Genomic DNA, 576716 nt, shown 5'->3' with positions numbered 1-576716 from the left:
TAGTCCTTAGTATACATTTTTTGGGTGTAAGGGAACTATTATACATGGTATTTTTTAAAGTCAATTATTTCCCAAATAATTGTCCCTAATTTGTAATTATACTATTGATTTTTATGTTAATTTTGAACCCCGTGATGTTGCTAAATTCATTTGTTCTAGAAATTTATTTATAGTTTCCTTGGGATTTTCTACATAAACCATTATATCTTTATAAACAGGAACAGTGTTACTATTTTACTTCCAATCATTATGTCTTACAAAAACAAAACAAACAAAACCCAGTGTTTTTTTTTCTTCTTTTTAAAAAAAAATAATTAGAGACAGGGTCTTGCTCTGTTGCCCAGGCTGGAGATCAATGATGTGCTCGTGGCTGACTGCATTTTCAACCTCCTGGGCTCAAGCAATTGAGGCTTTTTCAGATAAATAAAAGTTGAATTTTGTGAAATTCTTTATCTGTACCTAACTAAAATAATCATTTTTTCCCCTTTGTAATGTTAATATGGTGGATTGTACTGACTGAGTTTTTAAATGTTACTCCAACCTTGCATTTGAGGATAAACTTCACTTGTTCATTATATGTTATCCTTTGTATATATAGTCAAATTAAATTTACTAATATTTTTTAAGGATATATTTAAACTTTTAGGTTCAAGGGTACATGTGCAAGTTTGTTATATAGGTAAAATTGCATGTCACAGGGGTTTGGTGTACAGATACTTTTGTCACCCAGGTAATATGCATGGTACCTACCCTCTGCTGTCAAGTAGGCCCCTGATGTCTGTTGTTCTCTTCTTGGTATCCAGGTGTGGTTAATGTTTAGCTCCCATTTATAAGTGAGAACATGCAGTTTTGATTTTCTGTTCCTGCATTAGTTCTCTAAGGATAATGACTTCAAGCTGCATCTCTGTGCTGCAAAGGACATGATCTTGTTACTTTATTTATTTATTTATTATTTATTATTATTTTTTTTTGAGATGGAGTTTTGTCATCTCGGTTGTTGCCCAGGCCAGAGTGCAATGGTGTGATCTCGGCTCACTTCAACCTCCGCCTCCTGGGTTCAAGAGATTCTCCTACCTCAACCCCCCGGGTAGCTGGGATTACTGGCATGCGCCACCATGCACGGCTAATTTTTTGTATTTTTAGTAGAGATGGTGTTTCTCCATGTTGGGCAAGCTGGTCTCGAACTCCTAACCTGGTAATCTGCCCACGTTGGCCTCCCAAAGTGCTGGGATTACAGGCGTGAGCTACCATGCCTGGCCGATCTTGTTGTTTTTGTGGCTGTGTAGTATTCCATGCTGCATATACACCACATTTTTTTAATCTAGCTTACCACTGCTGGACATTTACAGTGATTCTATGTCTTTGCTGTTGTGAATAGTGCTGCAATGAACATATGTGTGCATGTGTCTTTATGGTAAAATGATTCATATTTCTTTGGGTATATACCTAATAATGGGATTGCTGGACCAAATGATAGTACAACAGAAAATAATTAAGTTCTTTGAGAAATTGTCTAACTGCTTTCCACAATGGCTGAACTAATTTACATTCCTACTAGCAGTGTATAAGAGTTCCCTTTCCTCAACAAACTCGCCAGCATCTGTTATTTTTTTACTTTTTAAAATAATAGCCATTCTGACTGGTGCAATATGGCATCTCTTTGTGGTTTTGATTTGCATTTCTCTAATGATTAGTGATGTTGAACATTTTTTCATATTCTTGTTGTCCACATGTATGTTTTCTCTTGAAAAGTATCTGTTCATGTCCTTTGCCCACTTTTTGATGGGGCTGTTTGTTTTGTGCTTGTTACTTTAAGTTATCTTTTATATTTTGGATATTAGAATTTTGTCAGATGCACAATTTTCAAAAACATTCTCCTGTTCTGCAGGATTTCTGTTTACTCTGTTTATGGTTCTTTTGTTATACAAAAGCTCTTTAGTTTAATTAGGTTCCATTTGTCAATTTTTGTTTTTGTTGCAATTGCTTTTGATGACTTTGCCACGGAATCTTTGCCAGGGCCAATGCCCAGAATTGTATTTCCTAGGTTATCTTTCAGATTTTTTATTGTCTTAGGTTTTACATTTAAGTCTTTAATTCATCCTGAATTGTTTTGTATGTGGTGTAAAGAAGGGGCCCAGTTTTAATCTTCTTTATATGGCTAGCCAGTTATCTCAGCACCATTTGTTGAATAGAGACTGCTTTCCCCATTGCTTGTTTTTGTTGACTTTGTTGAAGATCAGATGGTTGTTGGTGTGTGGCTTTACTTCTGGCTCTTTAGTCTGTTCCATTGGTCTATGTGCCTATTTTTGTACCAGTACTGTGTTGTTTTGGTTACTGTAGCATTGCAGTATAGTTTGAAGTCAGGTAATGTGATGCCTCCAGCTTTGTTCATTTTGCTTAGGTTTGCTTTGGCTATTTGAACTCTTTTGTAGTTCCATATAAATTTTAAAATAGTTTTTTTTTTCCTCTAATTCTATAAAGAATGTCATTGGTAGTTTGATAGGAATAGCATTAAATCAGTAAATTGCTTTGGGCAGTATGGCCATTGTAACAATATTTATTCTTCCATTCATGAACATGGAATGTTTTTTCATTTATTTGTGTCAGTTCTTATTTCTTTTAGCAATGTTTTGGCATTCTCGATGTAGAGATTTTTCACCTCCCTGGTTAGTGTATTCCTGGGTATTTTACTTCTACTGTGGCTATTGTGAATAAGATTGCATCTTGATTTGACTCTCAGTTTGGACACTGTTGGTATATAGAAATGCTAATCATTTTTGTGCATTGATTTTGTATCCTGAAACTTTACTGAAGTTGTTTATCACCTGAAGGAGCTATTGGGCAGATAATATGGGGTTTTCTAGGTATAGAATCTTATTTTCTGCAAATAGAGATAGGTTTGACTTCCTCTCTTCTGCTTTGGATGGCTTTTACTTATTTTTATCTCTTGCCTGATTATTCTGTTTAGGGTTTCCAGTAATGTGTCCAGTATGAGTGGGAAGAGTAAGCATCCTTGTCTTGTTCTGATTCTCAAGGGAAATGCTTCCAACTTTCGCTCATTCAGCATAATGCAGGCTGTAGGTTTGTCATAGATGGCTGTTACTATTTTAAAGTATGTTTCTTCACTGCCTAGTTTGTTGAGGATTTTTCACATGAAGGGATCTTGAGTGTTATAGAAAGACTTTTCTGCATATATTGAAACGATCATGTGAATTTTGTTCCTAGTTCTGTTAATGTGATGAATCACTCTTACTGCTTTTTTTATGTTGAGCCAACCTTGCATCCCAGAAATGAATCCTACTTGATCTTGGTGGATTCATTTTCTGATCCCCTACTGGATTTGGTTTGCTGGTGTTTTGTGGAGGATGATTCTGTCTATGTTAATCAAAGGTATTGGCCTGAGGTTTTATTTTCTGTTGTTTCTCTGCCATTTCTTGGTGTCAACATGATTTGGACCTAATAGAATGACTTAGGGAGGAGTCCCTCCTTAATTTGTTTTGGAATCGTTTCAGTAGGAATGATACCAGCACTTCTTAATATACTTGGTAGAATTCGGCTGTGAATCCCTCTGGTCCTGAGCTTTTTAAAATTTTTGGTTGGTAAACTTTTTATTGCTGATTCAATTTTGGAACTTGTTATTGGTCTGTTCAGGGAGTCAGTGTCTCCCTGGTTCAATCTCAGGAGGTTGTATAGTTCCTAGAATTTATTCATCTCTGGTAGGTTTTCTAGTTTGTGTGCATAGAGGTGTTCATAATAGTTTCTAAGAGATTTTTGTATTTCTGTAGGATCAGTGGTTATGTTCCCTTTGCCATTTCTTATTGTGTTTATTTAGATCTTTTCTTTTCTTCTTTATTTGTCTAGCTAGTGGTCTGTCGATCTTAGTTGTTCTTTTAAATAATCACCACCTGGATTTGTTAATCCTTTGGAAGGTTTCTATGTATCAATTTCACTCAGTTCTACTCTGATTTTAGTTATTTCTTGTCCTACTAGCTTTGGGATTGTTTTGCTATTGTTTTATAGTTCTTCTAAGTTGTTAATTGTTAGGTTGTTAATTTGAGATCATTATAACTGTTTGATGTGGACATTTAGCACTATAAGCTTTTTTTTCCCTTAACATTGCTTTATCTGTGTCCCAGAGAATCTGATATATTATACCTGTTTTCTCATTAGTTTCCAATAATTTCTTGACTAGACATTAATTTCCTTGTTTATTGAAAAATCATTCTAGAGCTTAATTTCCACAGAATTGTATGGTTTTGAGCAACCTTCTTATTATTGATTTCTATTTTTATTGTGCTGTGCTCAGAGTGTGCGGTTGGTATGATTTCAGGTTTTTTTTGAATTTGCCAAGAATTGTTTTATTGCCAATTGTCTGCTCAATTTTAGAATGTATGCCGTGTGCAGATGAGAATAATGTATATTCTGTTATTTTGGAGTGAAGAGTTCTGTAAATGTCTGTTAGGGCTATTTGGTCAAGTGCAGAATTAAGGTCTCAAATATATTTGTTTTCTACCCCAATAATCTTTCTAACGCTGTCAGTGAGGTGTTGAAGTCTCCCACTGTTATTGTGTGGTTATCCAAGTCTCTTCATAGGTGTCTAAGATCTTGTTTTATGAAACAGGGTGCTAATGTGTTGGGTAAACATATATTTTGTATAGTTAAATCTTCTTGTTGGAAGAAACCATTTATTTTGATTCTGGACAATCTGATGACTATGTGTCTTGGGAGTGGTTGTATTGTATAGTATCTAAACACGTTTCCTGCATTAGAATGTTGGCCCTGCTAGTGAGGTTGGGGAAATTTTCCTGGACAATATGCTCAAATATGTTTTCCAAGTTGCTTGCTTTCTCTCCCTCTCTTTCAGGGATGCCAATGAATTGTAGATTTGGTCTCTTTACATAATCCCATAATTTTCAGGTTTTGTTCAGTCTTTTTTATTCATTTTTTAGCTATGAGAGTCTTTCCTCAGCTTGGTCTGTTCTTGAGATTGTATTATGAAATTCTTATAGTCAGTTTTTCAGCTGTATCAGATCAGTTTGATTCTTTCTGACAATAGTCATTTCATCTTTAAGCCCCTGTATTATTTTATTGTGTTTCTTAGATTCTATTGATTGGGTTTTGACTTTCTCCTGAATCTTGATAAACTTCATTCCTATACATATTCTGAATTCTATGTCTGTCATTCCAGCCATTTCAGCCTGGTTAAAAACCATTGCAGGGAAACTAGTGCAGTCATTTGTACGTAAGAAGACATTGTGGTTTTTTGAGTTTCCAGGCTTCTTTCATTGATTCTTTCTCATCTTTGTGGGTGGATGTTCCTTTAATCTTTGAAGTTGCTGTCCTTGGAATTTTTTTTAATCTCTTTTTTATTATTATTATTATACTTTAAGTTCTAGGGTACATGTGCATAACGTGCAGGTTTGTTACATATGTATACTTGTACCATGTTGGCATGCTGCACCCATCAACTCGTCAGCACCCATCAACTCATCATTTACATCAGGTATAACTCCCAGTGCAATCCCTCCCCCCTCCCCACCATGATAGGCCCCGGTGTGTGATGTTCCCCTTCCCGAGTCCAAGTGATTTCATTGTTCAGTTCCCACCTATGAGTGAGAACATGCGTTGTTTGGTTTTCTGTTCTTGCGATATCTTTTTGATGCATTCAGGGTTTTGATTTTTGCATAAGATGGGTTCAGGTGACTGGTTTCATTTCTGGAAGATTTTAGGGGACCAAGGTTGAACTTGGAGCTCATGGGCAGTGTGCTGTTACTCTGGGTGGCTGGTAAAGAGCCCCAAGCTTTGTTCTCTGGCCCCTTAAGGTTACAAACCTGCTGTGTGAGAGGGGCTGAGGTGTTCCCAGTTCACTGGCCACAACAGTCTGATGGGGGGTGCAGGCCAACGGTCCTAATTGGGGTGGTGGTAGTGGGATCTATTCTTGCTCATATGTACCTAATGCCACAATGTGGTGGGGTGCCCATGCATCAGCTGGAGCAGGTCATTTGTGGGGGTGGAGCCGTGGCATTCCTGTGTGTTCTTGCACTAGTGTTGGTGGTGGTGCAGTGGGGTTGTGGTGCTGATGAGGGCAGAGTTACCAGTGTTTGCACTGGCAGTAGTGAGGTGGTGGGGTGCCTATGTGTTAGCAGGTGTGGGGCTATGAGGTGCACTTACCCCAGCAGCAGTGGAGTGACAGGATGTGCATGCACGTGTGCACTGGCTTGGGAGGGGAGGTAAGATCGGCCCATGCCTGTGTGCTGGCAAAGCAGTGGCAGGGGAGGTCATGGACAAGTTCATGCTGACAAAGTAATGGGTGGAGGCTGCAGTAGGGGCAGGCTGCAGATGGATTTTTGTGTGTTGGCCAAGGCTGGTCTGCTGGAGCTCTCCAATGGTCATGCCTGACTTGCTGGTGAAGGAGCTCTGATGTGTGCCCCTATTAAGCACCCTGGCTAGTCATTTGAGGCTGTGCTTCAAGGAGGGATGGCCAGAGAGGCCAGAAGAGAGAGGGTAGTTAAAATCAGACTGGCCCTGTTCCCCAGGCCTGCTATGTCAAGGTCTTATAGTCACCCAAATGTCAAAGTTCCTAGAGGAGCATGGTGAGCCTTGAGGAATGGGCATCCCTGGCCATGCCCCTCTCCTGCCATTCCACACCAAACCCTCTAGGCTTTGCACAGACTGAAGTCATGTTCCTGCCACCTCTCCAAGCAGCTTTCCCTGCCATGTCAAGTGTCTTTGAGGACCGTGGAGTCTCCTGGTGCTAGAATTCCAGACATCTGTGGTAAGGGCAGGCCACTTCTCATCTGTTCAACTCACTCCTCCCCCAGGAGTCACCTGAGGCCCACAGTGAGTCCCAGTGCTTGGCAGCCCCATGCAGTGTTCCCAGCCTCTTCAGCCTAGTGTCTGATTTCTGCCTCCAACCACTCTCAATGCCTTCCCTCTAAAGTTCTGCTTGGAGTGTTCCCATCTTCCTGATGTCCCAGCCCCTGCATTGGAGATGTTTCTCTTGGCTGTATCTGGTCAGCCATCTTGACTCCCATAAAAGTTTTGTATTTATGAGTGATATCGACCTCTAAGTTTCCTTATTCATTATGTCTTTGCCAGGTTTTAGTATTAGGTTTATGTTGGCCTTAGAAAACAATTTGACAGTGTTTATTCCATCTCTATTTTTTTAAAGTATGTGAAAGTCTTATATTTTCCTATATGTTTTCTTCCTCACATCTTTGATACAATTCATTAGTGAAACTACTTATATCTGCATTTTTTAGGAAAGATTTTTGAGGTTAAGTTAAATTTCTTTAATTTTGAGATTAAACTAAATTTCCTTAATAGCTAGATAACTATTCATGTTTTCTTTTTTTTTCTTGTGTTAATTTATATTTTTCAAATGTATTTTTCAGTATATTTTTCCATTTAATCCAAAATAATGAATTTGTTGTTCTTGGTTATTACTATGTTGTTAATATCTTTTTTATGATTATAGAATTTTGGTTGTTAACTTCTTCTTTATTGCTGATATTGATGATATGGGTTCTCTTTCTTTTTCTTATGTTATCTAGACATAAAACCAAGTTTTATGATAATTTCGAACAGCCAACTTTTAATATAGAAAGTGTTTTGCCTTTCACTGATTTCTACTTTTATTTTTTAAAATAATTTTCTTTGTTTTTTCTGCTTATCATGGGCTAATTTGCTCTTCTTTTTTGATTTCTCAATGCAGATATATAGGTCATTTATTTTAGATTATTTTAGGTTTTTGTTTCTAATATATATATTTAAAGCTATACATTTTCCTGTAAGTACTGCTTTATCTGCCTTTCACAAATTTTCATATGTTGCAATTTTGTTACCACTTAATTCAATGTATAATCATGCATCACTTAACAATTGGGATACATTTTGAGAAATGCATCTTTAGGAGATTCTATCCTTGGGCAAACATCACAGAATGTACTTACACAGATCTAGATAGTATAGCCTACAACACACTTAGGCTATGTGGTATAGCCTATTGCTCCCAAGCAACAAACCAGTACATCCTGTTATTGTACTTAATACTGTAGGTACTTACAACACACTTGCAAATATTTGTGTATCTAAACATAGAAAAAGCATAGTAAAACTATGGTATTAAAATTCTATGGGAGTATCATCATATATATGGTTTATTGTTGACAGAAATGTAGTTATATGTGGTACATGACTGTATTTCCAGTTTATCCAATGATTTCTTATTTGATCTATGGTATTATTAATTTGCAGGTAATTGAAGTCTCCTTGATGTTTTACTGACTTTTTATTTAATTCCAATGTTCCAATGTGTTCAGAGAATATTCATGGTGTGTGTGTGTGTGTTTATATATATTTATATATACCTTTTAAACGTCTTGAAATTTGTTTTATAGTCCAACACAAAGTCTATCTTAATGAATATACCAAGTAAACTTGCAAAAAGATGTGTATTCCAAGGTCGTTATATGAACATTTATTTATTTATTTATTATTTTATTATTATTTCTTTGAGGCAGAGTCTCGCTCTGTCACCAGACCAGAGTGCAATGTCACAATCTTGGCTCACTGCAACCTCTGCCTCCTGGGTTCAAGCAATTCTCCTGCCTCAGCCTGCTGAGTAGCTGGGACTACAGGCATGCACTACCATGCCCAGCTAATTTTTGTATTTTTAGTAGAGGCGAGTCTTCACCATGTTGGCCAGGATGGTCTCGATCTCTTCACCTTGTGATCCACCCATCTTGGCCTCCCAAAGCGTTGGGACTACAGGCATGAACCACTGCGCCCAGCCTATGCGAACATTTATTATATAAATTTGACTTGGTTAAAGACAGTTGATAGGGCTGTTCATATGTTTTATGCACTTGATAATTTTATTTTTTATATAAATATTGTCATTTTAGTCTTATTTTACTTGTTGTTTACATGGCATATATTTTTCCACCATTTCTTTGAACGTATTTTTAAATTTGTATTTGAAGTGTCTCTCTTGTAGGCAACATCTAGTTGAGTCTTAAACTTTTATTCACTCCAATAATCTATGATTTTCAATTAAAGCATTTCACATATTAACATTTAATGTAATTATTGATATTGTTAGATTTAGCCCTGCCATTTTAAACTTTGTTTTCTATTTGGAATTTTCATCTATTTTTATTTTCCCTTTTCTACTTTACTACCTTTCTTTGGATGACTTGAGTATTTTTATATTACACTGTAATTTATCTATTGACTTTTGGTTATATCTTTGTATTATTGTTTTAGTGGTGTGTGTGTGTGTGTGTGTGTATTTTTCAATACAGCACTGGTGGGGCAGACAGTTCCTTTTCATATATATACACATATGTATTTCTTAAGCATATGTACACATATGTGTATATACATCAGTATAATGTGTTTATATTTGTGTTTACATAGAGTTAATATTACATTACTTCATGTAAAATGTGAAAATATTGGCATCAAAAAGGGTAAACATCCCATTCCCCCCTCCAATATTTTATTGTATAGCTGTCATTTATAAAGTACATCTATATACATATATCATGTATGTCTATATATATTTAAAACATCACCAGACAATCTTATATTATTTGATTTAAGTAGTCATATGTATTTTGAGGAACATAAAAGGAAAATAGTATTTTATATCTATTCCCATATTTATTTACCATTTCTGATGCTCTTCATTAGTTTTTGAAGTTGCCAGTTGTTTTTGCCTAATTTTCCTCCAGTTTGAAAAACTCCCTTCAGCATTTATTATAGAAAAGTCTGCTTTCATCAAATTGTCTTCATGCTTTTCTTTTTTTATAAAATATGTTTATTTTACCTTCATTTCTAAAAGGTATTTTCAGAAAAAAAAGAAGTTTAATTTGACAGTTTTTTTGTTGTTTATTTGTTTAATTCTTTCAGTATATTAAGCATGTTCTTTCATTGTCTTCTGGCCTCCATTATATCTCAAATAAAGCCATTCAATGTGGTTTTTTTTTTGAAGATATTATTCTCTTATACAACATGTAAGTTGTCTCTAATTTTACAAGAATGTGTATTTAGCTTTCTTTTTTTTTTTTTTAATTTGTATTATTATTATATGAGTTGTGAGGTACATCGCATAGCGATGCAGGTTTTATTTTATATATTATACTTGTGCATTGGTGTGCTGCCCATCAGCTCGTCATTTACTATCAGGTATAACTCCCAGTAAATCCCTCCCCTCCCCTCCCATTATAGAACCCGGTGTGTGATGTTCCCTTCGAGTCCAAGTGATCTCATTGTTCGGTTCCACCTATGGTAGGGCTCGCGATTCATTTGGTTTTTCTGTTCCTTGTGATAGTTTGCTAAGAATGATGGATTCCTTTCATCCATATCCCTACAAGGACACAAACTCCATCGCGCATGGCTTGCAGTATTCCATGAATTATTATATGTGCCACATTTTCTTAATCCAATCTGTCACTGATGGACGCTGGGTTGATTCAGATGTTGGTAGGCCGGTGGCGATAAACCGTGTGCATGTGTCTTTAGAGCGGCATGTTATAATCCTTTGGGAGGTATATACCAGTAGCCGGATGGCTGGGTCATATGGTGCATCTGGTTCTAGATCCTTGAGGAATCGCCATACTGTTTCCATAATGGGTTGAACTAGTTTACAATCCCACCAACAGTGCTGCGTGTTGTTCCTATTTCTCTGTCCTCTCCGCGCCTGTGTTTCCCTGACTTTTTAATGATGCCGTCCTTTGGTGGCGGAATGGTATCTCATTGTGGTTTTGTTTGCATTTTCTCTGATGGCCCAGTGTTGATAGGCATTTTTCATGTGTGTTTGTTGGCTGTATAGATATCTTCTTTTGAGAAAATGTCTATTCATAATATCCTTTGCCACTTTTGATGGGGTTTGTTTGTTTCCTTTGCAATTTGTTTGAGTTCTTTGTAGGTTGGATAATGGCCCTTTGCTCAGATGAGTAGGTGCAAATTTTCTCCCATTCTGTATGTTGCCTGTTCACTCTGATGGTAGTTTCTTTTGCTGTGCAGCTCTTTGTTAATAGATCCCATTTTATTAATTTTGGCTTTGCCGTTGCTTTTGGTGTTTTGAACGCCAGAAGTCTTTGCCCATACCTATGTCCTGAATGAGTACTACCTAGGTTTCCTCTACAGTTTTTATGTGATTGTAGGTCTAACATTTAGATATCTAATCCTCTTAGATTAATTTTCATTATAAGGGAGTGGAAAGGATCAGTTTCAGCTTTTCTACTTATGGCTGTAATTTTCCAACTGCATTTATTAAATAGGGAATCCTTTCTACATTTCTTTGTTTTTTCTCAGGTTTGTCAAAGATCAGATGGCTGTAGATGTATGGTATTATTTCTGAGGACTCTGTTCTGTTCCATTGGTCCTATATCTCTGTTTGGTACCAGTACCATGCTGTTTTGGTTACTGTAGCCTTGTAGTATAGTTTGAAGTCAGGTGGACGTGATGCCTCAGCTTTGTTCTTTTGACTTAGGATTGTCTTGGAGATGCGGGGCTCTTTTTGGTTCATATGAACTTTAAAGCAGTTTTCCAATTCTGTGAAGAAACTCATTGGTAACTTGATGGGATGGCATTGAATACCAATTGCGCTGGGCAGTATGGCCATTTTCACGATATTGATTCTTCCTATCCGCAGGCATGGTATGTTCTTCCATTGTTTGTGTCCTCTTTTATTTCGGTGAGCAGTGGTTTGTAGTTCTCCTTGAAGAGGTCCTTTACACACATCCCTTGTAGTTGGATTCCTAGGTATTTTCTTCCTACTTTGAAGCAATTGATCAGAGTTTCATTTCATGATTTGGCTCTGTTTGTATTACTAATTGTATAAGAATGCTTGTGATTTTTGCACATTAATTTTGTATCCACCGAGACTTTGCTGGGAAGTTGCTTATCAGCTTAAGGAAATTTGGGCTGAGACAATGGGTTTTCTAAATATGCAATCATGTCATCTGCAAACAGGGACAATTTGACTTCTTCTTTTCCTAACTGAATACCCTTGATTTCTTTCTCTTGCCTGATTGCCTAGCCAGAACTTTATTACTATGTTGAACTGGAGTGGTGAAGGGCATCCTGTCTTAATGCCAGTTTTCAAAGGGAATTTTTCCAGTTTTGCCCATTCAATGTGTGGCTGTGGGTTTGTCATAGTAGCTCTTATTATTTTGAAATGCGTTCCATCAATACCAGCGAATTTATTGGCGTTTTTTAGCATGAAGGGCTGTTGAATTTTGTCAAAGCCTTTTCTGCATCTATTGAGATAACCATGTGGTTCTTGTGCTTTGGTTCTGTTTATATGCTGGATTATATGTTTATTGATTTGCGAATGTTGAACCAGCCTTGCATCCCAGGGATGAAGCCACTTGATCATGGTGGATAAGCTTTTTTGATGTGTTGCTGAATCCGGTTTGCCAGTATTTTAGTGAGGATTTTTGCATCGATGTTCATCAGGGATGGTCCTAAAATTCTCTTTTTTATTATCTCACAGAGCTTTGGTATCAAGGACAGTGTGGCCTCATAAAATGAGTTAGGGAGGATTCCCTCTTTTTCTATTGATTGGAATGGATTTCCAGAAAGGGGCCAGGCTGCTCACTCGCGTACCTCTGGTAGAATTCAGCTGTGAATCCATCTGGTCCCTGGACTTTTTGGTTGGTTGGGCGTAATTGTTGCCTCAATTTCAGGACACTATATTGAGATCTATTCAGGGATTCAGCTTCTTCCTGGTTTAGTCTTGGAAGAATGTAAGTGTCAGAAATTAGCTCCATTCTTCTAGATTTTAGTTTGACCTGCGTGAGAGTGTTTATAGTATTCTCTGATGGTAGTTTGTATTTCTGTGGGGTCGGTGGTGATATCCCTTTATCATTTTAATTCGTCGATTTGGGATTCTTCTCTCTTTTCTTCTTTATTAGTGGGTTGCTAGTGGTCTGTCAATTTTGTTGATCCTTTTAAAAAGCCAAACTCCTGGATTCATTGATTTTTTTGGAGGGTTTTTAATGTCTCTATCTCCTTCAGTTCTGCTCCTGATCTTGAATTGTTTCCTAGCCTTCTGCTAGCTTTCGAGATAATGTTTGCTCTTGCTTCTCTAATTCTTTTCGTGCGATGTTAAGAGTGTCAATTTTAGATGCTTTCCTACTTTCCTCTTGTTGGTTTGGTAGATAGGTAGGACTACGGTATGTTATCTTTGTTCTCATTGGTTTCAAGAACATCTTTATTCTACCTTCATTCGTTTATGTACCCAGTGATCATTCAGGAGCAGGTTGTTCCGGTTTCATTGTAGTTGAGCGGTTTTGATTGAGTTTCTTAGTCCTGAGTTCTAGTTTGATTGCACTGTAGTCTGAGAGACAGTTTGGTAATAATTTGTTCTTGTACATATGCTGAGGAGTGCTTTACTTCCAATTACGTGGTCAATTTTGGAATAAGTACGATGTGATTACTGAAAAATGTATATTCTGTTGATTTGGGGTGGAGAGTTCTATAGATGTCTAATAGGTCTGCTTGCTGCAGAGATGAGTTCAATTCACAGTTATCTTATTGCTTTCTGTCTCGTTGATCTGTCTAATGTTGACGATGGGGTGTTAAGTCTCCGTGTATGGGAGTCTAAAGTCTCTTTGTAGTCTCTAAGGACTTGCTTTATGAATCTAAGGTGCTCCCTGTATTTGGTGCATATATATTTAGGATAGTTAGCTCTTCCTGTTGGTTAGTCCCTTCATTATGTAATGGCCTTCTTTGTCTCTTTTGATTTTTGATGGTTTAAAGTCTGTTTTATCAGAGACTAGTATTACAACCCCTTTTTGTTTATCCATTTGCTTGGTAAATCTTCCTCCATCCCTTTATTTGAGCCTATGGCATGTCTCTGCGTGTGAGATGGGTCTCCTGAATACAGCAGACTGATGGGTCTTGACTCTTTATCAGTTTACTTGGTCTGTGTCTCTTAATTGGAGCATTTAGTCCATTTACATTTAAGGACTGGTGTTATGTAGCGAACTTGATCCTGCCATTATGATATTAACTGCAGTTATTTTGCTCATTAGTTGATATAGTTTTCTTCCCTAACTCGATGGTCTTTACATTTTTGGCATGTTTTTGAGATGGTAATTTTTGGTTTGTTCCTTTTCATGTTTAGTGCTTCCCTTCAGGGGTCTCTTGGCAAGTAGGCTAGGTGGTGACAAAATCTCTAAGCATTTGCTTATCTGCAAGGATTTTTATTTTCTCCTTCACTTATGGAAACTTGTTTGGCTGGATATGAAATTCTGGGTTTAAAATTCTTTTCTTTAAGAATGTGAATATTGGCCCCCACTCTCTTCTGGCTTTGGAAGTTTCTGCCGAGAGATCTGCTGTGAGTCTGATGGGCTTCCCTTTAGTATTAATAACCCGACCTTTCTCTGTGCCTTAAGATTTTTCCTTCATTTCAACTTTGGTGAATCTGGCAATTATGTGTCTTGGGTTGCTTCTTCTAGAATTATCTTTGTGGCGTTCTCTGTATTTCCTGTGGATTTGAATGTTGGCTGCCCTACTAGGTTGGGAAGTTCTCCTGGATGATATCCTGAAAGAGTGTTTCCAACTTGGTTCCATTTCCCCTCACTTTCAGGCACCCCAATCAGACGGAAATTTGGTCTTTTTACATAATCCCATATTCTTGCAGAGCTTTGTTCATTTCTTTTCTTCTTTTTTTCTTTTGGTTTCTCTTCGCTTCATTTCATTCATTTGATCCTCAATGTTATTTTCTTTCTTCCAGTTGATCAAAGTGGGTTACTGAAGCTTGTGCATTGTCACATTATTTCTCGTGTCATGCTGTCTCTTTCATTTCGTTTATGACCTTCTACATTAATTAGTCTAACCGTCAATTCTTCCACTTTTTCAAGATTTTTAGTTTTCTTTCTCGCTTTAGATACGTATTCCTCAGCTCTGAAATTTGATGGACTGAAGCCTTCTTCTCTCATCTACGTCAAAGTCATTCTCAGTCCAGCTTTGATCGTTGCTGGCGATGAGCTAAACTCCTTGCCGGGGGAGATGCGCTCTTGTTTTTTAGATTTCAGCTTTTCTGCCTGCTTTTCCCCATCTTTGTGGTTTTATCTGCCTCTGGTCTTTGATGATGGTGATGTACTGTTGGGGTTTTTGGTGTAAGTGTCCCTTCCTGTTTGATAGTTTTCTTCTGATCAGGACCCTCAGCCTGTGATCTGTGGAGATTGCTTGAGTCCACTCCAGACCCTGTTTGCTGAGTGTCAGCAGAGACTGCAGAAGATAGAATATTTCTGAACAACGGTGCCTCAATAGGTTGCGCTGGGAGGCTTCCTCTCAGGGTGTACTCCACCCTGTGGTGTCAGGGAGTGTCCAGACTGCCCCTAGTGGGGGATGCTCTCCCCAGTTAGGCGTGCCTGCCTCGGTCAGGGACCCGCTTGAGCAGGAGTCTGTCCCTTCTCAGATCTCAACCTCCGTGTTGGGAGATCACTACTCTCTTCAAAGCTGTCAGACAGAGTCGTTTGGGTCTGCAGAGGTATCTGCTGCTTTGTTGTGTTTACTGTGCCCCTGCCCCAGAGGTGGAGTCTACAGAGACAGGCAGGTTTCAACCCGGGCTGCTGTAGAGCTCCACCCAGTTCGAGCTTCCCAGCAGCTTTGTTTTACCTACTTAAGCCTGAGCAATGGCGAGGCCCTCCCCAGCTTCTCGCTGCCTTGCCACATTAGATCACAGACTGCTGTGATGTGAGGAGGCTCGTGGGTGTGGACACCAGCCAGGTGTGGGACCAATCCTCCTGGTGTGCCTGTTTGCTCAAAGCGCAGTATTGGGTGGGGTGCAGGTTCTCCAGGTGGTGTGTGTGTACCAGTTCCTGGCTGGGAAAGGGATTCCCTTCCCCTTGCTTTAGGTGGGGCGTACCTGGCCCTGCTTCAGCTCTCGCTGGTCGAGGGCTGCAGCAGCTGACCAGTACCGATCTTCCGGCCTCCCAGTGAGAGATGAACCCAATTACCTCAGTTGAAGGTACCGAAATCACCGGTCTTCTGTGTGGCTGGCTGGGAGTTGAAGACTGGAGCTGCTCCCTATTCAGCCATCTTCTAGCTTTAGCTTTCATTTTCATCAGTTTGATTGTAATGTACCTACATATTGTTTTTAAAAAATTATCTTATGTGAGGTTAACCTAATCTACAAATTTATGCCTTTTACAAAATTGGGAAGACTTGGACAATTATTAATTAAATTATATTTTGTACCCTTATATCTTTTTCTCATGCTGAGATTCCAATTACAGTTTTAACCCTTTACCTGTTTATCCCCAAAATACTCTCTGGCGGGGCTTATGGCTGCAACATTTACCTGAAGACAATTTTGCACAAAATATCCTGTTTATGTTATTACTTTCAGTGGCAAAAATAAAAAAAAAATGCAGTTACTTTTGCACCAACCTAATATTTTCCACATTGCTCTCATATACGGACTTTGGAAACAAAAAGCATCATCCTATTTATAGCATTCTGTTTTTAGTAGTGTTGCCTTCATTTACAAAATACGGTATAATCTCAATCACTGAAAATGTCAAATCCTAGAAAATGCAGCATCATTCCCGAGCAGTTGTTGACTGAAGATTCATTTGATGAATCTGATTTTTCTGAAATAGATGATTCTGATGATTCAGATAATTTTGATGTTAGTTCTTTTTAGAAATCACTTGAAGAACAGTTTTTTACATTTTATTTTCATGTCAAAAATCAGTCAGATTTTCTTTAGCCTCAAAGAGCTTTTTTACATAAAATTAAATGAGCCCTGGCAGCAAGCTGCACCTTCTTTTCCTAGACAGGAAAAGGGTTAAAATCTTTTGATAGTGCCCCACCAATTTTCAGTATTTTTTCTCTCTGTTCATAGTAGATAATTTCCATTGCTCTATTTTCAAATACACTACCTCTTTGTTTTTTTGACTGTCAATTTTGAGATTGGGTCATATTTTTCTTTTTATCTGTATGCTGAGTAATTTTAAATGTGATGTATATGTTCTGGGTCTTGCTATAATCCTGTAGAAAATGCTGAGGTTTTTGTTTTTGTAGGAATTAATCTTGTCACATTAAGATTATAAATTTGGCTTAATTTTCAGTGTTCATGCCTCAGCTTAGTTATCTTAGACTTGGTTGTGTTGTTTCATGTCGGTCCACATATGTGTGGGCCATGGTCTAGGCTAAGACTTGTATGTGTTCCTATACAGAACTTGAGAGTTCCCTCTTCCTGTCCTGATCCTTCCATGATTTCCTCCCTAGCCTCCACTGCTCAGGTTCTCTTCTCTGGTTTCTCTGGGCAGAAGGCAAGCAGGTTCTTTATTAGGGCATTAGGTGTCCATGCCGCTCCCTATGGAATGGGGCCTCTTCCTGAGTCAGAGCTATGAGGGAGAATAAAAGAGAAGAAAATTCAGCCCATGCAGGATGCCTCTTGTGTTAGTCCGTTCTCACAATGCTGATAAAGACATACCCAAGACTGGGTAATTTATAAAGAAAAAGAGGTTTAATGGACTCACAGTTCTATGTGGCTGGGGAAGCCTCAAAATCATGGTGGAAAGCAAAAGGCACATCTTACATGGAGGCAGACAAGAGAGAGAATGAGAATCAAGGGAAAGGGGTTTAACCTTTAAAAACCATCAGATCACGTGAGACTCATTCACTACTATGAGAACAGTATGGTAGGAACTGCCCCCATGATCCAATTATCTCCCACCAGGTCCCTCCCACAACATGTGGGAATTATGGGAGCTATAATTAAAGATGAGATTTGAGTGGAGACGCAGCCAAACCAGATCACCTCTCCAAGGTTTATTTTTTATTCGTATTCCATCTGATTTTGACTAATATTTGAGTCCTCAGAAGTTGGAGGTTTTGTATTGTTTCATCAGAAGTTTTTAGTTGTAACGAGTGCTCCAGATGAATAGTAGGTAGATTATACCACTACAATGGAACCTGAATACCACGGTTTAATCTGTCCTGCCACTCACTAGTTTGTTATTGGGTAAATTATCTAATTCTCTAAGCCTTGATTTTATCACTTACAAAACATGGATAACAAATCCACCATTTATTAAAATTTAATGAAATACTGTCTATCAGTGCCCCTCAGTTTTGGGCACACAATTCTCTTGTTCTACTCCATAATTTTCAGATCTGTGAAAGGCTTTTTCCTTGTGTTAAACTAGAATTCCTACTTAGGTCCTTCAGAGAGCTGAATTGCTAAGACTCCTTCCCAATGAGGTTTACTTTTCTAAGTCAGGTCTGGTATGACCTCTACTGTATTAGAGGAAAACTTTCTGCTCTTTTTTACATATACATACTTGATCTAGATTTTGATATCTTTGTACTGAAAATCAGCAAGAAATAAAATATTAGAGTTGGAGAGAGCGAGGGAACCCTTTAGTACAATCCTTGAAGAGAGAGCGTTTGTCTCGGCCAAAGTCACAAACTGAAGAGTAGATCTAGAACTTCATCTCCACATACTACTCAAACTCCTTTGTTTTGTTTTTTTTTTTAAATGAGTGTTTATGTATTCATTTTGAGATGTTAAAGGGAGGAAACCACTTCCACATTTCCATTTCAGTTCTTTAAAATTGTTAAGAACTTGTTATTAAATCTTATCAAGGCCCCCAGATGTTAAATAAATGTGAAAACTCAGGGGAAAGTGTTCTGACCAATGTGCCTATATAATAATTAACCGAATAGTTTTTGACAGTTTGCCTAAAAATTGATCCCATTATCTATTTTGGAATGTATCAGAATCAGTTGTATATTTAACTTATTGAAATGCAGCAAACCCTGTTTTCATGGAAAGGTCATGTTCCCTTCCTAGACACTCAGAAGTGACATTGGTAGAATAGATCTCCTTCTCATTAAAATCCTGTGCTATAGTTTTGGGTTTCTGTGATTATCAGTCTTGGACCCTGACTAAGAGTTTCTAAATGAAGATTATAATGTAGTTTTGGCTGAAGGTATAATAAACAGCTTTACGCAAACTTTCAACATCTAAGTGCCATGTCAGAGACTTGCTGAGGAGAATAATTTGTGATGAGGCTACAAGGCTTATGTTGGGGTTTTAAATTTATTTTTGTGCAAACAACGTGGGGACAGTTGTTATATCTGTACCAGCTACACAGATGTTGAAAAAGGGTTATCAATTATTACTCTGACAGAACCATCTCATTTCAAACACAGTCATGGCCAACCCAGTTCAACCACAGTTAAGGCAATAAATATTTCTGCTTTAAAAATATTGTCTCCCCAAATTTTGGGCTGACAGAGGTAATATTGGATGCTATCAATGTAACAACGTAGGTCACGTATGATTTTACTACACATCCTAGCTCTGGCACTGATCTTATTTGTGTGTCTTTGCTTGTTATTCTTCCAGTTAGTCTGCAAGCTCCTTGAAGGTAGGAAGCATGTATTGTTCATCTTTGACACTATTCTCAGAATGTAACTTAATACCTGACACAAATTAGGCTATCAGCCGGGAGCAGTGGCACATGCCTGTAATCCCAGCACTTTAGGAGGCCAAAGCGGATGGATCAACTGAGGTCAGGAGTTTGCGAATAGCCTGACTAACATGGCGAAACCCCATGTCTACTAAATGCAAAAAAATTAGCTGGGTATGATGGTGCATGCCTGTAACCCCAGTTACTTGGGGAGCTGAAACAGGAGAATCACTTGTACCTGGGAGGTGGAGGTTGCAGTGGGCTGAGATCATGGCATTGCACTTCAGCCTGGGCAACAAGAGTGAAACTCCATCTCAAAGCAACAACAACAACAACAAAAACTAGGCTGTCATATTTTTTGAATGAATTATAAAATGACAATTAATACATAATTGTTGAATTATTCATTAAGGCTTTTTGTTGATTTACACCCAGTCTCACCTTTTAAAATGATATGGGGAAGCTTACACACTTGGATACCAGTAAAAAATAAATGTATGTTTAAGTAGGGAAAGGGGAAAATGGGTACAGAGTTCGAGCAAAGGATAAGTAGACACAAATATATTAAATACTGTCTTGTATAGTTGTTAAATATGGGCCCCTTTTTTACTACGTGTTTTCTAGATACCATAACAAAATGAAACAACAAAACTGTAGCTGACGTTATCAGTGCCCTGCCATATTGCCTAATATTTCTATGTGATCCTGACAACACTCAGGTAACTTGGGATCATCCGTGCTTAGGATTCTTTCCTCAAGAACTTAAGAAAGAAGATGGAAGTACTGAGAACTTATCACCCAGAGCAACTTCATTCAAAGACTTGTCTACTCCCCCACCACTTGGGAATGACCATTCTAAGGCACATGTTTCCCATCATTTCCCAGAGTTTCTCACTGGGATTGAGGCTTCGTGGCTCACACTGGTAGTGTTTTTCATCTATCTTTCATGGATTGCATCACCTCTCCACTTCTTTGCCAGTGTTCATGGCCCTTCCCAAATAAACAACTTTTACTTTAATCCTTGTCTCAGTATGTGCTCCTCGGAAGAGCCAAACTAAGATAGATATATAAATCAAAACGAGATTCCAAATATAATAAGTATAAAATAAATCATATTGGCAGGAAGAAATTTATTCTGAAAAAAAGTTTTTTCATGGATACACAGAGTGGGGCACTGGATAGTTTGTAAAACATCTTTAATGACATTGATCAGGCAGCGTCTCCATCTCCTATGATCATAATGACTTTCGAGTCCTAAAAGAACCTGAGGAAGGAAAAAGAACGTTTAGTCCAGCTGCGGAAAGTGGAAATCAAAGCTCACATCTCTTTATTCTGGAGTCTTTATAATAAAGGTTAGGATTCAGATTATTCTATTACTGGTCACTTGACTATCATTGCATTTTCAACCCAATCATGACTTTCTTTTGTCACTTTACTCATTACGAGGCTGCTATTCGTTAGCAACTTTGTTATAGTTTTGGCTGACAAGCTGTTCACTTTTCAACTCTCTCCACACATTTGGTGTCACACATTTTTCTTATAAATTTACCTTTTAAAATAAAATTGTCATGCATGGTTCCTGTAGAGATGAGCAGGCTTTCCTTTGTTTTCTCCTGGGGAAGAAAAGAAATGATAAAAGAAAGGATGATGTGCCGACACATCGAATCCTTAAGCCAGACACTTCATTACTATAGCTGGAAGTTTTTGATCATGAGTCTGATGGACAGTGCTCGTCCATGTGTCTTTGCTGCCCTGGGACACCACTACTTGTCACTGTCTCCTGAGTATTTCCTATACAAATCTGTCAAGTACCTATGCTTCACTTTTTTTCTACTCCTCTTTCCTTTCCCATTTCCTAATTATTCAATAAAAATAGAAAAGCAACACTCCATGAAAATGAGAGTTAACAAAGGATTAAATGAAGTGAGAGATTCAGGCCATGCTTAGACATCTGAAAATAAGCAGATTGTACCATAGTTGGTCTAGTTATTTTAGTTTCTTTGACAGCTCGTTCAGCACACAGTAGTCTATCTGTGATTAATTGTTTGGCTATCACTTGCTAATATGGCAAGATTTTTAAAAATCAACTATAAAGGTGCAGATTAGTCATGTCATATAGACTTAGCAAAAATTTGGGTTTATAGACTCAAGATAAAATATTTTGCTGAATAATTAAGTGTTGACTAATCGGTGCAAACCACCAGTGTGGAAAATTCAGCTTTTCTCAAAAACTACCACCCTCTCTCCTCCCTTCTCCCCAGCAATCCTCCTTTTTATGTGTCTGAATATGAGCTATCCAAATATGTACTATTCAAATGTGTGCTATCTGAATACCTGCTATCTTTGGTAGGAACCAAAGCTGTCAGTTTGTTTATATATGGTAGACACTATAGCTAAATGTTAATGGAAAAAAACCAGCAACTGCCTCTATCTAATTTAGGTAAGGCACTATTATTCTGGTTCTTAGAAGAGTAGATTAAAAGAATGTAGGTCCCTGGTGGTGAGGTCAATGCAGTACCAGAGAGTAGGACTATTACTGAGAATTTTATTAATAATAAACATTCACTGAAAATGCATTTAGTGCTAAACTATTTCCTAAGTCCCTTTATGCCATTTCTTGTTTAATTCTCACAATAATTCTGTGGTAAAAATCATAATTACACTGCTTTTACAAATGAGAGATGAGGCAGATAAATAAAATCTTTTAGATATTATTAGGCATTCTCTGTGCTAGGCATTCAAAGAATGCCTAATAATATCTGATTGGTGAAACTTAGTTCTGATTTTCGGAAAAACTTGTATTGTTAAATCACTTCATTTTAGAGAAGAAGAAATAAAGAGGTAATTCATTTGTAAATATAAATAAGTATTATTTATTGAGCACCACATGGCAGGCAGCAGTCCAGCTCCTTGCTAGTGACAGCAACCCCTGCCCTCACAGAGGTTGATGGGTTGTCTTCTCTATCTGGCAGAACAGAACAACCTCATTGACAAGCAAGAGACTTCAGTCTGTGACTTTCAGAGCCTTCCCCAGAATCAAAATGATATTTCAAAGAGATTAAAACCTGAAGGGAACATATAATATTCCCTCAAAGCTGAGACTTCAGATTTAATGAAGGCTGTATCAGAAAGATATGACTCAGATATCAAATTACATTTATTTAGTCCAGCACAGCTTAATAAATCACAGCCACATTTAATAAATATTTATCTTGTTTTAATCATCATTTAGTGTGTTTCAGTGGTCTCATCTCTCTAAATAGTTCACTTCAATATTTATTTGATATGATTTCCATTTCTGCAGTAATCTCTACATCTTTATTTTATTTTTATCACTCAAATTCCCTTTGCTCACTTCTGTGAGATTTAATTAAGCTTCTTTTTTTTCCTGAGTTTTAAATATACATTTCTACATTTTTACAATTAAATCATTAATGAGTAACATAATTTTGGTATGGATGTCCTATGGGGCAAAAACAAATTGCAGACATGGCACTAATGATTGCTAGATTAGGAAGTTCATCTTAGGTAAAGTCATTTTGTGAGAATTATGCCTCCCAATAATGAAACAAATTATATAAAGTTATAATATAGAAAAATTACAATCAATAATATTATTTTCTATTTTGTATTTGATACAGTTCCTAGGTTTTAATTAGTAAATGACAAATGAAAATACTAAACAATTTGAAAAACTCATCATCCTATAGGTCAAGGTAGACTATATTAAGATTTAAGCTCTCACGTTTTCTTGAAGTCCAATCTGTTTAAGAGCTTTATTGTTATTACTATTTTTATAATAAGATGTATTGGGTTTTCATTATTTGTAGAACACTGAATTTGTATTAGGAGTATCTAGAAGATGAGTAGCTGCTGAGAAGTGAAACCAGATTGTTGTACATCACCACGTTTGCATTAGCTGAAAAAGCTCCTTGAGGACAATCTTGAATCAATTTTATATCTTCCAGGGCCAAGTGTATTATATGAAGGTATTAATAAATATTTTTCAAATGAGCAATGAATGAATAATGAATTATTTAGTCAATGAGTACAACAGAGAATCCTGGCCACTTTTAATAACTCTTTTCTAAACTTCCCTAGATTTAGAATTACAAGTTCGAAATATGAGATTTATTTGTTACTTGAATTTTTTGGTGTGGAGAAAAGTAGTCAGTGATTTTGAGGATACTTGCTCATTATTACAGCCTACAAAATAGCCATTCCCTTCCCAGAGGCAATACCTGAGAATATGTGACAAACTACTATTCATATATTTAAACATTGTTCAAGGTTCTGTTGATACTATAGTAAACAAACCAAAACGATTCTTCCCTTAAAGAGTTTATGGGGTTTTACATAAAAGTCAAATAGTAAAAGCTGTTATAAATAAAAATAAGGCAGGATAAGAGACATAGAAAGGGAAGAGGTAGCACCTCTAAAATAAGATGTTCAGGGAAGGGCTTCTTGATGTTATTTAAATGGAGACCTGAAGAAAGTGAAGAAGCAGGCCATTCAAGATACCTGGAGGAAGAGTTTTCAGGAACAGAAAATAGTGAGTAAAAATGCTTTGAGGCAGAAGGCAAAGAGTACCAAAGAGGCTAGTGTGTCTGAAAGAGAGTAAGTCAAAGAAAATTAATAGAGTAGGTCTAAGAGTAGCATGAGCTAGATAATGTAAGACTTTGTCTGAAATTGGAAGCCAGTGGGTAGTTTTAAGCAGAGTGGCAAGACCTGACATATATTTAAAGAACTATGTATTTGTTGAGTGGAGAATAGACTCTCTACTAGAGAATTCAGGATGAAAGGATAAAGTCTAGTTGAGATCATTGCAATTGTTCAGACAAAATAAGATAATGGCTTAGATCATGTTTATAGGCATTTAGTTGTAAGAATTCATCAGTTTTTTACATATTTTGAGGGAAAAGACAACATGGTGTGTGCATGGGTTGCATGTAGGGTATAAGAGAAAGAGACGAGTCTAGAATCACATTGTGGTTTTTCACATGAGCAACTAGCATAATGGAAATGTTATTTACTGAGATGGGAAAAGCCAGAGAAGAATCTGGTTCAGCAGTGGTAGGTGTTGAAATTCAGAATTCTCTGTTACTTTTGAAATGCCTGTTGGACTCTCATGTAAAGATGTTAATTAGGCAGCTATAGGATTCTGGATAAAGAAAGAGGTGTTGTGTGGAGATACAAATTTAGAATTCATTAGCATAAAGGTGGCATTTAAGAGACTGGAAGAGATTACCTGGGAATTAAGTACAGATAGAGGAGAGAAGTGGTATAACACTGGACTCTAAATTATGGAGTTATAAAATTCACAAATAGAATGATAAAATTTAGTTGATATGAAACAATTAGAATTATAACAAAACAACACTAGATAAATGAAATATAGACTTTGTATTTTGAAAACCAAGTTACAATCAATCTGGTAACATATTTTTCTTCAAAGGTAAGGCATGGGAATTAGCTGCCATCTTTTAAGGTCTCACCCAGCCAATTAGTCTATTAATCTTCCTTTAAACTTCTACCTATACAGGCTCCTTTCAAATTTTTTCCCTGCATTTCAGTCCCAAGTATTGCTAAGATGAGCTAAAATCACACCTCTTCTTGAGATTGTGCAACCATGGATACCACTAAGTCCAAAATCAGATATAAGATAGACCTTTATCATGCAGCCTATCATTGATGGTTTGAGAAATATGGCTCGTGGCTGTTCATACTAAAATTGATGAGGTGGAGCCTTGATTGCTGGTGGGGTCAAGAAGCCCATCTTCATAGCATCTTCTTCCTGCTAAAGTAGTGAATGCATTCCTTTAAGTGTCTGAAAGGAGAAATAAGTCCCTGACTTTTCTCTTTTGTTCTTATAGAAAGGGAGACATTGTGAAAATCACATATAGACCAAATAATTGATTTTAAGTATTTCCTGGTTTTACTAAGAAAGAACATGTAAAAATAAGCTAATGCAGTTGAATTCAACATAGGGAAGACTGTCTTGACAGTAAGAATTGATACCATGCCGAAATATGTTATATATGTTATTTTCTAAAAATGTTAAGCAATTGAAGAAGTAGTGGGGCTCCATTTTTTTCTACTGGACTTTCAAAAGCACAAGTAATTCCAGTTTAGAAGTGTTGTAGGTGTAATTTGGATTAAAGAGTAGTGACCATTCTGAATTAATATCTTCAAAGTTCTTATATAGTACATTTTTAAAAAATTTTGTTTCCTTAGACAGACTAACTTCGTTTACCTTCAATGTGGCATAGTATTTCTCCTTTTTTCATTGTATTTTCCAGAATACTGAGCAAACAATAAAGATAGGTCTTGTGTAAAGAATAAGAAGGAAACAACAACAACAACAGAATAAACCAAGTTAAACAAATAGATCTTCTTTCATGTTAGGAAAATCAAACAGCTATCTGTTTATCATAGCAAGTGGAGAGGATACAGATCTCTGTGGGTAATTACCTGCTCCCTTGTCTTCTATATCTAGATACAGTCAGCTCTAGTCATTTTTTGTCTGTTACAGTGCAAAAGGAAAATTTTAAGGTTACAATTTCTAAGGTAGTTGGGGTACAAACTGCAAAAGCTACAGATTAAAATGTTGGAAGCATGCTCAGAAGCAGACAGAATGTAGTAGGATATTTTACCATACATCAGTGATGAAATAACAGTGTTGCTCTATTTGAATCTAAATCATAAAAGTGTAGCTAATCAAACAAAAATCTGTATTATGAAGAAAGTATTTCATTACTTGAGACAAATGCCAATGACTACATAAGACTTATCTACCAGGATTTCAGATATTGTGAGTCCACCTCAAAATCATGAGATTTTATTACAAAAGAAACACACACTAAGGCAGATTTTCATTTCTCCTCACCCTGGTTCTTTATGGCTACGTTTGTTAAACAATGAGAGCTATTTTAATCCTGTGGTTCTTTCTACATTTTTGCATCTCTAAGAAAGTTTTTCTTCTCCATTACTTACTTCATCCATATTCCCCTTACTTACAAAGAACAAATAATAAGGGTTTACCATGTTTGTGGTACCTCATTCTCATTTTAGTTTACATAGTATGTCATCCTACTCTTGGATTGTCAAGACCAACATCACAGAATATGCAAAATGTATCAAGGGATTATAGGCTTGTCCTATGATGAATCGTTGACATTAACTGACACAACAGAACTACCTTTATCTCCTCCAAATATTCTGGGCATAAAGTAAAGCCACTAAAAATCTTAGTAACAGATTGGCTTTCTAGCCTGATCTATCCCCATTTCATAATCTTTAAATTACACAATTGGAAGCAGCAGAGCCTCTTGGCGTCATCGAAGAGTCTCGATGGAAAGACTTACTAGTTGTTCAATATCGTGGGTAGAAAGAGTTTGTCACCAAAATGTTTCACTACAGTTTTGTCTACCTTTTCGATTTCCTATCAATGTACTATCTATCTTTTTATCTATCCAACCATCTCTCTTTCTCTATCTGTATATACTTACTGACCTAGCTACCTATCATCTATCTATCCTGTGTCATATATAGATATGTTTGAGAGCTCAGAAAATTTGGCCTGACTTTTGGGGCAGGATCTATAGAGGTAGGGCAACTGAATTCCTGCAGATTCTACCTTAGGATCCCATGTGTTTGAGTGTGCTTGTGTCTCATATATATATATACACACACACACACACACACACACACACACACACACAGACATACACACACACACCGTAGCTTTTCTTCAGCATCTTTACTCAATGCAAGGTTCAAGAGTTCCAATATCAAAAGAATTTCACACAACTCTGTGGTGTAAGGCTCTTGGAAGTCATCAAGAGCTTGGACAGTTTATAAGTGACACTACCATTAATAGCAGAGCTTGCATCCTATATTCACCTTCCCTCCCCGATCTTCAATCAATCATAATCCTTTCCCTCTACTCCAGCTTAAATCTAAAAGTTCTTTCTCTATTAGGAGAAACATAAATCAAATATAAATGACTATAAAGTGCAGAAGCATTTTTAGAAAAGGGAACAATGAAGGACAAGTACAAGTAGAGTTGAAAAGTTATCAAGTTTTGCTTATTTTTTCTATGTTTAATATTTTAACTCTTATGTGCAAGAGCAAGATGAAAAAGCAAATTTTATATCATTAATACATTGAAATGTATTTATCAAGAGTTATAGAATACACTGCCTATCAAAATAGAGTATTTTGCAAAGAATTTGATAGTTCTTTTTGTAAGGTAGTTGAAAAAGTCATGTACTAAGCTAAGGTTAATGGGATAATATTATATTTTTATGATTTCCATCAGTATGTGAAGCATATAATCACAGGAAGACATAATGACTTTTTAGTATTAAAAATAGTATTTTCATTGTGGTTTTGATTTGCATTTCTCTGATGGCCAGTGATGATGAGCATTTTTTCATGTGTCTGTTGGCTGTATGAATGTCTACTTTTGAGAAATGTCTGTTCATATCCTTTGCCCACTTTTTGATCGGGTTGTTTGTTTTTTTCTTGTAAATTTGTTTGAGTTCTTTTTAGGTTCTGGATAGTAGCCCTTTGTCAGATGAGTAGATTGCAAAAATTTACTCCCATTCTGTAGGTTGCCTGTTCACTCTGATGATAATTTCTTTTGCTGTGCAGAAGCTCTTTAGTTTAATTAGATCCCATTTGTCAATTTTGGCTTTTGTTGCCATTGCTTTTGGTGTTTTAGACATGAAGTCCTTGCCCATGCCTATGTCCTGAATGGTATTACCCAGGTTTTCTTCTATGGTTTTTATGGTATTAGGTCTAACATTTAAGTCTCTAATCCATCTTGAATTAATTTTTGTATAAGGAGTAAGGAAAGTATCCAATTTCAGCTTTCTACTTATGGCTAGCCAATTTTCCCAGCACCATTTATTAAATAGGAAATCCTTTCCCCATTTCTTGTTTTTGTCAGGTTTGTCAAAGATCAGATGGCTGTAGATGTGTGGTATTATTTCTGAAGACTCTGTTCTGTTCCATTGGTCTATATCTCTGTTTTGGTACCAGTACCATGCTGTTTTGGTTACTATAGCCTTGTAGCATAGTTTGAAGTCAGGTAGCGTGATGCCTCCAGCTTTGTTCTTTTGACTTAGGATTGTCTTGGCAATGCGGTCTCTTTTTGGTTCCATATGAACTTTAAAGCAATTTTTTCCAATTCTGTGAAGAAACTCAATGGTAGCTTGATGGGGATGGCATTGAATCTATAAATTACCTTGGGCAGTATGGCCATTTTCACAATATTGATTCTTCCTATCCATGAGCATGGTATGTTCTTCCATTTGTTTTTGTCCTCTTTTATTTAACTGAGCAGTGGTTTGTAGTTCTCCTTGAAGATGTCCTTTACATCCCTTGTAAGTTGGATTCCTAGGTATTTGATTCTCTTTGAAGCAATTGTGAATGGAAGTTCATTCATGATTTGGCTCTCTGTTTGTCTGTTACTGGTGTATAAGAATGCTTGTGATTTTTGTACATTAATATTGTATCCTGAGACTTTGCTGAAGTTTCTTATCAGCTTAAGGAAATTTTGGGCTGAGACAATGGGGTTTTCTAAATATATAATTATGTCATCTGCAAAGAGGGACAATTTGACTTCTTCTTTTCCTAACTGAATACCCTTGATTTCTTTCTCTTGCCTGATTGCCCTAGCCAGAACTTCCAACACTATGTTGAATAGGAGTGGTGAGAGAGGGCATCCCTGTCTTGTGCCAGTTTTCAAAGGGAATTTTTCCAGTTTTTGCCCATTCAGTATGATATTGGCTGTGGGTTTGTCATAAATAGCGCTTATTATTTTGAGATACATTCCATCAATACTGAATTTATTGAGCGTTTTTAGCATGAAGGGCTGTTGAATTTTGTCAAAGGCCTTTTCTGCATCTATTGAGATAATCATGTGGTTTTTGTCTTTGGTTCTGTTTATATGCTGAATTACGTTTATTGATTTGTGTATGTTGAACCAGCCTTGCATCCCAGGGATGAAGCCCACTTGATCATGGTGAATAATTTTTGATGTGCTACTGGATCCGGTTTGCCAGTATTTTATTGAGGATTTTTCCATTGATGTTCATCAGGGATACTGGTCTAAAATTCTCTTTTTTTGTTGTGTCTCTGCCAGGCTTTGGTATCAGGATGATGTTTGCCTCATAAAATGAGTTAGGGAGGATTCCCTCTTTTTCTATTGATTAGAATAGTTTCAGAAGGAATGGTACCAGCTCCTCCTTGTACCTATGGTAGAATTCAGCTGTGAATCCATCTGGTCCTGGACTTTTTTTCGTTGGTAGGCTATTAATTATTGCCTCAATTTCAGAGCCTGTTATTGGTCTATTCAGGAATTCAGCTTCTTCCTGGTTTAGTCTTGGGAGAGTGTAAGTGTCCAGGAAATTATCCATTTCTTCTAGATTTTCTAGTTTATTTGCACAGAAGTGTTTATAGTATTCTCTGATGGTAGTTTGTATTTCTGTGGGGTTGGTGGTGATATCCCCTTCATCAGTTTTTATTGCATCTCTTTGATTCTTCTCTCTTTTCTTCTTTATTAGTCTTGCTAGCAGTCTATCAATTTTGTTGATCTTTTCAAAAAACCAACTCCTGGATTCATTGATTTTTTGGAGGGTTTTTTGTGTCTCTCTCTCCTTCAGTTCTGCTCTGATCTTAGTTATTTCTTGCCTTCTGCTAGCTTTTGAATGCGTTTGCTCTTGCTTCTCTAGTTCTTTTAATTGTGATGTTAGAGTGTCAATTTTAGATCTTTCCAGCTTTCTCATGTGGGCATTTAGTGCTATAAATTTCCCTCTACACACTGCTTTAAATGTGTCCCAGAGATTCTGGTATGTTGTATCTTTGTTCTCATTGGTTTCAAAGAACATCTTTATTTCTGCCTTCATTTCATTATGTACCCAGTAGTCATTCAGGAGCAGGTTATTCAGTTTCCATGTAGTTGAGCGGTTTTGATTGAGTTTCTTAGTCCTGAGTTCTAGTTTGATTGCACTGTGGTCTGAGAGACAGTTTGTTATAATTTCTGTTCTTGCCCAGGCGTGGTGGCTCAAGCCTGTAATCCCAGCACTTTGGGAGGCCAAGATGGGCGGATCACGAGGTCGGGAGATCGAGACCATCCTGGCTAACTCGGTGAAACCCTGTCTCTACTAAAAATACAAAAAATTAGCCGGGCGTGGTGGCAGGCACCTGTAGTCCCAGCTACTCGGGAGGCTGAGGCAGGAGAATGGCATGAACTCGGGCGACGGAGCTTGCAGTGAGCCGAGATCGCGCCACTGCAGTCCAGCCTGGGAGACAGAGCAAGACTCTTTCTCAAAAAAAAAAAAAAAAAAAATCTGTTCTTGTACATTTGCTGAGGAGTGCTTTACTTCCAATTATGTGGTCAATTTTAGAATAAGTGTGATGTCGTGCTGAGAAGGATGTATATTCTGTTGATTTGGGGTGGAGAGTTCTGTAGATGTTTATTAGGTCTGCTTGCTGCAGAGATGAGTTCAATTCCTGGATATCCTTGTTAACTTTCTGTCTCGTTGATCTGTCTAATGTTGACAGTGGGGTGTTGAAGTCTCCCATTATTATTGTATGGGAGTCTAAGTCTCTTTGTAAGTCTCTAAGGACTTGCTTTATGAATCTGGGTGCTCCTGTATTGGGTGCATATATATTTAGGATAGTTAGCTCTTCCTGTTGAATTGATCCCTTTACCATTATGTAATGGCCTTCTTTGTCTCTTTTGATCTTTGATGGTTTAAAGTCTGTTTTATCAGAGACTAGGATTGCAACCCCCGCTTTTTTTTTTTGTTTTTCACTTGCTTGGTAGATCTTCCTCCATCCCTTTATTTTGAGCCTATGTGTGTCTCTGCATGTGAGATGGGTCTCCTGAATACAGCAAACTGATGGGTCTTGACTCTTTATCCAGTTTGCCAGTCTATGTCTTTTAATTGGACCATTTAGTCTATTTACATTTAAGGTTACTATTGTTATGTGTGAACTTGATCCTGCCATTATGATATTAACTGGTTATTTTGCTCGTTAGTTGATGCAGTTTCTTCCTAGTCTCAATGGTCTTTACATTTTGGCATGTTTTTGCAATGGCTAGTACTGGTTGTTCCTTTCCATGTTTAGTGCTTCCTTCAGGGTCTCTTGTAAGGCAGGCCTGGTGATGGCAAAATCTCTAAGCATTTGCTTATCTGTAAAGGATTTTATTTCTCCTTCACTTTTGAAACTTACTTTGACTGGATATGAAATTCTGGGTTTAAAATTCTTTTCTTTAAGAATATTGAATATTGGCCCACACTCTCTTCTGGCTTGTAGAGTTTCTGCCGAGAGATCTGCTGTTAGTGTGATGGGCTTCCCTTTGTGTGTAACCCGACCTTTCTCTCTGGCTGCCCTTAAGATTTTTTCCTTCATTTCAACTTTGGTGAATCTGACAATTATGTGTCTTGGAGTTGCTCTTCTAGAGGAGTATCTTTGTGGCGTTCTCTGTATTTCCTGAATTTGAATGTTGGCCTGCCCTACTAGGTTGGGGAAGTTCTCCTGGATGATATCCTGCAGAGTGTTTTCCAACTTGGTTCCATTTTCCCCCTCACTTTCAGGCACCCCAGTCAGACGTAGATTTGGTCTCACACCACTTAGAATGGCAATCATTAAAAAGTCAGGAAACAACAGGTGCTGTAGAGGATGTGGAGAAATAGGAACACTTTTGCACTGTTGGTGGGATTGTAAACTAGTTCAACCATTATGGAAAACAGTATGGCGATTCCTGAAGGATCTAGAACTAGAAGTACCATATGACCCAGCCATCCCATTATTGGGGATATACCCAAAGGATTATAAATCATGCTGCTATAAAGACACATGCACATGTATGTTTATTGCGGCACTATTCACAATAGCAAAGACTTGGAATCAACCCAAATGTCCATCAGTGACAGACTGGATTAAGAAAATGTGGCACATATACACCATGGAATACTATGCAGCCATAAAAAAGGATGAGTCTGTGTCCTTTGTAGGGACATGGATGCAGTTGGAAAGCATCATTCTCAGCAAACTATCGCAAGAACAGAAAACTAAACACCGCATGTTCTCACTCATAGGTGGGAACTGATCAATGAGATCACTTGGACTCAGGAAGGGGAACATCACACACCGGGGCCTATCATGGGGAGGGGGGAGGGAGAGGGATTGCATTGGGAGTTATACCTGATGTAAATGACAAGTTGATGGGTGCTGATGAGTTGATGGGTGCAGCACACCAACATGGCACAAGTATACATATGTAACAAACCTGCACGTTATGGACATGTACCCTAGAACTTAAAGTATAATAATAATAATAAAATAGTATTTTCATTAACTTGTACCAAACAGAAAGTTTTCTAATCCTAGATTAAGAAACAATTGTAACCAATTTGTTATTGACTAATGTCGCCTTGTAGCCAAGGTTGAAATGTCTTCAGAATTGCCCAACAGAGTACATGACGTATAGCTGATCTTTTGGTCATAACTATGGAATGACTGGTTTCTATAAAATGAGAGACTCCCTCCCTAGCTCACAAATTGTGCTAGTATAGGACATGCCCCTGGTTTCTTATGGGCAGTGGAGCAAGGTCTTTCATATAACATCACATAGACATTCTGCTTCAATTCTTCCGGGTTACTGGGAGGTAATTGTGGCACAAGTGGAGCATCTAATCTTTCATAAAAAGAAAATAAAATTTGAGGAAACTATGCAGAGAGACCTCTGGATAAGGTGCCTTAGTTTCCCTTTACTAAGCACACTTCCAACTCTGGAGTTCTATGATAATGCTCATTCTGTACATCCATTAAGGATACAAGAGTTTCCGTCTACCAGATTTTAAGTTTTAAATTTACTTTTCTTGTTTATTTTTTAATGAATAGTTAACAAAACAACCTACTGTTATTTGTAACTAGCCTTTGGCCTCATATAGTATTTGATGAATAGGAAAACATACTATGTCAGAAATGCAGTAAGTGTGTTGAACTTTATGAACTAATTGTGTCATTAATTCTTGAGGGTTAAGAAACTGCAAGTAGTTCAAATATATTTAGGAAATAGTGTTTTTGATTGTTTTTTTGTTAAGGCTTTTTCAGAATTAGCCACAATTTCATGACCATGTATTACTTAAAGTGCTTTCTTTCAGATGAGCTGTTCAGTTAAATACCATAACACATTTATTTTTATAAAATAAATGCATCTGAACTATCTGAATTATTTATTATGTTAAAAAGTAGTGAATTCTTTTTTTTGGTCCCTTTTTATGAAGAAAATTAAATAATGTGTAATAGTACTATGGAAGTCTTATCCACTATTATTATTTGCTTATGAGAGGGAGAGGGAAATTAAAACTTATGGGCCAAATCTGTCTGGCCACCTGATTTTGTAAATAAAGTTATTTTTGAACACAGCCATGTTGATTCATGTACATATCATCCATGGCTACTTGTGTGATCCCACAGGAGAGTAGAGTAGTTGGAACTTTACTACAAATTTAAAAATATTTACTATCTGAACCTTTACAAAAAAGGTGTCTGGCCTCTGGCTTATGCTATGATTCAATGAGAAGGTAACCTTTGTGTATTTCCCACTATTTTCTACTCTGATATCCTGGTCAGAAGATGTTATTCTTGATACTTCATAAACAGGAATCTGAAATCCTAATCAAATTTTCAAATGTCATGACATATGTAGAAAAGTATTTTCCTTGAAGCCAACATTATTATGCAAAGGCAGCTTGTACATTTCTAAAAAAAAATGATTAATGTGTATTTTGTCCTCATTTCCATGAGGATATATTATTTATTTGTGGTTATTTCTTCCTCCCCTTTTCCATTCTTGTCATAGCACTTAAACAAGTTTGTGTGTGTGTGTGTGTGTGTACAGTCTATAAGATGAAAAAACATTTTTCTTCATTAATTTTTCATGCATTGGCCTTTTAACTTATCCTGGAAACTATCTCTATTTTTATTCCATAGCAGGATACTTTAATAGGACATCATTCAAGATTTTCACTGCTATTACTATGTGTTATCATCTTCTATTTTACTCCTTTTTTCAATTCACAGCCACTTTCTTTTTCCATTCCACACTTGTTCTTCCCCATTGTAGTGATGTGTTCCCTTTGCATACTTAATTCCGCTTGAGTAAAAGAGATAAAACATACCAATGCAGGTCTGTGAGCAAATCGTCCTGTAGTTCTCTTAGACTTCAGAGACATTTTTCTCTTAACTGGTCTCTGACCCTTTGACTTTTATGAACTGTTTTTAACAAACTTTCTCTATTTAAAAGAGCCCTAAAAACAAAGTATAATATTGGCCACCACCATAATATTTACCACTGTTAATATCAAGCCAGTTCCAACACGATCTATCACTGAATAATCTGACACTAACAATAAGCCTAAGAAATCTAATATATGGCAGATGAGGTAGCAAAATCTACAGCAGTAATTAAAAAGAAACATTTAGAAATGTCTCAAATAGAGGATTATAAGCTTTTTAAGGGCAAGAAGCTTATATTTAAATTCTTTTGGATTCTCCACAAAGTTCACTGTTTAACAAGAATGAAATAAGTGCTAAAAGCTGACTAATGTGGTGTGGACATCCTGTAGGAAGTTATGTCTTTCTCAGTAGCTGCATAACAGAAGTTAAAAGTGTTATTTTGAGTCCTTTGTCACTGCTGTTGACTACTCACTCATCCTCTTTTCCAACACTGTGGTTACCTTGCACGTTTCATTGTAAGACAAAGTAAATTCATCATTGGATTTTCTGATCTTTAATGACACACACTTAGAGAAATTGAGCAATCTTAAATTTATCTTCTTATACAAGAGTATACCATTACGGGTAAAATCAATGTGGAGCAAAACAAATATAACATGAAGAATGAGTGTATGTAATACTTTTGAAATCCTAATAAAGATGTGCCAAAAAATAGAAAGAAACATTTCCATTTGGTCACAGTCAGATAACATATTTCATTACACTGTCATATGAGTCATATAACATTCATTTCACAGATATCTACAGTCAGAATCACTTGGGCAATATGAGAAGTAGATTGAGTATTTGTATGTAACAGTTTTAACCACCCCATGAAAGCATTCATTTTAAGGTATCTGCTGTCATAGTTTTTAATTCTACAACAGAGGAATAGACACAGATTTTTGTTCTTTGGAGTGTCTCCCACTCAATTCACCTACAACTCTCAACCAAATACTTAATGACTACTGTGTGTCAGATACTGTCTTAGGCACAATTGGAGATTACAAAGATTCATTCATTTATTCAATAAAGGTTTATTAAGTATGTCTTGTGTAATTTCCAAGCGTTAAATATGAGAAATGAAAATCCCTACTCTCAAATAACTTGTAATCCAGTTGAAGAAATAAGACAAATGCATTTGAGTAAGAAGTGTGGTAAAAGGTAGTATGTGAAAAATACTGTTCAAATTTTACAATCAATAAATTTCAGCAACAACGAAAAAACTGAAATAGAAATTACTGTAGCTGTAGGAATCTGAGGCAGTCCGGGAGGAGAGGGCACCTGAACTATTTTAGTTAATACCTAATAATAATAACAAATAAATTCACGGTGTAGAGAGGAGAGACTGTAAGACAACAAAAAGATGCTGAAAAGGGAGTTGGGTGAAGCAAGTGACTAAGAACTGCCATTTTATCTGTGTTATATGCAGTTAAATTTGTGGCAAGTGTGATGAAAGGTAGGGAAAATGAGGCAGGAGAACCCATAGATAAGAAAAATAATTATCCAACTATAGTAGGAAATTTATTACTTCAAAAAAAAATTTGGAAAAAAATAAATTCACTCTTCTAATTTTAAAAAGCTTTTTGGTATAATCTTTGGAACTCTATGAAGTACTTGTTTAATTTTATATCACCAAATGTGTGTGTGTGTGTGTGTGTGTGTGTGTATATACACACAAAATTTTATGTATTTAAAATTTTAAACTTAATGAATTTGGATGTATGCTTAAATTTTTTTAAGTTGTTGCAATTTTAGAGATAATAAATTTGCAGTTTTTCTATTAAGTGAGTTTCGAGAAAATAAAGTGTTTGTTTTCTGTAAATGTATTTAGTTAGCTAATGTCTAAGGTCCATTCTGTATTATAATGGTGGTTACTTGATTATCAATTTAAATAAGTGATGATTGCAAATATATGGGTCTTTTCGTTTATTACAGAATTGTTAGGCTTCATTAAGTAGCTTCTGTATCAGCCTTGATTGTTTTCCATATGTTAGTTCTTCAATAAAAATGGTGCTGTTCTAGTTGAACTTTCTCTACAACTTTACAGTTCCAATGAATCTCTTTTTGGAGACATATCCTTCTTTGCCCTATCTTAAACACAATCAGTTCACTTACAGTATATAAATATTTTTTAGGGTCTCACTCTGTTGCCCAGGCTGGCGTGCAGTGGTATGATCATAGCTCACTGCAGCCTTGATCTCCGAGGCTCAGGCTGTCCTTCTGACTCAGCCTCCTGAGTTGCTGGGACTACAAGCCCCACGTCACCATGCCCAGCTATTTTTTTCTTTTTCAGTAGAGATGAGGTCTTACTATATTGCCCAGTTGGGTCTGAACCTGAGCCACCATACTCAGCCCATTTGCAGCATATTTTATATGCTGCATAACACATGAAATAATGTGTTCAATGCATAACACATGAAATAATGTTAGTCTAGAGTACCCAGGTTTTAACTGCACAGAAATTAAGATAGACCTTTTTTTTTTTTTCCCCATGGGATCTTGCTCTAGGTGATGGCTTCCTTCTGCACTTGACTCTTTCCCCTGTTTTGGTTGACTCCTAGTTGTTTTTGGTATGTGTTAGGCCGTTCTTGCATTTCTATAAAGAAATACCCAAGACTGGGTAATTTATAAGAAAAACAATTTGATTGGCTCATAGTTTTGCAGGCCATGAAGAAAGCATGGCACTGGCATCTGCTTCTGGGGAGGTCTTAGGAAGCTTTTTCTCATGTCCTATGGTGAAGCAAGAGCAGGCATTTCACATGGCAAAACAGAAGCAAGGGAGGGGAGCAGGGAGGAGGTGCCACATACTTTTAAACAACCAGGTAATGTGAAAGCTCACTCACTCTGGTGAGGACAGCACCAAGCCATGAAGGATCTGCCCCCATGATCCAAACACCTCCCACCAGGCCCCACCTCCAACGCTAGGAATTACATCTTAACATGAGACTTGGAGGGAACATCCAAACTGTATCACAGGAGGTTTTAGAAATGCTTAGAAACCTTCCTTCCTTGATTATGGACACACTCTGCCCTGATTCAATGTCCCTTTCTTCCCATTCATGCTACCATATCTGGCTTCAGGGGCTCATTGATCTCCCTACATATCCTAAACAGTGTGTGGAAAAATAAAGTTTTCCTAGCATTTAACTAAAATAAGATTAAACTTTACTTGATATTCTAAGTTTAAATAAAAATAAAATATAACAGCAGTGAGTGGATTTTAAAAAACAAAGATTTCAGAACTGACTCATTAGCTAAAATTGGACTTACCTTGGCTTGGTTCAGGAAGCTGCTAATTTCCCTCACCTGAAATATAAGACAATTCCATGTAGAGGAATGCACACTTAACTGAAACACTTAAACAGCTACCCAAAGCCTCATTGGTTTAATAAAGATTTTGACCTTCAGGCTCTCTCATAACCTATTTTGTATTTTTATTTAGAGGCAGAGATCCCAGAGTCATTCTTTTCATTCCAGGTTAGGTTGAAGTTTGTGCTGTTTGCCTGGCCTTGACCTTTTTGATCTTTATTTCTTGAACACCAAAATATCTGCTCCCCTGTGCTTCTCTATACTTGGAAACTCGACCTAATTTCCTATCTCATTGTGCTTTTTTTCCATCTGATTTACCTTCCAAAATGCATACCAACCTGCAGATGGGACTGGTCCTGCTCTCTGGGGTGGCCCTTTGTCCATAAAAGCCCTATGAACTTCCTGGCGGATTAACTTCCTTTCTTGGGGGCAAGGCCCCCTCACATCATCTTTCTATATTTCTTGCACCCTCTCCATTATTAAGTTTCTACTTAATACATGAATTTGACTTATTTACTCCTAAGAACTGTATACTAAAGGAAAGATGCAGAATGAGTGTGTGGTGCCTGCCTTTAAAGTGCTTATACCTAATTGGAGGGGTTACTATATATTTGCATCACTGGTTTTTCTGGTCACCATGCTTTTGTGTTCTATCAGAACAGTGTCTATATCCTCGTTTATTTGCAAAGCACAAATGATTAACATTTTTTTGTGTGCAGTTAGTCATTAGGTGTTTCTTGGCCCTGATTCCTAGATTACTTCTCCTGGTTCTCTTTGCTGAATCTACACTTAATTATCTCCAGTGGTATGATGGCACAGCACCCTATCACTATAGGTGTATAATATCAAAATTATTTTAAACCCAGACTCTAGGTCCTAGAGAAATAATGAAAGTCAAATGTTTTTATGGAAAGAAGAGAAAGGTCATGAAAATGAGATTCATGGAATAACCATTCAAACTTTAATATGCTTATATGTTAAAGTAACTATTGGCTACTTTTGCAGAGGGAGAGGGAAAATGCCATAATATGTGATTGAACCCATAAAATGGCTTTGTTATTCCTGAAAGTTTTTGAACATTGTTCTCTTTCTACAATAGTCAAATTTTCACTTATGGCCCATGAAAGCATCCTTAGAAATATGAGGAGTTTGTCTGTTTGCTCTGATGATAGTTTCTTTTGCTGTGCCCTTTAGTTTAATTAGATCCCATTTGTCAGTTTTAGCTTTTGTTGCAATTGCTTTTGGTGATCTCATCATAAAATATTTGCCCATGCCTCTGTCCTGAATGGTATTGCCTACGTTTTCTTCTAGGGTTTTTATGGTTTTGAGTTTTACATTTAAGTCTTTAATCTATCTTGAGTTAATTTTTATGTAAGCTAAGAAAAGGGTCCAGTTTCAGCTTTCCACATATGGCTAGCCAGTTTTCCCAGCATCAATTATTAAACAGGGAATCCTTTCCCCATTGCTTGTTTTTGTTGATGGTCAGATGGTTGTAGATGTGTGGTGTTATTTCTGGAAGAAAATTTTCACAATCTACCCACCTGACAAAGGTCTAATATACAGAATTTACAAGGAACTTAAATTTACAAGAAAAAACAACCCCATTGAAAAGTGGGCAAAGGATATGGGCACTTCTCAAAAGAAGACATTTATGCAGCCAACGAACATGAAAAAAAGCTCATCATCACTGATCATTAGAGAAATGTAAATCAAAACCATAATGAGATACCATCTCAGGCCAGTCAGAATGGTGATTCTTAAAAGTTACGAAACAGCAGATGCTGGCAAGATTGTGGAGAAATAAGAAGGCTTTTACATTGTTGGTGGGAATGTGAATTAGTTCAACCATTGTGGAAGACAGTATGGCGATTCCTCCAGGATCTAGAACCAGAAATACCATTTGACCCAACAATCCCATTACCGGGCATATATCCAAAGGAATATAAATTATTCTGTTACAAAGATACATGCATATGTATGTTTATTGCAGCACTATTCACAATAGCAAAGACATGGAACCAACCCAAATGTCCATCAATGATAGACTGGATAAAGAAAATGTGGTACATATACACCATGGAAAACTATGCAGCCACAAAAAGGAATGAGATCATGTCCTTTGCAGGGACATGGATGAAAGCTGGAAGCCATCATCCTTAGCAGACTAACACAGGAACAGAAAACCAAACACTGCATGTTCTCACTCATAAGTAAGAGCTGAACAGTGATACGACATGGAGACAGGGAGGGAACAACACACACCGGGGCCTGTTGGTGGGGGTTGGAGGCGAGGGCAGGGGAGCATCAGGACAGATAGCTAATGCATGCAGGGCTTAAAACCTAGGTGACAGGTTGATAGGTGCAGCAAACCACCATGGCACATGTATACCTATATAAAAAAACCTGCAGGTTCTGCGCATGTATCCCAGAACTTAAAGTAAAATAATTAATTAATTAATAATTAGAAATATGACAAGTTTTATTTTTGATTTGTCATTTCTGACCCAGAGGTTGATAGTCATTTGTTCTGTTCTTTCAAGGGTCACTTTTATTTTCTATCAAATATTATCTTATAATCTCAATATTACATTTCCATTCCACACCTGTGTTAAGAGAACATAAGGTGCCAACACACCTTTTATGCAAATGATATAAAAATGTACAGAATGTTTGGTTTGTTTTTATTTTCAAATGTTGACTCACATGCTCCCTGCTTCAAATAGTAAGCACATGCAAACGTGTGAAAAGTACTGTTCTTTAACCTTAGTATCCTGACTCCAGCAGGCATCTTCCTTCTTTCAGAAGGTAGAGGCCACTGGTATCTCTTTCTGTTTAATAATAAGTGACCTCAAGGTGGCAGTCTTTCCGAGTACAGTATTACTGTTACATTTTGGCACCTATATTTTGACGATTTGGTGACTATTTAGTAATATTAAGGAAACAACACAAATATTTTCTCTTGTAGTCCTTTTGGACATCATATTGAATTTCACAGAAGGTCTTACCATGCAGATATTTTAGCACCAACTTTTTAGTACTATTCATGGTTCGTTAATTGGATTTAAGATTTTGTAGCCAAGTCCCCTCCTCCCTTTTCTTGCTCATAACTAATGTTTCTTTATGTTCAATGTGTTTTAAAGGCCTATTTTTTGTTCCAATGCCTAAAAAATAAATCTTAGTTAGCTTACCCACAGAATATACAATAATGGATGGTTGTTAAAAACATAGTTTTGGAGGACAGATACATATGTTGGCCACGTATCTTAGAAAGAGCAACAGTGAATTTTCAAACAAATCTGTACCTCTGTCAAGTTAGCTGATCTATTCAGTTCCATCTTTAATAGCACCAATCCACAGGTTTATTGGTTACATTTAATGAGACTGTCCTTGTAAAACACTTAGTACAGGGCCTGGTAGCTGCTATATGCTCAATACCTCATAGCTATACTTATTAATCACAGCCAGCATCATATTCCAAAAACATGCTCCTCACAGCCCTTCTGTACTACCTAAAATATCCTCTTCATAGTAATTTTAGGATTGAGGTACTAACTCTAGCTAGAATGACATTTAACAGGAAAACAACATCACCCACTTAGTGCGGTCTGATTTGTTAAATTAGCTGATTTTACCTCCATTTCACATATAACTACAATAAAACAGAAAAGATAGACTGAAAAAAAGATGAAGTTGAAGGACGTAGAAAGTCCAGAACTTGAAGTGAGGATTCATGTGTGTGAGAACGGGACTTGGGAGCAGTACAGCAATTAAATTCTGGAAGCCCAGCAAGACCAGGGTGCCTGGAGTGCAGATTTACATGTTTCTTCCTATTTTCTACTCCCTCTGTGTCTCCTGAAATTGAAATATTATTGTCTTATTCAAAATATTCTCATATGAAACATAGGACATCTGATGTTTCTAAATTATAGTAAAATTTACTCGGTGTATCAGCAACAATAATCACTTTGAATTTTAATAAAACACATGAACATATATGATTATGTTAACTTTAATAGTTATTGTTTTTATGTTATAGCTGACAAAATAAAGTTTAGAGAATTGCCTTCTAAGTTCCCAGGAATAAGTAGTATGCTTTGGACAACATAGACCCTAAAATAAGAAAGACTTAAACCTAATTCTGGCTTAGCCACATGCTTGCAATACAACCCAGTAATATTGAAACTGAGTCTCAGCAGCCTCTTACTGTGAAAAGTTGACAGCGTGGTTTTTCCCTTGCAGGGTTTTTATGAAACCACATCTATGAAAATCCAAGTTTGCATATGAAAAGATGTAGCACAGTGCATGACATGTTATGCCTATTTAATTAATGCCAATTTTTGTCTGCATGATGTTATGTTCCATATTCTTCTTGATTATTGCATGGAAAGATGGACCATTATTGAATCCTTTGTACTTCCAAGTTGAGAAAAGAGCTGACCCTCTTATATCCCTCTTATATCCTCATCTAGATCCTGGACTGTCTTCCTACTTTCTTTTGTCATCCATCCATCTACTCTCTTACTCATTCATTCATTTTGACATTTATTGAAGTGCACTACATTCTGCTTTCTTTAGCATTTTCTTTTTTCACTCAAAATATTTGACACTTTATGAGAAGATTCTGATTTCCAAAGTCTTGGGACTTCGAATCACTACCACAACATTTGACTGCTACTCCACATTTTCTATATTAAAGGTGGTCCTTCTTGGAAATACTGGAAGAAACAGACAAACCATCAATGGATATTTTCTACTTCCTACACTTATTAAGAAAGATAACCCAGTTAGAGGTGGGTATGTAATAGAGAAGGCATGTTAGACTACAATAGCAGACGTCCAGTTTTTAGTAGTTTAATGTTATAGCCATTTACTCATGCCTGAGTAGGTACTCAGGTCAGCAGAAAAATTCTACCCCAAGTGGTCATTAAGCGATGCCAGTTTCTTCTATCTTGTTTCATCATCTTATAGAGCCATATGATAATAATCTCTAGCCAGAGAAAGAATAAAAAGCAATTATGGATGATATATACCTCACTTTAGAGTAACCTTGGTCTGGGAGCTATACACTCATATATGCTCATACCCATTGTCAAGACATAGTCATACAGACACACTTCATTAGTTATAAGGGGAGGTGTTGAGCCAGAAACCTACTTCTGGAGGAGAAAGCATAACAGGATGCAGTGGACAGTGAGAGATCTCTGCCACAGTGTATTAAAGAGAAACTATTTCAATTGTATGTTTGTTTATTCTAAAACACTAACTTGCTATTCTATTGATACATTGACTAGTATCATTTGCTAAAGAATCCCTCAAGGAATAGTAATTTAAATTCTGCCTCTTCCCATATGCAAAACACGTTATTTGGGAGTGTGGGTGGCATTAGTTGTAGAGGGGGGGTAATCCTTCTTGGTCTAATTTTAAATAACAGACCCAATTTCGTGCAGCACCAGCAAAGTATTCAATTAAAATCACATTATTAAAATAAAAATTAATGTTCTGTTGCTGAACTGCTTGGCTGAGTGCACCAATTAAAAGTTTTCTTATCTTCCCGACCCCCTCTCCAATCTCTTTGGGAAAAAGAAGAGGCATAAACACAAATGCACACACAACTTTCTGACTAAGCAAACTGAGGTTGAAGATAAACTTTATTCCTCAAACACTGTAATTGTGCAATTACCTGTGGTGTTTAAGACATCTGTAACGTGGCAAATAAAATTAAAAAACATACAATGCAAATACTTTACTAAAATGAGTATAGTGTCTACTTTCTTGTACTTAAAAATCTAATTTTTAAAACTATATTAACCTTATTTTTCTTCCTTTCTCTTCTTGTCTTCTTAGAATAATTAGAGAAGTCGCCAGAAATAGTTGGAAATGGTGGGGGCTGGGAAGTCAGGGTAACACTGTGGAAAATCCTTAATTTAGACTGTGGTCTGTAATTTTAAATTCAGTTTTTGTTCTCCTTCAAGTAGCCAATAGACCAGGATAGATATCATCCTAGAACCCAGATGTCTTAAACAAGTTTTGGACCCTAGATGCGCTGGATAGGTCTTCTATACCCTCTCTGGCTGCTATCGAGTATCTTCCAAACACATGTCGTTTTTCCTCACTTTTCAAAATGTTTTTCATTCTTTGTTTGTAAGACATTTCTTGTCCAGAGTCCCTTGATATCACTTAAATGTAAATGTGCTATACCTGTCCCCTTTTGCCCCTTGAGAGCCCTGCCACAGTGGGTATGCTTTAGCATTCATCCACCTCCAGGCAATTTCTTTCTTGTCAAGATCTCTTTGTGAATATAAGCAATACTGGGTCCTGTGAAGCAACATGCTCTCCAGCTTGATGCAACTGCCATTTTCCTTCTTCCTTCAGCCATTTGATTTTTTAGGCAGTTAGCTTTTCTACTGTAATGGGAAAATCTGCAAACTTATTTGTAAAGCTTTGAATTCATTTGAACATTGATTGTACCTTCACTATTTTTCCAACACTCTGTGTGACACTGAAAATACACTGATCACAGCAACTACTGTCAAATTGGAAAGTGGCTTTCATACTTTTGTGCATTTGCACATCTGATTATGTTTTGTAAACTACACTAAAGTCAAATCTTTGTTCTTTTAAAATAACTCATCCTCCAAAAACTTTGTGGACAGAATGCTAATAATTGCTTGAAGTGTTTTTAAAATGTCACAAGTCGAGTTATCACTAATCTCAGTTTTAACATTGATCCCTTTGATATCTCTGTGTGATGGGGCAACAAGAAGTGAGAAGGTAAATATTTAAAATGTACAAAAATGCCAGAAACTGGCATCTCTCAGTATTGGCCTTTTGCCACTTTGGGTTTTAGGAAAAAAGCAGGAAATGTTGTCTAGAAAGATCCAAAAATATTATTCATAAACATAGGTGTATTCACATCTTGTGTACATACCAAACACATACACACCTGAATATGAGGACACCTGCATACAAAGACACAAGACATAGTCACACACTCCAAGTAAAAAGCAAGTGGAGGAAATAAAACTAAGTGGAGGAAGACACTGTATCTTGTCTTGTAATCTTGAGGCCATATTCTGAAGCTGCTTTATTTTTCCAACATTTTGAAATTGTGCAGAGACCTCCTGGATAGTGGTTTTAATCAAGACCACATCCTGAAAAACATAGTCCCTCATTCTAGGAAATGTATGCATTTGTTGCAGAAGTATGGCAAGATTGAGAGCCATGAAGATGTGCCTAAGATTATGACTTGAAATGCCTGCAGGACAAGCTAATTGAGAGAAAGAGTTCCTGGTCTCCAGAAACTCTATCCGAGGATAATTCTTCATCTCATGTGAAGACACACTGTCTGTCATTTTCACAAAAGGAACATGCTTCTGATCCCAATGAGTCTCAGTTCATATTTTCCTGTATCTGTTTCTTCATGTGCTTACCAACAGGAAATTTGTTAATGCCTGAAGGCAGTTCATGAAGTTCCTGCCTGGTCATTTCAAGGAGCAACATTCTTTGTTACAAGAAGCTACAAAGCCACCAGAGGACAGAAATATTTCCTGATCATTTTCTCCACCATCTGAGACACCTCTTAGTTCCTAACAAGCTCACCTGTCCCTAATCAACTTTATCCAACCTGTGGTTTCTTTATTTGGTCTTTTGTAGACAGATAAACAATGCCTTTCTCAGGAGGTGGCTCAGTTTTTCAACTCAAAATTAATCAAATTACTTTAAATGAATGCCCTTTATGCTCTCTTCTTGGTGAAATTTAAAAAGAAAAACTTCATACAGCACTTTAAAAAATTTATTATTTATTATTAATTAATTAATTAATTATATTATTTTTTGAGATGGAGTCTCACTCTGTTGTCCAGGCTGGAGTGCAATGGTGCGATCTTAGCTCACTGCAACCTCTGCCTCCTGAGTTCAAACGATTCTCCCGCCTCAGCCTCCCGAGTATCTGGGATTATAGGCACGCACCACGCCTGGCTAATTTTGTATTTTTAGTAGAGACGGGGTTTCTCCGTGTTGGTCAGGTTGGTCTCGAACTCCCAACCTCAGGTGATCCGCTGTCGCCGCCTCCCAAAATGCTGGGATTACAGGCGTGAGCCACCACGCCTGGCCAAGGCTTTATTTTTATATGTGATTTCTATTAGAGTGTGGTTAAACAATAATTGCTTGGAAAAATAAAAAGTCTGTGTGAACAGATTGGTTTCCCAGTGGGAATGAACTCCGAATATCAGGGAGAGAAATGACCTAGAATCTTGAAAAGCTGAAACATTCCCAGGAGGAGGCAGCCTCTCCGGCTTTGCGTAGCTTCTCATCCCTGAGAAGTGCAGTGCATTGAAATAGGTCAGCATGTGGAGAGATATTAAAGCGATGTTATCTGCCCTCTGGATCATGTTATTAAGTGCTTTATTTTCCCTTAGAAATCAAGGAAAGGAAGACCTCATTAAAGCAAATCAGGCCCAAATTTACAAGCATGTTTTGACTCTCTTGCAATGCATTCAGCCTTGAACTCAGGTTTAGATTACGAGGATAACAGAAACGGGCAAAGGGAAATCCGAATGCACCCTCCATCTTCTATTTGGTAATAATTTTCCTATACCTCAGATATCTATGTCTTCACTGTTCAGAATACTTGGGTAAGTGTTGCTTGGAATACATTAAAACTTGAGTTCCAAGAACTACTTTCAAGCATCTTACAGTCAGGAAAGAGTAAGAAGAAGTGCTAATAATGTCTACGTTTAAGTTGAAGAAATAGGCAAATTATAGTCATGTACGTATCTGATTCAGCCTATGACCTCAGGCACTGTACACGAACTATCTCATTTAAGTCTGACAAAAATCTAGTGAGATTATTATATGCTCGATTCCATGTTACAGATGAAGCGGCTAGAGTTAAGTAATGAGTCCGAGGTCACACGGTTTCGGTCCCCAGTCTCTCCAAACTTGATGGACTTTGTATGTAACTGCCAGAGAAACCTTAAATACTTCTTTGATTAGAATTTAAATCCCTACTGATTTGTTCCAATGGTCCCCATTGCTGACATAATAAAACAAAACTCTGCGATGGATTTGAGACTCTAGAGTCTGGGCTATACTTTGCTGCCCTCTCAGCTTCTACTCTCACAGGAACCAGCTGATTTTCTCTTTTCCTCTTGTTATGTATCCACATAACATATACTTTCCAATACCTTAGCCTTTTCTCCCACCTTAAGAACTCCTTAACGTCTCCCACTTCATGAACTTCTTAGTTTATGGGTGATGAGAATCTAACCCTTCCCTGCTACAGGTAAGAAAGGCCAGTCATCCTGGCTGGGTCTCTGCCATGGCACTTGGTATTTGCTTGGGCTATACTTGGTTGTCTTTCTCCTCTGAATACTGTACTTGTACCAGTTGTCTATAATTATCAGCTTCTGCTGTTTTCCCAAGCTGACTGCCTATATTTGTCTGTAAGGGTTGCTCTAAATATGAAAGCACCACAAATTGAGTGGCTTAAACAACAGAAATGTATTATTTTCCAGTTCTGGATGTTAGAAGTCAGATCTAGGTGTCAGCAGGGTTAGTTTCCTCTGAACGTTGTGAAGAGGAATTTGTTCTATTCCTCTCTCCTAATTTCTGGTGGTTTTCTAGCAATCTTTGCTCTTCCTGGGCTCTTAGAAGCATCACCTTGATCACTGCCTTCATCTTCACATGAAGTGAATTTGTCCAAATTTCCCCTTTTTATAAGGACATTAGTTATACTGGATTAGAGTTCACCCTAATGACCTCATCTTTATTTAACTAATCACATCTACAATGCTGCCCCTTCTCCCAAAAAAGTTCACATGTGAGGTTCTGGAAATTAGGGCTTCTGAGTACCAAAGTTGGAGGGACATATTTTAACCCATAACATTGCCCCAATATTTACCCCGTGCTCTATTTATGGCCCTCTCTGATTTCCTTAGCCACCACTGAATCCTACATTCTTATACCTTTGTTACTTTATGTAGTATCCCTTGACCTCTGAATGATAGCAGGAATTTGGGAAATGAAAGCAGTTATTACAGATCCTAGGGTAAGTCAAGTCTGAGAGTCCCAACAAGTAATTGCACCACAGAGTAGGTTCCAGCAGGGAGCAGAGAAAGAGAGTTGTAGTCACAATCATTTGGAAAGGAGTACATTGCAAAATTCGACTTCTTTTTGGTTTGCCTTTTGATTATGAACTTGATACATTGGACACTATGGCTATGTCTACAAAGGCCCAGCCTAATCATATAGAACGAAGTATGGCTGAATAGTGGAGTTGAAACCCAGAAAAATGGTGTTAAGTCCTTCCAAATGTCATTAAGACAATATTTTGGGTCAAAACAGATGAATAAATGTTTCCTTCCTGGATCTGGAACAAAGGAGCAAAATATAGCTTATCAGTGTCTCTTTGAGTAACTATGCAATTCTACAAACACATTACTTTACCCACATAACCCATTACAGGGCATTCACAATAACATTATGGCTTTATCATGGCTACAAATTTGGCTTGTTAAATCAATGAGGTATTTTTAGTTTTGGCAGATGTTACTGTGACTGTGTTTAAGAATCACTGTGTCCTTTTACATTCAAACCATTTTTAAAGGTTAAGAAAAGAAAAAACAATTTTCCCACCAAGACTTAGAAAACATATTAAAAGATTGTATTGTGGCTTCTAACTAAGTTATACAAATTTGCTGTGATCCCTTTTCCAAAAGAAAAAATTCCTTCAATATTACTATTAATTACAAAGGAGGGAGAACCTTTTAAAATGCCAAAGAAATGAAAAATAGAGAAGGGAATGAGACCTTTTTCTGCAGATAAGTATATCAAGATCAGAAGCAAGTAGTCAAAAGTTTGCAGGTAATTGGTAGAGAACAAGGACTAGCTATACTTTAACTACTTTTAAACTTCTAACCTTTTCTATTTTATATCCATGCTCCATCATTGGCTATATAACTGTGGAAAATCCTTAAACTTCCAGAATAGCTTACTCAAGCCTATTCCTGACTCACCTGTAGGCAGTCACTAAAATTATTGGTAAAATATAAAGAAGGAACTAACTTGTGAACATAATACAGAAAGCTAACACTATATTTTCAGATAACCAATATCCTGGATTCAGACTCCATCAACACCATTTATCCCACAAACATCAATTGTTTTATTCAGAGTTACCCAACTCTTTATTCAATTTAGTTGAATTTGGTCTACAATACAGTTCGGGAGATTTTGTCATTTGCTGTCAGAGATTTAAGGTGTTACCATGACAGGGACATGAGAAGTTGGCAACACAGGCAGAAAAAGGTAGTGGCTTTTAAGGCTTTTGTCAAAAGAAACCAGGCTAATAATATTGAAAAATAATGGTTCTATGAACAGGATTAGGAGAAACAAATGTGTAGCATAAGTAGAGAAGGCCACGATGGGAAAATGATGAAGAACAGAAGGAATTTCCATAGGGCAATAGAGGGGAGAAGTCTCAGAGGAATGCAAAATGAGATAAGAAGGGGCTTTATTGCTCTAAGTTTGAAACATGTTTTATATGTTCAATTAATAATGAAAAGACTGGAAGACTATAATGGTTCTGTATAATTGCAGAAAAGTAAATAAGTGATCCCTTTTTTGTTTCCACATGAGTACATTGTGCTATATTTCTCTTAAGCAGCAAGGGGCTTGTTTAAAATTCTGTATTTGGAATCTTCTTGTAGAATGCAGATGGACTCTTCAGCAGTCATTTAAAACTTTTCAATCACAAGAGAAAAGGAAGAAAATAAGGAGGAATTCTGAATTGGTAAAATGCTAAGAGGGAGATGAATACAAGGAGAAAGATATTATCCACTGGCATCTTTCAGTCAGGGAAAAAGTCATGCCCTTTCAACAGTTTTCCATAACTTTTTTGTAACTAATATCCACTATTTTAAAATAATTCTTACCAATTATTAAAGGTTGTTTTGGACAGGTTTTTTCTTTTTTTAATCAAAATTTATTTATTATGTTATATTTTGTGCTCAGAACTCAATAAATCAAATTCTTTCAGCTCTATTTCCTTTTATTCTCATCTGTGAAATCTAGATAATAATACTAACTAGCTGTTAGAGTAGTGTATATAAAAATGAATTGTTACCTTAAAGAAACTTCAAGCATGAAAAAAACTCCTTGAGAAATATCTATTATTTCTGATAATAAAATAATCACTTCTTATATAAATTAAATTAGCCAAAAATATTACCACTTTATTCTGAATTGAATAAAAGTGGGAGTATGTGTGTGTGTGTGCGCACTCACACATTTGTATTTTGATGTTTTGGGGGAATGCTGTGAAGATACTTTAAATTTGTGGTTTAAAAATTTCATGCAATATCTTATTAAAATTATTTTATGACCATTATTTTCTGCATAATTGAAAGGCTATTTTAGAATGTGGTTTATATCAAAGCTAGTTTGAAAACACCCCTATAGGAGTATGATACTAATAGAAGTGTAAGGTAAAGATACATATATGTACATAAACATACACACACTCTCATACACACATGTACATCAAATACTATCTAGTAGAATACTCCACTACTAAAAAAGTATTTTTTACATTTAAATGTGTTTTGCTCTCTATCTATATCTATATCTATACATGTAACTATATATTATATATGTATAACTTAATCAAAGTGGAGAGATTGACCTTTTTTGAATGGCAAAATAACTTTGAGATAGAACTTTATATTTCAACCTTCTCAAGACAAGAACTAGATATTACTCATCCTGCGTATTCCCTGGCTCATATGTATTTATGAATGAATGAATTAATGAATGAATAAATAAATAAATAATTCAGTAAATCAATAAGTGAATACACGAATAGGAGAATGAAAGGCAAAACATTAAACGTTGAAAACCACAAAAGGAACAGAGCAGTGACCACAGCTGTCATTCCTTTCTCACCAGTTGTTTTCCTTTTGCTGGTCAGATAGGGAGATCCTGGGGAGATGTATTTTTAGAATGCTAAGAAACTACTAAGCAAGAAACACCGTATCTGTTAAAAGATGGTAGTGGTAGTTGGCAGCCTTGAGAGAAGCTTGGTGTACTTTAATACCTTGAATCGGAAGGCCACTGAAAAACAAATCTAAACACACATTCACAGACCAAATTTAAACGTGGCAAAAGGACTTATTGACGAATAATGATTACACTTGCAATTATTTCTTTTTAATGTGTCCTATGCTATGAGCTTTAAGACAGCAGGAAAACTCTTCACCACTCTATCCTTGGCACTGAGCCCACACCTTGCAAATACTATTTGTGCTTTAAAAAGATTTTGCTGATGAATCTATTACTGAATTAATGATATTGAAAAGAGGTGTTAAGAATGAAGCAAAATTAGTTATGGGTAGAGGCTGATAGAGAAAATAACTGATAGAATTAAACTAAAAATTGCATAGAAAGGAAGGAAAGACATTGCATGGATATGAAGAAAGGATGAGAAGAAGGGATTACAGACTCTTACAGAAAGTGAACAGCATGGGAGACAGGAAGGGGTATTTGTTTAAAGGTTTGGTAATACTGTATGTGAGTTTATTTTCTCTAATGAAAAAATGTTTAAGCAATTTGGGAGCAAAATGAAATTTAAAAAATTACAACAAAAGCAAGTTATGTATTATGTTTCTCTGCAGATCTCATAAAAGAGCAATTTACTCTTGCATGTTCTCTAAATGTTTATAAGAGAGAATGGTTTATGGGCATATTGATTTTTTAGATTTCCTTCCCATCTCTGACTCTTGACTAATTATCTTAAAAACAAAAGTTTCTACACTTGGAAAACTAAAAAGGTCTTTCTATGGCTGGCGCTTTTTGATTTGAAGATAGGGGTTCTGGGTTGATTACTCTGTCTCAGAATTAAAATAATTGAAAAAGCCATTACAAAGGCAATTAGATTTCAAATAAAGACAAGTTACACCTCAGTTTCTTCAAAATCCAATAAACCTGTCAGTCTCTTGGCTTAACTCACCAAAAATTAGTCAGTGGAGGCACCATAGAACATCTGATGATTGCAGGCATCATATTAGGGCCAAAGAAAATAGGGCTGTCTCCTTCTATGATGAACAATTTCTCTCCCATGTTTATAGCTTTATAGAAATAGATATTATTATCCTTATTATATACAATAAGAATAAAAACAAGTAAAGATATAGGGCTTAAATTAAATACTGCACTGATGTCCTTGTTTAGCAAATTAGGACATTAAAGAGAAATACAGAACTGGGGTTCAGGAAACTACTCAAGGGACAGAAAACTGAGGGCTCCTGACTCCTTACATAGCACTTTTTTGCTCCACGATGTACATTTTAAAAATATAGTTGATTGTTCATTGCAGCACTATTCACAATAGCAAAGACTTGGAATCAACCCAAATGTCCATCAGTGACAGACTGGATTAAGAAAATGTGGCACATATACACCATGGAATACTATGCAGCCATAAAAAAGGATGAGTTTGTGTCCTTTGTAGGGACATGGATGCAGCTGGAAACCATCATTCTTAGGAAACTATCACAAGAACAGAAAACCAAACACCGCATGTTCTCACTCATAGGTGGGAACTGAACAATGAGATCACTTGGACTCGGGAAGGGGGACATCACACACCGGGGCCTATTATGGGGAGGGGGGAGGGGGGAGGGATTGCATAGGATTTATACGTGATGTAAATGACGAGTTGATGGGTGCAGCACAGCAACATGGCACAAGTATACATATGTAACAAACGTGCACGTTATGCACATGTACCCTAGAACTTAAAGTATAATAATAAAAAAAAAGAAAAAAATATATATAGTTGATTATGTTGATGATAAAGGGAAGGATATGGTTGAAGTCTAAATTCTTGAATAGCCTAGAAAAGGCTATTTATTGGATATTCTAGTTTTACGAAAGCAAAGTCTGGTTCATCACTGTATTTACAGTTGTTTGCACAGAATCTGGCACTTGGTAGGTGCTTAATATATATTTATTTTTAATTGAGGTACAATTTACATAAAATAACATGCACAGATTTTAAGTATTCTGTTTGATATTTTAGCAATTTTATGTATGCATGTAGCCATATACAGAATACAAATACTCAGTATATGAGTCCTTTGTCAGATATCTGTGTTAGGAAAAATTTTTCCAATCTGTGGCATGCCTATTCTTTTTCTTAGTGATGTCATCTACACTACCCCAGAAAATTTCTTCATGCCCCTTTTCTGTCAATTTTCCTTTCATTCTGCCCACTTACAGAGTTGACCACTTTCTGATTTCTTTCTTTCTTTTTACTTAACTTTTATTTTTGGTTTGGGAATACATATGAAGGTTTGTTACATAGGTAAACACATATCACAGGGATTTGTTGTACATATTATTTCATCAACCAGGTATCAAGGACAGTACCTAATAGTTATCTTTCCTGGTCCTCTCTACCTTCCTACCCTCCCCCTTCAAGTAGACACCAGTGTCTGTTGTTTCCTTCTTTGTGTCCATAAGTTCTTGCCATTTATTTCCCACTTATAAATGAGAACATGCAGTATTTGGTTTATAGTTCCTGCGATAGTTTGCTAAGGATGATAGCCTCCATCTCCATCCAAGTTCCAACAAAAGACATGATCTTGTTCTTTTATATGGCTGCATAGCATTCCATGGTATATATGTATCACATTTTCTTTCTCCAGTGAAATTGGATGGACATTTAGGTTGATTTCATGATTTTGCTATTGTGAATAGGGCTGCAGCAAACATTTGAATGCATATGTCTTTATGGTAGAATAACTTATATTTGTCTGAGTATATACCCAGTAATGGGATTACTGGATTGAATGGTAGTTCTGCTTTTAGGTCTTTGAAGAATTGCCATACTGCTTTCCACAATTATTGAACTAATTTAAACTCCCACCAGCAATGTATAAGTGTTCCTGTTTCTCGGCAACTTCACCAGCATCTGTTATTTTTTTGCCCTTTTTTTTTTTTTGAGACAGAGTCTAGGTCTTTTGCCCAGGCTGGAGTGCAATGTCATGATCTCGGCTCACTTCAACCTCCACCTCCGGGCTCAAGCAATTCTCCTGCCTCAGCCTCCCAAGTAGCTGAGATTACAGGTGCCTGCCACCACGCCCAGCTAATTTTTGTATTTTTGGTAGAGACAGGGTTTCACTGTGTTGGCCAGGCTGGTCTCAAACTCCTGACCTCGTGATCCACCCACCTCGGCCTCTCGAAGTTCTGGGATTACAGGTGTGAGCCACTGCACCCAGTCTATTTTTTGACTTTTAAACAGCCGTTCTGACTGATGTGAGATGGTGTCACATTGTGGTTTTGATTTGCATTTCTCTAATGATCAGTGACATTGAGCTTTTTTTCATATGCTTATTGGCCACATGTATATCTTATTTTGAGAACTGTCTGATCATGTTCATTGCCCATTTTTTAATGGGGTGATTTGTTTTTCTCTTGTAAATTTGTGTAAGTTCCTTATAGAGCTGGATATTAGAACTTTATGAGGTGCATTGCTTGCAAAAATTTTCTCTCACTCTGTAGGTCGTCTGTTAACTCTGTTGATAATTTCTTTTACTTGGCAAAAGCTCTTCGGTTTAATTAGATCACACTTGTCATTTTTTGCTTTTGTTGTGCTTGCTTTTGATGTCTTGTCATGAGATCTTTGCCCACTCCTATGTCCAGAATGGTATTGCCTAGGTTGTCTTCCACAGTTCTTACAATTTTGCGTTTTAAATTTAAGTATTTAATCCCTTTCGAGTTGATTTTTATACATAAGGAAGGGATCCAGTTTCAATCTTCTACGTATGGCTAGCCAGTTATCCTAGTACATTTATCTAATTATACCTAGATAAATGGTATCCTAGTACCATTTATTGAGTAGGGAATCTTATCCCCATTGCTTGTTTTTTCAGTTTTGTCAAAGATCAGATGGTCATAGATGTGTGGCCTTATTTCTGGGCTCTTTATTCTAGCCTATTGGTTTAAGTGACTATTTTTGTACCAGTACCATGCTGTTTTCATTACTATAGCTTTGTAATATAGTTTGAAGTCAAGTAATGTGATGCCTCCAGCTTTGTTCTTTTTGTTTAGAATTGCCTTGGCTATTCAAGCTCTTGGTTCCATATGAATTTTAAAATCATGTTTCTAGTTCTGTGAAGAATGTCTTTGGTAATTTGTTAGAAAGAGCATTGAATCTGTAAATTGTTTTGGGCAGTATAGCCATTTTAATAATATTGATTCTTCCTATATATGAGCCTGGGATATTTTTCCATTTATTTGTGTCTTCTTTCGTTTATTTGAGCGGTGTTTATGATTTTCATTTTAGAGATCTTTCAATTCCCTGGCTAGCTCTATTCCTAGGTATTTTATTATTTTTGTGGCATTTGTGAATGAGATTGCCTTTCTGATTTGGCTCTCAGTTTGGCTGCTGTTGGTGTATAAAAATACTAAGGACTTTTGTATGCTGATTTTGCATCCTCTAGCTTTCCTGAAGTTGTTTATCAGATCATAGAGTTTTGGGGTCCAGGCTATGGGGTTTTCTGGATATAGAATCATGTTGTCTGCAAAAGAGATAGCTTGACTTCCTCTCTTCCCATTTAGATGCCTTTATTTTTTTCTCTTCCTTATTATTCCGGCTAGGACTTTCAATACTATAATGAATAGTAGTGGTGAGAGGGCATCCTTGTCTTGTGCCAGTTTTCAAAAAGAATGCTTCCAGCCTTTGTCCATTCAATATAATGTTGACTGTATGTCTATAATAGATGACTTTGATAATTTTGAGGTATATTGCTTCAATACCTAGTTCACTGATATATTTTTTTAACATAAAAAGGTGTTAAAATTCATTGAAAGCCTTTTAGCAATCTATTGAGATAATCATGTGGTTTTTGTTTTTAGTTCTGTTTAAGTGATGAATCACATTTATTGATTTGCATATGTTGAACCAACCTTGCATCCATGGATGAAGCCTACTTGATCATGGTGGATTAGTTTACAAGTATTTTGTTGAGAATTTTTGCATGGATGTTCATCAGGGATATTGGACCTAAGTTTTCTTTTTTGTCCTATCTCTGTCAGGTTTTGGTGTCAAGAAGATGCTGGCCTCATATAATGATGTGAGGAGAGGAATAATTTCTGTAGGAATGGTACCAGCTGTTGTTATGTATCTGGTAGAATTTGACTGTGAAGCCATTGGATCCGAGAAGTTTTTTTGTTGGTAGGCTATTTATTAATGATTCAATTTAGGAGCTTGTTATTGGTCTGTTCAGGGAATCAACTTCTTCCTGACGCAGTCTTGGGAGGGTGTATTTGTACAAAAATTTATCCATTTTGTCCAGGTTTTATTTTAGGTTTGTGTGCATAGAGGTATTTGTAGCAGGTTCTGATGGTTGTTTTTATTTCTATGGGGTCAGTAGTAACATTCCTTTTGTCATTTCTAATTGTGTTTACTTTGGTCTCCTCTTTTCTTCTTTATTAGTCTAGGTAGTGGCCTATCTATTCTATTTATTTATTTTTTTCAGAAAACCAATTCCTGAACTTGTTGATCTTTTGAATGTTTTGTGTGTGTGTGTATGTGTGTGTGTGTGTCTCAGTTTCCTTCAGTTCTGCTTGATTTTTGTTATTTATTGTCTTCTGCTAGCTTTGGAGTTGACTTGTTCTTGCTTCTCTAATTTTTTCAGTTGTGAAGTTGTTGTTAATTTGAGATCTTTCTAACTTTTTGGTGTGGGCATTTAGTGCTGTGAATTTCTCTCTTAATGCTGCCTGAGCTGTGCTCCAGAGATTCTAGTTGTTGTATCTTTGTTCTCATTATTTTCTTTTTTTTTTTTTTTTTTTTGAGACGGAGTCTCGCTCTGCCGCCCAGGCTGGAGTGCAATGGCCGCATCTCAGCTCACTGCAAGCTCCGCCTCCCGGGTTCACGCCATTCTCCTGCCTCAGCCTCCCGAGTAGCTGGGACTACAGGCGCCCGCTACCGCGCCTGGCTAGTTTTTTGTATTTTTTTTAGTAGAGACGGGGTTTCACCGTGTTAGCCAGGCTGGTCTCGATCTCCTGACCTCGTGATCCGCCCGTCTTGGCCTCCCAAAGTGCTGGGATTACAGGCTTGAGCCACCGCGCCCGGCCCTGTTCTCATTATTTTCAAAGAACTTCTTGATTTCTGCCTTAATTTCATTATTTACCCAAAAGTCATTCAGAAGTGTGTTGTTTAATTTCCATGTAGTTTCATGGCTTTGAGAAATTTTCATTGCCTTGAGTTCTATTTTTATTGCACTGTGGTCTCAGAGTGTGTTTGGTATGATTTTGATTATTTTACATTTGATGGAGATTGTTTTATGTCCAATTATGAGGTCATTTGTAGAGTATGTGTCATGTGTCAATGAGAATAATGTATATTCTGTTGTTTTGGAGTGGAGAGTTCTGTAAAGGTCTATCAGATTCATTTGGTCCAATATTGAGTTCAGGTTCTAAATATCTTTGTGAATTTCCTACCTTAATGATCTGTCTGATACTGCCAGTGGAGTATTAAAGTCTCCCACTATTATTGTGTGGGAGTCTAAATTTCTTTGTAGGTCTATAAGAACCTGCTTTATGAATCTGGGTACTCCTGTGTTAGATGCATATTTATTTAAGATAGTTAGGTCTTCTTGTTGAATTGAACCCTTTACCATTATGTAATGCTCATCTTTTTCATGTGTGTGTGAGCTTTGATGGTTTGAAATCTGTTTTGTCTGAAATCAGGATTGCCACCACTGCTTTTTTGTTTTCCATTTACTTGGTAAATGTTCTTCAGTCCATTGAGCCTATGAGTGCCATTATGTGTGAGACAGGTCTCCTGAAGACAACATACCATTTGTTCTTGCTTTTTTATCCAATTTGCCACTGTATGCCTTTTAAGTGAGACTTTTAGCCTGTTTATATTCAATGTTTGTATTTATATGTGTGGATTTGATCTTGTCATCATGTTGTTAGCTGGCTATTATGCTGGCTTGTTTATGTGATTGCTTTATAGTGTCTTTGACTTGTGTATTTATGTTTTTGTACTAGCTGGTAGTGGTCTTTCCTTTCTATGTTTAGTGCTCCTTTGAAGATCTCTTGTAAAGCAGGTCTGGTGGCAACAAACTCTCAAGATTTGCTTATCCAAACAGGATTTTATTTCTTCTTCACTTAGGAAGCTTAATGTAGCTGGATATGAAATTCTTGGTTGAAGATTTTTTTTTTTCTTTTTTCGAGAAGGAGTGTCATTCTGTTGCCTAGGCTGGAGTGCACTGGTGCGATCTTGGTTCACTGAAACCTCTCCCTCCTGGATTCAAGCAATTCTTCTGCCTCAGTCTCCCGAGTTAGCTGGGATTACAGGCACATGCCACTACACCCAGCAAATTTTTATATTTTTAGTAGAGATAGGGTTTCACCATGTAGGCCAGGCTCGTCTGGAACTACTGACCTCAGGTGATCTGCATGTCTGGGCCTTCCAATGTGCTGGGATTACAGGCATGAGCCACCCCCCTCACATCCCTGCCCCCACCAAAGATTTTTTTATTCTTTAATAATGTTGAATAAGGGGCCCCAATCTCTTCTGGTTTGTAGGTTTCTGCTGAGAGGTCTACTGTTAGGCTGATGGGATTCTATTTGTAGGTGACCTGCCTTTTCTGCCTAGCTGCCTTTAACATTCTTTCTCTCATTTCATTTGTGGAAAATCTGATGGTTATTTGACTTAGGGATGATCTTCCTGTGTAGAATCTTGCAGGAGTTCTTTGTGTTTCCTGAATTTGACTGTTGTCCTCTCTAGCAAGGTGGGGGAAAATTTCATAAGTGATATCCAGAAATATGTTTTCCAAGTTGTTTGCTTTCTCCCACTCCCTTTTTTAGAGATGCCAATCATTCATAGATTTGGCTTCTACATAATCTCATATTTCTCGGAGGTTTTATTTATTACTTTTTTTTTCTTTCTTTTTGTCTGATTGTCTTATTTAAGAGAACCAGTCTTCAAGTTCTGAGTTTCTTTTTTCAGTTTTTTCTCTTCTGCTGTTAATACATGTGATTGCATTGTGAAATTCTTGTATTGTGTTTTTCAGCTCTGTCAAACCCATTATGTTCTCTTTCTTACCGGCTATTTTGTCCTTCAGCTTGTGTCACTTCATTGTTATTCTTATTTTCTTTGAATTGGGTTTTGCATCCTCCTGAATCTTGATGATGTTTTTTTCTATCCATATTCTGAATTCTATTTCTGTTATTCCAGCCAGTTCAGCCTAGTTAAAACAAAACTCTTGTTGGAGAATTGGTGCAGTCTTTTGGAGGACGCATGACACTAAGGCTGTTTAAATAACCAGAGTTCTTGTGTTAGTTCTTTCTGATCTCTGCATGTGGGGTATTCCCTTAACTGCAGTGTAGATTGAGTACAGTCAATAGACTTCTTTTCTAGATATTTTTTATTGGGCCAAGGCTTTGTAGAGTATATTTATTTGAAGCTGACTTCTTGTCTCTGCTTTCAGAGGGGAGTATGTTAGTTAGGTATTTTGCTGCTGAAGCTTTGGGGTGTGATCCAGCAGACGGCACTTAGGCTTATTGGTCAGTTGGTAGACTCTTGCTCGGTTGTGTGGCTCTCCTATGTTTCCTCACAGTTACAGCCATGTTCTCTCTAAATGGTCAGAAAGTGAGGGTTACTCTCTTTGTTGAGTGATGTCTGTAGTCTGTGACTTGGCACTTCTGGGCTGCCCACTGAATCTCAGGGGCAATCTCAGTGTTTATGTTCCTTCTCTAACTTGGAGGCAAGAGAGGAAGGGATCTTAGTAGTGGTAGTGTCCAAGGGTTGTTTGCTTGTCTCTTGGGGACACTACTCCAGAGAGATGCATATCAGCAGTCACTCAGTGCAATCAGCCTAGGGTGGAGGGTCTGTGCTGTGGGCCCAAGCCAGAGGTTCCCTGTCTGGTGACAAGCACTTCAGAGTGTTTGGGACCCTGTAGGAGATGGACTGGACTCCTCTCCTTGAGTCAACTGCAGATTGTTGTAGGTGTGAATAAGGCAATTCGGATATTTGCTTCTTCATTAGCCCTAGGGTGGCAAGAGCAGTTCCACTACAGAGGGAGTGGTGGCAGAGAGGCTTTCAGTTACCCCTGGAGGCTCTGCCCAGGGAGCTGTCAAGTTGCTACTGGCGCAATAACTCTGGTGAGGACTGGTGGGAGGCCCAGGCCTGGAAGACCTGCCCAGTGAGGAGATATGGGAATAGGTACTTGCATAACAATGTGGTCACCATTCAATAGGGGTGTTCCATATGGCTGCTGCCGTACGCTTGGGGCCTTCTCCAGTCACTAGTCACCTCAAATTTTCCAGTATCTGCAGGTATCCCTGGTGAAGGCTGCAAAATAGCAAAGATGGCAGCCTGTCCCTCCTTCTGGGAGCTTTGTTCCAGGGAGGTATGGGCATGTTGCTGGCCCAAAGGCACCTGTAGGAGGTGGTTGGAGACCCCACTTGGAAGGTCCTGCCCAGTGAGGAGGAACATGGTTGGAAACCCACTTAAAAAAGAGCAGTTGTGCTGTGTCCACTTCAGCCCCAGTCACCTCAGACACTTTGAAGCCAGAAGGCTGGAGCAGCTAAGTCCCCCAAACAGTAAAAATGGTGGCATGCCCCTCCCTCTAGGACCTCTATCCAAGGGAAGTTACAAATCTCTGTCAGCCAGACACATGAAAAAATGCTCATCATCACTGACCATCAGAGAAATGCAAATCAAAACCACAATGAGATACCATCTCACACCAGTTAGAATGGCGATCATTAAAAAGTCAGGAAACAACAGTTACTGGAGAGGATGTGGAGAAACACTTTTACACTGTTGGTGGGACTGTAAACTACTTCAACCATTGTGGAAGACAGTGTGGCGATTCCTCAAGGATCTAGAACTAAAAATACCATTTGACCCAGCCATCCCATTACTGGGTATATACCCAAAGGATTATAAATCATGCTACTATAAAGACACATGCACATGTATATTTATTGCAGCACTATTCACAATAGCAAAGACTTGGTACCAACTCAAATGTCCATCAATGATAGACTGGATTAAGAAAATGTGGCACATATGTACCGCGGAATACTATGCAGCCATGAAAAAAGATGAGTTCATGTCCTTTGTAGGGATATGGGTGATGCAGAAAACCATCATTCTCAGCAAACTATCACAAGGACAAAAAAGCAAACACCGCATATTCTCACTCATAGGTGGGAATTGAACAATGAGAACACTTGGACACAGGAAGGGGAACATCACACACCGGGGCCTGTCGTGGGGTGGGGAGACAGGAGAGGGATAGCATTAGGAGATATACCTAATCTCCTATGATGAGTTAATGGGTGCAGCATACCAACATGGCACATGTAGACATATGTAACAAACCTGCATGTTGTGCACATGTACCCTAGAACTTAAAGTAAAATACATTAAAAAAAAAAATCTGTCAGCCGGAGAACACCAAGGGAGGTAATTAAAAAATGTTCTTGATTAGTCCCAGTATGAATACCTGGATGCTTCAGCTGAAGGTGCTGTATTTACTTGCCCTTTCCGTTCCTCTCCATGAGAGCCACACACACTAGCTGCTTCTAGTTGTCCATCTTTCCACTTGACTTCTTTCACCATAGTTAATTTTGTCTACTCCTGGCAGTTATATAAATAAAATAAATCAGCAAATACAGTTTTCTTTGCTGTTTCTTTTACTACTCATAATGTTTTTGAAATTTATTCATGTTATTGCCTTTATCAGTAATTTCTCTCTTTATATTACGCAGTAGCATTATATTGGGTGACTATGACATTTTGCTTCTTCATTCTCCCATTGATGAATATTTGTGTTATTTACTTTTGGGGACAATTATGACTATAAAGGTTGCTAAAATATTCTTTTATAAAATAATTTTTGGACATTTGGAACACATTTTCATCCACTTATTAGCCATTTATATTTCTTCTTTGTGAAGTAGTTGCCTAATTGTTTTACCCATTTTGTAATCAGGCTGAATTTTTATTATTGATTTGTAGTAATTCTCTATATATTCTGGATATAATTTCTTTTCAAATATATGTACTATGAAAACTTTCTCCTAATGTTTTTTGCCTATTTATTTTCTTGAAAATATTTCTTTTAATGAGCAGTACATTTTAATTTTAATGAATTTCATATTTCTTCCTTTAGGGTTACTGATTTTGTACCCTTTTGAAAACTCTTTTCATGCCCCCAAATTTACAAAGATATTATTATTATTTTTCTTCTATGCATCATGGTGCTAGATTTTATATTTAAATCTAAGATTCATTTAATTTTTAAAATCAAAATATAAGGTTTGAGTTGTTCCAGCAACATTTATTAAAAAGACTTTCCTTTCCTTCTTTAAATGAACTCAATACCTTGTCTGAAGATTAGCTGACACTATATGTATTGTCTATTTCTGGACTCTATTCTGTTCCACTGATCCATAGATTATATATTTAAGCTAATTCCTATACTGTCTTACTTACTATAGCCTTATAGTAAGTCTTGAAGTTAGGTAATGTTAAGTCCTGTAACTTTAAATAGATATATGATTTTTGGCTATTCTACATCCTTCATATTTCCTCCTGAATTTTAGAATTGGCTTGCCAATGACTTCAAAATGGGCTCTTTGCAACATGTTAGATACCATATTGAATATATAGGTCAATTTGGGGAGAACAGACTACTTTAAAACATGTTTTGTCAATGAACATACGCATGGGTCTCCATTTATTTGAGTTATTTAAATTTACCAGAAATGTTTTGTAGTTTTCACTGTGAAAATATTGCATATTTTCAATAAATTATTGCCTATATATTTAATATTCTTTGACAGCATTGTAAATATTTTAGATTTTGTTTTCTAATTTTTGGTTTGTATCTAAAATTGCTCTTGACCTTTTGTGATATAACTTTGAGTCCTGAAATCTTACAAAATGTACTTAGTAGTTCTTGTCTTTTGAAGAATCCACATATATAATAATTTTCTACATATATAATAATTTTGCCTACAAATAACACAGTTCTACTTTTCCTGTTTTATTGCACAAGAGGGAAACTACAGGAAAATATTAAACATAAATGATGAACCAAGATGTTTTTGCTTTGTTTAGGAGAGAAAAAAGGAAAGTATAAAATATTTTACAATTAAAAATGTTAGCTATAGGGTTTTTGAGGATGTTTTTTATTAGGTTGAAGAGAGTTTCTTCTATTCTTAATTTGCTGAGTTTTTATTCAGAATGTATATTCCATTTTGTCAGATGTTATTTTCTACATCAATTGAGATGATTATATGGCCTTTCTCCTTTACTCTAACATACAGTGAATTACTTTAATTGCATTTTCAAAATGTTCAAGTATATTTGCATATCTGTGATAAAGTCCACCTGTTCAGGATGCATCACTCTGTGTGTGTGTGTGTGTGTGTGTGTGTGTGTGTGTGTGTATACCCTCAATTTGTCTCTATGTTGTTAAAGAATTTGTATCTGTGATGATAATATATACTGGTCTATATTTTTTCTTGTAATATCTTTGCCGGGTTTTAGCATCAGACTTACACTGCTCATACAAAAAAATATTGAGTAGTGTTTCTTCGTATTTCACTTTTCGAAATAATTTGTGTAGAGTTGGGATTATTTATTACTTAAATATTTTATAAAATTTCAGTAAAGCCATCTGAGCCTTGAGTAACTTTGTAGGAAACTGTTTAGTATAAACTCAATTACTTTTGTAATTATGGCGTTATTTAGCTGTCCTACTACTTATGTCACTTTAGGCAAGTGTGCTGTTTATACTTTTGGTTCACTTCATCAAACTTGTGGAATGTATTGGCATAAAATTGTTTATTATTATTATTTTTTTATTTCCTGTAGAATCTCTGGTGATGTCCCCTTCTTGTTCTTGATGTTGGCAATTTGTATTTTCTCTCTTTTCTCTTGATCACCTTTGCTAGAAGTTTGTCAAGTTTATTAATCTTTTTAATTATTCCACTTTTGACATTTTGGTTTTGGGTTGCTTGCTTTATATATTATTAATTTTGGTTTTAGTCTTCATTGTTTCCTTTTTCCATGTACTTTGGATTAATTCATTCTGCTTTATCTAGATTCTTAAGGTAGAAGCTTTTATAATTTATTTTCTAATATATGCATTTCAAACTATAAACTTCCCTCTAGCCTACCTTTAACTGAATTACACAAATATTAATAGCTTTTTATTATTTCATAGTATTTTCTAATTTTGCTTATTAATTATTCATTGATTCATAGGTTTAGAAATTTTTAGTTAAATTCTAAATATTTGAGGATTATATCTATCTACATATATATATATTTCTAATTTGATACAATTGTGTCCAGAGAATATATTCTTTATAGTTTTAATCCTTTAATATTTTGAGAAATGTTTATGGCCTGGTATGTAGTCTATTATGGTTAATAATTTATGTGCACATGCAAAGACCATGTACAGTTGTTGCTGTCATGTTACACCCACACAGTTGTTTAGTAATGTGTTATATGAAATCTCTGATTATAAAGATAGATTGCATCTCCATTTGGTCTATCAGGTTTTGCCCTACATATTTTGAAATCCTATTTTGGGTGCATGTACACTTAGAATTGTTATGATTTTCTGATGAATCAATCTTTTCATAATTATAAAATGTTCTTCTTTTTCTCTAGTGATGTTCTTTGTCTTGAAGTCCATTTTGTTTGATATTACTATAGCCACACCAGATTTCTTAGTCTTACTGTAGATGGTATATTTAACACAATGAATCATGATCTGAACATTAGGATTTTTTATCGTAGTGTTTAAGTGGCATATTTTTTGTTGTTGTTGTTCATTTTTCTTTATTCCTTTTTCTCTCTGTTCCTTTTATATGTATTTATTAATCTTTAATTTTAATTTTAGGTTCAGGGTATATGTGCAGGATTGTTATGTAGCTAAACATATATCAAGGGGTTTATAATACAGATCAGTTCATTAACCAAGTCCTAAGCCTGGTACCCAGTAGTTATTTTTTTCTGATCGTCTCCTTCCTCCCACCCTCCAACCTCAAGTAGGCCCCAATATGTACTGCTTCCCTCTTTGCTTTCATGTGTTCTCATTTAGTTCCCACAGGTGAGAATATGCAGTATTTGGTTTGGTTTTCTGTTCCTACCTTAGTTTGCTAAGGATAATGGTGTCTAGCTCCATCTATGTTCCTGCAAAAGACATTTTCTCATTCTTTTTGTGACAGCATAGTATTCCATATTGTATATGTACCACATTTTCTTTATCCGTTCTGCTACTGGTAGGCATTTAGGCTGATTACATGTCTTTGCTATTGTGTATAGTGCTACAATGAAAATACATGTACATGTGTCTTCATGATAGAATGATTTATATTTCTTTGGGTATATACCCAATAATATAATTGCTGAGTCAAATGGTATTTCTGTTTTTATCTTTTTCAGGAATCAACACACTGCTTTCCACAGTGGTTGAACTAATTTACACTCTCACCAACAGTGTATAAGTTTTCCTTTTACTCTACAACCTGATCAGCATCTGTTAATTTTTGACTTCTTAATAGTAGCCACTGTGACTGGTGTGAGACGGTATCTCATTGTGGTTTTGATTTGCATTTCTCTAATGATCAATATATTGAACTTTTTTCTCATACGCTTCTTGTCTACACGCGTGTCTTCTTTTGAAAAGTGTCTGTTCATGTCCTTTGCCCACTATTTAATAATGTTTATTCTTCCTTGCAAATTTGTTTACGTTCTTTATAGATGCTACATGTTAGAACTTTGTAAGATGCATACTTTGCTAAAATTTTCTCCCATTCTATAGGTTGTCCATTAATATTAATGGATTCTGTTGCAGGGCAGAAGATTTTAAGCTTAATTCGATCCAACTTATCAATTTTTGCTTTTGCTGTGGTTGTTTTTGGCATCTTTGTCATGAAATTTTTGCCCATTCCTATGTCAAGAATAATATTACCTAGCTGGTCTACCATGCTTTTTATAGCTTTGGGTTTTACATTTAAGTCTTTAATCGATTTTGAGTTGATTTTTGTATACAGTATAAAGAATGAGTCCAGTTTTAATCTTCTGCATACAGCTAGCCAGTTATCCCAGCACCATTTATTGAAGAGAGAGTATCTTCCCTATTGCTTGTTTTTGTCAGCTTTTGTCTAAAATCAAATGGTTGTAGATGCGGAGCTTAATTTTTGGGCTCTTCATTCTGTTCCACTGGTCTATGTGTTTGTTTTTGTACCAGTACCATGCTGTTTTCTTACTGTAGCACTGTAGTGTAGTTTGAAGTTGTGTAACGTGATGCCCCCAACTTTGTTTTATTTGCTTAGGATCACCTTGCTATTCAGGTTCTTTTTGGGTTCCACATGAATTTTAAAATAGTTTTTATCTACTTATTTGAAGCATGTCATTGATAGTTTGATAGGAATAGCATTAAATCTGTAAATGGCTTTGGGCAATATGGCCATTTTAATGATATTGATTCCTCCTATCCAGGAGCATACAATGTTTGTCCATTCGTTTGTGTTGTCTATAATTTCTTTGAGCAGTGTTCTTGTAAGTTCTCATTTTAGAGATATTTTGCCCCTCTGGCTAGCGCTATTCTTAGGTATTTTATTCTTTTTGCAGCATTTGTGAATGGGATTGTGCTCCTGATTTGGCTCTCAGCTTGAATGTTTTTGGTGTTTAGAAATTCTTCTGATTTTTGGTATGTTGATTTTGTATCCTGAAACTTTGATAAAGTTGTTTATCAGATCAAGCAGCTTTTGGGTAGATATATGGGGTTTTCTAGACATAGAATGATGTCAACTACAAACAGATAGTTTTACTTATTTTCTTCCTATTTGGATGTCCTTTCTTTCTCTTGCCTGATTGCTCTGGCCAGGACTTTCAATGCTATGTTGAATAGGAGTGATGAGAGAGGGCATCCTTGTCTTGTGCTGGTTCTCAGTGGGAATCCTTCCAGTCTTTGCCCATTCAGTGTGATGTTGACTGTATGTTTGTCATAAATGGTCTTATTATTTTGACGTGTGTTCCTTCAATGACTAGTTTATTGAGAGTTTTTAACGTGAAATGCTGTTGAATTTTGTCAAAAGACTTTTCTGCATCTATGAGGTAATCAGGTGGTTTTTGTCTTTAGTTCTGTTTATGTGATAAATCACATTTATTAACTTGTTTATGTTGAACAAACCTTGAATTCCAGTGAAAAGGCCTGCTTGATCGTAATAGATTAGCTTTGTGCTGTACTGCTGGATTCAGTTTGCAACTATTGCGTTCAGGATTTTTGCATCTATGTTCATCAAGATTATTGGGCTGAAGTTTTCTTCTTTGTTATGTCTCTGCCAGGTTTTGGTATCAAAATGATTATGGCCTCATAGAATAGTTGGGAAGGAGTCCTTCCTCCTTGAGTTTTTGGAATAGTTTCAGTAGGAATAGTTTCAGCAATTATTTATACATCTGGTAGAATTCATCTGTGAAACCGTCTGGTTTGGGCTTTTTATGGTTGGTAGGCTATTCATTACTGATTTGATTTTAGGTTTCATTATTTGTTCAGGAAATCAATTTCTTCAATCAGGTTCAGTCTTGGGAATGTGTATGTGTTCAGAAATTTATCCATCTCTTCTAGGTTTTCTACTTTGTGTGCATACAGGTGTTCATAACATGCTCTGAGGGTTGTTTTTGTTTCTGTGGAGTCAGTGGTTACATCCTCTTTGTCATTTCAAAGTTTGTTTATTGGGATCTTCTCTTTTCATCTTTATTAGTCTAGCTAGTGGCCTATATATCCTATTAATTTTTTCAAAAAAGCAACATGTGGATTATTTGATTTTTTAATTTTTATTTATTTATTTATTTATTTATTTTGAGACGGAGTTTCACTCTTGTTGCCCAGGCTGGAGTGCAATGTCATGATCTCGGCTCACTGCAACCTCCGCCTCCCGGGTTCAAGCAATTCTCCTGTCTCAGTTTCCTGAGTGGCTGGGATTACAGTTGCCTGCCACCACGCCCGGCTAATTTTTGCATGTTTTAGTAGAGATGGGGTTTCAGCAGGTTGGCCGGGCTGGTCCTGAACTCCTAACCTCAGGTAATCCACCGTGTTGGCCTCCCAAAATGCTGGGATTACAGGTGCCGCGCCTCATTGATATTTTTAATGTTTTTTGTTGTTGTTGTTGCTTGTTTGTTTTTTGTCTCTTGATCTCTTTTAGTTCAGCACTGATTTTGATTATTTTTTGTCTTCTACTTGATTTGGGGTTGGTTCGCTTTTGATTCTCTTATTGTTTTAATTGTGATGTTAGGTTGTTAATGTAAAATATTCCTAGCTTTTTGATGTGGGCATTTAGTGCTATACATTTCTCTTTTACCACTGCCTTAGCTGTGTCCCACAGATTCTGGTATGTTGTATCTTTGTTCTCATTAGTTTCAAAAACTTCTTGATTTCTGCCTTAATTTTACTGTTTACCCAAAAGTCATTCAGGAGCAGTTTGTTTAATTTTCATGTAATTGCATGGTTTTGAGTGATTTTTTTTCAGTCTTGATTTTTATTTTTATTGTACTGTGGCCTGAGAATGTGTTTGGTATGATTTTGGTTCTTTTGCATTTGATGAGGATTGTTTTATATCTGATTGTGGTTGATTTCAAACCATGTGGCAATAAGAAGAATGCATATTCTGTTTTTTAGAGTGCAGCGTTCTGTAGAGGTCTATCAGATCCATTTGATTCAATATTGAGTTCAGGTCCTAAGTATCTTTGTTAATGTTCTGCCTTGATGATCTGCCTAATACTGTCATTGGAGTGTTGAAGTCTCCCACTATTATTATGTGGGAGTCTAAGTTTCTTTGTAGTTCTGTAAGAACGTGCTTTATGAATCTGGGTGCTCCTGTGCTGGACATATATATATATATATATATATATATATGTGTGTGTGTGTGTGTGTGTGTGTGTGTGTGTGTGTGTGTGTATATTAGGTCTTTTGTTGAATTGAACCCTTTACCATTATATAATGTAATTTGTCTTTTTTGATCTTTCTTGGTCTAAAGTCTGTTTGGTCTGAAATAAGAATTGAAACCCCTGTGTTTTTCCTGATTTCTATTTGCTTAGTAGATTTTCCTTCCTTTATTTTGAACCTGTGGGTGTCATTGCACATGAAGTGGGTCTCCTGAAGACAGCATACCCTTGCTTTTTTATTCAGCTTGCCACTCTGTGCCTTTAAATGGGGCACTTAGCTCATTTATATTCAGTGTTAATATTTATGTGTGGATTTAATCCTGTCATTGTGTTGTTAGCTGGTTATGTTGGCTTTTTGTGTGGTTGCTTTATAGTGTCACTGGTCTATGTACTTAATTGTGTTTTTGTGTTGGCTAGCAATGGTCGTTCCATATATATCATTCCTTTCAAGATCTCTTGTAAGGTATTTCTGGTGGTAACAAACTCCCTCAGCTTTTGCTTATCTGAAAAGAATCTTATTTATCTTTAGCTTAGAAATCTTACTTTTGCTCAGTATGAAATTCTTTGTTGGAGATTTTTTTTTCTCTTTAAATATGTTGAATAAAGACCCCCAATGTCTTCTGGCTTGTACTGTTTCTTCTGAGAGGTCTGCTGTTAGCCTGATGAGGTTCCTTTTGTAGGAGACCTGCTCTTTCTTTCTAGCTGCCTTTAACATTCTTTGTTTCATTTCAACCTTGGAAAATCTGATGATTATATGTCTTGGGGATGATCTTCTTGTGTAGAATCTTGCAGGGGTTTTCTGTATTTTCTGAATTTCACTGTTGGCCTCTTTAGTGAGACTGGGGAAGTTTTGGAGAAAATACCCTGAAATATGTTTTCAAAGTTGTTTGCTTTTTCCCTCTCCCTTTTAGGGGTGCCAGTGATTCATAGATTTGGCCTCGTTACATAATTGCATAATTCTTGGAAGGTTTATTCATTTCTTTTTATTTATTTATTTATTTTTTTTTTGTCTGACTGTCTTATTCCAGAAAGCTGGTCTTCGAGTTCTAAGATTCTTTTTTTCAGATTTTTCTATTCTAATGTTAATATTTGCAATTGCATTGTGAAAATCTTGTACTGTGTTTTTCAGGTATATCAGTTCAGTTGGGTTCTTTTTTATACTGGCTATTTTGTCTGTCAACTCCTATATCATTGTATTATGATTTTTACTTTTCTTGGATTGTGTTTTGCTATCCTCCTGAATCTTGATGATCTTTGTTCCTATCCACATTCTGATTTCCATTTCTGTTACTTCTGCCAGCTCCGCCTGGCTCAAAACCCTTGTTGGAGAAGTAGTGCAGTCATTTAGAGGATATAAGACATTTTGGCCATTTGAGTTGCTAGACTACTTGTACTTGCACTTTCTCATCTCTTCATTTGGGTGTTCCTTTAATTGTTGGGCTACCTCTGATTGAAGTGGCAAGCTGGAGGCACAGTGGTTGTACTGGAGTCTCAGGTCAGGCAGCCCTGCCCAGTGAGGAGAAGTAAGGATGGGACCTGTGTGTAGAGCAGTCTGGCCACTTCTCTGTGAGGTGGGTGCTGTGTGTTGAGGGTCTAGACCAGCCTCTGGTCCTCATGGACACTTCAGAGCTTAGAGATAGTAATAGCAAGGGCTATGAGACAACAAAGATGACAAATTGCACCTCCCATTGGGAGTTCTGTCTCAGGGAGCTGCAGGGGAACTACTGTCTCAGGGAGTTACAGAGGAAGTACTGGCTTGATAGCCCCAGCACGGGGTGGCTGGAGACCCAGGCTGGGAGGACCTGCCAACAAAACAGTCTGGCACTTTTTTGTAGGACCGTTGCAGTAGGCTGGGGATCCACTCCAGTCTCTAGTTACCTCACATTTTCCAGCCCCTGAAGATAACAACAGTGAAGGCTGCCAAACAGCAAAGATGGGGACCTGGCCTTCCCTGTGGGAACTCTTTCTCAGGCAATATGAACCTGTTACTGGCCTGAACACACCAGCAGAATGTGACTGGAGACCCCTGTTGGAAGATCTCACCCACTGAGGATGAATGGGATCAGGAACCCATGTAAAACTATATCTGACTGCTTTTATGTATGGCAGCTGTGCTTTCCTGGGGGTCTGCTCCAGCCCCTGGTTGCCTTGGACTCTCTAAAGCCTGAAGGCAACAACAGCTAATGCTGCTAGATAACAAAGATGGCAGCTCACACCTCCCTTTGGGACCTCTGTCCCAGGGAGGTTTGAAACTGCTGCTGGCCAGCAAACACTGGTGGGGGTGACTGAACACCCCAGTTGGGTGGTTCCACCCAATGAGGAAGAATGGCACTGGGGACCCATGCAAAAAAAGCTATCTGGTCACTTTTTTTGTGGAGCTGTTGTGCTGTGCTAGGGGTCCACTCCAGCCACCAGTCAATTTGGACTCTCCAAATCCCAAAGGCAGCAATGCCAAAGGCTGAGAGACTGGCCCTCCCTCTAGGAGTTCCATCCCAGGGAGGTGTGAAACTGATGCCAGATGGAAAACACTGGCAAAGATGGCTGTGGACCTCACTCAGTTGGGAGATTTCTCCCAGGAAAGAGAAACGGGACCCAAGACCCATGTGAGAAAGCAGTCTGGCCCCTTCTTTGTAGAGCTGCTGCTCTGCGCTGAAGAACTGCCCCAGGACCTAGTCACCTTGCACTTCCTGGAACCTGCAGGCAACAATAGGTAAGGCTGTGTAACAGCAAAGATAGTGCCCAGTTCCAGGGAGTCTCAGAACCACTACCAGCTGGAAAACACCAGTGAGGGTGGTTGGTAATCCTGGTCAGGAGGTCCCACCTAGTGAGGAGAAGCAAGGTCAGGGACCTGCATAAAAATAGCAGTCTAGCTGCTTTCTGTAGGGTGGCTGGACCGAAGGAAACAATAGCTAAGGCTGCAAAATGGTAAAAATGACAGCCCACCCCTCCCTCTGGGAGCTTCCTCTAGGGAGGTGTAACATTGGCTGACTGGAGTCCCCAGTCAGCAAGTCTTATCCTATGAGGTTCGGTTGCCTCAGCAGAGCCGGCAGACCGCAGCTCCTCAGCTGCCTGGAATCAGCCCCTTTCCAAGGGGTGTGTATGGGAGTCTAACCTCTTGCTTTGCTGGAGTTGCGGCCACCTTTGCTGGAAATGCCTGGTGTGTAAAGCTCCCTGGGCTGTGCATGTACTTGAGTGACTGCTCTGCCAAGACTCCACATAGTTCTGCATGTCAGACTGCAGGCCCTGGTGGAGTGGGTTCATGAGGGTATCTCCCGACCTAAGGGTTGCAAAGATCCATGGGAGGGGCATGGGTTCCTGGGGTCGCTCACTCACTCACCAGTTCCCTGGGCAGGAGAGGCTCCCCTGGCTCCATGTCACTCTCAGGTGGACAGTCCTCCTGTCTTATTTTTCTTCATTCTTCCTGTATCTAGTTGTTTTCTTGATGAATCCCAACATTTGAACCTGGATGTTTCCATTAAAGTGCTGTATTTACTCACCCTTTCTATTTCTTTCCATGAGAGCGGCACACACTAGCTGCTTCTATTCGGCCATCTTGACCAGCCTCTGGCATATTTTTCATACATTTGCTTTCAACCTGTCATTATTTTTTCTTCAAGACACGGTCTCACTCTATTTGGAGTGCAGTGACATGATCATAGCTCACTTCAGCCTAAAACTCCTGAGTTCAAGCAATCCTCCTGACTCAGTTTCTCAAGTAGCTAGAACTACAGGTGTGAGCAACCACACATGGCTAATAGTTTTATATTTTATTTCTATTTTTATTTTTATTTTTTGTAGAGATAGGTTCTTGCTACGTTGCCCAGGCTGGACTCGAACTTCTTGCCTCAAGCAATCCCCCCACGTTGGCCTCCCAAAATGTGGGAATTACAGGTGTGAGTCACTGTGCCCAGCCTTAGCCTCTGGTTGTATACATAAAATGTATTTCTTATAAGTAACATAGAATTGTTTCTCTTTTAAAATATAATATGATCTCTGACCTTTAAATGAAGTGTTTAGTTCATTAACATTTAACGTAATTATTGACATAGTTTGGTTTGAGTTTCCTGGGTTTGTATTTGTTGTTTACTTATTCCATTTGTTACTTGTTTCTCTTTCCTGCCTTCTTCAAGGTAAATCACAGATATTTGAATTCCATATTAATTCCTATTTTATATATATATATATGCCTTTATGTTGTATTTTAGGAGTTTATCTAGAGAAGTACTCTCTAAGTGAGATTTCTGTTATGATGGAATTATTCTACATCTCTTCAGTCCAATATAATAGCCCCTTTTAGTTCTTTAAATGTAACTAGTGTTACTGAGGAACTGAGTATTTAATTTCTATCTAATTTTAATTAATTTTTATCTAAATTTAAATACAAACATATAGCAAGTATCCATCCTATTGACAGTACAAATTTTGATAGTACAATACAAATCTTAGATTCATTACTGCTCATCTTCAAATAATACTGTGCTACTTCACAGGCAGTACATATAAATGGTTTATACACATTAAATATATATTAACATATATATCTAATTAATGAATTTGATTTTTAGGTCAGTTTTAGATTCACAGAAAAATTAAGTGGAAAGTACAGAGTTTCCATATAATTCCTCTACCTGTCCAACCTCCCTAGCACACAGCCTGCCCGCTATTGACATCTCACACCATAGTGGTCAGTGGTACATTTATTATAATTGATGAACCTACACTGGCACATCATTGCCACCCAGAGTCCATAGTTTATATTATACTTGATTCTTGGTGTTGTGCTTTCTGAGGGTTTTGACAAATGTATAATGACATGTGTTCACCATTTTATTATGTTATACAAAACAATTTAACTGCTCTTGGAATCTGCTGGTCTTTGCCTATTCATCTGTCCTCCTCCACAGCTCCTCACAATCACTGATTTTTTGACTGTCTCAATAGTTTTACTTTTTTTCGGGATGTTGTATAGTTGGAATTATTCAGTATGTATCCTTTTCATATTGGCTCCTTTTACTTTACATTTTCATAGAGATGGGGTCTCCTTAGGTTGCCCAGGTTGGTCTTGAGCTCCTAACCTCAAGCAATTCTCTTATTTTGATCTTCCAACTAGGATTATAGACATGAGCCACCACACCCAGCCTCAACTTCTGCCTTTATTCATGAAATTTATTTCTCATAAATGACATAGAGATTTTTCTCTTTTTTTACATAATCTTTTGGTCTCTGACCTTTACATGAAGCATTTATTTTATTAACATTTAATAAAATTATTTACATAGTTTGGTTTAAATCTCCTGTTTTTATATTTGCTTTTTACTTATGCCATTTGTTATGTTTCTCTCATTGCAATTAAGGTTCATCCATGTCCTTTCATGGCTTGATAGCCCATTTCTCTTTAATGCTAAATAACATTACATTGTATGGATGTACCACAGTTTAATTATCAGTTAACCTACTGAAGGATATCTTGGTTGCTTACAGGTTTTGGCAGTTATGAATAAAGCTGCTATACACATCTGTGTGTAGGTTTTTGTGTTGACATTAGTGTTTTAATTGCTTTGGGTAAATGAAAAGGAGAACAATGGCTGAATCCCATGGCAAGAGCATTTTTATATTTCTACGAATCTGCCAAACTATCTTCCAAAGTTACTGTACCATTTTACTCTCATCAGCAATGAAGGAGAGCTTCTGTTGCTCCACACCCTCATCAGCATTTGAAGTTGTCAGTGTTCTTGGTTTTGACCATTCTAATAGGGATTTAGTGGTAACTCACTGGTTTAATTTGCAATTCCCTAGTGACATCTGATGTTAAACCTCTTTTCATATGTTTACTTTCTATTTGTATATTCTTTTTGGGGAGGTGACTATTAAGGTACTTGTCTCATTTTTTAAATTGGGTTCTTCCTTTTAATATAATTGAGTTTTAAGAATTCTTTTTGCATTTTGCATAATGATCCATTATTACATGAATCTTTTGCAAATATTTTCTCCCAGATTATGGATGTCTTGTCACTTTGTTGACATTTTCTTTTCCAGAGCAGAAGTTTTTAATTTTAACGAACTCCAACTTATCAATTATTTCTTTTGAGGATTATGCCTTTGGTGTTATATATTAAAAGCCATCCAAAACCCAAGGTTACCTCAATTTTCTCTAATTTTTTTTTCTAAAAGTTTTACAGTTTTTTTTTTACATGTAGGTCTATGATCCATTTTAAGTTAATTTTTGTGAAAGGTGTACATTGTGTGTCAAGATTTTTTGTTTTTGACTGTAGACGTCCAGTTGTTCCAGTACCATGTTGAAAAGAGTCTTTGCCTCATTCAGCTTTCACTCCTTTATCAAAGATCAGTTGACTGTATTTATGTGGGTCTATTTCCAGGCTCTTTATTCAGTTCTATTGATCTATTTGTCTGTTCTTTTAGTAATACAACATTGTCTTGCTGACGTTAGCTTTATGGTAAGTCTTAAAGTCAGGTAGTTTTAGTCCTCCAACTTTATTTTTCTCTTTTAATATTGACTTGGCTTTCTGGGATCTTTTGTCTCTCCATATAAACTTTAGAATAAGTTTGTAAATAGCCACAAAATAACTTGTTAGGATTTCAGTTGGGATTGTGTTGAATCTATGGAAGAAGTTAAGAAAAACAGATATCTTGACAATAGTGAGTATTCCTATCCATGAACATAGAATACAACTCCATTTATTTGTGTAGTTTTATTTTTATATCATTCATCGAAGTTTTTTAGTTTTCCTTATTTGGACCTTGTAAATATTTTATTAGATTAATGTCCAAGTATTTCATTTTTAGGGTGCTAATATATATAGTAATGACTTTTTAATTTCAAATTCCGCATGAACTTTGTTGGTATACAGGAAAGAGGTTGACTTTTGAACATTAACATTCTATCCTGCAACCTTACTCTAATCATTTATTAGTTTGTGGAGGTTTTTTTTGTTGTTGTTATTGTTGACTCTTTTGATTTACTACACAGAAAATCACATCATCTCTGGACAAAAATAGTTTTATTTATTCCTTTCCAATCTTTAGATATTTTATTTCTTTTTTTGTCTCATTGTATTAGCTAGAACTTCCACTATGGCATGGAATAGTTGTGAAAGGGACATCTTTGCCTTGTTCTGGATGGTAGTGAGGAAGCTTATAGTTTATTACAATTAAGTATTATATTAGTGGTAGAATTTTTGTAGAAAGTATAATTTTCTTCTCTTCCTGTGCTTTGTGCACCTTTTTCTCATACCTTTATTCTACATATGCTAAGAGCCTCTTAATATATTCAGTATATATATATCTTCTGTAGTCCTTTAAAAATATAGAAATGTACATTTAAAAATAAATGCAGATTGGAGATCTTTTGTATTTACCCACTTTCATGTCTTTCTTTTATTTATGCAGACCTGGAATTACATTTGGTATAATTTCTTTTTAGACTTAAAAGTTTATTTTACCATGTCTTATAGTGCAAAGCCACGAGAAGCAAATTCCCTCAGTTTATATCCTCTGAAAATTACTTTATTTACCTTCCTTTTTAAAGGCAACTGATATACAGATAGATAAATAAATAAACAGATATATAGATAGATCATACTTAGGTTGATGTTTTTTCTTTTAGCATTTTAAATATATTGTTACTTTTTCCAATAATATGTTGTCAACTATTTTATTTATATTGATTTTTACTTTTTAAATAATTTCAACTTTTATTTCATATTCAAGGGGCACATGTACAGGTTTGTTACCTGTGTATGTTGTGTGATGCTGAGGTTTGGATTATAATTGATACCTTAACTCAAGTATGGAGCATAGTACCCAATGGTTTTCAATCCTTTTCCCACTCCTTCCTTCCCCCTCTAGTAGTCCTTGGTGTCTATGGTGCCATCTTTATGTCCATAATTACTCAATATATAACATTTCTTTATCACATCCACTGTTGATGGACAGCTAGGTTTATTCCGTCTTTGCTATTATGAATAGTGCTGTGATGAACACATGAGTGCATGTGTTTTTGGTAGAATGATTTATTTTCTTTTGAATATGTGTACCCAGTAAAACAACTGTTGCGTCTAATGGTAGTTCTATTTTAAGGTCTTTGAGAAATCTTCAACCTGCTTTCCACAGTGGCTGAACTTACATTCCCACCAACAGTGTCTAAGTTTTCCCTTTTCTCTGCAGCCTCACCAGCATCTATTGTTTCTTGACTTTTTAATAATAGCTATTCTGACTGGTGTGCATATTGTTGGTCCATGGCATATAATGTGTCTAATTTAATGGCTACTTTTAAGTCACATTCAATGTCTTTAGTTTCTAGCAATTTGACTATGAGGTGCCCAGGATTATTTTGCTTTGTAATATCTGTATAGGGTTCACAGAGTGTATTAATCTGTTTTCATGCTTCTGATTAAGACGTACCAGGCTGGGTGTGGTGGCTCTCACCTGTAATCCCAGCACTTTGAGAGGCCAAGGCAGGTGAATCATGAGGTCAGGAGTTCGAGACCAGCCTGGCCAACATGGTGAAACCCCGTCTCTACTGAAAATACAAAAATTAGCTGGGTATAGTGGTAAGTGCCTGTAGTCCCAGCTACTTAGGAGGCTGAGGCAGGATAATCACTTGAAACTGGAAAGACAGAGGTTGCAGTGAGCTGAGATTATGCCATTGCTATCCAGGCTGGGCGACAAGAGCAAACCTCCATCTAAAGACATACCCAATACTGGGTTATTTATAAAGAAAAAGAGATTTCATGGATTCACAGTTCCACATGGCTGGGGAGGCTTCACAACCATGGTAGAAGGAAAAAGGCACATCTTACGTGGTGGCAGGCAACAGAGAATGAGAGAACCAAACAAAAAGAAAAACCCCTTATAAAATCATCAGATTTTGAGTGACTTATTTACTGCCATGATAACATTATGGGGAAACTGCCCCCACAATTCAATTATTTCCCACTGGGTCCTGCCCAAAGCACAGAGGAATTATAGGAGCTACAATTCAATATGAGAATTGGGTGGGGACACAGCCAAACCATATCATTCCACCCCAGCTCCTCCTAAATCTCATGTTCTCACATTTCAAAACTAATCATACCTTCCCAACAGTCCCCAAAAGTCTTAACTCATTTCAGCATTAACTCAAATGTCCACAGTCCAAAGTCTCATCTGAGACAAGGGAAGTCCCTTCTGCCTATGAACCTGTAAAATCCAAAGCAAGTTAGTTACTTCTTAGATACAATGGGGGGACAGGCATTGGATAAATACACCCATTCAAAATGGGACAAATTGGCCAAAAAGAAGGGGTGAAAGGCCCCATGCAAGTTTGAAATCCAGGAGGACAGTCAAATCTTAAAGCTCTAATATGATCTCCTTTGACTCCATGTCTCACATCCAGGTCACACTGATGTGAGAAGTGAGTTCCCATGTTCTTGGGCAGCTCTGCCCCTGTAGCTTTGCAGGGCACAACCTCCCTCCTGGCTGCTTACATGTGCTGGTGTTGAGTGTCTGCAGCTTTTCCAGGCACACGGTGCAAGCTGTCAGTGAATCTGCCATTCTGGGGTCTGAAGGATGGTGGCCCTTTTCTCATAGCTCCACTAGGCAGCGCCCCAGTGTGGACTCTGTGTGGGGGCTTCAACTGCACATTTTCTTTCCATGCTGCCCTAGCAGAGATTCCCCATGAAGGCCCTGTCCCTGCAGCAAACTTCTTCCTGGACATCCAGGCATTTCTATCCATCTTCTGAAATCCAGGTATAGGTTCCCAAACCTCAATTCTTGACTTCTGTGTATCTGCAGGCTCAACACCATGTGAAACCTCGCAAATCTGAGGACTTCTGTGTATCTGCAGGCTCAACACCATGTGAAACCTCGCAAAGCTGAGGACTTGCACCCAGGCCACAGCCTGGGCTGTATCTTGGTCCCTTTTGGCCATGGTTAGAGCAGCCAGGACGCAGGGCACCTAGTCCCTTGGCTGCACACAGCAGGGGGCCCTCGGGCCTAGCCCAGGAATTCATTTATTACTGCTCGGCCTCCAGGCCTGTGATGGGACTGCCGCAAAGGACTCTGACATTTCCTGGAGACACTTTCCCCATTGTCTTGGCAATTAGCATTTGGCTCCTTGTTACTTATGCAAATTTCTGCAGCCAGCTTGAGTTTCTCCTCAGAATATAGGTTTTTCTTTTTTTTTCTTCTCTATCACATTGTCAGGCTACAAATTTTCAAACCTTTTCTGCTCTGTTTTCCTTTTAAAATTGAATATTTTTAGGAGCACCAAAATCACATCTTGAATGCTTTGCTACTTAGAAATTTTTTCCTGCAGATATGCTAAATCATCTCCCTCAAGTACAAGGATCCACAAATCTCTAGGGCACAGACAAAATGTCACCAGTCACTTTGCTAAAACATATCAAGAGTTACATTTACTCCAGTTCCCAACAAGTTTCTTATCTCCATCTGAGACCACCTTAGCCTGAATTTCATTGTCCATATCATTATCAGCATTTTGGACAAAGCCATTCAACAAGTCTTTATGAAGTTCCAAACTTTCCCACATTTTCCTATTATCTTCTGAGCCCTCAAAACTTCCAACCTCTGCCTGTTACCCAGTTCAAAATTTGCTTTCACATTTTGGGGTATCTTCATAGCAGCACACTATGCTACTCTTATCAGTTTACTGTATTAGTCTGTTTTCATGCTGCTAATAAAGACATACTGAAAACTGGGTAATCTGTAAAGAAAAAGAGGTTTAATGGACTCACAGTCCCATGTGGCTGGGGAGGCCTTACAGTCATGGCAGAAGGCAAAAGGCATGTCTTACATGGCAGCAGGCAAGAGAGGATGAGACAATCAAGCAAATAGGGAAGCGCCTTATAAAATCATCAGATCTTGTGAGACTTATTTACTACCATGAGAACAGTATGGGGGAAACCACCCCCATGATTTAGTTGTCTCCCATTGGGTCCCTACCACAACACATGGGAATTATGGGAGCTACAATTCAAGATGAGATTTGGGTGAGGACACAGCCAAACCATATCACAGAGTGTCTTGGATATGTGTGTTAATGTCTTTTAATCCTTTAGAATCATTCCATGAAAATTTATGTAGATTCTTTTTTTAAAAATCATATTTTCTCTCTTCTCTTTCCACACTCATGGTAGGTTTGATATTGTCCGACAGATCACAAGCACTTTTGTCTATTTTTTTTTCTCTTTGTGCTTCAAAATGAATGCTTTCTATTGGCCTATCTTTGAGAATAAGTTTATATTCTTCTCTTCTTCCAGTCTGCTGTTAAGTTAATCTAATAAACTTCATTTTGATAGTGTACTGTTTTCTAGAATTTTCATCAGATATTTTTATTTAATATAGTATCATTGTCTCTGCAAAAATTTATCCATCTCCTCACTCTTGTTGGCTATTTTTTATACTAGATCTTTTAGATGTCTAATTATAAATTTTTTAAGAATGTGTCTGACAATTCTAACATCTAGGCCATCTTTGGCTCTACTTTTCCTTGTAAATTCTCTCTTGGCCATGAGTTTTATTTACTTGCTTCTTTGAATGTCATGTAAGTTTTTATGGTACTAGAGATATTTTACATTCGAAAAACAGTAGAAATGAAAGTAAATCATATTTATTTCCAGAAAATAGCTAGAGTTAAGCGCCAGATAAACCTTATCTGTGGTTGATATGTGTTTGGGCTATGTTGCATCTTTAATTGAACCATAATCTTTAAATGTTTTGTGAGTGGAGTTAGAATTTACCTCTGGTGGACTTGGGGTCTAAAGGCTACTAAGATGCATATGTCTCTATGGTTTTCTGTCCAAATGTTGGCTTTTGAAAACATGGAGCTCTCTCTCTCTCTGCTTTTGCAGCCTGGCTGCAAGCTCTGTGGGTTGCTGGAGAGTTCTCTTTGCTTTCCTCCAGTCCTCCCCGAGGCTTTCTATGCCAGGAAGGCCTCCTTCCTCCCAAAATGTTTCAGATAAGTCTCTCTTAGAACTCTTATCTGCCCCCAGCCCTTGGAAGATAAATCCTGAGTTGAAACTGATCACTCCTAGCTCTTCCCTCCTGCCTTCAAGCCTTTGGAAAGCTGCCCCGAACACTTGGTAAAGACTCAGGCAATAGAGTTGGCAAGTGAATGCAGATTTGCTCTGTAGTTAGGGGGCTCAGAATTCCAGTTTTTCTTAGCAGTCCACACATAGGCTTTCAAATTTTGTTAAAGATTTGGTTGCTTTTTCTTTTTCCCTGTCCATAAGGGAATTTTACTTTCTCTGCCCAGCAGCCAGGGAGGAGAGCAGCTCTGTATGTCTTCTCTCCCAAAAGTGTTCATCTCTGAAGTTTAGTTTATTTAAAGTTTCTTTGCTTTGTCACTTTTTTGGTGGGTTCAGAAAATCTGATTTTGTACCTCACTGAATTTGTTTTGTTTGTTATGATGAGAGTTGCACTTTCTTATAACTTTCTATTTCTTAACTGGAAGGGGAAACTATCACTAAATACACATTTGTTGAGAAATTTGAAAGAAGCAGGGGAGCAGGCTCTATTGTGCTATGTTTTCAAATTCTAGGTCTGTTCCTAATTTATTCCTTACTATATCCACGACTAGGTTCCTTTTAACATTTCTGTTTTCTGAAATGTAAAAAGAGGATAATAATTATGCCTAATTTATATACATTTTGTGAGAATTAAATGAATTACTATATGTAAAGCACTTAGACTAATGCCTGGAGCATAGTAAGAATTGTGTAAATGTTTGTTATTTCTATTTTTATTTCGAATAGGATTTTTCTTCAGAAAGCATATATTGTATTCAAAAACTTCAGCAAGGAAGAGAAAAGATCAAGGTAATTACCCCCTGCTTTGTAGAGGGTAGACTTAAAAACCACTACCAATTATTAAAACAAAAAGTATTTCCATAAATAGAGTAGTGTTTAATCAACCTGAATAACACTTCCAAGTTGTTGGTGAGTGAGGTGTTTCATCACTGGAATTAGACACTTAGTTGAATGGGGGAGAAAATGTGCTGTTACATAAGTTAAAATAAAAGTGCTAATCAGCCCCTCTTGCTTGAAGGCCTAAATAATCACTGCTGATCTGTATAACTCCTAGAGTTGATGGAATGCCCTACAGGACAATGCACAGCTGATACACTCACCATTTTTATGCCATCCCTCAAGCAGCACTGGCTGACTTTGCCTGGTTATAGGCTCCTGAGATTCTCTACAAATGAAAGAAATAGGCTGCAAAAACCAGAGGAGACAACTTTGTAGCCTCCAGTTTTTTCCCCTTTTAGTCTTTCTCTTCAAAGTCTTTCCTCTCCAAAGTCTCACCCCTTATTTCTTATTACCATTGTAATACCTATCAAATATCCTCTCATTTTTTCTCTTTTTCTCATGTACTTAAAGTGAAAATGATAATAATAACTGATGCAGTATCACTTATGTATTAGAGAGATGAATGCATGACATTCTTTGAAAAATGTATTTCTTAGTAATCTAGGACTGCAAAACTGTAAAAAAAAAAAAAAAAAAGAAAAGGTATTGAAAAAGATCTTATCAATTAAAACAAACAAACCAACAAACTCAGAATTATTTGAGTTGGGTCTAGCCAGTCAAATTTGTGATCTGACAAAATTGTGGCTCTAGTCCACAAACTCTTGTATCCCTGGCATTCATAGCTCTGTCTTCTCAGTCTTCTCAGTCTTCTCATGCTCTCCTGGGTGTCTTCAATTATTAAACATGTGGCAAAAAACAAGGTTTGTGTGTTTAATAACATTGGGAGTATTGAACTATTCCATTTTTCTCTCAGCTTCTTTCTTCCCTGATACCCTCAAACAACTCTTCTCTGTCTCTCTCTCTCTCTCTTCTTGTATCTCTCTCTCTCTCTTTCTCTCTCTCTCTGTCTCTCTCACACACACACACACACACACACACACACACACACAGAGAGAGAGAGAGAGAGCGAGGGAGCTGAAAATAATGCAATACAGTACATCTATTCTGATGCACTTTCAGGTCCTGTGGTTGCTGATTCAACGAGGTATTTTTAGATAAGGGGCCCTTCCAGTATAAACAACCACATATATGTAAGTCTGGCTCTATTTCTAATGAATTTTCCAAGAAATAAGGGCTTTTGGGATGCAGTATGTATATTTTCTAAATGAAAAGTTGAAAGTGGGCAACCTGCACTCCCTCCCATCTGTCCCTGTGCACTAGGCTAGGCAAACGACCACCATCGGTCATACAATCTGCTCCACCCACTCCACTAATGGATTGTTTCCTCTTTGCCTTGTTTTCAAGGTTGATGGTGTCTGAGCCAGACAGGCAGGCAGGCAGCTGCAGAGGATAGGAGCACAGCTCTTGAATCCCCTGGGTAATTGCCAAAGGCAGCTGAGTTCAGGAGCCCCACCTGTTAAAGAGCTGCCAATTATTTATATGCTTATAAATCACCTTTTAAACACTAACAAGCACTAATAAGCCTTGGCTGCCAGTTACCATGGTAACTAGCCATGTCCCAAAGGGGAAAGAGACTACTGACATATGGACTCTGGGCCAATGGTCCAGTATATCCTGGGACTGATGTTTTTACTTCTGCACATGAAACTGTTCTGTCCAAGTACAACCTAGAATCACATGAAAAAGAAACCATAGGACATAATGAAATGCTGCCTTTTCTCCTGCAGCCCACAGTGTCTAAAGGGAATAGAATTCTGTCCAACTTCCCATGAGCAATGGGAACAGGATGCCCTAACTTGTTAAGTAGCAGTTCCTATGTACAGCCACACAGCTGGTCTACTACCCAGGCCACCTGCCATCAGATATTTTATTCTTGAAAGCTTCCTGGGCTGCTGGGCTCCACTGCTCTAAAGAGTTTTTCCTAATACATTCAGTTTGCTGTTCCAAATAGATAAGATCATAAGCTACTTGTGGTTCGCTCAGTAATATTTAGTGAGATGCAAGGAATGGTTTTAGATGAAAAAACGTATTTCTGCTCCCAGCAAACTGAAGGCATTTCTTCCTTTTAAAAGCACAGTAAGAAAGCAACCACCAGTGACCCAAAGCTCTCATTATATAATAAAGAAAGAAAACTACCTTCTGCCTTCAACTAGTTTTCCAAAGTAGTTATAAGGAAGCTCACCACAAGTGTTATCTGGTATGAGATGGCAGATACGAAAGAAGCTCATGGATGCAGGGATAAGTGAACAGTGATCTACCCAAGCAACAAAGGAATGTGATTGTAATTGTTTTGCCATGACTCACCCAGAAATGGCTTTTCCATGCTTTCTAAAAGACACTAGTTTTCAATAGAAAAATTGAATTGCTGATACCACAAAGATCTTCCTTTCCCTTCAGAGGGTATTCAAATTGATACCTTTAATCTTCCAAGCTGTCAATTGTGGGGCAAACAACATTAGTTTAAGACCAAGAGGTAACTAATTCAGGATTTATTAGTATTCTTACTATTTACATGCTTTGATTGAGCTGGAGAATAGAGGAAATGAATGAGCCTCTTTGCAAATTTTAGGTTTTGATGAAAACTGTGCTCGTGGCTGGAGTATATTGTTCCCTCTACCTTGGGCTGTTTCCTGGTTTCTGCATTCATTACATTATGGAATGAAAGGGTGTTCAGAGGCTGCATAAGATTTTGTATAATACATAACCGGATATATGTACATGTTTCCTTAGAGTTATACATATTCTAGTGCTGGGGAATGTGTCCTTTCCCTGGCATTGTTCTTTTCTACGGAAAGTGTCTACTTCATGTTTGATTTCTATCCATCCTTCCAATCTCTTATGCTCGTGAGTCTAAATATTCAGATAGGGATTTAGAGATAAGGTGGGGGTCTTGAGTAGCATATTACACAGATTGGTCCCAAAAATGAGATATTCTGTCATGAGCAGAGTTGACTATGTGAATAAAAATCTGGTGGAAAAGAAGGTATAGGACTGATGAGAGGTCAAGAGAGAATCAATTGTGCTCAAAACATTGTCATAATTTAATGGTTGCAAAGAGTGTCTAGGTATTGACATTGATAACGAAAGGATAATCAACCCTGTGGATTGTGCACAAAGGTTTATGGAGGAACTTGTGGTCCTCTGGTCTTGCTCCAGCAGGTTGGTGGTGAGGTTGGCAAGGTGAATGCGTAATTTGTAAGTGTGTGCATGACTGATTTAATAAGGAATCAAGTCATTTGAAATGTCAAGGGAAAGCAGACAGACTTACCTCCTACACAGGTGAAAATTTAACTGCCCCCGCCCCACTGAAACCTTGTGTTTCGTGGAAAGAGTGTTTAAGTGGAAAGAGCGGACACTGGAAACAGGACTCTAACACTGCTTGTGCTTCTAAATGTGTGTGTACCATTGGGCAAGTCACTTCTCATTTTAAGACCGTAGTTTTAATATTCCCCCTCTATGTACTTTATAAGGATGTATATGTTTATAACTATATAATTAATGTGTAAAATCTATAAAAGGTGAACGTTTCTAAATAAAACATTGTCAGTGTAAAAGATGATAATATTAGTCATGCTAATAATGACTCCTCCTGTCTTTTGAGAGTGAACTAATAGTCTCAGAATTGATTAATAATGGATATTGAATAAAATACACAGAGAAACCAGAAGAAGACTGCTCTAGACACTACTATATAATACTGAAAGAAGGAACTGTGGAAACATTTAAAAAGGAAAAAAGTAGATGCCAACAGGATGGAAAGAGGCATGAGTAGAGGAGGGTGTAGAGGGGCAGGAAGGATGCTTGCTGACAACTCTGGAGACAACTTCTGGCTCTGTCACTCACTGGGTGGCCTAAAACAAGCTGCTGAATCTCTCTGCAACTGGAGGTTCTCATCCTCTAACAAAAAGATCTTTTATCAAATGAGAAATTGAAAATGGAACCTGGGTGTATGAAAGTCGCTGAAAATCTTGTTTCTTTTGTTGAAAGCTTTCTCAGCATTTTCTTTACTCCCAGTTCACATTGTGGTCTTGGGACACATTATTTAAAAATCCAAGAATTTGGAAACTCATAGCTTCAAAACCAGGCAACTGGATGGCATCTAGTGCTCTAACTGTACTATTCTTGCTTCTGAGATTCAAACACTCTTAGTGAAATCTGAATTCCTTCAAGAAGGAAATTAAAATAGAAACTAAAGAATGACTCAGGTGGAAAAAGTAACTTCTTGTTGACTGAGCTGGTCCATAAAAATGAACATCTAGAAACAATAGTCACCATAAAAGAGAGAAGAGTCCATAGGCAAGTAATGTCTCTCAAATCAATACCATTCTAAGAACATTTGTATAAGCAGAGTAGGTAGAGCGGCCATTAAAGAGTCTATGAAAATAACCTGCATTGGCAGCCTCTACTCTCCACATTCACTGACACCTAATGCAGGCTGATCAGGTTTGCAACTCAGATGAGCTAAACACCTCAATACACCCAAGTAGAAGGTCCATAGGGATGTAAACTTCGCCAGTTCTCGTTCACACAGCTTACTTTGTTATATTCTTTCCATTTTGCCCAATAATTCAGGGAAATTACTTAATATTATTATTATTATTATTATTATACTTTAAGTTCTAGGGTACATGTGCATAACGTGCAGGTTTGTTACATATGTATACTTGTGCAATGTGGGTGTGCTGCACCCATCAACTCGTCAGCACCCATCAACTCGTCATTTACATCAGGTATAACTCCCAATGCAATCCCTCCCCCCTTCCCCCTCCCCATGATAGGCCCCGGTGTGTGATGTTCCCCTTCCCAAGTCCAAGTGATCTCATTGTTCAGTTCCCACCTATGAGTGAGAACATGCGGTGTTTGGTTTTCTGTTCTTGGGATAGTTTGCTGAGAATGATGGTTTCCAGCTGCATCCATGTCCCTACAAAGGACACAAACTCATCCTTTTTATGGCTGCATAATATTCCATGGTGTATATGTGCCACATTTTCTTAATCCAGTCTGTCACTGATGGACATTTGGGTAATTCAGGGAAATTTCTAAAGAGACATAGCATATGCATTGGCCCACTCCTGAAAGAGGAAAGTGAACAGACTTCTAACAAGGTTCATTCAATCTTTTGCAAACAAACAGAAAGGAGGGTTTTGGGGGACAAGATCCACCTGGCGTTCTAATGAAGTCATCAGTGTCTACCAAAGATTTTTGTAAAATGCTACACACACACGCACACAATTCTTTTACAAGAAAGCTCATACAACTCTTTCCTGAGTTTCAGAATAAGATTACTATTGTTTGGGGTTTTAAAGCTTTGGGGAAATTCATAATATTTTCACCTTTTCTTTGAGCCTGAAATTTCAATTTCCAAGTTTGAGTTCTCCCAGCGGTCTGTACATGCACTGCCAGATGGGCTGTACAGTTGAGAGAGGAAATGGAGAAATGCAGCTTTGGGTGGGAAAACACATTTCTCTGATAGTCTTCTGACAGCTCTTGTCTGTATATCGTTGATGCGGTAACAAGCTCGTGAAGCTTGATATTGAAATATTTTTTTATCTCAAAAGGAATTTTAAATATTCTGATTTTTTAGAAGTCTATTAATATAAATGTTTCAAGTTTCTGTAACACCCACTTTTGTTGGTTTTCAGATCAGATGCTACTCACTAAGGATTGTAAATCAGACATGTGGCTGAAATCTCCCTTGGCATGCCTGATGATCTTGGAAAGTCAGCTTATGTTATGGTTAATATCTGAAGGGGCAAAGGATGAGTAAGAGGAAGTGGCATTCTAATATTTTTAGCTCCTTCTTATCCAAGCAATTGAAGACCTCACATCTAGCCATTTATCTTTCATTTTTTTCTGTCTTTCCATCCTTTTGTTGTTCTTCTATTGTGCATGCTTATGTGTGTGTGTGTATGTGTGTTGTGTGGAGAGATTAAAAAGAAAGGAGTAAGGATTAGACTTAGAGGTTTTTTGTTTGTTTTGTTTTGTTTTGTTTTGCTTGTTTGTTTTGTTTTGTTTTTGAGACAGAGTCTGTCACCCAGGCTGAGTGCAGTGGCTCACTACAATGTTGAACTCCCAGGCTCAAGCGATCCTCCTACCTCAGCCTTCTAAGTAGCTGGGACTACAGGTGTGCATCACCATGCCTCACTAATTAAAAAAAAAAAAATTGTAGAGACAAGGATCTTGCTATGCTGCCAGGATGGTCTTGAACTCCTGGGCTCAAGTGATCCTCCTGTCTTGGACTCCCAAAGTGCTTGGATTATAGGTATGAGCCACCACACCTGGCTAGCTTTGAGTTTTAAGGAGAAAAGAGAAGAAATAATTTTAATTTTATTTTTCATTATGTCAAGTCCTTTTCTATATCCCAGACTGAGCCCCACTTAAAATGAGTATTTAATTTCGATACTTGATACTATACCTCATTAATTTAGAAAGAAAATGATTGAGGAGTGTGTATGTGTGTGTGTGTGTGTGTGTGTGTGTGTTTAGTGTGTGGGATAGGTCTGTGTGTAGCTACAAAGAAAATGTGTCCCATATAATTATACATGTTGTCTCCACAACTATTGTGCTGCTAGTAAAGTTCAGTGCAAGCCGTCTGTGTTTTCACTCTTGTGTATCTCTCTCAACGATTTCTCCTACTGATAGCCTTACTCCGGATATACTAAAAAGCTTGCATTACCAAATGAGTAGAGCAATGTATAGTTTCCTTCTCACTCCTCCTTCTTCTCAATTTAGAAAAAAATATATTTTTCTTCATCATCACTTTTACAATGAAGATTTTCTTGAAATTATTTGCCCCATTCAGAAACGTTGAGAATACTTAATCAGTTTCACCTTTGTGCCTTCAGTCTTCCTTTTGCAAATATGTATCCCAGCATCTCAAATTTCTAGTGTGCTAATGTGTTAGTTGGCATGATATTTCCTGTTCTGTGAAAGTATAAACTGTGAAAGTAGGAGTATACCTGATTCCTTCTCATATTCCTATCATCTGACCAAATATCTGGACATGGAAGTTTTATACATCTATAATATATAAATCATGTATTTATTATTATAGTCATATTCCAATATCACTACATATACAGTATTGTGACAAATCTCAATTTTATATAAGGATCAGAGCATCTAGTTACTTGATGATTATTTGGGTTCTGCCTCCAATGTGCTTTTTTTTAAGGATTGGCTGGCTTTTGAGGGCACTGCTGGGAGGATATAGCAGGGAGGGGAGAGGACCTTCTGGGAAGCCAGAACTTATGGCAGGGCCATGGAGTCGAGATATGAAGGACTGGCAATAAAGACTGCTGCACATCCTGCCTTTGCTGAGCTGGTGTTAGGAATGAGGCCAACCTGAATTTCTAGAAGGGAGCTAGAAAAGGATTTCTAGAAGGAAGCTGCATGGGGCTGGTTAAGGCAGTGTTAAGAAAATGAAGCTGTATTTGACGTTCATGGTTTAAAATCATTACTTTACAAAACTATTTTCCTAAGGCCTCTGGACAGATTCTAATGTGATCCAGCAAATGTCTGCTTGGCTCCAAACTAATGGGCATCTGCTAATTTTCCTAACTGCTTTAATCATTTTGGGGGCTTTGCTTTAGAACCTTTCCAAATCTCCTCCTTCTCACTAAAGTCCCAAGCCTTCAAAGTTTATGCCAATTTTAATAAAGGACTAGGAGGATTACCTTACATTCCCACATTTAGTATTCTTATTTAAGATTCCACTCTTTGTCTCACTTAAATATATCATAAAGCAGAATAGATATCCTTGAATTTCCAGGAGCCAATGACTTACAAAACAAAAATTCAATCTGAGATTACACATAAGCAAAAAGCAATTTGTGCATGTGCTTTACCCACTACAGTAGGATGTTCTTGAGGTCAAGGACTTTTCTTCAAAATTTTCCCCTAGCACTTCGCAGTCTCTGTCTTCTGTTTTTTCCCTTTTGTCAAAGGTAAAAATTCAGGATTCGTTTACTGCTTTCATCTTGAAACCCTCCTAATCAAGAATGCTTGGTGACTAAATACCAAATGGAAAATTAAGAACAAAAAATTCCAGAAAATGTTTTCAGTACAAATATTAGATAATGTTTAAATATTCAACTGTTTTTTAATAATCCGGTGTGGGGCATAGGGTGTCAAGTGAGGAGGAAGAAACGAAAGAAAGATTGTTCAATGAGATCACTTGGACACAGGAAGGGGAACATCACACACCGGGGCCTATTTTGGGGAGGGGGGAGGGGGAAGGGATAGCTTTAGGAGATATACCTAATGTTAATGACTCGTTAATGGGTGCAGCACACCAACATGGCATGTGTATACATATGCAACAAACCTGCACGTTATGCACATGTACCGTAGAACTTAAGTATAATAATAATAAAAAAAGAAATTAAAAAAAAAGAGATTGTTAAAAAAAAAAAAGATACAGGAGTGCAGAGAAGGAAAATTTTCCGAAAAGAAATTAGAGTGAATGTGAGTGAAAAGTGTAGGGAAAGGGAGAGGCAACAAAGTGGAGACAGACAGTGACTGGGGCAAAGTCAGAGAAGCACATGCTAAAAAGGGCAAAGATTATTAGTAACCAACCTAATTTCCCCACCCATCAAACTTTGGTCATAATTCAGCCCAGAGAGGCCTGGATATGCAGCTTAGCTTAAAAGACCTTCCACTGTCTGTCATGGGAGAATCGTTGAACTAGATGATTGGTCCTACTCTCTCTTGTTCTCAGCGGTCTCATTCACACATTCCAAAATTGTAGCCTTCTCTAAATAATGTATTTTTAGTCATATAGGAATAGATGTAACCATTCAGATATTCCCCAGTAGCAAATCTTCAGGTTAGTCAATAGACCAGTAACTGAAGCATCACCCAATTAAGATTAGTCCTGAAATTCCAGGTCTCTGATGAGTTTAACAAACTCTGTATAAATGAATATAAAATATTATCTTCACATAGGGAGAAAAGTGAAGATTTCAAAAAGTGATGAGAAGTTATAGGTACTATTTCTTTAGAATAATACTTAATGGGAAGTGTAGCTACCAGTATTGCTTCTGAAAAATGACACTTGGTTCACCCCTAACATTCCACTACTGGTATTTATGAAAGTCAGGTCCTTATATTTTCTATAAATTTCAGAAACATTAAAATGAAGTACAATATGATGTCTACAGTAAAGATATACTTCTTCGTTAAACTAAATCCTCTAAAGAGTAGGGTTTTGCTAAATTCGTCTAAATTAAATTGAACCATCTCTACAAACCCCTATGAAAATAGTTACCATAATCAAGCACTGTGCTAGTCCCTGTGCATTCAAAGGCAAGTAGCTTATGATTCATATTCTCTTATTTTTTGAGACAGAGTTTCACTCTTGTTGCCCAGGCTGGAGTGCAATGGCACGATCTTGGCTCACTGCAAATTCCGCCTCCCAGGTTCAAGTGATTCTCTTGCCTCAGCCTCCTGAGTAGCTGGTATTACAGCCACCACATCCGGCTAATTTTGTATTTTTAGTAGAGACAGGATTTCTCCATATTGGTCAGGCTGATCTCGAACTCCTAACCTCATGTGATCTGCCCTCCTTAGCCTCCCAAAGTGCTGGGATTACAGGTGTGAGCCACCGCACCTGGCCTGATTCATATTCTTAAGGAGTTTGTAAAATAGTGAAAATGGTCTATGATCTACTCTAAAGTAGTATGCAGATGTATTTTCAAAGAACTCTGATGTGTTTGACAACTCTGCTACCAAAATGATTCAAGTGCAGACAGCTCTGCTACTGTGTACTTGAAATGATTCACGTGCTTTCTATGAGAGTAAAGCAAGGGATGCTACCCAAGATGGGAGCAGAAAGCAGAAAGAGATGGCATTTAAACAGGTCTTGATTAAGGAGTAAGAATTTGCTGCATAAGTGGTATTCACAATAGCAAAGACATGGAATCAACCAAGATGCCCATCAGTGGTAGACAGAATAAAGAACATGTGATACAAATACACTGTGGAATACTATGCAGCCATAAAAAGTGATATCATGTCTTTTGCAGCAACATGGATACAGCTGGAGGTCATAATCCTAAGCAAACCAGTGCAATCCTAAGCAAACATATAGTACATTGTAATACTTTGGCTCTGTCTAGAAAACAAATACTGTATGTTCTTACTTATAAGTGGGAGGTAAGAACTGAATACACATGGATGCAAGTAAGGGAATAATAGGTGGAACTGTTTGAGGGGGGAGGATGGGAAGGTGGGCATGCATTGGAAGGCTACCTGTTGGGCACCTTGGTAATGGGATCATTCATACAGCAAGCCTCAGTGACACACAATTTACCCATATAACAAGCCTGCACATGTACCCCCTAAAACTAAAATTTAAAAATGATAATAAAAAGATAATAATTCTGGTTTTTATATATTATTATTTGTGTTAGTGAGCAGATTATTCACTAACATGAGCAGATTAACCTGAATAACCTGTTCACTAACACAAATAAAAATAATATACAGAACAAGAATTTGCTGCATAAAGAAAGGTTGAAGGGAGTGGGGAAGGAAGTAGGAGGACTCTATCCACGAAACAGACTAAGCAAAGAAATACACACACCAACACACATACACTCACACCAACACAAACACATACACATATGCACATGGTCATATATGTCTTCCTTTGACAGACTGTCATTGTATTTAAGTCAGAATTCTGAACTGAGAATAAGAAGAAATGCTTTTTTATCCTGGTTCTCCTACAATCTATTATGTGACCTGGAGGAAGATCTTTAAAGTCTTAGGGTCTCAGTTATTCCAATTGTAAAATGAAAGAGCTGGATCTTATGACAGCTATGACCCCATCCAATGAAAAAATTGGAAGATACAATAAAAACTGTGTGGTTTAAAGTTTATAATTTAGGGGATATAATTACAGATATTGAGAAGTGATCAGAACTACCCTTTTTTATTGCTTGTAAGGGAAAACATTTTAAATTTTGATCAATAGAAAAAAAAACTGCAAATTAAATATGCCTTCACTGAATGTTTTTGCTGTTTTATAACACAGAAATCTGTGGATATAAACTTGACATTTTCTATATAAATTAAGGACATTTTCCATCTAAATTTCAGATTTAAAAAACTGCTGAGAGGACATTGACGCAGAGTACATTATAACACTTTGGCTCTGTCTAGGCAAGAGGAGATGATAAAGAATCAGTGTAGTATTCAGCACCAAGTTTCAGGTGATACAATTGAATGGCTGGAAATACAGTGGGGATGTACGAAATCTTCTTCTTATATCTGAATATCTGTAGGATTTTTATTTGTCAAATATGAAAACTCAAAGCTCAGAACCTATGCATAATACCAAAGATAGCCCCAGACACATATCTTTCTTTCTGCAAACATCCTACATGACTTGGAGCTCAAGGTTTCAGTCTTCAGTTCTCTGGTTCTGCATTTCCCTCATCCAGAAACAACATGAGCACAACTAAGAACCAGCCTTGGAATCTAATCTTCTATAGTAAGGCTTTAATTAAATTAAGGATGAGTTATTGAATGAATATGTTTGCATATGTATTTTTGTGTGTGTGGGGGTGTTGGTGATGTTCTATATTTTTTCAAATTTTTAAAATATTTCTTGGGATAAATGATAATTTGTTGCCAGTTTCCAGAGGTAATACATTATTTCATTTGTGAAATGCTTGGATAACATCAGAATCTCATATTGTATTTGCAAATCAGAGTAACCATTATAAAATGACATTTGGGGGAATTATTTCATTTCAGTTGTTTACAAGAAAAAAAAAAATCCCACATGTATTTAAACAATTCCCTTCATAAAAGTCCATGATCTTCCACTTCAATGATAATAATGATGGTCTGTGATCTAAGAATTTCTCTTGGGAACATGAAAGTCCCATTATACATGTAGCAATAAACTATTGAATTAGTGTCAGTACTAATAAGACTTTGGATGAGACAAAAGGGCATATTTGGAGAGGAGACCACCCTCTTACACAGTGTGTTTATCACTTCACTATACACTTAGGGATGCCCTAGACTTTTCCTACTCTGGCTTCCCACAACCCTTTGGTACTGATCCAAACCACTTAGTGATGAATATAGGCAGTACCCTCCTTCTATTTAAAGGTCTTGTGTATCTATTATTGTTTTTATGTTTATTATCTTAATACCTGACACTTAAAACATCTTTCTTCCAAAGAGCTCTCTGGAGTGCCATCAGGTGTCAAGTGAAGACAAATGAATGTGAAAGCATTTTGTGCTGTACAGACGAAAAGAGATATACTCTGGTCCTGCTGCTTTTGAGGAGCAACTTTTCTTGCTGTTACTTCTTGCTCCAACATGGCAAACCCTATTCAAGATGCAGTTATTAGACTGTACTCTTATTTTTCTTCTGTCAGTCTCTCTCTCTCTCTCTCTCTCTCTCTCACACACACACACACACACCCCCACCCACCCCTGCATTGCAACTCTTACCTCTCACCTTTACCCTGGTGACTTCTAAATCTGTATTCCACTATGGGGTACTTTCTTAAAGCCCAGATCCATATTTATAACTATATTCTGTAAATTTCTTCTTTAATATGTAAACTTAAATCTAACCTTCCCAACATAAATCTTATTATTTATTAATATTGAGGAAAACTGTTTTATAACTTTATTTGGTATTCAAAATGCATTTTGAAATGTACAGAATATATTTTTTAAATGTCTGGCTCTAGTTAGAAATAGATTAGAATAAAGAAAGGTATGAGATGCCCAAGGGCAGAGGATAATGATGAACAATCAAATTCAGTGAGCGTATCCCAGAATATTTTGGACTCCCTAAGAATTTGAAGACGAGATCTAGTTAATAAAAATAAATAGATTATTGGGTTATATTAAACATAAGTTGATGACACTCAAACTTTAGTGGATAAAGTCCACTTAAGCCCAGGTATTATGTGTATCACATTTTTAGAATGGATATTAGAGAATAATTAATGTCATTTTATTTATTTATTTATTTTATTTATTTATTTATTTATTTATTTTTTTGAGACGGAGTCTCGCTCTGTCGCCCAGGCTGGAGTGCAGTGGCCGGATCTCAGCTCACTGCAAGCTCCGCCTCCCGGGTTTATGCCATTCTCCTGCCTCAGCCTCCCGAGTAGCTGGGACTACAGGCGCCCGCCACCTCGCCCGGCTAGTTTTTTGTATTTTTTTAGTAGAGACGGGGTTTCACTGTGTTAGCTAGGATGGTCTCGATCTCCTGACCTCGTGATCCGCCCGTCTCGGCCTCCCAAAGTGCTGGGATTACAGGCGTGAGCCACCGCGTCCGGCCATTTTATTTATTAATACTAACAAATATAAGCATCAACATTGAAAGGATCATATGGCTTCTTTTTGCAAGTTTTACTTTCTTAATTGTGCGCATCTGAGAAATTAATATTGATTGAGCTAATGGAGCCAAAACCAGTAATGGGCACACTGCATCTCATACAAGTAGTTAACTAGATAGCAGACCTGATGTTTATGAAGAATTAGTTCCTCACTCCACCACCCCCGATATACTTCATTATTCTTTCTCAACTTCTTGGTCCCTATCAATGATGATTCCATTCTTCAGAAACCAGGATTGGGAGGAAGTGGAGATTCATGGGACTCATCTTGAATACCTTCCTCTTACCCATTTCATATAACCAATTAGACAACAATTCCATTTGAGTCTTCTGTTTTACTATATGTTACATTTATCTTTCTTCTTTATTCTTGACTGCCAGATCATTACCTGTTATGCTTGAATTATGGAGAAAATGTCCTAGTTGGGCCCTCAATTTCAGACAGCTGATAGAACAAGTGCCACTTTCAATAACTTGCCCAAGAGACTAAAGCCCTTCTTGTTTACTGATGCATTACGTTCAGATTTCCCTCTTTCTGTCTTTTAAGGTTCTTTATAATCCATCTCCATCCTCCCTATCTAGGGATTCCTGCTACTCCATGGTGATCCTTCTCTGGTCAGGGCCCCTTCTTTCCTGCCCCATGTCCTTACTCTACGGTGTTGGCACCTGACTCCAAACATTTATCTCTATTGTTGACCCTCTTGAAATTTCTCCCACATTATTTTTTAACCATCAACACCTAACTCCTTAGTTCATCCCTAATTTAGGACACAACTCAGCTACTACCTTTTCCAGAAAACTTTCCCTTCAGTCTGGATTGGAGCCCTTCAGTCAGGATTGGGTGGCCTCCTTTATGTGAACACGTACTATGTGAGTATTTGCAAAGCTAATACTATATTTTCACTCTCTGTTTATCTGCATCTATCTCTAGGCTGTTCACTCTTTGAGTGTAAGAATCTTACCCTGTGGTACTTTGTGACTTCAGTGTTTAGTATCCTAACTGCCACTTAGTAGGTTGAAGTGACCTTTCTGGGCATTTAGAGCTCTTTTCTAACAATTTCAGACTTAATTGCATACTGTTTTCAAATCACTCTTTCTATGTATTGATCTTCTTTTTCTAACAATATTAAAATCATCTTATTACAGAGGAATCCCATTACAGGGATCATAGAGAACAGTTCCTACAGATCTTTCAGAGTACCCACTTACACAGTAGGTGATCGTCAATCAATTTTTGTTATTTGATTAAGTAACCAAGCATTATTGCCAATACTATCACTGACCAAAAATAATGTAACCCCGATTAGTAGGAATGAAAAGAAGTTGTGAATTACTACTCAGTATTGTTTCTTAATAGAAAGGTGGTCATTTTTGTCCCAAGAAAAATCGTTTTGTCAGTTATGATATGCATTAAAACAGGCACCAGCATTAGAAGGTCTCACATCAGCTTGTGAATAAAAACGTTCTATCTCAAGAAATAATTGACCACATTACAAGTTTCCCTTCATTGCCTCATATCCTTCTCTTTCACTACCTATATTGGCTCACATTTCCTCTTTTTCATTTAGTGCTGTCACAACCCAAATTGTCTCCCCTGTCTATCCTTTCACCTAGCCTCCTTACCCTTGAAAGTGTCTTGTCCATATATCGAAGCTACATACTTCCTAGATCAAAGCTCTACCTATAACCCAATTCTATTGAAACAGCCAATATTCCTTATACCATCTCATTCCCATTACTTCCAAACGTCACAAATGGCTTCTAAAGCCACTTACCAGACAGATTTTATTGTAAGATCAATATTCTGTCATGCTTTCTTGAAATCAAAAAGAACACCATAGAAGAAGACTAATTTTGCTCCTGAAAAAAAGCCATGTGAAAATTTTAACTGATAAATTGTTGCTGGACATGGGCATCTGGAATATCTACCAAGTGTATTGGAAAGTAGGTATATTTGTGAATTGTCTGTAGTGTTCTTATTTGTTTATATTTATATACACATATAAAGTTTCACGAGTAATATTAATTTATTTATCTATTCCTGACTGATGCCTAGTATCTATATAAAAAAATTTTAATAGACACAATGTGTTGAGTCGATGATCTAAGCTAAGATTTCTCATATGTGAGTGGCTATCATGACTTGAAGGATTAAGATCATATAGATTATGTTTGTAATTTTAATTTTGCGTCTCTTAAGGTACATTTAGAGTTGTGGACCTGAAAATTTTAAAAAACAAAGGTCTTTATCTCTTGCTGGAAAGAAGCAAGATGTATTAAAAGACTCTTCTATACAAAAATATTTTTCCTAATATTTTAACTACTAGAAATGTATTGAGTTTAGGAAACCCTCCTTTTATGATATTTCTATCCCTTCAGATGTTGGAACTTACCAGTCACTCACACACAAGTATAAATTATTTCAGTCAAATTTTATTTCCTGCCAAGACAGAATAGTGACATCCATTAAGAATGGGAGTAACTTTGAGGAGTAGTAATTCAGATGAAGAGCCAGAAAGCCATAGTAGACTGTCTATGTAGGGCATACAGGGAGGAAGAAACTGCCCCAGGCAGTGGGAGGGTGAGAAAATTTCGCTGCAACTCTTCTACTAACACAGTCTGTAATACTCTGGAGTTCCTGAAAATCATCTCAAGCCTTGTCTATGGTTATACAGCCCCAGCCTGGACAGACAAGTAGTCTATTCACACAGGTTATTGAGGATCACCTTACTTATTTGTCCAACTGATGTAAATTCCATTTATTTTGGTGGTGTTTTCTTGTTGTTCCTTACTTTATTATAAGTTTAACATAGCTGTGGGTTGTTCTGATGCAATGTAGATTTGGCCTCAGAGAAACAGACATTTTCAATCTACAACCCAGCCTACTTCTGTAAATGCTTCAGCTATGCTATAAAGGATTTATATCCTGATATTATTAGGCAGGCAGCATGGTATAATAGAAAGGGCACTGTTTTGAGAGTTGCGCTTTTTAAATACTAATCTCAGTCATCCTAAATAACTGTGTAAAGTCTAAGTTTCCATGTCTCAGCTAGAAAATCAGAGGATTGAACAAGAAGATTTTCTGGGTCTTTTCTATCTTTAACAGTATGCAATTCTTCTAATTACATATGCTTCCTGATTTTCCTCTAATTTCATATGAGATTTACTGGCTTAAAGTCTCAAAGTAATTTTCTGACAAGTAGGGTGATAATACTTGTACAGTTTATCTCACAAAGTTGCAGAAAGATACCATATTAAATTATGTGTGTCACTATACATTTGCAAACTGCAAAGCTCTATAGTTGAACAAAACACATTATCATTGGATATTTCTATTTCTAATGTTACTATGATTTAAAAAGATTTATGATACCTCAATATGCAACCAGCAGAGGGAGACAAGTTCAGATGATATTTTTTCTTGAAACAGAATCAGTTAATTGTTAATATGGATGTGGTTTTAAAATTCAAAATGACATTCATTATTGGCAAATAGTTCGCTTGTCAACATGCTGTATATATAAATATATTGAAGTAACAGAAACATATGATAGAAAAAAAAGAAAAAAACACAAATATGGGGGAAAGAATCTGAATTTCTGGACTTAGTTTATTACAGAATATGCAGAGACAGCTCTTCTGTGAAGAATGTCATATTCCTAAGACAGCTCCCTGAGCCTGTCCATCTGGAAGTGCAGGCTATTTGAGTACCAGTTTAGGAACCAATCCAGAATTCTAAAAGTAGAATTTGCAAATTCCCTCTGAATCTAGCTTTTTTTTTTTTTTTTTTTTTTTTTTAACCCGTTTCTATTTTATCAACCTGGACTTCAAGAAAAGAAAAGGAGAGGCATCTTTTACCCTTCCTATTTCTTCAACTTCCATATCCAGTAAGTTGACAAGTCCCATCAGTCCTGTGAAATTTCTCTAAAAGTTTTCACCTCTTTTCTCTTTTCACTGTCATTGCCCTGTAGTCTGCTTTTATCATCTCTTGCCTGTGCTGTTTCAGAAACTTTATAACTGGCCTTCCCTGACTGTGACTTCTCCAAATCTATCTTCCATTCCATTTCCAGTTAGTTATCTTCTTAAAATACTGCTTGCTCAAAGTTTTTGATGGCTCCATATTGTATACAGAATAAAGGCCAAACTCATTAACATGCCTGTCAAGACCCCCACTAGCCCCAGCTTACAGAAGCAGAGTAACTTTCCATTTTAACTTTTTGCCATCTCCACCTTCATACACTTTCCTACAACATGTCCTTCCCCATGAATGTGAAGTCTCTGAATGAAGGATTTCATTCCTCATCATTATTAGGAAGCAACAATATATATGATTGATAAGGTTTGCCTCTCATCATTTCATCTACAACTTTATTAGCCTTCTAACTAGTTATTCTACTTCATCTTTGTTCTACTTTCTAACTTCGCATTGCCAAAATAAGCTCCCTAAGATGTCATTATCTCTCCTCCCTCCTCCAGAATCTAAAGTAGCCTTCTAACTATGAGATGAAGCGTGACTCTTCATTTAGGCATTTGGAAATCTTCATTAGGTAGCTTCTCTAACCCACCTTCTTCCACCTGTCCTCTCCTCTCCTTCTGTTAGTTGGGTGAGTCTTCCTGCAGCTCCATTCTTGTTGTAGACTGATTCTCATGGCCATACTTTGCTTAAAGAGTTGTCTTCCTCCATTATCTTCTTACACACCTTTCAATGATGACCTAAAATGCCATTTTCTCCACAAAGTCCCTTACTGGCTTCCCTTTTCTGAACTCCCATAGCATTTTGATTCCGCTCCCTTACAATTCAGTCCTCAGTTACTCACTGACGAATCTTATTCTGTGCTTCATGTGTGTTCATCTTATTGCTCTATCTCATGAGTTTCTGGGTTCCTGAAAATAAGGACTCTGAATTTTAGTATTTTCGGTACTAATCAGCACCAAAGAGAAGACTGGGCATATATGTTGATTAGTTTGCCTCTGTTCTATACTGAAGAGCAGGTTTGAAATGTTTGCCTTATAATTTTACAAGACAATATTTAATCCCTCTCTGGAAGGAGTTTCTAATGCCATTTCCTCATTAGACTTGCACAAGGGCAGGGTGGTTAGTCTTGTACATCATTGTTTCCTTAGAGGTTAGCACAGTCCCTGTTATATGATAGGTCTCAAGAATTATTCATTAATTTAATGAACTTTCTCATACATGGCGACACAACTGATTTGGCAGGGTTTGTGAATCCTCTTCCTCTCATCTAGACAATGCTCCTAGACTCAATATTAAAAGCACAAAGGGCTGAGAATGTGAATTACAGACAAGATAAGACAGGAAGATACTTTTAAGCAGATAGACTTCTGGGACGCTTTGACCTAAATGACCTAATACTGAACTTGCCCTGCAGCTCGATATTGTCAGTAAACTTTGGAGAAAACATATTAGTGTTATTTACATGTCTTATAGCCTCAAGATATTTAACTAGGAATTTTTTAAAGATTTAGCAGGATAGATATTACCTGATAAATATAGATATGTAAGGAAATACTTAGTAAAGTTTAATAATTATATAGCATCTGTTGATCTTGTTATGCACTTCTTAATTTCTAACACACTGGCTTATTACACTGATATTTAATTAACATACAATAAACATATTAATGGTAAGCAAAGTTTATACTTAAAGAAAAGCAGCAACTGGAACACTTTTTTTGACTAGCTCGTATTCATAACATCCTAGTTGACATTCCGTCAATTCTTATTTGATGATTTGATGAGTGGTGGCTTTCTACAAGGGTATACTAGAGTTGAATTAATACAGTGAGGACAAATGCTGGCATATGGAAAACATTGATCACTTGTGATAGCACACGGCCTTTTGGTGAAGATTTTCCCATTATGATCAAGTCTAGCCAACTCAGTCTCCTCTCCATCTCATTTTTAACCCATAGTCTAAGCCAGTTGCCACTGGATGACTACGATTTTCTTTGTCTTGTTTGCTTGCTTCTGCCATTGCTCTTTTACAGTCCATTCTTCAATCTTTCTAATGTAAATCAGATCATGTCAATCCCTTGCTTATTCAGGTCATTAGACTAAAATCTAAATTTCTTACATGGAATGTTTTCATTATAACCCCTCCTCACTTTCTAATTTTTATTTTTCTTTTCCAATTACCCCCATAACATACACACAAACTACATCCCAGGTTTATTGTCCTTATTTTGGTTCCTGGTGTATGACACCCTTAGTTCTACCTCAGGGCCTTTGTGAATGCCATTTCTTTCACCCAGAAAGGACTTCGTGCTGATATTTGCATGGAATCTTCCTTAGATTTTGGGATTTAGTTAAAATACCAACCTCTAAAAAGAGGTGTTGGTTGACTACTTTTCTTTATGTTCCCATCACCACATCTCCAGGCCATGTACTCTGTATCACACATTTTTCTTTAATAGCATTTACTTTCTGAAATAATCTTAATATGTATGCACTTGTATAGTGTTCATTTCTGCATCTAGGATATAAGTTCAATAGAAGAGAATCTTGGCCTGTCTTGATTCACTACTGTATCAATAAAAGCATATTGATCAAATGAATGAATTAGAAACCTACTAGGCATGTCAGAATATGGAATTGTACACCCACCTCCACTATTCCTCACTTCTCCTTGGTCTATTTTCTGATTGTAGGAATTCAAGTTACTACAACAACCACAAATAGAGGGTAGAATTTCCTGATTACCTGCTTATACTAACATGTTGCTATACTGAAGATGCCATTGCTGTCATCTTTCCAGATGTTGCAATATTCTTCCCATATCTGGCGGGCATATCGAAAAGAGTAGTAGCAATGCAGATGCAGCGTTTTTTGACTATTTCCACCTCCTTGTACATGGTGGCAGAGGGGACAACCTAGAAAGAGAAAGGTCCAAGGGCTGGTGTATGTATTTCTGGGAAATAATAAGGCACATGAAAATTGCTTTTCTGATGTGCAAATGTATCAATAAGTGTAAGCCCATATATGTTTATGCATGATCACGAGCAGGAGCAGGAAGTGAGGATGCAGGTAGCAGTTTAAGAATCCCAAAGGTCTTTCAAAAACTGGGACAGATCCAATCATCGATGCCTACCAAAATAGAACAAGTGACCAAAGTATACTTACTTAGAAGCAAAAGACTGATGTGATAATAATAAACCACAAAGACATGCACTAAATGCAAACTAAAGAGTGATTTTTTTAATTGTGCAGGATGTGGAAGAGTATTCTACATCACTGGGGGAGGGGGTCTATAGTAAAGATTTAGACAATATGTAACTGACTTGCAGCTGACTGATTTTCTTAGGCAGTGACACACATGCCAATGAAGTGTCTGTATTGGAAGGGCTAGATTCCAGAGAAAACTCACATAAGATAGTGCTATGTTTATAAGCATAAACTGGGATACTTGAATATTGCTAAATTATGATGAAATCATTGAAAATGTCATACCAGGGATCCTAAGGAGAAGTATTAACAATTCTGCATTTCTAGTTCATATGGAAATGTTAATTCCACTTAGAAAAGTAAGGTACAGGCATGGTGTTATTATGATTAAGACCCTACAACTGTAGAAATGTGGAGTAGTATATTAATATTATAGACATGTTTAGCATAAAATGCAAGCAGTGTTGCTAAATTAGTTGCACATTCCAAGCTGCATCTGGATTTCATGTGAGCCTATTACCTTATAAAGCTAAACAGAAGAATAAACCTTTCATGCTTCTTAGGGTACTCAGACGTTAGCCAGTTTTTGTTTTTCCTGCAACATTTGTCCCTGGAGAGTGCCAGAATCTTCTACAGCCTCTTTTAGAAAGGCAGTATGTTATTTTAAAGTAGTAGTTAAGATCATCTTACTTGGGTGATGATGGCTGTTTCACATGGCTAACAGCCATACTTGCCTCACAAATAACCTGAAAGTATGTTCATTTTTGCCAACCCTCTTGGAAGAATGTATATAGTGGTTTACAGAAAAATAGCTTGTGTAAATTTCAGCCACACGTTTATTTGTTTCCTTCTCTACACTTCCAAGGAAAGAAAGCAGAGAAGTTAATATCAGGATAGATTTAAGGGAGTGACCATTAGGATGAGATACATTATCCAATGTATATTGACTGTTGGATTTATTAGAAAACAAAAGATCATAGAGGACAAAAAACCAGAAGGATTCTATCAAGAATTGAAAAGAGGAAGAACTCTGAGAAAGCATAATATTGAAATGGAAGTAGATGGTGCACCCTCAAATACTTTTATTATTTTGTAAATGGTGAGGTAAGCCTCTGAGTAAGCATGAGCATTTAATCACTCTTCCGTTCTTATACATATGAAGTACGGAGTACTCCCTCTGGGCCAAGGGCTGGGTTAAAGAGCTGTACTTGAAGTACTCCCTGGATGTAAATAATAAATCTTAAATAAATGAAACAAACTTCGTAATTTTGAAATTGTTGAGACAGATTCAGTCTAATTGATTAGAAATAATTTCTAAACAGCCTAAATTAGAGAATTTTTAAAATACAGCCTTTTTAAAAAACTGCGTCTTACTTTCAGTTGTCATAGTAAGTCAATCTGGTTTAACAAAAGTTGCCAAGAAATGGACTTTATTTAATAAAGATTTTTTAAAAACCTTTCATTACATTATATGATTTTTATACACATATATGCTTGTAATTTTTTTCTCATTAGGTAGGTTAGGCAATTCTATAATTCTGTTTACAATCCAGATTTACTTTAATATATCCTTTGCTCATAGTGAATGTAGAGGCAAATTCCAGATTTGATTGATTTACTACAAATTCCACATTCCTACTACTTTGATATTAATTACTTTGGATTTCAGTATGTTAAGCATATGTTTTCTCCAAGCACCACCAGGCAAGTTCTTCTGGTAGTATGAGGTTACCAGTATAGGTATTAGCTAACAATCATGTATAAACATCTTCTGTTTATAATACGCTACCACCCACCATACTTTCTCCTTGTCCTGAAAAAAACCTTTTCTTTCTTCATACAAAATCTAGTTGACTGACACAGGAGAATACTCATACTCTTTCAATGTCTAATCCTTCCCCTCAGAGTATCTCTGCTCTTACTGGGGGTCATACTATTCACCTAGCACCAGCAGTGGAAACAGATAATTCTCATAGCTACCAGTCCCTTTTATCTCTCTTTTCTTCCATTTGACATGGAAGAAGCACCAAACCAAAGGATATATGTTAATAGAAGCCTTTTTCTAAGCTAACTCTTCATTCCTAAGTGCTTAGAATTAGCCTGACAAAGAAGGTCAAGTCTGTTGGTGGTGTGGGGAAAGGGAGGGTGCTTCTCTGCAATAGAGGCAGAAAGTTATGTAATCTTGCATCTTTGATCTTTGTGGGGGTTTTGTTTGTTTGTTTGTTTTTGTTTTGTTTTTTTGCACTTGAAGCTCATTTTTCCATTGATACTGGGATTCACAGGATTATGAGTTCTGTAGTCAACTATCCACTTGGCCTAACCATTTCTCCTGTGGCAAAATGGATTCTAAGTTTTAAACAGCTGAGTTATAACTTAGTGGTCGATCATTGGTTTATTAACTGAGCACTGCTTATAATCCCTGACATAGGACACCTTGATTTATATAAAATGAATGCACAGTACACATAAAATTAATTGAACTCCATCAATTATGAATTTGTGACAATTCAGATTCTAGTCCTCAGTTTTTTCTTAAAAGCAAAAGAGGTCTTCCTTTTTTTCCTCACGTAATCTGTAAGAGTTTATTTATCTTTTAAACTGGTAACACGCAGCGGAAAAAGTGCTTTGAGTATTCTGAGGGCAAACCAGTCTCAGCACAGGGTTTCCTTAAGGCTTGTGCTCTGGTAGGGTTTGATAAGGAATCCTAAGCATGTTTCTTTCTTTTTATTTTATTTTTGGCAAATGTCCTAGGCCAAACATTTGCTTACATAAGAGGGATGGGTATAATATCTCTCTATGTGCATATGTATTTTCATATGTATGGAATATTTGTGGAAAGATACATAACAAACTGAAAATATATGTTGCCTCCAAAAAAGAGAAATGGGTTGCCTAAAGATAGGAATAAGAAGAAAACAACAGTTCACTCTATAGCACCTTGTACCATTTGGTTTTTGTACTATATGAACACTTTCATTATTTAAATAAATATAATCAAAAAAGAGAAAAATAAAGTCCTTGGCTGGTACAAACACATTCTTTATCCTCAACATCAGTACTGAGGGAGATGTCCAAGAGTGTGGGGCTCTCACTTGAGTGACTATCAGTGGTCTTTATGGTCCTCATCACTTGCTTGGCTCATGGAATAGAAGGAGTGACAAATGATGGTAACCTGTCTGCCATTAGCTGGAGTACTGCACACAACCTTACTTAGTGTCTCTTTGCAAATGACAAGCTTTGTGATTTACAAATCTCCTCCCTTGCATATGAACATTTTGAGAAGTAAGTGCCAGGAGGAACTTGGGTAGCAATTCAATGTGTCCTTTAAATAGTAATCCTTAATAGCATTACTCATGTGTAGGATTGAGTGAGGGTTTCCTGGAGAGTGAAGTTGATTTAGGGATCAGGGATCAGCTGCTGAGGCTGGCACTTGGAAAAAACAAGCCAAGCATTCACACCCCAGACCACTCAATACCATCATTGTCTCCAATCCATCTTTCATAAGGGGGTTCCAAGAGGGGGAGGGGACGAAGGAAAGAGAGAAAATAAACCATTTTAATCCTGTAAGAGAAAGTGCAGGAAAGAGGAGAGAATGAACAAGATTTGAACACGCAAAGCCAGTTGCCAAGAATGTTTCGTTTGAAATCAACTTTGGCTTTTATTCTTAGACTCCACTGTCACGTTTCTCCTCAGTTTCCTTCTCCCATCTTTCAGGACATTCCCCACCCTCACTCCCCACCTCAATGGTTTCCCATCCTTCTCTGTCCCACTCCCCCCATTTGCAACTCTCTTTCCCACCTCCTTTTTCTTCTTTCCTCACTCCTTCCTTCTCCTTTCCTGGACTCTTTCTCCTGTTCTTTTATAGCTTAAGTCCCTCTCCTTCTCCCCTCTGTCCTGAACAGTACCTCTAAACTCCATTCCCCCTTCTTAAGGAAATCAGCCAGGCCTCAGATGGAGCTGTCGTCCTGACAACCCAAAGGCGCATCAGGCTTTCATTGAGGCTCGCTGCTGCTGAAGGGGGCAGTTGTGCAAAGCGAGGGGCCACGTCGAGGGGAGGGCAGAGGGGATGACGTGGAGGGGCTGTTGATAACCAGCAGGGTCGGGGGTTAGGGGGGAGGTGCTGAGCAGAGAGAGCGCCGGGGACTGGGAGAAACAGGAAAGGGAGGAGGGGGAGAGAGGCTCTGGGTTGCTGCTGCTTCTGCTGCTTCTGCTGCTGCTGCTGCTGCTGCTGTGTGGCTGTTTCTGTACACTCACTGGCAGGCTTGGTGCCGGCTCCCTCGCCCGCCCGCCCGCCCGCCAGCCAGCCAGCCTGGGAAAGTGGGTTACAGAGCGAAGGAGCTCAGCTCAGACACTGGCAGAGGAGCATCCAGCCACAGAGAGACCAAACAAGAACCCCTTCCTCTGGCTTCCTCTTCAGCTCTTCCACGGGGCTTGCTATTTGCACTCTCTCTTTTGAAATTGTGCTGCTTTTACTTTTCACCCTTCTGCTTGGGTTTTATGAGGGCTTTGTTAAGTCTTAGAGGGAAAAGAGACTGAGCGAGGGAAAGAGAGAGGCAAAGTGGAAAGGACCATAAACTGGCAAAGCCCGCTCTGCGCTCGCTGTGGATGAAAGCCCCGTGTTGGTGAAGCCTCTCCTCGCGAGCAGCGCGCACCCCTCCAGAGCACCCCGCGGACCCGCACCTCGGCGTGGCCACCATGGTCGGGAGAGTTCAGCCGGATCGGAAACAGTTGCCGCTGGTCCTACTGAGATTGCTCTGCCTTCTTCCCACAGGACTGCCTGTTCGCAGCGTGGATTTTAACCGAGGCACGGACAACATCACCGTGAGGCAGGGGGACACAGCCATCCTCAGGTAGGGCTTTCGGGCAACTTTTCTGCTGCGCGCGTCTACGTGTGTGTGTGTGTGTGTGTGTGTGTGTGTGTGTGCGCCTGATCTCCTTGAACTCCGGCTCCTGATGGTGCAGGTTTGTGTGGGGTGTGTGTGGTGTGTGTGTGTGTGTGTATGTGTGTGTGTCCCCGTTTTACTGACTGGTTGGCATTATAGCTAACCAAATTCAAGGGAATTCTGGTCCCTGTCAAGCAGCAGTGGTGTTGGTTAAGTGTTGATCGGTTCTTAGGACCTTGTTTCTCTTACCAAGGAAGCCTAACTTCACCCATGACATTAGTGGCTTCTGGGCAGTATTCTTGCTATTGTTATTGCTGTTGCATTGCACTTGAGAGTTTTGTTGGGATTCCTTAATTCTGAAGAAAGGTTGTTGGATTATGGCTCTCAGAGAGTAGTACACAGTACTGCATTCTCCTTGCTCCTCCCGTGTGTGTGTGTGTGTGTGTGTGTGTGTGTGTGTGCATGCATGCCAACACACACACACACACACACATCAAGGCTGTGTGTGAGGGTTTCTGATAGAAGACTTTCTGTACGGATCTTCTAATTGACATGGAGGGCAATAAATCAATCTTAGAACTTTGGTTGGTTACTGAGCCTTTTCTGGAATGTGGATATAAATCGACACAAGATATGAGGAGCAGAAAGAAAAGGAACTTGCCAAATTGCTGATATTTAGAGTAGGAATGTTAAACACAGAGGTTGGGAAAGAATTAACCTGGCATACAATGGATATTTCACATTGATTATTGACTTCAAAGTGTTTTTTCTGTGCAGCTCTGCCAAACTCTAAAATAATTTGAGATTGAAATTTGGAAAGGAAGAGTCCCAAGTCCTTGGGAGTTTGACCCCTATCAGGTACTGGGAGCTAGAGAGACTCAAGTGAGACCTAGTCATATTTTTATTTCTAAAATGCTCCAAGGTTATTTTTTTGTGCTTCTCTTCTCTCTTCCTCCTCTCTACCAACTGTACCTACCCCTTGTTCTTTTTTCTAGCTTTCCTTGAATTTCTGGCAGATGCTAACAAAAAGAAAGAAAGAATCACTCTCCTTGGAGATCTTTTAAAATCTCATTTCCTCCAAATAAAATGACCCAGTGTCAGTCTGTCTATCTAGCTAATATTGCTTGTTGTGGCAATAAAAACACAGTATACAATAGAAAATAAACCTCTAATCTGTGTGCAAGGAGCTGATAGTGCATAAACCCTGGGGCATCAGGGAGCAGTTCTCTAGCAGAGCTGCCGACAGCAGCAAAGTTTTCTTTCTTTTTCTCAGAAATAAATTTGGTTGGCTGTCACAGTGTCCTGCTTTGGGAGCTCTAGCCTTGTTAGAGAGGAAAGTGTGCGTTGTGTGCTGTGCATTGCGTGTGTGTGTGTTGTGTGGGTATGTGTTTCTCCAGATTGTAAAAAGTGAGAAAATGCTAATGTGTAAGCACTCCTTTCTTCATTTCCTGAGCATTGGTGATTATGAATCCCAAAGATCCTACTATCCAAAGCAGATTTTCCCTTCTAGCTCTTCAGCCTTATAAACCTGCATGTGTGATTTATCCACATGGAGTAGTAAGATTTATAGAGTAATTTATCTGTTTGCAAAGGGATTCGGACATGGTGCAGAAAATGTTTTTGCAAACACAAAAGCATGCCATTTCGATTGCTAACATTCATACTCCCTAACATCATTAACCCTTTAATGGTGAAGCACTCTATATAAATATATGCTATCCCTAGAAATTTTGTTCACTGGTTACAAGATTGAATATGAGAAAAATGAATAACTTGAATGTATACGTTTTTTATTTCAGTGTCCTTGAGCTTTGTAAGGTCTTTCTAAGTTAGCATCTCCTATACCTTAAACTATAGTTGTCTAAGAGTTAGATAAGTATAGAAATGTTAATTCAGAAGAATAAAAATATTCTTATACTTTTGTACAGAGGCAATCTCACTGTATACATATCTATGGATGATACATATGTGCTTTTGTATGTCTATGGTGCAATAGAAACAGAGTTTTAAATGTTACACTTTAGCAGACATTACAGTGTGGAAATAGGGACTATGAGAGAAAAAATAAACACAGAACCACTTATTCTCTGGGAAAGAAACGATAGACAAACAGCATGCAAATAAGTCGCCTGTGAAACACCATTTCTTTTCCAGACCTCACCTTACATGCCCTCTTTTTTGTTTCCTTGCCTTGGACAAGGGTTTATTTTGGGGTTGGTGGAGCTTCATCCGATTTAACTATGGAGAGAATTCCCTTTGTTTTCTTAGCTGACCTTCTTCTCAATCTCTTTAAATCCAGTAAGCTTTGTGGGTCAGTTTCCTGGTGAAGAATGGTGTTCTTGCTTTCTGTTTATAAGGCCAGACAGGGAAAGGCGTGTTTTCACTTTATTTGTGACATTTTACCGGGTGCATGAGCTTTCAGGGGAGGAAAGGAAGGACACCTCGATTCATTGGAAGCCACAGTAGATGTTTGGCACTGAGAAAGTGAAATGGCTAGGAGAAAAAAAATAATTCTGTTAGTGAGTCTGTGGCCCTGAATAATCTGAGACGGCAACAGGAGACAAGGGAGGTTTGTAATTCTGGTGATCCAGTGACAGGAGTTCAGCTGTCTGTCCCCAAAACACTTACCTTCACTGACTTAAAGTTTTCTGTGAAACAAGAGTTTCTTTTGGAGATTGATGCTCATTTTTATATAATTATGATCTTTAGTGTAATTATGCATCAGATAGGAGAGTGCACACTAGTCTTCAGGTCTTGGCCTGCAATTTCTATCATTTTGAAAATAATAAAAACGATATAATTATGGTGACAAAACTGGAGGGAAAGAGAGATAGCCTCCTGTGTATATACCTAACTCAATTATTTTCTAGAGGAGATTACAGATCAGTATGAGAAATTATATAAAGAACTAAAGATAACCACAATACCAACTTCTTCTATCCCAGGGACAAAGAATCAAAGTGTGATTCTGTGATTCATAAAGTAGTGGCAGCAGCACAGCAGCCTTGGAGGTCCTCCCTAAATAGAATAACCAGAATCTACATTTATATTTGTGTGCACAGGAAAGAATGAGACATGCTTATCCACAGGACTTCAGTCATGAAGCTGCCTCAGGTGCTTTACTAAACAGAGTCTACCTGCCTCATTACCAGCTCCCACAGGAGTAAGAGTTCAATTACTGGATAAGTTTCTAACACTGTTTCTTCCCTCTCTACCGTCATACCCATAGAGATTCACCTCCTGCTTAATATTGGCAGGTTGAGACTATGTATTAATAGTTCTCTTACAAGTCAAAATATAGTGGAAATAGAGGGTATTTCAAACCAACCTTTAAAATTTCATTTTTAGTAGTCCTACTGACCATATTTTCAATGTGAGTGGAAGATTTCTGAAAAGATAATAATAAAATATTTGACCACAAAGAATCATGCTAGTTTCATAATACATTATATTGTCACATATGTATTCATAAGGCAACTTTGTAACACACACATACACATGTGTATCTGGATATAAAACAAGTGGACATGTGATAAAATACAGGGACTTCACACTTGTGATTTTAAATATTCTAAATTCAAGGTAATAAAATTTTATTTACTTCGTAATTCTGACCCTATTTGATGTTTACAGGATATTATAATACTTTTAATGTTAATAACATTGTTCCCAGTTAAATGTCAGCATACCTAGCAAGTATTAAAGATTCCCAAGGAAACTAAGTATCTAAATGTAGAATAGCTAATGTTCAGTTTTTTCAAATTTGGGGTCTTTAATTCCCTGTTTGTTTCTACACCAAGGGGGGAAAAGAAGAAACAACAAAAGAAGATGTGATTATTTGATAGTAAAATGTGAAGATCTTGTTCAAATTTCTGTTTATCTTCTGTAAATCATCTGGAATGCCAATATTCACAAATAAAGTGTCAACACTCAAATTCTTGACACGATACGTGCTTTTCTATGACTTACAATTCACTATTTGAAACAAACTGTGGGCATGGGCCTACTGGGTAAGTTTGTGACCATCATGAAGTTTTCTTTTTCTGTAGTTAAATCACTAAATGTAATCAAAATTTGATGGTTAGCCCTGATACTTTAAGGATCATGCATTGCCGATAAATCGTTTATCAAATATACTTAGTAAATAATGGAGTATAGCATACTATATATCATCTAGGAATATGGCATATTATATACATTTTGTTAAAGAATATTTATGTACCTGTGAATTTTATCATTTGTTGTCATTTATGGCCTGAGAAACACAGTGGGCTAATCTCGTAAGAAAATGGCAAACTGTGGCCATTTGTTTTTCTGTAAGTATGGGACATATAAGTGCGTCTATACACACATGCAATACACAAGAGATTTTTATGTTATGTGGTTTGACTTAGAAAGACATATCTGTAGAATTGTGGAAAGAACCAAAGGTGACTAACTCATCCACTAAGTCACTGGTGAGGGTTAAATGTTTGTGTTTCTCAAAGCTGATTCCACATAACAGCAAACTCAGGCCAAAAAGGATTAGTGCATTTTACTGTGGTCTCTGAGAGTGCCAAATACAAAGGGCTGTGACTCACCTGATATGAGGTTGCCTGAATATCCTTGTCCCTCTCCCTGTCATCATCTGAGCCTCAGAGATATCCCTCCTCCAGGGCATTAGAGCTTATAGCCATTGGCCCTGTTTTTCTCTAATGTCCTGCCTGTTAGTTTGTACGACTCAGAAGATCTGGGCTCTGAATTTGGATCTATACTTGCATGCTATAACTTTAAGCAAGTCTCTTGAATACTTTGAGCTTCAGTTTGATTTACAAAATGCTAAAACTATCGGCTGGGTGCGGTGGCTCACGCCTGTAATCCCAGCACTTAGGGAGGCTGAGGCCAGGGAATCACAAGGTCAAGAGATTGAGACCATCCTGGCCAACATGGTGAAAACCCATCTCTGCTAAAACTACAAAAATTAGGTGGGCATGGTGGTGTGCACCTGCAGTCCCAGCTGCTTGGGAGACTGAGAAAGGAGAATTGCTTGAACCCGTGGGGCAGAGGTTGCAGTGAGCCAAGATCGTGCCACTGCACTCCAGCCTGGTGACAAAGCGAGACACCAACTCAAAAATAAATAAATAAATAAAAATGCTGAAACTATCTATTTTAGTTACCCTACAGGGTTGTTTTAAGATGCTCACAGAAGGTAAGGTAGAAGTTTGTTGAACTGTAAAGTGCTACACAAATGTAAACAATCAATGGCTTTTCAACCACATACAGCCAGTTATTTAGACTTCAGGGAATTCTTTTTTGTTTTCTTTTTTTTTTAGGCCAGTGTGTCTCAAATTTCAGTGTGTATGTAAAGTATGTGGAGGGCTTGCTATAGCAGATTGCTTGACCTCCATCGCTAGAGTTTTTGAGTCTATAGGTCCCTGGTAAGTCTGAGAATTTGCATTTCTCACAAGTTCTCAGCTGATGCGGATACTACAGGATACTACAAGTGTGATCCACGGATGGGCACCTTAAGTATCACATAGTTGCCTGTTACAAAAACAAAATCTCAGGACCTGTGCTGGAGGGACTAAACCAGAGTCCACATTTTAACAAGACTAGCTATTCGCCAGCATACTGATGTTGAAGAAGCACTGCATTAGATAGTTCACAGCCATGGAAGTACAGTACTGTCAGCTGCGGAACTTTTAAAAAATACTGATGCCACATATCCTCTCCTCAGAAATTTTTGATGTGGTTTGTTTGGGGAAGGGACTGGGCACAGGTTGTTGTTCTTTTGTTTTTTAATGATTCTGCTATGTACATAGAGGTAAAAACCAGTACCTCACTGGATAAGGAATCTCTTTTACAAATCATTTTCAGGGCAGCACTAAATAGATATCAGTAAAAAAGCTGAAGTCACGTTGTACCATTTGAGAAATATGTCAGTAGCTAAAGATGAACAAATTCTAACAGGAGAGAGGAAATAGACCACCATAAAACCATTTGTTTGTTACACAATTTCATCATTATGAGGCCATGGAAAATAGGGTGACTTTCTTTAATATGAATCAGATTTACATAATTTCTATCGAAATAACATAAAGCTGATTCTTCTGTGCTGTCTCATTTGGGTTAGACAAGATACAGAACTGTTCTAAGTTGTTTTTTTGTTGCTTCTAATGCTATCACTAAGGGAGAAAAGAGACAGTATTTAGACAAGGAACATGGCTTCTGTGCTAACATATTCAAGCATGGTAAATTCTGTGCGCTTATATATATGAATACGTGATTTGCTAAATAATTGTATTTGTATAATTCATCTCAATTTTATATATTGATTTCTCTTTAGTTAAAACTTATAGATAAGCCTGTGTCACAGATAAAAGACTTTTCATAAAGGATATAATAAGTTCAAAATGGTCAAGAAGTAGTCAGAAGACCAACCTCTAAATAGCATGAAAGACTCTAATCTATTAAATAAAGATAACTGACAACTATTTTTGCCTACTATACAAACTATTTTTATGATCAAATGATATCTGTATCAAAGTATTTTATAAACTATGTAATGGTGTAAACTATAAGCTCTTAAGACTATAGTCATATTTACAGCAGGATATAACTTTTAGAAAATATTAAAAATGTAAGAAAACAAGATTTGTATTATTATTTCTATGCTACACACAGGCCAGTTGCACTATAATGTTTTTATTATTTTGTTTCAATTCCTTTAAAGTCACAAGTATCTTATGATATAGTTGAGTTTCTTATCAAGAGTGCAGGGCAAGTAGCCTTTTTTTTTTTTTTTTTTTTTTTTTGTAGTTACCTGTAATTAAAACTTAAACTCCAGTTAATGTGTGATTAACCTTTACATAATAAACCCTTTACTTCGGGTTTTGTTAATTACCGTAGGGAAACTTCATAGAAATATAGAATAGGAAAGGCCTTGGAGATTAGGCAGTCCACTATCTCATTTTAAAGTGAGGTAACTGAGAAGAGAAAAATTTAGCTCATTGTCCAAAAACTTGAGTGATCAATTAAGAATTAGAACTCATGTATTTTAATTTTCATTTCACAGTACCACTTGAGATTACCTTTTTGGTTTTCATTTTATCTGATGAAATGCCATTTTTATTATACATAAATGTATGCTTAAAAATGTCTTTCTCTCCTCTTCCTTCCTCTCTTCTTCTCTCCTCTCCCCTTCCCTTCTCTCCCCTCCTCCTCCCTCCAACTCGTCTCTCTTCCCTTCTCTCCTCCCTTCTCCTCTCTCCTTCCTCTCCCCTTTTCCCTCTCTCTCCTCCCTGTAAATCAAATCTGCATTTACCTGTGGAGGATCATCCAGTTAGTGTTGGTCAAGGAGGATTTGTTTCAAGGAAATGTCCCATCTTTCACATGTCTACCATCTGTCTATACCGCATGAGTTTTCCTTCCTCCATTTGAAGCTACCAGCTTATTGGTTTTTATTATTTTTTTCTATAAATTATTGGAATACAGGTGATATTTGGTTACATGAGTAAGTTCTTTAGTGGTGATTTGTGAGATCCTAGTGCACCCATTGCCCGAGCAGCATACAGTGAGCCGTATTTGTTGTCTTTTATTCCTCGCCCCCCTTCCACTCTTCCCCCAAGTCCCCAAAGTCTATTGTATCATTCTTATGCCTTTGTGTCCTCATAGCTTAGCTCCCACATATCAGTGAAAACATATGATGTTTGGTTTTACATTCCTGAGTTACTTCATTTAGAATAATAGTCTCCAATGTCATCCAGGTCATTGCAAATGCTGTTAATTCATTCCTTTTTATGGCTGAGTTTTTTATAGATAGATAGATAGATAGATAGATAGATAGATAGATAGATAGATAGATAGATAGATTCCACACTTTATCACTTTACCCACTTGTTGATTGATGGGCATTTGGGTTGGCTTCACAGATTTTGCAGTTGTGAATTGTGCTGCTATAAACATGCGTGTGCAAGTATCTTTTTCGAATAATGACTTCTTTTCCTCTGGGTAGATATCCAGTGATAGGATTGCTGGATCAAATGGTAGTTCTACTTTTAGTTCTTTAACAAATCTCCACGCTGTTTTCCATAGTGGCTGTACTAGTTAACATTCCCACCAGCAGTGTAGAAGTGTTCTCTGATCACCGCATCCACGCCAGCATCTATTGTGTTTTGATTCTTTGATTATGGCCATTCTTGGAGGAGTAAGGTGGTATCACATTGTAGTTTGATTTTCATTAGTGATGTTGAGCATTCTTTCATATGTTTGTTGGCCATTTGTATATCTTCTTTTGAGAATTGTCTATTTGTGTCCTTAGCCCACTTTTTGATGGGATTTTTTCTTAATGATTTGTTTGAGGTGGTTGTAGATTCTGGATATTAGTCCTTTGTCAGATGTATGGATTGTGAAGATCTTCTCTCAGTCTGTGGGTTGTCTGTTTACTCTGCTGACTGTTCCTTTTGCTGTGCAAAACCTCTGTGGTTTAATTAGGTCCCAGCTATTTATCTTTGTTTTTATTGCAATTGCTTTTGGGTTTTGGGTCATAAAATCCTTGCCTAAGCCAATGTCTAGAAAGGTTTTTCCAATGTTATCCTCTAGAATTTTTGTAGTTTCAGGTCTTAGGTTTAAGTCCTTAATCCATCTTGAGTTGATTTTTGTATAAGTTGAGAGATGAAGATCCAGTTTCATTTGCCTACATGTGGCTAGCTGATTATCCCAGCACCATTTGTTGAAAAGGGTGTCCTTTCACCACTTTATGTTTTTGTTTGCTTTGTCGAAGATCATTCCTAAAGCTGTTTTCACATTTGGTAGAACCTCTACAAGGATCCCTTGGTTCTCACAACTCCGGCCCCCTTTTAAGAAAATTCCTTTTTTCTTGTTTCTGGTACCTCTGCCTGTTACTCAGTCTTCTCATCTGAATTTGACCCTTTCTCTCAGTTACTACAACCGAATTTCTAAACCTGCTGCCTTCTTATTGTTATTTATGAACTTCTGCCTGATTAGGATGGCTGTAGATATTCTTTGAACATCCTTAAGAGGTTCTCTACTCATTATACTCCCTGTAGATTTATTATTATTATTATTATTTTTTTTTTTTTTTGAGACTGAGTCTGGCTCTGTCGCCCAGGCTGGAGTGCGGTGGCCGGATCTCAGCTCACTGCAAGCTCCGCCTCCCGGGTTCACGCCATTCTCCTGCCTCAGCCTCCCGAGTAGCTGGGACCACAGGCGCCCGCCACTTCGCCCGGCTAGTTTTTTGTATTTTTTAGTAGAGACGGGGTTTCACCGTGTTAGCCAGGATGGTCTCGATCTCCTGACCTCGTGATCCGCCCGTCTCGGCCTCCCAAAGTGCTGGGATTACAGGCTTGAGCCACCGCGCCGGCCAGATTTATTATTTAAAATCCTTTGAGGAAGGCAGAACTTTTTTCCCCCAGTAGATACAAAATTTGCCTTGGGCTAACAATGAAGCTGATGGTGGCCAGTTAAGAGGAACTGAGTATAGATCCAGCTCTGGCTCCTGAGTAGTGAGGCAGTGTGCAAAAAGCCCTCTTGCAGGTGTCTAGTGGTTTCTGGTGTGGCACGCAGGACAAGATCTCTTGAGCTTTTCTGAGCAGTGAGAGGTGGGGCCAGAGACATCCAACAAGGTCTTATCAAGAGAAGGACAAAGGACAATAAGGAGAAACAACAGGCCAGCACCCCCTAGTTAGTCCCGCAGGGAGGCAGGCAGGGGTGACACGGAGGTTGTCAACCGGTAGTGAAGACTCAGTTACAAGCCCCAGGAGTTCAGGAAAGGAACAGAGTCCTTGGGACAAGAGCTGATTTGAACTTGAGTCCTCAGGAATTAGGGACTTAGACCTGAGCACATTACCAAGATGGGTAACCTGGTTAAGGAGTAAAAGAGAGGGACCCAGTTTTTAGAGCTGAAGCTCTGTATCAAAGCTATGGTAACCCAGGGATGACTTGAAGGTTAATCTCAAAGCGTGGAGCTCCATCTCTTCAAACTCTTACTGTATAATCTCAGATCATAAAACCTGGTCTAGCTCTGTGGGGAGAAGATGGAGACAAAGGTCTAACATTAAGTAAGAACTGAACTAGTGCTTCTTCCTGCCTTATTTAAGTTTACCAGATCACATCTTCAGTCTACTTAGAACTTCTAGACTTCATGAAATTGGCAGAATGAAGGACCGGAGATGGTCTATGCAAGACCTGTGGTTTTCCAGTATTAGTCTAAATGTGTCACTCGATCCTTCCAAGAACATCCACCATAAAGTCAAAGCCCCGGCCGGGCACAGTGGCTCACACCTGTAATTGCAGCATTTTGGGAGGCCGAGGCTGATGGATCACGAGGTTAAGAGATAGAGACCATCCTGGCCAACGTGGTGAAACCCCGTCTCTACTAAAAATACAAAAATTAGCTGGGTGTGGTGGCACGTGCCTGTAGTCCCATCTACTCAGGAGGCTGAAGCAGGAGAATTGCTTGAACCTGGGAGGCAGAGGTTGCAGTGAGCCGAGATCGCACCACTGCACTCCAGCCTAGCAACAGAGTGAGACTCCTCCTTCTCCTTCTAACCCTCAGTCCTCCAAACATCTTTACTAGGTTACCTCTTTGCTCCTCCTTCAAGACGTAAGACTCAGTTCTGGTGCTGTCTCGTTCAGGAAATCCTCCTTAATTCTCCCAAGCTAAGCTAAGTATCCTGTTTATTATCACTGCTAGCCTCCCTGAATCCTTTAAACTTTGCATTTACTACATGTCTTAAAAACATTTTGTTTACTTGTGTCTTGCCTCAAATATAGGCATCTCATTTACTTTACCTTTTCATCCCAGAATTTAGCTCAGTACCCGTGAATGCTCGAATAAATATTTGCCTACCGAATTGAACAGAGAAAGATGGTTGTGCTATAAATCAAGCTGACTAAAGTTGATTTATAAAAGAGGAAACACATTAGAAGAATATCAGACTGAAGGAAGATATTTTGGTGAAGTCAGCCACCACTGGAGTAATTGTGGATGTGGGGTTGAAGAGAGTCTAGTCGTAAAATCAGAGATAGATAATTCTCTGATTATTGGTAGGGTAAAAAGTTTTGGTTAGAAATACCTTCAAAATTTCCCATTGTGGTTATTGTTTTCAGGAATTGTTTTTTAGAAAATGAGTAGGGCAAATGGGGGTATTTTGGGAAGGATCCCAAAGTTTCAGTGTTACAGACATAGGGACCTAGATAAAGCACGCCCTTTTCTTAGGAAAATAGTAGTTTCTGACAGAACAAGGATTCACTCAATGGCCCTGAAGTGAGATATCTGTGAAGTGGTCAGTATCCTGGGTAGCTCTGAGAAGAAGGAATCTACCTTCCTGGAGTGCTAGATGGCTTTCTCCCTCTACAGGTGACTGAATTTTCAGGAATTAAATAGGGGATTTGGGAATCACTTAAATAGCGGGATTGTGCGCAACAGGTATATTCATCTCCATCGATCCATTCTAGTTTCTTTTGAAATGAGGCAATGTGCATATCACTTACATTTATTTGACTAAAAGTGGTTATTAACACTGATAGTGATGTTTACCTGGGCATTGCATCTTAAAGCTCATTATGCATTCCTGGAAAAATTAAAACTGGAATATTCAGTGGAATTTGTAATAATCCCAAATTTCCTTCTGTATATCTTTCCCTAATGCACAAGGGTATTATTTATGTGAGATTGGAGGGAAATGAATAACCCTGAGGAAACATGCAACCTAGCTTTCCATAAAATAATGCATTACTGTTTATTTTATTGTAATTGTCTAATGATGCATTTCTATATTGAATCTCTATAATTTGCCTAAAATTAATTAATTCTATCCTTTCTAAAGTTGTACTTTAGTTATGGTACTATTTGCCACCCTATCATACTAGAAACAAAATATTAAAAAAAAAGAAAATGATGCAGCCTAACACTAAGTCACGCATAGTAAGTATCTACATGTGAAAACACTGACTGGGAAACATAATTGGTTTCCTGACTTCTGATTGTTTTGTGTCATCACACACACCTCACTCTAGCATATGTGTATTAGGGCTGTTCATTTTATGAGACGTAAGCCACATATGGTTGCCAATTTCAGCTGGTGTTTGTTTTGAGATAATTAAAGATCGCTGTCACCTTCTACATGTTCATGATGTAATTGTATAAGCATATCTAAAGATCAGCATTCTATATTGCTGAATCATTAACTTAGCAGGAGAATGGATTTTTTTGTTTGTCTCTCTTTCTGACCTCTGTTCTATCTCTTTGGGCACTAATATGATGCACTGATCATCACCACAACAATAAACTGCTTAAAGTCTACAAAATATTACTTGATTGGATAAACCTCTAGATTGGGCATGAAAAAATTTAGCCTTTAGTTTTGCAAAAACCATTAACTGTGTAAAGTTGGAAATTAGCTTCCATTGTTCCAACTCCTACTTGGTCTTGTGAAGTGGCTTTATGTTTTTGAATATAGCTGCATTCACAAGAAGAAGAAATGCAAGAAGTTATAAATAGAATGATGATAACCACAATTTTTTTAAAACTCCTATATTATAAATGTCATAATATAGAAAACTTTAAAAATATGTTTACATTGATGCTTTAATTCTTGCATAAACATAAAACAGAACTCAAAGTCTAATTCTTCTAAAAATAAGAGTACAAAAATTTGTATCATGAATATACTTGATCTATATAGTGTAGCTGTGTTTGAGTACAAGACCTTAACTTTATTTTTATTTTTGTATATGTTTGTAATTATATATAAAAAAGTAAAAGCATAAATGTGCTTTTTATATGTACATAAAATTTACATACACAAAATATGGACATGAATATTACTTTGAACTTGGGTCATGTCATACTTTAATAGGAACATAATTAATTTGATGCATCGATTATACAGAAAACCAAAGTTTTAAAGGTATCAAGCATGTAAACAGATACAGTATATAAGAGGTATCACACAATGGCTACCTTAATTTGTTTTGATTAGTATGTTTTATTTTTAATTAATCATGCAAGGTGCTAAGATTACATTGTAAGGGGAGTCAAACAATGTTTTTTGCTTCTATTAGATCTTGGTGATCATATAGTTCATAAAAAATGAAAGGAAATCTAACTCTTTTTCTATTTGCTATTATAGGACAAAAATTAATGCTGCCTTAGCTAAAGGAGAAATAACTGCATTTTAAAAAAATATAATTTAATTCTTTGAATTTATGATTCCAAGTCCATACTAAATTTCTATTTTCTTTCAAAGTCACAAAGAGATCTAATGATTTGTTAATGAGCATGCTTGATGAAGATGACGGAGTGTCCACTAGAAGAGAAGAATAATGTTTACCAAGTGAAATTCTCAAAATTATGCTATTATACCCTTTGCAATTTTTAAAATTCAGGGCATACGAAGATGTGATTGGAATAATATAAACAAGTTCAGCTGTAAGACTGATATGCTTTATATCCAGGGCACTAAAATAACTTGAGAGCATAATTATACAAATACTATTACTAACATTAGAAAATCTGTAGAAAACAGAAACAGTTTCATAACGGTGACATAAAATATTGTCCTAATTATAACTACAAGGGGAAAATCATATTAAATCACTCTACCCACCAAAAGCCTACGTGCTAGAATGTAGTGTTAAATAGATTTGGAAAAGAAAGCAGTGATCACTAGAAGCCAACATGTGTTCTCTGGGAACAAACCATAGCATGGCAAATAGATTTTTTTTTTTAATGAGCAAATGTAATTCCAGGCTGTTGGATCAAGGAAATGCCATTTACTTTGGGTATCTGTACTTCCACAGGTTTCTAATAGACTTGTTAATATATTATGGGTCAAAAATGAGCTAGATTTTTTTCCTCAAACAATTATACCAAAAAAATACAGATTGATAGTGGTAGAGGTCTCTCTCATTCTGTCTCAGGCCAGGATCAACACTTGGATAAAACCATAGGAAGTAAACTTTCCATCATGTATATGAGACAAAGATAAGGGGATAGCTGAGGTATTTGTTGATGGAATTAAAAGATAAATATGGATGAAAACTATAGGGAAGAAAATTTTAGCTAATGTTAAAAAAAAAGTTGTTTATGTATATTCGTGGTTATACCAAATCTCATTCAAAAAAGAAGAAAAGGAAGATGAATAACAGAAAGAAATAAAAATATGGTAGTTTATAATTTAAATAGAACATAATTAAATAAGCAAATCTAGTTGAATGACGTAAAAATGACCATTCAAATGGCATAGTAGAAATAACACAGCTTCTGGGCCAGAAGACCTAGCTCTAAGTATCCCCCTATCAATTACCAGCTCTGCAAACATTGATAAATTATTTATCCCTAGTAGGCCTCTGGTTCTTTATTTATAAAATGAAAATTATAATAATGATATTAAACTTCTCACCTAAGAAGATCATTATATGAAGGAATTAGAAGTATCTACAATTATATTTAGGCATATATTTGGATATAGGTGTATTTATTTTGTAAATGTCAGTTTCTCTTCTGCCAAATGGAATGGCTTTCCTTTTAAGGAACTCTATTTTCATCTATTTTAGTATTTAAGCAGACCTCTATTAGGAAATGTTATTAAAATGAAAACAAAAATAAAAACATATTTATGGAGTAGAAGATTGAAATGAGTGATTTCTCAGGTCTCTGCTAGTACTTACATTTCATCACTAGGGGATATTCTGAATTCCCTCTCTAGTTTATTTTGGAGGCGTTTTTTATGAAATTCTATTATTACTTTGTTTATGAAGAATTTCATTTAGAAATATGTTCTCTAATAATTTTCAGTGTGTTTTAATATTCATGCCTCTATTATTTTCTTCCCATTGGAGAATTTGCAAACATGCCAAGAGAGAGGGACTGGATATCATTAAGATTAAAGATCTATTTAGGCCTTTCATCTTTCTAGGTAGAGCAATATCAAGACAAACCTGGTCTCAGAAAGTTACTTTTAACGTCAGTCAGCTTCATAGAAATGCATAAGATTAATCAGGTCAAATGCTGACCTTATCTCTTACGTCTTCTAATTCCCTCTATTGCTTTGCCACACATGTTGATAGAATTTTGCCTCACGTCTACACGATGGTTTTAATTCCCACTGTATATCACATCTCTAACTGAACATTTTGCTACCATCTGAATTAGGAAATTATGAAAACAGGGTTTCTTATATTAACCATGAAATCTTTACCCTTTGTCAACCTCTTGGTTAATATGACTCGAACTGTTTACTCCCCCAAAGAGTAAAACATGACGTCATCTGCAAATCCATGCCTCATATTGGCTTTCTTCCTACTCCAAGGCCTGTGTTATCCCAGACTTTGAACCTCTGCAATTTTGGCTCCCTCTGAACCCTGCCAGCACACAGCCGTCTCTCTAGATATTTGATGTAATCCTTCTCTCTACTGATTCCCACAGTATCATCAAAGATGATCTCCAGTAGAATGTGGTGGCAGTGGTCGTATGTAGACATCGTTTGCCTATAAGTAAATCCGTTATTTCTAAATTGAGGAATGCTTTGTTTGTGTCACTTCTTTATTTTTCATATCAAGTGCACTCATCAGCAATAATGAAGCAAAATAATTTGCATTTCTGGCTTTCTGTTCTTATACTTTAAAAAAATCCTTTTCTTCCACAAAATATGAGGTCAACCATCAAATGAAGGTCATCCGTCAATTATTTTACTGAATATATCTCCACCTCTTGCTGAACCCAATTTCTTTCACCAACACCAGTATTTTGCCTTGTTAGTATTTGTATGCATGGTTCATTATTTTATCTCTTTTTGAAAAGTGACTTTAATTTACCTAAAAGTGCAACTGTTAAAACTTATAAACAGCAATTATCAGAGTATGAAACCAGTCTCTTTCCTGTAGAGCTGACATGTACTTAGCTAATTACCTCATCATTGCCTTAGCAGTATTTCCAGTGAAAGAAGCATTTATGCACAGCTTTGTCTGTGGAGCCAGGCAACTGTTAAATATATAATATAGCATTTTGGGTAACAGTTTTGAAATAGCTCAGAAAGCCCAAACAAAGAAAACTGAGGACTTACAAAAAGTGAAAAGATAGAGAGAGTTTAGGAACCAACAGATTAGGGAAGGATCAGGTATCAGGATTTCAGTAAAACACTAATACCCCCATCCCAAAGTTAGTTATCTGTGTGTAAAGCTGAAAATATTCCCAAGAATGTTACAAATTCCCAGTGGAAAAATCTATGGATATTAAAATAAAAATGGGGCTTCTTAAAGGTAATGGCAAGGGATCCTAAGAATTATCTAATAAAGTCCTAAATATGTCAGAGTTCGTTTCTTGAAAATAAAGTACAGTTTCACTCAATTTTAGTCCCAAGAGAACAGCTTTAAACAGTCAGTTCCCAAACCATAGGCTCCTGGGGAGCTCCAGGATTGGTACAAAGATTCCAAACTTCCAAATACTCTCTAAGTATTATATGTAGACATTACATACCTCAAACATAAATGAATTACTCTTTTTTGAGTCTGTGTAGTCTCTTTTATAATGAAAAAATGCATTTTTTCCCAAATACATGATAGGTTTCTTAAAAAGTGGACATTTCCTTAGTTATAAACAGTTAAGAAAATTAATTTGATGACAAAAGGTCTGTCACCAGGCTGGAGTGCAGCGGCGCAATCTCAGCTTACTGTAACTGCCGCCTCCCAGGTTCAAGCAATTCTCCTGCTTCAGCCTCCCAAGTAGCTGGGACTACAGGCACTTACCACTACGCCCAGCTAATTTTTGTATTTTTAGTAGAGACGAGGTTTCACCGTGTTGGCCAAGTGGTCTCGATCTCTTGACCTCATGATCTGCCCTCCTCAGACTCCTCAGACTCCCAATAAAAAAATTTGCAGATAATTCTAGACCAGGTAATGATATGTCCAGTTTAAATATAGGTATGAAATTGGCATGAAAAGGTTGGCAGGAGGGCAGAGAGACAGACAGTTCTAAGTAAATAAGGGAGAGTATAAATGAAAATACCTACATGGCAAAGATGGGGAACAAATACAAAAAGACACATGGAATGAAATAGTAGATTTTCCAAAATCAAATTATTTCATTGACTAAATTGAGTTTGAAAGATGATCAGGTATTCAGGTAGAGCCCACTGACAAGTGACTCTGAGGACCTGATTAAGAAAAAGCTCTGAGTTACCTGGGAACATCAACTGTTTTCCTATTAGGGTAGAGTTTAAACTGTGAGTTTGATGAAATTGCCGAGAGAGTGTAACATGGTTAGTTAGTATGCATAGCCCTCTGCTGGAAATTCTGTGAGGATTAAATAAATGTTCCACAGAAGTAGATTTATAGGGAAGCTTAGCTTTGGAGTTCCTTACTTGCATGGGCCATTATAAGGGTTTACCTCTAAATAGCTCCTATTTTTAATTTATAATTTTGTATTTATTTTTTTAAAAGAAAAACTTCAAACTGTAAAATTCCAGGCCCCACAAAAATCTGGATCCATACATGTTCTAGTCCCTCAAGGCGCTTAAAAAATTAAGTAACAATAAAAACAGTTTGTTTCTAATTGTAGCTCTGATGGCTATTCAAAAAGTGCTGTGAGCTGAAGTGTTTCTATGGACATGTTTAATGAAAGAGCTGAGTCTTAACGGTTGCAATGGCACTGAAATGAATGAATGAATGAAGGTAGAGAAAGAATGAATAGAAATACAAGCATTTCAATAAGGAAGTGAGGACACAACAACAGAGTAAATCAATCTTAGACTGTATGCTACCAGAGAAACCCCAGGAGATTTTTGTTTTCAAGTTTCTTGGCATACCTTTTTTTTTTTTTTTTTTTAACCTCGAGGCAGATTAGTATTAATAATAATAATTACACTCCCCCATACTATAGTCTACTTTGGTTTATAATTCTTTACCATTACATATAACCTCACTATGCTGTTGACAGCACCATGTTGTTACAGAGTTAGGAAATATGGTAAGATGATGGCCCCGGGGTTCAGAACAAAGAGAGAAGATACAGACAGCCACAGTTGATGTATTCACATTTCAGATTTGGTTTCCCGATTGTGCTGCAATGCTGTTAGGGTTTTATTATTAATTATTTTGCCTTTATTTTTCTTTACACTTGGTAAATTTAATGAGCTGTCTCTAAGTAATGGTGCTTTTTTATTCCCACTGCTATCATTCTATTCTAAATCCTTATCAGTGCATGAGTGTATTACCAACCTCAGTCTTTTCATGTTTTTCATGTATTGAGTTCTTTTTTTTTTTTTTTTTTTGAGACGGAGTTTCACTCTTTGTTGCCCAGGCTGGAGTGTAGTGGCGTGATCTCAGCTCCCTGCAACCTCCACCTCCTGGGTTCAAGTGATTCTCCTGTCTCAGCCTCTCGAGTAGCTGGGATTACAGGTGCCCGCCACCACGCCTGGTTAATTTTTGTGTTTTTAGTAGAGACGAGGTTTCACCAAGTTGGTCACACTGGTCTAAACTCCTGACCTCAGGTGATCCACCCACCTCGGTCTCCCAAAGTGTTGGAATTACAGGCGTGAGCCACAGCACCTGGCCTCATGTGTTGAGTTCTTACTTTTTGCTAGGCACTTAGTTGAGTACTGGTGATGAGCAGTGGATGAGATGGAGTTTATAGTGTAGCCTTTTAGATTTTCACTACTGTTTATGTTCTTCTTTAAACATATCTTTTCATCTTTTTCTTTTCTGTTTTTGCTCAATAAACTAAAATTGGCCTCCAGTTTTTGTTGTATCAGCCTCAATTTGAAGGCACCATCAGGTCTTAAAGTATCTCTCTCATACTCACCCTCTCTTTTTGTTAGAAATGTTTCCTGATGTATCATGTCCATCTTTCTTTTAGTGTGTATTAATTTTTTTTTCCTTTTGGGTGTATGGGTTTTTTCTCTTCTATTTACCTAAATTTTACTCATTTTAAGCCCATCCTCCTCTAAAAAACATTATTTTTTTTCATCTTTATTGTTTTCCCCTCTAATTAAATAATTTATTTATTATTTATGGACTTACAGGCAGTATCAATTTTGTGCTTATGTTTGCTGATAGTTTTCTGCATTTTAGCTCTGTATCTTCACCCAGATTGTAAGCTCCCTAAATCATAGACGGTTAGAGATTACAGGAGTAACTTGGTCTCAGTAACATTTCAATCAATATTTTTATTGACATACTCACTTAAGTATATCACATTCTCTGCATTTTAAAGAAGAAGAGATAAAACTCCAAGAAGAGAATAACTTTTCTCTGGTCAAACAACTACTTGTTAGCAGAGCCATATTTACAACAGTACTATTTCCACTAAGCCTTACCTTCCATGTTCCACATATTGCCTGGGCCAGGGATGAACAGGTAGCAGGGCTCAATAATTTCTTTTAATGGTATGTACAGAATGAAGTATATTTGCTGCTATGCCTCATTCTATGGTTACATGGCCAAAGGTAAAGGTTGACAATACAGGATCTATTTTTCCCTCGTCATAAGTAAATAAGGGATGGTGAAACATGAAGGGTCAATGAAAATATCAAAGGTGAGCATATAACCTCACTATGTTGTTGGTTATAGGTGAGCAATTCTTTTAAAATTACTTTCTTGCTAATTTTGGGTGATAATTGCATTTCCTGAGTTGATGACTTAACAAATGTTTTATGATTTAGACATCTAGAGGCACCATCAGATCTAAATGCCCAGCCCCTGCATGGTAGACAATTGATTTGACTTGGCAAACTCCACTCTCTCTCTCTCTCTTTTTTTTTCCTTCTTCAACTTCTAGTGAAGTTGGCCTCTTAGAGATGGCATTTTTAGGAGTAATGGAGATACCTCCTTTCCTATCAATAAAGCTGTGATTTACAATATTTAATCTAGTTGAAAGGAAAGAAAAATGGAAGTCTGCATACAGAAGAAATGAAATTATAATAAAATGGCACACTCCCCAAAGTTTTCCTAATATGTAGAGTCTAAACCTGGCACCCAGCCTTATTTGCTGCATACAGAGCTCCATTGATCAGAAAAAATGGAAAGCCTGGCATTCCAAGACTCTCAATACTGCATTTCACTTACTAGGTTCTGTAGAATTTATTGAGTAAGTAATGTGGTATTTAATTCACACTATGTCCTCTCTTCTGTGTAAGACTAAGTCTCTAAGTCTCTATATAAGACCTAGAAATATTCTTTTTAATTTCTTCCTCATATCTATCTGGATATTACTTTCTATCCCCATACTGCCATATTCTGTGTTGTCCTGTGACCCTCAATTGATTATAAAACGTTCACCCTTCATTAGTAAGAGCTTCCTCTGATTTTTTTTTCTATCAATAATTGCCCCTTGGAGAAGGTAGGACTATGGAAAATTGTTTGTGTTTTGTCACTAGCTTAGAAATGCTGGAATGAAATTTAAATCTTTCCCCAATGAACTATAAACTGCTCTCTCTTGCTCAGCCTCAAAACTTGAATGTGATTTAATGTTTATTCAGCACCAACAATGTACAACCACTTCAAAAAAGCATTCTGTTTATCTAGCCCTCTAAACTTCTAAAGACATGTCACATACATTGCCTAATTAGTCCTCACCAGACCTGAGGAAAGGAAGAAAGGAGGACATGCACATTATTCCCACTACACATACTGGAAATAAAGCTCAGACTTTTTAACAAGATAATTGAAGCCAAAGGGCCACAGGACACGAATGAAACACACTCCCCTACTCATTCTGAACTAACCAATAAAGTACATTGCTTGTTTTTCCCCTCTCTATTCCCTTTTTAATCATTTGTTTTCATCACCTGTTTTAGACTCTGGTTCATTCTTGTCTTAATTTTTTTAAAAAATACTGATACTTTCTTTTTGATCTTGCTGTGTTCTTCTACCCTTTGTGCACTATTATTTATGAATCTATTTCCTCTTCTTTTTTCTTCTCACTTACTACTGCATTTAAACTGTTATAGGAGACATCACAGGAGGAAAACACAGTGAGAACATTAAGATGTTCTCTCTCAGTCTCTCTCTTTCTCTCGTGTTTCTGGTGCTATGTTCAGTACTCGCTCTCTGTTCCCATTGAGGTTGCAGCTTCTCTGCTGAATCACTGCTTTGTATTCAGCCAGGGACCATGGAGTATTCCCAGTGTATTTATTTTCTGTTCCTGAGCTGAATGCTGGGTGCTTCTTTGTCCTGATGCCTTCTGTAAAAGAGTTTAGGAGGTGGGGGATGGACGGGCAAAAGAGGAGGAGGGGTAGGAATGCCAATAAAGCTTTCTGTATCCCCCAGAGGAAAGTGTGCAAACGTCTTTAACATTGCTTTCCTCAATGTTCTCCTCTCTGCCGCCCTTGCTCTTAATTGGATCTAGACTCCAGAGAAAACAACTTTGTTAATGGGATGGTTAAAGTAAAAGAGAGGTAGATGTTGGCTGTGCTCAGTGCTGGCATCGTGTCCTCTTTGGGAATAAAAGTCTCAGGTGCCTGATCTGGGGAAGGAATTCCACTCTCTTGATCATGAGGAAATACCATTTTCCTTCTGTTGCAAGTTTGATTCCCCTCTTAAAATGAAAGCTTATATTCTGTGTCTCCTAAAGATACACAAAACTAATTTGCTTAGCAAATATGGCTCATCTATTTATTTAGCTATTTGTCTAGTCATCCATTAATCTGTTTGTTTATACATTTGACAGATGGCTGTTAAACATGTCTTTGTGCCAGGCACTGTGCAAAATTGTGGGAATAAAGTAGTAAATAAGAGAAACAAAGTAACAACTCTCATGGGGCCTACATTCTGATTGAAGAGAAAGGCAGTAAACAAGTATGTCAATACATAAATAAGATAGTCACAGCTTGTGGTAAATGGTGAAATTGAAAATAAACAGATTATAATAACAAAACTATTAAGAGGATATTTTGGAGAAGGTATCCAGGTAAGACGTTTCTGAAGGGGTAATATTGTGGTGTAGACCTAAAAGCTGCTTATATAAGCTTAGCAGTACTATTTAGTTTTGGCAGTTTTAATGAGGTATAACATATATATTAAAATTCACTTGTGTAAAATATTCATTTCAATTCATTATTAGTAATGTACAGAGTTTTGCAGCCATCATCACAATCTAGTTTTAGATGACTTTCATTATTCCCAAAATTTTTTTAATGCCCACGTTTAGTCAGTCTCCATTTGCATTCCAGACCCTGGGCAACCTCCAACTTTCTGTTTCTATATATAGTTGTTCCTTGGTATTCTGGGGGATTGGTTCCAGAACATCCTTTGATACCAAAATCAAGTCTCTTCTATAAAATGGGGTAGTATTTCCATATAACCTACACATATGCTCAATAGACTTTAAATCATCTCTAGATTATTTATAATACCTAATACAAAGTAAATGTTACGTAAATAATTGTCATACTGTATTGCTTTTTATTTGCATTATTTTTCTTGTTGTATTGTTATTTTTCATTTTTTCAGTATTTTCAGTCAGAGGTTGGTTGAATCCATGAGTGTGGAACCCACAGATATGAAGGGCTAAGTGTATTTGCGTTTCCTGGACATTTCATATAAATAGAATCATACACTATGAAGTATTTCGCATCTGGCTTCTTTTACTTAGCATAATGTTTTTGAGATTCATGCATATTGCAGCATGACTTAATAGTTTTCTCCCTTTTAATGACTAAATAGTATTCCATTGTGTATATATGCCCTATTATGTGTAACCATTCACCAGTTAATTGACACGTGGATTGCATCCACTTTGAGGCTGTTACAAGGAATGTTGCTTGGGCATTTATGGTCAATTCTTTGAGGGAACATATATTTTCATTTCTCTTCCTTAGGCACTGAGGATTGGAATTACTGGATTGTATGGTAAATCTTTTAACTTTTTAAGAAACTGCCATATTGTTTTCCAAAGTAACCACACCATTTTAGATTCCCACTAGCAATATATGACTGTTCCAGTTTTTTCACATACTTGTCGACACTTAACAGTTGTCTGTCTTTTGGGTATAGCCATTCAAGTGGCTGTGTAGTGATGTCTCATTATAGTTTTAATATTTACTTACCTAATACCTAATGTTGTACATTGTTTCTTGTACTTATCAGCCATTCGTATCCCTTCTTTGGTAATGTGTTATTCAAATATTTTGCCTCACTTTTGATTGAGAATTTTGTCCCTTATTATTGAATTTTGAGCATTCTTTTTTTTTTCTTTTTCTTTTTTTTTTTTTTAGGCAGAATCTTGCTCTTATTGCCCGGGCTGGAGTGCAATGGCACGATCTCGGCTCACTGCAACCCCTGCCTCCTGGGTTCAGATAGCTGGGATTACAGGCACCAACTACCATGCCCAGTCAACTTTTCCATTTTCAGTAGAGACAGGGTTTCACCATGTTGGCCAGGCTTGTCTCAAACTCCTGACCCCAGGTGATCCACCCGCCTCAGCCTCCCAAAGTGCGAGGAATACAGGCATGAGCCACCGTGCCCAGCCCCAATAATTCTTTATATATTCTGCATATAAGTCTTCTATCTTTCAGGATATGGCTTATCTTTTTATTTTCTTTTAAAGTGTAAAAGTTTTGAATTTTGATGAAGTTCACTTTATCAAGGTTGCTTTTATAATTCTGCTTTTGGCATCGTAGGTAAGAACTTTTTGCCTAGACTCAAATTACAAAGAGTTATTCTTACCTTCTTCTCTAAAATTATATAGTTTTAGCTCTTACATTTGAGTCTATGATCCATTTTTTATCAATTTCTATATATGCTATGAGGTAGGTTCTAAATTTATATTTTTTTCAATGTGGAGATCTGATTAGTTCAGCACCAATTGTTGAAAAGACTATCTTTTCTCTATATAATTGCTTTGGCATCTTTGCTAATTTATTTATTTTTTAAGACACAAGTCTCTCTCTGTCACCCAGTCTGGAGTACAGTGGCACAAACTCTGCTTACTGTGACCTCTGCCTCCCAGGTTCAACTTATTTTCTTGCCTCAGCCTCCCAGGTAGCTGGGATTACAGATGCACACCACCACACCCGGCTAATATTTTTCTTTTTTTTTTTTTTCTTTTTTTTAAAATTAGAGGCAGAGTTTTACCATGTTGGCCAGAGTGGTCTCGAACTCCTGACCTCAAGTGATCTGCCCACCTTGGCCTCCCTCCCAAAATGCTGGGATTACAGGCTTGAGCCACCATGCCCGGCCCAATTTGTTTATTTTTAATTGCTCTGTTTCAGAAGAGAACAATGGTTCATGAAAGCTGAAATACGTTAATTTGTCCTTAGATCAGTCCTTGTTATCTGATGCTGAAATTCTTAGTACTTCATGCCGAGTTTTTTCAAAAGATGTACAAGATACAGTCTTTTGATTATCTACTTTGAAAAAAAATTGATTTGGGCCGGGCGCAATGGCTCAGGCCTGTAATCCCAGCACTTTGGGAGGCAGAGGCAGGCAGATTGCCTGAGGTCAGGAGTTCAAGACCAGTCTGGCCAACATAGTGAAACCCCGTCTCTACTAAAAATACAAAAATTAGCCAGACGTGGTGGCAGCTGCCTGTAGTCCCAGCTACTTGGGAAGCTGAGGCAGAAGAATCACTTGAATGCCGGAGGCGGAGGTTGTAGTGAGTTGAGATCTTGCCACTACACTCCGGCCTGGGTGACAGAGCAAGATTTTCTCTCGAAAGAAAAAAGAAAAAATTGGTCTGAACTAGGCACCGATAGCTATAAACCCTTTTTCTGCTCTCAGTTTTCAGGAAGGAAATGATATATTTGCCTTAGCATTCAACAAGAATAGGTACAGTGTCACTTAGATGTTACAGGAACAAAACAGAATTTCTAAGTCAAGAGAAACTGACTTGTGACAGTTATTTTTGTAAAAAGTATTATGATAAATATATTACTGGTGATTTTGCTGCTTTCCGCTATTTTTTTAAATGACTAGTACAAGTAGATGAATGCTCAGAGTTATACACATCTCTATATTGGACAATGAGCAACTGATCCTATCTTTTCTGGCCCAAGTTGGTTCATTTTGCTCTCATGTTTCTTATCTTTTCCCTGTGAATTTACAGACCTGGGTTTCCATTAGTCTGCCTTGTCCCTATTGATACCTGTTTTGGATTTTAAAAAAAGTTTACTGCTTTACCCCAAATAAGTGTGTTTTAGAACTTCCTTATCTTCGTACACTGAATCTTGACCCACTTTGCCCTACTTTTCTCCTCTCCTGTCTTCTAACTCCCCACTGTCTAGACCTCAGAGCACCCATTTTCTAAAAAAAGAAATTTAAGCAATTCTAAGACCAGTATTATTTAACATCTCAATTACTTATTCTCAAGCCTCTTGAAACACAGGGGATTATCTAATTTCTATAACTTCCAAATGAAATCAGTACATGATTTATTGAGTACACATTCAGGGGATTAAAAAAGGATGTCACTTTTAACTGGAATTGTCAAAAAAAAGGCTTCGAAAATTTGTGGCAAATGAAGCTTCTTTAAGGAGGATGAGATTAATTGTGTATTGATGTGGTAGGGGATAGAAAAGTAGGGAACTCAAGGCAGTATCGTTTCATTTATCCATTCAGTCATTACCAGGTATAACGCCATCATAGCAGGAAGCATGGGGTGATTCTGGAGAATATTTATGAATTATCTACCCAGAATAGGAGACACAGGGTAGCACTTCTACAAAAGGTGACATCAATATGGTGTCTTTAATGTTCAAGTAACAGTTTGCCTATGATGCTTAAAAGGAAGAAGAACAGATATGTTGGGGAGAGGAAATAGCACATGCAAAGGCACAGACACATACAGGTTTATCGAGAGTTCAGGGGACTAGGAGTGAGTTGGTATGGAGGAAGCGTAGTATGGATGTGACCATGAGTGAAGGGGTAAACCTGGGGGGAGCTCAAGCCATTTTAGGAAATAGTGAATCTCTTTACCTGGCAAATAAATATGAAGTTTGCAGAAAAAATTAAGATATCTATCTATCTATCTGTCTATCTATCTATCTATCTATCTATCTATCTATCTATCTATCTATCTGAAAATATAGACAAGGATTAGTTTTGAGCCACCTGGAATACCAAGTTCAAGTTTCTGAATTTTAATTTTAATTTTATTGGGCAAAGGAAAGTAATTTGTTAATACACAATGATATAATTGTGTCCCATGGTATAGTTTAAACGTGAGGAATGACTGGCAGCAGGGCATCATCCAGAAGCTTCCTGAAGTAGTATGTATTTCATGACACGAAGGGATAAGCTAGACTAGTAAATGTGGCATTAAAAATAAATTTTAAAAAACATGAGAAATATAATGAGGAAATGATCAACAAGAATTTGTAGCTGGTTGGCTTAACATGACAAGTGTGAGTAAAGATGTCATTGAAATTTCAAGCTTGCAAATAATAGGGAATTGAGGAAGGGGAGCATTTTGGTGAGGGAAAGATGTTAAATTGGGTTTCTATACCTGCTGGGTTTAAGATGACATTAAAATATCTAATAGACCATTTTTGATGGCCTATTGAGATAAGTAAGTTTCACGAGTGAGATCAGTTCTAAAGATTCGATTGGGAATGTTTGCAGTGTAGTGGAAGGAAGATTTGTATTTTAAAATAAACATAAATGGCATAAAAATACATTGACTCAACTGTGGCTATACAAGAAAGTCAGCAAGTAAAAAATCCAGATACCAGTGAGAGGGAAAGAGACAGAATAAAACACATATTTACAAAACAAATGTTCTAAAAATGGCACAACTTTTTAAGATTACATCTTTGATAACTCAAGGGAGTTTAGGTTATTAAAGCCACTGTAATTAGTCTCAAACCTCTATCTCTCTAGACTGTAAACATTTTCTCTGCAGTGTGTAAAAGGGTGCAGGCCTTTTCTATGACTCCTGCAGCAGGAACTCCATAAGACCTACAGGACCTACGCACTGATACTTAGAGACACAGCAAAATATTTTTTTACTGATGGAGCCTCGAAGATACACAGAAGAGTTGTACTGTCCTCTCGTCATCATTTATTTATTATAATCAGGACTGGCAAGTGAAACAAAAAGACTCCTATTATTAAAAGAACAGGAAACCAAGCCAGTTGGTTTAAAAAAAAATGGCCAAGATGTAAGCTAAACTCTCTTTCTCTCCCTTTTTCATCCCCTTGTCCTATTTCTGATTTGTATTTTCTTGTCAGCATTTTCTCCAGCAGGTCGATTCCTTTTCAGCTAGTACCAGTGATTTTTAAGCAAAGGAAGAAACCTACTCTTTGCAGGTGAGAGATAATCAAATTAAATATTACACAGCCCCTGAAGTGCAGGCAGCTGATAACAAGAGCCAAACTCAATATCCTGACAGATGTTGTCTTGGATTGATTAATCTCTTCTCTCACTCTGGGTTAGCCATCCTCCAGCATGGACAGCACAGCCCCTTGGCTGCATCCCAAATGGGTTTCCACGTGGCTGGGACTGACCCAGAGAAACAACCCTGTTAAATGTGCAATGGAATCCCTTCCTTTTGAGGAGGAGGAACTGAAAACCCAGCTACCTCTGCTTTGAAATCCACTGTAGTAAGGCCAGATTCTGGGCTTAATTTACAGTGCTCAGAATAAAGATGTATTTTCTCTGAATTTTTGGTTGATACACATACACACCATTTGCTCTTAACTTTAAGGATTGAGGTATGCACATTTTTTGATGGAGAAAAATGTGGAAGAGTTGAACAAATAGAATCTTCAAAAGAAAAGAGCAAATAGATTACAAACTGCATCCAAATTTATGTAGGGGAAGAAAAAAGAGATTCCTTTAGTCTTTCACTTTTCCTCCCTGCCTTCCCCTCTCCCTGCCTTCCTTTCACCTCTCTTGGACCCCTCCTGTGTTTTCCTTCCTTTCTGCCTCTTCTCTTATCCTTCTAACTTCCTTCTCTCCGTCTTTAATTCTGTTTAATATGTATTACTTATTATTAAGACACTTGCTAAATGTTGAGGACACAACGAAGTAAAAAAAAAAAAAGAAGGAGAAGTCATCTCTGCCCTCATGCACATGCCTCTAACTCAGCAAGGGACCCAGGAGATGATAACTCACAAAACAGCAATGTGATAAGCCATGTGTATGGGAACAGAAAGATACCAGGGGAGGGTTCATAGGTTCATAGAAGACAGTAGGTTTGTCCTGGCCTTGAAGGATGGTCAGGTGGTCACCAAAAGGCAAGGAAAGGAGCATTCCAAAAGTAGGCATGAAAGAATGTGATGTTTTGAGGTAGTTTGTCACCTGTATTCCAGCCTTGAAAACTGCAGCACATTCACCACTCAGCTTGACACTTTCAATCACTTTCTAACTCCATTTTTTTTATCCCCATTTTGCTTCTATAACCCATTCTCCTTCCAAACGTGGTATCTTAAACTGGTGATCTAGGTTTTTAGTTTATTCCAACTCTAATCATGGTGCTCCCTTAAGATCCTGTATTTAACTCTTACATGTCACTGCAACTGTGAGTAAAAATGCCTTACTCCTTTTCCAGTTCTGGTACAAAACATGTGTAGGTGCCTACCAGGGAGAGGCAACACGTGCTTGGAGAGAGAGCAGTTAAGTATGGCTTAGCTGGCACACAGAAGTGCTCAATTAGTGCTTGTATTATTTATTTCAATAATGCTGACTGAAGGAAAATGGCCCGGAACCATTTCCCATACTACCTCAGTTTTGCAGAATAAAGTTTTCATCTATGGAAATAAAATACACATGAATTATTACTCTGCTTCTTTGAATTTATGTATTATTTCTATGTTAGAATTGCAAGAATATACAGTGAAGACTTTGTGAATGTCATCACTTTAAGGAAAATGTTTGAGTTGGAATAAACATTTCATTTTAAAATGTATGCAATTTATGGAGTACATTTTCACTAGCCCTGCTCCTTTCACCCCGATCCCTAACTACACTGCTGGCCTTCCCCTTGGCAACTTCTCACCCCTCGTATGCCCAAAGCCTTGTTGATATATTCCAAAATCTTTCATTTGCATTCTCTGCAAGGGCCTATGTTCATTCAATATCAACAGCATTACAATGCAGCATGAAGGGTAAAACACTATTATTATTTATTATGCTTTGAGTTTATATCTTACCTGTGGGAAGTTTCAAATGCCTGTGTCATGCCAGTTTCCCATAATCATCTATATACCTAACTTGAGGGATGCCAAACGCTCTCGAAAATGGAACGAGAAAACCAAGATGATCTGGGTAATTATTCCTGCCGCAGTACCAAAGAGAACAATCTCCCTCCTCTAGATCATTTTGTTATGCATGTTGAAAAGCATTAAGGAATGTATTTCTTATTCTCAGCCCAGTGCCCAATGAATCTGTATCATAGCAGATTTAACTGTGTCCTCCAACCTTTGTCATTTAGGCCTGTAGGTCTTTGTATCTACAGCCCTCCCTCAGCAATGTTGTGAAGCCTGAAATACCTTTACCTTGTCCAGCAACCATTTTTTTTTTTTGACAAATCTATGAATCACTATACTATTCTGTCATTTTTTATGTCGTATGAGCTCAAGCCATCTCTATGAGCCTCACTTTCTTCCTCTGTAAAATGGTCATGATAATAGCGATTGTAAAATAAAAACAAATTTGGACTAAGATAGGGAGAGCCTTTAGTTAGAAAGACTATTGAAATGGGGAGAATGCTCTGATCTCAAAAATCTGTAAGCATCTTCAAATTAAGCAGATATTTTTTTTCTTTTTTAGTGTGAAGGAGGGGCAAGCAGAGGTAAGCAGAATCTTTGGAAGCAAAATTGGACAAGCAAGGGGAGATGGCCAATGAGGTCTGATAGGAAATTACCATGCTATGGTTAGCCACTTGCCTGGAGAAACTAAGGCAGCATGCTCCACTTTTTTATTGCTTGCTCAGGCTTGGGGGCAAGCAGAGTTAAGGGCCTGTAGGAAAGAGAGAAACCTTAGTAAAATTTGGTCAATATAAAGCAGAGGGTAAAAAATGTGCAATCATGACTACTTGGTCACTATGTCACTATTATTTACAATTACTGTAGGAATTAAATGGCAGTGCATACACAAGAAGTCACAGGTCACAGAGTGGAAATCACAGAACTCACTGATGTTCCATGAGACAAACAGAAAAAGTATCCAACAACACTAGTTTGATTTCTCTCAGACTCCATTTTCCTCCAGTTCCTCAAGATACACTAAAGAGTCTCGTCAGCCTTTTGTGTGAGTTAGATGTGCTTTAGCTGAAATATAATTTCCACTGAAATGAGAAGAACCAAACGTTGGATTATTGCTCTGTCTGCTTCAACTCAGTGAGATGTAAGATTTTTGAGGTCAGACCTATGTTTTCAACATATGTCTGATGAAGAATGAATAAATGAATAGATGAATGAATGAACAAATGAACTGGAAGACACTGGCTGGGCAGGGTGGGACTGTGATATACAGAAGGAATTGTGCCGTAAAATACAGAGGATGGGTGTGTTATTGAAATCCACTGCGCTGCAGGGTAGAGAATTTTGAGACACCTGTTACTGAAGGAGTAGGGAGTATTTTAGGGAAAGAAAGAGTCGGCTGGCTTTTTTTCTCCTGTAGTGAAGACTTCTGCCATTTTTGCAGTGATAATGATCCCTAGATGAGGTATAAAATTTACCCTCCTAAAATGTAATTCCCCAAAATGAAAGTTGGTGTAATGATCTGGCAGTGTACAACAGCCTGCTTAAAGATGCAGGAAGTGCTGTTTAAAACAAATAATGTCCATTCCCTCAATTGGATATTTTCATCCAGCCGCCTTTCCTGCCTCCTTCCTTTTCCACCTTCTTAGAATTGATTAACTATTAGAGACATGCATTAGGGTAAAGGAACAAAAAAGACTGATTGCAAAAAGCACTTTCCTGTTTTTTTTGTTTGTTTGGTTTTTTGTTTTTTGGGGGTTTTTTTCGTAATTTTTTGTGAGATTACCAGGTGACTGTTTTCAACTTTCTTGTCCTTTCTTGTCCTTACCAGAACCACCAATATGGGAGGAAGACTTTTGCTTCTGTCACTGGATGTTCTTTCTCTTGAATTTTTCTCTTTGTTTACTGTGCACAGGAGACCCTGAACTACAATTGGTATCTGAGACTTTTTCTGTGGATAATTTATACCCATACCCTTTGATGCAGAGTGGCCTTTCTCTGCCTGCTGCATGTATATAGGAACCAGTGGATGAGAAAATACAGGACTTTGGTGCTGATCCAATTTAAAGTATAGTACCCTTGCTCATGGTGACTGAATCATTGGGTTAAGTGAGTATCTAGGCTATGAACAGTCAAATTCAACCTTTCCACCCTTTGTGGCAAGCAAGTAGAGAGCGCATAAACATACGGGGAGAGCTTTTGAGCATCTTGTATAAATATTTTAAGGATTATATAGAATATCTGCAAAGACTAGGACAGTGCTTAACATAAAATAGGTCCTTAATAAATGAGAAAGTGTTTATTTGTTTTTTAATGTTATTTTATTAGGCATTTAGGTAGTTTTCAGGATTTCCGAGTAGCTTATTCTTTTGAATAACCTAATTTATTTTAATGAAATATCGAAATATGAGTACATATATTTTAAAAACATCACGAAAAGTATGCTCAAAGCATGATTAGTTTGAAGTCATTTATAGTTTTCTTCACAAGAAATTTGTGGTTTTAATGGAATAATCATAGGGTTGCTGAAATCATTATAAGCCATTGATTATCAAACTTTAGACTACATCAGAATCATCTGGAAGATGTGTTAAAAACAGATTGCTAGGCGGCACCCAATAATTTGTATATCTAACAAGTTCCCAGGTGAAGTTGTGGCTGGTCTAGGAAACCAGATTTTGAGAATCACTGTGGTAGCCACATGCTGATGGTGAACAGGATCTGGCTACGGCAGTGATTTAGTGAGTATTTAGTGTCTTTATTGTTTTCTGCCTGGTAAATGGAAAAAATAGTTAACTTCAAAGAAGAAATGTCTTCTTTCTTTCCAATACTATTTTGAGTGCTTCCACCTCAGATTTATTCTCAGGAAGTAAAGGACTCTCATTTTCTTTTTGATTCTTAGGTTTATCTCAGAATGTAATGTTGAGAAAGTCACCAAACCATAACAATGTTAAATAATAACATTCAACAGTAAAATCACCCATTTTAAAATAATTTAGGGATTAGTTTTTCTTTAGATTGTTGATGTGACAGCTTTTTTTGACCCAAGCTCAAATGAAATGTAATTCATGATTTCTGAAGATGCTTCTAAACTACGAACTTGCTGTCAGTACTTGTTTAATTCTTGCTTGGTAGAGGGCTTATTTTCTCATTAGAAACGTATTTTCATTGACGTCGGTCCTTGATTTCTTATAGAGGGGGAAGAGAGTTCAAGTGAGTGATCAGAGATGTGGAAACAATCATGAGTAAAGCATGGTTTTTTTGTTTGTTTGTTTGTTTGTTTTGTTTTTGAGAAGGAGTCTCGCTCTGTCACCCAGGCTGCAGTGCGGTGGAGTGATTTTGGCTCACTGCAAACTCCGCCTGCCAGGTTCAGGCCATTCTCCTACCTTGGCCTCCCGAGTAGCTGGGACTACAGGCACCTGCCACCACGCCTGGCTAATTTTTTGTATTTTTAGTAAAGACGGGGTTTCACCGTATTAGCCAGGATGGTCTCGATCAATAATATCCTGACCTCCTGATCCGCCCTCCTCGGCCTCCCAAAGGCGTGAGCCACCGCGCCCAATCAAGTAAAGCATGTTTTTATAATGCCTTTGATGTGGGAAGCTGCAATAGTGAGACTGCATGTTTTTCGGGAGTTCCAGACAGAGAGAACCAAGAGAATCCTCTGTGATGCTTTCTAGAGAACAGATCTTTTTAACTTAATCTAATCTATTGTTTTGCCTTTCTGTTCATTTCATACATTACCATGCTCATTCTGGCTATTGGGTAGAATAATCGTGTATGAATAATTACAGCTTCTACCTGTGTCCATTGAAGTCCCTCAGCAGTAATAGTTTCAGGGAAGCAGAATTAATGGTAATAATGGTATCAGCAATATAACTGCCTTAGTCCGCTTTCTCTTGATATAATGGACTACCACAGGTATTTAATAAGAACAGTTGATTTTGCTCACTATTCTTGAGGCTGAGAAGTGCAAGAGCGTGGCACCAGTATCTGGTGAGTGTTGTTCCATGGCAAAAGGCAGAAGTAAGCATACAAGACAGAGAAATGGGGGTCAAACTTATCCTTTTTTCAGGATCCCTCTCCCTCAATAATTAACCCTCTCTGGCAATAACAGCATTAACCCATTCATGAATTTAGCATGATCTCAATCATCTTCCTCTTTACTGCTGAGGGACATCTCAAGGAGATGAAATATGATCACCGAATCACCTCTTAAAGGTCCTACCTCTTAATACTGTTACAATTAAATTTCAACACAAGTTTTGCAGGGAACATTCAAACCACAGCAATAACATTATAGCCAGCCACCTGTGACATGGAGGAATAGAGCTGCTACAGGAGAGGGAGACCCCTCCCTTTGCAAGAAAGAAGACCCTGTGAAAAAGTGAAAAAGTCATTATGTAACATTTTCTGCTTATGCTTTGGAAGTACAAGTTAGACCAGAGAAAGGACAGCTAAAAAATTCCATCTTTCCTGGCAAGTTACCGAGCTTGATGGGCAAGGAATGAAGAGGAGAGACCGGATGTGGCTATGGGATTGGAACCCTAGGAAAATAATTCTAGGAAGCATCATAGAGTTTCATGGATGAATCAAAGGACAAACATTGTGCACTTGTCTGACCGTGTATTATTGCTGTGACCTGAATTTTGCTATGAAAAGTTTTGATAAGAAAAGCAGTTAAGGAAGTGTTTTAAAATAGAAGCTAGAAATAGAAGAAAGCCAAGGAAGTTTGTTCCCAGATTTTTAAAAAATCGCTAATTAGGTAATCCTACAAAAGATGTTTAAAACTAGCAGTTACTTTTAGAGGTAGATTCTAGCAGGTGATGGAGCTTCCTCTAATGTTAATCCTTCTGCTGTGCAGTGTCCTTCAGCTTCACCAGAGTCCATCAGAATAACATGACACTGGAGGTTTTGTGCAAAAATCCCTTTTCTGAGCTCCTCTTGTCATTTCAATATTTAAGCCTCTATTTAGTGAGGTCAAGAATCAGGAGTCTTATTTAAAAAAAAAAAAAATCTGTCCCTCCTATTCGGTATAACTGTCTATGAAGAGTGCCAAGGATCTTATTACTTAGAGTCATGATTGAGGTGCTATACAGAGATTTACCCAAAGCAGAAGAAATTATCTTAATGTGATGAAAATTGTATCCTAATAATGAAAACTCAGAAAGGATGGGAAAGTGAGATTCACCTGAGGTAAACTAAAGGACCGTTCTTGAAACAAACAAAACACTTAAGGAATCCTGTGAGTCCTCTTTCCTGTGGCACTAGCCTCAGTGAGAAAGGTCCTGGCAGGGGAGGCGCAGTTAGGAATCTGAGCAGACACCTAGCGGGAGAACTGGCTCTAAACGTGCCAATAATTCTCTTTTTCCTTCAGCATGCCTCCATAAATAAGCATCTTTCTCTTTCCATTCAGCTCCTCCAAAGCATTTACAGCTCCTTAATTAGACATATGTCTGCTATTTATTACCATTTAAAAGGGCAAGTGGTTAATGTCCCAGTGTTGAATATTTCTAGTAATTAATTATTAACTAAATAAGCACAGCTCTTTCTCTACTTACCTCATCTTCGGTTGTGTCTCCTTGTATTTATACATTAATAAGGAGTAATTAAATGATGGCAGGAGAAGTACCTCAGAGCTAGCCAATGTCATCAGCATTACAATGGATCTATGGCTCACCCTTCCAGTCGCCATTAGTGCTATTTTTAAAGGACGGATTGGAGGGAGCAGATTCTACCAGTTGTCCTGACTTCCTCAGGTCGTGAATGCAATTTCTTATAGGTATAAATTGGAGGAGATTACCTTTATTTTCATCTTTATAAGGGAGATGGGATAAGTGAAAACTACAGATCCCATCATGCAAAACAGCTTGGTAGTACTCATCAGAAAAAGACCTTACAAAAAGATGTGTTTCATCTCCTTGAGCTGTCCCTCAGCAGTAAAGAGGAAGATGACTGTGGTCATCCTAAAGCATCTCTGTGCCAAATTTGGCCTGAAAACTACACTTTGCCCACACCAAACTTACATCATCCCTGATTGATGCAAAGGGAAAATGCTTAAACAAACAGCTGGTGGTTAAGCTTTTACTGTGTCTCATAACAATGTCAATGATAACCTTCTCTCATTCAAGAATTTTGGAGAGCTTTACACATGATAGACACTTTTTAGCACTCCCAACACCCCTCCCAGGCAACTAGGAGCCAACATGATCTCTGGTGCTCAGATGGGGAACTCAGTGTAGAAAAAGGGCAAATCACTTTTTCTGTTTCTGCACAATGACTCAACAGCAGGAAATAGAATGTATGTCTCCTAACTATAGTCCACATGGGTAGGCACTGGACCACATGCTTAATGAGGAATTCCTTGTGAGAAAGACCATATGTACAACTAAAGCAAAGAAGGGTTTATGCTTTATAGTCATTGTGTATCTGACAATCAGTAAGCCAACTCATTTTCAAACTTCCAGTTCTTATGTTTTTATGTAGTTATTATTCTCTTGGTGTGACAGAAAAGCACTGACTTTGGAGTCAGACAGACTCAGCCATTAACTAGCTCTGAGACATTGTGCAATCTCTCTAGCTTCTCCCAGCCTGTTAAATGGAGGAAAATAGTACCTATCATGCACGGTGGCTATGAGGATTATATGCCTATTTTTACTCTGTCCATAGTTAAGACTGGATGTTTTTCAATGTGTTGAATGTAAATTGAAAGACTGTACCAGTCATTCAGGTATGATTAAGTTGCTAGGCAGGAAAACTCAATTTAATACCCACTGCTTCTTTCTCAAATAAAATACCAAAAGTATAAGAATGCTAAATATTCTTCTTCATTCAGAGTTTATTTTCAGAAGTTCCACATTGTAGATTTGTCAATTTCAAATAAATTTTTGATTTTAGTTAACTTCTCCAAAGAATGAAAATAAACATTCTTTCTGTACTTGTAGGACAAACACATAGCATTGATGAATGTCTCATCTATCCATTTATTTACTTACAGTAACACTCACTATAACTGTAGTTTTTATATAAATCACATTTTCCAATTGTAGACAATATATAATCATTACATAAAATTTAAATGACATAGATATGTGTAAAGATGGAAAACATTAATAGTATTTGATGCATCTTTCTTTACAATCTCCTCCAAGAACATACTTCTCAGAGTCCATGTTTTGTCCCAATTTATGTCATTGGAAGTATGATAAGTTTGTGTGATGATTACCTCAAGTCTACTCCTTAATAAATTTACATTAGGCTCTGATGTACCTTCTTATTCTTCATGGTTCTATAATAGTATATTTTAATAATATATAAAATAGGATGAAATTTCTTAGAGCCTAACTGTGTTTGTAGGAGCTTAAAACTTATCACTTGTCACAAGAATGGGTCCACTTGCTGAATGATAGTTAGGTCTGGAGTTAAGAAAAAATACCATCAGTGGCCACCTGGGGAACTGGGCTTAGTAGACACTGGCCTCTAGGTTGTTCCTATCATGCTCAGTTTGCAAATTTTAACATGTAAATTCATCATTTTCCATGACAAAGTAGATGAGGCATGCAAATCATGTACCACAGTCATGAAGATTGCTACATTAAAAATAAAAAACAATTTCTTAAAATTGAACAACCCGAGGTTGCTTCTGTAAGTCACCATTCACTTTTATGCAAATCCTCAGGCTATACTTAGACCTTTCTCCTAACATAAGCATTCCTTGCAAAGGCCTGAAGATGTAGAATAGAATCTTGCTGTATCCTTGCTGGTGGGCATGGGGGGAATGGCATAGGGGTTCCTTAAAACCTTACTACTGTTGAGAATCTATATTTAAAATTTGCAATAATCAGTATTGAGAATCAACTAAAGGTCATTTAAATTTGACTTTTATTTAATTACCTTCACATTTTGCCTCTAATAACGTAACTGTTTCTGCTTTATTCAAAATAGTCTTTTAGGCTTCTCTCTGTATCGGCTTCACATAAGTGTTTGATGGATGCATGTTTGGAAAGAAACCTGTATATATAATACAGTGTATAGACAAGTAGACGGAAGATGAATAGAGAGAAGGATACAGAAATGCATGATGAATGGTGAAAATGTACTGTGTGCTCCCTTCACAGACAGATATGCTTGGCTATTTTTTTTTAATCTGTCTTCTTAAAGAACTTGAAATTTAAATTAAAAAAATTCAATTAGTGAAGGCAGAAAGTTAAAGTTTCTTCATACTCTTGCAGCAGATGCTTTGAGAATCAAAGACAGGTGGCTTAAGAATTACTAAAAAGAGCCATCACTTGTCTTTTTTATTTTCCATTCTCTTCTTGCCATAATTTCTTCCTTTGCACTTTCTCCTTTTACCTCTTTCTAGGCCTCATCTTCCTTTTCTTTATACTTACCTTTATTTAGTGCCCTATTTGCTATTTTTTTCTCTCAGTCTCTCTTTATTTTGTTCTACCTTAGTTCTGTCAAAAGTGACCAAACATTTATTTTAGTTTTTACTTATTATTATGGGGGTGCTGAGTGCATGGAGAACAGGAGATAAGCTTTCAAAAAGAAATAGAAGTGCTGTTCTAAATTTGCTATTTTTTCTCTCTATTGCAATAGCAAGCATTTTCTACTCAATTCCTAATCAAAGAATGAGAAGAAGATGCAAAGAAAAAATGTGAGTTTTAAGTGGAAGTATTTGATTTAAATATCAATTAAAAATTAAAAAGGCAGGAAGCAAATCTAAGACAGCAGAGTAAAAACAAGAGGCTCAGAGAGGATAACTAAAAGGGAAATCACCAAGAAAGGATTCATAATTATATCATGCCTCCTGAAAGAGAGCCATGCCTCTGAAAATTTAAAATCTTTGATGATAAAGCTTTAACACTGCTTATTGATTCCAAGCTATACTGGGTAGTATAAACTTTAACCTATATCTATGGTATGATTTCCAAGACATAGAGTTGGGTGTTTGAATAAATCTCTTTGTATGCTAATTTATTCAGTGTTGGTGGTTGTGGCCTGTACTGCTTCATGCAATACATCCTCAGAGTTCCCCAAGTCTCCATAAGTGAGTCTTCAAAATATAAAGGAATTTCAGATACCACGTTATTTGTTGACCTTTAATTTTTTTGGCAGATGTATACTTCCAGATTTTTACCAGAGCTAAACGAGAGTATTAAAAAAGATAGAAATGTAACTGCTATGCAAAAATTATATCATTCGAATTTGCAGCAAAATGAATACAGGAAACAACTAGAAATTTCATAAAGTTCTTGCTGAGAGTCCAGATAATTTTCTAGGCTCATACACCAGTGAGAAACTCAAGTCTTACCTGTTTCTAGTTTTTCCACCTTCAAGTAGTTATTTGTATTTCTTTCCACTGTGGTTCACATATACCTCCTTCCCAACAGATCAGAAAGTTGGATTCTACTTCTCTGCTATTAACTCACTGCATGATCTTGGGCAGGTTTCAAAATCTGTGGATTCCATATCAGCACCTGCAAAAAATAATTAATCAATAGCACCTTTAATGAGCATTATAGATCTCAATATTTATAAGGCTCATTAAAAACTTTTCTCCTCTTTCTTATTTTTTTTTTTCATTTTTCTTATTTTATAACTTAGAGTTTCTGTTGATCACAACACTGCTCATTTGTTTGGAGTTTTGCATGTTTTTTGCGTGTTATTCATTTAAAGTCAAGAGGCAACATCTCCTCTTTAACTATTTATCATATTGGAAGCATTTCATATTGCCAGTATGACTGTTACTAACAGTGTGTCAGTCAGACAGAACATCTCAGAGTGGCATTTTTGCAACCCAGACAAAGAAGTTTCTCACACTGTCTGTCTCCCAGACGCTCTCCACCTGTCTTCTGTTCTTATCAGGAAGATAAGTAAGTAGCTCATGTTCCTCATAGAAATAATTTAGCAGCTTGTCTGTCTAGAAGGTAATGGCATAGGATGTGTAATTCCTGCAATTTTGATAGTGTAACATAATAGGAAATGAGACACCCCCAAACTACAACCCAGACAGCCCTGTTGTTCAGAGCAGTAAATTACTCCAGCCTCCTACTCACAGAAATATTGTGGTCAGTACCATGCATCTATGCCTGTTCTTTGGAATCTTTTCAAGCTGCCTATCTCTAGGAAGCAAACATATTATTTACATACTACCTAAAACTTATAGATAGTCCAATTTGAATAAACTCTTAGCCTCTGAATCCAATGATTTTGGGCTCCTTTTATTCCAATTTCCCATTGAGTTGCCCCTTTTCAATAAATCCTGGCTTTGGGCAATGTTAACATATCTAAAGTCCTGAGGTGCATTATTACATTGACCTCAGAGACTGGAAAATGAGACATTTAGAGGAAGAGAAACAGAACTGGTCACATGTTTGAATATCTATATAGAAGAAAAGAGAAAGAAAATTTCTAGAAAAAAATATGAACCATATTTATCCTGTAAATTCTGAGTGTGGTTTTTGATATTTACCATAACAAAAACAATTTTGTTGCCTTAGAATCGTGATCTGTCTGAGGTTGGCTAATGGGAAGAAAAAGCTATCTGTTTTATTAAATTAAATTATAGTATTTCTTTGTGAGAGAGTATATCTGTAGAGAGTTTTATTGTCATCACTATCATTGTAATAATGATGACAGCATGTCTTCCTTTGACTTTACAACTTATTTACATTTATTCACCCATCTGTCCATTCATCTACCCACCACATTCATCCATTCACCATCCATCATTAATCTGTTAATTTCTTGAATGTCTTCTGTGCATATATTTTATGTAAGGCACTTTGCAAGGAACTAGAAAGTTCCTTATAATTTACTATAACTGTCTATTTAAGCCAGTCTGGTACTAACTGGCATATTTTTACTTTATGAGAAACCCTTCCAAAGCAGGGAAAAAGTAATATTTTCTGAAGCATTAAAAACAGAGAGAATTCTAACTTTCTCTATTAGATCACAATAACTAGATCCTTAAACTTGATTTTGTATTTACAACTGAATCTAAAATTTACAATCAATATAATCATGGGACACATAGACTGTTTGTACCCATTTCTGGCATCAAAAAATACCTGGTAACATTTCAAATGGTGAACTTTTATGATGTTTTTTTTTCTTTTCTAATTTCTTTATGAATTAAAACTTTAGGGGAAAAATACTTCCCCCTTTAATCTCGTATTTTAACATAAAAAAATTCTAAGTTGACTTTGGGAGGCCAAGGCTGGAGGATCACTTGAGGCCAGGAGTGTGACACCAGCCTGGGCAATATAGGGAGACTCTGTCTCTAGCAAAAAAAAAAAAAAAAAAATTTAAAAAGTATCCGTAGTAGTGTAGTAGTACACACCTGTAGTCCCTGATACTCAGAAGGCTAAGGCTGGAGGATTGCTTGAGCCCCGGAATTTGAGCCTGCAGGAGGTATGATCACTCTACTGCACTCTAGCCTAGGCAACAGAATGAGACCCTGTCCTTTTTTTGTTAAAAAATTCTATGCCAAATCTACATTTTGCAACTTTTAATGTGGTTAATCAATCATGTATGAGACACATTCACTGCATAAATCTTGAGAAAATATGTAAAATAATAAACCCATATGTATTTCAACCCATAAACTTTTGAGAGCACATAGAATCATTTCTATTAGACTTTTAGCTAAATTTTATTAATTTGGATTCTGTTAATGTATGCTCTTCAAGTTGTAGGTTTATTAAATTTCTACCAAGGGATTTTTTTTCTTTTTAAGAATGTTCTGGAAAAGTACACAAATATCTCCCAAATTAATCTACCATCAGTAGTATATATTTAAGTGTTCAGTAAACAAGAGATGAAAAAGCAAACCCTTAAGATGAATATCTTAATACATTCACAGTGATTTTATGGAAATAGAAATACATTGTTTATTATTGAGCTTACATTCAGAATTATGTAGTTTTAACTACAAAGAAAAGGAAACTTTCAAGCAAATGCCACATAGAAAAATCTCAGAAGAGGGTTGCCATTAGCATTAGTTTATTGTCCAAGGCACTGTCTCCAAATTTCTTGTTCTAGCATAACTATGAATAGCATTCTCTTTCAATTTCAAAAAATCCACTTTAGGCAATCAGTTATTTTATGACTATACGTTTGGGAAGACTGATTAACTTGGTTTAGGTTTCATGACCTCTCTGGACTAATCACTGTGATCGGAGGAATAGGAGACAATGATTTGCCATATCTGGATTATATACTAACACTTGAGTCCAGAAACCTAGGGAATTTGGCAGCTTCCACTTGAAACATAGGTGGATTCCAGAGGTGCATTCCCTGAAGGCAAGAGTGGTTTTCACTAGACGAACAGTGTAAAGATGTACTTACCACACAGGTAAAGCACACATATGTCCATTGAGTCATAACAGAGTACAAAGAATGCTGAGCAGAGGCACAGTCAGTATTAGATGGGGTTTTATTGCATGTAGTATTTTGTATAGTAGATTTATCTTTTAAAACTGAAGACAGTCATAGTGCATACTCTGAACAAATCAGCGCAGTCATTTATGTCCATATACTTGCATATATATATGCTTGATGATGTATACATATGTCTGTATATGTGTGTATAAAAACGCACAGCCTTAATCTTATTTAATGCCAGTAAATAGTGAATTATTAGCATACTTTGTAGGGTTATAATTATGTCTGTATTTACATAAGCAATTAAAATGACTTTGTCTGAATAAAGATCTTAGGCAGTTTTTGTTTGTATGTTTTAAAAAATGCTCTTACTGTTGGTGATTGAGATATTGAGATAAGCTGTTTTTAAATTAGAGTGACACAGGTATAAGTAACATGCACACACTTTGCTTTCTTAGCCAGGCCTATCCTCAGTCAGCAGTTTCACAAGATAACAGTTTGCAGGAAAAGTCAAGATCTTTCTTAAATGAAAAGTGATTATTCATTATAATAAAATTGCAAATGATACCTTAATGAATGGATGTACTAATGTCTATTCACTATTTAGGTATATTAGCCTAAATTAGTCTTTAGCCCTAACATGTGAAATCACAAATAAAATACAAAATTATCACTTTAAAATAGCACAATATTAGCTATTTCAGTTTGAGATATGAGTCACCAAATGTTTTTCACAGTGGTGTAGTGAAATGTAGTATTAGAAAATGACAGCGGTTGAATTTTCTAGTTTGGGTTGTTATGTTGGATAATGGAAGCATGAACTAAGATTCTTCATAAAATAGCAAGTGGTTTAATTATTTTCTTACAAATTTATGTAGTATCTACTTACCAATACTACCTACTAGTATACTACTAGACAGTCAGAACACAAAAATTATAAGACCTAGCCTTTCATCTCAAGAAAATCACAATCTACACAGTGAACCAACTTAAGCAGTTAAAAAAATGTATATATCTTTTTATGTGTATATTTGGTGATATTATATGATAGAATATATATAGCCTTGGTCTATCTCTATGAATAGTGAACTAATTATATCTATGAGCTGCTGTGTGAATTGAGAAAGATAAATCCCATTCTGCGCAAAAAAAGAATCAGGTTGGTGAGGTAGAACTTGAAAGAGAAGATTACGCATTAGCAGGGATGATCAAGTCAGCAACAGCCAGCCAGGCGCAGTGGCTCACATCTGTAATCCCAGCACTTTGGGAGGCCAAGGCAGGTGGATGGCTTAAGAGCAGGAGTTTGAGACCAGTCTGGGCAACATGGTGAAACCCTGTCTCTACAAAACATACAAAGATTAGCTGGGCATGATGGCATGTGCCTGTAGTTCAGTTACTCGGGAGGCTTAGGTGGGAGGATCAACTGAGCCCAGGAGGTGTAGGCTACAGTGAGCAGTGATTGTGCCACTGCACTCCAGCTTTGGCAACAGAGTGAGACCCTATCTCGGGGAAAAAAAAAAAATGTCAGCAAGGGAGATTGTAGTGTGATATAAAGAAATCATTCCAGATGTTGAATACTGCCTGGGCAACAAGTTTCTCTTTAATAAATCTCTCTGGGGTTTTATATGGAAGCTCTGAGATATTCAGCATGTGGTAAAGTACAGAGGGATATTAGGTGAGCAACAGTTTATTGTTAGCCCTTATCTGGCTCATATCTGGGATATCCTGGGGGCCAGGGTTTACCTAGGAAAATATGCAGCAAAAGCAGAACAACATCATTATTATCAGTGGGTCTTCTCTTGTTGGGATCTGAATTTACATGATTCTTTTGAAAGAGAGGTGGTACACTATTTTCTAGTAGATCCATCCTGTGGTATGTAGTATATATAGTGACAATAGCAGTACAACCAAACCACTGCAGAGATAAATAAAGAAAAGTAAATACATTACTGAAAAAGAAATAAAAGGTGGAAGAAGGAAAAAAATGCACCCAGCAAACAAGAGTGGTGCCTAAAAGAAACAAGATCAGGCTGGGAGTGGTGGCTCATGCTGTAATCCCAGCACTTTGGGAGGCCAAGGTGGGCAGATCACCTGAGGTCAGGAGTTTGAGACCAGCCTGGCTAACCTGGTGAAACCCCATCCCTACTAAAAATACAAAAATTAACCAGGTGTGGTGGCAGTTGCCTGTAATTACAGCTACTCAGGACCTGAGACAAGAGAATCACTGGAACATGGGTAGCAGAGGTTGCAGTGAGCCAAGATCATTCCATTGCACTCTAACCTGGGTGACGAGAGGGAAACTCCATCTCAAGAAAGAAAGAAAAGAAAGGGAAGGAAGGAAGGAAGGAAGGAGAGAGAGAGATAGAGAGAGGAAAAAGAAAGGGAGGGAGGGAGGGAAGAAGGAGAAAGAAAGAAAAGAAAGAAAGAGGAAAGAAAGATCAAACTTGGCTCAAAGTGGTGCTGATGTGGACAAGCCAGCCATGGAAGACACATGAGTTTTTGGATGTGTAATGATTATTTCAAATGTTGACACGTTTGCCCATGTAGTGGACGAAGGCTGTAAGAAAAAAAGGAAACCTTCTCATTAGAAAACTAAAGCCTAATAACGCAAAGCAAGAACAAAATAGTCAGCTGGCTCCTCCTGGTATATATGAGAGAATCAAGGAAATTTAGGGGTTTTTAGATTTGTAGAAAGTATTACTATAGCCTTAATATTTAGTCTTCAGATTTCCTGAGTAGTTCAGATGGAATGAAGCATAGACAAAAATATTTAAACCAGAATCAAGTTTTTTAAACATTAATTTTGCAACTTTTCTTTGATTTTCTTTTTCCTTTCTTTCTTTCTGACGACCAAGCTCAGAAACACACCCAGCACTCTGAATACAGTCTCTTGCTGTATCTTGCAAATGCTTTCTACATAAGTGAGCTGAAGACAGAGTTTGGATACGTTTACGCTTGTAGATGTGCAATGAGATGTCAGAGTTGACAATTCACATAGGCTCTGGACTGCTGGTCAGTAACTTTTGCTCAATGGGATATAAACTTGTGGATCAAAAGGAATTCTTTCTCTCCATGACTTCACAGAGCATGTGACTTCAACCTGCAGACTCAAAAGGGAAGACCCATGCACAATTTTTTTTTTATCACTAACTGCCCCCACCTCTGCTTATTGACAAAACCTCTGTGGTCTCATCAGTCAACAGAAATTTCTCTATATTGCCCATTTTTGGTGTTGCCCCTCTGTGATCCTAACCACCTTGCGACATCACTTTTCCTCTCTTTGCCAATGTTTTCTATAGTGTGTCCCTGTCAATGTCACTTAACATCTCTCTTCTTTAACATGTCAATTCTGTTTCTTCTTATTTTCTCTCCCATTATTACTACCCATACTCAGACCTATATTATTTCTTGCTTAGATCTTTTAAAGCACCTCCAGTTGTATTCAATGCTCTGTGTTGCCCCTCCAATCTGTTCTACATTTTGTAGTTACAGCTTTCTAAATTTTGATTCTACTCTAATCATATCACAGCTTTTCTTACAATTATTCCATTGCTCCCCATTATTCTTAGAATGAAATTAAAATGTCTTCCAAAGATGAACAAGTCCTTTGTAATCTTGCCCCTACTTACCTACCTCTCCAGTCTTATTTTAAATCATTTTCTGCCTACTTTCTCCTTCCACCTCTACCTTCTCTTGCTTTCCAGTCCATTTGAAATGTAATCACACTGAACTTCTTCCATGCCTTTCAAAGGGCAAGTTTCTCTTTCACCCTTTGTCCAATCTTTCCCCTGCCTAACTCTAACTTTTCCTTCAGTCCTTATCTCACTTTTCACTCTCTCTGGAAAGCTTTCCCTAATCCACCAGTTCTCTTGGTTAGGTAACCCTTTTACATTCAATACTGTCTATTGGATTCTTATTGGATTCATTTGTGAATCGTCATGTTTTATGAATTGTCTTGTTTCTGCCTCACAAGACTGTCAGCTCCTTTAGAACAGTGAAGGCTTGTTCATCTTTATCATCTAGTGCACAGGCTGGTGCATATAGATTCTTAATACATGAATGGCCCAGTTAAACTGACAACATATTTAAGACACTTATTTTCTAAATTACAGACTTTTTTATGCTTATACCAATTAGAAGCTGAATATTCTTCACCCTCCTTAAATATACTTTTCTAATGCTTTTCCAAACACATTCATTGTTTGAGTGATTTTCCCATGTAGTCTAGGTGCTGCATAGTCCAAGGACCATGTCTTTCTATTTCCTGTTTCATCAAAACAATTCTTTTGTTGTTGTTGTTGTTGTTGTTGTTGTTGAGATGGAGTCTTGTTCTGTTGCCCAGGCTGGAGTGCAATGGTGCAGTTGAGGCTCCCTGCAACCTCCGCCTCCCAGGTTCAAGTGATTCTCCTGCCTCAGCCTCCTGAGTAGCTGGAATTACAGGCATGCACCATCACACCTGGCTAAAATCAAATAAGAATTATTAAATACTTCTGTCCTTCATAGAGCTTTGTCAGCTAATCAGTCGACATTATTGAAATTATCCATTGATTCATGTGTATTTGAATACCTACTGAGCCAGATACTCTCCTATGGACTGGGGATTTAGCAATTAGAGAGGCGATGTCTCTGATCACACATGATCATCTCATAGAATTTTCTCTCTTCATTTCTCCTTTCCTCAATGAATACTCACTTTCCACAGTGTTTTATATATGTTTTTAATTTTTGTTCATTGAACAGATATTATTATCTAACTAAGCAGTGTTAGATACTGAGAATACAAGTGTAGAGCTCAGGACTGTATAGTAACATTATAAATCCTAATTATGTCTTCATTATATGTCTTAAATTTATGGTTTGGAGTTTTTTATTTGTTTTTCTGCATCAGAGAGTAAACTTCGGGATGGCAGAAATTATCAAATTTACCAATCCTGTATCATATATCTACTACTAGATACAGAATGCTATGTAAAAGTGTATTTTTCCCTATTTTAGAAGTTAAATATTCCCATAAAAGACATCATGAGAAAAATCTACAAAACAATGTAAAAAGCACTCAAGTGGAAGTCAGGCATCAAAACAAATTTACAGATGTGTGCTCAAGGCAAGAAGAATTTCAGGCCTTTCCTGGGGTTACAATGGTAACCAGTGGCTTGAGCTTGACCTGCAGCCTACCACTCCTGGCCATGTGGGACACATACTATGACTCGTGCTACAGGAAAAATGTGCTTTCTCTGAGTGGTGCCTTTCTCTGAGATTTTTTTCAGTGCAATTCCCATTTATTTTCTACTATATTCACTTTATAAGAACTTTAGCAAGACTATATTACCAGGCTGTTCATTTCTTCATTTGTGTATTCATTGAAATAATTATTGAGCATTCACTTCTTGCCTAGGAGTATTCTAGCATTGGGCACTAAAGCAATGAACAAAACACACGGAAATTTCAGTCCTCAAGAAGCTTGCATTGTAGTGTAGGGAGATAAACAATAATAGAAATAAATAAGTAAATATGTTAGATAGTGACAAGTAGTATGAAGAACAAAAATTAAGTGAAAAGGGATATGGTTGTCAAAGGTTTATGTGTGTGTATGTGTGTGTCTGTGTGGGGGATGTATTTTAAATAGGGTAGGCTAAGGGAAAAGCACTCTAGGTTGAAAGAATAGCAAGTGAAAAGGCCTTCAGGCAGGAGCTTGCCTAGAGAATTCAAGGAATTGCAAGCAGATTTCTCTAGCCCACGTGGCTAAAGTGGAGTGAGTGGTGGAGAAAAGACATGAGATCAAAGAGATAAGCGAATGTCAGGTCTATAGAGCTTTATAGGTTACTGTTAGGACTTTAACACTTATCCTATTAAAACTTACAATTACTCTGAAATGGGAAGCCATAAGTGGCATTTGAGAAGAGGAATGACATGATGACTTAATGTTTTCAAAGAACAACCTGGCTCTTATGTTGAGAATAGAAGGCCAATTAGATGAATATTGTGATGGCATTGTAATCATGGTAGCTTGGACAAAAGCTATAGTGGTACAAGTGGAAGAACTGATCATATTTTAAATTTGTTTTGATGATAGAAATGATATTATGTCATGATGGGTGGGATGTAAAGTATGACAGAAAGATGAATCCAAGGTATTTTGGCCTGAGCAACTGGAAGAATGGAGCTTCCAAAACTGATTCCAAAGCATGAACACATTTTGGGGGGAAAAGGTTGAGAGTTATCTTTGGTTATCAGAAGTTTGATATGTCTATTAGACTTCCACAGGAAAACACTGAGTAGAACAGTAGACAAACAAGTCTAAAGTCCAGGGGAGATGGCTAGGATGAAGACATAGTGAGTATAATGCTAGATCCTATAGAAATAGAAAGTAGCTCTAAAATACCATCTCTGCTTTCTAGAGATGTATAATTTGTTGGCTGTATATAATAGATATGTGAAAGTAATTAACAAGCAATGCAAAGCAGTAGATGTAGTATTTTTACAAAGTATGTGAGTACCAAAATGAGTGCTGAAGAAAATAAATGTCATAGCACTTCAGAGACGGGAGATAGACATCCAGGGGAAGATCCTTAGAGAAGATGGGATTTGAAATGGACTTGAAGCAGGTGCTGAATTTTAGTAGTTACAAAAAAGTGGTGAATCCCAGGCCCAGAACAAGTAGGAAGAACACAAAACTGTTGAAACACAGATACGCTCTTTCCTTCTGCCTAAAAATGTATGTATGGAAGTCTCAAATTAGACTTTAGAGGATATAATTGCACAAGAAAACTGATCTGATAAAAAACAAATCACTAGAGATTTTTTGTTAGTAAATAACAGATTAATGCATTGTTTTCAGTGCATAAATTAGCCCGGTAGCCACATTGAATATATTCAGTTTTATAAATCCACCTTTAGTACTTCCTCCAAAATATTGTCCACTAGAGCTTGGGAGCCTAGTTAATAACAACAAAAATTTCATAGCTTTTGAAGTACTTTCACTGGTTTAAAATATAAGTCAACCTAGCAAAGATATTTAAATAATATTGATATAAAATTATTATTGTGTCCTTGAGTTCACATTTGTGTCCATTATGAAGCTGTCATATCATTTTTATATATTTGGATAGTCAAGGGCAGTATATATCTTTTTGCTCTAGGCAGGCTGTCCGTCAACCCTGTAAGAAAATAGGCAATTTTTCTGAGGCCAGGAAACACTATCCTACCGAAGGGAAAAGTAACAATGGGAACCAAAGAGGTTGAAATACTTTAAAAATCAACACATAATCCCCTTCCATGAAGTGGCTTTACTTGCCCTGTTTCTAGTCACACCTTAGTTTTCCAAGCAGACTGTACAATCCGAGTCTTTCTCTAGAGATAATACTGGGTGCAGTCTTCTTCAAAGACAGGATTTGTGCTTGCTCGCAGCTCCCAGAGCTCTGTTCTGTCTAGTAGTTAAGATCTCCAGTGTGGCTTATAAGCTTTGTATAATTTCTATCTGCACCCAGACAACCGGACTTCATTTCATTTTATTTGCATTTAATAATAAACCATCTTTCCTTAGCCCTTAAATTGTGAATTATCAAATACTATCGAATCCTGTCTTCCCATATTCAAGCTACACTTACTTTGGAACAAACTCATTGGTAACATGCTCATCCAGGGAAGAGCTGAGTTGTGTGCCATGCATCTCAGGGTGGGAACTACCCCATTTCTTTTGGGGCTACAAATGCCATTTCTGATCTAATGTGAACACAGGGAATGGCAGAGAAAGCTTTGTGGTGGATTCATCTTTAATTAGTAAAACAGGAGAGATCATTAATGCTCCTTTGAAGTTCTTATTTCATTTCTAGTAAAAGAAATGAATGTACAGGTCACTACATGTGAGGCAAGGTAGGTAGTGAGAGTAAAAAGGAAAAAAAAAAACAAATAGAATGACAGAGGAAATGAAAAAGAGAGAGGAACAGTGATGCAAAGAGGAAAATAACTGTAGAAATGAGAGTGAAACACAGAGTTGTCTGCCTTGTAGGAAGCTGATGCGCACCTCTTGATAATATTTAAAAATAAGTGGATTTGAGATCTCTTTGCTAAATCATTGTCAGTCTACATAAATGCAACTGTATATCGACAGCCACAGGGCTTATAAAAGCTAATAATCAAGGAAAGATGAAAGGTGAGAGGAAAGATTTTACATATTAACACTTGCTGAGAGATTTATGTCTTCTACCAGATGTGGAAGAAAAACATATATTAGTTCAATAAATTGAGGAAGCAGGAATGGGGCAAGGAGTTGGGAGAAGAAAAGAGTCACAGTCAGAATAAAAAAGTCAGTTGATATCAAGCGTCAAAGATCTCAGTGTGTGGTTTTTCTTTCTGCTTAAAATTGTCCAGTCCCAGTAATTGGAAAGTGAGCATAACGAGGGGGCTTGTCAGAGTCATGCTCTAATGAGTCAAAATTATAGCAGGTTGGCATCTGTTACACGAAAGGACTTGTGTGTGTGGAGGTGGGAGGAAGGTGTCATTTTTCAGGAGAGAATGTCGAAAAGCTTTCCTCTGGCTCAAGGTGTGTTAACAGAATTCTTCATGGCCTAGGTCAGGGATAACAGAGGGACCATTAGGGCAGGATTAAGGTCTATTAATGGCTTATATGATACAATGTTACTATAATCACAGATAACATTACATATCTATATCAAAAACCATTCATTTAGTTGCCTTTCATCTATAAGAAATTTGAGTCTTCATATGCAGTGAAATACCTCTAAGTTTGAGTTTGGGTTGGGACTAGGGAGATGCTGATGATGGACACAGAATCTGAATGTTAGCCTGTGCAACAAAGTATCTCATTACTTAATTGTCCTCTAACCTGATACATGTGGGGTTAACACAAGCTTTCCACTTAAAAAGAGAGACATAGAAAGGAAACAAAAACAGGTGCCTTAGATAAATGAACAAAACACTAATACTGGAGTAGAAGAGCAGATTCGCTAGTCTTCCAGCCATAATAAAATCAGTCCCAACTGAAAACTCATTCATGAAACAGTACTTTAGTGTAAGCGATACAGCAAAATCCTCGCTTCCTTGTTGTTCCATGCAAATGTAGTGTAAATATATAATCTCATCTATTCTTAATGTCACCAGCCTAGTTAGAAACACATTTCCCATTTCATCACAACATTATATTTAGTTTATCAATAAAACCTTATCTCTACAGACTTACTTAAATAGCTCACATCTATAAGTTAAAGGGATATCATAGATTGGACACCCCTAAAAAGTAGATCCTAAAATGAGTAATTATCTTGTTATGGGATCTTTGGGGTGCTGCTTTTCTGGCCAGAAAACTCTGTGGTCAGTGGTGCCTTTGCCTGAGTTTTTGCTTGGGCCCACTGTGCTCATTCCACCCACTCAGCCTGGTGGGCTGCACTTGACTCCCACTACCAGCCTGAGTCCCACACCTCCAAGTGAGACTGCAAGTCAGGCATGGGGCAGTGAGGGGTATGTGAGCAAGCGTGGGGTCCAGGCACAGTGCACTGTCAGACGCACTGGCTGCTGCTTCTGGGAGGGCAGCTCCAGATGCCAGCACAGGCACTGGCTCTCTGTGAGGCTGCAGCTAGACCAGATGCACTGCCAGCAGTTTACCCAGCTGGCACCAGGGAATGCAATGGTGCCCAGAAACTTGGAGATGCCAGGAATCACAGGGGCCCAAAGAGGGAGTCACAGCCTGGTTTGGTGAGTTCCTAGGTCTGGGCTCTCTGAAGGGCTGCAGCTCTTCTCTCCTTCTCTTTTCCCACAATGTTGTGAGCAAAGGGCATGTTTTAGCTCTGTTTATGTGTGTTACAGCTCTTTTAGCCTCAACATTCAGCAGGTCCCAAATTCTTATCCTGCGACTTGGAAGAATGACATATGCAGACAAGTGGAGGGTGAGCAAGATGAGGAGAAGAGTTACTGAGCAATAGTGGGCAGCTCCTCTCCATAGCCAAGGTGTCCCATCAAGTGTCCAGCTCTCAGTAGAGAGGATAGTTCCTCCCTGCAGCTCATTGTGCCATCATTTCCTTAGTTCTCAATAGAGAGGAGATCCTGGGGTGGGCAGCTCCTCTCTGTAGCTTGTCATCCCGTCGTGTCCCCATTGTCTCTCCATCCTCTGCTCAAGTCTGACTGAGTCCTGGGTTTTTATGAGCCTCAGAGGGGAGGAAGTGTGTGCTGATTGGTCCATAGGCAGCCATGGGCAGGCCCAGGGAAAAGCACCACAAGTTTCCCCTCTGGTCCATGGGACTGGCAGCCCAGCCCCCTGATTTCAGGCCCTCCCCAGTCAGAAGGTGGAGCTTCACCAGGGACCCACCCTGTTCCACCCAGGAGTCTGCCTGCCGATGCCCAGGCTGTTCATGCTAAGTGGCACCTTCAGGCCAGCACCAGGCTGTCCTCAGCACCCTCCCAGCCTCCCTCCTGTGCTTGTCAGTGCCCTAAGTCCAGAGGAAGCCGAGGTGGCAGGGGGCTGGCATGTCAGCACTGCCCTGAGTGTGTGCACCTCCAGCTGGGCTGTGACAGCAGCACCTGGGCTGGGTCCTTGACCTTGCCCTGAGATTGGAGCAGGTGCTAACAGTGGGGAGAAGCCAGGCAGTGGGAGCAGACAACCTCCAGCCTGTGGGAGGTAAGAGTACTTTCCCAGGCCCCTGTGAGTACAGAGATGCCTGAGTTCGCAGCTGTGGCAGGGTGGCTGTAGCTGCACCTGGAGAGTTCCCATTCCACCAACTCAGAAAGGGCAGGGCTCCCTCTTGTTCCCACTCCCACTGGCTCAGTGGAGAGTGCACCCTTGGCCATGCCTCCTTGCAGCCTGGTGAAGGAGCTTCAGGTCCTTGCTGGGCCTGAGCAACCTTTCAGGGCAGGTGTGATGTCTCCACAATTTCTTTCCATGGTCTGGATGCTTAGGGGTAGCCCAAGGCTCCCTTTCACGGGACTCATGGCCCTGCCCGTGGGGTGCCTCTGGGAGTGGATTGCTGCCCTGGACCTGGCCATTTGGAGTGTCAGGGTTGGCAGTCACCCTAATGGAGGTTGGGCCTCAGGATGTGGCCCTGGGCAGCCCAGCAGAGAGCCTCTTCCCAAGGCACAAGAAACCAACACCATCAGTGGGGGATGAGTGCAGTGGCCACACTGCTGGCCGAATCCCTGAAGTGGGCACCAGTCACCGCTCCCATTTCCCACCCTGGGCCAGCCCCCATGCTCCAGCCACTCCAGAAGGTCCACTGCTGCCATCAGTACTATCAAAATGATTTCCCCAGAATCGTTTCCTGGAAAAATCAGTACAAGTGTGGCACCGCCTCTGGTCCAGCTCTGCCTCTGGGCCCCTCCGTGCCCTCCCCTGCCCGGCTTCCTGCCCAATCGTACTGCTCCCCAGCTAGGAGCGACTCCACCCAACTCCACGGTGGTGGCCCCCAGGGTGATTGGCTCCATAAGTCTCCCAGGGGCAGGCTCCAAAGACTGTCCGCCTCCTTCCCATACCCTCCCCGCAGCAGCAGCAGGCGAGAGTGGCGATGTGGGGCCAGGGTCTGGAGCAGCGGAGGTTCCTGGCCTGCGGGTGGGTCCTGCCTGGCTGCACAAGGGTGGGGCGGCGCAGTCGGCTGCCTCGGGGACATGCGGCACAGGGGGCCCGGGACACAGGAGTCCCACCGCCGTCACTGCTGCTCCCGCAGCTGCCCCTGCCGCTACTGCCAGCGCGATGGCAGCAGCCATTCCAGACGGTCCGCTGCTGACATCAGTACTATCAAAGTGATTTCCCCGAAATCACTCCCTGGAAAAATCAGTACAGAAGTAGAAAAATTGGTAACTAATAGGAAGAATCCCAAATGGGAGTGCAATGAGGGCAAAATCCTACTGTGGACAACTTTGGCTCAACTCCACAGAGAAGTTCTAAGGGAAATTTAAGTCCTGTTCACTTGAGGAGCTCTATATGTTAGACAGAACAAACCAGCAGCCCAAGGACAGCCCACTGACAAAGATTTTCAGGTGTCAGCTGTTCTGAGTGAACCCCACTGGAAGGCAGTGTACGTGAAAGTGGTAGGAGATTGGAAGGGATATGAGGAGACCACTGACAAAAATCTCCTGAGAAGGTATGACACTTCATAGGCTCCCGACTATCTGCAGAATATGGATATTATTGTTACTGTTAGCATGGCCCTTGCCTTTTTTTTTTTTTTTTTCTTTTTTGAGGCGGAGTCTCACTTTGTTGCCCAGGCTGGAGTACAGTGGCACAATGTCATGTCAGCTCACTACAACCTCCGTCCCCAGGTTCAAGCAATTTTCATGCCTCAGCCTCCTGAGTAGCGGGGACTACAGGTGCATGCCTCCATGCCCAGCTAGTGGTCCTTGCCTTTTCTTCCATTTACTACTTGCATTCCTTTCCAACTCTGCAGAACTGCTTCCATTATCTCAAATGCACCATGCTGTTATACATTTCCTTACCCTCATACCTGACTATTCTTTGGAACGCCCTTAACTAACTTCTGTCTTTTGATTCCCTGATAAATTAACCCCCATTCTGGCAGATCCTACTCAAGCTTTACCTTCTATGTGAAGTCTTCTCTAACTGGACTGGGAAGAATTGTCATTCATTTCATCATGAAATATGGCACCTTTAGTCTTCAACATAAAACATATCCCGCTGGATTATAATTTTTAATTCACATGACTGCTTACAGTGTCTTGTTTATGGTGTCTTTGTTTATCTTTGAAAACCTAGATCCTCCAAAGCGTGTTTGGCATGTGGTTGCTATCAGTGAATGTTGCTGAATGTGACTAAATGTGTATGTGTGGTGTGTGTGTATGTGTGTATATATATGTGTGTGTGTATATATATACATATATACATACATATATAATTTAAATATAGAAGATACACTGACTTTTTAACCTGGAAGGTCCTTTTGAGGTACTCAAGTCCACGTTCCCACCCATTATAGAAATTTCTCTCTGTAGCATTCACAACTGGTGGACATTTAATGTTCCAGCTAAAACTGTCACTTTTTGTTTAACTATACATTGTGCAGCAGTAAGAGTTAGTTATGGGAGTGCTCACTCCTTGGGCTAAAATCTTCATATTCTTCTCTTAGTAATTAGAATTTATTTTAAGTCTAATATTTATTATTATTTTAAATAAAATAAAAACTTCACAGAATCAGTGATAGTTATATTGATGTCAATATATTCTAGGTTCAGAAGTCAGTAGAGAATTCCAACACGGAAGATATATGAACATCATTTTCAAAGCTGATACTATCCACCACTGGACATTTCATGGGCATTCATTCTCGCATGTGTATTTTCCTTTTGATTTACGTCCAGGGAAGTGTTTTCTCTGCTACATCTTTTCCTGTGACCCTGCTGTTCATTAGCAAATCATCTGACCAAATTTAGCAATGAAGTTTCTGGCTTTCAAGTAGTCCAAATGAGAAATACCCAGAATGTTTTGTTATTATTAGAGCGACAAGGAATAAAGGCCTGTTTTGGAGGGGGAAATCATGGATGATCCAAAAGAGTTAAGAGATATAACTGTTATAAAAGTGATTGCAATACCAATTTATCCAGCATCACTGTGGCCAAGGCAGGTCCTCTCTGCCCATCAGTCTGTTAGACAGTATCTTTTCTGTTCTTAACAGGACTCTTCCATACTGACTAGCACCTTTTAAAAAAAAAAAAAATCATCTTTTGCCTATTCTACCACAGCTGGAAGTAGGCTAGCTTTTGGAAGAGACGCTAGAGTTTCTCTAGCTAGTGTTTGCATTTTTTTCCTGTATGCCATCTGTTCACAGAATGGATTACAGTTGCCTCCAGTTAAAAAGCAGATTGTCTTGGCCCAGGGTCAGGAGAGAAGCCTCAGCATCCTGTCTGACTGCTAAAACCTTTTTCCCATCCCTCCAAGACACAAATGTAACATCTGCAATCAGAACTTGGGTTTCTTGACTGGTTCCTTTTGCTTTTGCATAGCAGTGCTCTCCTGGAGATTTGCAAATGCACCTCCTCTTTCTCTGGCCTGGCATCCTATTTCTTAATGCCAATTTATTTTCTACTGGGCTCATCTTTTTCTTTGTTGTTGTTGTTTTTTGTTGTTTTTGTTTTGTTTGTTTGTTTAAGATGCCTGCCGTCAGTCTTGATTTACCTTCAAATGTGTTTGTGCCCAGAACTTTCAGAACTGTGGTTCCAATGTACGTTAGGATTGGTGAAAAGAGCTATAGTTATATTTTGCCAGATTACTTTGGCATTATCTTCAAATGAACATTTTGGATGTTTCAGTCTCTTTACTTTGCTTATTGAGAATAAGGAGCAGAGAAAGAGAGAAGACAGTGAAGCTGAATATCAAATCTTCCCCAAATTGTTGGGCAACCGCTTTGGAAAAGAAGTAAAGAGATGCAGTGTATTATCTATCTATCTCTTCTTCCTTAGAGCTTTCTGTTGGCATCTAGTAAAATATTTTCAAGTGTTTTAGAGCCCTAATTTTCATTTAAAGAAAGATTTCTGAATGTAGGAAGGTCCTTTAGTTAGATCCAGCCAATTCCAGAGTAACGTGCCCTTGAGTGATAGAGGCAGCTCTGGGTGTAAATTGCGCAGAGCTGTAAAATGGCAAGAACAATTGAGAATCCAAAGCTAAAACAATCAAACAAACAAACAAACAAAAAATACTCAACATCAGTCCCTCCACCTTTACCTTTAGGTGAATCAACCAAAAGTTTTTCTGAAATCTGAAACATAGGGTCAATGTATGCATATTGCTAATGACTTCCTAATTTCAGTCAAGCAGCCTCAGTTTTTTTCTTCATGCTTCTGTGATATTTGTTCCACTACTACACCATCTTCAGCATGTCTGTTTCTTTCTTGGCTACAATGCCACACTCTCTCTACTTGCCCCCACCACCAATTCAAATGTGGGTATATTCCTATGGTCTTCTATTTTTACACTTTCTTTTTAGTTCCAATTATGAAAGTAGATATTTTCAATCACATCAAATCTATAGCTATTTCTGTGTCTACATCTATATGCATGTATGATGTGTCAGTGACTCAATTTCAGCTTCTATATTTTTTTTTTATTTTCACTAGGAAATCCCAATGTTGTTTGCCTTCTCATGTAGATGCTCACATCTAAACCCCAACTTACCATCTTTTCCATGCGGGAAAAAAACCCCAAAACACTGCTTTCCTGCTTCAATTCCATCTTTTGTGTATGGAACCATTGGACTAAGTTTGTGTGTTAGTTTTTGTTTGTTAGTTTTTTATTGATACATAGTTGCACATATTTTTAGGGTACTTGTGATATTTGGACTATAGTTCTGGAATGCTTAAACTCATTTACCCTGTCAACTAACATTTACTGAACACCCCTGTGTATATTAGATGTTCTCTGACTCTTCTCTATCTGACATTAAATATCTAATTAGTTCTAATTGTAGAGATTCCTTATTTATAATGCTGTGCAATATAGTCAGGCTTGGGTATTTTCTGTCCATATACTTTTATTTCTAGAGCCTCTCCTGAGTTTCTTAAACAGTCACTCTGGGTCTAGATTTTTACCTCTCCATTTATCCTGCATGCCGGACCCTGATTAATTTTCCTATCTAAATGCTACTCCTGTCAATGCTACATTATTAGAAACCTTTATTAGTTACATATGCTTATACTATAAAGTCAATACTTCTTAGCCTGATATCCATTTTCTCCCTCATGTGATCTCAAATTTTATTTCTAAATATAATTGTCACTATTGTCCTTGACTCTCTCTATAAGATAATCATTGTTTCCTAATATATTCTGTTTTTTTGTACCTTAGCCCATGGGTTTATTTAACTAGACATGTCTTCTCAGATATTCACTTCTCCTCCTTCATTGTTTCAGCCTCCATCTGTCAAAATTCTAGTCATCCTTCAAGATCCAGTTTAAATGTCACTTCTTCCATTAAGGTTTCCCTGAACACATAAACTGCAGACTCCAAATGGAAAATGACATCTTACCTAAATGAAAATAATGTACTGGCCAGGTACAGTGGCTCACATCTGTAATCCCAACATCCCAACACTGTGGTAAGCCAAGGCAGGAGAATCACTTAAGCCCAGGACTTTGAGACCAACCTAGGCAGCATAGCAAGATACCATCGCCACAAAAAATACAAAAGTTATCCAACTGTGGTGATGTGCATGTGTATTCCTACCTACTTGGATGACTGAGGTATGTGGACTGCTTGAGCCTAGGAGATTGAGGCTGCAGTGAGCTACGATAGCACCTCTGTTCTTCAGTCTGGGCAACAGAGCAAAACCCCATCTCTCTTAGAGAAAGAAAGAGAGAGACAAGAAAGTGTACTATATGACTGTGCTAGGATACTGTAGAGGATTAGTGAGCAGTAAGACTGGCAATGTAGACTGTGACCAGATGGTGGGGTACCTTGAATGTCTACCTGAGATGGTTGAATTTTGAAGGTAGGAGATACAAAGGCATGAGCACTTTCTTTTAATCAGAAAATTCTGGTCAGAACTGGATTCAGAAAAATTAGCTCTTTACCTGAATATAGAATCTACTGGAGAGAGAAGAGGTTCTCAGATACCCCTTTGACTCCAAGTCCCATGATCTTAACCACTGTGTTATTGGCAGTTACTATGTACTAGGAGCTTTACGGTCTTTAAGCAGATCTGTGTTGCAAACTTACCTCTACTGCTTTACTATTCATGTGATCTTGGGCTTCTCTCAAAATTCATTTCATCATCTATAAAATGAAGTTTAATACTAAGAATTTCCCAAAGATTTTTGAGGATTAAATAAGATAATACATAAAAAGTAATTAGCACAGTTTCTGGCCCATGGTAAATACTCTGTAAATGGTGGCTCTTTGTAATAGTAGTAGTATTAGTAATGTCAATAATAATAATGCTTTATTTCTTTTATAGAAACCTCAAAAATTTTAATATACACATAGCTACTAACACTACAAAGGCTAATCTTCTTTGGCTTATATAAAACTCTACCCCAAACAGTACTCAAGGCATTCATTATCTTTTAAATTGCCTGTTCTGTTCATTTTCCCAAATGGCAACTAGACAGACTAGACATTCTGATAAAATGCAGAGTGACTTACAAGAGTCTCTTAATAATCTTGAGACATAGACTGAGACTTTTTTGAATCCTGAAATTTGCAAAGATGCATAGAGAATAGGGACATCACACTGAATTAGAGGCTGGACAGGCTTCAAATTCCCTACACAGCAGCCTCTTTGGATTTGAGATTCAACTTGAACTTGGCCCTTGTGAAGTTACAATTTACTGTTTCCCTTGCATCTTTAAGAGTGCTCTCAAATAGAGGGAATAATAAAAAATAAATCCTTACATGGCATCCTTACATTGCTGAAGTCAGCTTATGTGCACCTTACTATTTGTATCCTAAGTTGTCTCACAGAATCGTAACACTTTAAAGCTTTCTGAGAATTAGAGGATTTTAACCAACTTTCTCAAGCGATGTATATAGAAACTGAATCCAGAATATGGGAAATATCTTGGTCAAGATGGTGTGGCTGATTTCAATTCTCCCTAATTTCAATCTTTCTTTTTGGACTTTTAGGGAAAGAGTCATATAAATACAGGGTTTCCTTTTCACCTTCTTTCTCTTTGTTTTTTTTTTTTTTTTTTTTTTTCATTCCTTCTTCTTGAGTTTCCTGTGGAAATTAAAAGGAGCTAGATTCTGACCCTGTGTCTGAGTGAAGCTCAGTGACTTACATGCATCCCTGCTTGTCCTATAATCCAGCCAGCCTCAGTGACTGCTTAGTGCCAAGCACCTCAATAATTCATTTCACATATTCCAGTCGGTATTGTTTTGACATACAGCTTTTGAAAGTGAAAGGTAAGAAAGGGAGGATAGAGCTTTGCCCTGGGTATCCATGCTGGACTGCTTTGAATTAGAAAAACATAATTACTCATAAAATAGTGTGAGAAAATTGTACCTACTAAAATATGTGACTCAAAATTAAATGTGTTTTCTATGTGGGTGGACAGGTAGTGATATGCAAGAAAAGGGAAAAAAAATCACAAAACACCTCCTCAGAGTTACCTTTTCTCTGCTTCTAATTTTTAGAATGTTTGCATGTACTGAGAACAATGCACCATCTGTCATCAATATTGGGAGTTATCCAGCTGATTTGTTAAGTTTATCACTGTATGTATCCCACCTCACTCTGTATCCTAGGCTAATGGGTCTAATTATATGTTTCAGAATACAGTAATTCTCAACCTCCAGTGTGCTTCAGACTCACTCTGTGAGCATAAGAAAATAAATCAATATGGATACCCAGGTCCCACTTCCAAAAATTCTGATTCAGTTGGGCTGAGATGTAGGCCATGCCTCATAGGGTGTCTATGAAATATTTTTAGGTGATCCTAATGTACAGACTGTTGAGTACAACTAAGCTACTGATTTCAGAAGCCAAAGCAATTGATGACTGAGATGGTCAAAATATGAGAATATTCTTCAGAATAAAGAGGTAACCTCATCCTTAAATGAAACATGAAGTAACAGCAGGCTAGGAAATAATCAAATGAATTGTGGAGGATACTGGTGTGGTATTTTTTCTAATTGTTTAACATGTCAGTTTAATCAGAGAAAGATGGTAGATTACTGTGCATTGCCAAGCAGAGATAGGCCAAGTAATTCCCTGGCTTGATTAATGAGTTTTTTTCTTAAACAAGTGAAATGAGCATGTACTTGTTTAACAAAGTCCCTTTACGTGGCTTGGTCTGAGGTTAGCAGGTTTAGATCTCAGCTGAAGGAGGAAAATCCTAGTTAGATTGCAGCTATTAGACACCAATGCACTAATGAGCCAACTATGGCATCTAATCAATGTGTGAAAAATGGGTAATGCTCACTAATGCCCTGCTAATGTTCTCATAATGATCTGTCAAAGTACTAGAGCTAATTATTGTCATGGCAATTTGGCCCAAGTTCACCAGGGATAATCCTGGCATTGGTGAATAAGAACATACATTGCCAGTGTATCACACACTTTGTATCTACTTTTCTATTTCTCTTCACATGGAGATCCTGTATGTCATTTTATATATGCTTTTAAATGTGTACTTATATACTTCATTTTTCTTTCATTTTCTTGTTTTTCAAGTTCCATGTTTTGTCTTTTCTTCCTATTTCCATTTCTTTTTATTGCAAAAAGTAATGACGAGAAGACTGGATAGGCACTTAAGAGCCCTAGGACCTGGTCCTGGTCTACTAGTGTCAGAGCAAGGCATTTTATTCTTATAGTAATAAAGAACTAGACAAGGCATAATGTACTTATTGCTTTAAAATAATAGAATTCTGCATTTCCCTTTTATGTCCACCCTATGTTTTTGTCCATAGTACCATTTTTTTTTTCCTTCAAGTTAATTCATCACCATGGAAATTTGCTTTTGAGCTATGTAGCATATAGCAAGCAAGGTGGCTACTGTTAGTCAATGACACAGGAAATGGAGCTCACCTGCTGTAGAAATTTAGAAGAGGGAAGAGAAAATAGAGGTTTCAAATATGAGAAAATACTTCCAAGTATTATAGCAAGGTAACACTCTTGCCTCCAAACTTTCTACTAGAGTATTTTTTCTTGCAGAAGAGTTTTTCATTTATAATCTCTTCAATAGTAAATTATCATAGCAATGCTTTGGATCAATACAGCACCTAGTGAAGAGCAGCTCAGATCCCTTTTTATCTCAGTTTACAACATCCTAGTGAGATAGGTGGATAGCGGGGCAGATAATAACTAAAGCAGGAAAAAGAAAATTAACATTTATGGACAGAACAATTTTGCATTACACATTTCCTTTTTGAAAGCATTCTTTATCTTAAGGCTGTTCTTTTCTTCTATGTGTGTTTGCAGAAGATATTTTCAGCAAATGCAACTCAACATCGTAAGGCACTTTGCCCTTTTTCACCTTGAAGTCAAATAAAGAAAGGAGGCAACTTTTACTCCCATAATAGACAAAAGCTGTAACATATAACAAACTTGGGGCCTTTAAAAGATTTTTTAAAAATATGTAAACATGACCTTAGATCAGAGGTTAGCAAACTTCTCCTGTTAAAGACCAGATAGTAAATATTTTAAACTTTGCAGGTCACAAAGATTCTTACCTATAGATTCTTTTTATGTTTTGCAACCCTTTTCAAATATAAAACCCTTTTTTTTTTTTTTTTTTTTTGGCTCAAAGACTGTACAAAACCAAGCCATGCTCAAATTTGACCTCAAAAACATAGTTTGCCAACCTTTCCCTTTGAATCATGTCCATATTATATGATCTGAAGACACTTAGGCCAACTGAAACACTGATGTTCACATGCCGATGCTCCTAAGAGGGGATGTTAACATATCCAGATGAATAAAGTCCACATCTAAAAGGTGGTCTCCGCGGTAGTCAGCTTTATGAAAATAAGACTCATTTTGTGGAAAGAATGCACTCTCTAATAAGCAACATAAACCTGAGGTGTAGATTTCTAAATTCTATCAAAAGTTCATCAGGGCTCCAGATACATGTTGTTGTCTAGATTGTCTCCATCTTATACAACTGATAGGTTTCTGAAAAGTAATCCTAAAATTGAAAGTTTGTTGAGCGAATCATTTTTCTCTTGTCATTTTAATATAATATCACTGATAACTCCCCTGGAAAAAATATTTTATTGTGGGACATAATAGAGAATGCTCTTTATAATACTGTCATTCTATTCATTTGTGGCAAATAATTTGTAGTCCCTTCATTCCTTATGCAACCCTCAATGAGGTTTGTCAAGAAGTAACCAATCCACGTGATCTTTCATGCACATTATAATGTACACAAATACATATGTGTGTATGCACAAATACATAGTTCCAGATTTCAAGTAGTAACTTGTTCATTGGACAGTCTAATGATCCATTGAACTTGTATATTTGCAATAAAGAATTTTTAGTCAAAAGAGACAAATGGAAATATTTTCTATAAAACAAGCACTAATTAATTAAATCTAGATTACATTTTTCTCTCATTTGGATCTGATAAAACCAAAATGGAGTAACAAAGAAAAAGAGGGAGTAAATATCTCTTTTAAAATAAACACCTCTTTCCATATGATTGACAACGAAGACAGAAAACCTAAATACATTTTGTCAGAATTCATTTTAGTATGCATATATTATATACCTATAACGAATATAACATAGGAAGCAGCAGCCTTTGATTTAGCTTCGGATGTTGATGAATTAATTCTATCAGTCATAAGTATATCAGTTCATGCTGTGTTTAGTATAACAGTACTTGTAACAGTGTAAACTAAACCAAAGCAAACAAACAAAAATACCAAAACTATACCCAATAGAAATACCCATCAGTAGAAGAATACTTGAAGATACTGTAATATATTCATATTCTGAAATATTTTGCAGTCATTGATAAGAATTAGTTTATAATCTATTCATGTGGAAGAATGTCCTGAATGCATTAAGTTACAGAGCTCTTTATATAATGTGAGCCCCACTTTGTAAGTACAAACTCCACAATATATTTGTATAGGTTTGTATAAAATGGAGAAATATGAGGAAAAACATATACTGAGGCTGTTAAATTGGTTGCCTCAGGAAAGTACCAGTGGTAGGGGAGTAGAGTAAGGAGTGTGAGGAGGGCAGGCAATAATGGGTAGAGATTGTGAAACTTTATTTATCAAATTAACAACAGAAATAAAGATAAAGAAAGGCATATAAATAAAGGAAATATAGGGCATAATTATATATCACTGACCTTAAATAGATACTACCTTTCAATGAGCAATAAATCAACTATATGCCAACTAACATGTAAGAAACATTAAAAGTAGATTTTTATAATTCTATTTTGACATATAACTGATAATATTAAAAACAGCTCACAGTATCTTTAGATGCTCCAAATACTATATTCAGCACTTTCTATGGATTATAATTTTTGCTGCCTATAGCAACCCTAGGAAGTATGTGCTATTGATAATCCTTTTGTCTGAATGAGAAAACCATGGATCAGTGAGGTTGTCAGTATCTCATTCACATGTCCTGAAATTGGTAGCATGGAATTTTTTTTTTTTTTTTTTTTTTTTGAGACGGAGTCTCGCGCTGTGTCACCCAGGCTGGAGTGCAGTGGCGCGATCTCGGCTCACTGCAAGCTCCGCCTCCCAGGTTCAGGCCATTCTCCTGCCTCAGCCTCCAAGTAGCTGGGACTACAGGCGCCCGCCACCACGCCCGGCTAGTTTTTTTTTTTGTATTTTTAGTAGAGACGGGGTTTCACCATGTTAGCCAGGATGGTCTCGATCTCCTGACCTCGTGATCCGCCCGCCTTGGCCTCCCAAAGTGCTGGGATTACAGGCTTGAGCCACCGCGCCCGGCAAGGTAGCATGGAATTTTAAACCATGGTCTGTGTGCATCTAAAGTCCTTGTTCTCAGCAAACTCATGTTATTACACAGTATTGGTAGTGTTCTACAAAGACTCTGAGGGTACAGAATTTTAAACATAGGAAAGCCCATGATTATAGATAGCTTGCCAAATCAGAGATCTGGGTGAAATGAAGGGTTTATGACAATGACTAAGTTTCCATATTTCAATCCCACATTTGCCTGTAAGTGAGTGTTTTTTATCAGGTTATCCATGTCTGACTATGATTCTTGCTTATTGAAATATTTCTTCTAATTTCCACTCTCTTGCTTACCACAAATCTTTTTGATTATGCTGATTCTTATGGTTTTCACCTCTGGTCCTATAAATATATATATTTTTTTCTTCTGTACCCTCTGACTTCCTATAAAGGATTCTTAAATACTATTTACAGTTGGCCCAGCTGTTATTTCCATTCCAACTGCCCACTTGATCCCAACAGACTTTGATCTGAGCAATCTTCCAAAAATATAGTTCAGATCATGTCACTTCCCTGCTTAAAACTCTTCAAAGTCTTCCCATTGCTGTTAAAATCGACATTTCTGCCCCAACGTATCAAAAACCACACATGATCTGGCTCTTTCTTTATTTCCAATTATATATACTCTACTCTCCATGTCTCAACCTAACTATACTCTTGTTGAAATGTCTATATCTGGATCTCTTAAGAGTCGTGATTCTTCTCGTCCTTCTCACCTATCTGATCAGAGAAACTGCTCTGGCTACCCCATCACTTTTTATCCCAGTGGTCTGTTTTAATTCTCAGCATGACAGTGAGAACATGTGACTATATCTTTGTTAGGTTAATTAAAAATAAGGTCTTTTTAATTTACAATTACCATAGCAACACAATGTATAGTCAATAATACAATTAAATTATTCACTAATAGTGACTGTTATTTCTTTAACATTTATCTTGAAAGTCAACAACATTCAGAATGCCCGTAGACTCACAAATGCTGTTCTCAATAATCGGATTGTCATGGTAGGACGTGTGTGTGTGTGTGTGTGTGTGTGTTCTGAGCAATTACCAACAGGAAAAGGAACAGATCAAGCATAAATCCTGGGGCATGCATTACTTCTGTCCTTTACTCACTGTGTGACCTTGTCCAAGGTCAATTTAACTTTGTAAAGTTAATTAAATCAGCTGTAAAATGAAATTGATCTTATTTATCTTATAGACATATTTACCTTATAGACTAGGTGAGGTTGTCAGAGTAGGAGGTTTCTCATGTCAACATTACTTCAGTTTTCAAAATTGTAAGCAATGACTACTTATGTAATTAGTTTAACTTTTTGTCTTCACCACTGTATTTCTCATGTCATCAGGAATAGTGTCTATTTTGTAAATCTATAACTGCTCAGCATTTAATTCAATGCCAAGATATAGAAGACCATCAGTAATACTTGTTGAAATAATTAATTTCTGGTAAAGGTCAAATAAAATGTTATATAGTATAGCTCTTTATGACTTCTAAAATGTACTACAAATGTACAATATTAAATGATTCTCTACACTAAACTCTTCGCGAGGGAGAGAGATGTTTTTACTCATTGCTCTTCATACCTACAAAAGAAAGGCCACCCCTCAGGCGAGTAGGCTCTGCGAAATTATTTTTTGCAAAAGGCTTTGTCCATATAGGTTGCAAAATCACCTAAAATTAGTGTGCCAGCAAGAGTCTGGTAATCCAGACTGAGATGATCCCTTGAATAAAATACCACAATAGCTTCCAGGAACAATCCATTAGCCTGACCATTCGCCTGGAACTGAGTGTGGCCACAGGACCCTAGGTTGTTTCCACTGTCATGAGCCTTGGTGCTCTTGCTCTTGTGAATATGTGGTCAAAGCCACACAAAGTAGAAGTTTGGAGAAAAACGTGAAGGAGAGAAACAGTTCTGTCAAGCTTTAAGCCCTAGAAGGAGACAGAAAATTTCAGGAAGTCACTCTAAAGTTTAGGTGCTCCCAGAAGCACTGGGGCCAGACTATGGCTCTGCTTTCTAGAAACTGAGGTGGAAGAGCCATGCTGATGCCTGGGGCATAGTACTATCAGAGGGGTATGCTAAACTGAAATCCTGGTTCTAGGTTATTTTCAGGCCAACTGTGTGTATTTTCTGTCTTCTAATTGGTTAAAAGAAACAATGATGTTTTTCTTATCTAACTCCTAGTATTGTGTGTGTGTGTGTGTGTTTGTTATTGACACACATATACTTTATGACATACATGAAGGGCTCTATGGGATTTCAATATTATTAGAAGTCATGAAGGGCATGAAAACAAAGTAAGTGAATGGGCCACGAGTTAGAAGAAATTGTAGGCTATTGACCAATAAATAGTGAGTTTGCAAAGATCCGGAACCACAAATATCATTTAACCCAACAATCCAATTACGAGCTATCTATCCAAAGGAATATAAATCATTCTATTACAAAGACACATGCATGTGTATGTTTATTGCAGCACTATTCAAAATAGCAAAGATATCGAATCAACTCAAATGCCCATCAATGATGGAATGGATAAGGAAAATGTGGTAAATATATATTATGGAATACTATGCTGCTATAAAAAGGAATGAGATTATGTCCTTTGCAGGGACATGTATGGAGCTGGAAGCCAATTATCCTCAGCAAACTAATGCAAGGACAGAAAACCAAACACCACATGTTCTCACTTATAAGTGGGAGCTGAATAATGGAACACATGGGCACAGGGAGGGGAAAAACACACACTTGGGCCTGTTGAGGGGTGGGATTGGGGGAGGGAGAGCATTAGGAAAAAGAGCTCATGCATGCTAGGCTTGATACCTAGGTAATGGGTTGATAGGTGCAACAAACCACCATGGCACACGTTTACCTTTGTAACAAACCTGCACATCCTGCACATGTATCCCAGAACTTAAAATAAAATTACAATAAAAAATAGTGAGGTGTGCGTAGTAAATGAAATAGTATTTGAACTGATAGACTGAAGAAAAGAGGGAATAAAGAGGGAAATAAAAGAGAGGGTATTTTTATTTCAATAAAACCTAACTGAAATTGTTTTAGTAGTAGTACAAATAGATAAGACAAATTTTGTTGATGGCTGTCTTAAAATACAGGGTTAAGAGTTAGGATTTATTTAATATCTGTGGAGAAGTTATTGAACAAGATTCTGATTTGACAAAAAAACTGTTTTAAACAGATTAATTTGGCAGTACGTGATGAATTATATAAACATTTATAGGTGCTAATTGACCCCACTGGGGTGTCTTTGAAATGTGTTCTCCTTCTTCAGCTTCCCTTAAGTTTTCTTCTGGCATCAGTAAAAAATACCTAATCTGGAGATATCCAGTTACATATATCAAAAATACTACTCTTGTTAGTTAAATGTAAAAACTGCACTAAGAAAAAATGCTTAAAGACAGGTTAACTAATAGTACAAAAATATTATTTCTTTGGATGAACCCAAAGAACCATCAAGAGCAAGAAATAAACTATGGCCTTCTTGAAGTGTTTGTGGGGTTTTGAGGATAAACCTCAATCTCACTGCAATCCCCTGATATAAGAGGTTTTCTTGTTTGTTTTTGTCTCCTTTTGAAACAAGTCAAGCATTGGTATGGCCTGTGACCGTAAAATATTTTGTTATTATAATAAGAAGGAATCCCTTTTCCATCACATTTTTTATCCAAAATAAGAGACACAAAGTTTTTGTATTTGAGAAATAGGTAATTAGATGTGAGATTATCTCATCATCCGTGTTTAAAATTAGTGGACCTTTGTAGTATAGTTTGAAGTCAGGTAGCGTGATGCCCTCAGCTTTGTTCTTTTGACTTAGGATTGTCTTGGAGATGTGGGCTCCTTTTTGGTTCCATATGCTACAGTAACCAAAACAGCATGGTACTGGTACCAAAACAGAGATATAGACCAATGGAACAGAACAGAGTCCTCAGAAATAATACCACACATCTACAGCCATCTGATCTTTGACAAACCTGAGAGAAACAAGAAATGGGGAAAGGATTCCCTATTTAATAAATGGTGCTGGGAAAATTGGCTAGCCATAAGTAGAAAGCTAAAACTGGATCCTTTCCTTACTCCTTATACGAAAATTAATTCAAGATGGATTAGAGACTTAAATGTTAGACCTAATACCATAAAAACCCTAGAGGAAAACCTAGGTAGTACCATTCAGGACATAGGCATGGGCAAGGACTTCATGTCTAAAACACCAAAAGCAACGGCAGCAAAAGCCAAAATTGACAAATGAGATCTCATTAAACTAAAGAGCTTCTGCACAGCAAAAGAAACTACCATCAGAGTGAACAAGCAACCTACAGAATGTGAGAAAATTTTTGCAATCTACTCATCTGACAAAGGGCTAATATCCAGAACCTACAAAGAACTCAAACAAATTTACAAGAAAAAAACAAACAACCCCATCAAAAAGTGGGCAAAGGATATGAACAGACATTTCTCAAAAGAAGACATTCATGCAGCCAACAGACACATGAAAAAATGCTCATCATCACTGGCCATCAGAGAAATGCAAACCAAAACCACAATGAGATACCATCTCACACCAGTTAGAATGGTGATCATTAAATAGTCAGGAAACAACAGGTGCTGGAGAGGCTGTGGAGAAATAGGAACACTTTTACACTGTGGGTGGGACTGTAAACTAGTTCAACCATTATGGAAAACAGTGTGGCGATTCCTCAAGGATCTAGAACTAGAAATACCATTTGACCCAGCCATCCCATTACTGGGTATATACCCAAAGGATTATAAATCATGCTGCTATAAAGACACATGCACATGTATGTTTATTGCAGCACTATTCACAATAGCAAAGACTTGGAATCAACCCAAATGTCCATCAGTGACAGACTGGATTAAGAAAATGTGGCACATATTCACCATGGAATACTATGCAGCCATAAAAAAGGATGAGTTTGTGTCCTTTGTAGGGACATGGATGCAGCTGGAAACCATGATTCTTAGCAAACTATCACAAGAACAGAAAACCAAACACCGCATGTTCTCACTAATAGGTGGGAACTGAACAATGAGATCACTTGGACTTGGGAAGGGGAACATCACACACCGGGGCCTATGATGGGGAGGGGGGAGGGGGGAGGGATTGCATTGGGAGTTATACCTGATGTAAATGACGAGTTGGGTGCTGACGAGTTGATGGTTGCAGCACAGCAACATGGCAGAAGTATACATATGTAACAAACCTGCATGTTATGCACATGTACCCTAGAACTTAAAGTATAATAATAAAAAATAAAAAAAATAAATAAATAAATAAATAAAATTAGTGGACCCAGTAGCTGTTTTACCTTATTGTGGTTGTATTTATCAGAATTCAAAGAGCATTTCTTATAAGGAATTGATAAAACTCCAAATATTTAACTGCAGCACCTCTCCAACTTACAGATTGTGTTCCAAACATTTGTTGGCAGACATTATTCTGAGTAATTATCTTGAAGTTCTGAAAAGTTCATCCTGCTGTACTAGAGCAGGCCTCTTTGAATATTAGCAAGCGGTGCATTGATGAAGTCAAATAAGAATTATTAAAAGTTAATTATATACAGAGTAAAAATACACACAACAGTTATAATCCTACAAAGAAAGTTGTCATAAATGATGTACAGTTTACATAAAAGTCTACATTTTGAAGTGTTTTTGTACAAAATGAAACTTCAGTGCATGGAAAGTATGTAGGGATTTTAATCTTAAAAACACTAAAGAGAGTCAAATGATGACAATAATAATCTAGAATTATTCAAAGTAAGTTTATCAATTATGTTCAGTTTCTTTTCAACACTTAATTTCAGGATGATTTTATGATCCTCAACTGTCGCCGTTAATACCATATCTTATAGATATTACAAATAAAATCTATCATTGAGTGCTGTAGTTACTATAAACAACAAAAAAAACTTTTGTTAAAAATGAGTAAAAAGGAAGTAAATGAGTAAAAAATGAGTAAAAAGCAATATTTTATGTATACTATGACATTTGTAGTATAAAGCCAAACTCAAGCATATAAAAAAAATCCTGTAGGAAAAATATTAAATGTTAGTGGTGTTTAGCATTAGATGACAGGCTATGTGTTTTATTTTTTATTATTTTTATTTTTTATGAATTTAAAACATTTCCTAAGTTTCTTTTTCTCTAATCCAATATGACTAGTAATAAATTATCTAAATTTCATGGATACATATACTTAAAAAATTTTTTAAATAGTTTGCCTGTTTTTTAATATTAACAGTTTGTTTTCTTTTTCCAATACTTTCCCAGCAACAAACAGCAGACCAAAAATATTCAGCGTGGAACCCTGTTTAGAGTCCTTTTCTTCCAACAGTGGTTGAAATAGCCACCCTTTCTTCTCTTAGTCAGCATATAATAATGATTATAATAGTGATGGTAGACAAAGAACACAAAATAGCATGCGTTTGAAAATCATAACATGACTTCAAAGCAATTTTCACATATATTTTCTGATTCGTTCCTCATGATATCAACTCTGTGAAGTAGATGACTTATTTATTAAAGGGAATCAACTCTTTTTTGTGCCTGGGCCCAAGGCAGGAGAAAGATTAAAGGAGCTATGCAGCCTGGAAGAAAGACATCTTAAGTCTTGACTGAACCATTGTTTATTTACCTAGGGAGTATATTTATCACCATTTCCTAATTCTCAGAATCTCTCTTGGTAGCAATTAATGTTCTGGGGTCCTAGGAGAGCTCAATTTGTGATCTTCCCGTTCTTGAGTCTAGGGTCAGTTGTGCTAAATAGCCTGTAGAGAAATTTGTAGGATGATTGTAGAGATCAGGTGGCACCAAAAATACACCAATAAATGAAATAGTGACAGTTATAGTGGCTTTGAAATATAAGAAATGAGTGCTGACAAGGTTTACTGATTATTCACTATTGTATTTTTTAATTTTTTAATTGAAATTCTGTACAATTCAGAGATAATAAAAACACAACCAGAAATCCAGTAGGTAAAGTGCAGATAACCAGGTTTTGGGTTTCATCTCTATATGATTGACTTTCTTGGTGTCATGGAGTCAGACACGATCTTTTAGTATCTCAATTCATTATTAGTTAATGTTGTCATAATACTTATTAAGCTTATTAAAACTCATAGGAGAGAGGTGCTAAGTTTCAAATGGCATCGTTCTTATAGAATGGGAAATGCCTATCAATTTTCTCAAAAGTGTTTCATGAAAATCAAATGTCTCCATGCAAAAAGTAAGTCTCTTGAATGCAATATAAGAACAGTTTCTTCTTGTATTACAACTGAATGTGATTTTATTGAAAATGCCTATGGAATCACTGCTATCCTCAGCAGAATAAAGAAATTTTTGAGTGTTTTGCAAGGTATTAATCATGTTTTCTAGAAAGTGATTGTTAATTAATTCCACAGTTCAATCTCTTTACTGCTGACCTTTTTCACCACATAATTTGAGCTCTATATGGATGGCGTTTTCTTTCATATAAGATATTAGTGATGGAACATTGAACTGTACATTACGTGGAGGACCCTGAAGAGGTCATTATAATAAAATGTGAGTGTTCTCACTTGCTTTATGTAATGGACTCTGGGATTCTTAAGAGGTTTGCAGAGACTGTCTTTGATCATGTTGGTCGACTCTGCTAATATGTTCTCCATTGCCTTGATATGTGAGAAACCAACTCTAAAGTCAACAGCTCCATGAACCTCAATATTGATTATAGACTATTGCTTTAGAGTGTGTTGAAATCCAGATCCTCCCATTTGCCCACACTACTGGAATCCGGTTTTCTTAAATATTCAAATAAAATTATTCATTTCCAATTCCATATAATTGAAGACATTCAGAGTCTTCTTCAAAATTTCCAAAAAATATCAAGGGCATCATTTTGGTAGGTCTTGGCAGAGTTGGGGGAATTAGGTACTTCTCATAACTTTTTTTCCAGTTTTTAAAAAATTATAATATGCATGTAACAAAATTTATTGTCTTAGGCATATTTAAATGTACAGTTTGGTAGTATTTAGTGCGTTTATATTGCTGTGCAACCATCACTAATTAGAAGATAATTCTTTCATCTTCTAAAACTAAGCTCTCTACCCATTCGATAATAACTCCCCATTCCTTCTTCTTTCCAGTCCCTAGAAGCCACCATGCTACTTTCCGTCCTTATGATTATGAGTACTCTATATACCCCATATAAGTAGAATAATGGCTTATTTCAATTAGCATAATGCCCTCAAGGTTTATTCATGTTGTAGCATATGTCAGTATTATTTTTAATGTTGAATCATATTTCATTGTGTGTGTACGTGTATATGTGTGTGTTGTGTGTGTGTGTGTAGTGTGTGTGTGTATATATATATATATAAAATGTTTTGTTTATTTATCTGTCACTGGGCCTTTAGGTTGCTTCCATGTTTTAGCTATTTTGAATAATGCTATTAATGTGGGTATACAAATATATTTTTAGATTATGCTTTCAATTTTTTGAATACACTTAGAAGTGAAATTGCAGGATGATATGGTAAATGTATTTTCAAGTTTTTGAGGAATTACCAAACAGGTGGTAAGAGTGTAAAATGGTACAGGTGTTGGTATTCCACAACATCTGTACCATTTTACATTCCTACCACCAGTGCAAAATTGTTTTAATTTATTTGCTTCTTCACTAACACACGCTATATATATATTTTTTTTAATAGCAGCTATATAATGAGTGTGAGATGGCACCTATTGTGGTTTTGATTTGCTTTTCCCTAATAATTAGTTATGTTGAGCATCTTTTCCTGTGCTTATTTGTCATTTCTGGATCTTCTTCGGAGAAATGTCTATTCAAGTCTTTTGCCCAATTTTTAATAAGGGCAATATTCAATTAATATTCTGAGTATTCTTTTTATGGTAGTATTTGCAAATATTTTCTACCATTCTGTGTATTGCCTCTTTACTCTGTTGATAGTGTCTTTCAGTGCAATTTTTAAAAACTTTCATAAAGTTCAACTTTTGCCTTTTTTGTCTGTTGTTTTGTTGTCTGTGCCTTTCGTGTCATATCCAAGAAATTATTGCCATCCAGTGTTGTGATTTGCCCTGTCTTTCTCTAAGAATTTTACAGTTTTACATTTCACATTTAGGTCCTTTATTTACTTTGAGTTAATTTTTGTATATGGTATTAGGTAAGGATCCAACTTCATTCATTTGAATTTCGACATCCAGTTTTCCCAGCACCATTTGTTAATACCATCCTTTCCCCCATTGAATAGTCTTGGTACCCTTGTCAAAAATTATTTAATCATACAGGCAAAGGTTTATTTTGGGGTTCTCTATTTTATTCCATTGGCATATATATATATATATATATGTGTGTGTGTGTGTGTCTTTATGCGACTACTGAACTGTTTTGATTACTGTAGCTATGTAGTAAGTCTTGAAGTCCTGCAAAAAAATGCCATTGGGATTTTGATGGGGATTGTATCGAACTAGTAGTTCACTTTGGGTAGTATTGATATCTTAGTAATGTTGTCTTTCAATCTGTAAACATGGGATGTCTTTCCATTTACTTATAACTTCTTTAATTTCTTTCAGCAATGTTTTATAGTTTTTATTGTACAAGTGTTTCTTCTTATTATTAAGTTTATTCCTAAGTATTTTGTTGTTTTTGATGCTGTCATAAATTGAATTATTTTCAAAATTTTCTTTTCAGATTGTTCATTTTTGGTGTACAGAAATGTAACCAATTTTGTGTGTTGATTTTGTGTACTACTTTGCTGAAATTATTTATTATTTCTAACAGGTTTGTGTGTGTGTTTGTGATCTTTATAGTATTCTCTAGACAAGATCATATATCTCCAAAGAAAGATACATGTGCTTTTTCCATTTCAATTTGGATATCTTTAATTTCTTTCTCTTGCCTAATCGCTGTGGATGAGACTTAGTATTATGTTGAATAGAAGTGATGGCCGGGCGCAGTGGCTCACGCCTGTAATCCCAGCACTTTGGGAGGCCGAGGTGGGCGGATCACGAGGTCAGGAGATCGGAGACCATCCTGGCTGACACGGCGAAACCCCATCTCTACTAAAAATGCAAAAAATTAGCCGGGCGTGGCGGCGGGCGCCTGTAGTCCCAGCTACGGGAGGCTGAGGCAGGAGAATGGCGTGAACCCGGGAGGCGGAGCTTGCAGTGAGCCGAGATCGCGCCACTGCACTCCAGCCTGGGCGACTGAGCGAGATTTCGTCTCAAAAAAACAAAAAAAAACAAAAAAAACAAAAAAACAGCGACAACAAAATAAGTGATGAAAGCACACACCTTTGCCTTGTTCTTGATCTGAGAGGAAAAGTTTTCAGTCCTTCACCATTGATTTTGATGTTCACCATGGGTTTTCATGTATGGCTTTTCCTATGTTGGGGTACTTTTCTTCTGTTACTAGTATGTTGATTGCTTTTGTTGTAAAAGGATGTTGAATTTTGACAAATGCAAAAATTAGGATGATAATGTGTATTTTTCCTCTTTATTTTGTTAATGTGGTATATTACATTGATCAATTTTTGTTTCAAACCATCCTTTATTCCAGGAATAAATTCTATTTGGTAATTGTGTATAATCCTTTCATATGCTGCTGAATTTAGTTTTATAATATTTTGTTAAGGATATTTGCATCAATGTTCATAAGGGATATTGGTCTGTAGTTTTTTCTTGCAGTGTCTTTTTCTGCTTTGATATCACGGTAATGCTAGCTTCATGAATAAGTAAGGGGAATGTTCCCTCCTCTTCAAATATTTGGAGAAGTTTGAGAAGGATTAGTATTCTTCTTTAAATGTTTGATAGCATTCACCAGTGAAGTCATCAGTTACTGGGATGTTGTTTTCAAGAGATTTTTGATTTATGATCCAATCTCTTTACTGCTTGTAGATATATTCAGATTTTCTATTTATTTATGGCATAGTTTTGGTAGGTTTTGTGATTCTAGAAATATCCCATTTGTTGGTATACAATTTTCTCAGTACTCTCTTATAATCTTTTTTTATTTATGTAGAATCAGCAGCGATGTCTCCACTTCTATTTCAGATTTCAATAATTTTAGTTTTCTCTGTTTTTTCTTAGTCCATCTATAGCTAAAGTTGGTCAATGTTGTTGATCTTTTTGAAGAACCAACTTCTGGTTTTGTTGATTTTCCCTGTTATATTTCTGTTGTCTATTTCAGCTTGCACCTGGGGGGGGACATGAAACAACCATGGACGGCACCTGTTTGTCTGCACTTCTGTGATCACAAGCAGCAATCAGTGCTCAGTGCATAGATCCCTGATATTTTGGATGGCAGGGTCATTTTTACCCTCCCTTCAACTCCCCACAAAATGTGTGCATGCTGCTTAGGTAATACGTGTACAACTGCCTGCCAAGACACTGAGGGTTGGGTGAAGGGTAGCTACTACTCTGCTAATAGATGAAATTGGACAAAATGAGTCACCGTTTACTCTTCAAGCCTTTCCCAGAAATTTCTAAGCCTTCAGTACATGCTAGATTTCCAAAATAATTAAGCAGACAGATTCTGCCAGTACAATTGTTATCTAGGTGGAGAGACAGATTTCTGGTGCTTCCTTCTCCATCATCTTTCTAGAATCCTCCCATTCTTCTCTTAGCTTTACTAAATTCTTGTTCTTGTTGAATTCTTAATTACATATTTATAGACTCCTTCCTTACAGCTGATGTCTTCTGTTTTATGTCCCCTCAAACATATTTTCCCTTTTTTTCCCCAAAACACTATAACTACAAAAGTGTTGTACGCACAGAATTTTTAAAAGCTTAATGATAATAAACAGATACAGACTATAGCACATACTAAAAATAAATAACAGTACGTTTTGCTCGTTTTAATATTCTGTTTTCAACCTGACATCACTAGTTCAATGTATTAGTTTGCTGGGGTTGCCACAACAAAATACCATAGACAAACAATAGAATTTTTTTTTCCCACAGTTCTGGGGTTGTTGGAAGTTTAAAATGAAGGTGGTACCAGGGTTGGATTCTTCTGAGGCCTCTCTTGTTGGCTCGAGATTTCTGCCTTCTTGCTGCCTCATCCTGTGGCCATTTCTCTGTGAATGCGCCCCACTGGTGGCTCTTCCGATTCTTATAAAGACACCAGTCATGTTGGATTAGGGGCTCACATTAAAGGCCTCATTTAACTTAATTCCTTCATTAAAGAACTTAGCCCCATGCATGGTTATATTCTGAGGTGAGGAAGGTTTGGGAGGGGTGGGAGTTGAGACGTTAATGTATGGATTTTTGGAGAGGGACGTAATTCCAGTCAATAACATTCTGTTTTCCCTAACACTTCTATTTTTAGCCACTTCATGTTTCTCCAGTGACTCTCCTCTTCCTCCTTTTCTTTAAATCTCTGTGCCCTCCTCTAAACTTATTCATTCTAGAGTGGCTAGAGGGCAAGCCCATATTTCTATACTTTATATCTCTTGGTCTCTCTTGTCTTTGATAGATCTGCCAGAGTGGGAAGAAGAGACACAGCCAGAAGAGTTACATAAAAATATTTTCTGGAAGGTAAGAGCAATGCTGTCCTTGGAATGAATACTTCTATCGTTGTGGCTCAAACTGCAGCCAGTGTTGTAAATAACATTTTTTCCCTTGACTGCTCAATGTGTATCACATTCAGCCTTCTATTACAACTATTTGCTGCATCTGTCTGCCTCAACCAGTAGGTTGTAAGGTCTTCGTAGGCAGAAGCTCTGTCTTATTTATTGTTGTATTCCTTACAACCCCTAGCTGAAGCCTTCATATCACAGGATCAATCTTCTTTGTTTTTTCTTGCTTTCTTCTCTATGGAAAAGCTGTGAATTTCCTTCAATAAACATAATACAGTTATTTCTTCTGTAATTTCTGCACATTAGATCTTAAACTTTGTCCTTGAATTGTCCTTAAAATCTACCTATGTACTTCAAATAATACAAATTACCTTGTACCCATTCTAGAATGTTTGATCATCTCATTTCCATTCATCTAAAATAAACTTTCTTTTCCAGTGAAGTAAAATTCTAACTTCTTAGCCATGAGGTTTATCTTCCATCTTTCAAAATGCTGCTTGTTTTCTAAAAGTTTAAAAAGGGAAGACTTAGAAACAACCCTGGATGGATTTTTTGTTAAGTGACATATGATCTCTATTATAACATATCTTATTACAGCATTTGGTCACTAGTAATTCTTTCATCTCACACTTATAGCTGGTGAATCCCATCAAACAGACCAACATGATGTAGACATTGTTTTTTCCTTTGAATTTGGGGAATAACCAGCCTATTTGACTGAAACAGCTTGTTGAAACCAGTCATTTTTAAGAGGAAGCTTATGACGAAGATTCAGAGCAAGGCTTCTCTGACCAAAGACTCTTCATGTAGCTTTGTGAATATGTTACTACATAAATCTAAAATTATTTTATCTTCAATTGGTCCTTTACTTTTTTAAGAATCTTGACAATCACTGTCAGCAATGGATATTAATAACTTCCCACTCACTCTTTCTGTACATAAAAATATATATATATATATATATATATATATCTTCAGAGATACAGGTGAGCTACCTAAACATTAACAAAAGTGGTTTTGGGGGCTTACAGCAGAGTAAACATAACTCCTGCCTCACTTGTGGCAAATGCGTCTTTTGGAGTTATGAGTGCAAGGTTACCTTCAGTCTTCAATCATTGTGTATTAGCCTAGTTTTCACCTGTAGGGAGCATTCTCCGCCTCCTCTGTGCACGGCTGCAGTGGAACTCTGTGGGCATCCTCTGAGCCTTTGCTGGTGCTCTGCTCACACTGTTAATTACATAGGAAATATTATTACAGCATTTTAAAAACCTATCAAGCAGCTAATATTTTCCGCCCACCCACATTTACCACAAGCAATTTTGCTTCCACTTACCTGCCTGCCACTCATTTCATTAGTTTAAGAGAATGTTCGTTTGTGCTTGGAGAGCAGTAGATTTCGAGATGGCACAGAACCACAGTCATTCCACCTGAAAGGAATGTGCGCAGAAGCAAATACAAGAGAAGCAGTTGTGTCATTAGTCCTGTTTGTAAGCAGTGGATTTCTTGTAAAGTTTTTTTAAAAAAGAAAGGAAGAAAAACAGGCCAGGGGCATGGTGGCTCTAGCCTGTAATCCCAGCACTTTGGGGGGCTGAGGTGGATGGATCACCTGAGGTCAAGAGTTCGAGACCAGCCTGGCTAATATCGTGAAACCCCATCCCTACTAAAAATGCAAAAAAATTAGCCTGTCGTGGTGGCAGACAACACTTGTCATCCCAGCTATTCAGGAGCCTGAGGCAGGAGAATCACTTGAACCCGAGAGGCAGATGTTGCAGTGAGCTGACATTGCGCCACTGCACTCCAGCCTGGACAACAAGAGCTAAGCTCTATCTCAAAAAAAGACAAAAAAAAAAAAAAAGAAGAAGAAGAAAAACAATAAATGTAAAGACGAGAATGCAACATTCTCTACTTATTTAGAGGTAGGGAAACACAGGTGGTGAGAGAGGTACATCTGATAAATTATAGAAGAAATAAAAGGGATATACAAACTTGTGATTCAGGTGGGATTTATTTATATTCTACTGCCTTAGTAGTGGATGACTTCCTAATTTCTCTTTTTACCTTTTGCTAAGTATTTAGCATATACATATTTTATGACTTCGTTTAAGCAACAGAACACTGACACTAATTTGAAAGTGCTGCTGGGTGTGATTTCTTTCATGTAATGCCTCATATTCAAGAAGTCTAGGATCTTATTGGTCTCTCTCTATTCCGATGACTCTTCTAATGAAATGATCCAATTATCTTAGCATTAATCTGATCAATTGTTATTGAATGGATTGTTAATCTGTTTGGTCAAGTCTAATATGCCAATTAGAAGTGTTTAGGTAAGGTGTAGAAATAATACAAGTAATTGTTACAGGTTTTAGATATGCCAGCTGTCTTACTCCTGAAGTCTGGCAAATCACATAGAACCACCCTTCCCTACCATCCATATTTTGTGAAGGGCTAGGCAATGCGGCGGCTCAGGAAGATAATGTGGGATGGGAGGGCATGTGTGTCATTGATAAGGAAGACTAAGAAAATATCATGAAATGTCCAAATCAGTAGGCCTTGGCTTTTGTACCTAGAATCATTCCTTAATCCTGGCCACTTTTATTGTAGTAAAGCAGAGAGGATGGTGGCCCTTAAGAGCACAGAGTTTATCAATCATTTGTGAATTCCCAGCCCCTAGTACAAAACAGCTACTAAATAAATGAATAAAAATGCATTACTTCTGAGGCACTTCCTCCATACCTTCTTGGGGACCACATACTAGGACTTCTTTAATCCTTAGATGTTTTCCTCCATGGTCATTGCAACCTTTTCTTCACTCATGTAAATATATCTATGGGGAGGACCCTGAATGATAGTTCTTTGTGCAGCTAAGCATGGATGGTCATTGAAAGTAATCAGTGTCAAAAGACCATATCTGTCCTTGGAAAAAATACACTGATTCTCATTGCCTATCAGTCTTGGCCTTCATTTTCATGAAAAGTTGATTAGTCTTAAAAAGAGGTACTTTTTGACAGAAGTCATATGTTGACTCACATATTGGCTTTAGGCAATCCAATCTCTCCTTGTTCAGTTTGGTAGGGAAACAAAGAAAAAGTTACTTCCTATGTGTGGGCTGTATGTATGCTTTCTTTTGAGAAGTGTCTGTTTATGTCCTTTTCCCACTTTTGAATGAGATTTTTCTTTCTTGTAAGTTTGTTTAAGTTCCTTGTAGACTCTGGATATTAGACCTTTGTGAGATGGATAGATTGCTAAAATTTTCTCTCATTCTGTAGGTTATTTGTTCATTCTGATGGTAGTCTCTTTTGCTGTGCAGAAGCTCTTTAGTTTAATTAGATCCCATTTGTCAATTTTTGCTTTTGTGGCAATTGCTTTTGTCATCTTCCTCGTGAAATTTTTGCCTGTGCCTATCTCTTGAATGTTATTGCCTAGATTTTCTCACAGGGTTTTTATAGTTTTGAGTTTCACATTTTAGTCTTTAATCCATCTTGAGTTGATTTTTGAATTTGGTTTAAGGAAGGGGCCCAGTTTAAATTTTCTGCATATGGCTAGAAAATGGTACAGTTCTCCCAGCACCATTTATTAAATACAGACTCCTTTCTCCATTGCTTATTTTTGTCAAGTTTGTCAAAGATCTGTGTAGCAAACCACCATGGCACATGCTTACCTGTGTAACAAGCGTGTACATCCTGCACATGTACCCCTGAACTTTAAAATAAAATAAAAATAAAAAGTTTACTCCAATTAAACTGCAGCTTGTTGTCCAGGATAATATGAGTCAAGTTTCCTAAAAAGCTACTTAATGCATAGGCTAGGCAACCTTTACACGTTGGAACCAGCTACATTTCTGACATGCAGTTGGTTTTACCAAGATGACTATGGTTGGTCTGGATATGATTCCATAGTGCTTTGTTGGAGAAAGGCCAAGCCTATGCATTTTTTATCTTCACCATTTGAAAATATTCAGGTTCTTGATCTTATTTGAACACTTTTTGAGTTTGTATCACATACAAAACTTTTATTTTTTCACTACCTGCTAACTCAAGGGAAAATATTTTCTTATTGATTGCTGGACTGATGAATTCGTTAAAAATATATTATACACCCAGTACAAATGTATTTTATCTTAGAAAAGACTCAACCAAAAAGTAGTATGTATCATAGACTCTGTTCTCAGTAAGTTTAATATATAATTTTAAACGTAATATTTTATAGTAACAACATTTAGAAAGGTCAAATCAAGCGAACTTTTCTTTCATTGAAACTAGGTTTAGTGTAATTTAGTATGACAAAAATAACCCATAGATTTTATACGTGGTAAAGATATCAAAGGCAAATAGGCAGACATTTAAATGTAATCCAAAGTTTGTAACTGGAAATAACTATTTATTTCTTTATACTCAATATTATTCCAAAAACACTTTTTGATGGAGAATAATTACCAAATACATGTTTGTTCTATTAACAATTTTTAGCTTTCTATTTGTACATATTACTATTTTAAAAATTTTATTAAAACCAGTAACACCTGTCATTAAGATATGATATTTGAATGACTCACATTTTTGTGCTTTATAGTGCAAATGATTCAGTCAGCATTTCTGTGTAGAAACAGGTATGCATAAAGAGACAGAATGTCTTTTATCTAATAAATCAATCATATTAAAGTGAAAAAAGCATTTCGATCGGTGGATTTTATTATTAAGCTCTAATAATGAGTATATTTAACAGGCTTTCATTGTTTTAAAAAATTGCTATCAGATGTAACTTTGCATAACAAAGCTTTTCCTCATTCCAAGTGTGGGGAGGGGTTTATGCTTCTATGCCATTCCTTTTTGTATGCATTTGCCTCTGAGGTTAGTAACCTCAGATGCAGCGTTCCCAAGTCATCTAGACTATTGTCATCCAGCATCTCCCCTATATCCATATATCCTCACACTATATTACTATATACCATATATTACTCGATTACTACTGAAGTCCAGGAAACACCTATGTTGAGGGAAAAATGAAGAATAAATTCTTGTGTTGCCTTTCTAAGAGGGCTGTAGTGTTTTGGCCTGCTAGAATTCTTTTCCCTCCTTCCAATAAAAGCAACTAGCTTTTTCTTTGAGGAACAGACACTCCTATGTTCTGCCTGGTGCCATTCTGCCTGTCAACCATGAAGCATTCTCTATCTAGATTCAGGCGATTAGACTAAACAATACTTTCCTAGCAGTTTGAATATGAAGCACTCTCATTCAAGGATAGAAAGTAATTGGAACTCATGTATCATAAGGAAGAAACCCAAGGAGATTCTTCATGAATTTCTGCCTCCAAGTTTCCTAAAGTTTCCTACTGTTTTGCTTTCCTAAGACCTAGGTGTTCAACCTCTTTTTTTATTTTTATTTTTATTTTTATTTTTAATTCTGTGTTTTACTTTGTTTGCAAAAACAAGTCAGTTTTATTGTTTTCCTTGTGTAAGCTCCAGGGGAGATTTTCTGTTACTTTCAATGAAGAGTGAACTGATGTAAATTCTTTTTAGAGTCTTCCTTTTAGGGTTTATTTATTATTTACTTATATTAGCTTTGGAACAAGATAATTGGGCTCAATGGTTGTAAACCTTACCTAGAACCTATGCAGCATATATATAAAATGTGTCTCAAAATAAAATTTTCAATTTGCATGTTAGAGCATGTCTTTGAGGAGTGTACCCTATATATGAACTTTTTTATTGTCTTAAAATGTACTGGATAAATAATATTTTGCAATCCTCTATACCCAGTATTCTGGAAATAATTTAGTTACCATGTGCAAGGTTTTAAATTATATTATTTAATTACTGTTTAAATCTATAGGTGTCATCTGTACATGCTTTGGACATGTGTTTTTACATTTGGAAAATGTGTTTTCTATCACCTTAAGCATTCATCATTTCTTTGTGTTACAAACATTCCAATTGTACTCTCTCAGTTATTCTAAAATGTACACCAGATTACTGCTAACTAATTACCCTGTTGTGCTATCAAATACTAGGTCTAATTCATCATATATAACTATATTTTTGTGCCTATTAACCATCACCATTTCCCACCGCCCACTCCCACCACCTCTATTCTTCCAAACCTCTGGTAACCATCATTCTATTCTCTATCTCCATAAGTTCAATTGTTTTAATTTTTAGTTCTCACAAATAAGTGAGAACATGTGAAGTTTTTCTTTCTGTGCCTGGCTTACTTCACTTAACATAATGTCTTTCAGTTCCATCCATGTTGTTACAAAGACAGGATTTCTTTATTTATGGCTGCATAGTACTCCATTGTATATAATATGTATATTTTCTTCATCTACTTGTCTGTTAGTAGACACATAGGTTGCTTCCAAATCTTGACTATTGTGTATAGTGCTGTAATAAACATTGAAATGCAGTTATCTCTTCTATGAAACACCAATTTCCTTTATTTGGGGTATATAGCTAGCAGTGGGATTGCTTGATCATATGGTAATTCTAGTTTTAGTTTTTTGAGGACCCTCCAAACTATTCTCTATAGTGGCCGTACTAATTTACATTCTCACCAACAGTCTATCGTGGTTCTCATTTCTCCAGATCCTTGCCAGAATTTGCATTGCCTGTGTTTTGGATAAAAGCCAATTTAACTGGGATGAAATGATGTCTCATTGTAGTTTTGATTTGCATTTTTCCTCATGATTAATGATATTGAACACCTTTTTATATACTTGTCTGCTATTTATGTGTTTTGAGAAATGTCCATTCAGATCTTTTGCCCATTATTATTAGATTTTTTTCCTGTAGAGTTATTTGAGCTCCTTGTATATTCTGGTTATAATCCCTTATCAGATGGATAGTCTGCAAATATTTTCCTCCATTTCTGTGGGTTGTCTTTTCATTTTGCAGATTGTTTCCTTTGCTATGCAGAAGCCTTTGCACTTAATGTGATCCATTTGTCTATTTTTGCTTGAGTTGCCTGTGCTTTTGGAGTATTACTCAAGAAATTTTTGCCGAAACCAATGTTGTGGAGAGTTTACCCAATGTTTTCTTTTAGTAATTTCATAGTTTCAGGTCTCACATTTAAATCTTTAACCCATCTGATTTTGATTTTTGTATATGGTAAGAGACGGGTCGAGTCTCATTCTTCTATATATGGATATCCAGTTTTCTGAGGGCCATTTATTGAAGAGATTGTCTTTTTCCCAATGTATGTTCTTTGCACCTTTGTCAAACAAATGAGATATTTTTATACAGTAATTCCCGATCAGCAGGAATGCTTATTTTTTAAGAAAAGAATTATCTTGAAAATGTGAAGCAGACTGTATATCAATTTGCTTGCTGTTTTTTTCCTTACTGCAGATATTACTCAAATCTTAAAACTCAGAATATTTATGCACATATACATGTGAAAAACACAGACACACATATATATATGGTAAAGAACAAGTTACTTTTATGTCATGAATTTTATTTTATAGAGTCAATAGCTAATACAATGAGCTACTTATTTGAATCACTGTCGAAGCCAGTTATATATTATTATTTGATAAACAAACAGCATCTATAATGGAATGCTGGAGAATCAGTCATGCCATTTAGATATATGTGTTGTGTTCATCTCAGTCTTCTAAATTCCCTGTTCCTCAAGAAAATGTTACACACATGCACACACACACACACACAAACACACACATATACACCTAGAGAGAGAGAGCTTTTTATGTAGTTTTAAAGTCTTTGATTACTTTCTCCGTATTTCCCTCTGGAAGTACAAAACCATTGATGATGTCCCAGTGTCTATCCTGGTCCTATTACTTTCTTTTGAGAATGCATATATGTTTAGTCTTTCCTCTGACAGACTCTAAGGCAACCTATCATAAAACATCGCATTTGCATGTAATGCCCAAATCAGCTTTAAACTTGAAGGATCTCCTTAATCCCTGTGAACTATAAAATTTTATAATTGTGTGTTTCTAGCTATAAGGAAATACTGAAACTTCTTCATTGCCAAGGGAAAGAAACTGGGACTATGATTCTGCAAATTCAACAAAGACTAACTCACAACAATGTTTTGGTAATTGCCAGAGCCATGTCTCCGATAGTGCTAGAGACAGTGAAGGCTGAAATGACTAGGCCTGAACTAAGGTGTTTGTAACAAGGTAGTTATAAATAGCAGTACACATGAAGAGGCAGGTAGCATCAACAAGGTGTGGAATTTGCATAGAAGTGTCTGACCTTGGGAATACCTGCTTTGGCTTTTGATTCAGGGATGTCTTGGAAAGAACCAAGAGTATATGGCTGGAACACTGAAAAAGACAGGACAATCAGTTAATTTCAGATCTGGGTATGAAGGTGAAACAAGACCAACTATTCTGTTAGCTAACAGCTTTTTAAATATCCCCCGATCAGAATTAAAAGTTTATGTTGGCATTAAGTGACTCCAGCTTCAACGGTGAAAAGGAAAATGTGGGAAGGGTTTTAGTAGATCCTAGTAATACTGTCTTCAGTCAAACTCTATTAGTAATGCTCATAGTGGTCAAGTTCCAAATAAAATTTTTTTACAAAACCATTGAATTAATAGGCAATTGGGAAATCTTAGAAGCTCTCCTACAATGATTTTTATGAACTTTATTTTAATTGAATCATTAACTTAATAGATACAAATGACTATTTCCTGAAGTCGGTTAATAATTTATAATCCAGTGTTCATGTGAACGTGCTCATATATGTAAACTTTCAGTGGAAATTATAAAATAATTGCATTTCGTTATATTAAAATATGGGATGGAAAATGAATTTCTTGATTTTATTACATAATATACCTATACTCTTTGCTTCTTCTCTCCCCCCATTTTTTGTATTATCACTGGTCTAGATAGTTCTGGAAAGAGGTTTATACTATCCTAATTTTAAAGATTCATGTATAGCAATTCAATTCAGTACAGAATTATGGAGTGTACTCTGCACGTACTGGATTATCTTGGTAGGAGGAGGTAGAGGAACCCAAATTAGGTGGGAAGACAGGATCTCTGTGTTCAAGAAGTGTATGGTCCTTTTATAAAATGTAACTTTTGCATATGAAGTAATTAAATAACAATACCAAGGCAGTTTATAATAAAGTGTTAAATTAAATATTATCAAGTACTATAATTATAGGGTTCCAACTGTAACTCTTGTGCAGAACTAGCCAGAGTTAATTGATCACTTTGAAAAATTCACTAAAAGATTAGATGAATAAAATTTATCTTTGTCTAAATTTTCCCAGTTAGGTCACCTAACCCTTTTAATAACTTCATCATATTTCTAGGCATGCAGTATTGTTAACCCTCATTTCCTCTTGGTTTGCCTGCAGCTGTATCTCTGTCTCATGAACCTAATGTTTTTGTTTAAGCATACCACCCCGATTATCCATAGGTCAGATTCTGGATAATCACTACCATCCAGAACATGTCTTTGAACACAAGAACAAGTGAGAAAACTCTAAGGGTACAGAGCCCAACTCTAAGGGTACAGAGCCCAACTGAATGAGTTGTAGAGGAAGCTGACCTGTATTTAGAATCTTAACGAAGTTAGGTATGAAATTCTACATTTTACAAAAGGAAGCAAGCATCTCTTTGTTCAGACAACCAATGACACAGGGAAGAAACTATACAGCTATAAACTTAGGACAAGTATTTAAACCTTTTCACATGGAGGCAAATAACCCTATATAAATATTCAAGACATCCCAAAAAAGTCATTATTATACATTGCAGCAAGTGCTTGTTGAAGTGGAATACATATGAGTTAAAGAACGTGATTGATATATTTTATAATTAGTTACAAGAAAAACTGTTAAAACAAAAGCATGTTTTTTAAGATTAAAGAGATAACTTTCAGTTATTTGAATGTTTTACTTTGAGGTACATCACATTCTCTGGAGAGACTAGGTAAAAGAGCTATTACTGTGTATCTAACAGAGACTATTTCCATATTAGAGCACAAAACTTCAAAGGGGATGTATTTAATGACCCATCATTAGACTCAGTTTTGTCCCTAGCTGACACTATAAAGTAAACGAGATTGGCTGGTCTTTCCCCAGTTCTTCTGTCTCTACTTGTGACTTCTCTTGCTGCCTTCAGTTTCTCTTTGCACTAGTCACCATATGAGGTCCCTTAGAGCTCATGTAAGTTAGGGTTGAATGGCAAGATCCCATACTCTGGATCTGTTTCTTTGTCTTTTTCTTCAACCCAACTCTTTCATTGTATGTACTTTAGAACTTTGCTCTCCACTAGCTGCCATGCTAAACTAATTCCACATCAATGATAATCAGGTATTCGTGGAGTGATGTGTGGATTTTAAAGGATTCCTTTGTGTTGACTACCCTAGTGTTGGAAACATCAGAGAAGTCATGGAAAAATTTTATAAAAAGTGGAACTTTCTGCCCAAATACCTAGAGTTGTTGTCTCCCTCCACTGCCTGTACATATGGTGAAGTCTGATGAACCTTTTAACCAAACTATAGAGCTGGTGAAGAAGCGTGACACAAGGTTTGAAGGGTTAACTACAATTTCCTCTGACACTCGAAGTGCTATTTTACACACTTCGTTTCCTGAAAGAGGATGATATATATCCACATGCTGGGCGTATTCATACATTGAAATAAGGAGTTAGTTGTGTCCCTGAGAAGCAATGAGATATACTTTGGTTTGGTTTCTAGTTGAACATTTCTTTGAACTTCCTTGAAGATTGCCAGACATTCAAATGTATTTATTCACATTACGTGTAAGCCAGCTAGTTTGAAGGGAATGATATTGGATGGCAAAAGCATCTTTCACATTTCAGCTGCAATCCAGATAAACAGGGCTATGTTTCTATTCATTTAGTTCATCACTGCCATCCATTCTGTAGTTTCCAGTGGAGTATTATTATAATTATTGGGAAGAGGCTGTTTAGTCCAGGCTGATGAACTCTTACTGTATTCAGTTGACAAGGAACATAATTACATGTAATGTGAGAGCTCAGAACGTTCGAGAGCTCGGGTACATATGTGAATATGCTGCTGACTCTGGAAAAGTCTTTAGAATCCGTTTCCAACATAGCCATGGTGAACTCTCCTGCCATTCCCCTGTCAGGTTCCAAAGCTACTTCTCTGTTACTCAGAGACTGATGCTGCTGAGGTGTCCTCATTCTGTATCTTCTCCCTTCAGATGTCTAGCTTTTGATCATTTTCCTGTTTAATGGCATCTCCACTGGAAGGTAGGGTGTGGGAAATAAACAAAGAGAAATTTAAACTAATCAATGGTATTGTTTGTAGGACACAGCAGGTACACTGCCTTCACTCTCAGCAGTGCAGCTCTTTCTTCAGTTCTACTCCCCCAGATCCAAACTTTTGAATCCCTCCTCCTTTATGCAAACTTTTCCAATAAACTCTCAGACAGTTTATTGAAACTGTCAGGGCTGGGGAAAAAAAAAAAAAAAAAAAAGGATCTTTACAAAAAGTACTGAGGATGTTATAAAGGCAAATCCCCTGGTAAAAATGGGTATAGTCATCCCTCTTTCTCTGTGGAAGAAATGTTTCCAGACCCTCAGCGATGCCTGAAACCAAGGATGGTCCCAAATCCACAAGTTTAGTGCCTTTTGCATCTTAACCAAGCACTTGCCATGCACTGTGGCACCTCTTAACTTTTACAGTTTAAAGTGACAGCAAAACCACCACGGATTTCTTTTATCCTTCACAAGTTCATGGATAGAAGATTTGTCCTTACTGTAGACCTTAGCAACCTCAGCATACAATTTTTTTCTTCTCTTATTAAGTAAAGAACTTTCACATTTTCATGTTAAAGAAACACTTTATGGTTTCTCTTTGGCATGGTCAAATTGCTAGCATCGCTACTTATGTGCTTTGGGGCCATTATTAAGTAAAAAAAGGGTTCCTTGACGTAAGCACTGTGATACCATGATAGTTGATCTGATAACCAAGATGGCTACTAAGTGACTAGTGCATGGATGAGCTGGACAAAGTGATAATTTATGTCCCAGGCAGGGCGGAACAAGACTGATCTGAGATTTCATCACCACACTCAGAATGCAGTGCAATTTGAAACTTATGAATTGCTTATTTCTATAATTTTCCATTTAATATTTTTGAACTGCAGCCGAGAGTAACAGAAATCATGGAAAGTGAAACCACAGATAAAGGAGGACGGTTGTATGGGGTACATACTGTCAGCAATTAGTATTTGTGTGTCCTTAATCAATAGTTGTACCTCTGCAGGCCTCATTGCCTTATCTGTAGAATATTTAAATGGTGAAAGAATATAGTGAAATTTTACTTAGACCGGCATTTATTTAGCACCTGCTATGTTCTGTGACTGGAAATTAATTCTTCTGATTCCTAGGCTCATTTCCATCCTCCACCTACTCTTTTATTTATTAGCTCTAATCTTCTTAATTATTTTAATATCCAAAGTAACATATGTACTAATAAAAATGTATGAAGAAGACAGTTACAACTCTTCCAGCTTTACATCCCCAACATGTAGCCTCCCTGAAGTAATTAAATGTAATACATTCAACAATTTGGTATACTTTCATATATTTTCCTTCCATATTCACACAAAATATACAAACACATGCACTTGTTCAGAAAACATGTAAATATACTTCACCTCTTCATCTCTTTCAGGATTCTGCCCAAACATCTTCTTTTTTATTTCCCCAGCGAGACTTTTCTTCACCACCCTGTTTGGAGTTAGTATCCCCCTAACCATTGTAGCCTCATTGGAAATCCCATGCGTGTGATTACATTGCTTTATTTTTTTCCTATAACACTTAGCACCAGATATAATATATATTTTATTTATTCATTTATTTGTGTGTTAGAGAGTCCTCACACCTTAGAATATGTTTTGTGAGGGCCAATATTTGTGTCTGTTTTGTTTACTGCTACAACCCAATGCTGTAACAGCGCCTGACAGTAAATGCTAAAAAATTGTGAAGAAATATGTGAGTGTGTGTGTGTGTGTGTGTGTGTGTGTGTGTATGAGTGTGTGTCTGTGCAGTTTTTTGGGGGAAGGTCATTATTCTGTTTGTTTGTTTGTTTTAATTTAAAGTGTGATGATACTAAGTAAATAACTGTACCGTTTGCTTCTCATACTAAAAAAATCCAGCAAGAAGAATAGACACATATATGGTATATTTTCTACATTTTGAGATACATAATATTCCACAGTATGCACTTCACATCATACTTTATTCTAATATTGATGAATACCCAGTTGTTTTCATTTTTTACATTGAGAAACAATATAATACACTTTCAATATTATCCTTATGTGCTGGTGCTTTTATTTCTAAAGCATAATAATAATAGCTGTTATTGATTACCTTTAGTGCAGAACTTTTCTAAACACTTTACATCCACTAACTCATTTAATTTTTGCAATAGTTCTATTCATTAGATACAGATATTATCCATATTCAGTGGAATACAACTGAGGGAACTGAGGCACTGGGAGTTTAAGTAACTTGCCCAGTGTCACAGGTCTGCCAAGAAGCTAAACCAAGATGGAAATTCCAGCAGTCTGAACCAAGAGACTGCTTTCCTAAAAATTATACAGATTACAAAAGTAGGATTGACTTGTCAAACATAATACATATTTTAAGTGTAACAGCTTTAGCCAGGGAATTTCTGAAAATTAATTTTGTCACCAACTATAAATAAGAGCGTCACTAATAATAAATAAAAGTATTTGTTTCCCTTTATCCTCTTCAGGAGATTTTTCATATTTTCATCTCATTTTATTATGTTTTAAAATTTTGCAGAAGTAATAAGTTAAAAGAAAAGATGTTTTGAACGCAGCTTCTAGTGAGGATTAATTCTGTGGTTGGGAATTAATACTAGTTTGGATATATTGCTTTACAAGTAAAAAATGTCACAAATGCTTTCGGTGAAATGGAAATGAAGGCTAATTTCTGGGGGTTACACAGTCATGGCCTCTAAATTACTATTAAGGTTACAGTGGTTTAAAAAATGCCTATTCCTAGCAATGAGGCTGTTTCAAACCACCACTTCCCCTTCCTTCTCATAGGACAGGATGAAACAAACCTTGAATGTCAGGTGCTTTGTTAAAGAAAAAGGAAGACAAATGCATGACAGGAAAATCATAATGCCAGATATACTTGGGCTGTTGATGTTTTGATATGGGTTGGTTATTCACTTAGTCTGCCATATGAGAGGTTTTCAAGAACGCAATTATAGCTGAGTTTATGCTGACCTGGATCAAATTCATTGTACCGAGGCATGAACGGAATATGATCCCTTGGCAAAGGGGTCTATATTACAAACAACAGGCCATGAATGAGAAATGAGACCAAATTTATTCAATTGTAAAATTGCCAACCTATTGTGAATAATTTCTATCCTTAGGGTGACTGTATAGTTTCTGGATCAAACTGTGAAACTTTGAGAGTGGAAGGATTGCTACCGGTAATTATTCTGGAGTACCAGATATACACTGAGAACTTTCCTGGAAAGCAGAGATGTATATAGTCACTCTACATACCCCAGATTTTGATTTTTTATTTTTCCCACATTGATGCTTCAAAATCTACTTGTAAAAAAATATTGGCTAAGTGATGGACAGTAGTATTTTTCATCTCATTCTCTTTTTATGTCTGTCTTTCCTTGTCCCTCTTCCCTTTTCTCATTTGACATTTTTCTTCCATGCCATATTCTTTCATTTGAAAATATAGTCTTTCTATTTCTGATTGATAAGATTATAAATAAAAGCCAAAGATGAGCTGAAGGTGGCTGTGGGTTTCTTGAGTTCTAGTGTGGATAAACCATGGAGCTGTGTTCCCATTCTCTTGGTTTTTCCTGTGCTTCCCCTTTTATTTTACTGTCACATTACCTACAATTTCTGCCTCATAAAATCCAGTTTATGGGTTATTCTAAAATAGAGATTCTTGAATTCCATGAAAACAAATACAGCTAAATATTTTAAAATAAAATGGGGTGGGTTGGGGGAGAGACAGTGACTGAACTAGCTAGTACAAGAAAGAGAGCACGAGGAAGTTTATATCAGATATAAGTTATCAAATCCTTCAACCGCAGTTACTATCAATTCTCTATACACACATTAAGTTGCTGCCTGACCGTCTTAAATGAGACCAAAATTAATTTGCCTATAAGTCTGGAGAGAGCCAATATTTGTTTTCTGAAGCAGTGATTTGACTGACCTACTAACCATGAAAATACTTCTTCAAGTTAAGAGTCAGCACAGGGAAGAAGAAGCAAGTTCTGTATGCACAAGCAAAAGACTGGCCCTCACCATCAAAGCTCCTGTCATACAGAGTGAATAGAAGGAAGGATTTTTATTATTATGACTTTGGTTTTATTTAAGTATAAAAGTATCAGCACTTTAATGCTCAAAGTATAGCCATAAGCAAGTTTAGAAAATGTACTTGCTGTATATTGTTCCAGCAACACTCTGGGTTTGCCCTACATTTGTGGAAAGTTGGTTTTCTGTATTAGTGTTTTATCCTAAACGGAGTATCATTTGTGTATTTTTCAAAATTACACAAATATATCATTTTATCATTTTATTTATTAAGTCCAGAAACTGATTTTAGGGGTAGAGGAATGAGTTGTGCTATTTAATCTTACTCTGATGGACAAATGAACATATGGATTCAAAGGTGTTGAGTGAGAGAAGGAGACTCTGGATATGTTAGAAGACCACTGCTCTAGGATATGTGTAGAAACAAAACTAACACATAGTAGGTACTTAATGAATGTTTGTTGAATGAATCTGAAATATCTATGTGACATGTGTGGACACATACAGCCCCTCTGATACTCAGTATCATGTTCTGAAAAATGAAAATGTTAGATAGGGATCACTAAGAACTGTTTCATTTCTAAAATTCTGTAATGCATGGTGACTCACGCCTGTAATTCCCACACTTTGGGAGGCCAAGACAGGCAGATTGCTTGAGCTCAGGAGTTTGAGACCAGCCTGGACAACATGGTGAAACCCAATCTCTACCAAAAATACCAAAATTAGCCAGTTGTGGTGCACATCTGTGGTCTCAACTACTGGGGACGCTGAGGTTGGAGGATTGCTTGAGCCTGGGAAGCAGAGGTTTGCAGTGAGCTGAGATGGTGCCACTGCACTCCAGCTTGGCGAACAGAGTGAGACCCTATCTCAAAAAGAAGAAAAAAAAAAAAAAAAGATAAGATAAAACTAACCCTTAGAAAAAAAATCATGTTTCCTGAATTTAAGAGACAAAAATCTCATTGGGCATATATGTGCACATAAAATTTTAAAATCTTATTAATAGAAACATATAACAATGCAAAGTAGAATCCATCTTCTTGAAACGGAGATATGGTTATTTGCAATGCAAAAAATCAGTTTATATTTTTGTAAGTTTTGACTGAAGTTCTAGAGTCTAATCCTTTTAGGATGTGTAGTAATTTTAATAAATGGCACCCAGACACTTTAATTGGTAGAATATACCCTGGTTTCTTCCTTCATCTCATTTCAGAACAGATTCTGCCTTTAGATTATGTGCATGGCACACCGTATTTATTTCTTTACCAAGTATGGCATTCACAGTAACGGAAAACACTAGTCGGAAGCAGTCCATAATTATTATGATTATCTCTAATTCTGTTTTCTGCTTCTCTGGGTTTTTGTTTATTTGTTTAGGTTTTGTCTTGGTTTGTTTTATCACATAAGAGCCCGAGCTTCTCTAGGCCCGGTAGCTGAACCAGCAACTGACACTGCTATACCTAATTTTAGGGAAACTTCCTGGGCTAGATAGTAACAAAATATTTTTTTTTCTTCTTTAAATCAGTATAAACAAACAAACAAAAACCCAAACAAATCTCAGAAGTTCTAAAAAATAGCATTATTATGAAACTGGAGAAAATAAATATCTAAAAGATAAAATTTTAAAAATCAATGAAATTATGAACAGTGAATGTAACTAAGTATCCACCCAGTTGTAGTTTCTGAAATTTACTGGAGAAATACCATTCCAATGATTGCCATGTACATTTGGTAGCATTTCTCTGTTCGTTTACAGAAAAGAGAAGACTGATACACCCCGAGTCCTGAACTGTAGGGCCGATATCTAGTTCCTCTCATTTCTCCAGATGACCCCTGCCCTGAGGGGTTGACAGCCCTACAGAATTCTAATTTTTGCATTTTTACAATATTAAGTTACTTTATAACTATAGTATAATGATGATGACAACAGTAGTAATGGGATATTGATATCTCATACTCAGTTGCTCTGTTATGTAGCCACACATTTTCTTTAATAAATTGCAAAGAATCAAACCTCTTCCTTTTTTTTTTGTACGTTGGTTACTATTTGATTTTAAAGAATCTTGTCTCATCAAGCAAAGCAGACAAATAGTAATCTCCATGAGAGCAGAGGGCATCCTTATTATTTTATCCACAGCCCTTCACACAGTACATAGTGCAGAATTATGTATTCAATAAATATATACTAATGAAATCAAATATGTAACAGATGCATACACATACATACACACAGGTATTACAATCTATTTGCTTATATCCTAAAGGAGATCAAAAACAAGTTTTAAGGAATGACTACAGTGAATAATATAGAAATCAGAGTGGGATCTAAATGGATTTACAGAAACCTGTCTCTTTTTCATTGATTCTTGCTGGAAACTTTGGAGTTAGTCAAACTTGGCTTTGAACCTCAGTGCTAGACTGACTAAGTAAATGTTTATCCTCCCAGTTCCCTCTTCTTTAACATTAAGGTAATAATACTTAACCACTTAGGGTTGTTGTATTGATTAAATATGCATAGAAAGCCCCTAACACATTTTGTGTCTAGATTAATGGTTGTAGAGCTTGCATAAGAATTAGAGTTGGGATCATTTGGGGTGTGGTTTTTGGGTGTTGGCACCAGGTGCTTTCAGATGTGACAATTAAAGGAAGTAGAGTGGAAGAGGCTAGAGGCAGCAGATTTCTTCAGAGAATATGGTATGGTGAAGGTAGGGTTATGAGTATAATAAAATATTTTCTGTTGAATGATTTCTGGAATCTCCTTGCAAGTTTGCATGCAATTAAATTATAATAATGTTCTCCCCCTCCTCACCCCCTTCTTCCATCTTTGGCTATTAATCATTTAGATTTTTCTTACCCCAAAGCCATAAATGATTAATGGATTTCTGGGTTATTTGCATTTTCTTCTACAATTTCTTTCTTTCAATCAAATCTTCATATATGCCTCTTATCTGTACCAGTATAATCACAGCAGAGTTGGGCTTTTAAGGAGAAAATTCAGCACATTTGTGACCTAAAACTTATAGCCAATCCATACAGCAGAGCTACTCAGCATTTGAGGAAATGTGGTGGCTTTATTCACATGTTGCCATAGGAGCCAGGCAGGGTTTTATTTGCTTGTTTTTGGTACCCACATGATGAGCTTATTACTCTATAGTTTAAGTCCTTGTATTTCATGAAAATTTTATTTTTCCATGAATGTTACCTAAATATTGTGACAAGGAGATTTTCATATACTATCCAGTTTATCTTTTACTCAGGAATAATACATTTACAGTCTTATAGTGTTTGTAGAGTGATGCTATAATTTGAAAACTACAAACTACCAGGTTTCTTTGAAAAAATTCAGATGACGACCCTATCTGGACATAGTTGAAATGGAGCTAGACTGTTCAGGTCTCTGTGTGTCTATGCAGTTCAAAGTGACCTGCATTCCATCTTTTCCTTATGTTGTGTTGACCCAGGCCATGGTTTCTGAAGATGAAGACATTTATGAGATATGGCCAAAATAGTTCTTATGTTTAGTCACCAATAATCAACACAGAGACTCGTGCTATCAGTGAACGAGGAATGACCTGAATCTATCATAAAGATTGCCTGTGGCCAGCAGTACAGGCCATTTGATACATGGCATGATGCATTTTACTGACCATGTTTGGCTAAACTGGCTGCCTCAGGTGACTGTCTTGTATCCATTAAAGCACTTGTATTAGGAAATTACTTGAAACCTAAGAAGCTATTTTCTTTACTAGTAGAATATAAATAACAAGTGGACCGTGGTGATTATTATATTGCTTCCACATTCCTCACCAATTCCTTCAGGCCAGTCAGTGGCAGATCTAGGGTGGGTTTTTGCTCTGTTTGCATTGCCTACTTTCAGGGTCACAAACCTATCCTTTCTGTAACTTAGGGGCTCTTTAGTGACCCGTGTTTCACTGTGTTTGCTCTACAGCAGATGTCTGACTTTTTAAGTTTCCCCTGAGCAAGATATCCTGTCTTTCCAAATCCATCACAAGTAGGTGCAGAAATTTCACATTTTCTTTCTTTCCACTCCAGGGATCAGCGATGGATCGTCAAGGCAGATTTTGTTGTTGTGTTTTTGCTTTTGTTTTTTATTTTCCCGCTTTCATGTGCTAACCCATTATACTTCATTACTTACTTTGTTCCTAAATTGTATCTTCTTAGTATTGTAAATACTTAACACATAATGGAACAACTATTCATCTCTCTTTCACTTTCTTTCTCACATGTTCACTTTGGAAAAAATCCATCAATATTTACTCTTGAATCATGAAAATGATCCTACAGTCACTGAATTATAGAGTCATAGAAAGTTAGAGCTGAAAAGAAGCTAAGTTGTATTTCTCGTGCATCTATGCTTCCAATAGAGCATATCTTGGATCGTTGTAACTGCATAAAAATTTCTCCCATGCAGCTTCCTATGTCATAAAGCATGTCACATGCTCTTGATGTTTGGGGTTTTAATGGAAAACCCCAAATATCTATTAAATTGAGCCCATTCAATCTCTAAGACTATGATGCAGCTATTTTCATAGCCCTGCATAGTACAAAAGGCATTTCAACATATAAGCTTTTTCCAGCTGAAAGCTTAGGGAATGTCATTTGAAGGTCATAGGGATGATCCATATCAAAACATATTCCTCATCTACTGAACAGAGACTTCTTTGTGGAAAAAAAATGTATTGTCCCATATTCATATATTTGAGAAATATATTTAACTGGTATCTAATATACTAGTATCTTAGTATAAATTGGTTCAGATCCTCTATTTTCTTTCCTTTATTGTTTTACTTAGAAGAAGAAAGTTCCTAGAGATCGATAATCAAAAGAAAGATTTGATGTGCTTCTGGAAATAAGGATTAGGACATTAAATTTAGACTAAAGAGTGGGGTAATGGAGATCAATATTTTAAAAGGCACTGAAACCACAGTACACAAAATGCAATTGTTCCCGATAACAACTCCCAACTGCTCAAGTTTCTCTACCTTGCAATTGACAAGAGGGTCTATCCAGTACTTTGCAATGACATCATGGCAAATAAAGGACTATTGTTAGTATGGCTAAGGTCAGGATGTTATCAAAATCACCAACCTCATACTAAGTCTGCCCTATCCCCTCTTATATGCTTTCCTATGGCATTTAATACTATTACTATTATTTTACTTTTATATAGCCCTTTTCTCTGAGGGAAATTACACATTTCAAATGTTGACTTAGTGCTACCCTAGCCCTGTTAGTCATTGCTTATCCAGCCAATATATGTTTAGCTCTGTTAATCTTTTTCCGTAAATACATCATTCCATTTCTTTCATCATTTCAGTGCTATTCTCCGTACTCAGTCCAATTTCTCAACACATTTCAAGTGTCGAGGAGCCTGATGGTACTTTAGCCTAACCAGAGTCAAGGAAGGCGGGAGTCATTTCTCTATATTTTTGCTCTGCCCCAACATAATGGATCATTGTATTCCGTTCGAAATAGCATCAGCCCCTTTGGCAGCCATATCATATTGCAAACTGGTATCTAATTTGTCCTCCATTATCAGCTCCAGGTCTTTTTTCAGCATTACCACTCACCAGGTTTCTCCTGTCCATTGAATTACTTTGCTCAAGATGTATTGGTTTTCATTTTTCTAGGCTGAATCTCATTTTGTGATTTTCAACTCATATTACTACCCTCTCTGGTCAATTTATATGACAGCTGAGGAGCCTCAAAGGTCCCTGCCATATATCTTCACTTATCACCTGCAAAGTTCATTAATGAGCTATTTCCACTGTTTCCTTATCTAGGAGATCATTAAAATAATGAAAATAATCCTTCTTCCAGGTAATTTTAAAAGAGATTTAATAGAACCTGAGCTAACACTATACCACCGCCACCATCACCAACAACAGAAAAACACTTTTTAACACTATATATATATATAACATTAGTTTTTTTCTACTTCTTCATAGTTTAAATTACCTAGGTTAATTTGGATTACATTCTTAATAAAGGTTTTGAGAGTTTGCTGATATTTATATATTTTCATAGAGACTCCATTTTATCTATGCATAACTTGGAGTTGTTAAAACAAAAATCCATTTTTAAAGTATTTAAGTGTCATTACCTTAGCTACTTGGAGGCCATCTGGATCTGTAAAAAGATCATTTAGCTTCTCTTGTCTCCATATGCCACATAAGTAATCGTATCAACTTCTCTTACAGGGGGACTGACGATGATACATATAGAGCTCATCAGAAATGTTTTCTTCTCCCATGTTGAAGAGCCAGATAAAATTACAAAGAATTTCCCAACTGGATGTGATTATGTAGTATCACTTTCAGAGAGTCTAGACACAGAGAATTAGAAAGAGACATTAAGGTGTTATAATAATTCCTAGGTTCTGAGGTTTACTGAGCAGTAAAGGCACTTTTTCTAATAGAGCCTTGGATCTGTGTTTACACACAGTATTGTCTGTAGGCTGTGTGACAGATCTATACTGATATTTTCATATGTAGATAGAAGCCATGGTTAGTAACAAAACATGTAGGCTTTTTCCTAACATAAATACTACTATTATATGTAAGTCTGGAGATGATTTTAATACTTAAAAATGACTCCTCTTAAAGGCAAATGTTGGGTCCACTGATCTGCAATAAATATTTCAATAAAATATCTCATCTGTGTAAGGAAAACGTTGGAAGGACAGATTCTAGAGTACTTTTTTTCCATCTTGAGATTTGTTTGACACAATTTAGATGCATTCTATTGATTTTTCTCAATTATAAGGGGTAATAACTTTGATCTACACTGGGGTATGTAGGGATCTTGATATTTAGTTAGAATGGAGTCTGCAACAACAACAACAAATAAAATAGCAATACATATTAAATTTTCACCATAAGAATTTATTCTCATATGTAACAGGCAACATGTCAGGCACATTCATACACAGTGCAACTTTTAATCTTTATTACAATCTTAAGATATGCTTTTCCCTCTACTTTACATTTTAGAAAATTTGTCTTCTGAGAGCATGCAGACTAAATTACCCAAAGTCACACAGGTTTTAAGAGAATGATAGGGATAACTGAGTTACAGAGCTAGAACGATCAAATTCTCTAATCCTTCCTCTGTTCCCAATGCCTTGCAAACTTTCTAGTCATGCTGTATGTTCTACCCTTCAATTTTTAACTGTAAAATAACCATGTTGTTGTACTCTAGACTCTGGGTCAAGAATTTGGGCAGACAGTGGAGACAGCTTGTTTCTGCTTCATGATACCTGGAAATTCATCACTCAAGCCTGGGAGTGACTCAGTGGCTTTGAATGGCTCAGTGGTTGGGAACTGGTAATATCTGGATGCATCTTCACTTAGATAGGTGGCAATTAATGCTACCTATTTGCTGGGATCTCAGCTGGGGAAGTCAGGCAAAATGTTTACAGTGACATCTTCATGTGAAGCATGGCAAAACTCAGACTTCTCATCTGGTGACTCAAAGCTCTGAAGGAAAAGTATTTTGAGAAAATCAGGCAGAAACTCCATTGCCTTTTATGATCTAGCCTTGGAAATCATACAGTATCACCTCCTCTGTACTCTACCAGTCAATCATTCCTTAAGTTTAGTCCAGGTTCCAGGGGAGAGAATGTAGACCCCACTTCTCCATGGAAAAGTGTCAATTTTCAGACATGTTTAAAACCTTTACAATTCAGTATCATAATAATAATTTTAAAAAACCTTCGTTAGTGGCTGTGATGGTCATTCAGTGCTGCTGATTGTTTTAAATTTTTGAAGAACTCTCTTTCTTATGGCTTTGGTTTATTTACTATGGCACTCAACCATGGCTACAAGTCATCTCTGGAGAGCATGATAAATCTGTCAGTCCTGGCATCCACTTCAAATTTTCTGGGGAAAAAAAAAATCTACAGGAGGGGAATACAGGAATATGTAGTTTCACCAAGTTCCTGGTGATTCTTAGGCAGCTGGCCCAACCTACGCACCAAGTTTTACTTACACCACTCTCTACAGATAGGGTTGTTCTCAAAAGCTTACCTGGTAAACTCCCTGGCCTCTGCTTTTAAAGCACCCTATCATTCTCATATTTTCCCTCTGCCTAGGAAAGGCACCTGAACCTTTATAAAATATCACCATTACATTTACAAGTAGAATCCTGAGAGCTTCCTTCTTCATCTCATCCGGAATGGATGACAAGACTCTAACAAAGTCTTTGCTGAAACTCTCACAGCAGGAGATATACCAGCTTAAAGCTGTTGGTTGATAATCACTCTACTGTGAATCGTTGGGCTAGTAGCACCCAGCGATTCGATTTGAATATTTATGACTTGAGGTATTCACAGAAGTGCCACTTTGGGGTGCCACTGCAGCAGCTCCAATCCAATGAAAACATCTTCAAAACATCTTCAAAGAGCCTTGTCAGCTTCCTTCAGCATTCTTTTCAGATTTAGAATTAGAGGAGAATGACAGTCCACACCGCAGAAAGAACCCTGATAAAATCTATTAACTCCTTCTCCCCTTACACATCCATCTTTCAGCTGCAGCAGCAACCAGTCCCCTCAGTGGAAGTCTTATCACTGCTTGAATTGAAAATAAAAGAGTAAGGATTTTAGCACTACTTGAATTGAAAATAAAAGAGTAAAGATGCTTGTAGCTTACCTGCCCATTTGTGGTTTTCAGATTATGAATTTTACAAACAGATTCATCTCCACATGAAGATTGTATGTGGAGATGTCTACTATCCATATATGGAATGGGAGAGAAGAGACTATAAAGGAACAGCTGGGGAGGATAAAGATATTTCTGTAGATTTGAGGCTGAAAGGGCACTTGGTAATTATCTTGAGAAAGGAGCAGGTCACTAAGGAAATTGTCCGGCAATTCAATAGAGAGGGTACCATATAAACCCTACAGTATTTATCCACAGGATAGGAAAGGCAAACTCAGCTTCCTAAGCTCATTAGACCACAGTCATCCTAAACTCCAATCACTTCTTCAGAGCTATGTCTAGAGGAGGATAAAAGGTAATGATGAAAAAGAATCCTTTCCACAAATCTTTCACAAAATTGAGTGTCTTTGGAAAAGGTAGGTAAAACAAGCAAAAATCAGTGAAAGCTGAGTTTAATTATTTCTAGGACTGGAATAAGGTTGTGGAGGAAAAGAAGCAAATAGGTAACATTTTTCTCTTCCTTTCTTACCTCTTGGGTGATTTCAGACTCGGCCTAGCTATCTATTTCTTTAAAGTGTAATTCTTAGACAACCTATATCAAAATCCTTTATGGGAAAAACGAAGATGTCTGGAACCCAGCTTACATCTACTGAATCAGCAACTCTGGGAGTGGGCTCCTAGAATCAGAATTTGTAATGAGTTGCTCACTGACTCCGTTACATACTTGAATTGAAGAAGGATTGACCTAGATGCTGCTATTGCTTGGATCTGAAAGAGTGTTCCTGAATATTTTTGTTAACATGCGCCTACCTTTTCTCTGTCCTTGACTCTCAAGGAGACCCAGGGGCACTAAGAGGGTCTTTTGAAGTTTGATGTTGTTCAGTGGTTGACTTTTATAGGTAGTAAGAATCTTCTTGGATATTAATTAATCATTGGGTCAGCAAGCATTCTAAAGGACAAAGCTAGCTAGAGTGCAACATACAGTAAAAATACTCTTTGGTTTTTGACTAAAAGTTAGAGATTATATGCTATATCTCCATCCAGTAAAATTGCTTATCTAAATGGCTGTTATAATTTTCCTAGCACTAGATGGAAAAATGTGTAACATTCTAATCAATGTAGGGTTTGAACAGATATAAAATTATCTATGATTTTTTTCCCTAGCTTTTTTATTGTGTCAAAATACATGTAACAGGAAATTTCCCATTTTAAATGTATAGTTTAGTGTATCAAATACATCATAATGTTGTGCCACAGTTACCACCATCCATCTCTGTAACATTTTTTATGTTGTAAAACTGAAACTCTATACTCAATAAACAGTAACTTTCCATATTCCCTTACTTCCAGGCCCTGCAACCATCATTCTACCATCTGTCTATGATTTTGGCTATTCTAAGTACCTCATAAGTACAATCATTTAGTATTTGTCATTTTGTGACTGGTTTATTTCATTTAGCATAATTTCTTTAAGGTTCATCCATGTTGTAATATGTCAGAATTTGTTTTTTTTCAAGACTTAATATTCATTAGATATATGCATATATGTGTGTGTGCCAAATATAATGTATATATTAGCCTTATCTATTCATTTATTAATGAACACCTGCATTGCTTCTACATTTCAGCTGTCATGAATAACATTACTGTGAATGTGGGTATATAAATATCTCTTTGAGACCCTGCTTTCAATTATGTTGAGTTTATACCTAGAAGTGGAATTGCATTTTCATATGGTAATTCTATTTTTAACATTTTGAAGCATTGCCATATGGTTTTCCATAGTAACTATACCATTTTGCGTTCTCAGCAACAGTACCCAAGGGTTCCAATTTCTCCCCATCCTTACGGACATTTATTTTCGCTTATTTTGACAGCAGCCTTCTGTTATTTTGAAAGTAGCTATGAAGAAGTGAACACTTTGTCAACAATGGGTGTGAGAGAGTATCTCATTGTAGTTTTTATTTGCTTTCCACTAATGATTACTGATGTTAGCATCTTTTCACGTGCTTGTTAGCCACTTCTTTGGAGAAGTGTCTATTCAGGTTCATTGCCCATTTTTGAATTGAGACTTTTGTTTTTCTGTTTTTAAATGTTAGGTGCTTTCTCCATATTCTGTATGTTAGTTATTTATCAGACAGAATCGCAAATATTTTCTACCATTCTGTAGGCTATCTTTTGCTGATAGTGTCTTTCAATGCACAAAATTATTTTAAATTTCCAAAAGTCCACCTTGTCTTTTTTGTCTATTCTTTTGTTGCCTGTGCCTTTGGTGTCATAGCCAAGAAATCATTGCCAAATCCAATGTTGTGAAGTTTTTGTCCTATGTTTTTTTCTAAGAGCTTTACAATTTTATGGCTGGTATTTGGGTCCTTTATTCATTTTGAGTTAACTTTTATATGATATTAGGCAAGGGTCCAACTTGATTCTTTTGCATGTGAATATCCAGTTTTCTTAGCACCATTTTTTGAAGAGACTGTTTTTTTCCCATTGCACGGTTTTGACAGCCTTGTCAAAAATTATTTGACCATATACACTGTTTACAACTTAACAATAGTTCAACTTATAATTTTTTGACTTTACGTCAGTGTGAAAGGAAAACATATTGAGTAGAAACTGTAAGTTCGTTACCCATACTACCATTGTGTTTTTCGCTTTCAGTATAGAATTCAATAAAATACCTGAGATATCCAACACTTTATTATAAAACAGGATTTGTATTAAATAATTTTGCCCAACTTTAAGCTAATGTAAGTGTTCTGAGCATGTTTAAGGCAGATTAGGCTAAGCTTTGATGTTTGGTATGTCAGGTGTGAAAAATACATGTTTGCCTTATGATAATTTTCACATATGATAGATTTATCAGGACATAATCCTGATGAACATATGATAGGTTTAGCAGGTGCCCACCATAAGTTAAGGGACATCTGCATATGCAGAAGTTTCCTTCTGGGTTCTCTATTCTATTCCATTGGTTTATAGTTCTGTCTATATGCCAGTACCACACTCTTGATTACTGTAGTGGTGTAGTAATATTTGAAACCAGGAAACGTGAGTCCTCCAGTTTTGTTTTCATTTTTAAATATTATTTTGACTATTTGGGATCTTTTTGATATTCCATATAAATTTTAGGATGTGTTTCTTCTATATCTGCAAAAATGACACAGGATTTTGATAGGGATGGCATTCATTCTGTACATTGCTTTAGTTAGTATTGACATCTTAACAATATAAAATCTTTCAATCCATGAACATGGAATGTGTTTTCATTTGTTTATGTCTTCTTTAATTTCTTTCAGCAAAATTTAATTGTTTTCATTATATATTCTTTCACTGACTCTGTTCATTGCTAAGCATTTATCTGATGCTATTGTAAATAACATTGGTTTTGTAATTTCCTGTATAGATTATTCATTATTATTACATAGAAATGCTAGATTTTTGTGTGTTCACTTTATATCCTGCTACTTTGCTAAATGTGTTTATTCTAACAGGTTTTTTTGAAGCTATTAAGATTTTCTATATATAAAATTTTATTATATGTAAATAGACATAATTTTACTTCTTCCTTTCCAATATGGATTCATTTCATTTCTTTATCTTTCCTAATTGATCTGGCTATAACTTCCAGTACTATGTTGAATAGAAATAGTGAAAGTGCAAGTCCTTGCTTTGATTCTTACACAGGAAAAGCTTTCAGTCTTTCACCATTGATAATACTGTTTGCTGTGTGGTTTTCATATACAGCTTTTCTTATGTGGATGTAGTTTCTAGTTGTTGAGTGTTCAATTTTGTAAACTACCATCTTTAGAGCAACTGATATAATCAGGTGTTTTTAATTTTCTTTCCTTCTGTTAATGTGATATATTAAACTGATTGACTTTTTGTGTGTGTTGAATGATTCTTGTATTCCTGAAATACATTTTGCTTTGTCATGCTGTAAAATCCTTTCAATATGCTGCTAAATTCAGTTTTCTAGGCTTTTATTGAGGATGTTTGCATGTATGCTCATAAGGGATGTTGGTCTTTTGTTTTATTTTCTTGCAATGTCTTTGGCTTAGCTATCAGAGCAATGCTGGCTTCGTAGAATGAGTTGGGGTGTTCTCTCCTCTTTGATGTTTTGGAAATGTTTGAGAAGGATTGGTGTTCTTTAAATTTTTAAGTTGAATTCATAAATAAAGACATAAGTTCCAGGCTTTTTCTTTTTTAGAAGATTTTTGATTACTAATTTAATATCCTTGCTAGTTATAGATCTGTTTAAATTTTCTACTTTCTCATGATTTGCTCTTGGTAGGTGTTGTGTTTCTAGAAATTTGTTCATTTCAACTAGGTTTTCTAATTTGTTGGCATCTGATTGTTAATAGTATTGACTTCTAATTTTTTTCTGTAGAATCAATAGTAATGTACCCACTTTCATTTCTGATTTTAGTAATTTGGATCTCTTCTCTTTTTTCTTCGTTCTTATAGGTAAATATTTGTCATTTTTATTCATTTTCTCAAAGAACACATTTTTTGCTTTATTATTTTTTATATTGTTTCTTCTATTTTTAGTTTGTTTATCACTAATCTTTATTATTTATTTCCTTCTTTCTTCTAGCTTTGGATTTAGTTTGTCTTTTTTTAATTTCAAAATTTGTAAAATGAGTTTTTTTAAATTTTTAAATATAAGTGTTCATAGCATAAATTTTCTCAGCACTGCTTTCAATATGTCCCATATGTTTTGATGTATTTGTTTATGTTTTCATTTGTCTCTAAGTATTTTTTAATTTTACTTATGATTTCTTCCTCAATCTATTGATTATTTAAGAGTGTGTTGTTTAATTCCACAAATTTGTGAATTTCTCAGTTTTAGTTATTTTATTGATTTCTAACTTCAATCTATTTTGTTGAGAAAAGATACTTGCTTACTATTTTTCTTTTTCTTTTTTTTTTTTTTTGAGACGGAGTCTTGCTCTGTCACCCAGGCTGGAGTGCAGTGGCACAATCCTTATTCACTGCAACCTCTGCCTCCCAGGTTCAATCAGTTCTCTGACTCAGCACCCTGAGTAGCTGAGATTATAGGTGCCCACCACCACACTTTGCTAATTTTTGCATTTTTAGTAGAGACAGGGTTTCACTATTTTGGCCAGGTTGGTCTTGAACTCCTGACCTCCTGATCCACCCACCTCAGCCTCCCAAAGTGCTGGGATTATAGGTGTGAGCCACCATGTCCAACCTATTTTCTTAAATTGATTGAGACTTCCTTTGTGGCCTAATGTAGGTCAATCATTAAAAATAGCCCAGTGCACTGGAGAAGAATATGTACGTTGTTAAGTGGACAGAGTATTCTGAATACATCTGATAGATCTAGTGGTTTATTGTGTTAGGTCCTATATTTTCTTACTTATCTTTAATCTGACTGTTCTGTTGCTTAAAGTTAGGCATTTAAGTCTACAACTATTATTGTATACTGTCTATTTCTCCCTTTAATTGTGTAATTTTTATTTTATGTATTTTGAAGACCTATTATTAGTTGTATGTTTATAATTTTTATATCTTCCTACTGTATTGCACAGTTTATTAATGTGTAATTCCCTTTATTATTTCTTATAAACTATTTTATTTTAAGTTCATTTTGTCTGATATTAATAGAGTCATCCTAGCTTTCTTTTGATTACCATTTTCATAGAATATATTTTTCTATTCTTTCACTTTCAACCTATTTGTGTCTTTGGATCTAAAGTAAGTTTCTTGTAGGCAGCATATAATTGGATCATGTATTTTTATACATTCTTCTAATCCATATATTTTTGCTTCAGAGTTTAATCAATTTATATTTAAAGTAATTACAGATAGGAACAGATTTACTTCTATCTTTTTGCTACTTATTTGCTATATGCCTTATAACTGTTTTTGTCCCTTATTTTCTGCATTATTCTTCTTTTGCATTTAGTTCATTTTTCTCTAAAGAAATGTTAAATTCCTTTCTCATTTACTTTTCTGCATATATTATAGAATATTTTTGTGTTTGGCATGGGAACTATATTTAACATTCTAAAATTGTAGCACTCTAATTTGGATTTATATCAGTTTAACTTCAGTAACATACAAAACCTTGCTCCTTTACAGCTTCACCACCACCTCTGTCAGTTGTTGATGTAAAACAATTTTATCTTTACACATTTTGTGCCCTATTTTAAATGCATTAGTTATTAAAATTATGTATAAACAAAATGTACAGTTATAAACCAAAGTTTCAATGCTATCATTTATATTAATAATTTATATCATGCAGAAATCAGGACTTTTAAATCATGCAGAAAAATAGAATGAAGGCCAAGTGTGGTGGCTCATGCCTGTAATTCCAGCACTTTGAGAGGCCAAGGCTGAAAAATTACTTGAGTCCAGGAGTTCCAGCCAGCCTGGACAACTTACCGAGACACCATCTGTACCAAAATATAAACAAAAAATAGCTGATTGTAATACCATATTCTTGTAGTCCCAACTACTTGGAAGGCTGAGGTGAGAGGACCTTTTGGGCCCAGATCTTCAAGGTGAGTGAGCTACAACTGCACCATTGCACTCTAGCTTGTCAACAGAATGAGGCCCTGTCTCTAAAAAAATAAAATAAATTAAAATAAAGAAAGAAAATAAAAAGAAACAAAACAAAGAGTGAAGTTACAACCCATTGTTATGATAATATTAACTTTTATAATTTCCCAGATATTTATCTTCATTTGGATCTTTATTTCGTCATATGGCTTCAGGTTACTATCTGGTGTCCTTTCATTTTACCTTTCAGAACTCTATCAAGCACTTCTTTCAGTGCAGGTCTACTGGTATGGAAATTCCTTAGTTTTCATTTATGTGGACATGCTTCAGTTTCTTCCAGGCCACTGCCATCTGGTATCCAAGTTTCTGATGTCATATCTGCTTTTAATCTTATTGAGGAGCTCTCATATGTGATGTGTCATTTTCTCTTGTTGCTTTCAAATTATATTTGTCTTTCCTAAGTTTGATTATAATGTGTCTTATCATGAGTCTCTTTGAGTTACTTGGAGTTTGTTGAGCTTCTTGTGTATTTACATTTTTGTGTTTAATAATATTTGGGAAGTTTTGGGCCATTATTTTTTCAAATGTTCTCTCTGGTTCTTTCCCTTTCTCTTCTCTATTTGGAACTTCCATAATGTGTAGATGGTCCACTTGATGGTGTCCCACCAATCATTCGGGTTCTGTTCTGTTTTCTTCATTTTATTTGCTTTATTCCTCAGACTTGATAGTTTCTATTTTCCCATATTCAACTTGAGAGATTCTCCTTTTATAACTGGTCACCTATGTCTTTGAATTTCTCTTGTAATTTTTTTTTCAATTATTGACATTTTCAGCTCCAGAATTTGTTTATTTTTAAGTTTGCTATTTATTGATATTTATACTTTGTTCTTACATAATTTTTTTAACTTTCTCCACATATTCCTAAAGATGAATATCTTTAAGACCATTGTTTTAAAGTATTTATCAGGTAAATCTGCCATCAGGTCTTTTTAGGGACAGTTTCTGTTGACTCATTTTTATATATCTGAATGTACCATGCTACCTTCTTTCTTTGTATGCTTTATGATTTTTTGTTGTTGTTGCAAATTGGACATTTGAATCTAGTAATGTGGTAACTTTGGAAATCTTTCCCATACTTAGTTTGATGTTTTTGTTCATTGGTTTTTAAAAATTGTTTAGGCTGTTTCTGTGTCATGGATCAGCCTGAGAGTTAAACTTAGGCCCTCCTCAGGTCTTTTTGGAGCCTGTGCTTTTCCCTGGGCGTGTGTTGTCATTTTCTAATTTTCCCAGATATACAATTATTTTTGAATGTGCTAGTTGTTAATGTTTGCCTACCAAAAGGGAGAAAAAAAGTAAAAAGGTTGTGGGGGGACATGCTGGTCCTTTTAAGTCCTCTGGAAATCTCTTCAGTCACAGGAGGTGGGGCTTGCAACAATGGAGGCAGATGTAACAATAACGGTTACCTGCTTCTTTGTTTGTCCCTCTGTGATCAGAAGAATTAATCAGAGATCAGACCAAAGATTCCTTGTATTTGTAGGATAAGGTCTTTTTTGCTCCCCTTTGTCCCCATAAGCTGTTACAGGAACACCTGCACAGCTGCCTGCCACAGAGCTGGGGATGTGGGATGGGTAGCTATTGCTGCACTAAAGGCTGAAAATGCTAAAAAAAAAAAAAAAAAAAAAATTAACTGCACTTTACTGCCCAAGCCTTCCTTCCTCTGGAAGTTACAAGCCTTCAGTAGACTCCAGTGTTCCAAAATATTACGTCAAACAAATTCTACCAGTGCAATTGTTGTCTCAACGAGGAAACATATTCCTGTTGCTTCCTACCATGCCATCTTCCCAGAATTCTCTCTTGTATGATGTACTTTAATAACTGAACACCATGCAAAGATTATGTGAATTAATTATACTTTTGATTAAAGTTATTGGAGGAGTGATGTAGAAAAGAGACACAGTAAGTAGTAATTATTTGGTAACTGATATGTGCCAAGCGCTGTATTGAATGACACATTAAATGTTAATTAAATTTAATGTAAGTTATTAGTATTTATTTATTTTAAATCTTTTATATTAGTTAACCAGTTTTTTTTTTTTTTTTTCTGTTTTATGTATTCTGTGACACAAACTGGTTTTTGTCCCTCATACATCCACTAAAAACAGGATGAAAGTTACTGGAAATCCAAAATTAGATATTCTGCTCTATAAAATTTGAAGAGTAGGTAGATGGTATATTTGTTCTACTCCAGTTTTTATCATTATATCATAAAGTCCTCCTTCAAAATTTTTGAATAATATGTAAATATTTGGTACTGGAATAATGAGTTTTGAATCTTGAAAATTTGGACCATACTTCATTTGTGATTTTTGATAGCTAAGAATTTGCCTATATAACATCGCCAAATTTTAGATTTGGCAGAAACATTCACTTTTTAGTAAATAAACAAAAGTCCAAAGTTCATGTTTATTAAAATGTATTTTTTTCTGCCAACAATTTTCAATCATACTCTTAAAAAGGAGACCCACTTTAAATTCAGCACTTTTTATCAAGTCAGAAACAAACAACTAAGATTTCTTTCATTTACCAATTTTCACAGAAAAAAATTATACTTGAATTTTAAAAGACATTGCATGTGAACTTCTCTACTTACACATTAGCTGCCTTGGGTGACTCTCTGCTTTAGTTTGTCTAATCCTAAAATTGCAACAAAAGATAGATCAAATTCACTGGGCTGTTGTAAGGATTAGAATATGTACATTCAGTGCTTAGCACAGAGCTTATTAAAGCTCAATACCTGTTTCCAATTATTTTATTATTTATCTATTAAATTCTGCCTCTAGACAATAGCCTATTCTTATTAAAACCTACCCAATAATTTATAAATTTTGCTAAACCAAAAGTCTTTTACCCTGCATTATTCTGAGTTGTGTGACGTTTTACATTATTTATAATTATAAACCCATCTTGATGACAATGAAATTCTATACCAAAAAGATCTGGATATTCAAACTTATTTTCTTTTATCTCCACATACATCAAGCTATACTCCTATACAGTTGAGTCATAAAGATTTAATTTTAAATAAGAATGCTGTTAATTTTTATAAGTATATAGAAACTACACATTAATTTTTCTAAAAAAAACTTAAATAAAAATTACTCATTTTCATGAATGATAATTAGCTTTTTCTCTAGAGCATTGGTAATATATAACAGCATCCTTTCTTTCCCATTTTACTTTGGCATGTCATTGTACAGATGGGCCTTCTTTGTTGACAAGGCAGTAATGATGATGCCCCTATCACTTTTCAGCTCTTCTCATTAGTGTCTAACCACTTTCATTTATTATGACTGATTCCCCCTAGTTCAGTATATTAAATGTTAACAAATGGTTCTCATTTTACATGACAATTCTAATAATTAATGATTATAGAAGCATATTAGGCATGTAATGCCAAAACATATTACCTGTAATGTTAATCTCTAGTTTGAGTATCTTTTGTATGTTGGGAATAAAATATGCTATTTAGAAGAAAATGAATGTATATGTGTAAACACACTTGCAATTCTACAAATCTTCTTCTCAGTCTTTTGCCTATTCATTTAAATCAATAAAGAATTTTGATTCCAGTTTCCCATCATCAATGTCAAGCTTGCAAGCGAGCTCTTTGTGGCTTAGAGAAGAACAGCATAGTTGTAATTCTTAATGGAAAGAGATGGAAGGTGGCAAAGGGAAATATATTCTTGACGTTGCATTGCTTTATTGCCCAACTGACTATGGGAGAAGACCACTTTCTTTGCCTGATGGATTACTTGTTTTCCTTCTATCCAGCTTTGGGGAAGAAGGACAAGGGTAGAGAAGCAGACTGAAACACTTGAGGGCTCAAATAATGAGCACCAAAAAGACTATACACAATGCAGTAGAAAGAAAAATGCAAAGAGAAGGGAGGTGAGTGAAACAGTGCCTCAGAAATAAGGAACAGAATTGAGGAAATGTCAGAACTTGATCACACAATTATCCATCAGGAGTCCTGACCGTTTGTAATATCTCAGCACAAATAGGACAGGCACAAGAGAGATTCACTGATGTCAAGGCATATCATATAGACTCCAACCTAATCTATGCTGCCTGTTAACATTTTTTCAAGATTCATTTTGCTTTCTTTTATTTTACGTTTCTCACAATCACATCCTGTTGCCAAATGAGTGTTATTTCTTAGTAAAACACACAATAAGATGTTATCAGGGACTGACATTCTACCCGATACTCAACTTTTCAGTCAAGAATGGATCTAAAATTCAGTGTGTTTTTTATACACTAATTAGTTGAACACATGTCTGCAAAATACTTTAGCATGTTACAGAGAATACTAGAAAATAAGGTTATATAATGAAGAACCCAATGGATTTTTGTTCTTGATAGCTTCAGGATCTCGTAGAGAAGAAATGGCCATATAATCTTAAACCTTGATAGGAAAGTGTCATATAACAGAGATTTAGAGGATAAAATCCTGTAGATAATGTTTTGGTGAAGTCTAAAAAGAAGGTAAGAAGAATATTCCATACATAGAGAATAGGATGAACTAAGGTATAGCATAAACAAAATAGAACAAAACAGTAGAGTGTTCCTGCCAACTCTGAACAACTTGGCCTTACTAGAAGGTAAAATGCAAGAACATGGTTATGACAGGTGGTAGGAACTGTAGGCAACAGGTTATGGAGGGGCATATGGCTCCTTGTTACTCAGTGTTATCCACAGCCCTTGGCATTGGCCACTGCTTGAGTTTATAGGAAATGTAACATCTCAGGTCAGAAGCACTACATCAAAATCTGCATTTTAACAAGATGCTTAGGTGATACATTTGCACATTAATGTGCAAAAGCACTGGTATAGTAGATGTGGACAGATCTAAGAAAAACCTAACTGGAAGTTTAGGGGCTACAAGCTCCTCTCAGCTATGGTCTCCACCTTTCTCTTTTCCTTTCTCACCAATACTAACACCCTACAGTAGCTTCAGTTTCAACTTGGAACTTGAATTCCTGCTTTGTGCTGCTTGATTTTCATGACACCCATGACCACATCCCCATACCATTAAAAGCCTGAGCATGAAATGCCTTCGGTGTATAAGGGTAAAAGGAAGGTGGCAAAGGCATCATGGAAAACCTTGAAGACTTAATATTATTTCAGTGCATGATGGTGTCAGTGTTTTCACATACATCAGCCTGTGAGATCATGATCAATTTCCTCATTTTACAATGAAGAAATTGAGAAAAATGGTATCAACTGTGGAAAGTCACATGGCTGAGGAAGAAGCAAAATAGAGACTGAACCCTGGCTTTTCTAATATCAGGCTAAGTGCTGCTGCTGCTTCTTCAGGTTGTTCTCCAAGCTCGTGTGCTTCCCTATCCCTGGCCCACCTGTTTCCCATTGCTGCATTGCACTCTGGTGTCATTGTGGGACAGAGGATCCAAGGACACTGGAGTTGAGAGAGACGCAGGAGAGGTCTGCTAAAGGATGGTTGTGTTCAGCCTGTTCAAAGGAATCAGATCTGGTGAATCTTAAAGAAGTTTGGTTCTTTTGCCCTAAACAGTAATAAAAATAGCCAGGGAAAACAATTACGTTATTGTTTTATTAATTCTAGTTGAGAATAGGGATTAAATCCTGATGAAAGTTGCTTTTTTTTTTCCTTTTCACTGCTCAAGGATACAAAATACCATGTTTTTGGGGTTAAAAACCATTCCACTGGAACATGGTCAGGGTAGGGTTGAGAATTCATCTTAATGATTGAATTAAAACGTCTATATGGTTTGATTGATTAAATTGAGATGAGTTATTACTAAAATAATTAAGTTGGAAACAAAGATTATACTGAGAAATAACTGAATGTTCAAATGTGGGTAGAATAAAATTCCCCACTCCTCAATTATTCAACTTTTGATCATCAATTGAAAATGGACAAAAGAGAACCATGGGAAAAAATTATGAATGTCTTCAGATATGCTTGTGCTTTCTTCACTCAATTTCTTTTGAAGGTTTGAAATCCTAAACTTCTCTTCGGCTGGTAGAGAGAAAGCAGAGACTTTTCATCATCAAAATAGAGATGCTATTCTGCTGTAGTGGTCAATAATAATTTCATCACTGAGGAGTCAAAGTAGCTCTACACTCAGTTTTTTCACATCTTCAGCTCAGAGGCAAATGATGTTACTTAAACCCTAAAACTCTGCATCTGAAGTGTACATAAAGAGAAAATATCTGCTATAAATTCAGGACAGAAAAAACTGAGAGAGAAGAAAAATATTTGAGTATAAGAAAGTAGAAATAGGATGGTGAGAACTTCTGTTTGTTCCTATTATATATGTCATTGTCAGCTTTGGAAGTTCTACCTCCAGTAGAAATGAAATCTCAATTCATCTCAAACTTTGAGGGACCTGTATGCCCTCATTGAAATCAGGGATGTTGACTTTTAAGACAAATATGTGACTCTCTCTCCTTACCTTGTCATTTACTTTATAATCATAGAAACACTTTTAAGACAGGGGATAAGAGATATGACTAAGATAAGATTGCAATATAGCAAAAAGTAGCTCTAAGAAAGAGGTAGTGATTCCTTGTTTAAGAAATAATATTTAGGCTAGGTGTGGTGGCATACACCTGTAGTTCCAGCTACTAAGGAGACTGAAGCAGGAGGATTGCTTGAGGCCAGGAGTTTGAAGCTGAAGTACACTATGATCATGCCTATAAATAGCCTCTGCACTCCAGCCTGGGCAACACAGTGAGAACTCATCTCTAGTATATATGTGAAATAATATATATTATGTTATGTATATTTTATATATATATATATATATACACACACACACACACAAAATAGCATTTAATAATATGTGGAAACAGAGTCATTTGGAGTCAGATCTTCTAGATATGGCCAAGAAGCGTAAACAAAAAATGTTTAAAGCTATCATCTTGAATAATGCCAGTAGATATGTTTATCAACACTTTGCTAGTGTGAAAGACTATGAAGGAGGGTAATAGAAGCCATATGAGAGGCCAAGAGGCTCAATCTAGCCCTGGAAGGGCTAAAAATAATATCACAATCCTTTCAGCCTGTGAAAAGAAAGAGGTAGTTATGAGGGAATTTAATTGGCTGTAAAATCTTATATGTTGTAGATAATGACAAGATACACTGATTGTTGTCACCCAACTTAGAAAAGACAAGCTGAAGAAGAGAAAAATAATTCCTCTTAGCTCATGAGAAAGTGCTGTTTACACAGAGGCTATGGGCAGCTGGCATGACTTGTTGCAAAAGGGTGAATTCAAGGAAAGCAAGACAAGAGTATTCAGGGGCAACTAAAGCCTTACATGTTGTGATTCAGGTGTGTAAGAACTCGGAATGAGTAGATTATGACTCTAGTATTAATGAAATGTTTTATCACTACATACTGTGTACATGTCTATATAGATCAGGAGTAGAAACTGTGTCTTTCTGTGTCCTTGCTAATCCTTATATCCACAATTCCTGGCTTGCAGAAGTAGATCCTCAATTAAGTCTTGCCAAGTGAGCAATCGAATGACTATGATGCATGATGATGTAGGATGTTTAGGGAGGTAAGAAATAGTATTATAACGTTGTGTTTTACACTAAGTTAATCTATGGAGAACTAAAGAATGTGAGGACTGCACTAGACATCACAACATCCTCAAATTTGTTATTGCTTCTGAGATGAATACTCTTGCATTATCCCCGTAAAGAAACTTACTCCTTTTATTCATAAAGACCTTCAGAAAGAAGCATTACCAATTACAATTTACTTTCCAAAAGTAATTTCCAACAAGATATACACAAAAATTAGTCAAATAAACAATACCAAAGCACTTACCCAAATGTCAATTGTCATAGTCAGGTTCTCCTGGTCTTAACAAGGCCAAGTCACCTCAGCAAACAAATAGTTTCTTTTGGTTGAACTATGTTAATGTTCTATGAAAAGAAACAATGTCTCAACCCAAAAGGCATTGAATCATTCTTTGAATAATTGCAATTTAAGCTTGGAAGGAAGGGTTGAAGATTGTTTTGGATCTTCAGTTCTTACATCTTCATGAGCAATACATAAAGAAGGGCAATGAAGCTGCAAGAATGCTATAAACAAGGCAGTTCAGTGGTGTCTATGCTCAGAAAGTAGGGCAATGTATTCCAAAAGTTTTTGAGGGCCATGATGAGAGGTTGCAATTGAGCTTATGTAGTCATTGGAAGAGCCAGCAGAAGATGGTAGAATTAGATCTTAGGTGGAAAAAGATTCTGCTTTTCCAAGAACCTATGAATCTGAGACAAACAGCTCTGTCCTTTACTGATGGGAGAAATAAGTAGTGTTACCAAGATGGAAGAGAATTCATCTATGTACAGAAACATCCTTATCAAATCATCTGAGGCATAGAGAGGTTGAAAAAATATGAACTGTACTAGGGTACAGTCAATTTAAAATGATTAATTGGTTCAAAGAGATTTGCTCTGGACTTTTAATGGATGTTTTACCACAAAATGGTTTAGTTAGAAAAGAATATTGAAGCTGAATCATGCAAAGAACCCATGACTTAATACTCATAAGAAGCTTGATTTGTGAGAAAACAGATGCTATGATTGACCAGATATAGTTTGGGGGAAAAAAAGGTATGCAAAAGTAAGGGGAAATAATCACAGTTAAGGTGGAACTAGGAAGCATAATGGATATTCAGGGATGGATATTTGTGGAAAGCAGCTAAGTCATCTTTGTGATAGAAAGATATTAACCAATTCCTGCTCTTTCTGTGATGCTATGATTGACCAAATATAGTTTGGGTGAAAAAGGATATGCAAAATTAAGGGGAAATAATCACAGTCAAGGTGGAACTAGGAAGAAAAATGGATATTCAGGGATGGATATTTGTGGAAAGTAGCTAAGTCATCTTTGTGATAGAAAGATATTAACCAGTTCCTGCTCTTTCTGCAACCTTGCTCTGTTATAATTCCTGCTCTTTCTGAATTCAGAGTAAAAATTCATTAGAAAGTATATCCTTATAATGGAGCTCTAGTCTTTGTGATAAACCTACTTTATGACTAAGTACCAGATTATAACCTGTATAGTAACTAAGCCAATTTTCATTGGCACTTTCTCAATTTTAGATATTTTGTCACATTGTTCATACACAATTTGCAGTAAATTCAGTTCTATGTGTGGTTTGGAAAATACAAACCGCATGCTCTTAGCTAGCTTGATACAATTTATAAAGCAGGGTGAGGGTAAGAGAAGGAAGGAGGAAAGAAAGTAGAGAAGCAGAGAAAGAGGAAGGAAAAGATGGAGGACTAAAAGGAGAGAAAAAAGACAAAGAAATAAAGATTAAAAGATGGAAAGATTTGGATAGGAAGAATATGATCCAATGTTTAGCAAATCCCCCTGAGTTTGGAGTTAGGATTTGTTTACCTACAACAAGTCTTTTAAAGTTACCATCTGTCAAAAGACATGTTAGTCAATTTCAGAGAAAAACAATTGCTTGCCCAAATATATAAGACCTGAATCCTCTGGGTAAACAAAATGCTTCCACGTGTAACATAAAATAAATATTCTCAGTGTTAAGATTGGTGGCGTTTGCATGTGACTTGTGTACCAATAATCTGTCCACCAGTAACATTTCCTTTCTTTTTTAAAAAGCATAACCATGCTTACAGAAACCAAAATATATTTTTAAAAAATGTTTGGATGTTCCTGGTTGAGTCTCTGCATGTTTCTGGTTGAATAAGCAGGCTTATTTTCATATAATGACTCAATGGAATGGGTATAGCCACCTTGATAATATAACACAATTTACTTGTATATTCCATCATAAAATTGCTACACCAACAGTTTATCAGTTCTTAGAGCAGCTAGTATAGGATGCTACTGAGAAAGATGTGAAATCTCTCAGATGTGTCTAAGTGTCCCAAGCTGCACACCCAAGGGAACTCCTGACCCTTTCTGTTAATCAGCTTATGTTATAAGACATACTAGTTGATGACCCTTATAACATAGGTTTCCTTCAGTGAACAATGTAACGAGAGATTTCTTTTATTGTCCTATAAATACCATGTTTTCCTTGAACAATTATTGTATTTATCATGTGTCTCCCTCAAATTATTTTCCAGTGTTATTATTTCACATAGTAAATAAGCATCACTAAACCATATACAAAATGAGTGTATTTGGGGGAATAGCTATTATAAAGGAACTAGCCTTAAGAACAGGGAAGCATGTTGAAAATAATTGGGACCAAACTGAAAAGTCCAAACAATTTCTCACCACCAGCCTCAGACTGTACTAAATTGATTGAGTTTGAAGGAGAAGGAAAGGTCTAGAAGTCATTTTCTGTCTTATCTCATGGTCCTAAGAATGCCTGTGTGAGTTTGTGTGTCAGAGAGGCTCTCTAAAACATTAGCACTGATAGAAAGAGTGAAAGGTAAAGTACCTAAATTTGAACCCAGATTTCATCACTTGCTAACTATATGATCGTGGACAATTAATCCATCTCAATTCAGTTTCCCCAGCAGTAAAACATTAATAATAGTAACTTCTTTCTAGATGTGTGGATTCAGTGAGAAAGAGCCTGAAAAACCCCTAATATGCAAAGGTGAATATCCAATCATCATTATGACTATTTTCCTGATTTTTTTTTTTTTTTTTTTTTTTTTTTTGAGGCAGACCCTCACTCTATTGGCCATGCTTGAGTGCAGTGGTAAGATCATGACTCACTGCAGCCTCAACTTTCTGGGATAAAGCAATCCTCCCACATTAGCTTCCCAAGTAGCTGGGACCACAGGCATGTACCACCAATCCCAGCTATTTTTTAAAACAAATTTTTGATAGAGGCAGTGTTTTGCAATGTTGCCCAGGCTGGTCTTGAACTCCTAGGCTCAAGTGATCCTACCCCCCTTCCTACATTGTTGGGATTAGAGGTATGAGCTACCATGCCTGGCAACTATTGTTTATATGGTCACAGTGATTAAACTGGCTCACATAAATAGAACAAAGGATATTTTCTTTTAATATTTTCTATGCAAAGATACCCTCACAAAGAGGCCACTGAAAGGGGTAAAGGACATGTTTGGGGAGGAAGCTTTTGCACCAAAGCAGGTTGAAATAAAAATGCACAGCCCAGATGATTTCAGAATGATCCTAAAGGGAGGAAGAAAATACTCTGAAGGAAAGTAAAGAAAAAAATGTTGCGAGTAAATTTACACAAGTGTGAAACTGCATTCACTGCTTATGATGTGTCAGTCACTGTACTAGTGCTGCCACTATAATGAAGGTGGGGTTTGGGCTATAAATGGTGAGAGGGAGAGAAAAATTAGGTCATCCTTAAATATGTCAAGAGGAGAGCGAATGAATGAAGCAGAAGACAGGGTAGAGAGAAGCAGGTAAAAGTGAGAATAAATGACTAAATCTGAGCTTTGTCTTAGTGTTTCGTTCCTAACTCATTCTGACCATGATTTCTGAGCAACACAATCAGCTATATGACACAACACCCTAGGAGAATCCAATACTTCTGGCTCACAGCAGTTGTTATCTGCAGTTACATAATTGTACAAAGAGAGAAATGGAGGAAAGTTTAACTGGTGGTACAGATTAACACCTCACTAATGCTATTCATTAGTGTTATTATTATTACTATCATTATTTTCTGAGACAGAGCCTTGCTCTGTCACCCAGGCTGCAGGGCAGTGGCATGATCTCAGCTCAATGCAACCTACGCCTCCTTGGTTCAAGCAATTCTCCTGCCTCAGTCTCCTGAGTAGCTAGGATTACAGGCGTGCACCACCGCACTCAGCTATTTTTTGTATTTTTAGTAGAGATGAGGTTTCACCATGTTGGCCAGGCTGGTCTCAAACACCTGACCTCATGATCTGCCCGTCTTCTCCTTCCAAAGTGTTGGGATTACAGGCATCAGCCACCGCATCTGGCCTCATTAGTGTTATTATTTCCAAAGGCTGCAACATTGGAAATGTAATAGCAGTTTTCTTGTACATTTACCTGAAACGCTAATGTTTGACATCATTTTGATGGGAGTAGGAGTTGGGGGCTTACACATATATTGCTTTGCTGACACATGCAAATGTTTGGAAAGTCTTCCAAATTTAAAGGAGGAAAAATATACAACATAAATTGTAGTCAAGGAAAAAACAGACCGTTGTTTGATTTTCCATCTTCCCTGGGGAGCAGCTGCTGATTTCACTCTAATTTTAGCTGCTATTGTTTGAGCTAAACTTTCCATTTTTATTAAAAAAAAAAAGAAAAAGAAAAAAACAACTTTGAGTCTAGAGGATTACAAGCGCCTGTGCTTTTGATTTTTAATAAAAAGCGAGCATTTACCTCTGAACAGTAGCAGCAAGAAAGGGAATTAAACCTGAGGCTAGTGAGCTGACCTTTAGAGAGGTGCCGATCCAGAGGGATATGCGGAATTTAACACACATCCCTTTTCTTTCTCATGTACACACTCTCCAGCTAGTATTCTTTTTCATATATTTATTTAACTGGGAAAATTGATGATATTTAAAAAATTTATTACTCATTCATGTTTGTATTCGGTGTATTAGCTAGGTAACTAAAGCCCCTCCAAGTGTTACATAGGCTGGTATGATTAGATTTCCGTATATAATATGAACGCTGATGGTGCCGATTTAAAGTACGGAATAGAAAGAGAAATCATGTAAGTATCTGTATACAAGATACTACTGAATGGGGAATCTGGGGTGATGCCTGACATAGTGAAACTAATCACTCCAACACAGCTGACAAAACACTGCTTTCAACTGGGAATATGTGTACCCAACTTGCAGGAAAATCTCATTTTTTAATCTGTTAACTTTTTTATAGAGGAAAGGAGGCATAGTAAATTTAGTTTAATTTGCATTTGACTTTTTGGTAAAACAAGTATATTTCTATGGCATTAAATAAATACCACTGTTTAAAGAAAAATGGTTGATGATCCATGAATTCAATTTACTAATTACTGTTTGCATTATTCCCCAACTTCCCGCAGTAATCCTCCCCCCGTCCCAATTCTATACAACACTATTTTGCCTCACCAAAGGAAGCCATCCATAACTAGCTTAGATCGTAAAATGTTGAGGCTCTTAAACTGGGCCTTTCACTTCTTTTATTTTCTTCATCCTCTACTCCTGCTTCTTGTGGAAAGAGTGTCAGCCTGATAGAATAGAGGTTGGGAGTTCATATTTCTGTTAGAGATCGCTCATAGTTTTAATTCTCTCTGTCAGATGGATCACTACTCTTACAGCATTTAATTATCTTTATCATCCAAAAAGTTCTGCTTTCAGAGAAAATACTTAAAGGGGCCTTGGTTACAGTATCCAAATATAATATATTGTATTGATTTTTGTTTTTATGAATTTTGCCTTCATGTGGGTATTGGTGTTAATTAGATGTGTACATTGAATACTAGCTGCATTATGTTTAATTACTTCTGTTATTTAACTTTTCTTGTAATTTTAAGTTAGTTAAAATTATAACCATGGGATAACAGAAACCTCTCTTGGAGCTAATTAGATGAGTAAAGATCATTTGTAAAGGTCAGACTGACAGTTGGCTTGGGACAAGTGAGAGACTTACTGGGTAGTGAATGGCAGTAAGGAGATACACTCTGTGTAGACTTAGAAAATGTCAGACTGGAAGGACATCAGAGATGGTTGTGCCCAACCCTTTTCTCCTCCTGGTGTGGAGACTAACTGGAGCACTAGCTGCTACATCTCTCTGTGACTTGCTGTGAAATCTTTAAATGAATAATTTAATTTCTTAATGTCTGGTTCATACAATCCATTACTAAACTCCAACTTTCGATTAATGTGATGTAGATTGTCTAAGGAACTTAAAAGACGTGACACACTGTGCCATGATCAAGTCCATGTTGTATTACTGGTATTACTGATTTTTATTTTTTTTATTTTTTTTTATTTTATTTATTTATTTATTTATTTATTTTTTTGAGATGGAATCTCACTCTATGGCTCAGGCTGGAGTGTGGTGGCGCAATCTTGGCTCACTGCAACCTCCGCCTCCCGGATTCACGCAATTTTCCTGCCTCGGTCTCCTGAGTAGCTGCGATTACAGGCACCCACTACCACGCCCGGCTAATTTTTGTATGTTTAGTAGAGATGGGGCTTCACCATGTTGGCCAGGCTGGTCTCGAACTCCTGACCTCAAGTCTCGAACCGCCTACCTCAGACTCTGAAAGTGCTGGGATTACAGCCGTGAGGCACTGCACCTGGCCTTATTACTGATTTTATATAACACATTAGAATTAATTGGTTAAATGAAGAGACTTCTGGCCTCTAAATGGATTTTTGATCCAATTGCTCACTTAGAAACCTCTTTTCTTGCTACTAATTAAAAACAAAAATCATGAGCTATAACTACTGCCTCCAGTTTCCCCCTTAACATCAGGCAGATGAGACTGGGTTCTCCTTCTATTGTGTCCGAAGTTTTTTCCTTCTGGTGGGTTCTGGTCTCGCTGACTTCAAGAATGGAGACGCGGACCTTCACAGTGAGTGTTACAGCTCTTAAAGATGGCATGAACCCAAAGAGTGAGGAGCAGCAAGATTTATTGTGAAGAGCCAAACAACAATGCTTCCACAGCCTGGAATGGGGCCCGAGTGGGTTGCTGCTGGCGGCCGGGGATGGCCAACTTCATTCCCTTATTTGTCCCTGCCCATGTCCTGCTGATTGGTCCATTTTACAGAGTGCTGATTGGTCTAATTTACAAACCTCTAGCTGGCTACAGAAATGTTCTCCAAATCTCCACTCAAGCCAGGAAGTCCAGCTGGCTTCACATCTCAATATCACTGGAGCAGTACTGTTGAAAATCATCCAAATATCCCTCTGGCCAAATTGAGTGACCCATTTTCAGGTTTAATCCTCTTTTATTTCATTTTGGCAATAACTTTTATGCTTGACACCTCATTTTTAAAGCACGCTTGTTTTCCTTACCTTTCTTTCTTTCTTTCTTTCTTTTTTTTTTTTTTTTTTTTTTTTTTTTTTTTTTGAGATGGAGTGTTGCCCTGTCACCCAGGCTGGAGTGCAATGGCGTGATCTCAGCTCACTGCAACCTCCGCCTCCCCGGTTCAAACGATTCTCCTGTATCAACCTCCTGAGTAGCCGGGATTACAGGCACCTGCCACCCTGCCCAGCTAATTTTTGTATTTTTAGTAGGGATGGGGTCTCACAATGTTGGCCAGGCTGGTCTTGAACTCCTGACCTCGTGATCCACCCGCCTCTGCCTCCCGAAGTGCTGGGATTACAGGCATGAGCCACGGCGCCCAGCCTTTTCCTTGCCTTTCTATACTGCTCTATTTTCTCCCAACTTTCTTTTCATATATGTTCGTTTATTCAGCAATCACTTATAATCACCTACCATTTGTCAGATACTTTGCTAGACATGGAGGGTACCTTGATGAATGATAACTCCTAAAACAACCTGAAAAGCATACCAAAACAGAGCCTTCTAGAGAATACAGAGTTATATGAAATCCTACTTGCCAGTAACTACTAATGATTAGTAGTTTCAATTCGGTATCCTACTGCTTCACTCGAACCTCTGATGTTTCCCAATTATTTGAGTTGTTACAACTCAGCATTTCAATCGTCAAGGCCCTGAATCAAATACACTCTTTTCACCACTTTCTCTCTAGGTCCCTCTGCAGGAATTGTGGATGTTCTCACTTCTGTGACTTTGTTAACATTTATTCCTTTATCCAAAATATCACACTTGAACTTCTCTAACTATTCAAGCTGTACTTTTTGTTTTAATCCCCCTCTCTTTGAACACTTGAATTCTCATTTAAATTCAATAACTTTTTTTCGCTTTAGTTTCTGAACACATAGTTGAAATTTGAAAATTTAGCTATTCATCATATACCAAAGACAGTACATCCAGGGCATAAATTCTGGCGTTAGTGTTCCATCACTTACCAATTGAGTGATGGTGCCATGCTTCTGTTTTATCCTCAGTAAAATTGAGATAATAATAGTACACACCTCCTGGAGTTATTGAGAGAATAAAATGAGGAGATAGGTAGATAGCTAGATGGTAGATAAAGATATCATTTTATCACTTAGAACAGTCCTTAAAACATAGCAAACACTTAGAAAAATAGTAGATGCTGTTTTATATTTACATTTGTAAATAACTATTGTCTGGGTAGATGTGTCATTTCTTAAAGTGCAAATTATTTAAAGTCAGGTTACTGTCTTTTTCTGCAATCAATGGAGAATTCTCTAGGTCTTTGTCAGATAGGGGATACTAAATTGACTGAAGAGTTTAACAGGTATTTTTTTTTTTTTCCATTTAACTCTGTTCCCATTTCTAACATAGATACGTAAATTTCCCTTCCCACCATTTAAAATAATTGTGCCACATGCTGTGGGTCTCAATTTAAGAGGATATCTAGAACTAATACAGGACAAAGGGGATTTGGAAGAAGACAGCGTACATAAGACTGGTCCCCTATTGCATCTGAGAAAATTTTTGATGCCTTAAAAAGGCTTTAGGAAGAAGTAGGCCTCTGAGTGCATCTTGGAGACTTGGGAGGTAGAATCTGACAGATAGAAACTGGGATATGGGGAAGAACAATACAGGTGGAAGGGATAGAATAAGCAAAATCCTGGAGGCTAGAAAGCCTGGAAGTGTGTTTAGGGAAATTGAAAGTCGTTCAGTTTAGCTGGTAGGTAATGATCCTGTAGTATCAGAGCACAGTATTGAAGCAAAAACCTGAAAATTGAGGTGATTTGCTAAACTGAATGGACATTCTGTTTTGAAATTCAGGGTCATTCTATTTCAGGGCCAATGATGTTTTTATTCAATATACAGTGCTTAAACATTATCATTGTTTATTAAACAACAACAACAAAAACCCGAGAATTGATACTGCATTCTGATTCCTGGGAATAATGGACGTCTTTATTTTTTTTTGTAAGAGAAAACTGTTTCATTCTTAGAACCTATATATGGTCTTTTAGGATGAGTTCAGTTTTATATAAATGTTGACAGCTCTAAAAATAGCAGTACTAATGGTCAAGCTAAGCACTCAGTATAGCAACCCCAAAGGGCTTCCAGACGCAGGCAGGGGAGCTCTAAGTAAAACATGATTCCTGGAACTACCTTATCTGTCTTTATCAGTTAAACCCATAACTATATTCTGACACAGTCAGTTTCCACAAACACCATTGTGAATTTTATTTTCCTTTCGTTCAGATGGGCCCATTTCACATTTTACAGGATGGGAGATGCTAAATAAATTCTCCTATGAGATCTCATGCCATTTTCTTTTTAACGTTATTGAAAAGTGTTTGGCAGGTTTGTCCTGTAATTAATCAGTTTATGCATCTGTCTTTCCTACCAGCCTATGAGCTCTACCCAGAGTTTCTTGAAATCTTTTGCCATGTTTCTAATCATTTTGCTAAGGATTTTACTTGGATTCACCTTCACAGCAATTCCATGAAGTTGGCACTATTATTAATTCCATTTCACAAATTAGGGATCTGATGTATAGAGAGGGTAAGAAAATTATCCAGGTTATATAATTATTAGATGTTGAACTCCATCTATTTCCAGAGCCTGAATTCTTAAATACATTGGGTTAGGAACTAGGACACTGAATCTCTAGTTCTAGGTTGGCTACAAACTAGCTGAGCAATCTTAAGCAATTATCTTAACTTCTCTGTACTACATTTCTTTATGTGTAAAATAGCAACTGCATTCTTTTACTGTATTATTGTGAGAATTAAGTTATACAGCTGTGGGAAAGTGCCTCACACAAGACTTTGTACAGTCCTTTTCTTTTTCTTTTTTTTTTTTTTTTTTGAGACTGAGTTTCGCTCTGTAGCTCAGGCTGGAATGCAATGGAGTGATCTTGGCTCACTGCAACCTGTGCCTCCCAGGTTCAAGCAATTCTCCTGCCTCAGCCTCCCAGGTAGCTGGGATTACAGGTGCACACTACCACACCTGGCTAATTTTTATATTTTTAGTAGAGATACTTTTCACCATGTTGGCCAGGCTGGTCTCGAACACCTGACCTCAGGTGATCCACCCACCTTGGCCTCCCAAAGTACTGGGATGATAGGCATGAGCCACTGTGCCTGGCCACATTCTAAGTTTTTAATAAATGCTGGTTTTTGTTTCTCTCCTGCCCTTCTTTGCTCTAAGAGGCCTATTAACCAACCTTACCCTTTCTAAGGCACATGACTTCGTGTCTCAATCTGTGCCCAACCCCTATGGACTAGAAGGTGCTTGCCCTCACTTGAATAACAGAAAACACAGGCAGTGCCAGATGATTATTGAGAGGACGGAACTGGCTGAGGGTTATTGCAGTTGCCCTTCTATGATCCATAATGCAAGGGGCCATCACATCCATACGGGGTCCCGTGTGGCCTTGCTGGGTGCACCCACCTCAAGTCACTCTGTGTTGCTAATGTGAGTTACACATGTAATTATCCAGGAAGCAGGCTAAAATATCTCCACAGACAGCAAAGTTTCATCAGCAGAAGGGCATATTTTGTTTCATGTGACTCCAACAGAGTACTGCTGAGTGTTGCGGAGCTGTGGTGATTAATTGAAGGACAAATTAGAAAGTCATGGAATAGTATTTTGTCTCCATAACCAGGCCTTCATGGGTTAAGCAAAGCAAGAGGTTCAAGAGTGCATCTGAGATTTTTAGAAATAAAAATATTCATAAAGGTGTTTTTGTGCTATGGGGTCATCATCAGAATGTTTTTGTTCCAAAGAACTTAGGATCTATACTTGTGCAACGGTGTCCTTAACATTGACTAAGACCATCACTGAAAAGTAAGATGAGGAATGACATTTTAGATAAAAATTTTGTTGGAGAGCAATGTCATGAGTGGAATGCATGCATTCTGTGAGTTACATATGTGTCTACAGATCAAGACACACATACACACACGCTTGCAAAGGCAAATATTGGATTTTTTGGATCATTTGAATGAAAAAAATATTATTTTATTGCTGTATTATTGTGGCTTCTTTCACTTTCCAGTTGACCTTAGTTTCCCGAGAGACGTCCCGTAGCATTGGTTTGAGGCTAGTGACCCGCACCCCTTCTTGAGGGGATTGTAGATACCTGCTAAGCCCTGCATGCTCTGGCATATCTAAGAAATGCCTGCAAGAATTGTGAATAGGTTAAAGACATAGATGATAGAAAAAAAAATACAAAAGAAAAAATTAAATGGATTCTTTTAAAAATGCAAAGAAGATGGGGAGAGTAAATAACTCAGAGTGGAAAGAGGGAAAGAGAAGGAGGTGAGCATGCTACTAGCCATTATCTTCATAGCTGCACAGTGTCTGACTCTGTAAAATGTGCTCAGAATGAATCTTAGAATATTAATGCTCATGTGTTATGTCATAGCCTCTAGAGAGGTGAAAGAGAAGTCCAAAGATGGTCAGGGTTGCTGAGCCAACATTTCTAAGGAGATGTTTTTGTCTGATTCACCTGCCATCTGCAGCCAGCCTCCGTATAAACACCGTTTGTGATCAACCCTGATGGATTATTTGTTTGTTTATTTGTAGAGGGGGAAATAAAGAGAGGAAAATGTGGGAGTACATGCGAATTTAGGGTGAAGAAAAATATTTTTAGCTACACAGATCAATACCACCTTTTTCTAGCTTTTTGATAAGAATGCCAAATAGAACCGAGTCAAAAACATTATTGATCAATGGATTGTATTTATTGCTTTTCCCTTTTCTGTATGGCTTTCCACTCTACCAGAGATGAATATTAAATTGACTCATCACTATTTTCTCCTCATATATGCATTCATCTTTGCTCAGGGCTTTATTTCTTCAAATTATTCCAATGGCTTATTTAACAGATTTAGTTTCTTTCTTAGTTAAATCAAAAGGTATTTATTGAGCAAGCACTGCTAATACTACCACTGCTACTGCTGGTATGTTAATACTACTGTCTCTACTACTGCAATGACTGGTCTCATAGTGTTTTAGGCTGCCTTCAAGGTGCATCACCTTGTTTAAATTTTACAACAAACCTTTAAGTTATATACAATTATATGAGGAACTAGGTCTCAAAAGTTTTATAATTTGCTCCAGCTTGTAGTGGCAGGGCTGGAATCCAAGCTATGTCTGGTTGTCTGGTTCTAAACCTTTGTACAGGTCACCTTGTAAAGAATGAGGATGGAGCTCAAACACAGATACACAAAGGAATAAAATTAAGCCTTGTTCCTGCCTTTAAAATATAGTAGTTGAAAAACCAGAAGTATAAATAACTCCAATTCTGTATAAATGGTATTTTCAAATGCTGCATCAGAATCGCTTGGGAGAATTTATGAAAAACATAGATTCCCAGACTGCAACCAAGAAACTCTTGGATGAAACTAAGGAATTTGTAAATTTAAAAGAAAAAAAAAGTGAAATTATCTACTAATTTCAATGCCCAACCAATTTTGAGAACTACTGTTTATCATATTGAAACTACTGTCTTTAATACTGAAAGTAATATAAGAAAGGATGAAGTAGTTCCAACGAGAAGGAATGGGAATTGAGAATGGCTGTTTGAGGTTATTTTTATGGGTTTCAGGGTTATCCAGATCTTAGAAATTACATAATGATTTCTACAAATGATCCTCCGTAGCTTTAGACTAGTATCTACTAATTCTGTAAGTGATGATCCTCAACCCTAGCCAATTTGAGTATATCTTGTTATTTCAGTGTGCCCTTAGAGTGACAAACTTCTCTATAAAACTGCATAGTATGATCTTTCAGGTAACCCAGTCTAGTAATCTAGTTATCCATGAACTATTAATATCCATGATTAAAAAAAAAATTATCATCATCAACATCATCATCCTCACCATCATCATCACCATTTTAAGTTATAACTATCAATATTTTGTTTAGATACATTTGTATGTTCTTGGTCAAGTCAGTTAACTTTTCTGGATCCAAATTTTTCCATGTATGTAAAGAGGAAATTGAACTTAGTGACCTCAATTTTGTGTAAAGTTATGACATTACGATCTTTAGACATCATTTATTAGGAACTCAATTGCCTTGAGAAATTTTTCTTTCATTGGGAAACTTACTCATCATTTAGTAAATATAGAATCACAACTTCAAAGGCCAGCTCCGGAATAATTGAGAATATTTCTGGGCAGATTTAAGGTCTGCATCTGAATAGCTATATATACAGAAAGCCTAAAGGATCAAAATAGTCCAGAGCATTTCAGGACTGGACAGCTGGTGAGTGGGTAAAGGTTGCCTGTGCCTCACTCTGTCAGTCTGTCATTTTAATGAATATCAAAATCACTCATACACCAAATTGGGAAGCCAAGGATCTCATCTTGACTGAGAATCGACACCTTCCAGAACCTGACTTAGTTTTGCAAGAGCAGTTTTAGTAGCTAAAAGTTTCACTCTCACCTGCTGCTGCAAGGACTTGGATTGCCAGAGTTGTGTGACTTCTCTTGTCCTTGATTATAATATGAGCAAAAAACTGCCTTGAAAAGATAAAGATATTTTACATGATTTACAGTCTGACCTTAAGATGCTCTTGATGGTATGTCTGAAGGAGAAGAAGGAACGTCTGTTTCCAGATAGGTTGAGTTCCTTCCTTATCAGAAGGGTTAAAATAAATATTCTTTCTCTTTTGTGCCTTCCTAGCATTTCTCTAGTTGATAAAAGGGGAAATGTGTGTTGGACTGAGAGTTATGGGGAATCAAATCCAAAGAGATGAGACAAACCTTTCTCTCTGCCAGTGCAGATCAAGTGTGAGCTTTGAGAAATAGAGAAGGAAGGATGTGCCAATCAAAAAAGGTTGACCATGGAAAGAAGAGTCACAAAAACAAGGGCAGCAGTGCTTGCAAAAACAATATCAAAGGAAAGCCTTGGCTGACAGACTAAGTATTCTAGCAATAGCACTAGTCCATGTCTTTGGCCAGCTATTGTAACCAGATGTCATTAAACATTTCCATCATCCAATCACCTTCCTTATTCTGATTCTAGGCCCCCTAAATCAACCTCTAATCATAATATTCTTCCCATGGAGAAAAGACATTGGCCATGCCCAAGAGTTTGTATGGGAGTTGTCTTTCACATCATAAAGTAATAAACTCTTGTTCTTTTTAAAGCATCAATTTGGCTAAGAAACATATACAAAGTTTGTATTTAGATTGCATGTGAAAAGGTGGGGGTCACCCTCTTGAATACAGGGACTGGTTAGAAAGTCACTTCCTCATATAGTAAGTAGCCACTAGCCAAATGTAGCTATTTAAATTTAAATTGATTTAAATTAAACTAAATTAAAAATTAAGCTCTTCAATCTCACTAATCACAATTCAAGTGCTATAAAGTCATACATAGCTCACGGTTATGATATGAAACAGTGCAGATTATCAAACATTTTTATTGTCACAGAAAGTTCCATTGTGCAGCTCTAGGTTAGAAAGTAATTCTCAATTACTTTACCAGATTATACTTACTTGGTAATCTGCGATGATATACTTAGACCTAGGTATGCCTCAACATGTCTATGAAATGGGAAGAAGGATGCTGTCAACAAAATAGGAAGTATGTGGGCATTTTAATGTAATTGCTAATTGATGCTTTCTTAATAGAAGAAAGAATAGTTTGTATATTTAAATATTGATGTGAATCACATTCCCATTTTATTGTGTTCCATAGGAACTCTATTTAACAATTTTAAATCTCTCCATCTTTCCAACTACCTTTCTGTAGAATGAGGCAAAGGGAAATATTGAAAAGTTGTCCTTAATCTTGTCAAAGAATTAAAGGCTACTGTAAATTTGTAAAATGTGTGTTACCAAATGTGACTTTCAAATAAGCAAAGCTTTACCAGCAAAATAACTAATGATGATATCTTACATTTGTGTGCTGCTTTTCTGAAATGCTGTCACATGCATTCTTTGATACTTAAAATAACCGTTTGAAATAGTATATTATCATGCCCATTTTACATGTTCAAAAGTTATTCAAGGTCATAGTGGCAATGTCAGCAATAGAACCTGGACTTTTGACCCCTAAGTTCATGTTTTATTCTGTTATCCCACTCTGTTTCAGTTGTTAGGACATGTATTATGTTTTAGGAAAGGTGACAATAGAAAGAAAATAGAAAAATAGAAATCTGAGAATTTAGAGTCATGAAATGTAGACTGGAAATATTGTTCCTCCAGGTCAAGAAGTAGACCTGAACCTTTGGAAGTCACAGGGAAAGAAGCTGCTGTCTCATCTTTCCTCTCTGCCTGCTTCATTCACAGAATTTATCTTGCATTCATTCATTCATTAATCCAATGTAGACTGAGCAATTATTGTCTGCCACACTTGTTGGGCTGTGATGATACAGAGAAGATCAAGACATGCCCTCTAATTTTCAGGACTCCACATTCCTCCGGGGAAAGAGATACATGTTGATTCACATCTTATGGCATAGATGCTGAGAAAGGGTTTATTGTAAAGTGCTCTGACAACAAAAAAGGAAGGGGTGATTAATTTTGTCTAGAGGGAGCTTGTCCTGAGCAAAAGCTTCATACTTCATATAGATGACATGTAAGATGGATCTTAAAGGGAAAGTAGGATCTAATAGGTAAATTTTAAAAGACGGTAGGGGGAAAGGTTTTTAGGTCGAAGAAACAGCGTGAGCAAGTTTCTGTTGATTTAAAACAAATAAAAAATAGTACCATTTATTGTGCTTATTTGGTTCCAGGCATTTTATGAATGCCTTAAACATCTCTTTATTCTCGTAACAACACTATGAGATAGAAATTATTATCATATGCCTTTTACAAATAGGGAAATTGAGGCTCAGAAAGGTTAAGTAGTTTAGTCTAGGTCAAATATCTAATACCTGACACAAGCAGAATTCAAAGGTACACAGCTAGATTCCAGCAATTGTGCTCTTAACCACATAGTGGTTATAATGCTGTATAGTCAATTTTATAACGTGAAAATTTTTTTTCTTTTTATGGTATCTCATAAGCTGTTTCTCAAGTCATTAAAATTCTCTATAAATGCTATTTTAATAGTACAGAAACCCATCTTATTGATGCATTATAATTTGTTTAACTAGTCCTTTATTGTTGGACATTAAGTTGTCTCCAATCTTTTACTATTTTGAATAATAGTGCGTGACTATTTTTGTGAATCAGGACTTTTTTAACAGGCCCAATCTAAAGGAGAAAGCACCATGAGATTTCCTTTTGTACTATCACCAAGAACAAGAGCGGTCAGAGAAAGCGAAAACACATGCTAAATGCACTCTATTTTGGATTATTTGCTTTGGGAATTATCCCCAGCATGTTGAACAACCCAAGCTGGCTCCATTTGAAGTCTTGAATATTTCTAGGCCTCTGGTACCCAGTTAGTGTATTTTAAAGTACTGCAAATTAGTTTTAATATTAACCTAAAAATAATTTTAAAAGTAAATCAGCTGAAAATGTTACTGCAAACTCAAATAGAGGTGAACTTTGGATTATCTGCTCTTCTAAATTACTTATTATAGTATTCTGTCCATTTAAGTGACTGCTGGCAGCTTTTGATTACTTTGCCCTAAGTCAAATTTGGCAAAGAGAATGCTAAGGTTTAGGTTAAAATGTGAAATGTTTTTCTCTAAATAAATGCAATTTAAATTATTAAGCTTCACTTGACCCATACCAATTATATATCTCTTTTCTTGCTTAGTGATGGCATCCATTTTAAGGGACAAACCTAGAAATGCTGAGCAAAGAACACATACCCTTCATTTCCGAAGGTTCATTTCCCACTTTTACTTTAGATTGACAATGAGTTGTAGTTCAAAGGCTGCCCTGCAGGGAAGCTCATATACCCTATAATTTAAAGGGCCTCAGACACCTCTTGGGAAACTTGGTAAAACATTCTATTTAGAGACATGCCTGCTGATATGACATATATTTTTATAGTTATACCCCTTTATTGCTGGGACATAAAACCTGTTTTCACTCAAAATGTGCCTGCTTTCAGAAAATAGAACAAGAGACATGCAGAAAACAGTGATTCTATTATTGTGTATTATGACTTTTGTTTTATAGTTCTCTTTTCCAACTCATCTCTTTTCCCTGCAGCTGTGGAATCTGGACAGCAAAATCTTGTGGACATTTATTCCACTAAGCCCAGGGATGAGATGGCTCTCAGATTGAAGAACTAACATTTTCTGAACCCTTCATTAACTTTTTACCAGCATCAGGCCCTCTAAGTACAAGTGTAAGAATCCTTCATTCAATTCTTTACTCCTTCATTCCCATTAAAAGCCACCTATATGATCAAAATTTCAGAAGCACTAGGTATACGCTAAGAATCGTGTTACATGTTGCCAAGAATACAGACATGAATAAAATATTCTGATCTGCTCTCTCAGCTCTCTCAGTAAATGACTATTCCTTGTAGAATTTTGCATACAGGAATATTCTCCACTGCCTGACTCTAAACATTCTAATCTGACTACACTTTTATTCACCCCTTCATCCTCCACTTCCTATTACAATGGGAAGATGGAGGATGTGCTACCTTCTATTTAAGAATAATTCCTTCACTCTCCCATCCCACCCCAAACTTCAACCTATTTGAGGACAAAGATTGTACCTACTTTCATATACCACTGTTTCTTTAAGGTCTAGCACAATTCCTGGTACGTGATAGCCTTTCATGAATATTTGTTGAATAAACATTAACTTTATGCTATAGGAGATATCAGCGTCACATTGAAGCTTAGAAATGTACTGGGCACAGTGTACAAATTCAAAAAACAACTGAAGAAAAAGTGAATATATAGTAAAATAAAAAAGCACTGAAATAATGTCATTATAAGAGGCAGAGGTAAAATATTATTCTAAAGAAGTTCAGAGTATCTCAAACTGGGGAATGAGAGAAGTTTCGTATTTGTGTCACACTTCAATCTATTCTAATATAGGTTTCTCTTGGAAAGTCCTTTTTTTCTATTATCTTATCTAGTTTAAATAATTCTGTTTTTCAACATACTATTACAAAATTTTATGAGTGCAATTTGGAAATGGATATAGAATTATGATTAATACAAATCATATAGTTTTTGTAGAATTAAGAAAATTTTTTGTTGTTTTGATGTTTGCACTTTTATATCAATGTTATTTATTTTCTCTCTGTATTTTTTTGTGTGTGAGAGCTTGCGCATACTTTATTTTAAAGTATTTGAAGGAAATGAAGGATTACAGTAGAAATGGAAAATGAAACTAGAGGTAGTCATTTTTGTTTGAGTCAGATTCTATTTGATTCAAGGGCATCTTGCCTCAGAATCTGGGTTTTCCTGGGCCTCTTTATTCAAGATGAAGTAAGCTGGGATGGAATAAACCATACAAAATTTTAATCCTAGATTTCAGAACTGTACCAGGTTTATGGATGTCCTCTTGCTCATTTCTATTCCCTTTTATTGACCTAATTGTGTAAATGAACTGATCTTAAAATGAAACCTACCTGCTGTTGCAATAAATACAGTAAACTATAAGTAGGACATATTATGAGGGAACTATAGTAGAATTATGTGCAAGGTGCATTCTCATTTGTATTTCTTTGGGAATAGGGAAGGATATTGGAGCTATGCACTCAAACAAGGAGGCTGCCTGTTCTTGATCTTTCTTTAAAAGACAAATTTGCTATAATTAGCACTAGATATCTGGTACCATCTGGAAGTCTTAAAAACACCTTGAGTAGTGTATTTTGACTTATCTCCCTTTTCATTCTGGATTCTATAACTCAGCTTCTGACTTTTCTCCTTTTCTTCCATGAGGAAATCATTCAGAAACAGAAAAGTAACTCTTCTCTTTCCTTTCCACCTTTCCATTCTCCGTCTTCCCCACCAATAAGATCCTGCCATAAATTTCTGTTCAATCTACTACAGTATCACATGGGTATTCACTGTAGATACCGTAAGCACCATGGCCTTAGTTTAAGTTCACATAAGTAGGCACCGGGGCTATTATGATAGTATTCTTAATGTTCTCCATACCCCAAAATTAATTTTCCCTGACTGCTGCTAGAGAAATCTTTCTTCCTGGAAAGTCAAATATACATCTGACTTTCCATGCACCTGCTTGAAATCCTTTATTTTGTCTTCATTTGGGATGAATACTTGTGTCATCCTGACCCATGCTTCCCTGCTCAGTTTCCTCTCCCATGTCTCCGCACCCTTATCCTCATTCATCCTTCATTCTTTGAACTTCAGCAGATCTGGCTCACATGTTTCCTCGTAGCCACCAGGTTGTTTCAAAAAGGTTTTCCCTGTAGTTTCCTTTGTCCGAAACAGCTTCTTCTTCATGTCTGAATCTCTTTCTGACTTTCACCTACTAAGGGAAGCCTGCTGTTCAGGAACTTCCCTTTCAACCCCAAGACCAACATCTTTACATATTTCCTCCTCTCTATATAATATTCCTGCATCTTATTCTTTTTTTTTTTTTTTTTTTTTTTTTTGAGACGGAGTCTCGCGATGTGTCACCCTGGCTGGAGTGCAGTGGCGCGATCTCAGCTCACTGCAAGCTCCGCCTCCCAGGTTCACGCCATTCTCCTGCCTCAGCCTCCGAGTAGCTGGGACCACAGGCGCCCGCCACCTCGCCCGGCTAGCTTTTTGTATTTTTTTTTTAGTAGAGACGGGGTTTCACCATGTTAGCCAGGATGGTCTCGATCTCCTGACCTCGTGATCCACCCGCCTCGGCCTCCCAAAGTGCTGGGATTACAGGCTTGAGCCACCGCGCCCGGCCTCTCATTTTTTATGATTATATGTATATTGGATTAAATCTTTTCCATGTCTGCTTTCCCTCTAATTGACTCTTAACTCCTTGAGGGCACACGATTTTACTTCTTGATCCTCAAGATGTGGCACATAGCAATAGATAAATATTTTTGTTGAATCGCAGAGAACATGTTACCAAGTAAGCAGACCAAGTTGAGTTAGCACAGCCAATGAGAAAATATACATACCATTAACCATGTCACATTCAGTAATGTAAAAATCATTTATTACCTCTTCAGGATGATTCTTGGGAGGTTTTATGTCTACTCTGACCCCTTATCACACTCTTCCATAGGCATTACACCAGCCATGTTATTTAAGTGATTCTGTTCCTTAAGTTCTTTTGGCTGCTTTAACACTTCCATCAGTTCACACTTGCTTTTCACAATGATATAAGGGATAACAACCCAAATATCACACACCATGTAAAAGATTGTTCTGCGCACCCAGTTGTTAAATCTGTTGTGCTCCGAGGATGCCCATGCCAATCTGCACGTACTGATTATTTGCTCGCGGGGTTAGTGACTGTAACATTTTTGATTAACCTCTCTGTACACTTCACAAGCACTTACTCTGGGCCATGTTCAGATCATGAAGATGCCCTAAATCACTGAGATGTTGCTGAATATCTGTTGACATAGTTTTTACCAGTGTGGAATAACTCAGTGCTCTTCAAATTCAAGGAGAGTCAAAATAGCATTTTTCTCTAGCTTTATTTGTTTTCATCTCAGAGATACTAGACACTGAATTTCAAACCAAAACAGAAAAGAAAAAAATTATTTGAGATTACTTATGTCACGCCTACATGCCAACATTTCTGTATTCATAGCCACACACTCAAATATTTGGCACCAGGTTAGTCAGTCGTTTCAAAGTCTACTTCTTCAATGTTTATAATCTGAAGTAAGCAAAATAGTGTGCATCTTTAGTTTCACGTCTAAACTCTAATGATGTATGGCAATTTTCTAAAAAAAATCTTTGTTTCTCCCAAATATCTTCTATAGGAAGTAAGACTTCTGTCGTTTGCTTAATGTAAGCCAGAGACAACTTGACATTTCAGTTACTATTTACCCTCTTTGCAGATGAAGCCAGGCCTTTGCCTGAGATTGAGAAGCCCTCTCTTGCTATTTCATTTTATGGTGTTCATGGGTGCACATTAATTTCATAGTTCAAAAAATAAAAATAAAAACAAAACCACTTAGGATATGTGTAACTTAGAACTCAATCACTGATGGCAAATGCCAAAGTAGTTTAAAATTGTAGATTCTCTGATTTTGAAAAGGGATATATTTATTTTATAGGCTGACAATAATGTATGTGACTAACTTATAGGCTAGTCCTGCCCATTTTGTATATCCTAATGGAAACATTGGAAGATCAGTGCTACTAAAATGTCAGCTTTCACCTTGAGTGATCTCAGCTGTCCATCCAACCATCCATCCATCCCAATATTCTTTTGATTCCACATCGTTATTTGTCTTCTACTGTGTTCCATGCACAAATGCCATTATAGGAGAATGGTTTTCAAAGAAAACAGATCTGTAAGTTTGAATGACTATTATGTTTTACTAAAGCAAACACACGATAAAACATCATAGCCATCTGGACTAAATCAATTACTACTCATATTTTTAGTTAAAGGTATTTATTCAACAGCCTACAAAAAGTTATGAACTACCTCCTATGTGTCAGAGAATACATTAATCATTGATGTGCTGTTCTTCCTGTTTTAGAAAGTTAGCAGAATGGAGGTCTTTCTATAAATTGTGTTGTAGGGAGTGGAGTTTTTAGAGGTGATTACTGTTTTAAATAACTGTTGGAAAAACAACATTTTATGGGCTTAGAAAGATGAAGGAATGAGAAAGAGAAACAGGTAAAATGAGCATATTTACAGAGGAACAGTGAGTCATGGGGGGAAACAGTTACTTATATACAATTTTGCCTAGAGCCACCCCAGGCATGCTTATTTGGAAAGCAACATTCTCTGAAAATGTGCTGCAATAAATAAACTGAACACATGATTTAGAATGCCACTGGTGATTACCATAACAAGTGGACCTTTTCTATTGCATTATTGGGTCACAATTATCAGTGCCTTCATTTCAGAACACCTTCTTCCTTCTTGACAGATTGCCATGGTCTCTACAGTAAATGAGTATTGATTTAATATTTGGAGCCATTGAGCAGTGTCTGTTGCAAAAAAGGGACCTGAGCTAGAGTATGTACCTCTTCTTGACCAGCAGAACTGCTCTGGGTGATGGAAATGTGAGTGAATTTTTACCACATCCACACAGCTGCAGTCAACCATTTTTGTTTGCTCTTTCACTGGGGAGGAGGAGGGAAGCCCACCAATTCAGATCAGATTACCAGTTCTATCATGATAGGTTTATGTCAAGAAAATATCTTGCTTGCTCAATCTATAGGAAAAAAATTATTATATTTATAAGTTTTAAACTCATAATTTTATACTTTTGTTCTAACTTTTAAAATTCACCTTCTGAAGCCTTAATTTCCCATGGTTTGGCAGGAATACGTTTTACTATGAATATATGCATGAGGAATGGGGCCCAGTTATATCTCCAGTGACTCAATGCAATGAAATGCATAAATTTTAGGCCATTATTAAAAATATCTCCTACTCCCTTCAGGGTGGACAGCTTTCTCAAGAAACCGTTTTGGGGAAGACGTATAGTCTTGGAAATCAGCGAACAGTCTACCTGTTTTTCAGATAAAGAACATTAAAACATGTTATTGCCACAATCTTCTATCATCTTCCTTGATTATAAGTGTTCTAAGTCTTCATTATTGATTTTATTAATTTTTGTTTGTTTGCTTTTTGGATGTCAGGTACAGAGGGTTGAATTAATCTTTCTCCTGAATTCAGTATCAGTTGTATAAACAATAAGTTTGGTTGTCAGAGGGTCGTATTTTCAGCTGTAGCCTACAAGTAATTTAATGATCTACTCTTCAGCCTTGGTAAAATACTTTAGGTGAGACATACAGGTGTAGCTTTGTATTTCATATTTCTATTTTTGGATTTTTATTTCCATTGACATATTTAAACTAAAATGATCCTGGTTATAGGTGATATCAAATTTTCTTTCTTCCCTTTCATTTCCAAATATTAAAGATGTTATTTTAATTCCCGAAATATGTGAAAAATGTACTCAATATGTTAGCTCTTTTTTTCATTTTAAGGTACAATAATATTCTGAGACTGAATCACCACGCATTAAAAATAATACTTATTATATTTATTTTTATTTTTTCTTTTTTGTTAAGATGGACAGAGATGACCTGGAAGTTAAGACATTTCCCCAAAATGAGCATTTTGTTTTCAGAGGTTGGATTGGTCTTTCATGAATATTGTGTGCCAACTTATGTGATGAGATAAAGATACTTGATAGATCATTACTAGAAGTTTAAGTCAGCCATCCCCAAACTATCGAGGGAAACCCCACCCCCGATATTTAACATGAGTTCTTTTCTATTTCCCTAAGCGTCTCGGCTGGTTTGAGAAATAAAGGGAAAGAGTACAAGAGAGAGAAATTTTAAAGCTGGGTGTCCGGGGGAGACATCACATGTCAGCGGGTTCTGTGATGCTCCCTGAGCCGTAAAACCAGCAAGTTTTTATTAGCGATTTTTAAAAGGGGAGGGAGTGCATGAATAGGGTGTCGGTCACAGAGATTACATACTTCACAAGGTAATAAAATATCACGAAGCAAATGGAGGCAGGGCAAGATCACAGGACCACAGGATGGGCCAAAATTAAAATTGCTAATGAAGTTTTGGGCACGCATTGTCATTGATAACATCTTATCAAGAGACAGGGTTTGAAAGCAGACAACCTGTCTGACCAAAATTTATTTGGCGGGAATTTCCTCATCCTAATAAGCCTGGGAGTGCTACAGGAGACCGGGGCTTATTTCATCCCTTTGGCTTCAACTGTAAAAGATGCCCGCCCCCAGGGGGCCATTTATAGACCTACCCTTAGGGTGCATTCTCTTTCTTAGGGATGTTCCTTGCTGAGAAAAAGAATTCAGCGATCTTTCTCCTATTTGCCTTTGAAACAAGAGAAATATGGCTCTGTTCCATCTGGCTCACCAGCAGTCAGAGTCCAAAGTCTTATCTCCCTTGTTCCCTGAAGATTGCTGTTATCCTGTTCTTTTTTCAAGGTGCCCAGATTTCACATTGTTCAAACACACATGCTCTACAAACAATCTGTGCAGTTAACACAATCATCACAGGGTCCTGAGGTGACATACATCCTCCTCAGCTTATGAAGATGATGGGATTAAGAGATTAAAGTAAAGACAGGCATAGGAAATCACAAGGGTATTGATTGAGGAAGTGGTAAGTGTCCATGAAATCTTTACAATTTATTTGCAGAGATTGCAGTAAAGACAGGCATAAGAAATTATAAAAGTATTAATTTTGGGAACTAATAAATGTCCATGAAATCTTCGCAATTTATATTCTTCTGCCATGGCTTCAGCCGGTCCCTCCGTTCAGGGTCCCTGACTTCCCGCAACACCAAACTTTTTGGCACCAGGGGCTAGTTTCATAGAAGACAATTTTTCTACAAACTGGGGTAGGGGAGATGGTTTGGGGATGAAACCCCAGATCATCAGGTATTAGTTAGATTCTCAGATCATCAGGTATTAGTTAGATTCTCATAAAGAGCATGCAACCTAGATCCCTCACATGCGCAGTTTACAATAGGGTTCATGCTCCTATGAGGATCTAATGCTGCTGCTGATCTGACAGGAGGTGGAGTTCAGGCCTGCCCCTTACCTCCTGCTGTGTAGCTGGGTTCCTAACAGGGCACAGACCAGTATGGGGCTGGAGACCACAGGTTTAAGTGACTTTATGTGTTACAAATCAAGTCAATAGGAGAGTGGGCCCATTGTCAATAGGCCTGTGAACACTCAAAAAAAAAAGACTCAATGCTTTCTTCCTGAGGTTGTGTGGTTTCTCATGTTCTGTGTACTCAGGTTCAAACCCTTGGGAACTGTAGTCAAGCTCTTATTTTTTGCTCTCTGTAATGACTTTGCCTGAGCAAGGGGATGCAGCACAATGCTGCTGCACAGCCAACATGCTTTCTTCCTTTACTTCTCTGCTAAATGAATGTGATCAAAATGTGCCTTGGACATGGGAACCTAAATAATGGGACTGTGTTCCCTCATGGAGCTCAGTAATGTTTACTGAGCCCAACAGCTTCATTTTACTCAGTCTCTGCTGCCTTAATGTCTGGCTTCAGGGTGGAAGGTGGAAAGGGAGGGAATGAGGAATTGCTCAGAGGGACTCAGGCGACACGGTTAACAGATGGCCTTATTAGAGACACTTTCCCTAGGCCTAAGTGAAACCTTTTTGTCTGAGTCGGCAAGAAGTGGGTCATTTTCCTGAGCTGTCAGGCTCAAAGCTTACCTGACTTGTGGCTGTGGTTGCAGCAAGCTGTTGGTTTCCCCACAGGCTTTTAGTTTCCTGAGATATGCTAAGGGTCTTGTCTTTCTGGGCCTTTCCAGAGCAAGACTGGACTTCCGTATAGACAATTTATTTCTTTTCTGAGCTGTAGGATTCTCATCATTCTGCATGCTTCCTGCACAACTAGTCACAGTTGGGGATCTCTGAATCTCTGCCCTTTAGCTGGGTCCAGTGCTGATGTGGTCTAATGGTCCAGTGATTCTGAAACATGGAGAGCCAGAGAAATATTTCAGAGTCTTGAAACCATCTATATACCCAGAGGCTTCTGTATGTAGAATAAAGAGCAAGCCCAATTTATATTTGTGTTGCTATTATTCCCAATGTAAGTATGTTTTACAATCAGCACAATTCAAATTAATTAAAAATATTTCTGAATGCATAGTGACTTTTTATCATTGTGTACTTTCTCAGTCAGTAGATGTTGAAAGCATGACCATGGTCCTGTGTGGTTCTGCAGAATCCTTTGATGGTGTTTTCATAATGTTTGCTAAGAATTTGCTCTCCATCAATCCTATTTCCAGTATGTGAGCCTCTGTCTTCTTTAGGCTCTACCTGTCTCAGATTATATATCAGTGACCTTTCAGCATGTCAATAGTAATCCTTCTCCTACCCACAGCAGTTCTGGAAGAATTCAGACATTTTGTTTCTACTTCTCCCATTTCCCCAGTTCAAGGTCTTGTGGGTGGTCATTGTCTAGGGACATTGAAAGGGCAGAATACTTAAATGGTGAGACAAAAAACAACTTTCAGCCCATTACTTAAAAAGACTCTGTGCTCTGAGACATTTGCATACGGCTGTGTTACTCTCTCATTTCTGCTGGATAAAAATATATTTTTTTAAAAATTTTTGGTTCCATTCTCTTTCCCACTCCCCACACCCCTTTCTTCATAAGTCCTTAAGTGGTTGGCAAATACCCATATGTAAGGGTATACATTGCTCAATTTTGAAAACCTCTACAAAGATAGATTGTATCTGTTCCTTCTGCTTGCTATAAGGATCTGGCACAGAAGGAGAAACTCTAAATATACTGGGAAATAAACCAGTATCTCTAGACAGGCTCATGTGAATTCAAAAATTGTAAGTGCTTAATTAAGCCCAACTTGAAAATTATTTCCGTCTCCAACAAGAAAACGAATAGAAAATAAAGTGAAACTGTGCCTTGACATTAGTTCTCAAAACATATATAACATACTTTGATAGATAAGGAAACAATTTTATGGAGCTATTTTTCTCCCTATGCCACAGATTAATGGCTACATCTTTATAGATTGATAAGAGACCACAGAAATATATTTTCTACTTAACAATATCGTCCAAGATCCTTGGTATCTCTGCGCTTTCTCCTCCTCCTCCCCTTCTCCAGCTAACTCCAGAAATCAGAGAAAAGCCTCCTAACTTCCAGTGTTTTTTTTTCCCTTCTGAACACACACATCTCTCAAATGCATTCAGACATGTTGGAGCCAGCAAATATAAACCTGCTGGTTTTAAGTCCATGATTTACTTGCTAAAACTGGGCATGATTTTGGGCAGAAAACTAGAGAGGGAAACAGAAGGAGGGTCTCTCCCTTCTGTCCATGGCTCTGCAGGGATTTCTGTTGGAACCAGAAGAGAAGAATTAGACAGAAGGTTTCTTTAGCTTCCAAGAGATAGTAAGTCAATTGTTGTATTATATTTTAGGTGTCTGTGACTGCCACAAAGCACAATGGATAGCTAGATGGATTTATAGATAGACACCTAGATGAATGATAAAGAGAAACAGAACATACATTGAGGAATTGTTGAAGAAGCATGCCTTTTGGAAGATTATTTGGCTGCCAGAGATGCCATGCATAAGGAAGATAAAGGAGATAGCGCCAAGAAGCAGGAAAGCTGGTATGACTACAGAATTAGTGGATTCTGGAAGAGGAGAAAGGGTGTTGGTCAATATGATATCAATGAAGAAATATAATGAAGACAAAATTAGAAAACATGAGCAAAACTAAACTACTGTGTTTTCACTCATCCTATGAGTGCAAAGGATGAATATTTCCTAAAAAATAATTTTCACCTATTTTATTTTTATTACATACAAATAAACCAAGGTACAGAGAAGTTAGTTGACTTCTTTCAATTTTTTAATGTCTTAAAATCACCCCATGTTTTGTTTTGTTTTTCTCAGTCTATCCAGAAAGACTTTTCCAGGATAAGACTGACAAAAATAAGGTAAGTGGATTGAAATATAGGATGGTATATATTCAACCCCAAACTTGGCATTTAAATTTTAGGTACAGTATGTCAATAGAAAATATCATATCATATATTATCACCTGTACAAGAAAAAAAGTCACTTTCTTTCCAAAGGAATAACATAAATGTTTCATGTATCAAAGAAAGTTTATGTTTTTAAAGAATCATACAGTATTTTCTTTAGAAGACAATGTTTGTCATACATCTGATGTCAGCTAGGGATCTCACTGTCCTTCGTTATCTAGGGTGAATTTCTTTGACCACCCCAATAATATCCAATCCTGGAAAAGTTCAATGGTCTCTCCAAGATTTCAGTGACCCCTTTTGAAGATTATTAATAATTCCCATGGATTTATTTTCTTAGTTTTCTTCACCTCTACGTCTTCTATCTATATAGACAATCTCTCTTTCACCTGTTTTCAATTTAAATACAGGATTCAGTCCCTTCACTAGGATCCACAGGAAACCCAGTCACAACATTTTGTTTGTAGACTCTATAGAGAATTAAGAAGCACAGTCCCTGATGCTCAGAACCCTGATATGTTTCTTGCTATACTTTTTACTTCTTCAAAGATAGGCAACAGATACGAGGAAAAGAATCCTATGAGGGCATTCAGAACATGTTTTTTATTTAGATCAGCCTCTAAAACTATGATCTGGGGCTTGTCATTTAAGTTCCACAGGACTGCCTTCTTGTTTATGTAATAACAAATTTGGACTATTTGTCCATGTTCTTTCATGGTGGTAAATTCCAAGGTCCTCCATGGCATGAGGGCTATGTCTTCAACTTTGAATTTCCCACAATTCTGGGTATAATGTATTACCCATAGGAGTAGAACCTCAGTAGACCTTTATGGGTTTCTTAAAGATAAATCATTGTTCTGTATAAGCCTGACACCTGAAGAACTCTGTGGGCACTCCCTTGCTTGAACAAAGCAAATATTGCTGTAGTTAAACAGTATAGTTCTGGGCTGCTCTTAACCAAATCCCTTCCAGTGGGGGTTGTTTGCAGAATATTTTTACAGTAAAATAAAGCCTTTAGGGTTTAAATAATCCAGAAAATGTAGCAGCTTTGTCCTGTTCAATATAAGAAGAAAGTCTTCTTTATGCTCAAAGTTTCAAAGACTAGGAGGGAATTAGCTAAGTGAGTAGAGAGTTACGACAATAGCTGTTCATTTCAGGCTCTAGCAATTGATTTGATTTTTCCATATATGATTTGGTTATGGTGACCATATTCATACTCACAGTGTTTCAGCACTTCCAGCACACACAGACATAGACTTCTAAACTTAGCGGGAATGAGTGTTTTATTATAACCTAGATTTTAATGTCTCATCCGAATTTGACAAACAAGTACATAAATTTTCTAATGTACTATTCTAAAGGCACAAATAATCCTCTAGTCCCCTTCTTAATCTGAAGTCGGAACTCTGGGAGTTTATTATGTTTTTTCACATGGTATCTCATTTATGCATCTATTTACATAACAAAATGGTCATAGAAGCTTCCTTTTTGGGACTTGGAGGGTCAATACATAATACCTTTTTGTTACCCTTCTAAATTCTAATTCAATTAAGACACCAGACACAGAAGACAAGTATCTCCTCTGTCTCTTCTGATATGAGATGGTGATTTCAGTATTAGCAATAATGCCAACTAAAGAATGGAGCTATAGAACTGTGACTAGAAGGACATGCTAACACTTTCTGTGCCTTCTATCTCCCTCTAATTCCCTCTGTTCCTGGTGACTAGACCTTGGGACTGACCACATAACAGAAAGTTTAAATCTATAGAATGTGTCCACTTACCTGGAATTATAGCTTTATGCTGTTCAAAATGAAGAAAAAATAAATTCCTATAGCTTGCAAATTTTAAATAGATTAGTTCCAGCCAATCAGGAAATGTGGATCCATGAATGTCACCTGATTTTGAAATAACTCAATCTTGGAGAGTCATAAGGCCAAGGTATTGCTGTACTGGAAGTTCTTCCAGATGGAAAATAGAAATCAGCAAAAAGAGGCTCCCCTCATCCTTACTTTTATTCAGAATTTAAAAATTCCTTTAGCCTTGGCCAGATGTACGATTCCCCCTAAAGCAGGATAAATGCACAATGTCAATTCTGGCTACTTTTTCTTTTTCTCTTAACTCTAAAGATACGATTTTCAGGTCCTATTTCATCATCTTCTTTCTTTTAGTATTTCATCAATCTTTTGTGTTCCATACAGGGGCATTCTTATACCCCCTAAAGCCAAAAGATAAAGTCAGTTCTATAAGTTTTTCATTTCCTGCTCTCTTGACAATGAGTTTTAATTGAAGTTTGGGAAAAGATTATAAGAAGAACTATGCAGTTGCTACAACTCCTCTGATCTGGCCTGTAGTCAGTATAAATGCTGCAAGTTCAGTTGGTGCCAAATTGAATTTTACACACTCTGTCACCCTCCTTCACTATTCCCCATGCCTAATCACAGTAGGTTTGAAAGTTAAGTGCAGGTTACCTAGGTTATTTGATGTTAATGGTGAAATGGCTGCTTCTATAATATTCCACATCAGATATTATCCACAGAACATATAAATTAATTTTAGATTCATAACATTTCTCAATATTTAAATGTAAATGGTGATCGAAGCTTGTAACATTGTGTGTTACTTTTAATACTTTGAGGCACAATAGGAAACACTGATTACTATAATGCTGAAATCTGTATGAATAGTATTTAAAAATCGCTGCTGCTATGGTAACTCAAAAAAATCTTTATTCTTTATTATAAGAGTCTGTTAAAGGATTTCTTTTTATTTCAGATTGATTTTCATATGCTTTTATTCATTTTTTATAAAATGACTTTGCTGAAAGAGGTGATTATTTATTGTTCTCCTTATTTCTGAATCCTAGAACATTCAAATACTTTAGTAAACTGTAGTAAGACTCAGCAGTCAACATCTGGAATAATTATAGTAAAATCAAGACCCCAAATTGCATAGAAATATGTTTTTCCAAACATTGTCCTTCCAGCCTATTTTATGAAATTCAACCATTAATAGTTGACAATCTTCATGTGAATAATCCACTGTGTGGACCGATTGTTGCCAGTGTTCAATGTCAAGTAGTTGTACCCCAGCTACCTACTATGGGTCTGGCTTCTTACACCCTGGTGTTAGTAGCGGTGTGTGTGTGAGAGGTGCAGATTGAAAATGATGATGATCATCATCATTACTATACATTCTATCATGTATTCAATTATTCATTTATTCATCCTTTCAGCTAGAGAATCAACCAACCAATGAAGTAAATGACTAACATATACTGAGGACACATAGCTGTCCTCATACATATAGTATATACATATAGTATATATGTGCAGCATATCATTATGTTGAATGTCATCTGAAAGAGAAAATAGTACATTTTTTAGTGTTTATTTGTGAATTCAAAATAATACATGCATATAACTAAAACCATCGAAGTATAGAACAATTCCTGCCTTACCCCCTACTCAGAATCTTACTTTCCACTTTTAACAGTTTCAATTCTGGTTTAATTATCATGCTGAATAACTCCATGTATCTCACTATAATACTTATGCTGGTGCCTATGTATTTATTAACTTTAGATAATATCTATTGATTTAATGTTGTAATAGATAACAACTTTGCTTATTCAAACTATGCCCTCATTTTCCTAACTCAATGTGATAATAAATCTCTTCTCAATTATTTTACTAGTCACCTCTGTATGAAATGCCTGTGACTAAATTCAAACCTCCATTTTTTTGTTCTATGAACCATATACAATATTTCTTAACCCCCATCTTGTAAGTTAAGAACAATTTGGATTTCTGCCTGTCTCTTTACTTTGTTTCTCACCTTTTTTAAAAAAAAGTATTTAATGAAAATAGAAAACAAAGCATTATTATTTTACTTTTGTATAGCCCTTCATAATTTGCAAAGTTTTCAGGTTGCAGGGCAATCTTCAGGACAACTGATGCCCACCATTAGAATTTAAAATGAAGGGATATCCATATATGGATATTAGATACATCCTTGGTAAAGTTCCCTGGTGTGAATACAATATGGATCTAGTACTGAGTATTAAGACCTATGAAACAGAAAGCACCTTGGTAGCAGAGCCAGTAACAGTGGACATCCAAAAGAGATGTTCTAATCTCACAGGGGAAAAAGCCAAACCTGAGCATTCTGAAGAAAATGATGGTACATATGAGAGGGTGAGGGTGTTAAAATGAACATCTTTGGGCTGGTATTCATTCATGACATGGAAAGAAAATAGATAGAGAAAGAAATCGTTTCTGCTTCCTTTTGTTAAGGTTGACACAAAAGGTTTCAAGAGGTAACCCTCCCACAGGATATGGACTAAAAAAGGTTAATGTGATAGCCTTTGGTTTATTGCACATTGATATTATTTGAGTTTTACCCTTACATGCCCTTAGGTTCACTGTGTTGTGAATGAACACTTTAAGGACAACAAAGAAACTATGTGAGCAAATCATTTAACCTTGCGAGCTTCAGTTTTCTTCCATGGAAAAGGAAGTTGGGAAACAAAATCATTTGTGAAGTCATTTTTTAGTGTTCATTTTGGTACTGTGGATCATCAGTCAGGAGGCCAGATCAAGTACACTGAGTTGAACAAAAGATCTATAAACAAAATCGTACATGTGTAAAGTCCGCTACAAATTATAAACTCAAATGGTCCGCCTTGCCCTATTGATTTCTCAGGACAACTCTGAAAAAGTCACTGGGTGCATTTGCTCAAGACTTTGTAGTTAAATAATGGCTGGGTTCAGATTAGAAACCTGATTTTCTGTTTCCTAGTAGGATTTTTTTCTAACCCTCTGAGATAGGCAGCACACATTTATACAATGTCTTTTGTCCATATTAATGATTTATTTACATCACTTCCACACAGTTTTTGTCCTGTAATCACCATTTGAGGAGTTATGGTTGGAATCATCTTCTTTTCATTCTTACGTGCTGCTTTTGCATAGTGAGACCCAGGATTAAAGATGAGTTGACTTGATGCACTGACTGTTAAGATCTTGAGGAGATTAAGAGCCTTGTCAGTGTGATATTATTTCCTACTTGTATTTAATTATAAAATGTACATTCCATCTAAACTGTAAAAATGAAATAAATAAAAGAAGTAGGGGAGATTAACAAGGATAAATTGTAAATTAACCCACTGCTCTGCAAGTCAGGAGAAAAAATACTGTTTCTTGTACATCTTTTGTGAGTGGTACCATTTTACATTCATGATTGCTGAGTGGTGATCTTAAAGCTTGGGAAATTTGCAGTAATGAAGACGAGAATAAGAAAAGAGATAAAGATGAAAAGTCCAAACAGTTGTTGCCTGGCAGATTTCTCTGTAAAACCAGGAGCTCTGCTGGGCACTTCTGTATGTGAATTAAGGATTATTTTTCCAGAAAAACTTTAGGTTAATGCAACTTCTAAAGTATACCCTGAAAATTGATGTGTCTGTTTTACAAATGGGGGCCACCGCTAATGTTTCAAGTACCTTAGAGTCTATCTAAAGCTATGATGTGTGTGGGAAGTTACAATGGGGAATCAGAAACACCTGGGCCATAAGGGAGGAAAGAAAGAAACCATCAAAGCTTGCTTATAGATCTGAAGTGAAAGTTTGGATCGATCCCTACCCCCTATTCTAACTCAGGTCATTTCCCAATCTAATGTTATCTGTAGCAAACCTGTTGAAGCCAACTAATAATTAGAACAAAACATCTATTATAAATTGAAAACATTCCAAGTATCATCTAGACCAAAGCATGTATTTTGCAGATGAAGATACTGAAACCCACAGAGGTTAAGTGTCTTGCCCAAGGTTAAATAGTTTGTTAGTAGCATATCTGGGATTACAGCCCAGATCTCATGACTTCTAAGCCAGTGCTTTTGGTCAAATTCAACCTAGTCTGTCTGTCCATACGGCCAAACCATATGGCAGAGTCCTCAAAGACCTAGTTATCACCCCAGAAAATCTAAGCTGCCTGTTATCTTCTCTTCAATTTTGTTTCCAATTCACCTATCCATATATGTGAACTCTAATTAGAAAGGCACAGATTTATAATTTGGAGCATATATATTCAGAGGAGTAAGTAGATTAGATTGGGGTAAGGAGACAAAGAAGAACATGCCCAGTACAGATAATGACTTGAGAAAAGACGTAAAAATGATAATTTGACTGGTGTCCTTTGCAACCATTGCAAAGATTAACAGTTTCTGTTTGAACGTAAGGGGTGCATAAACTTAGAGACATAGTTCAGAGTCAGGATATGAAACATCTTCAGTGAAATTTTAGAGTTTGGATGGGACCATGTGTGTAAGAAGAGACACAGGAGATTTTTTAAGAGAACATGGGCTTGTCTTAACTATTATTTATTTGATTAATAGCAGACAATAGGGCTGATTATATCAAGGAGAAGTTAGAGGCATAAAGATCAACTAGGAAAGTTTATTTTTATTATTTGTGTGTGTGTGTGAGACAGAGTCTCACTGTGTCACCCAGGCTGGAGTGAAATGGCATGATCTTGGCTCACTGCAACCTCTGCCTCCTGGGTTCAAGGGATTCTCCTGCCTCAGCCTCCTGAGTAGCTGGGATTACAGGCACACGCCACCACACCGGGCTAATTTTTGTATTTTTTAGTAGAGGAGGGGTTTTACCATGTTGGTCAGGCTGGTCTCAAACTCCTGACCCTGTGATCCACCTGCCTCGGCCTCCCAAAGTGCTGGGAGTACAGATGTGAGCCACCGTGCCCGGCAAAAAGTACTTTTATGTCTAGATAATTTTACATATGTAGTGGGGAAAGGAGGGGGGGGAATTGTTCAATTTCCAGATTTTGATTTTTAATATCCACTTATGTTTGAATGTGTTACAACATATGGAGTGAAATTTAATATTTTCCCTGTGTCGTCGTAACAAGGGGCAGTGTGCAGGGACATGACATTGAAAGAAACCACCACATACAGTGTCTCCTATAAACTAAAATGCTACTACTCCAATTCCTTTTTTTGAAAGTCACCATAGACTACTTGAATTAGAGATCTTTTTGACTAAATGAGGGAGTTGTATACCCACTCAAAGGTGCCATTCTAGAATTCATCAGATTGATTGATACAAAAGCTCTACACAATAGGGTAATTAATGATTTACTAATCAATCAGAGTAGCTGTTTCTGGTATTTATGCTAGGAAATATAAGAGGATAAGCCAGCAACTAATGAAAAGAGAAAACAGAAGAAATCCAAAGAGAAAAAGAGATGAGGCAAGCAACTAGTTCATACAGCTGCTTTGTACTGTGATAGCTTTTTAATCCAGGTTTAGCTTCAGGCTATACATGTCTTTACAATAAATCCTCTTTTCCTAAGAAAGCGTGAGTGAGTCTCTTCTTTGTAGCAAACCGATAAGCATATTGAGTTAATTTTTAATATTGCCAATTTGATAATTAAAAAGTTAATAAGCAGGTTTGTGCTGGGACAGTGTACTAAAATTTCCATTTAAATGTGCCACAACGTGACTGTTGAATGATGTATTTCACTTATAGGATCTTACCACCAAGGCACTCTGACTTTACAAAAGGTCACATAGAAGAGTTTTCTGGGCCTGTAGTTAGGTAGTGGCATATATAAAAGGAACAGAGTAGAAAGGTAGGGGAAATTGATTGCAAAGTCAGTGGGTCCTCAACAGCCTTTGCAGCATCATTTGGCTATTGACCTAATCATACATTTTCCTAAGTTTGTTATGACAAACTAAGGCATGCTGTAAATGTTAGTGGATATTCTGTTTTCTTGAAAAAAAAATTGTTCTAAGTTAAATACAGGTAGAAATTGCTGTTCAAACAAATTAAGCAAATTAAATAGATTTTAGGAAAACAGGGCTTTTCAGAGCCTTTCTTATGTTATGGTACCTTGTGAATATCTAAAAAATAAAATAAAATGTGTAGCTGTTTTCAAATGTTTGACAATGAAAGCCCCTACCTTCAGTTTTTGAGAACTGCTTATTTATATCTCAGGGACATACCAGTCTTGATTTACTCCTTTCTTTTATAAATTGGTGTGTTTTCTTTTGTGTGGGCTTTCTCTGATTGCTGTAGATGCTACTGATTGTTTCTCTCATGAAATTTTATAAAACAGATAAATAAACAAAACTCATGGTTCTAGGAATTCAGTTTTCATCTCTAAGTGTGCACTGTACTGTAAAATAAATCCTTTCAAGCCAACCTAATAAAATCATGGAATTTAAAACTGGGAAAGCACAGATCTGGTTTTACTATGCGTGAAATGGCTTAAACATTTATAAAAAATTGAACTTCATTTATTCTCAAATGAATTGGCATACTGTTTGTCTCTTTTTGGTACTGAAATAACTTAATAAATACTAAGACAGTTTTGGAAGAGTGTAGCTATTGTTTGAGGTCCCCTTATGAAAAACATTCTACCAGGTGGTTTGGTAGCAAAAGAAATTCTCACTGCCTGTGCCAGGAAACTGAATAGTGCTGTGCTGAAAACTCAGGAGATCAAAGTGGCTTGGAGAAAATTTAGATACTGCATGTTTGGGGAAGCTAGCAAATTGAAACTCTCAGTATTTTCGGGACGTCATCACAGGAAACCTTCTGACTTTGTGAGGGAGAGAACAGCATAAATGGGATGAAGTTTTTAATCAGCTTTTTAAAGTTAAAAGATTAGAAGTTTCGCTGACCTTCACTCTATGGGTCCCCAGTGAAGAATCAACAATGTAAAAGTAACCATATGTGGAGCAATGAATACACATTTTAATCCATTGCTTGTAATGGTCATGATGGGGGAGCAGACACTGGCTGAATGGCAGTTCTACCATTTCTCTAACAACTGTTCTGTGTTGCCCACAATTAACAATACCTCCTTTCATCTGTCTTTTCTTTGAGAATCCATTCAGAGAGGAAAACAGAAGCAGCAGCAGATGTGAATGGGCAGAAAGACAGGGATGGTGCTCAAGGGTAGTTTACATCCACTCCAAAGAGAGCACGAGTGCCACCTCCATGTGCCTTAGTTTGCATTTTTTTCTTACTCTTTTCCCTATTCCTTCCATCTAATATAAACAAAACACTGAAGACACCAGGATCATAGGCTCTACCTCCTTCACTCTAAAACAAAGGAAAGAAACATACCTGCCTTCTATGATATGGTCATAGTATCTACTTTTTAAAAATCTTTTTGCCTCTCTTCTACAGAGGCAGTACTCTCTGTCCTCTTTCAAGGTCAAATTTATTAGAAATGGAGAGGAAACATCATGCTTCCTGAGTCTAAGCAAGCTGGTTTGGACTTGCATAAAGTCTGAGGCTTATGCAGTGTTCTTAGCCAAGGAGGCTGCCCATTAACACTTCTTGTTGAGGGCAAACTAACAGCTCTATAAGAGCAGGCAGAGAAATCTGCATTGTAAGGTTAATGATTGGAGCATGAAATGACTAAACTGGAGGTGGGACTTTGGGACATGCTGGTGACGAGGATGGTAAAGTTAGATAAATGGCCATTTATTTTGGTTTCTATTTTTTCCATCAGGTAAGGAGAGAATATTCTAACATTTCATTCATTTTCTACATTTATTTTTTTTTTCAGGTTTATTCTTCTAGTGGATTTTGCTTTCAGAATTCCTAATATTTTACTCTTTACCTTTTTGTCTTAGGAAATGTCAAATCCACCAAGCTGTAGTAAGTAATAGAGCCAGATTTAACACACACAAAAAGGAATAAACTTTTTACAGGCAGCTGCTCTTCCAAATGCACACAAGCTCATCATTACTGTATGAGAGCCTGATTATTATGCCCTCAGCCCACTTGGACAGAGGGATTTGTGTGGATTGCAAATTAAGTCTTCATGCTTGGAAGTGCATCTTCTCATATTACAGGGTCACGTTGTGAGAGCTATAGGTGAGAAAATCACAGAGGAGTGCTAAGCAGTTTTGACCTAATCTCCATAATGCAAACCTACGCCAACATGTTAGCTGCGAACATGCATTTATGATTCTCTCTGCATGTGACGCACTATCCTCCATATATGTATACCCACACACACACAGACACATACACACACACACCACCAAGTCATAAACAGTTAACTTTAAAAAAAATTACATATAAACCTTCCAAGAAAGCGCTACCAAATTCATCCAGTTCTTGCTATATCCATCAGTGGCTACTACAAGACAAGCAATGAGAGACTGGAGAGGAACATTCCATTTTATCTCTAGATGGTTGTAGATAGAAAGGGATGAGGGAGTCACAGCTGGTTATGGCAGTGTCCTTTCCATAGGACTTTTAGGCCCTAGTTACCTTTTTTTTTCTTTTTTTTCTTTTCTTTTTTTTTTAACTTGAGAATATAGTACACATGGTATGGGAGGTAGTTAATGCAGAACTAGAAAAAGTCAGTGGCATTAATATTTAATAGTAGGCTCTTCTACGGATAAAAACTAGCTAGATGCTAAACATAATTTTTTTATCACAAACCTCAGCTTTTGCATGGTACAGATAATTTATGTAACTTTTGCTCTAAATAGTTTAAAAATCACTAGTTGTTATTGAAAAATGTGATACCAGTCCCTCTGCTAATCAAGGTAAATGAGCCATAGTCAGATAGATGGAAAGACAGACCAAAAAATGAAAGGGAAAAAAAAAGCTGGAGGAGGGTGCGTTAGAGGAAGAGAAGAGATTAAAACCACAGAAGCCTCAACTGAGGACATGAGCCTGAAAGAGAACAGCATCACTCTGAGCCTGAATTGCTGTGAGAGCTGCGCCTTTCCGTCATTTTTAATGGAATGTTATTAAAGACAAATCTGGAGTAGTCAACCCTTCAGTGCTTCCTCTTAATTTATTTATTTCTGCTGAAGGAAACCCTGTTAACCCCAGCAGATAATGTATTCAACAGCTTGTATCCATGGCAAGGTTGTTTCCTAAAAATTTTATGGGATAAATTTAGTTCAACATTTGCACATATTTACACATGAGGTCTCCATTTCAAGGTCTTTGGCTTAAGTAAGAAAGTCATTCCCAAGGCAGGATGTCTGCCAGGGCTGCAGAGTATATTCCATATGCATTGCAAAGCTTCCCTGTTCCCTAGGACATAGAAAGGACATTGCCTCAAATGCCTCTCTTCTCCTCCTGGAATTTCAAAGTTAGTCTAGGACTACTGCGAACCACAGGAAGCTTTCTGCAGTTAAGTCCTCTAGGTTTTGTCCCAGACCTAGACTGGCTCCCCCACAGTCTTTGTCTTCTTTTTTGTAAGCTCTAGAGATGAAGCCTGTTTTCTCTTTAAAAGAACTCCCAAATTCCTGATGGCTGTCATCATGCTATATTTAAGACAGCCCACCAGGAAATCACTTCTATCTCATGGGCTCTCAATCCAAAGAACCCAAAGGATGGTTTCTAAACTTCAGAATCCCTCTAAAATGACCAATTCCTAAGACACACACAAATGCACAGGCCTTTTCCCTTTTCACAGTTTTACAACTAATAGTTTTGTGTAGTGGGGTGAGGAGTGGGAGGAAAAAAAACCAAGACATTTCTTTTTATTTTCCATTGACATTTAATGAGCACTTGCTATGCACCTGGCCTGATTCTAGATACTAGGGAATGCCACAGTCTGGAAGCAAAGTCACTATTTTCATGACTTTCACATTCTAATGAGAAAAGACAGCAAATACCATCACTTGTTTCTATATAAATTCTGGGATGAAAATGAAAGCACAAGGGATGGGGGATGTTTTAGAAACTATCCTTTAAAAAAAAAAAATACACATTTCTCAGGGGCAGGTACATTAGAGCGGAGTCTTAAAGAAGAGAGAATAGGCCATGCAAAAGTTTGGAGGTAAAACATTCCAGGGAAAAGAAATGACATTTATGAAGGTCACCTGGCATGGATACGTGCCTGAGGATTGGCAGGCTCACCCGTGTATCTCTAAGAGAAAAAGGGAGGCAGAGTCTGGTGGGACTTGGGGTTCCTGAGATTGGTCTCGATCACCTCCTGTAGAGACGTAGGCCAATCAGAAGTTGTGATTTTATTCCGTGAGCGACCACGGGAGGCCGTTGCAGAACAGTGATATGAGGTGATTTACATTTTAAAAAATCACCTGGTGCAAATGGGGATGAGGAAGTTGAAGGGAATTCAAAACCACTCAGCCAATTTGGGGCGGAGCCAGCCCTGCCACTCAAGCTTCAAACCAGTCTTAGGGCTCAATGATTTCAGTCTTGATTTTGAGATTTAGACTTTTGCTTTCTTTGTTGTTTCTGTTATTTGTCTTTGAAAGTAGTGAGATCATTCAGTCATTTACGACGCAAAGATACTTTACCACAATGGGAAGACGTCTTAGAACATATACTTGCCGTTAGAACATATACTTGCCATGGCATATTTTCTTTTCATAAGTGTCTCATATTTTATATTTCTTCAGATAGCATTGATGAAGAGACAACTAGATACTTTAGTATTGTGGATGAACTTGTGGACTTGATTATTTTTAGAAATCACGTAGTTGAATTTCAGATGGATTTGGTCATTTTAGTGGAATTCTGAAGTTTGGAAACCATCCTTTGGGTTCTTTGGATTGAGAGCCCGTGAGATGGAAGTGATTTCCTGGTAGACTGTCTTATATACAGCAGGATGACAGCCACCAGGGAATTAAATGCAGAGGTTATCCTTCCATCAGTACCAAAAAGTGTAAATGCCTTGGTTTGGAGTTAAGGATGGAACATACAGATTTCACCTGATGGGAAGAAAGAAGATAGGTTGCATTTCTGAGAAATGGTCCACATCTTCTATGATATAGTAGACTTGGAGATGATAAAATTTAATTGTTAATTGTGAAACCAGAATCATGCAAAAACATTACTAGCAAATTGCTTGCCTTCCAAGGTCCTTTTGAAGACTAAAGAATATATGCATTATCTCCTAGATAAAAATTATGTTAAAAAAAGAATCACAAAACTATACTGGTTTCATAACGATAGATGTGTGAGATTAATATATTTTTAAAAGCATTATTTTGGGGCATAGAACTTTGAATTTAAATACTGAGGTAGTAAATTGCCCTACAAGAGGGAACATGACTATAGGTAAGCAGTTTCAGGCACGAAGCAATAGATCTCTTGGTGGAGGGGCTCTAAAATCAGCCTCCTAATCACCTTTACACCATCTTCAATTTTGGAAGTCATAAACTATGAAAATGCTTTTTACACACATTCCAGTCTTCTTCTCCTCCTGACCACATATTAAAACAATCAAAACTTGTATCAAAGAATATCTTAAGTTGAGACTTTTAAAAATTTTATTTATTTATTTATTTTGGTGGGGGAGGAGACTAAGTCTCACTCTATCACCCAGGTTTGAGTGCAGTGGCGCAACCTTGGCTCACTGCACCCTCTGCCTCCTGGATTGAAGCAATTCTTCTACTTCAGCCTCCCAAGTAGCTGGGATTACAGATGTATGTCACCATGCCCAGCTAATTTTTGCATTTTTAGTAGAAATGGGGTTTTGCCATGTTTCCCAGGCTGGTGAGACTATCTTAATTAGAAGAAAAACAAAAACTAAGAAGGACTGAGGAGGAAAGTGCCATTTTTACTAGGCACATCCCCTCACAACTTCTATCTGACTCTTACAAGAAACAAGGTTCATAGGGTTCGTTATAAGCCATCTTTATTTTTGATTCCCAGAATCTCTTTAAAACTTAGTCACTGGGATTATTCTCTTATGCTCCTGACCAGGAATTTTCTGGTCACTCTTAGATGATACAAAGCTAAGGTAACTTAGCCAGATGAGGTTAGATAAGAAAAAGCCCTAAGGTAACTTTAAGCACAAAACTTGGACTTGATTGAAAAGTAAACTGTCAAGCCGTTTACTCAATAGTTTTTTCCTCTATCTCATGCTAAAGTGTACTTCAGTCAGGGAAAAGAGATGGCTTTTCCTTATTGCCCTGTCCCAGTCTTCTCACTCAACAACTATATGCTTGTCATGGCTTATTTTATTTTCATAATTATATCATATTTTATATTTCTTCAAATAGCACTGATGAACACGTAACTAGGTACTTTGAAATTCTGCAATTATAGGTACTTTACCTCCTTCTTACCTTCTTTCTTTTCTGGAATTCTAGGTACTTTTCTTTTTTCTCTCTTTCTTTACTTTTCTAAATCATTTTTCTGAGATTGGGACTTTGGGGAGGGAGGAAGAGTAAGAAGAACTGGAAACATTTTACCTTACTTACCGTTACAGCTGCTAGTACTACTCTCCTGTCATAGGTGGGAGAATAGAGAGATGCTTCCAGAAGGTGACCAGCTGCCAAGGAAGGGCAACTTGTTACGGAATCTTGATAGGGTCATGGGTGGGCAAGAGCAGGATGAGAGTAAGAAGCAGCTTGCTGGGAGAAAGACAGGGGAGAGAGCAAGGCCCTGAAAAGGACACTGACAAGGAGCACAGCATTTTCATGAATTTGCCTCCGGTTTGTCTTGCCTAGCAGAAAGACATCAGCTTCCATTTAGGTCTCAATGTCAACTGTAAAATGGGCTATGAGCCTCTCATTGTTTTTGAGGGGTGGGGGCAGTATCACTGGGATTCCTAAGTTAATGGGAAACCTTCTATTTGGCAAAAAGATGTATCACAACATCCTTAGCTTTGTTACATTCAAGAGCATTTTTTGCTGTGGTTGCTCTGGTGTTGTCTGCTTATAGTTAAAATCCACATGTCAGAAAATGTGGGATTGAGAGACTGGAGGCATCCTTGTATAGAGACTAAAGGACATGGAAGATGTGTTCCCTATTACTGCTACACCGAAGCCATTTAAGAAAGGTATATCACAACTGCGTGTTTCACAAGGAGATGCTTCAAAGAAAAGAGCATATTAAGGAAAAAAGAATGTTACAATGACAGACTGATGTCAGTTAAATTACTTTTAATGAAGAATTTATCTGCCACTAGTTAAAAGAACAGATTTTTTTTCTCAAATCCTAAAACTATAGGCTGTTTCCAGGGGACTGCCTCCCCAAGATATAGTTTGGATATCTACATGGTATTCTTGCTCTTACAAAACTGGGGTTGAGGGAAATCCAAGGCAACTGACTCTGGCACTCATTCCTATCCCCTTTCCTCTGCATTTTTCCCTCTGTCCTTGTAACATCAAACCAAACTGTCACTATTTCAATTAAGTCCTGCCCAGCATGAGCTCAGTCTGTTTTCTGAGCATGGAAGTTTATCAAAATTACTCTCGCTTTTAGTAACAGGTGAAGATGTTTTTAAAGAGCATCTTGATTTTCTTATAGAAAATAAACAAAGCAGCAGTACATGTGTAATCACTTAGATAGCATCCCCTTCCACAACAACAGTGAACCTTCTTATTGAGAGTGTCAGAAGGTTAATTAAAAAGCTGTTAATGTGAAGATGGATGTTTTCATTTCAGATTGGTACCTCTCAAGATGTAAGTGTAACTAATGTTCGTTGGTTTAGTACTAAAATATGTCATAGACAACGTGGGGAAATACCCAACAGCCACAGAAAATTTCAACTTAAATGTGGGGAGGAGGGCAATATGCTTCAGAATGCTGTCACACTCTAAATGAAATCATATTCCTCTCAAAAGATAACTAATGGCTTTTGATTTAAGAGTATCTATTTAACATGAAGAGATGGGCTCTTAGATTTGCATTCATGCTAAAAGTAATAGTAGTAATAGCATTTTATTATCTTCTATATTACAGCATGCTTTCATAGTCATGCTTAGTTCCCACAACTAAGTTCTGTAAGGTGGTGTCATCATGTTTATTTTTACAGTTGGTGGTTTTATGCACCTTCTAACTACCACATCTGAATCTGGCAGTTGTAGAGATGAAATACGGCTCCTCAGTTTGCATTCATCAGTTATGATAGCTGTCATTCTTTCTCATTATAAAATGAGTAATTGTCATGAATGCAAAGAAGGGTATATTAAGGATTGTCTCACCAGTTTTTCTCATAAGCACTTCTCTTTGAAAACAGCAAGATGTCAGCCCAGGTGAAACTTGCAAAAAAGAAGGCAAAAGTTTCAAAGGAGATATAACTTATCCTCCCCTGCCTCTATTCCTCGGCATCCATACATCTTTAATGTCCTTCTTTTCCCCTCTTCAAACACCCTCAACATTCTCCTTCACAAATATCTTCAGTTCTAATTTTCTGTACTTCATGTCTTCCTTTGTTTCAGGAATCCCTTAGCTCTCATGCCTATATTGTTTCCAAGTTTGCACCTGCTGGTTTTACGTTCACGTTTATTCTACCATTTGCATCTACTTTCCTTTCACTCTTCCCTTCCTGTCTCTTCCCATTCTTTTTCTTTCCTTCCCTTTTCTTTCTTTCTCCTTCTTTTTCATTTGTGTGTTCAATGTCTTCCAGTTTATTGAGGATAGAATCATTTCTTTTACTCATGAGATGGGTGTTATGTCAGAAAAAACTATCACACTATTCTGGGCTTTCCCTAAGAGGCAGCATGTTATTCGCAATCCACTGCTTCAATTTGTGCTGAATGGTCACTTTCACTGGCTAGAGAAGAACAAACTGAGAATCATAATAGAGTGAACCACGACTGTTGGAAAGAAAGAGAAGCCACTGGATATTAGCCAGTCACCTAGCAAATGCTGTAATTTGCCCTCTCCTATAAGTAAATCACATTCTCCGAAGATGTTTATTTCCAAGTCTATGAAAGTTTGTTTAGAAGCCCCAGGCCCTGAGTATCATCGAATAGCACAGCATTTTAAAAACTCCCTGGCCAGCACCATAGAAATAGATGCCAATACTGGGTCTCTTTTCAGTTGATTGAATCCTGACCCACAGCCAAGCTACTTTGGGGAAGGAGAGCAGTGTGGTGCATATCAATTGAAAATCTTAGTCGCCAAGTCCTTGAAAATGTCCCTTCTCAGTTTAGTACAAGAAAGAAAGCAGAGGACTAGGGCCCAGGAAGTTGAGTCTAGGTCTCTTCAGGTCTGCTCAGGGGTCATGTGATCCTGAGATGCTTCATTGCTCAGAACCTCCGTGTCTTCATCTGTAGTGAAAATATCTGCCATGCTTTCCTCACTGAGTTATCATGGTGGGAACTAATGTGATTTAGGTGCAATATGTGAAGATTAACAAGTTGTTATGTATTGATTTAATACTACTGTACTTTCTATTTTTTGGTCTTCATGATGTACATGTTTCTGGTCAGATTCTGTTTTCTCTTACATTATGCCAAAATGAAAAGTTTACAAGCATCATCAATAATTAAAGCCACCAGTATTGAATTTTTTATGTATGAATAATCCCATGTAAATGCCTGTATTATAGACATAGTATTTGACCCAACTCGGATTTCTTAATGATTGTTTCTTAACTAGGATTGAACTTAAATAATGGTAAATGTTTTCAATGTATTATTAACGTTTACTAGAACAGTTGACATTGAAAACATGGGCAAGTACAGCTAATCTATCATACGATATATGAAAATCATTTATAGCAGAGTTCAATAATCATTAACTTTTGGAATTTTGGGAAAATGCTTATCATTTTCAATGAAATTTTTATGTTGTATATAAAAACAGATTTTCAAAATTCAATACAGATAATATACACTCAGCAGTCAGCAATCTACATGTAATAGTATTATTGAACATAATTTTATGTCTACAATAATTACAAGCAATAAAATGTAATAGCCAAGAATATTGTTTCTTTAGGCAAGCACATAATTCTTTTTCAAAATATGAAAAATTTATACTACTTTTCAATATTTGAGACTAGCACAAGCAAAAATCAGGATAGCGAATCTTTCACATGAGACAGATAGAATGGGCTCCCTGCCCTTCGACACCCGGCTTTAGTCAAAGACTAGAGTTACATTGAAGATGTGATGTTTATACAAGGAGAGAAGTATACTTTCTGGACGGCCAAGAAAGCTAGTAGCCAGGGCATGCCGTCATTTTGGAAAGCCTAGCTGGAAATGAGGCCTTTCAGTGAGAAGGAGGCCATTTTGCTTTAGGCAGTGCTCTTGTGTGATTCTACTTTCTCCTCTAAAGAGAAACTCCTTGTGACTGGTACTTTATTAAGAAATGATAGGTATTGTTTTGGGGCAAGGCAGAAGACTCTCTCGGTCTCTCAGGGTTCCCTCTGTCCCTCTCTTTCCCAAGGACACATAAAATTAACCAAATATAGGATTGAAAATTTGGTGAATGCATTCCTGTGACTCGTGTCCAAATTTTATTTAAATGTCAAGTAGTAGCAAAAAGAATCTTAATGAAAATTCTCCTACAGAAAAAGCAAAAACTAGGTGCAAAAACTTGCTGACAGTTTTGTAGAATGAAGCCACATTCTCCCAGGGCACTAGCAGAGTAGGAGTTTCCTTGGCTGCCCCTGGAGCAGGTGACTTTAGGATAACGTAGCTATCCATCTTCTTTGAGACAGATGAGTAAATATAAAAGTATCAACAAAATGCTTAATTTGACAGATATCCATTATAATCTATTTAATAACATTGTCTTTATCAAATATCTATTCAACAAAAATCTACTGAGCAACAGCAATGTGCTAGGTTTGGTGTTAGGTGTTGAGTTTTAACTTTATTCACATTAAGCGTGGATAACATTATCATCAAAAGTGCTAACTGTGCTAGATATTTTCATGATAGAAAAGGGGTTCCTGTCATTATCTAAAGCCACAGTTATGTCACAATGGAAGTAACTTTCAGTTACCTCAAAGCTAACTCTGCAATTTAAAGTTGAAAACAGTCATAAGTGTGCCCATCAGAGACCCTGCTTCTCCTGGCTTATTCTGCTTTCCATTTCTCTTGTTTATTTCTCCCAACTGAATTTATGTTCCTGTTTGGTTGTTTTGCAGATGAGTATGATATTATGAATTGAGGATAATAACTTCAGGTGGAGAACAAGCAGTAAAAAAATCAGCTGATAGTTTCATTTAAATGTTCTTAGTAGCAAATAGCAGGAAGAGGAAACCTAGACAATATATAATCTAGGAGCCGAATTATTGAATGGAATAATGTTTAGAGTTCCACAAAGTGACAATAGCTCTTAAATCACACGAAAGGAAAAGCTTATTTCAGCCTCTGGGTGTGTTTGTGACTTTTTTCCTCCCCAAAGCTAGAATTGCTCTGATAAGCAGCACACAGAAGGGTTGTCCTGCTGGGACTAAATTATAAATAAGAGCACTCTCAAAGGATTTTACCTGTAGTAATAGTGCTTTCCATCTTTAATACACTTCACTTTTATTACAGGATTATTGCTTTCAGTTTCTCTCCTAAATGTGCAGTTTCATCAGCACAATATCTTATACAGATAAATAATGTTAAATAGTGTTACAGTAATTATTAGACATTGCACTGACATCTTGTACATTACAGTACTAATGTCATGCAAGTGTCTAAAAGATAGGACAACTTATTTTATTAAGCAGCAAACATGATTTTCTTCTTTTATATGATGAAAATAAGAACAGGCTGAGTCTCTCATGATTCTCTAAATAATCGGTATATTTGTCCAGGGACAGCCACAACCTTTATACCAGGTAACTGTTAAACAGCTCTGAAATGCATTATTTAAATAGGTAGGCAGATTATGGTTACACTCTTTAAACAGATGTATAAAAACAAGAAGAGCAAATGAATTCTTATATTCAAAGAATGTTGAACAAATATTAGGACCAAACAGCCCTGGAAATTCTTGTGCCTGGAGTGGTACTACATACTTGGAAATTTCAGTTAATTATCTGAATCAAGAAGTTTAGCTGATAATAATTAGGTAATATCAGCCCATGCTGACCACATGAAACTCCCTACTGGAGCCTTATAATTAATTTATTTTTACAGAGCTAATATTATTTGACATCTCTTACCAGGGGCCATGTTTTATTTTATGGTGTTTGATGATCCCTTAGGTGTCCATTGATGCATGGACTGAGTGTCCTACTGCCACTATTGCCTCTGTTCTTGATTCATCTAGAGCTCTGTCTTCTGCTCCACGTGTACTCACTTATAATCAGACAGGATCTGCCATAATCATGACTGTCAACAAACCTGAGAAACGTGAGTGCACTGCAATACTGTTCATTCCAAAGCCCCTCCTTAGGGACCCTTGTCAATCAGGCCATTCAGTAATGGTCATTCTGCCTGTCTGCCTTTCTCAGCAGGTTGTCTAGGATGCTCTCAGTAAGAATTGTCCTACTGGGCCAGCTCCATGTGGTTGGGCTAACACTATTTTTTATGGGTTTTATTTGCAGACTTCAATCTTTTAGCTTAAATATCTGCTGCAAGGACCCTGTTTTCTTTTTCCTTTTTCTTTTTTATTTTTCCATAGATTATTGGGGTACAGGAGGTATTTGGTTATGTAAGTACTTTATTGGTGATGGGTGAGATTTTGGTGCACCCATCACCCAAGCTGTATATGCTGCACCCTACTTATAGTATTTTATCCCTTGCCTCCCTCCCACCCTTCCCCGCAAGTCCCCAAAGTCCATTGTATCATTTTTATGCCTTTGTGTGCTCATAGTTTAACTCCCACATATAAGTAGAACATACGATGTTTTCGTAATAATACGTTGTATGTTTGCTATTTATGAAATTTCTAAATTTTTGAACTATATTTATTTTCAGCTTACACTGATTCTTAAAGCAATCTATACGTTCTGAATATTGACTATTTGTGCAGAAGATTGATCTTTTTCAATTCCAATGTAGTTTTTGAGGGTTTCAGAGGCACACTCAACTATAACATAATGAAGCAGGTGGGTTCATTTGTTTTCTTTCCAATCCAGACATTTACTACTTAAAGATCATTCACTCTTTGCACCTTTTCACAAGTTTTTTTTTAATGTATTAAAGTATAGACCAATTAAAATATAAGGAAACATCCAACAAGAAAAAGCCTGTTGAATCCATCAAATCAGTTAGTGCTAATGTTAAAACATAGCCTGGTGTAAGTCTAGTCACTCTTGAAACATGTTTTTCAGGGTTGTCTTCTCTGTCTTCATGTATGTGATTATACATAGTTCAAAAAGTTTGCATAATTTACATAATTAAATTAAAAATTTACATAACTTCACCCATTCTATCTTCCCTTGATTTGGTTTTATTCAGTTACTTCTGGAATGATTCTATCGCTTACTACATCTTCTACAAGTTTGTCCTTTATGGAAATAAAATTAATTGATGAATAAGTCTCAAATTGGGAGAATGGAAGTAGGAATTAGAGATGGAGATATAGGAGAGGAGAGAAGGGGAATGTAGACAGCCTCATTATTGCTAGTGATGATTTAGTCTTCTTGAGAAGCAGATTTTGAATTTCTACACACAACCCCATCTGCAAAAGTCTGGGAAGACTATTATTTGGTCTTCACAATTTTTCTGCAGCAGTCTATGAAACCTAAAGAGTGAGGTTAACAAAAAATGGAAAATGCAATGAAATTCTAGGTGATTTTTTTCTATTGTTGTCATGCTTAATAATTAATTAGGTAAATAACATTTCTTTTAAGTTATAGACTCTCCCCAATGCCCACACACACTCATAAACATTGGAATTTTCCTGTAAAAATGACCAAGGTGGCTTAACCATAATCTTTTTAGACATTATTTTAAAGAGAAGAATAGGAAAAACAACAATTTGGACAGAGGCGGGGGACAGGGTGTGGTGGCTCAAGCCTATAATCCCAGTGCTTTGGGAGGCTGAGGAGGGAGGATTGCTTGAGCCCAGGAGTGCCAGACCAGCCTGGACAATATAGTGAGACCTGCCTCTTTCAGTTTTTTTTTTTTTTTTTTTAAATTAGCCAGGCATGATGGTAAATACCTGTAGTCCCCACTACACAGGAGGCTGAGGCAGGAGAATCACTTGTATGTGGGAATTCAAGGTTGCAGTGAGCTATGATGGTGCCACTGTACTACAGCCTTAGTGACAGAGCAAAAGCCTATTTATTTTATTTTTTTAAAATCCTTTGTGTCCATGTTTATAAGGCAGATGACAAAAGTTTTAAGCTGCACAAAAATAAAAGTTTCTCTAGGCAACAGTTTTGACTATTTTTACTCAATGTTATTCCTCCGGATTATAAAAATATTCTTTTATGTATAACTACACCAGTACCTGATGAATTAAATGAATTTTGCCCATTTAATTTGTTAATGTTGTGTAGGGGGGGAAGACTACAGTATGCCTATAAATTATATCTTCCCTTCAAATTATTTTTACTGCATTTAGGCAAAATCCTTTTGCCTAGATTGCCCTTGATTGGAAAGTGGTTTCACACAAAAAGAGAGAAGAAAATAAAAAGCCAAGGAAATAAAACACCTTATTTACCAAATCCAGTGACAAATATCTTCTGTCTCACTGTTTCATTATTTTAACCTCACATAAACCATCGTTTTAAGTAGGCAGAGGGATAAGAAAAATCTTAGTTCAACACCTTGTAGATGTTCAATATGTGTGTTTTAAATGATTTACTGAAATTATAGCACATGGTTTGAGGATGTTTATTTCATGTGGACCCGTAGTTTAGGCATTAGAAAAATATATAAGAAAAAAAAGTATGAAAAATAAACAAATAATATGGTGGTATTCGTTTCAGTCAGATAACATTTGATACATAGAAAATGAACAGTTTTATGAACATTGTTTCTTTTCTATTCCCAACTCTGGAGAGCTCCTGTCATTTACTTATTCTTCCATTACCTAAATCCCAGTGACAGAAGTAGCAAGATAACAATGAAAAAACAAAAAGACAAACTGCACAACAGAATAACAATTATTTTTAATCATGTTTCAATAGAAACTATATGTCTGCCAAATCCTAACATATGAACCACATATAGAAACTCAGAGAGAAGTTCAAAGTCAGTCAGAAGGTGGGGTGGGGGGGAATGTTAACTGTGAAAATAGTAACCTAAATGTGAGAGAGAACAAGCCAGAAAACTCCTCTGAAATGATTTATAATGAAGAGGTAACATTTAATGAGAACACAGAGAAGAAGTGCTGTAAATGGAAAATAACAGATAGGAAGCAGTGGAGAATCTTAAATTTGGAGGAATCTTAGTGGTCCTCTGGGGTTATTCTTCTAACCTACGGGCAAACACCTTTTACCAATGCATACTAGGAAGCTGTTTGACCATGGATTAGAAGAATAAGCCCAGACGACCACTAAGAGAAAGAGAAAGATATATATAAAATATATATAATCTGTAATTACATAATTCAAAATAAAAATATTATATCTATCTATCAATATCTATATCTATCTATATATATATCTTTCTCTTTATCTTAGTGGTCCTTTGGGGTTATTCCTCTAACCCATGGTCAAACATCTTCCTACTATGGATTGCATGAATTCAAACTAAGCATCATAATTCCATATTCTAAAATAGATTACTCCAAGAGAACATTAATGCCAACTCAAAGTTTTGGTGTTATAGTTATTTTGTTGTCTAATTTCCTTTATCTTTCTTGGACTAAGACTACAAACCCAGAAATATTTCTGGGATTGAATGTTTGAATTAACTGATGTGTCATGATGATCTCTCTTTAAATGCTTCTTACATGAATATTCTACTTCTCTCAGTTTTCTGTTAAGATGGTTTCCCACTTGAGGGAAGAAAATAAAGAACTAGGTAGGGTGTGGCTGGTCAGAGGTTACACAGGGAATCAAGTTGGAAGCCAGGATGAGAATGGGAAACCGTGGGAGTTCTTATCCAGTGCTGTGTCGGTCAAGGATAACATGAGGTGGAGATAGAATTGATAGGGACAGCAGTTTGGCTGGTGTAGTAGGTCACACATGAACTCACATTTGATATACAGATAAGGTCTTCTGTCCTGCTTATCTCTTTCTGAAATTATTAAGTGCTTTGATGACCTTTGAGTGAACAGTGACCAATTCTAAATAGTGTTCAAAGAATGAATGACAGTACTTAATAACACCAGAAGGACTCAAGAAATCCAAGGGAACATATTAGCATGTCATAAACCCCAGAAATAATTTACCTGACTCTGAAAGGTTATGTATGCCCAAAATGCTCCTTTCATAAAAGAACAGAAAACTAAACAACAAAAATTAGTTTACTATAGCCAAGACATTTGAATCAAATAGCAAACCAAAGTTTCATTTTTATTTTTTAAAAACGTGAATAGAATAGTCTTTTCTGCCACTTACTTAGGACAGATTCTTACACATACAGGAGGACATTATTTGCGTGTCCTGAACCTGTGGGGTCCAATATCATGCAGAAAATAATGGACCATCCAGGAGATGAATATTTATTCCTACTGTCTTTAAATAAAAACAAAGCAAAGGCAAGAAAACACCATGGCTAACGGCAACATAAATCATCAGTGTAGTTCAAGGCCTTTGCTTCAAAAATAGTCAAGACAAATTAGATTAATTCTTCATTGAGAAATTGTATCTTCTTATTAGCCAGTGGGCATGATATGACCAACTTGAGGAGTTGTATTGAACTGCTACTTCTCAAGCCATTATCAAAGGATTGACTAGGGAACAGTGCTTCGATGAGTGCAGTAAGATGGCCTTTCTATCAAACAATGAGACTTATCTTGCCCAGTGACAGAATGCCAACTCAGAGCCTTGGTGTTATAGTCGTTCTGTTGTCTAGTGTTATTTTTACCTTTCTCCAAATATTGAATTAGTTGTCTCAGTCCCATGATAAAACGGGACTCAGGATAAGTCCATGTTCATAAACAAATGCATCACAGGGCAGAAGTGTTATTCACACATACATAGTTTCTGTGTTGTTTTTATTATATATATTTGTTTATGGAACTGTAATTTAGTGAGACATATGCCATATAGGTGATCAATGCTTCCAAAGACAAAGAGATAAACAGGGCTTTGAGAATTCCTTCCATCTTTACATCCATCTCTTCTATCATTCTACTTGCTTTCCTAAAATCCAATCTCTGTTTCATTACTGGGTTTTAAATTTATTTTTCCCTTCACAAGTGAATACTAGCCCATATTTTTTTTGTATTCACTTCAGATAGAATAAATAGGAAAATACTTCATTTTACTTTCTTCTATTCTTAGTTTCTAGCTATCCTTCTCTATAACAGAAAGGAGCCGAAGAATAAATTTGCATATTATTGGATTACTCTACCCACGAAACAGTAATGAAAGTCCAGCTTCTCTTTTAGACTGACTACAAATTGGCACACCATCCCTCAGCACATTGCATTTTATGCTTGTCGACAAAATCAGTTATATTTCTGTGGTGTAAGAAGGGAAGTTTAAAGGAAAAAGTTTCCATTTGTTTTCTACATTTAGTAGAGTAGAATGTTTTTGCTCAATATTCCTAAAGCATGTGGCCCCAACTACTTATTAACAAAATCCAGTTTTGTTATTTTGATTCTTCCACCCAAAGAAATTTAAAATTTGAAACTAACTGGGAGTGATAGAACCTGGGAGTATTATGTCAAGTTCTAGCAATCTTAAGGAAGATATTTAACTCCTTGGAGTCTTATTTCTCTCTTCCCATCTTACACCACAGAAATATAATCTACGTTGTGGACAAAGCATAAAATACAATTTGCTGAGGGATAGTGTGCCAAGTTGTAGTTCATCTACAAGAGAAGCTGGACTTTCATTACTGTTCTGTGGATAGAGTAATCCAATGAGTACAATCAACTTATTTACTAGACAGTTATTTTTAAATTGAAAAAAGTATTATGGTAATGGTAGCATAATACCTTGTATTTTTATACTAAAAATAAGTTGTTTTATATGAAATAGCTGAATTCTGTTTTTTATTGTCTTAAGTCTTGAATTAATTTGCTTCTTTGACCATCAACTCTGTAGAGTAGAACCATGGCAACATCATTATCTGATGTGTATTTACATGACCCTATATTTCTACCTCTTTAAAGGTTTAAGGACTCACTTCTAGCATGTTACTTATGAAAAGAATCTGTAGTATATCTGTTCCAATCCTTTAATTTTACATATGAAGTAATTGAAATCTGGAGAAGTAAGTAAGCTTTGTTCAGATCTCAGAACTAGTGACTAACACAGCCTGAACTGCATTTTTTGACTAAAGTTACAGTAGTTTTTACTGCTTATTGTATATAATTATTCAAGTGGGATATTGGGTTTTGTATGGAGAATGTGGGTTTACCTTGAACATTTTCTATAAAGTGACATTCTGTGTTTGCAGCTTGAACAGGATAAACAGGGAGCCCTTAGAAAAGTTATAGCTGAAAGATTCCTGAACCCTCCAACATTAAACATTAAAGCTCCCTGGGCAAGTCACAGTTGTCCAGGCTCCAGCAATTATAGGGCCCTGGTGTTTCTAGGAACACATTATCTTGGATCTAATTGAGATCAACATAACCATGTTTCATTTTATTATTAGTCCTTGTTGGTTGCTGAAGGGCCGAGGCTACTGCTGATGGCCTCAGACCCATCTTCGGTATTACTGAAGTCATTCTGCAAACTCAACTGCTAAAACAATCACAGTTGTTCTCAAATGAAGTAAAGAAGCTTCAGGGTCCATTTGACACTGCAACCTGAATTCCAGACAATCCTGCTTGAGTTGTACTGGGCAGAAGGATGTTAACTCTGTGGTCATCCAGATAAATGGAGTGTTAACTGGAAGGGGAATTGACTTTTCCTGTTGTACAGCAACAGTCTTTTATCTTTTCTGTTTATCATCACAGTGAAAATTTTCTATGACTAAAAGGGTCCTCAGTGACAACTGACCAATCACATACTTATTAGGACATGTTTCATATAAAAATCTGACCTAAAAATGTATATTGCTCTGGAAAACGCAAAATAAAGCCAAAGAAAATAACATTTTATTTTATGAATAAGGCAAGTAATTTGGGTAACAGGATTGCTGGTGGGAGGTAGGGTTGATGATTCGAATTCTAGAATAATTTGTCATGTTAAAAATGGTTTAGCTTGAAGAATCCTTTAAATGGAATGCCCCCATGGGCATGTAGACACACATTCATTTATTAGAAATCCAGTAAACACAGTTGTTTAGGAACAAATCTGTTGTACAATGTAAGGTATGCTTATACAACGTTTGGACAGTTTCTTTGGTTTAAACTGTGAGATAATTGAACCTGTGTGTACATAAGCACATATTCATTTGTGATCTTGATCAATTGATCAAGCAAAGAACCATGTGCCTTTTAGTACGGTGATCACATATATGTCCCCATTTGCTTAGGACAGTCCAAATTTATACCAGTTGTCCTATTGTAATGATTAATAGCGCCCCTCTTCACTCTCAGAAGTGTCCTGGTTTGGATAAGTTATATGGTCACTTATTTCTATGGCTGCTGTACAATGAAATAAGCCCAATATTAGCTTGAATATAGAACAGAATTACATAAAGAAAATGCAACCAGCACTCACAGCAGTGCCATTAGGTTTAGCATCATTCATTCAACAGATCATTATGTAGTATTCATACCTGAGCAAATATTTATTGAGCATTGTGTACCAGGCAATGTGTAGGATGCCAGAGATACAACTGTGAGTACACTCTTAAATGCTTTCATAAGCAGGGTAGATTGTAAATGTGAACAGAGTATATAATATGTGTGTTGCATATTTTATTTAACATGTAATAAGAGAGATTGCCATTAGCATCATATAAATGAGGAAACAGGCTTGCAGACATTTCAAATCTTGCTTATTATCACACAGCTTCTACATAAAAATGCCGAAATTCAAACTCACTTGTTATTAAATTCTTTCACTTATCTCTTCATCATTTTCCCTTGAAGGCGTAATTGAGAGAATAATTAAAGCATTTTGTGCTTGGTGTGTGGGAGGGGATGAACAGAGGTGATGATGAAAAAGGAATGGGTGGACTACTATTCTATACAGCAGCTTTCTGAGTTGTCAGGACCACCCAACAGAAGGGCTTCTCTAGGCCCTGCCAGAGAAATAATTACTTGATCACTAACAGGGTCAGCGTGGCTCCTGGGCCCACTGAGTAACATGATGTTACACAGATTCTTTAATCTGGTTGGACTGCTATTTCACCGACTGTTCAAATCCCCAAAAAATTAGTTCCATTTCTATTCTCCATGAAAATGCCTGCCCTCTTACCAACCTGTCCTTCATCCTTCAAGAGAATAATAATATTTTTTAAAATGAGCAACAAATTATAAGCAACAAATGGGCAACAAATTATATACTTTATAATCTAAAATTATAAGAGAAAATTGTTTAAAAATGAAAGAAAAATAGAAAAAAATTGTTTAATGAAAAACACTTTGGAAATCTTAAAACACACAGAAATTATTCAGGTCTAACCAAAAGGGGAGAGACTGACTCTATGTTTGCCAAGTTCACCAAAAAGTGATAGTTCTTCCTCATATCCCCACCAGTTGCAGTGCTCTAAGGACCTTAAAGAAGCGGCATGAGCCTCTAGATTCACATCTGGAAACAGCAGCATATAAAGAGCTGGTTGTCTTCCCCCATCCCCCATCCATGCCTCAGATACAGCTGAGAAAGAAAGAAGATGCAAAAAATTTAAATTATGCCTTACATGAAGGATAGGGTATGGATTTATGCCTTATATTTCCATTATAGCAAATAAGAGGCATTTGGATTGGCCAAGCACAGGAGCATTCGTGGTGGACGTGACCACTCTACTTATCAAAAAGACTTCCCTTTATAAACAAAGTAAGAAGGAATGGTTGTGTCTTACCTACTACACACACATTTTTTTTTTTTAAATGGCCACTCTTAATAGTTTAGGAATAGTAAAAAGAAACTGGAAAAAGGATGTGTTAGGATTAGATTTAGTTTCATATTACAGAAAGGTCAAATAAAGTGGCTTTAACAAGTTAGGGTTTTTATTTTTCTTTAATGTAAAATAGCCCAGAAGAGATGTCCAGAGCAGAAATTATATCAGAATATCCCTGGCATATCATTTAATTTTGCCGTCTTGAATGTGTTGCTTTCATCCTGCTGCTACAAGGAAGAGTTTGATGCTCCAGTCATTACACACCATTCCTCCTTCACAGGACCTCCCTTGAGACTCTGTCCGTTGACTTTCACTTACATCTCATTGGCCATTCCATCGGCAAGGGAGACTATAAACTGGAGGATTTTAGCTTGGCTTATCGCTCAACCATTAATACATATGTTCTCCCACAGAGGAAGATGGGAAGAAGAAATATTGGAGAGAATACTGTCAGTCTCTGCTGCAGGCTGAGAGTAACTTCATGTGCCTAAAAAACAGACGAACAGGGCGGGCGCGGTGGCTCACACCTGTAATCCCAGCACTTTGGGAGGCTGAGGCTGGTGGATTACGAGGTCAGCAGGTCGAGACCATCCTGGCTAACATGGTGAAACCCCGTCTCTACTAAATATACAAAAAACAACAAAAAAAAATTAGCCAGGCGAGGTGGCGGGCGCCTGCAGTCCCAGCTATTCGGGAGGCTGAGGCAGGAGAATGGCGTGAACCCGGGAGGCGGAGCTTGCAGTGAGCCGAGATCTGGCCACTGCACTCCAGCCTGGGCGACAGGGCGAAACTCCGTCTCAAAAAACAAAAACAAAAACAAAAAAAAACAAAAACAGACGAACAGAGGATGGCATCAGAACATTTGTCCTGCTATTGGATGCCCCTACTATTTTTCACAAAAAGGAATGGATCTGTTCAAAGTTCACTTACATTTCTAACATCCCATTGTTCATTTTTATTTACTGTTAAATGAGCATCTCTTATATTCTGGATGCAAAGGGGGCCAACTTCAAAAAAATGTAACATCTGCCTTGCTTTCCAGTTCAGTGTACATATTGGGAGTCTACGTTTCCTGCTCTGTTTCACAAGATATTAGTTTTGAATCCCTGTTTAAGGATAGAGGTTAGAAATACCTGCATTGATCTTATCACATTGCCCTCTAGGATGAGATGTCATAAAGAGTCAGTGAGTTGACACGTGTAAAGTGCAAAGCAGTTGACAGGTGCCTGCCACACAGAAAAGGAGCACTCCAATAAATGTTGGTTATTAATATTGTTAGTGTTAGTGTTCACTATTATTATTGTTAGTATTAGTGTTGCTGTGTTTTTGCCTCTTAATAACATTCCTCTTTACTCTTTGTGATCTTTTTTCTCACAGACTAACCATATATATTATATAACTAATCTTTTTCATTTTTCCTCTCTTCCTGTATCATCTTTTTTACCTCTCTATATGCTTCTGTGCTTGCCCCTGCCTCTGTTTCTGCATGAAATGCCAATCTTTTCAGGCTGTCTTTGGTGACTTCTAAACTAATATACTCAAATCTGGACATAAGGCATACGTACAAGTAGCTGATCAATAGTTCTCTTCCAATATGCTCATCTCCCATCACTGGGCCTACCAGAAATAATAATAAAAGTTCTCTATTTATTGAACACCTTCTGCTATGCATTCCATATTCTTTGGGGTCTCCTGTAAATCAAATACATTCCTTCTGTCTCTTGGTTTCAGCTCAGGTGTTGTTTCCTCTGAGTGATTCTGTTACTTGACCTTTCTGCCCTCTCTCAAAGTTCTTGGCTTGCAAGCAGCATAATAAATTCCCATCTCATCATCATTAACTGTCAACTGGAAATCCACAGCCAGGTGAAGAGTAGAATAGGAACCCATGTCTTGTCACTAAAGCATGCTAGATCTCTAATAGCTCATTAGCATACCATACACAAGCATCTTGCTTTTAATTAGTTACGTGGTGTGATAATTAAGTAGTATTTCTCTACAGTTTCCTCTTGTGTGGGGAAGAAAGGGAGGGAAGAGGTGGGCTAGCAACAGAAAGGGGTGTTAAAGCTTAAGTATGAAGTTTTAAGTAATTGTGACCCTGGGGACAAAATAGTCAGCAAATTCTCAAGGGGAGAAAATAAAGTACTTCTCTTCTGTTAAAAAAAAAGAAAATCAAGATACAAATCTTTCCTCCCCTGTTCTCGCTAATAGTTATTTGAAGGAAAACAACAACAACAACAACAAATACAACTTTTTAAACTAAAGATAAAAACAAATGAATAAGATCCAAAGACTGTCTTTTGTTACTCTGTCTTATGTTTTGAGATGAGAGCACAACTGATGTTATTGGACTTGTCCAGGTCAGGAGGATTGGGGGAAGACAACTGCCATCATTCTAAGTTGACTGAAGAATCCTAATGGGATCTTGATATTTCAACACAGAAACATTTCAGGAAGCCTGTATTTGAGTCCCAAAGATTGACCACAATTGTTACCCTGTTCAATCTAATCATTTCTTTTCCCAGGTGGGAAGGATGATATACCACCTCTTGGGACTGCTGTTATGCCATTAGTGTGAGACAAGGCATTGGGGAAAGAAATGCCCTTCCCAACAAATTCATCATCCTTGAACAAGTATTTAGATTCTTATGGCCAGAGCAGCAGGACATATAAACTGAAGTCATATTCTGGCAGGGTATATGCTATCGAGTTTCTTCGAATAGGAGAGCAGATGGCAGGCTATGAATCGTCTAGATGTGGATTTGAAAAGTTACTACATTGTCAAAAGGACAGATGTAAACCTGCTATGATAGAACGCACCAAATGCAGTCCCACATTGAGCTTAATAGTAACAGTCTCTCACACACCATATCTACTTCCAGCAAGCGCCAAACTCCCAATTAAAAACAATTCCAACATGAACCTTAGCTTCTCTCTAAGTGACCCTTTCTCAGGAAGAGCAGATTCCACAGCTTCGTATTCTTCAGCATGTGCTTTTTCATGTTGTGACATAAGAAGAATATATTAGATCTTTGTCCCCATTTCTCGCACTGAGTTCCTAAACCCCTTCAAAATCGCTGGGTAATTGGAATGTCTTTTGTTATTCATAACATGTCCCTTTTGATCATACCTAAGTTTATGCTAATGAGGTAGCTTAGGCAGGAGCCTCTAGAGAGCCTCAGGATGGGGCTGCTCACAGGAAAACCAAATGATTCTAAGGTTGGAACATTCAGCTCCATCCACAGACCTCAGGGAAGGAAGGTGCTGCTAGAGAGTAAGCAGACCTCTATGAAAACTTTTTCCCCCCCCCAGCACTTTGAGAGGCCAAGGTCGGAGGATTGCTTAAACTCAGTTTTTCGAGACCAGCCTGAGCAACGTAGCAAGATCTCTTCTCTACAAAAAATAAAAATTAAAAAATAGCTGGGCAAGATGGCATGCACCATTAGTCCCAGCTACTGGTAAGGCTAAGGTGGGAGGATGGCTTGAGCTTGGGAGCTTGAGGCTTCAGCGAGCCATGATTATGCCACTGTACTCCAGCCTGGGCAACAGACGAAAGCCGTGTCTCAAAAAAAACAAAAAACAAAAAAACAAAACTGCCACCATCTTCTCTTCTCTAACTCTCTATCCCTTAACTCTCTTATTTTTTGACAGTCACAGTAAAGCAGAAACACTAAACAATGCCCCTTAGAGCCCATGAGCCTCTCAGAGACTCTGGCCTCAGAAGGTAAACTGCAGCAATTGATGAGGCTGTTCTAAAGCCATGACTCAATGTCTTGGACGCCACCTCCTACTAGCATATGGGAAACATCATAAGGCTACTTTTTTGCCCAAGATTGGCAGTCAAGCAGTTCCAGACAACCCTCCACTTGGAACAAAATAAAGTCCAGATTAAGAATGTAATCTGGAAGAAGAACAGAGGGACAGCTTTTTTCTCTCTTTATCTCATAAGAGTACATTTTTAGCGTTTACCTAGAGATTGAGTAAGAGACCAGGGAGATAGCAGAATATACTGTCTTTAACTTGATGAGCTACTACACCTAATTAGATCCTGCTGAACTGCTAGACAACATAATACTAAAAGGTAATACTTCCCTTAAACCCTTAAATAAGCCAGGCCTGTGGTAACAACCAAGTGCAGGCAGACTTGTTTCGTTGCCATCCTGCTTAGAAGTAGCACAGTAACATTTTCAGATGAAGCCTCTAGGAGATGTTCTGTACTTTTCTCTACACTTAGTTCTCATTCTTGTAAGCAGTTACATGTGTACCTTTCTCCTCTGAGTAAAGAAGCCATGGATCACTCCCTGAGACTTTTAGCAAAACTCTTGGCCTTAAAACTATGCTACAATATATTTTTAGAAGTCAAAGGATGCAACACAGAGAATACATTTTTCTATGAAGATTAATACAAGTGATATTAGTGGATATAACCATTAATTGTTTGGACTCAGCCTTATCTTACAAACGCAAGGTCATTTATCTAGATTGGTACTTAAAAACATAAAATTTTACTCTAATCAAATGCAATATAAAAATTGGTATAATCTTGATATGTGCTTTATGGGAGTGAAGCTGAAAATATTTAACCATATCACTCAATATACAGTTTCTTATCATATATGTTACTATAAAAATATCCATCCTTTTTTTTTTTTTTTCAGACAGTCTCACTCTGTCACCCAGGCTGGAGTGAAGTGGCGCGATCTTGGCTCGCTGCAACCTCTGCCTCCCAGGTTCAAGCCATTCTCGTGCCTCGGCCTCCCGAGTAGCTGGGATTACAGGCATGTGCTGCCACACCTGGCTAATTTTTGTATTTTTAGTAGAAACAGGGTTTCACCATGTTGGCCAGGCTGATCTCCAACTCCTAACCTCAGGTGATCCACTCACCTCGGCCTCCCAAAGTGCTGGGATTACAGGCATGAGCCACAGTGCCCAGCACCATCCCTTTTTATGGTAGGTTAATCAGTTCCTGCAATTGAGAGCAGACATAGTTCATTATGATTACCTTCCTATTTTTGTCCTGATTACATTCTTTGTTGTGTTTCTTATTCATAAGTTAAACAAGTGGTCCCATGCTAACATTTTTTTGTCTTTTTCTTTCATAGTGTTATCTTGCCTTTGACCATTAGGGAGCAGACAGGCCTCTCCAGGGAAAGTGGGTAGAGTGGCAGAGCTCAACCCATAGAAATAAAAGCTTTGCTTTAAGAGCCGAAAAATTAAGATTTTTTAGCCTTCTTCTCACTGAGCACTCAGGAAAACAGTTTCTATGAATGTATCTGGAATCCTCAATCCCTTCCACATGAGGAACCAAGAAGAGTTTTCCAAGTGCAGAAAATTGAAAGTTACATGGCTTGCTTTTATTTTAATGATTTCGTGTTTCCCTTGTAAATGTCCTTTCCCTCCTTCTGTCTGTCCTCTTAAGCACATGATATCCTCTTCGACTTTTTCCTTGCTCCCCTATCAAGATATGCTGAATGATTTATGACCTGAAATGTATTGCATTCTTTTCTGTGCAGTGATAGCTTTCCTGATACAATAGTCTAACCGAGTTTTAGAGACTCTGTTTTGTGTACACCCATAACTGCTTGCTGCCTATCTGATACCTACAGAGAACACCAAAGTGAATAGACTCATATGCCTCCAGCCCAAAAGCCTAGAATCCCACACAGGGCTTGGGCATCTTATACAGTCAAAAGTGGACAAAATATCAACAGAAAAAGATGCATTTATGGGAGGATTTAAGACTTCAATAAGGAGTCTGAGAAGAAATTTATTAGCATTTGTGTCATATATCCCATAATACCTAGAAACCTTACCACCCAAGAAGACTAAAATGTTCTCACATCACAGTCTAGGATTTATTGTTACACAATTTATAGTTCCTTGATAATTAAAATGAAATTCCAGATTCAATATCACCAAGTTAATAACAGCAACAGGCACAACAGATAGTAACTATTAACTTCATTCACATAGGAAATGGAGGAGAGGCTGGAATCTTTTTTCTTTTTAATACAATAGTCATTGCATTTAGGTGAAAGGGTCCTAAAATGGCAAAGAAAATATGAATATTCCTATCCAAATTTGGGTTGGAAAAATGAGAACAAAATGGTAAAGAAGGGATCCATTAGTATCAATAGGGAAGTGATTTATTAATTATTACATACTTAAATTATTCTTGTGCTATAGAGATCAGCCACATAAAGTATAAAAACACTTGCTCAACTGGTCTCTTACTTTAATTTAGAAAAAGATGTGAATGCAGGTATATATATATACATATATGTAATTATATATTGTATCATATTTCATATTTTATTAATATATTGCATTAATATATTATATATATTATTTATTATAGTAATAACATTTGTGTATAACATATCAATAACACACACACACACCTGTCACATAGAGAATAACACACATTCAAGTGAAAAAGAGGGTGATCTAAGAGCATTTTGGAAAGATTTCCAAGATCAGCCACATTTTGTTAATCTGTTTTTAGTTGGTTAAGAATTTTTTGAAGAATTAAGTCTTCGGAAAGATGGGATGCAGGACACTGTGCTAATTTCCTGGATAAATAATTGTTTTTTAATCAGAAAATTGTTTAAAATACAGATAACTTTCAACAAAGTAAAACTGAAAAAGAAAATGGAATTCAAAGGTATGAGAAAGACGGAGCCAAAGTGGAAGGATGCTATGAAGAAGAGAGCATCAGATGATAGCTTTCTAAATAGTGAGGTGACATGCTGATAATTCAATGTGGTGCCAAGATAATAAAAATTCATAAGAGCACTGGCCTCGTAAACAGACACATGCTATTATGCAACAGGAAAGCTGTACCCTATAGCTCCTATTTATAAGGTAAGGTGAGCTGCTATCTGGCATCCCCCTTCTAGGTTTGAATGCCCCAGGATCAGAAAGATGCTGATAACTGAAAATGAAAGAAGAAACCAACAACAAAAATGATTGAAGAACTTTGGGGTGCATGCAGAAAGATTAGAAAAATAAAATAGCCCTAGTTTTACTGTGATAACTAGGAAGGAATATGCATGATCACTATCTACAAGTGCTATATCAGAAAGTTGTAAACACTAAGGAGGCAAAGGAATAATTTACAGTACTATGATACCAAGGTGTATGTGGCTAAGGGTAATAGGATAGAATTACACTTTGCAAAATATAATTTGAAAGCTGACGATATATTTTAGAAAAGTTAATTGTGCACAAACTGTTTTACATGCCCAGAATGTTAATCAGCTGCATTCTTTCCCAGGTGATGCTCTATCTCTGCCTCCACCTCTACCTCATCAACAAACACTCAAGGAAAAGCACTTAGCTGAAGTCTAAATCTCCCAAAGGAAATGATTTCTTGGACTTTAGGCCTTAGGCTTAGGTTCTCATTCTTTATCCTCAAGGCACAGATACACACTAATTGGCTTTCTCCCCTCTAAGCCTCACGTAGGTTGAGGACTCAGGCCAAGGAAAAGGGAGCCAGAGGTAGAAACCTGGAAATTATGCTGGTGTAGCAGGAAAGAATGCCTTTCCTAGCTCTCTCCCTCAACCTCCTCCAGGTCACCAGCGCTCTTAGAAGGTGTCCAAGTGCAAAAAGCCCTAGAAGATCATGCAGTGGTCTCAAAGAGGATCCCAAGATTATGAACTGAGAACTTGAAGAAATTATTAGAAACCCTGTGTATTTTTTATCTGGCTCATTTTTATTCCTATTTTTATATATTTTACTTTCTTAATATATTAGTATAGTTTATAGTAAGTTGATGTAGCAGTTCATTATTATTTATATGTTATTTGAAAATTTTAAAAAATGTGTATATGAGGTCATGTGACCAATTATTATTATTTTAATAAATCTGCTTATTACTGGAGAGAAGGGAGAGTCCTGGAGATTAAAGATTCTACCTACCACTAGGCAGTGTCTGTAAATATCAAGTGAGATCAAGTGTGTTTGTTTAAGCCCTTTGGAAAGTTAAATTTACTATACAAATGTAAAGAAAGATCCTTATTGAAAGGATTAGAAGGAGGGAAAGTTTAGCATTCCTTTCCTTAGAAAAAGACAATCACAGAAAATCATCTTCTGAATGTAAATGAAAGATTTAGCCGTATATATGAGGTAAATACCGAATCTTGGAAATGTAACTTCTCCAAGGAACATACCTGGGAAATTGCATGGGGAATATTGAGAAGAAAGACTGTAGAAAAAAGAAAAGAAGAGAATCTGGAAGATGGATAGAGTAAGTATTTTGAGATGAAGTAAATGAGAAAAATGAGGAGAAAGCAAGCTGTGATGCTGCAGCAGAGTATAAAGATAACTGTTTTAAAGGCAGGGAACTAAGAAGGAGAAGACCCAAGCACTCTGGGTTTTTTTGTTTGTTTGTTTGTTTTTGTTTTGTTTTTTTTTTTTTTAGTTGAGAATTTTTGTTATCAAAAGTATTATCCAGTCACTTGTACACTCAACCAACAGGAAATAAACATATTTTTGCAAACAACTTTACCAAATGATTGCATACCAACACCACCAGCACCACAGTTACACATATCACACATTTATTTAGTGCTTTCTAAGTTAAAACTGCTTTCCTGCACATCATTATTATATTGCCTTCTGGTTGTGAAAGAGAAGTAATCCAGCAAAATGAAATAAGTCTTAAAATATGATAACACAAACACATATAATTATTTTTAAAAATGGGCATAAGAAGTAAGCCTTGGTGAAATTTTCCAATTTTAGTTTATCTTGTAGACTGTCAAGATTGAAAATGAACCAGTCTAAATTCTTCACCGTTTATGAACAAAGTACAGCCATTGAATACTGTCTTATACCTCTAGAGCAATGTTAGAACAAACAACCATATTTTATACAAGTGTTTTTAACTCCTGTCTCTGGGCCAGTGTCTCATAAATAAGCTAAAAAAGGTTTTTGAGTAAATGCAATTGATTGAGGCATGTGCACTGTTGGTAAGATCAGTTTGGCATTTTAAGTCTGACATGTTATCGAATTGCTAAATGTATGGTTGTGAAAATCTAACAGCTGACTGCAGAGCCACTGAACAATTTTGTAGAATTTCTCTTGTTCTAATTACTGAATATGTTGAACAGTGTTAACACCAGCAGTGAACTGATATGTTCTGATTTAATAAAAAGACAATCCTTGAGTAGGGTCAAGCTAAATCCCAATGTCTACAGATTTGGTGAAACAAGGACAGTTTATGTGTAGGAGTTCTTTGAAAAACATATTTTTAATGATGAAAGATGTCTCCCCAATAGTTTTCAAATGTTATACATAAACCTTTTGATAAGAAGGTACAAGCTTATGCGTAGTTGTCACTCTCCTCTATCTTTTTAATTGAGCAGTCTCGTATGATTATACATAAAATAAGAGGTCACTTTAGAAGTATGTGCCTACCTGAAAGTAACAACTCTGTTTTACTGTTATACAAGTGTTGTGTTCACCTTCAGGAAGCAGGGCAAACACATGATTTTGAAAATAATTTTCCTGTTTCCCACTATTGCTTCATTGATTCAAACTGTGGACCTCACTGTTACTTAGAATATGATACATTTCCTTAAAAGAAATTTCTGTCACTTGATTATAGTACACAATTATAAAGGATGATTTTTTAAAATACTATTTTTTTTTTAGAATTCTGTTAAAATTTGATTTTAAAAATGCTTAGAAAAATGTATCCCTGACATTGTGTTTACCACTTTAAAGATTATGGGTTTTAAATATACTAGCCTAGCATTAATTTTTAAAATGGAGGAAATTATTAACTGATTTAAAAAGAGATACAAAAGAGTTAAATGAAACTTCCATATTTAAATAAGTTGTTGGTAATACTCGGATAATAAAAGATATTTTGAAAGCTATTGGGAATTCAAAGGAGACTGATATAAATAGTGAAAAAAGATGATAATGTGGGTTGGAAAATAATTTGGGAGAAGATGGATTAATCCTCAGATTCACTCATCAAATTTGTAGAAAAGCAATGGTGTTAAATTTAGTTTAGAAGGCCAAAGAATTGCACATTCTTCTTTCCTTTATGAGAATGAGATAAAGAACAAGAAAACAAGCTGAAATCAAAGAACCAGTCAAAAGTAAAAAGGGTGACAAGCTAAGGTCAATGAGGATCAGTTTTAATTCCTCCTATTTTACCTGATAATTGCCTGGTTATTAATTTTGTAGTGTTAATTAATATTACTCATACTTAATGAGGCACTGCAAAATTCTGAGTCATTAAGGAAAGTCAAAGTATATTTCCATGTTTACTGAGGAGACAAAGAATACTTCCTTTTTAAAATTTCAATAAGGCAAGTGCAACAAGGAAAAATGACACAAAGAATAACATTCACTTAACCATTCACTGATTTAACTAGTATTTATAGAATACCCACCATGTATCAGCAGTTCTGTAGGTAATGAGGTTACAGGAATAAGCAAGACTAGAAATTTCCGTGGAGGTCACAGAGCTTAAATTCAAGCAACCAGAAAAAAATTACATTGCTCATTATAATTCTCTACCAGATTTCTAAGCTGACTCTGTTTTTTCTATCTGCTTTGTTGTTTGTTTATTTTATCATTAGCAGCAAATATTCAGAAAAAAAATTAATATGATATCAGAAAGTACAGTAACATTGTTTCCTATAATCCAAATTTGTTTCATAAAACTCACACTGCACCATTCTTTGAATACTTCTTACAAATTGAATCTTGTATGACTTCTCAAGAAAACTATCCAAAGAATGTTGGAAAGCAGAAAAGACAGAAGAGAAAAAAAGGAAAGAAAAAGGACTAAGAAAAACAGAAGAAAAGAGTAACCCTGCTTAATATAAAAAAGAACGTTTTGCATAGTGAGTGTTTGACTTATTATTCATATCTTCACCTCCCAGCCTTCTGAGGGATGGAGTATACATGCACAGATTGGGCATACTCCATTTGTAAATGTGTTACCAGTTACATTAGTCAGTAAAATTTCCCTGTAACTATAATGCTTGGGTCCCTGCTAAAAGGGAGTTTAGTGAACACGACCTAGATCTAAGGCTGAAGGGCATCCTCTGACCTCCCATTCTAAATTTAGAATTTGAGAGCCACAGATTATGTACCTCCTTTGAAGAGCACACACCTTCCCATGAAAACCACTCTCAGGGTCTTGCCCAGAAGTGCCTCCAACATAGGGTTTGGAAGCAGATAGCATAAGCATAGAAGCCCCGGATGTGAAAGCACAGAAATACTGCTTGCTGTGCCTGAGTGCAGCAGTTGAAAGAAAGGTAAAATAGGACTTGATTTCTATGACTGTGGAACAATAGCTTTTGACACTCATGACATGTGACTCAGTGGATAGATGTCAGGGTCTGATTCGTCAGATTCATCCTATCTCTCTCCTCCTCACTTGGAGTGGAGACAGTGATAGGATGAAATGAATTGAATTACTCCGCTCACAGAAAAGTGAGGTGAGACTAACACACACAAAAGAGAAAGAAAAGAGAGGACCAAGTACAGGAGAAATGCATAAATTTTAACAGCAATTTAGAGAAGATCAGATATTTTGAGCAGGCTTTCAACTCTTTACTTTCTACCCTTTACATACTAGCCTTTGTGGATATGTTGTATATAATTACAGATAAAGGCATGTTATATATTAATTATATCATCAATGGACTGTTTTATTACTTCTTTCAACCAATTCTTCAATTTTACTCAAGCTGCAAACCACACTATCAAAAGTTAAAGATGAAAAACATTTGCGAGGTCACGGCTTGTCCCTTTTCCTGAGTAGGGGGAGGAAAACCAGTGTTTTCTTCAGTATTTTGTAAAAGTGGTATTATATCTTTCCACGCTTGTGTGCACTACTGAGGTCTGCGCAAATGCTCTTGCTTTGCTGGTTGGTTTTGCTCAGAGACAGGTTTTAAATGCACTAGGGGAAAGCAGCTTTTGCTAAATGTTTTATAACGTGTCAGGAAACCTTTATCGAACATTTAATCCAAAACCTGGCTTTGAACCAGGGAGGCATACAATTTCGTAATTAATTTTTTTTAACCTTCTTTTGCTAATCGCTGATAAAAAGCTTAATTCTATTAACAACTCGACTTGACAAATTGCACTGCTCAATGGAAGCGTTTAGAAATTAATTACGCATTTTATTGCATTAGATCGGATAAACAAGGAAGGTCCAGCAAGGAAAAGGAAAACCCAAAAAGAAGGAAAATGGCCAAATATATACAATCCACTAGTGTCTGACTATTTCCATTATTACTCAATATGTCACCAAAAAAATAAATAAACAAACCTCTCAGATAGCAGTACCTCCTACTAAAGTGTAGTTTTTGCCTCTAGGATGGGTTAATAACATGTTTTTGTTTTTCCTGGAAGCATACTTTTTTCCCCCTATAGCCAAAGCTGATTTGGATTTCTCCAGGGATTTCTTGCTTAATTGTCATGGAAGCTTAACCCTTCCCCTCCTTATATTCACCAGCATCTGGTTTTAGGTTTCTCAGTGCCTGGCCTTCAGGGATTTAACTTAAGAGTAGCAAATTGTAATGGTAGGTGTAATAATGTGCCACCAAAGTATTAAAAATAAGAGGGGAAAAAGATTAAATTGGCTTCCACTTCACTTCTCCGGTTAAAGTTAAGTGCTCCAGCGGTCAGAAGACCATATGCAATTTTTATGGTTCTCTTTGTCTATAAATACACATTTCAAAATGGCTGTTGAAAAAGACTTCGGGCACATAATCAAAGTGTTCTAGTTTGTGGACTCCTGCACTGTGTCTGCTCTAACCAAAGACTTTTAAGCTGTAGCAAACTTATCAACAAATTCATGTTTAAAGTAGCATGTTCTTTCTCTTGTATGATTTTGTAGCTCTCTGGCCAACATTCCTCTCCTTCACTTACTTGATAAAATATGACTGCCCTTTTGGAATTTCTTCTTTAGTTAGTAGTGCACTCGGTTGTTGAGTTCTTTTTTGATTCAGTAATTCTCATGTCAATACATAAGCATGTTATTAAAACAAACATCACTACTGATGGTGATGGGTGGATCAAGAAGAGGAGGGCCTTGTCTACAAAACTGTAGAATAGAGCTCTTCTTTGAAATGAGAAGGAAATGTAAAGAAAATGCAGTTTCACGTCTCGGGTAGAAGTACTGTATAAAGATATATTAAGACCAAAGAGCAAAACAGAAAGATGCTTTCCTAACATCCAACCTCAGTAATTGGTGAAAAGTGTCCCTTTAATCTTTAAGTACCTTAGGGGTTAATTTTCTATCAGAAATCAATTCCAAGGAAATAGAATAATTCTGAGAGATTGCACAACATTCAGTGCAAAATTTAAAATTCTTGGCAAAATTATGAGTTTTTATCCAGGGAGGTTTCTGGAAAAAGACGTTGTTAAACAATCTGAGATTCTGGGAAATAGTGTCAACCATTGGTGCATCTTCCAGAAAGTTACAACTGTAAAGTCAAATAGCTTAACAGATGGTCGTCAGAAGCTCGGATCAAGCCATGGGCAAAAGTTGGCTTTTTCCAGTTCTGATGATGTCAGGGACCCTCACTTTTAAGCTTGAGTTCTAGCAGAACTGTGCTATAACCTTACTGAAACAAAACGGTGTTAATAGAGGGAATTGGTTTTGTTTACTCATGAGAGGCAGATACGGCAGAAACCACCTTAACAGCCATCTTTATTGTGGCACATTGGGTCTTCCTCTTTTCCTCCTCCTCCTTCTCCCTTCTTCCTTTTCCCCTTCTCTTTCTCCCTCTATCACCCCCTCCTCTTTCTTTATTGTTTTCTCTTTAATAATCTCTTCACTTTCCATCTTTGGCATGGCCACATTACATCATATTTCTTTTTTGAAAAGCAATTAGGCAGTGGTGAGTGAAATTGTATGTAAATCTGTATGTTGCATGAATCCATACATGGACTATTTAATAAAGCTCTAATTTGTGGACAGACTGATAGTTACAAAATGGATACAGAAGCTTTTTTTAATCAACAGATAATTTTTTACTTCCTTCTCTGTGTTGGATGGTATAAGAAGTTTGGGATACCACATGATGGTCCCTGTCTTTAGAGAGTATTCTACATATATTTAAGGTATATTAAAAGTTAAATTACTCCATAAGTTATCAAATTAAGCATCCTCTATGAAGGATATGCAGTCAGTGCTGCTGGATGTTAGAAGATAAAAGACCATCATGGAACTGCAGGGAAAGGAAATAATGTGAAGAAGCACATGGTATTTAAATTGGGAAGAACTTGATGGTCTGAAAATGCATATGCAGTTCATAAAATGCTATGGTTATTGGGAAATGAGAATGAGCTAGGTTGGCCCCTTTGAATAGAGAGCTATCATCCTGCCCCTTACAGCAACTTGATTCATACCATTCTACTCTGTTTTCCTGCCACTGTCTTTCATTCTTAAGTTTTAAACTTTGCCGGATTTATTAATTTACTTTCTTCCTGCTTTAAAACTTCTGGCTTCACTGAAGCACAATAACTGCTGATTCACAATGTTAAAGAAATGAGAAATGTTCACGCCTAGAAAAGGAAGCTCCACAGGCCCTCTTGTAGCCTAGCTCCAGCTATGTGAACAAGTGAGAAAATTCTTAAGGTTTATTATGCTTAACATTATGGAGTGCTCTTTTCTGTTGCCTTTGTATTCTTATTTTGGGTTGCTGTGAATTACCATCTGCAAAGATACGTAAAAGATAAAAGACAAATAATAGTAATAAAAATATGTTATATGAATCACTTATATGTAATGCTCTAGAAAAGATGTGTCTCTCTAGGGAGGTTAGCTGATGTTTATAACCACCACCACAGGAACTCTTTGTTAGGGGTTTGGATGTGGCTAATGGAAAATATCACCTCTTGTTTTCTGTATTTCCATGGGTGACAACTGATTACTACAAATCACATTGGTTGGTATGTGCAAATGGTGAGGAGGGTTTTTTTCTGTATTTATTTTCTATATTTATTGAAGTTGCAGACTGCATTCATTTCTTATACCCCTTTGCAATAGTAATATATCAAGAAAATTCCTAACTCTCTCTTTATGACGAGAGAGGGGAAAGGGTGGGGTCATGTGTTGTGCTTAATAGTTCTGATAACAATCCAAGGCTAGAACATTTTTGGAACTGCTGGTTTAATTGAATGTCATATTGATTCAAGAAGTCCAGAAAGGGCTGGACTTATTCAATATTTAAAGCCTCTTTCTTAAGATGGTCAGGTTATTGTAAACCAAATAGGTCTCTCTCTTTGTTGATCAGTACTTATGCCTCCAGTTCAGTATAGTGTGCCCCCAATCCTTGACCACGGGTGTCAGAGTTGGCCTTTCTGGAGGCTGGTGCAAAGCAGAAAACATCCCTTAAGTTTAAATTCATGATGACATTTGTGGGGCTAGCTGAAACCACACTATTTGCAGAAATGGTAGAGCTGAATGCCTGTTAAGTAGACATTTAGTGCAGTAAGGTTTTCCTCAAGTTATTCACATTCATAATGCTGAAATATTTACTTCGCTGAGAAAATTGTTATTCATTAAAAATGTTTAGTCACTTAGAATCACGGGAATTCATAAGATTACAAGAGCCTCTAGAGATTTTCCAAATGAACCACCCATCATCACGCTGATAGTGCTCCTTCTATTTTTTTTTTTTTTTGTTTCATACATTATTGAGAATGGCAGCATGAGAAAAAAGCAATGACAAAATTCTTTAGCTACTTCAAAGATTGGATAAGCATCTGTCTTGCAGGTCACTGGCCACCTAAAGCCAATTCTATTATGACTGCCTTTAAATGGAAGGCTTGAAAAGTCTCACTTTGTCTATACAATTGATTTCATGAGGTTTTCTTTTTGGTGTGAGATTACTGAGTTCTTTCTCCAGCACATTTCAATTGCCCCCCATGGTGACAGCACACACTGCCAACTGCCCTGCCCTCCTAAGTGGGTACCATCAATGTGGCCTTAACATTTGCTTCTTTATGCTTATGGACTAGGTTCACATTTGCACACATGTGGCACAGGATAAGCTGTGTATACAGAGACCCCCAGGTCTCCCATGTGTTTAAGAACAATGAATGTTAATGTTGTTTCTAGCCAGCAGTGAGAAAAGCAGAGACGCTCCTAACGAGAGCTGACACAAGGAGAAATACTGGCTTTTTGTCTGTCTTGTATGTTAAACAATTCATGAGATTTGGGGTCGAGTGAGACATTTAATAAACATTGGCCTCTTGGGCTGCCTACAGCTGGTGATTTGTCACTATTGGTCAAATGTGTGAGAAGCAGAATGAGTTTTTCAGCTTTTAGGACTTAAGGCTTAACAAATAATTTTATTTACCATCCATTTAAATTTAAAGGTACAACATGATTTAAGTGCTACATTACTGAATTTTGGCTTGTGTAAGAAAAACAAGTTTCTCATAAGATAAAATTAAAATATTTGCAAATTGAAATCTTTAATAGAATCTAAGCACTGGAATTGTTCTTAAATGTCTTTCAGCCTAAGCTCCCACTCCTTGCAGTAATCCCTCCTGAGGAATGGGTCAGTTATCTATTCTTGCTGTAACATTTTGCCCAGCTTCATTTAGTTTCTTTAAAGGAGCTGCCCTCTGTAGTCTTGACATAAAAGGAATGACCCTCTGGGTCTGTACTATCTTATCTCACCTGTCTCTATCTGTATTCCTGACCTATCCTTTGCTAACGAATGTACCTGCTTGTGATTAACCTTGTGGGTAAAGCATTTGCTGGGTGGCTTTTGCTCCCATGAACAACTTCTGTTAGAAAGATGTTCTTGGTATTGAGGTATTTTTTGCCTGTTTTCTACCTCTACCTTTTGTACTAACCATGGCCTCCTCCAAAAAACACCACCAAACTTTGTGGCTGAATTAGGAATTCCAGATTTCAGATTAGAATGCCAGTGAGGATTTCATCAGAGAAATCATAAGTTAAAGTGATGTTTAATCAGATGTTTCAACCTTAAATTAACAACAATTTATTCAACAGTTTATTGTTTTGACTAATCTGTCCAAATGGCAGGGACACGTTTTGTAAAAAGGGAAACTGTTGCTTGAAACCACATATCTTATGAAGGAGGCAGCATATTTTAGCAAAGAGGGTAGTGAACTAATGACAACACAGTGGGCACATGGACAGTTAACCTTCTGTCCGTTCAGTGGATTCCAGCTAAGGTCATCCATTCTTTGGAGAAAGTTTGTCCTGCCGCTAAGACAGATATACACACATGAAGCAATGAGTTTATTTTTCCTTTTCTTTTATAGCTTTCTTTTGTTTCCCCCAATACTCCCTTTTCTTTTGAGACAGAGTCTTACTCTGTCACCCAGGCTGGAGTGCAGTGGCACGATCTCTGCTTATTGCAGCCTCCACCTCCCAGGCCCAAGTGATCCCCTACCTCAGCCTCTTAAGGCACTGGGACTAGAGGTGCATGCCACCATACCCAGCTGATATTTGTATTTTTTTTTGTAGATACAAGGTTTTGCCATCTTGCCCAGGCTGGTCTCAAACTCGAGCTCAAGTGATCCACCCATGTCAGTCTCCCTAAGTGCTGGGATTACAGGCGTAAGCCACCAGGCCTGACATTTTTGCTTTTTTTGTTTTGTTTTGTTTAAATCACAACCTAGACATCTATGGAGGTAGAAAATAGATGTTCCAGTATTGATAATAATTTGTGTTTAATTTCTATACAGAAATGGTTCTTTCTTGGATATTTTGTAGGAATGGATGAATTGAAAGTGAATGAAAGTCACGATAAAGGAGGCAACTCTTTAATAAAGGAGATGTTGTCAAATGCATAGTGAGGAGTAGAATGTGTTCTTTTAGAGTAGATAGAAAGTCCCCAGGCTCCTGGAACTCTGTATTTGACATTATATTTCAGGCAGCAAAAAAAAAAAAAAAAAAAAAAAAGTTACCTTACTTGAAGCAAGTACATGTAGGAAAGATAACAGTACCACGATTATATCTATTTAAACTAAAATTAGGGAAGAAATATAGTATGAGTTTTGTTGTCAAGCACTCTGTTATTTACTTCATCGAATATGATTCTATGTGGCACAACTCATTATTCTGGGGCAACAAAAGACATCATGTTAAGAAGAGCTGGATTTTTCTGTACACGACTATGAAATAGCTAAGTTATCCTAGGCAAGTCAGTCATCTTTCTAGATCTACGAACTTTTGTTAATAAAATAAGATTTGTCATAATGGCTATCCTATGGGTCATGAGAAAAATAAGTGAGATAATGCTCTTAGAAGCACTTTGTAAATTCTAAATTAGAATTTTAATGGCAAGAGTTTTTGACAGTATGATATTGTCATTGGTAATAATTAAGACAATAATAATAATAAACATATGCTAAAGAGTAGTGCTGGCCCATACCTGTGGCTAAGTATGATCTAATGGGGCCTATTATTGATTTTGCTGAAAATACTAATTTTTCAGGACTCTCTTGGGTATATGGTACCCAGAAGACTATGTATTAAAGAATCTTCTGGCCGGTCATGGTGATTCATGCCTGTAATCCCCGCACTTTGGGAGGCTGAGGCAGGCAGATGATGAGGTCAGGAGTTCAAGACCAGCCTGACCAACATGGTGAAACCGCCTCCCTCTACTAAAAATACAAAACTTAGCAAGGTATAGTGGCATGCGCCTGTAATCCCAGCTACTCAGGAGGCGGAGGCAGGAGAATCCCTTGAAGCCGGGAGACGGAGGTTGTAGTGAGCTGAGATTGCGCCATTGCACTCCCTGAGTGACAGAGTGAGACTCCATCTCAAAAAAAAGAAAAAAAAAAAAAAAAACGAATCTTCTACTAGTTTCCAAAGCTTCTGAGAACTACTAGCTTCTAGTATAAGGCAGAAAACTTGTCTTGTCATCTTGGCATGGAAGTGAAAAGAATATCAGATAAAGAGTTCACGTGAGCTGTTAATTCTGAAATTAGGGGATATTATTTTGGACACATTTAGATGAATACTGATTCTCCCTTCACTCTCATAGTATCAAAAGTGGTGTTTAAGTTTAGGCCTTGGTTTTTTTTTTTTGAGACAGAGTCTCACTCTGTCACCCAGACTAGAGTGCAGTGGCACTATCTTGGCTCACTGCAAGCTCCGCCTCCTGGGTTCACGCCATTCTCCTGCCTCAGCCTCTCGAGTAGCTGGGACTACAGGTGCACGCCACCATGGCTGGATTTTTTTTGTATTTTTTAGTAGAGACAGGATTTCACCATGATAACCGAATGGTCTTGATCTCCTGACCTCGTGATCCGCCCGTCTCAGCCTCCCAAAGTGCTGGAATTACAGGTGTGAGCCACCACACCCGGCAGTTTAGTCCATTTTAAGGAACTGATAGGGATTATATCCAAATGCCAGCCTTTCACACATCAGTCTACACAGACATGGGTATGCTCATGCCTACATATGTGCACAGGCATCCCTGGCCTGGCTTCTTGCTTAAGAAACCTCAGTGAGTCAGGGGAAGGAAAGGGGAGAGATGAAGGCCAAAGGGGTCCAAAGTGGCTGGCCCGGAAATTAAGCAGGTTGGCCATGATGGAGAACACTTACCTGTCTTCTTTGCCTGAGTTTTTGACAGGTCAAGCTAACATTTGCAAAATGAGGGAATAAACTAAAGGGTTTACTCTTTCCCCATAGTCTGGTACACACACACACACACACACACATTAGAGATAGGGTCTTACTATACCGCCCAGGCTAGACAGATTCAAGCACTTGGGCTCAAGTGATCCTCCCATCTTAGGCTCTTGAGTAGCTGAGATTACAGGTGTGTGCACCTGTGTCCAGTTTGCCCCAAAGTTCTTGCTTAGATATGATAGCTACCTAAAATGCCATTTCTCTTTTTCTAGCTGTTAAAATCCTACCAGCCTTCAAGGCCCCGAATGATCAGATTCTATTTCCTTTCTGAAACCGTTTCTTTCTCCAGAAGGATGGTCCCTCCCTGCTCCCAAGTGAATTAGTTACCTGTGCATAAATCTTTCCGTTTAATCTGGGAGCTTGTAGAAATAGGGCATTTATCTGCTTCATCTTTGTATCTCTAGTATGTAACACATTACCTGGCACAGAGTCTGGTAACTGCTACCACCCAGATGATTAATAGTGACAGCATTGAAGAACATGTCCTTGAAAATACCTTCCCAAGGGCACCATACTCTTTTTCTCCTATGATTTCAATGCTGTGCTGTGTGGCCTTAAACCTGCCATGATCTGAAAAGCTTTATGAGGATGTGATGTTTCACTATAATTTAGGTGAGGAGAAGTGAATGATGTTAAACTGTCTCAGATGAGTCAATATGGCCTGATAAAGATTAACGTTGGCCAGGTTCTTATTTTCACTTTATGTTTAACTACATAATTCACCTGTACATTAATAGTTGAAAACTAGTGATAAACCTCAGTTACTGAAGTCTCTTCTTTCTGAGTTCCATACTTGGTTCCAGTCCAAAATTCAGTTTGATATTTATCCCTGGTTTTTATCCACAGAGAGGCTTTTTCCCTGAGTACACTCATAAACTTACCATAGTCCCAAAACTTCTTTCTTTCTAAAATGTTATCTACTTTCTTCCCACAATTTCTTCAAAAATATCTCTAAAAATCTCCATAATGTTATTCTTCTATATCATATTTGTAGGATTTTCATGCCCACATAGGCAGAAATGCCTCTGACATTCTTAAATACTTTTTCAACTTATCAGTTAGTGTGTTTAGAGGATAACATTGATCTTATATAGCAATTTTCTTTATTCACAAATTAAGAAAACGTGTGACAGGTGCATATTGAAAAAGGGCTGGACAGTCTCAATGTATCTAGAAAGGCTCTTGTCTGTTAGAGTACAGTAGTGAGTTCTCTGTCACTGATTGTGGATAAGCAGAAACCAGCACAATACAGAGGTAGGGATATTAACAGAAGCAACTTAAATATCAGACAGTGGTTACTCCCAGACTTGTAATGCTCCTAACTTTCACATTACTTTGTTGAGATCAGAGTTCCATGACCTTACTTTTATGTCTAACTGAAAATGGAATGTAAGCCCTGCATGAATTATGAATACCATACTGTTCTGTATAATTTTACCAGCTTGTTTTCTAATCGCATATCCATTTCCTGACCATGTCTTTATCAGTAAGAAGATGACCACAGTCTCAGAAAAATTGGGGATGGAAAAGCTGATATGAGCCTTGTTGATTTCAGAGGGTCCTGAAATGAACATTGTCTCCACCCCACCCCACCCCACCCTACCCTACCCTTCTTATGACTTATCTTCACCACTACCAGGACATTTGCAAAGTATGAGAAAGTATCTCGGTCATGTAGCTGTTTTGAATTTCTAGGACTGCTAGCCCATTTATCACTGGTCCAAGTGCTCACTTACTGCTTCTCCCTTCCCTCACCCTGCCATATGCATCACTTTGGATGTAACTTAGGAGGATGACATGCCCTCCCCTCTTGCCCTGAGGTGCTTGTGGAGCTAAGAGAATGATGTGCAGTTGGGTTGTTTATCACGGTGCTGAAAAATGGAAGGATGGCATCGCTACAGGAGCAGATGGCACTGCACGCTTGGCATAATTTTCTCAGACAAACTAGGACTAGGGCTGTGAATACTGGCATTTGCCTGCTATAGTCATTCACATCAAAACATAACAATGAAAATAAGGTAGTACTGCAAAAAAGGTATGGAGATTTTAAATCACATGTATTTAAGCATTGTGGACTGCTGTTGTGTGCACACAACATGGTTGCACTCCTGAAATTTTGTGTCAAGAACATATTGTATATGAAAAATTTTTAATATATATTTGTGTTCCTATGTATTCCCATAAATGTGTTCTGGCAATGATACATCAGAAGATTGCATTCAGGAATATAGAGAATGTTTGAAAACGTAGAAAGAAAAATGATGGAAGGAAGAATAAGAATGTGTTTTACACTTTAGAAACTGTCGAATGCTCGAAACAGAAATAGGATGTCATAAAGGGAGCATTGACTTTTGTTTAGGAAACTTGAATTAAGGTTCTACTACTCATTAATTGGTGATTTTAAGCAGGTCAGACCTATTTGACTTTTCATTTTTTTTCTCATTGGGAAGTAAAGAGTTTGGACTGGATGACTGCTGAGATTTCTTCTAATTCTTATATTCTTTGATTTGCTCTTTCTCTGAGAACTGGTGAAGCAATAATGCAGGCCACCTACCTTTTGGCCTACTTTGGGACTTTTTTTAGCTTAAAGAATCATGGAACTAGAGGACAAAGAACATAATGAAAATGGCCATAGGACTCAGTATGCATATTATTTCTGAAGTACATCCCATTTTTCTTTTCTTTTTCCCTTCTCTCTTTCCTTAGAATCAATACTTGTGTGCCTCAGTTTTGGTTGTCTTTAAGATAATGGGATCATTTCCAAGAAAATGGCTATAATCTCTCATGTGTTTAATTAGCTAACTTACTTTTTCGTGCATTCTGATTTTTAAAAAGAATTTATAATTTCTCCAAAGAAGAAAGAAATATTACTTTATGCAGAGGGAACAATACATACTAGGATACAGGGTCACGAAAGGTTCTGGCATATTTGGGGGAAAGTGAGAAATTGAATATAACTTGCATATAGAATGTAGATGAAAAAGACAGAAGTTAAAAGCTAAGAGTAAAATATGGACCAAATTTTAAAGAGTTTTGTATTCCTGTCTAAGACATTTGAATTTCATCCCTTGGGCAATAAGAAAATAGAGATTTTTATGAGGAAAGCTAAGTAACATGATCAGATTATTTGTTTGTAACATGTATTAGTTTAATAGGACAGCCATATCATAGCTGGGTGACTGAAACAACCGAAATTTATTATCTGACTGTTCTGGAGCTTAAAAGTTCAAGTTCAAGGTGTCAGCAGGGTTGACGACTTCTGGGGCCATGCTCCTTGTCTTGCAGGTGGTCATCTTCTCCCTGTGCCTTCACATGGTCTTCCTTCTATGCAGGTCTGAGTCCTTATCTCCTCTTCTTATAAAGGCATCAGTCATATTGATTAGAGCCCACCCTAATGATCTCGTTTTAACTTAATTACCTCTTTAGACTCTATCTCCTAGTATAGTCACAATCTGAGGTACTGAAGACCTCAACATATACATTTTGGAGGAATGAAATCTCCTGATAACATAATAGCTATGATGATGTGATTTGATGATAATACAAAGTAAGTTTTATTTATAGACTGGACACTGGACACTCGAACCATTTGAAATAGTTCAGAAAACTGATGCTAAGAACAGCAACTGAAGGAAAGATAGGAGAAATAGATTTCTGAGGTAAGATCAACAAAATTCAGTTACTGACTGGATAACAAATAGAATGAGGTCATTGCCCATTTATTCAAAAGTATTAAACACTACTATGTGTCAGCAATAAATAAAAGTGAGTCCCTGGTGTTTTTGGAGTTTATTTTCTAATAAGGAAGGGACAGAACTTACATAAACAAATAAATAACGCTATCTGATGATGAGAGTGCTCTGTGGATTATTAACACAAGATGCTGTGTGAGAGTCCCTGGGCAGCTGTTGGAAGATAGCATATTTAGGTAAGTCTCACTGCAGCAAAGGGAAGAATGACAAGAATGGCCCAGTCACAAAAAGAGCAGGAAGAACATATTCCAGACACAGGAACAGGTTTCAGTCTTAGAAGTTAAATTGGTACTAGAAAATGTTTGGAAGGGAAGATAGTGACTTCATAGAGGACATGTTAGGTGGGAGGGCATGGGTTTGCCTGATAGGCTTTGGGAAATATATTCAGTACATGATGAAGGATTAGGTCAAAGGACATAAATTTGGGAATAACCAGATTACAGAGGAATAACCAGATTACAGAGGAAAATTGAAGTGATATTGTCATTGAAAAAGAGATGAAGTAGAACATTTCAAAGAAAAAGCCTGATATAACCAATTGCTAGAGGAGCTGAGAAAGGATAGGACCTGCCGGGCGCGGTGGCTCACGCTTGTAATCCCAGCACTTTGGGAGGCCGAGGCAGGTGGATCACCTGAGGTCGGGAGTTCCAGACCAGCCTGACCAACATGGAGAAACCCCGTCTCTACTAAAAATACAAAATTAGCCGGGGTGGTGGCACATGCCTGTAATCCCAGCTACTCGGGAGGCTGAGGCAGGAGAATCTCTTGAACCCGGGAGGCAGAGGTTGCGGTGAGCCGAGATCGCGCCATTGCACTCCAGCCTGGGCAAAAAGAGCAAAACTCTGTCTAAAAAAAAAAAAAAAAAAAAAAAAAAAAAAGAAAGGCTAGGACCTAAGACTCATGATAGCATAGGACTCAAGAGAGAAGGAATAAAGTGCTTCCTAGAGAATAAGTGAAGATGAATAAACCTGTAAGTGTTAAAGTAGATGGAAGGGAAGTTGAGAAACGTCTGCTACCTAGAGGACTTTATTTTAAAAGTCATTGGGATGTGGACTTTAAAGAAAAGTGGTAAAAGTTTAGGAAACCTGCTACAGACAATGCACAAGAGAATTTACTAGGGAGAAATAAAAGATTTGCCAACCACAGGGAATGTGCTACTGAAATTAGACTATCTTATTCTGGTTTTTTCTACCATTGCCCAGATTAATAATTTGGAAATACAAATTTTATAATTGTGAATCCTCAAATAATTTTTAATAAATTAAGCCTGGCTTTAAGTTAAAAAAAAAACTGTCACAAATATTACTTTCATGCACTCCCATATATCTCCTTGCCACATTCCTACAGATATTTAGTTCAGTAACAACATATGATTTCTGAAATAAAGGTGATAGCTGCACAGATACATTTTCTTAGCCCTGATTCTCTTCAAATTGAATGGCTGCAGAGAGAAAATTTTCTCTTCAAACATAAGAATTCTTGAGCTCTCACTGTTTCAGGGTGGATGGTTCAAAGCTAAAACATGCATTGAGTAGTTAAGACTTGGAGAACTTAGAAATTTTTCAGTATTTTGATTCTGGAGCTCTTATAGATATATGAATTCTATTTCAATCCTGTCATTGACAAAATGCTAACACATAGAAAATGAAAAGTGAAAAAAATAGAATAATCCACTTTCTTCTAATACTAAAGAGCTAGATTGTGCTAGCCCCGGGGTAGTTAGTCCTCAGATCTGATCTTCATACTGCCCTGCTCCTCTCTTCATGGCAGGATTTTGACTTTCATGTCTTTCTCAGACTCTTCTATTAAGCTGGCTTCATGCTGGGCTCACCCAGTGGAAGGCATGGTGGGAAATTAGAGGACAGGAGGAAAGGAACAGTTAGAATATTTCTCTCTGTCCTTTTTGCCTCAGTTGGTATCTTGGGCAACTGCTGAATCTCTTCTACAGCCCCAGATCCCCAGGACAGACGTGCATTGCTGTAGGTTTTGCCGCTGAGTTCAAGTAATACCGTCTTCTCTGTCTTTCTAACTAGAGAGTAGAAGTAGTTTCCCACCTTGACTAATCACTTTGTTGCCTTATCGTCCCCTGGTTGACTTCTCATTGTCTTTCATCCTCCTTAATAAAGTCTCTACATTAATTTCTCTCTCTGTTAATGACTCATAGAGGATTATATTTTCCTGATGAGACCTGACTAACTCAGTCAAATCAGGAGTTTACTTCAGGATAAGGAATCTTAATATTTTAATCCACATTTGAAGAGAATTCAATAACCGTTTGGACACTTCTTTCTGTTTATGAGGCAGGTAAGAGTGAAAGTGTTGGAAATATTTTTTAGAAGACAATCTTAAGTGTTTTTTTTTTTTTTCAAGGTTAAAACTCAAGTTAGATAGGTTGAACATATTTGGGCTGCAAAGATCAGTACACAAGAAAAGCAAATTTATTGGGGGAAAGAAAGTGGAACCAAAGCCTTGGAATGAAAAAGCAGGAAGAGAAACAGTACTTGGGAAAACATGTTAGAAATGATTAAGGGGTGGCACAGAGAAAATAAAATTCCAAAAGCAAGAAGGAATAGTGGGAAAGCAGGGGACCTGGAAAAGAAAAGAGTCTTTTACAACAGAAAAAGAAATGAAGCTGACACCAAACATGCCCACTTGGGATGTTTTCCCACTTCTTCAGGACAACTGGGCCTGGCTGGAGTATCCAGAAAGCTTTTTAATTTCAGTTCATGACCAGCCCTTCCCTTCCCCTACCATCAACCTGCTAATGCTTTTCTAATAATTACCATTTTTAAACTATTTTGGCTGTTAAAAATGTTTCTTTTTAATAAGCAGATTAAAAGAGGCTGCTTATTAGCATAAGCTCTTTGCCGTTCAGCCCTCTTTCTAATTAAAAGCACTCATCTGTGGAGACCTTGATTTTTCCCTTCTTTCTGTGATGGGTTTTTGGATATTTTTCCTTGGCAATTTGTTTTATTTTACTCTTCATTCTTTTGGTGGTTTTCTGCTCCTGAGTTCCACAGAGATAGAAGCTACAGAGCAAAATAACACATGGGAGGGAATGTGCAGTCGGAATACTTGAGAGAGGAATGAAGTTCCACCCATCTGATTAAGCTGAGTCTAAAAAGAAAGCCTCACTTTTATGGTAGTTATGTCAAATTTCTGGGAATACAAGTTACCAAAAGTGATACGTAAAAATGAAAGGGATGAATCCAAATCTGCTGTTCTCTGCATAGAGTTATACCCCCAATACCAATGTCTATGTCCTTGGCAATATTCTTTCTCTAACAATGATAATGATGAGGGCACATATTTGGAAGCTTTTCTACAATGCCTCTAGAACATGGGGCTATACAGTGGATGACATTTGCTGATTGTCGATGCACCCAACCCTCAGAAATGGACCTTAAATATATGGCTAGCAAACTGGGGGAATAATTAGGCATAGAATGGCATGATCTGTGTCATAATTTTATTTATTTTGATAGGCAGAAGTTTTTAATATAAAGAAAAGTATACTAAGACATTTTCCACAGAAAGAATTATCTATCTATCTATATATATATTTTTTAGATGGAATATCACTCTGTTGCCCAGGGTAGATTGCAGTGGCACAATCCGGCTCACTGCAACCTCCCCCTCCTGGGTTCAAGCGGATTCTCCTGCCTCACCCTCCCGAGTAGCTGGGACTACAGGCATGTGTCACCAGCCCAGCTAATTTTTGTATTATTAGTAGAAACAGGGTTTCACCATGTTAGCCAGACTGGTCTCCAACTCCTGACCTCAGGCAATCAGCCTGCTTCAGCCTCCCAAAGTGCTGAGATTACACAGACATGAGCCACTGCGCCCAGCCAACGTAAAGAATATATTAACAGAAAGCGTGGTCTAGATGAAACCTTGGACAGGAAGCAAAAGAGAGAAAAAAAAAGGGGGGTAATATCTGCAGGTTTTGTTGTTGTGGTTGCTGTTGTTGTTGTTATTTTGAAATGGAGTTTTGCACTTGTTGCCCAGGCTGGAGTGCAGTGGTGTGATCTTGGCTCACCGCAACCTCTGCCTCTTGGGTTCAAGCAATTCTCCTGTCTCAGCCTCCCGAGTAGTTGGGACTACGGGCATGCGCCACCATGCCTGGCTAATTTTTTGTATTTTTAGTAGAGACGGGGTTTCTCCATGTTGGTCAGGCTAGTCTTGAACTCTCAACCTCAGGTGATCCTTCCGCCTTGGTCTCCCAAATTGCTGGGATTACAGGCATGAGCCACCACTCCCGGCTGTCTGCAGGTTGTTTAAGGAAAATAAATTTTACAAAGATGACACGTGTTTTCCTATTTACCTGGCATAACATGTTATTTAATGCTATTATTTGTTTTATCAACTCTCTTGAGAATCTGATGAAACTATTGCCTTCTCACTCTTGAAAATAGATATGTGCATAAAAACATATTTTTTTCTTACAGCAATTTGGGTTCCACAGACAACTTAAAGCCCAAGAGTCCATAGACATGCAGTTAAAAATTCTTGATGCACCCTCTACAATTGGTGCTGCTAGCTCTATGGATCATTTTTCCTCTTTGGCTTTACTTTAATCTCATGCTTGCCAAGGGAACTTTTAATTTCATTTTTTCTTCTCCTGTAGTGTGTTCTCTAGGGGAGACATTGTGCCAACCATACTTAGTACAAATGTTTTTGTTTGCTTGGCAGACTAATCTCTCTATGTAAATTTAGAACATAACATTCTTCCGTATTGTATTTTTTAATCTTGCTAGTGTGGACTGCTCCCCTGACCTTTTTAACTCTGAACCGACTGCCAAGGTTTTATTTTTGTAACCACAAAGCAGCAGATCCAGGTCCAATGACATGGTTTTCTCACTAAAGTCTGCCGTCTTACAAAAGCTCCAAAAGACCTTGCCTTCATAGATCTCATAAATAGCATGCATGATAGATATCATTTTTGTCAAATCAAGTGTTCATATTATGTAGATTGCAAAGCAAGGATTCAATGATACTTATATCCATAAAACTTTTTGACCTGTTCTTAGAACCATACTTTCTTATAATAATCATCAATTATATAATTTGAAAATATTTTGTGTGTATATAGATTTTGTAAGTACATGAAGAATTATTATATGATGCTATGTGTTTTATGTGTAACTGAACACACATATACTACAATACAACTTTTTAAAAATGGAAGGAACCATTGATAGCTAAATATATCCAGTGGAGGGGAACCTGAATGGCAGAGTAGATTATAAACTTATTCGTATAAAGAAGTATGGAATGTAATTTAACTGATTAAACTTGCAGAAAATCAGGAAGGACCAAAGGATTAAGCAACAACAAAAAAAATGATCTACCATCTATTAGTGATAGAATGGAAGGTATACTAAGAATTTTACATTTTAGATTTAGAATAATTTTTAAATCTAATTCTTGTTTCACTCAAATGTAGAATGCATTTAACAGACTTCCTGACTAATGGTCATCTAACCTGTGATTGAACTCTTCCGGGGATAGAGAGCTCACTATTTAAAAGACCCAACATTGTTCTGTTTGGTCCTTCCTGATTTTCCGCAAGTTAATTTATCTTCCATGCTTTAATAATTTATAATTTAAAATCATTTTTTAATTTGGGGTACAACATGTTAATTTATTTACTGAATTAAATAACATATTCCCTAATATACTATCTTGTTTTGTCTTATAAACACTATTCAGGAATTTAAGAATAGGATTCATGGATTTCAATAGATCTTTTTATTGCTGAAAGGTTTTTCTTTCTCTCTCTCTTTTTTTTAACATATGTTCTGCATAGTATTCACTAGGATTTTGGAACTGAAATTATAATTCCAAAACCTCGTGAGCCAGGAAGCCACTTTAGTTTTCTATAGCTTAGTAAGTGAACTTTATTAAGACGGAGATATATGGCTATGTGTTCCTACTTGACCATTCAGCAGCATATACTGATTGGGACACCAAGTCATCCCCTTTACTCTACTCATGAGAGACTCTATATATTTCATAGCCCTGTAGTGAGGTCAGCAACCTCACAGAAGAAAGCCTGGAACAGATTCTCTTTATTCTAGGCTCAGACTATCACAGGTGACATGACACAAATGCACGTCTACTACTCATAGTTTCTAAAAGCATAGCTATGCCTAGCCACATGGAGAGAACTAAGCTAAATATACTCTCAACTTGTGAATCATCAAAACCTTGTCACTTGGCTTATGGCTATAGGATATAGTGTTGATGATACATGGGGTGAGGGGCCAAATAAAAGCACACAATGCAGTCTTTTTCTCAGACTGCAGAGGAGTGATTTAGTATTGCAACTTAAAAAAAAAAAAGGTAACCGTGTCATTATTTCATTTTTACATTAAGCACATTTCCTGCTGAAGTCAGAAAATACCAATACATGTGGAATGCGTTGATATCAGGTTTATCTTTTCGTATCTAATTTTAGAGGAGGGGCAGATGGACTGGAATCTTATGGACTGATTTTATTGGTCATAGCGAAGACAGACTAGAAACTTACATGACAAATTGGGGAGAGACTCTACTACCATGATGAAGTAGGCTTTGTATAGAGGTATTAGGTAATTTCTTCCTCTCCTTCATTGTCCTCCCTTCCTGGATATATTGCACCCAAGTTGGGGCCACAGGGAAAGTTCCAGACAGGTGGACTCAGAATGTGCTGTCTGCCTAGTCGTCGTCCCATATGTGAGTAACTCCTGCATCAGTCAGGATGGGTATTTGTGTGGATCACAATTATGCATGAATATTTAAACATTTGAAAAATGTTTTCAAAACTGCAGCTATTTTATGCTCCTGTTCTAGAATCTCCACCATGTTTCAAAAATGTCAGACAGGATCAAAATATTATGAAATGACTAAAACAGCTGAGATTAGTTGAGTAAAGACCAAAATTTTGTGTGTGAACCTTTGAGGGAGCCAGTAACTTGGCAGGAGACAATCAAAAAGGTAAAAGCCCCAGAAGCCCTGGTGATAAATATGGGGATCCTATGAGGATTGATTACTCAGGTGTTCATAGTAAATGCATCATTCCTTTAGAATGGAAGTTCTCAATATGGAGTGGTTTTGCCCCGCAGGGAATATTTGGCAATATTTTTCGTTACCACAACTTGGTGGGGGAAGGGATGGATGCTACATTCATCTAGTGAGTAGAAGTCAGGGATGCTGTCGAACATCCTACAATACATAGGACTGTCCTTCACAACAAAGAATTATTCATTCCAAAATGTCAATAGTGCCAAGGCTGAGAAATTCTGCTCAAGAGACTTATTTGTACTGGCCCTTGGATGTCTGCCCTCCAAACTATTCCCTCATAAATTCTAAAATATGCATGAGAACTTGGTTAATGTGTTGTTGAATTATGCAGTAATTAAGAGCATGGGCTTCAGAGTTGAATGGCGTGTGTTTGAGTTCCAGTCAATAAGACGTGTGACCTATGCTCACTTATCATCCTCTCCAAACCTCAACTTCTTCATATACAAAATAGGGCTAACAACATCTCTAAGGTTTGTGGCGAGGACTCAGTGCTAGCATAAGCATTAAATGAATTGTGGTGAAAATGAATTAAAGGGATGGAAGTAGATACCTTGTAATAACAGTACCTCTGTATTATTGTGTAAGCAGATATGCATGAAGCCCAAGTATTTGTCCCTGTGCCTGGGGTTGCATTTCATACTTCCTTACCTTGAATGTATTGCTAAAGCTCCATGCTCACTTTTTCTCTCCTGATTTTTTCACTTATCAACAATCATTAGCATTGCCACTATAACCACAGAGATTAAACCAAGAAAGGAAGGAAAAGAGAACAAATTTACAAAATTGCTGCTGAATTGAATGTTTTGCTTACTTACAAGCACACTGAACAAAGAGTTGCACATATTACAATAAAAGGAACACACCACTTATAGGGTTTACATGTGTTGTTACTAATGCTGATGTGAGAATCGCATTAGTTTTGTTTGAGCCTTTGTGTGGAAGAGTGTAGAGAGTAGAAAGTGTATTTTATTACATGTTAAGATAGGACTAAGCCTTATATTCCAACTGAATTATAATCATATAGGCATATTTTTTATGTCATCATCAGAAAGTCATCTTAGTGTCTTCAATTTTACCTTCCAAACTTTGAAATGATTTATTTCAAACATTATGTCTAATATAAATATACCTATGTGTATATATATATGTGTGTGTGTATATACATATGTGGCTTACATTGTAAAGATATTACATTTTTGGAGTAGGGAATGGCCTTATAAATCATCTAGTATAGTTATTTTGTTTTACAGATAAAGAATCTTTATCGCGGCACTATTCACAATAGCAAAGACTTGGAACCAACCCAGATGTCCATCAATGATAGACTGGATTAAGAAAATGTGGCACATATACACCAGGGAATACTATGTAGCCGTAAAAAAGGATGAGTTTGTGTGCTTTGTAGGGACATGGATGAAGCTGGAAACCATCATTCTCAGCAAACTATTGCAAGGACAAAAAACCAAACACCGCATGTTGTCACTCATGGGGGGATTTGAACCATAAGAACCCTTGGACACCGGAAGGGGAGCATCACACACCGGGGCCTGTTGTGGGGTAGGGAGATGGGGGAGGGATAGCATTAGGAGATATACCTAATGTAAATGACCAGTTAATGGGTCATGGCACATGTATACATGGCACATGTATACATATGTAACAAACTTGCACATTGTGCACATGTACCCTAGAACTTAAAGTATAATTAAAAAATAATAATAACATTTAAAAAAGAATAAAAGAGGAATTCGAGAACAAAAAAGAATCTAAGACCCATGTTGGCAGACTCATGTTTAAAGTCTAGCTCAAAGGAATATGTCTGAATATTTCTTGAATTCATATATTGTGTTTTATTCAAATATCTTGAGGTAAAGAACTTTGAACAATGGACCTGTTCCAAATACTATAACACTAAAGGCAACTTGTGGGCCCACAGGTGTTAACTGCGTTATGCAGTGTACAATAATTGGCTCAACTGTAGGCCAGGCGCAGTGGCTCAAGCCTGTAATCGCAGCACTTTGGAAGGCCGAGACGGGTGGATCACGAGGTCAGGAGATCGAGACCATCCTGGCTAACACGGTGAAACCCCGTCTCTACTAAAAAATACAAAAAACTAGCCGGGCGCCTGTAGTCCCAGCTACTCGGGAGGCTGAGGCAGGAGAATGGCCTGAACCCAGGAGGCGGAGCTTGCAGTGAGCTGAGATCCGGCCACTGCACTCCAGCCTGGGCAACAGAGCGAGACTCTGTCTCAAAAAAAGAAATAATAATAATAATTATTATTATATTATTATTATTATTATTATTATTGGCTCAATTGTAATTCTCATTTGCTGTCCTCTTATGATCTTGATTAGGATACTTTTTATTTTACCTAATTTTATAGCCTGGGGCTATAAAGAAGCCATGATTCAATGTTATGTGGTTTAGTATTTCAGAAGTGAAATCAAGGTGGGCACCAATAGTGAGTGAAAATCAAGATGAAGTTCCGATGAAGGGGTATGGATCATTAAGAATAATTTTATTCATTGTTTCTTTTTACATTTGGTATTCTTTTATTTTAACATGAACCTTAAAACAAATTGGAAACCTTGTAGTTGAACCTCTCTCTATACTACACATTACTGGCCTGGAAATGAATCATTTGCCTGATCTTCTGACAATATGACTTGGGTTATTTTTATTTTTTGAGTTTTATGGAAAATGCATAGCCCATTAAAAATAATAAACTAACAATATTTTAAAAAATCAAATTCTAAGCAAATCATGATTTTAGAATAATGAAAATATATTTTGGAGATAAAATAAAAAAATGATTCACAACAAAGTTGTTTTTTTTTTTCTACTTATCAAAGAATTGGGCTCCATTGTGTCTCATTATTCATTCGATTATAGTCAATATAAAGTGAAAAAACACAAGCAGTGTAAAGATGTACTATCAATTTTAATAATAAAAGGCACCAAATAAATTTATTCAGCACCTGTAATGTCCCTGCTGGTATTTTCACATATGTTGAAAAACATGTGGAAGACTAGTGTTTGGAAATGAGATCATAATGCTAGAAAGTAAAGCATCTTTCATAGTCTAAATTCCATCACAGTATCTGGGTTAAAATATGCAGTGGGATTTATTCTTCAGTTCTTTATTTATTTCAAATGTAAGAACAGAATATAGAAGATACAGGAATTGTAGAACTATGCTAATTTTTTCTATATAGTAAGACCATATTTTGAATGTAGATTTCTTCAGAGAAAAATATGCTTTTTGCAATAATTATTCTGGTAGTTTCATGAAATAACATATAAAGTGCCTGAAAAATTGAATGACAATGGTATTTATTGGGATGTCATTTCATTTTCCTTTAGTGATATGTAGTAATACTGTTACTGATGAAAAAGGTTTGGAGATTCAATTATTTAAGACTTAGAACATCGTATCTCTATCACTATGTCTTTCTCTCTTTCTCTCTCCTTCCCTTTCTCCTTCCATTTCTCCCTTTTGTGCACTCATGCATGAGTATATGTAATTCTTAAAGTTAATAAAGCCTGGGTGTGGTGGCTCATGCCTATAATTCCAGCAACTTGGGAGACCTAGGTGGGAAGATCACTTGAACCCAGCCGTTCAAGACCAGTCTATGCAACATAGTGAGATCCCGTCTCTACAAAGTATTTCAAAAATTAGCTGGGCATAGTATCATGTGCCTGTAGTCCTAACTACCTGGGACGCTGAGGTGTGAGGATCACTTGATCCCAGGAATTCAAAGTTGCTGTGAGTTATTTGTTATTTATATATTATAATAATAAATATTAAATAATTATATATTATAATAAATAAATAATAAACAAAGTTAATAAAAACACACTTTAGCAGGAAAACAAGAATTTAAATGCTGGCTTACTTGAGTCTCAGTCTATTTTCTATACTATAATGGTATGTTCCAAATTATGTCTTTTAGAATTTTTTTCCTGCAGAAATATAATGCTACATTAAAAAAAAAGTTTACTGTCAACCTGGTAGATACTGATTTAAAGTCTTTCTTATAGGACTTCTCAGTGCCTTTAGTATCTTTATATGAGCTATCAATTTTGAAGCAAGCATATTATTGTTTAAGTGTTCCAAACTTATTTTCCAAAGAATGCACATGTGCCATGAAACATAATTTTGGGAGGTACATTCCACTTCAGAATTTAACTAATAGCAAAAAAATCTGTAAAAATTAGCTGTTTCCATTAGCAACATCAAGAAATCCAGGTACTCAGGGACTCAATTCAAATGCATATAATTAAATATTCAAATGGAGAAGAAAAGATACATTTCATTTTTTAGAGGGCTTGTTTATCTTTCCGTTGAAACCTGTAGATTAATTTCTTTTAAAATTTTTTATAGAAACTACTCTATCAGTACTAATGTGGTCAGCTTTGATGTTAATTTTATTATTGAATTTTAAACAAGAGTAATTTTCTTTTGGTGGTAACAGGATTTCTTATTTTAATAAATAAATAAATAGATGAATTTATTTCATAGATATATGATAAATATATGTAGATATTTCATAAATAGATGAATGAATGAACGAAATCTCTAAGCTGGCTACAGTGTCCTTCACCATGTGCTTCTGTTACTAAGTTCCACCTTCTTATCAATCAGGCAGCATTTGGTCATTTCATGAATTATTCCCTGTGTATGCCCTTTCATTCTTTCTTCTTTCTCCTAACATTCATATCCCAAGAGAAGTTAAAATGAAAAATGAATGAGCTTGTGTTCTCCAATCCATGGGATCTGTGATCAGACCTGTAAAAAGCTAAGAAAAGCCCCTATTCAACATATACAACAGAAAAAGACTGAACTATCAGGAGGAGTATGCATAGAGACAGGCTGTGTCCTTTGCAGCCAACTCCGTGATCCTTGATATCATTGTATTTGTTTCTGAAAGCCACGTCTTAAAGTAGTTGAGCCAGTAGCTGAGCAGGTTCCAGCTGCTAGTCAGCAGTTTTTTGCTTGAACCAGATTTTAAGTCCAACACTTCAAGTGGAGAGTCTACAAACCAGTCAGCAGGAGAATTTTCTGCTGCTCATAGAGCATGTTGTTATGCTTTCTGGAAGGAGGAGGGGAGAATCAGATATACCATGTGACTGTTAAAAATTGAACTGCAGTGTGGAATTCATACACTGGAGGTCACAGGATATCAGCAATTCACCTTAAACTGGTAATTTACTGTCATTTCTATTCTGGCCCATTTTCTCCTATACTGCTTCATTACTTCAAGGCCGTCTTTTCTTGTATATAAGTATTATCTAGTCCAGTCCACCATCATTTCTTTTTTTTTTTTCTTTTTTTCTTTTTTTTTTGAAACAGAGTCTCGCTCTGTCGCCCAGGTTAAAGTGCAATGGTACGTGAAGTGCAGTGGCGAGTGAAGTGCAGAGGCTCTGCCTCCTGGGTTCACGCCATTCTCCTGCCTCAGCCTCCCGAGTAGCTGGGACTTACAGGCACCCACACCACGCTCGGCTAATTTTTTTGTATTTTTAGTAGAGACGGGGTTTCACTGTGTTAGCCAGGATGGTCTCGAACTCCTGACCTTGTGATCCACCCGTCTCGGCCTCCCACAGTGCCATCATTTCTTAATTAAAATGTGCCTGCACATTTTTTCTTGCATGCTCTCAGATGTTCTAAATGGCAGTTTCCTTTTCTATAATACAAGATTCTAAAGAATGATTAAAAGCAGCGAGAAAGGAATCAACTGTATATTTTAGCTTTGTCAATGCCACAAAACTTGACAGAAAATTGACAAATATTAGAAAGGCTGGTTGGGGTTGGGGGGTATTAAATAAATTTGGCAAAAGAATTCTTGCAACTGGTAGGGGCCTTTCTCCAGTTTGAGTAGTTCAGCAGCTGCTCAGAACCCCATCTGACATCCATCAAAACCCAGCTAGGTTCATTTAACCTAATAGTTCTACTTTCTCTGTGTTGAAGACCTATGCTTATCTGAGACTAGGACCTTCCTTGCCTCTGTTAGCAAACCTACCTGCTGTGGAAAAAAAAAAAGAAGTAAAGAAAATTAAAAGAAAAAGAAAATGCTCCTTAAATTGTCTCTTTCTCAGACTGAATTAGCTGGAGGTAGCATTGATTTTCCGCACTTGGAAATTGCAAATGCTGCACAACCAAGCCAAAACCTTTATAAAGCAACCAGGTAGGTTCTACAGGGCTGAACAGTCAGTAGGCTTTCTATCTCAATACTGAATGGACCAAGTGAACATTTTTCTCTAAACATCTTAGGTTGACAGGACTTTTACAAATTCCTCTTGTGCAAATACAGATGGTTTTACTAAGAGAATATCAACTTTAAATCTTTAAATCTAAGGAAATCTAATTTTATAATCCGTGGGATTGAGAACAGAAGGAGAAGTAAGTCATACGATCACACTTACTATCGTTTTCCTGGAAAGCTGCTACCTGGTGATGCTAGTGAAATGGCCCTAAACATGGGATGGCTGTAGAATTTGGAGGACTCATTTTAGTACTCCCAAAGATTGTTTGGAGGCACTCCAGCCTCTCTTCTTGTACTACCATTAAAAACCATGCAGAAGGCTATTGGTTTAATGTGCATTTCTCCAAATTTGCTTAGTTCATGCACCAAGACGAGAGGCCTGACTTTGAAAGATGGTGCATGCAATTATTCCCATTTGTAAGTTGTAGAAATATGTTTCTGGTTGAAAATATAACAGAGGCATATCAGGGATACAAGACTTAACAAGGTGGAATTTTCAAGGTGTGACAATCTGTGGAACACCAAACAAAAGTTAAGATATCTCCCAGATATTGTTAAAGCGCAAAAGAGTGCTAGAAAGATTTCACAATTATTTACCTGCTGACAATATTCTCCCCCATTGATGGGTGACTGAAATATATAAAGATTCTAAGTTCTGAGCTGCAGTGGAAATTCTTTTCTCCTTAACTGTGTCCTTTTTTCTTACTTGGGTTCATTCTCTCCGTGAAGCCATTACTCATTTCCTCAGCCCACAGTGTCCCTTCTCTTTAACAGAACTCTTATTTTACTCCAAGTGCCAGAGGCTTTAGCCCTTAATTGCCCACTTCTCTGTGATTTATGCAGCTTAGCTTTTGTTTTTCAGGTGAGTGTATCAATTCTTTGAAGACAAGGGTTACGTTTTCCACTGTTACCATGCCCACTGAAGCACCTTGACATAATCGTAAGATACACACTAGGATCCCATTAAGCACATGTTTATTGATTAACTGATTGCTGCTCCTTTATAAAATTTAGATCCCTAGCCATTGTGCTAATTTAAAAGAGGTTGTGTCCTTTAAATAGAAATTGGAAGCAAAATTTGAAAAAATCAGGACAACAGAAGATAAAGAACCTGACTCTCACAGGTCCTTTGCTTCAGCATGGAGAACAGTCAGATTTTCACACCCAAGCTCTTATCATCAATGATGGAATATGTCAGAACTGTGTCCTACCTAAAGAAGCAGAACTTTTCACTGCATCAAGTGTTAAAAGAAAATCAGGCATCAGATCTAATTCATAATAATATAAAAGCCAATTTCACAGCCCATTATTTCAAGCAGCCTGGTACTAGAAAATTGAAGGGGGGGCTTAAACAAACATGGGTGTTCATGTTTGTGGTCTTCATCGTGACCCATAGACAAATCAGAGAAAGTATAGCTTCTTTGTGTTCTCTCACCAGCTGAAGGGTTTTGGCTCCATTAACCCAGGGTCTAACACAAAGAAAAGAGTCAGGAGAAAATTTAAGGCCCAACCTCCTCAGTTGGCTTCATTAATAAGACTACAAACTCTTCCTCAGGTTCCTCCTTCCTTTACCCCTCCTTTTCTCTTTCCATTTCGTTTAACTGAAGGCAATTCATCTCATTTTAATTAATTTTTACTTGCAGCATTATCATCCTGAGTATAAAGGCAAAAAGTTTTTTTTTTTTAATTACAAAGCTAACGGCATTAATTACTAGTACAGTAAATGCATCAGCGCACAAAAGCCGAGTGGGTTCCAAGGAGCTGAGGCAGCAATTGGTGAACATTTCAACAACTGGAAAAGGCTTAGTCACAAAGGAGAAACCTTTCTATGGTAACAATATGAAAGCTGTCTTCACACTGATTGAGCCACTGTTTAATTGAAGGTGACATAGCCTAGGGACTAGAGACAGCACTATTGCATTACAGGAGAAAGGTTATTCACAGAGAGTCTCTCTGGACTTCTTGCTGAGTCTACTGTCATATGGGAACCAAGAAATCAAACAAGTTTTGATATATATGAAAAGAACTGCAATAGCATAGCAGTATGATAGGTGTAGATATAATGTCAAACATCTTTCTTTTTACCATCCGTCCACTTTTTGCTGTACTAATTAAGAAGCAATCTCATGATGTGCTAAAAAGCTAAAACCCAATACTGAAGACATGGCTAGGAAGGCCTGCCCGACGTTGAGTGTTTCTGAGATCAGAAAGTTTCCATAGTAATCTGTCAAAAACAAAAAATGTATTCTACCCACAAGTGTGAAAGACTCAATAACTGCATTCACCAGCCCAAGTATCTGTGTTCTTGCAACTTGTGTGTATTCTTTGGCAATCAAAATGTCATGAGGAAATATTCTTGCCACTTTAGAGACAGCTCATGAAACAAGTGGACCCCTGTTTCTGCCTCAACACTTTCTCATTCTTCTGCCAAAGGATTTTTCTGTGCCTCTTTCTCTGCTTACAGCACAGTAATCATTTTTCAGTTTTTCTTCTTTGTTCATAAATATTTATAAATGCTTGTTTATAATCTTCCACCCACCACCCCATCTCCTTGTAATTCAGTTACCCTCTCTTTCTTTCTATTTCATTTTTTAGTCAATAACTGATATGCTCCTGAAAAGATATCTGTGCTCCCTCTACAATCTGAAATTATTTAAGGAAAAAGAAAATCTGGCCTAATGACTCCTGAGGGCCTTGAAAATACCCTTAAATCTTTGGAAACTCTACCAAAGATACCATATCTCTGATATTTTTTGAGTTTTGTCATCTTTTTTAAATGTGTGAAATTTAAACACAAATGGTACTTTTAAATTTTTAGAGTTCTATTTTTATTTTGAAAGAGTGTATATTAATTGATTTTCTTCTGTAGATCTAAGATATTTCAGAGTAATTTCATGTAAAAGTAGCATTTGTGCGCTTACCTACGAACTTAAACACAAATTATAAGTGTTCCTGTGGGAAAACTGTGTTGCCAGTTCCAAGCGACTGAATTATAAATGAAATTTTGGAATGTGTGCTTTGTATTGTGGCAATTGCCTGTATCTATTCATCTTCAAGAGTTCAACTTAGTGATATCCACTAGCAAGTTCACCTCTTGCCTATCACATTTTTAAAAAAGCAGGGATTTCCAAAAAAATTTAACTGCATGATTTAGACTTGACTTAGACTCTGAGAATATATTATGACTTCTAGATTTCCTCTTTTTTCTTAGGTAAATAAATCATGTTCAAAGGATGTCAGAGAAAGGAGAGGCAAGTATTTTTGTTTGTTATTCTCTGAATATCTGAATTTCATAGAATAACACTATACTTCCCTCAGAAGAAACACTTTCAAGATAAGTTCCATTGTCTTTTCTTTTGTAAAATTCCCACGAAAAAGCTTACAAACCATACTTTAAAAAATACAGAAAATTAATTGCTGATTTTGTTCCAATTTTTAGGAAATGTGACATTTATTTGGATTTGAATTTTTCAAGTGTTTTTACTACTTGTTTAATCCAAGTGAGTTCACTGATCCCTAGAGAAATGTGGTAGAGCTGATATTTTCCAAGTGGTTCCTGAAGTTATCATTTGAAAGAGCCTGTAGGAAATACTGGATGAGATATTGAATATACCACCTGCTTTCCCTAATGCCTCCAGGTTTCTCAGTGAGTACAGAGGGATTAATGCTAATCTCCCTTTCAGAGTCCACGTTAGTTTTCTTATGGTACCCACATTTGATTTACTTGACATTTTCTCCTTATGATAATACTTAGAATTGGCCTCTCTTATTTTGCCAAATTGTTTTTACATTTAATAACAAAGTGACCTCTGCTTCTACCACAGTAACAACACAGCAATACTGGTGAGAATCATAGTAGTAGTTACAGCTAACATTTATTGAGTACTTACTTCATGTATTTACCACTATATTGGACTAATCAATTTCTAGGTTCATTTAATCATCATATCAGGTATACAGTATGATACGTATACCCTCGTTTTACGTATGAGGAAATTGAGATCCAGAGAATTTAGTGATTTGTCTAAGGTTGACATGATTAGTAGGGGTGAAATCTGAACTCAAACCTAGGTCCGTCAGATTTCAGAGCCTGAGTTGTGATTTTTCTAGTGATAGTAATGATAACGTTGTACATTCTACATTTAGGGATGTTATTTCTATTTTGGCATATCCTTTAAGAACAATTACTGTATTGTTTAGTCTTTGCAATATTGATTTATCATTAAGTACGATTGTAGAAAACTTTATGAAGGGCATCTTTCCTAATACATTGCAATCTCTGCAAGAAGAGTGTTGATGAACATTAGAGAAATCGTGGACCACATAAATTAAGGACAATTTTTAAAGGTTTAAAGAAAACAACAGGAATGATGTCCTTCCTCTCTCCCGTTAGAAGGCAAAGTCTATTAATCTTTCCCATCTTCTATTTCGGGCCTGGCTTATGCTACCCTTTAAAAGTAGTACTCGAACTGTGGTCACTATTTACAATCATACAGCAATGCATTTAAATAGTTACCGCCCTGTATATGACTAATATTAACTAGACAAGTGTAGAATGTTTTATCTTCAGTCTGCTTTAGACCAATATCAGTCTGACTGAGTTTCCATAAGATGTTTAAAATCAATTATTGTGATACTAGGCAAAATCATGTAGTTAAAAGTTATGACCATTTAAAATGTGAATCAATTATTTCCATTCTTCTGTTTATTATTTAATAAACTCCAAATAGGAATATCTCTTCCATATGTGAACAGTCACCCATAAAAGTCATCCATACATTGGCAGAGGAGGGAAAAAAAAGGAACTATGGAGCAAGATGATAATAGAAAAATTAAGAGGAGAGGAGAAAGAAAAATGGAGAAGGGTAAGAAAAGGAGAAATTTTATTCTGAGAGAAAAAAAATAGATTGACTGAAAAACATATGTTCAACATCAGTTAAGCAGATTAAAGCTGGACTTTGGATGTAAGTTATACTCATTGATTTAACAAATATTAGTTTACCATCTGATACGTATTTGGTATTGTGCTAAGTTTATAGCAATGAAGAAAGTGGATGGGAAAAATGGCGTGAAGCCAAGTGAAGGAAGTAAAATTTAACCCACAAATACTATATAAATATATATTATAATTACTGCTATGATGGGACTTCAGCTGGGAGATATTCCTGAGATTAAATGGTCAGATAAGACAACTCCAAAGAGTGACTAAATTGAGACTAGAAAGATGAATAGGCTCTACTTGAGTGTAGTGTAGTACAAGGGAAGCTATGTAGGTGTAGTTTACAGGCATATGGGTAGGTTTTCCTTTGAAAATGTTAGTAACAGAGTCATTTCATGAATCCTAAAAAACTGACTCCATGATAATTTAGATGCATTGCTATAAAGGGGACTTGATTTTAGAGGAACCTGAAGCACAGTGCAAAACCAAAGGCTACTTTCAAGAAAAAAAACAAAACAAAACAAACAAAACAAAAAATCCTTTAATTCCTTGGATGTCAGAATAAAATGTTGGTTATGTATTTCTGAAAAAAAATTCCCAGCTTTCACCTTGTTACAAAGTGGAGGGAAAAGGAAGGAAGGGCTACAAAAGGCAACTCAGTGGTGGTGTGTGAGGAGCTGGGGTGAGAAGAAACTCATGGAACCCGGTTCCTCACGATCCACTGCAGGAGAGGTTGGAAGAGGTAGTCTTCCTGTTATCATAATGCAGCCATGCACTTTATGAAGCCTAACTGTGACATGTCTACACGACACACACAAAGTAAGGCCTATCTGTGGCATGTCTATATTACACACACAACAAAGAGAGAACAATAACCTTTGCAGGGATTCAACTACCTAATATGTAATTCTGCAAGAATGTGGGCCTTGAAAAGATGAACAGGCAATATTAAATGTCACTGATTCCAGAGAAGTGGATTGTCCATGTTCCTGGGGCCTTGAATGCTATTTCAGTGATCAACAGATAAGTTCTGTAAGCCAGAGGATGGTGTCACTGAGAGAGAACAGCTTCTGTTGATAAAATAGAGTAAACAGATGGCTTTATCCCTCTAGCAAAGATCAGCAATGAGATGAGAAGGAACCAAGGGGTGTCAGAAAGAAAATTTTATTTGTTAGGATCACTTTCTAGTAGAAGTGAAATAAATGGCAATTTATCAAACTTTGATCTTGCTCTCCGTGGAATAGACAATCAGCTATTTTCAGAAACTGAGGAGACTATTATCTGAGGAAAGAACTTGACTATAAAGCATGAGAATGGCACAGCCCAGGACCTAAAGGTCAGGAGAAGAGGTGTGTCGGGGGTTGGGAGGGTAAGGAAATCATGGTTGACGTTTTGTATAGCAGCTTACCAAGTTTCGGTGGGGGAGAATTAGAAATAGAATTTGGGAGAAGCTTATTGATTATTCATTGGTTAAATCACTAATTTTTCACCTGAGGAAAAGGAAGGTTTGAGGAGGTACCATGAAAAGCTTTCAGTTTGATTTTTAAAACCAGACAGAGAGATGCACAGAACATAAGTTGCAAAAAGAGCCAATGACAAGGCGTAGAGGTGAAAACGATGGTTTAAAGCTTTTCTTTTAGATGTTGGAAGATGATTTGTAAGATTATTTATTTGCAAAACTGATCGTTATTTTAGTTAAAGAACCAAACGTCATAATATGAGAGCCCTTGGGGAACACTTTTTGCTAACATCTTATTTAAATATTTTTAATTGCACAGAAAAAAACAACAACAATATACTAAATACCCAAATATTCAATTCCTAGGCTTAACAATTGCTATTATTTTGCCATATAATTGATATTTGATGATGCATTTTAGTCAATTAAAGATATCATATTTAACCCAAAGTAATCAAATTTTGAATGTCAACAAAGTATATTTTTGTACATAGCCTCAATATCATATCACATCTAACACAAATAGCAATAATTTTGTTATCTGTAATAACGTTTACTATAAGGGCTATATTAGTTTCCTGGTGCTGCTATAACAAATTACCACATACTGGGTTGTTTAAAACAATAGTTTTGGAGGCTGAAGTCAACAGTCAAGGTATGGCAATGATGTGCTCCCTCTCATGGCTCCAGAGGGTAATCCTTCCTTTTCCTCTTGCAATTTCTGGTAGCTCCCAGAATCCCTTGGCTTGTGGCAGTATACCTCCAATCTCAACCTCTGGTTTAAAATGTCCTTCTCTGCTATGTCTCTTTGTGTCTTCTCTTATAAAAATACCAGTCATTAAACTTAGGAACTGCCCTAAAACCAAGATGATCTCATCTCAAGATTCTTAACTACCTCTGCAAAGAACTTACATCCAAATAAAGTCATATTTATGGGTACAAGTTAGCACTTGCACATATCTTTTGTGGGGGCCACTAGTGAATCTACACATGGTCCATATTCAAATTTCCCCCAAATGTCCCTTAATATCCACTTTACAGCTGGTTTGCTGACATTCTTGTCAAATTCCTTATTTTATGAAACAAAATAAGTTATAATCTGAGAAACTCTGTCTCTGATCAATAAATCAAAATATGTAGAATCATTATTTAAGAAATATGTATTAAAACTAAGCACTTGCTACAGGCAAGGCTTACTGCTCTAGGTGCTGGTCATATAGTGGTGAACAAAATAGAGAGTCACTTGGAAGATCATTCCAGGGCTGGTAGCACTATCACAGAGTAACATGACCTCACAAGTGTTGCTTCAAGCTGAATAAGCTCAAGAACTGTGGCTTCCATGCAGGGATTTAAGATTGCCTATTCCATCGTACCTTCTGACTGATATAAGCCTGACAAGCTTTTCTCTCAGGTGTCTAAATTTTTGTCATGTGTTATTTCATTAGTTTCATGTTTACAGGCACTTTATAGACCAAAATGATAAATTATGAACTAGAACGTGAACAGGTTGTGAAGATATGCAGAAAAAAAGGAAACATTTTTAGTCCCAGAAAAATATATCCCCGTTATGTTTGTTTTTTTAAAAACACCAATCTTAGTTGCATTACCTAGTTCTGAGTTCTGTATCCTTCTGTCAGATTCCATTGTAATCTGTCAGTGAGTTGAACAGTTATTCTAAAAGGAAAGGCAGCAACCAAGGATGAGTCTATGCGTTTTTAAAAAGGAAGTCCTTAGAAGCATGATTTTTAATATTGCTCACCTGTTTCTAGGATGTGTTATGCAAATGACTGAGTAAAGAAATCTTGTAAAATGCTTGAGGATTCTTGGGTGAAGGGTCTAATTAAATGAGCATTACTATTTTTATTATTTTCTGGGCATGGAGTACAATAATTATAGCTGGATAATATGAATAGTTGTTCATTGAAACGGCTAACATGGCAGCCTAGTAGGGAGGTTGTGATCTTGAACTTGTAAGCCTAGTTGAGTCATTAAGCAGCAGAGAGCACAATCTAATTAAATTTGACATACTCACATGCGGAATCAGACCCACAGGTAGTACTACAGCATGGAATTTCAGGAAAGATTTTTCTTTTTTTTAAGAAAGTTCATTAGAAAGAGACTGAGGGGAAAAGTTTGAAACGAAAATTTATTAAATCAGCAAAGAAGCCACTTTAAAATATTTCCCTGGAGGAAGAATTAGAGCTGTGAAAGTATCAGCAATTTCCAAAGGGTTATACAATCTTCTATATAGTTTGTATGCATAAAGGATCAGACCTCAGGCAGCAACATTGTGGGACTGGAATCACCATGAACCTTAAGAAGACTCTCATGTAGTTAAATGCTGTCACTTTCAAACCTGTCATTAGGGAACTTGGCACTTTTTATCATTAAACAAATGTACTATAGTGTTAACATTAAATACCATCCTCAGAAGAATGACCTACAGTATCACCACTTTAATAAAAACTGTAAGTTTCACATTTTCATATTTCTTTCAAATCTCTATATGAATACTGTTGAGATACTAGCATGCAAATTATTTTATGGTCTGTTTTTCTACTTAAAATGATAGTCTAAATATTTTCAGTAGTTTTCTTATTCTTGCATATTTTAAATCTAAGTGGCTTCATATTATTTGAATGAATTGATAAGCCACAATTAAATTTATCTCCTAATTTTGGACATTTAGAATAGTTCTAATTTTTGATTACTCTAGCTACATTTGCAATTAATTTTTGACTCAGTAAAACAGTTCCTGGCATAATGTAAGTGTTCAATACATATTTGATAAGGAACTAAATACAATTATTTTTGTCTTAGGTAGTATTTCTGGAAATGTCATTCTGATTTTGGAATTTCTATGACTTATTCAAAGGGTCATATACTATTACCGTGTCACCAAATTATATCTGTATTCTTTGGTCTCAACCTCTTAAGTATTTTTTATCTGTTAAACAAACGCTTAAAAATGCATCTAGGCTAAAAGTTCCTTAATTTGCTTGATTGGCATTGTGCCAATTATACTACAGAATGCTTTACACCCTTTGTGCAGTTTATATATTTTGAAAAGAGGATTTTTAGAAAAAAATCCACAGACATTTAAGTGATACTCAAAAATGAGGAGAAGATGAAAGGTGAGCAAAAAAGAGCAGCAGACTCAAAGAAGATGTTCATTTCCTTCAGAGAGCCCACTCCTGGCTTCTATAAAATGGTACATGTTGACTTTTCCTCTCTTCCTTTCCCATGCCCCAACCTATACTTTCTGTTCACAGAGCAAAACTCTCAAACATAGCTCTTATTTTACAGACTTCACACCCAGACCGAAAGTCCAATCAACAAAATTAGGATGGAAAATTACGAGTTTAAGCCTTTTTCCTACCTCACATTTAAATCGGCAGATATAAAAATGTGTTCATGTCCTGAAGGGGACATTTTTTAAAAGTTTAAAATGAGCACCAAGTAAATAGTTATTAAAAAACAATTTCATCCATGGCAAGCAACTGTCAACCCATAGGATGCAGCACTGTGGGCATTAAAAAAAAAGTATCTATTTTTTCTTTTGAAGTCGTAAAATAGGGATAGCATCATAGGATATCTGAGCCAGAAGTCTTAGGAATCCCCTTCCTTTTACACATGAAGAACAATGCCCATACAGTTAACATGGTTCTCAAGATCTCAATTTGTTTGTGTTGGAGGAGGATTAGAACCCGGATCAGTGGGCTTCTATAACCCCATCTTTAGGGATCTTACTCCCAGAAGGAGAAGCAGCCCCCAATATCAAGTGATGGAGTGGGAGTGGCTTCTCAGAACCAGCTCATAAGAGATGTTTCATAATTGTCTTTTGAATAAATCCCCATGTGACCAAAAAGTCTTTTGAGAGCAATAAACAGAAAAAGATCAGGACAATGTGTTTGCCACTCCTCACCTACACACACACACACACACACACACACACACACACACACTTCTTTTTGGGATCATAGAATGTTGCACATAGAGGTTTTCAATCTGTTCTCTGTACAGTTAATTGTAAGTGTCCCTTCGCATCTCTCTAGGACAAGAGTGGGGATGGAAGTAGTGAGACACCAGGATCTTCACTGGTGCCTTAATCGGAACAGCTTTGCCAGAATATATTGCATATATCAATGGTATGTGTAAGAATCTGTGTTCATGAAGGCTGTACCTTTCTCACACCAAACAGAGAGTCTTTTCTAGACTTTTCTGTCTAGAAAGACACACACGGGCATGTATGCAAACACATGTCTTTGGAAATCACTGATCTAGACAATCTATCTCACTTTACGGACAAATGAGTGGAAGCTCATACAGGTGGAATGGCTGAATGACTTCCCTAGGTAGTTCAAAGTGGAGGTGGGAGAGTGGACAAGGCTGTAGCTTGGAATCCTGAGGTTCTTGGTTCACCACTTGCCTCCATTAGTTCATCACGTGTGTTAACTTGGGCAAGAGTTAACTTACAGAGTCTCGATTTTCTTGTATACAAAATGGGGTTAATTGCATTTTTATGAAGGCCAATTTTAAGATAAAATGAAGCAGTATATGTAAACAAGTAGTTTGTATATTTTAAATAAATGTTTCGGTTATATATATTGCTTCTTCTTTTCTTAGTCTCAGAACCAGACTGGAACCATGCTTCCTGAAACTGACTTAATGTTCTTTTGACTACAGAATGACTGCTTATTCTGGCCATGTCAACATTGTTCTCCTATCCACTGTGCTTGATTACAGCTGTAGATAAGTGGCCTCCAAATCCCTTATCTCATTCTTCCATTCCAGTTTGATCCTAAAACTCTTAAATGTATGATACTTGAGAATCCAAGATTGCTACATTGTACAACAAATCCTGACACCTGAAAGGAATAAGAAATTGGTATTTCAAACTATGTGCCATCTCTAATGCTTGGCAGCTCAAAATGTCCCTAAGTCCCAATAGTCACTTTCCCAATGACTGTTAAATTATCCTCTATTAAACCTTTTTCCTCTTATGGCTTCTTTTCTAACTTCAGCTCGTCCAACCACGTGCCACTCTTCCTTTGGTACTTTGTTCTTTTTAGAAGTATCTTGTGTGTGTGTGTCATATGCAAATGACAAGGCAACATGGCAAGATACTTCATTAAAATGAATGTAGTTATAGTTTCTCCATGTCCTCACCAACCCTTATCTTTTGTTTCTTTTTTTATAATAGTTATTTTGAGAAGTGTGCGGTGACATCTCGTGTGTGTGTGTGTGTGTGTGTGTGTGTGTGTGTGTGTGTGTGTTTTGAGATGGGGTCTCACTCTGTCACCCAGGCAGGAGTGCAGTGGCACAATCTCAGCTCACTGCAACCTCTGCCTCCTGGGTTCAAGTGATCTCCTGCCTCAGCCTCCCAAGTAGATCCAAATAGCTGGGACTACTGGCATGTGCCACCACATTGGCTAATTTTTGTGTTTTTAGTAGAGACAGGACTTCACCATTTTCCCCAGGCTGGTCTCAAACTCCTGACCTCAGGCGATCCACCCATTTTGGCCTCCCAAAGTGCTGGAATTATAGACATGAGCAACCATCCCCGTCTCATTGTGCTTTTGATTTGCATTTCTCTGGGAATTAAAGATTATATGTATATGTCATTTTTATGTCCTATTTGGAGAAATGTCTCTTCAGGTACCTAGCTCATTTTTAATATTAGGTTATTTTTCTGAGTTCTATTAGTTCCTTATATATTTTGGATATTATCCCCTTATCAGGTATATGGTTTACAAATATTTTCTTCCAATCCATAGGTTGCCTTTTTGCTTCATTGATTATTTCCTTTGCTGTGCAGAAAGTTTTTAGTTTGATGTAGTCCAACTACTTTACTTTTGTTTTTGTTGTCTGGATTCTTGGTAAGGCATTGATGGAAATGCAAAATGATGCAGCCACTATGAAAACCAGTATGGAGGTAATTCAAAAAATAAAAATGGAACTACCATATGATCCACAAATCGAATTATAAGTATGTATCCAAAATAAGTAAAATCAAGATCTCAAAGAGATATTAGTTAGTACTCCCGTGTTCACCGCAGCACTATTCACAATACCCAAGCTGTGGAAACAAACTAAATGTCCATTAATACATGAACAGATAAAGACAGTTTGGCATATGCACATACAATGGAATATTATTCAGCCTTTAAAAAGGAGATTCCACAATATGGTACAACATAGATGGGCCTTGATGATATTATGCTAAGGGAAATAAGCCAGTCACAGAGAGACAAATACTACATGATTCATTTATTTGAGGTATCTAAAATAATCAAATTCACAGAATCAAAGGGTGGTTGTTGCTAGGGATCAGAAGCAGGGGAAAATGGGGAATTACTAATCAATGTGTATAAAGTGTCAGTTCAGCAAGATTAATAAGCTTTAGAGATCTGTATTGTACTATATGATATTGTACTTATAGTAAGCAATAATATACACTTAAAATTTGTTAAGAGAATGGATCTCATGTTAAGTGTTCTTACCACAATGAAGCAGAAAAAGTATATGGTTCTTTTGTACTAGGGTTCAAAAGCAGAGGCATACGTTGTTACCAATAGAAAATTTGAACCCACTCAGAATAAGTTGAAAAGCTGAGGACTGATTTCATGGCACTAAAAAGGAAAGCAGCCCAGCGCGGTGGTATGCAACTTCAGTCCTAGCTACTTGGGAGACTGCGGTGGGAGGATCAGGAGGATCACTTCAGCCTAGGAGTTTGAGGCTTCAGTGTGCTATGATCATGCCTGTGAATAGCCACTGAACTCCATCCAGGGCAATACGGCGACACTGTCAGCTCAAAAAAATAAATAAATAAATAAATAAATAAATAAATAAATAAATAAATAAATAAATAAAAGAAAGGAAGCGGCAGCCCATTTAGTAGAGAAACACCTGGTAATGGGTTATCAGTGAGCTCCATACATTATTGGTGGGCACAGAGAAGTCCTCAATGTTGTACACTGGGAAGTAAATTTGGCTAATCTGTATCAAAACTGTTGACAGGTTGTGGGAGGGGATAATGGAAATTCAGTGGTGGCAAGGAGTGGTTTAAGTTACACAGCAAATTTGTGAATATAGTAAACCCAGGGTTGCTGTACTTTCTAAAGCAGAATTCATTGGATAAAGCCTGTCACAATTTATTGCAAATCACAGGTAGCATACATAGGTAGTATGTTGATAATTGATCCGTTTTATTTCCTTCTGAGATTGATTACATCATTAGTTTGCATCTTCTTTCTCCTAAATCTAGTCTGTAAGTCTGACTTTCCAAATATCAAATGCTCCCTACTCTTCTTGGAAAATTACAGCGTGGAAGGAAGACTCCCACTCCTTCTCTTTCTTCTCCCACCTGAACTCTTCAGAATTGTCTTTCATTCCTGAGTACCAAGACCACAGGATCCACAGCGCCCATATTTTCCAGCATCAACAGACTGCTGAGTAGCAACTTCACATGCTGAAAACGTTTAAGGCTTGACATGTTTTATACCAAGTTTTAAAATGTGGTTCTTTTCACCTGAACCACAGTGGGAATAAAAGCCTTCCTCAAATACTCGCTGGGTTATGGCCTGAGGTAGGAGCCCCTCAAGGGTTCTCATGGTCCCCTCTACACCTCCTACCTCAGCAGTTATGCATATGTAAGCAGTGTGCTACAGAGATGGGGAACAAAAGTGTCAGGATCAAAAATACATGATTTTAAACATTAACCTGTGCAAATTACTTAATTTTTCAAATTCTCAGTTTCTCAGTCATAGTTGAAGACACTAATATCTCCATAGAAACCATGTGTGAAATAATTAAGCAAATACTGTGTAAAATGTTTAGCACAGCAATTGGCACATGGGAACATTTTACAATAAGTGAAGAGAAAACTGCAATCCAATGTACTTCTTCTCGCAAGCCTGTAAAATGCCTCGAGGCAGAGACTATGTTTTAATATCTGTGCAGAACCTAGAAGACACTTGGTTAATTTGGAAGAAATGAATGCAAGAATGCGTGCATTTGTAAACAAACCATAAAACTGGATCTCAGATAATTAAATAACTTGTTCAAAGTTAGTCATTGTTAGAAAAGCTAGAATTTGAGTCCAGATATATTTTAATTTATGTTGCCAGTCACTCCTCTACAACGTGAATGCTGTCTTCAGTTTCTTTAGTTTGTGGATGGTTAGCTTTTGCATAAAGCATGATTCCTTAAGCTCTACAGGCTTGGTGATGAAAACAGCCATAAATCCTTGGGACTTGATATTAAAGCATTTTGGCTCAATTACCTGCATGAATTTATCTGTTTGGTGAAGGTGTGGGCTCATACCAAAACAGCCACCAGCAGTGAGAATTAATCTCCTGAGTCTCAATTAAAACAGCCTTTGGAGAATACAACTGCCTCGGAATGTGCCAGAAATCTCATTTGAAAGCTTCCTGATTGTGATATTTCCAATGTCATCTTGCAGATTCAAGAAACTTGGGTGTTTGGAATAAGCTTAGAATAAGAACAGCCTCACTTTAAGCGCTTATCTTAACCACCAAACCATCTGTTCTTCTTCCATCATGGTTCTGAACAGTACATAAGAACAAGCATTCCCCTTCCTGTCCCATTTTGCATCTGAGCACGATCTATTTCCAAAGTAGTTTATTTCTCTCCTTTCCCCATCAAGTAAAGCAGAAACTAGCTGTGAATATTTCAACAGAACTGCAAGAATTTCCACCCCTTTTAATACTACCTCTCTAACACTTCTTCCTAAATCTCCTGTTTTAAACTCATAGTTATTTCAGTGAAGATGTTGATTTTTTTTCACTATTCACATCTAATTCATTACTATGCCTGCTAATTTTTTTCCTAAACAGTTTTTTGTGTCTCCCACTTCCTATTCACTTCATGGATTATATTATTACAAATTTTTTTTCTCATTCTTTGCTTCTGGATCCTCCCATGCCCGTACCATCATATAAGATATAAGAGTAAATGGTTTTAAATGCTAGTAGTACTTTCAGGAAAAAAATAGGCTAATTTGATCAATTACAAGATGTACACTGCTCAGAACAAGGACGGTTAATGTCATTTTTCTTCTCTGTCCTTATCAGAGCATACCTAGGGTAGCATGTTCAATTCTGGCACATCAAGAACATCAACAGACTGAAGAGGACCCATTACAGAGTGGTCCAGACAGCGATGGGCCTGGAAGTCATGGGAGATGAGGGACAAGTGAAAAACCTTGAGGAACTTCTTTGGAAAATAAAAAGGTTAAAAGAAGACATGACTAGAATATAAACTAAGATTTAAAGGGATATCACGTAGTAAGAGGCTTAAACTTAGTTTCTGTCACTTTCATGAAATCATGAATCACACTGGAAACTATGGATAGGTGGATTTCAGATTCATCTAAGAACATTACTTAATGTTTAGAGCATATAAAAGAGAATGTGCACCTTTGTGATACAATGACTTTTCTGTTCAAGGAGCTGTTGCATGGTTACTTACTCCAAATTTGGTAAACAATATTAATGTGTAGGTAAGAGAAATAGACCACATGACCTTGGAATCCTTTACAATGATGAATAATTGTGTTTCTACAATCATCCAAGCATGTTATTCACTGCCAATTTCTTTGTGCCTCTGTTTTGCTTTAATCAACTCTCTTATCCCCGCCTACCATGGTGTATCCTGATTATTGTGCCATTGTACATCCATACCCAACTTTGGGCAATTCATCCCTATCATCTCCCTCAAAATCAACTCAAGGAGTCTTCTCTAATTAAATGCATCTCTCTGATTGCTTGGCAGCTAATTAAAGTTTAGGGTAAGATTCTGCAACAAATATCTCAGAAAATCAGGCAGACAAAAACCAGTGGCTGAAATGCAATAGAAGTTCATTTCTCTCAAGTAAAGGTTCAGAAGCAGGCGGTCTTGATGAAGGTAGTTTTGCATTTTCAATAAGTGGCCTCCACCTCTGGGACCTAGGCAGCTGTTTTTTCTCTCCTTCTTGCAGCAGTGGGCCAAAAAAAAAAAAAAAAAAAAAAAAAAAAATGTACTGAGGCATTGAGTGCTCAATACTTTAAAGAGCAAAGTTGGAAGTGGCAGATATCACTTACACTCACATTGAATTAGCCAGAAATCGGTCTCATGTTTATACCCAACTGCAAAGAACGCAGGGAAATAGGGTCCTACCTGAGTGACTAAGGACCAGCTAAGACTTCATCACAGATGGAAGGGAGAATGAATATTGAAGAGCATATCACAGTTGGCCAGAGCACACTTCAGCAATTTATTCCTTTATTTGTTTCATTTCAATTTCCTTATTGTGATGGCACGTTTCATAAGCATTTTGAGAATAAGGACAATGTCCTCTCTTTTTGGTCCATCCATCCCCAATGTATCCAGTGTAGTGTTCTAGTATGTATGTATGTACATACTGAGTTCTTAATAATGTTTATTGAATTAATAGATAACCCAAAGTATCATTTTAAAGTCCAATTAGTATTTCCTGGAGAAGGTGCTGATTTTGTAAACTTCCAGTCCTTCTAAGACTTTTAAAAAATATTTATTCACAGTTCATTGAAATTTATTATTCTCCTCTTCCCATTACTCTCTTTACCACTTAGAGATGACCCCGTCATACCTTCGCCCTGATGGCTCCTTCATATATTTTAAAGGACCCATTCTGGCTGGTTGCAGTGACTCACATCTGTAATTCCAGCACTTTGGGAGGCTGAGGCAGGCAGATCACTTGAGGTCAGGAATTCGAGACGAGCCTGGCCAACATAGTGAAACCCCATCTCTCCTAAAACTACAAAAATTAGCCATGTGTGGTGGTGGGCACCTGTATTCCCAGCTACTCGGGAGGCTGAGGCAGGGGAATTGCTTGAACCCTGGAGGTGGAGGTTGCAGTCAGCCAGGATTGCACCACTGCACTACACTCTAGCCTGGGTGACAGAGTGCGACTGTGTCTAAAAAAAAAAAAAAAAAAAAAAAAAGGACCCATTTTTATTCTTTATTTGAGGGCTCATATTATAAACAGAAAACTCAGGGCCTTGTGCCACAGGATATAACCTGATTCCTGGCTTTTTAGCAGGGAAACATTTTCTCATAGAGAGGTCAGTAATGCACTTTCACTCTGGGCTGGAGAGTTATAGAGCATTTTGTAATATGATCAATTCTTTGAACAGGACCTGACCTACAGAGCTGAGCTTCATATACACATTAGCTGAAATAATGATATGCTTTTTAGAAAGCAAACAACTTTATTTTGAGTCATAATTTGCCATTAAATTCCATTAAAATTTAGCTGTGAATTTATATCTTGAAAATTTGTAGCCCCTGGTTAATAATGTTGACATTTGCTTTTTTCAGTGTGAGATGTGTATGCTTGTAAATATCCCATAAATTTTTTAAAAATCATTTTATTGTGATAAGAACACTTAACATGTGATATCTTTCAACAGATTTTTAGGTGTACAATACATTATCCTTTACTATAGGTACAGTACTGTACAGCAGATCTCTAGAGCTGATTCATCTTGCTCAACTGAAACTTCATGCCCATTAGTTAGTAACTCTTAATTTCTCCTTGCCACTAGCCCTTGGCATCCATCATTTCACTTTCAGATTCTTTAAGTTTGATTATTTTAGATACCTTATATAAGTGGAATCATGCATTACTTGTCCATCTGCCTGGCTTATTTCACTTAGCATAGCGTCCTCAAGATCCATCCATGTTGTACCATATTGCAGAATCTCCTCTTTCAAGGCTGAATAGTATTCCATTGTATATATACATACCACATTACTTTTATCCATTTATCTATCAATGTATATTCAGTTTGTTTCCACATGCTGTCTATTTAGTTTGTTTCCACATGTTGGCTATTGAGTTTCATAATAAACATGAAAATGCAGGTATCACCTGAAGATCCTGATTTCAACTTGTATTAGTTCATTTTCATGCTGCTGATGAAGACACACCCAAGACTGGGCAATTTACAAAAGAAAGAGGTTTAGTGGACTTACAATTCCACAGGGCTAGGGAGGCCTAACAATCATGGCAGAAGGCTAGGAGGAGCAAGTCACATCTTACATGGATAGCAGCAGGCAAAGAAAGAGCTTGTGCTGGGGAACTCCTCTTTATAAAACCATCAGATCTCATAGACTTATTCACTATCACAAGACCAGCACAGGAAAGACTGCTCCCATGATTCAGTTACCTCCCGCTATGTTCCTCCTACAACATATGGGAATTCAATATGAGATTTGGGTGGGGACACAGCCAAACCATATCACAACTCAAAATGATAAAGCTGCTATGGAAAACAGTAGGGTATTTTCATAAAAAATTAAAAATGGAACTATCATATCATGCAGTTATCCCACCTCTGGGTATTTATTTATAAATATTATAAGAGCAAAATTGGTCATGGACAGTGAAACTTCAGGATCTTTGAATATAGTTTTAAAAATACACACAGTACAAAGTGACCCATTGCAAAATCTTATGTTACTGGAACTTCTTACTTACTGATGAGACTTAAAGTCTTTACATTTTTACTCAGATTACACCTTTACTGCAGTAAAATAGTATAACTTTGTACTTACAGAGACAAATAAATCAGATTCCCTGTTGTCTACTGTTCCCATCCCCCTTGCAGCATTCTTCCCAAGTAGTTGGGTGAGAGTGTAACCCTATGTACATACATAAAGTAACCCTATGTTATACTCTCACCCAACCGCTTGGGAAGAATGCCATAAGGAACTAGCACTTAAATAAACTTATAACTCCAAAACCAGTTTTGATGATTTTTATAAACTTTCTACATTAGATGGTCATTAAATGCTTAAATAAACATTTTTAGTATCTAATCAACTCAGAAGGGTGTCTTTGAAGATAATTTTACTTCTGTAGTTTTTTTTTTTTTTTGAATTTTTATTTTATCTCTAAACAAAATTCTTTAAATTAAATCTCAGCCTTAACAGGGTAAATGGTAAAAATGAAATTGCAAAGTGAATATTCTCACAAGAATGTCAATCTTCATAGACTAATTTCTCAATTACTTCCTTCTCTATTCTGTTTAAAATTGGCTTTTCCACTTAATCTGATCTTTATCAGGAAACATTATGATATTGCCATAAATGAAAAACAAAACAAATTTCGCATCTTTAAATTTGTTCAGGGAGTAATTTATTACTCCTGAATCACTTGGCACCTAGAACTGAACTTTGTGCATCTTTCCAATTGGATGATCATAAGCATTCTCTCAATCCCAACTCCATTTATTTGATATCACACCACACATGGTTCATTATTCTCCAGAAGTACTAGGCTGTGAATTGCCTCAGGGCTGCTCAGCGAACTGTGTCAAGCAATAAATTTCTGTGTCACTGGATTGGGTAAAAGCCTCCTTCTTTAGCACTCTTTTCATAGTCATTATCACAAGAAGAACCCAATAGTAACCCGACCTCTCTCTTCTGTTACATGTATGGGAGCACAGTCAGAATACTGACACAAGCTTTAACCCATGGAACCAACGTCTCCTGCTATCATCTATCTGCTGGCCCTCCCTCACATTTTGTTTTTATCTGAACCTAAGGGCTAGAAGATGGCATAGTCCTCATTAGATCAGAAGTGATATAGGCTTCTTCCTTTGTGATGATAAGGTCTAACCCAAAATTACTTTTCATTGTTTTTGCCACAGGGACTAGTTCTTTTAAGTTCAGGGCCCAAATATGGAATGTCTAATAAGAGCTCAATCACATACATGTAAAATCAGCATATTGCTGCCTATTAATATATTTAAGCTGTAGGTAATGGATCTGCCCACCTTATCCTCTTTTTGATTTCTCAGTATTCACTTTGGACCCCCTAAAATTTCTTGCCTTTCCCATATTTCTGTATTTACAGAGTGCAAACCCAATTAGCTTAATAGAGTCTTGGTTATTGCTTTATTATTTATTACTTTTTTAAAATTAAATAATAATTGTTTATATTAATGGTGTACAACATGATGCTTTGAAACATGTATATATTTTTGAATGGCTCAATTATACTAATTAACATATGCATTACCTCACACATTTATCATATATTTGTGGAGAGAACACTTAAGATCTACTCTCTTAGCAATTCTCAAGAATACAATACATTGTTATGAACTATAGTCATCATATTATAAAATAGGTATCTTAGATTTATTCTTGCTGTCTAAATGCAATTTTGTATCCTTTGACCAACATCTTGCCAATCCTTCCCCTTCCTCCCATCCCTGGTAACCATCATTCTTCCTTCTGCTTCTATGAGTTTAGCATTTTTTAGATTTTATATATAAGTGAGATCATGTGTTATTTGTCTTTCTGTGACTGACTGATTTTATTTAACAGAATGTCCTCCAGGTTCATCCATGTTACTGTTAATGTCAAGACTTGTTTTTGTTGTTGTTGTTGTTTTTAAGGTTGAGTAGTATTCCATTGTGTGTATGTACTATATTTTCTTTATCCATTCATCTGTTGATAGACCTATAGGTAGAATCTATATCTTATCTATTTTGAACAGAGGTGCAATGAACATAGAAACTAGATATCTCTTTGACATACTGACTTCATTTCCTTTGTAGTTACCACTTTTTTATTATCTGTCTCTGACTTTTCGTTGTTTTTACTATTAGAAGGTTGCTCTACTTCTGCTCTATATTGCTGTATTTGTGTTTCCATATCATCATCCTTGTATTAGTATTCTCTAAAGGGACACAACTAATAGGATATATGTATAAATGAAGGGGAGTTTATTAGGAGAATTGACTCACACAATCACAAAGTGAAGTCCCACAATAAGCTGTCTGCAAGCTGAGGAGCCAGGAAGCCCGTCCGAGTCCCCAAACCTCAAAAGTAGGGAAGCCGACGATGCAGCCCTCAGTCTGTGGCCAAAGGCCTGAGAGCTCCTGGCAAATCACTGGTGTAAGTTCAAGAGTCCAAAAGCTGAAGAACTTGGAGTCTGATGTTCAAGGCAGGAAGCATTCAGCACAGGAGAAAGATGGAGGCCGGAAGACTCAGCAAGCCTGCTCTGCCATCTTCTCCTGGCTGCTTTATTCAAGCCATGCTGGCAGCTGATTAGATGGTGCCCACCCAGATTGAGGATGGATCTGCCACTCCAAACTCACTAATTCAAATGTTAAACTCCTTTGGCAACACCCTCACAGACACACCCAGGAACAATACTTGCATCCTTCAATCCAATCAAGTTGACACTCAATATTAACCATCAAAATCATCATCATCATCATCATTACCATCATCAACAGCATCACAAATGAAACATGAGACACCAATGCCAAAGGAACATTATTTATTTGTAAACAGTTTCCTATTGAATGAACAATTTTAAAAATACAAAATCCCAGTCGGACTTGGTGACTCACGCCTGTAATCCCAGCACTTTGGGAGGCCGAGGCGGATGGATCATGAGGTCAAGAGATGGAGACCATCTTGGCTAACACGGTGAAACCCCGTCTCTACTAAATATACAAAAAAAAAAAAAAATTAGCTGGGCACAGTGGTGGGCGCCTGTAGTCCCAGCTACTAGGGAGGCTGAGACAGGAGAATGGCGTGAACCCAAGAGGTGGAGCTTGCACTGAACCAAGATCTCGCCACTGCACTCAAGCTTGGGCGACAGAGCAAGACACCGTCTCAAAAACAAAAAAAAATAAAAAATAAATAAATCCCAAATGTGTTTGTTCAATCTGAGACCCTAGACTAAAGATGAAATACCAGCCACGTCGTTGATCACTGTTTGCTTTTGGGCTCCACCTTAATTCATCTTAGTTCTCTGACATCAAAGCCCCTCTTATTCTTCCCACATACAAACATACACATACTGAAACCACAGTGTACACAAGACACATCAGTTTGAACCTTACTGGCTTCCATAATCCAGCATATTCAAAAAGATTGGAAAACTATATGCATAGGAACAAACTAAATTATTTCAAAAGCTCACAAACTTCTAAAAATATAGAAATTTGAGAAAATGTGTATATAAAAAATTGAGAAAAGACATTTAATCAAATTGTATATGTATTCATGGTAAAAACATTTTGTATATTAGAACTGAAGGGAACTTCTTGACCTCATAAAGGAAATCTACTGAAGAGAACATAATGAAATACATAATGGTGAAATTAAATATTGCCTTGGATATCAGGAATAAGACAAACGTGCTCGATATGACAACATACTGCTGAAAGCTTCATAGCCAGTGCAGCAAGACAGGAAAGGAAAATAAAAGACATGAAGATTGGAAAGCAAGAAATAAAGCTCTTATTATTTGTAGAAAACATGATTTTCTAAAACTAGAGGATTTAAACACTCTTAGAACCTCTGAAATAGTTTTAAAAAGTAGTTAGACACAAAATCAATACACAAAAATCAATCGTGTTTGTATACTTCAGCAGCAAAGAACACAATTCTATGTGTCTTTTCCTCTGTAACTTTAGTGGTGCTTACCCATAATGATTAGGGGCTTGAATACTTAATTTGCAGAGGTGGGAACTTCCAGACCAAAAGGCAAGGAGGCAGCATACTAGGGCAGTTTATTGCATAGTAGGAAAGGCTCCCTGGAGCAGGAGTTACTGGAACTAGTGTTGAATATATTTAGGAATGAGCCCAAAAAAGGGTATTTGGGTGTGGTGACTCACACTTGTAATCCCAGCGTTTGGGGAGGCTGAGTTGGGAATATCACTTGAGCCCCGAAGTTCTAGACCAGTCTGGACAACAAAGTGGGACTCCTTCAGCTGTGTGTAGTGGCTCACATCTGCAGTCCTAGCTGCTTGGGAGGCTGAGATGGAACAATAATTTGAACCTGGGAGGTAGAGGCTGCAGTGAGCTATGATCACACCACTGCATACCAGCCTGGGTGATGGAGCGAAACCCTGTCTCAAAAAAAAGAGAAGGGAACAAAGTGTGTGGGCTGGGCACAGTGACTCACACTTGTAATCCCAGCACTTGGGGAGGCTGAGGTGGGCAGATCACTCAAGGTCAGGAGTTAAAGATCAGCCTGGCCAACATGGTGAAACCCCGTCTCCACTAAAAATACAAAAATTAGTCAGTTGTCGTGGCATTTGCCTGCATTCTCAACTACTCAGGAAGCTGAGGCACGAGAATCACTTGAACCTGGGAGGTGGAGGTTGCAGTGAGCTGATACTGCACCACAACACTTCAGCCTGGGCAACAGAGCAAGACTCTGCCAAAAGAAAAGAAAAGAAAAGACAAGACAAGACAGGACAGGACAGGACAGGACAGGACAGGACAGGACAGGAGAGGAGAGGAGAGGACAGGAGAGGAGAGGAGAGGAGTGTGGACGGGTGGGACAAGGTAGTCATGACTGCAGTAGGCAAACCTGGAATCGTAAGGGTCAGAGAATAAATCAGAGACCACAGGGGAAGAGGGAATTTATGAACTTGTCAAGAAACACCACTACGTATACTCGGCTGAGGGGGAAACATTAGGGTTTTCTGAGTGATAGAATGAAAAACACTAGCGGTGTTTGTGCCAGTTAAATATGAAAAGCTAGCACCCTTGAGAGGGCTGAATGAATCTATTGATCTCTCCACAGCTGATTAAAATAACTTCCACTTTTCATTGGTCAGTAGAGAGTCTTCAGTTAGGTCCAGTCACGGTGTTACTATTGAGGGGAAAAGAGTCACTCAAAGTCCATGGTACTTGAATAGCTTCAGTAGGTTATATGAGTGGCTATGAAACACAGCATTCAGTTTCTATGTCTCCTGGACAGGAGCCTTAGTAAGTAGATCATTCTCCTTTTACAGAAGTAATGCAGGGTGTCTGGATCTGGATTTGAGGCTATTTTAAGGGGTCCATTAACCTGTAGGCAGCAAGGAGTCCAAAATACTCTGAGAGAGAATGGCACAGACAGAATTCTGCTGTGGCAACTGGGGCACTCTGCCAGTCATGCACAGGAGGCTCCTGATGGGAGTGGACTATCCATGACTCTTCCAAAGAGATACCAATTTAATTTTTTAAAAAGACACTAAAGGCACAGGGGTGACTAGGACACTGCCCCTGACTTCCCAAGCCGTGTTAACATTTTGGGTGTTTGGATGAGCTTGGTGTAAAGGGGAAAGGCTGTGTTTAAATCTGTACTGGCTGATGCTGCCTGAGCTTTACCAGGGCCTGATGTAGGCCCTGCTAGGAATGGCAATTAACAGTCTGGGCACATGGGCACATGCTAGGAGCCAATGCATGCAAATGAAAAACAAACAAACCTGAAGGTGGGATGGGGAGAAGGAGGTACAGCGGGGAGGGACTGGGAGCGGATGAAACAGCTAACCCACCCATCCGATGAATTCTTCCCTGCTCTCATTTCCAAACTGCACAGGGTTGGCTAAGCGTGCTCCTCACTTGTTAATCTCCTTTTTGCATCCCTGTTTTTGTGGCTGTCAGAGCTCCATATTATGCAAATTGGGCTTAAGCAATTAAGGCAATAATGTTTCCCTTGAAGAGTTTGACAAGGTGGTGGGAGCTTGGGATGAGTTTTGCAGACAGGAGCTTGGATGCTTATTTACCTACAAATAGAAGAGAACAAGAAAGGGGAAAACACTGCAGCATCAAGCTTACCTGAGCTGGGCTGCTACTTTCTCTTGCTTTTTGTTTGGTTGCTTCATAGGAGAACAAAGGGTCACTCCATGGCATTAGTGGGTGGCAAAATTAGAACAAATGAACACTTTTCACAAGATGTAGCTTTAACCTGTTGAAGTCACAGCTGCAGAGGTCACTGAACCGAACTCGCTGACAGGGTTTTAAAGGGAACTGGGGGATTTCGTGACAAATGATACTTGAAGCCACTGGGGGCTATGTGTCTCCTGTTTGGGGTCATGAGCTGATTGTCTCTAAGCTAGAGAGAAGCAAGTCCAGCAAGCTAGACTTTCTCTTTGATAAACTGAATTGCACAGTAGATGAGAATGTCACAGTTACCTGACTCTGAAAAATCCACTGTTATTAGGAAAACAGATAGGATGTATCAGACTCTTAATTGGGAATGGCACATTCCACATTTCTATACTTAGGGAACAATATCCAGATGATACCATCCTCAACCTGAGCATGTGGCTGGACAGCCACCTCTTATAGCTTGCCAGTTATTATTCCTCCTCTCCCAGTAGTGTGGCTGAAGCTTCCTGAAATCTCAGAGTAACCATAGAAAATGGTGCCCTCTCTTCTGCTAGCATTTAGTATGAACTGTTCAACCTCTTATTAGTTGATCAACAAGTTGTTAGGAAATTCCTGCTGTACATGTAGCTGTGTGTGTGTGTGTGTGTGTGTGTGTGTGTAAAGTTAGATTGAAAAACAGTAAAACTATACGGTACCTTTCTCCCCATTTTTTTGATAATTCTATTACCATAGCCTTCATTCCAAGCTCCTTCTACATTCCTTTCCAGTTTCCCTCACCTGCAAATATTTATCATTTTTCAAGCATTTTTAAGCTTCTCTCTTCCTAAAATTCCAGATCTGCCACCCAATATTAACATCTATATATTCATTTTCTAAATTTATCCATGTATAGTCACTGGTTGCCACAACCACCTTCTCCCTTTCATAAACTCATCAAAGAACCAAATTCTGACCTCTCTCCTCTGACATTTTTTTATAAATCCTACAACTAAATATTATTTGCTTAATCTAATAATAGAGTCCTTCTAATCTCACTCTACTTGACTTCTTTCTAACATTTCATACTGTTCGTCTTCTGGAAATTCTGTCTTGTCTTCATTCTACTTCTAGCCTACACATTTGCCTGATAATGCCTGTCTCGCTCATTTATTTGCTCACTCATTTATTTATCCTAGCAGACTAGGTGCTAAGACTAGTGCTTAGACTTCTACTCTGTGCTAAGAACTGAGATATGTTCTGGGATCACAAAATTGAATAAGACACAGTCCCACTCTTAGACACTTTACTTCAGTGGGGATAAAATAAAAGCAAATGAACTAACATAATATTGTGGTCAAGTATAATACTAGTGTAAAAGAGGTAAGATTGAAGGCAGAAAGAAAGAACACCTAACTGTTGGGATTTCATATCAGGAAAGACATCCTGGAAGAAGTGTTAACTGAACTGAGTTTCAAAGTTTTAAGAAATAGTTAACCATGTATTTCTTAACAATAGGTGTTGACTAAGCTTTCCTATTCAGTCTTCTTCCCACCCAGCTCCAAACTTCCTTATAAATTTTTCCTTAAAAAAAAATTGATGATTCACAAGCAAATATCTCAACCCTAATTTTTCTACTGAGTTCTGATTTTCTATTTTTATTTATTTTATTTCATTTTATTTTTGAGACAAGGTCTTGCTCTGTCACACAGGCTATAGTGCAGTGACACGATCATGGCTCACTGCAGCCTGGACCTCCCAGGCTAAAGTGATTCTCCTGCCATAGCCTCCTGAGTAGGTGCAACGACAGGCATGCACCATCATACCCAGCTAATTTTATATATATATATATATATATATTTGTGGAGATGGGGTCTTCCTGTGTTGCCCAGGCTGGTTGTGAACTTCGGAGCTCAAGTGACCCTCCTGCCTCAGACTCCCAAAGTGCTGGGATTCCAGGCATGAGACACTGTGCCCAGTCCAGTTCTCATTTTCTTTTCTTTTCTTTTCTTTTTTCTTTTTTTTTTTTTTTTTTAGGACGGAGTCTCGCTCTGTCGCCCAGGCTGGAGTGCAGTGGCACGATCTCGGCTCGCTGCAAGCTCCGCCTCCCGGGTTCTCGCCATTCTCCTGCCTCAGCTTCCCTAGTAGCTGGGACTACAGGTGCCCGCCACCACGCCCGGCTAATTTTTTATATTTTTTTAGTAGAGACGGGGTTTCACCGTGTTAGCCAGGATGGTCTCAATCTCCTGACCTCATGATCCGCCCGCCTGGGCCTCCCACAGTGCTGGGATTACAGGCGTGAGCCACCACGCCCGGCCGAGTTCTGATTTGCTAATAGAAATTTCCTTCTCTAAATAGCAAAACTAAACATCACTCCCACCCAGAAATCTTTTTTGTTGGAGTACTAAATCTCAGTTCATAATAAACTCTTTCATCATTCACTAACACTTGAAACTGTGGAGGCATTTTGAGGTTCTCATTCTTCTCCCTTAACTTACATAACACATTAGTCACCGACTACTGGAGATTCTATCTCCGAAAGGAACATCACATCTATTTTCTCCTTTTTATCCCTGTAAACTGTGGTCTTCACCATTTCTCACTATGAACAGTAGCAACTTCCCATCTGATTTCTTACAGAAATGCTCACAAAAGAAAGTTCATGCATTTTTAGCATATCATTCTGCCCTTATCTTTTCAACCTCATCTTTCTTCATTTTTTTATTCCAACTTCGCACATCATTCACAACGAATGGCTCTTGCTTACCTGAATAAGATATGTCTATATCTCCATGCCATTTCTCATTGTGCAGTAACCTGCCTGCCTTTCTTTGACTGGTGAAATTGGATTTATCCTTTATGTTCCAGCTTAAATGTCATATATATTTATATCTATATATCAGTATCTATATAAACAATACTATACATCCTATTATAATAAAGTTGTCCATAAATGTATTTGCCCACTACTGAACTGTATATCATTGGAAACAAGGATTGGATCTTGTACTAGTGCTCAGTAGATGCCCAGAAAACACATCTGTAAAATAAAAATTTGGATCCCTGACTGTCAGTTTCCCAGTGTTCTTCTGCAGAACCAGAGATTCTCATTATTAAGAATAATTTGAAATAGATGACTTGATACTGAAATAGAAAAATTAAGATTATAATGGCAAGAAAATAGAGCAATTCAAAATGACTGAGTTAGAAAATGTGCTGCCCTACCTAGAAAGTGAAATAAGGAAGACATTGAAGAGTTGGCACACTGCTTTAAGCAATTTTTAACTTAATATGCTGAGTCTGTAGAGTTGTAACTTATCCAATCTAGCTGAGTAAGGTGAGTTTGTATACTTCAAACTAGTTTGTAAACCATGATTGCCTGCACTATAGTTTTAAAAAAAGATGATGTTGTCTGCATCTTGAAGCAGCTGGCTCCATCTGAGTTTTGGAGGTGAGACATTTGGAAGGAGAAGTGGCAAGGACAAAGTTATACGTTTCAGGCCTATAGTCTGCACTCGTGCAGTTCTTCTTTCTCTCTCCTAAACTTATCCTGGAAAGAGAGGACAGAGAAAGGTTACAACAGGGAGTGGGTGACAGAACGTAGACAAAGTGAGTGTGTGTGTGTGTGTGTGTGTGTGTGTGTGTGTGTGTGTGTGTCAGAGTGGCAGTTACTTTTGTTTTAGGCCTCGCTAGGGGACCCCCATTTTATCAGAGACTGCTGATACAAAGTACTTGTTATTTGGAAGCGAATCATTGAATGGCTTCTAGTCTGCCCTTTCATTTAATGGACCTTTTGGGAGGTACAGACAGTTTGGGCTCAAGATGAAGGGAATAACGAATGAGAGACATAGCAATGAAAAACCCAGTCAATGGATGCTCTCAGGAGTTATTCTGCAGAAGCAGGCATACAGGAGTGGAAACCCAAGAAGGATGTGAGATCCTGAATGAAGGAGTGCCTGGCGGGAGGGTAATCCAAAGGAAAAGGACCCAGAAAGTATAATGAATGAAATACTGGGGAGCAAAGTGAGACTGATACACTTCAGCACTTTAAAATTTTACCCATAACAGGAACTAGCTTTATATTTTGACTGCACATGATAAGGCTGGTTTCTAGGAGGAAATAATTTCTGCTACTTTTTAAAATCTAAATTATTTCTCTGACCTCTTTTTCCCTACAGTTTTCATATAAAATTGAAGTTTTATCCTGGCAATGAATAGCTCAAATAAAAATCCCTGGATAATGAACAGTATAGCTTAGATAGTATATTGGGGAGAAATAAAATCAATACTATTACTAATTATGATCTACTTGAGATAGGATTCTCAAATGTTTCCATCTGACCACTGGTAAATTCACGTGACATGAGTGAGTTTAGTAGAATTCTCATTACTTGTTTAAAAAAATATATATTGATAGTTGGACATTGTATTAGGTTCTATGAATAAAAAGATGAATAAAATAATTAATATTGTCATCCAATGTGTATAGAAGACTTAATAGAGCCAGGAATTATTCTAGTTGCTATAATGAAATGAAGCCTAATATCACTCTAACTAAGGATTAAAATCTGTCCCCTTGAGTACTTACTAGTAATCTTAGTCAAAATTATATCAGAATTTAGCTAAAGACCTCCACAGACAAAAATTTAGCTGAATATTCCTGATAGTCCTTGGATGATCAATGAGAAGATGAGGTGAAGGGCACTGATCCTTATGGCTTAGTCTCTATGCAAAAACAAGTGTTTAAATTTCTGAAATGTGGACTTTGCACTAACTATCAAACAATTACTAGTTCAATCATTTCTAGTGACCAACAGTATTCTATTTTCATTTTTAGGGCAGTGAATCTCAACACTTAATACATATAAACATCACTAAGTATGCTTATTTTAAAAATAGATTCTTGGATCCAACACACCAAAGGTTCTAATTTAGTCAATCTAGGGTAGGGACTAGGAACAATCTAATATTGTTAGTAAGAACCTGGGTGATTCCAACACACTCGATCTATGAACAAATCTTTGCAAAACACTGCTTTATGAAGAGACTTTTCCTTTAAATGATTTTTTCATTTTTTTTCTAAAAGGCTTTTCTCCTAGAACATTTTTTAAAATATATTCATTTACTTTTGGGCTTCCATCTTTACCAAAACTGACTAAGTATGTGCTATTTCAACTTTCTTTCTGTCAATTTATTTCGCTTCTTGTTCGTAGTTTAGACAATATTAGTTGTGGTACATTACAAACTGATGTTGGTTTATTGTCATACCAATTTAGGAGAAATTTAGCAGAACTGTTTAGGTGAGATAGTTGAATTGTATATGTTGGCTGTTTAATTATATTTGTGGTATGTTGATTAATACTAATATGAGAAAAGTTATTTAATCAGAAATATTAAAATTGCTTTTAATAATAGAAAGCCTGAAAAAAGATGGTTGCATTGGTGAAGACACACTCAGAAAACAGGAGACAGAAATCACTCAGTTTTAAAATAAAGAACATTCAATTCAAATAATTTGTAACACAGAAGTGATGACATTTTGAAAAGCCAATTAGAGGGCACTGAGTAACTCAGTGATTAGAATCAACGGAAGAGACAAAGGAGGGGAATTGGGGGTTACTGGAGCGAAGGGATTGACCTCTAGAGGAAACATAGCCATTGCCAAAGATTATGACCAAGGCAGAGGAAAAGGGAGATAAATACACTGCCTACTCCCTGCCCTCATACTCTAGTTTTCTGTTAGCTCATGTCTCTGAATGAACCCAGTTGGCAGGGGATCCTGGGAAATACAACCTGTACCAGTCTGCTGCACAGTGATTCAGAAAACAAGGGAAAGAATGAAGAATAACTCTTAGAATAATAGGTCAAGGACCAGCATGAAAGTGTATATTCTAGGGCCGGGCGCGGTGGCTCAAGCCTGTAATCCCAGCACTTTGGGAGGCCGAGATGGGCGGATCACGAGGTCAGGAGATCGAGACCATCCTGGCGAACACAGTGAAACCCCGTCTCTACTAAGAAATACAAAAAAAATAGCCGGGCGAGATGGCGGGCGCCTGTAGTCCCAGCTACTCGGGAGGCTGAGGCCGGAGAATGGCGTGAACCCGGGAAGCGGAGCTTGCAGTGAGCTGAGATCCGGCCACTGCACTCCAGCCTGGGCTACAGAGCGAGACTCCGTCTCAAAAAAAAAAAAAAAAAAAAGAAAGTGTATATTCTCTCAAATCTACTTTAATGATTTCCCCAAATCTACTTTAATTGTTTTTTCAAATCTACTTTAATGTCCAGACCTATGATTGTTTCTGATAATCTTTATAAACCCGTTTTTGTATCATACCAGACCTGAATATTGAACAATCATTTAGCTGAGCATTAGGCAGGAATTGGGAAGGATAGGAGGCGTAGTGGGCTATTTAAGAATCCCCCAGCCGAGCATGGTGGCTCACGCCTGTAATCCCAACACTTAGGGAGGCCGAGGCGGGCAGATCACGAGGTCAGGAGATGGAGACCATCTTGGCTAACACGGTGAAACCCCGTCTCTACTAAAAAATACAAAAAAATCAGCCGGGCGTGATAGCAGGCACCTGTAGTCCCAGCTACTCGGGAGGCTGAGGCAGGAGAACGGTGTGAACCCGGGAGGCGGAGCTTGCAGTGAGCCGAGATCGCGCCGCCACTGCACTCCAGCCTGGGCGACAGAGCGAGAGTCCGTCTCAAACAAACAAACAAACAAACAAACAAACAAACAGAAAACAATTCCCCATATCAGTACTGCTGTTTGATTCTTTGGGATCCACAGGAGAAATTGAAAAGGATGATGGCTTTTTTCGGTTTGTATCTTCCACTGCCTATATTGCTCCTGGACCCTTCTCTGCATTTCTCTCTGAGGTCTCCCATGGGAGCCATGAGTGTTTGTCCATCTTCAGCTTCCTATATCCTAGTTTACATGGAAAAATCTGGCATGCATCTTCTCATGGCCATCACCCCTTACCTCTCACCTTTGCCATCTCCTCCTAATGTGATGTGCTTTTAACCCTGATTTCTCCCCTGTAGGAGTCAGATTGTGTTAACTGGTAAGCTTTAGAATGGTCAGTTCCAATTGCACCTTGACTATAACCGGCTTTTTGTTTTCTGTCTGAAACTCATCATGACTTAGCTAACACTGTGCACAACTGAAGAAGTGGATGTGTGACTGAACTAGGGTCAGCAAAGGGATGATGACTGTAGAGCTGGTGATAATGTGGTGTTTAATTCATAAAAAGCACTGCACTTATTATTTTGTTGTTTTAGCTAGTGTTTTAATGTGTAACATTCATGGCATTGTAGTCTCCATTTCACTGTAATGTTTTATTTAGTTAGATGGTATGGGTGGAAGGGTGGGAAATACTAGACGTATTTTCTTACATTTTGGTGGCCAGGATTTCTGGTCCTCTCCAGCTTCTGTTTTTAATATGAATTTGAGCTTGTTTCAATATCAAAATGAAGCATGTGTTGCAAAACGAGATCAATCATTGTCTAGCACAGTGTCTGGCTTACTGCAAGCATGATTTTTGTTTGTTTGTTTGTAAATATACCATTTTTTTTTTTTTACAAGGCTCACCAAGTTTTTCAGATGGGGAGCATTTCATTTAACTTTGACAAATCATTATGTGACAAGACAAATGGTATCCTGCTTTTCAAAACCAAATGCTTTTTTGAACTTCTCTACCAGGAATCAATGATTCCAAGGCTTGTCAGTCATGTCTATTATGACAAATAACTCCATAGATGGGAACTTTGAAGAAGAGCCTTCCTGAATGAGCTCAAGTCCTCCAGTTGCCCTAACTCCAGAGGAGAAGTTGGACAATCAGGCATTGATTTACCTTCTTTTTTATGAAAAAAAGAGTACCTTACTGTTCCTGTTTAACCTTGAACAGATCAAATAATTGCAAGCATAGCACTCTCATTTTTAAAATGTAATTTGTAAAACCTTTAACTCATGATTTTAGGGAGGACATAGTAAGTTTATGTCTGTGAATGTGCTTTATAATAATAAAGCATTATAAAAGTAAAGAATAATAACATCACCCTCATCCTCATTTGTAATTGTACAGGAAACTATTCATCTACCATGGAGTTGTTCTATTACAGTGCAGTTGTTGGCAAAGCACTACAAAAGTTATCTAATTAAGTGGTGGTTGAAGCACCTCTGGTACCAATGCAATCCAATTACATTTACCAGGTAGAGGAAATTAGACTGGAAATTTAGTATTTGTCATGAATGGCTCCCTGATCATTAGCCAGGCTTTCAGAGCTGAAAAGGTCCTTAGATATCATCTATTCCAATAACCTAATTGCTTCTTAAGAAAAACCACTGGAAACATGGAGTAGCACAGCACTAACCATTAACAAGGTTGTAAAAGAAATGATTTGGAGTAAGGCAGAAGCATTGCCATTTTTCCATCTTTGCTGACTCATCACCTAATACTTTTCTTTATTTGTCCATCTTTCCAGGTGTCACTTATTAATAAGATTTTCATATGCCTTCACATCTTCTAACACATTCTCTCTAATCTCATTCCCACCAGTGCATTGGGAGATACAGGGAAAATGAGTGAAACTGAAAGGGGCAAAGACTCAGGCAGAGAGAAGAAAAATGAAGGAGAGAAAGGTTTACTAAAGAAGATAGAGAAATTGAGAGAGTAATGGAATGCAAATATTAGTGAGAATGGCTGGGCAGGGAAGCAAGTGATTAAAGAATAAGAAGTAGATGGAGCTCTAGGATTTAGAACTGGTGTCTGGCATTTCCTCATACATCTGCTTTTGTTCCATTTCCTTTCAATTCTTAAGTTTACTACTGCATCATCACTGCAGCAAGAGGTGCTTCTCAAGGTACCGCTCACTGATCGGAATAATCAGAAAGCCTTTGTCTAAGCCCTTGTTTGGCTCATGAATTTTTGTATTAAATATCCAATACAGTGACATCTGTTTTCATGAATTTAACAATCATGAAGCCACAGAAGTCACACGAATGTTTTAGTTACGAGAATAATACACTGCTGTAATAGAATATTTTAAACGATTATTAGGTTAGGTTATGTTTGTTATCTCTTTTTTTCCCCTCAGTAATTCAGAAATTTAGACAGATATATGTGTCCCTAGTATGTAAATGGAGAAGCTAAGGCCTGTGGCTACTAAGTAATTTACTGGAGATCACACTTCAAGTTAGCCATGTTTATCTAAGTGGTGAAAGAGTTAAATCTGATGCTTGGATATGAATGAAAAGAATTCAGAGATGTGATTTGTATATTTTTAACATTTATTATTCACCTATCATAAAAAACTTTTATAGTTTAGAAAACCTCGCTTTAGAAGCCCCCTTAGGTTCCTGAAATGAGTCTTTGGCTAACTGCAGGAATACCATGCAGGAATGTTGGGAAAATGGAATGGCACAAAAACCTGATTCAAGACAGAAGAGCTAAACCCAGAAACTAGATGGGCCGAGGAAATTACTTCCCTTACCTAAACCAAGCTGCTGAATTGTCCTGGGATTCAGTGAAGCTGGCTGGGATCCAAAAGTTGAGTGGAATCCTCAGCCCTAAACTGTTTCATGCCCTGAAAGGTTCTTAACCTTCCTGGGCAGCAGAGTCATTTGGGAATCCCCCCAAAAATGTGCAGTCCTAAAAACTCACACAATGAATTCTTCACTCAATATCCGGCATTCACAGGCTTCCTAAAACCCACCTGTAGATCCCTTAGGGTGATGTCTCAATGTGTGCCCCTTGGACCACTTCATCAGCATCTCTTATTTTGCATTCTTATTAAAAGGCAGATTCCTGACCCTCACCCCAAGCCAATCAAAACAGTCTCTGGGTATGGAGGATAGACACTTGCATTCTTAACAAGCCATACAGCTAATTTTTACACAAACAACAGTGTGAGAACCAACGTTTTAAGTATCCACTGAGCCTGGCATAAAACCATGAGTCTTAGAAAATTAAATTTGACACCGACTTACAAATTCACCTATGTTGTTCCACCCTTAAACAAGGTTTCAGAGTAGCGCATATTGAAGCTGGAATAGACGTAAACTATAGGAAGACCAGTGGTTCTTTGTTCTTGTGTTTTTCTCCACCAAAGATGCTCAAGACGGGAGGGCACCTGACTTACCAAGGCCTCAGAAGGCATCTAAGGGTAATTCTGTATTGTCTACAATTTTGTTAACAAGAAGGCTTGTTAACAAAATGTTATGATCCCATTTATTCTAAAATTACATACATAATAATAGAGAATATTACCTTCCTTGTAGCTTTCCACTGTCTATGATGCATACACTTTTTACTGTATCCCACTGGTTTGGAAATATGAAGCCAGTGTTGTAAAAAAGTGAATAGGCCAGTTTGTGTATTCCCATTAAAATGCAGGTACACACTGTTTGTTTATCTCCCTCTGGGAACAAGCTGGGAAGCTGTTAGTGTTGGGGAAAATAATAATAATAAAAAAAAGTCTTAAGTGTTGACTCCACATTTTCAGGATTTGATAAGTCCTTCTGAGTGTAGCACTCTATCACTTTTCTCAGCGGGGTATAATTACTCATAACTTGAAGGTTTTATCTCTGGACTGTGTCTAATAAAAAGGGGAAAGGAAGGTAAATCTATCATTCACTGCAAGTATAGATGCTTAATTACATATCACATATAATTATTTCAGTTTTTTGCGTGACAAGTGCACCATCCAGGAATTTGGAATGGAGATGGAGAGATCATCCAGCAGACTTAAAAAGATTTTAGCTGTGGAGATTTCTTAATGGGTGTGTATGTGTGTGTGTGTGTCTACTACTGGACCTGAGGCTCATGGTGGTATCTGGTTTTTGGTTCTTTTAAAAACTTATTTAATTTTTTACATTGAAAGATAAAATTATATGTATTTACCATGTACAACATGATATTTTGATGTATATATGCATTTTGGAATCACTAAAACTAGACGTCTGGTTTTTGAATCTCTCATGCTTGTTAAAAACAGGAAACTTCCTCAGTATTTTTAAACTACAAAATGATTGTTTCATCTTTCTGTACAACTTATTTGTGTTCCCATTCTCATACAGGCCAATGTCTCTTTTACTTGATATTTACATGTGATGAATCTGATATCATCCGTGACAAAAAGTACAAAAGGAAAATTGGGGTTCTGCAATTATTAAAAAGGAGGATCATGACTCCTTTTGTAATGATGTAGGCCATTTAAAAACTTACACCAAAATGCATTGTAGGACCTTCTCTAATGGTTTCTTCTACCCTGAATCCAAGCAGCTTTGGAAGTTTTCAGGCAGGGTGTTCACAGGGCTGAGTTTCTGGGACTGTCCATCACTGTTGAAGGCCTTCCCTAGAAATGAGGTTGTTTTGCTTTTCGAGGTCTGAGAAATAAATGGGCTTTTTCTCTAGATGTGTGGCATTGCCCAGACACAGTATTTCCTGAATGTCATCCAGACCCAGAGGAAGCCTTGATTTGTAGCACTTGCCAATTTCCTTGGTGTAAACATTCCCACTACAGCCAGTTGAGAGGCTCTGCTGTACCTATGCAGGGTTTCTTTGTGATCTGCAAAAATGCCAACACCACTCTCTTCTCAAAAATATTTCTATTGCTCTTCCTTATACCAGGAAAATTATTTATCTAGACCACTACTTAGGTCTCTCTGCCTTACTTCATTCAGGCTTCCACTGAAATGTCCCCTCCTCAGAGTGGCCTTCACTGACCCATATTAATCTTTATCCATTTTTTGCTCATAGTACTTATCATGAGCCAAAGCTATATGTTTACTTGTTTATTATCTGTTTATTATTCCCCCACTAGAATAGAAGCTTATGAATTAGTTGGTCTTTATTATCGTGTCTCCAGGACCTAGAATAAAGTTGACTTGTAGTAGGTGCTCAGGAGTAATTGTTGCATTAATGAATAAAATGCATGACTGATCAATACTGATGAGATGAAGACTGCAAAGACTTTTAACAGTTCTGGAACATTTTTAATGAATGGTCAATCTCATTGTGCTTTTCCCATTTCTCATTCATCTTTCTATCATAGTATCTGCTGAGTATATGTGAGCTTTGTGTTAGACTGGGAGCCTCTTAGAGAAAGACATCATTTCTTAATTACTTTTGAATTCCCCCATTCCCGCAATGTAGTAGAAGCTCAAGAAATACATGTTAACTGAGCAAATAAACTCATCACTTTGTTTTATTATTCTTATGCCCTGTTTCCCAGGAGTGATTCATAATATCTCATTAGTTTACAATAAAAGAAGTTTGTGTGAATCTAGCAGGGCCAGCAAGAACTTGAGAGCAAATAAACAGACTGCATTTTACTCCACAAACAGGCTAAAGGGAGACTAGAAAGTCAAAAGGCTGGAGTCAGTTTTGGCAGCTGCCAGTGAAAAGCAGCAAAGTCCCTGGGATTTTCGGCCAAGGAAGAAGCCCTGAGGCTTCACAGATTAATGGCTCCCAAGGGGCGTCCATCAGGAAACATGCAGATACCAGGCATTCATAAATACGTTGTAGGGTATCAAATTAGACCTTTAATCGATAGAGCTGCATGTGATCTCAAAGTTAACTGTTCCTGGGGGGTCTTCCTGGAAAAGCATGGGTCTGACAGGAGGCCCTTTTAAGGCAATGACTTTTGTACATCTGCTTTTCCTCATACATAGTACAATCACTAAGTGAGGCAAAGAACTCCCACTGATAAGTGGTCAGGATAGCGAGGGCATTTAAAGGCATGTAGATATGATATTTGACACCAGTAAGGAGCACCAATGAACTTTGAAAGGGCCTGTTGTTTTTATGTGTTGGAATGATTTGCATAGAAAAATGTGAACAAAATACTATATGTTCTCACAAATAAATGGGAGCTAAATGATGAGAACACATGGACATATAGAGGGGAACAAAACATACTGGGGCCTATCAGAGGATGGAGGGTGGGAGGAGAGAGAGGATCAGAAAAAATAACTAATGGGTACTAGGCTTAATACCTGGGTGATGAAATAATCTGTACAACAAACCCCCATGACACAAGTTTGCCTATGTAACAAACCTGCACGTGTACCCCTGAACATAAAAGTGAAAAAAAAATGTGTACAAAGGGAAGAGTATCCATTCTGTAACTATGTAAAATAAATATCAGAATGTGATATACCTTTGGTGTGGGTATTGTAAAGAAGCTATGTGCTGAGAAAAGAAAGATGCTGTGTGAGTCAGAGGGAAGTTTCATAACTCAATACCTTACTGTGTAATATCTATGAAGGAAGAGGTTTCTGTCAAGTGGAAAAAGAATAGGAAGAATATAAAACTTTCATGTTTGCTGGATTCTTGATACTTTGAAAAAACGCACTGCTGACATTTTGAGGTAATAGAAAGATCACTGTAATTGAGAAAGAAGAGTGGAAAGTAGAGACCAGACAAAGAAGAAATAAAAGGCTGCATTTTTTTTTTCTTTTCTTTTTTTCTGGTTCTTTGAGATAGCTAGTACTGAAAAGCACTTTAAAATTTAGGAAATCTAATATCTTCATTTTTCATCATCTTTCTGGGCCAGGTTTACCATCTGTAATTTGCTCAAAGATACCCACATGGATATTAGCAATTGGGACTTCAATTTATGGTATCTTTGGTTTCCCCTTAAGCCTGTCCACTTTTTCATTATGCGTCAGTAGGATATTCGGCTAAACTAACGTGGCACCACCTGCACCACCTGCACCACCTGTGCACCATGTACAATACGCAAAGAGTGCAAAATAGGCCAAGAAGTTGACATAGAGCTGAAGGATAAAGGGGTTGAAAACATTTAATTTAGAAGAACTATGAAGATCGGAGACATCAGGGTAAGAGCACAATACATTCTTTGTTGTGTTTTTTATTGTCTCGGTGAATATGATCATTATTACATACACACATCACCACCCCTCCCACCACCTGGTTGCCCCTCCTTCCACCTACCACCACTAGATATAGTCTCCTGCATAGCAAGGCCTTTCTTCTATGCTGACCCAGCTATGTTCAAAGCCACAGGCTTGAATATACTGATTCAAGTATAATACCCAGTTGACGCAAACCCTGCTGGTCAAATGATTTTCCAGGACAGAGGGAAGGGGTAAAATTAAAATACCAAGGAGGAGATGCCACAAGTAAAAATAGTAATTTAGGTCTTCTGCAAGTAAAGAGAAAGATTATATCGTGTGAGAAGCAAGAGTGTGGCTAAATGGATTGCAGTCCTATAATTTTATTGGATTAATTGTGAGTCCTTGAAGCTTGGTTTTTCTCTTTATAAAATGAGGGAATTTGTCAGGATGTCCTAATGGTGCCAGTGTGATGTAATTAAGTCTATTCAAGAAATTATCCTTATCTTGATTAGGTAAATAGAACTTGATTAATTCTACTCTGATTAACCACTGCTTCTCAAAATGTCCTAGAGGCTTTTACCAATTCCACACAGGAATTAACCATTTTCTCCCAGCAGAAACTAAAAATGTACCCTGTATCACTCAAGATTGAGATCAAGCCAAGATCCAAATGCTCGAAAACATAAAACACTTCTACCGATGGTTGTGGTTTGCCTTGCAAGAGGAGATGGCATTGGTCGGGACAAGATGATGGAGGAAAAGAGGGAGGGGGTAGGCATAAAGAAGAGTTTCCTTTAAAACATCAAAAAGACTTTATACATCTTTTCTGCCCTTTCATAAAGACTTCATCTGGCAGCCAGATTGCCTTAATGGTCTGCCTAAAAAGGGCCACCCTGGCCTGACATAGCCAGACACACAATCTCCAGCTTTGCTTCACTTCTTTGATGCTGTCACATGTCCTTCATTTTCTGCATTTCATTCATTCTTTGCCTTTAAGCTACAAGGATAAAAGTACCTAGCATTAAAAAAATCAGCTTGCATTTTTTAAAGGGGTACACATTTCATGCAGCCTTTGATTTCCTTCCAGGAGAAAATCATTACTTTTCTTTAAAGGAGAAACTAAAGAGGGTTTTTTTTTTTTTTTTTTTTTTTTTTTTTTTTGCTTCTTTTTCCTCCTTTCCACCTTTTACCCCAACTCCTCCATTTTCAGCAGTAAGTAATAGCACTGGGTGTGGAGCAGGAAACAGCTAGATAAATAATTTTCTCTTGGAAAGCTTTCATGCCACTACAGTGAATTTAAAAAGCCTGAACATTAATTTACTGTTAAAGAATGACAATAGATAATTAGAATGTTTCAAAGCACTGCACTGTATTCAACATCTGTTGCATATGTTAAGATAACGGTATTTAATACTAGGTGGCATGGAGGAGAAAAGGTAACCAATAGAGTATAATGAGTGTAGCCTGCAAAATTTATAAGGAAGATGCATAAGGGAGATCTGAAGCATTGTACATGAAGGAGGGTATAAATGAAAACAGAGTAAAAACCTTATAGTGTAAAGGAAACACTGTATGATAGAATCCCTGCGTGTGGAAGAACACAAATAATAAAATGAGGTCATAGGGATACACTCTAATCTGTCTCTTCAAAACATTGAGCCTGATCTTAAAATATGGAGGAACACAGAGCATCTGTAAAAGAAGAGCAAATATTAATATTCAGGGTTAGGAGTTGGCCACATATGGAGTGTATAAATACCCACATGGGGGAAAAAAGACATGATAAGATTTTCAGATGAGGTAAGTGACTACATTCTACACTAGGTGTTTAGAACTCAGAGGAAAAGAATATGTCTGGAGATGATCCTTATATTTAAACAAAAACTGATGCTGGAGGTATGCGTAAATGTGTAAAACATAAAATCACAAAATTCTGGAGGGAGAGGGGAAAAAATGAAGAAATCTATCACCCCGCTATTAATCTCCAGGAAAGAAAACTGTGCCAAAATGTGAGAACTGAAAAAAAAATAAAGAAAAAATCTGCAAAGTTACACCACAAGGAATCTGGAAACGTTTAGAAGACTTCATTAGAAATTCAAGATATATGTATTCTGAGAATCAAACAGACCATGGAATGGTGAAAGGAAAACAAAACTGTGAATATCCAGTGAAGTCAAAGAATCTTTTGTTGGAAAGAGAAAAACAAAATCTTTGAGGACGAGAAAAACAATGAAAAGGAACTAAGAAAAATCAACCAGCAAGATTCAGCACCAAGCAAGCAAGAATTCTAGAAGGCCCCTAAATATAGTAGGATCCCATCAAAAGCACTAAAATATATGTCATACTAAAAATGCCTTTCAATCAGTTAACCGAGTCTGTTAGCAAGCAATTGTATCTGAAGCTCAAGTGTTCCTGCAGGCACCTGCAACACAATCTTCAAACCCTCCTGCTAAAAAACAAACTGTATTCCACCAAATTTTATATTTTTAAAGATACCCTCAAATCCCAGTTACCCCAGGTCAAAATATCTGAGTTATTTTTGCCTCCCTTATTCTTCCTCATTTCTATACCTCACTCAGTTACCTGGTCATATTGATTCCATCTTGAAATGACAGTGAACTTCTGTACTTCCCTCCAAGATTCAGTGTCATATAATGACTAAGAATGCAAATAGTAGAGTTGACTGCCAGGATTTATATCCTTGTCTTTCCACTTAGTAAGAGCTATCAAGTTACTTAACCTCTGTGGGCCTCTCTTTTCTCATCTGTAAACTGGAAATAATGGTAATAAAATCCATCATGGGGTTGTGGTAAAGTTAAATTAGTTGATACATGCAAAGTTTGATACATTTAGCTATCATGATGATGATAATGAAGCTGATGATGAAAATAATGATTTCAGAGCCTTCTAATCCTTCATGTGACCTAGTCTTTTATTGAGTCTTCCAGATTCTACTTTCTGTTCTCTTGAGTTCAACTTTTGTATCTGTACTAAAGTTGATATCGAACAGCACATATGATGATGTTTTTCCTCCTGTTCAAAAGCCTTATTGCTTATACAATTGCTCCCATATCCATTCACATGCCATTCAATGTCCTCCATCATTAGGAATCAATCAACTCAGTTTCTACAACTTTTCCTCTGCTCATTTGCCTGTTTTCCTCTCTACTCTGATGTGTCCTACTGGTTCTTGCTCAAAATGTGTCCTAATTTTGATATCACTTTATTTTTCTTCTTGCTATTTTTATTATCAGGGAAGCTTTTAAATCTAATCTTTGCCTATTAGAAACCTTCCTAGGTCTTCTCATCAGAAATGGTGACCGTTCACTAAAATAAAAACATGATCCCTATGTTAATACTAAATGGACAACTGTCATTTATTTGAATGATAACAGTATACCAGAAACTCTATCGTATGAGGTAAATACTACCATTATCATCATTTTAGAAATAAGGAAACTTATGCCTTAAAACGTAAAGTAACTTGTTCAAAATAACCCAACCAAAATTTGAGAATGATGCACACACCCATTTCTATCTGCTTCAAGGGCCCATATGCTCTAACCCATTACACTGCCCTAATACCTGTGTATGTGTTTATTTCTTACCTGATACTATCCTCTATTCCACAAGTTAAAAACCTCTTCAAGGTCATTGTCTTACTTGTACATATCTTTCAACACTTTATGCTATGCCTTCCATGCAATAAGCATGCAATCGTGCTGAATTGAATTGAATTTCTCTGGTACTTAGAAAAGTGTTCATAGCCATGCTGGAGGTATGGGATCCTACCATGTCTTGTTTCCTCAGTTTTAAATCTAGGATGTTTCCTTAAGAAGGAGATAATTTATGAGTTTAGTTTTATCCCCATCACTTCAATCATTCTGTCTCTAGAGGTCACATACAGATAATTATCTACTTCAATGTATATCAAAACTAATAGCCTGAATCTGCCTAAAGTAAAAAATCTATCAATAAGGCCAAATTTGAAAACTCAAAGAAGATACTGATCAAAGGAAGTATTTATTATATTTTATGCAGGTGTAAACAGAGACGAGCAATTAGACCTAAGCTTCAGCTCCACCCTGTGTTCTTTGTTTACAGATCTCTCTCAGCAAAACTACAATAGTCATTGTGATGGTATAATTTGGACCTTTATATCTGTATTACCAATATGTAGCACAATGGTTACTATAAAATAAAAACTCAAGAAATATATCTATTATGAGAATGTATAAAAATATACATTACCAGGATCAACTCTCTCCTAAAATTCAGATTCTATAGGTCTGGTATGGGACTCAGACATCTCTACTAAAAAGACAAGCAAGCAACAACAATATCAAAAAAACAGGTGATTCTTTATTGCCTTTTCTCCATTCTGTTTAGAAATGATATTAGGAAAGATTTTCTGTAGACAGTCTTCTTATCTTCTTTAATCTTTCGTCTACTCCTACTTCACCCACATGTAAACACCTACCCTTAAAAAATTGGATCCCATCTTTGGGCATCTCCATAGCATCTTGTCACAGCACTCATGACGCTCTAATTGCTTGTTTTAATTGGCAGACTTCTAGATTAGACTGTAAGTGTCATGAGTGCTAGACTATTTCTATTTTGTTCACCATCATATATATATATATATATTTCAATATATATGTAAGTTCAATATATATTTAATTTAAAAATTCAGTGTTTTTATAAACAAATAAATGAGGTAACCAATTCCTAAAATATGGTATCTGTTTTCCTGTAGAAAATGTGTTTTATGAAAAGAACCTTAGGAATAACTGAAATAGTTCTTTACAGCATTATTATTTGGCTGCATCATTGGATACAGAGGTGTCATGAATGTTCTTGGAATCTACCAGTACCTACTAAGTTATTTCCATGGGAGAATGATTTCTAATTATTTTAATTTAAAAGAACTTTTCAAACATAGCACATTTGGAGACTACCTGCACAAATCAGGCTAGCAATTCTCACTGATGCTGAAACACAACATGTTCTATTCATTTTAAATAAAACTTGTGTCTTTTCATCTTCAAGTTTTCTTCCATGACTGTTCCACAACAATGGTTCCTAAATGCAATCATTGGATAGACTGAAACACAGTTACCTGGGTGATCTTTATAAAAATATAGGTTCCTGATTCCCACGAAAGAGATTTTCATTCAACAAGTCTGTGATGGGATCTGTAAATCCAAATTCTTAAACCTCATTCTAAGGAAATCAGATGCATAGACATCTGATTGGAAAATCAGTCTTGGGTCACAGTGGCAATGGAGATGGGAGTGCGGTATCTGAACGATAACGGCTCTCTGTCTTAGGATATTGTGATGAATAATAACAATAATTTGTCTGAAAGTGCTCTGTAAAAATAAGGGGATATATAAAGGCTAAGTATTTAGGAATGTTTTAACGCTTTTACTTTGCGTAAGTTATATTGATGTCATCATTTTGCAACACTTGCACGGGTTTCTGATACTGTGAACGATGTGCCTCCTTAGGAAACAGGTTCATTTTGGATGTCCTAAGTCAGTATAGACATAAACTTCCTGTGTAGGTTTGTAACTAAGTATTTTTAAAATAATTATGTCAGTTCAAAACTTCATCATCAATGCTCTACTTGGGGTTGACAACTGAGGAATTATGTGTTGAATTACGACTTTTCCGCTTGGACTGTAAATCTGCCCTTCGTTACTATGTTAGCATAACTCTAGAGAAGGAAGGATCAAAGAAGCTTAAACATAATTACTCAACTAAAGGTGTTTGAATTGTTTGGCCGTGTTCTGATTTTTACAACTAAGTTATACCTGGATGAAGTATGAATTTTTCAAAGTTGTCATTTGAAAAAAGTGATTGACCGAATGAGCAAACATCTCCAGATCTGACTCCAAGTTGTTTGTTATAATGCTATTATAGGGATGTTATGTGTACTTACAACAAATACTACTTCTTTGGCCAAGCACAGTTCCTACATACAGGGCAAAACTAATGGCCAAAAGAATTACTTGGAGTACAAAACACTGTGAAAATTATCTTGGACTGTTATTGGCCAACTTTTAGCAGCACTCATATGCTGCTTTTATTTCAGCAGCTCTCTCAATATTCTACAAATCATATTCACGGAATCACCTAACCCATGTTAAGGATGCAGCCATCTTTGTGGTAAAAAGGAATGGCTGTTTAACACAGCACTGGCCCACAAAACATCACATTGAGGTTATTATTATCTCTTCAAAACTTTAGAGAAATTTTATAGTAATAGCCATCATAATGGCTATATTTTGTATTATGCTGGTTGCTTTGCCTTACTTATAAACTAGAGATGTAATTCAGTAAAGAAAGCTTAACTTTTGTATGTAACTAAATAATTAGCCTACAAAACTATTGGTCATCAAATCCAGCCATATCTCACATTTTCTCTTATTCTTCCACTTCCTCAACCTTGAAAATACGCAATTTATTACATCATAAGAAGAATCGTGTGACCCTTTTCTATTATCCAAAAGTCGTTTCAAATCACACCACCTATGTTCTTTGCTCTGCCAGAAATCTTCCCTATGGAACATCTCTTTTCCTCACCATAACAGGTATTTAACTAGTTTAATATCATTTATAATGCTCTAGCTTTTAACAGAAAAATGATTTTTTAAAAATCTGGGATAAAAAAAGAAATCCAAATCTTCCTGTCTCCACATTCAGGTAATGAACTCTCATTGCATCCTGTATTTTGCATGTATTTCCTTTGTAGTTGTAATTATATGTTCATCTGGGCAGTTAATTGAATAATATCCATTGCCCCATTTGAACTCTAAGTTTCATGAGAGCAGAGACTGTATTCATGTAATCCATGGATATACCCCCAAGACAAAGCATAGCACCTGACATATATTCATTGTACATATTACCTCTGTGGTTCTGGAGACTAAGTATATGGGTATAATCTCAAAAACATTTGTAATTTGAAACGATAATTGAATGAAAATGAGCAAACATCTCCAGATCTGAGTCCAAGCTGTTTGTGATAATGCTACTATAAATATGTTATATGTACTTACATCAAATATTACTTCTTTGGCCAAGCACAAGCATTCCATTTAACAACAAGAACAAAAACTACTAAAAAGAGTAGGAGGTCAAAAGTATTTTTGTCTAGCAGCAATTAATTAGATATATTTTGTGACATTAATATTCTTGGGGACTGTTAACATGCTCACTGATACGGTTTGGATTTGTGTCCTTGCCCAAATTTCATGTCAAATTGTAATCCTTAATGTTGGAAGAGAGGCCTGGTGGGAGCTGATTCAATCATGGGGCAGATTTTCCCCCTTGCCGTTCTCATGATAGTGAATGAGCTCTCATGAGATCTGGTTGTTTAAAGGTGTGTGTCACCTCCCCCTTCACTCTCTTCCTCCTGCTCCCGCCATGTAAGACATGCCTGCTTCCCCTTCCCGCATGATTGAAAATTTCCTGAGGCCTCCCCAGCTATGCTCCCTGTACAGTCTGTAGAACCGTGAGCCAAGTACATCTCTTTTCTTTATAAATTACCCAGTTTGGGATATTTCTTTATAGCAGTGTGAGAAGGGACTGATACACTCACCTAATCAATTATTCCCTCTCTAACGACTTTCCTCTACCCAAATTCATCCTCTGATGTGCAGCCATCAAGCATAGATGGCATTCTCCAATGGGGAGTGCTTGAGTACAGAAGTTATGCAGTCCTGTGATGTTACTAGTGTGTTTATTTTCTAAGCAGGGAGATTGTTTGAGGAAGTGACCATAGATAAAACTGTTTCCAGATGTCTACAAAGGTTTTTGGGTTTTGTGTGGACTGAAGTACAGCAGGAAGCAGCCCAAGCAGACAGAAAGAAGTCTTAGCATGTAAGTCCTTGTTTTCACCCTGTTTGATTATATTCTTAAGAAATTTAAACTGCATCACAATCATGGGGATTATTCTGCGGGAAGGAGGAGGCGGCCTCTGCTGTTAAGAGGCATTTTTTTTTAGGTAGAAAATGTTGGGTAGCTGAGACCATTGCAGAGGCAGTGGGATACAATATCTTCTCATGAAATGTAAAGTGATGAAAACCCAATTTGATAAAATCCCAAAGACTGAGACTGCTACCGGAGGGGGAAAGAGGAAAGAAAAGACAGTGAGAACATATAGCACTAAAGGAACTTCTGGTGGGAGTTTTATCAAGATAGAACTTCCAGTTTTGTCTCAAATGACTGCTGAATTCCTTTTATTTCTTTAATTTTAAAATTTATTTATTTTTATTATCTGTTTTGAAGGGCGGGATAGAGAGCCAGATGAGAAATAAATTTGGTTTATCTCGGGCTCCTAAGTGACAAGAATCTGTTTCTTTGCTTGTTAGCCTTTTTTAAAAGAGGTGCAGATTATCCGTTACCTACATATCTTAAACCATCCTATTCCTTCTTAGCATTCATGGTATATTTCCTCTATTTCTACTGTGCTTTCTACTCTCTCTTTATGTTGTTGGTTTAGGTGCTAAGGCTTAGATTTATCATTGCCTCCTAACTGATCTACTTGCTTTAAATCTCTTCCCTTTTGGCCAGGCATGGTGGCTCATGCCTATAATCCCAGCACTTTGGGAGGATGAGGTGGGCAGATCACTTGAGGTCAGAAGTTCGGGAGCAGCCTGGCCAACTTGGTGAAACCCTATCTCTACTAAAAATATAAAAATTAGCCGGGCATGGTGGTGTGCACCTGTAGTCCCAGGTTCTCGGGAGACTGAGGCAGGAGAATTGCTTGAAGCTGGGAAGCAGAGGTTTCAGTAACCCGAGATTGTGCTATTGCACTCCAGCCTGGGTGACAGAGCGAAACCCTGTCTAAATAAATAAATAAATATTAAGTCTCTTCCCTTTTGCATGCATATGCATTCATGCACAAGCAGACATGTACACACACACACACACACACACATATACATGTACACAGGACTATCAGAATGATTGTCCTCAAAGACAGGTATTGTTACATACTGACCCTGTTTTGGTGTTTTCTCATTTCATCATTTAAGCTCTTATCTCCTCTTTTCAATTTTCAAGACTGCCCATTGATTTAACTCCAGTATCTCTGATAGAATTTAGCACAGTCTGCCATATATCCTAGCAGCTGTTTTATAGATGCATAATTCTCTCCATTTAGATTGTGAGCTTCTGCAAGTCAGAGACATTTTTTTAACTGCTGCATCCCCATAATAGCTAGGATGTGATTCCATGTAGTAGGTGCTCAATAAATGCTAAATGAAGGGGTGACTGCTTTTCATGAGTTTGAGGGCAATCTCATGTAGGCCACAAGAGAAACCTGATAAATATACCACCTCCCCTCACTTTTTCTCTCATGAGATTAATTTTCAAAACTTTCCACAAGGTTGATTATACTTCTTATCCTTTGACACTTTTAGAAGAATTATTTTTATTGTATTATTTTGTTATTTTAGTTTAGTTTTTAAATTTTCACTATTGGTTTATTCACATGTGGCATTTCACATTGTAAAATGCACATAACACATCTGTGGCTACATTGTTAAAACTCACCAACCTATTTTGCATCTATTGAATCTCAAGAAGCCTACATCCTGCTTGCCTTGTGGGAGATTTCTTATGTAGAGTATTCATGTGCCCTATATTACACAGATTCCTACTAACTTCCATCATGGCAAGATGGCTCTTGTTTGCTTTTGACTAGTTTCCCTTGTCACTTATAAAATGTAGGATCCAAGCATTCCTCATCTTAAATCTCTGAGACATACGACAATTCAGAGATGTCAGCCTTGGAAATTATTGTTCCCTCCTATAATCAGTGTTATATAAAGCCCTAATACAAGCACTGCATCTTAGATATGTAATGCACTTACTGAATCTCAGGGCAGTGGTTTTTAAACTGTGTTCCAAGGACTTCTAGCATTCATTAGAGACTTCTCAAGATGTTTCTTAAAAGAAAAGCTACTACTTTGGCCAACTTTGCTTTTATCTAATTATGTAACTTGGGTTCCAAGTAACATTTACTTGGGAAAACAACACAACAATACAATTTTCAAACCTTAATAAAAAAGTGAAATTAACTATGTTAGAGGATAAATAGAAAGATACAGAAACCTAATACTAACCTTAAGGAACGCTTCGATTATTGGAAGCTTTTTAACACCGATTTCTGATTTTATTTAATGCTCACCCCATTTGAAAGTCACTTATGAAGACCAGATGCTATTGGTTTCTGTTCCTATTGGTATGATAATCACACCACTTCCCCTCAAAAAATGACTCAGGATTTATTTTTTCCTGTAAGTATCTACTGATTCTCTCCAAGTGCCAGATATTAGATATGATGCTAGTTATAACAACTAGTTTAAACAAACAAAGAAAAATTTGCTATGGTTCCCAACATTCTGTGCCTTATTATCTAATGGAGCTTGTGTTTTCAAACTCACCATTCCTGACACTAACAAAGAACTTTGGTTGCCTGGTTGATTGTTGAGTTATTTGCCTCTTTAGTTGGTTACTTCATCCTTTTACTACTTTGACAAGTGAGATCACGGCAGTGGTTGAGGTAGGGCAACATCATGAAATGGTGCTAATTGCTCTTCCGTTTGCAATAATCTTTGGCAATGGTGCATTGTGTTTCAGTTTTAAATATGGAATTGTTACTTCTGTACTAGTACTGTACTTAGAATTTCCCTTTTATTTTTTCCTGTTTTTCCTGCAAACTAATACCTCCCTACTTCTTTTGATAGCAGAGGTTATTTTTTTCTAAATTCCTGAAATCCTGCATTTTCTACTGCTTCTGGTGCAATTCTTTACACATATAGAGTACTCCATAAAGTGTTGGAAAATGCCAGTTATATTTCTGCATTTCTGGCTCTATGAGTGAGGACAATGATTAAACTATTGCAGGTATTTTTGAGCCTCATGCCAAGCCCTATCAAGGTAGAAGACTATTCTTCCCAGGGATATTATGTCAGGACTCTATATATCAAGTAAAGGGTTAAATTGAGTGACCTCCAAAGCTCCTCTACTTCTTAATTTTTATGATTCTGTGTTATTGCACAAGGATGCAATTTTATAAACAGAAAAAAAAAGTTGGCCTTTGGGTGTTAGGCTTTCACATCCTTCAATGTGAGTTTTCATTGGATTTACTATAACCATTAGCACAGTGTTCTCTGCATTGTACTGAAAGTGTCAGGTACGTTGGCTCTGTGAAAATGTCTTTTTCACAAATCATCCTGCAAATATGTCTACGTATACCCATATGACACTCACTTTAACCCAGTCTCTTTTTTTTTTTAGAAAAAAAAGGGAAAGATTATAAGATGTAAATATGTGTGATTTAATATGGGTATGGGCATGTGCTGCCATAGATCTGCTTCCTCTTCACTTTCCTTGGGTGTACACCTCTCCTACACTAAATCAATGTTTATTGATTGATATCAATATTTATTGATATTTAGACTTCGTGGCTTCCCAGCACTGCTCTGGATGCTTTGGTGAAATCAAAGAAGGATACAACTAGATAGGACAAATAAGTTATAGTGTTCTATACCATTGTAGGACGACTATCATTAACAATAATATATTCTATTGTTTCAAATTACTGGGAGGAGGATATTGACTGTTCCCAACACAAAGAAATAATAAATGTTTGAGATAATGGATATGCTAATTGCACTGATCTGGTCACTATACATTATAGGTATCATAAATATATGCAACTATTATATGTCAATTTAAACATTGTTAAAAATGAAAAAATTTACTTCCCAAAGAAAAAAAGAAGAAGAAAGCAAGCATACCCTTGGCCTTGCAGAGAATAGTCTAAAGAACCATTTTGAATAGTCTAACCTAAAAAGTAACTAAAGAACAATAATCACAGCTGTCTCAGGACGAATGTTATATACTGTGAGTAAAGGCTCTTCATGTAGGTTGAAGAACAATTCCAGTGTTGTATATATTTATTAAAGAAGAATTCTTACAGTTTATACTTGTCCTCATATTGATGGAGGAGACATTTGAGAAGGTAGGCAGTGAAGGAATTGGCATAAACCAGTGCACAAAAGTGAGGCACAAAAGAATAAGGACAGGTGATAGGAAATAAACTGAAGCAAAGGGTCGCACATATAGCCAGGTTTGAAGACAAGGATGGAAAAGAGAGTGGTGGATAGGCTAAATGATGGAGTGATTTTGTAGGGAAATTGATGGAGTTTGTATATGATGTGGTAGACAGCAGAGAGTCACTGTACATGATTTGGATTGAGTATTGTTTTTTGAGATGGACTTAGCTATATATAGAGGAAGAGCACAGCGATGAGAAAGTCAGCTGAAAGATGGTCACAAAAATCACCCTGTGAGGTAATAAGTTGCTTACTCTTATGGCTGAAGGGAAGGAGAAGGGGCAAACATAAGATATGGCTAGATTTGATGAGCAATCGTTTTATAGGCTAATTCTTTGGGTGCTTTTTAGTAAAGTTATCAATTTTCTTTACTGAAAAATGCCTCTGGTCCATGAGTAGACCAAAAGAATGAGCACAATAAAAGACATAGCTATTATGATTGATATTTTTATAATATCTGTTTGGAGATTTCAAGAGAGAATAATAATTTTAATGTGGTATTTGGTAGGCCAGTGCAGTGTTAAACAGCTATTACTTATTACCCTACGGTGGCTGCTTCCCAAAGATGGGTGAAGTGATACCCAAGAATATGGTTTACAGAGTATTTGGGGATCAGCTCACATAAAAGGAACCATAAAAAAGCAAGGTGTCATTATCAATAGTCATAACAGTGTTGGTTGTTATTGTTGTCTTGGGAAGTTTATAAGAACTAATTGCAGTGGCAGCTCATACTGCAGCTATAAGCTGTAGAAATAATCTTTTGGGTCATAATATTAAAAATGTCCAAAGGCAGCTAAACAGGCTTTGGAAATAAATGAGGCTGCTTTGATTTTTACCTGTGACAATGCACAAATCTGGCATTTTCTGATTTAGAAAAGTTCTGAGTCTGGAAATTAAACTGTCAGAGTTGAAAAGTATAGGAATGTGAGGACCAAAAACTGTTTAATCAAAGTGCTGGATACTTTTTCAAAAAGGGTAGGAAATAGATTGTCCAATAACAATGGTAACTGTGTGAAATGCATCTTCGGAACAAGGAGACGTGGAAGAAGAGGAAGAAGGCAAGAGAAACTGGAGATTGCTTTCCCAATTGTTAACAAAAAAAAAGTTTTTCCTTCTTCTTCTATTTTTCTTCTGTTATGACAGATAAAACATAAAATGTTAAATATACTTGCGCTGATCTTCAATTAAAGCACTTGCCTTTGTAATTCTTCTGTAGTCCAATGATTCAAGTTTCTGGGGTTTCGAAATATTTGATGCCAAAGCAGTATTATACAGATAATAGAAATCTAGTATGTTTGCACACATATGTTTTCCATTTTTAAGTTTTAACAGTCCTATCCCTATTATAAAGAAAGTGGTAACAGAAGGTAACAGCAAATGATGTACACATTTTTTAACTCCTGAATTATTAGTGGGCATTTGCCACTGGATTATAAATTCTAGAGTTACTATTAGTGTTTTTCTAATGGATCTTTGTTATCCCCAAATTGATCAGTGTTCAGTCATTTAATTGGCAAACTGAAAAGGTCGTGGTATATATCATATTCTGTTGCACCAATATTTGGATGAAGCAATTAAAACAAATGTAGTGGGATTTACCCAAATAGAGGTTTGCTTTGTTACAAGAGGTCCATGCTTGAGTCCAGGACAGCTAACCTGCCTCCTTTTTTGTCACTTGTTCATCCAACATTTATTGAATGCCAGTTCTGTACTCAGCCTCATTTTTGTGCTAAGATTGCAGGGATGTGCAAGTTACCGATTACCATAAAGGACTTTTACCATAGCAAGAACACTAACCTGATTATTTTAGTTATCATAACATTCATGTGTGTTGAAATAAGTAGATCTTAAGATTTTTGAGAATTTAGTGGATAGCACTATTTAGAATGTGCTCAGCTCTTTGTGTTTTATTTGAGAAGGTGGGACTGTTTTTTTCTCTCTCTCTCATTCTATCGTTTCTCTCCCTCTTTCCCAGTAGCCGTTGTCGATGTGGAAACTGTTATGTTTCATGTCGTGAAGAGGGGGAAGAAACGCTTCACTCAACAATGCCAATATAAGTGAACCAACCCTTACTTTTAGGTTATCAAGCAAAGCTTGAATCATGACACAAACATCCATTACACTAATGATTCTGAAAGCAGGCCTTCTTGAGAGAAGAACTGAGAGAAACTAGGTGCTTATATTTCTATCCCATATCCTCTCAACAACATTGCTACTATCTTTCCTGGGAGTTTTCAAATGCTCTTAAATCTAGGTTTGAAGTTGCCTTTATCCCAACTGCATGTTTTATGCTCTATCACAAGCTAAAGCAAAAAATATTAGTTGTTTGGGATGCCCCAGTAACAAATTTCAGATATTTATATTGAGCTTCTATGGATATTCTCATCCCCAGAAGAAGTAAGAGACACTGACAATTAGGGTAAAAGAACTTAAGAGCTTTCAAGTAAAAAAAAAAAAAAAAAAAAGGAAAGGAAAGCCTTAAAATAATAAAATTGATCCAATTTTACTTCTTACCAATTCTCTGGTATAATTTTAACCCTTTTTGCTGTCAGATTATAGACAGTTGTGAACATATAAACTATTATCTGTAATTGTTGCATGGCCAGAAGTCATTTTTTTAATCATTAATCTGTACATAGACACTGACTCAGTACGTGACATGATGTAGAAGCTCAATTGATATTTATTAAATATATAAATTTAATTATTTAACCTTTTGGGAGAAGATCAATAAAACTATTCTGTTTTTATAATGTTGGTGGTTACATGACTGAGGATTCATTGAAACCAATGAAATTGCACACTAAAAGAAGTACTTTTATTGTATGTAAATAAAAAGTTTTTGAGTGAATGGATGCTCACCTCATGAAGGATCCATGCATGCCTATTCAGTCTTCCTTTTATCGATCAGTCATTTTTTGAGGAACCACAATTAATTGGTCACAGTCTGAACTCCAAAGACATAGAGATAAATAAATGGTCTCTTTTGCTCCTGTCTAAAAGTTGATCCTCTCTTCTCCACCTGCTCCTTATACTCCAATCTCTTATAGTTTCCTTTTATCAAAACCTCACCTTAATAGGGTCCCACCAATGATGGCTCCTCAGAGGACAGAAGGGCCCAGAGATTCTGGATTCTTTGGATTCGGAGATGATTCAAGGCTAAAATAAAATCCTATTTTATTGATATTATGGGTGATAAGAAGTTGTGCTTTTATTTGCCCAAATACTTGCTGGCAAAAATATGTTCATGGTTTAGATTATTTTAAAAAATCAGGTAGGGCCACCTACAGTTCTGTCATTTGATTGTTATTTGGGGAGGTAGCGTGACGATGTTATTAAGATAATAGGAGCAATAGTAAGAGTGATAATACTTCGAGTGTAGTGATCAGACTTGGTTTTCTATTTAATATAACTCAATTTTGTTGTTAGGTTTCTATATTCCTGCATGATTCAGTGAAATGTTATCTTATCTCTAGCTAATATAGTCTTATTAATCCAAACCAATAATAGTAATCCTATTCCCCTTCTCAGCAATTGATATAGAATTTAAAAATCAAATGCTTGTTAAACATTTTCTATGTGCCAGCTACTGTTCTAAGCACATGATTTGTATTAACCCATGTAATCATCACAACAATCCAATGTGGAATGCTGTATTATGACCTCCATTTATAGATAAGGAATTTGAAGCATACAGAAATAAAGCAAAGCCCAAAGTTAAATAGCTCTGACGCACAATGCTGGAATTCAAACTCAAGTCATCTTATTCCAGTTTTCATGCTTTTACCACTATATTAACCTGCACAGAACCCAATTCTTGTCCACGAGATATGAGAAAAATAAACTGTTGAAAATTTCACGGTTTTCTAGTACCTCGGGATTGAACGAATATCGAGAAAGAAGAGCCAGGAACCACAGAGATGGCAAAGTAATGGTCAGACACACCACCCTGGAGCCTGCCCAACTTGTGTACCTCTTATTATGTGAGATAATAGAAGTCCTCATTGTATAAATCAGTTTGAGTCAGGATGTTCTCTTCTTTTATAGCCGAAATCATCCAAGTAGTTATTAATATATTGAATGCTAATTTCAGTGCTTCTCACATAGCAAGTGTGCTACATCTAGTGTCTTATATAACCTTCCAACCTAAAATTGTTTTTATTATGCCCCTTTCCAGACTGAGGGTTAGAAAAGTTAACTAATTCACCACAGTCATATAGCAAGTAAATGTCAGAGGCTGGTATGCTAGATGTTATAACCCATGTTCTTAAACACTCTCCACAACTATGTCTATTTTCCCAATTATAAACATTATTTCATAATAATAACTTTTTTATCTAGTGCCTGTTAAACAAAGCGAATTTTACCTTTTATAATAGGAAAGGTAATTATAAAATCTGGATGTTTTCAGTTGTTACATTTTCATAGAGTAGCCACAAAGCAAGTACATTATATATATTCTGCTATCTTATGCCACTAAGCGATTAGATTAAATAAAAAATACTGGTTTCCTCTGATTGGCTTATAAAACAAGTCAAGGCAATTGATAGGCATTGTGACTTCTTTGTTACTTTTTTCTTGCTTTGTATGCAGATTGGAAAAAAAATTCCAAATTGAATTTTATTTTGTTATATCTGATCTTATATATACATGCTTGTACTGCATTGCCTTATTGAAGAGGAACTTAAAAAATGTTGGCATCTTAAAAATCCAAACACTAAAGCAAAGTACACAGACAAGCACAATATATAGATTAATAATCATCATGAAAGCTGGCTGGCTGTATGATTATGATTTATCATAGGTGAGGTTTAAGCTCGTTAATTGGCTGGAAATTGTTAGTGCCCATCACTGGTGTTTACAGCCTGTAACAAGAGGCACAAGCCTTTCTCACACTCATGCCCACTTGTTTTAAAAGTTTACTGAATGATAGACTTCAGAAATGAATGATTCTATTTTCACAACAGCATGAGTGGGGAGAAAAATCAATTAGATTTTAAAAGGTACTTCTAGCTGAAAAATTCAATAATTCTTCTGTTTCTACAAGGAATTAAATGGGTTTAAGAAAATAAGGTTGTCTTTGGAGGGTGTGATTTTAAAATGAAGAATTTATAAAATGAGTTTAATTTGTGGAAGGCCTGCCTTATAAACACTAATGTCTTTCTCTGTAAAGAATGGGGATTGTTTTGTTGGCATTGCTGGGCTTTGGACCTTCTGGACACACTCATAGGACTATGTATTGTTCACTGCTACATCCTTCACAATGAGAAGCAGAAAGGAAGAAGAGTGTGAATAGGAGGGAAGCAGGCTCTGGAAGCTTAACCTATGATGAATACCTTAGCACATGTACCCATCCCTTTCCTGAGCCTATCTTCCCATTTTTTTCTCTGGTCAGGATGTGAACTAGAAAACAGAAACAGGTCCTCAAGCACAACCGTTTCACTTCTAGATTCACTACAGTCATTTTGGGAGAAAAGCAATTTAAGTTTTGGTGTTCCTTGCTTTTTTCCCCCCGTATGCCTTATCCTGACTCCCAACAGTAGAGAGTAGAGCTATTTATTTATTTATTATTGTGAAAGATAGGGTCTCAATCTGTCACTCAGGCTGGAATGGAGTGGCGTGATCATAGCTCCCTGTAAATGGAACTCCTGGGCTCAAGGGATTCTCCCATCTCAGCTTCCCAAGTAGCTAAGACTATAGCCATGTGCAATCACATGCAGTTGATGGTTTCTAAATTTTGTGTGTGTGTGTGTGTGTGTGTGAAAAACTGTGTCCTGCTGTGTTGCCCAGACTGATCTGCAAATGCTGACCTTAAGTGATCCTCTTGCCTCAGCCTCTCAGAGTACTGGGATTACAGGCATGTGCCTAGCCCTGGTTTATATCTCTGTCTCTCTCAAAATAGTCTTCATTTTCAAAAAGGACAATGGTAAGATAGCAGAGTTAGATTTAGTGTTTAGAAATATATAATGAATTGTACTGTGCTTTGGGAGAAATAAATTAAAAACTGGTACCTACCAATATCTAATCCATAATAGTTCCTTGATTTATCCTAAGTATTAATCACTAATGCTGGAATTGTTGGCATCAGTGGGGAAGATGTTCAGGTCATTGAGGCTGCCCTGCACCCTGTCAACTCACACCATAGGAGCAAACACCTATTGCATAGTGAGGAGTATTCCAATCAATCAGTATCAGAACTCCATAAGTTAGGAAGCAGATGTATGCTGAGAACAAGCAGAAGGAAATGCCTTTCTCCACAAGACTTTTGGGGGACATTCTTAGAGGTTGTAAGCATCAAAATAATCTCATTAAAATTTTACATCTTATCTCTGGGATGAATTTCTATCAAAGGACAACTTGGCAATCATGGCAAGGGGTGGATTGATTGGAACAAAACTGACAATAAAATGATGGTATTTTTTTTCTCTCTTGTTTCAAATGTAAATGAATGTTCTTTGATTCTCAGGAAATGCAGCTATAGTTCTGCCTCCTGCCATGGCACAGGGAGAGCTCCCCTCCAGGGATATCATCTCTTATACCTGATAGATCCATTCAGTAAAGAATAATAATAATAAAAGTTTTCAAGATGTCTTTCCCAAATCAAACACAGTGGTGATAGGCTGGTGGAGTTCTTTGTATTATTTAGAAAAAGGAACAATTTGAACAACTTGTTTATTTCCACTAATATATCTTGAAATATTTTTAAAAAAATACTTTAAGATGGATAGTTCTACTTATCCTAGGAATATGGGCTCAACCTGCTGAGTTTGTTAGGACAGAGTTGGTTTTCCCTCTTCAATTCTACTCTTCCATGGGCCCCTTCCTTTTCTTTCATCCCCTGGCTTCATACTTGCTACTTTACTGTCATTGCTCCTTTACCCCTTGCTCAGTGCTTCTCCTCTTGATGGCTGTGCCTCTGTGTCTGCTCAGCTTTCAGTCTTCATATTCACACACAGATTTATCTATGCCCTGTTTTTGAATTGGCAGTGCATAATAACCCTATATTATTATACATAGTATGTTGTATACAAGGAGTGTGGGCTGAGAGGTGTTGAGAAAAACATATGTCAAAATGTTTCTCCATGGGGGCAGAGTCAGTATCTGCCTTGATCACTGCTTATGTTCTCTACTTACATCACTTATATAGTAATTGATCCATGACAAGAATTCAATAGATGGATGGAAGGACAGATGAATGGATAGAAGAATGGATGAATGAACAGATGGATGGATAAATGGATGGATAGATAGACCATCAGAGAGATGTATATAGATCAGATACAATGGCCAGCTACACTCTTTATGAGATCCTGTAGCCTTTCTCATTTGAATTCAGCTTCATTGTGTTTACATACTCACATCTTTTCCTCTATCCTTTTGGATGAGTGGATTTGTATAATAACCTCTCAGTCCAAATAATACTATGAAGAAATATGTCTTCACTCATGTGCAATACAACTGCATAAATTGTGAGTTGGATATGAGGATGCAAAGGCATAAGAATGATATAATGGACTTTGGGGACTCTAGGTGGGAAGGTTGGAAGGGGGTTAAGGGCTAAAAGACTACATATTGGGTATATTGTACATTGCTTGGGTGACAGGTGCACTGAAATCTCAGATATCACTGCTAAAGAGCTTATCCATGTAGCCAAAAACCTCCTGTACCCCAAAAACTATTGAAATTTTAAGAAATTTAAAATTATAGATTTAAGAGTTGTGAGCTGGATAGGTTTGATGATGTGACATCAGGTCACAAAATTCTGCAAATGGATTCTAAATGTATATACTAGATTTTTTTCCGTATACAATGACTATATATTTTTGAAGCCTATGGTCCAATGCAATTATAAAAAATGCATACATATATGTACATATATATATGCATATATACACAGACACACAATCACAGGCATAACAAAATGGCGTTATTTTTTCAATGCTGAGTGCCTGCAATTGCTTATAACAATACTACAAATTGAAAGCCAATATAGCATAGTTCCTAGTAGCATAGACTGTGGAGCCAGACTGCCTGGGTCCACTTGTTAGTTCTGCCATTTGTAATTTCGTGAATACAGACAAGTCACTGAAGGTTTCTGTGCCTCAGTTTCCTCATCTAAAAAATAGGAATCATGATAGTACCTGGGTCCTTAATTTTGTGTAAGGACTAAATATGTTAGTATGCAAAGCACTTAGAACTGTGCCTGGCACATGGCAAGTGCTACAGAGAGAGCAGTTGTGAGGAGATAAATTGGGTTATTGTTCCAATGGCAGAAGGCTGCTGAAAGTTTTTCTTTCTGAGTATTTACTACTACGTCAATCATTCATTCATTGATTCAGTATGTAATTGAGCAATGACATGACAGGTATTATGGTAATCATTGGGGCTGAACAGGGGATAAAATAGAGAAGTTCCCTGGTCCACCAAATTATCCTCTATTGCGACAAACATCAGAATATATAAAGAACAAGGAAATACACACATACACACACATATGATGTTTGTAGGTGTGATAAGGGCTTTAGAGATTATGCAACAGAGCTAAAGGGATCAGGATACCCTGGATAGGGTGGGAAGGGAACTGAGAACTCTAAGATGAGAAGAAGCCAATTATGCAGAGAACCAGGGGGAGATATTCCAGGGCTCAGCCATGCAGGCCCCTGGTGATAAGAAGCTTGGCATGTTTGCAGCATTAAGAACAAGAGGGGAGTGACAGCAGATGAGGCCTGTGGGGTAGAGAAAAACTAACCCATTAAGACTAGCCTGCCCTGGTCACATTTCTCTCATAATTAAACACAATCTATCTGGACCATCCTTAATTTGCAAGGCACAGATAGAGCCTCAATTTTCCTTCATTATCATTTCCTCTTTGGTGGATTTCTTAAAACAAATGTGTTTGTGTGTGTGTGTGTGTGTGTGCGTGTGTGTGTGTTTATATTTATATACAACAGACATCTGCCTATCTATAGCTAAGCTTCTGATTAACCAAGTTTTAATCTATCTACCTCATTGTGCTTTGCTATTTTCTCTTTCTTTATCCTCCAATTGCTCCACTGGGTGGGGGGTCTGGAGGGCAAACACATTCATTATGTTGCCAGCAAACAAGATAGGAATTGCACTGCAGGGGACAAAATTAAATTTACAGCTTTCCCTTGTAGATGTCATAAACTATTGATTTAACAAAGAGGAGAAAGCTGCAATGATGGGGCACAACTACAGTGTATAGCTGGACTGTGTCTGGGGAGAGGTCAGCAATGACTACCCACAGTCAAGCCCAGACATCTGAGATCAACTCCTGCCCACAGCCAAAGGGTGAAGGAAGCTAGACCTGGTATACATGCTAGAAGAACAAAATTTCAACCTAGAAGCAAGGTCTGCTCAGACATACTATCCTGTACACCTGGACGAAGCATTGAGTGATTAATATGGGGAGAACAGATTCAGTGAATGTTTACATCAAGTATCTTAGAGTCTTTTAACTGTGGGGGCCTTTAAAAAAGTAACAAGTGAGGAGTCAGGCTCAGAGAGGCAGATAACCTGATGAGGACAATCTATCTCATAAATAATAGACAAGTTTAGTTCTCTTCCTATAGGAAGCCTTTTGATTACACCTCAGTACTAGTTAGGAATGGCTCCTTCATGCTCCCCCAACACCATGTAGTTGGCACTGACATTGTTTCCTGGTCATCAGCTTTGCTAAGCTAGATGCTACTTGAGAATATATATATGTGTGTGTGTGTGTACATATATATATATATATATGTATTTATAATTGGATTAGTGATCCCCTGTTGATTTCAAATGGAACAAGATTACTTACTAAACAGTTTATTCTCCACACTCTTGGTGCAAACGTAGTTGTGGTTTTTGCCATTGCTTTTAATGGCAAAAGCCGCAATTATGTTTGCACCAACCTAATAGAAACCTCTACTTTTCCTCATTTCATTTAGTATTTGGCACAACTCTTACATGATGGAGTCAGGAATGAGAAGGAAGAATGATTGCCTCTGTTGCACAATTTCAAACAGTTTTAAGCAGACTCTGTTGCTCTATCCATCCTAATAGTGCATTGGTGAGTGTTAAATAGTCTAACTGTGGAAACCAGATGCTTCTTGTTAACTGCATTTTGAATCAGTAAATAGGACAGGGATTTAAGAAGCATGGTGTATGTTTGGATTAAAAAGCACTATTACCCAATATTTGTACAAATATTTGGCATATTCATGATTCAAAGGACCCAGCTCAAGCTGATAATTTAGTAGGCACAATGTTAAAATACAAAACAAAAGTCAGTAATACATACAACATTTTTCTAGCAAACTTTAACCTCAGCTATGAATCTGTCTGGACAACTCAGAGACTCCTCAACATGCATGTAGGATCCTTATTTCCAAATGCAAAAGCATCTTGAAAACTCGAAAGTATGTATGTGTGATCTTCTTCATTTTTAAAAAATATTTTCATTTTGCTGTTGCCCCTCTTTCCCAAGCTCCTTCTATTGTTCCTAGTGAGGACAGTAAGCAGCAGGTCCAGGGATGGGGGAACATGTAGGCTGAAGGCCAAGCCATGGCAACCACAGTTGATCCTGTCAAGGAGCACCTTGAAAGGGAGAACAAAGCCTACAATTTTTTCCAGAACTGTAGGTCACAGATATTTATCAAGGCTGGGACATCCAGGATCATTACCGCTTTGGCAAGCAAAGTGTGTGTGTGTGTGTGTGTGTATGAGTGTGTGTGTATATACAATATGTATGTATATACTCTCACACACTCTGCTTTCATGCAAAGAGAGAGAGAGCGAACCAGTAAAGAGCCACTATATCTGTATCTATATCTAGATATATAAATAAAATGTACACACACACTCACACATATAAAACATACACATTCATACATATATTCACACACATGCACACACCTGTATAGGCAGCAAAACAAAGTTGTGTTTGTCAAAGTAATATGTGGAGGATAGCTTAATGAAACATTTTAATGGGGAATAGTTTCCCAACTCTGATAACAAAGTGAGTCTTAAGAACCAAATGTATGTGCTGAGTCCTCAGTATATCCTAACATCATCAGAAAAAGATTTAGGGGTGTTGGTTCCAGAATCCCTCCCTCTTCCTGTCTTCTGGCCAGAACTGGTTTTCTAGGGGAATTTCTCCCAGGAAACAGGTGACTTCACCAGACTGTGCAGGATATGAAGTTTCACCAACACCAAACCATGCACAAGGCATGTGTACTGCCAAATTTTAGAATTTCTAAAAACAATTCTCTAAGACCACTTATTACCAGTCACATAAGCTTGCCTAAGATTTTAGTTTGGAGAGCAGTAATTTATTATAGGCTAGCACTAGAATTCATTTTCATATGCCAAAATGCTAATGTGAATGTGCAGAAAGAACCTTTGTCTCCAGGGGTAAAGGAGGCGGTGGATCCATTAATGTTCTTTCTTTTTCTGCCCTACTTCCCTTTCATTTACTTTTCTGCTTGGGGGTGAGTTATTTTGACATGATTATGTACTCTCATTTCTGCATCCAAATCCACTATTAGCCACCCTTGCCTGCCAACCTCCATCTATTGAATCTATGTGTATATGTGTGTGTTTTTGTCTGTGCATTTTCTAGCTTTTCTATCTAAATGCTTCCCAGCACAGATCCAATAAATATAAGGCTTCTTATTCCCACTAAGCCTGACATAGGAATCCAACTACTTTTTTTGGAAGAAGAAGAACTGCTGTGTCATCTTTTTTGGTGCATGGATACTACACATTGATGCTCTTTGATTTAGAATATTTCTTGGCACTAAGCCCATCTGTAGACAGTTTGGAATCTCAATTTCTTTTGCGACTTTCTTGGCAGTCAGCATTCCTAGTGTTAGCTTAGAACAGGGAGGTCAATGGATCTGGGGAGCTCTTGAAGCCTACAACATAGCCATTTCTAACACCCAGTCCAGGCTTATGTACCTGATCTGATCAGCCACAGGCAGAACAGTCATAGAGCTAACTGGTGAGGCTGCCACATCATCTAATGGCATACCCACTGCTCAGTATTCAGTCATTTCAAGTACAAATAAATGGAGTTAACCACAGATGGCACATTTAGTTCACACTATGACTATAATATTACTCGCTATTTACAGACTAGTATAGGAATAAACATGTTTACTCTGATAATTCTGAATACTAATGTAAAATCATCCTGCTATATTCACTCATGGATTGGATGGAAACATTCTGCAGAAAGTGTTATTTCATGCTATTTTTGAGATATGTATAGTGTCTCTTGCTTCCTCACTGTGGTGGGTACAATGTAAAAAGCTTTGCATGCTCCTGGTCCCTAAAAAAAGTACAGTATATTCTGAAGCTAAACTCTATAATGTGGCAGCCACTAGCCACATGTGACTATTTAAACTTAAAATAATTAAAATTAATAAAATTGAAAATTCAGTTCTTCACTTGCACTAGCTACTTTTTAAATATTGCATAGCCCCATGTGGCTGGAGACTACCTCATTGAATAGCACATATGTAGAGCATTTCCATCATTGCAAAAAATTTTATTGGAAAGCAATGTAAAGTATTATTTTTTCTAAATGCAGTGTGTAGAATTGCTCCTTCTGCTTATTCAAAATGTAGATTTCTGGTCTCATTCAAGATCTATTAAATCAGAGTCTCTAAGGCATAGCCTTAAAATACGCATGTAAACAAACTTCTTAAATGTTCTTTATGTGCAATGAAGTTTCAGACTGCTTCATAGAGTATGCCCTCACATCCATTACATATTCACGTACCAGTCATCAAGTGTTGCCAAATATATTCCAAATATATTTCATTTTACTTTTTATTTTATTTTCAATTTTAGGTTCAGGGGTATATGTGCAGGTTTGTAATATGAGTAAATTGTGTGTCACATATGTTTGGTTGTATTGTTCATTTCGTCACCCAGGTAATAACCATAGTATCCAATAGGTAGTCTTTCTTTCTTTCCCTCTTTCTTTTCCTTTCCTTTTCTTCTTTTTCTTTCTTTTCTTTTCTTTTCTTTTCTTTTCTTTCTTTCTTTCTTTCTTCTTTCTTTCCCTTTCTCTCTCTCTTTCCTTCCTTCCTTCCTTCCTTCTTCCTTCCTTCCTTCTTTCCTTCCTCCCTCCCTCCCTCTCTTTCTCTCTTTCTTTCTTTCAACAGACTTTTGCTCTTGTTGCCCAGACTGAAGTGCAATGGCACGATCTCAACCCACTGCAACCTCCACCTCCCGAGTTCAAGCAATTCTCCTGCCTCAGCCTTCCAAGTAGCTGGGATTACAAGTGTGCACCACCACACCTGGCTAATTTTGTACTTTTGGTAGAGACAGGGATTCACCATGTTGGTCAGACTGGTCTCAAACTCCTGACCTCAAGTGATCCACCTGCCTCAGCCTCCCAAAATTCTGGGATTACAGGTTTGAGGCACCGCGCCCAGTCAGTAGTTTTTCAATTATCACCTTTCTCCCACCCTCTACCCTCCGGTAGGCCCCAGTGTTTGTTGTTCCCTTCTTTGTGTCCATATGTACTCAATGTTTAGCTCAATGTACTCAAAATACTGAATGTTCTCATTCTGTTTTCTGTCCTGTGTTAGTTAGCTTAGGAAAATGGCCTGAAGCTCCATCAATGTTGCTGCAGAAAACATGATCTCATTCTTTTTTATGGCTTTGTAGTATTCCATGATGTATATGTACCACATTTTCTTCATCCACTCTACCATTGTTGGGCACTTAGTTTGTTTCACATCTTTGCTATTGTGAACAGTGCTGCAGTGAACATAAGCATGCATGTGTCTTTACAGTAGAATGATTTACATTCCTTTATGTGTATGTCCAATAATGGTAGATCTAAGTTGTTTGAAAAATCACCAAACTGCTTTCCACAATGACTGAATTTGTTTATACTTCCACCAACAGTATATAATTGTTCCCTTTTCTTTGCAACCTCGCCAGCATTTATTATTTTTTGACTTTTTAATAATAGCCATTCTGACTGGTGTGAGATATTATCTTGTGGTTTTCATTTGCATTTCTCTAATGATCAGTGATATTGAGCTTTTTTAAATATGCTTGTTGGCCACATCTATGTCTTATTTTGAAAAGTGTCTGTTCATGTCCTTTGCCCACATTTTAATGGGGTTGGTTTTTGCTTTTCAATTTGTCTAAGTTTCTTATAGATTCTGGATATCAAATGTTTGTCAGATGCATAGTTTGCAAATATTTACTCCCATTCTATTGGTTGTCTGTTTACTCTGCTGATAGTTTCTTATGTTTCACAGAGCTTTTTAGTTTAATTAGGTCCCATTTGTCAATTTTTGTTTCATTGCAATTTGCTTTTGGTGTCTTCGTCATGAAATCTTTGCAACGTCCTATATCCAGAATTGTATTTCCTAGGCTGTCTTCAAGGATTTTTATAGTTTTAGTTTTAGGTTTTATATTTAAGTCTTCAATCTGTCTTTAGTTGATTTTTGTATATAGTGTAAAGAAGGGGTCCAGTTTCAATCTTCTGCCCCATTTATTGTATACCAGCACCATTTATTGGATAGGGATTCCTTTACCCATTGCTTGTTTTTGTCGAGTTTGTCGAAGATCACATGATGCCTCCAGCTTTGTTTTTTTGTTTTGTTTTGTTTTTGCTTACGATTGCCTTGGCTATTTGGGCTCCTTTTTGGTTCCTGTGAATTTTAAAATAGTTTTTTCTAATCCTGTGAATGTCATTGGTAGTTTGATAGGAATACCACCAAATCTGTAAATTGCTTTGGGCAGTATGACCATTTGAACTATATTGATTCTTCCCCTCGATGAGCATGAAATGTTTTTCCATATGTTTGTGTCATCTCTCATTTCTCTGAGTTGTGCTTTGTAATTGTTGTAGAGGTCTTTCCCCTCCCTGGTTAGCTGTATTTCTAGGTATTTTATTCTTTTTGTAGCTATTGAGAATGGGATTGTGTTCTTGATTTAGCTCTCAGCTTGGATGTTGCTGGTGTATACAAATGCTACTGATGGTTTGTATACATTAATTTTGTATCCTGACACTTAGCTGAAATTGTTTCTCAGATAAAGGAACCTTTGGGCAGAGACTGTGGTGTTATCTGGGTACAGAATCATGTCATCTGCAAACAGAGATACTTTGACTTCCTATTTGGATGCCTTTTACTTCCTCTTGCCTGATGGCTCTCAGTACGACTCAGAGTACTAGGTTGAGTAGGATTGATGAGAGAGGGCATCCTTCTCTTGTTTTGGTTTTCAAAGGTGTTGCTTCCAGCTTTTGCCCATTCAGTGTAATGTTGGCTGTGGGTTTGTCGTAGATGGCTCTTATTATTTTGAAGCATATTCCTTCAATGCCTAGTTTGTTAAGGGTTTTTAACACAAAGGGATGTTGACTTTTAATGAAAGCCTTTTCTGCATCTATTAAGATAATCTCTTTTTTTGTTTTGTTTTAGTTCTGATTTTATGATGAATCACATTTATTGATTTGTGTGTGTTGAACCAACTTTGCATCCCAGGAATAAAGCCTACTTGATCGTGGTGGATTAGTCTTTTGATGTGCTGCTGGATTTAGTTTGCTAGTATTTTGTTAAGGATTTTTGCATCTATGTTCATTAAGAATATTGACCTGAAGTTTTTTTTGGAGTGTCTCTGCCAGGTTTTGGTATCAGGATAATTCTGGTCTCATTCTATGAGTTAGGGAGGAGTCCTTCCTCTTCAATTTTTTTGGAATGGTTTCAGTAGGAATGGTGCCAGCTCTTCTTTATATATCTAGTAGAATTTGGCGGTGACTCCATCCAGTCCATAGCCTGTTTCTGGTTGGTAACCTTTTTGTTACTGATCCAGTTTCAAAACTCATTATTGATATGTTTAGGGATTTAATTTTTTCTGGGTTCAATCTTGGAGGGTTGTATGTTTCCAGGATATTCTAAGTATATCTTATTTAAAATAGTTCTTCCCTTACTTATTTGTTTTATGTTTTCTTCCTTTCTTCTCTATTTTTTTGAAATATGTTTTTGCCATGTATTTTGGAGTCATAATGTAATTCCTATAAGGAGAGTAATTACCACATTATTTGGTTGAAGTGATTAGCAAGGATCTTTATTCCTCCTTATTACCAATGATTGCAGCATTAGGGAACATAACCAGATAATAAAGTAATGAACAGAGGAACACCTGAGGAAAGTAAAATTTCCACTGAAATCTTCTTCAACTTCAGAAATGCCCCTCTTCCTTTTTTTCTATTCCTTTAGTATTACTATCCCTGTAAGTTATGGAGAAAGACAGAATCACAGCCTCAGTGATAAAGGGACTCTTAGAAATCAGCTTCCCCTCTCTGCTTGAATTATGTCTATACAATCAGAATGATCATCTAGCACTGGGGCTCCACAACTTAGGTGGTCGTTAGAACCACCCTGGGACTGGGGTCTGCATCTGGTTAGGAAGTTCCCCCAGGTGATTCTGATAATCCGAAGGATTTGAAAACCACTAATCTGGGCTAAGATTGATCATCTCCAGTGCTCCGCATATAACCTCTTTCCTGAGACTGCCTACTCAATCATTAGAGTCCTTAGAATATCCTTCCTTATATGAAGTTAAACTCATGTTGGAAGCATCTATCCACAGGTCCCAGTGCTGCTCATTAAGCATCTAAAGAATACGCCTAATTCTCTACCTGACAGTCCTTTCACATGACACATTTTTCCACTTGAGACAACCAACCACATTTCTCCAGAGCCTTCTTTTCCTGTGATTTGTCCTGATTATGATCTGCTTTTTTGTAAACCATTTTATTTTACGTATGGCATTGTGTCATCTCATCATGCCGGTCCTCTCTCCTAAAAAGTTTTTGGTTTGCTTGCATCATTTTTATATGTAGCATTCTATGTTGGTCACTGTGTAGAAAATTGTTATACTCTTGAATGTAGTATTGAGATACAGAAAAAATGTAGCACTTTGAACCATTTTTTCCTATTAATAAAGCCTGACTTAATTCATACCATTTAGTAGCAATATCACCATCACATCACACTTTCTGTCCTCTGAAATCCGGGCATCCTCCTCTGTACACTGCTGTTCACCATGTCATTCTTCCCTAATCCCAAATATGTGTTTTGTTAATTTAATTGTTGGTTATATGTATCAATAAGTGTTCAGATGGAAATAAATCGCATTCTTTCCTCTGACCCCACTCCAAATTAGGAGGATTTTACGTGACTTTCTGCAGTTTACTCAACGTTAGGATTTCAGCAGTGATATCTGTTCCTTTCTGTAACAGGTAGTACAAGCTGATCTGATCAGTTCTAATATAAGTCTGTCCTGGAGGTCTTTTTTCCCTTCTTTCATTTCCTATCCTGCAGTGTGGGATTATACGTTTGCCACCCCCTGCCTGGGGACTCTGAATGAGATCTGAAGAGAACTGGAATTTTCACCAGTGTCCTAAATCACCATTATTAAGTCCAAAGAGCACATCCTGTACAGGAAAATTGCAGCAGCATATGGGCGGCCTCTTGCACTTCATATGTTATCCATCACATTACAGAGCCGTGCCACATGTTCCTGAAGCGACCGGGGAAGAACTTGGCTCACTGCTTGCTGAGTAGGGCCTCTTAATCTGTTTTACAGCAAACAGTTTTGCAATTACTGTGGGCATCGTGAACCCAGCTGATATTTGAGCTTTGTCCTAACAAATCTGTGGCAAATAAACTTATGACACAAAGATAGTCAACTGAAATCAATGGAAAAGGAACTAGAGAAATGGCAAAAGCGCTCGGGCGCCTGTAGTCCCAGCTACTTGGGAGGCTGAGGCAGGAGAATGGCGTAAACCTGGGAGGCGGAGCTTGCAGTGAGCTGAGATCCGGCCACTGCACTCCAGCCTGGGCGACAGAGCGAGACTCCGTCTCAAAAAAAAAAAAAAGAAATATAGAAGGAAAGAAAATGCAAATCTCCACTTACAGAGCTTTCATCTTGGCTAATTTTTGTATGCATATGTGTATGTATATATATGTATATATGTTTTACAGACACACACACACACCCTTCTTATATACCTCACATTAAATGCTTATCAAGTACTTGTGATAAGCTAGGCAACATGCTAGGTATTATGAAGATAAAACATAATCTAAAATAGGGCTGGGTGTGGTGGCTCATGCCTGTAATCCCAGCACTTTGGGAGGCCAACGTGGGTGGATCACCTGAGGTCAAGAGTTCGAGACCAGCCTGGCCAACACGGTGAACCCCATCTCTACTAAAAATACAAAAAACTAGCCAGACATGGTGTCGGGTGTAACCCCAGCTACTTGGGAGACTGAAGCAGGAGAATCACTTGAACCCAGGAGGTGGAGGTTGCAGTGAACTGAGATCATGCCATTGTACTCCAGCCTGGGGCAACAAGAGTGAATTTCCAAAAAAAAAAAACCTCAATACCTGCCCTCATGAGAGAGTCCAGTGAATGAGAACAGACAAAGTGTCTGGTGTTATGTAGGTCTATAAGGTGAGTTTTTCTTTTGGTCTGACGTTAAAAAAAAAAAAAAAAAGACATTCATGAAGAAATGACAGTTGAGCTGAGATCTGAAGCAGTGGATACAAACATTTTTATATAATATACTCCAAATACATATATGTTTATGCATAAATTGTATATACTCCTACCAATGGCTATTTCAGTATCTTTAAAGCATAATTTACTTTTAAGTTTAGGTGAAAGTAAGCAGAATAAAAGCTCTAAGTCTTTTTTCCAGTCCCCAAAAGAATGGTCTCATATTCCCCAAAGAATGCTCACATCCTACTTTGGAGACTTCTTTGAGGTTATGAATAAAATGACTAAGCAAAATGAGTAAGGATGGGGGAAGGATATGTGTGAAGGCTTTGGAGAAGAAGGAAGCAAAGTGTGCTTGAAAAGCTGAAGGGAGCCCAGTGGGGCTGAGTGCAGATGAGAGGGAGGGCATGCCTTTAGGTGAGGCTAAAAGTTAGGCTACAGACCAGGCAGGGCATTGTAGAACCCAGTAAAGTCTTAGAGCATTAACTTAAAACCAGTGGCAAGCTGTGAAATGTTTAATCAGTGGGTTAGAAGATTCCATTTGAGTTTTAAAAGCATTACTGTATCTTGTTATGGAGAACGGATTTTCAGAGCTCATGTTACATCTCGGGCAACTGATTTTGCTTAGGGTGAATTAAAGTTTATGGGAATATTATTTGTGCTCCAACCTTTGTTATTAAAAATGCTTTTCTAACTTAGTCAAGGTATATAGTGTATCACGTAGCATAATGAGCATAATGAAATCTTTGGTCTTGCAGCGCCTCAAGATAGGCCAATAGATATTTGTGATTAATAATTATCCTGACAATGCCCATCATCATCATTCTGAATCACATTTCTTTTAGCATATCGCTTTATTGTCTAAAAATATATAACAAAACAGCAAGAAAGTGCTTTACTTGGAACAACTCTGTTAATTCTCACAACCACTCTATGAGGTACATAGGCTCAGGATAACTCTCATGTTGCTTATGTTATAGACTATTGTTACAAATTATTCTATATGAAGTGTTTTGGGAGATTGTCAATTTTTTTGAATGAATAAACACAGATTTAGAATGCTTACTTCACTAAAGCTAGAGTTGCTTGGTTGGTTTTGATGCCCTAAAACTAATGCTTTTTACAATAATTTTATATAAAATACTTTTTATATAAAAGTATTCTACTTTCTCTTATTTACCCAGCAAATCTATTACATCTCATTGGCTAAGGCAATAAATGAGTAGTTGCTAAGTACTGTAGATACTATAATTTAAACTAAGCTTAAGTGAAAGCCAAAGAGTTAAAACTATGTTTTAATTTCTTTTTTACACGATGAAATTAAAAGGTTTGTAAGTAGAGTGCCTCTTGCCCCAAGAACAGTTTCTGAACCCTAAAGAAAAAGTGAGAGTCGATCTAATTGATCCAATGCCAACTCTTCTTTAAATAATATAAGCGGACACCCATAGTTTTCCAGGAATTTGTGAACATATTGTTGTTACCATCTTATAAAAGTCCTTATTGTTTTCAATTAAATTTCCTATAAGTTCTATATACAATCATTCTATACAAAAACAAGAATAATAATTATATACACTGCTACACTGAAGTTGAGAAAATAGACTGTAGTGTTTAGTAAAATGGGAGAATTTGAAGGTTCCTGGCTGATTTTCTTCTTCTTCCTTAAACACTAGAATCATTATTGGGAGAAATGTGTGGCCTTTCCAGCCCCGAAGCTATTTTCATCCTCGTTGAGTTCTTTTGCCTAGTCAATTTACTAAAGAGATAGCACAGTTTGATAAGTCATCTTTTCTTAAGAAAAAGAAAGCTCTCCATAGCATGTGGCATAATTTAAAGCCATTATTCAGGAGAAACCCTGCAAAGCTGAGCTCCTAAATATGGAATCACTCTCATTTTCCTACAGTCAGCTTGAATCATGAATGTCACGTAGGTGTAGTCTGAGAAATCCCTTGCATTTCTCAGATGGTCTAGAGTGAGCCAAAAGATGATAGAAGGGCTCCAACTTTAGAGGAACTTGAGTAGAGCATGAAATCAAACTAGAAGTAATTTTGTAGTGGCACATATAGTGTTTCTAAACATTCTGTTGTTTTTCTTTTTTGAGGCAATTTTTTTTTCAGTTTATACTTTCATTCTACTAGTATATTCTTAAAATAGATATTTTTGAAAGGATAAGAGATAGCTTTTAAAAATTATTTAAATATAGAAAAGTAAACCCTGAGAATATTTATTTACATATTTGTATAGCTGAGACCATACACAGAAGCTCTTCTTTAATAAAGACATTGTTTATGTTCTTCACAGTGTGTAAGTAATAGTGTAGTGAAATAGAGACCCGTTTTAGTTCTCATTTTCTACTGGTCTGTTTATAACTTTAGATCAGTTGTGTTTGTATACATATTTATAACAAATTTTATTTGAGCCTTATTTTTCTGTTTTGTGTACATTTGATCTGATGAGTTTTGGATCTCTTATACATTTCAACTCACATGATCTTCTTTCAATTACTGCCATAATAATTTAATCTGCATAAAAACATCAACCATGTGGTTATTCTCTCTATGTATCTATGAGCCTGGCACATAGATGTTGCTCATTAAATATTTGTTAATCAAGTAATTGTTATAATAAATGTCCTAAGTGGAGAGAACAAGTGAATAGTCTTTCTAAATTGTACAAGCTCAATTTAATGCACTTACGTGTAGTATAGCAAAGTGGCCAAGGCAGTGCAGTGTCGTGGTTAACAGCGCAGGCTGTGAAACCAGGTTGCTTGGATGTGTACCTGAGCTCCATCATGGACTAGCTGTGTGACTTTCTTCACATTCCTTAGCTTTAAAACTATTTTTTAGATATTAAAACATGGCTACCAATTGCAGATAAATTTTAGGTGATTATCAGGAATGAATGCATTTGTACATGGAAAGCACCTAGAAGGGTGCCCAGCACATAGTATGCCTTCAGTGTGTGTTCTGTCTATTAATAGTAGAGTGTATTGCAAGACTAGGGATGAGAAAAAGCCCCAAAATATCGTGGCATTTACAACTTTTAAAGCCTAAAACTAAAATAATAATGTATGTCTCAAGAGTTTATGTCAGACCTGATCTGAAGCAGGAACAAAACAATCTTAGTATGGAAGAATTTGCTTAGACTGGCAGTAAGGTAGGCCTGAGGTCAAGACCAGATAGATCAGATAAATTGAAAAGGTAAAAAGAAAACACTGGAGACAAATATAAATATATTCTTATTCTTTTGTTCTCTAACTAATTGCTGGTCTCGTTGTGGCTAGAGTCTTGTGTCACTTTTGGGTGCCTCATTTAGAAAGAAACGTGGGCCTGGTCAACCCTCTTCGTATATTGAGAAGTAAGTGGCTGCCAAGAGTTTGTGCAGCAGGGAGCACAGGGTTCTATGGACTGCATTGTAATGAAGAAGTGACAGAGAGTTGAGGACCTGCTCCTTTGAGGAAAGTTGGTTATGTTCCTGGGGTTTGGTCTTTACAGACAACTCCAGCGACATGTCAAGTATCCTGTTCACTCAAGTTTCAATAGCAAGGTCAGATTTCCCTGCCTCTCTCCCACCCTGCTCCTACTTCCAATTCTTAGCAACTTGAGGGTAGAGAAGCAACTAATGCACGGAAGACCCATAATAGATATTTTTGTATTTAAAAAGCAGAAGCATTTTCAGAAGAAAAGGGTATCTGGCCTCCCTATTTAGAGTTATACTACATTGTATGTTCACTCGCAACCACAATCTCCCTCTGATCTGTAGGTCTCTGAATATATTATTTTCATGGCTTGGGACACTCATTCCTGCTTCTTGTACTGGGTTAACCTCTACACATTCTTAAAAGCTCGACTCGCATGTTGTCATCCCCAGAAAACCCCTTCTTACTATGTCCTTTCCACGACTACTCAGATTGAGATAACATAAATGCCCCTTTTCTATAACCCAGGGTACTCTGCATATCTCTCTCACGGTCATAAATTCTACTATTACTTTTCTGTTTTCCTTTTAAAGTAAGATTCTTCATGCCAATGACTTTGACTTTCTGCTGTGTATCCTAGGGGTTTACCTTTGCTTAATATAAGAAATGATTTTGAAATAATAGGGTTTAAAATGAACTGTGGCAAACAGTTCTATCAGCACAAGTTCAGAATGGAAAATAGGGAGTGGCTATGACCCCTCCCTCATCTGAGATTCTGTGAAATGTCTCATCCAATTCTTAAAGCAGATCCAGTAAGACACTACTTGAGAACGCTATTATTAGCCAAAGATAGTTGACTTTGCATATGCTAAGGTAGTGAAATGACATTTCTATAGTATATTTAGCAATTTAGATTTTTGCCTATTCAGCAGGTTTTTCTTCTTTCTAATTTAGTAGTTTTTATTATGCCATTACATCCTCATAATTTTATATTTACTATTTTAAAACTCGCTTCTAACATTTCAGGGTCAAATTAAAACTGCTTGTCCTCTCATAGGGCGTTTTCCAGCCCTTCAGGTAGGTAGCTGTATTTCTTGTTTTCACTGCATCTTGATCACCCTGACTCCTGTCACTGCAGGTCACTTATCAAACTCTTCCTTGGCCCTCAGCCCCGTTCCGACTTCAACTCTTTTTCCCCAGTCTAGCTTTTTCTCTGGCCAGCCTTTATTATTGATAATAGAAACATCATTTTCACTTTTCTTTCTGCTGCTGTTAGTTGATATTTGAATTATTTCACCTAAAGCAGACATTTATTGTAAAACTATCATAATAATAACCCCCATTCTGAAACTTTTGAAAGTTTCTTTAAACCAAGTATCTAAGGTTGTTTAAATATACAGGCATCAGTGTTAGAGACAATTATTAGACAATAGCTCAGATCCATGAGAGGGGAGAATAGCTATTTTATGAATAAAGATCTACTTCCACTTTAGGAATTAAAGCAAAAATATTTGATGGCTTAAGTAAACCCTAGGCCTTGATTTCTTGTGTTAGTTTAAATGAAAGTGGTGATTAAACTCAGGCCCCTGCTGTGAAAAGCAAGTGTATTAAATTCTAACATTCATGAGGTCAGAAGAGTGTAATTTACTAATTAAAACACACTAAATGGCTTTAATGAAGTCCACATACTTTTGAATCAGCTTTGTACATTCTGTTTCACATTCTGTAAGTCATCTAATAATTGAACTTGTTATTTGCAATCAGATTAATGAATGTAGTTATTGCTTTTAACTTACGTAACCTGAGTAATATTCAATGCTACAGTTAGAAAGATATTTGCTGTTTCAACAACATATATTTTTTGGTACAGGTAAGGATATGCAAGGGGTGTTCATATATCTCCCAGCTGCCGAAGTCAGTATGTGTATAAGAAATGCTTCCAGTCACTCATAGAGGCTTTTATGAAAGATATTTATTCAAGAGCTCCATCAAAAAAGAAGTACATCACCATTACAACAAAGTCTCCTTCCTTGAGATCTTGTGGAGTAACAGTACATATTCAGATAAATGAACCATTGAACGCTGTCTGTAATAGCAACAGCTGGCACCTCTCAGATAACGCTGAGCTACCCAGCCCCCATAGATCAGAAAATAGGCAACAACTAAGTTGAATTTTTACAGATCTGAAATCTGCTGAATACCCGTTGAAAGAGAGCAAAATGTGCATTGGACCTCGCTGACAAATGCGCAAGGTTCAATCTCTCAAACAGTTTTGCAAACCAACAAAAACAGGAGTGAAAGGGATTATCTCCATCCTCAAATTTTCAACATGGTCAAAGGGACTGTAAAATCCTTCTGGTGAGCAAGCCAGGTTTAATGGTCGGGAACAAATGCTTCTTTAGTCACAGGGCAAGGTTTTTGGATTTGTAATTTCCTGTTAGGGACAGCAAAGGCAGTGTACACCCTCCACTCCTACTCTGCCCTGCTTTCCAGCCCTCTTTCCCATATTGTTTTTCCTTCCTTTTTTCTTTCCCTTTTTTTCTAGTGAAAATCTAACTATACTGCAGGGTCTCCTGGAGTCTGCACATTGAGGGCATGAGGGTCATACTGTGAACTGTTCACCACCATTCTGCACATGAACCCACTCTCTAGAGAAGTAAATATGTACTCAAACTGCTAACTGTAAACATAATTGGTGACTAGTGGAAGGTTGAACGAAGCACTAACAACAGCTCATTAAAGGCTGAATAGATGATCTTATGCAATCAGTTGCTCTGTGACTGTGCCCCAGCATAGCAGTGGGCCTCCTATTATAACTAGTCTTTTCATAGCCTGTGCCATTTTCTCTATTGACTTCTGTGATTGCAGATAGCAGAGAGTAGGTGCTGTTGTCCAAAATCAGTAGTTTGTTAAATGCAAACTACTGACATTCTTTTGAAACATAGTGGGGAGTATTGTCCAATATTGTTACTGATTTATTTTGAATCTGCAACAGGCCCCTCTCTGTTTACCAATCACATGTTAAATTACTCTGACAGATGCATTTTAAAAAGTGACTAAATTTAGTCTGAGGTTACATGGAACAAAGATGTTGGATGGCTTATCATTAGCTTCTGGTGTTATTAACTCACAGGAACTTACATATCTATGAATTTCCCACAGGGCTAGAAACTGCCTTGAACTTATTACGGGTTCAATATCTACTTCTCTACTTCATGATCACTGGTTTGTGCCCCCAAACAACTTTTATTTGCCATTGGATATGACTATAAAAGTAATAGAATGAATGTCCTTTATGTTGTAGCAACATGTTGAGTTTTTGCTTCAAAATAGAGGAAAACAAAGGCAAATTTCTTGTATTGCCGCTCACTCTGCTAATTTGAGCTCTTTGCTAGTAATCATAATCTAGAAAAGGTGAGCAAGAGTCACCTGTGTGACATTATATAAGTGTTAATACTAGTCTGCAAAATGATTATTTCTTTTAAAAGGACATCCACTAAATGATTAACTTGTGTGAATAAATAATGAATCAAATACAATCCTCTGTTCTTTCTTGCTTCTGTTGTTGTTGCTGTTATTTTAACTAACCTCTGAGAAAACAAGTGCAAATTGGATAACATTCCTCATGAATTTAAAAAAAAAAAAAAAAAAAGCACACATTTTTGTAGAACAAACAAATCAAGAACTAGATATGATACAGGAAAAATACTTAAACATAGCACAAACCTTCAGAATAGTGTTTAGAAGTCTTGAAATAGAATTAGGTCAACTCTGGGAATAATTTCTAAGGACAAAATAATTGTATATATTAGTTTTATTCATATTAAGTGAAAGAATAAGGAAGAGCTAGACTCAGACAAAAAGGAAAGAATGGTATCACTTTTTCCTATTTTGCAATTGTCATCTGGGTAAAGGAGAAAGGTTTCAAGATTGCAAAAGATGAAGCACAAAACATAGAAATAGTGACACCATCTGACTAACTTAAGTGAGGTCAATTGCTGTTGGCCAGGTGAAATATGTCCCACTGCCTGCTGATAAAATCAATGAAACTTACTTAGGATTTTTGAAAAATCAATAATAATGGACTTGAGGAGTAAATGTGGAAAAATTCAGCCCTGGTTTTGTAAAAAGAGTAAGGAGTTGGATGTTCTAACCATAAAATGTAGGGTCTGTTGTCAATTCTTGGAAAAATATTTTGGACAAATTGCTAACTTGATAGTGAGAAAAGAAAGTGATGATCACCATGAGCCAGGATAGAGTCACCAAATATTATGTTATGTCTAATCAAACTTATACTTTCTTGACCATCTTAAAAGACTATTAATTAGAAGAATGGAGTAGCAAAATATTGGAGAATATATACCATGATACCATAAATGACAGACAGAGGACAATGAATAGAATGTTAATAAAGCTGAGTTCACCTGGAGAAAATTTCTTAAGGCATGCTATAAGGATCAATGTTTCTGTCAGTGGATTGTATGGGAATATTAATCACAGAGATGATGTATGTAACAGGAATGTGGATAAGCACATAACATGCTGAATAACAGACTTGAAATTTTAAGTTTTCAGGAATTTAGAATAATGATACAAATAGAACATATGTCAAGTTTAGCATTTAGATATGTATAAAAAATTGACTTTTGAGTTGACTGCAATTTCAGCTCAAATCAATAGTTTGACATAGTTATGTCAACAATAAAGGGAATTTTAAGTTGTAGTAGAATTAAGGAAGATGATGATCCAACCTGACCCTTCTTAACCGTGAAATCCTAGGACCCCCAATTTGTAAGGATTTAAATGTCATCTTGCTCAATTATTTTTATGGTTAGTATAACCAACCATACTTCTAATAAGTAGTGTTCCAGTCTCTTGAATATCATAAAAACAGGTCATTCTATTTTTATTTAGTAAAAAATGTGAAAAATATCTTATTTGAGGTCCAAATTGATTTGCCTACAACTTTTACCAAATTGATATGATTCTGTTTCCTTGAACCACACAGAACAGTCCTAACCTATTTCCAGTTGACAATCCTTTAGTAATCTGATAATCACCTCATTATCCTAATCAGATGGTATTTCCCTGCAAAATATACACTATCATGTCAACATCTTCTCTCAACATCTTCTCTTTTGTTAGTATTACTGTTTATTCATGCAACACAAAGTTACTGTTTCTAATTGGTGTGCTAGTATTGGTGATAGAAAAAGTAGATTTTTTCTCTGCTCTCAAAGAGGCACTTTTTCTAAAAGGTGTCAACAAATATTACTGATTCATATTAAGTTTTTTGTCAACTAAAATCTCTAAGGCTCTTTTTGCTTCATAGCAGTTGCTTTAGTCATGTTAATAGTTCTGTTCTAAGACCAATTTTAGAAGTAGCAAAGAGCTGAATCAAAAGTAAGAAATAGAAATCTTTGAAAGAAACAAGGACATTCAAAGCCTGAGGATAACATGAGCTGATGCCATACATGACAAGAGATAACTGACAGGAGATACATGGTTTATAGGGTACTTGTGTGGAGTCAGGCTTTATAGGCCAGTATAAATCAGAAAGCAGGAAGAGTCACTACTGAATAAAGCTGGAACTTTAAAAAGTCTCCTCCCTGGAAGAAGGGAGCCATGAAACCTTAGCTAATTGGTGCAAAAGGCAACACTAAAGTTTGCCACCTAGCCAGGCCTCAGTGGGAAAAAAAGTCTTGCATGAAATTGAAACCGAGACTGCACTGACTTAAGTAATTCATAATTTTTAAATGGAGATAATGTAGCAATAAAAACATTATAAATACTTCTAAGTAGTTATGATAATATAAAAGAAAAGATGTTTATTTTTAAAACTAGCAACTAAAATTTCTGAAATAAAAACTGTAGTCAATACAATTTAAAAATCTATGCATAAATTCAACTACAGATTAGACACAGCTGAAAGTAAAATTAATACACTGGAAGTTGTATCTATGAAAGTCATATACAATGTAGCAAATCAAAATAAAGACATATTAAATATTCAATGAATAATATTCCTATATATTTTTATATATTCTATAAAAGATACAATGTGTGATGGTTAATTTATGGTGTCAATTTGGCTAGGCTATAGTATTTAGTTGCTTGGTTAAACACTAGTCTAGATATTGCTGTGAAGGTATTTTGGGGGGGGATCGGGTTAACATTTAAATCAGTTGACTTTGAATAAAATAGATCACCCTTCTTAATATGATTGGACCTCATTTAATCAGTTGAGGCCTTAAGAGACAAGACTGAAGTCCTCTACAGAAGGAATTCTGCTTCCAGACTGCCTTTAGACTCACAACTATAGCATTAATGCCTGCTGGAATTTTTAGTCTGTTGGCCTCATCTGCAAATTTTAGACTTGCCAGACAGCACAGTGGTGTGGGTCACTATTTAAAATCAATCTCTCTCTCTCTTTCCACATATAAATATATATGCTATTGGTTCTGGTTCTCTGGAAAACCATAACTAATACAAAATGAGAATTCCAAAAATGGCCTGATAGAATTTTCAAAAAAAGAAAATAGACAAAATGGGGAAGAAAAAATATTCAAAATGATAAAGAACAAGAAAGTCTTAAGATTCAAATACAAAAAGTCTATTTGCAGAATAAACAAAAGCAAATTTGCACAAAGCCACCTTGTAGTTACACTAAAGATCACCAAAGGAAAAGTGATAATATTAAAATCAATCAAACAAAATTAAGACAGAATACTTAAAAAGAAATATCAATTCAGTTTATGTGTCATCAGCAACAATACAGACCAGAAGACAATGGAGGATTATCTTCAGTGTGATGAAAGAAAACAATTTTTCTGTGGTGATGAAAGAAAACAATTTTTCTAAGTTCTATCCCCAACTATATTATTTCACATAATTGGTTCAACTGAGCCTATGTATTTGAATGTGAATAGACATAGAACAATTTTTAAACTAACTAGAACATAGAAAGTTTGAAACATACCTAGAACATAGAAAGTTTGAAACAAACAAAAGCACCAGGGAAATCTGAATTAAAAAGTAAGATGTAAAAAATAACAAAATAGACTCTCATCAACAGAATATAAAAAATCTGAAGTGAAATGTAACCAAATGAAAACTTTAAATTATATCCAAATACATTTGAACTAGTAAATAAAAAACACTGACAAATATAAACATAGTGGAAAATTTAATGTACCTTCGCTTAAAACTTGTAGATGCAAAATACAAAAAAAAATAAATAAATAAGGTGATGAAATAGAGTGTTTTATTTTGTTTTGTATTGAGACAGGATCTTACTCTGTCACCCAGGCTGGAGTGTAATGGCACTTTCATGGCTTACTGCAGCTTCAGCCTCCGAGACTCAGATGATCATATCACCTCAGCCCCTCAAGTAGCTGGGAGTACCGGCATACACCACCGTGCCCAGATAATTTTTTAATTTTTTGTAGAGACGAGGTCTCAGTATATTGCCCAGGCTTGTCTCAAGCAATCCTCTCACATTGGTCTCCCAAAGTACTAGAATCCCAGACATGAACCAATGCACCCAGCCTGATATAAAGTGTTTGAGCAGCAGAGTTAATGAGCTTAAGTGGAAGTATATATAAAGCCGTGCACAAAGCAATTGGAAAATATATATTCTTTGCAAGAAAGAATGGTTCATTTAAAAAAAAAAAAATGACGACATAAAACTTCTCAAAAGTAACTGATAAAAATGCAATGACTTCCCCACTTCCAAATTTGATCTACCTGGAATCTAAAAAACACAGTTTAAATATATAATTTGTCAGAGCAAAATTTATCATGAAAAAAAGTAGAATATTTAGACTTCCTGAAAACACTTTATACCAAATGTTTTAATATGGCACTAAAGAGAGTCTAGAGGGAAATTTTTGCAATATTTTAAATAAATATATTTTTAAATAAGATTGAAAATTGATGAGCCTAGTATTGAGTTATAGAAAGTAGAAAGGAGGAGGGAAGCTAAACTAGACAAGTGGAAGGAAATAAAGACAAGGCAACAAATGGATGAAATAAGTAGTAAGAAAGCAATAGAGAAGATAAACAAATTCAGAAGCTATTTTTTTGAAAAGCTAATAAGATAGGAAACATACACAATGAATAATCAAGTAAAAAAAAGATGGCAGAAAAATCACTGCTAGGTGAAAGGGGTCATAGTTAAAATATAGTAGACTTTTTTAATTTTCGTGAATATATGGTAGATGTATATATTTATGGGGTAATGAGATGTTTTAATACAAACATGCAATGTGAAATAAGCATATTATGGAGAACGGGTATTCATCCCCTCAAGCATGTATCCTTTGAGTTACCAACAATCCAATTTCACTCTACGTTATTTTAAAATGTACAATTAGTTATTATTGACTATAGTCACCCTGTTGTGCTATTAAGTAGTAGGTCTTATTAATTCTTTCTGGTTTTGTGTCCATTTAGTAGAAATTTTAGAACATAAGAGTGTCAAACAACTTTATGCAAACATATTTGAAAACAGATAAAATGGGTATTTTCAGAAAAAAACTAAATGGCAAAACTGATACATGATGAAATGAGAAATTATTTCATTTTTAAATTATTTTTAATCACTTTATTTAGTGTGGTCAACAGCAACTATGCCTGTAAGGAGTTTATAACTTATTGAAAAGGCAAAAAGGAACACGTGGAGGGATTATGAATGCTATCCCATATCCATGCTTAAATGTTATATCATGGTGAACAAAGAATAAATACATTATATAGATATAATGTATATGTAATAGATACATTATATAATATATACATTATATCATATGTAGTTATATATTATAGATAATATATTTATATATATAATATAGTTAAATTATATATAACTATATGATGTTAGACTTTGGAAGAAAATTAAAACACCAGTTCCTCAGGTGAACCCTATCCTGAAATAACAGCAGAGAATATGAATGAGGACACAAACTTTGTGAAAAGGTTGTGGTTCGGCCATCGTAATGTAGCAGCCTAAAGGGCTGATGTCACCTTCACTCTGCCTTAATAAAAAAGTAGCACCTGAATTTGTTGTTATTCAGATGAAACCTGATGTTTCTATTCTACTGTGAATATCACCCTGTAACAGGCCATTTTTAAATTGGAATGTATTCTAAGGAGAATGATTAAAATGACCAGAGGATTTTAAACTATGTTATAAGTCATGAGCTGTCTTCAACTATCTGAAGGGATAACATGCAGAATAATTAAATATGTATAATATGGTCCCTAAAAAGAAAACTAAGATCAATGTAGGAAAATTATAAATGAATAGTCTATCTTTATGTTGAGCTAACATTCTAGCAGTTGGATCTGTCCCAACATGGAACGACTTATGGCTGGAGATTATGACCTTCTTAACTCCGGAACTGCACCTGCACAGGCTGGATGGTCACTTAGGACGTAACAGAGGGGAAAAAAACAGCAGATTACAGGTGGAACAAGATGTCCTTTGGAGTTTAATTTTATGAACATAAAAACTGTACTTTCTGGGTTTGCCTAGGTGGGTCATTCCTGGGAAACAGTTTCCATCATCCCACGCAAATTTATGATTTGCCTAGGCAAATGCGAAATAAATCTCTAACCACCCTTTGCAATTAACAGCTTTTCAATGTCTGGAATGAATGCACTGAACTCCTACAGCAGGCGGATGTGGAGTGTCCAAAAAACATAAACTACTTCAATCATTAGTGTCCGTGCTATAAGTGTTTAAATCCTGAAGAATTAATTCAGCCACAACCAATTAACCTACTCGTGAGCATATTATACTCGTGAGCATGATTTACCTCACTGAGGTAATCCAGATTGTAGTTTGGATGTTATAGTGCACTGCCCAGATCCCCTTTTCAGGTCAGGGAACTGACTCCACAGCTGCTGCCAATGTTGATACATTACCCTTGACCAATTTCCTCACTTGGCATTGCTTTCAACCACAGACAGCCACTTGCCTAAGTCATATTCTCTCCTTGAGGACAGTCCACAACCAATGATTGTCTGATAAAGTATTTAAAAACTCCCTGGCCCAAAGGTTGTATGATTCTGAAAGGCCATTTTAGCTCCAGAGCTCTCACAAGGAAATCTTGGTCTCTGAGGCTGTTTCCTGGGGAATCTGAGATGAAAAAAATTAGCGTGATTTTTTATGTCTTCCAGGCTCCTTTTTGTGGCATGTGCACTAGGCTGACCCACACAATCACATGATGACTCTCAGGTGCCATGATTACATTGCTACAGTCATTCAGCAGTGTTAAAGAGGACCTGAGACCTAGGACCTAAGACCTTTCCTGCCACATTGTGTAATTTAACTTGGGATTTGGGGGAGGAAGTAGTAATGAAAATTGCAGCGTATAATGGAAATGGAGGAGAGGGAGAAGAAAGGTGAAATAAAAGGCTGAGAATGTGCTACTTTTTTTTCTAGCTATCAGTACATTTCCACCTTTCTTTACGAATGTACACCTTTCTGAAGCAATCCCCCCTCCATTTCTTCTCACCCTTCTCCGCATCCCCTTCCTTGCATATCTCTTCCAATTGTCCAAAAATAGAGGTAGTAGACCACAGATGTATGAGGTGCAATGCAGAGAACACTATTTATAATCAGCAGGTCTGGATATGTATCTTCACTCCGTCACTTACCATAGATACATCTTTATATAAAATATATATAGTTTCAAGTAAACTATAAATAAAATTTGGTCCCTTGGCAGTCAATGCAGATGAGACATTTTTAGTGGAAGGAACAGGACTTAAGTCATCAATTCTAACATGGTGGGCAATGGCATTTTCTTTCTAGATACAAGGATGCCTTCATGCTTAAGCTAGCTCCAGTGGGTATTATTTTCTTAATTCTTCCATTTAGGCCAACCTAAGTCCCTTTGAGTCACACCCTAGCCTACAGAGAAAACCACTGATCTTTTATCCTTCTCCCTCTTCTTTTCTTCCTATTCTTATTTTCCAGAAACCTGAATTTCCTTTGGGTTGGTTTAAACATTTTTCCCTCTATAATTTTACTTAAAATTATGACCATTTCAGAACATGAATCTCAGATACTCATTTTATCTGTATCAGTTAATATACTCCCTTTAGCAGATATATATTACGGATAAAGCTTCATGAATGTTAGCTTGCTGTGAATTGATTACTACCTATTGCCTTAAAATATCAATGTTGTTGCATTTTGCTGCCATCATATAACAAATATGAATTACATTTTCCACCTTTTTAATTCAATTTAGCTGATCTAGGCCTTCAGAGGGATTACTGAATGTTAGTTTTTCAAACTGCTTAAGCACTTTACTTTTCTAAGATGATCCAGTTATTCTGGCCAATTCAGAACAAGATTAATCTTCCACCACCGTCACTTGGGTGTGGGATCTCATCGCGTTTAAATAATTGTAATCATGAAACTAAATTCAGTTAATGGTTTGACTTTCTGTATAAAAAGCAATCATGTGATTGTCCATTCATATGTCTGTTAAAATATGGCCCCATAAACAAAAACAAGTCTGGTGTCTTCAGAATCAAAGATTAATTTTAGAAACACTGTCACCTGGTGGTATGTTAGAGTTATTGCACTTGGCTTTTCTTCAGGTTTTTCGATGTGCATGTTTAGAGAAGAATAAATCCACATCTAAGAAATTATACACCACATCTTAGTTTACTAAGTGTATTTCAGAGTCAGAACTACAAAAACCCTTTATGTTGTGACATAAGACTTTAAGACTATAGGACCTAAGACCTTTTCTCATTTTGAGAAGTGTAACCTAGTGTTCAGGGACCATTTGTGTTTACCCTTTTGTGTCTTTTATCACATGCGTTTGTAACTTGCAGAAATTTGAAGGAATCTTGGTAACACTTTGGACCGATAAAACCGTCTCTGCTTATTGTGCTCCTTTGCTAGTTTGTGAAAAGTAGGCCATAAATTCTACAAGAACCACAGACGAGTTACTGTAACCCCACAGAAAACTCTGTCTACAGGGACAATGCTCCCCTCTCTATACTGAAATGAGTCATAGAGTGCCTGGCTAGCGAGAGAACAGAAAGCAGTTTGTTGTCTCTAGCTGCATCTTTCCCATTCCCCCAAAGCAGGCACCATGAGAAGCATTATAGATCTAAAAATAAGTCCCATGTGTGCTATAATATATTGATCTGGATATGCCTTTAAGGAGGAAAATAAAGGCCCATAGGTTGACGATGAATGACTTAGGCAATACAACTGTGCAGTGAATCTGGCAGCATCTATTTGGCAATGAACTAGCTCAATTGACCAACGAAGATAGCAAATCCAAACATTTCAGACCACTATGTCTACTTTGGGGATGAATGGATACAGTTAAAATTTTGAAGAAAGAATTTAGTCTTTACCTTCTGCTGTGAGATTCATTTATGGCAGTAAAAACAGTCATTTGCCAACTTCATTGACGTCATAATGAAGAACTCCAAGTTGGCCTCAGAAACTTTGGTCCACTGATTGATGGAGATGCATGTTTAATGTCAGAACAGAATACTTTGTGGTCTTAAAAGCTTCTGATCAAAATAAGTTTAAAGGCAAAGAGTCATCCTTTCAAATTTGGGCCCATGCTTACCATGGTGCGTAATAGTTGCCCTTTCGTGAGAATTTACTTGGTAAAAGTCAGGATACTACAACTTTCTTTGACTCTTCGGGCCTAAAAATTAAAAAGTACTCTTACCTTTCACAGCACAATTATGAGCAGATTTGTAATAAGGCAAGTTTCAGCCCTTTAAAGACCCTCCTCATAATGTATATTATATATACATTATACATATTATATACATATGTAATGTGCATATGCGTTATATATCATATATGTATATAATGCTCAATGCATAATTTTAGTAGACAGTGCAAACTTCTGAATCACTATTATGATCACCATAGTCTCTGGTGGATTCTTACTGAAAACGACTCAACAAAAACCATAAATTGCTTTAGCTGCCACCTGCCCATGAATTCAATAATATTAAACCAAGCTAAAATGAAAAAAAAAAAAAAAAAAAAAAGTCAATTTGCATAAGGTAAGACTTCAGCAACTAGAGCCATTACTCTGTAGCACATTTCTTTGGCAATGCATGAAATTAAATTAAACAAAAAACAAGAACATATTGATTTTTCTATAAATTAAATTACATTCTTCTGAAAGTGTTTTATCTTCACTTTGTGACTGATCCCTACTCGTTGCTGCATCTACTGAGACCTGCAGACTGGAACCCACAGTGCCATCCTGAATGCTGCTCCTAGAATCCAAGCAAGAGTTGCGTTGCCATGGCATCCCTCTGACAACAGTCCCTAAAGGAGACACTGTCCTCATTGCTGAAAAGTTGAATCTTTTAGAATAGAGATCAATTGCATCAGTCTTTAGAAAATTGCTTAAGATAAACTTTTATTTATTTATAAAAAATGTATTTCTACTACTTCCCTAATATTTAAAATAGAAAGTTGTTGCCAAATTTTATAATTGAAAGAAAATATCCACAATTGACTGAGAAACACTTGAGGGTTGAATTATGAATTATGTTTCATTTGTCTTTAATTTTAGCACAACTTGTATAGAATAGGAGCTCAATGAATGTTTGTTGAATGACTAAAAGTCATATAATTTTTAGCTTGTGTGACATAATAATAATTGGCAAGCCCAGTTAGAATAATTTGATTCTTTACAACTTTGATATTCAAAGTGTGGTCCTTGTTCATTATTTAAGAACTTGTGAGAAATATGGAATCTCAAGACCTACCACTGACCTACTATACTAGAATCTGCTTTGTAACAAGATTCCTAGGTGTTCTGTATGTGAACAACACTGCTTCTATATAAGTCCTATCCTTTTATGAGGCTGGTCAGGTTTTGTTTTCCTTAGCTCTTGCCCTTTGAACATATTTCGTAGTTTTATGTTGATTCCTATGGGATCCTTAAGTGAAACAGGCAGAGAGGACTTGTTTATATTAATTACCAATAGGCAAAAACAAAAACATACCCACCCCCTTTTGTGGGTTTGATAAGGACATCATTATCTAGGTTAATATCAGCCTGATCTTCTCTAACACAAAGCCCAATGGTCTCATCTCTAGAATTTAAAAAGGATTCAAGATTTTTCTGTCGTGATTCAAAGTCTACTGAAGATCAATCAATAATTTCAGAGTAAATTGATTAGCTGGGGCAGCCATAAAAACAAATCAGTTTAAGCCTTGTGATTATTTTTCAGCATTAAAGATTATGTTTCACTATTTCTCAAAGGCTGTGTATGTTATATGTAAGTCTACTAGAAGGATAAAGGAAAACATAACTAGTGTAAGTTTCTTAATATTTCCATGTAATGATCCAAAATTTATACTTTTGGTTAGTCTTAGCATCCATATCATTGACAAATGAAATGTTTATTACTCATTTAAAAAAAAAAAAAAAAACTCAGTATAGTTTATTTAATTACATTGGAAGTCTGGAAATAGGTGTAGTGAGTTGAATGATGACTAACTTTCCCCCTTGCAAAGATGTCCACCTGGATCCTCAAAATATAACCAAATTTGGCACAAGGGCCTTTGCTGATATAATTAAGATAGGCATCTTAAAATGAGATGATCCTGGATTAGGGTAGGACTAATCCAGACCCAATGACAAGTGTATATGTAAGAGACAGAAAAAAAAAAGAAGGAGGAGGAAGGAGGAAGGAGGAAGGAGGAAGGAGAAAGGAGAAAGGAGAAGAGAGATACTGGGAAGACAGCCACCTGAATAATCCAGCAGCGACTGGAATGCTGTGTTTGTACACTAGGAACACGAAGGATTGCTAGCTGCTATCAGAAGCCAGAAGAGGCAAAGAAAGATTCTTCCCTAGAACCTTTAGAACCTTGTCAAAACCTTGATTTTGGATTTCTGGCCTCGATATTTTTGAGAAAACAAATTTCTGTTGTTTTAAGCCACCAAATTTGTGATAAATTTTTATGGCAGTCCCTAGGAAACTAATGTAATAACTAAATAAATTCATTGTTTTGTGGCGCAGTGACTGAATGAGTGACTTTGACATGATATTCTTACTTGGCACCATAGCACCCTTACATTACATCATATATTATCTTCTGATCCTCCTTCTGCAAGTGTAGAGACACATACATAGGCACAGAAGGCAAGACACATGCACACACAAATGAAGACTGAGAAAATAATAAGAAGTGAACAAGTGGATAAGAAGGGGTGATACCACCAGGAATGGAAAAATTGGCAGAAAAGAGAAAAACAAAGTAAGATTTTTAAAGCAGCTTTTGAAACTGGGAGGGTAGATGTGTAACAGAATCAAAGATCTGGAATAGATATACTAATAAAGGCCAAAACATGTGTCTTATAATATTCCCGATACACAAGCAAATTAATAAATTTAATGCAACAATCTCAGATTAACCCAGGGACTTTGAAGTCATTCGAGTTATAGTATTTTGTTCTTTCATGACACCTGGGTTGACCTCTGTCCACATGTGTGTGGGCGCATGTGCATGGACCAGAGTGACTGAGAGATGAGGTTTAAAAGTACACTCTTATCTTCTCAGAAGACTCTGCTGCACTCTTATAACCAAAATGTGACCAAGAAAGTAGCTATCGGTCTGGCTGAATGAATACCTTTGTGATTTGTTCCAAACATGCTCCAATCCCTTGCCAAAGCTACATGATCCAGCAAGATGTTACAATTATTGATATACTAGGTATGTGAAAGAAATGGGTGGTTTTAAAATAGATTGTTCCATCTGTGTCACTAATGTGGGTCTTGCCACCTTGTAGCCTCACAAATCAATATCCAAATTCAATGACAAACTTTTCAAAAACATAACTCATTAAGCTTTAGTGCTACTTAAGACAAGGACCTTGCTTGTGTGAGGCCATCAAGCATGGGTATTGACTCTCTAGGACATTTTTAAGGCTATTTATATCACAATAAAGGCACTTTATTAGCCTCATCAATCAGGAAAGTGCAAATTTCACCCTGGAATCAGCCTGCCTGAGCCTGTGGAACAGGGAAGGATGAGAAATTATGGGATGCATTATCTTCAATCTCATTTGAAACTTCGTAATCGAAACAACGGACAAGCACAGTTTATTGCTTTTAAAATAAATGAAGGAGGTACCACTAATGTAATCATGAAAGTTTAGGCTTCTGGTTGTTTTTCCTCTACTTGACAGAGAGCTGGTGGTCAGCCAGCAGTGATTTCTGGTTTCCATGGTTAGTGACACAATACATCTGTCATTTGACCAAGATGAATGTACTGGTCAGACAGTAGGGCTGCACCAAGCTTGTAGCAGCAGAGGCCTAGTCTAGTGGTTCCTATCATCCGTGACTTGGCAAGTAATACTGTCTTTCACTGGGTCAGGAAAATGCAGCCCCATAGTAGTTAACAGTTCAGTCTACAGAGCCAGACAAAATTGGGTTCAAGTTCCATCTGACCTACTTGAGCTGAAATTTTCTCATCTGAATAACAAGGTATCTACATCATAGCACAGTTGTGAAACTAACATAGATAATGTCTTGTGCATAGTAAGCACTCAGTGAATGCCCTCTATAAATGTTGTTAATTTTGACAGATGTTTGCTTCTAGTTGGTGTCTAGGACTGATAGGAAAAGATACATGTATGGTGATGTTTGTAATATTAAGAGCATTGAATTTAGTGTCAGAGTTAGATTTTGAATCCTAGTGTTGCCATTTATGAGCTGTGAGAGCTTGAGTAATAAATTCAATTCCTGAGTTTTAGTTCCCTAAGCTATAAATGGTTATGAACATAATAATGCACCCCCTCAAAGTTGTGAAAACCAAATGGAAAATTCATTTTAGTAATGTATGTTGAGTGCTTTCTATACTCCTGTAGTGCCTTACACATCATAAACAGTCCATCAATAACATTTTTATACTATTATTGAGAGCCCAGCAAAATTTCAGAAAGATGTATCAATGTGGATTCCCATAGAATTATTAATTTCATAGATTTTATTCATGTACTCAGCAAGTATTTATTGAGTACCTCCTAGAGGGAGACACTGGGGATAGAGGGAAGAACAAGGATGCTAAGTTCTCTGCTCATGGATCTTATGATCTCAATGAAGAAGGATATGCACTGTTATAAAGTAACTAAAACAGGGTGATGTGAAAGAGAGTGATTGGAGAATGGAAAGAGGCCATGTGGTCAGCACAGGCCTCTCTGATTTGAACTAAGAAAGAACAATCAATGCAAATATTAAGGAAAAGGGTGGACGAACACATGAGGCAAAGGGAACTGCAAGAGCAAAGTCTCTGAGACAGCAACAAGCCTGATGAGGAAGTCCAGGATGCCTGAAGCATGGTGAACAGAGGATGGGTTGGCCAAATATGAGTTAGAGGCAAGGTCATTTAAGGACATTGAAAATTATGACAGTTTGGATTTTATTCTAAACGCACTGGATAGCCACTGGAAGGGTTTTGGAGCGGATGTGGACAGGGATCACACAGTCCGATTTCTTTTTTTCTTTTTTCTTTTTTTTTTTTTTTTAAAGGTAATTCTGACTGCAGGGAAGAGAAAAGATGGTGGTGATTTATACTAAAGTTACAGAAATGTATACTAGGACTATATCAGTGGAGATGAAGGGAAGTAAATGTAAATGGGCATGTGGTATATTTTTCTTGTTGGATATGCTGATTAATTTCACAAAGAGAATTTTTTAAAAGAGAAAAATCAAGTATGGCTTGAAAATAGTTTATTTGAGAAAATGTCTTTTTAAACCAATAATTACTCTTGTCATATTCAGCTTGGACTAAATCAATCCAAATGAGACCCCGTCTTTTATTCTAGGTAATGTTGTGGCCTGTTCAGATCATGTTCTAACTCAGTCCAAAGCTTATTCCTCCTACCCAGTTTCTTCAAAAACCTCTAAGAAACTGGAAAAATAGTTTTTTCCATCTGTGTCATTAATGTAGGTCTTGCCACCTTGTAGCCTCATAAATCAATATCCAAATTCATAACAGAAAAAAGAGTTGGGAATACACCAGTTGGGAAGAACTCACTTTGGATATCAGGTTTTGAATTTCACCTTGTGGTATATACTATACTCTGGATTTATTTAAATGATATCATTTAGTTCATTCAAAAATGCTATTAAGTGAAATATAAACTTCATGAAAATAGGGTTTTGATTATTTTAATCAAAGTGTATTATAGAACCCTAAAATAATGCCTAGCTATGTGCTCAAAAATATTTGTTGAAATAATTATGTAGGTATTATTTCCTCAATTTAAATATGGAAAGAGGCTGGATCTGTGGCTCATGCCTGCAACCTCAGCACTTTGGGATGCCAAGGCAGGAGGATCATGTGGATGCAGGAGTTCAAAGCCAGCCTAGGCAACATAGCGAGACTCCATTTCTACCAAAAAATAAAAAATAAATTAAATTAAATTAATATTAGCCAGGCATGGTGGCACACACTTGTGGTCCCAGTTACCTGGAGGCTGAGGTGGGAGGATCACTGTAGCCCAGGAGATTGAGGCTGCAGTGAACTGTGATCACACCACTGCACTCCAGCCTAGGTGACAGAGTGAGATCCTATCTCCAAAACAAAAACAAAAACAAAGCAAAGCAAACAAAACAACAATAAAAAAAAACAAACATTAACAAGGGAAAAAAAAAGTAAATGTGGAAAGAGAGTCACCAAGTGTAAGCTAACCACACACAGTTTCCTAGGTTGTGCACCTGAGTAGAATTTGAATTTCTCTTTTGTCCTGCCTATAGCTGATTGAACAAGAAGGCAAGTGCTAATCTTTCAAATCTTTATTCTGCAGCTTCCTGTTATGAAAATGTCTGTTTCCTTCGAACACAGAGAAGAGGCTTGGCTATGTCACAAACCTTTGGTTTAGTGATCTGAGGCACCATTTATAACAAAGATCTCATTCTATTTTGTCAAAGCCTTCCCTATACCTCATTTATAACAACATGGAAGAGGTGTGGGAGATGCTGTGAAGCAACAGGGACTAGATTGATAGGGAGGACAGAGGTTCTCTGAGCTGAACATCACAGGGTAATTCAAGCACATGTTTTGGGACATATGTATTCTAGGGCCAACATAAACTATGAACTCATTCACTGAAGCAAACCAAGACATAATTACTAATTGTTGGGTATTCTAGTTTCAGAGAAATAAAAGTGCTAAATTATTATGAGATGTAAGAGAGAGAACTAAAGGGAAAAAGGGGAGAAGAAGAAAAAGGGGACATTTGTTAAGAAAAAAATGAGATAAAAGATTGGCTGAGACTACTCGCCACCTTAAAAATTTGTGGACTTTTCATTCATGAGAAGTTCACAAGAAACATGTTATGTGGTAGAAGATTATATTCCTTATTTGTGCTCCAGTCTTTACAGTACCTGTTTCACAAAGGAAAGATGAATCAACATGGCTTATTACAAATAATCCATCAGGGGTGGAGCAGTGGGAGGAAGGCCACTTGACCTTTTGCGTTCTTTATCCCAATCCTCATTGCTAAGGGGTGCTGGTTGAGGCTTATCACAGCTACTGACTGTCCTATGGGGAATGGTATGTGCTACCAGGTTAAAGATGCTTGTCTTTCAAGGCCTCCAGTGATGCTAATTTGGAGCCATTTAGACTTTTTTTTTTTTAATAGTTCTATAGTTAACATGTTATTGAGCTACAAAAGATTAGAAAAGTAGTTTTCCATGTATAGCAGCAGTTGTTCAAAGGAGTTCTTGGACTTTGAAATTTGGGAGGCAAGCCCGGGCATGGTGGCTCATGCCCATAATCCCAGCACTTTGGGAGGTTGAGGCAGGTGAATCACTGAAGGTCAGGAGTTCGAGACCAGCCTGGCCAACACTGCAAAACCCCGTCTCTACTAAAAATACAAAAATTAGCTGGGCGTGGTGGTGCACGCCTATAATCCCAGCTACTTGGGAGGCTGAGGCACAAGAATCACTTGAACCCAAGAGGTGGAGACTGCAGTAAGCTGAGATTGCACCACTGCACTCCAGTCTGGGAGACAGAGTAAGACTCCATCTCAAAACAAAAAGAAATCTAGGAGGCTACTGTTATAGGACTCAATCTCTCTCTTTGTTTAACACTGTTTGTGGGGTAGGCTTATCATTAAGTACTTTTTTTGGCTACAAGACACAGAAAACTTGACTTAAAGAGCCTAAGCAATGACGAAGATTATTGGTTTGTATAAGTGAAAAGAAAAAATGGAGGGGCTATCTGCAAATGTAGGATGACCACTTTTGCTATGCCTTGGTTTACTTGCTTTTCTATTGATTTGTTCCCTGGTAGACTCTCTATACATGGCCAGAAGATGGCCATGCAGCAGCTCCAGGCCTTGCACCTTCTGTGCTTTAAGTCCCTTGGGGAAGAGCCAGTATCTCTTTCCCAGAAGACAGTACAAGTCTCAAACCATCTAATTTTATGTCACTGACCCTGATTGGGTCACATGCCTGTCCCTCAACCCATAATAGTTCCATTGCTTGGTGGCTCAGCCCTGAGTACCATCCCTGCAGTCAGCAAGTTGTTGGCCAACCTACAAACTTTGAGAATGATAAAAGTGTGGAACCTTAAATGGTTGTTACCTAAAGTGAAGTGAATGAATTTTGAATGACTAAGGAACAGCATATGCTCATTAGAGCAAGACAGAGTGAGAGAAGTAGAAGAATCTGAAAAGGGAGGAGGAGGAAAAGAGGGGAAAAGGGGGAAGAAAAATATCTACATATATATGATCTCTACCTACATATATGTTTAGGATTTCTGGGTAGGTGATTTTTTTCAATGTGGAAAAACCTGTAGCTATACACTGTATTAAAAACTGTACTTTCTATACTTAGTTTTAAAATTATATTTACAAAATACTTAAAAATAGGGAGAGTGAGAATTAAAAAGTAAGAATAAGAATAGATTAGTTTGGATTCCCATTATTATCATCAAAAAGAAGCCCATATTCAAATTATATTTTCAACACACTCAGTGATGTAGAGAAAAATTACAAATATCTCTCACTGCAGCTCTGAAGCCTTTAAAATGACAATATTTGTAATCCATGTTGTTTTTTATTAAATGCTTAATATTTTTCCAATCAGGTATTACATGTCTGAGCTATGTTCAAAAGGACAAGCCACCTCATGTAAGAACTTTGGCTACCTACTTTTGTGCCTTTACAATTGAGATTTAATCAACATAAGTTTTCATATGTTTATAATCTTTGTATACTAAATTAGCCATGAGCTTGTTGGACTCTTTAATTAGCCAAATGACCTTCCAAAGGACTCCAGGGACACAGACAGACAATTTTGTAAATAAGGGAAACAGATAATGAGGGGATAGGAGAGGATAGTGGCGGATGTATGAAGTAAAGGAAAAGAGAAAGTCAGGTAGGTAGGGCAGCCATGAAATGAGCTAGAAAGCATATTTTCTCAGCACAATTACCCAGAATATTTGTCTCTTTAAAATACTGTCCTTGAAACTACTGACAGTATTCCTAGATATGCTTGGAAAAGCTTGTTGTCTTTATGTTTATACTCTGCAATAAAAGAATATTGGGCTTCTGTTTCTGGATTAGGTGTCCAGAATATAGTGAATATTAAAAGTGAGATTGATAATCCAGTCCCCAAATCACCCTCCAGATGAACACGTAAAATCTGGAGTTCAGTGCCTCTCTTAAGGCTTTACTTTCCACTGGGCTGACCTCCAGAAAGAGACAGTACATCCCCGAAGGGCTGGGTGCATCCCCAAGGCCATTCAGGCAGAACCAGGAGCATTTCCATGGAAACATTGCATATGCTCCTATGTGCACATATTCACCTGGCATTCATTCTTCCACTGACCAAGCCAAATGAGGCAATTTGTGCTATGGCCACTGGAAGCAGGGATTGCTTCATTAACGCCACATCTTGCTAGCAGGATTATAGGGGAAAAGGTGTTCATTTCCTTTAGGGAAAGTGCTTTTCTACTGGGTCCTTGCCAAAGGTCACACTGACAATGTTTTGAGACAAGCTGGGCCATACCTTTCACATAACTGTGGGGTGTTTTGTGGCCAGATTTCCTTTTTGTAAATAAAATCTAATATAAGCAGAGACCTACTTACCTTGGGAGAGGGGGATGCTATTTACCCAAGGTAGGAAATTGGCAGTATATTATCAGTGGGTATTTTCTGAGCAAATATTTAATCAGAACCTCTCCTATTTGTCTTTTTTGGCCCAAGGATGTTCTATGAAGTGCAATGCAGTGCCATTCTTGTGTTTATGATTTACTCAGAGCTTTGCTACAAGCTTTTGTGTATGCAGTAGAAAGTTCAGTATTTCTGATTACATTGTGCACCTAGTCTATTATCTGACATTCCTCTGTATTGCCAAATAAAAAGTTTTTATTAACAGTCCTCATTGCAAAGGACCCATATCAAGATCCTTGGAATTCACGTTTTATGTTTTTCAAGGGGTATCATAAATGTAGTGTAAATATAGTTGGTTTTACATACTCTTGTCATACCTTGCACATCTATGAACCCACCAAATCCAGTCTATTTGTGATTTTATATTTTTCAATAGCCTGAACATTTATTTTTGAAAATAAAACCTTTCAGGGATGTTGTCACATTGCTGAAAGGTTTTTACTTAACTCAGGGGATATGTGAATGGCATTGAGCAAAAATATTAGTGACATGTTTTAATGTCCTTTTTCTTTGCAGAGGTCCCATGAAAGTGAGAATTAATTTTTCCCCCTTTTTCTGCATTGTGTTCTTATTCTACTTCTTAATCTTAATTGAAGAAGTACATTGGGTCTTTTCTCTAAGTTTGCTTATCAAATAGTGGGAACAGTGATTCATGCGATTGTAATGATGAAACAGATTTCAAGTATAGTGACAATGGTCACTTAAATGATTTCATTCTTTGGAATACTGAAGTGGTATCCCAATGTGCAATACAAGTGAGTGGTAGCACAGACATTTTCTAGATTTTGTCTGTTATATCATGTGATACATACCACAATGCAATTATGGGAGCCATTACTGAGAGAATTTGTTCTGAGGGTGAATAACATGATCAAACCCAGCTAACTTCTCACCCATGGATATAGTATGGAAATCTGTGTGTTTCCAAGCATAAAAGGGAGAAAATGCTCTACCAACTTCCAAGAACATCATTTAGTCAGGAAAAAGTATGGCTTCTGAAGTCAGAAGCTCAGATGTTTGAATACCATTACTACTTCTATATAGCTATGAGAAATTGGCTAAATTCTCTGATCATCTTCCTTGTTTTCTTGGAATAAATAAGTGAAGAGATTTCTGTAAAAATGTTTGAACATCATAGTTGTTCAATCAATATGATTGTTCTTCAACTATGTCATGCTCTTGCTAGGGTAACAATTATACCTTTACCACCAGTATTTCCAGGCCCTAGGACATTTCCTAAGACATATAAACTATTCCATAAGTGTTAATTGAATTAATGAGTAAATGTTAAAATTTGACAACTATATCCAACCAGGTACTCAAATTAAAAACTGAAACAAGCCAATAAAAATACTCCAAGGGTCCTGATCACCTAATTTGTCCTAGTTGTGATAATGAAGGCAAAACTAAGACTTGAAGAATCTGATGAATGATTCATAGTAAAGATTTTAAAACTTCTACTAGAAATGCTAAGCAGTGTGATGTATTAAGTTAATCTTTAAAAATAGTGGTTTCAGGGTAAATGTTGCTTAAAATTAAATTAACTCCCCTAATGAATAAAAGGCAGAAATATAGAAATGTCCCATTTTTTAATATTTCCATTATTTAAAAAAGGAAAGTCAAAGGGTTTTTATTTTTTATTATTTGCCTCATGATCCAACAGCTCTACCAAAAAAAAAAAAAAATGTACAAACACTGAAAACATTTGCCAACTCAGCTTTCAGTCTTTGTAAAAATACTAATTTTCACTTTGAGAGAAGGTATATTTAAAAGGAACTTACTTTCTCAGCTTTTATTTTTAAATGTGAGTATTTTTGTACTTGTGAATTTGCACATCTTCTGAAAATGATTTACAACTTGCAAATGTACTTTGATAGTATTATTTTGAAAATGTGTTTATCTTCTTTTTTCTGTCCTTTTTGTCACCTGTTGGGCATTCTTGCCTTTCTCTAAAAATGGCGTTACTGCATTAAAGAAAGAACATTAGTTGAATCCTACTCTTTGATTACAATGGGATGTATAGATGGGAAGAGAATATCCATGTATTTTGACCAAGACACATATGTGTCACTTGGATATTATTGTCAATACCCACAGAAAATTATCAAAATAATCAGATTGGTCACTACATAACAGAGACTATAAACCAAACTTGTTTGATATCCAAATTAATTGAAACTTCATATGGTAAATTAGATAATTAAACCCTATGCATTTTGCATTTTATTAGTAGGAAATTCCTAGCAAATCCTGGAGATGCCTACTCTATCACTTGGTTTATTCCCTGTAAATAAACCACAGTAGATCAATCCAGGCATATGAGAATTTTATAGAGATAAATAATTTAGGTCTAAACCAGTAATTCTCATTCTAGTTAGATTTCTATTTCACAAAATGCCTTAAATATTTTCAGAGGAAAAGAGTTAGGAACCAGATAAATAGCATGTGCAAGTACTAGAATTTATTAACATAATTCCCTCATCTCTCTAGCTGGATTCTTTTTTTTTTTTTTTTTTTTAATTGGAGTTTTGCCCTGTCTCCCAGGCTGGAGTGCAGTGCCATGATCTTGGCTCACTGCAACCTCTCCTCCCGGGGTTCAAGTGATTCTCCTGCCTCAGCCTCTGAGTAGCTGGCATTACAGGCACACACCACCACGCCTAGCTAACTTTTGTATTTTTGGTAGAGACAGGGCTTTGCCATGTTGGCCAGGCTGGTCTCGACTTCCTGGCCTCAAGTGATCTGCCTGCCTTGGCCTCCCAAAGTGCTGGGATTACACACATGAGCCACTGCCTCTGGCCCCTAGCTGGATTCTTAATTTCTTAAAGGATAGATCAAAATTCTATTCTTACCTGCAAGTAGGCAGCATAGTGCTCTGACTCTGGACATAAGTGCTCAAAAAAACAAAAATGAGGGGCATAATCCATGGTAAATTTTTCTATCATTCATTAGGTCTTGAATCAACACCCCCTATTTCCAAGAGAAATTTGGCAAGGGGATTGATATACTTTGGGCATGTCCCATTTATAGCACTCTTGAGAGGGTCTTGTCTTCTGGCCTATCTACTTCTATATACCCTCAACAGTCATCAGCTTCACTGTGGTAGCTAGGGTGGTCATGTCTCATATTGATGTGGCCAAGATTCAGATTGAGTTTACACACTGCCAACAAAAAATTCACTGTGAGGTCCAGATGTTTTAGCTCCACGTTTGAGCTTTCCCCTTTGGTCATGATTTTTCTTTTCATGTAGACAAAAGTTTAGAAGCTTTGGATCAATATATTTGAAGTCCAAAGCTATGTTTATTCCCATCTTCCCAAGTAAAAACCTTTCCCTGAATTCTTGAAGGCTGCAGAAGAATCCTGTCTGCAAATGGATATAAAAATCTGAAACTTAGAAATGAAGACTGAGTCCAGATTTTATTATCTATTTTCCACAGTGATGTATTTCTTAACATGTGAAGGAATATTATTTACCATGAAAGAGCAATGAGACCAGGCACAACCACAAATCTTAATCTAACCCTTACTGTCTTTTCTCTTTGGGTTACTAATTATAAATTATTTTCAGTTTTCATTGTTGTCAGAAAAAAATACCATCATGTACACTCTGCTGAGTTTTTTTCTCTATTTATTTATTGAACTGCCCTAGTTTATAAAGCCTATTATAAGTAGTGGATTGAAGGTGAGGTCAGAACAAAATTTCTAGGAACCAGTTTACGAAATGCTCTTCCATATCATTGTTTATCCAACTGAAATAGGGAAGCGAATAAGAAATCTGCAGAAAACCCATTCCTGTTGAGTTCAAGACAGTCAAGTTGAGGGAAGTTAAAGAAAAGAGTTGAGAGAGTGTTAGAAAAGGGGGAAAGATAGTTAAGGTAGTGAAGGAGAATAAATGAAGGACACTGACAGTGGATGAAACTCTCAACCAGGAACGAAGGATCACAAGAAATGAACCAAGGAAAGATAAAGAAACACACTGAAAAAAAAACAGTGAAGAAAACTCGTCGCAGGGGATGGGGGAACTGCTATGAATAATTAATAACTATGTAAGGGAAAGAAGTAGAGAAAGAGGAAGCTAACAAAATATCCCAAAAGAGACTCTTGATTTTGTCTGGGAAAAAAATATGCACAAAGCAGATGAAGTCTTATTTTGTTCTTGTTAAAACTTCATTATATGTTGACATTTCAGAGCTGGCTATAGATATGGAAATGAATTTGTCACTGTCTTGTTCCCTATAACAGAAGCCAATCTCTGCTTTCAAGTAGGAGAGAGACAACAGGGCTAGGGCACCACATGCAATAGGAGCGTATCAGGCAAAGCTAGAGGTCCCTGGGAAATAAAGGACCCCAAGTACTGCAGAGAGGAATTTCTTTTCTTACTCTCCTTCCTTCCAAAACCCAAGATCTCGACATTCTTCCAAACACTGTTATCGGATTTATCCACCTAGAATCAGCAAAAACCAGTCAGTTATTTGCTATGCAAAGATCAGAGTTAGAGGTTACAAATGAAAACAATATCTTTGCATGTGAAAAATGAATATTTCTTATAAAACTCCCATGTATTTATGAGCCCAATTGTGTTTTCTCTCTGAGTGTGTATGACCATGTCCATGTCTACAGCAATCTGGCTGCTGTAAACAGCTTCATTTCTTTAACTGGATCTTAATTCCACATATCCTGCAGTTTTAAAGTTTAATGGAGAATATTTATTCTTCTCCATATTTTTGCATTTTCATTTTGTGTTTTCAAATCTCTCCTGGACAGAAATGTTTTCCCAAACTGTAATTTACTTTTAAAAATATGGTTGGTGGTACAATCAGTCTTTAAAATGTTTTCAAAGTTATTTACATTTTAATGAATTTAAAATGCTTAAATGCTAAGGATATATATTTAGATTTGTTTTTTCCCAAATGACTTAATGCAAATCAACTTTTCAAAGTTTGAGACAAAGACCACACACTGAATAATTTTTCAAAGACTGGATCAGTGTCAGACAAGAATGTGATACTGTGGTATGATTCTGGAGCAACTCAGAGGCCTGGAGCCCACAGACAATTTTCATGAATGAGAAGCAGTGATGTATTTAGTTCCCTGAGGATATGTGAGTGGTAGGTCTTCTATTCAAACTAGGCAGATTTCAATGGAAAAAGATTTTTACAACATTTGTGGGCCATCCACAACTCAAAACATGGGAAGTACCTCAGCAACTCTGTCCAAGTTGCTGAGGTTCTTCTCATTTTTGTACATTTGTGGAAAATGCAGAGTGATTCCTTTGTTCTTTCCAGATGAAAAGATTGTCTTTCACAACACATGTGAAAAGAATGTTGCATTTGTTACATTTCTGCCTAAAGAGCCAACCATATAAGATGGTAAGGAAGTCTTTGCCCCCCAAATTATAATCTTTTAGTTCCTCAGTGAACAGTCTTTTTATCCACATTATATCTTCATGGTAAGGAAGGCATATACTCTCTTGTTTGAGAGTTGTATTCTTATAGTTTCTTAGTGAATACTGTTTTCTGCAAATCATGCCTTATTATCTGGCACCCAATGAATTAAGTCATCTCAACATTTATGGGACATTGTAGAGCATCAAAGTGAAGGCACTTAGCATATACTCCAAAGATGGGTTGTCTAAGTCTGATTAATATCTACTGTAGTAATAAAATCTTAAGGCAGATAGTGACTTTTTAAATTTAAGATTTAGCTATATCAAACCTAGCGTCATGGATACCTTTATCCATTTAAAATAAAAAGATAACCCAAGGAAACATTTTTGATTCACAATGGTTTTAATGAAAGGTGTAAAGGAAAGAGTGTAGCAATTAAAGCAGAATGGCTTTTGTTCTTCAAGTTCCATAGTCAATTTGTAATTGTTTTTCAACCCAAACTTCCTTCTACATCATCATGTTTTCCATATGGCATAATGTTGCCTATTGTTGGAATCTCATCTAAATTGAAAAACCTACACTTTTGTTCCTTTTTTCTTTTTTTCATACGCATTGTGAGAAGCACAAGTTAAGTTCAGAATATATGCAGAGGATAAACTGTATCTCTAAACAAAAAATGTTCTGGCTGTGGCCCATGACTGGAGGAGGTGTCATGGCCTCCTCTGGCGGCCTTTGGCCACTTTCCCAAAGCTCCTTTTGAGACACAGATCACACATACCCAGATGAGAAGGCAGCTCTCTCCACCCTTGGTTATTTCTGTTTACGTGTGGGTAGAGCAGACATGCTCAAACACTAATAATTTACTGCTGGTTTCCTATTATTGATATTTTCATGAAAATTGTTTTTGTCATTTTTTTGACAATTGTTTAAAACAAAATAATTTTTTTGACTTTTCTCAATCAGAAAGTAACTCAAAAAAAGCTAGTCTTTCCTCAGTGCCTACAGTTTATAGTACCTCTTGTGTATCTTTTATCACTATACAGCCATTTATTTAAAAGTCTTTCAAAGCCATTAGACATAACCTTCTAAGGGCAGGGAGCATCTCTTCCATGTCTCCCATGAATACCATAGCTCTTGACCCAGCATTTTACCCAAGGTTTCCGGTTACCTGTGATAATGTGAGTGAAAGTGAAGATGGGACAGAGGGAGAGAATCGAGGAGCTTCTTTAGACTTACTGTGAAGTTGACATTTGCTGTGGTAAAATAATATATGATAAATGTATGTTGACTGTTAGAGATATTTATTTTTAACACTCATTAACTTATTTAATAAATATTTAAAGAGCACTCACACAACTTTCTAAGTGATGACAATGCAAAAGTGAGTTAGACATAATCTTCACACTCATGGAGATTACTTGTAGAGAAGATGGCTGAATGTGAAAAACATATTAAAAAGTACTAACAAATAATAATAAGTATTGAAGAATGGTTAGTACTTTATAGGAAGATAGAGTGATGGGGTCTCTTCATCAGACAGGGGGTCAGGAAAGACCTTTTGATGAGGTGACATTTAAACTGAGCTCTAGAAAGCAAAAGGGAACCAGCTGTGTAAAGATCAGATCATACTTAAGAAAGTAAATGAACATAACCTATTTAAACATCACTTGGTAATTACCATCATCAATATATCCTTTATTTGTGTGTATGTTTCCATGTGCATATATGTATAAGTGGGTTTTATTATAGAACATATTTGCTTTATTCATGTAGCAATATATTGTGAACATTTTACCAGCTTATTAAATTTATTTCTAAATTAATGATGGCATAGAATTCCATTGATTGCAAATAATGTTATTTTGTTAGCCTTCCCCTATTGTTCTCACATTTACCATATCTCCAATGCTTTGATGACTTGATTTTTATTTTTGCACAGTGATAGCCTCTGGAAAAAAAAAAAAAAGAGTATAGTGAAATAATGTATAGCGCAGACTCTAGAGCAGGGGTGTCCAATCTTTTGGTTTCCCTGGGCCACACTGGAAGAATAATTGTCTTGGGCCACACATAAAATCCACTAACACTACTGATAGCTGATGAGCTAAAAAAAAAAAAAAAAAAACAAAAAAAAAAAAACAAAAAAAAAAAACCTCATAATGTATTAAGAAAGTTTAGGAATTTGTTTTGGGCCACATTCAAAACCATCTGGGACTGCATATGGCCTACAGGCTATGGGTTGGACAAGCTTGCTCTAGAGCCAGTCTACCTGAGTCTTGACCTGGCTCTACCATTTACCATCAGTGTTACCTTAGGTGAACTGATTAACCTATCTGTGCTCCAATTTTGTTATCTCTAAAATGGGCATAATAGTAATACGTACCTCATAAAGTTGCTGGTAGGAAACTTCACTGAGTTAGGAATGCTTGCTGCCAACTGAGCATATTGATAAATGTGAGCTAAAAATTTCGGGTTCTAGAGAACTTGGTGGAGAATGAAATAAATGTTCCCAAACCAACATTTCCACTATCCTAATTATGGAAGAAGCTTATGATTTATTTTTAAAGATTTATAAGAAAGTTTAGATAAAGTTAAAATTGTGTAGATAAAAAAACATCCCACTACACTCTGCTAGGAACTTACTCAAGAATAAACAAATTTTCGGGCCCTGTGAAGTTCATGGTTGTATTTTCTGGGAAGGTCAGAAACGTTGCAAACTTGTTTCTGGGCCTAATATTTGGATGTTGATAATATGCTTATCTCCTGCTCACTGAGGCCTCAATGCTAAGCAAGAATGCAGTATTTCAGTTTTAGCTTTAGATCTTTTAGTAAATTACTATTATTGGGTGGAAAGTTCTGCAGAAAGGCCAGTGAGTTCAAGTAATGAGAAAAGTGCACACAAATGAAATGTGATTGAGATGAAAAAACTGAAGATGTCGGGACCTTCTCAACTCTAAGCCATCACACTGCCCCTAGTCTGAGTGCTCGTAACCTAGAGTTCCTGTAATGGGTTTCACAGAGTTTGTCATCCACCTGAAATTGTTAACATTCTATAATCAGAAGGTCACTTGATGAGCACAGAATTAAAGTAAAGGGAGTTAGCAAGAATATCTAAATGGCTCCTAGCCTCCTGTTATGATGATACCTTATGCATCCATCAAATTTAGTTTGTTTTACTTAGGGTTTATGAAGAGCTTAAAAAGGTCTGTGATGTCCTTAAAACTCTTAAACCCAAACCCAAACTTTGCATGTGTTTATTATTTGGAGTTTTGCTAAGTAGAAGGTAAATAGCCTTAGTTATATTTTCCAATGAAATAAAAGCAGGTTAAGGACCACTCATCCAGCCTACTTAACTGCTCCAGAACCTGGGACTAGCCCTAGCCTTAAGTGATTTTTGATCTGGGAACTGCCCTCACCTTGACACCCTAGAAGCTTGTTCCTCTGACTTCTACTGCAAGTAAAAAATAACTGGGCTCTTTTAATATCTGTGAGTACTGTCTCTCACCCATGAACTTCAGTCTCCCAGAGAAACTGTGTTCCACACATTTGTTGCCAAAATTCCCAGGCCCGCCCTCCCTCCCTCCTTCTTTCATTCCTCCCTCCTTCTTTCATTCCTTTTCTTCTACTGACTACAATCCAGAGTCCACTTAGATTAAGATATTGTATTCTTACAGATTTTGGCAATATGTAATATTTGTTCAGCTGCAGTTTTATTTCTTATGCCGTAAATTAGCTCATGCCTCCCACCACCACCACCATTTCCTTGGCTAAGCTTATTTATTCCTCCTTTGGTCCATCAAGATACCTTTTGCTTCTACTATAATATATCTTATTTGAAATTTCTTGGCTGTGTATGTCCCTCCATATGACTGTGAGCTCCTCGAAAAAGTTTATATGTATTTATCTCTCCATCATCAGCATCTAAATTCATGCCTGAACAAATGTTTATTTTCTGACTGCCTTATAAAATTTTATCCTGAGATTGTCTTTGAAAATATTATGTGGAACATGACATGGCCTCCTCTTTATAAAGGTAAACTAAATAAATTTTCTTGGTCGGGCACGGTGGCTCACGCCTGTAATCCCAGCACTTTGGGAGGCAAGACAAATGGATCACAAGGTCAGGAATTAAAGACCAGCCTGGCCAAGATGCTGAAACCCCATCTCTACTAAAAATACAAAAATTAGCTGGGTGTGATGGCATGCACCTGTAATCCCAGCTACTTGGGAGCCTGAGGCAGGAGACTCTCACTCGAACCCGCGTGGCAGAGTTTGCAGTGAGCTGAGATCGCACCACTGCACTCCAGCCTGGGTGACACAGCAAGACTCCGTCTCAAAAAAAAAAAAGAAAGAAAAAGAAATTATCTCTTTAGCCTTAGTAACTTACATAAAAGATTATGTATCCATTTTTGTGCTGAATGTCCAGTACTCTATTTATAATATCCCTGCTATTAACTGTAGTAGTCATGGTATATATTTTATGTACTAACCCCAATATTTGTTTTATTTTATCTTATGATAATTTTCTCTTTGCTTTGATTTACTCATTTCCTTTAGTAAATATTATTTAGTTTGGTACACTTTATGATGTAAACATACATATATATCTATATAATCATGTAATATTTCCTATTCCAACCATTTCTGTACAGATAACAATCTTATGGCTATCTAATAGAATCTAGTTCCCACTGGAAGAAGAAAGACACAATTTTTTAAAAGCATGTTTTACTCTCACTTTTCTCCCTACATCTGTAATTAACTTTTAGGTTGACCTGAGTCCTTTCTCTGGCTCCCTTTCTCTGGAATGAGGCAATGTGTTGCTATCCAAGCCCTGACAAAGTTGTTATGCAAATAGTACCTCTATAATAGAAATAAAATGTGAAATGGCATTTTATAATGTCAGACTATATAGTGCTATAAATCTATTACTAAACATTTTGCTATACAAATCTGTGGTCCTCAAACCAGCAGTCTCAACCTCACCCAGACTTACTGAATTGGAATCTGCATTTTAAGAGATCCCCAGGCCATTTGTATGCACATTAAAAAATTTGAAAAGCACTGATCTGCATGATCATATGGATGATAAATTTCATTTTAAATGTTAAAAATACAAACTTTATAATAGATGAGGGGTGGAAGTTTAGTGTAATGTAAAAACTAAAAATTAACTTGAATTTGGATTTGTGTTTGAGTCCTGACTTGGCTTCCTATTTTCATTTATACAAGACTCAATTAATATTTACTTCCTACTCTTTATCAGGCATGTGTGTGGGTGATGTGTATACAAAGATGAGCAGATAGAGCCTCTGGCCTCACAGAGCTAACTCTGTAATCCTTAGCAAATCTGTGGAAAGATGATGGATCAAACACACATCCAATTTTGCTCCCTCTCACCCACTCCCCTGCAAACTCTACTAAATTTGCTGTAAAGGGATTTGTTTTTTTTCTAAAGACAAATATACAAGAATGGCGAGAACAAGAGAGAAGAGCACAGCAAAAACAATTTTGGAAGCTGTAGGGCAGATGGATGAGTAAAACTGACTTAGCAGATGTGAAAATGCTGAAGCGTAAGCCAGTAATGGGAAAAGCTGAGAACCAAAGCAATTCATCCCACAGACAGTTCAGGAATTGGCAGCACCAAATACTACTGGAAATAGGGGGAAGGCAGGAAGGTTGGAGTTGGGATGGAGAGCAAGTAAAATAAGAGAAATTGTTTGAATGACATTTAAGAGTCAGTGAAATCCATAGATCCTGTCCCCTTCCTAAGCCTCTGGCTGACTCTCCCTAATTTAGGCTCATTCTCTGGAGAGGAAAAACAAGATCTCTGTACTGGGGGACCCCAGATATAGTTGAAGGTATGGTGTGTGACATATGCTTATTAAATGCTAAGACCCTACCCACAACTGACGTCAGCCTTAATTTTCCACTGAGACTCCATAGTATTGGCAGCCTGGATTTTCCCTCTCTGCAGAGTATTGTGAGACTTTCTCGAGAAATATAAATAACTCAAAAGAAAAACGATCTTTAAAAAAATGATATATGAAATAAATATTCTTGAGTCCGTACTGATAGTAACTTCACAGTGGACAAAACTGACAAACACTACCTTAGGCAGGAAATCAAGGTCCGAGTCAATAGTGACAAGTTATGTTGAGAGTATATACCCCTCTCAATAGAAATAATTAAAATGACACTTTACCTCTGTGGTTTCCTCCCAAAGACACATAGCCCTAGTCTAATCATGAAAAAAAAATTTAGACAAATATCATTAAACAGACATGCCACAAAATGCTTGACCACATCTCCTCAAAACTATCAAAGTTATCAAAAACATAGAAAGACTGAGAAGCTGTCACAGCCAAGAGAAGCCTAATAAGGCATAATGACTAATGTGGCATACTGGATGGGGTCCTGGAACGAAAAAAGAACCTTAGGTAAAACATTATGAACATGTAAATAAGGTATAGAATGTTACTTAATACAAATGTATCACTATTAACCTGTCAATTATGGGAAATGTACCATACCAATGTAAGATGCTAATAATAGGGAGAAATTGGCATGGGGTTTATGGGGAACCCTGTGCTGCTCTTAATTTTTCAGTAAATCTAAAACTGTTCTAAAATAAAGTTTATTTTAAAAATAATACAGAAAGAAAGAATGGGGGGAGGAAATGACAGACATTAGGGGCTCCTGCAATAAATAGCACAGCCAGGTCACCCTGCAGTGAAGCCTTTAGCCAAGAAGTCCCACCCACACACTCAGAGTTTCCAATCGTAATTTTTTTTTCTTTTTCTTTTTTTTTTTTCTTTTAGACGGAGTCTCGCTCTGTCACCCAGGTTGGAGTGCAGTGGCGCGATCTCTGCTCACTGCAAGCTCCGCCTCCTGGGTTCACTCCATTCTCCTGCCTCAGCCTCCCGAGTAGCTGGGACTATAGGTGCCCGCCACCTCGCCTGGCTAATTTTTTTTGTATTTTTAGTAGAGACGGGGTTTCACCGTGTTAGCCAGGATGGTCTCGATCTCCTGACCTCGTGATCCGCCCACCTCGGCCTCCCAAAGTGCTGGGATTACAGGCGTGAGCCACCGTGCCCGGCCACCAATCATCATTTTTAAAATAATTATACAAGTTGCATTTTATTTTACCATACCAATATTTTAGATATCACTTTTCAGTGATAGTCCATATAAGTCGAATGTTTTGATTATCCCTTGCTGCGTAAAAAATTACTCAAATCTTAGTGGCTTAAGACAACTGCCATTGTGTTACATCTCAAGATTCAGAAATTTGTACACAACATAACTAGGTGATTCTTTTATTTGATGTGGTGTTGACTGAGGTTGCCCCATGCTGTTCAGCCCACGTGGGCTAGTTCTGGAGGGTCCAGGTGGGCTTCACTCACTTGTCTGGAAGCTTCATAGGGCTGGATAGAAGGCTAGACTGTTGGCCAGAGAACCTATGCATGGCCTCTGTAGTACAGTGGCCTCACTGTAGTCAAACTTTTGACGTGGCTCCTAGCGAGTCTTCGAAGAACCCACTTACATTTTAATCCTCGTTTTACTATTACTATTATTATTATTATTATTATTATTATTATTATTTGAGATGGAGTCTCGCTCTGTTGCCAGACTAGAGTGCAGTGGCGGGATCTCGGCTCACTGCAACCTCCATCTCCCGGGTTCAAGCGATTCTCCTGCCTCAGCCTCCTGAGTAGCTGGGAATACAGGCGCTTACGACCACGCCCAGCTAGTTTTTTGTATTTTTTTTAAGTAGAGACGGGGTTTCACTGTGTTGGCCAGGATGGTCTCAATCTCCTGACCTCATGACCCGCCCGTCTCGGCCTCCCAAAGTGCTGGGATTACAGGTGAGCCATTGCGCCTGGCCGTTGTTCCTCATTTTAAGTATGAACTGCATATGAAGAGCTTCAGAGACCTAAGGAATGCTTCTAGCATAAAATAAACCAAATAAACAAATGATAACCATAACTTGAAGAAAAAGAAGGAGTTGAGCTGGAGAAAAGTTTTAAATATTATTAATATTCTTAGACAAGAGAAGATATTACACCCATGAAATGAGAGGTGTTGGAAATTACAAACATGATGGTAGTAATAAAAAACCGAATAGCCATAATGATATAAAAGCTGAGAAAATGTCTCACGAAATGGAGCCAAAAGGAAAACAAAAATAAAAGGAAAATAGAAGAAAAAAATATACTATAGGACCAGTCCGGGAAGTCTACCATCCAATTAATAATAAATACAGGAAAAAAAAAGAAAGAAAAATGAGAGAAAATTAACAATAGTTCAATGAAACTTTCTTGAACTGAATATGAGTCTCCAGGTTGAAGGGATTGAAAAGGGTGGAAGCTGCCCAACCTCAAGGCATTTAAGCATAAAACTTCAGAATAATGGGATAAGGAGAAGAATCAAGAAAAATCAAAGTAGGAAAAAAAGAAACAAAAAACAACAACAAAAAAAGTCATGCTCAAAGGACCAGAAATCATTTTGGACTTCTCAATAGCAACACTGGAATTCAGAATTCAATGGGAAAATGTCTTCAAAATTCTATACGAAAATGCTTTTAATTTAGGGTTCTCAACTCAACAAAGATTTTTTTTTGTTTTGTTTTTTGTTTTATTGCCCTCACTTTTAATTGATAGATACAAAATTCAGAAAATAATTTCTATCTCACAAATCTTAAGAAGTCACTGGAGGATGTTTTCTACCAAAGTAATTAAATAAACAGAAAAAGAAAAAGAAATGGACAAGAGAAGAAAGGAGACTGAACACAGGACAGAGGTAAAGAGAGGTTCCAGGATTATAGCCCTATGTGGATGTAGAGAGTAAACAGTTCAGAACAGACTAGATTCCATTCTCAGTGCTACCACTTATTGACTAGAATTCCTTAAGCAAATAATTGACCTATCTGTGACTCATTTTTCTTTTCTGAAAAATGGGGATCATTAGGGTACCTACATTACATAGGCTGTTGTGAGAATTAAACCTGACAACACATGTAAATATATTTGAGCTGTGCCTGGCACAAAATAGATGCTCAACAAATATTGGCCTTTACCCTTTATTATTAAAGCCCCTTTCACCTTTGCTGTCTTCATTCCGCGTTGAAAGTAATGCAAATATATTGGCTTATTTCAAGAAAAAATAAATTCTCCAAATGTAAGCTACATTTAGTTTTCATTTTATAATTTCATAAAACCTGAGCTAGACTAAAAATTCCCTTTAAAGTGTTTCCAAAAACCTACAAAACCTGCAAACAATTATAAAAAGGTGAATAATATGCAAAACAATTCCTTCCACTTCATAAAATACTATTGAAAAGCCTCTACATTTGCAAATTATTCTAGATTCTAAGAGCCGCCATACTCAACTGTTAACCCAGTGGCATAAAATAAATGGAAAACATTGTGAAATGTAGGGGACTTTGCATCCCACTGACATAATAGCTGAACTAAATAGACAAGGAATGTGAAATTCCTAACTTTATGACTTACATGGAGGAATGATCCAAAGTGTAGGCAGACCTATTAGAGTCTACAATCTACCCAAGGGATTCACTTTCAGTGCTTTCGTTGTGAGATTTATTTGGTGGATATCACAAGATTATAAATGTTAAGAATACTACTGTGAGTGTTTTATAAAAGCAACGTTAGTATTTCTCTTAAATCTGTGAGTGTAAAATGTAGTACTACTGCTTTCTTAAGTGTCTGGTTTTATTACATCTCAAGATTTTATTAAACCCAAGGCTCTCTGGTTTTCTAATAGCTGTCACTAAGTCCCGGGAGGGGGCGGGGGGAGAAAAAAAAACTCATTTCTGGAATGCGTGCATTTTTTGAAATAAGAGATAATATAATAAACAAGACCTTGTTCCTTATACAACACAAATAAGAGTAAAAACTTCCCTTTCTTTCTTCTTCCTTCCAACCCATGCACTGCCTAGGATTGCTCTGGATGCTGCTCCCAGCCCATTGTTCCACAGGGTAAGCTAGCACAGAGAGCTTCGTGATACAGGATGTGAAAAACGGAAGGCACCCAATAGTTACCAACATGTTCTTACTTAGGCTTTTGCAATAAGGATATTCATTAGTGAAGAATACCTCAGGAAAGAAGGGAGCATGGGGTGCTATAGGTGCAGGGAGTCTTTGGAGTCTATAGGTGTTATGAGGAAGGATTGAGACACGTTATGTGAGGGCGCTGGGGTCCTTTGCTTGGTTAGCCATTTTGTAGAACACAAAAGGGTAGGGGGTTTCGTAGCAATCCTTGATTCCTGGAAGCACAGGGCTTAAAGTTCAACATTTTCAACATAGTCTTCTACTATTTCCATGTCTCCCATTTAGAAGTTCAACTCAGTAAATCATGCTTCAATCAGTGTTTTAATCCTCCGAATATTCCTGAGATTCTCCTCATTGCTCTTTGTAGCTTGCAGTTATTGATCCACTCTTTTCAGAAAAAAACAGTCTCATATCCATTCTTTGTCATTTTGTTTTTGTGAGTAGTAAATACAATAATATCAGTAATAATAAAAACAATAGCAATGACAGTATCAACAATAGTGTGTAACAAGTATCATAAAATATAAGGCAAACATATTTCTAAATTTCTAAACTTCTCTGAACATCATTTGCCTATCCCCTCAAGTTTGTTGTTTTACAGAGGATGAATGGTAGGGTGTGACTTGGGATAAAGAGAGAGAATGACTTAACATTGTCAAATACAAACATTCTTATTCTTTTTTTCTAAATCTCCTACTTAAAAAAAAAAAATTCTGAATGTCTACTAGAGAATTTTATTTGGCTTTTCATATCATGTCTTTTTATCTGATTCTTTAGTAGGTGCTCTGTAACCACTGTTACTCTCTCTTTACTTCCTTCTCACTGTTTCTCACACTGAGTTTGTGTATGCATCCTTCTCTCTGCCTCATATTTCTCTTATGCTTTCCTTACTCTTTGTTGTAGATACATTTCTGTCTTTTTCCAACTGCCTGAATCTACTAAAAAAAAGTGAGTACTGGAATTCCAAAAGCTTGAACTCATTAGTACGTAAGAGAATATTTTGCAGTCTTCTGTCAGAGCCACAGAATTTTCAGGGATTATGTCCACAACACTGAGATTCAAATTTAAAATGTCAAGGGCAAATTCATGGCAGATAACAGTATTGTTGGATAGGGTAGCCAACGCATTTGTGAGAAGTTTCCCTGGGGAGACAGTATAGTTAATTCCCCTAATTTTATTTTCATACCAAACTCGTTCCCCACTTCCTTATCCAGTTATTGTTTAATTCTCAGGAGATCCTAAACCTACCTGTGGATTCCACCAGATCCACTCTTTCCAATTGCACACTTCCTAGACTGATTCTTATGCTACCAAAATCTTTAAGATGTTCTTGAGCCATGGACCAAAAGAGCCATCTATTAAAATACTGAAGGGCTGAGTAGGGATTGTAACATCTGATTGTTAAATGAATGATTCTTTTTCAGATTATGAGTGATTCTAATTTATAGATCATTTATTAGTTTTATTGTCATAGTCATTCGCAAGCTCATTGCCCATCTCCATACCCTTCCTTTGAGTTATAGAAAAAGGATGTACTACCTGGCTATGTTCAACCGTGTAGCCAGGCTGAATTCTGTTCTCTCCCGTCTTGCCCTCTATCATTCTTATGCATCCTTTTATTAAGGTGCACACAATCATACTCTTTATTATTAAAAGCGTGATTGGTTTTGATTAGTTGCAGTCCCAAGATACACATTTCTAAGGAGAATCTCTGTACTAATCTTGAACTTCCACACAAAAAGTATTTTTAGGACTCTAATTTCTCTGTTATAGCTATTTAGCATTCCAGGTTGGAATAAAACTTTCAATTTTGTTATTCAGCTAAGAAGCTTTACCCTTGCAAGAAAGCAGCCCTCATCAAGAACACATGGCTTCTGTCCAGGTTAATCTCATTGAGTAATTATCCTTACATGCTGGAGAAGGAACTGTCCTACCTATCTAAACCTTCTATTGTCTCCCTCCCTTTGCCTCTGAAAATTCAGGGCAGGCTAGCAGAAGCAGAGCGGCTTTCACATGCCCCCACCTTGTGGCTAGGGTCCCCTTGATTTTGTTCCAACATCTGTTACAGTGACCATCTTAACCTTGTTGAGAACATTTTAAAACAGCTAGTTATTATATCTCTTTCATTAGAAAACTTTTGTCAGAAGAGTAGTGAAAAGGGAATAAGTGTCATTAGACAAATTAATGGATAAATTAGCAGAATTAATGAAACAGAAAAGAAACATCGTCTTGCAAATCTGTGCAATAATATACTAAGCAAATTTTTCATAACCTACGGCAAAAAATGAGTGTTAAAAGGGGGAGAAGAAAGGAAAATGAAAAAAAGAGACTGCTAAGGTGATAAACAATATCACTTTATGAAAATCTACTTCTGCAGAGGGTATGATAAGGCTAACCTTCAAAAATAAAGACATTTTGAAATTAACATTTGTTAAGTGATTCTAAATAAACCTTTGAACACCCTAATGGCATTGATGGAAATGAGGAATTAACTCATGTCTCAGTGAAAATTTATGAACCCACAAGTGTCAAGAAATACCTTCTGTTAGGTACCAATCAGAGGGAATAAAACTTACTATTAAGCAAAGGAAGATATTTACTACCTGTCCCACCAATGACAGTGCGTTTGACTCTGGCAGTCCGGAGCCAACTGTCCTATAGTCAACTCCAAAACTGTTTCTACTGACAGTGACCATATCTGGCAGTCAGTAGACTGCAGGAGAAGCTGGGAGGTCTTTGTGGCAGTTAGTCCTCTCTCATCATGCTTCTACTGTGTGGCTGGAACAGAGTCTCAAAGAATTGGCTGGCAATATTTGTTTCTTTTTTTTTTTTTTTTTTTGAGACGGAGTCTCGCTCTGTCACCCAGGCTGGAGTACAATGGCCAGATCTCAGCTCACTGCAAGCTCCGCCTCCCGGGTTTACGCCATTCTCCTGCCTCAGGCTCCCGAGTAGCTGGGACTACAGGCGCCCGCCACCACGCCCGGCTAATTTTTTGTATTTTTAGTAGAGACGGGGTTTCACCGTGTTAGCCCGGATGGTCTTGATCTCCTGACCTCGTGATCCGCCCGTCTTGGCCTCCCAAAGTGCTGGGATTACAGGCTTGAGCCACCGCGCCCGGCCAATATTTGTTTCTTTATCCCAGACTGTATATCACCAGCTGTGGCAGTTTTTTTGTTTGGTTGGTTTTTGTTTTTGTTTTTTTCCTAGTCAAACTGAAAAATATCTCTTCTGTAGCCGAAAGTTCTATAAATGCCTTCATCATGCTAACTATCCTATACCCAAGTCAAACTTTCAAACGCTTTTAGAGTATAGCTGGCTCTTCTAGGCTAGTGCTTGCTGATGGTCAAACACAAATTCTGCCCTATATTTGACACTGGTGCCTGCTATGAAAGTGCCAAAGCAATAGGTTTCTTCCACTGCTGTGCTTCTGCCATGGCAGTATGTTTTATGAGGATGACAGGTAAAAGTGTGTGTGATAAGTCTAGAAAAAGTCTGGTTTATAATATATGTCATGCATGTCCGTGTGAAGAGACCACCAAACAGGCTTTGTGTGAGCAATAAAGCTTTTTAATCACCTGGGTGCAGGTGGGCTGAGTCTGAAAAGAGAGTCAGCAAAGGGAGATAAGGGTGGGGCCGTTTTATAGGATTTGGGTAGGTAAAGGAAAATTGCAATGAAAGAGGGGTTGTTCTCTGGCGGGCAGGAGTGGGGGTCACAAGGTGCTCAGTGGGGGAGCTTTTTGAGCCAGGATGAGCCAGGAAAGGGAATTTCACAAGGTAATGTCATCACTCAAGGCAAGGACTGGCCATTTTCACTTCTTTTGTGGTGGAATGTCATCAGTTAAGGCGGGGCAGGGCATTTTCACTTCTTTGGTGATTCTTTAGTTACTTCAGGCCATCTGGGTGTATATGTGCAAGTCACAGGGGATGCGATGGCCTGGCTTGAGCTCAGAGGCCTGACATTCCTGCCTTCCTATATTAATAAGAAAAATAAAACAAAATATTTTTGAAGTGTTGGGGCGGCGCAAATTTTGGGGGGTGGTATGGAGAGAGAATGGGCAATGTTTCTCAGGGCTGCTTCAAGCAGGATTAGGGGCAGCGTGGGAACCTACGGTGGGAGCGATTAAGCTGAAGGAAGGTTTTGTGGTAAGGGGTGATATTGTGGGGTTGTTAGAAGAAACATTTGTCATATAGAATGATTGGTGATGGCCTGGATGTGGTTTTGTATGAATTGAAAAACTAAACAGAAGACATGAGGTCTGAATAAGAGAAGGAGAAAAAACAGGTATTAAAGGACTAAGAATTGGGAGGACCTAGGACATCTAACTAGAGAAAGCCTAAGGGGGTTCAGCATAATTACTTGCTTGGTTGGTGAGTTTTTAGGCTCTAAGTTTTTGGGGTGCAATTCAAGTTGTTCTGGTGTCTGGAATGAGACTGTGGCTTAAAAAAAAAAGAGTGTCCACACAGGAGCTCAAATGGGCTGTACCCTGTAGCCTTCCGAGGACAGGCCTGAATTCTGAGAAAGGAAAGGGGTGAAAGTATTGTCTAGTCCTTTTTAAGTTGGTGACTGAGCTTGGTGAGGTGTGTTTTTAAAAGACCATTAGTTCGTTCTACCTTTCCTGAAGATTGAGGATGGTAAAGGATATAAAGGTTTTTCACTGAATACCAATAGCCTGAAAAACTGCTTGGGTGATTTGACTAACAAAGACTGGTCCGCTATCAGACTGTATAGAGGTGGGAAGGCCAAACTGAGGAATTATGTCTGACAGAAGGGAAAAAGTGACCGCGGTGGCCTTCTCAGACCCTGTGGGAAAGGCCTCTACCCATCCAGAGAAAGTGTCTCTCTAGACCAAGAGGTATTTTAGTTTTCTGACTCGGGGCATGTGAGTAAAGGTAATTTGCCAGTTCTGGGCAGGGGCAAATCCTCAAGCTTGATGTGTAGGGAAGGGAGGGGGCCTGAGAAATTCCTGAGGAGTAGTAGAATAGCAGATGGAATACTGAGAAGTAATTTTCTTGAGGATACATTTCTAGGATGGAAAGGAAATGAGAGGTTATAAGAGATAGGCTAGCAGCTTATAACATAGATGGAAGAGGTTATGAAAAGACGACAGAATAGAATGGGCCTGTGAGGTTGGAAGGAGATATTTTCCTTGGTCTAAGAACCATTTGCCTTGTGTGGGAAGAGATTGATAGGTGGAAGTTTCAGTGGGGGAGTAGGTGGGAGTGACCGATATGAAGGAGGAAAACTGTTGTGAGGGATAGAAGTTGGAATGCTAGCTGCTTTTTTAGCTAACTTATCAGCATAAGCATTGTCCTGAGCGATGGTTGGGGAAAGAAAATGGATTTTGGAAGTTATGAGAACTATAGAGAGTTGAGCACAGTTTGTGATTTTTAGGGTCTCTAACAGTATTAAAGCAGCAGCAGCCACTGCACGCAGACATGAGGGCTAGGCTAAAACAGTAAGGTCAAGTTGTTTGGACAGAAAGGCTACAGGATGCAGTCCTGGCTCTTGTGTAAGAATTCTGACTGCACTAACCATGCCTAGGAAGAAAAAGAGTTGTTGTTTTGTAAAAGGGATTGGGGTTTGGGAGATTAGCTGGACACGATCAGCAGGGAGAGCATGTGTGTTTTTATGAGAATTATGCCAAGATAGGTAACAAATGAGGAAGAAATTTGGGCTTGACTGAAGTAATGGGGGCTGTCTGTGAAGCCTTGTGGCATTATAGCCCAGGTAATTTGTTGAGCCTGATGGGTGTCAGGGTCAGTCCAAGTGAAAGCAAAGAGAGGCTGGGATGAAGGGTGCAAAGGAATAATGAAGAAAGTATGTTTGAGATCTAGAACAGAATAATGGGTTGTGGAGGGAGGTATTGAGGAGAGTATATGGCTCTGGCACCACAGGGTGGATAGGCAAAACAATATGGTTGATGAGGCACAGATTCTGAACTAACTTGCAAGCCTTGTCTAGTTTTAGGACAGGTAAAATGGGGAAATTGTAAGGGGAGTTTACAGGCTTTAAGAGGCCACGCTGTAACAGGTGAGTGATAACAGGCTTTAATCCTTTTAAAGTGTGCTGTGGGATGGTATATTGGCATTGAGTGGGGTAAGGGTGATTAGGTTTTAATGAGATGGTAAGGGGTTCATGATCAGTCGCCAAGGAGGGAGTAGAGGTATCTTATACTTGTGGGTTAAGGTGAGGAGATACAAGGGGAGGATGCAAAAGAGGCTTTGAACTGGGGAGAAAGGCAGCAATGAGGTGTGGCTGTAGCCCAGGAATAGTCAGGGAAGAAGATAATTTAGTTAAAATGTCTCAACCTAATAGGGGAGCTGGGCAGGTGGGGATAACTAAAAAGGAGTGTATAAAAGAATGTTATCCAAATTGGCACCAGAATTGGGGAATTTTAAGAAGTTTAGAAGCCTGGCCGTCAATATCCACAAGTTACGGAGGCAAGGGAAACAGGGCCCTTGAAAAAAAGGTAATGTGGAGTGGGTAGCCTCCATATTGATTAAGAAGGGGACGGACTTACCCTCCACTGTAAGAGTTACCCAAAGTGTCTGTGATGGTCCAGGAGGCTTCTGAGGCGATGGGGCAGTGTCAGTCTTGGGCCGCTAAGCCAAGAAGATCTGGGAAGGAGTCAGTCAGAGAGCCTTGGACCAGAGCTCCAGGGGCTCTGGGAGTGGCTGAGGGGCGAGTTGGACAGTCCAGTTTCCAGTGGGGTCCCGCACAGATGGGACACGGCTTAGGAGGAATCCCGGGCTGCGGGCATTCCTTGGCCCAGTGGCCAGCTTTCCGGCACTTGTAGCAAGCGCCTGGGGGAGGAGGTTCTGGAGGAACTCCTGGCAGCTGCGGTTCAGGCGTTTGGAGTTGTGTGCTGGAGATGTGGCTGGGGTTTGTCTCACAGTAGAGGCAAGGAATTGCAACTGCGAAATAAGTTGCTACTTGGCTGCCTCTATTATTGTACACCTTGAAGGCGAGGTTCATTAAGTCCTGTTGTGGGGTTTGAGGGCCGGAATTTAACTTTTGGAGCTTTATTTAATGTTGGGAGCTCATAGGGTAATAAAATGTATATTGAAAATAAGACGGCCTTCTGACCTTTCAGGGCCTAGGGCTGTAAAGCATCTCAGGGTTGCTGCTAAATGGGCCATGAACTGGGCTGGGTTTTTCATATTTGATGAAAGAGAGCCTAAACGCTAAGTGATTTGGGAGAGGTCGGATAAAAGAAAAAGGAGCATTAACCGTGACTATGCCTTTAGCTCTAGCCACTTTTTTAAGAGGAAATTGTTGGGCAGGTGGGGGAGGGCTAGTCACAGAACGAAACTGTAAGCCAGACCAGGTGTGAGGAGGCGAGGTGATAAAAGGATTATAGGGTGGGGGAGCGGAGGCTGAGGAAAAATTGGGACTTAGCTTGACCTGGAGAGGAGGGGAGAGGTCAGATGGGTCTGTAGAAAAGGAAGATTAGAAAGACTCAGTAAGGCTTGAGATTGGGACTGAGGGGACAGGCGGGAGGGAAAGAAGGAAGATTTGGGATGAGTTGCATTGGGAACAGAGACTAGGGAGGGATCCATGTGTAAAAGAATGCCTCGACGTAAGGCACCTCAGACCATTTGCCCATTTTACGACAAGAATTATTTAGATGTTGTAGGATGGAAAAATCAAAAGTGCCGTTTTCTGGCTATTTGGAACTACTGTCAAGTTTGTATTGGGGTCAAGTACCATTGTAGAAGAAAATAAGGCATTTAGGTTTTAGGTTAGGTGTGAGTTGAAGAGGTTTTAAGTTCTTGAGAACACAGGATAAAGGAGGAATGGAGGGTAGAAGGTTGCCCATAGTGAAAGAGGCAAGCCCAGAGGAGAGAGTAGAGACACGGAGAGAAGGGGTTCGGGGGTTCTTACCCTCCAGAAAAGAGGGAAAGGGGTCGGGGCATGGAGAAAAGGGGTTGGGGCACAGAGATCAGAGGTTGGGGCACAGAAATAAGGGGTTGGCGTGCAGAGATAAGAGGTCAGGGTGCGGAAATAAGGGGTAAGGGTGCAGAGATAAGAGGTCAGGGCGTGGAATTAAGGGGTTGGGGCACAGAGATAAGAGGTCGGGGTGTGGAAATAAGGGGTTGAGAGGTTCTTGCCCCCCAAAAAAGCAGAGAAGGGGTAGAGACAGGGAAAGAAGGGGTCGGGGTTCTTGCCCCTTCCCCAGAAAAGGAGGACTTGCCACTAAGGGTGAAGAACCAAGGCAGGTGTCCCTGCATGGTCAGACACCTCTGAAACATGGGTGAATAATCAGAGACGTCCCTGCAATGATTAAACACCAAGGGAAGGCTGCCTTCCCGTGTCCATTGCCGGTGGCGGAGTTTTGGGTCCATGGATAAAATGCATCTCCACGTCTCCTTCATCTCTACCAGAAAAGGAAAGGAACTAAAATGAAGAGAAGGGAAAGACTGAAGTGTGGTGTCAAGATGAAAGGAGAAAGAGGTTAATGGATAGTGAGAGAGGTTGAAGAAGAAGGCAAAAAGAGGCTGCTTACCCTATTTAAAATTTGTGAGATGTTCCTTGGGCTGGTGGGTCTGAGGACCCGAGGTCATAGGTGGATATTTCTCATGGAGCAAAGAGCAGGAGGACAGGGAATTGATCTTCCAAGGGAGGTCCCCTGATCCGAGTCATAGCACCAAAATGTCATGCAAGTCCGTGTGAAGAGACCACCAAACAGGCTTTGTGTGAGCAATAAAGCTTTTTAATCACCTGGGAGCAGGCGAGCTGAGTCTGAAAAGAGAGTCAGCAAAGGGAGATAAGGGTAGGGCCGTTTTATAGGATTTGGGTAGGTAAAGGAAAATTACAATCAAAGGGGGGGCTGTTCTCTGGTGGGCAGGAATGGGGATCACAAGGTGCTCAGTGGGGGAGCTTTTTGAGCCAGGATGAGCCAGGAAAGGGAATTTCACAAGGTAATGTCATCATTTAAGGCAAGGACTGGCCATTTTCACTTCTTTTGTGGTGGAATGTCATCAGTTAAGGCAGGGCAGGGCATTTTCACTTCTTTTGTGATTCTTTAGTTACTTCAGGCCATCTGGGTGTATATGTGCAAGTCACAGGGGATGCGATGGCTTGGCTTGGGCTCAGAGGCCTGACAATATATCCTTATTAACTTTTCATCTGACAGAGAAGGAATGTCTGTAAGGTCTTTTTGTGTAGTTTTGGGTCCCAGATGAGCACCAACTCTTAAAATGGTAGAGTGAGCAGACTTAGTATTATGAGGTAACATAAGAGAAATTGCATTTCTCAGTTTTAGAGAGACGTGAGGTAGTTCACTTGTGAGTGGATGGCAAAGAATCATACTGCAAGAAACATTATTTTCTACGCTATCTTAGTCCTGTGCAACTCCAGTATCTGACCTTTTATGTTGTTTTAAAATGGCAAAATGATATAATAGAAAGGGTCAGTTAATATTTGGTGCGAGGTTGTTAATCTCTTCAAATCTTTCTTTATCATAATACTAGATTTCTCCCTGATGAACAAAGCCTGGGTGAGCTGCATGGAAGAACATCAGGTGCAAGCCTAGTTTGCTTTGTTGACTGGTTGAATTTTTTTTAACATTGCCTTGGGCAGGTTTGCATCCAACAAGGTTAGCCTCCCAGAAACATTTTACTACACAATGGAGAGTGTTCTTCACTTATTCGTTGCTTGGGGGTAACAGGCTGAGCTGTTTTGCATTGAATATGTATCTTTTGATCATGTTTTATGTTCCTCTTACCGTTTTGTTGCTGTTAAGAGCTGGTGATTAGGATAAATCAGTAAGTGACAACTGCCAGAAAGGTTTTGAAATTATGAGATTGGACTCTCTGGCCAGTGTTCATACTGAGTTCTGGGTGGGCCACGGAGGCCGTCTAGAACTCAGTGATGGGGAAACAAATCTATTTGGGCTTATTTAGAGAAAGCTTTCTACTTAATAAACAGTGCATGCTTTGCCCACTTTCATTCTGATTCTGTCCTCTCAGGGCATATTTCATAAAGTTCCTATTTTGTTACCCTCTGTCACAGTATTCTGTGATTCAGGTATTATGCAGAGGTAGAATGGTAAATCAGAAATTTTATTTTTGAAATTATCTTTATTGTTACAGAATTTTTTATTGAATACCCGTAGGATTTTTGTGCACTCAAATCATTACTGCACTGATACACTTAGAACAAATAAACTAGGGACTCTGACTTCCTTAATTTTACGGTCTAGCAGAGGTATAATTTTAATGTGAAGCATCATGTGACATGGCACAAGGTCTTATTTAGACAGAAGAATGTTCATAAAGAGTAAGGGACTCACATTGCATAAGAGCAAAAGGGGAAGGATATATAAATAAGCCATTTTCTCATGTCCTCAAAGCAAAGAATGTAGCCCCCAAAAAAAGATGGAATGAGAGGAAGTGACACAGAACATATGAACAAAAATATATGATACGTACACTGTTGTTTTTGTTTTTGTTTTTGTTTTTGTTTTGAGAAGGAGTCTCGCTTTGCCACCCAGGCTGGAGCACAGTGGCATAATCTCGGCTCACTGCAACCTCTGTCTCCCAGATTCAAGTGATTCTCATGTCTCAATCTCCAAGTATCAACAACTATAATCATGTGATACTATGCCTGGCTAATTTTTGTATTTTTAGTAAAGATGGGGTTTTGCCATGTTGCCCAGGCTGGTCTCAAACTCCTGGCCTCAAGTGATGTGCCCACCTGAGCCTCCCAAAGTGCTGGGATTATAGGCGTGAGCCACTGTGCCCAGCCTACACTGTCTATTATATCAGTATATTCTAGTCTCAGGACAATGATCAATATAGTAAAGAAACTAGATAATCTACCTCTGACTAAAGCTATACACATCAATATTCTTGAAGTTTAAATATAAGGACATATGTTGATGAGCTAAAGTAGTAACTTCCTTTAGTAAAGTGTTTTTTTGTTTTTTGTTGTTGTTGTTTTTTGGGGTTTTTTTGTTTTTTGTTTTTTGTTTTTTGGTTTTTTTTTGCAGGGGGGAAATACTGTGATTGAGGATAAGAGAATAAGGACTTTAAGAAATATCTGTTTAGAGTGTGATAAAGAGCAAGGAATAAAAGACAATAACGTATTATTATTCATTTGATTGAGCTAAGCTCAGCTTACTTAAAAATATTTTGTTAAAACTTGCTGTATTAGTCTTATTTCTTAGAGAAACAAAGCCCATGGAAGATGATAGATAGATAGATAGATAGATAGATAGATAGATAGATAGATAGATAGATAAAATTTAAAAATGATTCACATGATTATGGAAGCTGAGAAGTCTCAAAATCTACAGCCAATAAGCTGAAGACTCAGGAGAGCTGATAGTGGAAACGGAATTTCAGTCCAAGTCCAAGTGCAAGGCAGGAGAAGACTAATGTCCTGGCTTGAAGGCAGATAATGAGAGATAGTTCTTTCTTACTTAGCCTGTTATTCTATTCAGGCCTTCAATGGATTAGGCAAGGCCTACCCACATTTGGGAAGATCAATCTGCTTTCTTAGTCTGCAAATTCAAATGTTAATCTCATCCAGAAACACCCTCACAGACACATCCAGGAATAATGTTTAAACAAATGTCTAAGCACCACTTAGCCCAGTCAGTTAGACAAATAAAATTAATCTCATTCTAAATTTTTTCTTTTGCTTAATTCAGATTGCAGATTCAGACATGATATACAGAATTCTGAGATTGTGTTTTATAATAATCCAAGAAAATAAATATAGGATGATATTTACCAAAATTAAGTAATGAAACATAGTTTTATCTGAATAGCTACAGTGCCTCCTGTTGACTGAAAGAATATGGACTGTCTAAATTTTCATTGCCTCCCAGACAAAGGATCAGTGGAGAAAATTTTACTCTTTATCTCTTTATCAGCCTTCCTATTTTTCTTCTTGATCATATTATTACCTTAAAGGAAAAAATAATTGCTCATTTCACAGTGAAATGAAGTAGAGAAAGAAAAAATTTTAAAGTTCTGTGAGACCAAATTAACCTGCTTCAATAGATCGGTGAGAAAACTGATTATGATCTAATCACAATCCCTCTATAAACTCACAGGTGGTTAGTCCTCGGTGTGACATCTGAGTATGGATTAAAAAATATTTATTGGGATGCTTAAATGTAAGCCTCTAAGACAAGAGACACTAACAAAAGATAATACAAAAGTTCATAGTTAAGTCTACCAAATAGAGAAGGGGCATCAATATATTAGAAATCAGTTTTTGTTTTCACTCTTAAGCATATTTTTAGAACTTACTTGAGTTATGAAGTTTACCCTGCATATTGTATTTATTTTTTAATTTACTGTTTGGATGATAAGAAGAGATGTGTTAAAGAATACAAAATTACAGCTAGATAAGGGAAATAAGTTCTAGCACATTCTATACCACAATAGGATGACTAGGGTTAACAATAATATATCATTTCAAACAGCTAAAAGGAGGTTATTGAACCTTCTCAACACAAAGAAATTACAAATATTTGAGATGATGTATATGTTAACTGTCCTGATCTGATCGCTATACATTAAGTATATTGAAACATCACATGTAATGAATATGCACAATTATTACATGTCAATTAAAAAAAATTAGAAGAGTGATACAAAATTTACTTTCACATATCTATTATAGTATAACATAGATGCATCATAGATATCATCATTTTTCTAGACCTAGAGGAGAAGAGAAAATGATAGGAGAAATTATAGGGAAATAAGATACCTGGTTTAGATTAGAAAAACGTTTCTTGTCCTGTCACAATTCCTCCACTTTCAACACCACTTGGAATAGTAGGTTTTTTTCACCTTCAAGATATTTCAGAGTGGGGACACTCTTATGAATGTGAGATGAGAGGCAAAAAAAAACAAAAAACAAAAACAAAAAAAAACACCAGACTCTCATATATGCATTCATCCATTGAGTAATTATCTAGAAACTTTTTTGTGTAAGGCACTTTGATAGGCAATAGAATTGCAAAAGTTGAGAAGACATGGTTTTGGCCCACTCTTAAAATACTGATGAAAGGCAGGAAAACAAAGACGTAAAATGCTAGCATAAGCTGAGAATCAACTAGGGAAATTGGAGAGAATGAATCACAGAGAAGGGCACATCTGAGATAGATTTTGTATAGTAAGCAGGAGCTTGCCAAACAAGACATTTTAGATAAAAAGGAAAAACCAGAGCTAGAAAAAGAGAGATTGAAGTCTGAACAAAGCATAAAATTCATAGCAAAAACAGTGTAATGTCAAGAGATCGGGCTGGAAAACTAGGTTAAGTGAACTGATATTTTACTGATCTATTTGGATTTTTACAGGTAAAAAGACCACGGACATTTAAATAAGATGAGTACGTGATCAACTTTATGTATGTACATTCTTTTCACTATGAAAGACAGATGGAATAGCTATGGGTAAGGGGATACAGTATCACAGACTAAAACACCAGTTGGAAATCTGTGTAGTGATGCTGGTAACAAATGACAAGGCACTGAACAATGGCAGCGGAAGTGACGATGGAGAGTAGAGGTCAATTTATGAAAATCCCAAAGGTGGTGTGTGCTAAAAGTTTTTTAAAATATTTTTTAAGCAATTAGAAAAAATGTAAAATAATATGTGACTACATAAGACACATGAAGAAGAAGAAGGAAATAAGAATAACTTTGGCCGGGCACGGTGGCTCATGTCTGTAATCCCAGCACTTTGGGAGGCTGAGGCAAGCAGATCACTTGAGGTCAGGAGTTTGAGACCAGCCTGGCCAACATGTTGAAACCCTGTCTCTACTAAAAATGCAAAAATTAGCCAGGTGTGGTGGTGTGCACCTGTCATCCCAGCTACTCGCGAGGCTGAGGTGGAGGATTGCTTGAACCTGGGAGGCAGAGGTTGCAGTGAGCCAAGATCGTGCCATTGCATGCCAGCCTGAATGACTCTGTACCCCATCCCCCACCCCCCAAAAAAAGAACAATTCTGTGGATACTAGCATAAATTTATAGATGAAATAGAGTTCCATTAACTGATAACAGGGAATTTAGAATAAGAACCCGAGTAAAGTGGAAGATGATGAGTTTCAGCTCAGGACATGTTGAATTTGAGGTACCTTCAAATATCTACATGAAGCAGCTGAGTATGCCGTTTTAGATTTCAATCATATTAAGTGTAATTAAAGCCAAAAGTGTATTAGGAGTGCTCTGTGAGGTCAGGAGAAAAGATAAGTACAATCCTGGAGAAAAACAATGTATAAAAATGTGCATGGAGAAAGAGAAGACAATTATGGAAATTGAGAAATTGTGAGAGAGTTAGGAAGAAAAACAAGAAAATGAAGACCCGGTGGTGACTTGTGCTGAAAGCTTTGAAGAGGTTACGTAGGACAAATACTTCAGATAAATTCACTGGATGTCACAATCAGTAGACTATCACCATCATTCTAAGAGTGGTCGTGATAGAGCCAGACAAAGGTGACTCATCCTTGAGGGAGACTGGACATTATGAATTAGTCCATATAATTCCTGCTGGTAGGTCAGGTTCCTGCAGAATATTAAGATTTCAACAAAATTTCTGGTGTTGTGTCAAGGGGTCTTGACTGTAAATGGCAATAATTAACCCAGGAAAAATAAGGGAACAATTTCAAAAGAACACTTTATTAATCTCCATGTAGATTTAGCTCTTTCCCTCCCTCTACCTGTCCTTTCACTTAATAGTCATATTTTGGGAGTCTTTGTGAGGGAAAATGCCTCTTCTTTAACATAATTTCAAATTCCATAGTAGCCCAGGGACAGAGCGAGTGAGAAGGTGGTATACAACTGCTCTGAGGCTAAAGAGATGGTACTTTTGAATCATAGAGTTCTTCTTAGAATTCAGAATGTGACCTTTATCCTGAAGCATCTGCAGTTCTCTCTTTAATTCAGACTGACTGTGAAATTTCTGAAGGAACTTACATGGTGAATGCAGTAGTACAAGGGGGTGATAGCCTTTGACTTCTTCTCTCTCCCAAATCCAGATACCAGTTACCTCCCTTCGCTTTCATCACCTTACCAGTGTTAGTGCTTTATGTAGGTTGGAGATTGTAGTTGCAATCATTCTTCAGTTTTCTTTGTACAGTTTGAGTGGGCTGAGTTCATTAGAAGAGCTCTCCCAGATGGGCTTTCATTTCAAACTCATCAGCTCTTGCTTTTATTCCCATTTGTCTAAAGTTCTTTTTGATCATCCGGCTCCAACTCCCATTTACGACCTGATTGTTGATCTGTTCAAGAGAAACAGAGCTCCAGCAGAAGGGGGGAAAAATGCTTTGGGGAGAGAAAGAAGAAAAACACACACACATAGGTTGTCACACAAAGATGAAGTCCTCCTCACACCATTGTCCTTTGGAAGATAATGCTGAAGAAAATAAATAATTTTGGAAATAGAAACAACTAGGAGATGAGGTGGGGGAAAGTGTGCGATGGAAAAGCAAACATGGAAGTCATAAAAATTATTACAATTATAATTCTCCATGTGAGAAGTGTCCTGGATTTATTTAGTTATTTATTTATTTATTGAGACAGAGTTTCACTCTTATTGCCAAGGCTGGAGTACAATGGCGCAATCTCAGCTCACCACAACCACAGCCTCCCGGGTTCAAGTGATTCCCCTGCCTCAGCCTCCTGAGTAGCTGGGATTACAGGCATGTGCCACCACGCTCAGCTAATTTTGAAATTTTACTAGACACCTCCATGTTGGTTAGGCTGGTCTCGAACTCCCAATCTCGGGTGATCCTCCTGCCTCAGCCTCCCAAAGTGCTGGGATTACAAATGTGAGCCACCACGCCTGGCCTCCTTGTGATTTATATGCATCCATCAGTGCTCTATCGGCTTCTTGTCATTTGGGGGAGAAGACCACTACATTTCCTTTGCCTGTGATAGATCTGTTTGATTATATCTCCTTCAGTTTGCAGCTTCTGGAGTCCCCTATTTCACATTTATTTCCACAAACTACATTTCAAAAATAAAGACTGCTGGCCAGGTGTGGTGGCTTATGCCTGTAATCCCAGCACTCTGGGAGGCCAAGGTGGGTGGATAACCTGAGGTCATGAGTTTGAGACCAGCCTGACCAACATAGTGAAACCCCATCTTACTTAAAAATACAAAATTAGCCAGATATGGTGGTGGATGCCTATAATCCCAGCTACTTGTGAGGCTGAGGCAGGAGAATTGCTTGAACCTGGGAGGCCAAGGTTGCAGTGGGCCGAGATCACACTTCAGCCTTGGCAACAAGAACAAAACTGTGTCTAAAAGAAAAAAAAAACAAAAAGACTTATTTTGTTCTTCATATGCACCTGCCTTTATCTTTGTCTCTTTTACCTCTACCTCTACCAGGGAAGGCAAACCAGAGAGTAGAGCCATTTTCTAATGGTAGTCCTGAAGACAGTCTCATTACTTACTTACTTACGTGCTTACAGACTTCTTATGTGTTAACTTTGTTATAACATACATGTTGTATCTATTAATTGTCATGTCTTAGAGGGCATAATTGGATCTGAATTATGTCTAGATGCATGTAATGTAATGATGAGTCATATTATAATGTGGTTCTGCTCCAATGATAACATTTACATAATGGTATATATGCCAAGACTATAAAGTAAGGGGCTGAGTTTTCAAGTGAGCCTTGTGGAAAACAGTCCCCTGACTTTACAGCCATGCCTCATACATCACAATGCTCATCCTAAGTGCATTGTGGTTTATTGCAAGCACTTTTCTTTTTCCTTACTGCTGGAATGAGATAAAGTATAAACCCTATATGGAAAAGACCATATTTTCTTCTATCTAGAACTTAGCATGCTTTTGGTATTTGTAATGATGCAGAGGTAACACAATTTTCTTCAAATAGCTGTGGAATTATTTTTAATTGCATAGTGAGTGAAGTTTTTAACTACAAATCTGAGCTACAATTCCAAGACTAATTTTACTCTTTCAAAAGTACAACCAAAGGCAGTTTTTTCTCTTTCCAAATGAGAGGTATTTTTCACAGAGAACAAAAACTCATAGGGAGAATCAAAACAAAAGCAAAATTTAAAGTTGTTTCTCATCCTCTCTCAACTGTATGGGGAGGAAAGAGGAGAATTTGTAGTTCAAAAGAGAGGAAAAAGTTGTAGATTCTTGCTACTTTAGTGAGCATATAATTGCCACTCAGTCACTGAGGAGACAGAACAGGCCTTGTTCTTGCAACCTGAGAGTCCTCAAAGCATAGGGTGTGCTTCATCCAATTCAGGAGGAACCCTAGTTCAGCCAGCAGACCTCAGGGGATCACAAAGCACAGCATGGGCCTCTATTTCAGCTACCCTAGAGAAACAGCCATGTATGAGTTCTGATGAAACTAAGTGGATCTGGTTGAAAGTGGTGAGACAATTAAGGCCTGTGCTGCCTATGCACAGGGATCCCAAAAATCCTTTGAAAGTGTTCCAAAGATGGCATGAGATCCTCAGTTTACACCATTGCACTATAACCATGCTGCATCATCCTGCTCTTGATTTAAATTCTGTGGGCTGTAAGAGGCCGATTGCTAACCAGAGGGACCAAGGGGCTATCAGATGCAAGACAGCCCAAGCCCCTAAAAGGGAGTTTCCCTGAAAATGCCTATTAATAAGCAAGGATTAGATTGAGTCACAATATCCGGGAGCTGCTGGATTCATCCCCAAAACGAGGTTTCTACAGAACGAATGACAAAGATTTGAATTATGGAAGGATATGGAAACAAAAATGCATCAGGATCTTCCAGAGCTCACTGTGTACTCCAAATATATCCTGTTTAATAGTCACAACAATCTGAGGAAGTACTTACTACTCCTGTTTTGCAGAAGAAAAACCCTGAAACTCTTCAAAAATATTGGACACATTAGGTCCAGGCACTGCTCTATATGTTTTTTTTTTTTAAACCTTTTAAACATTACTAGTGCCAAACGAGGTAGATACTATGATCATCTTCATTTTATAGCTTAGGAAACACATGCACAGAGAGGATAAACAAATGTCCCAAAACCACAGAGCAAGTATGTGGTGAAGCTAGAATTTAGAGCAGAAAATTGGCTTTGCAGCCTGAAGCCATCACCACCTCACCATGCTGCCTTTCTTTGCTAAATAACTTGCCTAAAGCTACTAAACTACTGAACCCATAACTTTTCCACTTCACCACTTACAAAATAAGGAAGAATTTTGAGTTGTGATGTGATTAAGAAGAGAATGATTTATTTTTCTGACATGATCCAGACTCTTGGAAAGATCCTAGAAGAGCTGTTTCCAACCACTTATAAATGTTCCTGGGATTCACTCTAACTCCAGCTGTGACTGGGACAGAAATCAGTTCTCTCCTGGTCTCAGTCTCAATATTTATCTCTTTTTGGAATTTATGTCTTATTTTTCCCATTTATTTCTTCTGTGTGAATGTAGAGACAGCACAGTTCATGTGACAAGAATAGGAATAAAGATGGTCCTAGAAGACACAGTTTGTGGAGACACACTCAGGGCTTAATTGGGTGGTCCTGTTTCTTTTCCATCCACTCTTCTCTTAACCTCTACCATCTACATGGATATGCAACTACGCTTCTTCAAAAAGGTGATTCTGAAATGTAGTCATGCATGTATCATATATAACGATGCATGTATGGCTGGACAAGGTGTTCTTTAGTGATAGTAAGAGACAAAAAGCATGTCTATGGAGGCCTTTTCATTGCTCCAGGAATTGCACACCTTATCTAGGTTTTGCCATTTGCCACGGTGAACTTTTTGCACTTTCAGGTGATGATCATTGTAGTAAGTGGTAGCCTAATCACAGAAAGGGTGCTTTCACAGTAAAGCACATGTGAATAACTAATGAAAGTTTGGCATTTAGAGAAATACGTGATTTATCTGAGAGTCTAGGTAATATATATTTAGTGGGTTTCATCATACTACAAAATATAAAGAGATTAATTTTTTCAATGTGACCTAGAGAAATCAATGTTTTTCCTTTAGTTATCTCTCTTATATGACTGGGTTTTTTTTTTTTTTTTTTTGTCCTTTACAATGAGATACTATGAATATAAACATATATATAGCTTTGCGTTTTATGAAATGTTTCTATCTACATCACCTCATTTGATTTAAAGAACTAACCTGAGAATGGTTCTAAGGGGTTGAACAGGTATCGTTAGCCCCATCTTACTTACGAAGAAACTAAGATAAAGAAAAGTTAAATGACTTATCTGTGTTCCAATAGTAAATAGGCTGCAAGGCCAGAACTAAAATGAGCCTCTTCAGGAGCTAAACTGTTTGTTTTTTACACTAGCACTCCATTAGCAGTATACAGATTTCTGAATCATTGTGGCCAGCAATATATTTACATGAATCTAGTTCCTGTGGGTTTACTACCTCTGTATTCTACTACCTGGGTGTTCTTACTCTGCCCTGACCATCCATTACTACTTCCATGTGTGTGCATGTACACATATGCATGTAACCATTTGTACATGAATGTGTGCAAAGAAGCAAAGGTGAGGGGAGATAATCTGATCATGTAGATGCTGTCATAGTGTTAACTGGTCAACAATTTGGTATAAATCTAGAGAAGTCAACCATTAGCAAACTAACATTAGGGTCTGGGTCAAGTGGATGAAGATGAGGAGAAGAGACATGCACAACAGCAAGAGAATGATGCCAAGAGAGCAAACAGGGGTCCAACCAGAGGCCAAGTGTGAAAAGAACTAAAGCTAGGAGCAAGGAAGTTAAGGAGTTGAAGGTTTTAGTTGCAGCAGAGGCTAACAGGGCTCCTGAGTGTCAGCAGTGAATTCCCACAGTTCTTTTTTTATTTCTAATTGACTCTAATCTTAGAAAATGGTAATGAAGCAAAAAGATGATCCAAAATGATTGATGATTTAAAATTCCTTAAATTTGGTTTTTAACTAACTTGGTATTTATTTTTTTGATGTGTTTGCATAGTTGTTGGAATTCATCATACTTAAAATAATGTTATAAAACCAGACTAAGGACTTCTGACTCAGGAGAATCTGGGATATTTTCATACTTTATTCCATTCTCTGCTTAGAATTTTTCTGATTCCACATTTTAATGCTGGGAATATATAGCATCACTTCCCAGACCAATTATCTTTCCTTCTAGAGTGAAATGATTCTATGATAGTTTTGCTGATTCACTAAGGGTTTTATTTGTAGGATTGAAGTTATAAGGCAAACAGCATCAAAATAACATTCTTAAAGACATCCTTCCCATCCACATCTTGAATCTTTCCACATCTTACAAAAGAGGGAGATTCACAAATGTGAAAAATAATAAAGGTCAATGAAAAAGTTTTCTGATGAACAAAGACTAATATTTTTTAAAAAAATCAATTTTCTCCAACTGATTCTCCTTTACCTATCCTGGGTGTTAGGAAACAATTATATCATTTTATGATTATGAAACTAAAAACAACAAAAGGGGCATGATTAACTACTAACTTATAGCCATTAACTATTAACTTATAACCAGAGCCTCACTAGGCCTCACTGTTGTGCCTTTGTCATGAACTTTGCTGCTGACAATTAAGTATGTGTAAATTAAAAAGCATAAGCCTATGAAAACACACTACTGCACTTTAGATATTTGTCCTGTGCTTCTGGATATATAAACCAAGAGAAAGACATCTGTATCTGGGTATTTCAACCTCGATCCTGTCAACATTTTGGATAAGATACATCTTTGTGATGGGGGCTGTCCACGGCATTGTAGGACATTTATCAACACCCCTGGCCTCTCCCTACTAGAAACCAATAGCAACACCCCCTCCCTAGTGGTAACAACCAAAAAATGCCTCCAGATATTGCCAATGTCATCTAGGGGCACAAATTGCCTTCACTTTGGAACTACTTATCTAACTATTCTTTCTTAAGAAACAAATAGATTTCTCTTACCCATCCAGTTACACTGCTCCCAGACTCTGCAACGTATAAATATGAGTATAGATAACTGGTAAGAGATTACATAAAATGTATTTATTGTTATCAGTGAATAAATACCAGATTATACTCTTAAGAAAAGAAGGAAATTTATGCAAGGCCAAGTCTAGATAAATTTGAATCCTAAGTTGGCATGTTTTTTAGCAGTTATTAATGCTTGTTAAATATGAAATGTGTCCAGCAGCAATTGAACAGGCTTAATATCTGGTAGATACGTATCAATTACATCATAGATATCTTGTCAGTACATATGCTATTAAGTAATCTGTTGGTACAAACTGATTTTAGCATTTCTTTTCTACCTCCAGTTATATTCATTTTTAAGCAGTATAAACCCCACTCTTGTGCAATGTTACTAGAATTGTCAATGTACCTGTTTGTATAAGTCTGCATAACAGACTTGGTATAAAGTGTTTGAAGAAATTCAATGCTTAAGATTTGTATGGGTGCATTGATTTTTTGTGACAAGTTTTATGGAATCAAATATACTAAACAAAGAAGATAAAAAATTGTGTACTTACCTTTCCTAACTTTTTTTTAGAGATGATTTTTTAAAAATCATAGGTTTACAGTTCAGGTAGGTAACCCATCTGATATTCAAGGGTTCATGATTAACGCAAGCAACCTACTAAGCACTTAGTTAGGATACGATACTTTTTTTCAGTTTTTCACATACAATATAGATCATCTAGTTCCGAGAGATGATCTTTCTTTGTAGTGGACATGGGAACACATTTTTTCTCTCCTTTACTTTCATTTTAATACCACACTCAATAATTCTTTTAAAATTTCCCTTTATATCTGATAACTTTAATTATTTCTTAAAAAATATTAAAATAGTAATCCATCTTTACTGTGCCTATTAGATAATTAATGAATATTTTATAATTGACCTAATGCAATTTGTTAAATTCATCTTGTTTATTCCACATTTCAGCAAGTATCTACTATGCACGTGGTATTTATGCTGCTAGGCTCAGTGAGGGCTCCAGAGGTGAATTACAAGAAGGTCACTGTCTTAATAAGCTTATGAGAAAAGATGAGTGCAAATAACTCTAATGCGATGTGGAGTATGATAAGGTCATAAAAAGGAAGTTTTAAGAAGGTTACACTGACAAGAGAAGATTTTCTGGAGAGGTGGTATTTTGTAGCATATGTCCATGTCCTCAGCTGCCTTCCATAAAACCCACCCAAAGTGGAAGGATAGTCTCTGATCTTCTCCTCGTGGCACTAACACTCACTGTCATTAGGGTCCAGTTCTTTCTAAACCTGGGAATTATTTGCAACATAATGTGTTCCTCAAGACAACATTCTATTAAAACAACACATAACACTAACAAGTTTTTGAAATACATCTCTTCATCTTCCTGCTTTAGCCCAGGCTGATTTTGGAGATAAAATCATTAAGTACAAAGTTTAGAACTAAACTGCAGCAACATTCTAGGTAGGTGATAATTCATTATTATCATATTATAATAGCATGGCCCAAGAATTCTCACTTACTCCACAAGCCTGCCTGATGCACAGTTGAGCCAGCATACCTCTGAGATGCAAGCCCATGATGCTTATTGGTGAGTCAGTGAATACTGGGAACCTGGGTCTGTATTTATATCAGCATTTCTTATTTCCAGATAGCTGGGTGGTCTGTCATTACACTGTATGACTAGTTATTATCTCTTAATAAACATAGACCCTACAAATTGAAACTACTGATTTTGGTTTACTATATTTTCTCTTTTCTTTTCTTTTCTTTCCTTTTTTACAAGGTCTCACTCTGGCCAGGCTGGAGTGCAGTGATGTGATCATAGCTCACTGCAGCCTCGAACTCCTGAGTTCAAGTGGTCGTCCTACCTCCAGCCTCCCAAAGAGCTGGGATTACAGGCATGCGCCACCGTGCCTGGTCCTACCATCTTTTTTTATGTGTACTTTTTATGATAAAAAATAGTTGCCACCTTAAATTAAGATTTTGAAATTAAGAAAATATTTAGTTCTGGAATTGCATTATTCCTTTACTCATTTTTTATTAAGAAAGTTTTAGTCACATTATAGAAGGATCATTTTCTAGTTTACAGAGCTAATACATTTATTTTGCAGCTATTGAGTATATAAAAAGGAACCCTGAAAGATCTGGAGAAGTGGTTTCGTTTTTAAAAACACTATACTGTATTGTGTTCTGGTGCTTGGAGTTTGACTAACCATCTGAGTTAGTAAAAAGTATATGTGTATTCTAATATACTATTCACTTGTTTGTCAGTAAAAGATGAATTTTAAAAATAAATATGGATAAAACCCAAAGCAAAAATAAGGTGCTATGTAAATTGTCATAACAAAATTTCCACATAATACATTGTTTAATTAGATGCACTTTTATGTATCTGGCAATTTTGCTGAAATAGTCAATTCTCTAGGTAAGATGGAGCTGAACACCCTCAAATAATAATTTAGAATAATAATCTGTATGATTTTAACTTTTCCATGAATGAAAATTGCTAAAATGTCAAAGGACCATAAAGACCCGACTTATAAATTTTACCTTATGTTGTTAAAGAAATCTGTCCAATTTATTTGTGGATGCTATAGGACTAGGGATGGGGACGTGGAATATAGGTTACCAAATGTCCTGTGTCTGCATGTGTAACCCAGTTAGTTCACAGGACAGACATTTATCAAATGCCTTTTTTATCCCAGATTAGTTATTGGTGGTATCCAAATGAGCAAGGTAAAAATTTGCTATTTTTATTGGATTCACAGGCCATATTTATGTAGGCTATATTATATAGTACTTTTTCTTTCAAAGTGAACAGATTGGAGCCATATTTGGGGCTAAGAGGCATTCGGAATACATCTATAATGTAGCAAATCTGGCCGTAAGCTGTGCAGATGAGAAACATGCACAAGGAAAAATGATAGAAGATTTAAAACACATTTACATAGGTAAATTTCTATCCTTCTTAGTAGAATAGAAAAAACATGGTAAATCTACATTCAACAATTTCGTAATGGTCTAGAGTAAGACAGCAAACATCCTATTAATTAATTCATCAATGATTTTACATTCAGAGATGCTGCAAACATCACCAAGAACAGAGAAATGATGCCACAAGAGAGGAGAACAGCAAAAGTAAAACTAAGTCTGGAATGAGGCAGCAAGCATTCATGAAGTTAAGTTGGTGCTCATGATAAAAGGCCTCTAAATTATTAAACACATAAAATACTCAATAATATATGCATGACAGAGAAGCACATACTGAGAAATGGAGATATTAAATGATACCTAAATCTGGTTATGTTTATGAAAACAAATAGGTAAAGAAGAAAAGTAAGACCTGTGTATCTTGGCACCTAACCTATTAAGTCAAATTCTTACTCTAGGGTCAGGCATGGTGACTTATGACCATAATCCCAGTGCTTAGGGAGGCCAAGTTGGGTAGATCACTTGAGACTAGCCTGGACAACATAGCAATACCCCATCTCTAATTTTTTTTTTTTTTTAAATTAGCTAGTCCTGCTGACATGCACCTATAATCCTAGCTACCTAGGAGGCTGAGTCAGGAGGATTGCTTGAGCCCAGTAGTTTGAGGCTGCATTGAGCTATGACCAGGCCACTGCTCTCTAGTCTTGGTGACCCAACAAGACCTGTCTCAAAAAAAAAAAAAAAAAATTCTTCCTCTAAATAACATATACAATTCATTTAAAATTAATAGGCTAAGGAGGTCTTTGTATTACACCATAGATGGAGTATGTAAAAAGACTTAGCTTTTCTCTTTCTTATAAGAGACACAGTTGGCCTTTATATTCCCATGTGGACAGCCTAGGGGTTATGCATGAATTTTCTGTCTATGTTTAGTTGTTTTGACCTGAGAGAAAAACTGGATTTTATTTGGTTTAGAAAATACAGGGGAACAGGGTGTCTTAATTGTCCTGCTGTGGTGCTTGTGGCTCTTTCTGTTCATTCCCTCCTGCCCCCGAGTGTTGAGCAGCTGGCTCTGCAGCTGTGAACAGGGTGTGGGACATCTCCCTATGGGGTAGACATAAATCTTGCCACAGGGATGCAGACAGAAGGTTTTGTTTTTGTTTTTGTTTTCTGCTAGATTCTTCCATTGCAAGACTCTTGCTGGAACTGAAGGAGAAAACCATACTCCCCAAAAAGTATTTATCCCTCCTTCACTAATTCATGTTCTTTGCCCCTTTCTTTCAAATTTCAGAAAGAGACCCTTTTACATTTTTTAAAGCAGTAATTCAAATAAGCGTTATTCCTTTACCCTTTTCGATATATTGGTCTAGGAACGACAAAATTGTCTTCTTCATCTTTGTTAAAGATTGCCTGCATTCAGTATGACCAGAAATGCTGTTAGCAACCTAACTTGCCACCAAACAAGCTTCTGCCTCCAGCAGCTGGAACCAAACTTATGCCAGATGATGTTTGCTTTGATTTCCTTGTCATAACACCTATCCCCTTATGCTTGGATCTGCTCACACAATTTTTACTCCTGGAAGTGGGCATTCCAAACTTGTAAAGATTAGAAGTAAACTCAGAAGTCTAGTCTAATTCCTATAATGGTGGAGTATAACTTTAATCTATCATTACACAATACTATAGGAAATACTTACAAAAGAGTAAACACAGGGCCGGGCACGGTGGCTCACACCTGTAATCCCAGCACTTTGGGAGGCCGAGACGGGCAGATCACGAGGTCAGGAGAGCGAGACCATCCTGGCTAACACGGTGAAACTCCGTCTCTACTAAAAATACAAAAAAACTAGCCGGGCGTGGTGGCGGGCGCCTGTAGTCCCAGCTACTCGGGAGGCTGAGGCAGGAGAATAGCGTGAACTCGGGAGGCAGAGCTTGCAGTGAGCCGAGATCGCCCAGCGACAGAGCGAGACTCCGTCTCAAAAAAAAAAAAAAAAAAAAAAAAGTAAACACAGTTCAAGATGGAGTAAAAGTGCTATGATATCAATTGTTTAATTCTCAAAATTACTTAAAAAGACGGAGTTCTGAGTGAGTGGCCTTTTCCTAAACAAGAAGATAATGGGAAGTCAATACTAATTTAACTTTGCCTTCATTACTCATACGCTGATTGTTTATTGCTGAACTGAGTCTAATATGATGACATCCATCCACTGGATGGTAATTACATCTTAAATGAAATAGTGAAAATTTAAGGACTCCAAGAATGGCATGGCAGTAATTCATTCGGCATATAATTATTTTTCTTGTTTGGACTTGTTGAGTCTGATCACCTAGAAAAGAAACACAGAAACAGTTGTTGTTAAGGCACTAATATTGTTACTCTGCTCTGTCAGGTGCGTCGTAGAAGACAAGAACTCAAAGGTGGCCTGGTTGAACCGTTCTGGCATCATTTTTGCTGGACATGACAAGTGGTCTCTGGACCCACGGGTTGAGCTGGAGAAACGCCATTCTCTGGAATACAGCCTCCGAATCCAGAAGGTGGATGTCTATGATGAGGGTTCCTACACTTGCTCAGTTCAGACACAGCATGAGCCCAAGACCTCCCAAGTTTACTTGATCGTACAAGGTAAGGAAAGTGTGGGATAGAAGGGTGGTAAGAAAGAGGTGGGAGTTGCAGAATAATAATGTACAAAATATTTGCAGAACCCTTTCTGAAAAGAAATATTCCCAAAGATACTATTGGACTTAAGTATTAATTTTCTGTCTAAAAAGAGACTTAAAATGAGAGGACCAAAAACAATATAGAGAGTGTACTCCGTTACTGAGGCCAGTAACATTAGTGAGAATGTTTTCACCTAGCCCTGAGTGTGAAAACCCACAGCAAAAGCCACAGCTGTTGGAACAATGTAAATCAGGGATACCAGAACACACAGAATGCTTAGAGCCATATGAAGTACACTTTTCCACCCTATTAGGTACCAGATGCTCTGTTGAGTTTAAGAAAGTTTGGGTTTATCTGTCCTCACCCTGAAGATTATCACTAAGTATCTTTTTTGTGATAGCAAAGTTCTTCTGGAAAAATAAAATTTTCCAGCAGACTTATGTTTTCAGCTGTTCGGGTTTCTATGTGGTTTGTATCTCTACTTAATGACAAGTTACTGGTGATCAAATCCAGTGACCAGGATCTGCAAAGTAATTGGGGACAATTTGCTTCTAGATTGGGGGTTCCAAGGGCACATCTGAGTCATAGTTTTACAGGATAAGAACCTTAAATGGCATTCACATACCCCCAAACTATTGCTGTGTTGGGTTTCTTTTCCCGTAATTGCAGAATGAGAACAAAACTGATCAGCTGCACAATTTTCTTGCAAGTGAAGTCCAGCCACCAGCGGTTTCAATGTATCTATCAGGAAAGATCTAAGCACTAACAAACATTAGGGCTATGTTCATGTATTCTTGATTTATAATTTTATGTAAATGTAATGCAAATTAGGCATGGCCCTAGGGCTCCTGTCAAGGTTCTGATGCAGTCAGTGGTGTGGCAAAGTTTGACTGTAGCTTCTATTAATGTGTTATGGAATTGATTATTGCAGTGTTTAAATTATTGCTGTCCCAACTCCTCTGACTAATAGATGGAAACTGGAATAAAATACATCAGAGACTGCCTGGTGCAGGGGTGCTTTAGTCATGTGACCTCTCTTTTGGTTCCTTTGCAATGGCTGATAGCTTCATTTTATTGCTTGTAAAAGGCATGTCTACTAGCTTGCAAAGTTCCAATCACAGTCAAAGCATAGGATGCTTTTCTTGTAGCTTAGTAGAGAGTATTTAAGCTCCATTACAAGAGAGACACCAGGGTATGGATCTTAGGCAACCTATTTACATTTGTAAACAAAATAGAAATACGTAAATATGCCAATGGGTTAATTTACCAACTCCCTCAAAACAAATACAAGCACACATTTATTCACACACACACACATCAAAACAAAAGAAAAAATTATACTAAAATCAATGGCAGAAGGAGGAGAGATAACTAGTTTACTTAGGACTCCTTAGAACAGATTTTACCTACTGACCAGTTATTGAGATTATCTCGTGATTTTTCTTCTTTGATTTTTGATGTAAGATTGTTTATTCATATATTTCTTTATAATGGGTTATGCTTGAAAAAAACTGCTTGATTATATTATGATATTTCTACACAATTTTAGTAGCTTTATGGCCTTTGATGTCACTAAAAGGCCGCTAGAGACCATAACTAAAAATTGTGTATTGTCCTATACTGAATACATTTGACAATCTGAGCACTATATCCTTTGGTTTCTAGATGAGCAAACAGAAGTTAAATTTAGGTTATACTTGCTCAAGGTCACAAGACAGTTCAGAGAATAGTTGAGTACCAAGCAGATCTGGAAATCGAAAGCACTTTCCACTGGAATGGAGTTTTTTGGGTTTTTTTTTTTTTTTTTTTCTTTTTTTGGCCAAGATTTTAAAGACTAATTTAAGGATTCATAGATAAGAATTTATATTTAAGTCTGAACTCTTAGCACCAAATGCCCAATGTTCCTCTTTTTTTTTTTTCTTATTTATCTTTTTACTCTTAAGCTACAAACATGAGCATCTCACAAGGGTTTAAACTAAAATTATGTTAGATACTACTGCATGTACCTTCCTGACATGGCAGTGCAAATGAAATTAAATTTAACTTAAGGGATGGAGAAGTGCCAAGTACTGTTTATCTACTATCTCATTTAATTCTAATAATACTACTTTTAGGTAGATGTTTACCCCTTTATTTTATATATATGCAAAAGTTTAAAGTTCAGAGACAGGAAGGAGCCTGCCAAAGGCTCTCTGTTGGCTTAGGACAGGGTTTCAAACCTGTTTGTCTGATTCAAGATATTATTGTATTTTATTCTCAGCCACATTGTTTTGACAGAAAAAATCAACAAGAAAGCTTGTACTTACAAGGGGGATAAAGAAAGCATAGTCTCCTCCTTAAGCCTGAGTCGCCAAGGGAAATTTTTGGACAATTACATACATATTAGATAATTTGATCTCAAGCACCAGATGGCTGAATCACTTCTCCTTGGGGCATTCAGCCTTGTGGCTATCAGAGGTTCCATCCATTCACACTGTTCCCATTTATTTCTATTCCATTCTTCAACTCTATACAGTTGTCACCACATCAAAGATACTACTTGTAGGAATGGCTGACCTCTCCCTTTTCCCTAACCTCACAGCACCTTTCTTTAGAGTCTAAGATACTTTTAATTTTTTACATCCTGCCATGATCACCCTCCATGGTTTCTGCAAATTCAGTTCAACTAATGATTATGTAAATACTGTATTCCCTCTCCTTACACAATGGTGAAGCCACCTTGAGCTCAAAGGTGCTACAAGATATCACTAAAGAATAGCAGTTTAGAAGGTGGGTTCTGCAGAGTTGCATTGCTTGATTCAAATCTGCTTTCATTCTTGCTATTTAAATACACTTTGGGGGTAAACCACTTAATTTCTCTGAGGTTAAGCTTTGTCGTATGAAAAATATAAATAAAACTAACATTTTAAGTCCTCCTAAATTTATCGTAAGGATTAAATTAGATGATCTATGTAAACCTCTAGTCCAGTGTCTGGAGATCATGTTTTCTCACCCACTAGGTTGATGATGATGTTGATAACAATGCTGTTGATGATGATGACGAATACCATGATGTTCATGGTACTTCAGTACCTCCATAAAGCTCACTCCTGTCCTGGGGTGTTGCCCAGAATCTAACAGATGCTTTCACTCGTTGCCTATTATCCTTGCAGTAGGCTCTTTCAGTTTTTATTTTGGGTGCCTCTCGCCCATTTTTTTAGCTGTCCTTTTCCTTAGCATCCAGTCTTCAGCTTTACTTCCTTCAGATTCTAGAGAGCTTCTTTTTTAAAAATTTATTTTAGGTTTGAAGGTACATAGATAAACACATGTCAGAGGGGTTTATTGTACATACTGTTACATCACCCAGGTATTAAGCTCAGTACCCAATAGTTATCTTTTCTTATCCTTTCTCTCCTCTCACCCTCCACCCTCAAATAAACCTGTGTCTGTTATTTCCTTCTATGTGTTCATAAGTTCTTATCATTTAGCTCCCACTTATAAGTGAGAACATGTAGTATTTGGTTTTCTGTTCCTGCATTAGTTCACTAAGGATGATAGCCTACAGCCCCACCTATGTTCCCACAAAAGACATGATCTTGTTCTTTTTTATGGCTGCATAATATTTCATGTTGTACATATATCACATGTTCTTTATCCAGTCTGTCATTGATAGGCATTTAGTTTGATTCCATGTTTTTGCTATTGTGAACAGTGCTGCAATGAACATTTGCAGAATTCTACCATAGAGAGCTTCTTTTTTTTTTTTTTTTTTTTTTTTTTGAGATGGAGTCTCGCTCTGCTGCCCAGGCTGGAGTGCAGTGGCCGGATCTCAGCTCACTGCAAGCTCCGCCTCCCGAGTTCACGCCATTCTCCTGTCTCAGCCTCCCGAGTAGTTGGGACTACAGGCGCCCGCCACCGCGCCCGGCTAGTTTTTTGTATTTTTAGTAGAGACGGGGTTTCACCGTGTTAGCCAGGATGGTCTCGATCTCCTGACCTCGTGATCCGCCCATCTCGGCCTCCCAAAGTGCTGGGATTACAGGCTTGAGCCACCGCGCCCGGGGAGAGCTTCTTAAACTAGCATTTCTAGGTGTGGTTCTTGTATAGCCTGCAGCAAAGTTAACATGTTAGTTTTAAATGCAGATTCTGGATAACCACATCCAGAACAATGGAAGTAGAATTTCTAAAAATGGGACTTAAACTTCTAAATCATTATGCTTTGCAGGTGATTCAGATGCACACACACAAAAAATCAAGAACTACTACTCTAAGGATCTAAGCAATCAGTGAGAGGGATTTACTGCTCCCTACCTGCTTATTTTCTTGTATGACATTGAATCAAATTATCTATAAAACTCTACAGAGCAGGTACTAGAGCCTTATAATAGTAAATAATATAAAATATCTGTGGACTCATCAAAAACATAGATTAATCTCATGTGCTTGAGCCCTGGGAATGCCGGCTCCAAAAACTAGGGTATTTGTTTTAAATGTTACATTAAAAACCTTCATGTGTGTATGAATACAAAGGAAATTCTGACATGACAATATTTTAAAAATGAGAATCTTATTTTTAAATATCCCATTCACCATACTTTACAACCCATCTTTTATCATATTTTCAATTTCCGTACTGCCTAATTGTTAAGTTGGTACAAATAACAGAGTGGTCATTTTTATGTTGAATCTTTTGCTCCCATTTTCATGCTATTCTAATTTGGTTAATGTTGTTTTCAAAATGGCCTAATCTGCAAATACTAAAATTGGAGATAATTTTTTTTAGCATTTTGAAGTTTTAAATATTTTTTCTAAATAAAGACTTAAATTTCACTGTAGTGCTAAATAGAATCCCATACATTTTTCTCAGCACTGTGATTCAAATCACACACATGGCTTGTCAGACTTTATCCATTAGTTGCCAGGAAATTTATTGCATAATTACTTTATATAAAATAATATAATTGTGAAAAAATATGAGAGTAGGACTCCTTATTAGACCAACATGCTTGGTGTGTATTTTTTAAAATCTCCACATTTAAAAAGCTTCATTTCCTATATCTCATTAATCCTAGAATATCTATAAATACATAATGACTTAAAATTATAATGTCTCTAGATGCCCTTTAAATTTAATAATTGAAAACTTAAATATTAGGAAACCCAACGTCTTTTTTTTTTTTTTTTTTGAGACAAAATCTCACTCTGTCGCCAGTCTGGGGTGCAGTGGCACCATGTTGGCTCACTGCAACCTCCACTTTCTGGGTTCAAGCAATTCTCCTGCCTCTGCCTCCCAAGTAGCTGAGACTACAGGTGCGCACCACGACACCTGGCTAACTTTTAGTAGAGATGAGGTTTCATCATGTTGGCCAGGATGGTCTCCATCTCTTGACCTTGTGATCCACCCGCCTTGGCCTCCCAAAGTGCTGGGATTATAGGCATGAGCCACCACGCTGGCCCTCAATTTACACTTTTAATGATTACTCTAGAGCTTATTGTTTCTAGGATTTAAATTTTTAGAAGCAAGTTTTACAATTCTGTTAACCACTCTGAATGCTGACCAAAATCTGTTACCCAGAACTCTTAAGACGGTATCTCGTTTTTCTCTCAGAATTGCTCTCCTTTCCTTCTGTTACTTTCTTCTTTCTTCCTTCACTCCCACACTTCTTCCTTCCCTTTTGTAATAAATATCATGTTGCATTGATTATTCTTTTAACGACTGTACATTGCCTATAAAATTTTATTCAAAAGTTTTGCCTGTAGCTCCTTTTTAAAATTTAAGATATTCTAATAAAATAAGAATTGGAAGTCTTAGATTTGTTCTTAGTATTAATTTTGTTGACTATTGAGAATCTTAGTGATTAACTGGAATTTTCTCATTTGAATTTTACATACTGAAGTCTACTAATTTTTCTACTCTTCAGCTTAATTTTTGAGACAGTAGGCTCTTGATTGACTGTATAATCGGTCAGGTTCAGACTTGAAAGCCTTAACTATTCACGTCAGCAACCAGACAGCTAATGAAAGGGAAGAACTGAAACTTTTTAGTTAAGATGGTTAGCAATGTTACCTCATGCAGTTTTAACTTGATATGCTTCCCTGTAGAAAGGATTTCAAGTTTTGTCTAAACCAATCCCATCCAAGCATAATTAATTACTGTCTACAAACCCTTTTTATATAGCTGTAGTCCATCTTTTAGTTATTAAGTTATATAACCTGTATACATCCACATACTTTCTAATATAAACTGCTTTTGTTCTTCTTCAAAGGAGAAAAAATAAGGGAAAAGAGAAAAAGTTATCTTAGTACCAATAGTGGCACGAGAGTTGGCTCAGGATAAAAATCTAGACTTCATGAAAGAAAAAAGAAGTTACTTGAAGACAGAGATGAACTAATATTTACCTATATTCAAATATTGAATCATTGAATCTATGAAGATTTTAATACCTTATGGGGAAAATTTTGAGAGTTATTAGGAAGATGTGGAGGTAGAGATTTATTTTTTATCGTATCTGCCTCTGCTAAATATTGTAACTACATCCAGTCTATGGCAAGTTATTTTTACTTGGATTTACACAATATCATATGCGGCTATTCACACATGATCTGGCTTTTACACAGATATTAAAACTTAAGTATTAAAATAAGGATATCTACCCTTTCAAATATGTTTAAATAGTACCATAAACCACTATAAATTATCGTTATCTGTACATTTATGTTTTCTACAAATTACCTTAAAAATGTACTCTTAAAAATATTAAAGGCAATTTTTTGAATTTATGTATTTAAACAGCCAAGAAAGATGACATATATATGTATATATTCAATATATAGCTATTTCTATTGTTTTCAGTTTGCTACAAATAGGCAATTTTTTTTGACATAAAACTCTTCTGTATGACATGGGTTGTCTTTATAATGTTTCCAGTCCTAGGTCTGCCTGAGTGAAACAAATTAAGTGTATAAAACACAATAAGGCTTCTTTCATTTTTTTTTCTTTTTCTTTCTTTTTTTTTTTTTTTTTTTTTTTTTTTTTTGAGATAGAGTCTCGCTCTGTTGCCCAGGCTGCAGTGCAGTGGCCTGATCTCAGCTCACCACAGCCTCCGCCTCCAGGATTCAAGCGATTCTCCTGCCTCAGCCTCCTGAGTAGCTGGGACTACAGGCGTGCACCACCACACCCAGCACAATTTTTGTATTTTGTAGAGATAGAGGGTTTCACTATATTTGGCCAGGCTGGTCACCAAACTCCTGACCTCGTGATCCGCCTGCCTTGGCCTCCCAAAGTGCTGGGATTACAGTCGTGAGCCACCATGCCTAGCTGGCTTCTTTCATTCTTATTAGTTAAAAAGCTAGTAGGCAGGCTGAAATGTTGTGGAAGAGCAGCCCAACTTGTACCAAGGCCTGAAGAAGAAAGGATTCTGAATGAGGAAGCATCTCTGAAGGGCCAGGCCCACCCAAGAGAGCAGCTGAAGGAAAACCACCTGGGAAAGTTGGGACCTTGGCTACATTGAAGAGAATTGAGCAAGTAAATAAAAATATTGAAGATAATGATAACCAGTTTCTTATTGTTGGAGAAGAGAGTATAAATGTGGACAGGGAGAAAGCTAACATGAGTCTTGTGCTATTGGATTGAAATTGAAGTTATTAGTGATTATTCATAAGTTTTAATAGGGGGGAGAGAGAGAGAGAGAGATGTGTACATATATTTCCTAACCCTGCCCCTGCCCACTAAGAGGCCCTGGAGCACTGACACCCCAGTAGCAATTCATATACCTAATACTTAGCATCCTCACTGGATATCACTATCCACTTAAAGAAAGGGTTACTTGGAGAAACAGCTGGTACCAGGACTGGGGCAAGGAAGGAACAATATAACTTGGAGCATCTCTTGGGCCAGGAAGTAAGAATGTACTCAAAAAATGACGAGTCATGTCAAAAGTACACGGAAGCCAGCTTGAGAGGGACTTTCACCAGCCAAGTATAGGACAATTGGGGTATTGAAAGAAATAACTGCAATATATTATAATTCTGATATAAATTAGACACTATTTATTAAATAAAGAGAATATAAAGCCCTTTTGTATTATAGAATGCTAATAGAAGGAATGATGGAGTTTGAAAAATATTATTTGGCAACCATCACAGAAATAATTAATTCAAGCAAGAAATATCAAGGGATACTAAAACTTGCAAGTGAAAATGAAATAAGGAATAATGTCAAAGTAGCTGCCCACAAAATATTTGTTAAATACAAAGAGAGAAAAGACTAATTAAAAAAGTAGTACAACCTACCTGACACAATATTAATCAAGTGATCGAAGTTAACACTACTAGTAATGGACAAATTGGCATCATTTGCCAAAAGATAAGAGGCAATGAGCTAAACACACATCACTTCTGTGAAATATTTCCCAGAACCTGAGTCTCATAATAAGAAGACATTGGACACACCCAAATTAAAGAACATTCTATAGAAAGACTGGCCTCTAATCTTCATAAATATCTAGGTTATAAAAGTCAAGAGAGACTGAAGAACTGACCAAGATTGAAGGAGATAAGAGAGAAATGACAACTGGGTATACTATGTGACCTTTTTGCTAGACAAGGCACGATGCAGCAATTGACAAAACTTGAGTCTGTGGGTGAAGGATACATAGGAACTATCTGTATTATTCTTATAACTTCTATAAACTTGAAATTATTTCAGAGTGAAAGTGAAACACAATTATACTTAAGGCAATAATACTTAAGGCAGGTATTAGGATTAAAAGCTTGCAAATAAAGTAAAAAATTATATTAAATATTAAATACAGCATAATTAAGCAGTTTTTTTCAAGCATAATCCATTATAAAGAAGTGTATGAATAAAATATACTTCATTAAAAAGTCAAGGGACAAAAATCATGAGATAATCCCATGAGGAACAAAATACATAGAATATAGTTTAACTTCTATTCTTGATGTGTTTAAAATACTCTGAAATTTAGTGAGCTAAGTATAGAGGATTTATTTCTTAACATGAAAAAGATGGGTAATTAAAGTCAGAACTAATGCAAGCATACCAACGATCATTATTATTACTTAACATTATATAGTTATTTATATAGGGGCTATAGTCAGTGCAATGAAACAAAGTAATAAAATATAATGGTTTAAATATGGGAAAAGAGGAAATAAATTTGTCAATATTTTCAGCTAATATGATTAACTAGAAAAACACATAAATTAGTTAGCAAATATCTTAACAATATTTAACAATACAAATATATTAACAATACTAATAAATAAATTAATTTGTATTAACAATACTAACAGTAGTTTGATAATTTGTGCATTTATCTGAAGAAATATATTAAATCATTAGTTTCTATATATAGTTATAAAACAACATGAAATATACTAAAAATGGTCATTCAAAAAGCTGCAAAAATATAAGAACATTTAAGAATAAATTAAACAATGTAGAGAACATAAATGCAAAAATTAAAAGGATGAAAGAACACACTTTTTTGTTTTGCTTGCTTGGGTATTTTTTGCTGTTGTTTTACATTAGAACGAAATAATTCTTGAATGGCAACTAAAATAATATTAAAGATGTAAAGACGTTTAAAATGAAAATATAATGATCGCCAAGGTAAACTGAATTTTTTATGTACCTAAAAATTACTTTGGAGATTTTAAAATTGAAATTACAGCAAATTCATCAAATTAATTATGAAGAATGGGCAGGCATAAATAACCAACTTTAAAGAATAATTATTGGCCAGGCACGGTGGTTCATGCCTGTAATCCCAGCACTTTGGGAGGCCGAAGCGGGCGGATCACGAAGTCATGAGATCCAGATCATCCTGGCTAAAACAGTGAAACCCCGTCTCTACTAAAAATACAAAAAATTAGCCGGGCGTGGTGGTGGGCTCCTGTAGTCCCAGCTACTCGGGAGGCTGAGGCAGGAGAATGGTGTGAACCTGGGAGGCAGAGGTTGCAGTGAGCTGAGACTGCGCCACTGCACTCCAGCCTGGGTGACACAGCAAGACTCTGTCTCAAAAAAAATCCAACCATATATATATATGTTATTTTATTGGGAAGAAAGACTTCTACAGCTAGAAAACTACATCTGCAAAACATATTTAAAAACCATAAAGTCAGTGGATCTAAATGAAAGGCTCAAAACTCTACCGCATATGGTCATGTCAAATATGATGTAGATTTAACATAATGGAGAAAGTGTGATTATTCAACAAAATGTTTTGAATGAATTAATTTTTTAAAAAGTTGTATTTTTACTAAACAGCCATGTATGAAAATTAACACCAGATCTCTTAAAGATTTAAAAGTAAAAAGTGAAGAAAAAGGCTAGAATTATCCATAAATATGTCTCTCCAATGAAGTGTGGAAGGCTGCCTTAGCATAAAAGTAAATGAAAAGTATAGAAAACAAATTTGGCTAAACATATATAAATATATAAAATTAAAAGACGCTATAGGCTGGACGCGGTGACTCACACTTGTAATGCCAACACTTTGGGAGGCTGAGGCAGGCGGATCACCTGAGATCAGGAGTTCGAGACCAGGCTGGCCAATACGGTGAAACCCCATCTTTACTAAAAATACAAAAATTAGCTGGGTGTGGTGGCATGGGCCTATAGTCCCAGCTACTTGGGAGGGTAAGGCAAGAGATCACTTGAACCCAGTAAGCGGAGGTTTACAGTGAGCAGAGATTGTGCCACTGCACTCCAGCCTGGGTGACAGAGCGAGACTCCATTTCAAAAAAAAAGCAATACTCCTTGAGAAGAGCAACTCTAAGACACATAATTGTCAGATTCACCAAAGTTGAATCGAAGGAAAAAATGTTAAGGGCAGCCAGAGAGAAAGGTCGGGTTACACACAAAGGGAAGCCCATCAGACTAACAGCAGATCTCTCAGCAGAAACTCTCCAAGCCAGAAGAGAGTGGGTATTCAACATTCTTAAAGAAAAGAATTTTCAACCCAGAATTTCATATCCAGCCAAACTAAGTTTCATAAGTGAACAAGAAGTAACATCCTTTACAGATAAGCAAATGCTTAGAGATTTTGTCACCACCAGGCCTGCCCTACAAGAGATCCTGAGGAAGCACTAAACGTGGAAAGGAACAACAGGTACCAGCGATTGCAAAAACATGTCAAAATGTAAAGTCCATCAATGCTAGGAAGAAACAGCATCAACTAGTGAGCAAAATAACCAGCTAATATCATAATGACAGGATCAAGTTCACACATAACAATATTAACCTTAAATGTAAATGAACTGAATGGTCCAATTAAAAGACACAGACTGGCAAATTGGATAAAGAGTCAAGACTCATCAGTTTGCTGTATTCAGGAGACCCATCTCACATGCAGAGACACACATAGGCTCAAAATAAAGGGATGGAGGAAGATCTATCAAGCAAATGGAAAACAAAAAAAGCAGGTGTTGCAATCCTAGTCTCTGATAAAACAGACTCTAAACCAAAAGAGACAAAGAAGGCCATTAAATAATGGTAAAGAGATCAATTAATCAGGAAGAGCTAACTATCATAAATATATATGTACCCAATACAGGAGTACCCAGATTGATAAAGCAAGTCCTTAGAGACTTACAAAGAGACTTAGACTCCCATACAATAATAATGGGTGACTTTAACACTCCACTGTCAACATTAGACAGATCAACAAGACAGAAAGTTAACAAGGATATCCAGGAATTGAACTCAACTCTGCACCGAGCAGACTTAATAGACATCTACAGAACTCTCCACCCCAAATCAACAGAATATACATTCTTCTCAGCACCACATCACACTTATTCCAAAATTGACAGCATGTGGTTGGAAGTAAGCCTCTCAGCAGATGCTGGAAGACAGATATTATAACAAACTGTCTCTCAGTCACAGTGCAATCAAGCTGGAACTCAGGACTAAGAAACTCAATCAAGCTTCTCTTCACATGGGGAGACTGAACAGCCTGCTCCTAGAATAATTACTGGGTACATATGAAATACAGTAGAAATAAAGATGTTCTTGAAACAGCATGAGAACAAAAAAGATAACATACCAGAATCTGGGACACATTTAAAAGCAGTGTGTAAGAAATGTATGGCACTAAATGCCCAAGAGCAGGAAAGATCTAAGGTGACACCTAACACATCACAATTAAAAGAACTACAGGGAAGTAGAGTAGAGCACATTCAAAAGCTAGCAGAAGGCAAAGTAACTAGATCAGGAAGCAGACTGGAGGAGATGAGACACACAAAAAACCATCAAAAAATCAATGAATCAGGAGCTGATTTTTGAAAAAGATCAACTAAAATGGATAGACCACTAACAAGACTAATAAAAGAAGAAAAGAGAGGAGAATCAAATGATGCAATAAAAATGATAAAGGGTCTCTTACCGACCCCACAGAAATACAAATTACCATCAGAGAATACTATAAATTAACACTCTCATGCAAATATAAACTAGAAACCTAGAAGAAATGGATAATTTCCTGGACCTTACACTCTCCAAAGGATAAACCAGGAAAAGAAGTTGAACCCTTGAATATGAACCAATAGCAGGCTCTGAAATTGAGGCAATAATTAATAGCCACCAGCCAAAAAAGTCCAGGACCAGGCAGTTCTAACCCGAATTCTATCAGAGGTGCAAGGAGGAGTTGGTGCAAATTTCAGCCTGATTATTTCGATCAATTGGAAGGGAGATCTTCCTAACTCATTTTATGGGCCAACATCATCCCTGATACAAAGCCTGGCAGAATGCTATGACAATAAAGAGAATTTTAGACCAATATCCTAATGAACTTCGATGCAAAATCCTCAATAAAATACTGGCAAGCCAGATCCAGCAGCACATCAAAAGCTTATCCACCATGATCAAGTGGGCTTCATCCCTGGGATGCAAGGCTAGTTCAACATACACAAATCAATAATACAAAGCGTAATCCAGCACATAAGCAGAACCAAAGAAAGAGACAAAAGAAACCACATGATTATCTCAATACGTACAGAAAGGCCTTTGACAAAATTCAACAGCCCTTTATGCTAAAAGCTCTCAATAAATTTGGTGATGAGCAGTATCTCAAAGAATAAGAGCTATTTATGAGGCAGACCACAGCCAATATCATGCGAATGGGCAAAACTGGAAGCTTGTTCATGCAGAGAGCTGGCGCAAGGACAGGGGATGCCCTCTCACCACTCCTATTCAACATTGTGTTGGAAGTTCTAGCTAGGGCAATCAGGCAAGAGAAAAGGAAATAAAGATTATTCAGATTGGGAAAGAAAGTCAAATTGTCATGCTGCAGATGACATGATTGTATATTTAGAAAACCCCATTGTCTCAATAAAAATCTCCTTAGCCTGATAAAACTAGGAAAGTCTCAGGATACAAAATTAATGTAAAAATCACAAGCATTCTTATACACCAGTAACAGACAAACAGAGATCCAAATCATGAATGAACTCCCCATTCATAATAACTTCAAAGAGAATAAAATACCTAGGAATCAACTTACAAAGGAATGTAAGAGATCTCTAAGAGAACTACAAACCACTGCTCAGTGAAATAAAGAGGACACAAACAAATGGAAGAACATACCGTGCTCATGGATAGGAAGAATCAATATCATGAAAATGGCCATACTACTTAAAGGTAGTTTGGGATTCAGTGCCATCCCCATTTAAACCTGTGGCTTTCTTGCAGAATTGGAAAAACTGGCTTTAGAGTTCATATGGAACCAAAAGACCCGCATTGCCACAGACAGTCTTAAGCCAAAGACAAAGCTGGAGGCATCAGCTGCCTGACTTCAAACTACTATGCTACAAGGCTGCAGTGACAGGAAACGGCGTGGTGCTGGTATCCAAAACAGAGATATGAACCAGTGGAACAGAGACAGGCCTCAAGTACCACATACATTTACAGCCATCTGATCTTTGACAAATCCTTGACCAAAGCAAAGAAATGGGGAAAGGATTCTATTTAATAAATGGTGCTGGGAAAAATTGAGAAAACATACATAAGTGATAGAAAGCTGAAACTGGATCCTTTCCTTACTCGCCTACAAAAGTGTAATTCAAGATGGATTAGAGACTTAAATCTTCCAGACCTAAAACCGTAAAACCCTAGAAAGAAAACCTAGGTAATACCATTTCGGGACATAGGCATGGGCAAGGACTTCTATCTCTAAAACACCAAAACAATATATACAAGAGTAAACAAATAGGATCTAATTAAACTAAAAGAGCTTCTACACAGAAAAAAGAAACTACCATCAAGAGTGGACAGGCAACCTACAGAATGGGAGAAAAGTTTTACAATCTGCTCTGCGTCAGACCAAAGGGGCTAATATCCGGAACCTATATGGAACTCAGTCAAATTTACAAGGAAAAAACCAGCCCATCAAAAGTGGTAAGGGATGTGAACAGACGCGTTCTCAAAAGAGACATTCCTTATAGCCAACAGGCATACATAGAAAAAATGCTCATCATCACTTTCTGTCAGAGAAATGCAAATCAAAACCACAATGAATACCATCTCACACCAGTTAGAATGGCAATCATTAAAAATCAGGAAACAACAGGTGCTGGAGAGGATGTGGAAATAGGAACACTTTACACACACTGTTGGTGGGATAGCAAGCTAGTTCAGCCATTGTGGAAAACAGTGTGAGTGATTCCTCAGGATCTAGAACTAGAAATACCATTGACACAGCCATCCCATTGCTGAGAGGATATATACCCAAAGTTATGAAAGTCATCTCATAAAGACACATACACATGTATGTGTATTCTTGATTACTATTCACAATAGCAGACTTGGAATCAACCCAAATGTCCATCAGTGACAGACTGGTCAGAAAATGTGGCACATATACCATGGAATACTATGCAGCCATAAAAGGATGAGTTCATTGTGTCCTTTGTAGGGACATGTAGATGCAGCTGAAACCATCATTCTCATGAAACCTATCCACCAAGAACAGAAAACCAAATACGGCGTGTTTCTCCTCATGGGTTGGGGTGAACAATGAGATCACCTGGACAGAAGGGGAACATCACACACACGAGGGTCCTATTGTGAGTGAGGTAGCGGGGAGGGATAGCATTAGGAGATATACCTAATGTAAATGATGAGTTAATGGGTGCAGCACACCAACATGGCACATTTATACATATGTAACAAACCTGCACGTTGTGCACGTGTACCCTAGAACTTAAAGTATAAAATTTTTAAAAAGCAATAAAGTGATTTAAAAACAAAATAAAAACCAGGTAAGCTTTAATGCCATTGGTATATGAATAGATTCCAGCAGAGTAATGAAGACAATTTTTAAAAAAAATGAATAAAGGCCAAGTGTTGTGGCTCACGCCTGTAATCCCAGCACTTCGGGAAGCCAACGCAGGCAGATCACGAGGTCAGGAGGTCAAGACCAGTCTGGCAAACATAGTGAAACCCCGTGTCTACTAAAGATACAAAAAATTAGTCAAGCCTGGTGGCATGTGCCTGTAGTTCCAGCTACTTGGGAGGCTGAGGTAGGAGAATTGCTTGAACCCTAGAGGTCACTGCACTCCAGTCTGGGCGACAGAGCAAGACTCTGTCACAAAAAGAAAAAAAAAAAAAAAAAAGAAGAAGAAGAAGAAAAAGAAAAAAAGGCTGGGCACGGAGGCTTATGCCTATAATACCAACACTTTGGGAGCCAAGGTGGGCAGATCACCAGAGGTCGGGAGTTCAAGACCAGCTTGACCAACATGGAGAAACCCTGTGTCTCTATTAAAAATACAAAATTAGCCAGATGTGGTGGTGCATGCCCATAATCCCAGCTACTCGGGAGGCTGAGAATTTCTTGAATCTGGGTAGTGGAGGTTGCAGTGAGCCGAAATTGCACCATTGCACTCCAACCTGGGCAACAAGAGCGAAACTCTGTCTAAACAAACAAACAAAAAAAGAATAAAGAAAATATGAGTAAACTTTGTCAAAGACATAAATTGCCAATTTACAAAAGAACACATGGAAATAACAAACATGGAAAATTATTAAAACCTCACTAATAATCAAGGAAATGCAAAGTAAAACAGCAATAAATTGTTATTTTTAAAACTAGTAATACTAGGAAAGGGTTAACAAAATGAGGATGGCCAGAGTTGACAAGTTAGTAGGAAAACTGACACTTTTATATCTCCCTGTTGAGAGTATAAATTAATGGAAACTTTCCGTAGGGTAATGTAGGGATATCTATCAACGTTTTAAAATATATTTGCATCATTTGACCCAGTAATTCCACTTCCATGTGTATAGAAATAAAACCATCTGAAATACAAACGGTTTTGGGCAAAGTGGTCATTACGGAATTATTTTTTTTTAATTACGGAAAATGTCATAAATATTCAGAATAAGGAATTGGGAAGTTAAATTAAGGTCATTTCATGAGAAATACTATTATAATGAACATTATAATGGCTTCCCAGCATTCAAACCTCTTCCCTGTTTGGGAGGATTTTCCTCCTTGTCAATATGGTTGGGAGGCAGACATTACCACCCAGCATAAATGCTAAAATAAAATCCAGGTATCCTCAAAACTGAGGCCTCAGTATGACATCCAGGCTTTAAGATTCCAGTGCACCTACCCCAGACTTAGAATTTTTAATAGATATTGTTGATAGAAGGAACTCAAAACCAAGGAGAATTTATTCAGGTATTTGGTGGCACTTGTACCAGTGAGCTTATATGGAAGTGGTTGTATCATTGATGTTTCAGTAAGGCCTGGATCCAGGGCCATGTTGGTGGTAGTGAGAGCTATGTCATTCTTATTCAGATTCAATAGCAGTCATGCCCTCTTTATATGATTTTTGGCATAATTCTTATTTTAGACTCTTCCCAGTGATGTGGGTTGCAATGATTTCCTTTTCTACCTAAGACAGCCAAAGATTTTTTTTCTATTTTTTTCAAATAAAAACAATGAGTTATACAACTAAGTATATGTTAACTATCATGTTTTATGAGACATTGTAATAAATGATAAAAAATATTTGCAATATATGGTTAAATTAAGTGGTAGTATGGTCTCAGCCCAAAAGCTTCTTAAGCTGATAAGCAACTTCATCAAAGTCTCAGGATACAAAATCGATATGCAAAAATCACTAGCATTTCTGTACTCCAACAACAGGCAAACAGCCAAATCATGAATGGACCCCCATTCACAATTACTACAAAAAGTATAAAATACCTAGGAATACAGCTAACAAGGGAAGTGAAGGACCCCTTGAAGGAGAACTACAAAACACTGCTCAAGGAAATCAGAGAGGACACAAACAAATGGAAAAACATTCCATGCTCATGGATAGAATCAATGTTGTGAAAATGGTCACACTGCCCAAAGTAATTTATAGATTAAATGCTATTCCCATTAAACTACCATTGACATTCTTCACAGAATTAGAAAAAAAAAACTATTTTAAAATTCATATGGAACCAAAAAAGAGCCCAAATCACCAGGAAAATCCTAAGCAAAAAGATAAAGCTGGAGGCATCACACCACCCAACTTCAAACTATAGTACAAAGCCACAGTAACCACAACAGTATGGTAATCATACAAAAACAGACATATAGACCAATGGAACAGAAAGGGAACTCAGAAACAGGACCACACACCTAAAACCATCTGATCTTTGACAAATCTGACAAAAACAAGCAATGTGGAAAGGATTCCCTATTTAATAAATGGTTCTGGGAGAACTGGCTAGCCATATGCAGAAAATTGAAACTGGACCCCTTCCTTACAGTTTATTTAAAAATTAACTCAGGACGGATTGAAGACTTAAATGTAAAACCCACAATTATAAAAACCCTAGAAGAAAAGCAAGGCAATACCATTTCAGGACATAGGCACAAGCAAAGATTTTATGATGAAAATGCCAAAAGCAATGCAATAACAGCAAACATTGACAACTAAGATCTAACTAAACTAAAGTGCTTCTGCACAGAAAAAGAAACTATCATCAGAGTAAACAGATAACCTATAGAATGGGATAAAAATCTTGCAATCTATCCATCTGACAAAAGTCTAATATTCAGAGTCTACAAGGAACTTAAACAAATTTACGAAAAGAAAAACCACACACAAACAACCTCATTAAAAAGTAAGCCAATAGCAGTAACAGATACTTCTCAAAACATTTATGCAGTTAACAAACATATGAAAAAAAGCTCAACATCACTGATCAATAGATAAATACAAATCAAAACCACAATGAAATACCATCTCTCACCAGTCAAAATGGCAATTATTAAAAAGTCAAGAAACTTAACAGATGCTAGGGAGGTTGTAGAGGAAAAGGAAACTTTTACACTGTTGGGGGGAGTATAAATTAGTTCAATCATTGTGAAAGTGTGGCAATTCCTCAAAGATCTAGAAGCAGAAATACCATTTGACCTAGCAATCTCATTACTGGGTATATACCCAAAGGAATATAAATAATTCTGTTATAAAGATACATGCACTCATATGTTCATTGCAAGACTATTCACAATAGGAAAGACATAGAATCAGCCCAAATGCCCATCAGTGATAGACTGGATAAAGAAAATATGCTTGCTGGGCACAGCGGCTCATGCCTGTAATCTCAGCACTTCGGGAGTTCAAGGCGGGTGGATCACGAGGTCAGGAGATCGAGACCATCCTGGCTAATACAGTGAAACCCCATCTCTACTAAAAATACAAAAAATTAGCCGGGCATTGTGGTGGGCACCTGTAGTCCCAGCTACTCGGGAGGCTGAGGCAGAAGAATGGAGTGAACCCAAGAGGTGGAGCTTGCAGTGAACTAAGATCACGCCACTGCACTCCAGCCTGCTGGGCGACAGAGCGAGACTGCATCTCAAAAAAAAAAAAAAAGAAAAAAGAAAGAAAGAAAAGAAAATATGCTACATATACACCATGGAATATTATGCAGCCATAAAAAGGAATGAGATCATGCCTTTTGCAGGGACATAAATGGAGCTGGAAGCTGTTTCTGTTCCTGCAAGCTAATGCAGGAACAGAAAACCATACACTGCATGTTCTCACTTGTAAGTGGGAGCTGAATGATGAAAACACATGGACGTTTGAGGGAGGACAACACACACTGGGGCCTATTAGTTGGGGCCGGAGAGAAAGAGAGCATCAGAAAGAATAACTAATGGATGCTGAGCTTAATACCTTGGTGATGGGTTGATCTGTGCAGCAAATCACCATGGCACTCATTTACCTGTGTAACAAACCTGCACATCCTGCCAATGTACCCTAGAACTTAAAATAAAAGTTGAAGAAAAGAATGAAGTGGTAGTTTACAAAACAGTAAAATATGTAACCTCAATTTTATAAACGATGGTCAATCTATCATATGTACTCATACCTCCACTGGAAAAAAACAATAATATATAACAAAATATTTTTTACATTTTTTGGGGGGAAGGGTGTTGGCTTTACAGGTAGAACAGCTCAACAAGAATTGTTAAAACAACAACAACAACAAAAAACTCTCATGATTATTGAGAGGATAACCCTTCAGAAAACTTTTCAGAGAGTGAAAGTTGTGATGCCCTTTTCCCGCTTTTATATTTCTTTTTGTTTTTTCCTCTTTAGCCCTCCATCATTTCTTCACCTGAGTGTTCATACTCTTCTTTTTTTCTTCATGCAAACTCACAAAATCATCTATTCTAAAGGGATTAGGCCCCAAGTTTTTAAGTTATTACACCTCGTGTAGGTACATTATTTTATTTATTTATTTATTTATTTATTTTGAGATGGAGTTTCACTCTTGTTGCCCAGGCTGGAGTGCAATGGTGTGATCTCGGCTCACAGCAACCTCCACCTCCCGGGTTCAAGCGATTTTCCTGCCTCAGCCTCGCTAGTAGCTGGGATTACAGGCATGCAACACTATGCCTGGTTAATTTTGTATTTTTAGTAGAGATGAGGTTTCTACATGTTGGTCAAGCTGGTCTCGAACTCCCCACCTGAGGTGATCCACCCGCCTTGGCCTCCCAAAGTGTTGGGATTGCAGGCATGAGCCACTGTGCCCAGCTGGTACATTATTTTTAAAAGAGATATCACAAAGATAATGCTGCCTGCACAGTCACGCACAAGTCTCAGCAAGGAGGAACAAAGGCAAAGATTTTGTGTGGGTAGGACCTTGTCAATCTCCTCAACTCAGGTAAAATTGCAGAATAAACAATTTACTGCATAAGATTTCTAATTTAAATTTTTAAAAAGAACAGTTAAATCAAGACCTCGTGAATGCTCCTTTAACCATTTACTGACATAATTTGCCTGTCTAGCCAAGCTAGAACTTATAGTCTGACGTTTCAGTGTCTGCTTTACTGGTATCCAGAATTCTTACTCGATCTTATCTTGTTTTGATCTCTTCTGTCTCTAACCACGAGCAACTCTTATAATTCTCTTGTCCCCTTTATTTAAAGGGTGTTAGATATTCCTAGAAAATTGGATATAATAACATTTTGCTGTGTACCCTATAAAGTCCCACTAATCTCAGTTGAGTCTTTAGGCTTTCAGTAAGTCTCTCCATTCATCACTTGCTAATTTTTAACTCAGTTGCCTGTCTTATTGTGTTCCATATCCTCTACTTTAGCCTCCCAGTGTCCCTCCCTTTTTAAAGAGCCAGCCTTCTTATGTCATTCTCTTTGACCTCTATTTAAGCACACTATGAGTAATTCCCTTTTTTTGCAATTCCTTTTCTCTTTATTTCCTGAAATAATGCAATATTCTCATGTTCCTTCACAGATTGTGTCAACTTGATCTCCTTTAGTTGTGTGATCTTCATATTCCTATATGTTTCATCAGAGCTGTCCTTGCTTCGCTGTCCTTGCTTCTCCTTTCCTTTCCTATTTTGTCCATTGATGACTTCATCTTTAACGGTAACATCTATATATTTTGATTCCAGCCTTTCCCTGGAATCATTGCCAGCCTTTCCCTTTATTTTTCTGAATTCTAGCTCAGAAATACTTTATAACATTTCTGTCTATCAGCCACTTTACTTTTATTATACTCAAAAGAAAATTAATCTTTGCCTCCAAAACATCTATTTTGTTTGTTTCTGATGTGCCTATTTCTGATAATGGCACAATTGATCTCCCTGAAAGCAGAGTTATTTCTAACATCTCCATTCCATTTATGTCTTCTTTTCAATCAGTGATAACATTTTTGTAAATTGTGCCTTCTTACCTTCTCTAACATAGACCCTCATTACTTCTTTCCTAGATTTTTTTTTCTGAGGAAAGTGGTATCTCTCACACCCACCTTTCTGTATTCTAAACTGTCCTAAACATCGCTACAAGATATTTATGAAATATAGCTCTGTCATTTTCATTTCTTGTCTTAAAAATCTTTCAGCTGCTCACAATAGTGATAGCCTACTCATACAGAAGAGTCTGGCCTAGAGTGAGTCCCAACGTTGTTCCAAATTTACTTCTTTCTGTGTGCATACTTTATATCCTGGATAATCAAAGTCTTCCCCAAAATTGTGAAAGTAGAGTTAGCCACATATGGAGTGTGAGAAGGATTGCAGGCAGAACTAGGACATGTGGAAAGGGCCTGGCCAGTTAGCTGAAACGTGGTAAGAAGGGGCAGATAGAAAAGAAGAGGAGGCTGATGAGGTACCCAGAACCTTGAAGGCCTGTTACGGTCTGTGTTTTGTGTTTTTTCTTTTTTGTTGTGTATGGATATTCTAAGTGTGATAGAAACTGACTGAAGGTTTTGTGCAGAGGAGTAACAATGGGTTCCCATTGACGTTTTAAACATGTCACTAAGCATAGTTTATGTAAAGGGATATCTTGATCATGGCTTACCTGATCTTGCTATCCACAAGTGAGTTATTTCTCTCTAATGTGGGAAGCACATTTACCTCTCTCTTAAAATACATCACATACCACTTTATAACATAGCTGTTTCACTACATACCTTATTTCCTCTACTAGTGCAAGCTCCCAGAGTGTACAGAATGTACCTTGTTTCTCTTTGAAACCACACAGAACTTCACAAAATACTTGGTAATATATGAATATCTTACTTTCTAACATTAACATTCAAGTTCACAGGAGAGAATGCAATCATACATAGAATGTTGAGATAGTTAATGAAAATCTTAGTCTTTATTCATTATGATTCTTCATCACTCTACCTTTGTGTAGATGAAGCAAAACTTTGTAATTATTTATATATTGTTCACTCTATCTTTGAAACAGCAGTAAATGTTATCAACTCATTTACAAGGCTGTAATAAACATCACACAACTAATCATCATTGAGTACTTTAAGTTTTCTAAAGAAAATACATCAGTTTTCTCTCCTAGTATTTGCTATATTAAATTTGAGAAATAACTTATTTTTTTAACCATATATCCAGTCAGAAGACCCAAAGCAGGCCTACAAGTTAGCAAAAATGAGAGCATTTAAAATTGTTCCAAGGAAGAAGAATAGGGATGGATATAACTTTTCTGAATGCAGATTGGTTGTTGAACAGATAATGATTTATAGCACATTTTAAATTACTCTTCTGGATGGAATGGTTTATAGAGGGGGGAAATGGGATTGTTCTTTAATATCCTGAAGCATGTGAAAACCTAGGCAACTTTCATTGATCTGCTCTCTGCTGGATAATACTGCTGTTTAAAATCGATGACATATTTACTTCTCTCAGAATGCTTCCATGGTTATAAACCATTATTTGTTTGTTGAGAAGTAAATTTCTTATTCATCCCCTCGTTAAATTGGAGTTTCCATAGACTTTGGGATACCTTAGGTTTGTCAGTATTCGGCTTATTTTTTCATACTCCTTCCCATTCCATTTCCATTTCATAATCATTTGTGATAACTTGACGGTCAATAGTCTTCAACAGTGTCTGAAAAACAAGTTAACAAACTACTAAATTCTGTACATTGGTCATCAAGCATATATCGGCAAAATCTTTCCTAATAATTCTTCAATAAAGATAAATAAAGCATTAATTTGATACTTTTGGGGGATGTAGATTTTTAAAAAAACAACGGCAAGATACAGAAAGGTGTAAATCAAGAGATGAACTCTCCTATATCAGACAGTCACATCAAGCTTTATAGCAGCTTATTTCATCACCTTAAAATAATGTTCTTTAACGGAGTTAAATAGGGGAGAAAACCTGCTCAAGAATGCTGCCCAGCCAAATGGCCCATGATTGATGGGGCAGCAACAACCAGGGGGTATTTGCCAGTTCACCAGTGCCAAGTCCTCAGAGTGAGTTTGCTGCTTGTGACAGCTGGTGTTCTCTATTGGAAGACTGTTTCTGTATACATCTATGATTTGCATATTTATATACCTCGGCTGCTGTATGAAGTCTACATTTCACAGCAGTGTGTATAAGCTGTGCAGCCCTACTGCTTGAGTGCCTCTAGGCATGAGATGGTAGAATTGGTTTGAGTAAAATGAGAATTTTAGGTTTTTGTGTTTTGCAGGTTAGCCAGTAATGCCACATTTGTGTTCATCTCTCTCTTCATCAACTTCAGTAGTATTTTTGAGTCATCTATATGCATGAGCTACCATTTGAAGCAGACACATTATATGCTCTCTAGGAGGGTACAAGCTCAGATATTTAGGCATCATAGGAATATAGAAAGGAAGACATTAAAGGAATATATTTAGTCAAGTTGAAACCTGAAGTGAGAATTGTGGGATTTGCACATTGAAGGGAGTTACTGATGTTTTTCCTTAAGTTGGGGAGAACTTAAGAAGGTAAGAACTGCTCTGCTAAGTCAGATAAATGAACTTCTAAGCTGAGGCTTCTCTTTCTAAATAGTATATCACAGGGATCCTGTAACAAATGAGATTTCCACAGTTGTTTGAGATATCAAATATAGAATACTTATTTGCAGAAAAAAATGGGGGCAGGCATATTGGATAAAAAGAACGTGAAGAATGTAGCTTAAAGGAAATAGGAGTTGGATAAATAAACAATGAATATGTGAAAATAACGTGGTCTTAGGAACAGTGACAGTGGCTGGTGAATAGAAGGAAATCTATTAGGGTGGAAGTGTCGTATAAAGAACTCAGAGGTGGTTGAGAATCTTAGCCTTTATTTGCTGTGAGATTGCAGATTTCTTAAGGTCAACTGAGGATGTTAATTTAGTAAATATGGTGGGTGGAATCTTCAAATAGAAAACATAATTTGAAGCAGTATGTTTGCAAAGGCAGTTTCTGGAAAGTGGCGGTATCAGAAATAAAGGTAACCAGGTTAGAATTCTAATGGGTGAAGAGGACGGGGTAATTTTTCAACAAATGAAGACTATAATATCTCACACAAATATTTCAGCTTTGTGTGAAGAACAATAAAGAGTTTACAAGTGAAGTGAAGATGCCTTCTATACTTCGTTCTTCTGTCATGACCTGGAGCATCAGGTAGTTGCTGGTGCAGCAGCTCCTATCTTGAAGAACATACTTGCTATAGACTGAATGTTTATATCCTGGATAAATTCATGTTCGAACTTTGTCCCAGTGTGATACTATTTGGAAATGTGGTGTTTGGGAAGCGATTAGGCTCCACCCTCACTTATGGGATTAGTGCCCATGTAAAATAGGCCCCAGAGAGGTGCCTTTCCCTTCCACACTCTGTGAGGACAAAGTGAAAAGTCAGCCATCTATGAACCAGGAAGTGGGTCCTCACCAGACACAAAACCTGTTGGCACCTTGATCTTGGACTTCTCAGCTTCCAGCACTGTGAGAAAGAAGTTTCTGTTGTATAAGTCACTGTCTATGGTATTTTGTTATAGTAGCCTGCATAAAGACACTAGTGTATGTTCCAAACACTCATCTTCATTATCTATAAACCTTACACAAACACATGAGTGTATATTACCATCCCTAGTGTAGATGAAATAATGGAAACAGAAAATAATAAATAACTATCCAAGTTCATGCAACTGATATGTGTCAGTGTCATGATTTGAGCTCAGGTCTGTTGGATTCCACAAGTCGTTTCAGTTTATTTGCTTGTTTGCCCATTTTGCTAACATGCTGCTTCCTTAGACACAGAGGAGGAATATAAACAAAAGGTAGTGAACAGTTCTCTTGGGCATACTTAATTCGAGCTGGCAAGGAAATAGCCATCTGGAGAAGCTGCCGAGACAAAATACTTGCTGGGTTTACTCCATGCATACCTGTGAAATGTGTGGTGTTAGATATTACAGTCCCTATTTTATAATTTAAGAGCTTAAGAAATAGAGTGGATTATGTTAACAAAACTAGTTTATGCTAAAAGTGCTGAAAGTAAAGATGATCCACATGCTCAGTCTGTATTTATTCCAAGTATAGCCCTGTAGTACGGTACAGGTCATTGGAAAAGCATTTTGAGTGTCTAGACAGCAGACAATAATTTTTCACAAATATCAACCAAATATAAAAAGTAATATATGTAGCTGCAAAAAACTAGAAATATAATTGTCTTTGAGGCATTACTGTCTCATGAAATGATAAATATCATGAATGATATATAAATCGAACTGTTTGAAAATGATCAGTTCCTCTTCTTATTTCACTTGGCATAAGCATAGTTCAGACCTACCTTCAGCATACTGCTCATACAGTCGGAATGAACAGCTATTCGTAGAATCCTTTGCTGGCTCAGTCACAAATCCAAATTAAATGTTATCCATATGTTTACTGGAGACTTTTTTGGGATATGTTATCTTCTAAGTAATATCTGACAAAGTGGCTACTGTCAAATTCCATTCATATGAATCAGGTAAATATGTCCATCTGACATAATCAATTCATACATTGTAAATAATTTTTAAAATATGATTATTATTTTATATTGCATTGAACTTCACATTTAGAGCTTTAGACTATGGGCTTGCCAAAATCCCGTATCTAGCCTTAATGTTTAGTATGTAGTGGCTTAAGACCATAGGTTCTAAGGTCAGACCATATGAATTTCATTCCAGTCTGACTCATTTACTAGTTGTATGATACCATGCAAATTATATTACCTTTTGTGCTTGAGTTTCCTTTTCTATAAAGAATGTGACAGTAACAATCATAGTTGTTTGTATGTCTGTCTGTGTGTGTGTGTAACCATTAAGAGAAACTGTAGTCTAAAGTCTTTACCAGACTGCCAGATATAGTAGGTGCTCAATTTTTTATTAGGTATTATTATCGTTTTTGTTTTAATTTTATCTATTAATACTTTAAAAACATGTTAGTCACATAAGGGCTGTGCTTTACTGCTTTTTCACACTAAGAAAATTATTTTCAATAACTCATCAGAGTGACTTTCTTTTTCTTTTCTTTTTTTTTTTTTTTTGAGACGGAGTCTCGCTCTGGATTGGATGGTGCGATCTTGGCTCACTGCAACCTCTGCCTCCCAGGTTCGAGCGTTTCTCCTGCCTCAGCCTCCCAAGTAGCTGGGATTACAGGCGTCCACCACTACACCTGGCTAATTTTTGTATTTTTGGTAGAGATGGGGTTTCACCATGTTGGTCAGGCTGGTCTCTAACTCCTGACCTTAGGTGATATGCATGCCTTGGCCTCCTAAAGTGTTGGGATTACAGGCGTGAGCCACCATGCCCGGCCTCAGACTGACTTTCCATAGAGAAGGAAAAAGTTACAAAATCATTTTCTGTGTTTCTGAAAGTTTTTATATTTATCTTGCATAGGAAACTCCAAATGCTCATGATGTTGAAGAAGAAGAGGTTATACTTTTGAAGACTATTAATAAGATTTGCTCTAGTAAATTACTGAGTTTCAGTAATTTAGGGGTTTGGTCTCAGAAGAGGGTACAAACCCCTAAAAGGGGGTACCTCTTCTGAGACCAAACCCCTAAAAGGGGAAAATAATCTATTAATTCACTCCTCTATGTTACTACCTACTTTATCATGTTTATTCAGAATTTGGACAAAGTATGCTTTACTTTAAAGTAAATTTACTTTTAAAGGTTAAATTTACTTTAACCCAGAATTTGGGTTAAAGTATGCTTCAAAATGAAGAGAAAAAATCAGATATTGGAAGGAAAGTGTTTTAGAAGCAACATGATAGATTTGATAGGGTTCCATGCCTTTTGAAGAAAAGGATTTTTGTTTTTGTTTTTGTTTTTTTCGCCATAGATACCTACTTTACAGTCTATATTAAACTTAATCTTTATTTTTGATAAACTGTCATTATTATTTTAAAATGTTCTATTTCCTAGTTGATTTTTATTTCACAATAATTTCTAATAATCTTTGTACCTCGTCATGATCAAGTAGTTAACAATTTTAAATACACATAAATGCCTTGGAAGTTTTCAGTATTCAAAATTATATTGGTAAATATCTCTCAAAATGAAACATTTATTCTTAACTTTTAATGTAACAATATTCTCCAATTTGTTTGTTTTGCATTCATGTTTGCAATGCAACGTTGGGCTTTCTGAAAGTAGGATAGACAGCTATTCTGTTTTTTTTCCTATAGGACTGATAAGCCTATTCTTGGAATCGTAATATAAATTGAGGTGCCTTTGACAATGGATGATAATAAATCTCTTTTTCCCATTAATAAAAAAAGGCTTAGGCTGGATTTTGTTCTTCAGTGTGTATCAATAAGCTTAATTGCTAAAGTACTATAAGAATTGTATTGTGTCTAATTCAGAAGGAGCACTAAAAACTGCAGCAATTTCTGTTGTAAAATATTTAATGAGGTTTGTCAAATGCAAAGATCAAAACACTATAAATAGACATCCAGAGTTGGTATTCAGATTAAAGTAGATAAGAAAATTTACTGTCCCCGAATCCAAGGTATTTATGTATAGACACACACAGACACACACACACACAATATATATGTACATAAGAAGTGATAATATATAATAAAACCAATTTATAAGCAGTATAAGAATTGTTTATAAAAATCAAATAAGTTTAATTCTTCAAAATAATTCACACAACTTGAAAGGAATACTCTTCTCATGTTGTAGTCCTTTCACTCTTCTGGAGAACTTCTCATTTACTGATAAATTTATGAACAACAAGAAATACATTTTTACAATTTTATGAAAGTTTGTTTCTTTACTGAACACAGTGTCATCCAACTTAATTATACAATGTAATTATTAACATCTGGACTTGGGCTTGGTTAATAAATATTTGTTGTGTTGGTACCAAGATATCAAGGTCTTTGAAGTCAATTTCAAAAATAAATTTCAGGAAAAATTTGAACAATAGTTTCATTATTGAAATAAGAATATATTTTTGAAAAATAAATTTTCTGAAAAGCTCACAGATGACTGTTACATAACTGGCACCAGATCCCGTCTATGTCTGAAGAAGGAAAAAAAAGGAAGAGAGAGAAAGAGAGACTCTCCTGCACTTTGGATTTCACACTGAGTATATACTTTTTAATTTCTTATTTCTTTTTTTTTTTTTTTTTTTTTTGAGATGGAGTCTCACTCTGTTGCCCAGGTTGGAGTGCAGTGGCATAATCCCAGCCCATTGCAACCTCTGCCTCCTGAGTTCAAGTGATTCTTGATTCTCCTGCCTCAGCCTTCCGAGTAGCTGGGATTACAGTTGTGCACCACCACACCCGGCTAATTTTTGTAATTTTATTAGAGACAGGGTTTCACCATGTTAGCCAGCTAATTTTTGTAATTTTTGTAATTTTATTAGAGACAGGGTTTCACCATGTTAGCCAGGCTGGTCTCGAATTTTTGTAATTTTATTACAAAATAAATTTTTGTAATTTTATTACACCCGGCTAATTTTTGTAATTTTATTAGAGACAGGGTTTCACCATGTTAGCCAGGCTGGTCTCGAACTCTTGACCTCATGTGATCTGCCTGCCTTGGCCTCTCAAAGTGCTGAGATTACAGGCATGAGCCACTGTGCCCGGCCTGGATTTCACACTGAGTATAAATCAATGGCCATCTATCATTAAGGGGAGGGCAGGAGAGCTGAGACTCAGTAAGGTAATGAAGCTGATTCCATTTCATTGGCTTATTAGTACTTATTTTGTTTTTAGTTTATAAGTAGTTTATGAACAGGTTTTTTAAATATAAAATATTCAAACAACACAGATAAATTGGAAGCTCCATTTTCCACAATTTCTAGTCCAATTCCTCAGGAAAAAAATGTTGTAATCATTTGGAGTAAGTGCCCCTATTTCACAGAGTCACATTGTCTTTCAAGAAGAACAAATAAAATAGGTTATAGAAATAGCAATAATATCCTTGAATTCCTTCTACTTATACCTTGCTGCCTAAAAATTTATAAAGATTTATACATTCAATGAATATTTGTTTAATATCTGTCTGCCTCCTAGATGCTGGAGATAGACCAGTGAATATAAATAATCAAAGTAACAAAAAAAAAAAAAAAAAAAACTATCTCTTCATGAAGCTTAGATTCCAGACCAGGAGATAATTAATAAAGAAGATAAACAAGAAAAATCCACAATATATCTGATGGTGATAGTGCTCTGGAGAAAAGGAAGGAAGGAGAATACGGGGGTTGTTGGAATTTGGGGACAGGGGTTGCTGCAATCTTCAGTGGTGTGACAGAGAAATCCTCCCTGGTAAGGTGACGTTTGAGTAAAGACCTGAAGGAGGTGAGGATGAACACAATTTGCTTACCACCACCACCACCTACCATGCCTCTCACCACATCTGAATGGGCTGTATCACAGAAGCACCACGTCCATGCATAGAGGATAATTAAGGCCTGGACATGACGGGTTGTTCCCTCAGCCCCCTAAGGAAAAAGAACCTAAGCAGCTTTTCATAGTTAATTACATAAATTTATTTAAAATCATATTCCAATAAGTGAATTACGGACAGTTCTCTTTCCTATGTGGTATGCTAGAAAGAGCATGAGCTTTGGAGCAGAGAGACCTGGATTCAAATGCTGACTCTGCTAATGACTAGCTATGTCCTTAATACAGAAAAGCTTCTGTTTGCTTATTTGCAAAATAAAAATATTAATATTAAAATGTTCTTGTGAGAATTGAACATTGCTACTAAATGAAATGTGATTAAAGTATATTAGATGTCCCAGCAGTCTCCTGGTCCCTGATTTCATTCTGTATGTTTATATTTCCCTGGCAACTTGAGGATGAGTAGTCTCATGTCTTCTGATAGGTTTCTGCCTACTAGAAAGTAAACTGCAAAATGTTAGAAATTAATTTTAATTATTTGTTTATTATTTAATTTAATGTATTTCTCATTGTGGTATTTTATATTTTATTTGAGTATCTCTCAAAGCCAAGTTCCTCAGGTATTATAGGTGCAAAATTTTGCGAAATGAATGAATATGTTTTTGTGGGTTTTGTTGTTGTTGTTGTTTTGTTTGTTTGTTTGTTTTTGAGATGGAGTTTTGCTCTTGTTGCCCAGGCTGGACTGCAATGGCACGACCTCAGCTCACTGCAACCTCTGCCTTCTGGGTTCAAGCAATTATCCTGACTCAGCCTCCCTAGTAGCTGGCATTACAGGCATGTGCCACCATGCCTGGCTCATTTTGTATTTTTAGTAGAGACAGGGTTTGTCTCTACTATGACCATGTTGGTCAGGCTGGTCTTGAACTCCCGACCTCAGATGATCCACCCGCCTCAGCCTCCCAAAGTGCTGGAATTACAGGCGTTAGCCACTGCACCCAGACAGATGGATATGTTTTATGTCTGTGTGTGTGTGTGTGTGTTTTAAAATAAATCACTCCTTTTTAGAGATTCCATCTCAGATTTTGAAGCTACCTATACATTAGCACTTGGGTTTTCTTAGCTATTAAAATTTTACCAAATAGTAGTTGCTTTACCTCTTTAAGGGATATTTGATGTATTTGTGAGTTTTTTCAACTTTCTACTTTGATTTGAGAGAAATAAGGAAGAACTCATACTCAGAATTTATTTATGAGAATTTATGGCTACCTTTACAATGCTGCTAGTGAAAAAAAAAAAAAGTATGTTGCTTTAAAGACTTAGGCAAGAGAGAGGGGAAGAGGAGAAATGAAGAAAGGGGAGGTTAGGAAAGCAAAAAGGTGGGAAAGAGAGAAAAGGAAAGGGAAGAGAGAAGAAAGGAAAAGGAAATCCCAAAGAAAGCCTTTGCTTTTTCCTAATCCCCCATAGCAAGCAATTATTGTCAGCATTTTCTGCCTGGAGGCATTGGTATGTAACATAAATCACAGAATGGCTGTGCTCAGCCAGGAACTGAACAACTCAGGGAGAACTCCAAGTGGTGGTGACAAGCCAGCCCTACCTCCAGCAGGAGGGCTACATACACAGCTGGATCCCTGAGTGTTCCTTATTACACTTCCTGGTGACTCAGACAAGCACTCATGTGCTAGGGCAAGGGGTATTTCATTAGAGAGCGTTCAGGTGATTTTTCATCCTGTAAAGCTGAGAGGGAGCTGAGTCAGCCAATATGAATCCAGATACCTAATTAAAAGACCTCATTTGTATCTGCTTGGCTGCTTGTGTGTGAAGGCTCATAGATTGTCTAAGCTGAAGTATCTATGAAAACTCCTGGGTTAGGATACACTAGCTCTACCTGCTGAAAAAGACTCAGCCCTTTGGCTCCTTTGGTGGAACTGTGCTGCACCTTTATCTAGGTGAACCATGGTGTTTGGTATGGAAAATGTTGGAAGAAAAAGGAAGATAGCTCAGAAAAGTAGAACAAAGGTGATAATTATTTCGTCTTCAGAATTCTCAGGAGCTAGATATCTTCTGCCACAACTCTTCCAACTTGATAAGCAAAATACCAAGGGATTTCCAAAAGAAGCGCAGCTAAAGGAACATATCTTCTCCTGATTATATTTTCTTGCATTAATCTGTTCAAAAATGTGAGTAGTTGAAAAGAGTTGCAAAGGCAAAAAGCTTTGATACTTTATCTCTGCAAGATGCAAAACATCCTCTAATAAAAATAATTTACCTCTCTAATCCACTGAGAAGTAAAATAAGATTCCAGGGTGAAACATAAATCATTTGTAATTTCAGCCAGGCAAGCTCTAAATGAGTTACCCTCTTATTTGGACATAGAAATTTTAATCTCTGGAGATTTACCATTTGCAACTTTGCAGCTATAATTATGTTTAAGGCACATGTCTGTTCTTAACTAGATAGGGAATGTGTCACAGCCCTTTCTGTATCGAAGGCATCTGCCATGGTGTCTAGCACAGATAAGCATGGAGTCAGTGTTGATTGGAAATGATTAAAAACAAAATGAACAAACAAAACTCTTGTACTAGTTTATGAGTATTATTCATCTTTGCTTGGTTCCTTTCCTAGTGGCTAAGAAGCTGAAGACCTGTATATATCTTAGAAACACGTGAGTCTTTATCAGTCTTCTCAGTTTAACGTTTATGTCCCAATGATATAAATAGGGTTTGTGCTTTTTCTATTCCTAAAGTGTTCTGAATTTGAGTATCTAAAATATGAACTTGAACACCCAAACTAAATTTTCTTAACTTTTATGCAGCATACTTTACAAAAGTAAAGACTCTGAATGTTCAAATGTGACCAACAGGCTTGGACTAAGTAAAAGCAATTACAGAAGATGACTATTTTCTGTGAGTAAATTACTATATTTCTAGTAGAAATTTTGACTTGGGGATTAACTTCAAAGAGTGTTAAAACTAAAAAGGACTTAGGAATTATCAAGTCCCATTTTTTAAAAACTTAAAAAAAATTTTTTTCCAAAATTTTATACTGCAGAAACCCTTGGAAACTGACATCCAAGCTTTGTAGATGGAGCAAAAGCTTTGTAGATGGGGTTAAGTGCTCCTCTGGTTTAGAAAACAGGTTGGATATCTCACATTCTGTCTCATATTCCACCTCTCATATTCCATTTCTTGTGGTGTTCTGTGAAACATCTAGGGATCAAAAGAGTCTAGTGGGAAAACCACTGCTCTTTACTTTTTTTTTTTTTTTTTTTGAGACGGAGTCTCGCTCTGTCGCCCAGGCTGGAGTGCAGTGGCCAGATCTCAGCTCACTGCAAGCTCCGTCTCCTGGGTTCACGCCATTCTCCTGCCTCAGCCTCCCGAGTAGCTGGGACTACAGGCGCCTGCCACCTCGCCCGGCTAGTTTTTTTTTGTATTTTTAGTAGAGACGGGGTTTCACCGTGTTAGCCAGGATGGTCTCGATCTCCTGACCTCGTGATCCGCCCGTCTCGGCCTCCCAAAGTGCTGGGATTACAGGCTTGAGCCACCGCGCCCGGCCAACTGCTCTTTACTTTACAAAGGAGGAAACTGAGGATTAAAATGTTAGAATGACTTGCCTATACAAAAGAGCTAGCTTGTATCAGAAGTGAAGCTAAAACCCAGACCTTCCCTGTATTGCTTCCGTAATAAAGCTGGCTTCACTCCTTTTTTTATTTAAAAATAAAATACATTCATTGTAGATAATTCCACATACTGTATGGCATCTAACTCCCAGTAGAATTTTATTTTCCACCGTACCATGCTGCTGCACTATAGTGCTAAACTTCAAGCTGAAGGGAATTCAAACCATAAGTCATGGTCTTTGAATTTTTTGGAGCGAATGATTCAATGGCAAAAATGTTTTAAAACAGGTTAAGTAGAAAGGGAAAGGTATGGCCCATGTAATTGGAAAACACAAGGGTGGTTTCATTTCAAGCATGATTGAATCTGGAAGCTCGAATGACGTCAAAAGAATCATGTTTTTCTCTCTACCTAAGTGCTTCTACATACAATGGGAAAGATGACCCTGGAAATTCCAGACTAGATTATATATGAGATTTCACAAGATAAAAGAGCCAATCTCTCTCATCTATCTTTCCCCCTTTCCTTCTCTCTTCTTCTTTTTCCAGCCATTTCAGTTTATTGAAAGAAATAATCTGACTGGCTCTGATTTAGTCAATGCTCATTCATTAGCCAAGTGCTCTTTCTAAGGGAAATAGTACTCTGATTGACTAGTTTGTCAGATGACCAGTGCCATATCAAGGGAGGTCAAGTTGTATGATACAAAGCCACACCAAGTGAGTACAATTCTTTGAAGAAAAGATGCTAGGCAGATAAAAGTGAAAGATAACTCTACATGAAGATAATTTCCAGATGCATGTATGGCTAAAAATGCCAAAATAGGATTTTACCTACCATAGTTCTTTTACCTATAATCTAATACCTGGTTGATCAGTCTTGTTTCTCTTCTGTTTCATCTTTACTTGTTTGGTAAATGTGCCGCTAAACAAAGCAATATCCAAAGTGAGAGGTTTTAGGAACCAGTGGCTCCACAACAACCACAAATAAGATAGTTTGTCAATGGATCTTGACATTCAGTGGAAAAGCTGTTAAGAAGAGGTCACAGCAGTTGCTACAGACAAGGTCAGGCTTTGGGTAAATGATATGTGCAAACCTCATAAGGGATCCACCCACAATTCTTCATAGCTTAATTTTACTACATATTCCTTTGTATTGCACATCAGGACTTTTTTTGTGTCATTCTCTTTATGAATGCCACATCTAGGATATCACTTAGTACGTACTAGCTAGTCACTGAAAATGTACTTAGTGAATCTGTAAATCAATGAATAATAACTTCTCAGACGGTATTGTATCTAGATCCCACTGTCTTGATGAGGATTTGTTTCTTGGTTACTTTTTCTCCAATAGTGGGAAAGAAAGGTTTATTGTGAGTACTAGGTATCTCTGGGGGATGCAGGAGACATTAACAGCAAAGAAAACACAGAAAATGGAGAGAAGGGATGCTAAAATCATATTTCATGGAGTTACCTCTCTAAACTTAAAGATAACTTTGTTATGATCAGAAAGTTAATTAGAACTAATCTTCCCAGAATGTGTTTCTGACTATATGGTTGTATAATATGTTGTGATTTCTACTTTCTACTAATAATAAGTACCATTATGACATATTTGGGTTACTTAGGCCAATTTTCTGTCTGAATCATATATTTAGTTTGGGTTCCTATTCCTATATTAGCTAGGTAGGTTCGTACAAGATTTCACTTTAGCCCAAACTAGTTCAACATGCGTATTTGATCACAGAAGAGAATGGACAGGAGTGTGGATGACTTAGTCTGATTCATCCCTAATATGAGAAAGATGTGGCCTAGTGACAATAGTTCAGGAAAGCAGACCATCTTTGTGTTAATATTCAGAACATTATGCATACTAACTGTTATGACATGGCAATTCTGTCCCCAAGTTTATACTCTTTCTTGTAGCAGATATACATTCTAGGTGAAAATAAATAAATAAATAATACATGAATAAATAAAATTAGTATCAGAGTGGGGACTGAAACCCATGTCTTTTCCTTATTATCATGGCATTAGAAACTTGCCTTTATTTTATAAGAGACAAGCCTCCAGGCTTAATGAAGCTGCTCCCTCAATAGTCGTATTGAATCAGAAGAGCCAGGGCAAAAAAAAAAAAAACAAAAAAAAAGCAGGGATCCTTTTCCATCTTTGCTTAGTTATAATGCTAGTTACACTCCAACTGCAAACTCTTTGAAAATAGTGATGATGTAGGAACAGGCAGAATTTTAGAACCTACATGGAATTTGCAACCTTAGCTTGAAAAATCCTCTCTTGACATATAGACTAAGCAGATTTGCTATATAAGTGATTTACAAAGAAAGCATATGGAATTCACTGTCACTTTTCTCCAATCACTCTTCACTTCTTCCACATATATTTGAAGGATTACAAAAATGACTGATCCTGGAATAGGTCCCAGAGTGAGCCAGGACGAGGGAACATGGTTTGCAACGAGTTCCAAAGAGCCTTATTCTTCTCCATTAGGTTACTTGTGAGTAGAGGGCATTGTCATATGTAGTCATTTTCATTTTTGTGAGTGTGAGGCAGAGCAGTGTCTTCCAAAGCCTGGGCCGGGGGACCTAAGCCCTCAAGTCTTACTTCTAGAGAAAACTTGCCTACATCATTCTAAATAGACTCCTCAGATCCTCACATTCATTTCTAATTATTCAACTACCAAATAAGGTTAAATAAATACACAGTTTATGTGTTTCTGTTATGGCAATGATCACAACTCACTGAGCTTGTTTCCAGGTCACTCTTGACCACTTTTGGCTTTAGGTGGCATGTTACCATCACCATATCCCTAGTGTACCACTGTGCATGACAGATAGCACATGTCAGTAACCATCGACAGTAACCACCATCAGTTTTGAACTTTATTCAAAGGGCTTTCACATAGGCAATCTCTTTTTATAACACATTTCCATAGCACATCAAGAGCCCATTTTTTTAAATCCCTCAGTAACACACAGAAAAATTGAGGTGCGATAATGTGTATTACTCTGCTCCCAACTGCACAGCAAATCAGGGACCAAATGGGGTGTTTGCCTGAATTCCAAGCCCAACATCTTTGTACTACTTTCTTATATCATCTATACTCAGACATCAGAATAGATGTGCTACATTCTTATATCAGCTATATTCAGATTTCAGAATACATTTTCATGTACCTGAAGCATGGAAAATAGAATAGAGAATAAGAAAGAAGACAAAGCTTCCAAAACATCAAACCCTAGAAATGAGTACCCCAAACACAGGGCACTTTTGTTGCTCAATCTTGCAGCAGAACATTACCACATGGTGGTAAATGTGACTGTAAATGTCAGACTGTGTTGCTCATTTTTCAGTCAAGGATAGGAAAATGATTTTAGTCTTCCAAATAGTTAATACAGTTTTTGTAAAAATTATGTTTTTACTTTTTATATTTAGTGCAGGTAATCATTTGTATATTTATTAAATCTTTATTCAGTGTTGACTGGAAGTAATATAAAATGGCTTGAAGGTGTCGGTGGAGGAGTGAAGCCCTTTTCTCTTGGGCTACTTTGATTCACCTATGAGAGACGATGAATAGGACCAGTTTCACTGGCTGAAATCTAGAAAAGGTCTGTAGGAGCCCACGCTTAGAGCTTCATATTTCACCCCTACTGTATTCTCTGGGCTAAGTATGCCTGAGGTAGGCAGAATAATGCCCCCACACTGGAGATGTTTACTCCTAATCCTGGGAATCTGTGACTATGTTACCTCAAATGGCAAAAAGGGCTTTGCAGATATGATTAAATTAAGGACTTGAGATGAAGAGATTATCCTGGATTATCTAAATTGGCCCAGTGTCATCACAAGGGTCCTTAAAAGAATCAGAGAAGGAAATGTGATGACAAAAACATAGCTTCAGAGTCAAAGTCAAAAAGAGATTGTCGATGCTGCACTGCTGGCTTTGAAGATGGAAGGTGGCCAGGAGATCAGGAATGCAGAGAGCCTTTAAACTGGAAAAGCCGAGGAGTTGATTCTCTCCTCCAGCCTCAAGAAGGACCACAGCCACGCCACAACTTTGCTTTTAGCCCAGTGAGGCCCATTCTAGACATCTGATCTCTAAAATTGTAAGATAATATGTTTGGGCTGCCTTAAGTTTCCAAGTTTGAGTTAAGTTACTATAGCTGAAATAGGAAAGTAATATGGTATTTAAAAACAAAGTGTTAAATATATAGAACTAAAAGGAAAACAGATTTACCAATTTCCTGTATTCTAAAATCCTCCAATCCACCTATCACCTCATTTTTAGAGCTGCCTTTCAAAGACACACCACTGACTATTACTCTCCCATGCAAAAACACTTGAATGGCTCAACATTACCTGCTGAATATAATACTACACTTCTGCCTGACATTCATCTTTCCCATGAACTTCCTATAACTTTACATTCTATGTCTCTCATTTACTTACATTTTTCATGTTTCAGTCATATCAAACTACTTGTCAATCTCTGAAAACTCATTTAAGTTTGCCACCTTTGAACCTGTGCCCAAAGCAGTCCTCAGCCTAGAATTTCCTCTTCACCCCTTCTATACATTTTCATTCAACTTACTTGGCCCTAAGGTCCAGTATTATGCTGTATCCTCAAAGAGACTTTTGTACAATTCATAAATTACCTTTCCTTCCTCAAAACTCTTTTAGTTTGTTGTTTTTATTCCATGGTGTCACTTGTGCCGTGGTTGCCTATATTCCTGTCTCACTTCCTGGATTGTAAGAACACTGAGGGCAGAAAAGAAGGATGAGCAAATTGCCTGTTTTTTCCCGAAGTACCCTGAGCTAGAAACTCAATAACCATGATTTAATTGAATTGAAAAGCGGACCTATGTACTCAGGGCTGTGGATCTGAGATATACGGTTCTCAATTTTACTATTGAGATCCATATTTCAAGTGTGAAATAAGAATTTCTACTTTGGATGACAGTAAACATCAGGTGAGGGCTGCTGCCACTGGGCTTAAGAGTGAACATCCTCCCTTCCTCCCCAATAACTCGAGCAGGCTGACTTATAAATAGAGAGGTTTTACCCAGATTTTATTTCCAGTGGTTTCACTCTGCATTCCACTATGCACCATTTAATGAAACCAAGTTTTGCTTCAGAACTGGTTGATTCTCCGCACCAGGTTAAAGAGTCCAGGGAGCATGTACAGTCAAATTCCATCCAACTAAGCAATGAGATGTGAAATATGTTTGGGAGCACACGAGCACCTTGAATGATGTCACACTGACTTGTTTGCTCCCAGAATGGATGAGTGCAGGCCCTCTCTGAAAGAAGTTTCCTGGGTAATTGAGCCCAAATGTCTGGGAACTAGTAGCAAGCAGGTAAATATTTTTTTTCTCAACAGAGGTTAAACACAAGAATGCTTTGTCTTGTTTGGCCCATCATCCTTTAAATTTGAACTTCTCGGCCTCACTGGGACGGTGCTTACCTACCAGAGACCTAGAGGCATTAAAGCCAGTCCGGAGTTTCCTGGAAGGAAGAAATCCTTATAGTACATTTATATTTAAAATATACATTTTATATGATTCTTCTTCTTCATTTAAAATGAATACTTATTTGTGAAAGCTACAACCCAAGAGATTTAATAGAATAAAGGGGAAATTGAAAAACACATGCAAAGTTTCTTCTGACTCTTTTCTTCTAAATTTTCAGTTGGAGTGTTCATCCCCTACCCCTTTCTCTGTCTCTCGCTTCTTCTCCTTTTGCTGCTGTTCTACCTCTTCTTTATCATCCCCTTCTACTCCTGTCCTTCTCCTTCCTTTTATCCTCCTTTCTCTTCATTGCTGACACTAAGCAGAGAGGATTTTGTTCATAATCATCATCTATCAGGCACAGCATCCTTGTGAAGCATTCATTGTTGGCCCTCTGTCTACAGTGCTGAAGTACTTGGATCACTGGCCAGCCCAAAAATGGCAAGTTTCAGTTCATGGCTCTTCTCCCTATTGTTCAATTTTCTACTTTTAAATTTTAGCTTTCCCTATGTTCTTTCTTTCTTCACGTCTTAGCACTTCTTGCTTTGCTCAACATTTAAAGAATAATACAGGATACAAAGAAGTTCTGAAGCAGTTGGTGGTGGTATGACAGCTGTTCCACTAGTATTCCCCCAGGGAGCAATTTTACTCCATCAGGAGAGGAAAATTAAATCACTCCCTCCCCAGTCCCCTGCACCATTCACCAATGAGCACCTGCCAGTGCCTTCCAACTGGCAGCCATGACAAGAGAGGCCTCCATCACTTTCTGGGTGGGCAACCAAACTACAAATGACATCCCTGTGACTCTGCTGGCAGCCAGATCTGGTCAAGAAACCATTGCTCAAAACTTTCTACTTTCCGTAAAGAAGGGTCTAGATTCTGTCTGCCCAAAGCTAGTGGGTAAGAAAGCTAGGGTGATGGCTTTAGGGATTGCCCTTTGATTTTTCACATCCTGATATCTCCCCAAAGTAAAAGTTGTTGGAGTTGGAAGGTGAAACTCTTAAAACAAACAACAACAATGGTAATAAAGGATTCCCAAGGAAAAATTCAATCATTTGAAGGAGAGAATGCTGCTGCCTTTCCTAGCCAGTTCTGCATTTTCAAAGGGATATTTGTGCTGCAAGAAGCAGCTTTTGGAAGTCATCTCAGGAGAAGATTCTCTTTTTTTGCCTCACTAATCAACCCTTTTGTGCTGTCTGGGTCCAGTGACGAGTCACATGAAACCTGCAGGAAAGCTATTTTAAACTGATGTTTTGCGTGCCAAATGTATGGGAGGCTAAAACCTGACAAGAGAGGTCACCGTCATTCACCTTGCTGCTCCAGGGCCGGCCTTGATGATTCACAACTTTTAGCTGTGTGCCAGGTACTGAAGTGGTTTCTTTCTTTCCTTCTTTTTTTGAATTGTAGATTTCATTACTCCTGGAGGGGAAAGTGAGGCTCCCAAATATGTCCCTCACTGCTACCGCCACCAGGTTTCTGCTGGAGGCAGACATGAAGGAAGATTTTATTATAGCACCATTTCAAATACTCTGTGCTAGTTTTTATTATTTAACACTTTCTTGGAATTTTGAAGTTGTTGCTGGGAGTCCTGTTGGCATTCTGGTGTGCCCTGTACTATGGCCTTATAAGGCACAATTTATCTTCCACAAGATGTCATTGATCATACTGCAGATACAAATGAATTATATGGTTCTTGGAAAAAAGACAGCATTTCATAGCAACTCATATTTGGATCTTTTAAGAAAGAAGTCATTTAGAAGTAACCGGGAAATATGCCCTTGGCCTGGGGAGAGAGAGCAAAGCTGACTCCAAACCTTTTATTTTGCTATTAAAACCTTGGCTAGGAAGCATGCTTTAGTGGGTGAATGTGAGCCACAGCATAACGGCCAGTATCTGTCATAAGAAATTCATCTCATTTCCTGGTGCTTTTCGAGGCTAAAGCACCCATTTCTGACCATGTGACTAAGTGGATACATTTTTTTTCCCCTCATTTCCCTAAGGACCATATTCAGGCTTCGGAATAAAGGGAAACCTGAGTTTTAGGGCTTTTTCAGTGAGACTCCCTGCAGGAAACAGATGGCAAACTTAAATTGGATAATGTCAAAGGAGTTTAATAGAAAATATTTTTTAATGTTTGGACAAGAGGTGGGGGTAAGGAAATCAAAGGGGACAGTGCAGTGTTCTGGGGCTAGTAACATCAGGAAGCTGTTAACACCTTTATGTCTGAAGAGGGTAATGGGAGGGATTGGTTACCAGAAGCTAGAGAAACAGAGCACTGTGTGCAGAGAGCCTCTGACAAGCACTGGGACTTGTACCAGGAGAACACAGGCAGCCCACGGAGATGCTGTGTTGTGGGAGCCAGGGAAATAAATGCCCAGATATCACTCTGCCACCCTTTCAGATCTTTTATTAATATTCTTCACTGATTGATCCCAATTGGAAGCCAGAGACAAGGATGCCATTGATATAATTCAGGTGATCAGCCTCCCAGAGCACAGAGCAGGGGGCATCAGGGGATGGGCCACCCTGTGTAAATGGAGGGTATCCAGCAAAAGAATGATTCCCAGGATCTGTGTAACCTTTAGTTTTTCTTTGAAGAGACAGCTTCTCTGTCAAATAGGGTAAGTGAACAGAGCCTTTGGCTTCCCTTGAGTGAAAAACATATCTAGTGTCTAACTCAATCTTGTGTGTCTGTTTTGACTCAGCAATTTATGTTGATTAAAATCTTCATGTGATAGAAATATAAAGTGAAAAGATTCATATTTTTCTCTAATTTCTGAGGGCTTATAATTTATATTACAAATAGATTTTTATAAATCCAGAACTATCCTTCAGAAAAAAATGTGTAATTGATTCAGGAACGTACGAGTAGCATCACGCATGAGGCAGCTAGAGACCTCTTACATCCATTCTTAAAAAATGATAACTTCATGCATAGTCAGCAAAGGTAACCACCGTACTCTATAAGTAACCACCCTATTGTAATCGCCATTGTAACTACCTTACAAACACAGAGGTTAAAAAGCAAATATCTTTTGCTGGGTGAGATTGGAGGAACAGGTGACAGATGCAACCAACACCTTGCAATTGATTACTGGAATTTTTCAAATACTTTATTTCCCAACTAATGGTCACTGGGAAAAATGGCACACTTAAGAATGTAGAGACTGCTGAAGATGAATGGCCTGCTCCCTGGTTTTGCTACAGGCTGGCCCTGAATCAAGCTTTACTGTCCATAAATTCTACTAACAGCCACTTATATGGCCAAAAACTGCTCCTAAATTACTAACACTGATGCCTTCTGATTCTGTTTGGCAGAAAGCAGAGATAGCAAAGCCCAGTAAATCCCATTAAAGCTAGGACAGATGGACAACCCTGGCTTCAAGCTCCGGTTGAGCATTTCAATGCTCTGTGACGTAGACACTGTATTTACTGTCTCCTAATCATTGTCTGAGAGTGAACCTAGAGGAGGTTCTGTTCTCAACTGAACTTCTATAGTATCAGCTCCCTTTTGTAGCATTGAAATTCAGCTAATTCATTCCTGCATATTCTTTCACCTCTTCAACTCCAGGAGCCCTTTGCCCTCTTTATTTTTAATTGCCATGTCTTCTTTACATTACATTTTGTCTCATATTGTGATGGAGAAAGAAACAGGCAGTACTACATAGTGCAAGGAGTCATGGATTGAAACCGGAACACTGGTTTGATTCTGGTCTACACCTCTAGCTCTGTGACTGAATTATATCACCTCATTACACCTCAGTTCCTGATGTTTAATATTGATATGATGATAAGACCCTGTTTAAATAATATGAAAGGATATAGCATAGTTTCTAAAATGTATTAATTCTAAATAGATAATTCAATATGATTCTGTCCTCCCTTATCATTAGCATAGTGTGAATGCAAAAGTAGCTCACACAAAAGACTTGTTAGATTTACATTTGTTCATTTTACTCACAATTGAAGTCATGAGACGCTGTTTATATTCCTTCTTGTCTAAATGTATAGTCCATAGCTAAGTTACATTATACAGAGATGTGCTTTTGTGGATACTTTAAGCATTGCCTATTGTCACCCCACTTTAATGCACTATATTTCAAAATCTCAGATATAACTAATCATTACTTAGCCTTCACAACTATATTGGACAAAATATTCCTTCCTTGGTAGACAGGATATTTTGTTTGGTGATTCTTTGACATCTTATGTAAAGAATGCATACACACAACAAAGTTATTCAAGATGTTTATGTTTGTTAACTTTATGAAGTGAAAGATACATGATCATTCAAAAGCCCTGTCATTGGCCGGGCGCGGTGGCTCACGCCTGTAATCCTAGCACTTTGGGAGGCCGAGGTGGGTGGATCACAAGGTCAGGAGATCGAGACCACAGTGAAACCCCGTCTCTACTAAAAATACAAAAAATTAGCCGGGCGCGGTGGTGGGCGCCTGTAGTCCCAGCTACTCAGGAGGCTGAGGCAGGAGAATGGCGTGAACCCGGGAGGCGGAGCTTGCAGTGAGCCGAGATCGCGCCACTGCACTCCAGCCTGGGCGACAGCGCGAGACTCCCTCTCAAAAAAAAAAAAAAAAAAAAAAAAGCCCTGTCATTGATAGTCTTCTCTAACAACAAATCCCTTTACCATTTGCTACCAAGACAGTTGTATTCAGTGGCAAAGTTTATTTACAAATTCATGCCTTCGACAGATATTTATTAGTAAGGGCCTATCATATGCCAAGCACTGTGTCAGATTTTGGAAATTCAAAGATGACTAAGAACAGCCCTGCCGTCAAAGGCCAAAGGCGCATGGATGCCAAGGAGGGAAGAACAGAAATGCAACCAAAAATAAGTGACTATAGTCAATCTCAGTATATTTTTTCTTCAAAAAGGCAAAGATGGTGGATGTTAAGTGTTTTCATCACAAAAGTGACAACTATGTGAGGTGATGCATTTTTTAATTAGCTGGATTTAACTATTTGACAATATATATATACTTCAAAACATCCATTATACATGATAAATATAATTATACCTGTCAATTTCAAAAATACCTTAAAAATTATAATGTTCAATAACAACATCTATGGAATTGTGAACAGGGTCCAGTTGGCACACAGAGGGGAAATGGCTCTTTTCCTAGAATATGGAAGATTTCACTGAGGAGGAAAATAGGGGCAGGCCCTTGAAGTCAGAGTTGTCCAAGGAGGCAAAAGGATCAAAAGAAAGAGATCATACATGTAGAAGTGGTTGGGATATTCAGGTAATAGTCTGTTTTCAATACAGAAAAAGGTACATGGAGAGGAATTGGAAGAGATAAACCCGGAAAAAATCGGTTGAGTCCAGAATGATGGGCTTTAAACACCTTAAAATATTTGACTTTACCTTACAGACTAGAGTAAGTAAGGGTTTTTCTTTGTTTGTTTGTTTGTTTGTTTGTTTTTGTGAAAAGACTAGAGTTGTATTTTAAGACAGATGCTAGGAACAGTAAGGAAAAGATTAAGTCTATACCACTCTTTGAAATATTTGCCTCTATATAGGATTTTTCTGTTTTGGACTGAGTTGCAGCCTTTTCTTTCTTCAGCTTATTTGTGATGCATAACATTGTACTGCTTCTGAAAGAGGATCATAATCTTTTAAATGTATTCGTTGAGAGAGTAGTCATCAGTATAGACTGGCTCGTGGAGGATTTTCTTGAGGGCATCAGATTATTTTTTCTGACTTGCTTAACTGAAATACATGTCCCTAAGGATAGGAACTGCATTCCAGCATCAGTTAAGTATCTGAGCATGGCTGCATAAGAAAGAATAAATAAAACAGGGCTTGTTTCTCAGCACTTTTCAATGGGAGATAATTTGGAAAACTCTGACCTGATCAGCCATTTTATCATCTGCCTGACTTGGGTATGAGTGAGCCCCTGGAATAGTTGCTACGTACGAATGTCTAAAATACAGCAGTGAATGAGATTTGGGGAAAGAAGCAAATGGGGTATTGACAATGATTATCTTCATTTCATGTGTGTTTTGGCCCTGTTGATATCTGGAGCACTCTTGTTTTGCCTTTAGAAATTCAGAAGATGCTTATTATTTGGGCAAATGCAAGAAAGGATCAGACTATTATGCACAACTGCCATGGCTCCCTAGCAATTATTGCTTCCTTTCAGGGTTGCTGTAGCAGAAGTATCTGACGTTGCTGGGGTGCTGGCAAACTCTATCTGTTGTCATTCCTCCGTCTGCTCCAGCCTCCCAAACCAGGGCCTTTGAGCTCTGCTCCCCATCTAATCGGCGCCTCCCTACCTAACGACATCCACTAATGTGTGCTAACAGATGTCTGAGGGAAAATTAGCTGTGGTGTCCAAATCAATTAGACCAGAGTTCTGTGCAGGAACAATTTCTCTGCAAGCTGTATGGGCTGTATTTTTTTTTTTTTCCTGTTTCTTTTTTCCAAAGGTGAAGTCATGTATGTAGCTCAGGCTCAGCTTCCCTAGTCCATATTTTCCACTTCCAGGCAGTCTACCTCAGTGCTTAATGGGTTCTGATTGGACCACCAGATGGAGATGCCTCTACCAGGTGCAGTTTCCAGTAAACAAGTTAAGAACAGGAGGGCTGCCTCAACCCAAAGTCAATGTAGCCCAGAATGTCAGCTTCAAAGTACAACTTTGGTGTGTATTTAAATTCTAGGAAATGCTATGTTGACTGAGTTACCTTATATCACTTATTAGAGAAAGGCAACAATTTTTATGGATGAAGAATGACTTGATTAGCTAACATGCCTACTTCAGCTCATAGAAAGGGATTTCTACCTCCTGTCTTCTAATACAAAGGCCAAATTATCAAAAACATGAGTAAGTGGAGTAAAGACTTTCTATTCCAAGGTTAGGCGGACCTGGACTCTGACCCTGTAAGCTGTGAAACTTGGGAGAGTTTAAAATTGAGCCTAGGTTATTTCCTTACCAGAGGTGCCATTTACATTGAAACGTATTTGATCTCTTTGGGGCAAAGTTTAATTATGTGTAAAGTAGGCATAATAATATCTACATCTCAAGGAGGAATCTGGTAATTAAATAAAACATTCTTAAAACAAGGCCTGTTATGTAGTATATTCTCAATAAATGATAGGCATATAATCATTAATCTTTACATTCTGAACTCAGAGACACGTAACATTCAACTTATGAAGAATTCTCACCTTTTATAAAACAAGGCTTGTTTCTCAGTGCTTTGCAATTGGAGATGATTTGAAAAATTCTGACCTAATCAGCCATTTTGGGCTTTTTTTTTTTTTCCACCTCCACCCAATGAAAAATATTTTTGAGCTGTCTGTGGTTTTACACTTTTTTTCTTATCATCTTTTCCCAGGTTTGCTGACTCTCTGAAACATGACAGCGAAACCTCCAACCACTACCACTACTGCCTTCATTCCTTACTTGTTTCCTGCCACATTCTCTTGAAAGATATTCATTGTGATCTTCTGTAAACTTTTATGTTGAGGAAATAAATACCTGTCCCCAAAATAGGACCAATGCTCATAATAAAAATTAATAAATGAATGGTAAAGATAATAAAGTACAGAATTTAGACGCACTTGTAGAAAGAAGTTAAATTTCTTCTCTTTTATTCTACATGACTATATTTGGAGTTTCATCTTGCTTAGGTTAGAGGATCCTTTTGAACATTTTCAATAACTGTCTTTATGCTGCTCATAATCCTTCAATACCATACTGCTTATTTATGTATTCCATTTTAAAGCTAAGAACCTTTGTGAAGCCTACCTCAGGCAACCCATGTATATGGAATGATCCTATTTTCAAGAACGTCTGACATTTGCTATAAAGCTTTTTCAGAAATGGCAGCCTGGGTTTGTTTTTTTTCTTTTCATTCTGGAAATGTAATCATGACTGAAAGGCATCTAGTCTTTTCAGGGCATCTTCCACTGCTGGAGAAATGGAAGAAAGAAATGGAAGCCACTCCATGCAGCCTGAGCTCCCCATACTTACCTCTCCTTCTACAAGCACAAGTTTTGTTCACATTACCCTCCTGTACAGCCTTGGAGGTCTGGCCAGCTGGGGCTGTGAGAGCTGAGACTGTGATATATGAATTACCTCCTAATCAGAAACCAGTGGGGTTGTTTTATCTTCATAAGATTGCTCGTTTTGTTTTGCATTAGTTTTTGTTTTGTTTTGTTTTTGTTTTTGTTTTTGTTTTTTTTAGGTACAATTATATTTCTACTTTCAGCTGCTAACTGTGGCCCAGAAATAGAGACCTGTTAGACTCCCCATTTCAGTCTGTCCCCATTTTGTGCATGAAGCGGTTCTCCAGGAACACACAAACATCACACTCAGCTATGTCAGATCAGCTTCATGGCCACATTTATCAAAATTATCCCAGAGTCCCTTGCAGAGACGAATATTAATAGGGTTCATTTAAAACCAGGAGTGTTACTAATGCTTTTTTCTATGTGCTAAATGGGAGGAAACAAGAATTACACAAACAAACAAAACAAAAAGGTAGGGTTGTTAGAATAGCTAATAAGGCGAGGCGAAATCTTTGGGCAAGGGGAAATAACGCTGAGCTTTCAGAAATTTTGATACATCAATTTACATATTATTATTCCTGTTGCTTTCCATCCAGAAAGCAAAGCAGCCTTTCTCTCTGTACTCACCACACTGCAGGTAATCAAGCCTGAGCGCTGTCCCTGCATACCTTCTATCTGTCCATCTATCTGGAGCATTCTTAATAGGTAATATATTAATTAAAAAGGGGATAATGTTATCTCTGCATTCAATTGGTAAAGAAGGCTCATGGAGAAAGAGTAGAGCAAACTTTGAAAGCATAAGTGGAAAGACATTAAGAATGTCTTTTTTTCAATTTTCATTTTCATATAGACCCATTTGCACACAACAGACCAGGTGTTATTGGCAGGTCTGCTTCCCAGAGCAGCAAGCTAACTGAATGGTGTCCCTAGTAAGTTTTGTTGGATAGCATTTCACACTGTGATGCTGCTTCTATGCCCAGGAAATGCCAATTTGTTGCCTTGTGTGGGGTGACATCTGCTCTGAGTTAGGTAGATATTGCCATCATTCCCTCCTCAAGCAAAGTAGAGAATCAGAAGCAACCTTTTTGTGTCCATTGGCATTAAGCTGATTTTCATAATTATGTATTATCCTGCCAGAATTCTCATGTTTCATATTCTACATGGAAGAAGGTAACCTGAATGCTTGTCTTAGAACCTTGTCTGCAATCACCTAAATTGGGAAGTTTGAGTTGATTAGTTTGTTTATTTAAAAAAAGGATATGGTAACCAGAGATGAGTGTTTTAAAAGTAGAAAGTAATGGTAATAAGTAAAACCATCACTTTTTAATTAAGTGGAACAGCATCTCAAAGAATGAAAGTCCATCCAAATGGGTGAATACTACTAGTTTCCAATAGATAGAGGCCAGGGATGTTGCTTTATATCATGTAAAAACTCCCACAACAATTAACTATCTAGCCCAAAATTTCAATACTTCCAAGGCTGAGAAGCTTTGTGTTAGAAAGGTGTAAAATTTCCAAACAGATCAGGGATAGATTGAAAGAGAAAAAAAAAAAAGACACTGGATCATTATACTCCTGGAGTTTCTAGAATAAGAACACAGTTGTTTATACAACTCTGACTGAAAGATTATCCACCTTGTTCAGTAACACCATTCTTTGCTACCAAGTTTGTGTGTTTGATAGAGACACATACATGCAGAATGGTGAAAAAGAAAGAAATCATGCAGCCAGGTTACTTGATTAAGAACTGCTCATTAGGCCGGGCACAGTGGCTCACACCTGTAATCCCAGCACTTTGGGAGGCCAAGGTGGGTGGATCACGAGATCAGGAGATCGACACCATCTTGGCCAACATGATGAAACCCTGTCTCTACTAAAATACAAAAAATTAACCGTGCATGGTGGCACATGCCTGTAATCCCAGCTACTTGGGAGGCTGAGACAGGGGAATTGCTTGAACCTAGCAGGCGGAGGTTGCAAAGAGCTGAGATCGTGCCACTGCACTCCAGCCTGGCAACAGCAATACTCTGTCTTTAAAAAAAAAAAAAAAGAAAAGAAAGAAAAATAAAAAAGAAATGCTCATTATTAGACTGGTAAATACTGATACTGCCAGAGTCTTAAGACCGATAGAAAAGAACAGATGTAGGATTCTAACCCAGACTATTTTTTCATCCATAAAATAAAAATATTTGGTATTTCCATTAATACCATTAATAGCTCCTAGAGTAGTACAGAGGATTAAATGAACTGATATGTGCAAAACACTTAGTAAGTGCTCATTGAATGTTAGATATTGTTATAATCCTTCATATCTTATCATGGTGGGAACATGGTAATAGGTAATCGTAAACTTGATGGAGCCACACATGCTTCAGAATAGTGGATAAAATTTTTAAGGCAGTGAAGATCCTATTCATCACCTAACATTATCCATAAAGTTAGTGCACAATTAAATCTAAGTGAATTGTATAATATATACTTATGTTGGTTCTATTAGAGCAGTGTATTGAGATATATGTCAAGGAAAAATAAGTAAAATAGTTTACTTCAAGCATAAATTAATCATCCAAACATATCCAAGTAAAATAACCATAGGGAAAAAATGCCCCCACATTTATGAAGTTTTCAAAACTGATTGCTATATAAAATGATGTATTCTGTTTTAAAATCAAGGGTTTTCTTTGCATGCTTTTGTTTACTTTTGTGGTTCCCAAAACATGTGTATGACTTTGCTTCCTTCTTGCTGAATTGAAGTGTTATCTCAGGAGTTGTATCTATTGAGAGGACTGAGAGGTTTCTGGTTGGTATCAAGCATTCGCTTCTACTGTCATTTTTTATGGTACACATCTCTATGGCACGATCAATGTCATTTTGAGAGTGCAGCACCTGAGTTCCTCCCCTCTTTCTCCACTACAGGAACAAGCAGAAGAGGCTTCATCCCAGGGACACTCAGTTTAATCATGTACTTGCAAAAGGACTGAACTTTGAATATAAATCATATTCATCTGGCTAAATTCAGAGGTCTTTGATTCTATAAAAGGGGAGAGATGATTTTGAAATCATACGTGTTTCACCAATCTTTGGCTAAACCTTGGACAAGCATGTTTAATACATTGATGTTCATTAACAAGCAACTGTACAATTCAGAAATCACTTATTTGTTATATACTGTTCTTTTGATTGTTCCTCATAATCAATTTACTATTTTGTTAGCTAGTGTGGGCCTAAAAAATACATAGGATCAGGCATAGTGGCTCATGCCTATAATCCCAGCACTTTGGGAAGCCGAAGCAGGAAGATTACTTGAGGCCAGTAGTTTGAGACCAGGCTGGGCAGCATAGTGAGACTCAATCTCTACAAAAAATTTAAAACTTATCCAGGTGTGGTGGCTCACACCTGTAGTCTCAGCTACTCTGAAAGCCTAGGTGGGATACTCACTTAAGCCCAAGAGGTTAAGGATGCAGTGAGCCGTAATCACACCACCACACTCTAGCCTAGGTGACAGAGTGAGACCCTGTCTCCAAAAAAGTAAATAAATAAATAAAATTAAATTAAGAAAATAAATAAGCCAGGCATGGTGGCACGTATCTGTAGTCCTAGCAACGCAGAAGGACTGCTTTAGTTCAGAGATCTGAGGCTGCAGCAGGCTATGCTCAGGCCACTGCACTTCAGCCTAGGCAGCAGAGTAAGACCCTGTCTCTTAAACAAAAGAAAGGGAGAAAGAGAAGAAAAGAAAAGGGACCTCATTTACTCTAGCCGCTTCAGGTTTCCTAACATGAAGCTGCCTTGGGAGACTCTTCCATGGCCACTTCCATTCCACCAAAGGTATTCCGAACAGTATTATCATAACTTTATTTGAGATTATGTTCACTTCTTTTGTGGAACTGCTAGGGCAGTTAATAATGACAGAAATACAGAAGTGAAAAACCAACCAATAGAATAAGAATGGTGGGTACACAAATAAACAAGCGATGGCATGTAGAACATGTGCATTTCAAGGTTATGTGTGCTTTATGTAGAGGGAAAAATGAATGTGGTTTTTTGTCCAGAAGAGCCTACACAGATAGCCATCATTTCTCCTTGTTTATCTGAGACCGTTGGACAACTGTCACCTCCCTTCATCTCCTTTCAGTGAAAACAGATTGCTCTCATCAGCTTTCCATTCTGAATTCTTCTCCCTTGACCTGTGTCTCTTAAGTCCCATTCTGGCAGTGGAAACACAGGCATTGAATTTTCTTCCATCTATGAAAACACTGGAGTGAGGTCAGAATCATAGTGTTTTGCCTGAGAGTTCTCCTCCCCTCAACTGTGTTTACCCAGGAAGGACAAAACTATCTACACATAACAGGAATTTGCTTTCTCTTTGGGTATGTCATTCCACTGTGCACTGTGCTTCAGTTCAGCAAGCTTTCCATTGCCTTCTTTTTAATTCCACTCCCAGTAAGTAGAAAAGGGACCAGGTTTTTGTTGTTTTTTGTTTTTTGTTGTTTTTTTCCCCCAAAGAGAGGCAGAGTACAGAGTTGCTGTTACCTGGAGCGTGGGGACTCAAGATGAGACAGGGCTTTAGTGATGTATGTTGAGGGCAAAAATGAGGACTTTGAAAGGTGAACCTTAAAGAGACAAGCTGGTCATCGAAAACTAAATTGCCAAACTTGCCTCCAGTGAACAAATGCACCTGCCATTCGTATTGCAGCCAATTTGCTGTTTCTACTTTTATCTCTCTCACGCAGCAGGCTCCAAACTCTCAAAGGTTTTCCTGTGGCCTCTCTTTGTGATGCCCCAACCAGCAGGACTGTTAGATAGAAGCTTCTGTGTAGGCATTTTATTCCCACCTTCTCTCCCACTCATTGCATTAAAATAAATTGAAACAATAATATTCAAAAAAGAAGTAAAGTTCTAAGGAGCAACAGCTCTTCCTCCAAACCCTAATGCTACTGGAAGCTGTCCAGCTTTTCAAGATGGTGCATGGCACCTCCATAAAATATAGGCACTGGAGCCTAGCCACCAAGGGAGAGACACTCTGTGCTGTTACCACATTACTTAGGTGTGAAATAATGCTTTTAAACGTACTCTCAGAGTGAATAATAGCTTCTGGAGAAAGATTTCCTTTGAAGGATGAAATTGTATAAGCAGGGTCTCAGCCCCAAAGCATTTTTTGCTATGTGCAGAAATGTTTGATAATGAATGATCATCAAGTGACTAGTTTTAATTACCTAAACAGGAGGGAGAAACACCATCTTTCCATAAAAAGAATTCAGAATGACAAATGTAGATTTGCTTATGTGAAAACATCCGATTCAATCATTTCCAAAAGATTTAATTATTTCAACATGTATTGTTGAGCTTTCACAATAGCTTACATTTCTCAACCCTAAAAGATGCTTCCAGTTACAGACTTCTAATTCTCTATGCCTGTGGTTCTCTGAAGACACCTCTATACATTTAAATGTAGGCTATTGCAAACTCTGGCAGGGAAAAAAGAAAGACCTTGGAACTGCATCCAATATAGGTTGTTTTTATCCTCCCTCTCTCATGAAAACCTGAAGTAAATGTTATGCAAAGTATTCTAATGCTGCCTTAAGGTTGGTATTTTTATTTGCACAAAAGAAACATTATTCAATTGTAGTTTCTCAATCAACTATAACTCTTACCCAATGTAAGGGAAGATCTCAGTCTTTTGTCTTATGACATGCAGAAAATGACAAGCATTTGAGCAATATTTCTATTCTGTTGCCCTTCCTGGCCTTTCTGACTTGCACTTCTCTCTCTTACTTTAGGCCAGCCAAATGAACAACCTTCAATTAAAAGTGGAAGTGCTAAGTGACTGTAGTGTGTATCTCAGAGAATGAGAGGCGGGTGTATATATATATAGTATACATCTCAGAGAAGGGGAGACAGCTCTCGTCTGAGAGCAAAGGAATTAGAAATAAAAAGTATTCAAGGCATTCCATGGTTCAAGAAATAAATGCTATTTAATGCTTTAGTTTTCTCTACAGAGATGTCACAGATTAAAGTAAATAGAAGTTGCTGGTCACCTGTTACCTCCCAAAGTGTGTGTCCAGAGAGAGGTCTCTGGCCTTCCCTGATACATTTATTCATGCTTTCCCTTCCTGTGTTCCAGAGAAATATTTCAAATCACTATTTCTGGTGTTCCAATCAGGTGGCGCTAGCGTCTTCAGAGATCAGTGACATTTATTATGAATACTTCCTATATTCCAGGGGTCATGTATTTCACATGCATTTTTTAATTTAAAATTTGCAAAAGCCTATAAGTTAATTTTCCCATCCTGCAGATGAGAAAACTGAAAGACTAAGTAATTTCCCCAAGATTAAATAGCTAGTAAATTGAGCACCCGGGATTGAAACAAGGCTCTGAAACCCAGTGTCTAACCACAAATTATACCCTGTGAATACATATTGAAAGAGATGGTCCCCATCCTCTTTAATCTTCAGACATCCTTTGATCAGAGCACTGATGACACTCACATCTTTTGTTCTAGATCCCTGGCTTCTTATGTTCATCCATATAAGGAAGCATTAACCATGAGACTATGGAAGTTCAGCTCAAGGGGTAGTCCTCCTGGTTCATTTCTAAAATGCTCATCTAAACAGAATAAGCTTATACCACTGAAGCTGGGTACAATCTTGTCATATAGGACATTACTGGTGTGTGTGTGTGTGTGTGTGTATATATATATAATTATACATATATCTGATTATATATATACACACAAACTATAAAGGTGTGCTAGGCCAAGTATAACCACATAGTCATGGGACATATTCTGCAAGCCCCACATAAAAATCAGTAATGTTACCATACAATTCTGGCTCAATTTTATCGTCCTTTTGTGCTTTCTGAAAAGAAAGGTTACATAAAAGAAAATATTCTAAGCGTATACACCCAATATACTTTCCCTAAATGATTTAGTTAATCCTTGTGTCTGTCCTGGAATCTAGAAAATTGGAATTTTATTTTTATCTCTTTGGAGATAAAGACACTGAGCTATGGAAAGATTTTGTAGCATGAAGGAGCCCTACTGAGAGTCAGAGAAAGTACGGGGCTCAATATCTAGGTCTCCTGAAGCCTTGCATTTAGTGAATGGGACTGCTCTTAGATAACTGCTTACTTATGTAGGTCAGATCTTATTTTCTATTCAGAGTCACACATTTTCAGTTTGTCCCTCTCACTATTATCCTGAAACCCTCCCTGGTTGGCCTTAAAAATAGCTTCTGTACTGGAAATATATTCAGTGAAATTCCTTTATGTTTTTCTTATGAAGAAATGATTGTGTAATAAGGAAACCTGCAAAATGCCAAATATGGAATTGTTTCACTATGGGAAACTGAGAACATACTTAACCTATGTTTGAAATCTTATTCGTTCTGAAAAAGTCTAATTTTGTATTTCGGTAAGGGAAACTAATACAGAGGTCCCCGAGTCCTTGCATTGATTATGTAACAGACTTTCCTTAAATAATTCCTGAGGTATTGTCTTTCTCCTCTAGCTGGAGGGAGAAAGAAAAAAAGATCTGCAGGTACAAAAGATACCAAGACAGAGAGAAAGTCAAAAATATTATCCAGGACTCATTTATTCCAGCAGCTGTGCTATTTACTAGCTAGCATATGCAAATAGAGAGAAACTTGGTGATAGTACCTGGACTGCAAAGTAAGAATTTTTAGTACACTATTTCCTCAAGCAATTTCTAGAAATATTTGGTACTGTTCATTGTCTTAACAGTTGTGAATGGAAGTTGTGACTCTATTGATGAGAATGCCATTTTGCTAATTCAAATAATATTCTTTTATATTGTCTTTGTTTAGATCTTACAGAATACTTTCTTTGACACTATGCATTTTATAAAATTCCATTTTGAGATTGCCACATTTCCAGGAACAGTGACTTACAGGTTAGGGGCCTGGAAGTAGCCACTTACAGGTTTTTAGCACCAAAGGTTTATAATCGATTGGCATGGGCTCACGGATAGCGAACGCCTGACAGGTGGTGAAGACAAAAGTGAGGCACAGAATTAGTCAAAGACATCAATTTCTGACTCTGAACTGTGGCTTCAAAATCACAGAGCAGAGAAGTTCCTGTAAGGCCTATATCTCTTATATAGTGATGGCCTATGTCAGGCAGGAGGCTACAACTCGTCAGAAAATAAAGAAGAAATGGATGAGTAGACTGGAGGGTTAATTGTGTACTCATTAACAACAGCCAAAGTTTCCATTGAATGGAGGAAGAAAGGGTTTCCATTCAATGGTCAGAGTCATGAAACATGAGGGACCCTGAGAGGACATCATATCAAGTTTCTGTCTTTCAGACCCATATACTACTAAATAAAACTTGTGTAATTTTCTCTTCTTAATGATGCTTTCATCAGAGCCATTTTAGTCATTAATGTTAGTGGCTGAAGCAGATATTGCTGAGTTCTCATGACTTATTTCTTGCTCATGTAGTCCAGTTCAGTTTATGCATGCCTCTGTTATGTAGCAGCTATGCCTTCTTGATCATGTATCCACCACAGTCGCTGTGACAAGGTAAGAAGGGGCTTTTATTTTTTATTTATTTATTTATTTTTTTATTTTTTTTATTTTTTGAGGCAGAGTCTTGCTCTGTCGCCCAGGCTGGAGTGTGGTGGCCGGATCTCAGCTCACTGTAAGCTCCGCCTCCCGGGTTCACGCCATTCTCCTGCCTCAGCCTCCCAGGTAGCTGGGACTACAGGCGCCCGCCACCTCGCCCGGCTAGTTTTTTTTTTTTTTGTATTTTTTTAGTAGAGACGGGGTTTCACCGTGTTAGCCAGGATAGTCTCGATTTCCTGACTTCGTGATCCGCCTGTCTCGGCCTCCCAAAGTGCTGGGATTACAGGCTTGAACCACCGCGCCCGGCAGAAGGGGCTTTTATTTAAGGGCTAGGCCTCCATATTGCTTACCTCACATTTCCCAACATTTTCTTGGCTACAGCCCAGTTGTGTGGTCCCAAAGGAACCCCAAGAGGTTGGGGAATGTCAAGAAGCAACGTAGATACTTGGTGAGCACTGACAGCCTTCTCCACAACGTCCAGTGACATAATAGACAATATATTGGGAATACCATTCAGAAGCACATTGAAAGTTAAGAGCACACACTTTCATTTTTCCAGGAAGCAGATGGACTAAATGGTGAGGTCCATGGTCACTGGACAGAGTACAAACAGAGCTAATTTAAGAAATGTCTGGGCGGAAGCCTAGTTTACAAACCAAAGATTAAATGTTAATGTGTTTGTCTTTGTTTTTTGCATCGATTAGGAGAATATATAGCATTTGAAATATTTTAATGAAACATGTTAAATAGAAGAGGCTAGATCTGCATTTGGAAAAAATCACACACCTATGTAAAGTGTCACCCATTTCCCCACCCCCTTTTCCTTCTCTTGACTAATTATTATCATATTAGTAGACTAATTTGATGTTCCCTTTGTCCAGTGTAAGTGAAGCATTTCTATTACTCCTGTTAGGACCTATAAACTAAGGTGTACTTTGAGTCAAACAATGTAGCATCTGATTGAAACAGAGTAAAAGGTTATACAGTTTTTCATGTGTGAATGTGGATTCACGTTTCACGAATAGCCAGAGCATATAAAATTTAACATGGGACTGTCTTAATCCCAAACATGTTATCAATTACCAGCATAGCAGGTTTCTGTTTGGTTCATAATTTTTCTTTTTTACAGTGTTTTAAGATACTTTAAAAAACATCTATAATAATTTACTCTACTTTGTAATTAGACTTAGTGATTAGAATCTTTTTCACTTACATAACTGTTTTCCCTTAAATGGATGGCACCAGCTGGCTTATAGCTGAAACCTGATCTGACTCCCAAAGCCATCAGAGGGACCAGCATAAGGCAAAGCCTAATGTGTTGTGCAGCTTCATGAAAAGTCAGTAGTGAGATGTTTTGCATTCTTTTACGTTCCTTTGGTAACACTATATATGTGTTAAATATGTTGGAGAAGATTTTCTTTGAGACTTAAATCTTAGCTTCTCTGGGCATACCTTCAATTTTCATAACATGGAAAGAGGCTAATATTATGTTCTGTCCCACAGCCTGTAATCATTAGAGGAAGGGCAAATAGCTAAAATTTGCAGTTTGGAGTTGCGCCACTTGGGGTATTTTACCATCAGGAGAAATGTGATGGCTATATAATTAATGAAAAAGCAGTAGCAAAAGGCTAAGAGAGCAAAGTAATCACAAGTGGCCCTGAGTATTGTTTCCCTGTAATTTTACACATGGTATTGAAGATGCGTTAACTCCCTTATCACACAGTTAATGAAAAGCCATATCAAACTAGGCACTGTGCTTTCTGCTGGTGTGACAAGTCTGACTCTTGGAAATAAAACACCCTATGTCCAAAGTCTCTGGGGGCCAAGTTATATTCCAGATGAGGTTAAGTGACTTGCCAAAGGCAGAGGGAGGATGGGTAGAGGAACAGACAGAGGGAGCAGCTCGCCCTTTCCTCATGGATTAAAAAGGAAGAGATATGGGCTAAGAACCAAGAATATTCCTGGTGGCCACCAGGCCTGGTTCTCAGTCCATCTGGAGCTGTTTGGAACCGATCAAAACAGGAATCCTACTCACTGCTGCTGCATGTGTCTCTGCCTTGTGCAGTCTGTGGCTCATTGAGAACAAAGGATCCATCATATCAGGTGCCTTAACTGGCTGTGCCAATGTGCATCCAATTGCATGACCACCATGACCATCTTGTCCTAATTCTTGCCTTGTAACCCATCTCATGCGCTGGTGATGGGACATAGAGACAGTGGGAGCTGCTCACTTTCCTTATCCTGTGCTCAATTTCCTTAGAGTTTCTATAGAATCTCAAATGTAGTTTCTATAGATTTCCAGCCGAGGCCTTATTGAAAAGCTACTACCCCTGCTAGCCACAAGGACAGTACCAAATATAGAGCTGATGCAAAGTCAAGCAAGAAAAATTCTTCCTTTCTTCCCTTGTGGATGAGCTGCTGATTCCGAACGGTTCTCAGGGGCATCTGCATCACGTTTTCCCCACACCCAGCCCTATTTTTCCAGCAGTCAGGTTTTTTTTCTATGTGAACTCAGAGTTCCAGTGGCAGTTAAAATCATTTCTCGTTGGAAGGAAGGGTCAGTGGACACATCATGTTGTATAAGCACAAGCATTACCAGATGGATACAAACACAGCCACAGAGGGTCGCGGCTGCCACAGAAATCATTCGCTAGAGTGCTCCGGCCCCGCAGCGTGTTACGGAGAGACTGCTTTTTGTGAGAATTGATCAGCGCTCCTAAACACAGGTGTTGTGCATGTTTATGTGTGAGACTGGGAGCCACGACGGGGAGATTTCTATAGGCGGTGTTTGTTTCCTTAGGACATAGAGGTTTGAATAAAACATCACGGCAGGGTGCAGAAGTAAGAGAAGAGAAATCTTTTGACATTTTCTCCATAACATGCCCAGGGCTCTGAACAAACAGGTGGAACAAGAGGCCCCTCCATGTCTAACTTCACATTTAGCTCAAGATTAATGAGAGGCTTGCCCCATTTGGGATTTATCTGTGGAAGCAGAGATGGAATGCTGCTTCTCACCATCATCGCCATGCCCCCCTTCTTGAGTTTTAAAAAGAGAAGGGAGAGAAGAGAAATACCATTTCATGTTGGCCAAAGGGAAGGGAAATGTGATACAGGCAGTAAATAGGCTCATAGAAATGGATCTACTTTTCATTGCAAAATTGTTCAAGCTTTTCAAGTTGCACATCTGAATATTATCACCATTATTTAGAAAAATACCTCAAAATCAGAAAGTAAATCCTTAACCACATAATCTTAGAACTGAATAATGCAGGAGAAAAACTAACTTCAGTGAACGAATCTCCCTTTGCTTCTATGCGATCAGTGGCATTTCCATTTCTATGCTCAGCACAACTACCCACCTACCCAGACTTTCTTATCTCTAGTTGTGCCCCAGTTATCTTGGCCTCTGTTTAATTTAATCAACATGATAGCATCTAATTTGTCAGTGGTCAATTATTTATTATTTATTTAAGTTTTTTTGGAGACAGGGTCTTATTTGTTACCCAGGCTGGAGTGCAGTAGCATGATCATAGCTTACTGCAGCCTCCATCTCACACCTCGACCTCTTGAATAGCTAGGACTACAGGTGTGTACCACCATGTCCAGCTAATTTTTTTTCTATAATTTTTTCATAGAGATAGGATCTCGCCACGTTGCCCAGGCTTGTCTCAAACTGCTACTTCACATCTCAGCCTTCCAAAGTACTGGGATTACAGACATAAGCCACCTGGCCTGGTCAGTGGTATATAATTTAGTTTGTGAAATATCAAAGCTTTCCTTTCATCTTGACATAATCAAAATAACTGGTCATGAACTTAGTACTTTCACTCTTTAGCTCTGTGATTCAGCCAAGAGACTGAAATTCACTGAGCCTCAGTTGTCCAAGCAATTTAAGGGTGAGACATAGTTGTAATGACACCTGTCTGAGCTATCACACAGGGATATGGTATGGATCAAATATGGCAAGGCATATACCAGTGCTTTGCAAATTGTATAATGTTATGCTACCTTAGATGTTATTATTAATTACTATCATTATTATTTTTATTATTTCTTCTCACCTTTCTACTTGTTTGCATTTTCTTTTATTATGTAATGTTTATTTGCCCCTCCAAAGAAGGGCAAACAAAGATGAAAAGGAAAAAAATCTAACACATATTCATCAATTCAAGGTTTTGTTTGGGATTTCTCTCCCCTATCCCCATCCCACACCCTGCATGACATTATGTACCTCTCTGAAATTTTCAAACTTAATAAAAATTACAGAAATTCTATCTCTCCTAGGTATGTTTAACCTTTGCAGCAACTACTGTGTTTTCTATCATTATTATAATTTTTGAAAAACTTAAAATTGATATGAATGTATTAATTAAATCACAATGGTAACTCTCTTTGTTTAGAAGGAAATAATATGTATGTTCCACATTCTGTTTAAAATGGTGTATGGTAAGCTTTGAGCAGGGGCAATGCAAAGAAAGAAATTCTAAAACCTCCTGTAAATCATATTCTTTGTCTAAATATTCTATCCTCTGGGCCCTTAAACAGTGGCAAGAAACAACTTTTATTATTTTCATTGTATTCTAGGCATGCTTTAGTTCACCCTAGTTGTTTCTATTAGAATCTACCTCCTTCCCTACATGCAAAGAACACTATATGCCTTAAGCAACTAAAAAAAAATAAAATAAAATTAGGCAGCTAGTTATGTAGGCATGAAATCATTACATTTAAGAGATTCTTACAAGCACCAGAGTTCTCTCTACACATTTCTGATTCCCAAAATGAAATGAAAAATAAGATGAACAGTAAGTCATTTTGAAAATGTAAGAGTAACTCTTCATATTATTTTCATGATAACCTCCAACTGGCACTTCTGTTGAAACAAGAAAACATGGTTGATCTAAGTCATAATTGTTATTGTTTTATCCCCTCCTCACCTTTTCTCATGCCTTGCACAATGTCTGTATGTGTTGTAGGCACTCAATAAATGTAGTTTTGTAAGATCCTTAAGCATAATAGACAATAAATTGGTCCCCGAACCCTTTATACTTCTGTTTCCTATTCACTTCTGGGTCATTTCTGTCTGGTTTTAAATCTTTCTTGCTTTTGATATAAGGACTTATCTTTTATCATATTATCTTAGTAGCTAAATAATTCATTTATGGGATATAGGCAATATTTCCTCACATTCAATTTTTTTAAAAAAAATTAATAGAACACAGAAAAAGTATTTTGGTTGCCCATGAAGTGTTTTGAAGTTTTTAAGGATATGTCATGTTTTAGGACTAAATCCTACTGGCTTCCCCTGGAATAAGGAGTGGATTTCTGGTAGATGCCAGGAATGCAACCCGAATTTTCATCTTGTCTAAGAATTATACCATGCAACTTCCTTTCACATAGAAAAATATGTCTTTTAGAGTATAAAGGGGGAAAAGTACACTTTTCTTTTCTCTGATAATGTCTTAGGGTGCCACTTCCCAGTTGGAATTCACTCAATTGCTATTTGCCACCTACCCAAGGTAGCCTGATATTTTTTGAGCTTCCCTCTGTTAACTACCCACATTTCTGCCAAGTAAAACCATCTGCTCTGGTTGGACAGTATCTAAATCCTATTCTGTTCGTACCAGAAACATAAAAGATATTTTGCCTAGGTAAAGGAAAGATAGTAATTTTATTCATTCTATCTACTTAAATCAGCATCTGCAGGCTTTCCAAAATTAGCAAAAACAAATATCCAAATGGCTAGAATAAGAGTCTGGGAATATGAGATTTCAGAGAAGTTGCTGACTTGCTGAGTAACTGCAGCTTCAGTGAACAGACTCAGAAGGGTTCCATTTGCTTTTATTTAGCAAGGCAATGACCCATCCATGGGAACAGCCACTTGATATCCCACAGAGTACACCTATTGCTGAAGCAGCAATAATGGGCACCCTTAGCTGAATGCACATGCTGGTGTCTGGATAATTTGTCCCATTTCTAAACTTGAACACTCACTTAGATTCTGGGGTGATTGTGAACATTTAATACATATAGAAAGATTTCAATTTAATATACCTTGATTTTAGGTAGACTAAGGGACTCTCAGTTCGCAGATATCCACACTACACATGTGTCACCAGCAGAGAACGTTCACCACTGGTTGGTATATAAATGAGCTATGTAACATTTATTTGTCCCATGGCTACCATGTTTAAGTTATTTAGAGCCATCTAATTCAAATTAACCCTCCTTTTTTTTATCAGGAGAACCCACTCCTGATGTTTAACATGGGTTCTTTACTATTTCCCAAGTGTCTCGGCTGGGTTGAGAAATAAAGGGAAGGAGCACAAGAGAGAGAAATTTAAAGCTGGGTGTCCGGGGGAGACATCACATGTCAGCAGGATCCATGATGTTCCCAGAGCCTTAAAACCAACAAGTTTTTATTAGCGATTTTCAAAAGGGGAGGAAGTGCACAAATAGGGTGTGGATCACAGAGATCACATACTTCACAAGGTAATAAAATATCACAAAGCAAATGGAGGCAGGGCGAGATCACAGGACCACCAGATGAGGTGAAATTAAAATTGCTAATGAAGTTTTGGGCACGCATTGTCACTGATAACATCTTATCAGGAAACAGGGTTTGAGAGCAGATAACCTGTCTGACCACAATGTATTAGGTGGGAATTTTTGTCCTAATAAGCCTGGGAGCGCTATAGGAGACCTGGGCTTATTTCATCCCTTTGGCTTCAACCATAAAAGATGGGACGCCTTAAAAGGGGCCGTCTATAGGCCTACCTTCAGGGCGCATTCTCTTTCTCAGGGATGTTCCTTGCTGTGAAAAAGAGTTCAGCGATATTTCTCCTATTTGCTTATGAAAGAGGAGAAATATAGCTCTGTTCCGTCTGGCTCACCAGCAGCCAGTTCAAAGTTACCTCTCTTATTCCCTGAACATCGCTGTTATCCTGTTCTTTTTTTAAGATGCCCAAATTTCATATTCAAACACACGTGCTCTACAAACAATTTGTGCCGGTGACACAATCCACAATCACAGGGTCCTGAGGTGACATTCATCCTCCTCAGCTTACAAAGAAGATGATGGAATTAAGAGATTAAAATAAAGACAGGCATAGGAAATCACAAGGATATTCATTGGGGAAGTGATAAGTGTCCATGAAATATTCACAATTTATGTTCAGAGATTACAGTAAAGACAGGTGTAAGAAATTATAAAAGTATTAATTCTGGGAGCTAATAAATGTCCATGAAATCTTCACAATATATGTTCTTCTGCCACGGCTTCACCGGCTCCCTCCGTTTGGGGTCCCTGACTTCCCGCAACACTTTTTGATGGTGGCAACTGTCTGGATGAGTCTCTAGGGACTGTTTTGTTGTAAATCTGACTTCCTGGGACAGTGCTTGGGACTCATAAGGCCACTGGAGAATGTAATAATGTAGGGCTCAAAGGCCCAGAAGAGTATGCTTTACCCAGCTTACAACCTTAGCCAGCATACGAAAATGCCGGCTACATCTCAGAGAACAACATCACTGAAGCGTCAGGCACTAACTTTTAGTTACATGTGCAGTTCAGAAACTGCTCTTGTCGGATGAAAAGAGGATTAAAGGAAGATGGCTTTTTCTTGACCATACATTGTCTTAATATGTCATTTCTATTAGCTTCCTGCTCCAGTTTCCCTGAGTTAACTACATTACCACACACGGTACCTAGCATAGATTTGTTTTGTGCATACATTTATCTTTTCTTCTAAATAGTTAGCATATTATCCCTCTTACCTTATTTGGATCATCACTTAATGCAGGCACGAATGTAGCATTAGTAATCACTCCTGGCAGAGACATTTGAGTAACTGATACTTATAATGAGTTGTTTTCTTCCCTCAGCTTCACCTGACACTCAAAGAAGCTATAGTTTCTGTATTTTTTCTACTTGCCCATGAAATTTGTGTCTAAATGAAATCATGTTCCGATAGAATGTGATTCAAATGCCGACCCCACAGGCTGATGTTTCTTGCTTTGCAAATGGATCCTAATAGAAGTGGGAACTAATGCTAGTGGAAAAGATATTCTCACTGCCAGTTGTATTCTACTACAAGGTCTAAGGCTTCAGAGACTCCAATGACAGCCACAAAACACCTGGCAACATCTGTTGTTTACAAGGGCAACAAATTAAAGAAGACCAATTTTTTATGGAGACATGACAAATTATGTAAAATTGTGACAAAATTTAATTTTGGCTGCTTTTTCTTGGAAAAAAGAGTCAGCTAAGTTTCTAAAAAAAAAATGGTGAAAATTATTTCACTCATGGTATATATTCTTGCATCTTTGTGTCACTTTTTATTGGAGATATAAAGTATCCAGACATTTATTAAATGGCTCAACATACTGGCAGAGCTCTCCATAATAGTAGATAAAAGCTCAATACAGATCTTTGGGGTAATTTATTTTTAATGCCACAATTAATGATTAATTATAAATTATAGTAATTACCTATACCTTTTGGCAATCATGGAGTCTGCAAAAATATAACTAGAATGCCATTAGCCACAGAAATGCATGGGCTATTTTACCATGTTATCCTAGGAGGGCTCAAGACAACACTTCTTTATTAGCTAGTTTTAGTATGTAATAAATAATAGGTACATTTGTCAGACCTCTTACTGCTATATAGATAGACCAAGTTCACATGCGTTATCTTATTTGACCCTAATATCAATCCTGTAATATTGCCTAATGCTAACCTTGTACCTCCAATTGCTAGGTGAGGAAACTGAAGCTCAGAAGGATTTAAATAATTTGTTATAGTTTGGTCATTTATTCACTCAAAATTGGGTAAGCACCTACAAAGTGCCTGATGATGGGGATTCAGAAGCAAAATGTCAGAGAATATTCTGTTGCATTGTGAGCTAGTGGCTGGGCAGGATCACAAATCCCCCGGCTCTCAATCTAGTACACTGTGCTACATTTCCCAGTCCTGTCATCCATCCTGCAAACTCCCACACCATGCAGCAAAACATGCTTTAGTGGCATTTTCAGAAACCAAATGCCAGGTTAGATGGATGTTTGATGTTTCACTAGATGGCATTTATGTGTTGCATTGTATATTTTTATTCTCATTGTTGAATCCTGGGAGTATGCTTATTAAATACAGCAAGTGCTGCTCAAGAAACATTCTGTAGATTTCTGAACCCAGTTCTTACATAGACACACCATATTCTTTCATAGCCTGTGACATATGCAGATAAACAGGGCTTAAGCTCTTCTTGCTGTACCAAAGAAAAGTTAAAAATTAGGGAGTTGATGGTGTTTTTTTAAGACCCCACCATCACCACATACACAGTAGTGTATACACCTTGTCCCATCTTTGAATGAACAATAACTAATGAGACTAATTTGTTGCTAATTTGTACCATTAGAAATGGCACTTTGAATTGAGTACAAGTAATAACCGCTAATTATTTGAGGTTAGGGAAATGAGCCAACTGACCACTTTTCTCTCCTACTCTGGAACTGATTAGTTTCCTTCTGTTGGTTGTTCAGTTAGGAACCAAGGATAAACGCATTAAAATATTCACAGCTGGAATTAAATGGCTTTGTAGATCTAAGGTTATTTTAAAGCAACCAAACTGACAGATACTCAACCAATGCTTAACATGCAACAAAGCTAGCATGTGGAAGCCAACGGAGTATCTAGGCAGAGATGACAACAGTTTACCTCTGTGGAAAGTCCCCTCATCAAATTTTCCCCTTATTATGGCTGATCCTTAATTTGTAACAATTAGGATTCTTTGGTTTAAGCAATAGAAATTGACTGGCTAATCTGATGTATAAAGCAGGTGGTCCATTGGAAGAATATGAAATAACACAGAATTGAGGGAAAACAGAAAAACTTTACTTCAGCAAGTACACAAGCGCTGTATCTCTGGATATCCAAACCATAACCTCAAATAATTAGTGGCAAAAACTAGGGAAGAATAATAGTCCTTTTAGGTGGTTAGCCTTTCATGATGTATACTAACCATTGCTGCTGAACAAATCAAAATCGGGAGCATAAAATAATAGTTATTCTTTATTTTGCACAAGTGGGGAAGTCAGCTGATTGAGGCTGAATTTCTTGAGGTGACTCTGCTCCTGGGGTTACCAGATTTGACAAGTCAAAATAAAGGATGCCCAGTTAAATTTGGATTTGGGGTAAATAACAAATAATTTTTCTTATAAATGTGTCTAATGCAATATTTGGAACACATTTATACTAAAAAAAGCATTTGTTGTTTGTCACAAATTTATATTTAACTGGGTACACTGTATTTTCTCTGACAATTCTGTCTGGCATCTCCCATCCTTCTCCTGGGATGAAGAGGCTCAGCTGAGCATGTTCTTCTGGTGGTCATGGCAGAGGCACAAGCACAAGTGAATTCAATGGTGCCAGCACTTTTCAAAACTATGCTTGTGTTCCAGATGCTGACATCCTGTTGGCAAAAGCAAGTAACATGCCCCAGGGATGAAAAAGTATATGTCACCCTCTGTAGGAGGGCATAGATGTGACAAAGGACGGGGATAGAGGGAAGGGTACAGATTTGGGGCCATTAACACAGTCTGCCAGCAAGAGATTAAGTCAGTTTCATCCTCTTTTGAATCATTCCTCATAGAAACCAGGTTCCAAGGGGGGAGGTCTGAACGGTACAGCTTAGGTCTTGTCCCCACTCCTTGTCCAAGAATTGGTCACTTGATTAAGAATCCCAACAAACCAATAGCTGTGGGTGAGCAGTGGTTTTTCCAAAGGAAAACCAGGATGTCTTACCAGAAGAAAGAGGCATGGATTCTCGGCAAGTAAATCATATATGTCTATTCTACTTATGTCCCTGACTTTGACTCCATGTCTACTTTTGGCATATATAAGAAATGTTAGTCTTATACAAAAAGAAGGAGGGATGATTTGTGAACCTACAGAACTGTACAAACACCTCTGGACAGTCAACTCTGGGTCTGTAAGAGTCAGGGCAGACCCTGGAGATCTGGTAGAGGGTGGATAAAGGAACTGCAAAGACAATAAGGAGGGCCAGGAAAACAGGTGGCAGAGCCAGACTGACTGTGTCATAATCTTACTTAAGGCTGCCCCATTGCACAGCTGAGGGAGTCTACATTATTAGATGCACCTAGATTTTAGCATTATTTCAGAAATCACCATTCAATTTTTACTAAATAGAAAAAAAGTATATAGGCCCAATGCAATGGCTCATGCCTGTAATCTCGGCACTTTGAGAGGTCAGGGTAGAAGAATCGCTTGAACCCAGGAGTTTGAGGATGCAGTGAACTATGATAGCTCCACTGTGCTCAGAAAAACAAAAGAAAGAAATGTGTATTGTAATGCAGAATTTACGTGCATTTCAATAAAGAATATTACCCATTTAATAATCCAAATTTTAAAATTAACACAAAATAGTATAGTATCCAAAAAATTAATTATATATTTTAGAAATATTTTGGTTGAATTAGTTAGCATGGTAAGTAATGTTTATATTTACATGTTTCCCAGAAATACTGAGCTGGCCAGGTTGGTAGCACTTTATAGGGTAATTCTGAAAACCAAAAGAGTGTATGCACTTCACATCATTCAACAAATGGTATTGTGGACATTGGCTAAAAAATTATAGGGAGGAAAAAACTGATTATTTCTCATACCAGAAATAAATTCCATATGATTTTAAGAATTCAATATAAAAAAAGAACCAATTAAAATAAAAAGAAGAAATAGAGATAAATATTTCACTGTTCTTATGTTGGAAAAGGATTATTTATGCATGAAAGCAATGGAAGAAATAACAAAAGAGAGATCAATAGATACAACAACAAGGAAGTTTTAAACTTCAGCAGAACAAAAATAATCATAAACAAAAGACAGAGCCGAAGAATAAATTGTAAATATGACTGCATGACAACAAAAGGTCAATTCCTTACAATATAAGTAGCTCTCATTAATCAGTAAGAAAAACAAAATAATCCAGACAAATGTAGTTATCACTGAAACTGAATAGATTGAAAACATTGAATAAATGGTTCATGGCATTATATATAGGAAAATATAATAAATCTCACTAATATTCTGTAAATAAGAATTGTTAAGGGATTGTCTAGAAAGGAAAAAAAAGCACTACACAGAGTACTATGTTGTTCCAATAATTCGGCATAAATCAATATTACAGTGATTTTGAAAAATAAACAACTTACGTTTGCTGATTCAAATAGGCACGTTATATTAAACAGTACTTTCTAGGCAGTCATTCCTACTGAGAATTAAACTAAGGAAAAAATACTATCTCTACCACTTTTGCAGAAGTGAATATGATCTAGAGGAAGAGTAAAGTTTGTGAAACATACAAATTCTAGGTTTTGGTTCTACCTCTATTATTCATTAGCTATGTGATATTTACCCATTTTTGTCCCGTTTGCCTGCATGTGGGAAATGGTAGTAACAGTAGTAATAATGATGATGATGATGATAATAATAATAATAATACATTTTACTTCCCAGGATTTTTATAAAGATTTTATGGGGTAATAGAATAAAATTTTTGAATTGCCACCTGATGTTATTGGTGATTATCTAAATTTAATTCTATGGAGGGCTACGGGAAACTAGGAAAGAAATAGTAAACTATTACACTAAGAAAGGTATATCTATATCTATCTATCTACTTCTTCCTCCTCACAGAAAAAGAAACAAAGACACTAAAACTCAGAAAAAAGCCTGTAGTTGAGGAAGTTAGACACCAAGTTCTTCTTGGTTGCTATGTTCCTGAAATATACAGACACTTCTCTACCTCATGGTTAATGTTTTTTATTAAGAGTCAAATAAGTTGATAGGGAAATAGATGACTAAAGGGGTAGCTAAATAAATATTGATAAGAGCTCCATTTTACTCATTCAAAATGAAAACTTACTCCTTTCTGACAAAAATTCTGTGAGATACCCTTCTTGAGTGAAGTAAAAAGTTGGGAAAAACTAAGTGAATTTTTTTCAAGCACTTTCTGAGCACCTGCTATGTTCTAAGCACCATGCTCTGTAAGATTCAGTGGTTTAGAAAACACTGTGTGACTCTTACGGTTTAGTGAAAGGCACAGGTAAGTAACCCAGCTGTCACGGTTCAGTGCTGTGAGGGTGAGACACAGGGCATTTCACCCAATATGGCCTCAGGAGTAGGGCATGAGGTGAGAACACAGCAGGGCATTTCACCCAGTGTGGATCCAGGAACACAGTGGGAGGCAGCAGGGTGGGGAACAACAGGAAAGTCTTTCGCAAACAAGTAACGAGACAAGCTGACGAGCTGAAATTTGAAAGGGGAAGAGGGTAATTGCATGAAGAGTTGAAAGAAGAATATTTCATGTAGGAAGAAATATAATCTCAAATGCCAGAGTGTGAGGAGAGCACTTCCAGAAGCCAAAATTTGCCTGATGCCACTGGATGATGCAATGCAAATGGAGTAGGGAATGAAGCTGGAGAGATAAGCAGGGCCAATCATGAGTGACCTATTAAACCATATTTAAAAGTTTGAATTTTATCTTGAGGACAATGAGATTAATCAAGAGATATTACATTCACATTTGCAATTTAGGAAACAAATATCTGATTGTAGTGTGGTGAATGTGTGGCAGTGGGCATGAAGAGCGGAAAGCTAGAGACAAAGAAACCATTTTTAATATTTTCTCATTTCAGTAATTTAGGCCCTCCCAGAAAGAAATGTTAATGTCTGAAACAAGGTTAGTGGGAGTAGGGACTGGGAGTAAAGAATGAATCTGCTATATATATATACACATACACACACACACACACATACACAGGTATATATACATATATATTTGTATATATACATATATATGCATGTATATATATGCGTATATACATCACACTCATATAATATAAAATTGATCCTCAATACATGACATAAACCACAGAACATGACATAAACCACAGAACATGAGGATCAATTTTTTATGAGTGTAGTGAAGGGGAGACGGCAGTCAAGGGAGATGCTTTGCTTTTTTTGCTTAGACAATTCTACCTGATGACACTGTTAACTAAGATAATAAAACACAAGTGTTTTGTGGGAAGGAAGATAATGACTTTAGTCCTGAGTTTGTTGAACCTTGGGTGTCTGTGAGGCAAACAGTAGAGATACAGAATAGTCCATTGGAATGTAGGTATAACAATCATGAAAAAAATCTGGGCCGCAGGTGGTGCTTTGGCTTCTGAAGCTAGAAAATAGGTAAGATCCTTTGATGAATGTATAGATTGAGATGAAGAAAGAGGTAAGTGATCAAACTCTTAAATACAGATAGTTAAGGAAAGGACAAGATAAGCCTAAGAGTTAATCTGAGAAGGCTGACTATAAGGATAAGAGGAAAAGCAGTTAAATTTGGTGTCCTAGAAACCAAGGGAAATAAAAAATAACAACTGAAAGGAGTATCAACAGAGCCAAACAGTTCAGAGAAAAACAAGATAACAGAAATTGTCCATAGACCTAGAAACAATATGATAATTGGTGAGCTTCCTGACAGTAATTTCATTTGAGGTTAAGGAGAGAATCCAGATTGCACTCAAGGTTGAGGTGTGGATGGGAGATGACGATGTGGTGTAGGACAATTCCCTCAAGAGATTTGGAAAGAGAGATTGAAAGTAAATAAGGTGGGAAAAAATAAAAAATAAAAAAGGGACACATGTTCTCAGGATCTCCTGAAAGCTAAGTCACAGGAAAAAAGAGAAAAAAAAAAAAAAAAAACAGAAGTGAAAAAGAGTTTAGGGAGAAATTTCTTTTGACAACAAAAAAGACTGTATCATATGTACATGCTTATGGGAAGAAGCTAGTACAAAATAAAATAAAAGTAGGAAAGCAAATGATGAAGTAAGACCCACTGAAAGTGATCCAGAGGCACATGGAATACAACGTGGTTACATTCCTAACTATTCAGCACGAACACTTTCTCTATCTCCAGTCTCTGAGACTCAGTACTTGAATAGATTGTCCTTAATTAGGAGATGCAGTGTGGTTTGGTGGCCAGAACATAGCCCTGCAGTCAATTATTCTAGATTTTATTCCCAACTTTATCAGTACCTGTGTATGTGAAATTGAACAAGTGGCTTAACTGGTGTGACATGTAAATGCAAAGTCTTTGCTCTATGTCCTTTTATTTAAAAGAGAGAGAGAGATTGTCAGTCAATTGTACCACAGGTAGTAATTCTCTGGGATTTTTTTTAGTTGTGGATTTTTTTTCTGTTTTATAAATGTGCATGGTTTTATATTAGGGATATAGAGACTTTAAAAAAAAAATCACAACATATCTATATTTCTTCTCCTCACACTGTGTCCTGTGTTGCAATTCAGATGTAACTACAACTTTAGTAATGCGGAATCTTAGAATGACTATATAGCTTTCTGTGATAGGTTTTGGATTGTTGAGGATGGCACCTAGTATGTCCACATTTTGTTCTGAAACACTATCATTGATTTATAGTTCATTGCAGTTGTTTTGAAGATGTTCAGAGCACTAGCCTACTCATCTGAGAGTTAGTAACTGTGAACTCCAAACAATGGAACAATCGGACATTCAGGAGCTCTGAATTCTAAGTCCAGCCATAGTTCTTGATGGGCTCGTCCTTAACAAGCCATCATTTTTCTCTGTGCCTGATATTCTTCCCTGTAAAATATATATGATCTTTCAGGTTTTCACTGCAAAAGTCTGTGAGAACATATTGCAAGACAGTGTGTGAATTTGAGAAAACGACCCTTAACCCCAATAGCCAAAAGGAGGATTAGGAACTCTGTAAATAGAGATTGCTAAATATTTGGAATCAGCTACAGTCTGCTGCCCTTGGGTTTGACTTGTAATGACCGGTCACCTACCCAGAGGCCCTACAAGAGTGGAATGCTGAGGTGGAGAGAGTCCTCATCCTGCTTCCTCCGTGTCACACTCTGAACCAGTCAGTTGCCCAAGTACCATCAGTGTCTCCTAATGAAGATTTGCAGGGATCGTTTGGCTGTCAGGTGCTTGCTTCTGCAAGCAGAAAATGTTCCTGTTTTATTCGTCACTACACAGAGTCCCTAATGGGCAGTAAGAATGAGAAAAGATAAAATTCATTATTGAACTCCTTCATGCTCTTTTGTCCTCCTCCTTCCCCCAGACACATACTTTCTCAGGGACAGCCTAAACAAGTGAGTAAAAAAGAAGAAATTCACAGTCAGACTATAAACCCTGCTATTTGTAATCAGTGCATAACCTCTGTGATGAAATTTGTGAGTAATTCACTCCCCACTTAAGCCTACCGACGTGTGATCTAATGTTGCCACCCTGAACACTAATGAAGGAAGTCAGACGGCAGTACAGCTTGCCCTTGGGGACTCATTTCTCACATCACCAAAAACTAATTTCTGTTGTTTTCAGCCATCTGGTAGCCTGGGTTGTGAAGATGAAGTTGCAATCAAGTAGTGCCTATGAGCAAAGGCCCAGAATTGGCTGGGATTGAAACTCATTTTCTGCCCCTCACCTAGCCCCCTCTATGCCTCAGTTTCCCACCCATAAATAAAAACTTCATAGGATATCATTGCTTTATTGTAAGAAGTTATTGAAGTAATATTTGTTAAATACTCTACGTTGGGTTTTATGTATAATAAATGTTTAATTAAAGTTAGCTATTAATTACATTGTTAGTAGTAGTGGTGTTGGAAGTATTAGAAGTAATAGTATTTTTGAATGTCTACCTGTCTGTGACATAGGCCTTATTAATTCACATTTTCAATTCTAAGATACTTCATGCAGCCTGTTATACACAAAGATGATATTTAAATGCTTTCTATTGTGATGATTAATCCATGTTCATTATGTTGCTAGATTATAAGTAACCAGGTATTGCCACATCTTAATAATACAGTAATGTAATCTTATGCTAAATAGCATTGTTTTTCTTTTGCTGGTACTTGGAGAAGACATTGGATTATATTTATATACACATAAGAAAATAAATTTAAACAACAATGATAAGAAATAATATATTATTAATTTGCATAAATGTGCATGCTGTCTAATATCTAAATAAGGTACATTCTAGTATTTTTAAAAGCAAAGATATTTTCATCTTACTAGTTTGTGTATTTCCTACAGCACTCAAATGGCCATTGTGAAGGGTGTTCTTACCTTCACAATGTATGTGCTTAAGGATAACTTACAGATTTGGTAAGCAGATGACAAGCATGGGTCTTAAAAGCACCTTACTTCTTAACACAAAAATTCAAATTAAGTTATAAAACCTCGAATTTGCCACTTCCAGTTGTATGGCTACAAGCCTAATCTTACTGACATGGTTACATATTCCATTTGCTTTTATTTTCACAGTCCCACCAAAGATCTCCAACATCTCCTCGGATGTCACTGTGAATGAGGGCAGCAATGTGACTCTGGTCTGCATGGCCAATGGCCGTCCTGAACCTGTTATCACCTGGAGACACCTTACACCAACTGGTAAGCAATGCTCCAGGTTCTAATATGCCACATACTGTTTAAAATATCCTCATGCTCCTGAAATTCTGTTGAATCAGAAATATCAATTCAATTCAGAATCAGAATTGAAATTCTGTTGAATCAGGACATGCATGTATCTTGTTATTAAAATACTAAGACAATGGCAACATAAGTCTTATTTAGGGTCCTCATGGTCTTTGCTAGTGTGTTAATCTCTATAAGGTTTATAATCATTGTACTGAGTATATATGTAGATCTCTATCTATCTATCTATCTATCTATCTATCTATCTATCTATCTATCTGTAAAATTTCAGTTTCAATAGAACAGCCCCCTGCAATGCAACAAATACAGAAGCATTAAATGGCTTGATATTATATGTAAAATATATGCCAGTTTGGTGATTGAGTGTCTTGGGGTGATATTTTGTCTGAATTAATTTTACATAGTTGTTTGTAAGTTTGTTTGCGTTGCTTTTAACTACAGTTTTCTAACTTGTAGCACCTTGTGAAGAAATATATCAGGAAAATACAGAATTGTTTCTCACTTTTATTGTCCTGTCCTTGGCATCAGGTTCTGTGATGGGCATCAGACATGGACTAAGTTGCATGAACTCATTATGAGTCCCAGCTATTGATACTAATTCAGTCAAAATCAGAAACTCATTTCCCTGGAATGTCTTCAGCATCCTTTCTTCCCCCTTCTTACCATCATCGCCATGAAAATGTTCCCAGGCCTCCTGCTTTTCGAACTTTATTTAAATGTTTGAGCAAATTATTTAAGATTAGCTGCATACATACTCCTCTACCAATTACATTTTCTGGTATGCAAAACTATGTTTTGTCAAATAACACAGTCTTTATAGAATGTAGCATTCTATTTAAATCTTCCAGAAAGATAGGCAACAGGTCAATTTTTCTTATAAAATATTATTGATTTTGTAGAGAACCCACAAATTAAACTAATTTATATATTATAGTCACAAAATTTTCTCATGTAAGCAACTAGAGATTTGTTACAACATATTCATTTTAGAAAGAACACCATAAAAATATTATGCAAGACTGGATGCACAACAGGAGCTAAACTGAGACACTTCTAAAAATCCAGGATAGTGTTTGGTTATAATGTGTTTAAAACTATCTGTATTTTGTGGTGTGAAAAGATGGGTCCTCTGTTTGACAGTAGATCCCAAATTGATTTCTCAAGGAAAATTTGGACCAACCTATAGAATAGTTTTATATTTAGGCAGATATTCTTATTAGAGGCCTCTATTTTCTTGAGAAAATGTCACGCAAAACTCATCCTTATTAACACAGGCAATTTCTCATTTATTGATAATATATACATGAGACATTTATTTGGGAGAGAAATCTCAAACTCATTGACTCACATACTTATTTTAGACCTCATGTGGAAAAAAAAATGTATAAAGGATTGTCTCGAGTACAAACGTGCAGATATTATATCTTTCCCTTGGAATGAATTAAACCTTCAGAGCACATTCTACTTGGATGGCATTGTGTTGGCTCCAATCCCATGCCACCTACCCGTGTCCCAAGTAGCATTGCTTTACTGAATAGCAATTTGGTGTAGAAGCTCTTGGCTCATATTTAAGGATGTTATAAAAGACACCTTCTAAAATCATTGTGTTTACTGTAATGTTATAATTGAGAGATTGTTAATTGTTTTACAGTTTTCCTTTGAGAAGACCATTTGAGGAAATTTGTTTTGTTTTTCAGTATCTCTACTTTCTTTTTTCCTAAGCAATCATTTGCTTTTTAAGAAAGGACCCAGTGAATTTTCATAAGTGATTGTATGCCCTTTATTGTAAACTTAGAGTCAAATTTATGGACCATCTGTAAAAATATATAAATTATTATACATAAATTACACATTAAAAATTGATTATAAACAAGCTATGCAGAAATTTATGGGATCAAGTCCATTTCAGATCACACTTGTGCTATCATCTTGTTTTCTTACCATTATTTTTATTTTGTCTCACTTTTTCTAATTAATTTAAATGTCTATGTAAAGATACTATTTATAATTTCTTACTCTTTTGTGGAACAAGGTGGTAGATAAAAGAAGGGATATGGGAGTTAGAAAGGAAGAAAGAGTCTATTCAAGTTACAATCAAATAATGAACTGCATTAATAGAAAATATTTATTTTGGCACAATGTTGACTAGCAAGTAGGCTTTTCAAGAAAAATTTTCTATGGCTGAATTGAACCTAAAGATAGATTCCTTTTTATCCCTTGAATTTATAAAACTTCTGACGTGGAACCAGAGTTTCAGAGCCTTTGCCACCTTGTCTAGGAGTTTGGGTAGTCATAACTAACACTCATAAACTTTCCCATGATAATGAACATGTGATTTGACCCCTTGTTTTTCTGTAATGTTTCAAGTCACCAAAAGACCAGAGGACAAGCTATGTCTTCCAGAGTAAAGGCTGTATTTACATAAACTCAGAGGACCCTGGAGACTTCAGTATCAACCAGGAAAATAGATACACTCACAGGGATTCTCAGTAGTCAGTAACAGAGGTCAGCAAACCACAGCCTGTGTATCAAATTTAGTTTGCTCCATTTATGTACTGCCTGCAAGTGAAGAATAGTTTTTTAATTGTTAAATGGGGAAAAATCAAAATAATTTTATTTCTTTGACTTGCAAAAATCTCTCTCTCTCTCTCTATATATATATATATATTTACACACATATATATATAAAATTCAAATTTCAGTGTACATACATAAAGTTTTATTGCAACCCAGCCATGCTCATTCATTTACAAATTCTCAATGGTTGCTTTTGTTCTAAAACAGCATCACTGAATAATTGCGACAAAGATCACTTGTCCCACAAATGTAAAATATTTTCTATTTGACCCTTTACAGAAAAGTTTATAGACTCCTGTTCAAGGCCATGGCTTGGGACACAGGACAAGGATTTGCTGCACTCATCCATGGCCGGGTAGGGCTTTGGGGATATCCCCCACCAAGCTCCTTCAGACATCTCAAAGGAAACAACTTTACTCTTCTACGGTCTTCCATCTAGGCCCACTTTGTAAGTCAGATTCTATTCTGGCACATGCAAAACTAGCTTTCTGTCGCATTTGCAGACTTGAGGGCAGACTACTATTCTCCCTTCCATTCCCACGCCTCCTCTTTCATTTCTTTTACATCTGACCTAAATAACCAACTGATCATAATCATATTCCTGGTGATAGGAGAGAGAACTTTCCTTTGCTATTTTATAAAGGAAACTAGGATTTTTGTTTGTTTGTTTTCATGTTTTTTTAAAAAATTTCTTTCAAAATACGGAAACAGTAGGTGATTCTTTTCAGCCTATAATGTGAAGTCTTCCTTGGAGATTATAAACAAGCTATGTGGAAGAGACCCAAAGAAGAGACTCTGCTCCCTGTGTGACAGCAAAGCTGCCTGCAACCCGTGGCCATGTGAGGAAAAAAAAAAATGGCCAGCTTTGTTCAATTATTAATTGTGCCTTCAACAGTACAGAGTGTGACTGCCTTGCAAAGGAAATGTACCTGTAATTAGCTCGACCCCACAGGGACATTGAGCCCTGGATAGGGGAAGATTCTACGCAGGGTTCACAATACCTGATTGTCATTTGATGACATGAGAGAAAGAAAAGAAAGAAATATGCATGGTATATTTTTATGAGGAGAATACTTATTACCTCTTAATTTCGTTTAAAAAAATTGGCAAGGCCATTTTGTTTCTTTCTTTTTGTGCCTGAAATTTCCTTTTCAAGTATACTGCAAGTGCTTTTAAAAAGGTAAATTAGAAGAATGGTGAATTTTTCATACATACGAAATAAAAAACACCTGAATTAGATGAAGTTGAAGACATTTATGCATTCTCTGTGTGCCTTCTTACATTTCTGATTTCTTAATTTTTCTCCCCTCTTCAGTTATATAGTTCAAAATGATGTGTCACACATGTGGTTATTAAATGTGACCTATTTTCTTCCTTAATTAAGTTAGACTTTCATAATCCTGTGACTCCCAGAGGGCAATTGCACCGTAACGTGTATTTTCTATGGAGTGTTTGATCTTCCTTCTGTGAGCAATGCTGCTCCCATCTTCATTTAACTTTGTTTCTAAATCTTTATTCTCACATTCATGAGGAAGTCCCTTTCTCAAATGTGCATCATGTGTTGTCAGGATTGCTCAGGGTCACAGAAAGAGTTTCTATGCATTTCATTTCTGCAAAGGTTTTCACAACCTCCGTAGCTCTCCAGCACTGAAAAACTCAAAAGGTACACTGAGGATTTAACCCTTTAGGCTGAGAACAACCCAAGAGGTACTGTGTAATTTTCTTTTTCAGCCACAAGTCAGATCTCACTTAAAAAGTATTTTGCAATTTGATGGAGTGAGTGGGAATATATTGTGCTTGGAGAAGCTAAGACGAGTCCGAAAAGTGTGAAATCCCATTTTCTCATTGGACATTGAGTTTTAACCACTTAATCTGAGATTCTCCTTTCAATTCATTTCCAAGTCTGAACCCTTGCTGATGGTACTTTTTAATTTCATTAATGCTATTACTCCCATCTGTTTTACTTCTAATTGTAAACTCACCCAATATGACCAGCCTAGACTCTGACCTCATGGGCTTGAGAGAAATATATGATATTAAACTGAACTCATTTACTTAAGTTGCATTACAGAAGTACCTGTTGCGAGTAACATCTGGTCCTTCAAGTTAGCATGTTAGAATTTGTATGATTTCATATTTAACACAAAGAACACATTTTCTACAGGTTAAGTTTCAGGAAATTATTTCTCTGGGGCTTTCTTATGTGGACCCTCCAGAAGATTCAGTGAGTCAAACTTGGTAGCACATGGATGTGGAATAGTCAAAGTTATGCATTTTGCAGGTAAAGACTGTTGACCATGCAGTAACATTCAAAAGAGAATAATGACGCAGTTTATTCTATTAATTGCTTTCATTTATCTCTTGCATTTTTAATTTTTTTTATTATTATTATACTTTAAGTTCTAGGGTACATGTGCATAACGTGCAGGTTTGTTACATATGTATACTTGTGCCATGTGGGTGTGCTGCACCCATCAACTCGTCAGCACCCATCAACTCGTCATTTACATCAGGTATAACTCCCAATGCAATCCCTCCCCTCTCCCCCCTCCCCGTGATAGGCCCCGGTATGTGATGTTCCCCTTCCCGAGTCCAAGTGATCTCATTGTTCAGTTCCCACCTATGAGTGAGAACATGCGGTGTTTGGTTTTCTGTTCTTGCAATAGTTTGCTGAGAATGATGGTTTCCAGCTGCATCCATGTCCCTACAAAGGACACAAACTCATCCTTTTTTATGGCTGCATAGTATTCCATGGTGTATATGTGCCACATTTTCTTAATCCAATATGTCACTGATGGACATTTGGGTTGATTCCAAGTCTTTGCTATTGTGAATAGTGCCGCATAGTTTACAATCCCACCAACAGTGTAAAAGTGTTCCTATTTCTTCACATCCTCTCCAGCACCTGTTGTTTCCTGACTTTTTAATGATTGCCATTCTAGCTGGTGTGAGATGGTATCTCATTGTGGTTTTGATTTGCATTTCTCTGATGGCCAGTGATGATGAGCATTTTTTCATGTGTCTGTTGGCTGTATGAATGTCCTCTTTTGAGAAGTGTCTATTCATATCCTTTGCCCACTTTTTGATGGGGTTGTTTGTTTTTTTCTTGTAAATTTGTTTGAGTTCTTCGTAGGTTCTGGATATTAGCCCTTTGTCAGATGAGTAGATTGCAAAACTTTTCTCCCATTCTGTAGGTTGCCTGTTCACTCTGATGGTAGTTTCTTTTGCTGTGCAGAAGCTCTTTAGTTTAATGAGATCCCATTTGTCAATTTTGGCTTTTGTTGCCATTGCTTTTGGTGTTTTAGACATGAAGTCCTTGCCCATGCCTATGTCCTAAATGGTATTACCTAGGTTTTCTTCTAGGGTTTTTATGGTATTAGGTCTAACATTTAAGTCTCTAATCCATCTTGAATTAATTTTCGTATAAGGAGTAAGGAAGGGATCCAGTTTCAGCTTTCTACTTATGGCTAGCCAATTATCCCAGCACCATTTATTAAATAGGGAATCCTTTCCCCATTTCTTGTTTTTCTCAGGTTTATCAAAGATCAGATGGCTGTAGATGTGTGGTATTATTTCTGAGGACTCTGTTCTGTTCCATTGGTCTATATATCTGTTTTGGTACCAGTACCATGCTGTTTTGGTTACTGTAGCCTTGTAGTATAGTTTGAAGTCAGGTAGCGTGATGCCTCCAGCTTTGTTCTTTTGACTTAGGATTGTCTTGGAGATGCGGGCTCTTTTTTGGTTCCATATGAACTTTAAAGTAGTTTTTTCCAATTCTGTGAAGAAACTCTTTGGTAGCTTGATGGGGATGGCATTGAATCTCTAAATTACCTTGGGCAGTATGGCCATTTTCACGATATTGATTCTTCCTATCCATGAGCATGGTATGTTCTTCCATTTGTTTATGTCCTCTTTTATTTCACTGAGCAGTGGTTTGTAGTTCTCCTTGAAGAGATCCTTTACATTCCTTGTAAGTTGGATTCCTAGGTATTTTATTCTCTTTGAAGCTATTGTGAATGGGAGTTCATTCATGATTTGGATCTCTGTTTGTCTGTTACTGGTGTATAAGAATGCTTGTGATTTTTGCACATTAATTTTGTATCCTGAGACTTTCCTGAAGTTTCTTATCAGCTTAAGGAGATTTTGGGCTGAGACAATGGGGTTTTCTAAATATACAATAATTTTTTAATATTTTGATTTTTTTCTTTAAAAAGGAGAAAATAGATAAAAAACAATCTTATGCTTTATTTTCAGTGTCTTGCTTGTATATTGTTTTTAAAATATGCCATCCATCAATACAGAATTATACTCAGATTAATCTTGATCTCCATCTCACAATTTGTTCATTTGTCAAGAATTATTTACAGTGTTCACTCTGTAAACAGACACAAGGAAGAGCAAGACAGACATGGTCCTTGCACAAATGAAGCTTAAAGTTCAATAAGAAAGCAAAGCATTAAACTAATACACACGCCTCTTGACTTAGGATGGGCTTATCCAGATATAACCCCATCCTAAATTGGTGCACATGCTAAATGCATATGGCTTTCACACTGTCGTAAAGTCAAAAAATTGTAAGTCAAACCACCATAAGTCAGGACATCTATAATTGCATGAAGAGCCCCATAATTAGATTCATTACGAGGAAAAATTACAGCATTCAATGAGACCATAAGACAGGGCCATGTAGCAAAATCTGCAAGACCAGCAAAGCTCACCTGAGAAGTATTATGCTGAAACCGCAAGAATGAATAGGACCTAGCCAAGAAAATAGAGGAAGAAAGAGTATCCCAGGTATAGAAAACAACATATATAATGGCCTAGAATGATAATGCATTTAAGAATCCAGGCAAGCATCTGTATGTGAAATCATGATGTAGGGGTTTTGTTATGCTACTTTTCTTTTAATATTTAAATCTCTTTTTTTTTTTTACTTTTTAATATATCCGTTTCCTTCTTCCAAAAGCACTAAAATAAATTTTAAAATGTTTGCTATATTTTATTTTCAGTGCCTTACTTGTATATTGATATTATATATACCAATGTATATACTACTATATATACTATAGTAAATAACAGTGTATCTACTACATTATACACACACACACTCACAGAGAAAGTTATATACTTTCCCAGTATAGTCTCAGTATAACAGTAGCAGGTATGTAGACAGCTGTTTGTGTGTATAAAATATCTTAAATTTAGATTTGAAACACATTTTCCCAATACAGATAGCTCCATAATGGGCTAATCAAGTAAATACAAATTCTTTTTTAGTAACCTTATTGTTAAAACAAATGGATCATTTAGAAAATGACTACAAAATTTAACCACATGATTACTGGCCTCTGCAACCCAAACTTTAAAAATCCTGTATATGTTCACAGTAACTGACATGGTCAGCCTTTAAGTCATTGAGAAGATCTGCGCAACCTAATGTGCTAGCTATTGTTGCAAGTGATGGACAAATGCCCTAGCATCACCCTACAACCCCACTCCTACCCTACACAGATGTGTCATCAGATTCCCAGGGCACTCTGCTGAAGAGAAGTGAATCAGCCTGGATGTGTTCTTGGGGGACTAGCTTGGCCATCAGTGCTCCAAGACATGGTGGAACTTTGGGTGGGGAGAGGTAATAACTTAATCAGAAACTTTGTCCATGGCCTAGTAAAACAGAAGTAGAGTCCACATCTCTCAGCATCTCACTCCTTCAAATACTTCTTGCCACTATTCCAACTAGTCTATGTTTAAAATACATTTAAAAATAGAATACGTACCATATATTTACCTTGAAAATTAAAATAATATGTAGGCAAAGTTCTTGATGTAGTGTTAGCTATTCTTGATATTATTATTATTACTATTTATTGTAATTATTAGTTAACTATATATTAGCTGCCTATAGTGATCATTTTGGGTGAGATTAATAATTTGACTGAAAACCACCTCAGTCTCTTCTTTATTCGGGTCTATCCTTCATTCCAGCACAATAACCAGGGGGATTTTTAAAAAGCTAACATCCAAGTTAGCCTTAATATTTTATATATTATATTACATTTTATCCCAATGTACCCACTTAAGATCTATTTTTCAAAAGGCCATGACAATGACAGTCTCTTGTTTGTTAGAGGGAGAAGTTCTGACATGGCTTATTCATATATTCATTCTCACCTGAGAGGATAGTTTTCCCATAGTCCAGTTATATAACAGTAAATATTTTATTAACTATAGCTATATAGAACCTATAATGGTGAATTACAACCCTTGTTATTTTTTTAAAAACTGGTATTGCAAGAGATGATTATACTATCACACATACAAAAATGACCTGCAGTGTTCAAGAGTGAGCCATTGAACAGCAACAGAGAGGAGTTACATAGAAAAATAAACAAGCAAACAACTAAGCCAATAAACAAATACAACATTATAGTTTCTTCAAGGAGCATATTTAAAAATCAAAGTGACCATGGAGTTGTTGAAATGAGCAGATATTTGCAAAATAAAATTCATCACAGTAAGTGCAGGTAGATTTGGGAGTTAACCAAGCCACTAAGCAACAGAATGCAAAAGAATTCACACTGTGTTGATAGGGCTTATCTATACAGGAAAAAGTCTCATTTGGTTGTACAGCTCCTGTGGACTGTCCACAATGGACTTTCCCATGTTGTCTATGGATGTCAGCTAAGATCTATTTCAATATCCCTCATGAGATGCCAGGGTAGGTCTGATTTAGATCCTTGCCAAGGGGGACAATCTCAGGTCTCATGAATCAAGATACGTACCCAGGGTTGTCAGAAGCAAAGGGGCCAGAGAACAAGTTCTAAGAGATGTTCAGGGTAGGAAATAAAAATCATCTGAGTCAGAAAGGTGAAAATGATCCTGGCCTCTTTTTCTTCCTTTGCCCCAGCAATGATTAATTTCACACATTATCTTGAGTATTTTCCTTGGTAACTACTAATTCATTCACTTTCCTTATTGTCATTGTCACAATGTAGTTCAGCCAATATTTCCTCTCACCTGCATTTCATCAGTTTTACAATTGGACCCTTTGCTACTATTTCTAAGTACGGAAATGGTCAGGTTAATTTTTCTGCTTAATTTTCCTATTTCCCAGCACTTTTGGAATAAAGTTCAAACTACGTAGCATGACATTAAATCCCAGATTCAAGTGATTATCCTATCCCTGGAACACTCTTGAAATTATACTCCTTTTATATTTCAAGAGTGTACTTTATTCACTTGCTTTTGGGCCTTCACATTTCTGGCTTTCTACTTCATACATGATTGCTTATCCCATTCATACTATCATTTTAACAATATAACTTATTCTTGCAAGACCTTCAAGATGATACTTCCTCCAGGAAGGAATATCATAAAATTAATAAAACTGCATTTTAACTATGTGCTCATTCATTCTCCCCCTAGTTTATAAGATCTATAAAAATGCAAAAACTGGCCAGGTGTGGTGGCTCACACCTGTAATCCCAGCACTTTGGGAGGCCGAGGTGGGTGGATCACAAGGTCAGGAGATCAAGACCATCCTGGATAACATGGTGAAACCCCATCTCTACTAAAAATACAAAAAATTATCTGGGCATGGCGGCAGGCACCTGTAGTCCCAGCTACTTGGGAGGCTAAGGCAGGAGGATGGTGTGAACCCGGGAGGCAGAGTTTGCTGTGAGCCGAGATTGCGCCACTGCACTCCAGCCTGGGCAACAGAGCAAGGCTCTGTCTCAAAAAAAAAAACAAAACAAAAAAAAAAAAAACTATGCCTTATTCATGTGTATATTTTCAGGATATTAATTGGCATATTATAGGTGTTCAACTGAGTTACTGAATGGAGGATTTCATTCTAAAAAAATAGAAGTATTAGTGGGAAATATATCATGAAGTATGAACTAAATACAAACTGATAATAAAGCGTGAGTGAATATAAAGCAAATTACAAATGATACAATCGAATTATAGAACTTAAGCCTATCGGCCGGGCGCGGTGGCTCACGCCTGTAATCCCAGCACTTTGGGAGGCCGAGGCGGGCGGATCTGAGTCCAGGAGATGAGACCACGGTGAAACCCGTCTCTATAAAAAAAAAAAAAAAAATACAAAAAATTAGCGAGGCGGTTGGTGAGAGCCTGTAGTCCCAGCTACTTCGGGAGGCTGAGAGGCAGAGAGAATAGAACACAGAGTCCGGAGCTTGCAGTGAGCAGATTGCGCCACTGCACTCCAGGCGCAGAAACGACAGAAGCGAGACTCGAATAAAAAAAAAGAACTTAAAGCCTATCCAATTAATACTTTCGGTAATTTATTGCCAAGAAGATTCTGGACATTTCAGGAAAGTTCTCTGTCTAGGTCCAATTCAGATTCTTCTCGCCTTGAGTTTCTCTGACGTGCTGACCTGCTTCCATCCCACTTGCATCATTTTCCAATGTTCAATGGAGAATACTCCCAAATCTCAACATTCTTGTTGCTGGCCCTTTCATAGTCTCTTATCACCCATTTATTATCAGCAATTGTTCTTTTCCTGTCAGCAGTTATCACACTCAGTAATTGTTTTAAACATTTGTTTACTTTTTTACTGTCTATTTTCCTCATGAAAGCAGCCACCTGCATGTCCTTAGTTCCCATTATAGTGCCTGGCACAGACTAAGTGTTCAATAAATATTTGCTGAATGAATAAATGAATTACTTATTCTAGGGAAAAGTCAGACTCTGTTGCAACCTGCTTAAAGTTTACATTTAAAGAACAGAGTCCTCATAAACTATAGTTTTACAGTACTGTATAATATACATCTTTAAATATAGGACATTTCCTTTCCTGAAATCACTGTGAAATGTCAGGCCGGGCACAGTGGCTCATGCCTGTAATCCCAGCACTTTGGGAGGCCAAGGTGGGTGGATCACAGGAGTTCGAGACCAGGTTGGCCAACATGGTGAAACCCCATCTCTACTAAAAGTACAAAAATTAGCTCGGTGTGGTGGCCTGTGCCTATAGTCCCAGCTACTTGGGAGATTGAGGCAAGAGAATCACTTAAACCCGGGAGGTGGAGGTTCCAGTGAGCCAAGATTGTACCACTGCACTTCCACCTGGATGTCAGAGTGAGACTCCATCTCAAAACAGCAGCAACAAAGCAAAACACTGTGAAATGTCTATTGCAAATTTCGTATCTGGGAAAGGATTTTTTTTCTTTATGTATGTGATGACAAGGATCTCAACACTATCACTCCAATGAACTTGTGCTATAGTGGGGGTGAGGGTGTGGTAGGGAAGGGTTCAGTCCCACTCTGACAGTTAATATGTTGAGTCAAACAGAAAAAGGAGCCCCCATTACAAGAGCTGGAAGTTTTACAATACTTCCTGTAATTTACTATAAAACCCTTCTGGTGGTGGCCACCTGTGGCATAACTTTTGCGGCCACTATGAGATGGCCGCGGGATTTACAAATTTGGCTGATCATCAGAATTACCCAGAGTGGAAGCAAAGGTATTGAACAATATAGATTCCTTAGCCAGTCTCACACTTAAATTATCTCTTTTGGTGAATTTTAGGATTCTATAGAAGTAAAGCCTCTCAGGGAGTTAGATTTCAAGCCAGGTGAACAGAATGATGACACTATAATCACAGGGGGATTGCAAAGACGATTGGAAGGACTTCTCTTACAACTGTGCTAGGAAATGATCTGATTAAAATGTGGATTCTGATTCAGTGGGTCTGGGTGGGGCCTGAAATTCTGCTTTTCTGGCAAGCACTCAGGTAATGTGAGCACTGCTGCTCTATGGACCACAGTTTGAGCATCATCCAGGATCTTCAGAACAACATAGTTTGGAAGATTGTGAAATATTTAAGTAGTCTAGCACAGAGACACACCTAAGTAAGTCCCACGATGTGTGTAGTACTCACCAAATATTGTTACAATGTTTTATATTTTCAATTTTTCAGTTTCAGCCTAGAGATTGAGAGGTGGTTCAGAGAATGAAAATAATAGTTTTGAGAAATAAGGTTGTTCCTTGGCTACAAGTTTGAACCCTGACCATCAGAACTGGCATCACTGTGGAAATGTAGAATATTGCTCCTGGAAGAAGCGGTAGAGGAAACAAGGAAATGCAGAATATTGGGTACCATCATTGACCCACTGGATGAAAATCTGCATTTCCTCAAGATCCCTAGGTGCTCATTAAATTTTGAAAAACCCTGGGCTACAGGTGGAGAAAGCTGCTGTCCTTAGTATTCAAAGTATAGCCATTAGGGACCTTTCCCCACATTCCTACCAATCTGGTAACACTAAAGTTCATCCCCACTTCCTTTCCCTTCAAATGCATTTCTACCATGAAAAGAGAAAAAAACAATGTTGGTGGGGAGTAGGGGTGCAGTTTTAATACTTTGTCATGGAATACTTATCACTGGAAAGAACAACATCTAATGCTGTACCTGCTACATCAGGTGCTGCTACTAAATATTGCAGGAAAAATGTTGCCTAGTGTACAGAGATGCAGTCTGAACGACAGTAGCTACTTTTCTCATCATCTTTTGTAATAGCTTTATCTGCAAAATGTACACAATAATATGTGCCCTGCCTACTTCAGACTGTTGCTTTCAGGGATCAAATGAGATAATGAATATGAAAGTAGTTTGAAAAATGTATAGCTCTCTATAAATGTAACGAATTGAGAGGAAGAATGATTTGATGATTTGATAGAAAGAATACAGTCTTTAAAGTCAGAAAGCCCTGGTTCGAGTCCCTGCTGTCCATAATTTACTTTTATAGGAGTTTAGGTAAGTTCTTTAAACCCTTTACTTTCCGTCTATAAAACATGAATAATAGAATGCCTACTCACCTACCATAAACCTTGTATTGTCTAAAGTGAAATAATCCACACGGAAGTGATTCATTAATGAAAAAGTATTATTCAAGTATTTGTTGTTATTGTCTTAGGTTCCACAGAACAAAATAAAGACTTAAATTACAATCATCATTTTGGTTAGATAGTAGAACTAACTTCAAGACTGGAAAGCACTCCACTTGACTAAATAAGTAATAAAACCAGTTTCTGGATAGTCCAAAACATTGGTTCTTAGAATATAATTCCTAAACCAGCGGCATCTGCATCACCTGGAAACTTGTTAGAAATGCAAGTTATCAGACTCCACACCAGACCTACATGAATCAGAAACTCTAGGTGTGGGCCCCAAAAATTTAGTGATTCTGATGCAAAGTAAACTTAGAGAACCCCCGCACTAAAGAAAACACATCTTTTTGAGATAGTCAGGGTTGTGTACTGTTTCTACCAAGCACAAATATAGGAGCATTTGAGATTCTTCCTGCGCAATAATAAGAAATCAACAGCAAATGTTTTAGTGACTGTGTGTTTGTGTCTGCTTATAAAAATATCTTGATATAGATGCACTATCACATTTGTTTGGTTAGAATTTCTGTCACTTTAGATGAAGAGGTTTAGAAGTAACAACTGCGCAAAAATTCCCACTTTGTCTTTTTCTATCTACATTCTAATGATGTTTGAGTCTAACATATCACTTAAAATGTGCACACATTTCTGAAATCCTCATCATTCTCTTGGCATATTCATTTGCAAGTCTCCCAGTACACTGAGGCTGCAATTCATTCTAATAAAAAAGAGAAACCTCAATAGGTAATTCAAATGGGGTCTTGCTGCCCATAAAAGACATGCCAATAAAATTGCCCCATGTCACTTAAGAAACTTTGTGAGAAGCAAACTCCTTGGCAAAAACAAAAAAACAAAAACAAACAAAAAAAAACCTTGTCATTTCCTTTATGTGTCACCTGCCTTCATTTCATGCATCAAGTCAGAAATTTTTCTCAAGTTGGTCAACTCAAAAGCCCATGAGGCTCTGTGAAGTCACAGTTTGCGGCTTTGTCTGCAGTTGACTGGAGTGTTAAAATCTGATGAAGGGAAGAGAAAAATTAAAAAAAAAAAAACTTTAATAATTCAGTTGGCAAATATCAATGCAAATCAGATCTAATTCTTTAAGGTATTCTAGTAATAAAAACTAAAATGTCAGTCTTTGAATGACACCAGTCTTTTTTTCTTTAATTTTCTTTGGCCTGATAGCTGAGTCTTTATTCTGTTTGGGCTGTGGAAGACAGATCCAGATCAGGGGATGAGAAATTTGAAAAGCAGATGGGAAAATAGTCACAGAAATTTAGTCTTCATAGAACAATCCAGCAGACATTTTATATTTTTCAAAAAATAGGAAAATTGCTTCAAATTGCACCAAATTATATATTCAATAATTTCACCTCAGAACAAAAGTCATTCTGATGATAACACATAGTATTGAGGACTTAGCTGCCCATTGCTTATGGTCACGTCTGTGATATGGACACAGAAGTAGGCAGGGGGCAATTATTTGAGTAACTCTGGAATTTAAACAGGCTGATTTTTTTGGAGCCATCTAGGTGAAGATGGATGGATGGATTCCCATGAAGAGAGCAGAGATAAACATCTTCTATTTTCTAGTAAAGTAATTAGTTTACTAGTCTACATCATATCCATCAGCTGTGGCCTATAATAAAATACCATAAACTCGGGGATTTAAATTGCAGAGATGCATTTTCTCACAGTTCTGGAGGCTAGAAGTCCATGGTCAAGGTGCCAGCATGCTCAAGTTCCGATGAGGGCTCTTTCTGGCTTGTCAATGGCCACCATTTTCCTAGGTCCTCCCATGACTTCTTTGTGTGTGTGGAGACAGTGAGCAAACTCTCTGGTGTCCCCTCTTAAAAGAGCACTAGTCCCACCATGATAGCCTCACCCTTGTGACCTCATTTTAACCTAATTATCACCCAAAAGCCTCATCTCCAAATACCATCACATTGGGCATCTGGGCTTCAACTTAGGAATTTTGGAGGGACACAATTCAGTACATAGCATATAATACCTGCTCACATGATGCTGATCATCAGGACTTCCGGCTCATCTGTCTTTCTTTGAGCTCTGGGGTCACTAATTGCCCTGCTATCATGTTTCTTTATGACTGCTATATCTTAGAGGTAAATCCTCTCTTAAACTCAGAATATGCAGCCATAACCAAAGGACCAATTGGAACCTGTACTGCCGCCTATTGCTAGCTCCCCACCCCAAAGTTGAATGGCCTATCAGTAGAGCCAACCCTGGTCGTCTTCTCTATAATGCCAGAAAACTAGAAGGAGACCCAAAGAACACCCCATTGGGTTATTCCTGTAACCCAAGGCCAGCCTGAAAGGAAAACGTGTTTTACGCCTGTGTGAGCAGCTATAACTTTCCACCCTTGGCAGTTATGTTACTGATTGTTGCTAGAGGAGATAATTCCCCCAGGAACAATTAAGCACTCTAAGCTCTCCACAGCAGGCTGACTCAGCTGCTGCGTGTTAGAGTGGATCATGGGCTCTGCTGAGGCTAGTGTGTGATGTTACTAAGCCTTTGAGAATGTATGTGAATCTTCACTCAGTTCTGTTTCTTGTCAAAGGTGTGGTTCTGCCAAGTAAATGTCTGGCAGCAGGAGTAACCCATAATGTCATTCTATCATGCTGTGTAAGATTGGGAGACTGGGGACTGAGATGGGATAAAGGGCTGCTACCATGGCCAGTCTGTAAGGACTGAATCTTGCTTCTGACCTGATCATAAATACAGTCCTCATGTGGAGATAGGTGAAGAATTATTTCAGTAGATCCAGAAAATTTATTATTGATCTCAGTTGCCTGAGATAGTACCTTTCTGGGTTTGAAGAGATTCTCAATATCCATGGAAACACTAAGATAAAGAGTTAACTCTCTTTCTTTAGGGCTTCTTTCTTATGTAAGAGAATTCCATTAGATTTGGACAAACTGTAAAGAATATTCAGGTATTTTCTCACCATAGTATCTATCACCACCAGTACTACTATTAATATTACTACCTACTGCTACTACTACTTCTACTACTATTATTACCACCACTAGAACAGTCACATTAGTTTCAACTACTGGTGTCAATAATGGGGTCCCTACTTCATGTCAGTCATGTCCCAGGTACTCTGCATTGGCAATTTCTCACATATGTAGGAGCTACTGGGAAGCCACCCATGTGTGATTCTATGAATTTTCAGTACCCAAGCCCAGAGCTCTACAGGCAGTCGTTTATAAATCATGAATTGGGTTCAGAGAGAATTGCCAAGGGGTATTCCTGGGTTTTATCAGAAGAGCAAAATCTACCAGATACCAGGAAGGATTCCATATTCACTTGTTTCCCTATTGACCATTCATAAGAAATCAATCAAATGGGCAAGAAATAGTATAAAAATGGTATAAAAGTACATATATACATATATGTATATACATGCTTATGTATATGTGTATATATGCATACATATGTATATATAGACATGAAACCAAATGTATATATGTATATATACATATACACACCTACGTATATATACACACACACATTTGGTTTCATGTATGTATGCATAATTGTGTATATATGTATATGTGTATGTGTATATGTATGTATACATATATATACATTTGCTTAGATTATTTGTATGAACTTGATATTGTTTTTATTACTAGTTTTAATGAAAATTTGTTGCTTGTATCACTATAATGATGAATATTCAATTACAATGAAATACTTGTTAGCCTTGGCCTGAATTCTTACCCTCAAAGCACAGGGACTATAAGTTTTCATTCTGTTCCTGTACTAGAAAGAAAACCATTTGGGACCATACTGAATATTATATTGAAGCCCTGAATGTCAATTGGACTTTTAGATTTTTAGTAATAAATATTATAACACTTTATGATTTCTCAGTTTGCATCGGTAAGAAACTAAACTACAAAAATGTATCCCTGAGACATAGTTGCAGTCATGAATCACAGAGTTTTTCTCAGTAATATTTGTCAAACTATCTTGACATCTGCACCATCAGCTACATTTGTGTATTAGTTTTCTAGGGCTGCCGCAACAAATAATCACAAACGTACATGGCTTAAAACAACAGAAAGGTAGTATCTCACTATTTTGGAGGCCAGAAGTCCAAAATCCAGGTATTGGCAGGGCCACACTCCCTTTGAAGGATCTAGTGGGAAAACTTTCCTTACCTCTTCTAGCTTCTTGTAGCTCCTGACTTTCCTTAGCATGTAGCAGCTTATTTCCAATCTCTGCCTCTGTCTTCACATGGCCTTCTCTTCTGTGTTTTTGTATCTGTGTGTCTCAAATCTCCCTTTCCTTTCTCTTATTAACATCATTGGATTTAGGGTTCAGCTTTAATCCAGGATGATCTCATCTTAAGATCCTTAAATTAATTACCGTTGCAAAAGCCCCGTTTCCAAATAAGGTCACATTCACTGGTACTGGGGGTAGGGACTTGGATGTATCTTTTGGGGGACCATTATTCAACCTACCACAATCTGCTTTACAGAATAAAAAGATTAGAGAATAATGAGATTTGAGTGGAACAAACCCAAATGTCTTTTGAAAGACAAAATGTGGGGAGTTCCAACTCTTGCAATATTCAAATCAAATGTAATTAGGTATTGCCTTTATTATCAAATAATCTGAGAAGAGATTTTCTATACCACACAATTCTCTGAGTTTATCTATAAAGTCAAAGGTATTAGGTAAACAGAGGAAATATGTAATACAACTAAAAGGATGCAATTAGGAAGTAGGCCAACCTACATCTGAGCTTTAGCTATGATTTGCAAACTGTGTGACCTCAGTAAAGTGACTTCCTTCAGTCACCTAATGATCTACAAAATGATGCTATCATAGAACTTTCTCTTTTATCTCATATTTGGGTTTTCATAAGGCCTGATATTTACAAAACCATTAGGGTTTAAATAGGAAACCTGACACATCTTTTACGAGCAGTGTTTAAAAGAACAAAATTCATCATTTCAAGACTGGTTAAGACATAGAGGAAGTCTGCTATAACTAAAGCACTAGGGTGAAGGAAAGATGCAAACATGTTATTGTTAACTGTGATAGTATTTTTAAAATATTTTACTTCAGAAATTTTAATGGAAGAACAATATTGCCACTATCTTTACCAAGAGCTTAGCAGTTCAGGTACTGTGGAATGGACTTCATGAAGATTGTCTTTATGGTATGCAACAGTAATGAGAAAGTTCTTTTTTTTTTTTTTTTTTTTTTTTTTTGAGACGGAGTCTCGCGCTGTCGCCCAGGCTGGAGTGCAGTGGCGCGATCTCGGCTCACTGCAAGCTCCGCCTCCCGGGTTCACGCCATTCTCCTGCCTCAGCCTCCTGAGTAGCTGGGACTACAGGCGCCCACCACCGCGCCCGGCTAATTTTTTGTATTTTTAGTAGAGACGGGGTTTCACTGTGGTCTCGATCTCCTGACCTTGTGATCCGCCCGCCTCGGCCTCCCAAAGTGCTGGGATTACAGGCGTGAGCCACCGCGCCCGGCCAAGAGAAACATTTAACATAATTCAGAGGCAAGCAGCCAAAGTGAGCTGAGGGCAAAAGGTTAGCAGAGAGGACATTTGTCTACAGCTGAGAAACAGAAGCCCATTTTGGCTCCATTTGCATGTACTTTCTTCCTGTCTGAACATTTTATCCACACAGCTGTAACCTCCACTACCCCTTGGCTAGTATCTCTCTCATAACCTTAATCATGACTTCCCCTTATTCTCTGAGTGCACTGGGACTTTTTTTTCCAAGGGATGCTTTCCTGCTCCTCCGGCAATGTACAGAGGGATGTAGGGGTATGTGGTGCAGCTGGGAGGGCAGCCAAAACTGCACATTCAAAAGGCCTGTCAGATGGCATCCAAAGCTTCTTTCAGCCTGGCTTTCTGCCTTTGCATTTATCCTTCCTAATATCCCCGTGTGTTCTCCAGTGTCTGGCACCAAGAAAATATTCTTCATATTTTTTTCTTTTATGATGTAACTTCAAGTTCTTCTAATCTTTAAGTGAAAGCTCCAAGAAACAGAAGTCTAAGCACCTGCCCTCTTTAGGACATAAGTGCTAGTAAGCCACACACGGTGGAGTTGGCAATTGCCAGGGGAACCTCTCTCCTGCTGGCTTGGTCCAGGGCAAGGTGAGAATCTGACAAATATTAGCAGAGAGTCTATGTGAACTTGATTCCCATGACCTTATGGAATTCTATAATTTTCATTTCAGGATCACTCTACTCATCATCTATAGAAAGATGATATTGTTTCAAAAGTTAAAGAGAAAAGAAAGAAAAGGATAGCATTGTGATGAAAAGTTTGTTAAGAGGAGGGTGATGGACAGAATAATGACCCACCCCCAAAGATGTCTATATTTGAACCTCTGACACCTGTGAATATGTTACCTTACATAGCAAAAGGGACTTTGCAGATGTGATTAAGTTAAAATCTAAAGACGAACAAATTAGTTTGGATTATTTGGAGAGGCACAATGTAATCACAAAGATCTTTATCAGAGGGAAGCTGGAAGGTCAGAGTGCTAATGGGATGTGAAGAGGGAAGCGAGGGTTGTAGTTAGAGAGACTTGAAGATACTACACTGGTGGTGTGAAGATGGAGGAGGAGGCCACAGCCAAGGACTGCAGGCAGCTTCTAGAAACTGGAAAAGACAAGGAAACAGATTCTCCCCCTCAAACCACCAGAAGGAGCTCAGCTCTGCTGACACTTGGATTGTAGCCCAGTGAGACCCATTTTGGACTTCTCACCTCCAGGACTGTAAGATAATAAACTTACATTATTTTAAGCCACTAAGTTTGCATAGCAATAAAAAACTAACACAAGCAGTTTCCCCTCAGAGTTCTTCATGGGCAGACACTCAGTTATGTAAAATTAGCTTGAGCTTTTCTGGAAGGAAATGAAAGATACGAAATATATGTCTGTACAGAATTCCTTTTTTTTGCATAATGGCGTGTAATGGGGAATTGAAATGCTCTGATCAGTGATGTTAGCACATATTTTATTACTGGTGACTAATAGTCAAAGAACTGTGTTATGTTCCATTGTAATGCAAAAAACGACAAAGGGAGCTTTTCTTTTTTTTTTTTTTTTCTTTTTTCTTTCCTTTTTTTTTTTATGATCCACAAAGCACTTCAGGAACTTGCACTGCCTCAGGGTAATCATTGTGAACATCAATTATCATTGTACCATTGAAGCACAGAAGCACCCGGTAGTAATAATATTTCTAGGTGATGAACACCAGATAAACCATCATTTACTATGATATAGTGCCTCGATTACGCCTGTTAAATTACAACTTTGGGAAAACTGCATAACTGTTTCAGAATTAAAATTTACTCATTTCAGGTATTTGCCTTGAAACTCCATGAAGACAGAAATAGAGAGAGAGATAAAAGGAGGTCCCATGGTTACTGTTAAATGCAGCTCTTAGAATACTGATATGAGAACTCCCCATCAGTGGTCTCTACTAGAAAAGGGGTTAGATAAGCAGGTGTTTTGCTTTAGTCTCCTTTGGTGAGCATGTGGGGTGTCCTCAACTTCAGGGTTATGAATCTGTCATACAGATACAATATTTTTATTGCCAACACCTGATAACATGTGTTACTTGAAGGAAGAGCCAATATTGTCTTTCCTCGCTCCCCTTCTCCATGTGTTATAATTCGTAGAATAGAACCAGGTCCACGACAAGTACTCAGTGAATGACTAAGCTGATGTTGAGTTCTTTAAAGAGCAGTTGCTGACATTGGTGCAGTCCTGGGGGTACCGGGTGCTTTCCCACACATGGCTTTGGTTGATCACTCAAACACATAGTGAGGTGGCCATCTGCGTTTGAGGAGGTACAGCTCCTAATTCATGATGACTCACAGTCACATAGTCTGCCATGGAATTCTGTTTCCATCATCCCTATCTAGGGGTTCTGGGGAAATTTACTTAACCTTCTCAAGTCTCAGTTTTCTCATCTGCAAATATATATACATATATAGTTCTTGTATCTTCAGGTTGTTGTGATGATTAAGTGAGATGGTTTCCACAATGGGCTCTAGCACAGAGCCTGGCACTTACAAAGGAGTGTATAAATCATAGATTTTTGCTATTCTCAGTTGGTGCAGAAAAACAAAGACCAGAGGCATTAAGTGACTTACCCAAAGTCCCTAATTCCAAGAGAGAAAATCTGGCTCGAATCTTCTCTTGATACTGGGTAAATATCTGAGTCCAGAAACCATTGTTTAATCTCTCTTTTTTCTTTGTGGTCTCTTCCCAGTGTGCACAGATACATGCACACACACAAACACACATACCACACACACCTTCGGATCACTGCCCAGCTTGATTTGCTGGGAAGAAGGACTGGGGAATGCCACATGTTCTTGTCAGGAACCTGCTAATGGCAGCTGACAGCTGTGCAGTGACAGAAGCTGTGTGCTTTCGGGGGCCAGTCTCCGACTGAGAGGAGCAGTTTCACACCCAGTCCTAAACAGGCATTCAGCTTTTTCCTCCTTTCCATGAGAGCCTGAGGCAGCCTCCCTCCCCACCAACCACTGTGCTCATACAGCGGTTGGTTTATCTGCCCTTCAGTAACCTGCTAATTCCAGGTAATGGAAAAAACCCTTGGCAGAAGTGGTTTACCAAACCACCTTCAGGATTCTAAGGAAACGGGGCTTCCCTCACATGTCCAAGGTTTAGAGATGGAGGTAGGTACCTTGACCCATGAATGGTAGCCTCAGGGATTTAAATCTCTTTTTTTATTCTTCTTTCTCCTGAAGCTTATCCTTCAAACCAGGCTATTTAATTTAGGACATGATGGGGTCCACATATTAGGATAAGCACCACATATTAGCTCTGCAGGAGCTGCCAGAAAGGACAGTAGCTATTTTGTGCTTTAGGTTTTGAGGAGAAGAGAATTTGACAAATGGCCCATGTCCTTGGGGGATAACAAAGCAGCAAGTCTAGGGTAGCCAGAGAGGAGAATGATAAAGACAAGGGGAACACTGACTGATATTCAGCTTTCCAAAATCTCTCTTCCCATCGAGGGAAAAGAAACATTGTTTAAGTTGCAAATCCTGCTGCTTGTTTGTGATCCGGAAGATTCCTGTCACTGAATATGCAGCTGAGCAGCCCTCTTTGCAAGGGATGATCTCAAAGCCTCATCATCGTTGCCCACACGCCAATCCTGGCATCGCTTTTCAAGGGATTTGTTTTGTATTTTCGGTATTAACACTCTGAGCCAGGAAAGAATGACAGCCCCATGAGCAGCAGCAACACAGCTTGGTAATTGGTTTTTAAATGTTTTTTGCTTTAAATTGATACCGTGGGTCTTTCATTCTTCCTCTCTGGGGGAATTTCAATCTTTTATTTTTTGAAGGGTGACTTTTCCTCATCCTATGAGAATTAAGGGACAGATTTATAATTCCTGGCTCTCTTAAGTAAGGACCCCTAAGAGGTGATAGATGTCATCCTACCAGGCAGGCTGTCGGAACATGGGCGGGAGATGGGAGAACTGGGTTCCAGTTCTGACTCTGCTCCTGATTGTGTGACCTTGGATAGATCACGCTTCAAATCAAAGCATCTGTTTTCTGTTTTTTTAATAAGTAAAATAAGAAACTTAGCTTAGACTTGTGTGTCTCAAACCTCACCTGCGTATCAGTCACCTGGTGATCTTAGTGAAATGTACATTCGGATTTAGCATCTCTGGGTGGGGCCTGAGATGGTACATCTAAGCTCCCAGGTGATGACAGCATTTCTGGGTCAAGGACAATGCAAGGGTCAAAGATGTTGTTTTTCTGAGCGTGGTCTAGCGACCACTGAAAGTCCCTTCAGGGCTTCAACCATTACACTTTGTGAATTCAACATGTTCTCACTATTCTAGCTGCTAAACACCAGTTCAATCCTGTCATCTCTTTGCTAGACTATTCGGCAATCCACCCACTGGTATCCTTTCTTCTGCTTTCCACACCCCCTGTTCCCTACCCAGCCATCATAGAGCCCTTTTGAAAACATAAATCAGATCACTCCCCTTACCCCAGTTGAAACCCCCCAATGACTTCCAGAATCTCTTGAAATGAAATCCAGGGATTAGTATGGCCCTACATAATTTGGTCACTGGCTATCACCCCACCCCCCTATCTTTCTCCCTCTCTCACTGTGCTCTAGTTGAGTGGTTCTCAACTAGGGGTGATTTTGCTTCCCAGGGGACATTTGTCAATGGCTGGAGACCTTTGTTGATTGTCACAGACAGGAAGGTAAAACCAGCATCTAGCGGGTTGAGGCCAAGGATGCTGCTGAAATTACAATGCACAGAAAAGCCCCATACCACACATATAATATATATATGTATTATATATAATATATATTTTTAATATTTTATATTTTAATATATGTATAGATAATATATGTATATAGTATATGTATATGTATTTTATATATTATAATGTATAAATAATATATGTTATATAATGCATTATAATATATTATCTATTATGTTATATAGTATATTATAATGTATATATTTTTTATATATTTATATAATATATATTGTAATATATCATAATATATGTGATATATATTGATATATGACAATAATATAATATATAATATATGCTCTATTATATATCATATAATATATAATGTATATTTATATATTATATAACATTATAATATATGTTATATAAATACATTATGTGTTTTATGTGTTTACATATTTATATTATATACTTATATAATATATAAAAATACATATATATTATATATTATAATATATAAAATACATATATTTAGTATATTTAAATATATGCATGTACATATTTAAATAGATATGTGTGTGTGTGTGTGTGTGTGTGTGTAAGAATATATATATATCCCAAAATGTCAATAGTTTCCCTCTTGAGAAACCCCACCCTAGCCACACAGTCCTGCATTGTATTGCCTGAGCTTACCAAGATCCTTCCAACCTCAGGGCCTTTGCACTTGCTGTACCTCCTATGCCTTCTGTGCGGTACCTCCTGTACCTCAACCCACTATATGTACACACACACGTACACACACATTCTTCTCATCATTAAGGCTTCAATTCAAATATGGCATCCTAAAGAAAGTTGTCTCTGATCACCTTAGCTCACACACACCCCCATGCTACTCTTTTCCCATTGTGCTATTTTATTTCCTTGTAGCACTGTCACTATTTGAAAGTTTATTATTTGTGAGATTTTTATCCATAGCCCCACAGTAGAATATAAGTCTCATAGTCCCACAATGGAATGTACATTGTCCATTTTATTCACTGCTTTACCCTTGGTGATACTAATATACTATAGAAGGGTGACCAGGGCATATTTACTGCTCACAGATATATGTTGAGTTACTTAGCATATAAATGAATGCAAAGTAAGTCTACTATGTATTTTTTAAATATAGCATTCTAAGCCCCATTCCAGATGTACTGAAACACAATCTCAGGAATCTACATTTTAACAAGCATCCTTTATGATTTCTGTACACACTGGTGTGTAAGGTCCACGGGGCTAGAGAACAACTAACTAATGGCTAACAGAGAGTGAGTCACATGGTCACCCCAGCCTGTACATGGATCTTGCCAGCTGATCAGCTTATCTTCTGTTCTGCTTGGAAAAGGTCAGCAATACTGTCTTTGGTTTTATTTCCGTGGGTGGGAGATCGGGATGACTCCCAGCTGGGAAGACAACTCTGGCCAGGCTCCAATCCTTCCTTACCCTGAGGTTGAATGTACCTGGTTTATTTTTCTTCATAAGTTGAAGGGAGCCTGAGGGGAGGGCAGGAAATGACCTTTCCTGAGCAAATAGTAATAAATAAAGAAATGAATAAAGGATAAGCAAAAACTACATGAATTTAACCTCAAATAATGAGATTTGTATGGACTTTAAAAAATTGTTAGTTTTTTTTCCCCACAGCCATACCAGTGTCTGTGAGATCATAGTCAACTAAAACTTGCGAGTCATTTCACATACAAAGCTAATGAGCCATGTATTTCCCATTTTGAATTTACATCATTTTTTTTTTTAATGTAAGGGGAAAACTGTACATTTATCCCTGTTACATGTTAGCAGATTTGCTTTATTACTGAAGTCATAATGCTGTAAAGCAATGATTTTGAAATCCTTGTTACAACAGACCAAAGAAAACCCCAATTCCCTGTAGATCTCTCTTGAAATAAAAGATGGTGGGGGGATTATCTGCATATGTCAGCCCAGAAGTAGAACTCACTAACTGGGTACTATTCTACTATCCAACTATTCCTAACATGTAGTAAATGTCAATGTGTAGTTATTATTATTACTGCTATTCTATGGTTTGGCTATTTTAATTGGTTATTCTCAGTAAATTTGATTATCATGTCCTTTTCTAAGTCCCTCAAATTGATATCAATCCTTTAATTAGCACAGTTTAGGAAAAAATTTTAATCAGTTATGAATCAACTTTACTATAATCCAGTTCACATATTCCTTGTTAATTATAAAAATGGGATCTAAATTAAATATATTCTAAAGTATATATTTAAAAAATATTCTAAAGTGTTTCTTTAACCAGCTGTTGGGTAATCACAGTAAATTAATCTCAGGTATTCGTTCAATCTAGAGTTCTGATTGTTAATATATTGTATATCAAGCTAAGTTTTCTCTAATGATTGTTCACATATCCCCATAGACTAATCACTTGTTGTACTCAGAAAAAATACAAGTTTCCTCACCAGCTCCAAATAAATGTCTATTAATTTTCCAAGAAAACTTGATCATGGAGATAAGTCATTGGGGGTCAAATGTGACATGAATTTTCTTAATTTCGTATTTAATGATACTTCTCTATTACTAACATGTAAAGTCAATTGAACTAAAACATATATCTTCACATTTTATTATTTTTCTCTCCACTTCCTTAAGTCTAGTGAAACATTGGTCATTGAATAGGTTATTGGGGGAAAAAAAACCCTAAAACTGTCTTCTGAACATCCTCTGAAATGTATGCAGTTTTTTAATTCATTGACAACAAAAACATAAATTCAATCATTAGAAATTGGTGTTAATCAGAGAAGGCACTAGTGGTCTGTGGTATAGAATAATTATCACCATCATCATCAACAAGTATTCCGTGAGTGGCTTCTATCAATGTGCCATGCAGTTCTCGAGATCCTGAACACTGTGGAAGACGAGGGGCAGTAAATCAAGCAAGAGGAAAAAGCCCTCCTTGTCTGGGATCAGTACTGACCTTCACTATGAACAGGCACTTTTAGGTGAAGATAACAAAGCTCTGGAAGGGGCAAGTCTATTGATCATGTGTATCCTTAATTACCTGGCTACTGACAGGAATAATGGTGACATTACACAGAGAGTGGATGGCCCCTGGGGCAGGGCAGGCTTCTTTCCTTATTTCAAAAAAGAATTTATGGAAACGTTATTTAGTGAATACTATGTACAGAAAGTTGACAAGCTTAGATAGACCAGCAAGACTTAAAGATGGCTGGTGTACAAGTACAGGAAAGCTTCTAGGAATGCTTTACACAAATCTTTATTTGTACTTTCCTCTGAAAATACGGGCATTGTGCGATGCCCAGCATCTACATTCTCACGTATACCTGTATCAGACTTGACACATCTGTTTCAGAAAGGGATGTGGGGGCCGGGCGCGGTGGCTCAAGCCTGTAATCCCAGCACTTTGGGAGGCCGAGACGGGCGGATCACGAGGTCAGGAGATCGAGACCATCCTGGCTAACACAATGAAACCCCGTCTCTACTAAAAAATACAAAAAAACTAGCCGGGCGAGGTGGCGGGCGCCTGTAGTCCCAGCTACTCGGGAGGCTGAGGCAGGAGAATGGCGGGAACCCGGGAGGCGGAGCTTGCAGTGAGCTGAGATCCGGCCACTGCACTCCAGCCTGGGTGACAGAGCGAGACTCGGCCTCAAAAAAAAAAAAAAAAAAGAAAGGGATGTGGAAAAAGTCATTCTCTGATAGGTTATCACCCCAGCATCTCCACATGCAAATGCCTGTTAACAACCAAATCCCTATCCAGGTAGAAATGAAAACACAACTGTTCAACTTGACTATAGTTTCTTTTGAGTCCACAGATTAAAGCTCAAGAAGAGTGAAGGCACCTGTGGCCAAATTTCATTTTTCATTCTAGTATAAAACAAAGTTCTCAAATTAAGGATTTGATCTTAATGACTCTACATTAACATTGTTTCTTTTATCTATTGAAATCCCAAGACATTTCACTACCAGTATTTGAGGAATCACTCATCCATGCAGAAATGAGGCTACCTGTCAGCAGTTAAATGTGGCTAGTCTAGTGATTATTCAACAGCACACTATATCGGTTACAAAGACTAAAACACATTAGGAGAAACCAAGCTTCATGAAAGGATCACAAAGATCATGACTTTTTATAATTCAATAATTTCATAACTGATATGACACACTTCTCAGGTTGCATTACCAACTGAAGTTGCATTTTTGAGGGTAGTAACTGTTTTTATTATAATGACTAGAGCTCCCTTCGTATTTATAGTGAGACTATTCTTTTCTCCTCTTTAGAAGTCACTCCTCACAAATCCCCAGGTGGTAGACTCATAAAATTTCATCCTGGTTCCTCCCTCTTTCCCTGAAGCTGACTTTTTTGTTGTTTGTTTTTGTTTTTTGTTGTTTTGTTTTGTTTTGTTTTGTTTTTGGTTATTGTTTCCCGAATATGCCAACAATAAGAGCAGGAGAGCTGAAGAGCTGATTCCATACTGACATCCAGGAAGTCGCTCTCTTCATTGCTGTTGTCAGTGCTGCAATGCCAGGTTGTCAGTGGTCATTTCCAAAGGCCAGGTTCAAATCAAAAAAGGTAGAGAAAAAACAAACAAACAAACAAAAAACCCACCAAAGTTTCTTTTTTCCAACTTCCACCATGTAGAAGCTCTAGAACTTGAACCACTAATTTTTAGTCTTCCAAAACAAAGTTCAAACCTAGAAGACACCTCTGCGTTTTTTCTAAGGGTGTCCTGATGTGACCCAACGGCACCATTCCCTACAGGTGTAAAGTGTTTGCTGAGATAAACCGGCATTCTCATTTGGATTCATCCACTTGTCAGTAATAAAAAATTGCATACTAATAAGAAAGGAAAGGAATTGAAAATGCAATGAGATGGGGAAAACTTGATCATTTTAAATTTTTTACAGATACCACATTTTTTACTTAAATTTTTTTTAAAAGCCACTATTGCAGATGTCATAATTTTCAGGGCAAAAGGTTTAAAACATGTATGTTCATGTCTATAATAATACACAGAGTCTGTTTCTTTATGAACACATGGAAAATATCATAAAAGTAATCAAATTAGCATAACATATCATGACTTGGAAAACTTTGAGTAGACAAGTTATGAACAAATTTAAAAAGTGGAATTGATGAATTTAGTTTACATAATCATTAAATGTTAATAATATTATCTGAACATACAAAATATAGTCAGAAAGTTTGAGGAACTGATTCCTTTATGGAATACTAAATTCTTTCTCCTAGATGCACTAAAGAGAGGATGAATACACCAACCCAGGCAATACAGCAGTAGAAATGAAAATGGTAGATGAATTTTTTTCTAACACTTTCAAGACTGTTATGAGGATGTGTAGGATTTTACAGTGGCGCTGAGCTCAGATTTCTGTTAACATATCCAAACTGCCACTAGAAAAACTTAGGGGGCTTCTTGTTTGCTTCTTTTTCCAAGCATTTATTTATCACCTTCTCCCAAAAATCTCTGTGCTTTATAAGCATTTGACTTACAAATAATACTAACCATATAGAGTATGTAGGAGAAATATAAATATATTCCTAGCTTACAGAGTAAAAACTACTTAGGCACATACAGCTTTGAAGCCAGATGTCTATGCAATATTGAACTTCAGAAAGCTGAAAACAAATACAGGAGAAACTGATACCATCCATACATCCAGTATCAGCTAGGTAGAGAGAGAAAGAGAAGCAGAAAAGAGGGCTCTCCCAAGCCCTGAAAGTCCTGTGACTGAAGAGACAGCCAGCACCCAAGGGAGGCCACTGTTACCCCGACAGCATTAATTAGAGCAACAGATATATTAATGAGCAGTCATATCAATGCAACCTCTTAATTATCCATCCTTAGATGGTATTGTTGTCATAAATTTACTTTTTATTAAATATATTCTATTATTACCCTTTAGTCATCTTTATGAACTGTATCAACATTATCTGATAGTCTTCTACAATGGTAGAAAGGCCATAAATACATGAAATAAATGCATTTTTGAAAAGCTTTTTATTTAAAAAGTTTGTGTAATGAATCTTACTTTTATGTTTATTTGCATCTTATGAGAAGATTTGACTCTGTGGTTTCAAATGACCAAATCTACTCAGTGGTATCATCTAATATGTATGCGGATTTAACCCTGATAATAGAAGAGGGAGGGTGTCTTTGATCATGCTACTCACCTGTAGGAGCCCAAACATGTACCTTAAAAACTATAAAGAAAGAAGAACAGCAGCTACAGGAAAAAAAAAGAAAGAAAGATTTTTTTGACCTGGAGGAGGAGAGTAGCCAGATGAGAATCATCACTTGGACACCCTCACCGTCCTCTGGCCCTCAGTAACTACTGCTGTCATTGCAAATGAGAGTTTAGACTGCCATCTTGACTGGGTCCTTATCTGTATCACATAGGCTGATGCTGGTGTAAAGTTGGAGCTGGGGGCTGGGGACATCTAATCTGGCAATAACAATCCAAAGTATTATTACTCAGCTAAATACTTTGTAAAATTTTTTTTTTTTTTTTTTTTTTGAGACGGAGTCTCGCGCTGTGTCACCCAGGCTGGAGTGCAGTGGCGCGATCTCGACTCACTGCAAGCTCCGCCTCCCAGGTTCACGCCATTCTCCTGCCTCAGCCTCCGAGTAGCTGGGACTACAGGCGCCCGCCACCTCGCCCGGCTAGTTTTTTGTATTTTTAGTAGAGACGGGGTTTCACCATGTTAGCCAGGATGGTCTCGATCTCCTGACCTCGTGATCCACCCGCCTCGGCCTCCCAAAGTGCTGGGATTACAGGCTTGAGCCACCGCGCCCACATTTTCTTCTCAAACTATACTGGAGGCAAAGACAATAAAAAACTTAGTTTCCACATCCATGCTGTCCACCCGCCCCCTTTCAAAACAAGACATTGGGATAATTGAGGGGGAAGAAATCTAGTAGCATGTGCAAGAGCAAACATGGGTGGAGAAAAGAAGATAGCTCCAGATAATCTCCTTTCTCCTTTACCCTGGAGCATGGCATGGTCTTATTCCTGCCATCAGGGCTTGCAACAGTATTTACTGCTGGGCCCAAATAACCTCAGCACATTTAGCAACCGGCGGTGCAATCAGTGGCATTGCTTTCGTAGTAACAGCCTGCCTGTCTTTAAATGGCACTTTCCCTTTCTTGGGGTTTCTACTACTTTAACTTTACCTATAAAGAAGAATAGGTTAGACAGAGTGGCTAGAAGCCACATTTTCTTTTCCCAGATAGATATAATTTGGAGATGTTAACATTTGTTTCTAACCCCTTGATTACAATGGCTGTGTAAGATTACTCTGATTTAATCATTCCACCTTGTATTCATGAATTATCACTTTTTACCCTACAAATTTATACAACTACAAATTATCAATTTACAATAAAAAGATCACTCTGGATCAGGTATTTTGCTAAGCCATACATGTGTGTTTGTGCTGTGTGTGTCCACAGGCATTCACACATATATGTATGTATAATATATAACTGTATTTAATTTGATGGAGTTCTATATGACATGTATGACTATCCCTCTTTTACAGATGAGGATACTGAGGATTAGGAAATTAAAGAAGTAAAATCTACATACCGTAGGTGATATATCAGTTCACATCCCATGCTTAAACTGCTATACTGTGAGTTATACTCTTGGCAAAGCTTTCCAAAGTCTAATCCCTGTTTAGTTTTAAAATCATGCTATGCAAATGAAAAAGCTCTGTATTTTTCGTCTTGCTTTTTCCAAGGAAGTAAATGCACTCAAACATTCATTTACAAAATACTTTTTTAAAGTGATTATTTAGTTTAGAAGAAATGGAGGCACAGTCAGGGGGAAAAAAAACGAAAACTATTTTATTAATGTTTTTAGATAAAATGCTGAGATGTCCTCATAGTAGCCAATCTACTAGTAATTGGCCTTACACAATATTTCTCAAAATGTGATTCAGGGCTACTTATATCAAAATCACTGGGGTGATTGGTAAATGGAGTTTCCTAGGGCCATCCAAGACATAACAGCTAAAAGCCTCTAAGGATAAGCCCGAGGAATCTACATTCAAATAAGCATACTCTCCCTGTGATCGTCACGTCCACTAAAGATTGAGAATGAATGCCCTAAGACCTCGTTTTGTTTCTCTTCATGTTAATGTGACAGGTATTAGACAAGGCAGTTGATGACAGGAAAATGGTAAATTTTAGGTAGATATAGTTCAAAAATATTTCAATATCATTCAATGACAGTAACAGAGCTAGTTTGGGAAGTTCAGGTGCATTTTCACCAGCCACTTAGAACCAAGCTACATTTGGAATTCCTGAGAAAATAGAAGTTGATTGCTGTGTTCAGACTGTTTTAATGGATGGCTAGGAAGAAAATGAGCATTTTGGAGGAAACTTCTCTTACACATGACCTTGTATGCAAGCTAAGATGCTACTACTAGGTCATAGAATTTATTTAAAAGAAATGAACATTTTACCAAAGGTTTTGCAACGTGTGCTAATCAGAAGCTGCCTGTCAAGTTGAAGTGGCATCAAGAGGCTCAGAATAAGGGCTCTTGGGCATTAAATGGTTCCTCCCAAATACCAAACCTATTATCATGATTGGCTGTTATAGCCCTCTAAACGGCAAAGTGATTAAATTGGTCATTATGAAACCCTAAAGATGCATAATTATGACAAATAAGACTCAAGTGCAGGGAGATTTCTATCTCACTCACTGGATTACATTTCAAGGAAGAATCAAAGAAGGAATGCTGTTAAAACCACAGTCAGCTGTGTGTGGAGGCTGGTTAAGAACTAGATTCTCCTGATCTTTACGCAAATCTCTTTGTATGTCATCTCAACACACTCAGTTCAGAAATCTCTGCAGCTCTTAACTCTGATTTTAAATTCCAATCCCATGCAACAATCTACCCACTTGTATTATAACTCTGAATGTACATGGGATGCTCTTTTTTGATCATTTGTTAAGTGTCAGGTGCCTCTAACAGGATCTTGGGTTTATTCTGAGTTACTCTAACTTGCTCTAAATCAAGCCCTCAGCCTGGATGTGCTCACTTGATTCACTTATCATTAATAATAGCAATGGCTAAAAAACAGGGCTATGAAATAAGTTGTTTCTACCCAGTCTAGTCTACATCGAAGAATTGAGGACAATAATTCCAGATACTACCAAAAAGACAATGGTTCCCTCCTGGAAATGCACAAACTAAAAACCCTTCTAAAATATGCCTGGATTAGTGACAAAAGGGTATACCAAACCAAGAAAGTCTAACACAGAGTTAAGCATTTTTTTCTTTAGCACTATAGAGGAGACAGATCATACAAATTCCATTTCTTGATAGCGTACTTTTCAATTATTGACAGATGGGCAAAGAGAACATGGAAAGAGAATAAATAAAGAAGGCTTTATTGTACTTTTGGAAATTAGCAGCTAGATGTAATACTAATGTAGTGACCACTACCAAGCTTCATTGCAATATCAAGCTTTGTTTTTCGCAAAAAATAAAGTACTATTTACAGAATACTAATATTTTTCTAATTACCAATATCTTCTTTTAAAAAGTCCCTTCTAAGAATGTGGTGTGAGGTACAATGCAAATTATAGTTGTGGTGGTTGATATTTCCTTAGAACAGAAAATCACCAGGAATGTGGTTAGCATTTATTTTCTCTGTTCATATTGCACACAGAACGTAAGCTATTCACTTTTCTATTTTTCCTTTTTTTCTCTTCTTCTCTCCTATGAATTGCTTTCACTTTCTTCAGTTCTATTTACCACATAACTTGAACTGTACTCTCATCCTCTGAACAACTCATTTAGTGTGAAAATTGAATGCCCTTTAAGAAATGAATTGTCAGTGTTTGATATCACTGTGCTCCTCTCATTTAGAAAAATGCTAAGGTTTTATTGGTGAGAAGGGAATATAGCAAGAGAAAGGGAGTCAAAACATCCTGAAGAATGAAAGAGTTTTAATTGTTTTCAAGTATATCTTAAGACTGTCATAACAACATGGGAAAGATAACAAAATAGATAATGTTGATGAAAATAAGCGATGACATCTGGACCACTTTTACTGTATCTCAACTGAAAGAACAAGGATTGGAAAATACCAGCCATGTTGATAACTGAAAGTGTTGTTTTGCTATTAAAAATGAAGGAAATCAAAAAAGAATATAAAGAAGTAGATATGTGTTTAAATTTATAGTTCGCTAATTTTCAACATTAGCCCAGTCTAAAGAGTTCATGCTACATCCACCCACAATTATTATCAAGGCACTCTCTAAGGCACAATGGTGTGTAACTGTAATCCCAGCTACTCAGGAGGCTGAGGCCGGAGGGTCACTTGAGCTCAGAATTTTTAGTCTAGCCTGGGCAACATAGTGAGACCCCATATTTCTCTTTAAAAAACAAACAGACAAACAAAAACAACAACAACAACAACAACAGAAAAAACACTTTGCTCTACAGACATTCTATTCCCTGTCCTGACATCCAACATTTAAATTTTGTTCCAGAAGTAAGCTTGAGAAAGTGTTTCTTGTCTTGGCACTACTCTTTTAGGCATGATTGTTTCTATGTGCACATGAAAACAAATTAAACACTATGTAAAAAGAGTTAACTATGAGATTTTAAGTGAAATATAGTAGATCAGAATGGAAATGCATCACTTATATAATATTCTGAAGCATTGTAGTGAAAATTTTCAAGTGATTTTGTTATCTCAAAATTTAAGAAATAAAGAAGTTACTCATTGGAGTAGTTTACCTTTGTCTGGTTTACTTGTAGTTAGAAAGCTTTTCAATGAGATGAGTCTTCTCATGTTTGCAGAGGAGATGGGATCATGAAGATATTAGCAGAATAAAAAAGTCATCCAGTCAGAGAAAGATTAGAGAAAAATTACATATTTAGCTTTATACAAATCACATACATATAGTTTATAAAATTGTCCTTATGTACATAAAAGCTTAGAAGGAAAGATGTCTGACCTGCTGGATGAATTTGAAGAGTTTGAAGAAGTTTGGCTATGCAATGATAGGAAGTTATTCCATGCAATTTTTAAATAGGAAATCTTATATTCAAGAATTTTCTCCTGACTGCAAAATATGCTTGCACTAAAGGTCCTATATCAGAGGTATGATTTGGATGTGTAGTCCAGAACTCAGTGTATACACTAAGTCCTAATTCATAATCATCTGATAGCATATACATGAATTCACACATCATGAACCATTCTATGCATGAAATCTTGTAAAACTATATTCTATCTGATAAATGTTTTCTAAACTTTCAAGATGTTGACCTAAACAGTGTTACTTATTTAGTGGACATTTTACTGTTCTTATGTGATATGGAGAAGTGAAGGGAAAGTGATCTAAATTAATTGGGATAATTAATCCCAGCTGCCACTGTAGTTCCTGAAATCTCAATAACACAATGTTAAGCAAATATTGTTTAACACAATAAAACTGTATTCCTCCTTTACATTGTAGTCCTGTGTGTATCATTCTTCTCTACCTTGCAGCTCTGCCATTGGAAAAACATGGCCTCCAAGGTCACTGTGATGGGCGAAGAGGGAAAGAACAGGAGAGGCACTAGCTCATAAGTACCTCCACCAGAAGAAACATGTTTCACTTCCACTCACAATTCACTGGCTAGAAGTCATTCTTATGGGGGAGACTAAACACAGGGGAGGCTTAGAAATGTGATCTTGTTTGTGATCAGGAAGAAGAAAATGAAATGAGGTATGGTAAATACAAAACATTTTTTTCTGTCGTAGTCAGCACTCTAACCTCCAGAGAGCCATATATTTCCTTTTGCACATAGTATACTGTCCCCTTCTCCCTAAGGGAGAAAACCTGGTAACTGCAGGCACCTCCAGTTCCACAGTCTTACCAAAATACACACCCTTACTCATGAGGTTCAGATATTTTTTCTCTTAGCCCAGCAATTAAGGAAATAAAAGGATAAGCTGTCTGTCTCCTCCCCTCTCCATCACATATATGCCTAATATAAAATGATAGAAGAGAAATGGAATGAGTCTCCCTGGGAAAAAGGTATAAATGGGAGAAACATTAGTCATTGGTTCAAAGCAATTCCAAAATTCCACTGGGTGTTGTGGAAGCTCCCTCCTCCCACCTAGTGGTGAGGTATGATTGTTGTTGAGTCTCTGATTTTGTGTTCTTCCTCACTGCCCCCCACCCCCACTTTTGCTTCAGTGGCTCCTAGAACTGCCATCTAGAGGTAGAGATGATCACTCACCTACTTACTATTTCCTCAATCACATCTGAAGTGGGTATTTAGAAATATGCTTTCCTTAGGGGCTGCACAACTTTTTCAGTTCACATTCTTCTCGTGGTGGTCCAGAGTTTAAAAAGAAAAGCAAATCTTCAGTCAATTTCTCAATTAAATAAAAATTCAAAAATCATATGTTTTTCACAGAAATTCTGGCTTTCTTAGTCTGGGCTCGTTATTTTTTGGTGATCTATATATCCCTAAGATATATTAGTGAAATGTGTCTTAGGAGGCTTCTAATCTATTTGCTTCTAGTCAGCTACTCATGCTAACTATGTTCGATGTTCTTTTGAACTGAGTTAACTCAAATAGTTCTCAAGCATGTTTTATTTCGTTTGCTTTCTAACCCCTACATTCCCTCTCCAGCCAACTAATTGTAGCTACCTTGAGCCCCACCCTTAATATGGTCTTTGCCCCATGTTTCTTTTATCAACTAAGAGGTTTCATTGGCCCTTTGTCATTCTAAGTCTTTTAAAATTCCATCTGTTACCATTTAAGATACCAAGAAGCAGTTGGCTTTTTTTAACCCTTCAAAGCCCCAAACTTCTGGATTCTTCTTTTTTTTTTTTTTTTCCACTTGCAAACTTGGCAATTATCTCCTTTGCTCATCTCTTCCAAAAGCACCTGTATTCATTACATATTGTTGGGTAACAAATCGGTCCAAAAGTTTGTTCCAGCAATGCTTTGGTGCTGATTTTTTATTAGCTAGGATATTTAATAATAGCTATCACAGTAAATGTTAAATTATTCTTAAATGTCTCTTATTTCCAGGCTTTCTTGCAACAAATCATTCCTGTGTAAAGTGATCAGAAGTTCGTCTGTAAAATACGTGTTCGAGCATATTAGTCTAAATGAAAACATTTTGGCTCTGATACCTTCAGGACAAAGTTTATCTTATTATTGCTTCTTACAAGGTCCTTTACAATCTGACCCTAGACTATATTTCCAGCTTCATTTCCAACTGTTCCCCATACATAATCTAAGCTTTGATCACAAGACTGCTCACCATCTGTGGAATATAAGAAGCACTCTTACACCTCCGTGTTTTGTACATGCCAATCACTTTACCTAGGATTACATGTCCTCCCTTCAAACCTATATAGAACCCTGATGTCACCCTTTCACTCATTTTACCATTGCAATGTATGCATAACTTTACTGTAACAGTCTTTACAATGAATTATGTCTATTGCACTATAGTGTTTACTCCATAAAGGAGCTACACAAGAAATTACTTACCATTATCATTGGGCTTTTTCAATCTGACTTTCTAACTGGGTTCTTAATATTAATACTAAGTACTGCTATTTACTAATTAGTATACTATTTAATTTTTAGGAATATGATAAACATTTATTGAACCCATAAATGATTAGATAAATGAATTGACAAGGATCATTCATTCCTTCTTTTTATTCTCACCATATAGCTAAATCCCTCACATCTTGTACCTATAGTAGACTCTCAGTAAATGTTTAGCAACTATAAAATGGAAGAAAATCACTGATTCTTTCTTATTGTACCTGTTCTCCTTGGATGCTCTCATTTTAGCATACATCTAGCCTAGACTTATATCCTGAGTTTCAGGCCCATATATCTAACTCTTTGAAGGAAATCTCTGTTTATAATTCCCAAAATAAACTTGATTTGCATATGTAGAAAATTTGAATTCATCGTGTTTCCCATTCATGTCCATTTTTACTCCTGATTTTTTTTCTTTGTGAATAGCACCCCCATTCAGGCAAGCCAGAAGTGTGGGTGTCATCCCAGACTCTTCCTATTTATTTGCTCCCCACACCCAGCTTGTTTCTAAGCTGTGACTTAAATATCTCTTGAACTGTTTTTATTTCGTGATTTTTTTTTTTCAACTTGGTATTATGTCTCATCTAGAGTACTGCAGGAGCCTTTTAGCTGGTCACCCTACCTCCTCTCTAACATTCCCTCAGTTTATTTCCCATAGTGCTGTCAAACAATTGTTCTATAGCACAAATGTGCAACCTCTATTTCTGTGTAAATGCCGTTAACAGTTTCCCATTGTCTCTTACTGTTAACATTGCCACTTTTGTGCCAACATCAAGAGTACTCTGTGCTTCTGCCCTTGCCTATCTCTGGAGACTCGTCTCTTGCTTGTTCTCCTTCTTCCTGCAGGACCCTGTGTAGGGAGCCATATCTTGTTAATCATCTGTGTTTTCCACTAGGCACTGTCTTCTCATGTGTTCTGCCCTACCCTCTGTATGACTCTTCTTTGACTAGATGTTAATTACTTATTTTGGAAAATCTTCCTTTTAGGCAGACCTTTCTGTAAATAGTTGTTGGCTCAATGTGTGATTATCAGAAATCTTAATACTGACGAGCATAAAACTGAAAAACAGAATGTACTTTGTAATTTAGTCATTATTATTATTATTATTCTGAGACAGGCTCTCATTCTGTTGTCTGGGCTGAAGGGCAGTGGTGCAATCATGGCTTACTGCAGCCTGGACCTCCTGGGCTCAAGCCATCCTCTCAACTCAGCCTCAAGTAGCTGGGACTACAGGTGTGCACCACCACGCCAGGCTAATTTAATTTATTATTACTTTTTTCTTTTAGAGATGAAGTCGATAGTGCTTAGGCTAGCCCTGTACTCTGGTCCTTAAGCAATCCTCCCCGCTCAGTCTCCCAAACTGCTGGGATTACAGGCATGAGCCACCATGCTTGGCCATTAGTTCCTTTATTGACACTGCTAAATACCACGTCAAATGTTAAGATTTTTCTATAGTGACCCAAATGACCCATATTCATTTTCGTTTTTGTGTCTCAGAAAGCCAAGTTTTTAACTTGGTGTTTGTTTTTTGTTGTTGTTGCTATATTTTGGTATTGGCAGAGGCAGCAATGAAGGAGTGAGATATGGAAGTTGGATTTTCCATAGCATTACTTTTAAATTGAATCTCAACTGACCTCTCTGGCAAGCTATTCATACTTTGCCTTAGACTGGATTAAAAAAAAAATAAAAGTCTCCATAGGCAATGATTGATTAAGATGGAGAAAAGACATAATGGTGCACCCATGGGAGGAGGCTGAGGAAAGCAAAGACAGTAACAAGCAGATAAACAGAAAAAGAGGAAGTGATTAAAAATAAAAATAGAAATCTCAGGTACTTGAAAAGCCCTGGCTGAGACAGTGATGGAGATAAAAAGAGAAAGAGGAGAAGTAAAATCAGCACTGCTGGTAACTGGAGAGGCTGGAGGAATGGGGGATGGAGGCTAGGAGACTGAAAGAAAAGAAAAGAGAGAGAATGCACAATACCAGGGAAAAAGGAACATAGGAAAAGGTTTTTAAAAACCTGAGAAACTAGTCAAAGAGTGTAGAAAATGGGAAATTGAGACACTGAGAACCTCTTGGGTCCTACTTCAGCTGTTTTATTAACTTCTGTACCAGAAAAATCTTGGGCAATTTGAGGATTTCTATAAAATTTGTGCATTTCTATAAAAAATACAAGGTTAAAGAGGATTGAAAAATGTATTTTGTAGCTTTCAAAAGATACAATTTTTTTTTAAAGATCATACTGTCAAAAATAGGGAAAAAATAGAAGCTCAAAGCCACAAAAAGGAATTCACAACACTTGTTGCTTTCATTGCAAAAGGTCTAGCTTTACATGAATATCTAAGGACTTGCCTGAGAAATAATTTTACTATAAAGGTGAAGTGGGTATTAGTTTCCTGACATCTTTCTGAGAACTCAGCTTTGGAGGGCAGGATCTTTTAGCCCTATCCAAATTTTCTCTCTGATTGATCACTGAACTTACTTGCTTTTCTCTTTTGAAGTGTATTTTCCATGATGCAGCAACTTCTTATGAAACAACATTCATTTCACACCATGAATGCCATGCCATTGCTGGGTTATAGTTTATGAAGTTTAAATGGGAAGGGAACTCAGTCTGGGACACTGGCATTGTGACCCAGGGTTGAAAACAACTAGTGAAGTACTCCCCAAAGCTCTGGTTATCACCAGTGAAATGACAATTCACCTCTCTGTTTTCTTTCACTGAAACTGACACTGTAAGTTAACAGAACGAAGTGAGATTTCAAAGAAAGGAAAATGACCTTTAAATTTTCTGAAGTATAAAGGCCACTTCATGCAACAGAGAACGGCAAAAGATATATGGCCTTAGGAGGTAAGTGAGATGACTAGATTAGGAGATAAAAGGGGAACACAGCTTGGACCTTGGGGCTTGTCCTTTCTGAAGTCATAGAACCAAGGTCCTCTTTAAATGGAAAATAGAGGTGGATGAATCTCAAAGCACTCGGTACAGGTAATAACCCAAAGATCTCAATAATTATTCAAGGTATCTAAATGTTCCAAAATGGATTGGCAAATTGCTGTATTTCAGTATTTTCAATTATACTTTTATAAAACCAGAATCAAAGGGAGTATGTGGGAAAATTAATATAGAAATGTTTTCTGCTATCTATAATCTCAAAGTAGAAGTTCAGACTATTTTCTTTCTAACAGATAGAAACCAAACTCCAAATTGAGAGATCACCATAGGGCTTATTTTACTTTTATACAGAAAAAAGATTGAGGAGTTGGAAAATAGTATCTATTTTGAAGTTCTGGAAACTGGAAAATTTCAAAATTATAAAGAGAAGACATCAACAGCTAAATTTAACAACAACAAAAAAAACTTACAATCTTCTTTAGTATTTTTGTGAAACTCTAAGTAACAAATCTACAGTTTAAATTAAGTGATCATTTGTTAAGAGGGAAATGAATTGACAAGGGATTAATAGTCTGAAAACTTGAAAGAATATTTTACTTCATGCATGTTAAAATATCTTCTTCCAATTCTAGGCTAAACTCTCAGAATGTCATGGGGTATCTTAAGTATTTTTTTAATAATAAATGTAACTTTAAAAAATTTAAAGTGAATTGCATGTACTAATCTTACTGGAAGTTCAAATACAAGTCGACTTTAGAGTCAAAAAGTATGTTAATTTAACTTAACAGACTATGTAAAGAAATATGCTAATGATTAAAGGGCACCTGTAAGCAGAAAAATGATAAGCCTCACCAAAGTACCTCAATGTGTCCAAAACCTATTTCCATTTAGAATTAGTTAGCAAACACTTATTAAACAACTACTATATGCAGCTATAAGTATTTGAGCCAATGGAAGATGCACCATGATTAGAAGGAATAATCTCTGTTCTTTATTTAGAGGAGAGAAACTTGATGTATGGTGATCAAAATTACTATTCATGGAACCATAATACTCCAAGGAACTTCATATTCTTTGAGGTTTTAGGCAATGGAGATTCCTCAGTCTCCCTTGGAAGCTGAATCCAAGGTTATATGAAGAAACTATATTCTAAGCCTCTAATATGAATACTAGCCACTGTCTAATTTCTGGTTATATTTCTGGGCCCAAAGGTACTTCTAAAGAAAATCGTAGAACCATCAAAGCAATGCTTTCTCATGTCAACTGAATCCTGCTGCTAATCAATACTTGTATCTAACTCTTTCTGAATATCTCATATATATTTCATAATGGGTATAATAAAAGTTTTGCATTCTCTTCAAATTGGTAAATCTCACAGTATTGTTGTTCTTCTCACGTCCTTCCATATAAACTAGAGCCCTTGGACATGGGCATTTTCACCTTTTATTTTCTCCTCTTTTAACTATTCCTCCTAAAACAAATACTTGTGGAAGCTAATTGTTCTAGGGTTGATGGAGAAGCTTCAACACGACCAACTTAATCTTTTTTTTTTCTTCCCTCTCTCCCCTCTTTGCTTTTCTTCCCCATGTCTAGTCTCTCTATCTGTGCATTTCTTTTAAAAAAAATCTTTTAAATACTCCATGTCTTCAACCCTTAGATATTGATCTCCTTTTGCCTTTTCAATATCTCTTTATTCATGCTTAGCTCTCTGCCTTAAATGTATAAAACTCAGTTCTATTGATTTTTTTTTCTATTTTACAATATTTCCCACTCTACCAATAAATACATTTCTTATTCCTTTAGTGCCAAACTTCTCTAGAAAGTTGACTTCATCTCCTTACTCAACTCCTTTTGATTTCAATTCATGTTGGTTATCACTGCTTTCTTCCTAACTGCAAAATCAAATAGTCTTGGCATCCTCTTAATTCTTTTATCATGGTAGCACTCAACTTCTCAACCAAAGCCTTTATCAGCAAGGCCACTGATAGGTCATAAGTTGATAGCCTGCCCTATTTTTTTCCCCCACTTTATCATTTCTGCCAGCTCCTTAATTTTTTTTTCCCCAATGATTTCTTTCTTAGTTTCCCATCTATGAAATAAGATGGGATCTGTTTATTTGTTACCTTGAAGATAATCACTGTAGGATAGTTTATTTATTTAGTAGAAATATTGCCAACAATACTGCATTTCTGAGCTTGTTTTCTCCTTGTAATTTGTCAGTATCATTTAAAAAAAACAAAATTTCTTGCTTTACAGCATTGTTATTCAAATATTCAGAGTAAATTACTGATGAATAGTTTTTGATGTGGTGGGAAGAGTACTGGATTAGAATGTTAAAGATCTTGGTGGTGAAGAACAGGTCACTTAACCTCATTTACCTTGAGTTTCCTTACCTGTAAATGAGGATTATAATGTCTGCCCTCCCTGATTGTCGTGTTTATTTCAATCTATAATCTCTTCTTACTGGGAACCAATGTTAAGTAGATCCATGTATTACCAAATTTGTCCTTTACTTTTCTTTTTTATAGAGGGCATAGATTTTGCCTCCGCTATAAGAAGGAAATAACCACCATTACCTTGCCCTAAGAAAGAAGTCACTGGGTGTGGTGGCAGGTGCTCATAGCTCTACAGGCTGAGGTAGAAGGATCACTTGAGTCCAGGAATTCGAGGCTGCAGTGTGCCATGATTGCACCACTGTACTCCAGTATGGGCAACAGAGAGACCGTGTTTCAAAATATAGAAAGAGAAAGGAAGGGCAGGAAGAGAGGAAGGAAGGGAGATAGGAAGGAAGGAAGAAAGACTATGGGGTTTGTCATAATATCTACCAACTTTTTAATAACTTAGGATAAATTTAATTTATTCAGTTCTTCAGTGCCATAAAAACTATGTCTTCTTTCTATTTTAGTTTGGCTTTCTTTCCTTTCTTCAAAATTGGAACTTGCTTTAGTCAACTATTCCTATTTAAATCTCAGAGAGAGAAAAAGAGAGACAGTGAGAAGAAAAGACAAATATTTTTTTTTTCGGTGTTCTGTTATATTCATTCCTGCTCTGCCATTTAATAAATATTATACCCAGGTTGGAAAATAGGGAGGAGATATTTAAGTTGGGAAACATTCAGTAAGAAGGAGTCATTTAGATTGGACTTGCAAGAGTCAGTACAATATGAACTGGTGGAGTATGTGAACATTTCAGGCAAAGGACAAAATCTAAGCAAAGACATTGAACTGGGAAGGTGTAGAGTAAACACAAGGGATAGTGACTAGCTACGTCTGGCAGGAACCTATGGTAAATTATAGTGGTTGGGTCAAATCTGCTTTAGAAAGGTAGATGCTAGATTCTGTGGTTTGGGAAACACCCCAGAGATCATGTGGATCAGTTTGTACTCTTGATGCTTGAATTAACCCTATAATATTTCTTCAGAATTGTTACTCAGAGTAAATTTAACCTGTGATGACAGAAAACTTACTCTTTCTTGAAGCAACCTAGTCTGTCTTTTGACAGCAGTGACTATGAGAATTTTCTTTTCTACATTGAGCATGAATCTATCTTCTTTTCATCCATTGTTCTTAATATGCTAGTCTGGGCCATACTGAAAAAGGTAAAATACCATTCTTCTTGATCATTCTTATATATGTAAAAGGCATCTTGGGCCATTCCAAATCTTCTCACTTTCAAGCCAAATATTATTCCTTTCTTCAATAATATTTCATATTATATGAGATAGATTTCATTTCTTCCACTCAATGTTATGCTCCCTCTCCCAAGGATGTTCCCCAATTGTTCTGTCCTAAAAGATAATATATAGTACAGAATGAAATACTCACTGTATTAGTCCATTCTCGAATTGCTACAAAGAACTACCTGAGAGTAGATAGTTTATAAGGAAAATAAGCTTTTGATTAACTCACAGTTCCACAGGCTGTGCAGGTGGCATGGCTGACAGACCTCAGGAAACTTACAATCACAGCAGAAGGCGAAGGGGAAGCAAGCGCATCTTCACATGGCAACAGAGGAGAAAGAGAGTTAAGGGGGAGGAGCCACACACCTTTAAACCATCAGGTTGCATGAGAACTCACTCACTATCATGAAAACAGCAAGGGGGAAATCTGCCCCCATGATCCAATCACCTCTAACCACATTCTTCCCCCAACATTGGGGATTACAATTCAATATGAGATTTGGGTGAGGACACAGAGCCAAACCATATCACTCACTATGAATTCTGACCAAATGGAATAAAACAATACTGTACTATTCATCTCCTGGAGATCATCTTTGTAAAATTGCTTCTGAAATCTTTTTCTTCAAACAAATAGAAGTCCCTTCACAGTGATGATGACTTCTCTTGTTTATTGTTTATGCTCAGCCTCTTTTGATTCAGATTGATTTTATTGTCATGTATATATTATGTCTCCAAAAATATTAGCCGATTTGTTTTTGCAGTTGCTAAATCAGTTTTTCTGTCCACTCCTTTCCATCTCCCATAATCTTCTTGTGAATTTAATTGTTTTGAATTCAAAGGATTGTTTATTCTCTTGAAAAAATGGAAATATTTTATGGAGAATATTTATTGAAAGTATTATAAGTTTGCACTTAGTTAAGTAGACAGTGACACTCCACTGAAAATTTTTGACATGATCCAAATTCTCTTTAAGGAGACTAATCATGCAGCCACAAATAGAACAGATTAAAATGGGAAGAAACAGGAATGCAGTTTGGAGAAGATTTCAATTGCCTTCTGGAGTGATGTCAAAGAAAATAGAGAAGGGTGTTAAGCATGGTGAAAGAAGCTGAAGAACTTATTAATGATTACCATGAAAGAGCTGAGAAAAGTAAAGTTCCCTGTAAGGTTTCAACCTGTAGTGACTGGGAGAATGGTAAAACTAAGGAGAGATGTTGCTTTGGAAAGAGGGGACTCTTGGGACATTTTGAGTTTGAAGTCAGGTATACGGATGTGAAAATGGCTGTGCAGATGGATGGTTAGAAATGATAGGATGGATCTCAGGAAAGAGATAGGGACTAGAAACATAGATATGTATCTTATTTACACAGAAGATTATTGGTTAGAGATTTTCAAGAGGTCAGTAATGTAAGATACAAGGAAAAAAGTAGTCAATGCTTTGGCAGTTTAGAAATCTCTGTGGTCAGAAAAGTAGGATAACTTAGAGGTCACAGAAGTACAGGAGCCAGGAGAGTGAAGTGTTTGTTTTTGAATGAGTCATCTCCATTCACCATCCCCACACTATCATCTCCCTTCTCACTATCTTGAATAACCAGCTGCCCGCCCTTACAGAGATTGAAACTGATTTCTCAGAAAACAACTGACTGTCTGTCTCATTTGCTTTTTCTTGTCTTCTAACTGCAAGAGCACCCCAAAGCTCTGTCTCTGCTTCAATCATCTGCATAAATTGGGAAAATGCTAAAACTTTACCCCAACCTCTTTCATTAGTTCGAGACCTGTATTTACAAGCTAAGTGCCATAAAATCAACTTGGATGTCTCTCTTTTTTTTTTTTTTTGTTTTGTCAGGTTCTTTTAATTCTGTTTATTTATTTTTATGAGATGGGGTCTCACTGTGTTGCCCAGGCTTTTCTCAAACTCCTGGGTTCAAGCAGTCTATCTGCCTCAGGCTTCTAAAGTGCTGGGATTGCAGGAATGAGCCACTGCGCTTAGCCAGTCTCTCATGTTTGCATCTCACACACAAAGTATCCTAAATGGAATCCATAATCTTCCAGAACAATATCATTATTGACTCAGGAACACTCCAAGATGTCCATGTTGTAAACCTCCAACGTAGTTCTGATTTGCTCTTCTCTTGCCCCTTACTGTTGAGAAATAAAAATAAAATCCTAAGCCCTCAACTGACTGAACAGATCCCCTCTTGGCCAAGGGGACCCCAGAGAAACCTTGGAAAGTGAGTTCCCAGCCATGGCAGGATGAGAGGTTGGACACGCCTCATAACCACCTCCCTCCTTAACCACCATTATACTTTTTTTTTTTTTCTTTTGAGACGGAGTCTCCCTCTGTTTCCCAGGCTGGAATGCAGTGGCACGATCTCGGCTCACCGCAACCTCTGCTTCCCAGGTTCAAGCAATTCTCCTGCCTCGGCCTTCTGAGTTGCTGGGATTACAGGTGTGCGCCACCACACCTGGCTAAGTTTTTTGTATTTTTAGTAGAGACGGGGTTTCACCATATTGGTCAGGCTGGTCTCGAACTCCCAACCTTGTGATCTGCCCTCCCAAAGTGCTGGGATTACAGACGTGAGCCACCATGCCTAGCCTGTACATTTTTTCTTAAGGGCTAAACACAATCCAGCCCTTTCAAAAGACTCCACACTGTTAACATCTATTACTAGCTTATCTTCCCATAACAAAACAAAGACAAGATGAGATTAGTCATTTTTTCACCCCTTCCTGAGACATCTGCTTCCTCTATTCCGTTTGTCTTCAAAGATTCACCTTACTCTATGTGAAATGAAAATTTGGGCACGAACTAAAGCCTCACAAATATGTAATCATTGTCTCATTCCTGCCCTTACTTTTAAGGAAAATGTGTAGCTACTAAACCTCCTGAGAACCTATTTGGAAAAAATAGTCACAGATGTGTCTGTGATTCACATTTATTTTCTGGGTGCACCCTCAAGCTGGCTCAACACACCTCAATTGTTTGGGACATCTGCCTCAGTCACTCATTTTAGTTGTCACTATCATCCATTTCTTTTTTATTTCTTTTTTCTTTTAATTTTATCATTATTAATATTTTTGAGACAAAGCGTAGCTCTGTCGCCCAGGCGGGAGTGCAACGGTGCGATCTCAGCTCACTGCAACCCCCTCTTCCCGGGTTCAAGCAATTCTTCTTCCTCAGTCTCATAGGTAGCTGGGATTACAGGAGTCTGCCACCATGCCTGGCTAATTTTTGTGTTTTTAGTAGAGGGGGTTTTCACCATGCTGGCCAGGCTGGTCTGGAGCTCTTGTCCTTAAGTAATCTGCCCACCTCGGCCTCCCAAATTGCTGGGATTACACTATCCTCCATTTCTAAGGCCAAATCTTATAAATTTTACCCACAAAACATATTCCAGATCCATACCTTCAGCGTTCTATTTTTCACAACTACCACCATTCCCATTCAAGACCTCATTGTTATTTTACAAGTGGTACAGGTTGTGCATTCCTAATTTAAAAATTCAAAATTTTCAAAAATTCCAAAGTTTTTGAGCACCAACATGACATCATAAGTGGAAAATTTCACACATAAGTACTTAACACAAATGTTGTTTTGTGAACAAAATTATTTAAAATGTTACATAAAATTACCTTTATGTATATAAGGTGTATATGAAACATAAATTAAAAATTTTTTTTGAGATGGAGTTCCACTCTTGCCACCCAGGCTGGAGTGCAGTGGCACCATCTTGGCTCACTGCAACCTACACGTCCCGGGTTCAAGCGATTCTCCTGCCTCAGTCTCCCAAGTAGCTGGGATTACAGGTGCCTGCCACCATGCCCAGCTAAGTTTTTGTATTTTTAGTAGAGGTGGGGTTACGCCATGTTGAGTAGGTTGGTCTTGAATTCCTGACCTCAGGTGATCCACCTGCCTCAGTCTCCCAAAGTGCTGGGATTATAGGTATGAGCCACCATGCCTGGCCAACATAAATTAATTTTATACCTAGACTTGTATCGCATCCCCAAGATATCTCATTATGTATGAGCAAATATTCCAAAATCTGAAAAAGATTCAAAATCTGAAACACTTCTGGTCCCAAGCATTTTGAATAAGAGACACTCAACCTGCATTATTCTTCTAGATGGACTTCTCACATCTAACCATTCTCATTTCTAATTTGTCTTTATAGACTGCTGCCAAATTAATCTTTCTAAAGTACAATTTAAATCATATAATTCTACTATCCCAACATGTTTAATCGCTTTTTATTACCCATTGAATAAGATCCAAACTCCTTAAAATAACATTTAACACCATCACCATCTGGTGATATCCCATATTTCTAGATGTATCTCCCATTTCTCCCTTTCAAAGATCCAATACTGCATTTAAACTACAACATGTCCTTCTCTTGTCAGCCTCAATCTCTTCATTCATTCCACTATTTTTGTCAGTAATGTCCTTTCTTCTCAATCTTCTTTGTGAAACCATTTTGATTGTCCCAGCAGAAAATATTAATAATATATAATTCAAAAAGTATTGGGCTAATACGTTAAATGTGTTGCATGCATTGTCATGCTAAATTCTCACAATAACTGCGTCACATATCTGCTATTTTCTATATTTTACCAATGAATAAGCTACTGTTTTATGGGTTTGTTAATTTAGCTAACAGTATCATAACTAGTAGCTTTCCATATTAATATAATCTCAAAGTCAGTGTTCTTAAACTTAATTCAAATATTTTTAATTTTATCTTTACCCCTTAAGGTAGAACAATGAGTTTCTTGGCTTTCCTGAAGCCATAGTAACAGGGCTTCAGTAATTTGAATTTTATTTGAATTCAAATAAAGGAGAGTTTATTCCCTTGACAAAATGGAAATACTTTGTGGGGAATATTTTAAATATATTAAAAATTTTAAATATTTTAAATGTATTAAAATACAAAAATTTTAGTAATGACATTACACACTAATAAAATGTCTTTTTTCTTAGTCATAGTTTATTGACATAACTTGTATATGGAAAAATCCATGCTTTTTAGTGTACAGTTCTATTAATTTGGTCTTTCTAACTTATTTCTATGCTCTCTTTTTAGAAGCAGATAATTTACTTTTGCAGTTCCTTTTCATATGATTTAGTTGCTATAAATTTTGGCTTTCCTTTTATCCTACCATTTCTTTGGAAATGCAGTATGCTATCAACATTGTTTTTAGTAATTCTCTGAATCTTCTTTATGAACTCATGCTTGTTCATAGAATGAAGAGTTCAGAGTTTGTTCATGGAAGGAGAAGATGTCTATAATTATAGCCAGAGTTTATAGATTTTCTTCCATTAGAGCTTTTCTATTAGTGTGCTAACCCTAATGAAATGTATATTCTTGAAAATTATTTTCTACATCTTTATTTAATAGATGTATAGGATTTATAGGATTTGTAGCAAAAAAAAAAAAAAAATGTGGAAAATGTGCCCTCTCAAATGATCATTGAATGCAACAAAAGAAAATAATGTAAGAATGGAATCTACTTTATCAGAAGCTATACTATATTTCTACGAAGCCTATAGAATTAATCGATTTGTTCATTCCTTCACTAAATAAGCTTCATTTATTGAGCCCCTACTGATGTGAAACTTTCCCTTAAGCAGCTTACCATCTAATAGGTACAATTAATTAATGTTATATACAGTAGGGAAAGGAAATTCCCATAGTCATTATCACTTTTTCAATAGTTAATGGCTAAGTTATTTAAGTATTGGAGTCACCAAATGATAGAGAGTCTTTATGATTTTTAATAACTTTTAGAAAGAGTTGACACAATAATATCTGGCATGTTACTGATGTTCAGCAGCAATGAAATAATAATTAGGTTTAAAGCCAAGAGTGGTTCCAAAGCTTCATAGTATTAGGTCAGTCAGTCCACTAGAAATAAGAGGACTCTGTTTATATAAAGCCAAGAGTCCTTGAATATTATGAAGCAAAAGAAAAAGTATTTTCCTTGAGGGCTTTTAAAGATAAGATAAAGCCCTTTTAAAAGCTTTATCATGAACTTCTAACAAAAGTTTTGCCACGTATAGTATAAAACATCATCTTGTTTCGGATATCTGTTTTATTATGAAACTTTTAACGGAACAAACAAAATCATGTACAGGCATATCCAGTCATATTGCATCCTCATTAATTGTACAGGCACAATTTTTGAACTTTTAAAAGGCAGTGTAAGAAACCTGTTTTATAGCCCTTTCATCACTCCAGGACCACAGTTCCACAGCTTCTCCTCCAGCCCCATATGCACAGCCTATCCATGCTAGGATTAATCCTTATGCCTCTGAATAATCTGAATCAGCACTTGAAATTTCTCGCCCTGGCATGGCTTGGAGGAGCTGAATGAACTGTTCCCATTACTCTGTCTGTCACCTTCCTCTCTCCCATCCTCAGCTCTCATAACAAGTCATTAAAATAAAAAGGGTTAAATGAATTATAATATACAGTGATTACTATAAAAAACCCCTAACACATATCAATAACAGGTCTCAGGACAACATATATGTCACAGAATTCAGAGGAAGAAAAGTTCTCTCATGCACTCCACCTGCTAACCAGCATTACCGAAAGTACTGTTTTAATAAACAGGTAAATATACTATTTTTAAAGATTTTTTGCAAGTACGAGTGTCACATTTCCACCCTAACAATCTGAATTTTCACACCCCATAGAAATCTGTACATATATCTGTGATATATACATTCAAATGCATAGCTAGAATATTCAAATGTATATAATAAGTCAAAGCAAGAACCTCTTCGTTCTGACCTAAAAGTACCTCATTAGTGCCAATGTCCAAGATAGACAGCCCCAAGTACACTAAGGTCCAAGGGCATGAAAGAGCCCTCACTTCTGTAGACTAACAAACAGATTCATGCAAATTAGTGTGTGAACTTGAAGATATTATCCTGCCAAACTGATTGGTACAGACATTCCGCCAAGGGGAAAACACCAGCTAGGCAGTATTATTATTACTGTTATAATTATTGCCAAAACCATAAGACCTTAAAGCTTTCTGGATGAAAGGCTTGCAAGGGAAAAACAATCTATCCTAGGGTTCACTCTGTGGACTTGAAATTACTTTTCAACGTTTT

At 37.1% G+C, this 576716-nt stretch overlaps 1 protein-coding gene across 1 annotated transcript; it reads left to right on the top strand.

Moving 5' to 3' along the window:
• Positions 1-106723: 106723 nt before the first annotated feature.
• On the top strand, positions 106724-530657 carry LOC116273158 (limbic system-associated membrane protein). The gene is made up of 3 exons (XM_031662125.1): positions 106724-107410; positions 452456-452688; positions 525472-530657. The coding sequence occupies exons 1-3, from the start codon at positions 107256-107258 to the stop codon at positions 525618-525620; spliced, it is 537 nt and encodes a 178-aa protein (XP_031517985.1). The 5' UTR covers positions 106724-107255; the 3' UTR covers positions 525621-530657.
• Positions 530658-576716: the final 46059 nt, after the last annotated feature.

This window comes from Papio anubis, chromosome 2 (assembly GCF_008728515.1).
Source record: "Papio anubis isolate 15944 chromosome 2, Panubis1.0, whole genome shotgun sequence".
NCBI lineage: Eukaryota > Metazoa > Chordata > Mammalia > Primates > Cercopithecidae > Papio > Papio anubis.
Note: the sequence above shows the minus strand (reverse complement) of the source record. Positions and strands in the feature narration are given on the sequence as shown.

Excerpts from the sequence above, each read along its gene's own strand:
- LOC116273158 (XM_031662125.1), top strand. The coding sequence starts at position 107,256 with ATGGTCGGGAGAGTTCAGCCGGATCGGAAACAGTTGCCGCTGGTCCTA. Across the intron at positions 107,411-452,455 it reads GGGGACACAGCCATCCTCAG|GTGCGTCGTAGAAGACAAGA; the intron begins GTAGGGCTTTCG and ends CTGCTCTGTCAG. Across the intron at positions 452,689-525,471 it reads AGTTTACTTGATCGTACAAG|TCCCACCAAAGATCTCCAAC; the intron begins GTAAGGAAAGTG and ends TTATTTTCACAG.